This window comes from Eubalaena glacialis, chromosome 9 (assembly GCF_028564815.1).
Source record: "Eubalaena glacialis isolate mEubGla1 chromosome 9, mEubGla1.1.hap2.+ XY, whole genome shotgun sequence".
NCBI classification, from domain to species: Eukaryota; Metazoa; Chordata; class Mammalia; order Artiodactyla; family Balaenidae; genus Eubalaena; species Eubalaena glacialis.
The window spans coordinates 62808933-63385648 of record NC_083724.1 but is presented as its reverse complement, the minus strand read 5'-3'; the positions used below and the strand labels follow the sequence as shown (position 1 = coordinate 63385648).

At 34.8% G+C, this 576716-nt stretch overlaps 1 protein-coding gene across 1 annotated transcript; it reads right to left on the bottom strand.

Annotated features, from left to right (window-relative positions):
* Positions 1-522903: 522903 nt before the first annotated feature.
* Positions 522904-523470, bottom strand: LOC133098104 (double homeobox protein A-like). The gene has a single exon (XM_061200812.1). It carries the CDS (start codon positions 523468-523470, stop codon positions 522904-522906), a length of 567 nt encoding a protein of 188 aa, XP_061056795.1.
* Positions 523471-576716: the final 53246 nt, after the last annotated feature.

The following is a 576716-nucleotide window of genomic DNA, read 5'->3' as shown; positions in this document are numbered from 1 at the left end:
AGGAGGAATTCCTAGACAATCAGACTTTGAAGGCTAGCGGGATTTGATTGCAGGACTTTGACAGGACTGGGGAAAACAGAGACTCCACCCTTGGAGGGCACACACAAAGTAGTGTGTGCATCAGGACGCAGGGGAAGGAGCAGTGACCCCAGGGGAGACTGAACCAGACCTACCTGCTAGTGTTGGAGGGTTTCCTGCAGAGGCAAGGGGTGGCTGTGGCTCACCGCGGGGACAAGGACACTGGCAGCAGAAGTTCTGGGAAGTACTCCTTGGTGTGAGCCCTCCCAGAGTCCACCATTACCCCACCAAAGAGCAGGGTAGGCTCCAGTGCTGGGTTGCCTCAGACCAAACAACTAACAGGGAGGGAACCCAGCACCACCCATCAGCAGACAAGCAGATTAAAGTTTTACTGAGCTCTGCCCACCAGAGCAACACCCAGAGCTACCCACCACTAGTCTCTCCCATCAGGAAGCTTGTAAAAGCTTAGATAGCCTCATCCACCAGAGGGCAGACAGCAGAAGCAAGAAGAACTACAATCCTGCAGGCTGTGGAATAAAAACCACATTCACAGAAAGACAGACAAGATGAAAAGGCAGTGGACTATGTACCAGATGAAGGAACAAGATAAAACCCCAGAAAATAACTAAATGAAGTGGAGATAGGCAATCTTCCAGAAAAAGAATTCAGAATAATGTTAGTGAAGATGATCCAGGACCTCAGAAAAAGAATGGAGGCAAAGATTGAGAAGACGCAAGAAATGTTTAACAAAGACCTAGAAGAATTAAAGAACAAACACTTAGAAGAATTAAAGAACAAACAAACAGAGATGAACAATACAATAACTGAAATGAAAAATAGACTAGAAGGAATCAATAGCAGAATAACTGAGGCAGAAGAACGGATAAGTGACCTGGAAGACAGAATGGTGGAATTCACTACCGCAGAACAGAATAAAGAAAAAAAGAATGAAAAGAAATGAAGACAGCCTAAGAGACCTCTGGGACAACACTAAACACACCAACAATTGCATTATCGGTGTCCCAGAAAGAGAAGAGTGAGAGAAAGGACCCGAGAAAATATTTGAAGAGATTATAGTCTAAAATTTCTCTAACATGGGAAAGGAAATAGCCACCCAAGTCCAGGAAGCACAGAGAGTCCCAGGCAGGATAAACCCAAGGAGAAACAAGCCGAGATACATAGTAATAAAATTGACAAAAATTAAAGCAAAGAAAAATTATTAAAAGTGACAAGGGAAAAATGACAAATAACATACAAGGCAACTCCCATAAAGTTAACAGCTGATTTCTCAACAGAAACTCTACAAAGCAAAAGGGAGTGGCATGATATATTTAAAGTTATGAAAGGGAAGAACCTACAACCAAGATTATTCTACCTGGCAAGGATCTCATTCAGATTCGATGGAGAAATCAAAAGCCTTACAGACAAGCAAAAGCTAAGAGAATTCAGCACCACCAAACCAGCTCTACAACAAATGCTAAAGGAACTTCTCTAACTGGGAAACACAAGAGAAGAAAAGGACCTACAGAAAGAAACCCAAAACAATTAAAAAAATGGTAAAAGGAATATATATATCAATAATTACCGTAAATATGAAAGGATTATATGCTCCAACCAAAAGACACAAACTCACTGAATGGATACAAAAGCAAGACCCATATATATGCTGTCTACAAGAGACCCACTTCAGACCTAGGGACACATACAGACTGAAAGTGAGGGAATGGAAAAAGATATTCCATGCAAATGGAAATCAAAAGAAAGCTGGAGTAGCAATACTCATATCAGATAAAATAGACTTTAAAATGAAGAATGTTACAAGAGACAAGGAAGGACACTACATAATGATCAAGGGATCAATCCAGGAAGAAGAGATAACAATTATAAATATATATGCACCCAACATAGGAGCACCTCAATACATAAGGCAACTGCTAACAGCTCGAAAAGAGGAAATCCACAGTAACACAATAATAGTGGGGGACTTTAACATCTCACTTACACCAGTGCACAGATCATCCAAAATGAAAATAAATAAGGAAACAGAAGCTTTAAATGATACAATAGACCAGATAGATTTAACTGATATTTATAGGACATTCCATCCAAAAACAGCAGATTACACTTTCTTCTCAAGTGTGCACAGAACATTCTACAGGATAGGTCACATCTTGGGTCACAAATCAAGCCTTGGTAAACTTAAGAAAATTGAAATCATATCAAGCCTCTTTTCCGACCACAACACTATGAGATTGGAAATAAATTACATGGAAAAAAACGTAAAAAACACAAACACATGGAAGCTAAACAGTATGTTACTAAATAACCAAGAGATCACTGAAGAAATCAAAGAGAAAATAAAAAATATACCTAGAAACAAATGACAATGAAAACACGACGACCCAAAACCCATGAGATGCAGCAAAAGCAGTTCTAAGAGGGAAGTTTAGAGCTATACAATCCTACCTCAGAAAACAAGAAAAATCTCAAACAACCTAACCTTACTCGTAAAGCAATTAGAGAAAGAAGAACAAACAAAACCCAAAGTTAGCAGAAGGAAAGAAATCATAAAGATCAGAGCAGAAATAAATGAAATAGAAACAAAGAAAACAATAGCAATGCTCAAAAAAGCTAAAAGCTGGTTCTTTGAGATGATAAACAAAACTGATAAACCTTTAGCCAGATGCATCAAGAAAAATAGGGAGAGGAAATGAAAAAGGAGACGTTACAATGGACATCACAGAAATGCAAAGCACCGTAAGGGACTACTACAAGCAACTCTATGCCAATAAAATGGACAACCTGGAAGAAATGGACAAATTCTTAGAAAGGTATAACCCTCCAAGACGGAACCAGGAAGAAATAGAAAATATGAGAAGAACAGTCACAAGTAATGAAATTGAAACTGTGATTAAAAATCTTCCAACAAACAAAAGTCCAAGACCAGATGATTTCACAGGTGAATTCTATCAAATGTTTAGAGAAGAGCTAACACCCATCCTTCTGAAACTCTTCCCAAAAATTGCAGAGTAAGGAGCACTCCCAAACTCATTCTATGAGGCCATCATCACCCTGATACCAAAACCAGACAGAGATACTACAAAAAATGAAAATTGCAGACCAGTATCACTGATAAATATAGATGCAAAAATCCTCAACAAAATACTAGGAAGCAGAATCCAACAACACATTAAAAGGATCATACACCATGATCATGTGGGATTTACCCCAGGGATGCAAGGATTCTTCAATATGTGCAAATCAATCAATGTGATACACCATATTAACAAATTAAAGACTAAAAACCATATGATCATCTCAATAGATTCAGAAAAAGCTTTTGACAAAATTCAACACCCATTTATGATAAAAACTCTCCAGATGGTGGGCATAGAGGGAACCTCCCTCAACATAATAAAGGCCATATACAACAAACCCACAGCAAACATCATTCTCAACGGTGAAAAACTGAAAGCGTTTCCTCTAAGATCAGGAACAAGACAAGGATGTCCACTCTGGTCACTATTATTCAACATAGTATTGGAAGTCCTAGCCACGGCAATCAGAGAAGAAAAAGAAATAAAAGCAATACAAATTGGAAAAGAAGAAGTAAAACAGTCACTGTTTGCAGATGACATGATACTATACATAGATAATCCTAAAGATGCCACCAGAAAACTACTAGAGCTAATCAATGAATTTGGTAAAGTAGCAGGATACAAAATTAATGCACAGAAATCTCTTGCATTCCTATACACTAACAACGAAAAATCAGAAAGAGAAATTAAGGAAACAATCCCATTCACCACTGCAACAAAAAGAATAAAATACCTAGGAATAAACCTACCTAAGGAGGTAAAAGACCTTTACTCAGAAAACTATAAGACACGGATGAAAGAAATCAAAGATGACACAAACAGATGGAGAGATATACCATGTTCTTGGATTGGAAGACTCAATATTGTGAAAATGACTATACTACCCAAAACAATCTACAGATTCAATGCAATCCCTATCAAGTTACCAATGGCATTTTTCATTGAACATCTTAAAATTTGTATGGAGACAAAAAAGACTCCGAATAGCCAAAGCAATCTTGAGAAATTAAAATGGAGCTGGAGAAATCAGGCTCCGTGTCTTCAGACTATACTACAAAGCTACAGTAATCAAGACAGTATGGTACTGGCACAAAAACAGAAATATAGATCAGTGGAACAGGATAGAAAGTCCAGTGATAAACCCACACACCAATGGTCACCTAATCTATGACAAAGGAGGCAAGAAATTACAATGGAGAAAAGACAGTCTCTTCAATAAGTGGTGCTGGGAAAACTGGACAGCTACCTGCAAAAGAATGAAATTAGAACACTCCCTAACACCATACATAAAAATAAACTCAAAATGGATTAAAGACCTAAATGTAAGAGTGGACACTATAAAACTCTTAGAGGAAAACATAGGAAGAACACTCTGTGACATAAATCACAGCAAGATCCTTTTTGACCCACCTCCTAGAGTAATGGAAATAAAAACAAAAATAAACTAATGGGACCTAATGAAACTTAAAAGCTTTTGCACAGCAAAGGAAACCATAAAGAAGACAAAAAGACAGCCCTCAGAATGGGAGAAAATATTTGCAAATGAAGCAACTGACAAAGGATTAATGTTCAAAATATATAAACAGCTCATGCAGCTCAATATTAAAAAAAACAAACAACCCAGTCAAAAAATGGGCAGAAAATCTAAATAGACATTTCTCCAAAGAAGACATACAGATAGCCAAGAGGCACATAAAAAGACGCTCAGCAAAAAAAAAAATAAATAAAAAATTAAAAAAATAAAAAAATAAAAAAAAGATGCTCAGCATCACTAATCATTAGAGAAATGCAGATCAAAACTACAATGAGGTATCATCTCACACCGGTCAGAATGGCCATCAGTCAAAAAATCTACAAACAATAAATGCCGGAGAGGGTGTGGAGAAAAGGGAACCCTCTTGCACTGTTGGTGGGAATGTAAATTGATACAGCCACTATGGAGAACAATATGGAGGTTCCTTAAAAAACTAAAAATAGAATTACCATATGACCCAGCAATCCCACTACTGGGCATATACCCAGAGAAAACCATAATTCAGAAAGACACATGCACCCCAATGTTCATTGCAGCACTATTTACAATAGTCAGGTCATTGAAGCAACCTAAATGCCCATCAACAGATGAATGGATAAAGAAGTCGTGGTACATATACACAATGGAATATTACTCAGCCATAAAAAGGAACGAAATTGGGTCATTTGCAGAGATGTGGATGGTCCTAGAGAATGTCATACAGAGTGAAGTAAGTTAGAAAGAGAAAACAAATATTGTATATTGACGTGTATATGTGGAATCTAGAAAAATGGTACAGATGAACCATTGGTACAGATGAACCAGTTTGCAAGGCAGAAATAGAGACACAGATGTAGAGAACAAACGTATGGACACCTAGGGGGAAAGTTGGGAGGGGGGTGCGTAGTGGTGGGATGAATTGGGAGATTGGGATTGACATATATACACTAATATGTATAAAATAGATAATTTATAAGAACCTGCTGTATAATAAAGTAAAATAAAATAAATACATATTCCTTTTTGTATTCTTTTCTATTACGGTTTATTACAGAATACTGAGTAGAGTTCCCTGTGCTATACAGTATGACCTTGTAGTTTATCTATTTTATACATAGTAGTTTGTATCTGCTAATTGCAGGCTTCTAATTTATCCCTCCTCATCTCTCTTTCCCCTTTGGTAACCATAAGTTCGTTTTCTATGTCTGTGAGTCTGTTTCTGTTTTGTAAATAAGTTCATTTATTTGTATCATATTTTAGATTCCACATATAAGTGATTTTATATGATATTTGTCTTTGTCTGCCTTACTTCACTTAGTATGATAATCTCTGGGTCCATCCGTGGTGCTGCAAATGGCATTATTTCATTCTTTTTTATGACTAATATTCCATTGTGTGTGTGTGTGTGTGTGTGTGTTTGTGTATAAAACATCTTCTTCATATATATATATATACATACACACACACACACAATATATACACCACATATATATACCACATCTTCTTTATCCATTCATCTACTGATGGACATTTAAGTTGCTTCTATGTCTTGGCTTTTGTAAATAGTGCTGCAATGAACATTGGCTTGCATGTATCTTTTTGAATTAAAGTTTTCTCCAGATATATGCCCAGGCGTGGGATTGCAGGATCATACGTTAACTCTATCCGGATCTGATTTCTAAGTAGGAAGTTGACCATATGGTGGGGGGAGAAAAGTTTAAGAAGTGGCAGATTACAAAAAGCAAAGATATGGGTGAGCATCTTGAGTACTGGGTACTATAAGTAATTTTCTAAGAAGGTGATGTTAAGAAAAGGAACTGGAAATGTTATTCTGATTAAGAAGGGTCTGGTATGTTAAGGTGCATAGACTTTTTTGTGGTTAATGAGGCATCGTTGAAGGGTATTAAATGTGAAAGTCACAGTACTAGAATTTCCTTTAACAGAAATCTATCTGGAACAGCGTGGCATGAGAAAGAGGAGAGAGTCAGTAATCATCTAAGAGAGAGTGTGAGTGCTTGGACTAAGACAGTGGTAATGTTTGGAAAAGAAAGAGGAGATTCCAGAAATATTTAATTACAGAATTTAGTAATAGGAATTCAAGAAGAAGTCTTAATTTTGAAAGAAAAAATATTTTTTGAGTAAACTAGGTTAGGTATGCTTGCAGTTTACATGCAAATTGGGGTAAACGATGACTTGCCCAGGGTTTTAAGTTTGCATTCACTCAGCTGCTAAATCAATGAACAAGTAGTGCAAAGGATACTCTTGAGCTCAAAGATACCATTGAGTAGATGCAACTTCCCCTGTTTTTCATGAAGGTTTACCTAAAGCATAGTAATTTAATTCTATGGATTTAAAAATTTCAACAATCTCAAATGAATTTAAGAATCTAACAGTTAGAATACACCAGAATCCCAAGCTTGATGACTTTTTTTTTTTAATTTATTTTTTTATACAGCAGGTTCTTATTAGTTATCCATTTCTTTAATTAATTAATTAATTAATTTATGGCTGTGTTGGGCCTTCGTTTCTTTGCGAGGGCTTTCTCTAGTTGTGGCAAGCGGGGGCCACTCTTCATCGCGGTGCGCGGGCCTCTCACTATCGCGGCCTCTCTTGTTGCGGAGCACTGGCTCTAGACGCGCAGGCTCAGTAATTGTGGCTCACGGGCCCAGTTGCTCCGTGGCATGTGGGATCTTCCCAGACCAGGGCTCGAACCTGTGTCCCCTGCATTGGCAGGCAGATTCTCAACCACTGCACCACCAGGGAAGCCCCAAGCTTGATGACTTTTGTATGAGTGACTGGAAGGAAAGAAGAAGTGAGTACTTAGTGACATAACTCCTTAGCATATAAGGAAATTTTTGCTGAGCTAGGGCTACACACTTCTGTATTTGATTTCTCACTGAGTCATAAGCCTGTGGCAAGCCTAACTTGCCTACTTTGTGGAGGAAAATGCAATACCATATAAGGCATATTTTAATAAGTTTAGCTGGAGGCATTTTTAGGCAGAGAAAAAATAAACATGAAGCTTCTCTGTATAATTTCTCTGTAATCCCACATGTTCCACATTAGAGCACATCTAGTACATAATAATATAGTTGTCATATATTAAACTTCCCTTCCTTTCTATGAAATATTTTGTGGCAGCATTGCAGAACATCTGTGTGCCTCACATCACACACTACTGAACTGGAATATTCAAAGGGCACATAAATTACCCGAAGTTATTGTATAATGAGAAGAGACAGGAAAGTATCATAGGGAAGAATTCAAGTCACATCAGTGGTGGGTGACGGTAACACAGAATTTCAATTACTCCCACATTCATGGTAATAAGAATTGATAAATGACTTAGGAAGACCAACTATCTATGGAGACAATACAGGGCTGATTCTTTACCCAGTTCAATAGAAAATCAACATGATCAGTCCTGCTAGCAGAGTCAGAGCAAACATGTTAACAACAGAGATGGTAGTAAGAAATGTGTGACTGTGAGGAGATAAAATCAGATATGAATTAGTCTTCATTGCAAAAAGAAACAGAATCAACTGATGAGTACTTTTGAGAACTGGCTTGGGAAAAGATTGCATTGAAAAAAAATCAAGTATTACAGTTATTCTCCATGTGGCACCTAAAATTTGAATAGCAATTAAAGAAGAGAATAATAATACAATATAATTCTAATTAAATCCGATTGTCAAAAATGACCACTGCAAGACTTTTGTCAGTCAAGTTATGAGCAGCTTCAAGGACACGAAGTACATTTGTGTGTGTGTCTGTGTGTGTGTGTGGATTTTTTAGAGCAAGATAGAGAAGGTGGAAAGAAATTCTTTCAATTTAAAAGCTATCAAATATCACATAAAAAAGACAGAGGATAAATAAGTTGCAAAAATGAGTTTAGCAGAATGTTGTTCTTAGAATTTTTATATTGGACTTTTTTCTAACAAATGACAAAATAGCCCCAAACAACTTATTTTCTTATTTAAGTAGAAAAGAGCATCATTGGCTTTCAAATTCTTCACACTGTGGAGTTTTTTGAGAATCTGTTTGTATTACAAATTTTAGATAGAATGCAGAACAATTTTGTAGTTTTTATTTCCAGACAGTTGCCCCAAATGACTTTTTTTGGGAATACTTATTGGGGGTATCTACTGTGAAAGATTTCAAGATAGACTACTACTCCTGCTATCAAAAAAAATGTTATAAGTGTGAAAAACTGTCCAAAGAAATAGAAATCCAGTTTTATTAAAGTATAGAAAAAGGGCTCATACCCATCTGGAAGTAGGAGATTCTTTCAATGGTACGTGTTGCTTGAATGGTGAAGGATGGGTAAAATTGTGATAGATTGAACTGAGGTTTAGGAGAGAGTATTTTATTAGAGGAAACTATATGAATAAAAGACAGAAAAGATTATATATTTGTAGAAGCATGTTTAAGAAATTAAGTTTGATTAAAGGATAGGTTACATATAAAAGTAGGTTACATATAAAAGCATGTGAATTAGTGAGAATTGAATTTGGAAAGGTAATGACCACACTAGTTAAGGATTTAGCAATGTTGGCTTTTATTCATGACAGGAAAATAGGAGAAAAGAAAGTAGAAATTAACTATTGAATAGCTATCAAGTGCTTTATGTGTTTTGATTATATCATCCTCACAGCTGTAAAGTGGGTTATTGAAAGTGAGTCGTATGTCAGTGGTCCAATGGAATATACTTTGCAAGGAACATAGAGGGCATCAAAACCCCCCACGACTAATTTCAAATCATAGCTTCCTTAGAGAGTCGGAGCTAAAATATTTAAGATCAGTGGAAATATGATTACATTTGTGTGCAGTTTTCAAAGTCACCCTATGAAAGGGGACAAAAACCACTTGGAGTCTTTAAAAGGGGACAATGGTCTATTTGGATTTTTCCTTCCTTCCTTCCTTTATTTATTTATTTATTTATTTATTTTTGGCTGTGTTGGGTCTTCGTTGCTGCGCGCGGGCTTTCTTTAGCTGCGGCGAGCGGGGGCTACTCTTCGCTGCGGTGCGCAGGCTTCTCACTGTCGTGGCCTCTCCTGTTGTGGAGCACGGGCTCCAGGCATGCAGGCTTCAGCAGTTGTGGCACGTGGGCTCAGCAGCTGTGTTACTGTCAATATTCTTATTTTGTCACCCACCTACAAGCTCTGGATATTTCATTTTATTACTAATTTTCTTCTCAGTCCAGGGCAAATCCCCTTTCCAGTGAAGTGAGCTTCTTTAGATCATACTTTCCCTTTCTCTGAGTGTGAAAAGGAAGATTTAAAGTGATCAAGTCTTACAATCGTGAAGGTGGATTTTTTTCCTAATAAGGAGGAGGTAACTTCTGACTATCCCATTAAATGGGGGTATTTTCCTTTTTCTCAGTGTTCTTTTGAGTAGGAAATATATTTGTTCAGAGGCTTTCTAGCATTTCCCAAGGAACAGCTGCCACTTAGTAATTTATGTAACTTTCCTGATTTAAAGATTATGCTCACTATCCAATATCTGAAGAACAACGATCATAAATTGTATACAGTATAACCATGGTTTTAAAAGATTTACACATCTCCATAAAATGTATTAAAACATTTATCCTAAAGGCAACATTTAATTTATTAAAATTAAATTATTAAAAATAAATTATTAAATTTATTATAAAATTCACTCTATAATTATCCATACATGCTTGGTGATAACACAAAAATGCAAGTACAAGTTCAGAGTTCCTAGCTTAATTTAGAATGGAATGCCATTTTAGTTAACATAGATCCAGCAAATGCTTGCACTGCTCCACTGCTACCTTAAACTAGAATGAATTGGTTGATAGTTATGAACTTCCATCTTTTTTTCCCCAGCTTTATTGAGATACAATTGACATATAACATTGTGTAAGTTTAAGGTGCGCAGTGTGATGATTTGGTAACATACATATTGTGAAACCTCTACCACAATAAGATTAGTTAACACAGGCTTTATCTCACATGATTACCATCTTGTTGTTGTTATGGTGGGAACATTAAAACTCTACTCTCATTTCCACTTTCAGGTGTATAATATAATCTAGTCGCTGTGCTGTACATTAGATCTCTGGAACTTAACCCTCTTAAAACTGAGAGTTTGTACCTTTCAACCAACATCTCCCTGTTTCCCCCACTTCTCAGCTCCTGACAACCACCATTCTACTCTCTGTTTCTGAGTTTGATGTTTTTTAGATTCCATATTTAAGTGAGATCATACAGTATTTGTCTTTCTCTGTCTGACTTTTTCACTTAATATAGTACCCTTAAGGTCCATCCATGTTGTCACAAATGGCAGGATTTCGTTTTATTTTATGGCTGAATAATACTCCTATATATATAACATTTTCTTTACCCATTCATCTGTCAGTGGATACTTAGGTTGGTTCCACATCTTGGCTATTGTGAATATGCTGCAATGAACATGAGAGTGCAGCTATCTCTTCTGAATCCTGATGTCATCTTTTTCAAATATATATCCAGAAGTTGGATTGCTGGATCATATGGTAGCTCTGTATTTAATTTTTTGAGGAAACTCCATACTGTTTTCCATAGTGGCTGCGCCATTTACATTCCCACCAGCAGTGCACAGGGTTTCCTGCTCTCCACATCCTTGCCAGAATTTATCTCTTGTTTTTTTTTTTTTTGTTAATACCCATTCTAACAGGTGTGAGATGATTTCTCACTGTGGTTTTGATTTGCATTTCCCTAATGATTATATTGAGCCCCTTTTCACGTACCTGTTGGCCATTCATATGTCTTCTTTGGAAAACTATCTGTTCAAGTTCTCTGCCCATTTTTAGTCAATTGTTTTGTTTTGTATTGAGTTGTATGAGTTCCTTATGTACTTTGGATATTCACTTATCAGGTAGATGGTTTGCAAATATTTTCTTTTATTCTATAGGTTGTCTTTTCATTCTGTTGATTGTTTTATTTGTTGGGCAGAAGCTTTTAATTTGACGTAGTCTCATTTGTTGTTTTTTGCTTTTGTTGTGTGTGCTTTTGGTTTATATTTAAAAAAATCATTGCCAAGACCAGTGTTAAAGAGTTTTCCCCTATGTTTTCTTCTATAAGTTTTGCGGTTTCAGATCTTACATTAAGTCCTTAATCCACTTCCAGTTAATTTTTGTGTATGGTGTGAGATGGTGCTCTAGTTTCATTCTTTTGCATGGGGGTATCCAGTTTTCCTAACATAATTTATTGAAGACACTACCCTTTTCCATTAAGCATTCTTGGCTCCCTTGTCAGATATTAGTTGATCATACATGTGTGGGTTTATTTCTGGACACTCAATTCTGTTCCATTTGTCCATGTATCTGTTTTATGCCAGTACCATGCTGTTTTGATGACTATAGCTTTACAACATAGTTTGAAATCAGGAAGTGTGATGCCTTTGTTATTTCTCAAGATTGCTTTAGCTATTTGGGTCTTTTGTGGTTTCATACAAATTTTAGAATCATTTTCTCTGTTTCTGTGAAAAATGCCATTGGGATTATGATAGGGATTGCATTGACTCTGTAGATGGCTTTGAGTGTTGTGCACACTTTAACAATATTAAATCCTCCTGTTCAGGAACATGGGCCATCTCTCCATTTATTTGTGTCTCCTTCAGTTTCTTTCATCAATGTCTTATAGTTTTCACTGTATAGGTGTTTTACTTGCTTAGTTAAATTTACTCATAAGTATTTTATTTTTTAAGCTATTATAAATGAGATTGCTTTCTTTATTGCTTATTTCAGGTAGTTTATTATTAGTATATAGAAAGGCAACTGATTTTTGTATATTGATTTTTTATCCTGAAACTTTACTGAATTTATTAGTTCTCATAGTTTTTTTTGTTTTTTGGTTTTTTTTAAAATTTCTTTTCCTTGACTAACTGCTCTGGCCAGGACTTCCAGTACTATGTTGAAAAGGAATAGCGATAGTGGTCACCCTTATCTTGATCCTGACCTTAGAGGGGGAGTTTTCAACCTTTCACTCTTGAGTATGGTATTAGCCATGGGTTTGTCACATATGGCCTTTATTATGTTGAGGGATGAACTTTCATTTCTTAAAGAAAGAAATCTCATTCAATAATACTGAATATTCCTGTTGAGATCCTGATACATCCTTGACCATTTGAACCTTCTTGTTAGATATTTTTATGTTCTTTATGAAGGCCAGGATGTGATGAAACACTGGGTAGTATTAAATCCCAGATAAAAATAAATTGCCTAAATTTATTTAAATCACAATCAAGTATCTAAAATTTTCCTGGAGAAAAAACCATTTCTTATGGTTGGTAATAAAACTTTTACATATTTCTGTTATATATAAAAGAGAGAAAAATTTTTTATATATAGATAAGTAAATAATTAATTGGAAACTCCTAAGGGCATAAGGGTATTTGTCAAAAAAAAGATGGAATTTTTATAGAACACAAAAAGCATGCATTTTAGCCAACATGAGGCAATGAATGTTAGTGATAGAAAAGGAGAGTGCTGAATAGGCAGAGAAGTTTGAATAGCTAACCAAACTCAGGATACTCTATTGATTTTTGGTCTGAAGGTATAGGCATTCTGACTTTGACCCTCTCAGATAGTCATGTGTGAGGGACCCCCATTTAGATATAATGCAATAGATTAAAACCTATAATAATGTGTTAAATGTTAAATACATTAAATGTCTTTTCCTGGGAATATCATTTTAATTAATTTTGAATGTTTCTTTCTAGCTCAAAAGAAATATTATGCACATTTAACATTAAAAAACACAATTATAAAGTAAACACACAGACAGGTGTTCTGTAAAGCACAAATTATTTTTCCTTCATATTTTGATATAGCAAACCTCCCATTTTCCAATTTAAATAGAATCTATTATTTAAAAATATAGTTCAATCTCATCCAGTTTTCCCAGTATGTCGTATATGTTATTTTCATAATCATCTTTATAAAATCTTTATTATGTATCAGATGAAAAATGTTCTTTTCATTCATAACACATTAAGCCATGTGGCAAAGTAATAACAATATTTTAAATTTGAAAAATCATGTATACTTTGAATTACATTCTATAACCAAATTGTAGTTTACATATTAAATCACTTGAAAATTTACAAAGTGCTTTATACTATTGTCTCATTAAAGATTGATAGAAAACTATTACAGTGAGCCACAGTAGAATGTCTTGATATTCACAGAGTCTGTTATTCTTCTATTGATAGCTTCGCTGAAACCCCATTTCTCATATCCAGGTAACTTACCACAGCATATTGTAGCAATGTAGACATGCTGAAATAGTCCATGTACATTGGGAGGATATACACATCTAATAAGTAGTGAAAATAAGTACCAGTAGATGCTAAGTGTGTGTGGCTATTGACATTAAATATACTTAGTGATTTATTTCGTTAACCAGTAGCTCTGTTCATGATGATTTGTGTTTGTTAAATTAAAACATCCTTCAAAATTTTGGAGTTAGATCGACGTCATAACTAAAGCAGTGGAATGACAAGTCAGAGTGGAGATTAGATACCACACAACATCATATGGTTAGGCAAGCAAGTAGAGGTTCCAACAGCAAGGATTAGGGGCACACCCAGAGGTCCCCATGGGTGAGGCAGGCATTAGGAGCAGTTGGCAGAGAGATAGGAGTAGAAATACCAATAGGAAGTATAAGGTAAAGTTGAACTCTATACAGGTAATTCAGACTCTGGAAAATCAGGTAAGACATGAGTCAGCTTTAAATTTACTAGTTTAAGTCACATTATATACTAAAAGGGTTACCCTCAAAATACAGAATGGGACTAACCTAGAATAGATTGCTAAATGCGCCTGGCTCTGAAGTTTAGAGAAATGCAGGTATTAGAAATAATCATATAATTCACTCAAGCAGCTTTTTTCCTGGAGCCTACCCAACAGGGATACTTTCTTCTTCTCAAGAAGATTTTGTGTCATATAAGAAGGTTGAAAAAGATCCTTGGAAAATAAGTGTATAAAACCACATTCATTTCATAATACTTAATACCTTTAATATAATGAGCATTAATATATGTCCATTCATTCATTCATTCATTCATCATTCATTATTTCTCAAAGTGCATTTATACAGTGTGTCAGACACTCTTTTCTGCTCTGGAGAAACTGCAGTGAAAAAAAAGCAAATCTTTCTTTTTCTCTTGTGGAATGTATGTTTCAGTAAGACATCATAAAAATTATAGATACATAAGTAAATAGAGAGTCGTGGAATACATGCTATGAAAAAAAATCAAGAAAACTAAGGGGTAAATAGTGAAGAGAGTGATGTCGGTGGAGTGTTTGTGCTATTTCATAATGTTTTGCATAGGACAGTCAGGGGGTGCATGTCAGAGAAGGCCATATTTGAGTTGAGTTTTGAATTAAGGAAAGGAGCGAGACTTGTATACACAGTGAGAAGAAGGGATAATAAACACAGTGGCCCTGGACTGAGAACATTTGCCAGTATTTGAGGAAATAGCAGAGGTATGTCTGGCTGAATCAGTGCAGTGAGCAGATGACTGATATGACACAAAATCACACAGGTTGTGCGGTCAGATCATGGAGACCTTGTAAATTATGAAGGAAGCTTTGAATTATATTTTATGTGAAGTAGGAAGCCATTGTAAGTTTTAGTGAAAGTACTGCATGACTTGACTTACATTTTATTTGGATCATTCTGGCTGATAGGTGGAAATAAACCATAGGAGAGTGAGAAGGAAGCAAGAAGAGCAGTTCAGAAGCTATCAATGTGTTAAATAAATGCTATTGTACTCAAGCACCAGATAATTCCCACATGTAGCTGTGGTTTCCGGAAAGAAAAAATATATTCACTAACCTATTGTATTCCCAGATGATATCACATGAATCATGTTTAAAAATATGAATGATTTAATTTATGCAGTACCACTAAGAGCTGTACGCATTTCAGGCTCCACTTTACAAGTGGAAAATGGAGTCTGAGAGAAGTTCCTAAAACTCATGATCGAATTAGAATTGCTACAGAGAAAGGTAGTGGTTAAAACATGCATAAGCTTGGAGTCATACAGACATAGGTTCAAGGCCTGCATCTGACACATACCAGCAGGGTCAAGTCACATTAAGTCTCTACGCTTTCTGTTTCCTTTATGTTTTCTGGAAGGTGGACTTAAATAAAATATTTACTCCAGTGGGTGGATGTTAAGGTTAAATGAGATGATTTACATAAAATGCTTATTACCTTGTGTGGAATATAGTAAGTGCTCAAATTTAGCTATTATCATTATTTTTAATCTCAAAAGTCACCTTTAACATTAAATTCAAAATTTTCAACAGTCTGACAGTTGGTTCAAGATAAAGCTACACCATCAAATCATATGTATGGCTCAGAGCCATTGGAGTCTAGCCTTGCCTTGACACAGGGACATCTCCCTTTTTAACTGATCTATATTTTTTCTTCTGGACCCCTGGATCCCTCCTTATATACTGGCATCATCCAGATTCTTTGCAGTAGAAAATTTCTTCCTTCTGGATCCCAAAATCCTCTGCTTTAAAAACTAAGGATTAAATAGGACGCATTACATAAATGTAAAAAATTGTGGTTTACAATCTCTCTGGAAAGATCAACACTACCGCTATAGTCAAATAAAATTTTAAGCGCGTTCTTACATCAGAGCACCATTCTGTAGACAGGATACCCACAGCAAAGCAGTATACATAAAGGACCTATACATTCTCTTATCTTTGGATTTAGCAAGACATGCACTGTAATCTAATTAGAAAGTAAAATGAGCTTAATTACTTAGCTCAGATCAAAGAATATAAGCAGCAAAGAATCTAGTTAAAATTAATAATATAATGGGTAACTTTAATGCCTAATCTAGGGCATTTCATCTTAATTTAAACTCAGCTCTCAAATTCATAAGAAGGTCCCATCATTGTTACTGATTGTTATGAAATCTGATAAGCCTGTGGCAACTCCTTCCTGTGTATTTGTTGCCCAATTCTAAGTAATAGCTTTAACTCTGTTCTACAAAGAGAGGTCAGAAGGTTCACTCTGCTACATGTTTATATTGAATTTCTTTAGCTTCCCATTTCTTATTTTATCCTGATTAATATTCTTCAGATGTTACTGAGTAGTGCAAATGATCTATGAAATGTACACAACCACAGGCCATATTTATACTGAGTGGGAGCAGTGCCTCAGTTAATCAAGAACTCTCATAGATGCCTCTAAATCTCACTTAAGGTACATTTACAAAGTACTATTTATTTTAATGTTTGTACTAAATTGATCCCCCAGTACAGTCCAAGATATATATTAACATTATTTTGTTGACAGTATGTAAAGAAAAAAATCTAGTTAATTTATGGACATACAATCTCCACAGTTAACTTCCATGTGTGAGTGTGTGTGCATGTGTACATGTATACATCATAGGAATTACACATACAGACCAAAGTGGACCAACCTTTTACCTTGATTAGGTGAGGCAAGCCTGAGTCAATCCTTTAACTTTCAGGCAAAATAACATATTTCCATCAACTATTATAATTGCCTTAAACATCTTTCCAGAAAGATAAATCAAAACATTTTACCATTAAACATATATATTGATTATGAGCCTCATCCTTATTTAAACAAAGCTTGTAAAGGTAATTTGATGCCTAAACACCAGCAGTTGGGTCTGCAGTCAAAATACATAAGAGCTCAATAGGATTATGTAGCCCCTTGACATTTTGTCAAGCGCAGCTTTGGGAGAATAAGCATAATCAGATACAGTTAACCAGGTAGGAACAAAGTTACAGTTAACAGATGAAGAGCCACAGTGATGGCTTAGATGAGAGCCAAAGAGGGAAGAAGCTTTGAAAGGAAAATGGGGTTTAAGAAAAGGTTGCAGGTATGGAGCAGCTGGGGATATTCTCCTACAACCCTCTTTTGGAAGTTCTGCAATTATGTTCTGACGGGCTTCCCTTCATGCATTTTATAAAGCCAAATGTATTAAATCTTAGTCTCTCGGTGTACAGAAGTCTGACTACAGAGACCAGATTTCCAACACATGCCAGAAAAGAGAAAATAAATCATTATATTGGTGAATTATTTTGCATAAAAATATTTTCTGTAAAAGTCTGATTAAGCTCCATTAAGAAAACTAAACTTGCTTGAACTGATTGGCTAATACATCAAAGTGATTGAAATGTGTGGTTATACACAGCAGGGTAATTCTATTGTAGAGAAAATTCATGTTGTCAATATCCTTCTGGTAGTGGTGCTTAAAATTAAGCACTCCCTGATTGTTCTACCTGGTGTATACATCTCCCCAAGAGTGTACATTATCAAACACTCCCACTCGTAGAGGGTTGAGCCACAATATTATCTTGCCCTTGGGAATGTTTCTCTTGATGCTAAAGCAATTGGTTTCTGTGTTACCATAGTGGCTCTGTGTCCATACAGCAGGAGACATTTTTGATACCTGTTGAATTCGGCACTTTCTTGCCTACAGCATATTAAATCAAACAAACTAAAGAAAAATATTTATTTAATTGAGTTATAGATGAACATTTTAATTGTGAAAGTTCATTGATTTTGAGATGGAAGGAAGAGAGAGAGAGAATTGAACACATTGGACAGATTGAACAGGATGATCTGATTAAATTCCTCACACACCAAAAAAGAAAAAAAAAAAGAAATATAAGACTGATGACTGCTAAAGAAAATTCTGTACTTCTATAGAATTAAATGTTGTTGGGAGAATTCAAAGGTAGGAAAATGTCACTGTTGTCTTGAAACATTTACCACAGAGATGAATTAGTCTGCAGCGTAGAGTACATAAAATGCAAATGTATTATCAGGGAGATGGACGTTTATTATGTTATTTTTATGGAACATATTGTGACATCTCTATTTTGAAGAAAAAATGCATTTGGCTGCATGTGGTTAATTATGAAGAACGGAGAAAAATAACTGAATAATCCCAAGGCACAAAACACATAATCTTGTTTTGATTGGCTTATCATGGCTGAATGTCAAGAGCACTTTAGATTAATCAAATGAGTTGTAACCTTCAACTTCCTTAATACCTCAACTTGGCCTTTGTGTCATCTTTGATAATATATTTGAGTAATTGGAAGCATTTTTGTCATTCATATTTTACCACATAAAATAATTGTAGAGGTCAGCTATTTTATATATCTTACATAGATACTAGATACCCAGAACATCAAAACATGTTAATTGAAAAGATTATTCATCAGGTTTCTATGAACAGTGGTTCTTCATAATTGCTTTGAATGCTAGCTATGTTGTAGAGTGCCATGGAATCATGAACCTAATTCAAATCAAATCAGTTTTTGAAAACATTATATTCAAGGCTTTATACCAGTAGTTTTTTTTTTTTTTTTTAATTTTACACTTTATTTATTTATTTATTTTTGGCTGTGTTGGGTCTTCGTTTCTGTGCGTGGGCTTTCTCTAGTTGCATCGAGTGGGGGCCACTCTTCATCGCGGTGCGCGGGCCTCTCACTGTCGCGGCCTCTCTTGTTGCGGAGCACAGGCTCCAGACGCGCAGGCTCAGTAGTTGTGGCTCACAGGCCTAGTTGCTCCGCGGCATGTGGCATCTTCCCAGACCAGGGCTCGAACCCGTGTCCCCTGCATTGGCAGGCAGATTCTCAACCACTGCGCCATCAGGGAAGCCCTATACCAGTAATTTCAGGGAAACGAAAAAAGAAGGCACAACAATGTCTACTCTCAGAAAGCTTAGGATATAACCTGTTAAATGAATACGTGAGATTTCCTGAGGAAAGGGAAAGATAGGACTTCTTTCTGTCTCACAAATAGGACTAGCTCAAGTAAGTCTCCATGGAGAGACACCACTTAACTGAGCTGAGGTTGATTGTTAGGAGTTTGACAAACAAAGGAGGAAGAAAAGCATACCAAATGTAGGAGTTTTTAAAAAGACAGTGGGATAGAAAAATGAAGAGTGTTCTTGAGAAATTGTCACTCTTTGAGGTTAGTTGGAGCCTAGCTGGGGAGGGAGGAATAGGTGAGCAGCAAGACCTGGGAGCAGATCCTGGAAGATCTTGATCACCATGCTGAAGAGATTGGACTCCATGCTACAGACCTCAATGGTTCATTAAACGGCACAGTGACTACCAGTAGGGTTCTATAGGCAGACAGTGGTTTTTCAAATCCCCAATCCCAACAAGTACCTACTTAGGTAGGTACCAAGTATCTAGGTAGTCTTAAACAAGATATATAACCTTCCTGGGGCCGTTTATCCATCTCAAAAATTGAGATGATAATGGTACCAATGTGTTGTTTTGAAATTCATTGCAATTAAATCTGCTAAATAGCTTAGAACACTGCCCGACACATAGTGAATGTTATATACAATAATGTTAGCCATCATTAGCCTTGAACCAGAAAGTGATGCACAAGACACATTTGGCAAGGTGAAGTATGGGAAATGTTACAGATATAATTCTTATTGGATTACTCTTCTGGAAGATTCACTGTGCTACTTATAATCACTTCCAGCATGCCAACTCTGCTAGGTCACTCGTGGTCACTAGCATGGATTACTCCTGCTGAGAACACTGATTTAAAGACTTAGGTATGCATTTTAAAAGTTATAATTTCTAATTCTTAATAAGAAATGTTTATTTCTAGACAAATATTCAAGGAGTTTGTGGATAAAACCAGAAGCAAATACCACAATCACTGAGAGTTTAAAAACAAACAAAACTTAAAATGACTTTTTTAACCATTCCAAATAGAGGTAATTATATTTTTGTTTTTATACCTCTCCAAATTTTACTTTGTTTGAAAAAAGATTTTCTCTTTTCCTAAAGAAATACTATTTTACTCTCCCTCTGTTCAGGTTTTCTTTGGTTCTCACTTTGCTAGGAATTCATCTAGCTGTAAGGTGACTCATACTTTTTATTTAAAATGCTCAGCACATCCTGATTCTTTTTTTATTCTACATTAATAAGATATGCTGAAGAAGGAAAGAGTAAATATTAAAGCATATAAGACAATTTTGAAAAATTGTAAAATGCAATAAGTTTTAATTATAGCCTGAAAACCTACTTAAGTCAAAGAAAATAAAATGTCACTTTAAAAAACATGATAGTTGAAGCAATGGGAATAGTTAAGAATGCTGGCAAGAGCACACCAAGTAAGAATATAATAGAATTATGGCTAAAATGCTGGGAAACTCCAAAGTTTCAGAGTTGAAATAAAAATAACACTTTTATTGAACACTTACTATGTGCCAGGTACTGTAATAAATGCTCTACATGAATTATGTTACTTAATCCTAACAATAACCCCATGGGATATTTACTACTGTTTTCCCAATTTTACAGATGAGTAAAATGAAGTATAGTAATTTGTACTCTTACATAGCCAGAAAGTGATAGAGTGATGATTTGAACCAAGGAAGGCTAATTTGGAAAACATAGTTTACTAAACTATTACACTGAAGAAAATTACTTAATAAAGAAAAATGAGAGGAATCAGAATATTTGCTCTTATTACCTGTTGCTGTGTAGCAAACTACTCCAAAACTTAGAAGAATAAAACAATGACAACATTTATTTTGCTCATAAATTGGGAATTTGGACAGGGTTCAGCAAGGACAGCTTGTCTTTGTTTCACTCATCAACTAGAGCAACGTGAAATCTAGAGGCTGGAATCATCTGTAGGCTTGCTGACTCATACCTGGTGGTTGATGATGACTGCTGGCTGGTACCTTAGCTTGGGTTTTTGGCTGGAATGCCTAAATGTGGTTTCTTCATGTGGACTTGGCTTCCTTACAACATAATGGCTGGATGCAAGGGTGATCATCTCAAGAGAGAGAGCCAGATGGAAATTGTATTATTTTTTATGAATTAACCTTGGAAGTGAAGTAGCATCACTTTTGCTACATTCTGCATATTGGGGTAGCCAAACAGCTTACCTCATTTCAAGTAAAGAAGAAATAGACTTACCTGCTTGGTGTGGTAGTGACAAGGTTCTAGAAGAGCATGGACTGGAATTACTGCTGAGGCAACGTTTGGAAATAGCAATCTGCCATAATGTTAGAGATGAATGAAGAGAGTCAGGCACTAAAGTTTCCAACAAAAGAGGAAGTCGTGTTCGAGAACAGGAGGAGCTAGTGTTTGATAATAATGGAAATCAGTGGTGATAACTGATGGACGATAGTGGCAAAGTCAGTTTTCCAAATATGTGGAAGCCAGGTCACAGTGACTTACAAAGTGAATGGGAAAGAAGAATATGACCAATGGAGTCATGCATACTCTGGCTCCCATCAATTTCTCTGGCCTTATCTCATATTCCACAGCTGGCTGTGCTCCAGGCACAATGGCTTTTCACCAAGTTGTTGTGTTGGTTTGCTCCCTCCATACACACAATCTTCGCACATAGTGTTTCAACTGCTTGGGAGGCAATCTCCACCTTTGTATACCTGGTGTAATCCTACTCCTTATACTGATTTCACTCATTCACTTTATCAAAGAATTGTCCCTTCGCCATACCAGGCCAAGTGTTTCATATTACTCTTTCCTTCAAAATAGTTATCTTTGTTTGTAAATATTTATTTTTTTTCTGCCATTATTTGATTAATATTTGTCTCCTTTACAAGATCTATGAGTCAAGGAATATATCTGTTTTTGCTCATCCCAAGAACCAAGTAGAATGCATGAATCTTATTGTGCTCTCTTCAAGTAGTTATTAAATGTGTTTATGAAACATTTTTTGAAAGCTTCCATGTGAAAGGAAAGAAATTGGTAGTATTTAGAGGAAAATATAGTATCAAGGAAATTTACTAGACAAATGATAAAACTATTGTAAACCGTCCTGAGAAAGAATTAATTTAGTCATATCATTAGTATTAGGGTAAGCCAACATTTGTAAAAATACACCCAAAAGGTATATTGGCTCAAACAAAAAGAAGTATATTTCTTGCTCATTTATAATAAAAGGCAAATTCCAGGCAGGCAGGAGGGGGTTCTGTCCCATAGCAGTTATTCAGCAACCTATGATGATGTCTCTCTATTGTCTATGACACATAATTTTCATGATCACTCTGTTTGTTATCTCCATATGATTCAGCCCAAAAAAGGAAAGAGTGTGAGGACTGCATGATTTGAGTTTTTCCTAAACCAGGTTTAAGAATAGCAGCCATCATTTACCCTCACAGTGAGCTAGAATCCTGTCAAATTACTGTAACTGACCACAAGAGCCTGAGAAATGGGGGCTAGTAATGTGCTCAGGACGAAGGGAAAACCAATCATGGAGACGAGCCACTGCATCTGCTACAACGTCATACAGCAATATCTTGAATTATTATGGCTTAGAAGTCTATCAGAATACCTTTCGAGAAAGCTGAAGAAGTTTGCTGATACATAATTACTAAAGCAAATGTTATTAATCATTTTTATAAGTTGTATGATAAAGCAGAATAGAAATATATCTAAAGCTGAAGTTTTGGGTTGGATGGTAGGAAACAATTCTTTAGATGATTACTGAAGTATTTAGAAAAAAGTGTCCTCTTTTGCAATTACCCAAGCAAAGGCCGGAATGTCTTATCTGAAAGCCTAACGTGACTTCTTGCCTGATTATTCAGAAATTCCATGTACTATTCATCAATTATATAAGAAAAAAGAAAAAGGATGTGCAAATGATCATTTAATGATTCAGCTTCAAAGGGGGCTACAGGGAACGGGAAAACTAAAATCATTAGACTCCCAAGATCATAATTATAGACCTGATTTTTGAGCAGGGAATTTCCAGACTTGAAAAAGATTTTTAAAAATCTGAGTATGAAAGAAACTGAATAAGAAAGGAAAAATATCACTCATTTCTTTTTTTCACATCAAATATTCTTTTATAGAATTAAATCTTAAACATTATTAAAGTATATAAAATGTTCTACTAAATATGAGTACTTTATATATATATAGGGTGTGACTATCTTATACAAGAAATTGCATTTTAAAATCCTGACAGAAGCATTGTAAACTATTTCTACCAGTTCCTTCTTCCCTTTATGTTCAGGGACCAATTATTTCTCAAAAGTGGACTGAGCACTTGCAGTAGACATGGCTCAGTTAAACTTGGTGCGAGGAAAATGTATCAGTCAGGGTTCTATGAAAAGCAGGTGACACACACAAAAGGAGTAAGGAGAATTTAATGATGATACTATTTACTAAAGTGTAGGTAGGACTAAAGAAGCCGAGAAAGGGCTAGGAAAGGTGAGGAGGGGAAAGGAGACAGAGTGGTTTTCATGACCTAGTCAGAGCTATTGTTGTAAGAAAGGGAATTCCCAACTAGAGGAATGCAACCTCTGTCTACCCTCTGCCTTGCAAGGATTGGGGCACAGATAACTTAACCTCTCTCTACTATCCCACACTGGTTTCCTGCCAGTATAACCTTCCATTGGCCAAACCAAACTAAAAGCCAGAGAGTCAGGGAGCCTGATGATGAGATCCATAGAATTCATTTTTCTGGGGCAATGCATAATGTGAGGAATAGTGGAAAATATACCTAAGAGGACAAACAGAATATTCAGAACATTTGTGAGAGACAGGTTAATAGTGTATGTAATAAAGCAAATGCATTTTTCTATTCCTGAAATCTACATTTTGTTCAATGAGAAGTATGTGATATTTTTTTTCTTTAAATGGAAATTTGAAAATTTCAAAGAGAAAGGATTGAATCTTTATAAGATCTCCTTATCAAAAATAAATAAGTGTTTTTGGAGTGTGTTGTTTGAGCAATTGCCTGATCACGATGTGGTAGAACAGCATAGGAGAGGCCAAGTCCAAGAGCCAAGAGCCTTGATGAAACATGAGTCTGTCTGTACTTCATGTTCACTGAGGGGAAGAGGGAAGAAGAAGAGTCAGAATGAGGACCTAGAAGAGATAGAATGTTCAAGTCTGGCAGAGAGTATTGGCAGAATAATGGTCAAGGTACCCAGACTGGTGATCAGCATCTAGAATTTCTAACCCTGCAGCATTGTCACTTGAAGCTTAATTAGCATCAGTCTGGTTGGGAATGGCCATAATTCAGGATTATATACATGCACATGTTCAGAGGAGAAAATTGTTGGTGGGTCAAGCAAAGAAGATGAGAGATCTTGGCAGGCAGGCAGAGCTCAAAATAATCTGGCAAAGGGCAGTGATGAAGGAAGCCCATGACATCGTTGATTGACCATTAGAGAGGTCCATCATGGTAGCTTGATTAATATCATGCAGATGGCAGATGGAGGAGTAGAAAGTCAATTCCAGATCTTTTGGTCTCAAATAAAAATTCTTTCCATTGTAGCATTTGACCTACAGCAAAGAAGAAATAAAGATATCATCAATTAAAATGAACCATTCTTTAACAAGTCTGGAAGTTTTTCCTAGCAACCGAATCTTTCTGTTTCAACCAAAGCAACAATATATTTGTAATGTACAGTTGTAGAGCTAATGTTACAGTTATAGTAGATCACAACACATCTCCTTGCAAAGTTAAACACTTTGGTGATAGACTCAGACATTTGGTCTTTGAGATGTCTAATGACTGTACTACCCAAGACAATCTACAGATTCAATGTAATCCATATCAAATTACCAATGGCATTTTTCACAGAGTTAGGACAGAAAATTTTGCAATGTGTATGGAAACACAAAAGACCCTGAGTAGCCAAAGCAATCCTGAGAAAGAAAAATGGAGCTGGAGGAATCAGGCTCCCTGTCTTCAGACTATACTACAAAGCTACAGTAATCAAGACAGTATGGTGCTGGCACAAAAACAGAAATATAGATCAATGGAACAGGATAGAAAGTCCAGAGATAAACCCATACACCTATGGTCACCTAATCTATGACAAAGGAGGCAAGAAATTACAATGGAGAAAAGACAGTCTCTTCAATAAGTGGTGCTGGGAAAACTGGACAGCTATATGTAAAACAATAAAATTAGAATGCTCCCTAGCACCATACACAAAAATAAACTCAAAATGGATTAAAGACCTAAATGTAAGGCCACACACTATAAAACTCTTAGAGGAAAACATAGGCAGAACACTCTCTGACATAAATAGCAGCAAGATCTTTTTTGACCCACCTCCTAGAGTAATGAAAATAAAAACAAACACACAAAAAAACAAATGGGACCTAATTAAACTTAAATGCTTTGTCATAACAAAGAAACCCATAAACGAGATAAAAAGACAACTCTCAGAATGGGAGAAAATATTTGCAAATGAAGCAACTGACAAGGGATTAATCTCCAAAATATATAAATAGCTCATGCAGCTCAATATCAAAAAAAAAAAAAAAAACCAATCAAAAAATGCGTGGAAGACCTAAATAGACATTTCTCCAAAGAAGACATACAGATGGCCAAGAGGCACATAAAAAGATGCTCAACATCACTAATCATTAGAGAAATGCAGATCAAAACTACAATGAGGTATCACCTCACACCGCTCAGAATGGCCATCAGTCAAAAAAATCTACAAACAATAAATGCTGGAGAGGGTGTGGAGAAAAGGGAACCCTCTTGCACTGTTGGTGGGAATGTAAATTGATACAACCACTACGGAGAACAGTATGGAGTTTCCTTAAAAAACTAAAAATAGAACTACCATATGACCCAGCAATCCCACTACTGGCATATACCCTGAGAAAACCATAATTGAAAGACACATGCACCCCAACGTTCACTGCAGCGCTATTTACAATAGCCAAGACATGGAAGCAACCTAAATGTCCATCGACAGATGAATGGATAAAGAAGATGTGGTACATACATACAATGGAATATTACTCAGCCATAAAAAGGAATGAAATTAGGTCATTTGTAGAGATGTGGATGGACCTAGAGTCTGTCATACAGAGTGAAGTAAGTCCGAAAGAGAAAACAAATATCATATATTGACACATATATGTGGAATCTAGAATAATGGTACAGTCGAACCTATTTGCAGGGCAGGAGTAGAGACGCAGAGGTAGAGAACGGATGTGTGGACACAGGGGATGGGAAGCGGGGGTGGGATGAATTGGGAGATTGGGATTGACATATATACACTACAATGTGTAAAACATATATACACTACAATGTGTTTTATACTACAGTGTGTAAAACAGATAGCGTGTAGTGGGAACATGCTGTATAGTGCAGGGAGGTCAGCTCGGTGCTCTGTGGTGACCTAGATGGGTGGGATGGGGGTGGGAGGGAGGTCCAAGAGGGAGGGCATATATGTATACACATAGCTGATTCACTTTGTTGTACAGTCCAAACTAACACAACATAGTAAAGCAACTATACCCCAATTAAACAAATAAAAAGATGTCTATCTCGCATTAAATTTGTAAGCCAGGTATTTTTAGGAACAATTTTATACATTCTAGAGAATCGTTTTATTACTACATCTGAAGCTATTTTTGTTCCTAATAAAATCCTAATAAATTTCCTAATAAATAAATGAATTTACTGGGCCTATTCCTCAAGATATCTTTATATCATCAAGAAGTTTTGAAGGAGCCACTGATTTTTACTTTTATAGTGGGATAAGAACAAATTTAAATTTAAAAACAAAATACTTTGGTTAAAAGTTCTATTGTAAAGTTAAATGATGTATAATTTGCAGTTTATTTGAGCCTTCGTTTCCGCTTCCAAAAAATTATGATACTGTTATCTGTTTCACTTGGTTGTTTCCTAGTCCATAAAGCCTATGAGAGTGTTTTGAGACTTGTAGGATTTATAGCATGGCACGATTCTTTTCTAAGTGTGTCATTTGACAACTATGCCTCCAAGAACATAATGATAGGCCCCTTTTTTGAATATTGTATATTCCAGGATTTTGTCCTATAGGTATGATGATGTTATTGGAAAGCTTGAATGCTTTGATAAAATGTATTATAGTTTATATAAACTAAAGACTAATTCCTTGTGCATGCCTAGAGACTCCATTAACCTCTATCTTTTGCTGACATATGAGATAATATTGCTTTAATTGATCACAGAGGAAGATATGCCAGAGCACAGTGAATCCCAAGACAGTGTTCCTTTATCCCTGTTGATCACTATCACAGGGATGCTGATACACAAGTATAGAGAGTCTGAGCCTATCTCTCTTAAAGTTTTACTACAGCAAGCATGTTTTCTTTTGTCATCTAGTTCACCTACACACCTCCACTTTATGTCGTTTACCAATACTAAAAATAGTACAGAAAAACTATAAAACTTGGATATTTATAATATCTAATATCCAATGTTTCCTAAGTTATATTGCTTCTTGTGAGTTGGTGCTTATTTGCCCAACAGTGATGGGCCAGAGTATCAGAGCATTTAGTAATTTTCACCCTCTGCTCTGGCCACGCCTACTGCTTGGCAACTGAAGCATGCTATGTAGCCAAGCCTATTGAGTAATCAGCATAATACTTATGTGTCTCTTCCAAGTGATTGTAGCTTTAGCAAGTCAGGAAAAAGCCCCTTTCCTTGTCTTGATTAAGTTATAATTTTATGAGAGTTTATTGTATCATTGTTGTAACATTTTCCATTTTTCCTATAAAGATATTTTTTCTTTTCTTCAATGAAAAAATATATTGAAATCAAAATGTAAACATGTGACCAGTTGCTTCTTTGTTATTGCTTACATATATTCTCTTTTGATGGAAATCCTGATGTTTTGCTTTTTGTTTTGTTTTTTTCTTAAGAACCAACCTGGTCTTTATTAAAAATCCAAATCAAGTCCATGGAATATACAATGTATATTTTCTTCCATATTTTTATAGCAATAAAATTTATTTCACTACTAAATTGGATAAGGTCACATCAGTTATTTTTAAACAAATTAAGCACTTTATAATTATAGAATCTTCACTTAATCATTTGGAAAAAGCTTTATATATTAATATATATTAATTAATACATTAATTAATTAGTATATTAATTATAATTACAATATATTAATTAATATATAACTAATTAATATATTATACTAATTAATTATATATTAATTAATTAATTAATTTTACCCACGAGGAATTGTAACCCAAGGAGGTTGAGTGACTTTTTCTAGATCAAACAGTAAGTCAAGAAAAGTGCCAGAACTAAAATTGTGTGTTCTAGCTCTCATCCAAGTGTCATATTCCAGTTCCCCACCCTAATTCAGAGCTGACACTGTGTGTGAATATATAGTAGATTATGATGGTGACACAGTCACTATTTACATGCAGGAACAGGTCCCCACAACATCTGGAGTCTCTTACAGGAGGGACTGTTTGTGGAATTGTAATAAGCGTATGGACTCTGGAGCCAAGACTGCCTACGTTCGAATCCCAGTTGTGCCTTCAGTCACTATAAGACTTGAATAATGTATTCCTCAATCTTACTGTGATGTAGTTCCCTAAAATTTAAAATGAAATAATAATAGCACTGACTCAGGAGTTTTATGTAAAGATTAAATTAGTTAATACAGGTGCCTGGCAAATAATAATAGGAAGCCCTCTATTAAAATGGTGTCTGGCAAATAAGTAGCTACTGTTGTTATGGCCATCCAGTTTCACATACACAGCCACAAAATTTAAGCTTCAATTAAATGTTATAGATATGAGATAGAATTTAAAATAAGCTTTTGTTTTTTGAAATTTTCTGTGAGGCAAAAAATTGAGCTGCATGGTTTAATTCTGAAGGAGAAATAACCTTTGCTGTATTTTATATTAACTGACAATGTGTTGAGTGGATATTTGAACATGTTACACAATCTTTTTAAATTTATTTTATTGATGTATAGTTGATTTACAGTGTTGTGTTAATTTCTTCTGTATAGCCAAGTGATTCAGTTATACATATACACACATTCTTTTTCATATTCTTTTCCATTATGGTTTAATCACAGGATATTGAATAGAGTTCCCTGTGCTATACAGTAGGACCTTGTTTTTTTATCCATTCTGTATATAATAGTTTGCACCTTCTCATCCCAAACTCCCACTCCAGCCCTTCCTCTCCCCCCATCCCCACAACCACAAGTCTGTATTCTACATCTGTGAGTCTGTTCTGTTTCATACATAGATTCATTTGTGTCATATTTTAGATTCCACATATAAGTGATATCATACAGCATTTGTTTTTCTCTTTCTGACTTATCCACTTGGTATGATAATCTCTGGGTCCATCCATGTTGCTGCAAATGGTATTATTTCATTCTTTTCTATGGCTGAGTACTATTCCATTGTATATATGTACTGCATCTTCTTTATCCATTCATCTGTCGATGGACATTTAGGTTGTTTTCAAGTCTTGCCTATTGTGAATAGTGCTGCTATGAACATTGGGGTGCATGTATCTTTTTGAATTAGAGTTTTGTCCAGATATATGCCCAGGAGTGGGATTGCTGGATCATATGGTAGTTCTATTTTTAGTTTTTAAAGGAACCTCCATACTGTTTTCCATAGTGGCTACATTAATTTACATTCCCACCAACAGTGTAAGAGGGTTCCCTTTTCTCCACATCCATTCCAGCATTTGTCATTTGTAGATTTTTTTGACGATGGCCATTCTGACCATTGTGAGATGGTAGCTCATTGTAGTTTTGATTTGCCTTTCTCTAATAATTAGCAATATTGAACATCTTTTTATGTGCCTCTTGGTCATCTGTATGTCTTCTTTGGAGAAATGTCTGTTTAGGTCTTCTGCCCATTTTTCAATTGGGTTTGTTTTTTGTTGTTGTTGAGCTGCATGAGCTGTTAATATATTTTGGAGATTAATCCCTTGTTGGTCACATCATTTGCAAATATTTTCTCCCATTCTGTGGGTTGTCTTTTCATTTTGTTTTGGTTTCCTTTGCTTTGCAAATGCTTTTAAGTTTAATTAGGTTCCATTTGTTTATCTTTGCTTTTATTTCTATTGCCTTGGGAGATTGACCTAAGAAAACATTGGTACAATTTATGTCAGAATGTTTTGCCTATGTACTCTTCTAGAAGTTTTATGGTGTCATGTCTTATATTTAAGTCTTTAAGCCATTTTGAGTTTATTTTTGTGTATGATGTGAAGGTGTGTTCTAACTTTATTGATTTACATGCGACTGTCCAACTTTTCCAACACCATTTGCTGAAGAGACTGTCTTTTTTCCATTATATATTCTTTCCTCCTTTGTCAAAGATTAATTAGCTATAGGTGTGTGGGTTTATTTCTGGGCTCTCTGTTCTATTCCACTGATCCATATGTCTATTTTTGTGCCAATACCATGCTGTTTTGATTATTGTAGCTTTGTAGTATTTTCTGAAGTCTGGAGGGGGTTATGCCTCCAGTTTTGTTCTTTTTCCTCAGGATTGCTTTGGCAATTCTGGGTCTTTATGGTTGCATATAAATTTTTGGATTATTTGTTCTAGTTCTGTGAAAAATGTCATGGGTAATTTGATAGGGATCTCATTAAATATGTAGATTGCTTTGGGTAGTATGGCCATTTTAACAATATTAATTCTTCCAGTCCAAGAGCATGGGATACCATTCCATTTCTTTGAATCATCTTCAGTTTCCTTTATTAATGTTTCATAGTTGTCAGCATATAAGTCTTTCACCTCCTTGGTCAGGTTTTTTTTCCTAAGTATTTTAATTTTTTGATGTGATTTTAAAAGGGATTTTTTTTTTTTTTTTTACATTCCCTTTCTGATATTTCATTGTTAGTGTAAAGCAATGCAGGCAGGAGCTTCCCCGGTGGTGCAGTGGTTAAGAATCTGCCTGCCAATGCAGGGGACATGGGTTCGAGCCCTGGTCCTGGAAGATCCCACATGCCGTGGAGCAACTAAGCCCGTGTGCCACAACTACTGAGCCTGCGCTCTAGAGATCGCAAGCCACACTGCTGAAGCCCATGCACCTAGGGCCCGTGCTCCATGACAAGAGAAGCCATTGCAATGAGAGGTCCGCGCACTGCAACAAAGAGTACCCCCCACTCACTGCAATTAGAGATAAATCCGCACACAGCAAAGAAGACCCAATGCAGCCAAAAATAAAATAAATAAAATTAATTAATTAAAAAAAAAAAGAAATGCAGGCAATTTTTGTATGTTAATCTTGATGATACACAATTTTCTACTGATCCTTATTTTTCTTTTCCCCTTTTATCTTTCTCGTCTGAAACCTGCAGATAAAAGTATCCTTGGTGCTCTTTTAAGATTTAATTGAAATAAGGTTTCAATGTCAGAAATAAAGAAAATTAGAAAACAGAACTTTAAATAGCTTCTTCAGCTTAAAAAACATGAGAACTCATATGAAATTGCACCTTCTGAAATGTTGTCCAGTGGGCAATCTTGCCTTCCCTAAGAACACATGAAGTACATTTCCAAGGAGAAAGTGCATCTGCTTTTGCTGTGGGTACGTTGAGTTTATGAGTCAAATGATGTCACTAAGCAAAAATAAATAGCAGCATAATGATGATTACAAACAGCCTTATATTTGTGTACCTCTGCCTTGCTGCAGCTCAAGGCCTCTCATAGACTGTCTTTCCAATCTCTTTCATACGTCTGCCAAAGACAGCAGCAGATAAGGACTAACCTCAAAGTTTGCATGTGAAAAAATCGCTGACATAAACCAATGATTAAATTATTTTAGGCTACATTTCAAATCAATGCCAAACCTCAAATGAAATCCTGACATTCTGAGTCTCAGTTTTCTGTACTACCTCGAACACGAGGAAAACCCCTTCCTTTTCTAGCTATTTCTGAAGTTCAGCATTGTTGGAGGGGAGGCTAGGAGGTATCACATGGCATGGTGGTGTCATGTTTGATCACATCCGCACCCACTCCCCTTAAAACCACCGTAAAGCAAAGTGAAGGCACTCTTCATTCCTTCAGAAGGCACAGAGCATCAAGAACATTTTCCCAAAATGGCTTATTTGATTGAATATTGTCATGAAATATGTTCATTTTATTTTAAATTCCCTGTAGCCCACAAAAGAATAGGAATTCTGTTCATGGACGGTCACACAGAGAAGATTAGGGCTGAAAGGAACTTTGAAGACCTCCTTATCCAACTCTCAGATTTTATAGATGTGGATCAGCCTGGTGATATTACTTGCTCAGGGTCACACCTTGAATTTTTTTTTTTTTTTTTACAGGGAACTTTCCGTCATATGTGCCTTATGTATAATTTCCACTTTCTTTCATAATTATAAGATTATCGTTCACTTCCCCTTTAATAGTATTCAGTCAGAGGGTTGTTAGGCACCGTGTAGTATCCACATGAATTATACTTTTTTCTTCTAAAATTAAGAGTGTTTTTGTTTGTATTGTTTGTTTTGTATTATAAGTGGGATAATGATAGCTTTTCAGCTCTGTTAAATCTGTACTCTGTTCAGTAGCCTGTGCCTGGGAAGCCATGACATTGTAGATGTGAAGCACATCTACACAGTCACAGTTTTTGATACAGAACTTCCTCATATGTCTATCCTGGGGAGGCGGGCTTCTTTTCAGTTAGGACAATTAATGTCAGGGGAGCGAATTCATTATCCTAATGCTGAGTATGAATTGCACTGACTATATCATCCCAAGGATTCTTTAACAAAATAGTTTTCAAGCTTTCAGAGGTGAACTTGAATTTACTCAGCTTCTCCCAGTGATAACCAATGACTGTGGCTTCCCATTGATTTATTAGCCAGCAAATGTATTGGTGTTGTTAAGGATAAATTTCTGCTTTGAATGATAATCCTTATTATTCACGTATGGCTATTTTCTATCCCTAGGCCTCATTTACGTACTGAGTAGCTTCTTTCCGATACATATACATCTTAGAATACTTATCTTACTCTGTCCCCTCCAGTCAACAAGTAAAATTTTCAGTGTATCAATAGAAGTGATTCTGGTAATTATGCCCTTCTACTACTCCTGTGTCTGACTCCAGAATGAACCCCATGGATGGGTCACACATGAGGATTTAGTGGCTGTTCAATAGAGACAAGTCTCAGAGTATGCTATAGGGTTTGACTCAGACTTCAAAAGCAAAAAAAAGAAAGAAAAGAAAAAAGAAAAAGAAAAAAAATTCTAGTATGTTTCTATATTTCCACTGAGGGCCACAATACATGTAGATTACTGATAATGCTTTCTTCCAGAATTGATACCAAAAAAAGTTGGTTAAGTGTAGTTTTTCCACAAATCTATCAGAATCTATACATCCAATTTACCAGTATCCTTTCCATTGTTTCTGATTTTCCTCAGAATCTCACATATTTATTTTTTAAAACAAAAAATAATAGAAAAATGTATTTCCCATAGTCTATAGGAATTTATAATATTACACATATTGATTTTTTTAAAACTCATGTTCCAATAGGAACTTAATTAAATATCAGGATACATGTATCAAATTAATAGCCTAAAATAGGTTATAAATGATACTGAGCTATTTTACAGAACGTTATTCTAAACAATTGTGAAGGGTGTGAGTAGTTAAATAATAATTTGGTTGATGTCCCTTGTAAGGCAGAAATAGATCTTCCTTATCCTCTGCTTCATACAATTGTTTTTCACTCATGAGATGTACCAAACTCTTATGAAAACAATGCATTTTGCTTGTCCCGCATGTATTATTCCTTGGATAATAGACACATTAATTTATGTAACAAACACACATATCGGTTTTTTCCTTAGCAAAAGGGAGGGCATGTGACTTGGACCCAGCCCTCAGAGTACCCCAGACTTAGCATCTTTCTCTGGTATGTAGAGGAAAATCTACCTTTTGAGGCTGCCTGTGTTAGGTTGGATTTCTTCAGGAGCAGACCCTGAGGCATAGATTTGAAAGAAATCAGTTTACTTGAGAGGTTATCCGAAGAAACACTGGTAGGGAACAGGGAGTGATCAGGAAAGGAAAAAGAATCACTTAAGGGTGAGCTAATGAGCAGATGACTGCTTTGGGAAATGGGAGCTCAGTCCCATTGGGAACTTCTGGGCAACAGTGTGGAACAAACCTTAAAGTTGAGGGTTGCTCCAGGGGTTGTTAACTCCTCCACACTTCCAGCTTGCCCTTGCTCTAGCAGCCACAGAAAGCCCCCAGGCAGAGAGATTGCAGATGCTTGGGATAAGAAGCCACTGACATGTGTAGGAACTACGAGTGCCAAGGGGATATAGGCAAGGCACCAAGAGCATCCAATACATTGCTAAATTGGAAGGAAGAGACTCTTGGGTAGCTGGTGACTGTATGGATCTCTGTGTGTAGTGAACCTAACCGAGGTTAAAGATGAAAAAAAAAAATCAGAACAGAGTAAAGTGGAAAAAAAGATACATAGAGAAACCGAGGTTGAATGTTAGTTGAGTCCTTAGACCCAGGTGTATTTCAAGATCAATCTCTAGACATCCTAGTCACATGAATCACTACATTCCTTTTTTTTTCTATAACTCATAATCAAAATAAGGCTTGATTTATATACCCACCCTAATGAATTTTAGTCCCAGAGCCTTCTAAAATCTTAATTGTATCTTGGTGGAACCAGCTTTTGTAGGAAGAGCCCCCTGCTTGCTGCTAAGAAAACTCTCCTGTCTCTTTATTTTTATTTTATGAATTTTATTTCTGTTTTTAGTTCTCTGCATGTGGTCAACATTTACCCCCTTTTTTTGCTGCTTTGGTGAATGACTTTGAAAGACACTGTGCTAGTCCATAAGACAGGCAGAACGTCTAAGGAAATCACTGTCAGCCTTTAAGAATGTGAAAATGCACAGCAAAAAGCCCTTGAAGATAATGAATGTAAAATAAAATTTTTAGGAAAAAAGACATTTTGAAATTATTAACATTTTTATAACTGCAGTAATATTTATGCTAGAATTGCTTTTACTCTGTATCCTTCTAATTATTAGACCCGTAATCCTTTTCAGAGGGAAACTGAGTCATATAAAAGTTTCTCTCTAAGGAAGTAAACTACTACTGGCAAGATGCCTTCACAATTAAATAAGTCTGCTTCATCTGGGTCTTTAACACTCCGATCCACGGCTCTATAGTACTGGTCGCCTGGGAGTAACATGATATGTGAGGCTTCCACTTTAATGTTAGTTTCCATAGCCCATTCTTGAACCTAACTTCTGGTAAAATAGAATCCTTCATCAGAAGGATCAGAAGGATTTTCATCCTATTTTAGTGGAATGATGATAAACATAAAGCGAAATGCCAAGTGAACACCACTAAGATAGAAAAGTGCCCTAAATAATTAGTTTCCTACTCAATATTGTAGAAGCCCTCTATTTCTCCTGGAGATTTTTATTATTCCTGGGATTTAAGTCAGTGTGTGTGTATGTCTTGAATTAGAGTCATTGATGTTCATGGGAAAATGTCATTTACAGTTAGTTGCTTCCAATAACATTGGACCATCACATTTCCTATCTCTACTTGCTTCATAGGCACACTGCTTAAGAGCCAACAAGTGTGATTCAGGAGATCCTCTGGTCAAAAGCACATGGTTCCCTTTCACATCCTCAGGTATTTAGATCAGGCATGAGTTCACCATTATTTAGCACTGGCTGCTGAATCCAAGCTCCTGTTCTCAATGAGTCAGATTTGATATGAGCAATCTTTCTTTTTCTTGATCTGTACCAGATAATTTCCTATATTTTGAGTTCTGGAAAATAAAAACAGCTACCTCAGCCTACTTTTACATAAGATAAGGAAGGGGTTTATCATGCCAAGAATTATACAGTACAGTATCACATGAGTAACTATCACATGTAGATTGTACTCTAGTCTGATGAGTCTTTATGAAATCCTGCGGAAAGAGAGATTCCCAAGATGAATAGGAGATTTTCAATTTGAACCCCAGACTTCTGTTACCAAACACTCTGCTTTTGCTTATGCCATAGGAATGGGGACTCAGATCATTTTTTTTCTGTGTATAGGAGTTTTCCTGACCAACTGGACTGAGAGAGATCTGATATAAAAGGAACAAGGTTGCCTTCATAATGAGTGTGTTTATGTAGATGAAGTGGTCACAAAAGGACTCCTCATCACCTCATCACCTGTCTAGTTTTCTTTTTTCGCTCTATATATTTATTCATATAGTTTTTCTTGTTGGCTTTCCTTTTATGCCTACTATTGAATATAGGTAAATCACTTCATTTTGTCTTACTATTTTCAATTAATGAAGCTAATAATAGTTAACATGAAGAAACACAGGTTTATTAAGGTTTATTATATATTATTTCTACACCTGTAACATCTACATTTATTTTCATATAAGGAAATTCTGAAAATGATTTAGTGGGTAAGTACTTCCAGAAAGATGGAGTAAGGATTTCCAAAACTCCATTCTTCCATACAAAGTGATCACCTGTATAGTTTTATTTCACAATTTAAAAATTAAAAAAAATAGTTACAAATAATTATAATAATGTTCCATAAGAAAGGGAAAAATGACCTTAGGAACTGGCAGCTAAAAGCTCTCAATTAGGCTGTTGTGTTTCTAACTGAGTATAAAAGATGTTTATGGAGTATAAACGACACTCACAAAACGCCACTCTGTAACCGCGATGGAACAAGACAGAGACAAGTATCTTAAGCAAGTAAAACATGTAACAGTAATAGCCACTAGTCAGCTACCTTCTTCTGGCTAACTTTAGTGGTTGTTATTTCTCTACCGTTGACAACTATACCTCTTCTTTAATTTTCCGGTATCTTAGACAGAAAATTACCAAGATAAGCAAGGACCACACTGCCTTCACTTCCTGATGGCACTTAATCCAAAATTGACACCCGCTTCCCTCCATTTGCCTTAAAATCAGCCAGAACAAGCACAAGCACTATAAGATACCGCTTCAAACTCCCCGGTTCTGAGACTCCCATGGTTCCTCTGATACATGCTTTCACTCACTGCAGAAGACTAAATAAACCTAACTGTGTGACTGCAGGTTTCTAGTAGTCTTTGGTCGGTTGACTTCAACACTGGGAATATGGCAAAAATGGACCATCTAAATTGTCTGTGTAAAGTATGGCTTAAAGTGTAGCCTGAAATTATAGTTTATGATTTGGTTCCTTATTGAAATGAAGTTAGGATGGTAGAAGGGGCTTCAGCGGTGTTGCTGCAAATTTTCTATACAGCAAGAGAAATTAGAAATGTAAAAATCCTCCCAGTTTTCTCTAATTAACACCAAAATTGGTGTCAGTTTTGCCATAATGAAAATATTTTCTCACTTTTGCTACAGATTTGAGCATTGATCTTTTTTTTTTAATTAGGGAAAAAACCATGAAATCACTAGAGCAGCAAGAATAATAAAGGCCACAGAGACTTGATCTTTTTTAACTTTCCCCTTCCCTGAATGCCACACCCTATTAATTTACTTTCATTTTAAAACATTTCAGTCAATTCAATTCAGCAAATGCATATTGAATGACTTCTATGTATCTGGTACTATATGAGGGGCTGAAGCGTATTCCACCATGAGCTAATACCACTTCATGGCTTCAGAGAGTCACAGGTTAATGGGAGGTAAGAGAGGAACTAAAATAAATGTGGATAATTTTGCACATAAATTCAATGAAATTTTAAACCCTGAACTAGTCTGATATTCACAGAGCCCTGGTACTTGGCAAAATAATTATATAATTGTGGCTTTCACATTTTTCTCTTAAATGTCATTTTCATGGAATGAATAGCACAATTACACATAATGAAAGGAGATGATTATTAAACGTTGTCAGGTGTTTTATATTTTACACGCCAAGATTCTGGATTGTTTCTAAAGAGAATAAAAAGAGAAAAATCAGTGTTTTGACCATTATCCACAATTTGGGGGTATAATTATAAAAGATTGTAGGGTATTTTATTCTAAGAGTCACCTGAAGACACTGTTTGCAAAACTCTATTTGAATGTTTTTCCTTGCAGCCTTACAACATGTCTCAAAAAAGAGTTTGTATTTTTGGTTTTCTTTAGAGGAAAATCAAAAAATCTATTAGCTCCCTCAACGTATAAGCTTGTGTACTAGGAAACTGAATTCCAAGTCCTCCACAACAGTCTCTGGCTGGCATCTAAGAATGCAATCTCCTGGGGACGGGATTTATCTGGATCATTCATGGGAAGAAGTAGCACAGTCAAAGATGGGGGAATCGTAAAATGGGTCATCCTCTCATGTTAATTTCTATGAAATGAGTAAACAATATGCAATAAGGGCATATTGTTCATGTTGTAGAAATACATTTTAACTTCTTTCCTTGGCAGGTCCTTTAGAAAATGCAAATTTACAGTTCTAAGCTATTGCATGTGAGATTTTCTTTTAATTACCTTTTAATAGAATTGGCATTATTATCTAATACAAGTAGGCATAAATACTTACAGGTATTTGTCAAATGTTTAGTACAAGACCTGGACCATTACAAACGTATCTCACACACACAAAAGTAATTTTCATTTTCTTCCCAAATGACAGTGCAGTTATTAGACTCCATCTCTAAAATGCCTACAAGCAAATTTAATTAGTCAGTTAAATGAAACTGTCAGAAATCTAAGAAACATTTTTGTAGTAAATTATAGCCCTAGGTATTTCTTAATTTGCTTCGTGTAACTTCAACTGGAAAGTATGTTTATAATATTCTATTTGTTCAGCATGGATGAAGGTCACTTCACATTTACTTTCATCTTCAAATCGCCTGGCCATTTCACAGCTGTTTGAATTTTAATAAGAGGGAACCAGTTTGGAGGATTCAGAGAGAGCAAAAAGGGAGAAATACTAATAACATTTGGCATTTATGAGGTTTATCATAATTCTGCTCTTGGAAACTATGGAACAAGGCTGATGTTTTTGTTTCAAGTCATAAGTTATGGAAATTAATTCTACAGACAAAATTAATAGGTGTAAAATTATGGTAATTATAGTCATGGTAACCAGATATCTTTATGCATTAAAAGCCAGTTCTTGTACTGTGGGTCAGGAATGGTATCACAAAATCGTAGCCCTTGATTAAATAAACCCTTTTATGTAGTATATTTAAGTGTTGTACTAAAATTATTCAGAATGCTCCTCTATTAAAGAATGATAATCTCCCTCCACCCAAAGAAAACCAGAAATAAATGAAAAGCTAGAAGGAGTCCAGTAGGCAACCACACATGCAATTATAAAGACCTATTCATCTACGTGGCTTTTCATCATTTAAATATATATTCTTTTTAATATACAAGAGTTTGGAGCTCGAAAATCTTCCATCATTTTCTTTGAAGTTTTATTTTTTAAAAAAAATTTTTTAAAGCTATTTTAAGCACATCAAGTTTTTATTAATTAATTTATTTTTGGCTGTGTTGGGTCTTCGTTTCTGTGCGAGGGCTTTCTCTAGTTGCGGCGAGCGGGGGCTACTCTTCATCGCGGTGCGCGGGCCTCTCACTATCGCGGCGTCTCTTGTTGTGGAGCACAAGCTCCAAACGCGCAGGCTCAGTAGTTGTGGCTCACGGGCCTAGTTGCTCCGTGGCATGTGGGATCTTCCCAGACCAGGGCTTGAACCCGTGTCCCCTGCATTGGCAGGCAGATTCTCAACCCCTGCACCACCAGGGAAACCCTTCTTTGAAGTTTTAATATAACAAATACAGAATGCACTCGAATATTTTTCAGTCACTTTGCTTCAACATCAAATCTCTTTGTGCCTTTTATCATCCTCTTTTAAGTAAAATCCCTAATTAAAAATTTGAGATTGAAGAAGAAACTGTAAGAAAACAATATATGTATGAAAGTACAGCAATGAAAATTAATTATTCCCAAAGAGAAAACAATATTTGATATGGAAGTAAGCACATAAACATCTGAGTTTCAATAGCAATAACATATGTTATTAGGCAGCAGATACGTAGCATAAACAAGACATTGAGTAAAAAATAAAATGTAATTAATGGTCTTTTTTTCCTACTATTTTTATTTAGGGTAGACTAAAGTTAAAACTGCATGTTTTTAGTACAACAGTGACCTCCTTGATATTTTTTTCTTTCTGAAAACTTTATGGAGTTTATTTGAATTTCGGAGGTACAGGAAAATAACCCAAATAGCCAAATATACAGTTTGATTTTTTTATAAATGACCTTGAAGCCTAGTAAAGAGATATAAATTAAGCATTTCCCCCTCTCATTTCTTTTTTCTTTTTTAAAAGTCTTTATTGAATTTGTTACAATACTGCTTCTGTTTTATGTTTTGGCTTTTTGGTTGTGAGGCATGTGGGATCTTAGCTTCCCGACCAGGGATCGAACTCTCACCCCCTGCAGTGGGAGGTGAAGTCTTAACCACTGGACTGCCAGGAAAGTCCCTCATGTCTTGCTTTATCCACAAAGTAAACCTGACCACTTAAAACTCAGTATTAGAAAGTCTGAAGTTTAGAAAGAAAGAAAGAAAAATATCTCTGGATTTGGACTTTTAAGAACTGGGTTCAAGAATAGAACTCCTTTTTTCATAGTCATGACACCAACCCCATCTCTATGTCTTGGTGTCTTCGATTTTTAGTTTTTTTTTAATTTATGAAATACATATGCTAATACTTCTATCACAGACGGTTGTGATGACCAGATCAAATGAGTAGTGAATGTATAGCTACTTTGTAAAATTCGGAAACTTTTTAAGAAACCTTCTGAGACTGGTTTCATGTTTATAATTTTCAGAGGTTATTTGAATATTCTGATATGATTGTCTAATGGAAGTCATGGAATATGATCTTCCTTAGAAAATAGGAGAGATAGTCACCCTTGAAAGGCTATTATTATTACCAATGTTAATCTTAAAGATTAACAAGTAGGAATTCTGGAATTTGGGGAGATAATGATAAGATAATGACAAGATAACGGTAGGGTAGACCTTATTGTCTTATGCTCCGGACTTTGCGGGATCCAGTTGTGCTTGAGTATAATCCAGAGTTAGTCGGAGAAGATGGTTTCTGTCACATGGTGAAATGCCCAGAACCTAGGCAGAGAAACATTTCTGTAGAAACCATATTGATACTATTAATAATTATTATAATATTGAATATTTATTAAGCATTGACTACCTCCTGGAAGCTATTCTAAGTATATTGCACATATTAAATTTAATCGTCATAATATTATGTGGTGGGCACAGCTGTTATCCCCACTTTACAGATGGAAAAACTGAGTCATAGAGAGGTTAAGAAATTGTTGAAGGTCTCATACCAAATAAATTACAGGGCTGAGATATAAATCCAGGCATTCGCAATTCAGTTTTATTTCTTAATACCTATCCTAAGTGCCTAATTTTGTAAAGCAGATTATCTATGTTCCTTTTTGTAGCCGATGCATTTCTTTTGTCTGCTTGTTTGTTTTGTTTTGTTTTGTTTTTGATTCCCCAAGATTTGTAAAGTCTTACTTGAATGTCGCAGTCTTTTCTCAGTCTTTCTCTGTCAAAGTACAATCCTGCATTTAATTTTGGCAAAGTGCAATAAAGAAGAAAGAGCTTCACCCCAAATCTGGTCTAATGCTAGGCAAATTTAAATTATGAGAGGTCATTAAGGTGAAAAATCATGGAAATATAGCCATGACTAACAAATTGTTAATGATTTAGTACATGTAGTATATGGCAATTATGAATCAGAAGTAAGTTAACTCATGAAAAGAACTGGACCTGCAAGTGTAAACATCCACCCCATATGAATATCCTTTCATTGCCGAATTTGAAGAATCAGTATTTGATTTATTTGAATGGCCGTTGCACTGGGAAAACTGAATATCCACCTGCAAAAGAATAAAATTGGACCCCTATCATACACTATACACAAAAATTAACTCAAAATGGATTAAAGTCTTAAACAGAAGACCTGAAATGGTAAAACTCCTTGAAGAAAACATAAGGAAAAACTTCTTGACCTTGATTTTGGCAATGATTTCTTGGATTTGACACCAAAACACAGGCAACAAAACCAAAAATAAAGTGGGATTGCATCAGATGAAAAAGCTTCTGCACAGCAAAGGAGACACTCAACAGAGTGAAAAGGCAACCTATGGAATGGGAAAAATATTTGCAAAACATCTATCTGATAATGGGTTAATATCCCAAATATTCAAATGAGGAATTCCTACAGCTCAATATCAAAAAAAATATAACCCAATTTAAAAATGAGCAAAGGAATTAAATAGACATTTCTTCAAAGAAGACCTACAAATGGCCAACCTGGATATGAAAAGATGCTCAAAATCACTAATCATCAGGAAAATGCAAATCAAAACCACATTGAAATATCACCTCACCCCTGTTACAATGGATACTATCAAAAGATCAAAAGATAATAAGTGTGGTTAGGATGTGTAGAAATTGGAATCCCTGTATAGTTACAGCCACTATGGAAAACAGCATGGAAGTTCCTCAAAAAATTAAAAAATAGAAATACCATAGAACCCAGCAATTCTACTTCTGGGTATATAAACAAAATAATTGAGATCAGGACCTCAAAATGATATCTGCACCACCATGTACATTGTATCAGGATTCACTGTATCCAAGATACATAAGCAATCCAAATGTCCATTGACAGATGAATGGATAAAGAAAATGTGGTGTATATATACAATGGAATATTATTCAGCCATAAAAATAAATTCTACCATTTGCTACAACATGAATGAACCTAGGGGTGTATTATGCTAAGTGAAATAGGCCAGTCACAGAAGGACACATACTGCATGATTCCACTTATATAAGGCATCTAAAATCATCAAACTCATAGAACTAGAGAATAAAATGGTGATTGTGAAGAGCTGGGGGGAGGAGAAAATGTGGAGTTGTTGCTCAAAGGGTATAAAGTTTCAGCTATGTAAGACGAATATGTTCTACAGATCTGCTGTACAACAGAATGTCTATAGTTAGCAATGCAATATTGTTCACCTTAACATGTTAAGAGAATAGATCTCATGTTAGGTATTCTGAACACACACAAGAACATAGAAAAACTTTTGAAGGTGACGGGTGTGTTTAGTACCTTGATTGTGGTGATAGTATCATGAGAGTATGCCTATGCCCAAGCTTACAATGTATACATTAAATTTGTGCAATTTTTGGTTATCAATTATGCCTCTGTAAAGTTTATAAAAAAGAGAGTGATGGTAGTATACATATTATATTCTCTTAGGAGATTATACTGTTGAATTGAGGTTATTCAATTCATACATTGTAATGAGTTGGAGTCTTTCATTGTCTACCACAACATTCTGGACTTCTAAGATATTCCCTGTAATATTAAGTTAGATGTGGAACATCTTTGAGAAGATATTTATATGAAGTGCTTAAAGAACTTAACAGAGTACCTGACTTATAGGAAGTGCTTAAGAAATGTCAGCTATTGCTGTCATTATCAACAGCAACAACAACTATTAGGTGCCTGGTTCTCTCCAGAAACTGTACTGCGTGGGAATATGACAGTGAACTGCAGAGACGTGACCTCATGTAGTTTGTCTAGAGCTGAGTTGTCCAATATGTAGCCAATAGCCCATAGTGCTACTTAAATTTAGACTAATTAAATAAAATTAAAAATTTAGTTCTCCAGTCAAACTAGTCATATTTCAAGTACTTAATAACCACATATTTCCAGTGGCTACTATATTGCGCAGCACAGATTTAAAAAGATTTTCATCATTACAAAGAATTCTACTGGACAAGGCTGCTCTAGACATTCCATTCCCTTAGTTTCCTTGGATATAACACTCGATCAAGATTCCTCATGGTACCAGGTGTGAGGTACCATTCTCATACTATAAAGCTTTTAAGGGAATATTTGTACTAAGGTGAATCACTCTAGGAGCCCACTGGTAGTGACAGAAATACCCTATTAGGTCCATATAGTGGTTTTCTCATAGGTTTGGTATGATTCAAAGAAATAATTTTTGTCCACTAGTTGATAGTATATTGAATGAGCAAAAATAGCAGTTAAAAGAAAATAAACTATAACCCAGTATATGTTGGAATTGAGAATACTGGAGAACAGGGATGCAGACTGATCATTTGTAAATCTTCTGTGTAGGCCCGGCTAGGTGCCAGATGCTGAGAGGCAGTATTATAAACATGGATATATCACCTCAGTTTCCCTTTGTGGATATACCTGTTGCTACTCTTTTTTTTTTTTTTTTTTTTTTTTTTTTAAACATCTTTATTGAAGTATAATTGCTTTACAATGGTGTGCTAGCTTCTGCTTTACAACAAAGTGAATCAGTTACACATATACATATGTTGCCATATCTCTTCCCTCTTGCATCTCCCTCCCTCCCACCCTCCCTATCCCACCCCTCTAGGTGGTCACAAAGCACCGAGCTGATCTCCCTGTGCTATGCGGCTGCTTCCCACTAGTTATCTATTTTACATTTGGTAGTGTATATATGTCCATGACACTCTCTCACCCTGTCACATCTCACCCCTCCCCCTCCCCATATCCTCAGGTCCATTCTCTAGTAGGTCTGTGTCTTTATTCCCATCTTGCCACTAGGTTCTTCATGACCTCTTTTTTTTTTTTTTTTTTTTTTTCCCTTAGATTCCATATATATGTGTTAGCATACTGTATTTGTTTTTCTCTTTCTGACTTACTTCACTCTGTATGACAGACTCTAACTCCATCCACCTCATTACAAACACCTCCATTTCATTTCTTTTTATGGCTGAGTAATATTCCATTGTATATATGTGCCACATCTTCTTTATCCATTCATCCGATGATGGACACCTAGGTTGCTTCCATGTCCTGGCTATTGTAAACAGAGCTGCAATGAATATTTTGGTACATGACTCTTTCTGAATTATGGTTTTCTCAGGGTATATGCCCAGTAGTGGGATTGCTGGGTCATATGGTAGTTCTATTTTTAGTTTTTTAAGGAACCTCCATACTGTTCTCCATAGTGGCTGTATCAATTTACATTCCCACCAACAGTGCAAGAGTGTTCCCTTTTCTCCACACCCTCTCCAGCATTTATTGTTTCTAGATTTTTTGATGATGGCCATTCTGACCGGTGTGAGATGATACCTCATTGTAGTTTTGATTTGCATTTCTCTAATGATTAATGATGTTGAGCATTCTTTCATGTGTCTGTTGGCAATCTGTATCTCTTCTTTGGAGAAATGTCTATTTAGGTCTTCTGCCCATTTTTGGATTGGGTTGTTTGTTTTTTTGTTATTGAGCTGCATGAGCTGCTTGTAAATCTTGGAGATTAATCCTTTGTCCGTTGCTTCATTTGCAAATATTTTCTCCCATTCTGAGGGTTGTCTTTTGGTCTTGTTTATGGTTTCCTTTGCTGTGCAAAAGCTTTTAAGTTTCATTAGGTCCCATTTGTTTATTTGTGTTTTTATTTCCATTTCTCTAGGACCTGGGTCAAAAAGGATCTTGCTGTGACTTATGTCATACAGTGTTCTGCCTATGTTTTCCTCTAAGAGTTTGATAGTGTCTGGCCTTACACTTAGGTCTTTAATCCATTTTGAGTTTATTTTTGTGTATGGTGTTAGGGAGTGTTCTAATTTCATACTTTTACATGTACCTGTCCAATTTTCCCAGCACCACTTATTGAAGAGGCTGTCTTTTCTCCACTGTATATGCTTGCCTCCTTTATCAAAGATAAGGTGACCATATGTGCGTGGGCTTATCTCTGGGCTTTCTATCCTGTTCCATTGATCTATATTTCTGTTTTTGTGCCAGTACCAAACTGTCTTGATTACTGTAGCTTTGTAATATAGTCTGAAGTCAGGGAGCCTGATTCCTCCAGCTCCATTTTTCGTTCTCAAGATTGCTTTGGCTATTCGGGGTCTTTTGTGTTTCCATACAAATTGTGAAATTTTTTGTTCTAGTTCTGTGAAAAATGCCAGTGGTAGTTTGATAGGGATTGCATTGAATCTGTAGATTGCTTTGGGTAGCAGAGTCATTTTCACAATGTTGATTCTTCCAATCCAAGAACATGGTATATCTCTCCATCTATTTGTATCATCTTTAATTTCTTTCATCAGTGTCCTATAATTTTCTGCATACAGATCTTTTGTCTCCTTAGGTAGGTTTATTCCTAGGTATTTTATTCTTTTTGTTGCAATGGTAAACGGGAGTGTTTTCTTAATTTCACTTTCAGATTTTTCATCATTAGTATACAGGAATGCAAGAGATTTCTGTGCATTAATTTTGTATCCTGCTACTTTACCAAATTCATTGATTAGCTCTAGTAGTTTTCTGGTAGCATCTTTTGGATTCTCTATGTATAGTATCATGTCATCTGCAAACAGTGACAGCTTTACTTCTTCTTTTCCGATTTGGATTCCTTTTATTTCTTTTTCGTCTCTGATTGCTGTGGCTAACACTTCCAAAACTATGTTGAATAATAGTGGTGAGAGTGGGCAACCTTGTCTTGTTCCTGATCTTAGTGGAAATGGTTTCAGTTTTTCACCATTGAGGACAATGTTGGCTGTGGGTTTGTCATATACGGCCTTTATTATGTTGAGGAAAGTTCCCTCTATGCCTACTTTCTGCGGGACTTTTATCATAAATGGGTGTTGAATTTTGTCGAAAGCTTTCTCTGCATCTATTGAGATGATCATATGGTTTTTCTCCTTCAATTTGTTAATATGATGTATCACGTTGATTGATTTGCGTATATTGAAGAATCCTTGCATTCCTGGAATAAACCCCACTTGATCATGGTGTATGATCCTTTTAATGTGCTGTTGGATTCTGTTTGCTAGTATTTTGTTGAGGATTTTTGCATCTATGTTCATCAGTGATATTGGCCTGTAGTTTTCTTTCTTTGTGACATCTTTGTCTGGTTTTGGTATCAGGGTGATGGTGGCCTCGTAGAATGAGTTGGGGAGTGTTCCTCCCTCTGCAATATTTTGGAAGAGTTTGAGAAGGATAGGTGTTAGCTCTTCTCTAAATGTTTGATAGAATTCGCCTGTGAAGCCATCTGGTCCTGGGCTTTTGTGTGTTGGAAGATTTTTAATCACAGTTTCAATTTCAGTGCTTGTGATTGGTCTGTTCATATTTTCTATTTCTTCCTGGTTCAGTCTCGGCAGGTTGTGCATTTCTAAGAATCTGTCCATTTCTTCCAGGTTGTCCATTTTATTAGCATAGAGTTGCTTGTAGTAATCTCTTATGATCGTTTGTATTTCTGCAGTGTCAGTGGTTACTTCTCCTTTTTCATTTCTAATTCTATTAATTTGAGTCTTCTCCTTTTTTCTCTTGATGAGTCCGGCTAATGGTTTATCAATTTTGTTTATCTTCTCAAAGAACCAGCTTTTAGTTTCATTGATTTTTGCTATTGTTTCCTTCATTTCTTTTTCATTTATTTCTGATCTGATCTTTATGATTTCTTTCCTTCTGCTAGCTTTGGGGTTTTTTTGTTCTTCTTTCTCTAATTGCTTTAGGTGCAAGGTTAGGTTGTTTATTCGAGATGTTTCCTGTTTCTTGATGTAGGCTTGTATTGCTATAAACTTCCCTCTTAGAACTGCTTTTGCTGCATCCCATAGGTTTTGGATTGTCGTGTCTCCATTGTCATTTGTTTCTAGGTATTTTTTGATTTCCCCTTTGATTTCTTCAGTGATCACTTCGTTATTAAGTAGTGTATTGTGTAGCCTCCATGTGTTTGTATTTTTTACAGATCTTTTCCTGTAATTGATATCTAGTCTCATAGCGTTGTGGTCGGAAAAGATACTTGATACGATTTCAATTTTTTAAAATTTACCAAGGCTTGATTTGTGACCCAAGATATGATCTATCCTGGAGAATGTTCCATGAGCACTTGAGAAAAATGTGTATTCTGTTGTTTTTGGGTGGAATGTCCTATAAATATCAATTAAGTCCATCTTGTTTAATGTATCATTTAAAGCTTGTGTTTCCTTATTTATTTTCATTTTGGATGATCTGTCCATTGGTGAAAGTGGGGTGTTAAAGTCCCCTACTATGATTGTGTTACTGTCGATTTCCCCTTTTATGGCTGTTAGTATTTGCCTTATGTATTGAGGTGCTCCTATGTTGGGTGCATAAATATTTACAATTGTTATACCTTCCTCTTGGATCGATCCCTTGATCATTATATAGTGTCCGTCTTTGTCTCTTGTAATTGTCTTTATTTTAAAGTCTATTTTGTCTGATATGAGAATTGCTACTCCAGCTTTCTTTTGATTTCCATTTGCATGGAATATCTTTTTCCATCCCCTCACTTTCAGTCTGTATGTGTCTCTAGGTCTGAAGTGGGTCTCTTGTAGACAGCATATATATGGGTCTTGTTTTTGTATCCATTCAGCCAGTCTGTGTCTTTTGGTGGGAGCATTTAATCCATTTACATTTAAGGTAATTATCGATATGTATGTTCCTATTCCCATTTTCTTAAATGTTTTGGGTTTGTTATTGTAGGTGTTTTCCTTCTCTTGTGTTTCTTGCCTAGAGAAGTTCCTTTAGCATTTGTTGTAAAGCTGGTTTGGTGGTGCTGAACTCTCTCAGCTTTTGCTTGTCTGTAAAGGTTTTAATTTCTCCATCAAATCTGAATGAGATCCTTGCTGGGTAGAGTAATCTTGGTTGTAGGTTTTTCTCCTTCATCACTTTAAGTATATCCTGCCACTCCCTTCTGGCTTGCAGCGTTTCTGCTGAAAGATCAGCTGTTAACCTTATGGGGATGCCCTTGTGTGTTATCTGTTGTTTTTCCCTTGCTGCTTTTAATATGTTTTCTTTATATTTAATTTTTGATAGTTTGATTAATATGTGTCTTGGTGTGTTTCTCCTTGGATTTATCCTGTATGGGACTCTCTGTGCTTCCAGGACTTGATTAACTATTTCCTTTCCCATATTAGGGAAGTTTTCAACTATAATCTCTTCAAATATTTTCTCAGTCCCTTTCTTTTTCTCTTCTTCTTCTGGGACCCCTATAATTCGAATGTTGGTGCGTTTAATGTTGTCCCAGAGGTCTCTGAGACTGTCCTCAGTTCTTTTCATTCTTTTTTCTTTATTCTGGTCTGCAGTAGTTATTTCCACCATTTTATCTTCCAGGTCACTTATCCGTTCTTCTGCCTCAGTTATTCTGCTATTGATCCCATCTAGAGTATTTTTAATTTCATTTATTGTGCTTGTCATCGTTTCTTGGTTCCTCTTTAGTTCTTCTACGTCCTTGTTAAATGTTTCTTGCATTTTGTCTATTCTATTTCCAAGACTTTGGATCATCCTTACTATCATTATTCTGAATTCTTTTTCAGGTAGACTACCTATTTCCTCTTCATTTGTTAGGTCTGGTGTGTTTTGACCCTGCTCCTTCATCTGCTGTGTGTTTTTCTGTCTTCTCATTTTGCTTATCTTACTGTGTTTGGGATCTCCTTTTCACAGGCTGCAGGTTCGTAGTTCCCGTTGTTTTTGGTATCTGTCCCCAGTGGCTAAGGTTGGTTCAGTGGGTTGTGTAGGTTTCCTGGTGGAGGGAACTAGTGCCTGTGTTCTGGTGGATGAGGCTGGATGTTGTCTTTCTGGTGGGTTCGTCCACGTCTGGTGGTGTGTTTTGGGGTGTCTGTGGCCTTATTATGATTTTAGGCAGCCTCTCTGTTAATGGATGGGGCTGTGTTCCTGTCTTGCTAGTTGTTTGGCATAGGGTGTCCAGCACTGTAGCTTGCTGGTCGTTGAGTGAAGCTGGGTCTTGATGTTGAGATGGAGATCTGTGAGAGATTTTCGCCGTTTGGTATTACGTGGAGCTGGGAGGTCTCTTGTGGACCAGTGTCCTGAAGTTGGCTCTCCCACCTCAGAGGCACAGCCCTGATGCCTGGCTGGAGCACCAAGAGCCTTTCATCCACACGGCCAAGTACGTGGGGATTTTCTTGCCTTTTGGGAGGTCTGACGTCTTCTGCCAGCGTTCAGTGGGTGTTCTGTAGGAGCAGTTCCACGTGTAGATGTATTTCTAATGTATCTGTGGGAACGAAGGTGATCTCTGCGTCTTACTCTTCCGCCATCTTGCCCCTCCTCCCTGTTGCTACTCTTAACCAAGATATTGGCACATAACCCAGACCTTGCCAAATCATGTAGTTCTTCCCACTGGCTACAGTGATATATTCAGGGATGGGCATGAAGAGAATGAAATTTAATGCCAGGAATTTTGTTGAAACTACTGGGAAATAGAAGGTAGGCGTGAGGATGATGAAGGGTTAGTTTCCAGAGGCCACCACGAAAAGAAGTAGCCTGAGAATAAAGGAAAGAAATGACAGTGAGTCTTATATCTAGCCCCAGTGCCAGGTAGTGCCCCAAACCAGTATTACACTGTACTTTTTACAAGGTACTTTTTTTTCTTAAATAAGTGTTAGTTGCATTTCTGTCACCTGAAACTAAAACATCTTGATCAAAAAAAAAAAAAAAAATTGATGTTTGAAGCTAGATATGACCTTAGAGTTCATCTAAACTTGATTTTTTTCTATTAAGGAACACCCATTGGATGATAGGATAAATACACATGCTTTAGGGTCTTGGAAATGTTAATCAAAGCAAACAAGCATAAGCACGAATTTCTTTGAAGTTTTATGATTTCCTTTAATATAGCATGCACATTTTGCATTTCACTCCAAAATGTGGCTGTTGGGTATATTTGTTCCTTTGATAATTAATATGAATAATTTTATAGAGACTTAATAATCAAATAGAAATTGAAATAACATTATACTGGAAGAAAATATTTAATTTTTCCAATTTTCCCATTAATCTAATTATCGCCTAAAGAATGTATGGTTTCAAAGTTTTTAAATGGCTTTGCACTTTTGTAATGGCTTTTTTGTTGTTGCTGTTAATTCTTTCTTTTCCCTGACCAATTACTTTGGGATACCACTCTTATTTTTTACCCATCCATGTTACTGGTATCAGTCCATTTTGGCATATAATATTCAATTAATGTGGTCTTTAAAGGGTCTTTAAAGGTCAGTAGTTTCGTATTTTCAAAAATAATTCATGGAAACTTAGAGGAGGTACATCTTCAGACAAGGCAGCATTAACAACCTTTCTTCATACATTTTTTGTTATATAGATAGGTACACTACTAGAAAGATAATGCAATATTTTGGGCTTCAAAATCTTTATGAAAACATTTTGGTTGTCCTTTCCTTCTCTTATGTTGTGTGTCAGTAATTATCATTTGATTCCCATATGTGGTGAAAGCATGTATTACACGAAATCTCATTTTTCTATCTAAATAGTTTTCATTTTATTATAAATAAATTAGAAACTCAGTGTCATAACTTCTATAATAGGGAGATATTTGCTAGTAGCCATAGTAATATTTCACATTATTAATCATTATTAAGACTGATGCTCAGGGAATATGAATTATGATTATTCTGCAGTTTTGGGTCATCTCCCTCCCACCCCCAACTCAACAATCGTATGTTCTCTGACACATTTAAAAGTCAACATGTAATGTATTAAATGGTAGTCATGCTTCTTATGGGTCAGAAAACCAGCAGTTGTACCAGTGATCAAAGGAAAGGGGTTAACACATAAAATATAAATGAATCAGAAGAGCTGATGAATGAAAACTAAGAAAAAGAGAGTCAGAGAGGCTAACAGTATAAATGCTCATCCAAATATATATACATATATATATATATTTATATATATAAAACAAGAAGGCTGCATCTATAGATGTGAGGTACTACTACTCCTTTAACGATACCATCTTAATTGTACAAGGTTGGTTTAAGCATTTATCCATAACAGTTGAATATTATGGACTTGATGTCAAGAGATATCCAATTATAAATATGTATTTATGCACATTAGGTATCTTAACCCTGTTGCTAGCAAATATCTATTTATCTGTGTTATTACTCTTATTCTGATTCTCATCAAACCATCTGTTAATTAGGTACTTGGCTTTCCTTGTCACAGTGCATGCAGGAAGAGAATCTGCTAGTTCTATGAATGCAAATATTTTGATTCACATGATAGTTTTGCTGCCCACATAAATCTATGCATTTTCACGATGCTTTTAGTTATCAGTGTTGGAAGCGTCTTAGTTGACCCTCTAAGGAATAATTGAAATGTTTTTACCCAATCAAGTGTGTGAGCATGAAAAGATGAGGCTAGCATTTGGGTTATACCTAACTTATCAAAATAAATCCTTTTGGACTGTATTGGGAAAGTTTTCTGCTGGTGGTTCCATAACCTTTCTGATTGCTGCCCACCAAGTACCTATATTAAAAATGAAAAACAGAAAAAAACAACTAGACTCAGTAGAGTAAGATAATTTGTTGTCATTAGCCGAAAATTGTTTTAATAAATATACAAATTGATGATGTCTATGAGAACAGTACCCCCTTAAATATGGCATCAATGTTCAGAGTACAACTTAAAAAACTGTTTGTAGTGGTCATGTGAATCTCTCATACTCTTCCCCACTTGCTAGACTGAGTTCCCAGATTTAAGAAACTTACACTGATCTGTTGTATGCTTGCAGCAATTAGCAGAGTGCTTGCATATAGAATTACTTAATATATAAATGGTAAATTCATTAAGGCAAATTAAAAGTGAAAAGAACTATGGGTATGTGAATTCAAGAAGAAAACCTAACTTCAAAGGTGAATATTTCTTTTGCATACTTTGATCCACACTAAAGAACATCTAAAACGAATGACCTGTTTTTAACTTACTAGTATCTCTTTTAAGCTACAAGATAGGTTTCTTTCAATGAAGATTACTCTTTATTGCTTTCATGTTATGCCGGCAAGATTTTCTTTTTTCCAGGTCTATACTCCTTTCTCCTTTCCCATGACTTCAAACTTGTAGTGATGGAGAAACTTTACTAATTAATTCCCTTTAGACACAGCAATAAACTGGACAACTTCTGTTGCTTTTGAAAGGTAGACATTTGTTTTACATTTTTCAGTTCTTGTGCTTAAAGTGATCCTGTGTTTGCTAAGGTACAACTGAAGAATACCTTTTGAAAATTGTTTGGGGGTACTTGTATAATATGAATCATAGCCAATTATATCTTTTGTGCTTATTAATAGATTTTTTCAAGTTGTTTTCTTTTGAAATATCTATGAAAATCTTTATTCTTCTTAAAACCTGTGTTTTAAAAGTTTTCTTTATGCATCTTGATAATTATCTGAACCCTCTGAAATACATTAGCATTTTTTTATCTGGTTTGAAAAGAAAGCTTGGATTGTGATGCCTTAATGAGGGCACTTAGTAATGCTTTAGCTTTTACCAAAGGCTATCTTCAATGTCCTTGTGCTGATATTTCTTCACATTTTACAGATGATACAAAATAATGTGTTACTTCTATGCTCTAGTTTTACAAGAGCAAGATTTTACTGCATCATTCAAAGGCAGTGTTCAACCTTATTCAGGGGCTGAAAAGCTGCTCTGGGTACCGGTGATATCTCATCAATGTAGTCACAACCCACTCACATAAATACTGCCATGATTTGTAGTTCCCTTTTATTTTTGGCCTTGTGTGATATCCCTTTCTTTCTTGTAAGGTTTCTCTTGTCAAGAAAAGTTTTAATTTAAGTTTTATCTTTTTAAAATTCATTTTAATTTAAAATTTCTGAATTAATACCTTATTTACATTATATTTGCATTATAATTTCATGTATTTGAAAGTGATTTGATGAGAACATTATGGCATAAGTTAGATGCAAGTCATGCTACTAGAGAAAGAGAGGAATTTGAAACTTTAGAATGTTAAAATTAGATGTAAGTTTAGTCATCTGGAGAAGGGGGAACTAACAGTCTAATAGGAACAAAACCCTGTCCTTGGCTTTAGTTCAACCCATCTTGACATCAGAGTCTTCCTAGTGAAAGATGAAAACGGAATTTGTCGGAAATAATGAAAATGATAAAAATTGGATGGATACCAGTGTCATATTTCTAAATGACTAATCTAGTCTAAATAATTCTTCCCTATAGAAAATTCTCTTGAGGCAAAGGAGAAAAGGAATAAAATAAATGTAAATAATTCTTTAAATATTTTCTTTTTGCATTTCCAGGGAGAATCTTGCCCTCTTTCTAGGGACTTTGCATGAATTTTAAATATTGCTATGTGTGACTATTGAAATGGTAACAACAAGAAATTTGGTTAAGCTCATGAATGACTCTTTAGAGATATCATTTCAGAACTAAACATTTTTTGCCAGACTCTGTCACAAATCTATGACACTAGTCAAAACAAAAATTGAAGTCACAATAAAAATACTTTTGAAGGGCTTATGTCTATCCCAAAGAATAGTTTCTTGCCTTAGCTCCTGTAATAAAGACCTCTTACCACACCACAACAGCAGCTTTGCATTGCACAGCCCATGATTCCCGAGATTTAACGATATAAAATTTATAGATATTTCTTCAAGACTTCATGAACGAACAGACTTTTAAACCTTTATTCATGTTACAAGGTTTGCTTGGATGGAATGCCCTACAAATCTTTCTATCCTCATATGGTAAGATCATAGTCATTCTTCTAGATATATGTTAAAGTGAACTAATTAAGATGTAAAGATTGAACCTATACTTTCCAAGATTGAATACATTACACAATCTTGGATTTAATTTATCCATCTTGTGTGTGTATACATTTTAATATAAATACATGGTGACTTAGGTTAAAAACCATTTAGTCAACTTGGGATACTTTCACAGGCTGGATTCAAAGGCAACCTGATATAAGGAAAGCTCCTGCTAATAGCTCTCTTAAAAACACATAATTTGGATAGGGGGTGAGATCAAGATGGTGGCGTAAGAAGACCCTGAACTCACTTCCTCCTATAAATACATCAAATCTACAACTACTTATAGAGCAACTCTCATTGAGAATGACCTAAAAACTAGCAGAACAGCTCTTCTACAACCAAGACTTTAAAGAAAGAACCACAAGGAACCTGGTGGAAGAAGAAGAGAAGAGATCTAGTTGGGAACCACACCCCTAGCGGGTGACCCAGAAGAGGAGGGGAATATCACCAGCTTGGGCATCCTCCGTAAGAGTGAGGGGTACAAGCCCCATACAAGGCACCCCATCCCTGGGGTCTGACACCAGGAAGAGAAATTCTTTTAGATGGTTTGAAAACCAGGAGGGCTTACCAAAGGGCTGTAAGAAACTGAGACTTCACTCTTGAAGAGCATACACACAGACTTGCTTGCTCCCAGTTCCAGCACAAAGGCACCAGATTGAAAACTGCCTGGTGTTCTGACCACCCTGCCAGGACCACCCCAGCATGCATCCCATTCCACACTGGGCTCCTATTCCAGCCTCTCCCACCTTAGCATTGCTCCCAGCTAAGGTGAAAACCACCATTGCCAATGCACAAAGAAAACGGAAACACTAATTTGAAAACATATATACACCTCAATGTTCACAGAAGCATTATTTACAATAGCCAAGAGAGAAAAATAACCTAAGTGTCCATCAACAGATGAATGGGTAAAAAAGGTGTGGTACATATAAATACACAATGGAATATGATTCAGCCATAGAAAAGAATGAAATCTTGCCATTTTGACAACATGGATGGATCTAGTGGGTATTAAGCTTAGTGAAATAAGTCAGACAGAGAAAGACAAATACTGTATGTTTTCAATTGTATGTGGAATCTAGAAAATAAAATGAATGAATATAACAAAAAAGAAATAGGCTCACAGATACAGAGAACAAACCACCTAGTGGTTACCAGTGGGGAGAGTGGGCAAGAAAGGTGAAGGGGGTTAAGGGGTACAAACAACTAGGTATAAAATAAACAAGGTACAAGGATGTAATGTAGAGCACAGAGAATATAGACAATATTTTATAATAACTTTATATGGAGCATAATCCATAAAAATATAAATACTATGTTGTACATCTGAAACAAATATAATATTGTACATTAACTATACAGCAATAAAAACAAAAGCAAAAAAGTACATAATTTGGAATTGACTAATTTAACTCCACAGCAAAGCCTACTCTGATATCTCCTAACAATGCTTAAAAGCAAGCATCAAAAGATCAAGCTTAACGTCAAGGAAATCAACTAACTGTTGCAGAAAAAAAAAAAATTGTCTGTTAAACATCAGAAAAACTCAGGCAATCAAGAACGTAGCATCATAATGACAAGAATACAATAAAAAAATTGCTAAATATGTGAAGAATCCAGAAAATGTCACCAAGAACTAGGAACAGGACGAGTCAACAGAAACAGATTAAGAAATGACAAAGGCAATGGAGTCAACAGAAAAGAATGTTAACACAGCTATTAGAATCAAGTACATTAATAAACAGAAAACTATGAACCTAGCTGAGAGGCTAGGGCAGTTCTTAGGAATACCAAGGCATATCTCTTAGTACCTAGCTTGATCCTGGTTGTTAGGAACTTGTTCTTTTTCTATGTTTATACTATGCAAGCATGAATTGTGGGAAAGCTGGAATACTTCTATAAATATTGTGCATAGTAGACATTGGGATAAAGAATATTACCGGAGGTAGAGACATTTGATAATGATAATGGAGTCAGTTCATAGTTGGAGATATCAGCACTTATCCTACAATTGATAAAACAATTAGACAATCAGTAGAAGACTTGAAAATACCAAGAGCTAGTGAACCTAATCAATATTAATAAAACACTATAAGTAACAAACATATAACACACATATTTTTGAAGTTCACAAAGAGATACCATATATCAGTCCATAAAACAAGACTTAATACATTTAAAAGAGTTAAATCAAACACAATATATTCTGTGGCCATAACAGAATTAAATTAGTTACCAATTAAAAAATAAATACCTGATGGTAAATGGGATTGTTTCCTTAATTTCTCTTTCTGATTTTTCGTTGTTAGTGTATAGGAATGCAAGAGATTTCTGTGCATTAATTTTGTATCCTGCACCCTTCCCAAATTCATTGATTAGTTCTAGTAGTTTTCTGGTGGCATCTTTAGGATTTTCTATGTATAGTATCATGCCATCTGCAAACAGTGACAGTTTTACTTCTTCTTTTCTGATTTGGATTCCTTTTATTTCTTTTTCTTCTCTGATTGCCATGGCTAGGACTTTCAAAACTATGTTGAATAAGAGTGGTGAGAGTGGACATCCTTGTCTTGTTCCTGATCTTTGTGGAAATGCTTTCAGTTTTTCACCATTGAGAGTGATGTTTGCTGTGGGTTTGTTGTATATGGCCTTTATTATGTTGAGGTAGGTTCCGTCTATGACCATTTTCTAGAGAGTTTTTATCATAAGTGGGTGTTGAATTTTGTCAAAGCTTTTTCTGCATCTATTGAGATGATCATATGGTTTTTATTCCTTGACTTGTTAATATGGTGTATCACGTTGATTGATTTGCGTATATTGAAGAATCCTTGCATCGCTGGGATAAATCCCACTTGATCATAGTGTATGATCCTTTTAATGTGTTGTTGAATTCTGTTTGCTAGTATTTTGTTGAGGATTTTTGCATCTATATTCATCAGTGATATTGGTCTGTAATTTTCTTTTTTTGTGATATCTTTGTCTGGTTTTGGTGTCAGGGTAATGGTGGCCTTGTAGAATGAATTTGAGACTGTTCCTTCCTTTGCAATTTTTTGGAAGAGTTTGAGAAGGATAAGTGTTAGCTCCTCTCTAAATGTTTGATAGAATTCAGCTGTGAAGCCAACTGGTCTTAGACTTTGTTGGAAGATTTTTAATTACAGTTTCAATTTCATTACTTGTGATAGGTCTGTTTATATTTTCTAATTCTTCCTGGTTCACTCTTCAAAAACTGTACCTTTTGAAGAATTTGTCCATATCTTCATGGTTGTCTATCACATTGCAACAAAAAGAATAAAATACCTAAGAATAAACCTGCTTAAGGAGGCAAAAGACTTGTACTCAGAAAACTATAAAACACTGATGAAAGAAATCAAAGATGACATATGCAGATGGAGAGATATACCATGTTCTTGGATTGGAAGAATCAATATTGTGAAAATGACTATACTACCCAAAGCAATCTACAGATTCAGTGCAATCCCTATCAAGCTTTCAATGGCATTCTTCACAGATTTAGATCAAACAATTTTACAATTTGTATGGGAAGACAAAAGACCCCAAATAGCCAAAGCAATCTTGAGAAAGAAAAATGGAGCTGGAGGACTCAGATTTCCTGACTTCAAACTATACTACAGTAATCAAGACACTATGGACTGGCACAAAAACAGACATATAGATCAAGGGTATAGGATAGAAAGCCCAGAGATAAACCCACGCACATGTGGTCACCTAATTTATGAGAAAGTGGGCAAGAATATACAGTGGAGAAAAGACAGTCTCTTCAATAAGTGATGCTGGGAAAACTGGACAGCTACATGTAAAAGAATGAAATTAGAACACTACCTAATACCATACACAAAAATAAACTCAAAATGGATTAAAGACCTAAATGTAAGACCAGACACTATAAAACTCTTAGAGGAAAACATAGGAAAAACACTCTTTGACATAAACCACAGCAAGATCTTTTTGACCCAGCTCCTAGAGTAATGAAAATAAAAACAAAAAGAAACAAATGAGACCTAATGAAACTTAACAGCTTTTGCACAGCAAACCCTCAGAATGGGAGAAAATATTTGCAAACGAAGCAACGGACAAACGATTAATCTCCACAATATATGAACAGCTCATGGAGCTCAATAACAAAGAAAAACAACCCAATTAAAAAATGGTTGGAAGACCTAAATAAACATTTCACCAAAGAAGACATTCAGATGGCCAAGAGGCACATGAAAAGATGCTCAACATCACTAATTATTAGAGAAATTCAAATCAAAACTAAAATGAGATATTACCTCACACCAGTCAGAATGACCATCATCAAAAAATCTACAAACAATAAATGCAGGAGAGGGTGTGGAGAAATGGGAACCCTTTTGCACTGTTGGTGGGAATGTAATTTGATACAGCCACTATGGAGAACAGTATGGAGGTTCCTTAAAAAACTAAAAATAGAACTACCATATGACCCAGAAATCCCACTACTGGGCATATACCCTGAGAAGACCATAATTCAAAAGGACACATGTACTCCAATGTTCATTGCAGTACTATTTACAATAGCCAGGACATGGAAACAACCTAAGTGTCCAATGACAGATGAATGGATAAAGAAGGTGTGGTACATATACACAATGGAATATTACTCAGCCATAAAATGGAACGATATTGGGTCATTTGTAGAGATGTGGATGGACCTAGAGTCTGTCATATATAGTGAAGTAAGCCCGAAAGAGAAAAACAAATATCGTATATTAAGGCATATATGTGGAATCTTGAGAAGTGGTACAGATGAACCTACTTGCAGGGCAGAAAAAGAGACTTAGATGTAGAGAACGGACATGTGGACACAGGGAGGGAAGGGGTGGGGGACGAATAGGGGGATTAGGTTTGACATAAATACACTACCATGTGTAAAATAAGATAGCTACTGGGAACCAGCTGTATAATACAGGGAGCTCAGCTCGGTGCTCTGTGATGATGGGTGGAATGGGGGGAATGGGAGGGAGCTCCAAGAGGGAGGGGATATATGTATACATATAGTGATTCACTTCATTGTACAGCAGAAACTAACACAACATTGTAAAGCAATTATATTCCAATAAAAAAAAGACACCTGAAAAATCCCCAATTATTTGAACATTAAGTAACGTATTTCCAAATAATGCAAAAGAGAAATCATAAAATATTTCAAGATTAACGATAATGAAAACATAACACATCAAAAAATTCTATAAAAATATGAGCAAGTTAAATCTTAAGTAAGTAATAAGTGTAAGGATGGAAATAATAAAGAGCAGAGATCAATGGAATAGAAAACAGAGAAACAGTAGAGATGAAAAATAAAACCAAAGGATGTGTCTTTAAAAATATTAAAGTTGATAACCCTGTCACAATACAGATCAAGAAAAAAAGAAAACATAAAATACCAATATAAGGAAATACAGAGGAACAAGATAGTAAAACCATCAAACAATAAACAGCATTTACAACAGAACTAGATGGGAAGTCCTAATGTGCTCTAATGTATAAGCAGGTGGGGACAAACGAATAAGAACCAAAGGTCTGCATGGTATTGATCCTATGTGGGAAGAAGAAGGAATGAACTGAGAGAGTATCTGCTGATCCAAGAACAGAAGAACCTCAGAATAGTCAGGAAGTATTTCCTGGAGAGCAGATTTCTCCAATCTGAGAACAACAGCTGAAACCTGGAGGGGTTTTGCCCTTTCCAATACTAGTTTTGCCCTTTCCAATACTGACCTCAGGTTAGAAAGATTGAGTAAGACCTCCCCCTGCAAAAAAATTCGTATGTTGAAGTCTTAACCCTCAATGTTTGAGAATGTGGCTGTATCAGGAGAGAAGACCATTAAAGAGGTAAGTAAGTTAGAATGACGTTATATGGGTGGGCCCTAATACAATCTGATTGTTGTCCTCATAAGAAGAGGAGATTAGAACACAGAGGACACAAAGACCAAGGGATGACCATGTACGGACACAGAGACAATCAGCCATCTGCAAGCCAAGGAGAGAGGCCTCAGAAGAAACCAAACCTACTGACACCTTGGTCTTGGACTTCCAGCCTCTAAACTGTGAGAAATAAACTTCTGTTATTTAAGCCACCCAAATTCATGGTATTTTTTTTATGACAACCCTAGCAAACTGATACTTAAACAAAACAAGGAAAGCTCAGAAAGCAAGCAACTAGATTATTTAAGCCCACACATAAGTAACAGATAAGAATGCTCAGTGATGTTAAGAAGTTTCCTGAAACACATGTGATTCCAAAAGTTCAGGAAAATTAATTTTACCTAAGAATCGGCAACAGAAATATGTCAAAATCAAGTCCTATACAAAATCATTATAAAGAAAAAGAGAATAAGTTGCAGAATAACATTCTTACTGATGGTGAAAACAGGCCAGAAACAGGCGCCTTAGAAAACTGACCCATAACAATTAAATTATAAAGAACACAAGAGCAAATAAAGATAACAGGTGATGACTCAAGATAAATAGAAGATTAAAAATGAGGGGGACAAAAACTTAAAAATCAGAAGTAAATAAAGTGTTCAAATATTTGAGAAAACATGACAATTATTAAATCTATGAAAAATGAATGAACATATGAATTATAGCAGTCCTTGAAGAGGAACCAAAGTAAGGAAACAAATATATTAAAAATCTTTATTTATGGAAAAGAATCCAGACTAACTAAACCTTTCCATGTGATTACAGAGGAAATTTTAGGGCAGCAAAAGTCCCACACCATTTCCTTAACACAATTGACTAATTTATTGGTTGGCCTCCTGTATTAATACCTCTTTTTTCATTTATGCCAGAACTGTATTGATCTAATCTTCGATTCTCTTTCAGGGGCTGCTGAACTCATCCTTGATTCTGTCAAACTATCCTCAATCTGTATAATTGGTTCCTGTGTGGTTGTAGGTAGGTAAATTCACTGTAGGATGTTACAAGTATTTTCCACCCTTCTTCTGGGACCTGTAGTCATGTAAGCCTTTCTTACATTTTATCATTTTCATGCTGCATGAAATAACTCATATTTTTTCAGGTTGATTTTGAAAAGAAGCACTTACTTTATATTGAAGCAAATGAAAATATTCACCTGCATTCTTGTTATTAACACTTTACAGAGAAAGGGAGAGAACAAAAGTACATGTTACTAACATTTGAAATATGTTATGAAATACAATAATAAAAACCTCTAAGAAATCTATGTAGAATATAATAGGTAAGTTATGTAGTTCACTGTATATAGTACCAGAAGCTTAATCCATATGATTATGTAACAGTCATGTGGTTACTATTTATTTGACAAGCTATATTAGAATCTGACTCTTGCTCCTGACTCCTGACTAATATTTTGGACAAATTAATTTCTCTCACTGAGAATATCTGAACTCACAGGCTTGATCATCTATTTATACAAAGGACAAGTAAACTTGATTTTCAGAATAAGAAACACACTTTCTCTTAAGAGATTTGACCAATCGCTTTATTCACAAAAATACCAAATTTGCCAAATAGCATTTGTTGCCTAATAAATAATCACCCCCAATAAAGAAGGGTTTTGTTGCTGCAGCTCTTGCTGTGCTGAATCTCACTAAAGTTCTATTTTGTCCCTGAACTCCAGAGCCAAAAATCGTGTATTGTAATAAGGTGCAATAAATTTAAACATAAATAGTTAGAACCCTTAGGAAAAATAATTTGTCAATACAGAAATAGTTCAAAGATTAAACTACTCTGAAGAAGCCGCTTTTTAGGGAAAATTACACCTTGACTTTAATGTACCTCACCTTGTGGCAGTAGAAAACAAAAAAAAGAAAGAAAATCAAACACTCACTTTACTCGCAAGGGTTCACACTTAAAACTCTAATCCTTTGACTTCACTAAATTCTGTCTTGAGGCATAAACTTAGTGGATACACAATGGGCTCCTATAAGCTTAGAATAATTTTAAACCTATTTCCTGAGAAGATTAAAATATTGCATATATTTATTTTCAAATATTTTCTAGAAAGTGGTTTTTGACAAATGTTTCATCTAAAAAATTTATATCTATAAATAAGATGCAAAAGAGTCAATAAGAATAAAAATATAGGGGCAATGGACCAGTGGACAGTGGTTGAGTGTTTTACTGAATCACATGAAGTTTTCCTCATCTACACGCCTGCAGCTGATCCAAAACATGCTCAGATGATACACAGATATCATCCAGAGCTTAACATAATGACTTTCTTTTTTTGTTCCATGCACTGATCAATTGCTAGTATATTTAAAGACATAATCTTAATTTTCATCCTCTTGATTGTGTCTGGCTAGGAGACCACTTAGTGAATTGAGTGAAAAAACAGTTCATTAAAGCAAACCTAATTTCTACTTTACTCAGAAGTGACCCATCCTGAACTTAGTGAAGCTGGAGACTTATGTTTGGAAACAGCCCACAAATTTTATTTTCAGAATTCTTTAATACAAAGCCCAAGAATCTTATTTAGATTTTTTGCTGACTTGAGTGCTCTCAATGAGAGAACTTCAGGGATTAGCTAGGTTTGATCTTGGCGGCAATAGTGCTGATCTGTGTGGGAATGTACATGAGCGTGTGGAGACAGGAGGTGTGTGTGTATATTATTTTGGTTTGGTTCTGCTTGATGGGGGTGTGGTGGCATGGTAGTGAACAGACTATAAACCATTCATTCTGTCTTTTCAGTTCCTTTCTTGTATATATATAAAAAAAAAATTGCTGTTTTTGTTTTTTCACATGTTGTCTTTCTGAAAAGGTACTGTTTTCTAATACAGTGTTTCTTTCTAGCTTTTGAAAGCTGTTAAAAATGATTGTTGTAAGTAAGTCAATTTATATCTCAGTGTTGAGGGCTGCAGTATCCTTATTGACATTCCCATCTATTACCTAAAAATATCTAATTATCAATAACTTATTAAGCCTATTCTTATTATATATACTTTTTTTTTTTAAGAAAGACTTTTTAAAAATTTTTATTTATTTTTGGCTGTGTTGGGTTTTCGTTGCTGCATGTGGGCTTTCTCTAGTTGCGGCGAGCGGGGGCTACTTTTCGTTGCAGTGCCTGGGCTTCTCATGGAGGTGGCTTCTCTTGTTGCGGAGCATAGGCTCTAGGCGCATGGGCTTCAGTAGTTGTGGCTCGCGGGCTCTAGGGCGCAGGCTCAGTAGCTGTGGCGCACAGGCTTAGTTGCTCCACGGCATGTGGGATCTTCCTGGACCAGGGATGGAACCCATGTCCCCCTGCATTGGCAGGCGGATTCCTAACCACTGCACCACCAGGGAAGTCCTATTCTTATTATATTTTATAAAGTAAAATGGTCACTGTATATAAACAAATAAAAATATACTTACTGTAGTAGTTTGTCTCAGATGGTGGGTATACCATAAGGGAAACCAGTGAGCCAAACTTGGATTAAACCTATGTTCTTACAAACATTAGTAACATAACTTTGGGAAAATTATTTATTCTGTCATCCTGAGGGTTTTTATCTGAAAAATTGAGATAATAATAATAGTAATAATATCACATTAATCTTTACAATATTTTAAACATAGCAGGTAATTGGAAATTATTACTTTGAATTTGGATCTGCATATGCATCGCCTAACTTTTCCTCTTGTAATATTTATTTGCATTGATGGTTCTTAAAAAAACCTGATCAGATAAACTATGTACTTGCCATGTGTTGATACAGCCTACTGGAAAAAAAATGGAAAAGTGTTCTTAATACCAACGTCCTTTTAAGAAAAAGGGGTATCAAAATGTAGAAGGGGGTCTTCCAGCAGTATTATCTATAGTACAATTTTTATATTTTCAAATTGCTAACCAAATTAAATCAAATTCTTTCAGAATGCAAGCACTAAGTGAAATTCTTACAGGCATTGTGTTAACTTAGGTTACTTCCATTAGCATTATTATTTGCAAAAAGTGTGTGATGGCATCTTCCATGAATTTTATATATATAAAATTATTAATTACAGTAATTAAATTATTTTACCTCAAAACTTAAAAAAATAATAATTTATATCATCCAATTGCTGTAAAGCAGCGAAAATTTCACTCATTCCTCTCTAGTTTAACCCACTGCAGTTATTAAATCTGAACTCCAAGAATCCTGAAATGCTAAATTTATTCATAATTGAATTTGAAATTGTTTAACAGTTGATACTGGACAACAAGGCCTTAACCTTTTCTTCATCTTGACTGAAAACCAAATAGGATGCTTCTTGCCTGTGGGCTCCTGACTTTCCCCTCACCCTGACCCTTAAGGACTCAAGATGGCCTAACCACAGAGGTCCCTCCCCTCTCTTTTCCTGGAACATTTACTTTAGAAAACTTGTAATTGTAATTTCTTTCTCTGCCCCTTTGAGAATTTAAATATTTCAAAAAGCTTCTTTCATGATCCAGCAATTCCACTTCCAGGATATATCTGAAGGAAAAAAAAAAACACATATTCAAAAAGATATCTGCACCCCAATGTTCATTGTAACATTACTTACAATAGCCAAGACATGGAAACAATCTAAACATCCATCAATAGATGAATGGATTTTAAAAAAGTGATAAAATAAAAAATATATATATTATACAATAAAATTCAGTCATTAAAAAATGATGAAATCTTGCCATTTGAGACAACATGGACGGACCTTGAGAGCATTACACTAAATGGAATATGTCAGACAGAAAAAGATAAATATCACATGATCTCACTTATATTTGGAATCTTAAAAAACAAACAAAAGCAAGCTCATGGATGTAGAGAACAGATTTGCAGTTGTCTGAGGCACAGGGTTGTGGGTAGGCAAAATGAGTGAAGGGGGTCAAAAGCTGCAAATTTTCACTTACATAATGAATAAGTCATAGGGATATAATGTACAGCATGGTGACTATAGTTAATAATACTGTATTTTATATTTGAAAGTAGCTATGAGAATGGATCTTGAAAGTTCTCATCACAAGGGAAAAAAACTGTAACTACATATGGTGACAGGTATTAACTGGACTTATTTTGGTGATCATTTTGCAATATATACAAATGTAAAATTATTACATTGTGCACCTGGAACTAATATAATGTTATGTCCATTATATCTCAAATACATACATACATGCATACATGTATAAATTCCCCTTGCCAGTTTTACCACCAGGGGCTGTTTTTCTCAAGGACCTGGGAGCCATTTCTTTGAAATGTAATCATCAAGGAAAATAGGGCCCCTGTTCCCCAGTCTCTGTGGGAGGGTAGGAGCCTAACTGAGAGGGAGCCTTGCTCCAACTTGTAAAACTACCACCTGTTCTGAAGGAAGGAGAAAGTTTACTTTTCCTTTGGGTACAGCCAATTAGCAAACACTGAAGAACTACAATGCCCCTCACCCAGCTCTTAAAAACTCTTCTCTTTTGTTTCAGTGGAACTGAGTTCAGAATTCATTCTGGTCTCTCTCCCCTATTGCCTAGAATAAATTTGATCTTGCCTGTTTAACATTGCCCAGTGTAATTTTTGCTTTAAGAATGTCCAATAAATCAGCTTGAACTTTTCTTATTATAAAATATGTGAGTAGTAACACATGTCCCCCGTGAAGATCACTTGGATAAACTTTTGCATAAATAATTATACTCTTGTTTCCGTACTTGAAATGAAAAACAGGAGAAAAAGCATGGTGAGTAGAAAATAGAAAGGGTTTTCCAAGAAAGGTTGAAAATAAATCATAAGATAACAAGGAGCTAATAATTAAGAAAATATTCACAAAAATAAATTTTGTATGGGTGTTCATAAGACTTTTTATGTAATTAAAATCTAGAACCCATTTAAATGTCTGATATTGAGCACTCAATATATATTAGATATTATCATATTTATAGAAAGTGATATCAGACTTTAAATGAATGACATTTGATTTTTAAAAGGGATATATTATAAAAGGATTAAATTTTGTTTTCAGACCAACAGTGGGGCCCAACAACAAAAAGGATCTGATGAAGCTATCAGGGAGAATTTGGTCCCTTCTCTCTAATTTGGCTCCCAGAAGCTGACTCTGAGGTTGAAACTTTAGACTACTTAGAGTAAGTAACTATATTGTGTATCTACATTATTCTCCACTTATTTTAGATATGGTACTTAAAAACTAGCCCCCTTTGCTTGTGTTTCCTGGGTATAAGCTGGGATACATTAGAATATAATTTGTACAAAAAATTACACAAATAACAATGCTAGAGATGACACAATCAAAATAGGATAATTGTAATTTAATGCAAAGTTCTGTTCTGTATTTGGTGCATATAGTATTCAACAAAATTTAATTTCCAGGAATTTGAGATTTTCCTATGGTATTGCTTTCCTTTTTAAAAACTTTATCTAATTGTCATTTATTCTGTTTTTTCCCCCAGCTTTATTGAGATATAAATGACATATAACCTTGTGTAAGTTTAAGGTGTACAAAGTGTTGATTTGATACATTCATATATTGCAAAATGATTACCACCATAGCATTAGCTAACACCACCATCCTGTCACATAATTACCATTTCCTTTTTGGGTGAGAACATTTAAGATCTACTCTCTTACCAACTTTCAAGTATACAGTTGACACTTGAAGAAACACAGGTTTGAACTACATGGGTTCACTTGTATGTGGATTTTTTTTTCAATGGTAAATACTACAGTACTATACCGTCGGAGGTTGGTTGAATCTGCGGATATGGATTCTTGAATATGGAGCAACCACATATTTGAAGGAACCGAGTATACAGAGGGCCACCTATAAGTTATATGCAGATTTTTGACTGTGTGGAAGGTCTATGCTCCTAACCTCTGTGTTTTTTCAAGGTCAACTGTATAGTACAGTGTTATTAGCTATTATCACCATGCTGTGCTTTAGATCCATAGAACTTGTTAATCTTAGAACTGGGAGTTTGTACCCTTTGGCCAATATTTTCTCATTTCCCCATTGCCCCAGCTATCTAATACACTATAGGATTTTAGATCAGTTTACATTTCATTGACTTTTGATCCTGCATATTGTCTGTCTAATTGACTGTAGCATGTAAACTTAAAAAGAATGTGTATTCTGCAGTTGTAGGTTGTAGTGTCCTATAAATGTCAATTAGATTCAGCTGGTTGATTCTGAGCTTCTGTGTCTTTACTGATATTTTATCCAGGTGTTATATCAACTACTGAGACACAGGTCTCAATGACTTATACCGTACGTGTGCAATTGTCTATTTCTCCCCTTAATATTCTCAATTTTCTTCATGTACTTTTGAGGCGCTGTTATTAGATGTGTATACATTTATAATTGTTATGTCTTCCTAATGAATTGCCCCTTTAATCTTTATGTAAGGTCAATATTTATCCCTGGTAATAAGCTTTGTCATGAATTCACCTGATACTGAAATTGTTAGCTCAATCCTCTTATCCTTATTGTTTTCATGGTGTTTATTTGTCCATCCATTTACTTTCAGCCTATCTGTGTCTTATTAAAATTTTTCTCCTAAAGGCAACATTTGATTGGTCATGATTTTTATTCATTCTATCAGTATTTCTTTATAGTTGTAGTGGTCAGGCTATTAACATTTAATGTAATGATCAATATGGTTGGATTGGTCTACCAATTTATTATTTGTTTTATGTTTGCTCCCTTTCCTTTTGTTCCTCATCCCCCCTTGCATACCCTCTTTTGGATTATATTTTATTGTCACTGTTATCCCATTTCAATTTATCTTGACTTTTGGTGTATTTCTAGTGTGTTTGTGTGAGAACATGTGCACATCAGTGTGTGTATGTGTGTGTATTTGCTTTAGGAATTATACTATAACACAAAAACTTTCACAATTAACTTAGAACTAATATAGTAACACTGGATATAAAATACCTTGCAAACTTATAGGTATTATACCTTTAATGACTTCTGCAATGACCTTTATGCTAGAGGAGTGATGTACATTACATCCCTATATTCAGAATCATACCAGACAATGTTATGATATTGGATGTAAGCAATCACATATTTTATTTTATTTTATTTTATTATTTATTTATTTATTTATTTATTATTTATGCCTGCATTGGGTCTTCGTTTTTGCACGCAGGCTTTCTCTAGTTGCGACCAGCGGGGGCTACTCTTCATTGCAGTGCGTGGGCTTCTCATTGTGGTGGCTTCGCTTGTTGTGGAGCACAGGCTCTAGGTGCATGGGCTTCAGTAGTTGTGTCACTTGTGCTCAGTAGTTGTGGCTTGCGGGCTCTAGAGCGCAGGCTCAGTGGTTGTGGTGCACAGGCTTAGTTGGTCCGTGGTATGTGGGATCTTCCCGAACCAGGGTTTGAACCCATGTCCCCTGCATTAGCAGGCAGATTCTTAACCACTGTGCCACCAGGGAAGTCCCAGTCTCATATATTTTAAAGAACTTAAGAGGAAAATAGTTTTTTTAAGTATATTTACTCAGGTATTTACCACTTTTATTGTTACTGCATCCTCAAAGATCCACATTTCCATCTGGTGTCTGTCATCTCTCTTCAGTGTGAAGGACTTTCTTTAGCAATTCCTATGGAGCAGTTATGCTGTTGCTGAATTCTTAGTTTTCTTTCATTTGAGAATGCTTTTGTTCTTGAAGGGTATTTCCCTGGGTATTTTTTATGCCCCAGTCTCTTTCTCCTTTCATTCTAGTATTCCAATACACATTTGTTAGTTCTTTTGGTAATACTTTACCCCAGGTCCCTGCAGCTGTGTTCATTTTATTGAATTGTGTTTCTCTTTTTTTTCAGACTGTGTAATTTCTATTGACTTATTTTTAAGATCACTATCTATTTGTTCTGATGCTTATATTTTACTATTGATATTTCATATTATCTTTAAATTTCAGAAATTTTAATTTTCAGTACTGAAATTTCCATTTGGTTCTTTTCTATAGTTTCTATTTCTCTCCTGAGTGTTCCAGTTATTGAAAGTGCTTCATGTAATTCCCTTTGCTTCATGTTGGTGAGTTATAAAAACTGATTTAAATATTTATCTGATAATCTCAACATTTGGATCATCTTGGAGTTGACATCTTAGTTCAAGATGCTATATAACAAAGTACCATAGATTGGATTGTTTAAGCAATAAAAATTTCTTATAGTCCTGGAAGTTGAGAGTTCAAAGATCAAGGCACTAGAATACTTGGTGTCTGGTGAGAGCCCACTTCCTGGTTTGTAGAAGGCCATCTTCTCCTTTGTTCCTACATGGGGAAGAAAGAGAGGGAAACAAACTCACCTGTGACTCTTATAAGGGCACTAATCCCATTCATGAGGGCTCCACCCTCAAAATATCATCTAATCCTAATTACCTCCCCAAGGGCCTACCTTTAAAACCATCACATTGGGGGTGGGGTTTCAACATGTGAATTTTGAAGGGACACATGCAGTCGACAGAAATATGTCCTAATTTTCTTTCTACCTGAGAATTGGCCACATTTTCCTGGATTATTGTATGTTGTGTAATTTGGGGTTACATCCTGGAAATTTTGAATCCTTTGTTGTGTAAACTGTGGTTCCAGTCGAAAATCTTCTGGAGAATCTTGTTTTTGTTTTAGCAGTTTACCAGTGCAGGTACTTTTGGACTGTAAGTTTTGTCTCACCTCTTGTGGGCAGCAGTTCAAATAGCACATCAATTCTTTGTCTTTGCTACATTGGTCTGAATGTAGCAAAACATTCTTTCTGAGCATACGTGGTTCACAGGTTAGTCTGAAGTTTGAGCAGTGCTTCAAGTTGCAGTTTAGTGATCAATGCCTTTGCTGTGCTGACTTGGATTTAGTTCATCTATATGTAGTTCAAGGGTGAATAAAGCAGCTATACACATCCATTTGTAGATTTCTGTGTGGATATGAGTTTTAAACCTCATTTGGGTAAATACTAAGGAACATGATTGTTGGATCATATGGTAAGAGTATTTTTAGTTTTCTAAGAAACTGCCAAACTATCTTCCAAAATAGCTAAAAATGGTACATTCTCATCATTAATGAATGAGAGTTCCTTTTGTGCCACATCTTTGCTAGCATTTGTGTTGTTAATGCTTTGGATTTTGGCCATTCTAATACTTGCATAGTGGTTTCTTGTTGTTTTGACTTACAATTCCTTAATGACATCTGATATTGAACATCCTTTCACATGGTTATTTGCAAGTTGTGTATCTTCTCTGGTGAGGTGTATGTTCAGGACTTTTGTCCATTTTTAAATTGGGTTTGTCATTTTCCTATTGTTGAATTTATCTTTCTTAAAAAATTACTTCTTCCTGAATTCTTTCCCACTCTCCTTAAAAATTGAAAATAATCTTTTATTTTAAAATAATTTCAGAAAACTAACTTATCTATGTACTAAAATTAGGAGCATGAGTACTGAAGACCAGAAGAAAAAGAGGGTCTCCAAATCATTATATATAATGCAACCACTCTATTCACACAATTTTGAAATAAGTACAAAATAACATTTCAATTGATTTAGATGTGTGCCAGCACCAAGTATTCATTGTTTTAAAAGAGAAAGGCAAACATAATGCATTCTTATTAGTAATAGTTAGAAATGTTTTCCTTTTTAATTCTCTGCTTTAACCTAATAGATTTTCTGTTGAGAGACACAGTAAAGCAATAAGAGAGAAAATAATTCATTTATTTTTATTTATACATTTGAGATTAACTAGATGATGTGGTTATGGAGATGAAAAAAAGAAAATCACTACCATTAAAGAACCCAGGGGTGTATAGTAAAGAAAATCTCAGTTACAACACGTCATAAATACCCAGGGAATCCCATGAGAGACTGGGAGAGTCAAGGAAAGATTTAATAAAAATACGATCCTTGAACCAATTATTAAAGACAGGAATAGGCACAAAGGTAGAGAAGAGGAACAAACGAATATTGTTCTGGTAAGAATGAATAAGCAAATAAAATGAAAGTACAAAAATCCAGGGAAGTTTAAAGACCTGTCAAATGGGGGTATACCATGTAAAGTAGGGAGAAGGAAGAAAGTGAGGACTGCGGAAGGCCTGAAGATGAAGTATCTGGGTCTCCTGTTAAAACATAATTTCACACACACACACACACAAAAAACATTAGAATAATGAAAGGCTTTCTGAAAATAGGAAAGGACCTAAGAGCTTAACTGAACAGTTTTTTGTTTGTTTTAGTTCTATCTCTGTTGATTAAAATCTCTAAGTCTTAGTTTGCTCGTTTTTAAAAATGGAGATAATAAGAACCACTTCTCCTCTCAGATTCTTGTGTAGATTAAAATGGAGGAATAGTTTTTTAATTTCTCATCATTTTTATTGAGGTATAATTGACACAAAACATTATATTAGTTTTAGGTATACAACATAATGATTCAATATTTGTATACATGGCAAAATGATCACCTCAATAATTTTACCTAACATCTGTCACCATACATAGTTATAAAATTTTTTTTCTTATTTTTTTTTCTTGAGATGAAGCCCTTTATGATCTACTCTCTTAGTAACTTTCAAATATGCAATATGGCATTATTAACTATAGTCACCATGCTGTACATTATATCCCAATGGGGTAACATTTTTAATGTTCTGCCTGCCACTTGGCAAGCATAAAAAATGGTAATTAGTATCATAACCATTAGAGCAATTATATATGCCATTTGAACAAAAACTTTAAAAACTAGATTCTACCATGGTTTATTAACTTCTAGATGCTTAAACGTATTTTGTTTTCCTTTAGAACATTAACTAAAAAGACACTTCTGTGTATCTCTGAAACCTTTATTTCTAAAATTTTTTCCCTCAGGTGAAAGTGACATTTATTTGACATATCAGAGCATCTCTGAATATATTTGAGGCTTCAACTGCCTTTACATTGTCTTTCCCTTCATTTCTCTGTGGGAGGAGATAAATTGATCATGTTCCCTTGAACAAATTGGACCAGGGACACTTTCATTTGGTTCAGAGATTACATTATATTTTGGAATTGGAGAGGACCCAGAGGTTTTCCTGCTTGTTATTTTTGGCGTTCATTATATTATGTTTGTCAGATCTCTCTGAGCATATGTGCACATTGATTAAAACAGCAAAATGATTAAAGCAATGCATCAAGTGACAATCTCCAAACAACTTGAAAACCCCAAAGAACTTCCTTCCCCAAGCTAGACAAGCACAAACGTTTAGTATTCATTTTTTCGCACTGGCAAGAGTATTTCAAAAATTTAGGAAACATAGTTTCAGATGGCAAAGGTTGATGTACAATGAACTTTTTGAGAAATAGTTAGCTAATTTGTCTCTTTTCCTCAAGGGGAATATTGATGCAAATTGGGTACAAGTCCCCACCATAATTCCTAAATTTTAAATACTAGACTTATTCCATGGTCATATATGGTGATGACAGCAGTATATAGCTAAGGGCCCATAGGGTAAAAAAAATATTCAAAATAGTTAATAACAATATCTATAAATTCCATGCATTATTATATTTAGATAAATAAAAATGCATTAAAGAAAATTAAAAAATATAGTTTTATATTAATATTATTATACAATATGTATTCTAAAAAATATTTAATAACCCAGGATAAAAGGAAAAGAAGTGAAAAGAATGCATCAAGCTACTGATTAATATCAATATATATCAAATTGAGATGAAATTATGTTGAAGAGAGCAACTCCAATTTTGGATACAGAATAAAAGGTGGATTTTGATGGGAAACCTCATTTTATAGTCATTTCTCAAGGAAAAAATAATCCTGAAAACAAACTCTATCTGGCGTTTTGAGTGTAATACTTAAAGAATTTTTGAACCCTTACATGACCTGACTGAATAAGGCAGAGGCTGGAATGTGAGGCTAGATTGGAAAGGCAGAATGAAGAGGGACAATAGGTTTTGATTACTGGGCATCTAGGGATAAGATAGATGGTATTTAATGACTGGGGAAGAATTCCAGTAACTCTTCAGCACAAGTGAATAAAAAATGAAATGATACTTTTTTTTTCAATATGCTGAACACACTCCCTATGCAAACAAAAACTAAGAATGAATGAAGAGGTATCAAACAATCATGCAAAGGAGGCTAAAGGTGATGCTCATTTAGACTAATAGACTGAAGGTAGCAGTTGTCTCTGTCAAAATACCTAGCCTTGTCCTTTTGTGACAATTACCTCCTGACCACAGATTCTTTCTAATCTTCTTGTAATATGCTCCCCAGATCTTTGCCTGGCTGGCTGCATCTTATCTATTTCAACTGCTGGTTATATTTTCATCATGCAGCTCTTACTAGTAGTCTTTTTGACATATTTGCTTATTTTTTTATCTCCCACCCCTAGAATATAAGCTCCCAGAAAGAAGGGTCTGAGCAGATCACTCTTTTGCCAGTGCCTAGAACAGTGCTGAGCACAAAGCAAGTGATTAATACACTTTCTTTTTAATGACTAGCTTATATATTTTTTGGGGTGTGTGCAGCAAATTTTATCAATGGAAATGCCTGGTCCTCTTGGGGGCAGTGTTGATTAGAAAGCTGATAGAACAATTTGTTCACATAAATAGATGATAAAATTTGTATTTATAGCTGGAAAAATCAAGTCCACCTCCCACTAAAAGCCTTCAGTTCATAATATGAAACAGAAAACATTATACACTTTTATGTGTGTGGGGCTTGCTTCTTCATGTTCACTGGCTCAGGTATGTCCTTCAACCTTCTGTACATCTACCCAAATGTTCTGTCTCTTTAGGTCTCAACTCTAAAGGTAACTCCACAGTGAAGGCTTCTGGACCACTTCAATCAGAATTAATGGCATGTTTCTATTCACCTCTCTGTAATATAATAATACTTGGCTTGTATTATAATTAACAAAATCTTTACTCTGCCTTATTCTTTAGTTGTTTACATGGATAACTCCCTCTTACATAGCAAACTAATTAAGGGAAGAAACAACATTATTTATCTTTCCATTATTGACTGTACCTAGCAGAGTAGCCTGTACCTACTGTGTTCTGAATTAATAAAATTAATATAATTAAACTAACATGAACTTAAGAGTTCTTTTCAAAGTGCTGGGAAAATAACTAGAAAATGAGGTTTGTGCAAGTGTTGCTATATAGCATCTTTTTACTAATAAATAAGGAACAATTATAATGTAATTTATATATCCAATAGGTGTTGCCTTGGTCTAAGTTGTCAGATACAGTGGGAAGAGGGTAGAGTAGAAAACAGTCCATTGTGAGAAGGCAAAAATGAAGGAAATCTTTGTTACAGTATAAATGGAATAACATTGGTAATCACTACTGAGGGAAATTTGACAATATGTATCAGTTTCTAAAATAGGCATGCTCTTCAACTAAGCAATCTTCTACAAATTTATCTAAGGTGATAATTGGAAAAGTATGCAAAAAAAATGTAACTCTAAGAAATTCACCATTAAATTGTATATAACAGTGAAAAACTTTGGCAAACCGAATTTTTCTCAAAATAAGTGTTTGGTTATAGACATTATGTTGTATACAAGCATGGGCCATGAGGCCACATTAACTAACCACAATCTGGCTTGATCACTTACTAACTCTGTGACCTTGAGCAAATCACTTAACCTTTCTGTGCCTGTTTCCTTAACTGTCAAACGTGGATAGGAATAATGCCCACTTTATAGGGCTATTCTGAGCATTAAATAAACTAATAAAGTTGGTATAATAAAGTTGGTATAGTAGTTACAACTATCCCTACTTTACAGTATGAGCTAAAACCTTAAACTATGCTAAATATTCTACACATACATGGAAGTAAATTTTACAGAGAATTTATAGTCATTATCACTAAATTGTGGGTGTATAGATGATTTTAGATTCCTACTCTTCGTTCTTTTTTTGTTACATATAAGCATTACTTTTGCAATAATTATAACAAAACTTATTTTTAATAAGCTTCTTAATGTCAGTTTCTCGAACAGTGCCAATGTTTGGGAAGCAAAACATAATTATACATATGAATATTTATAGTGAGACGATTCTTCTTAGTCAGCCTTCTTGCAAATCGCAGTGACTTTGTAGCATGACTTAAAAGTAACTACCCTTTCTAGAGGTTATTAATTCTTGGCATCCTCTATATAATCCTTCAATTTGCTTGACTTTGCTGAGAATAGGTAGCTGAGTATGGGGACCATCGTGGTGTTAATTCATCACCAGGGGTATGAAAGGATCCCTCCAATTCTTCACACATTATTTTTAGTGTGTTTTGACAAAAGGAATGATGATTCTCCCTGGGTTAGACAGCAAGGCACAATAGCACTCAGGAGGGTGGCTATATTTTTTGACATTTGTACAATTTGGGAGGGGAATACTACCTCCTTTTCATTATTTATTTTTCTAAATATATCTGGGGAAAAATATGACCATTGGAACACTGAGCATGTGTATTCTTAATCTGAACCTCTTAGCAAAAAACTGTGGTTTCCTGAGGTACAATAATTTCTGAGAGTGCTTTCACCTCTCCATCTCTGTAACTTCATGGGTAACAGACAGTGTTTGATAAAAATGTTTTCCAACTAGTTTCTACCTGCTTTTAAGGCTGTCATGTGATTCCTCCACTACATATCTTATCCTTCTGATTTTTTTCCCTTACACATATTAAAACATTTCAGAAAGGATAGCTTTTGGAAATAAATTTTAGTTGGTATGTCAAAGTACAATATTACACCAGCCAAAGTTAAATAGGGAAGGAAAACTTTATTCAGGGCTATTGCAATAGGAGAGAGAGGCCAGACCTCGGTCTTAACTCTACTGAAACAAAGCTGGGAGGCTTTTTAAACATTGGAGTGAGATAGAGGTCATGGGCCATCTGTGTTTACTAACTGGCTTTCCCACAGGAATAGTAAGCTTTCTCATATCTTCATGACAGGAGGTAGTTTTACCGTTTGGAGCAAGGCTCCCATCTCAGTTAGGCTCCTACCCTCCCACGGAGACTGGGGGACAGGAGTCCTATATTCCTTGATGGTTACATTTCAAAGAAATGGTTGCTGCGTCCTTGAAAAAGATAGTCCTGGGTGGTAAGACTGGCAAGAGAATTTTTTAAAAGATTTACATCTTAAAGAGAATGAAAAAGTGTTTTCAATTACAAGTTTTTCTTAAGTAAATTTCCTAAGAAAAAGGAGGAGAGGGGAGTAGAGTCAGGAAGAAGCCTGTCTACAATATAAGCTAGCTGAGGGGAACATTAAGGCCATCTTGATAAGCATTTAATAATATGCAATTTAGTATTTTATTCTATATCACATGAATAAGGATGAATACAGAATGTGTACTGTTATTTATTATTTATATTCTTTTCATAAACTATCTTACTGAAGTCTCATCACACATGTTGTGATATAATTATTATTATTTTCAGTCTTAATTTACAGCTAACCATCCTTCAGAACAGAAAGGTTAAGAGAAATTTCCACAAATCCTACACATGACAGAACTGGCAGTTAAGTTCAGATGTCATGTTCCCAGGTGCTGTCATTACTCACTTATACATGAAGAAGTAGTTTTCAACAGCCTGAATGATCTTCGAGGCACCAGATTAACTCTTGGGGATGACAATCATGAACAAAAAAGGTGCCAAGCGCAGTGCCCAGTGCAAGAAAGACCCTGAAAAACCCTCTGTAACAAGATGGAAAATAACCCCTTCTTTTAAAAAACTCAAAGCAACTTTTGCATATACTTTTGGCAATGCCAGTGAAATAACTTTGCAATTTATAAAAATATTAGAAAGTGTAAGATGGTTTATTGGTATAATTATTGTCCTATGATTTTTTTTTACATCCACATTTTTGTTTTATTTTTCCTGAAAAAAATTTAATTGATTTTATACTTTCTTAGATTTTTCTGGAGAAATCAATCTGTGAAACTGCAACCAAATTTCCGCCCCAAAATTCTTGTGTTTACTACTTGGGAGGACCACTGACATCCTTAAATTTTTTACTTTAAAATAAAAGTTAATCATGACCGACTAAAAATGATTTTATTCGCCGCAACTTTGAAGACGTGCCTCCATACCGTTTGAGGGGAATAAATTATGCTCTTACTTAATCAGTCTGATTCCTTAATGATTTTAGCATTGCTAAGAAGAGTATTTGTTACTGTTGCAGGTTGGGTGTCCTAGAGCGCTCTTGGGAAGAAAAAGAAAGGGAATCAGATGGGGCAGAGTGAGAAACTGGGCTGAGATGGAGGAGCTGTGAAGCTGGACTGACTCTTAAAGTCACCCTGCATTGTGTGCAGGGAATGGACATTTATACATGAGGGTGGATCAGTCATTGGATGCAAGCTTTCCTGGGGGCATAGGACATGACACTGGGCTCTCTCAAATCAAGGGCCATTTTTGAAGAAGGATGACAGCTGGAGGCTGTCAGTTTGAAACACTGTCAGCAGTTTGTGGAATATATATTTCAGTCATGAATGGATACTGGAATGATGTATCACAGCATCCAGTACAGTTGAATTTCTTAGACATATAGATACCAATATATACAGATGCCTCCTTAGCTTTTCACTTAGAAAATAGAAACCAAAAAGTGGCCTTAAAGCTTATAATCTCTATCTATCCATATCCTTCCTTTGGTTAGCTATTATACATAATGAGGGGATATAGTCAGCATGGGAAAAGAATAGGATTTGAAATTACAATGGCTAGGGTTAAATCTGGACTGTGCCATGCTACTCCTGAGCTAGTCATCCAAGATTAGAAAGCTACATTTTTTTCTCACAAACCTGGAGGTCTTAGGAGAGCTTTATGTTAAATGCAATGAGTAAATTGAGGTAAATAAATAAGACTTAGTGTGTTCTTAACATGAACAAGATACTCTGAAGTTTCCCTAACATATGTGTCTTCATTTGATTATTAAAATTCTATGTTGTAAATTTTTGTTTTTTAGAGAAGAAAATAACTGAGGCTTAGAAAGTTTAAGTAACATTATCAATATTATATAGCAAATACTTGGTGGAGCCAGCCTTCAATTCTAGGCAGTTTGTTTCTCTACACTGTGCTGTGAACCATTCTCCTATGCTATGTGATCTGATAACAATCATGATAGTAAAAATAATAATAGCAAATTTTACTCTTATTATTACAGTAATCAGTTGAAAATAGTAATTTTAAATTATTTAAATAAAGTGAGAAGTATATTTAGAGAGGGGAGACCAATCTGGCTTGACCAGATAAAGTATTCTAGAAGTATGAAAAATACAGGTACAAAGAAAGTATCCTGGAACATGAGTCACAGATATCTGAGAAAGTGTCAAAAGTTCATAGATGTCTTCTTCCAAAGTAGAGTAGCCAAGAAGAGCGGACTGAGCTGTGAGAGAAGAGGTTATGGTTTTGTGAGTTTCTATGGTACCGGAGAGGTAACAAAGTCACTGATGATAATTTTGCCCCTATAGGTAGGTAGGCATCATTATCTGTATACAACAAGAGTGTCCCTCTGGAATGCACAACTCAGCTTCTCAGGTCCAAGAAAGATATTCTTTACAACTAAACTTAATGAAATAGGGTAGGTTTTCTGTGTATAAATCAAAGATGTGTTTTCAGGGTTCATGTTGTAATTTATTTTAGGATATGAACTGGAAACACATTGCCAAACTCACTGAAAAAGCAAAGCTAGAAAAATAAAGCCTCTTTAGAATTGGAATAACACAAAAACCCCAGTTGGTGTTTATCTTTTCACAATGAATTTATTTAGCTATATTGTGATCAATACCATAAGACAATTCAGAGCTTGCTGAAGAGGACTGATTAAACTGTATGTGGTTTTTAATGGAAATACGCCTATCTAAATGGACAGCACAGTATGGTGGCATTAAACTTGTAAGGATACTTTACAGGTAAAGAATAAAAGCTTAATTCCATATAGTAAATTATTTTAGTATATGTGCTGCCAAAGCCAGCAGTCCATGTAGTAAATTAAAACACAACAATGAATGTTGTTTGTGAGATGACACCCAGGTTTTTCAATTAGAAACCTATGGTACTTATTAACCTACAGTTATTTTTCACTCCTTGGACACAACACTCTGCACTCACAAAATGTATTTAATTTGAGGACTCCAAAATTCTTAGCACTGAGAAATTCAACAATGCAACCTATCGAACAATATGAAGAGCTACGCTTTTATTTGTCCCCACTACAAAAGCACTGAAAGGTCAAGAATCTTGCTAAAAGTCACTTGGAGTATCTTTGTTTTAATTTGGATTAGAAGAAAAACAACTTCACAGAAAAGTCACAAGTGGAAGCTGGAGGTTATGATCAAATACCGGACAATCACTTAAGGGCATGTTGTGAAAGATCTAAATGACAATCTAAGTCAAGTAGACTTTAATAGTCAATGAGAAACCCTTGAAAATTTAAACATGTCACCCTTAAGAGTGACATGTTTAAAATGGTGCTTTAGGAAGGGTATCATAGTAGAAATGCACAGTAGGACAAAGTGTCAAGAAAACCAACCAATGGAATGGTGTAATATTCCTAATGAGAGTTATGGAACCTCGAGTAGGACAATGAATAAAGCAATATAGTGCTAATTACACATGTTTATATGTTTTTTAACAAAATAATATATAATATAGTATATATTTCATAAGCATTATGTATACCATATATAAGGTATAATATATTTTGATGAATATAGTTGTGAATCAATAGTTTCCAGGCATCAATGATAGCTTTAAAGATGTGCATGTGAATGAAAGCAGGCCAATGAGACTGTATTATGGAAATTTGGTGGAGTAATAAGGAGAGAGGCTCTTTTGTTCTGGAATTGCTATGAGGATAAAGCATGAGTATGGAGCTGCTGCTAGACAAATTACCACTACAAGGAAAGATCCCAGTTGAATGAAGCCAAAGTAAAAAGTGAGAGGAAGTTTCCTGTTAGTACTTGAGCCCTGTGTTCAGTAGTACCTAAAGCTATATAATCTAGACATTTACATTATGTGAACAGATTCATGTCACTTTTTAGTCTTCAGTGGAGACTAAAGAGTCTTCAGTGGGGTTTTTAATCACTAACAAGTGAAAAAACATCTTTTTAACAAAGTCATAAAATCCAAGGGAACAGAATTTTGAGAGAGAGGTGGTGGGGTTTTAATTAGCAATTTTACGTGCTACAGAGTTGAAAATACATGAGTTTGTTATTTGTGATGTTTAACAGCACAGTTTCAGTAAAATAGCAGTGGTCATAGTAGGACCTTAGTTTGTTAGAGTCTGTGAAGTAGGTAAGTGATGAAGAATAAGCAGCACTTGCAGGCAACCTTTTAGAAATATTAGATGAAGATCGGGAATAAAAAGTAGTCAGAAAAGTAACTATGGTTGAAGGAAGGTTTACTCAGGAAAAGGGGCACTGGAGTGTGTATGGAATTGAAGGCATTGCTGAAGCCAGAACCAGACAAAATAGAGAAAGGCCTTTGAGCAAAAAAGGAAGGTATAAGCTTATAAGCTTATATCATAAGGGCATTAATTAAGGCATTACTTATAGAAAGCTCTCATTAGAAGCTAGGTAATGTTAAATAATTATCACAAAATAAATTTAAAATACTTAATATATATAATGCTCATATTAAAAGGTCAAGTGAAAAGTCGTGACGCTTGACACTGTATATAGAATGGAACAGTCTTCTAAAAATAAGAATATATTTTCTGAATTTTTTTATAATAATTTATAGTAAAATGCTTTTAAAAGCATAAGGATATATAGAAGGCATAAAAGGGCAATGAAATAAAAATATATTAAAAAATTAGCATTCAAGAGGGAAAAAGTTGGGAACACTAAATAGGATGTCAGGTCAGTCGCTTGTCATTTATCAAACCTATATAGTGGTTAAAATGATCCAAAGACTGTTCCAATTGTTTTAGAAATATTAACTCTTTTAATTCTTATGTTAACTCCATAAGGTAGACAACATATTATCTACTTAAAGAAGAGGAAGCTATTTAAACAGAAAGTAGAATTAACTTAGTTAACATCACTCAGCTATTAGGGTGAAAATCTGAGATCTGAATGAAGACCAATCTGGCTTCAGAGTCCACAAATCTAAAATCTATTCTAGGTGGCTTGCAAAGTTTTGTTTTGTCTGTCTTATGAATGGTGCAAGCTATCAGTATAAAAATATATACTGCTGTCATAATATTTACTTGTCACTTAAACTTTTATAGGAAAAAGTCCTGTAGATTTCTCTAATTCACTATCATTTTTCATATAAAAGCCATTGTTTTCCTACCTAGACTCTTTACTTTTTAAAAAAATTTATTTTATTGAAGTATAGTTGATTTATAGTGTTGTGTTAGTTTCTGGTGTATAGCAAAGTAATTCAGTTATACATATATATAATAGTTTGCATCTTCTAATCCCAAACTCCCAATCCATCCCTCCCCCACATCCCTTCCCCCTTGCAACCACAAGTCTGTTCTCTATGTCTGTGAGTCTGTATCTGTTTTGTAGATAAGTTCATTTGTGTCATATTTTAGATTCCACATGTAAGTGATATCATATGGTGTTTGTCTTTCTCTGTCTGACTTACTTCACTTAGTATGATAATCTCTAGGTCCATCCATGTTGCTGCAAATGGCATCTCATTCTTTTTGTGGCTAAGTAGTATTCCATTGTGTGTGTGTGTGTGTGTGTGTGTGTGTGTATACACACGTATATTTATATACCACATCTTCTTTATCCATTCATCTGTCGATGGACATTTGGATTGTTTCCAGGTCTTGGCTATTGTAAATAGTGCTGCTATGAACATAGCGGTACATGTATATTTTCGAATTATAGTTTTGTCTGGATATATGCCCAGGAGTGGGATCGCTGGATCATGTGGCAACTCTATTTTCAGTTTTTTGAGGAACCTCCATACTGTTTCCATAGTGGCTGCACCAATTTACATTCCCACCAACAATTTAGGAGCATTCTCTTTTCTCCACACCCTCTCCAGCATTTGTTATTTGTAAACTTTTTAATGATGGCTATTCTGACCAATGTGGGTGTGCGGTGGTACCTCATTGTAGTTTTGATTTGCATTTCTCTAATAATTAACATTGTTGAGCATCTTTTCATGTGCCTATTGGCCATTTGTATTAGACTCTTTACTTTTAAATTAGGAAGATGGAATAAAAAATATACAGAGTTTAAATATGGCTCATAGTTTCATGTGACACAATACCAATATTAAAGAATAGATGATATGGTGTGATGGAAATTCCCTAGATTAGTAACATGTTTCTGAATATTATTCTTAATCTACTACTGACTATCTAAGGGACATTAATCAATGAGTCTGAGTCTCTTAATATCTCCAAACCTCCAAAAAAAGGGGTTGAATCTGTGGCTTTATAGTTTTCTTCAGTTGATAAATGATAGGGGTCACTTTTTTTTATTTCCCATATTTTGGGGATAATCTCTCATTGTCTGATGGTCAACATTTTATAAAAACATTGTTTCATATATTTTGGTTAGTAATTTTTTAAAAAGTCATTGGTTTTATTTTATTTTATTTATTTTAAAAAATTTTCTTGGAGTATAGTTGATTTACAATGTTGTGTTAGTTTCTGTGTTCAGCAAAGTGAATCATTTATACATATACATATATCCACTTTTTTTTTTTAGATTCTTTTCCCACATAGGTTATTACAGAGTATTGAATAGAGTTCCCTGTGCTATACAGCAGGTTCTTATTAGTTATCTATTTTATATACAGTAGTGTGTATATGTCAATCCCCGTCTCCCAATTTATCCCCCCCATCCCCTGGTAACCATAAGTTTGTTTTCTACATCCGTGACTCTACTTCTGTTTTGTAAATAAGTTTATTTGTACCCTCTTTTTTAGATTCCACATATAAGTGATATCGTATGATATTTGTCTTTCTGTGTCTGACTGGCTTCATTTGGTTTGACAATCTGTAGGTCTATCCATGTTGCTGCAAATGGCATTATTTTGTTCTTTTTTATGACTGTGTAAAATTCCATTGTATATATGTACCATATCTTCTTTATCCATTTCTCTGCTGATGGAAATTTAGGTTGCTTACATGTCCTGGGTATTGTAAATATTGCTGCAATGAACATTGAGGTGCATGTATATTTTCAAATCATTAATTTTTTCAGGTAGTGTGGTAAATATATATATATTTTTTACTTCATTCTGATTGAAAACAGAAATCTAAAATGAACATTTGGGATAGGAAATTCCCAGTGTCCCTTTTATCTTAACAGGCTATGATTTCAGGAGCAGTAAGAATACCAACAAAAGTTGGGAGATGTTTAGTCACTTAAAAACTTCTGAAATTTCCATATTGAGGTTAAGTAAAAGAATCAGTATTGCTGTCTGCAAGAGATGTAATATTTTGACATTTTTTGGGCAAGACCAGAAAGTGAAACTTTTGGGTTTTAAAGTAATTAATCACAACCATAGTAATAAGAGGGAAATATGAACAGAAAAATAAAAGCAGAAATGGGACATTTTTAGATCTCACCTGAAATAGTGACTAATAATAATTATTTGTCAATTTATGCAACGTCTGTTTTGCATGCACGTTGTATCATCATAGGGTGGTAGAGCAAGAATGGACTTTGAAGCCGTACCCTACCACCTCCCCTGTACCAATCACTATTATGAGGAGGAAATTGAAATTAAGAAACAAGGGCTCCCAAACTTCTTCTGTCTTGCTGATTCAAATAAATATTCCTTAGCCCCACGGTCCAAAACTCCTATTCCATTATATTCTATTTCCCTCATTTACCTGACCATAAATATTACTTTGTCTTCCTTTTAAAAATAGGATTTTTGTATATACCTTTAGTGGAGACCTGGGAATGTATATTTGTAACAAATGTCCAAATGATTTTGAGAATGGTGGTCTGTTGACTACACATTAAGAAACACTGACTTTTTGATTTCTTTCCCATTGACTTTCTGGAGTTGTATATATTAATAGTGGGAGGAAGTTAGCTCATAGAAGTATATTACTCAGTAAGAATAATTGTTAATGGCATAATTTTCAGTCCTCTATATTTTCTGCTTGCTGCTTTATTATTACTTTATTCTGATTAAATGGATTAAAGTGGAAAAAAGGAAGCAAGGAGAATTATGTTTATTGAACGTTTTAACATTTAAACTCATTTTATAAGCAGAATAACATGGACAAATGGCATAAGACATTATTGCAAAAATTTGGGCAAATTCAATTAAAAAAAATCCATCCATGGATTCGGCTATCACATTCTCCTTTCCTTCATAATCAGTGTTCTTAAGATAATGTCTGCTTTTATTCCTTGCTCTTATGTCCCCATCTTCCCCTTATGCCTCGTGAATGTATATTGTGCTTTCACTTTTCAGAGAAGGCGCTCTTGGTGAAGTCACCTGAAAACAAGATGTATTGGTCATTTTTTAGTTGTTAGTGGTATAAAATCTTAGTTGACTTTTCCAGCATTTAACGTTTTTAAAAAGGTCTTAAAATGATCCTTCTCCTTCCTTGGCCTCTCAAACCATATTTTCTTCCTACTTTTAGTTATATTTTATTGGTTCTTTATATAGCAACATTTCCTATATCATTCTCAAATGTTGCATTTTCAGTGTCCCGTTTCTGAGTCTCTGCTCAGTCTGGCCTACTCATTCTTATCAATGAATGTACTAACCCCCTCTCTATTGCAGACAACTTTCTTGAAACGCCTACTGAGTGTCTCTCTCTGGTTGTACCTAAACCATGTAAATATTATCAAAATCACTCATTATCTTTCCATCTCTGCCAGAGACTAGACCTCTGTCACTCCCATTGCCTATTTTGGTGAATAACTGAAATAATGAAAAATCTAGTTATTTAGGAATTTTGACAATTTTTTTTCTATGAGCCGATTCTCATTCAAATCACAATATTCATACATTTGGTTTGAGTTGGACACTGTAGCAACATTTAAAACTTGCTCCAATCAGCTACTTGGACACGTCTTCCTTATTTTTCTTTCTATCCTGTAAATAGCATCAAAGATGCTGAAAATCTTATTTAAATTTATTTGTCATTGTATTTATTCAAAGTTATGATTTAAAAATATAAAACATAATGAGATTACAAAGCTATTGATTTTTGAAACAAATTTCATTATTTTGCAATAGTGTGATCATCACGGATTTTTTTTTCAATAGCACATACCTAGCTTTTCACATCCAGACGTTGAATTAATTTTGATTTCCTCACTGAATTGTTTTCTTTACACCTTGCTCACAGAGTTTGACAGAAGATTTTTTTCAGAAAATATGTATAGGGAGAGACCTTCAAGATGGCAGAGGAGTAAGATGTGACGATCACCTTCCACCCAACAAATACATCAGAAATACATCTACATGCGGAACAGCTCCTACACAACACCTACTGAACACTGGCAGAGGACCTCACACATCCCAAAAGATATATAAATATTTTTTTCCTTTTTCTCTTTTTGTGAGTGTGTATGTGTATGCTTCTTTGTGTGACGTCTGTATAGCTTTGCCTTTACCGTTTGTCCTAGGGTTCTGTCTGTCCTTTTTTTTTTTTTTTTTTAGTATAGTTTTTAGCACTTGCTATCAGTGGTGGATTTGTTTTTTGGTTTGGTTGCTCTCTTCGTTCCTTCTTTATTTTTTTTGTTACTTTTTAAATGTTACTTTTAATAACTTTATTTTTTATTTGAATAAAATTATTTTATTTTATTTTATTTTTTTCTTCCTTTCTTTCATTTTTTTCTCCCTTTTCTTCTGAACTGTGTGGCTGGCAGGGTCTGGGTGCTCCGGCCACGTGTCAGGCCTGTGCCTCTGAGGTGGGAGAGCTGAGTTCAGGATATTGGTCTACAACAGACCTCCCCGCTCCATATAATATCAAACGGTGAAAGCTCTCCCAGAGATCTCCATCTCACCGCTAAGACCCAGCTCCTCTCAATGACGAGCAAGCTACAATGCTGGATACCCTATGCCAAACAACTAGCAAGACAGGAAAACAACCCCACCCATTAGCAGAGAGGCTACCTAAAATAGTAATGAGGTCACAGACACCCCCAAATACAACACTGGATGCATTCCTCCCCAGAAAGACAAGACCAGCCTCATTCTCCAGAACACAGACAACAGTCCCCTCCACCAGGAAGTCTACACAACCCACAGAACCGACATTACCCATGGGGGGCAGACACCAAAAACAATGGGAACTACGAACCTGCAGCCTGCAAAAAGGAGACCCCAAACACAGTAAGTTAAGCAAAATGAGAAGACAGAGAAACACACAGCAGATGAAGGAGCAAGGTAAAAACAACCAGACCAAACAAATGAAGAGGAAGTACGCACTCTACCTGAAAAAGAATTCAGAGTAATGAGAGTAAAGATGATCCAAAATTTTGGAAACAGAATAGAGAAAATACAAGAAACCTTTAACAAGGACCTAGAAGAACTAAAGAGCAAACAAACAATGATGAACAACACAATAAATGAAATTAAAAATTCTCTAGAAGGAATCAAGACCAGAATAAATGAGGCAGAAGAACAGATAAGTGACCTGCAAGATAAAATAGTGGAAATAACTAACGCAGAGCACAATAAAGGAAAAAGAATGAAAAGAATTGAGGACAGTCTCAGAGACCTCTGGGACAACATTAAATGCACCAACATTCGAATTATAGGGGTCCCAGAAGAAGAAGTGAAAAAGAAAGGGACAGAGAAAATATTTCAAGAGATGATAGTTGAAAACTTCCCTGATATGGGAAACGAAATAGTCAACCAAGTCCAGGAAGCACAGAGAGTCCCATACAGGATAAATCCAAGGAGAAACACACCAAGACACATATTAATCAAACAATCAAAGATTAAATACAAAAAAAAATATTAAAAGCATCAAGGGAAAAACAACAAATAACATAGAAGGGAATCCCCATAAGGTTAACAGCTGATCTTTCAGCAGAAACTCTGCAAGCCAGAAGGGAGTGGCAGGACATATTTAAAGTGATGAAAGGGAAAAACCTACAACCAAGATTACTCTACCTGGCAAGGATCTCATTCAGATTTGACGGGGAAATTAAAACCTTTACAGACACACAAAAGCTAAGAGAATTCAGCACCACCAAACCAGCTTTACAACAAATGCTAAAGGAACTTCTCTAGGCAGGTAACACAAGAGAAGGAAAACACCTACAATAACAAACCAAAACAATTAAGAAAATAGCAATAGGAGCGTACATATCGATGATTACCTTACATGTAAATGATTAAATGCTCCAACCAAAAGACGACTGGCTGAATGGATACAAAAACAAGACCCATATATATGCTGTCTACAAGAGACCCACTTCAGACCTAGGGAAACAGACTGAAAGTGAGGGGATGGAAAAAGATATTCCATGCAAATGGAAATCAAACGAAAGCTGGAGTAGCAATTCTCATATAAGACAAAATAGACTTTAAAATAAAGACTACTACAAGAGAAAAAGAAGGGCACTACATAATGATCAAGGGATCAATCCAAGAAGAAGATATAACAATTGTAAGTATTTATGCACCCAACATAGGAGCACCTCAATAAATAAGGCAAATGCTAACAGCCATAAAACGGGAAATCGACAGTAACACAATCATACTAGGAGAATTTAACACCCCACTTTCACCAATGGACAGATCATCCAAAATGAAAATAAATAAGGAAACACAAGTTTTAAATGATCCATTAAACAAGATGGACTTAATTGATATATATAGGACATTCCATACAAAAACAACAGAATACACTTTCTTCTCAAGTGCTCATGGAATATTCTCCAGGATAGATCATATCTTGGGTCACAAATCAAGCCTTGGTAAATTTAAGAAAGTTGAAATCCTATCAAGTATCTTTTCCTACCACAATGCTCTGAGACTAGATATCAATTACAGGAAAAAATCTGTAAAACGTACAAACACATGGAGGCTCAATGATACAGTACTTAATAACCAAAGAAGAAATCAAAGAGGAAATCAAAAAATACCTAGAAGCAAATGACAATGAAAACATGATGACCCAAAACCTATGGGGTGCAGCAAAAGTAGTTCTAAGAGGGAAGTTTTTAGCAATACAATCCTACCTCAAGAAACAAGAAACATCTCAAATAAACAACCTAACCTTACACCTAAAGCAATTAGAGAAAGAAGACCAAGAAAACCCTAAAGTTAGCAGAAGGAAAGAAATAATAAAGATCAGATCAGAAATAAATGAAAAAAAATGAAACGATAGCAAAGATCAGTAAAACTAAAAGCTGGTTCTTTGAGAAGATAAACAAATTGATAAACCATTAGCCAGACTCTTCAATAAAAAATGGGAGAAAACTCAAATCAATAGAATTAGAAATGAAAATGGAGAAGTAACAATTGACACTGCAGAAATACAAAGGATCATGAGAGATTACTATAAGCAACTCTACGCTAATAAAATGGACAACCTGGAGGAAATGGACAAATTCTTAGAAAAGCACAACCTTCCGAGACTGAACCAGGAAGACATAGAAAATATAAACAGACCAATCACAAGCACTGAAATTGAGACTGTGTTTAAAAATCTTCCAACAAACAAAAGCCCATGACAAGATGGCTTCACAGGAGAATTCTGTCAAACATTTAGAGAAGAGCTAACACCTATCCTTCTCAAACTCTTCCAAAATATAGCAGAGAGAGGGACAGTCCCAAAATCATTCTACGAGGCCATCATCACCCTGATACCAAAACCAGACAAAGATGTCACAAAGAAAGAAAACTACAGGCCAATATCACTAATGAACATAGATGCAAAAATCCTTAACAAAATACTAGCAAACAGAATCCAACAGCACATTAAAAGGATCATACACCATGATCAAGTGGGGTTTATACCAGGAATGCAAGGATTCTTCAATATATGCAAGTCAATCAATATGATAAGCCATATTAACAAACAGAAGGAGAAAAACCATATGATCATCTCAATAGATGCAGAAAAAGCTTTCAACAAAATTCAACACCCATTTATGATAAAAAAACCCTCCAGAAAGTAGGCATAGAAGGAACTTACCTCAAAATAATAAAGGCCATATATGACAAACCCACAGCCAACAGCGTTCTCAATGGTGAAAAACTGAAACCATTTCCTCTAAGATCAGGAACAAGACAAGGTTGTCCACTCTAACCACTATTATTCAACATAGGTTTGGAAGTTTTAGCCACAGCAATCAGAGAAGAAAAAGAAATAAAAGGAATCCAAATCGGAAAAGAAGAATTAAATCTGTCACTGTTTGCAGATTACATGATACTATACATAGAGAATCCTAAAGATAGTACCAGAAAACTACTAGAGCTAATCAGTGAATTTGGTAAAGTAGCAGGATGGCAGTTAATGCACAGAAATTTCTTGCATTCCTATATATTGGTTATGAAAAATGTGAATGAGAAATTAAGGAAACACTCCCATTTACCATTGCAACAAAAAGAATAAAATACCTAGGAATAGACCTACCTAAGGAGACAAGAGACCTGTATGCAGAAAACTATAACACATTGATGAAAGAAATTAAATATGATACAAACAGATGGAGAGATATACCATGTTCTTGGATTGGAAGAATCAACATTGTGAAAGTGACTATACTACTCAAAGCAATCTACAGTTTCAATGCAATCCCTATCAAAGTACCAGTGGCATTTTTCCCAGAACTAGAACAGAAAATTTCACAATTTGTATGGAAACACAAAAGACCCCGAATAGCCAAAGCAATCTTGAGAAAGAAAAACAGCTGGAGGAATCAGGCTCCTGGACTTCAGACTATTATACTACAAAGTTACAGTAATCAAAACAGTATGGTACTGGCACAAAAACAGAAATATAGATGAATGGAACAGGATAGAAAGCCCAGAGATAAACCCATGCACCTATGGTCACCTTATTTTTCATAAAGGAGGCAAGAATAAAAAATGGAGAAAAGACAGGCTGTCCAATAAGTGGTGCTGGAAAAACTGGACAGCTACACGTAAAAGAATGAAATTAGAATACTCCCTAACACCATGCACAAAAATAAACTCAAAATGGATTAAAGACCTAAATGTAAGGCCAGACACTATCAAACTCTTAGAGGAAAATATAGGCAGAACACTCTAGGACATAAATCACAGCAAGATCCTTTTTGACCCACCTCCTAGAGAAATGGAAATAAAAACAAAAATAAACAAATGGGCCCTAATGAAACTTAAAAGCTTTTGCACAGCAAAGGAAACCATAAACAAGATGAAAAGACCACCCTCAAAATGGGAGAAAATATTTGCAAACGAAGCAACTGACAAAGGATTAATCTCCAAAATTTACAAGCAGCTCATGCAGCTCAATATCAAAAAGACAAACAACCCAATCGAAAACTGAGCAGAAGACCTAAATATATATTTTTCCAAAGAAGATATACAGATTGCCAACAAACCCATGAAAAGATGCTCAACATCACTTATCATTAGAGAAATGCAAATCAAAACTACAATGAGGTATCACCTCACACCAGTCAGAATGGCCATCATCAAAAAATCTACAAACAATAAATGCTGGAGAGGGTGTGGAGAAAAGGGAACCCTCTTGCACTGTTGGTGGGAATGTAAATTGATACAGTCACTATGGAGAACAGTATGGAGTTTCCTTAAAAAACTAAAAATAGAACTACCATACGACCCAGCAATCCCACTACTGGGCATATACCCTGAGAAAACCATAATTCAAAAAGAGTCATGTACCAAAATGTTCATTGCAGCTCTATTTACAATAGCCAGGACATGGAATCAACCTAAGTGTCCAGTGACAGATGAATGGTTAAAGAAGATGTGGCACATATATACAATGGAATATTACTCAGCCATAAAAAGAAATGAAATTGAGTTGTTTGTAGTGAGTTGGATGGACCTAGAGTCTGTCATACAGAGTGAAGTAAGTCAGAAAGAGAAAAACATATACCATATGGTAGCAAATATATTTGGAATCTAAAAAAAAGATTAAAAAGTTCTGAAGAACCTAGGGACAGGACAGGAATAAAGATGCAGATGTAGAGAATGGACTTGAGGACACGGGGAGGAGGAAGGGTAAGCTGGGGCGAAGTGAGAAAGTGTCATGGACATATATAGACTACCAAATGTAAAATAGATAGCTAGTGGGAAGCAGCTGCTTAGCACAGGGAGATCAGCTTGGTGCTTTATGACCACCTAGAGGGGTGCGATATGGAGTGTGGCAGGGAGATGCAAGAGGGAGGAAATATGGGGATCTATGTATCTGTAAAGCTGATTCACTTTGTTATAAAGCAGAAACTAACACACCATTGTAAAGCAATTATACTCCAATAAAGTTGTTAAAAAATATGTATATACTAGTTTAGTGAGAGTAAAATTCTAACTTCCCTTTATATTAAAGTAAACTCTTAAAACAGAAACTTGACACATAAAATTTTGTCAAGCTTTCTTGGATTGATTTTAGGGTTAGCTTTGATGTCTTATACTGTGCTTTTCTTTCTTAACCATTTTGTGGTGAGTTTCTGTATTTTCTGTCTTGTTATATAACCTATTTTCATGTACACTTGTCAGATGGTTTTTCTGAACACGTATCAGTAAGAAGGACGTAGCAAAGTGAAATAGAATTTCCATAAAGACATAAAGGTACATTATCAAAAAAGTAATTGCAAGTTTCAATGCAGTTTTAGAAATAAAGCTTCATATTTCTTAAATATGCCCTTTACTCCATTGCCTGTTGCATTTATTTTTTCCTTAAATATAAAAAGAAAGCCCATTGTTACAAACGGCAAACCAAAGCCTATGTTTATAGAAAAAGAAAACATAAAGAACTGTGTAGTTTTTATTACTCCTAATTCAAGTAATTTAGTAGCATGAGTCCAAGAAGTGCTTTAACAAAATGTTGAATTCTGCTCATAAATGGAAACATATATAATGAATGAACACTTTACATCTAAAAGGAGGAAGGACACTAAACAACTTCTGATAGAAAAAAATTCCACAACAAATGTAGATTTTTATGATGTTAAATCATCTATTGAAAACATTATAGACTGTTGAAGTTCAGTTTTCCTCCTCTGAGAAAGACTGGAAGAAGGAATCAAATGTCTACCCCAACTCTGTTTATGGAATAAAGCTATTCAAAATTTTCTTAATGTACTTTTCTCTATCATGGCCTTAGCTAAGATAAATTAATAAATTAATATCAAGCGTGGTGTTTTTAAAATAACACAAATATACAAGTTAGAAAAGATTAAATATAATGGCATTTCAAGTGATCTTCTAAAGTTTCAGACGTGCATAAAAATGAAACAGAATAAACAGAAAAATAAAATATTAGTTTAAGGATTGTGGTTCATAACCACTCCCCTGTGTCTGGCCTTTCTTAAGAGGAAATACCACTTGCTGTGTAGAGAACAATAGAAAACATCTGGAGAGAACAACCAGAATGGTTAAAAAAAGACTTAAAGCCATACTTTTCAAAAATGGATTAATGTAGTACTTGTCAAAATTTGCTGGTATATATGTATTCACCCATACTGAGAAGAAAATAATCTCATAGACCCCAGGAATTAAACTTTGATTTCTACTATGTTACCTGAATGAAATGTAAACATGTGATTTATCATTTTCATGTAGCTGAATCCTCAAGATTGACAGAAAAATAATATACTGTATTTATTATTCTGAAACAACCTTTTTTAAAAAAAAAATCTCAAGCAATTGTTTCTGAGAAATAGCTGAGAACTTAATTTAGCCAATTCAAAAATAACTCAATCAAATTATTTATTAACCAATAATTCATGCTTAAACATAACCTGAAATCCTCCCTCTTTTGTTCCCCTACTATGTTCCAAAGAAGATTTCAGGTCAGGATTCTTATGCCTTCTGGTGGGTAGTGTTTCTCTCCCAAGATTCTGTCAGTTGAAGAGTTTCTGCCTTATTGTATTGTTATTCCAAAATACTAAGAACTCTTACTATGGGAAGGTTGAGAGCAGGTTTGGGCTGGAAAAAGAGGCACATTAAAAATATTCCCCACATTTCTTTGATATAGAAATAGTATTTACTCTGCTACACAAAAACTTCAGAAAATACGCTCTCTTAATCTACCTTTCACCATCCTCATCATCTGTCTATCATTGTATCTGTGTATCTATCTATGTATCTGTATCTATGCTTGCTTTATAAGTGGTGTTTGGAAGAAATCCAATGTTTCAAAAGATTTATTTGATATTTTGAATTATATTGGATTCTTTCAATTTTATAGGCATACTTAAACTTTCTATCTTTATCCATTTTTTTCAGACAATTCAATAATTTCTGTTAATAAATCATCATATTACTATTATTTATTTTTATTACTAATAAATTATTTAGTATATATTTCACTAGAAAATTCCATTTTTATTTTATATGCAAAATTAAACGATATCAACACCTATTTAGATTTATCTCAGATGTTTAACTGAAACATTACCAACCACAAGCTGGTTCAGTTGACTCCTGTGTCTCCTTAACATTCCCTTATGGTTTTTATAAACGTTACCTCAGTTTCTGGCACTACGAGATGCTCTAGGGTCATCTTGTATATTAACTGCTCCAGTCCTAGAATCAAACACTTCTCCCAGAAGTTCATTTTATTGGAGCATAGTATTAGAAACCAAGTTATGGGCACTAGGGTGCTCATTATTATAGAAGTGTTGTTTCTTCTAGGCAATGTCAGCTGCTAGAACAAGGAAATATATATGCATATCTTAACCCATGTATATATACCTATCTATAAATATTTCTATATGTGTCCATCTGTAAGTTAATCATGAATTCATACCAATGTCTCTGATTCTAATCCATTATCACATGGATAATTCTATCCTCCTCTTGATAGAACCTCCCACTCCAACAGTAAGAAACCTGGCTCCAACCACCTGCCATTTATTCACTTAATTGTTCGATTCCACTATACATCTATAGTAGTTTCAGAATGAGAAGCGACCTTATCAACTCAGGGTACGGTGCTTCACACTGCTCCTTTTGCATTTAAAATTAGAGACTCATTTCCAAAGTTACTTAAGTAAGCTTCTTTCCCCCTGCCTCCTTCAGTGAGGTTTCACACATTTGTAATACAGTTAAATCTTTTGCCTCATGTTACTTTCCATCCTGTGATCCCCCCGACCTCCAATAAAAGTGAGTCTTCCAATCCATGAATACAGACTATCTCTCTGTTTATCAATTAGAGAGTCTTGGATTTCTTTCATCAATATTGTATAGTTTTCTGCAGGCATATTCTGTGCACATTTTGTTAGAGTTGTACTTATTCCATTATTTTGGTTCTATTATAAATGATATTTTAAAATTTTAAATCTCAATTTTTCATTATTGATTGTTATGAACTGAATGTTTGTGTCCTCGAAAATTCATGTATTAAGGCCTCAATGCCCATGGAGACCTTATTTGGAGATAGAACTTCTATGGAGAAAATTAATGTTAAATGAGGTCATAAGGCCAGAGTCTTGATCCAGCAGAATTAGTGTCCTTATGAGAAGAGACACTAGAGAATTCTCCTTCCCTCCCTCTCTCCCTCTCTCCCTCTCTCCCTCTCTCCCCCTCTCCCCCTCTTCCCCTCTCCCTCTCTCTCTCTCTCTCTCTCTCACACCTGAGGTCAAACTAAGAAGGCAGCCATCTGCAAGGCAGAAATAGAGCTCTCGTCAGAACTTGACTCTGCTGGCATCCTGATCTCAGATTTCCAGTCTCCTTAACTGTGAGAAATAAGTTTCTGTTGTTTAAGCCACCCAGTCAATGGTATTTTGTTATGGCAGCACAAGCTGACTAAAACACTGGTGTATAGGTAAAAAATTAACTTTTGTATATTGATCTTGTATCCTGAGACCTTGCTAAACTCACCTAATAGTTCCAAGATTTTTTTTTTTTTTGTAGATCCTTAGGGATTTTCTATGTATTCAAGCATGCCATTTGCAAATAAATAGTTTCATTTCCAAACTGTAGGCTCGATTTCTTTTTCATATTTATTGCACTAGCTAGGATTTCAGTATATTGTCCACATAAAAATGAGAGCAGACATCTTTATCTTGTTCCTGATCTCAGGGGGAGAACATCCAGTTTCTCACTGTTAAATATGATGTTAGCTATAGGGGTTTTTTTGGTAGATGTCCTTCATCAAGTTGAGAGAGTTCTTTTACATTCCTAGTTGACTGAAAGTTTTTTTTTATCACAAACAGGTGTTGGGTTTTGTCAAGTGGTTACAACCTCAATTGATATGATCAATGAGTTTTCTTCTTTAGCTTGTTAATGTGGTGGTTCTCATTGAGTGATCCTCATGTAAAACCAGCCTTGCATACCTGTGATAAACATATTTGTGATGTGGAATTCTTCCCATGCATTGTGGGTTTGAATTTGCTAATACTCTGTTGAGGATTTTTGCGTCTGTTATTCACAAGAGATATTGGTCTATAGTTTCTTTTCTTGTAATTTCTCTATCTGGTTTTAATATTAGGGTAATGCTACTCTAGAATATCTTCTTGGAGAATTGATGTGTTTATCACTGTTTATCCTTTTGTCCCTGATAATCTTCTTCTTCTGAAGTCTGCTTTGTGTGAACTTAATAAAGCTACTCCAGTTTTCCTTTGAATGAGTTAGAACGTATTCCTTCTGTTTCTAATTTCTAAAAGAAATTACAGAAAATTGCTATTATTTCTTCCTTCAATATTTGGTAGAATTCATCAATGAAACAATCTGGACTTGTGTTTTATTAGGAAAGTTATTCATTGTTAATACAATTTATTTAATAAATTATGGTTATGGCTATCTATTTTTTGTGTGACTTTTTGGTACTTTCTGACTTTCAAGTAATTGGTCCACTTCATATGAGTTATCATATTGGTGGGCATTTAGTTCATCATTTTCCAGATTTCTGTTAATGATATATAACTCAATTCCACTGTGACCTAGAATTGATTTACCGGAATGTTCCATGGATGCTTGGGAAGGATGGATATTTTGCTGTTGTTGCATGCTGTTGTTGGATGTAATATTGTATAAATATCAGTTCATTTTCTTTTTTTTTTTCTTGGCTGCACTGTGCAGCTTGTGGGATCTTGTTCCCTGGCCAGGGATTGAACCCGCACCCTCCATAGTGAAAGTGCCGAGTCCTAACCACTGGACCGCCAGGGAATTCCCAGTTCAATCATTTTTGATAAAGCTGTTCAGGTCATCTATATCTTTGATTTCTTTCTGTTTGATTTATCAATTATTCACAAAGGGGTGTAATCAAGTATAAGAGTGGATTTGTCTCTTTTTTCCCTTGCATTTCTATCAGTTTTGACTCACATATTTTGATGCTCTGTTTTTAGATGAATACACATTTAGGATTGTTATGTCTTCTTAGAAAGTTGACACATTTATCATTAATTAATGCTCCTTTTACCCCTGGTAATCTTCCTGTTTCTGAAGTCAGCTTTATGTGAACTTAATATAGCCACTCCAGCTTTCTTTTGATTAGTGTTAGTGTATCCTTCTCCATCCCTTCACTTGTAACGTATTTGAACATTTATACTTAAAACTGGTTTATTTTAGTTAACATATAGTTGTGATTTAAAAAATCTATTCTAACAATATCTGGTTTTAATTGCTATATTTGTGTTATTCACATTTAAATTGATTATTGATATAGTTAAGTTAATACCCACCATGTCTTTCTGTTTTCTACTTGTTTCATTTGTTTTCCTGGTATCTTTTTTCACCCTCTTTTTCTGCCTTATCTGGTTTTAACTGAGATTTTTATATGATTCCATTCTATCTCAATCTTAATATAACAATTTTACTTATTTTTAATTTGTTTAGAAGTTGCCTTAGAGTTAACAATACACATTTTAAACTATTGGAAATCCAACTTCAAACATAATATTATATGTGTAATGCAGATGCCTTATAACAGAATTTCCAATTCCTACCTCATACCATTTGTGACATTGCTTCATTATTTTTACTTATACATATACTTTAATCATTCAGCTATTATTACTTTTAACAAATAGTTGTTCTTTTAATTCCATAAGAATGATAAAATTAAAAATATATATTTCCCTCATTTATTCCTTTCTGGTACTCTCCTTTTATTATTATTATTTTTTTCCATGTAGATTTAAGTTTCTGACCTGTATCATTTTTTCTTGCCTGAAGAACTTTATTTAACATTACTTACAGCATCTGCTGACAATAAATTCACTGAGTATTTTTTGTCTGACAGTTGTCCTTTACTTTTGAAGGATAATTTCACTGGATACAGAATTCAAGTTTTGTAGTTTTTTCTTTCAGTCCTCTAAATGTTTTGCTTTATTTCCTTTGTGCTTAAATGGTTTTTGAATAGAAGTCTGCTGTAATTATTATATTTGTTCCTCCATAGATAAGGTGTTTTTCTCTCTGTCTTCTTTCAAGAATTTTCCCTTTGTCTTTGGTATTTTACAGTTTGAATATGATATACATAGGTGTGAAATTAAAAAAAAAACTTTTTAGTATTTATCCTGAGTGGTACTCTCTGAGCTCCTAAATGTGCGGTTTGATATCCTTAATTTTAGGCTCTTGGGTATTTCATGATGATTCCTCTTCCTCTTCCCCTGCCAGAACTATGAGGGAATTTTTTCAAATCTTCAGTGAGAAGCTGGTGGGTGTCCTAAAGTTAAACCCCATGAGAGTATGGTGGCCTTTGGATATTATGATCCACAGGAGTTTCTCACTCTCATTCTAATTCATATTCAGCCTCCAACAATTCATTGAACTTACTATTTAAATGTTCCTATCCTTTTCTGGTCCAGTGGTTTCTACTCCAGACTTACATATTTTGGCTGTGATTATCTGAATGCACCCATGTCTCTAGATTTTGTATTGGCAGTTTGGCCTGAAACCTTAGTTCTTTGATATGTCTCAAAACATCATTGCATTTCATTTTGTCCATTTGTCAGGATATGAGTGATATCTTCCAACATCTGAACTGAACTGGAAGTCTTCTGCTTATAATTGTTCATATTTACTTTGCAGAAAGATATTGTTAGACCATTTTGCAATTGTTAGCTAACAGGCTTTATGGCCCAAAAGACTTTTTAAAAATAAATAATTCATAATACATTTAAAAAAATTTGAAGTTGCACAACTATGTATTTAGTATCCATCAATTCAAAAAATCCACTTCAAGGTAGAATGTTCTATTTATCTTTCATTTTGTCTGTAACAATTCTTATGTAAAAACAATAATTTGCAATCATTATTTTTTGTGATGAGCAGATTAATACAAGATTTTTGAAGCTATAGAAGCAAACATACGTGGGTTAAGGCCATATTAAGAAAAATTAACATTTAAGATATATTAATGGTAAATTAGTATCTAGTTTTCAAATATTTTCATATAAAACTTATTTCTTATCAAATTAATTTTCCATAGTTTATAGTACCTTTGTAATCAATAGAATTTCTATTAAAGAAATTTGAAATAGCAGCCAAACATCCTGTAATTCAGCTACTCATTTAAAGAGGAATTATCTTGAACTGATAGAATCTTCAAGTTTTAATGTTTATCAAAAATGTATTAGAGGAGCGGGCAGGAAAGAACTGTTTCAGTTATCTTCCTCTGTTTTTTGAACAGTTTCTTAGTTAAAGATCTCCAGTTTTACTTAGGTTTGAAAGAAAAAGTAGAGCAGTGGAAGTTTAAGTATATTATAGCCCAAGGGAATTTGGATATGGAATAATTTAAATAGTAAACTCATTTCTTTCCCAGCTCCTAAGGAGATGTTTAATTGATTTTCAGTGGAAGCTTCATAACATTGCACAGTGGGGAATCAATTTTCATCCAAATTCAAGGGAGAAAATGACTCTTTGATCCCAAAGAGGTTAAAATGCCCTTCCCTTTACCATTACAGAGAGAAAAAGTATATTGTTAATGCGTGAAAAGGGCTTGTGGAAGAGAAAATAAAGTTGTGAAACCACATAGAAGTACAAGACGACTGCATGAGAGCATGCAGTTGAGAGAGCATATGATTAATTTCTAACATATAAGAATTTATTGTTTATTCTGTAAAATCGAATCACTATTATTAAAGAAGTGGCTATACTTGAGTTGACTGTATCATGACTACTATGTTAAACAAACAAGCCAAGTAAGGTTAAGAACTTGTTAGTAAGTAGTCCTGTAATCTATTATTTGTTTAAGAGGAAAATGGGCCCATTTGAACCTTCAAACACATTTTTTAAAACCCTATCTTCTTAAATAATCAAAAAGTCCATTTTCCACAGTTGAATATGACTACAATCAACAAAGGTAAAATTATCTTGTCTAAGCATAACATACAGATGAATTATCAAACAGGTCATAGATGTAGAAACAGTGGAAATGGGTCAATCAAAGTAGAAAAAAGTGTTCTCTAAAATAAATGCAAACATTAAACCTTTGCTGATATTTGAAGAGAGAAAACAATGTGTCCTCTCATGAGTTATCATGTCCCTGTTTCCTCTGAAGTACACAATCTGAGAAGAACTTAGAGAAAATGGCACAATCCATTTAGCCATATTGATTTTAAATTTAAAATCATTTTGCAAACAAATTTTAAAATATTTCAGTGACAACTGAGATGTATCTATGAGGCTCCATAGAATAATTCAGTACTCCTAAGTAAATTGTGTTCAGATGTCTTATTTTGGTGTGAACTATATCTGATCATTATAAAACTCTGGCACTTTAAATTACTTTCTCAAAATAATAAGCGTTGTATACCCAAATGGCGATAGTCAAATACTGGGTATTTGAAAACAGTTGTTTGCTATACATACTCAACTACCCTATTTAACCTGACATTTTTGAGAAGTTGAGTAAAGTTTTTATGATATTGAGTTAGCTGTATTACCATTATCCAGTCATAAATATAATATCAGTAATTTACTTGATACTGATATTACATACTAAACATACTCAGACTACACTAGCAGCTAACAAGATTATGGCCCTTATGCTATTTAGATTGATATTTAGTTTACATATAGACTTTTGATGAAATCAAAATAGGCAATGAGCAATTTACATTAAGTAAAGTTTTGTCTTTTTTTAATGAAAATCTAGTTAGAAACTAAGTAACTGGCATCAAGAGGAGACCAATAATTTGCATTGTGAATCTTCACAAATAAATGAACTTTTGACTGCATTTATTGGGATTAAACTTTCCTAGGCTAATTTAGCACACACTTTTATTAGACTAGACGACTGAATGAGGATTAAGATGGAAAGTGCAAATTCTAAAGTGTGACCAACGCTGTCAGAGGGTCAGGACCATTAGCTGTTTTCATATAAACTAAAATGCGGTACACACACTTCTTAATAACATTTTTAGCTTAGGCCCCACCTACACCAAGATTTTTTTTTCAAAGTGTCTGCTCCTCTGTGTCCAGAGACGAACACTCAGGAGAGAAAAACCCAGTTTATGTTTCCCTCTGCCAATCACTACTCAGGATTCTTTTTTTTTAATAAATAAAGATTGTAAATGTTTAAGGTGTTCAACATGGTGTTTTGACATAAATATACAGAGCGACATGATTACTGTAGTTAAGCTAATTAGTATATCCATCTCCTGAGATCCACTCTCTAAGCAGATTTCTAGGATACAATACATTAGTACTAACTGTAGTCACCATGCTTCACATTAGATCTCTAGAATTAATTCATCCTACATAACTACAACTTGCACACTTTGCCCACCCTCTTTCCATTTCCCCCAGCTCCTTGCCTCGGGTACCTGACTCTTAAACTAGCAAAAACTCTGTTCAAAGTGTGTTATACTGCTTTTCATTGAAGTAAAGATGATTTTGATTATAAAGGTATATCTTTATCTGCGTTCTACTAAGAAGAAAAAAAAACCTGGCCATGAAACTATGACACAATATTTTCTTCTCAATTTGAATTTTATATTATTCTTTTGGCCAGAGCCCAAGACATACATTTATATTATTTATCATTTTTGTATACACATGAAACAGGAAATATAAATTAAGGAATTAGTTAAGGTCTTTATAAAGCTTCATAACAATCACATCAAACTCTTGCTTTCTACCCAGAGTGATTCAGGTTCATGTTTTTTCACATAGCATTGTCTTCCGCACCATCATGAGAGTTACTGAAGCAACATTTTCACAGTAGTGCTCCCTGTTGTCTCTAGGATTTTATTCTAAGTCATCAGTATTCCTTTGGTAAATTTTAATACTGGCACTTTTCTTTTTTGATTGTATGTCACATAAATTAACTATTTAAAGTGAACAATTCAGTTATATTTGGCACCTTTGCAATGTTGTATAACCATTACCCCTATCTAATTTCAAAATATTTTCATCGCCCCCCCAAACAAAACTTGTATCCATTAAGCAGTTAGTCCTCATTTTCCCCCTGGCCTCCCTAGTCCCTGGTACCCACCACCCTGCTTTCTGTTTCTATGGATTTACCTATTCTGGATATTTCATATAAATGGAATCAGGTAATATATGATCTTTTGTGTCTGTTGTCTTTAACTTCACATAATGTTTTTGAGTTTTATCAAGATTGTAGCATGTATTAAGACTTCATTACTTTTTATGGCTGACTGATATTATATTGTATGCATATTGCCTAATTTACTTATCTATTTATCAGTTAAATATTTAGGTTATTTCTACCTTTGACTGTTGTGAGCGATTCTGCTATTATCGTGCATTTTCAAGGTTTTTTTTTTTTTTAGTGTCTTTATTTCTTTTGGATATATGTCTAGAATTGGAATTACTGGGTCATTTGATAATTCTTTGGTTAACTTCGTAATGAACCACCAAACTAGTTTCCACATGTATAGACACCACATTATTAAAATCATGCCAGAATATATTATGGAATATTTAAAAACAATACCCTGGAATTATAATCCTTCTTCAAATCCTTCTTAAGAGATCTCTTTACTGAATTCAAAGAGTTGTCCGTCATACCATCAGATGTACTTGTCAAGTTTTCACATGTATAAGTAAAGACAACTATATCATTACTGCCAACTCACCATCAATTAAGAAATGTTAAATTGGGCATAAAAGTATGTCTCTTAGAATTAGTGAAATTAGAACTTTTAAACATCATCTTTCATTCAAATGTATTTAAGAGATGTTTTTGCTTACTTAGGAATTGAAAAGAAACAATGCTTAGTAATTACTACTGCAAAAAACATTAAAAAAATATTTACAAAATGTTATCTCAAACAAGGTAAATTTCACTGCACCCTTTACCACTTAATGAAAAAATACTTTAGTTTTTGTATACAATATGTTTATTTCATTTTGTCTCTTTTAAATTTTAGTATGTATTTTAAACATAACGTATACATGTAGGTATGGAATTTTATCTTCACTACTTATTTATTTTTCTAATGGTACATTTCAAGAAGGAATGCCAAGTTGACAGGGACCTAACAAGACAGGGCAGATCCAAGTTCTGGTAGTTCTAGATCTTTAAAACTCTGGATGGTTCTTTTTAAGAATAATAAGAAATTATAATTAAAAATTAGGTACAAATGTTAATGTTTATCTAGAATTAAGAAGAACACACACACAATTCCAAATTTTAGAATCTGTTGATTGCCACAAGCATCAGAAACTCCTAGGAACTTGGGAGGGATCCACATGAGAGAACTTGAAGTTTGAACTTCCTTGGCTTCTCAAAAAATCCACCCATATATTATGCACTGTGGGTAACTCATCATTTTCTTCTATGTATTTGCAGGCAAGAAAAAAAAATGGACTGAACCCCAGAAACATGATAAATGCTTTGAAAATGGCTTTGGACTAAAAGAGTCTCCATGTGTTTCATAATGGAATCATTTTGCTTATGAAAAATACCTGTGAGGATGTCATAGAATGCTGCTGCTGGAAGATTCAAAGGTATCTAATCTAATATTCTTACTTTGTAGTTGAAGAAAATGAGTGACAGAGATGTGAACTGACTTGTACAATATCATAATTCTAGCTAAAAGAAGACCAGAATGCAGCTTTTGCCCAATTTCAGTACACTTATTTTTCTAATGTTGAACAAATAACTCTAGTATTACCCAAACTTTTAGTACTACTAAATTCTGTAAATTGATCCAATTAGGGAGACATAGTTAGGGAAGAAGATGATGGAGGAAAACAAAGGAAACCAGGAGCCAGTGGGCATTTACTATGTGTTAGTAACTGGTAACTGTACTTTGTTCTTTATAATATAGTCTCATATTTAATAATCACAAAATCACTGTCCTCATTTTACAGGTGAGGACACTGAAACTCAAAGATGATATCTAACTTGATTTAGTTTTCTTTCTACTGCAAGTTACCTTGTAAAAACAAGGGGCCCTATGTACTGCTGCATATACTTGCCTTTGTCATTTCTACCTCTACATCCTTTCTTGAGCTTTCATACATCTTTTTCACCTGTCAAATGATTAATTATCCTTTGAACATAAGATTAACTGTCATAGATTCTTCCCAAACATACCATGGGAATGTGTCAGTGTATTCACATACAAAGAGCTCCCATAAAGACACCATGTGACAAGTAGTATATCAGTGTTAGAACAAGGTTGCTTAAGAGATCATCAAAGGGATAAGTCTTTCCAGGATGGTCTGTCCTGAGAAAGCATCAGAGAAGCCATTGCATTGAACTATATTTTGAGGGATAAAAAGACATACTACTCCAAGCAAACCATGTGAAGTTTGAAAAGTATATCCCAACTTGGCTAAAGCAAAAGGCTTTCATTGAAAAATGGTGCAAAAGAATGCTGATGAATTGGTTAGAACCTGTATAACCAGAGGTCTTGCTTATTGATGCAAGCAATTTGTGTTTCAATTAATAGCTAAATGGAAACATGCTGGAGATTTTTATTATGGTACCATTAACAAAGAAATAGCTTTCAGAAGATCGTCCTCAATATATAGAATGAATATGAGGAGAGAAAAACGATGGCAGAAGGCAAGTGAGAAAGTTATTAAAAGCAAGGTGTGAGCAACTAGAAATGGAAGTGACATATATCCTATTTATAAAATCAAACTTACCCTTAGCTTATGTGAAGGCAGAATCATGCTTCTTTCTTTGTGTTACCTACCTTATTTTTGTCTCAGTTCTACAAATACAGAAACTGCTCCATTAGAACTCATGAGTGACAGTTTATTTTCTAAATCTCTTGCTTCTCACTAGTACATCACTCTCCCCTTCTGATCTGACCTCTAATCCCCCAGTCAGTAGAGCATGAGACAGTGACAAGTTCCTTTGACTCTTCAATCAATAACTAGGTGGCTTAGCAAAGATTAATAATGATGATCATCATTCTTTGTAAGTCTGACGTTGTCATTCAGACATCTGAGAAGATGGATAATTAGACCATATTCAAAGTAGTGAAACATGTATGAGTTTCATAAAAATAGTAAGATGGGAAGAACTTTTTGATTGTGCTCAAATACTTGTATTTTATGCTATGTAAAATACAACCTGTGAGCAATGAATCCAATTGTACTTTTATTTATTTTTCCCTCTATCTACTTATCAGCAAAACCAAAATAAGACAAATGTAATATTTTCCAGATATTATGTTAATGTAGAAATAATGTGGAAATAGGTGATTTATGTTTTGGTACATTATGAAGACTTATAGGGATTTCAGCCTGTTTTACAATGTTTAAATAATAAAAGCAATCTATATTTCTAATACTTGGCTTGATATATGCCAAGATTCTCTAAGTTTCCACCATTTAAGAAGAAATCTATTGGAGAGATCACAAAGAGAACAGTTATTCAGCCACATCCTGCAATCTTAGAAGGAAGTTAGGTAGGGTAAATGGAGTAAATTAAAACTGGCAGAAAATTATATATTTGGCATCCTAACATAGACTCTGTCTCTGAGAAAGGATCTCAGGGTTTTGAAGATTTGGGCTGGGACACCTGTTGTGTGGTTTTCTAGGCTTGAACCTTATTTGTTGCAAGAGGTAGTTTGAGAGGGCAATGCAGATGCTTAGAGAAGAAGTTATTTCTCAAAGTTTTGCTAAAGAACACTCACTTTAGAATCTATTCAGGAGCTTCTTAAAAGGGTAGCATCAGAGAAGACATTGCATTGACTGCATTTTGAGAACTCACAATATAAAGAGATACAATTCCAAGTAAACTCTGAGAAGAGACCAATTGAATTAGAATCCCTGGTAGGAGAATGTCAAATCTGCATGATTAACAATAATTTTCACGCACTTGAGTACTTGAACAATGGTCTCCAAACTTTTGCTCATATTACTCTTAAAAGAAATTTGAAAAACCTACATTCCTACACATTTAAGGTTTTCTTCAGAAAATTTAACAATTATTTTTGTGATGTGAACGTTTAAGATCTACCCTCAGAAAACTGCAAGTGTATGGTGCAGTAATTAACTATAGTGGGTCCATAGACGTGCTACTTAACTTAATTGTGGTTATCATTTCACAGTATATACATCTATCAAATCATCATGTTGTACAGCTTCAATAATTATTAGTATATGGGCAAACATGCCTCAAATACACTCCCAATCAGTTTTCCTAATTGTATGAATTTTAAAGCAAACCCAAGACATCATACTATTTCATATACATATACACTAGCGTATTCATCTCTAAAAAGTAAAGACTCTTAAAACATACCACAATTAATTCCAAAACATTAAAAATAACAATAATTCCTTAATATAATTAAATATCAGGTCCTTGTTAAAATTTTTCTGCTTGTCACATAAATGCATGTGTGTGTTTTAAATTTATAGGAATAGGATCCTAATGAAATCCATGCATTATATTTAGTTGATACAGCAATGAATTTTCTTTCAGTCAGTAGCATTGCTGTTGAGTAGAACTTTCTGTGATAATAGAAAACTTTTGTATTCATGGTCTTCATTTGTGGCTATTGTGCCCTTGAAATGTGCTAATGTGAATGAGGACCTGAATTTTTTATTTATTTAATTTTTATGAATTTAAATTTAAATAGCCACATATAGAAAGTGGCTACAGTATTGGACAGTGAAGATCAAATAAATGACCCTCCATCTCTCTTTTGTCTTTTACTTACAATTTATCTGTTAAAAATAATCAGATTTTTTGTTTAATCAATATCCCATAGTCTGGATTCTATTGACTACATCCTTGAAATCATATTGAACATCTTCCTCTGCTCATATATTTTCTGTAAATTAGTACTCGGATCTAGAAGTTTGATCAGTTTAAGATTGATTTTTGGCAAGAATATGCTGTAGTTAGTTGCTATTGTATTTTTCCATCAGGAGGTCTCTATGGCTAATTGCTTCCTTTTTGTGATTGATGCCTAAATCCATGATTTCACCAGTGGTTACAAATGGTGATATTCTAATTCGTCCTTTCTTTTCATTAAGACCAGGATACTCTTCTAAAGAGACATCCCATTCTCATTTAAATAGTTATCCAGAAATATAGTTTGCACAGTAAGGCAAAACAGATTCTTGATTCTTAACCTTTCTTTCCAGTTTTCAAAATAATGACTGGTTTCTCTAGAACCCTATAATGTTAGTCAATTATTGTTATTATTCTCTTTAATACCATTATGAGCTCATGAATTTAAATAAATGTGATGTATCTCAATCCATTGCAATTCTTCTTCTTGATAATCAAGCTTTTCTATCTTTGAGTCAGTGAGGCTGTCTTCAAGTTGGTTCCTGATCACTTACATGATCCTAGGAGTCTGTGAAAACATTTTCTGCTTCACTATATAATAAGATGAACCCAGGGTCATCTAGTGTATTTCTTGGTGTAGAACTAGAATCAGTCATATCTGAGAAGCCGAGGATTTTTTTAGTTAGAAAGAATTTTAGAGACCACAACTTGGTCACTAGGTTGGCCACTTTCTTTCTTATTAAAAGCTAATAAAAAAAGATTTTTAAAATGCCATTATGAGTTCATATCAATACTTCCCAAAAAATTCAGTATTCTAGGATTTTTCCTTAACCTCTTTGAACTTATATCTCTCTACCCCTTGTCCAACACAGAAAATCCTAATTTTTAAATGATATCAATATAAAGTAGTCCTGTTCTTTACCCCACAATACATGCATAATCTTTTCTGGATGGAAAAATGAAGTAATGTGTAAAGTACTGGATTTTCAATTAAAGAAAATTTTTACAGAGTAATATTGACTGTGTTAAAAAACTAAATTCTACTAAGTAAATTAAATGAAAGACTTTTATAGGCAGAAGGGAGTGGGAACAAGGAAGTTATACTAGGCAAAAATGTGAATTGGTCATGGCAAGGTCACTTTCCTTTAGGGAATGGCAGGGGTTTATCTGGTGGATTACCTACCTGTTGCTGATCAGGTGATTCCTTATTGACTGGCTTAAGATTCCATTTATGGGAAAGCCAAAATTGTAATTAAGTCTCCACTTGGTTATATAGGGCTTAGCATAAGTGACTCCATTTTGGGCCTGTTGTCTCGTTTATTACAACTGTAAAAAGCATTCTTTTAATACTACTTTTTACCATGAAATCCATGCTTTTATTTTTAGTCCAGATATATATGTGCACTTAACCCATTAGAATAATCTAGACCCTCAGCCAAGTGTAGGAAAGAAAACATTTTTCCTTCTTCCCTTCTAGGTTCTTTGGCAGCCTAATAATAAAATGGACATAAGACAGATCAATGGGAGAAAGAAAACATTTAATTACCTACTTAGAGGAGACCCACAAAAACATGAGATTCTAAGGTAGTCAGGCAATTGAGGCTTATATACCTGAGTGAAGCAGAAGGTGGTAGGGGTCTGGTGTCTCAAAGGGGAGGGAAATAATTCACAAGAAAATGAGAGTAAATGTTTGGTAAACAAATATTTGCCAGGTCATGCAGATAAATCTTTCCTGTATAAAAAGTTATCTCTGGTAATAGCTCTCTTCCTCATACAGGCCTTCCTGGTACAGGTTTTTTCCTATTTAAATTCTTCTTGGCAGTTAAGGGAGAACTGCCTGATTCAGATTTTCCTGAATCTTATGGTTCTTAATTGTCGTCATCTAAAAATAATCTATGTGCCAAAGAGGTACATATAAGCATGGCACAGTCTGCTGCCCCTCAGTAGTATGTAAACCTTTTGTGATAAAACATGAGTCTTTGAAGTTGGAATTTATATTCATGAAAATTTAACTATAGAGCATAATTTATCTAACAAACACAAAATGCTTGGGGTTTAATTAAGGAAATTTAGAAAGAAGGGTCATATCTTGCTTAGATTTAATATGGATCAATGGCTGTTTTTTGATCTGATGTATTTAAAACATATTTTTCAGGTGAATAGTATGAATATTTATAAAATAGAGTAAAATTTAAGTTTACTTATTTGGAAATAATATATGTACACAATAAATCAGAATTTCAGGTCTTTGTATATTTTTTTTTCACTGATTCAAAATGAGAGGAGTGTTAATCCATTAAAAAGCAATTTTCAATCTCACTTATAATAGAGGTAGAATTAATAAGAGCAGAGGTGAGGTGGCCCTGTTCTGTTACACCTATATTTTAGTCTACAGCACAACACACTATTTCTGAATTAGATTTTAAAATGCAATAATAGATTTTAAAATTGTGTTTCACCTACAAATTGGCACTTGCCGTCCACCTCAACAAGGATCAAATTATGAGCTGCTGCAGCTGCTGAACATCAACACCCCCGAAAGGAGTTCCGGGTGGAGATCTGGAATGAGGCACTCTGTGCTCTGGGAAAAACTGGCAGAACAGGTCTTCAGATAGTTATTTTCAGGAGAAAACTTTACGAGCCCAATTCTTGCATTTCCTCATATGTAGAAAAACACTAAAATCCTTCTTGGTGACGTCTGCTCCTCATGACTAGCAGTAACCTTCACGAGACTAGCAGAAACCTCTGCAAAAAATACGTGCTGGACTGCATGTACTACCTCTTCACCAAAATCACATATATACTGACCTTCCCCCCCCCCCCCCACCTCTTTGGAGCAGTTTGTCAGAGCTATCTGAGAAGCTGTCTCTTGGGTTATAATCCTCATTTTGCCCCAAATAAAACTTAACTCACAACTCTCACATTGTGCATTTTTTTTCAGTTGACATGTGTTTCTGGTTATCAGTGGTTCCCAATCCTCAAAAAGGTACGTTAGCATCACTTATGGAGGTGTAGGGGGCGGAAAAACAATTTTCTTTTCACCCTTCTAAGTTCTTGGCTTAGAACCCCTGTAATAAGGGACAGATTAACAGGAGAAAAACAGACAGAAGTTTAATAACATGTATATATTTCCTATATATATGGAAGATACCCAGAAAAACTAATTCCCATAAATGGCCCAAGCCATTACCGTAAATACCTTCTTAAACTAAAGACGAAAGAAAGCTGTTGAAGTGTGTGGAGCCAGTTGGGGGAAGTTATCAGGCAAAGCACAGTAAATAAAGGAATAGTTGTTATGAAGATTTAAGTCTTGCCTACTCCACCTGCTAAGAGTTTCTAGTGATTTAGTGGTCCTCCTCCTCAGGTTACAGAAAGAAAGACACCCTTACAAGTGGAGGTTTCCCTTACAAATGTAAATGTCTCTTGCAAAAAGATACCATCTACTAGAGGGTCTCCTGTGTCTGCTGTTTCTTAAAAAATTTTTTTAAAAAGTAATGACCTGCCTCAAAGAGGCATTTTTAGGGGCGGCAAATTCTGCTCCCCTTCAGGGGTCCCCTGTGTGACAATTCTGATTACTCTGATTAGAGAGATTTGGAGTTCCACTCAGCCTTTTAAACTATGGGCAATCTGATACCTATCCTAAATTCCAAAAGAATTTACACTGTTTTAGAATATGAGGTTTTCTTGTTATTGTATTTTTAAAAGGAAAAAAATATATGGTTTATATAATAACTTAGATGGAAACAAACAAACCTGTCCTAATGAACTACTTCTAATCTGTATGCTGAAAAAAATTAATGCATGACTATTCTAAATATTCAAATAAAAATACTGAATACATGTATATTGCATTTGAAAGTAGAGGTAAGCTCTTCTTAGGAAATTTGATTTCCTATTACCCGTAGGAAATATACACAGTACTAATGGAAGTGAATAGCAGATCATTTTCACCGGTACTAAAAAATGATTCAGGAACAAATGGAATTCATACAACTACTTTGCTTTCCATGGAGAGACAAAGAGAGAGACGGATAGAGAGAGATGACAGGGAGAGAAATGGCAGAGAGAGAGAAGGGGGTCTGGTTTCTCATTTATTTTGGATTCCTGTTATTAGCTGTGTACACTTTTAGGCTTTTTATGTGTTCATTTTGATCATTTTATCATTATGAAATGTTCTTTACCACTGGTTGTGATATTATGATTTATAATAAGAAATATATATTTGGTCTTCGTCCCATTTCTGGCATAAACATCCCCAAACAGTGATAAGAGCAAGGAGCATCTTTTATTATAATATTCGGTTTCTTTTTTTTTAACTTTAGGTTTATTTATTTATTTATTTATTTATTTATTTATGGCTGTGTTGGGTCTTTGTTTCTGTGCGAGGGCTTTCTCTAGTTGCGGCAAGCGGGGGCCACTCTTCATCGCGGTGCGCGGGCCTCTCACTATCGCGGCCTCTCTTGTTGCGGAGCACAGGCTCCAGATGCGCAGGCTCAGTAACTGTGGCTCACGGGCCTAGCCGCTCCGCGGCATGTGGGATCTTCCCAGACCAGGGCTCGAACCCGTGTCCCCTGCATTGGCAGGCAGATTCTCAACCACTGCGCCACCAGGGAAGCCCCTAATATTCGGTTTCTTATCTTCAGTTCTGGATATTGCTTCAGAGCTATAAAGTGAAATGGGTGTTTTGTTATTCATAAAAAGCCTCTTTCAACCACAACTGAGATTATGTTAATGAGGTGACTTTTAGAAGTCCCCTGAAGTTGGGGGGTTGGTTTCCAGGGGATCGAACCATGTAATTAGAAGGTTGGAACTTTCAGCCCCACCCCTTGTTCCTCCTTGGAGGGGAGAGGGGCTGGAGATTGAGTTCAATCACCAGTGGCCAAGGATTTAATCAATTGTGCCTATGTAATAAAGCTTCCATTAAAAATCCCAAAATGGAGAGGGTTCAGAGAGCTTCCATGTTGACGGAGATTTGTCTGCTCCAAGAGATCATGGAAGCTGCACCCCTTTCCCCACACTTTGCCTTATTCATCTCTTTCATCTGGCTGTTGCTGCTGTTGACTTAAAAAAATGCACAACGTGAGAGTTGCAAGTTAAGTTTTATTTGGGGCAAAATGAGGACTGCAGCCCGGGAGACAGCATCCCAGATAGCTCTGAAAAACTGCTGCAAAGCGGTAAGGGGGAAGGTCAGTATATATGTGATTTTGGTGAAGAGGTAGTACATGCAGTCCAGCACGTATTTTTTGCAGAGGTTTCTGCTAGTCTCCTGAAGGTTACCGCTAGTCAAGAGGAGCAGACGTCACCATGAAGGATTTTAGTGTTTTTCTAGATATGAGGAGATACAAGAACTGGGTTCATAAAATTGGCTCCTGAAAAGAGTTCTGTGAGCACCTCTAACAAATTAATTGAACCCAAGGCAGGGGTCCTGGGAACCTCCAGTCAATAGCTGGTTGGTCAGCAGCACAGGTGATAATCTGGGTTTATGATTGTCATCTGAAGGAGGTAGGGTGCATTTTGTAGGATGGGTGCTTAACCTGTGGGATATGATGCTATCTCTGGGTACATAATGTCAGAACTGAGTTGAATTGTAGGACACCCAGCTGGTGTCTGGAGAATTGCTTGGCTTGGTGGTGTGTGGGAAAAACTTCTCCCCTGCCCCCCTCCCATTGGAAATCAGGTTCCAGATCCCTTTTACGGGGAATATGTTCTTTATCCCCAAATCTATTCTGCCAGATATTTATACTGTTACTCCAGCTTTCTTATGATCGTTTTTTGCATGTCATTTCTTTTTCCATCGTTTAACTTTTAACCTATATATAGACACAGTACTCCTGAGTCATGCTTTTATCCATTTTGATTATCTCTGTCTAGGATTTGGCTTGTAAAAGCAATGTTACTTTACTGTAAATATCAGCATGGATGGATTTAAGTATACCTCCTCACTGCTTATATTCTGTTGTCTTAAATGTTCTTTGTTGATTGTATTCTCACTTTTGCCACAAACTGTGGCAGTAGCACTTTTACCACTGGCTGGTGGTAAAAGAATTCACTGAGTCAGAAGCAAGGGTAGAAAGCAAGATTTATTGAGTACACTGCAAGGGAGCAGCAGGCGAGACCAAGAGGGCGTCTGCGCAGGAGGAGAGAAACTGGGCTTCTTTTCTGGTCCCCTCTGGTCACCGTTGGGTTAATGTTCCACCTATATGGTGGTTAAGGCTGGGTGTGTCGTAGCTCAATCTTCCTGGAATGCCAACTGCTTGTGACTGCTGGTGATTTTCCATTGGGGGAGGGTGTGATGGTCTTATCTTGAAATGACCTCCCCAGTCTAAGATGGCTGTTCTCTTGTTAAGCTCCACAACTTTCCCACCTTCTTTTGAATTGACTATACTTTAGTATGCTATTTCCTCTTAACTGTTTATCCTAATATTCTAATTCATCATCCTTCTTTAGTTTTCCTTTTTGGTACATGGTATATCATGTGTCTATCATGCAAATTGATCTAGATTTTCCATAGGCAAACTGATTTTAAGGGTACAAAGAAAAAAGAGGGCTCCAAATAATTATGAAATAAGTGATCAGGAGATAAAAGCATTATGTCCAAATCTATTTCCATAGACTCTCTATGATATATTTCAAATATTTTTTTACTAAAAGTGACTAACATGTAAATTGACTTTTGCTTGCTGGGTTTTTTTGTTTTTTTGTTTTTAGCTTTTATGTATTTATTTATTTTGGCCTCTCGGCATGTGGGATCTTAGTTCCCTGACCAGGGATCAAACCTGTGCCCCCTGCAGTGGAGGCATGGATTCTTAACCACTGGACCACCAGGGAAGTCCCTTGCTTGCTGTTTTGATATAAAATCTTTTAGTACTTCTTTACAGTAACAATAAATTTTAATTAAGAAATTTACTTGACATAGCTTTTAAATAGGCTAAAATACTGTTTTACTAAAACAAGTAATGGATTACTGGTTTATTCTAATATCATCACATTTTATCTAATGGAATTCATATGTTCTATTGACATAGCTTTATGTCCCCTAACCCAAGAGTAAGAAAAGCTGTGGGTTGTGAAAAGAGTCAGATACAGAAAATACTTAGCAATTGGAGCAATTCTCTACCTAGAGAAAGAGAGCTAAGATAATCAATTTATTCTTTGACACTTATTTAAGAAGTTTTATACTAAACATGAAAGATGTCTGAGCCTGGCAAAGATAAAATGAGAAATTTTAACAAACTAAAAATGAAAACAAAATACCAAATTTATGAAACCAATATGAATTTCACTACAACACCTGAAAGGCAAGAAATATTAATACTTTTAATATTAATACTTTTTAATAATTTTAATACTCAAAATCATGTCAAATCTGGTTCCAAACACAAATCAATAAAATAAACCATGATTTTAAATGTCAGACATTAATGGTGGATCTTCTGATATCCAAAGGATGTTCAAAGTTCCCAGGCTCTTATGGTCCTAGAAAAATGGGGAAGGGACCAGGGTCGTTGCCCTCAGTACTTTTGCTTCTTCTGCAATACAATTATATGGCTGAATGCCATATGTTTCAGCTTGTATTGGATGCAAATTCTCACCATGGTTTGGACACGTCTATCCTCCACTACCACCACATTGGGTCATGGAGACTTCACTGTGGGGGGAAGTTTGTAGGTTTAGATGTCAGTTTTACCAGGTATCAGAAGCCTAGTCCCATTCAGTGTCTCCAGTTCTAATGTCTACCACCCAGAGAAACTTGCAACTCCATTCCCTTTCCCTTTCCCATTCTCAAAGAAACTACCTAGAATTAAAATCCTCTCTTTTTATTTCTCAAAGCCTGAACCTTTATTCCTTTCCTTCTCACAAAGTCCACTTAATTACTCTAAGAGCCTAAGCTTTGGGAAATAAAGCCTGTTTAACTCTCTTCTAGAAGTAAATAAAACCTCTGTCTTCAAAATGATAAACCCTATCTCCCCTCTTCAGGGCGTATCTGACATTCTTTCATGACTAGACTAAAGTTGATAAAACAGTTAATTTCCTAACTGGCAATTCTGCTACATTAACGCTTTAAATATATTGCTCTTCTTTACATACTTATTTCTGTAGCAAATGCTGTGTTTCTGGCTATGTAAGTGAAATTTTAAATTACAATGCAATATTATGTAACTATAGATATCATAAAAATTCATAGTGAAAGGTACAGTATTACTTCAGGTGAAGAATCTCCAAACCACATGTTTGTAAAGTGTTAAACCTAGCAATCTTCAAAATCCACACAAAAAAAGATTAAAACAAGGTAGTTGTGAGGTTAATTCCAGTGAAAAACGTGCAAGTGCACATGCTCATCCTAATGCCTCTCAATCAGTGCACTTCTGCTCTTTAACTCACCATGAGATAAAATGAAGTGCACCCGGTGGCAGAGTCAAGATGGCGGATTAGGAGGACGCGGGTTTCACGTCTCCTCACAACTAGGGCACCTACCAGGCACTAGTGGGGGACCACGGACACCTAAGTGGAGGGGAGGAACCCCCAGTGACCGAGTAGGATGTGGGGTATGGGGGAAGTGAAGGGGGAGGAGAAGTGGAGGCGGGACGGGACTGGCACCACTGAAGGGCTGCTGGGGGAGGGGAAGGGATCCCATGTCCAAAGGGGGAAATTGGGGGACCATTGGGAGGGCAGAGGATCAAAAGGGAATGTGGCCAGGTTTCCCCTGCCCACTTGGGCCCCGGGGAGCCTGCTGAGATCCCGGGTCTGATCCTCTGCCCACCGAGGCCCCCTCCAGCCGCGCAGGTCCTGAGGGAGTGGGAGGGAGGGAAAGGGGAGCAAAAGTAAAGGCTGGAGCTCCAGGAACTGTAACCCTGAGGAGTGGCTGGGGGAGGGGAGGAGTTCCTACACCCAGTGGGACCCACCCACGGTTAGGAGTCCAGCAGGGATGGGGGAGACCCTGGGGGAGATGGTGGGGGGGAGGGGTGCGCAGGAACGGAAGGGAATGCAGCCAGTGCTTTCCCTGTCCACTTAGGCACCAGGGAGGCTATTGGGCTCCCAGGCCTAATCCTCTGCCCTCAGACCCTCCCTCCTGCTGCACAGAGCCCAAGCCCTGCCCCTACACCCCCATCCAGGGCCCTACTGCTAGATTCAGAGACCCCCTCTGAGACCCACTCCAATGCACGGGGCTTAACCCCACCCACACATCCTGACACAGGGCCTTGGTCCCTCTGCTGCCCCCCTTTTTTTTTCTGTTGTGGTTTTAGTTTACCTTGTTGTAGTTGTTTGAATTATATTTTTATTTTTCCTAATATATTTTATATATTTTTTACCTTTCAAATTTTATTTTGTTTTTTATTCTTTGATATTGTACTGCTCCTTTTTTCTTTCTTTCTTTCTTTCTTTTTTTTTTTTTTTGCTGCTCCACGAGCTTGCAGTATCTTGGTTCCCAGGCTGGAGGTCTAGCCTGAACTCCTGTGGTGCAAGCTACGAGTCCAAACCACTGGGCTAACAGAGAACCTCAGACCTCAGGGAATATTAATCAGACAGACACCACCCTGAGGTCCTAATCTCAGCACCAAGTCCCGGCTGTATCCAACTGCCTGCAAACTACAGTGCTGGATGCCTCAGACCAAACAACCAGTAAGACAGGAATACAGGTCTTCCCATTAAAAAAAAAAAATGAAGCCAAAAAAAAAAAATGTTACAGACAAAGGAGCAAGGTAAAAACCTACAAAACCAAATAAATGAAGACAAAATAGGCAACCTACCTGAAAAATAATTCAGAGTAATGATAGTAAAGATGATCCAAAATGTTGGAAAAAGAATGGAGGAAATACAAGAAAATTTAACAAGGATCTAGAAGAACTAAAGAGCAAACAATGATGAACAACACAATGACTGAAATTAAAAATACTCTAGAAGGAATCAATAGCAGAATAACTGAGGCAGAAGAATGGATCAGTGAGCTGGAAGATAAAATGGTAGAATTAACTGCCAGGGAACACAATAAAGAAAAAAGAATGAAAAGAATTGAGGACAGTCTCAGAGACCTCTGGGACAACATTAAATGCACCAACATTCAAGTTATAGGGGTCCCAGAAGAAGAAGAGAAAAAGAAAGGGTCGGAGAAAATATTTGAAGAGATTATAGTTGAAAACTTCCCTAATATGGGAAAGGAAATAAGCAATCAAGTGCAGGAAGCACAGAGATGCCTATACAGAATAAACCCAAAGTGAAACACACTGAGACACATATTAATCAAACTATCAAAAAAGAATACAAAGACAAAATATTAAAAGCAGCAAGGGAAAAGCAGCAAAAAACATACAACGGAATCCCCGTAAGGTTAACTGCTGATCTTTCAGCAGAAACTCTGCAAGTCAGAAAGGAGTTGCAGGACATATTTAAAGTGATGAAAGGCAAAAACCCACAACCAAGATTACTCTACCTGGCAAGGATCTCATTCAGATTCAACGGGGAAATTAAAACCTTTACAGACACGCAAAGGTGAAGAGAATTCAGCATCACCAAACCAGCTTTACAACAAATGCTAAAGGAACTTCTCTAAGCAGGAAACACAGAGAAGGAAAAGACCTACAAAAAACAAACCCAAAACAATTAAGAAAATGGTAATAGGAACATACATATCGATAAGTACCTTAAATGTAAATGGATTAAATGCTCCAACCAAAAGACATAGACTGGCTGAATGGATACCAAAACAAGACCTATATATATGCTGTCTACAAGAAACCCACTTCAGACCTAGGGACACAAACAGACTGAAAGTGAGGGGATGGAAAAAGATATTCCATGCAAATGGAAATCAAAAGAAAGCTGGAGTAGCAATTCTCATATCAGACACAATAGACTTTAAAATAAAGACTATTACAAGAGACAAAGAATGACGCTACATAATGATCAAGGGATCAATCCAAGAAGAAGATATAACAATTGTAAATATTTATGCACCCAACATAGGAGCACCTCAATACCTAAGGCAAATGTTAAGAGCCATAAAAGGGGAAATCGACAGTAACACAATTGTAGTAGGGGATTTTAACACCCCACTTTCACGAATGGACAGATCATCCAAAATGAAAAAAATAAGGAAACACAAGCTTTAAATGATCCATTAAACAAGATGGACTTAATTGATATTTATAGGACATTCCATCCAAAAACAAAAAAATACACTTTCCTCTCAAGTGCTCATGGAATATTCTCCAGGATAGATCATATCTTGGGTCACAAATCAAACCTTGGTAAATTTAAGAAAATTGAAATCATATCAAGTATATTTTGTGACCACAATGCTATGAGACTAGATATCAATTACAGGAAAAAATCTGTAAAAAATAAAAACACATGGAGGCTAAACAATACACTACTAAATAGCCAAGAGATCGCTGATGAAATTGAAAAGGAAATCAAAAAATACCTAGAAACAAATGACAATGAAAACACGATGAGCCAAAACCTATGGGATGCAGCAAAAGTAGTTCTAAGAGGGAAGTTTTTAGCAATACAATCCTACCTCAAGAAACAAGAAACATCTCAAATAAACAACCTAACCTTACACCTAAAGCAATTAGAGAAAGAAGAACTAAACACCCCCAAAGTTAGCAGAAGGAAAGAAATCATCAAGATCATATCACAAATAAATGACAAAGAAATGAAGGAAGCAGTAGCAAAGATTAATAAAACTAAAAGCTGGTTCTTTGAGAAGGAAAACAAATCAATAAACCATTAGCCAGACACAGCCAAAAAAAAGGGAGAACACTCAAATGAATAGAATTAGAAATGAAAAAGGAGAAGTAACAACTGACACTGCAGAAATACAAAGGATCATGAGAGATTACTACAAGCAACTCTATGCCAATAAAATGGACAACCTGGAAGAAATGAACAAATTCTTAGAAAAGCACAACCTTCTGAGACTGAACCAGGAAGAAGTAGAAAATATAAACAGACCAATCACGAGCACTGAAATTGAGACTATGATTGAAAATCTTCCAAAAAAGAAAAGCCCAGGAATAGATGGCTTTACAGGCGAATTCTATCAAACATTTAGAGAAGAGCTAACACCTATCCTTCTCAAACTCTTCCAAAATATAACAGAGGGAGGAACACTCCCAAACTCATTCTACAAGTCCACCATCACCCTGATACCAAAACCAGACAAAGATGTCACAAAAAAAGAAAACTACAGACCACTGATGAACATAGATGCAAAAGTCCTCAACAAAATACTAGCAAACAGAATCCAACAGCACATTAAAAGGATCATACACCATGATCAAGTGGGGTTTATCCCAGGAATGCAAGGATTTTTCAATATATGCAAATCCATCAGTGTGATAAACTATATTAACAAACTGAAGGAGAAAAACCATATGATCATCTCAATAGATGCAGAAAAAGCTTTCAACAATATTCAACACCCATTTATGATAAAAACCCTCCAGAAAGTAGGTATAGAGGGAACTTACCTCAACATAATAAAGGCCATATATGACAAACCCACAGCCAACATCCTTCTCAAAGATGAAAACTGAAACCATTTCCTCTAAGGTCAGGAACAAGACAAGGTTGTCCACTCTAACCACTATTATTCAACATAGTTTTGGAAGTGTTAGCCACAGCAATCAGAGAAGAAAAAGAAATAAAAGAAATCCCAATTGGAAAAGAAGAAGTAAAGCTGTCACTGTTTGCAGATGACATGATACTATACATAGAGAATCCTAAAAATGCTACCAGAAAACTACTAGAGCTAATCAATGAATTTGGCAAAGTAGCAGGATACAAAATTAATGCACAGAAATCTCTTGCATTCCTATACACTAATGATGAAAAATCTGAAAGAGAAATTAAGGAAACACTCCCATTAACCACTACAAGAAAAAGAATAAAATACCTAGTAATAAACCTACCTAAGGGGACAAAAGACCTGTATGCAGAAAACTATAAGACATGATGAAAGAAATTAAAGATGATACAAACAGATGGAGAGATATATCATGTTCTTGGATTGGAAGTATCAACATTGTGAAAATAACTATACTACCCAAAGCAGTCTACAGATTCAGTGCAATCCCTATCAAACTACCAATGGCATTTTTCACAGAACTAGAACAAGAAAATTCACAATTTGTATGGAAACACAAAAGACCCCGAATAGCCAAAGCAATCTTGAGAAAGAAAATGGAGCTGGAGGAATCAGGCTCCCTGGCTTCAGACTATATTACAAAGCTCTATTAATCAAGACAGTATGGTACTGACACAAAAACAGAAACATAGATCAATGGAACATGATAGAAAGCCCAGAGATAAACCCACACACACGGTCACCTTATCTTTTATAAAGGAGGCATGACTATACAATGCAGGAAAGACAGCCTCTTCAATAAATGGTGCTGGGAAAACTGGATAGCTACATGTAAAAGAATGAAATTAGAACACTCCCTAACACCATACACAAAAATAAACTCAAAATGGATTACAGACCTAAATGTAAGGCCAGACACTATCAAACTCTTAGAGTAAAACATAGGCAGAACACTCTATGACATAAATCACAGCAAGATCCTTTTTGACCCACCTCCTAGAGAAATGGAAATAAAAACACAAATAAACAAATGGGACCTAATGAAACTTAAAAGCTTTTGCACAGCCAAGAAACCATAAACAAGATGAATAGACAACCCTCATTGTGGGAGAAAATATTTACAAATGATGCAACTGACAAAGGATTAATCTCCAAAATTTACAAGCAGCTCATGCAGCTCAATATCAAAAATCAAACAGCCCAATCCAAAAATGGGCAGAAGACCTAAATAGACATTTCTCCAAAGAAGATATACAGATTGCCAACAAACACATGAAAGGATGCTCAACATCACTAATCATTAGAGAAATACAAATCAAAACTACAATGAGGGGCTTCCCTGGTGGCGCAGTGGTTGGGAATCTGCCTGCCAGTGCAGGGGACACGGGTTCGAGCCCTGGTCTGGGAGGATCCCACGTGCCACGGAGCAACTAGGCCCATGAGCCACAATTACTGAGCCTGCGCGTCTGGAGCCTGTGCTCCGCAACAAGATAGGCCGCGATAATGATAGGCCCGTGCACTGCGATGAAGAGTGGCCCCCATTTGCTGCAACTGGAGAGAGCCCTCGCACAGAAACGAAGACCCAGCACAGCCAAAGATAAATAAATAAATAATTCCCATTAAAAAAAAAAAATCTACAATGAGGTATCACCTCACACCAGTCAGCATGGCCATCATCAAAAATCTGCAAACAGTAAATGCTGGAGAGGGTGTGGAGAAAAGGGAGACATCTTGCACTGTTGGTTGGAATGTAAATTGATACAGCCACTCTTGGGAACAGTATGGAGGTTCCTTAAAAAACAAAAATAGAACTACCATATGACCCAGCAATCCCACTACTGGGTATATACCCTGAGAAAGCCATAATTCAAAAAGAGTCTTGTACCACAATGTTCATTCCAGCACTGTTTACAATAACCCGGACATGGAAGCAATATAAATATCCATTGACAGATGAATGGATAAAGAAGATGTGGCACATATATATAATGGAATATTACTCAGCCAAAAAAAGAAACGAAATTGAGTTATTTGTAGTCAGGTGGATGGACCTAGAGTCTGTCATACAGAGTGAAGTAAGTCAGAAAGACCAAAACAAATACTGTGTGCTAACACATATATATGGAATCTAAAGAAACAAAAATAGTTCTGAAGAACCTAGGGGCAGGACAGGAATAAAGACGCAGACGTAGAGAATGGACTTGAGGACACGTGGAGGGAGAAGGGTAAGCTGGGACGAAGTGAGAGTGTAGCACTGACATATACACACTACCAAATGTAAATTAAATAGCTAGTGGGAAGCAGCTGCATAGCAGAGGGAGATCAGTTCGGTGCTTTGTGACCACCTAGAGGGGTAGGTTAGAGAGGGTGGGAGGGAGACACAAGAGGGAAGGGATATGGGGATATACGTATGCATATAGCTGATTCCCTTTGTTATACAGCAGAAACTAACACAACATTGTAAAGCAATTATATTCCAATAAAGATGTTTAAAAAGAAATGAAGCACACCCCTAAAATATGAAGCAAAAGAAACTCAAATTTCTCAACTTCTCAAGTCAGACAGCTTCTGATACTTGACGATTAAAGCACAGTCATTCACCAGATACATTAAGCAATTACCTAGTAACCTAAACCTTTAATCAGCAAATAAAAGTTGATTGGGGGAGAGAGTAGTTTTCTGTTACTAAAAATAAATTTGAATTTTAGGCAAGATAGAAAACTAGGGAGATGGTTACAAAAATCTAGATAATAAATAAGATTTTCATTGAATTTTGGATAGAAGTGCAGATGAAATTGAGAGACTTGAGAAAAAGTATGGAATAGAACTTACTCATGGGATGGTTATAAGGAGGTGTTGGTAAAGTTTAGAGAGGTGGGCCGATGGCCATATTATCTCAGATAGTTTTTAATCCTTTTAAGATATCTGATATTTCATATCATTGATTATTTTCAGGTGAGAAAAATCAAAGCCCACACAATATTGCAGGGCCAGTATCTTATCTCAATTCTAATTCCAAAGTACATGTTTCTAATAATATGGCATCTGTTGGCCACATGTGTTGGGAGAGGCAGGGTGAGTGGGAGGAAGCTATTTTGTGTTTTTGGTGTTTTGATCTTAGGAAAGAGGTGTCAGGCTATATTATTAAATGGATATTTTTAAATGATTCCAATATTGTGGGTTTATCTACCTTAATTATTTCAGTAAGTGCAACCCTAATAATTTAAAAGAATAATTTGAGACCTAAAAAAGAAAATGTGAGATAAAATTAGCTATAATGTCAAATGGTAAGTAACTGTTACGTAAGAGTGGAGGATTCCGAACTAACAACATCAACAGGGTAAACCTACTAATAGCCAATTAAGCTGGTTATGGCTACTGGCCCGTCAGTCAAGTGCTTTGGTCTGCTCTTACTAAAACGGTACCCTCATTAGAGTACAAACTAGTTGTCATCTTCAGAAGATGATTTAGTCATTGCTTTAACACAGATTTATGTAAACCATATCTGTTTAATTAGTGAAGGCATAGAAATTCAAAAAAAAAACAAAAAAACCTAACTAAATCTGTTATGAAATTTAAAAATTAAAACTGAAGAAAAAAAATTAATGTCTCTTCATTCTATTCTATTTTATATAACTTCCAAGATTTTGAAACTTTCAAAAGTTGAGAAAACTTTTTAGAAATCCATATCTCCTGTTTGCATATGTGCATGTAAGTACATTATATGTATGTATACTTTTATGAGTATTTGCTTGAATATATGTGCATGCATATATTGAATGTGTATACACATATATATTTAATCAAATACTCATGAGTATGCATATATGTATAATGTATATATCTACATATATACATACACATATACACAGACTACTATATACGGGTGTTAAATAATTATGTGATTTATTCTAGACATTCTTTTCAATAAACTTTAAATTTTAGAGTATTTTTAGATTTGCAAGAACATTGCAAAGATAGTTCAAAGAGTTTCCATATACTCCACACCCAGTTTCCCCTATTTTTAAAATCTTAAATTAGTATGGTACATTTGTTTATAATTCATGAACCTATATTGATATGTCATTATTAACTAAAGTCTATCTTGTATTCAGATTTTCTTAACTTTTTACCTAATGTCCTTCATCTGTTTCAGGATTCCATATGCGAATATCACATGACATTTTGTTTTCATGTCTCCATGAGCTCCTCTTGGCTCTATTTCTAGGCACTTGTTTTATGGCTTAACCTTCACAATAGCCCCACAAATTTGAGGCCCATTTTACAGAAGAGAAAATCATGACTTTCAGGTATATTAGGTAAGAAGACATAGGAGTTTAAATAAGGACTATCTGATTTTGATATCAACTATTTTTATACTGTACCTCAGCCACTTTTATTTATATAATTTTACCCAAACTGGCTAAGAGTTAATACAATGAAGGGATATTGGACCACATGTAACTTTTCAAAAAGACATATTATAAAGGTATATGCAAAAACAGAATAGTGGGTTGACACATTTCTCCACATTTCTCTAACATTTTATTTTGATTATATGTTTAACATAATATACACAGTAGAGTTAGCATCCAAGATTGTGATGTCAGTGGTGATGGTTCCACAAAGTACTAAGATCTCCAGCTTCTCTTGTCAGTGGGGCTAGACATACAGACCTACGGCCATGAACACTGATCCTCTGTCTCTTTTCAGTCTAGAGTTCATGGGGCTGCCCATCTCAAGAGGACCCACAGGGTCTTGGGCAATGAGGATTTTAATGGTGACCCTGACCATGGTGACTGTGGTTCTTCCCTTGCCTTCTCCTGAATTTCTGGATGCTATGATCTAAATGTTTGTGTGCCCCCAAAATTTATATATTGAAATCCTCACCCCCAAATGTGATGATATTAGGAGGTGGGCCTTTGGGAGGTGCTTAAGTCATGAGAGTGGAGCCCTCAGGAACAGGAGTAATACTTTATAAAACACAAAGAGATCCCTTGTGCCCCACCACATGAGGACACATGGAGAAGGTGCTGGCTATGAATCAGGAAGAGGGCCTTCACCGGAACATGACCAAACAGCGGCCTTGATCTTTGACATCCCAGCCTCTAGAAGAGTGAGGAATAAATTTCTGATGTTTATGAGCTAAGTAGCCTGTGGTATTTTATAATAACATTCTAAATAGACTAAGACACTGGGCCTCCAAAGATTCTTACATCATCTTAGAAAGGATTTAAGACCCCTGCTATATGACTGAGAACGTATCTCTTGTCAGCTCTATGAGTCATTTATAAGTCAGATTCAGTTTATTCAAGCAATAGATGTGTGAAGTTTTTTTTTTCCCCATCATTTTGTTGTGTACTAATGTTTTATTTTGATATAATTATGATTGAAAGAGATTTAAGAGGATGTTTATTTCAGTGTTTTTCAAAGTGTGCATTATGAAACATTAGTAACATGCAAAAATCAAATTTGAGGGTCATACACTAGTTTTTAAAATATAAATATTATAGAAAAATAGAATATATCAGGTATCAATGACATATATGCAATACCTATATATTCTAGAAAATATTGAAATATATAGCTATCAATGATAAATATTGTTTCATGAAGCCTACATGTGTTTAGTAAGGATAGTGTCAAAGATATTTTGTAACATGGGGCATAGTCAAAACAAGATTGAAAACCACTGCTTGAACCCCATATGCTTTGCTTAAATACCTCCAGAGATGGAAAATTCACTACCTCCTCCAACAACTAACTCAATGTTGAACTAATTCTAAATAATGTAAGAGGATTCCCCTAATTCTGAGTTGAAATAAACCTTAGTATCATTTCTATCCCTCCTTATACTTCTCTTTTAAGCAATATGCCTAATCCTTCTACTACATTTTAGCCTTTTTACTTATTTGAAAAGTTATGGTGCATATTATCTTATCTTGGCTAAGTGTTTGTATTTCATTTGACCATTTATAACAAAATATTCTCATCTCTCATGTTCCTAACTTGTCTTATTTTTTATAGTCCATAAATACGCAATTGTAGAAAAAGTTACTATTATTCACAAACTAAAGGCTTTGTGATATCTATCAAAATCTTCTATAATTGCAAACACATGCACATAGTATTATAATGTGAGGTATTATCAAATTATTTGTAGCTATTAATCAGTCCTGGTGATTGAAGGAGAAGTACCTATTCCCTGGAAAACAGTGTGAACGCAGCAACTTGTGGAAATCACATTTGTCAACATTTTCATTTGCTGTCTGGGCCAGGCATTTAGTCCTACAGAATTTGCAGCTTCAAGTGCTTTTAATGAATTCACTGTATATAGCTAAAGGCTGAGTAAAAAGACAAGCTGGAGCAAATAGAGAATTACTATACAAAACCTGACTGTCAGTTCCAATTTAGACACTTCTACTCCTGTTACTCCAAGTTAAGCAGGCACACCTCTGAGTTACTGCTACAGGCAAGCAATTCCAGGAGCGGTAAGTAGCTTGGTCACTTGATTTCCCAAATATCTTTCTTTTGCTGCTGAGGGAGCATGGCCCACTCTCCACAGCCAAGTTTATCTCTTTGGTAAGACATCAATACAGTTTAATGTCATGGGCAATTTGTATTGGATCAGTTACATGCTGGCTTAATAGAGCAGAAGTTCTGACATTATTATGAAACATTTACATCATAAAAGTTATGAAAAATCCTGTCTGTTGGCCTAAACTAATTTGACATTTCACTCTGTTCACTGAAAGAAGCCAAATTATGGATTTTCTTTTTAATGTTGAAAGGTTGATTCACTTCTCATTAATTAAATCTCCAAAGTATTTGGAATTAAGATGTCAGGTTTTATAAATGAAGCAAAAGGCATTCTAATTTCTCATTGTGAATATTCAGAATTTAAATTACACCTCTAAGAGAAGAAGAGAGTGCTGTGATTGTGCCTTGATTATTTGTATATCACTGCAGAAAGGAGAGAAGAATGTATTTCTATTACTTTGAGACAAATAATAATGAAGTGGTTATTGGCAGCAAAGCATCTTTCAGCTAAAGTAGCACAGTAAACCTGTATGCAGTACCTACTCAGAAGACTGCAGGGAGGATCTGGGTATATTCATTAGGGGATTTTATGTTGTAAATCTATGAACTCACCTAGAACACAGTATATCTTCATAAATTACTCTTAAAATCAAGACCTCCTTCGTTTCCAAAGCCTCATGGTAAACCACTGCAGATATACTAGAATTTACATCCTTAATGTGAAACAAGTTAGCAAGCATTTAACAATATAAAATATACTGAACATAGAGCCAGAGACAGAAGAAATAGAAATGTGTCACTACCCAGGAGAAGTTTAAAATCTACTATGGGTTCAGGAATGTGATGTATGTCAAGGTCATTTAAAGGCACCATAAACCAAAAGAATTAGAGGATATGATAGAATCTGTATTATGGAAAACATAAAATATTAAATGGGCCTTGAGGAAAATGTAGGATTGAAGGTTTTAGAAAGATGGGAGAAGGATTTTGAAATGGGATTATTAAATATTAGTGGCTTTCCCTAAATGCCTTAATACTAAGAATTACTTGGGCCATGTCTTAGGACATTTCAGCTGCTAGGACAGAATACTGCAGGCTGGGTGGCTTATAAAACAGAACTTTATACCTAGTACCACAATTCAAGAGGCTGGGAAGTTCAAGATTAGGGTGCTGGCAGATTCAGTGTCCAATGAGAGCCAGATTCCTTTTCCATAGAGGACTCTCTGTGCAGAGTCCCCACAAGGAGGAAGGGAGCTCCCTTGGGTCTCTTTTATAAGGGCACTAGTCCCATTCATGAGAGAGAGCTCTACGCTCATGACCTAATCAAGTCCCAAAGGCCCCACTTCCAAATACCATCACACTGGGAATTAGGATTGAACATGAATTTTGAAGGGACACAAACATTCAGTCTACAGCAGAAGGAATGTTAAAAGATAGTATACACACCATACCTGATGAATTGAGAAAGTCATTGGATGGACAGAGTGGAATGGAGGTACATATTTTTAACTAAAACAAAGAAAATAAATCAAAAACCCTTGATCTACTGTCCCATTTTCTGTTTCCTTTTATAGAAAAACTCTGAAAGATGTGTATTCGTCATGAACCTAATCCTGGTACTTCCTCCTATATTCTCTCGAACACGTAAGAAAATCAGCCTTTTCCCCACTATTTTACTTAAGCTCTTACCAAGTTCAAGAAAGGTTTCCATTTGGCCAATTCCCATGTCAATTTTCAGTCTTCATCATTGAGTACCAAATGTCCTGGTCTCTCTGGGACTGTTTCCCTGGATATGTGGTGTCAGTGATAAAATCAGGAGAGTTCTAAGTAAAATGGGACAGTTGATCACCTCCTCCTTTTGTAACTGCTCTCTTTACTTGACCTGAGGGACCACACTTTGATGTTCCTTGTTCTGCATTATAGGCCACTACTTTGATGGCTTCTACCTCTCTGACCTCATTTTCTTTCATCTTCTATCGCCATCACTCAGCTCATAACACACTGGCTTCCATGCTGTCTCTGGACCACTGAGCCAACACCGTCAGGGTATTTGAGCTTTTTCTTTACTTTGTCTCTAATGCTCTCATGTTGTGCCTATAGATATCTGCTTGACCTTCTCTGTCACTTCATTTAGGTCTCTGCAGTAATGTCACCTTCACAAAGGTACCACTCATGACTACTGCATATATCACACATTTTTTCTATTGCTTTTGGCTTTTTTTTCTTCATGAACTTTATCACCACCTGATTTAATTACAATTATATATTATACATAAATATATTTAACATATTAATATGTATTTACTATAATAAATGTAACATGAAAACATATGTTCTCCAACTAATTTTTTTAGTTTGATTTTATACTATGGATTTAATTTTTTAAACAGTAATAAATTGGATCAGATTTTCTTTTTTTAATTTTGTAATTTTGTTAGAAAATTTTGTTATTTTGTCAGAAACTTTTCTACTTTTTTTCAAAAAAAATTTTAACGTTCTTTACTTTTATTTATTTGTATCCTCTTTTAATGTGTAATGTTGGTATTTAATGCCTTCTCTTTTATTCTTTCAAAGATCCAGCTTTCATTCTTCTTCATATTTGTTTTCCATTTTGCAAATCTCTATTACTATAGATAACTTTATTACTTCCATCCACTTTCTTTGGGATTTTTTTTTTATTCTTTTTCCAACTTCTAGATTTAGAAGCCACCTCATTACTTTTCAATTTTTAAATTTTTCAATAGAATACCTACAACTATAAATTTTAGTGTAACTCAAGTTTAGATATATTTTAATAATCCTCCAAATTTAGATGTATTCTAATGATCCCATTTCTCATTCTTAAACATATTTGGTAATTTTTATAATTGCTCTTTTACCTGTGGATTATATAATAGTTTGTGTTACAGAATATATATGAAGTATTTTTGTCTCTGTTCTTGTTATTCATTCCTGAATTTATTCTTTGATAGGCAGAAATTATGCCTTGCACATTATCAAATCTTTAGTGTTTGTTGACAGCAACCTAATGAGGTAGATACTATAATTATCCCCTCTTTGCAGATTGGAAAACTGAACAACATAGGTGGTAAGAAACACACAAATGGTGGAATTGGTAATTAAACTCAGGAAGTTTGTCTCTAGAGTCATCTCTTAGTGTATTTAATATCATTTTGACTCCTTCTTTGATTTTTGGGGGGAGTTTTCACTGCTAGTTTTTCAGATTTTACAGAACATTTTATTATCTCCACTTCTTGTACAGCTACTTCTTTTTGTTGAGTGTGATACCTCCATTATTGATCCTCTCATATGGTTTTCAATTTTATTACTGTGACAATTTTATGCTAATTTTTAGCCAGGTTTTTTGTACAGGGGAAACATCAATTGTTTTTCATACCCAGATCGTCAGGAAGAAGACATGATGTCCTATACTGGCATAGGAGTGGGGTATAGAGATTTTCCAATCTTTTTAAATGGAGGGGCTGCCCTTTCTGTGCCCCAGCTTACTTAATTGTCACTGGAAGAAGAGTGAGGGAGAAATGCTTCTGTGCAGGAAGAAATAGTACTTTATCTAAAGGCCAGTAACATGAAAAGTAAAATACTTATAGCTCTTTTTAGAGAGTATAGACTTGGTTATTTTCTAACAATCTCTATTTTATCTCTATAAAGTTTCGACTTACAAAAGAATTTATGTACTGTTAAATAGAGCTATTTGAAATAAATGGGCCCAATCTGCCTATCAGAATCAAGGTTCTATTTCTCAGAGAGGGCAAACCTTTGGTATTTGATGAAATGATGGTAGACGTAGAGCAACATTTACTAAGATGCATCTATGTGCAAGGTAGCATGCTAAAAAGAGGAAGAAATCTGTCCTATGTGACATGACTCATAACAAATAGTAAAAGCAGAGCTGGTATTTTTTTTCCAAAATCTTTATTTTTAAACATAATATTATACTTTAGCAGCATCCCCTTCTTTTAGAATCCTCCTTAATGCAGGTTTGTATTTGCTAGGAGAAGTTACAAAATACAGTACATATTTTCAAACCCACACTTAGGTTATAGATGGTGAAAAGGAAACCATTTAGAGAAACACTGGGGGGAAAAAAACAGTATAATCGTAGGATGTGTTCAAATTCTTTATTTGGTAAACAGTTTCATTCCAACATTCTAAAATTCCTTCTGTGTCCAAAGTTCTAAAAGACTGGAAATTACTTTTCCTAGCTTGTTTGCCAGAAGGGTTTCAGTTAGAGTTAACTGATGAGAAGAAGAACTTGCTTGAGATGGAAAGTGGAATAAAAAAAAAAGCTGTTATTCTTGGTGAAAGCTTAAAACAGGCATGTAGCATATGTATATGATAGATGTGACATTTTACCTGGGCTGTTCAAGCATGTCCCTAAGAATCATGCCCTCTGGTGCTTTTCAGAAGCTGCCATCACCTGTGGTGCCTCTCTTAAGATTCTTGAACTTTCCAATTTTCTGAAAAACAGATACATCCTCTCTAACCTTTGTTTTCCCAGTCCTTCTAACTGTGGTTTAAGATTCTAACTCTTTTTTAAAATAATTAATTAATTAATTAATTAATTTTATTTTGTTTATTTATTTTTGGCTGTGTTGGGTCTTCGTTGCTGCGTGCGGGCTTTCTCTAGTTGCAGCGAGCGGGGGTTACTCTTCATTGTGGTGCGCAGGCTTCTCATTGTGGTGGCTTCTCTTGTTGTGAAGCACGGGCTCTAGGGTGGACGGGCTTCAGTACTTGTGGTTCACGGGCTTAGTTGCTCCGCGGCATGTGCGATCTTCCCAGACCAGGGCTCGAATCTGTGTCTCCTGCATTGGCAAGCGGATTCTTAACCACTGCACCACCAGGGAAGCCCCGCAGGGGCTACTCTTCGTTGCGGTGTGCGGGCTTCTCATTGAGGTGGCTTCTCTTTTTGCAGTTGTAGAGCACGGGATCCAGTAGTTGTGGCACATGGGCTCAGTAGTTGTGGCTCGTGGGCTCTAGAGCGCAGGCTCAGTAGTTGTGGCGCACGGGCTTAGCTGCTCCGTGGCATGTGGGATCTTCCTGGACCAGGGCTCGAACCCGTGTCCCCTGCATTGGCAAGCTGATTCTTAATCACTGTGTCACCAGGGAAGCCCAAGATTCAAACTCTTACTTGAAATACATAGAGTGGCTGATGTATAAGTGAAAACTTTTAAGTGAGAGAGAGGAAGTTCAAAATAACATAATGTCAAAAATCCAGTATTAAATTAAAAACAAGTTAGCACATAAGGAAACATATTGATGTAAAGAATAATCAAGGGAAAAAAATGACCATAGAGTGACACGTGTGGAAGCTTCAGATAACGGAATTCCCTATCATAGATTAAAAAATTATACTTAAAATAATAGTATGTAAAAAGAGGTAAAAGACAGTATTGAAAATGTTGGCCTGAGAATTTGTATATCTAGCACGTCCCTGGGTATTGCTGATGCTACTGGTCTGGGTATCACATTTTGACAACTACTGCTTTAGAGGATGCTGTCAGTGTGTGGAACCCTTTCCTGTTATAGAGGATGCAGTCACAACTTGGATATCAGTTTAATTCACCTCTGTGTGCCCATCCCCCGGTTTATCTTTACTTCAATCTTAGTAATTTATATTGCAGCCTTTTCAGATAACTTGATTTTGCCCAGACATGAAAAGAACAAGAATTACTTGGTAATTTTTGTCCCCCTAGAGCAGCCTGTATCCAGTGACATATTGGTAAAAAAACCTAATAAATAAAAGCACAGCTCTTTCTCTGAGATAGGACAAACTCTTCAGTGCAATTTACATGCCAGAGTTTCCTATGATATCATGTTGAGATGGGGATTTCACTTGACATTATGTCCCTTGCTTGATTCCATTCCCTTTTCTTTCCTGCTTTCATGCTCTTCCCTGTTTCTCTTTGGTTAATTCCCTTAATAAATCAAGTGTACAAGTACATGAAAACTCCAGAAACTGTATCATCTGTAGGCTCTATTACCTGTTTTTCACCTCTTAGCTATTACTATTCTTGTCTCTTGTTATATCTGATAACTTTTGATTGAATGCTAGACATTGACAAAAACAGACAAACAAAAACAATGCACTGTCCAGTAAAGTATCCATTAATTATAGGCAGCTATCTAAATAAACATTTAAAATAATTAAAATTAAATAGAATTAAAAATTATGTTCCTAAGTCACAGTAGCCACCTTTCAAGTGTTCAGTAGCCACATGTGGCTAGTGGTTATATTTTTGGACATTGCAGCTTCCATAATAACAGAAAGTTTTATTGGAAAGTTCTATTTTAGAGGCTTTGATTGATATTGTTTTCCTACAGTGAGGGTTTCTATAAAGTCTGATCACATTATTCCAATTAGAGGAAGCAATAATTAAATTTGCATTTAGTTTTTTTAAGGTATGTCATTTTGGGTTTGCCTTTGTTCCTAGGATGTATCCCATATGTGTTCTCAAATAATAACCTGGTGATCTCTTAACTCTATTCTTTGTACTCCCAGAACAATGGAATTGTTAAAGGCTCTTTTTAGTTTAGTTGCTCCCTACCTGGTGAATTTTGCTTATATCCTAAAAGCCTCATGCACAGTCTAAGAAAACAGAAACATCCTTTGTGTGAGGTAGGGAAACAGGACAGATTTGGTCTCACTTCTCTGTAGTTCTTTTGTCTACAGGATCTTGTCCCCTTAAGTTTTTACTGCCTTAGCAGCTCTGAAATTCAACTTTCTCTCCCTAGTCCCATGACTCTACCAAAGACTGACTTAAGAATTCTGGTTAGTTGGCCAGCCCATTTAAGAATTGATGAAAATTTAGAGGAAGAAGTCTTCACAGAAGACTGAGCTCACTTCAGAACACTTTTCTTCTCTCTGATATCTTGGCCTTTCAATTCCTGACTGACTTATATGCCCTTCTATGCCTTTATTTAGTAGCTTAACTGTAATAAACCTTTCTTTGTCTTTTCCTTTCCTTCTTATTTGAATTGTTAAATCTTTATCTGGATATCTTTCATTGGTTTTGAAAAATTCTTAGGCATCTTTTCTTCAAATATTGCTTTGGGCTTATTTTATCGCTCTTATCTTTCCAAATCTCCAATTATCCATGTTAGACTACATTACTGTTCCGTTATATTATTCTCTCTTCTGTATTTAATATCCATTTTTATTTTCTGCTTCCATGCTGAATATTTTCTTTAAACCTATGTTCCAACACATTATTCTCTTTTCATCTCAGTCTACTATCTGGTTAAACCCACTTATTTTTATTGAATTTTATACTTTCTAGTCCTCTGCTAAATTTTCTGTCTTGTTTTTTATCTTTTAAACATTTTTTTTAACATCTTTATTAGAGTATAATTGCTTTACAATGGTGTGTTAGTTTCTGCTTTATAACAAAGTGAATCAGTTATACATATACATATGTTCCCATATCTCTTCCCTCTTGCATCTCCCTCCCTCCCACCCTCCCTATCCCACCCCTCTAGGTGGTCACAAAGCACCGAGCTGATCTCCCTGTGCTATGCGGTTGCTTCCCACTAGCTATCTGTTTCACGTTTGGTAGTGTATATATGTCCATGCCACTCTCTCACTTTGTCACAGCTTACCCTTCCCCCTCCCCATATCCTCAAGTCCATTCTCTAGTAGGTCTGTGTCTTTATTCCCGTCTTGCCACTAGGTTCTTCATGACCTTTTTTTCCCTTAGATTCTATATATATGTGTTAGCATACTGTACTTGTTTTTCTCTTTCTGACTTACTTCACTCTGTATGACAGACTTTAACTTCATCCACCTCACTACAAATAACTCAATTTCGTTTCTTTTTATGGCTGAGTAATATTCCATTGTATATATGTGCCACATCTTTATCCATTCATCCGATGATGGACAGCATTATCTGGATAATTACATCATATGGATCTCTTCTGAGTCTGTTTTTACTATTTTTCTTTCTTTTTTGTATGTGTTTTTGCTTTGTATTAATGGTGTATCTTTTTTCCTTTGTCAGTTAATGGGTAATGTAGTACTGAATATCAAATAGAAAAATTGTAGAAATAATTAAAGGACTGTAATTAGAAGAAGATTTTTATTTACTCTTGTCAGGTGTTAAGGGCAATGACAACCCCAGATAACCTTAACCTGTTCATAGGAATTTAGATTATTTGAAGTGGTGCTGCTTTTCTTGAAAGTATCAGTATTTTTCTGATTCACTCTTACCTCTAGAAATTAGCACTTTATGTTCTAAAGACAAAGCATAGGGAGTTCAAAATCTTCCTCAGCTTGCCCGTTCCTGGACTTCATTTATACATATATATTTCCGAGAGGTCAGTTATATATGAAGTTACCCTTTCTCACTGATATTAGTGGGAAATTAACTTCAGTTAACACTACTAAAATTGTGTTAAACTAGAATATATGTCTAAAAAAATTTCTTGGCATTCACAGTTATGAAGGCTTAATTAGAAATAATATAACAAGTACTTATTTCTGGTATTAAATATACTCAGAAGAAGGGAGTGTTAAATACTGTCACAAACATTTGTTGCTTGTACATGGTTATCTGCTAGCATATTAAGATGGATATTTCACTATATTTTATTTATTCCTCTAAAATAGGTCACTAACTGCCAGAAAAAAAAGATGTAGTAGTTAGAAGAATATGATACCCATGTATATAGTACAATAGAGTATGATGGTAAAATGACTGTTAAAAATATATTTTCAATTTAAAAGCATATGTAGTTAAATATGCACTTTTTTGTGGCAATTCTCCATGGTTCTTTATATTTCAAATATATTTCAATGAAATTTTTATACAAGTACATATTGATAGAATTGTTTTTTATTTTTTTATTGCTTACTGTGGAGCCTGGCATTTAGAGAAATACTAGTAAATACCACTGAGCCTTAGAGCTACATCTGAATAAATTACAATTCCTGTTTTCTGGATGCTGTTTCTTATGCTTATACATGCATGAATCTTTTAACAGTTCTTTCTTGGCATGCTTAGTCCAGTAAAATGCTGTTGGATTGTTTTTAAATTCTTATTTCACAGTCTTACTCATTTTCTTGGTTGTACTATAAATATTTTAGACCTCTTCCACCTCCCCATATAATTTTTTCCTTGACAATGTTTAAATAATTGCTTTTGATTGACTAGAAAACAATATTCTTCAATATGAAGCTATTTTTTTCTTACTTAGTAAACTAGAAGCTAGAAAAAAACAACATATTTCCCAATAAAACATGACATGGTTAGAGAATGTAAGACTGTAAAATAATGTGAAATTATTTTTGTTTATTATATTGAATCATTGCTCCTTTGTATTTTAGTCTTCAAGACTGGTGTTTGGAAGTCTGGCATCAACCTGACTCTTGTAACTTAAAGATATGTTTATCTTTTCTCTCATTCTCTTTCCTCTTACTTTATAGGCTTTTATAACTTTTTTATCCTGGGATATTTGAAATTTTATCAGGTTGTGTATCTGCAAGCATTTGTTTTTTAATTCATTGTGGTATTCAAAAAGCTGTTCATTTTCTTTAAATAAGATATATCATATCCTCTGGGAAGTAGGTTCTTGGGTAGTGGAGGAAATAAGGATTTTAATTTCTGATTATAATGTTGGTGGTTATCTCCGTAACTCTAAATAATATAATTATATATTTAGTTCTTGATTTGCTGATTATAAACAAAGTTTATTTATTTGCCACTATGAAACATTAAGAATTTATATCACTGACACTTTCTTCCTCTCTATTCCTTGTCCTTTTTATAGATTATATTATATATTTATCACCATATGTCACAACCTGCTAGTTTTGGACAGTACCCCAACTTTCTGTCCTTTAGTAGGAGGAGGTCAACATACCCACCTCCAAACACTATTTTAAAATGCCCTATTCCCCATATCTACCCACTTTACTATTTCTTCTATACCACAGAATTCATCGAATTTGTAATCTGGTGAATAGAATCATATCTTCCAGAGTATGTTCATAGGTCGATTCCAATTTTCAAAGACAACATTCTGCCTATAAATGTCATTTACTCTAGAAATGAGATAGTGAGTTTGGACTTATAGAGATGGATATGTGATCCTATGTTATTATAATTCAGCATCACAAAGAAAAATGTACCTAATGGAAATTTGGAGAAAGCAAGGGAAAGAAAAACTCATAAAAACCATTGTTAAAATTTAAATTTTATTTAATAGTCAACTTCTTAGTAATATCATCTTGCATTTTTATCATATTATAAGTAAGCAAAATTTGTTTCCTTTTGAAATCATTACATTTGGAATCTTCTCCTATTTATACTAATTTAGACTGACTTCTTTCTAGGCTTAATACATAACTCACATTTGGAATTAAAAAATCTCTATCAAGAATGTTTTTATTTGAAATTTTGGCAGTTATTTTGGATTTTACTTAATCTTGATCAGAGAATATGTAGAATTTTTAATTTCTAGAAAGTGGTATTTCCTTTATTTTAGTATGTATTAAATTATGTAAATCGCTTCAGGAACACTGAATAGAACAGTACTCTATTTATTATCATTTTCTTTTCTGAACTATTTAGCCTAGTTGAAAACTAATTGCAGGGTCTTTTTCCTGGTCATCAGAGAATAATGTGTATCAGACTGACACACTTTTTGTAAATAATTTTTAACTGGAAAACATATATGAATCAACTATTTTCACAATAAAAAGCAAACGGACCCCTGATTCTTGAAAGAAAAGAAACACACAAAGTGAGATCTACATTCATCCCAACATTCTATCTAAATATATTTTATAAAATACACACAGAGAATTGGAATCCAGACAAATAGCAGCTAATATTACTGGGCAGAGAAAACTGATTAGCATTTAGGGTAATTGAGACGGCTAGAATTCACATGCAAGTTACCAGAAATGAGGGATCCATAAAGGAAAGAAACTCCATAAATCTACAAATAGGTCTCCTTAAAATTTTTGCAGAATAATTAGCTAAACATATTCAGGGCAGAGATTCTGTGCATCACATAGAAATCATGCATTGAATTTCCGACTATACAGAGTGAGTAAACCTTACTGAATAACATGGGCATTCAGTTGAGCCCTAGAAAGGCACAACCTCAAAAGTAGAGCTACTCTAGTGTAATAACAGGACTAAACTAAGGACTCTAACAAAGTTTAAAAACAAACATTGACAAGGTGAGTCTACCAGTAAATTATTTGCCAACAAGGACAAACTTCAAACTCTTGAAAGGACAACAACAACAACAACAACAGAATTTTAACAATAGCATCCACAATGTCCACCATACAGTAAAAATTACTAGACATATGCAGAAGAAGGAATATTTGGCTCTACTCATCCTATGTGTTACTGCATGCATTTTACTCTCAGAAATACTATAAATTATTCTATATGTTATTACCATTGCATGTAACAACATGTGCTTAATAAAAATAAACAATAAAACATATTTTATGTTAACTCACATACTGAACATCATTGATGGTCTTCATTTCTTTTTTTTTAAAATAAATTTATTTATTTTATTTTTTGATTTATTTTTGGCTGCATTGGGTCTTTGTTGCTGTACACAGTCTTTCTCTAGTTGCGGCGAGCGGGGGCTACTCTTCGTTGTGGTGTGTGGGCTTCTCATTGCGGTGGCTTCTCTTGTTGCAGAGCACAGGCTCTAGGCACGCGAGCTTCAGTAGTTGTGGCAGGTGGGCTCAGTAGTTGTGGCTCGCGGGCTTAGTTGCTCCGTGACACGTGGGATCTTCCCGGACCAGGGCTTGAACCCATGTCCCCTGCATTGGCAGGCAGATTCTTAACCACTGCACCACCAGGGAAGTCCCGGTCTTCATTTCTTTGAATAGCTCCAAGTTTCTTTCTGGTAATATTTCCCTTCAACTAAGAAATGTTCTTATTGATTTCTGTAGATCATTTCTGTGAGTGAATAATTATTTCAGTTTTTATTTATTTTTAAATGCTTTTATGTTAACTTCATTTTAAAAAGATATTTGTAATAGCTATTAAATTAGAAGTTGACAAGTGTTTTTTTTACATTTTTTTCTTTCAGCACATTAATGATGTTCACCCATTATTTTCTTCCTTTCATTGTTTCTCATGACAGTTTAGTACCCACTCAATATTTTGTCATGAATGCATGAATGTAAATATTATTTTCTGAATTCAATTTAATTTTGTTTTCTATATTTTAATTTGATGAATATGTTGTTTATTGTTGTATGATTTTTACCTCATATGTAAAGTTGTATAATATGAATTTAAAGGATATTACAGGATAAATTCAGACTGAATATTGTAATCTCAGTGGAAGCAATAAAATAAAAAAGTACATACATATATCTAAAAAGATAAGATCAGAGAAAAATTGAAATCCAAAATATACTTGCTTATTCAAAAAGAAGGTTGAAATCAAGAAAGAAGAAATAAGAACAGGTGAAGCAAATAAAAAAGACAGCTAGATAGTGGACTTAAAATCAAGCATATCAACAATTGCATTTAAAATGGATAGTATTATTTAATTAAAAACCAGCTATTTTTAGGCTGAGTAAAGAAGCAAGATGCAAATATATTCTGCCAATAAGAAATGCACTACAAACATAAAGACACAACTAAATTAAAGGAAGAGGAATAGAGAAATACATACAATCAAACATGTAGCATTAGAATGTGAGAATGGCTATATTAATGCTAGAAAAGTAGAGTTCAAGAAAAAGTGTAATATCATAGGTAAAAAGAGTCATTTCTACTGATAGAAGTGCCAATTCATTGACGAATTTGAAATAAACCTAAATGTTTATGCACCTAATGACATTGTCATAATATATAAGGCAAAACCCACCAGATCTAAAGATAGGAGGAAGACAAATCCACAATTATAAATTTTAACAATCTTCTTTTCTTCCTTTATCAGTTGACAAAAGTCATTAAGAATCAGAAGATTTGAATACTATCATGAAATTTAATCTCCTTAGTGTTAATGTCACATAATAACCAATGACTACAGAATGCTGTCTTTAAAAATAGCTTGGGATTTTGACCAAGAGAGACCATAATTCAAGACCATAAAACATGTCTCAATAAATTACAAAGTCGTAAGAGTATTTTCCCTGACCACAGAGGAATTATTATATTAGAAATCAGTAACAAATAGTTAGCTGGAATATCCCCCAGAGATTTAGAAGTGAAACAACATACATAAATAACTAATAGGTTGAATAAATCAAAATGAAAACTTGAAAATATTTCAAAGTAACTGGTAATGAAAATGCAAGGTAAAAATTTACAAAATATAGGTAAAGCAGTGCTTAGAAACTCTAAATGCTTACATTAGAACAGAAGAAAGGTTAAAATTCATTATGTGAGCTTCTACCTTAAAAAGCTATCAAAAAAAACAAAGTAAGGAGAAGAAAGAAAATAATAAAGTTAATTGCAAAAGTCAGGGAAATGAATGTTACTATTTTTAAAGTTAATGAAATTAATAAGAACCTAAATGGAATGATGGGGATGGGGGGATAGAGAGAGGAGACACAAATATAAAAATGATAAATTGAGACTTCCCTGGTGGTGCAGTGGTTGAGAATCTGACTGCCAATGCAGGGGACACGGATTCGAGCCCTGGTTTGGGAAGATCCCACATGCCGTGGAGCAACTAAGCCCGTGAGCCACAACTACTGAGCCTGTGCATCTGGAGCCTGTGCTCCACAACAAGAGAGGCCACAATAGTGAGAGGCCCACGCACCGCGATGAGGAGTGGCCCCCATTTGCCGCAACTAGAGAAAGCCCTCGCACAGAAACGAAGACCCAACACAACCAAAAATAAAAATAAATAAATTAAAAAAATATTTTTAAAAAAAAACAACAAATAAAAGAAAACCAATGTTCATTAAATTACATCAAAGGCCAGCTTTCTTTAAAAAAAAATGATAAATTATAATTATAATATTGGGAATTAAAGGAGGAAGGTCATGTCAAATCCTACAGACACTAAATGGATGTTAAAAGGAATATTACAACAACTTTATGCCAATAAATTATTTAAAAATCTCAGGTAGAATAGATAAGTTCCTTGAAGATACAAATCACCAAAATTAAAATGAGATATGTAAATAACCCTATATCTGTTAAACATTTAGGTAGTTTGTAATTAAAAACTTTCCCACAAAAAGGAAACTCAAGGCTGAGATGACTTTTCAACAAGTTGTGTATATAAAGAAGCTACTTCAACACAATAAAAGCCATATATGACAAGCCCTCAGCTAACATACTCAACAATGAAAAGCTGAAAGCTTTTTCTGTATGCTCAGGAATGATCAATGCTTACTCTCGCCACTTTTATTCAACATAATGCTGAAGGTCCTAGCCAAAGCATTCAGGCAGAATTAAGAAATAAAAGCCTTCCAAATAAGAAAAAAATAAAATTGTCTCTGTTTTCAGATGACATTATCTTATATATATAGAAAATTTTAAAGACACTACAAGAAAATTGATTGATCTAATAAAGGAATTCAGTAAAGTTTCAAGATACAAAAATCAATATTCAAAAATCAGATGTGTTTCTATACACAAACAACAAAATATCTGAAAAATTAGGAAAACAGTCCCTTTTACACTAGCATCAAAACCAGTATAACACTTTGGAAAAATGTTAACCAAGGAGGTGAAAGATCTGTACACTGAAAACTATAGAATGTTGATGAAGGAAATTGAAGAAAACAGAAATTAATGGAAAGATATTCTGTGTTCATGGCTTGGAAAAAATTAATATTGTTCCAATGCCCATACTACCCAGAGCAATCTACAGAATCAATGCAATTTCTATCAAAATGGCAATGGCATTTGTCACAGAAATAGAAAAAGGAATCCTAAAATTTGTATGGAACCATAAGAGACTCCAAACAGCCAAAGCAATCTTGAGAAAGAATAACAAAACTGGAGGCATCACACTTCCTGACTTCAGACTGTACTACAAAGCTACAGTAATCAAAATAGTATGGTACTGGCATAAAAACACTGAGACCAATGGAGCAGAAGAGAGAGCCCAGAAATAAATCAATATACATATGGTCAATTACTCTTAAAGTAGCCAAGAATATACAATGGATAAAGGATAGTCTCTTCAATGAATAACATTGGGAAAACTGAATATCCATATGCAAAAGAATAAAAATGGCCCCAATCTTACACCATACACAAAAATCAACTAAAAATGACTTAAAATTTAAATGTAAAACCTGAAACCATAAAACTCCTGGAGGAAAACATAGGAGGTAAGCTCCTTGACATTGGTCTTGACAATGATTTCTTCAACTAGACACAAAAAACCAAAGGCAACAAAAGCAAAAATAAACGTGTGGGACTCAATCAAACTAAAAAGTTTCTGCAGAGAAAAGGAAATCATCAACAAAGTGAAGATATGACCTATGGAACATGAGAACATATTTGCAAACCACATACTAAACAAGAGGTTAATATCCAAACTATACAAAGAATCATGTGACACAATACAAAAAAAACAAAACAATTAAAAATGGGTAAAGGACCTGCATAAACAGCTTTCCAAGAAAGAAAACATACTAATGGCCAATAGGTAACTGAAAAAGTGCTCAATATCTGTACTCATCAGGGAAATGCAAACCAAAACCACAATAAAATATCACCTCACACCTGTTAAGATGTCTATTGTCAAAAAGACAAGAGATAGCAAATGCTTGTGAGGATGTGGAATAAAGGGCACCCTTGCACACTGTTGGTGAGAATGTAAACTGACACATTGCTGTGGAAAACAATAGGAAGTTTCCTCAGTAAATTAAAAATAGAACCACCATATTAATCCAGTAACCTCACTGGATATGTACCCAAAGTAATTGAAATCAGGATCTTGAAGAGATATTTGTACTCTCATGTTCATTGCAGCATTATTCACAATTGCTAAGGTATGAAAACAATCTAAGTATCTCGTGATGGATGAATGTATATACTCAATAGAATATTATTCAGCCCTTAAAAAGAAGGAAATTCTGCCATTTGCCATAACATGAAAGAATCTGAAGGGCATTATGGTAAAGTGGAATAAGCCAGATAAAGAAAGATAAATTCTTCATAATATAACTTGCATGTGGCATCTTAAAAAAAAATCAACCTCACAGAAACAGAGAGTAAAGTGGCAGTTTCCAGGTGATATAGGGTTGGGGAAATAGTGAGAGACTGGTAAAAGGGTACAAACTTTCAGTTATAAGATGAATAAGGTCTGCGAATCTAATGTATAACATGATGACTATAGTAGATAACAAAGCATTGTATGATTTCATGATTGACATTTGCTGAGAGAGTAGAACTTAAGTGTTATCACAATAAATAAGTAAAAAAGTGGGTTTTCCACAGTGGGAGAGGAAGTCCATTAAATTTAACAGAGAAGATAGTTTGCATATCCATCAGTTACCTGAAATTTACTGAGAGGTACAAAATAGCACAAAGACAATGAAGAGGATCAGAATCTGATAACCTAAAATAATGTGCTATCATTTTTTTATTGAAAAGCAAAATTTCTCTCTACAGTAACTCCTATTTTTGATCAAAGATAATCTCAAAGAAATATTGACCTTGATCATAAAATAAAGTTGATTTCATTAGATTTGCCCTGATTGTTTACGTAGGTGAAGTAAGAATGGTATTAACCATATAGGCTTTTAAAGTTTGCTTTGCTATACATTTTTATAAGAAATCTTAGATTGGACTTTTAAAATCTCTTGAGGCTAGGAAGCCAACCTTAGAACTACCTGTGATATTTTACCTGCAATACTTAGGGATTGGGTAAATTCCTCTCTTCTCAAGACCCCTAAAATATCCTAAATTTCCTGGGCCTTCCTTGCTCACCTGTAAGGTTTGGTAAATTTGTACTGTGGAACCTTGCTAGTTTTCCCAAGAGGGCTTTGCAAGCATTGCTTCCATAATTAATCTTGGCTCCTGTGGAAGGAAAAATTGCACCAAAAAAAAAAAAAAATTGCACCAAAGTTAAACAGGCAAGAATGACTTTATTCAAGGTTATTGCAGTAGAGGAAAGAGGCCAAGAGTACCTGGCACAGTCCATTCTTTTGGGTCTCTATGACATATTTGCAAACACCTTCAGGGAAGCATCAGAGTAAAACAGAAATCTATTTGTAGACAACAAGACTTAAAATGGTATGGTTGTGGTCAGGTTATTACTATAATTTGCACAAGTGAAAGATCTGACACAAGTTCATTACACAAATAATTCAGCTGGTAAGGAAATTTGATCTTTTCTATGGCATGCAAAACAAAATAGTTAATGCAGAAAAGTTTAGACAAAATGTCTATAAACATAATGATGAAGACTATTTTCAAAGAACAGTAAATATTACATCTAACTTAGATATAATAAATGGATGAACATAACCTTTACAGAGAAAACAGTCTTCAGATATAACATCTAATAGTCCTGAGTCTTAATATGCAATGAATATACCAAGCATTTATAGCTAGAATATGTCAAGATTATCAAGTGAAGAGATCCAGTAAGTCTGGAGTAAGTCTTAAACATTTATATATTAATAAAACTTAATAGGTAAGTGATGTGAGTCCCTAGTTGAAAACTACTGCACTCGAACATTCTGGATTTAAATTAAAGAAGTAAAATTACACCCAATTTAATATTTTAAAGAATAACAAACTATGACTGAAAATACCATATTTTTGTATAAATTCAGGCAAAGCTGCACGAGGACTCATAAACAGAAACATCATGAACAGCAAGGAGATTGATGATTCCCTAGGAACTTCCCATATAATAAATAATTTCTGGAATTTTTATATCAATAATATTTTACCCATATAGATTTAACATAAGGAAGACTAAGCATCTCTTTTGACTTGACAATATTCCCTATGCAACTCACATCATATGAAATAAACAAAATTATTTTTAGCATTTCTCTTTTTACAAGGCAAAAGAACAAATTCTTTGTAATTTCCTGGAGGCCCTGGGAGATCTCAAAGACAGTTATAGGTGCAAAATATGCCATTCTGGATTTGATTTGGGGATGGAAAAAAGTCAAAAGTTGTCAGGAAGTTTGAATATAGGATTAAATAGGATCATGAGTTAATGAGTAACAACACTCAGCTACCTATTTAACCAATGTGACAATAAAATATTTTTAAAATATTTAAAAATATTTTAAAAATAAGAAGTAACACAACTGTGAAGAAACCTAGATCTTTCAAAAGTTAGACTTTGTTCTCTTAAATAGTCAAGGACATGCTAAAAGTCAACATAAAGTACAGTTAATTATTCTAAGACACAGTATCTTTGCCTTAAAAGATTACATAGAATGTAAAGAGAAACCCTTTTTAATCTCTCATCAAGAGAAGATCAATTATTCAAGAAAGTTTTGTCATTTTTACAGAGAGAAACTTAAATTCTAATTTTGCATGAGTATAATTTTTAAACTAAAGCTCTATTTAAACAATCTTCATAAATCCACTGAACTTTAGCCATCTTTGACCACGGCAAATTAAAATCCCTTTCCACGAATGTTCTACAACTTTATATATTCAATTAGGTCTTGTCATACATTTTCCTCTTTCTATCTCTAGGGAAAAAAAGTCATCTTACTTTAGAATATAACTATTTTCTTTTTCTTTAACAAAAATACATCCTGTATACCTTGCATATAAAATTGTTCCTCTCTGCCACTATTGCTCCTAGTAGAGTCTCTTTGACATTTATTGAGTATAATTTTTAATCACAGTAACTTCTATTTCCCACAGTAACTATGAGGTGGATAATTATAAACTTCTTTCATACAGCAGGCTTTTGTAGCAGACTAACAGAGCTCATGAATATACATCTCACAATTTTTTATAGCCATACACTTTCTTCAGATACAATGTACACAGCCTTTCTGTATCGTAAAAATAGAAAGAAAAAAAAGTATATATACTTAAAATTACACTTCAGTATTCTCTTACTAGAAATAATCTAGGTATTTAATGACTACTCATTAATTAATTTAGCTTTAAGTCTAAGGTTTTAAGTTACCCAGTGATCTTGGATACTATCTTCAAGGTGAGATAATTACTGTTGAATTAAAGTGTGTCAGAATAATGATTCAATTTGATTAAACACAAATTTACATTTTTATCAGTTTAAAAATCTAGTATGTGTAACCCTAGCTTATTTGATTAGTAAACATGTACAGATGTACCTGTTTTTGTTAGGAGAATATGCCCAAGTAGAAAAAAAAAATGTATGCTTGAATTGTACTTAACACTGATAACTCAGAAGACATTTTTACTATAACAATAATATTAAATAAGTCTTGTTTGCCAAAGACATGTCTAAAATTATGTGAACTTGCACTCTTAAAATGTTTTGGTGCTTTCTATAAGAATACTTTTTTATGTACAGTGAAAATATTAATTTCCTTAATTTCTGGAAATTTTAAGAATATACAGTTTATGTAAGTGCTTATTTCTAAACCAATCAGAATAGATCTCCTTTAAGGGATTTTATAATCTAATTTGATCATATCATTGGCAGTAAGATAATATACATACATCACATATATAAACACATGTACATAAGCATACAGACGCAATAGAGAGTTTATAGCTTAAATTTTAAATTCACTGATTCACATAAAAGAGCTGACTCTTGTTTTTGCCTCACTTTTATATTTTTGCAGGATTATATTTCTTACAGATGAAGCAAATTGAAGTTACTCTCTCAAAATGACAGATAAAACATTTAGCTAAAGCATCTCCACTGATATTTGTGAAGGAGACCTTTAAGAATTTCTGTACCATGATGTATAATATTAAATAGACTATGGACTATATTTTGGATAAGAGACCAAGGAGAGATCCGGGGCTGTGTGGGTATCTCCAAAGATTATTTGAATGAAAAAAAAAAGTCCAGTCTATTTCCAATTATGTTTGTTAGTCTCAGGTGCTAAAAATGTTACATCTTAAGTTCCTTAAATTTTGACTCTAAAGGAGGTTGAGTAAAGGAATGTATGCTGGTGATTGAAGAATAGCTTTCTTGGTAAGTGGTTATCTTAGTACATTTGCCAGCCAAAGATTTTCCTTTAGCTTTGGGGAATACTTGCTAATTCCTTGGGTAAAGCCCCCAGCAGGTTAGTGACTCAGGTTTCTTTTTTGATAGATATCCCTGCAGCTACCATTAACTTCATTTATGTCCATTAAAGGCTTGTGGGGGAGGAGGGAGCATTGCCAGGAACAAGGATTGTCTTAGAGTCAGTGAGAGGCATTAAAAGGCAAAGTTGTATAGGTGTGGAGTTAGAGACATTGAGAAAAGTGAAGAATACAGATGATCTAATTGGAAAAGTACATATTTTCCCAGAACGTTTACTGAAGTAGTAGAGTTAAGCAGAAAGCTATGCAGAGTAGTGAGAGGTCCTAGTGAGATAAAAGGATGTTTAGATAAAGTCAAGTCACAAGGTAGATTGACTCTCAAGTCGCATCACAGATATGGTTTGCTTACTCCAAGAGAGGGTGGTGGGAGAGTAAGAGAAGTGTGTTCCCCTTGTGTCCACTAGGAAGACAGAGGGGTAAACATTTATGGGGATGATTATTTTCCCTTGCCCACTGAGAATTAATTGTGACAAAGTTGGTAGCTTAAAAAAAAATCAATGGGGAAGTGGATTTTTGTACTCTTGTTCCCTTTTGCATTCTAAGGCCAAGACCCGTGATTCTTTCTTTTATAACGTTTGTAAGTGTCCCTACCTATAGAGTTTTTGTAAGGAGCAGATTTCCCTGGCTTGTTTCCTTCACGTTGTTTAAGTTGTAAAGCCATGAGTTTACATTGTGTTGATTTAGTTTTTTCTGCAGTGGAGTCCTCATGGTATTGAGCTAGTGTGTGTGTTTCAGAGATAGCAATATTTCACGAATTTATTTAAAAAAAAATAATGCCTCTAATATTTGTTGTAAGCTCTTAACAAAACTAATGCCAATGGTGGATGTGATTCAATTATGGAGAGCAAATCCATGATAGTTCTTTCAAACATAGGCTAATATATACCTATAACTAGAGTTGAATTTATCTCTTTATTGTCTGCAGTCCTGCATCTTTCTTCAACACATTTTTGTTCTTCTTTATGATTTTAGCCTGTATGTAAGCTTCAGAGGTGTTCTAGTTTCTTTGATGGCCCATCTCCCAGGCTCACCAGCAGCTGCACAAGTAGATGTATATCAGGGAGCCCAAAAAAATATATCCTGAGGACCAGCCTGAATTGATTACTAAATTTTTTCCTATTCTTACATGATTCTGGAAAATCTTTAATAATATCATGCAAATCTGAATGCAACCAAGGCTTAAAGTCTTCAGGTGGGTGCTAAGGTCATTGACCTTTCATCACAGGTGGGGACAAGCCAATAACAGTAGTTAGGATGGAAAATTGGGAAGCATGGGCATTTAATGGAGCCAGGAGAAAGTAATGAGGAGTAATAGGGGCTAAAAGCAAACAGGGCACACTGTAGATTAAGGAGGAATATTTGGCAAGAAAAAGGGCTGGGAATGATCTGTGTGGAGAGTTTTGAGTGAGGAAAGGATCTGAGTTTGCCGGAGGTGAAGGAAGAGCAGGAGGAGTCCACTGGTGGTGAGAGACAATCTTGAGTAAAATTCTACCAAACAAAGGTAATCAACTGAATTGTTTCTATAGTGGTGAAATTTATAATTCACAGGGATTTTGAAGGGTGTTGGAAAGTGAATTGAAATTTCTTTTGTAACAAGTTTAAACAGACACTGGCAACCAAACCAAGCCAAAAGAGCACTGAAAAAGTGAATTGAAATTCAGTCTTTACTGTGTGGCCATCAGATGTCTGAAACACAGGGGTCAGGAGCTGGACTCACTGTGGGCTCCCCAAATTGTGGAACATGGGGGCTCCAGAGACCCCAGTTCTCAGTGGGTTACTCCAGTACTTGAGCGCAGAAGATAGGGGTAAATGGGAGGCTTTTTGTATAAAAAGCCCATTGTATCTGACATAAAGTGCAAGTTATAACATCAAACCGTCAAAGACAAAAAACAAACAGCTTGGGAAATGAACCTTATTCTGGCTCCTGCGGTAGGAATAGAACCCCAGATCTGAATATTCGAGTGTCTCAGAGGGTGGTTTTGCCTTAGACTTTTACAGGAAGGTGTAGGAAAGTTATATGTGGGGTGATTTTACAGGTGGGATTGTTTTGTAATCAGGGGATCTCTGTCAACCAGTAAATGTTTATCTCTGGGTTTGGCTAGTCTGGGGGTGGTGGGGTGGACAAATAGTTCAGCTAATCATTTATGAGACAGAGAACAGGAATTTGAAGGGTCTGTTCCTGGGCTTGTCATAGATAAACAAGGGGTCATACACGAGTGTTACCTAAGTCATGTGGGGAAAAGTGGTTCTTTGCTGTAAAGCATTTTCTGGAACCTAAAGTTGAGGAGAATTTCTTAACTGTTGCTATTTTCCAAGAGTACTGGGCTGAGATAAAATTCAACATTGTCAGTTCATGTATATTTATTGTTTAATATTTAACAATTTGGCAATCTGCTTATTCATTTTACTCTATTTTTTGTGCTTGCTTTTCTTTTGACTTTACAGAAACTATGCTTTGTTTTCTTGTGTTTTCTGAAGGTTGTGGGGAAGTAATCAATGTTATTTTGAAAACTAGCTATCCCAGCTGCCTTTCAGTATACTAAATGCAAACATATCTATCTCTCTAAAGAACAAAGACAGTGTAATGTTATAACTTTCAAAATAATGTACTTATCCTACTTTCTTCTGCTAGTACGTTCCTTATTTCTAAGTGTAAGTTAATGTAATATTCAATCATAGGCCTAGCTTATAAAAATGTTATTGGACTCAAATTTTATTTACTCTATGAAGTCTTTAAAATGAATTTTCAGTTTATAACCCATATACACAATAGCATCTTATGCAAGAGAGCTGTAGAATTATTTTAATATTTCATTTCAGTGCTCTCGTCAGTCTTTTTTTTATTTTTTAAATGCATGAAGGCGTGCTTAAAGGAAGTTTTTTTTTTTTTTTAATTTAATTAATTTATTTATTTATTCTTGGCTGTGCTGGGTCTTCGTTTCTGTGCGAGGGCTTTCCCTAGTTGCGGCAAGCGGGGGCCACTCTTCATCGCGGTGCGCGGGCCTCTCACTATCGCGGTCTCTCTTGTTGCGGAGCACAGGCTCCAGACGCGCAGGCTCAGTAGTTGTGGCTCACAGGCCTAGTTGCTCCGCGGCATGTGGGATCTTCCCAGACCAGAGCTCGAACCCGTGTCCCCTGCATTAGCAGGCAGACTCTCAACCACTGCGCCCCCCAGGGAAGCCCCACGTCAGTCTTTTTGTACCGTTAACTTCCTCTGTTGTGACCTCCTCTCACCCATATCCAATGCCAAGCCAGTCCCAGCTACATTAATAATCGTGTTTGTCTTCATTCTACTAAATGATAGAACAATATAGCTAGAGAATTTTAGGAAATTTCAACGTGCTTATGGTGTTTGTCAATGACATGGAGCCATTTTAGTTCTCAAGCTCAATAGCAAGGAGCACAGTCTCACACACATTTTTACCTTACACTGTATATACATTACTCAATCCTCCTCCATTTCATTCCCCACCAACTACCACCCCTCTCCAAACAACAGCATTCATCTCATGGCAGGTGTGATGAATAAGATCAGGAAGGACTAATGGAGAGCACCTGTAGTTTCCCAAACTTCCAAATCCCAAGTAAAGATAATTGTTTCAGGGAGGATGATTTTCAGAGGTCTCATCCATTGATTTTATGGGCCCCTGATGTATATCAACCAACAACATTGAAAAGCCCCCATGTGAATCAAGGCATCCTGATGATTTTAAACCATTGTTAGTAAATGATACATACGTAGGAAAATTCCAGTCTTCCTTACAAGCATTCAAAGGAAAAGGGGAATTCACATTGTTATTTGAGAGCCTTGTACTCAGGTATGGAAATATAATGCATTATTATTAATCTATCAAACAAATATTTATTGAACTTTTACTTTGAGCCTGTGGCTGAACTACCACAATAGAACAAGAGAAAACTATGAAAATACTAATCTGGGAGAACCAAAGACAGGCCTTATAAACCAGAGCAGGTTAACTGCATGTCATTGACTTTTAAACTCCAGTGGTAACTCTCCTTAATTCATGTTCTCATTCCTTTGTTTTAAACCTCCTCTGTCACTACAGCTTTTCCACTCAGATACTTTATTATAACTGACATTTTGTTGGTTAGATTAGCTCTTTAAATAATTTTCTTACAAAGGCAAGGAGTCCATGGGAAACAGCATTTTCCTCTGAGGTTTTTACAATCCCACCTGAGGTTTTTGAATGACAATTAGATCCTAAACTTTCTCCATCAAAATTCCAGTGTCATCTCCACAGTGCTCCATGTCAGAAAATAGAATTCTGAAAGGAGTTGTTGAATTTTTAAAAAATTTTTAGTTTTAATTTTTAAGCTAAAGTATTTTTCCTTAATAGATGCCTTCAGGATTTTTTTTAAACTTGTTCAAATTCAAATTTTTTTCCTCCCCAGGATATATCTAGAGAGGGAACTACTTTGTAATTTTTTACCCTGTAAAACACCAAACCCTTTCAAATTTTAGAATCAAATTTTTCTTCAGCTCCATGGAAGTTGATATAAAGTACATCACCTCTAGAGGTAGAAATGCTGGCTTTGCAACATCTGCTTCTTATTAGCTAGGAGGCAGGTTATTTAAAATTCTCTACAAGCCTCTCTCATCAGTTGTTAAACAGATGTAAGGCTGTATTGTATAGAGGTTTCTTGCAGATTAAATGAGCTAATGGTAGATGTAAATCATTAATGATGCATACATGTTAGTGGTTATTATTTGTGATTGTTGGCTGTATTCCTGTTATTCATGATTTCTTCAACTGAAAACTTATAATTCTTAGAATTTCAATCATCTTCTTAAATAAAATGTCTATTACTTTCTTAATCATTCATCTGTTATTCTCTTCTCATTTTAAACTTTCCTGTGCATTACAAGTGAAATTACTGAATGTGTTCTCCCAAATAAAAACCTTTATTTACCTCAAACTTTCATTGCTTCCAAATAAGATTTTCATGTTTATTTTATATTTTAAGTTTTCCTTCTCTGTCTTTTTTTCTCCCTTCACTCCCCTTTCCTTCCAATAGTCAGCTCTCATTTCATCTCTGCTTTTATTTCAAGGTGTTCTTTCTTCATAGCTCCTTAATCATACTTATAGAGAATTTTCTCAAAGATATGAACATCCTCAAACTCATCAAGGCATTGTCCCCTTTTCTGTAGTTTCTGTTCATAAGTGTGTTGGTGTTTCTGTTTTCATTTTTGAGTTCAGAATATCAGTCTAGTGCAAAAGTAGTACATGTGCGTAGTCACCACCACCATCCATGTTTGAGCAACTTCCTCCTTCCAAATTTCAATAAGATGGTTAGGTTGATGTACAAAGTTCTTTCTTCTAGGTCAGTATGTAAATTTTGTTCAGAGTCATTTGTGTTCTACTGGCCTGAAGTCTCATTTTCTTTTCTCTTCTTGTATTTTTGATTAAACTAGAGAGTAGGATCTAGTTTGAAATTGTCATTTCAGCACTGCAGTTCATGAGCCCCTCCACTCAGCATTCTAAGCTTAGTCTCAGCAGTTTTCACAGTGCATTTCCTAAGATATGTAAGCATTTCAAGGAATAAAGAAGCACTGCATATGCCTACTTCTTGCAGTGATGTATGTTGGCAGTCTTCCAATGCCAGTGAGAAAAGAGCTGTTCACAAAGGTTGGGGACAGAACTCATAGCTCTGATGGGATAAAATGATAACTTCTTTGCACTTGAGGGAAAGTGTCATAGTCTTATTTTCTTCTTGACAACTATTCTGGTTTAAGGTTACAGTCAAATGTCATATATTAGGGGTATCAGAATCTTTTCCTGTTTTATTTTTGGATGTCTGTTCTGCTTCATAAGACTGTAGTTGGATGTGATATGTGTTTTGAGGATATACTTTTAAATTCATCTCCATCAACAACACCATTTGTTTAAATTCTGAATGAAATTGTACATATGTTCTTTATTTTTCTTTAATAACATTAGCACAAACCTGCTGGTATGTGTGTGTGTGTGTTTAAGAGGAGACTTGGTAAGAAGCATATCAAGCCCATATAATCTGTAAGCCCACTAGTCCAAAAGTTTGCCTCTTTCAACATTCCAGAGTACTATAACTTGATATTCCACAACTAAATATTCCTAAGATAGCAATTATATTTCCTAGGGGAAATTCTCTGATCATATCACAGCAAAGATTATTAAATCTCCCCATATCCATTCTCACCTTTTTCTTTTTAGTAATATGACATTCCTTCCTCATTCCCTGATCAAGATTTAGCTGAGAATGTGCCTGTCCACCAGAGACTTCACTGCTCAGACTCCTTTGCACCTTGCTGAGGAAATGTGAATAAGTTAGAGCTAGTGGGGTGTGAGCAACAGTGATGAAGGTGTCAGGGAGGAAGACATTTTCCCCTACCCTTCTGGTTTTTCTCGCTGATCTAAAACTAAATTGACATGAGACAGATTCACAAGATAAAAATCAAATGAAAGTTTAATAACATGTATATATGGGAGAGACCCAGGAAATCTGAGTAACTTGTCCAAATGACTGAACCCCTCACCGTAAATACCATCTTCAGCTAAAGACAAAAGAGGACGTTGGGGAAGTGGTTTGGGACTTTAAAGGGGAGGAAGGTATTTCACATGAAGATGGAAAAGCAAATGTTTGGTAAACAAATGTTTGCTGGTCCCTGCAGAGTTAGTGGAACACAGAGAGGGATTTTAGTAGACTTTGCTAGGTTCCTCCCTGTCTACACACCTGGATCCTACTATAGTTATCTATGGCGATAGCTCCCTTTCTGGAACAGGTTCTCTATTTACAGTCTTTTAGGCAGTTAAGGGGAAGGTCAAATTTTCTAGGTCTTTTGGGTTTTGATTGTTATCAACTCGAAATAATCTGCATACCAAAGAGACATTTTGGGGTGGCAAGTTTTCCCCCCTAAAAAGGTAACCTTTATGTATATATACATGTTTCCTCTGTTATTCCTTTCCCTACCCTGAGTATTGGGAACCAGTCCTAGAGGCTTTCAGCTTCAACCCTACAGACACATCTAACACCCCGGGCAAAGGCAGAGGAGAAGCAAGAAGGGCTGTGGGTCCTTGCATGATCTCATGTTGCCAAGCCCCTCTGCCACTGTAGCCTACTAAACATGGACCTTTCAGGAGGGAGAAATAAATTTCCATCTCATTTAAAACTCAACATTTTGGGGTATTTTTATTGTAGCAGCTCTTCCTGTAAACTAATACAAAATACATCTACACAATACTGTTAATTGGAGAAATACAGCTGCAGTAAACAGTTCATCAACTTTTACGTACTGCTTTCATAAGATCTGGCTGATGAGTACTAAAATTTCTTCACAGTAAAGCTCTAACATTTCTGGAGTTTGTGTAAGTGGACTAGCAAAAATGAATGTGTTTCCAGTTGTGGCTTTTTTGTCTGTTTGTTTTAAAATGGAAGCCCATTCACTCTTTTTTCTTGAGATTGGGATGGCTGATGGGAAACCATTAAATGAAATCCACACCCAGCCAGAAGATCTCACAACAGCATGACATTATGTTTCAGGAAAAGTATAAAGGGATTAGAAAAGCAAGAAAGAACTAGTAACCTTTCTTCAATGGCATTTTTCATTCTCTCACACAGCTACCATACCCAGAAGGATATTTAAAAACCTGAATTCTCAGCCCTTTGTAATAGCATAAGCAAAACTTTTTAAGACTGACCTGACATTCTGTAATAATTTTTTTTTCCTCCAGTGGAGATGTGAAGTCAATGGCAGCTTCATAGCTTTTTATTGAATGTCTTTTGAGCATGGACTACATCAGTTTCCTATGGAGCTTGACAAAGGAGAAATTTTGGCATTGAGAAGAGCCTCTGGTGTGTTAGAAACAGAAAGCAACATATATGCTTCAGAAATAGCAAATGTCTTGCCTGCCAAACCAACCCTGTGGTGCACATACTTCTGTACTACAGACCTGTCCTCTCAAACTCAAAGAAGAGGGGAAACCAGTGGAGTCCTTTCTGGAGTCCTTTCTGGCTCAGGATGATTACCCTGAATCCCTGTTAAAAGAAAAACCCATGACCTTCCTCCCTCAAGGAAAACTGTATGCCTCACTGAGTCTCATTTTAATGCACAGTTCTGTGTCCTTGCATATAAAAATATTTGAAGGCTTCAAGAAACAAACAAGACATGGCTATGGGGGGTGCTAATTCAGGTCCACCTAATTCCCAAATTCATGTTACCTCCACTATATTTTTCGTTTAGATGTTAATTACTACACAAAGCAATAGAAATCATTTGGCATCTGTGATTTATAAGAAATACATATTTGCCATTCAGATGACCAAAGATATATTTCTCATGTATATTTGGTCTTCATCCACAGTTCCTGGCTCACAGCTCCTGAAACACTTGAGATTTCCTAAGTGAGAGAGTGATAATGTAACTGAACCCAGGTTTGGCTGTTCTCAGCTCATAAGCCAATAATTTGAGAGACAAGTGTAGGTAGAGAGGAAAGGAGTTTTAATCTTTAATCAGAAAACCCAGCAATCTGGGAAGAAGGCGGACTTGTGTCCAGAGACCACCCCTGAAGATTCTGCTCAGCCATGACAGTTTTTAAAAGGAAAAATGGGGCAGGGGGAAGAATCTCAGTGAATCATCAAGGCAGGAGGTTGGGTTCTGCATCATGCTCCATTGAGTGCAGACTGGCTGACTCTTTGTTCAGATATTATCTTGCCTACATGATCTGCCTGCAGGATTACTTAGGGGGGCTGTTGAGGGTAGAGAGCTAGTCATTTTTTAACTGCTTAATTCTTCACTCTTCTTTTTATCTAGGAAAAGAATCAACAGGTTAGACAGGGCATGGTGTACATTCAGGAGCGCATAAGTCAGGAGTTAGTTTCAATTGCTTAGTGATCTCATCTCTATAATTAGGTTCTTTTAAGGAAAGAGGGAAACAGAAATGGCAAACAGGAAAGGGGCAAAAGAGCTGCTTTCAATAAAAGTGTCATTTTTTATGTCAATGAGGTGGCTTTTGGGCCCCACTTAAGGATGGGAACTGGTTGCCAGGAAAACCAACCATGTGACTAGAGGTTGGAACTTTTAGTCCCACCCCAAGACCTCCTTGAGGGAAGGGAGAGGGGCTGGAGGTTGAATTATTGGCCAAGGCCCAATGATTTAATCAGTCATGGCTATGTGATGAAGCTTCCATAGAATATCCAAAAGCAGAGGCTTTGGAGAGCTTCTGCGTTGGTGAACCTGTGGAGATACAGGGAGAGTGGCTTGCCTGGAGAGAACATTGAAACTCATTGTCCTTTCCCCATAATTTTGCCCTAAACATTTATTCCATCTGGCTGCTCCTGAGTTAGAGATGGGGTTCTGGAAGCTTCTAGGTTGGGGAAACAGAATACTTCCAGGTGCCACCTTTCTGGGCCTCAAGTTTTGTAAGGACAGAAGCTCCTTTGTTCAGGACCTCACCCATGTATCTCTCTATCTGGCCGTTGATTCATATCCTCTAATATCCTTTGAAATAAACTGATAATCTAGTTAGTAAACAGATTTCCCAAAATTTGAGAGCTGCAAGGAGGGGAACCCAAGGAGGGGGTCATGGCAATCTGTGATTTATAGCCAGTCAGTCAGAAGTACAGGTAACAACCTGGGCTTGCATTTGAAGTTTGAAGTGGAGGGTAGTCTCTTTGGATGGAGCCCTTCATCTGTGGAATACAATGCTACCTCAGGGCCAATAGTGTTAGAACTGAGTTGAATTTTGGGAAACCCAGCTGGTGTCTGAGCATTGCTTGGTGTGGGGAAACTCATACCTTCACACACATTGTAATTGGTACTAGAATCACTTTTAGCATCTTACGTACTAAGCACTAATTTCACTAAAGAGAACGAGGAACTTTGTATTAAAAGAATGTAATCAAGAACTGTACAATTATAGACATTTTTTCTGACTCTTTAAAACTTATCTAACAGTTTTGAACTGAAGTCCACAAAAATCATGGCATCTTTAAAAGCTTACAGCAGGCAATAAACCTCTTATGAAACATTACAATAAGAACTATCCTTGGTAGTTTTTTTATCCTTGGTAATACAATTTTATACTATATAGTTTGCTTCTCTCCTAAAATCCCCAGAATACTAAAAGTCAAAAAGCACAGTAAGAAAAAAAAATCATGACAAAATAGACCATTATGATATAAAACAGCAAAAACAAATCTAAAATAACACTTTCAAGAACATTTGTTTTGACTTCTCAAGAGAAAGAAGAGTTCCTTCAACATAAGAACACAATACTGACTGAACGAAAAACAGTAACAACAAACAGATGAGGACTTTGTTTTCATAAAGGAATTGTAAAAGACAGAACCTTGGAAGCATCTTGCATCACTTTTTGTTTCTCCTGATTTTCCTAGCAACAGAGTGAATGCAGCTACAATTGTCAAGCCAAAACTTGTGGTTTTTTGGTCAAAGTCCAGCTCTCAGCAAATGGATTTTGGTTTCAACTAATAGCCTGGCATTGGAGGCACTTGAAGGTAAAGAGCCAGAAATTAAGCTAAGAGAAAAAGAAGCCTTGAAAGTCAAAGTAAAACCATGAGAAGCTACATGATTGAATCAAAAATCAAATAAGAAATAAGAGTATTTTGAAGTGCAGAGGTCCTTACTCCATGCCTGATATTCTTTTTATAAGCAGACATATATTTCATTCGTTAAATATATAACCTCAGTGACATGTGACAAACTGATACAACACCTGTAAATAGCAAGGATTGGCATAGTTTAAGACTTAGAAAAGATAAACATTTTTCCTCTCCATATTGCATTCTAGGCCGCCTTCTCTTAACACTCTATTTTCCTCTTTCAATTGACTGTGTCACCCCAGATTCATATGCTGAAACCTAATACCCATTGTGGTGGTGTTTGGAGGTGGGGCCTTTGGGAAGCGATTAGATCACGAGGGCAAAACCCTCGTGAATTGCACTAGTGCCTTTGTAAAAGAGGCTCTGGAGAGGTACCTCATTCTCCTCTCTCATGTGAGGACACATCTAGAAGATGACTGCCCATGAGAGCAGGCCCTCATGGGATGTTAAACTGCTGGTGACTTGATGTTGGATTTCCCAGCCTCCAGAACTGTGAGAAATAAATTTCTGTTACTTATAAGCTACCCAGTCTATGGTATTCTTGCTGTAGTGACCCAAATGGACTAAGATGCCACCCTTAGAAAAATTATCTGTAGCAATGCCTTAAATCTCCATATCTATATACTGTGTATGTATGTAAAAGCCTAGACTTTACTAGGCTTTGAGAAGAGATATCCTCTGAGACACTTATTTCCAATTGTTAACTTACTATTAGATGTCCTACAAGAGCCTTATATTCAACATTTAGGGAAAATGATCCTTTTCCCAAACCTGGGATCCTCCTTTTGTGTTCTCTAAATTAATAATTTCTGCTCTTATACATACAGTAAGGCAATTTTGTGGTTTTTTCCTATGGGATTCATATTCATTTATTCATTTATCAATCCATCATCCATTAGTTAATTAATTCACTGATAAAAAACAAGTATTGATCTGCCAGCTACAATTTTAGGTGCTGGAGCTGCAGTAGTAAAAACTTGGGCGGAAAAAGTGTTCCTGCCTTTATAGCACTTGCATTTTTGTTGAGAAAGATAAATAATTAAAACAAACATGTAAAGGCATAGTATGAGATACAATAATAAATGCTGTAAAGAAGAATAAACCAAATCAAGAAGCAAAATGCGTGCTGGGAGAAGTGGGCCTACTCTTTTTAGGACAGTCAAGGAAGAATTCTTTAATAAGATGATGTCTGAACAGATCAGTAAAGGGAATGAAGATGCCAGCCATACAGACCACTCTATGAAACAAGAGCATTATAATTAGAAAAGAACATCAGGGTCCTGAGGTAAGAGTATGCTAGACAAGTCCAAGGAATGTTAAGGGGTCAGCATGGTTGGAACTGGGTGAGTGAGAACAGTGGTAGAAGTTGAAATCATGGAGGTATGGACCATATCAAGTAAGGTTTTGTAGGTCATAGTAAATATTGTTTTATCCATTGATATGTAATAAATCACCTAAAATAATTATTAATTTCTTTTGTTCTGTGGACTGATTCAGTTGGGGGTAGAATACTTTTGCCAGTTTTGAGGTATAATTGACAGGTCACATTGAGTAAGTTTAAGATATACAATAAGTTGATCTGATATTATACTATTGCAAAATAATTACCATCAAAGCACTACCTAACACTTTCATCCATCACATAATTACCATTTCTTTTTTGTAGGACACTTAAGATTTACTCTCTTAGCAACATTCAAGTGTATAATACAGTATGCTTAGCTATAATCACAATGCTGTACGTTACATCTCAAAACTTAATCTTGTAAGTGTAAGTTTGTACTCTTTGAACAATATCTTCCCATTTCCCCCCACACTTAGTCCTGGGAACTACCACTCTACTCTCTGTTTCTCCGAGTTTAGCTTTTTTAGTTTCCACATATGTGATATCATATGGTATTTGTCTTTCTCTGGCTCATTTCACTTAAAATAATGCCCTCAAGTTTCATTCACGTTGTCATAAATGACAGGATTTCCTTTTCTCATGGCTCAATAGTATCCCATTGTGTATGAATATACCACATTTTCTTTATTCATTCATTCATTGACAGACACATTATTTTCATATCTTGGCTATTGTGAATAATGCTGCAGTGAATATGGGGTTACATTATCTCTATGAGATCCTGATTTCAGTTCCTTTGGATATATACCCAGAAGTGGGATTGCTGGGTGGTTTGATATTTTTATTTTTAACTTTTTCAGGAACATCCATTCTGTATTCCATAGTGGCTGTAACAATTTGCATTCCTACCAATATTACACAAGTCTTCTCTTATCTCCACACTCTAACCGACACTTACTATTTCTTGTCTTTGGGATGATAGCTATTCTAACAGGTGTGAAGTGATAGATCATTGTAGTTTTTTTTTTTTTTTAACATCTTTATTGGAGTATAATTGCTTTACAATGTTGTGTTCGTTTCTTCTGTATAACAAAGTGAATCAGCTATATATATACATATATCCCCATATCCCCTCCCTCTTGAGTCTCCCTCCCACCCTCCCTATCCCACCCCTCTAGGTGGTCACAAAGCACCAAGCTGATCTCCCTGTGCTCTGTGGCTGCTTCCCACTAGCTATCTATTTTACATTTGGTAGTGTATATATGTCCATGCCACTTTCTCACTTCATCTCTGCTTACCCTTCCCCTTTCCCATGTCCTCAAGTCCATTCTCTGTGCCTGTGTCTTTATTCCTGTCCTGCCCCTAGGTTCATCAGAACCTTTTTTTTTTTTTTAGATTCCATATATGTGTGTTAGCATATGGTATTTGTTTTTCTCTTTCTGACTTACTTCACTCTATAGGTCTTTGTAGTTTTGATTTGCATTTCCCTGTTGATTAGTGATGCTGAACACCTTTTCTGGTACCTGTATGTCTTCTTTAGAAAACTATTTGCTTCCTCTGCCCATTTTTTAATCGAGCTATTTGTTTGTTGCTGTTGTTGTTTTTATGACTTCTTCATGTATTTTGGATATTAATTCCTTATCAGATAGAAGGTTTGGAAATATTTTCTCCCATTCCATACGTTGCCTTCTCATTTTCTTGGTTGCTTCTTTTGCAGTGCAGAAGCTTTTTAGTTTTATGTAATCCTGGTTATTTATTTTTGCTTTTGCTGTTTGTGCTTTTGATGTCTTAATAAGGAAATTTCTGCAAAGACTAATGTCAAGTTGTTAGTGTATAGAAATGCAACTCTTTTCTGTATGTTAATTTTGTATTCTGCAACTTTACTGAATATATTAGTTCTAGCAGTCTTTTGGGGAAGTTTTTAGGATTTTCTATCTGCAAACAAAGATCATTTTACTTCTTCCTTTCCTCTTTTGATGCCTTTTATTTCTTTATCTTGTCCGATTGCTCTGGCTAGAATGTCCAACACTATGTTGAATAGGAATGGTGAGAATGGGCATCCGTGTCTTGCTCCTGATTGTAGAGGAAAAGCTTTGAAGCTTTCACTATTAAGCATTATGTTGGCTTTAGGTTTGTCATATATGGCACTTAATGTGTTGAGGTATGTTTCTTCTATATCCAATTTGTTAAGCATTTTTATCATGAAGGGATATTATGTTTTGTCAAATGATTTTTCTACCTCTGTTAAGATGATCACATTATTTTTATCTTTCTTCTGTTAATGTGGTGTATACCATGTATTGATTTGTGGATGTTGAACCAGTCTTGAATCTCAGGGTTACATCCCCCTTTATTATGATAAATGATCCTTTAATGTGCTGTTGAAATCAGTTAGCTAATATTTTGTTGAGAATTTTTACATTTATTTTTGCCAGGCATATTGGTCTGTAATGTTCTTTTCCTGTAGTGTCCTTATCTGTCTTTAATATCAGGGTAATACAGGCCTCATAAAATGAATTTGGAAGTGTCGCTTACTCTTCAGTTTTTTTTTTTTTTTTTTTGAAGTAATTGGAAGGAATTGACATTAAGTCTTCTTTAAATATTTGGTAGAATTCACCAGTGAAACCATCTAGTTTTCTAGTTTTCTTTCCTCTGCTGGGAGGTTTTTTGATTACTGATTCATTCCCTTGCACATAATTTGTCTGTTCATGTTTTCTGTTTCTTCATGATTTCATCTTGGTAGGAATATGTTTCTAGTAATGTATTGATTTCTTCTGGGTTATCACGTTTGTTGGTGTATAATTATTTATAATAGTCTCTCATGATCCTTTGTATTTCTGTGGAATCATTGTTACGTCTTCTCTTTCATTTCTGATTTTATTTTTTCTAAATTAGTCTAGCTAAAATTTTGTCAATTTTACCTTTAAGAAAACCAGTTTTTTAGTTTGTTGATGTTTTCTATCTTTTTTTTGGTCTCTATTTCATGTATTTATGCTCAAGTCTTTCTTATATTCGTTCTTCTGCTAACTTTGGTCTTTATTCGCTTTTCTTCTAGTTCCTTTTGGTGTGGGGTTGTTTATTTGTTATCTTTCTTGTTTCTTAATGTAGGTGTTTATTGCTGTAAAATTCCCTGTTAGAACTGCTTTTGCATTATCCCACAGGTTTTGATATGTTCTGCTTCCATTTTCCTTTGTTTCAAGATATTTTTTGATTACCCTTTTTATTTCTTCTTTGACTCATTGGTTCTTCAGTAGCATGTTGTTTAATCTCCATATATTTGTAAATTTTCCAAACTTCTCCTGTTACTGGCTTCTAGTTTTACATCTTTGTGGTCAGAAAAGACTCTTAGTACGTTTTCAATCTTCTTAAATTTGCTAGGATTTGGTTTATGATCTATGATTAGTCCTGAAGAAGGTTATGTGTGTGATGGAGAAGAATGTGTATTCTGCTACTCTGGGATGAAATGTTCTGTATATGTCTATTAGTTTTATTTGTGCTGAAGTATTGTTCAAGTCCAAGGTTCCTTGTTGATTTTCTGCCTGGATGATTTTTCCATTGCTGAAAGCAGAGTGTTGAAGTCCCCTACTATTATTTTTGGCTGTTTCTCTTTTCAAGTCTATTAGTATTTGCTTAGTATATGTAGCTGCTCTCATGTTCAGTGCATATATATCTATGATTGTTTTATCTTCTTGATAAATTGACCTCCTTATCTTTATATAATGACCACTTTTGTCTCTTGTTACCATTGTTGGCTTAAAGTCCATTTTGTCCAATATAAGTATAGCTAAGCCTTCTCTCTTTTAGTTTTTACTTTAATGGAATATCTATTAACATCCCTTCACTTTGAGTTATGTGTGTCCTTAAAGCAGAAGTGCATCTCTTGTAGCCAGTTCAACATTTGGGTCTTGTTTTTTTGGTTTTTGTTTATTTGTTTGTTTGTTTTTTAAATCTATCCAGCCACTCTATGCCATTTGACTGAAGAATTCAATCCATTAACATTTAGAGTAATTACTGATAAGGGCTTACTAATGTCATCTTATTGTTTTCTAGCTGTTTTGCAGTTCCATGGCTTTTTTTCCTTTTTAAATTGATGATTTTCCTTAGTGGTGTGCTTTGATTATTTTCTGTTTATCTTTGGCATATCTATGGTAGATTTTTGCTTTGTGGTTCCCATGAGGCTTACCTAAAACATATATGTATATGTATTTGTGTATATATATATTCTCATTATATTTCCTGCTGATAACAATTTAACTTCAATTGCATTCAAATCCTCTATCCTTCTGTTCCCCCTTTGATGTTTTTGATATCACCATACCTCTTTTTATATTGTGTAATCCATTAACAAATTGTAGAAGCTATAGCTATTTATTATACTTTTGTCCTTTAATCTTTATACCAAAGTTAATTAGTTATCAAACCACCATATTAGAGTATTGGGGTATTCTGAATTTGACCATATGCTTACCTTTACCAGTGTGTTGTATGTTTTCCTATATTTTAATGTAATTAATTAGCATGCTTTTGATTCAGCTTGAAGAATTCCTCTCTGCATTCCTTGTAAGGCAGGTTTAGTGGTGTTGAATTCCCTCAACATTTTTTTTTTAATTAGGGAAATTCTTCATTTTGCCTTCAATTCTGAAAGACAGTTTCTCTGGTAAGGTATTCTTGGTTGGTAGTTTCTTTGTTTTAGTACTTTGATTATATCATCCCATACTCACCTGGCCTGTGAGGTCTCTGCTGAGTAATCTGCTGGTAGCCTTAAGAGGGTTGCCTTTTATGAGAGAGGTTTTGTTTTGTTTTGTTTTTTTCCTATTTTGCTGTTTTTAAAATTCTTTGTCTTTTGTTTTAGACAGTTTTATTATATATTTTGATGAAAATTGTTATGGATTGAAATTATGAGTTTACCTATTAGCTTCATGAACTTGTATGTCCAGATCTCTTCCCAGATTTAAAAAGTTCTCAGCTGTTATTTCTTTAAATAGGCTTTCTACTGCTTTCTCATCTCTTCTCCTTCTGGGACTCCAATGATGCATACATAATTTCATTTTATAGTATTCCATTAGTATGTAGACTTTCTTCATTGCTTTTTATTATTTTTCTTTTGCTTGCCTGATTGGATAACTTCAGTTGATCTGTCTTCAAGCTCACTAATTCTCTCTTCTGCTTGTTCAAGTCTGCTGTTGAAGCTCTCTTTTAAATTCTTCAGTTCACTCATTGTATCTTCAGCTCCAAAACTTCTGTTTGTTTCTTTTTTGTTTTCTACCTCTTTGCTGAACTTCTCAATTTGTTCTTGTATTGTTTTTCTGATATTGTTAAATTGTTTATATGTGTTCTCTTAAAGCTTTCTGATCATTTGTATGGTAGTTATTTTGAATTCTTTGTCAGGCAATTTCTGATTCTTCTTTTCTTTGGTGCCAATTCCTGGAGGTTTACTCTATTACTTTGGCAGAGACACATTTCCCTGATTCTTTTGGGTCCCTGTAGACTTGCACAGGCTTCTGTGCATTTGAAGAAGCATTCACCTTTTCCAGACTTTATGGACTGACTTTAGTAAAGGAAGCCTTTTACCTATGGGTGGGAGCATGCTAGATGATGATGTGACCCTGGGTCTACTGGTGCAGAATTAAGTGTGCAGTGATGTATGGTAGCAATGAGTTCAGGGAGGCATGATATTTCTTCAGCTCTGGCCACTGTGGTTCATAGTATCAACAGCTATGTGGTTCTTGGCCAGCACTGCAGAGGATCCACAGTAGCTGTAAGAGCTGTTGTGATTCTAAGTGGCACCTCCAGGTCCAGTAACAAGGGACAAAGGCAGGCAGTGATAGTAGCCAAAGCAAGTGGTGTTCACACACTCAGCTGTGGAGGCCAGCTGCAAGTGCCTATGTAGAACCAGGGGCTAGTTTTAGACATACTCACAGTGATGGAGGACCAGTGCCAACTGTGGGCTCACAGTTAGGGTGCTCTTCTGTCGCTACACCCACTCCCCTGTGTGTGCACACTACAGTGGAGACCAATGACAGGTATCAGGCGGGTGGCATGTGGGTGCATAGCTGGAGGGGCTAGCACAGACATGAGGGTGCATCGTGGTGTAGGGGTCAGCCAGAGGGTGGGGCGCTAGGCTGGTATCTTGTACTCGCACAGCTGCAGAAGCCTGACTGGCTACAAAAGTGGCTTTCAGTTTAGAGGGGTAGTGGTGTGGGAAGGAACTCAGCTGGCATCTTATACTTGCACAGCTATAGAAAACTTGGATGGCTGCCAGTGTGGGTCCTGGGCTCTGACAGGGGTGGTGGTGGCAAGGGAGTGTTTACGTACTTGGGTAGCTGATACCAGTAAATGCAGATAACTGTGGGGCAAAAGGGGGTGAGTTTTGCAGTGAGACCATGAGGCAGTGCTGGCCATTGACTCCCTCAGAGGCAAAATCTGCTGAGTTTGTCTGCAGAGAAGGTTTATATGAACTATGATAACTCCCACTGCATGTCTGCTAACAGCCTCTGCTTCTCTTCCTTGTTCCTAGCTGTCGCAATGCGTCTCAGCTTTGCTGGTCTGAGTGGAGTGAAACCGAAGCTGAACCTTCATATAGTGCCATGCATGTGAGGCTGGAGAGGCTGATCGCTCACCCACCTCTTCTTTTTCTGGTGAGAGAAAAATCTTTCAAGTTGGGAAATTCCTTATTGGCACTGAACAATGATGGCTTGGGGGATGGGAGGCTGCAGGTAAAAGGAAGTTGCCTTCTTTCTCTTCTGTGCTAAATCTTCCAAAGTGAACTCTAGAGGTTGCCTGGAATTTTTGTTCCTGGGTAGCTGTCCAATCATTGATCTTTGTGGGGAGACAGGGAAGCTGGATTCTCCCCCATCACCATTTTTTAGGAGGTGGTATTCTTGTTCATTGTTTCTTATGTGTGTTTACTCAGATGTCAGGTGGGCCTGTACTCATTCAGAAGTTCATCTGAGCTGTATGTAGATGTCACTTGGCTGGGCTGGTGTTGGCTATTGGTTAGATGCTTATCTAGGACTTCCAAACAAAGAGTCTTATTATGTGTGGCTTATTCATGTGTCATGAACTAACTGTAAGATGGGGCCTGGGTTTAAAAGGAGTGTTTCAAGAACAAGAGTTTTAAAATCGAGCATTCCAAGCAGCAGGGAGAGGAAGCTGCTGAGTTAGGTAAGGGCTATTTCTAGAATGGGCACAGCATCATTTCTACCATATTCTTTTGGTCAAACCAGTCATTGAGCCATCTGGAGTCAAGGAGGTAGAGATATGGATTTAGTTTCTTAGTGGAGAAGTGGCAAGATCCCGAAGATCATGTGAAATGGTAAATATTGCAGGCCCTTGTGGAAAACAGAATGTGCCAGAGTAGGGATATTAGATTTTATTTGGAACGTATTTCAAATGTACTGGAGGGTTTTTGAGATGGGAAAAGATATAAGATGATTTGTTTTTGTTGTTGAGATACACTTTAGTGGTGAAATGTAGAAAAAATGAGATTAATTAAGAAGCTATCAAACTGTTCTAAGTTAGAGGAATTAGTGACTTGGACCATGGTGTTAAGAGTGGAGATGGCAAAACAAGGTTGGATTGTGTGTTTATCGGGGATAAAATATGCTGATGGATTAGGTGTAAATTTGGGAGATATCATGATCTATGATTTTTAAACCATGAGATGTGAGTGCATCTAGATAGTAAGCATACATAAAGAAGAAAAGAGGCTACTGAGATGTGAGTCATTCAGTGTTCAGAGCTTCGAGAAATGAAGAAAAGGATGTGGTTAGCCAAGATTGTCACTCTACTATAATAATCACCTAAGCATTCTTACTGACAAAATTATAGATGATCCCTTCTCAACCCCAGCCCTCCTTATCCAATCCACTTACTCCTGCATTCACAATGATCTTCATAAAGGTGGCTATAGTTAGTCATGTTACCTTCTCATTTAAAATCATTTGCCAGTTATTAGGTTAAAGCTCAAAGATCCTAGCCTTCTTGACCTCTAAGACCCTATGGATGCCTCAGGCTCATCTGCGAATATTCTTCTCCTTACTACCTATACTGCCTGCACTAGATTATACTCAGCATGTCCGTCAGGCTCAGTCTATTTGGCCTGCTCATCCCTCTGGTGAGAATTTCACCCCACTTCATCCCTTTATCAATTTAACTCCTACTCACATATCATTTCTCCACTTAAACGCCATGTGCCCTGAGACTAGATCAGACCCCTTTGCTTTAGCTCTCATAGCTCCCTATACATTGCTTCAAAGAATCAACTATCTAATTGTATTATGCTGTATTTGTTGGATTAATAAATATCTGTTGTGATCATTAAACTTCAACAAAATAGGCCCTATTTTTCTTTGACTCAATTTTTGTCCGAAGTCTCATACATGTCTGACACTATTTATTTATAAATAAACTTTTCTATAAAATTTCTTGACCTCTAAAATGAATGTGGGAGATAAGGATTAAATAACATAGGAATGTGAAGATGTATAATTTATAATATGACTTGGTTAATATTCCTGAACTCACAATGCTGCTCCCATCTATGGAGCTTTCTGATATGTTAACATAGCATACCAAATAAATCTCAGAGAAATCACCCTTCATATTCCACTTCATTGGCTACTAACTAATCCACTTTCTCATAAAGCTGGGTTGGTTAGACAGACAGTGTTAGTAGGTCAGGGTTGCCAGGCACAGGGGTACCTGGGCTCATTTGCAAGGTCCCAAAAGCTCCCTTTTGTGTGCAGAGTTCATGCTTTTAGTCAAAACACAATCCCTCTTTATTTTCCAACACATTATCCTGAACTCTTTTCTACTGTTTCCATTTTTAAGACATCCTGCCTTTTCCTCATCCCCCATCTGCATGAGTTACAAGCATTTTCCCAGTACCTCCAGCAAGTGAAGACTTCTCCCTGAACCACAGACACACATGGCACTATTTTCTCCTAGGGCAGTTAAGCCTTTTATCCTTTCAGTTTGAGATGGAGGTAACTTAAAGCACAGACTCTGGGTATTGAAAACATGATGGATGTCTTGTTTGTCTCGATTGTGCCTGGCCTCTATTTCAGGCATGCACTGAATAGACTGCCTTGTTGAAAACTGTGAGCTGAGTGGCTAACACTCAGCAGCAAAAGCTCAGCTGCAAACTGGTCACCGGTCATTGCTTGTTCACTTAATTCCTAAATGGCAATTTGTTATATTTGTTTTGAATTTGTTTCTTTCAATTCTTAAATATTTTCTAAAGACTCTTCATAGCAATTTAAATCAGAGTATGTACTCCACCTTACAGTGATTCTGTTTTTCTCATCCTCCTTTATTTTTTTACTAAAATATTTAATCATAATTATTTATTATTTACTTTATAAATATAATCTCATATTTTTCCAGTTGCTGAAATATGAGATTAGAATTATCCTCATTTCACCTTTCAATAAACTATATTTTCAAGCAAATGTTATATGCATTTTTACATATATTTGAAAGATTCTCAAGAATACTAGAATCTGGAAATAGGTATAAAAAGATACATCTAATTTGATAACTCTTTATATATGTATATATATCTGTAAATTATTCAATATTTAGTATGTCAAATCTAAATCAGAATAGGAATTTTAAAAGTATATTTTGATGTTTAAAATCCACAGAAAAGGTGCAGGTTCATAATGTTTTTTAAAAGAGATGTAAACTTCTGTATGTCTAACACGTTTGAGGAATCAGGTCTATGAAATAGTAATTGTGAAATCACAGTTTCTCACAAGTACACATCATTATAAATTTTAGGAGTAACTGGTGAGTTGAAATTTAGTCTTTTAACTTAGTGTTATAACAGTGGGTTACTGGTGTAAGAATAGTTCTAAAGCTGGAATTTGCGACCATGCATAGTTTGAAAAATAAGCAATTCTGAATTGTTCATTAAGTGGTGTCAGTACTTTATTTTGGAAAGTTGGCTCTCTGAAATGACGAGTCAAGGTTTGTTATAATTTTCTAGAGAGTTTCTGGGTAGGTATGTTTAAGTAGCTGTTGCATAATGATGAATACTGATGGTAGAGTAATAAGAGATGTTATTACAGTAGAAAGCAGTATTTGAAAAAGAAAGTAATTCTGTCATAATTTGTGACTGTGGGGTTGCGATTAGGACAAAGCTAGTTTTGTGACAGCAAGTGCCGTATTACTTTGTGGGCATAAGCTTCCATGAAAAAAATACTTATAGAATATTTTATTTCTTTCAATTTAGTTTTTCTACTTTTTATACACAATATAATTAACAAGTGAGAATCTGCCCACATCACACCAGCAGAGAACAGAAAAACAGATCTTTAAATGTATTTCAACACCTGACTTTTCAGTTAATAAAGCCATCCAAATGGTAAAATTCTACACTCTTACTTTGTGTTTCAGCCAATTAATTTACATAAGTTAAATTAACAGATCTTAAAAAAAGGTATCTTTCTCCTAACACACACCGTGCTGGTGGGTGCCCATCTCACAGCTAAGAAGAGCAACAGTTTTGGGTCATGAATTTGAAGTATGATCATTCATTTTAGGAAAGTTTGTCCCTAATAACCAGCCCACAGTAATTTTTAAAAGTGTTTATTTTCACAACTGATGATTTTTCCCTCTGGGTGGTAATTCTTGAAAATTATGGGTGTTGGTACATCATATAGGATTCAATAAAATGTATAGTGCAGCTACATTGATGTATTTATTCTTGATACACATCAGGATTTAAAGTGCTTCTTCAGAAAGTGCTAACAAATGAAATAAATGAGTGTAAGATTATATTTTATTTTGCCCATTTTTGTAAGCTAGTAGTATAGGCAAGTCATTCCCCAGTGACTGGTTACTTTGCACCGTAGTCAGTCATTTTTTATTCATGCTATTTTCCAGCGAGAGGATTTTTTTCTACTGCTGTGGAGAAATTATTCAATATCTTCAAATGCAGAGAGGAATTCACTTGAGCCTCTGTGTTCTATGCTGCCCTTTCTGTTGAGCATCCTTCCTTTTTGTGCCCATTGGTTTGCTCAGAGTCATACTGGTTTACGCCTCAGATCTAAATAAAGTCCCTTGTACGAGGAATAATCATTCCCATCATTTTTACAGTTGCTCTTACTTTAACTTCAGAGATCACCCAGACTTTTTTTTTTTTTTTTTAACCTAGGGGCAGGCTATAACATAAACCTAAAATTCAGGATATTTATGAGTTTCATAATTCCCATCCTTGGAGGCTTCAGAAATTTCAAAACTAGAAGAAACAGACATAAACTTTTGTCCCATGATTGACAATTGACTGTGTTCATTTTCTCTGCCTTTCTCCTTTTGTGTAAACTTAAGGGAATAGCTTGGCTAATCTTGTGATTGACTGAGATAAATAGCACTCCCCTGCTTGGGATCCTATAATTCTTTCTACTCGAGGGAAAGTTATAATTTCTTAGCAATACTTCTAAGGTCATGACTTCCTGTTTAGTTTCATTTTGTACCAGTGTCGTAAATTCTCAATGACCCCCTCACAATATTTTACTTTCCAGTCACCCTAATGTGTGCAGTTTCCCAACTATTTGATACTCTTTCTCTCTCCCCTGAGATACTTACCTGACACTAGGTACTCTTCCTTTTCCATATCGACCTCCATTTCTCCAGGCAAATGCCTACTTAAACTTTTGGGAGCACCATTTTGGTTAACAGGCTGCCTCCTCTGAGAGGCCTAATCTGCCCTTGATGACCAGGCAGGCTCTCCCTAGGCTCTCTGTGCCCCCTCCTTGACCCTACTCTAGCCACAAGAGCATATACTCCTTAATGTTGGCTCTGTGTACTCTAGGCTTCAATGACAACTCTATTTTCTGGCTAGATAGAACTCTTTCAAGGATTGTCTGATTAGTTAAATCTTGAATTGTAAACATTCTAGCATGGTACATTATTTGCTGCCTCCAGTTGCTCATCAAATACTAATTTCTTAACTCCTTTTTATCTGGTTTTCTTCCCTACTTCTCTGAACTTATTGTATCAACACAGACTTTCCAATAGTCAAACAGTTTTCTCCTCTTTGTCCCACCTTCTTTGGCTTCACTGTAGAGGGCAACACAATGGGTCATTTCATTCTTTTTAAAAATACTGCTTCCTCTAAATCTCATAATATATAACTCTCCTTGATGCTTCTTCTCAAAATTCTCATGTATAATGTATAAATATTCCTCAGGTTTCTCTTGGAGAATATTCTCTTTGCTAACTTTCCATCAGAGATCTCATTAGGTCCACGGCCTCAGCTCTCTCTTCTACGTGCTGAACCCTAAAATTATTTCTTCCAGTCTGACTTTTCTGGAGTTTTAGTCTGCATTTCCCAATTTGCAGTGATTCCTCAGATATTTCCACTTAATATTCTGCTTTTTCAAGTTCAACAGGCTTTAAAAATACTTCTCCCTGCACACTCAGAGGAGTTCATCTTCTTAATATTCCAATTCTCAAAGCTGCCTGGAGTTAAAAGCTTTTCTATTTTGATAGCTAATTCTGTCTTCTCTCTTAACTCTTCCATTCTTAAATCCTAATGACTCTATTTCTTCAGGATTTCTCACACACATATTCTCTTTCCTTTCTTCTAATACCACTGTAGTTACAACATTAGTTATGTTTTGCCCACATTAAAAAAAAAGAAAAAAAACCCCTCCAGTTTAACTGACATTTCCATTTTTGTTTTTTCATTATTACTCTGATAAAAAATTTATCCTCAGAAAGTTTAAGTGACTTTCCTTTAGAGAAATGGAAAACATCAAATTAAAACACCTAAACCCAGCATTCCAAAGTCTAAACAATCTTGTCCCAAGCAACCTATTGTGTTACACCTCCCATTATTGCCTTTCCCAAAGTCGTTAAATCAGTCTAACATCATTCTCAGTAAATCCTGTGTTTTTTTTGCCTCCAATTGATAATGGGTTCATCATAGTCTCTGCATATCTATTCTCTAGGTACTGACTTGGTAATTTCCCCTTATAAAACTTTCTTAGCTTATTTTCAGATTATAGCCCACACTCATTCTTGTCACGCTTTGAGACAAGAATTTATAGTTTATTCCTTTTATTTATCCACTTGGAAACCTAGTGCACCTTATGTATGAGTACTTATTAAATACTAGTTGATTTCACTTGGCTACTAATGAAATGTGGTATCTAATTGGATTAATATTTCTAATTGAAAAAGTATGTGTGCTTGGGAATTTGGAATTATTATTAAGGGAGATAAAATAAGAAACTAAATTTTAATCATTACCACATAGGATTTAAGAGAAAAAATACAGACTAAATGCTTTTGTGAATAATATCAGAAGGTGTGTTCAAATTAGCTAACTACTTCTAAAATGTTTTTCTCACTTCAGTTTGTTTATTTGGCATTTAATGGAATGTAGCAAGATCATACTTTTCATGAATACTTAATTGTCTAGGTGACAAGGGTCAGTTTTTGAAAGTGGATGATGTTACATTATCATTTTGTCTTTGGAATGAGCTAATTAGTTGGCAGATCCTGAAGATTCAAGTGAAGTCCCTATAATGGTAATTATTTTCATATAAGCACTCTCTAATTACAACTTTATGCATAATATAGATTAACTGCACTGAAAATATTAAACAGTGAAAGTTTCTTTATTCTCTATTGCTGTGTTCTTTTGTATTCTCTGTAATGGTATTATAATCAGAATTCCTACTGTATGTATACAGTGTCCATGTATTTTTAAACAATGGGATTACCTAAAAAGTACCCTCCCAAAAAGACAAAACATATATTTTATCTATAATTGACAATGCTTTTCCATTAACTGTTTCTGATCCTCTTAGCAGCATTGTGAGCTAGGGTTTACTATTATTCCCCCATGTTAAGGGAAGGCATGGCACTTAGAGAGATTCTGTGATTTGTGTAAGATGACAAAGTGACTAAATGGCAGACACATTATGTACATATATGAATCCTGCGTCAAACTCTCCTTGTCTCTGCCACTTGGATCACTTGTATGCTCATATAGTACACTGTCCTGCCATCTTTTCAAACTCTAAAACTACTTAACAGGTAGCCAGCACCCAGTAAGCACTGAAATGGTAATTGACACTCTACGTCCCATGGTAAAGATGAGCAAACTGAGCTACAAAACTGTTGTCACTCATCTATTGTGACCTCCATAGTTACTCGAAGGTATTGCTGTGATGCAAATTCAATTGTAGATATACAGTAGTAATGGTCAGAGGCTGGTCCTATATCCTTGTAATTTTTTTCTTGTTCCACAGTATCCTTTTGATTTGAATAAAGATAAATCACAGTGGAAAGGTCAGTAGAATCAGAAACAACTTTTTTCTGAACATTTAAGTCAATTCCAATGGCCAAGTGTAATTCTGTATTAACTGCAGGAAGCCTAATGATCAGGTTAACAAGTATTTTCTTCCAATTAACTCTTATATAGATATTTCACATTCATGTTGCACATAGATAAAATTCATAGTCACATTTAAAATCACATTAATAGAGAACAAAATAATAGAACCTTTGGAAATTTGTTTATCAGTTTTTAAACTGCTTTTTAAAAAATAGTTGTATTTTAGAAATGGTTGTAGAGCTCTTCAGTTTCCATTTGGTTAGTTACATACTCATGTGGGTGGGGAGAAGAAGAAGAGAATATTTTAAAAAATAATAACAAAATATCTCTATAAATTTGAAATATTAATTTTAACTGTAATTTTAAATTGAAGTATAGTTGATTTACAATACTGTGTTAATTTCAGGAGTCCAGTATAGTGATTCAGTATTTTTGTAAATTATATCGCATTGTAGGTTATTGCAAGATAATGGGCATAATTTACTGATCTATACAGTATATCCTTTTGCTTATCTATTTTGTATATAGTAGTTTGTATCTGTTAATTCCATACTTCTAATTTTTCCCTCCCCCCTTCCTTATCTCCTTTAGTAACCCCAAGTTTGTTTTCTATGACTGTGAGTCTGTTTCTATCTTGTATGTATTGTATTCATACATACATACATACATTCATAATTCATCTGTATTATTTTTTGGATTCCACATATAAGTGACATTGTTTAGTATTTGTCTTTCTCTGTCTGACTTATTTCACTAAGCATAATATTCTCTAGGTCCATTGACATAGCTGCAAATGGCAGTATTTCATTCTTTTTTGTGGCTGAGTAATATTCCACTATATATATATGCACTATATCTTCTTAATCCAATTGTCTTTTTTTTTTAAAATTAATTAATTAATTTATTTATTTTTGGCTGTGTTGGGTCTTCGTTTCTGTGTTAGGGCTTTCTCTAGTTGCAGCAAGTGGGGGCCACTCTTCATTGCGGTGCGCGGGCCTCTCACTATCGCGGCCTCTCTTGTTGCGGAGCACAGGCTCCAGATGCGCAGGCTCAGTAGTTGTGGCTCATGGGCCTAGTTGCTCTGCAGCATGTGGGATCTTCCCAGGCCAGGACTCGAACCCATGTCTCTTGCATTGGCAGGCAGATTCTCAACCACTGTGCCACCAGGGAAGCCCCAATCCAATTGTCTTTTGATGGGCACATGGGTTGTTTCATGTCCTGGCTATTGTAAATGGTGCTGCTATGAACATTGGGGTGCATGTAACTTTTTGAATTAGTATTTTAATTTTTCTGGGTATACACCCAGGAGTGGAATTGCTTGATCATACCATGTTTCATATCACTGGAACTGAGGAGTAGGTAACACTTTGAAACTGGCTTCCTTCATTTAACATATATGTAACACCTTGAGATTCATTCAAGTTGTGTGTTTCCATATTTTGTTCCTTTTTAATGCTGAGTGGTAGTCCATTGTATAATGTACCAGTTTTTAAAATCTATATGCTCAGTTAAAAACATTTGTGTTTTTTCCCAAATAAATAAAATCCAAATTTCCCAAATGAATAAAGATGCTATAAATAGCTGTATACAAGTATTTGTGTGAACATGACCTTTTATTTCTCTTGTATAAATACCTTGGAATGGGTTTTCTACATCATTTTGCAGATGTTAGTTTAACTTTCTAGGAACTGCCCAACTAATTTACAGGGTGCAGTACCATTTTGTATTCCCAGCTACAATATATTGGAGTTTTAATTGCCTTATATCATTGCTAGTATTTTGTATTGGCAGTATGTTTGTGTGTATATATATTTTGTGTATATTTGTGTGTATAAATACATATAACATATATATATATATATAAATTTTAGCCTTTCTAGTATGTGTATAGTGATAGTAGTTGTTAAAAGTAGGGAATATCTTTTGACAGTAATGTAACCTATTTGAATTTGTTTCTTATTCTGTAAAATGGAAGTTACTAAACCATTTGTGCATAAAAGATTTGGTGAAAATTAAGTTACTTCATAAAAAAAAGATAAGTAGGGGAAATTGTAGCAATTATTCACAATTTAATACACAAACTGAGCTATTTTTGCTGACAAAAGCCTGAGAGAGCAATATATTTGGACCAAATGATTAAATATAATTTGAAATATTTGTTTTCTAGAAGCAGCATTCAATATAGTACTAGCTTCTATAATCAACAAAGCAATTCTTATGGACCAAAAATGCATTCATCAACTTTGCTAAGGAATAACAAAGATGCAATAGAAGTAGGAAAAACACTTTGTCTTAAAACTCTAGAATCTAATTGGAGAACTAAGCACATTATGTATATGTAAAATGTTAGAGAATGATCTAGGGGTATATGGAATATAGTAGGTATTTTGTTATGTGCATTTTTTGGAGATGGATCACTATTCTTTGACTATATTTAAGGAAATTATGCAAAACTTTTACTTATAACTGCTGTTAACAGTGTAAAGGGTTGCATCACATAATCCCAGTGGATTAAAATATTTGGAGAGTATGGTCTTTCAAGTCTTGAAATAATATCAAAGTTCATTTAAAATCGAAGCAACAGTCAAATGCAAAATTTGAGATACAGCAGGATGATTTCCAGAAATTATTCACAAATACCTTCTTTCCCATACCCATCAATATTTTCATGATACCCACATTTTTACCAAAAAAAGCTTTTATGCTGGAATATATTTGATATAGTATATTCCCACCAAAACCCAAGAAATATCTTTAATTATCTGAACCACTTGGTAGTACACCCTCCATGCAATATTTGGAGGTCTTCCATCCCACTTTTGCTACCTTTTAATGGAAAACAGCAACAACAACAAAAGGACACAATGGTCATATGCTTATGCTTTGGTTTTATTGCCATAAACTAGAAACTGTGTCAATAATAAATTGACACTAAAATCTAACTAGAGACAGCAATAGTTGAGACTAATCATTCTAAAATTAATTTTGGCACATACTTTTTTTTATTGTAGTATAGCTGCTTTACAATGTTGTGTCAGTTTCTGCTGTACAGCATAGTGATTCAGTTATACATATAAATATATACACTCTTTCTTAGATTTCCTTCCCATTTGGGTCACCACAGATCATTGAGTAGAGTTCCCTGTGCTATACAGTAGGTTCCCATTACTTATCTATTTTATACATGGTGGTGTATATATGTCAATCCCAATCTCCCAATTCGTCCCACCCACCCCTTCCCCCCTTGGTAACCATAAGTTTGTTCCCTACATCTGTGACCCTATTTCTGCTTTGCAAATAAGTTCATCTGTACCATTTTTCTAGATTCCACATATAAGCGTTATTACATGATATTTGCTTTTCTCTTTCTGACTTACTTCACTCTGTATGACAGAGACGTGGATGGACCTAGAGACAGTTACACATACATTCTTAATGTTTATACTTTCTTTTTATTTTATTTTATTTTTAATTTTTAATTTTTAAATTTAATTTCATTTATTTTTTTATACAGCAGGTTCTTATTAGTCATCAATTTTATACACATCAGTGTATACATGTCAATCCCAATCACCCAATTCAGCACACCATCATCCCCACCCCCCTGTGGCTTTCCCCCCTTGGTGTCCATACGTTTGTTCTCTACATCTGTGTCTCAACTTCTGCCCTGCAAACTGGTTCATCTGTACCATTTTTCTAGGTTCCACATACATGTGTTAATATACAATATTTGTTTTTCTCTTTCTGACTTACTTCACTCTGTATGACAATCTCTAGATCCATCCATGTCTCAACAAATGACCCAATTTCGTTCCTTTTTATGGCTGAGTAATATTCCATTGTATATATGTACAACAACTTCTTTATCCATTCGTCTGTTGATGGGCATTTAGGTTGCTTCCATAACCTGGCTATTGTAAATAGTGCTGCAATGAACATTGGGATGCATGTATCTTTTTGAATTATGGTTTTCTCTGGGTATATGCCCAGTAGTGGGATTGCTGGATCATATGGTAATTCTATTTTTAGTTTTTTAAGGAACCTCCATACTGTTCTCCATAGTGGCTGTATCAATTTACATTCCCACCAACAGTGCAAGAGGGTTCTCTTTTCTCCACACCCTCTCCAGCATTTGTTGTTTGTAGATTTTCTGATGATGCCCATTCTAACTTGTGTGAGGTGATACCTCATTGTCATTTTGATTCACATTTCTCTAATAATTAGTGATGTTGAGCAGCTTTTCATGTGCTTCTTGGCCATCTGTATGTCTTCTTTGGAGGAATGTCTATTTAGGTCTTCTGCCTATTTGGGGATTGGGTTGTTTGTTTTTTTAATATTGAGCTGCATGAGCTGTTTATAAATTTTGGAGATTAATCCTTTGTCCGTTGATTCATTTGCAAATATTTTCTCCCATTCTGAGGGTTGTCTTTTGGTCTTGTTTATGGTTTCCTTTGCTGTGCAAAAGCTTTTAAGTTTCATTAGGTCCCATTTGTTTATTTTTGTTTTTATTTACTTACTTATTTTATTTACTCTAGGAGGTGGATCAAAAAAGATCTTCCTGTGATTTATGTCAAAGAGTGTTCTTCCTATGTTTTCCTCTAAGAGTTTTATGGTGTCCTGTCTTACATTTAGGACTCGAATCCATTTTGAGTTTATTTTTGTGTATGGTGTTAGGGAATGTTCTAATTTCATTCATTTACATGTAGCTGTCCAGTTTTCCCAGCACCACTTATTGAAGATACAGTCTTTTCTCCATTGTATATCCTTGCCACCTTTGTCATAGATTAGTTGACCATAGGTGTGGGGGTTTATCTCTGAGCTTTCTATCTTTTTCCATTGATTTATGTTTCTGTTTTTGTGCCAGCACCATATTGTCTTGATTACTGTAGCTTTGTAGTATAGTCTGAAGTCAGGGAGTCTGATTCCTCCAGCTCTGTTTTTTTCCCTCAAGACTGCTTTGGCTATTCAGGATCTTCTGTGTCTCCACACAAATTTTAAGATTTTTTGTTCTAGTTCCGTAAAAAATGCCATTGGTAATTTGATAGGGATTGCACTGAATCTGTATATTTCTTTGGGTAGTATAGTCATTTTCACACTGTTGATTCTTCCAATCCAAGAACATGGTATATCTCTCCATCTGTTGGTATCATCTTTAATTTCTTTCATCAGTGTCTTATAGTTTTCTGCATACAGGTCTTTTGTGTCCCTAGGTAGGTTAATTCCTAGGAGTTTTATTCTTTTTCTTGCAATGGTAAATGGGAGTGTTTCCTTAATTTCTCTTTCAGATTTCTCATTAATGTATAGGAATGCAAGAGATTTCTGTGCATTAATTTTGTATCCTGCAACTTTACCAAATTCATTGATTAGCTCTGGTAGTTTTCTTTATTATTCTCTATGTATAGTATCATGTCATCTGCAAACAGTGACAGTTTTACTACTTCTTTTCCAATTTGTATTCTTTTATTTCTTTTTCTTCTCTGATTGCTGTGGCTAGGACTTCCAAAACTCTGTTGAATAACAGTGTTGAGAGTGGACATCCTTGTCTTGTTCCTGATCTTAGAGGAAATGCATTCAGTTTTTCACCATTGAGAATGATGTTTGCTGTGGGTTTGTCATATATGGCCTTAATTATGTTGAGGTAGGTTCCCTCTATGCCCACTTTCTGGAGAGTTTTTATCATACATGGGTGTTGAATTTTGTCAAAAGCTTTTCCTGCATCTATTCAGGTGATCATATAGTTTTTATTCTCCAATTTGTTAATATGGTATATCACATTGATTGATTTGCATATATTGAAGAATCCTTGCATCGCTGGGATAAATCCCACTTGATCATGGTGTATGATCCTTTTAATGTGTTGTTGGATTCTGCTTGCTAGTATTTTGTTGAGGATTTTTGCATCTATATTCATCAGTGATATTGGTCTGTAATTTTCTTTTTTTGTAGTATCTTTCTCTGGTTTTGGTATCAGGGTGACGGTGGCCTCATAGAATGAGTTTGGAGTTTTCCTTCCTCTGCAATTTTTTGGCAGAGCTTGAGATGGATGGGTGTTAGCTCTTCTCTAAATGTTTGATAGAATTCACCTGTGAAGCCATCTGGTCCTGGACTTTTGTTTGTTGGAAGATTTTTAATCACAGTTTCAATTTCATTACTTGTGATTGTTCTGTTCATATTTTCTATTTCTTCCTTGTTCAGTCTTGGAAGGTTATACCTTTCTAAGAATTTGTCCATTTCTTCCAGGTTGTCCATTTTATTGGCATAGTGTTGCTTGTAGTAGTCTCTTAGGATGCTTTGTATTTCTGCAGTGTCTGTTGTAACTTCTCCTTTTTCATTTCTAATTTAATTGATTTGAGTCCTCTCCCTCTTTTTCTTGATGAGTCTGGGTAATGGTTTCTCAATTTTGTTTATCTTCTCAAAGAACCAGCTTTTAGTTTTATTGATCTTTGCTATTGTTTTCTTTGTTTCTCTTTCATTTATTTCTGCTCTGATCTTTTTGATTTCTTTCCTTCTGCTAAGTTTGGGTTTTGTTTGTTCTTCTTTCTCTAGTTCCTTTAGGTGTAAGGTTAGATTGTTTATCTGAGATGTTTCTTGTTTCTTGAGGTAGGCTTGGATAGCTATAAACTTCCCTCTTAGAACTGCTTTTGCTGCATCCCATAGATTTTGGATCGTCGTGTTTTCATTGTCATTTGTCTCTAGGTATCTTTTGATTTCCTCTTTGATTTCTTCAGTGATCTCTTGGTTATTTAGTAACGTATTGTTTAGCCTCCATGTGTTTGTGTTTTTACATTTTTTTCCCTGTAATTGATTTCTAATCTCATAATGTTGTGGTCAGAAAAGATGCTTAATATGATTTCAGTTTTCTTAAATTTACTGAGGCTTGATTTGTGACCCAAGATGTGATCTATCCTGGAGAATGTTCCGTGTGCACTTGAGTAGAAAGTGTAATCTGCTGTTTTTGGATGGAATGTCCTATAAATATCAGTTAAATCTATCTGGTCTATTGTGTCATTTAAAGCTTCTGTTTCCTTATTTATTTTCATTTTGCATGATGTGTGCATTGGTGTAAGTGAGATGTTAAAGTCCCCCACTATTATTGTGTTACTGTCGATTTCCTCTTTTATAGCTGTTAGCAGTTGCCTTATGTATTGAGCTGCTTCTATGTTGGGTGCATATTTATTTATAATTGTTACATGTGCTTCCTGGATTGATCCCTTGATCATTATGTAGTGTCCTTCCTTGTCTCTTGTAAGATTCTTTATTTTAAAGTCTATTTTATCTGATATGAGTATTGCTACTCCAGCTTTCTTTTGATTTCCATTTGCATGGAATATCGTTTTCCATCCCCTCAGTTTCAGTCTGTATGTGTCCCTAGGTCTGAAGTGGGTCTCTTGTAGACAGCATATATTTGGGTCTTGTTTTTGTATCCATTCAGCAAGCCTATGTCTTTTCATTGGAGCATTTAATCCATTCCTGTTTAAGGTAATTATTGATATGTATGTTCCTATGACCATTTTCTTAATTGTTTTGGGTTTGTTTTTGTAGGTCCTTTTCTTCTCTTGTGTTTCCCAGTTAGAGAAGTTCCTTTAGCATTTGTTGTAGAGCTGGTTTGGTGGTGCTGAATTCTCTTAGCTTTTGCTTGTCTGTAAAGCTTTTGATTTCTCCATCGAATCTGAATGAGATCCTTGCAGGGTAGAGTAATCCTGGTTGTACGTTCTTCCCTTTCATCACTTTCAGTATGTCATGCCACTCCCTTCTGGCTTGTAGAGTTTCTGCTGAGAAATCAGTTGTTAACCTTATGGGAATTCCCTTGTATATTTTTTGTCATTTTTCCCTTGCTACTTTCAATAATTTTTCTTTGTCTTTAAATTTTGCCAATTTGATTACTATGTGTCTCGGCTTGTTTCTCCTTGGGTTTATCCTGTATGGGACTCTCTGCACTTCCTGGACTTGGGTGGCTATTTCCTTTCCCATGTTAGGGAAGTTTTCGACTATAATCTCTTCAAATATTTTCTCTGGTCCTTTCTCTCTCTCTTCTCCTTCTCGGACCCCTATAATGCAAATGTTGTTGCATTTAATGTTGTCCCAGAGGTCTCTTAGGCTGTCTTCATTTCTTTTCATTCTTTTTTCTTTATTCTGTTCCTCAGCAGTGAATTCCACCATTCTGTCTTCCAGGTCACTTATCCTTTCTTCTGCCTCAGTTAGTCTGCTATTGATTCCTTCTAGTGTAGTTTTTATTTCAGTTATTGTATTGTTCATCTCTGTTTTTCTTTAATTCTTCTAGGTCTCTGTTAAACATTTCTTGCATCTTCTCGATCTTTGCCTTCATTCTTTTTCCGAGTTCCTGGATCATCTTCACTATAATTATTCTGAATTCTTTTTCTGCAAGGTTTCCTATCTCCACTTCATTTAGTTGTTTTTCTGGGGTTTTATCTTGTTCCTTCGTCTGGTACATAGCTCTCTGTCTTTTCATATTGTCTATCTTTCTGTGAATGTGGTTTTTGTTCCACAGGCTGCAGTATTGTAGTTCTTCTTGCTTTTGCTGTCTGCCCTGTGCTGGATGAGGCTATCTAAGAGGTTTGTGCAAGTTTCCTGATGGGAGGGACTGGTACTTTCTTTTTAAGTAGTTTATCCTCATAGTTAAAAATTTTACAGTGTTCATTTGTACCTTTTATTCAGCTTCCCCCAATGATAACACCTTACACTACTAAAGTATATTAGCAAAATCAGGAAACTTACATCAGTACACTGCTATTAACTCAACTAAAAACCTTATTTTGATTTCACCAGTTTCTACATGCACTCATTTTTTTTAAAGAGGAGAGGTTATAGTTAACGAAATTTTATTCCATATATTTATTCATGTAACCATCACCACAGTCAGGATACAGATTTTGTCACAAAATAATTCCTTCATGTTATTGTTCCATAGTCACAATCTCCCTCTAACCTTAACCCCTTGGCAACCATGGATTTGTTTTCCATCACTGTTAGTTTTGTTACCTTAAGGACTTGTTATAAATAAATGGAATAATACAATATGTAGCCTTTTAGATTGTCTTTTTACTCAGCATAATCCCCTTGAGGTCTATCCAAGTTGTTACATATAACCATACTTTGTACCTTTTTATTACTGAGTAGTATTCTTTTGTATCACCGTATCATAGTGTGTTCATCCATTCACCATGAAGGCCATTTGGTTTCTTTCCTAACCAGTTAAATTTCTATGAACATTTATGTATAGGTTTTTATGTGAACATAAGTTTTCATTTATCTAGGATAAATAACCACAAGTGCAATTTCTAGATCTTATGCAAATGCACTTTTAACCTTACAAGAAACTGCCAAACTGTTTTGCAGCATAGCTGTATCTCCCAATTTTTAAGTGGTTTATAGTACATAGCTCTATAAAGGAAAACCCTAATTTACATAGGCACATATTACCTTTACTTTACCTTGGATGGTAAATATGTTAGTTATGTTGGCCAAGATTTGATACCCAGTAGATATTTTGTTTTATTATTTCAGGTCATTTGGTTAAGTATCCTTTAAATATTTTCCAGGCTAACATGATTCTAGGTATATTCTGAGATAAAACTTGACTGTCAATTCAACTGTACATAATGAAAGAAGCAACAGTTGTGCCTGTTTTGGCTTTGAGCCTGTAATCGCTCAACTTACTTCCATTTGAAATGGTCTTAATTCAGGTACTTTTCCTGTTTGGGTCCCATAATTTTTATAGGACAAGGTTCACAGCATCATATTCAGTACTTAGAAGTAACATCGCAACAGACCAAGAGTTTGTCAGGTTGTATGTTACCTACAATTAAACAATTTTCTAGTTTATTTGGATTTGGATGCAGGAAATTTAATCCTCTGGAGGTTATTCCAAGGTGATCCATGGAAAGGCTGAAGGAGGAAGAGAATCTCTGAATCCCTGAAATATTATGCAAATCTTTGAACTGTGAGATTGAATTCTTGTATATGTGTAGATCTTCCTTTAGCACATTTTATTTAAGTTTTTCTTCCAAAGTCATCATAGTTTCCCTTCATCCTGAATGTCTGAATATATATATCTATATATATATTCACTATAGCTGGATACATACAAATTCTCCAAAACATGAAAATCAACACTGTATAGAGGAACTTTTGCTCTTTTTTTTTTTTAGGAGTACTTAGGATATTAACCAGTACATAGAATTATTTTCAAGTTAGGTGTTGGATAGTGATGTACATTGGTTTTCTTAGAGTTTGGGTATCACGAATCTTAATGTTTTGATGCCAAAAGCAAAATAAGTGTTGTTGTTATTTTTATTACTATCAGCTTTTACTCAGTGTCCCCCCAACCACAGCCCTTTTCAACTTAGTGAGGGAACAGACAGAACTTAAGCTAAATCTTCAAGACACATGTTTTTTTAAAAAACATATATCTAGATATGTATCACCTGTTTCTACTGCATGTATTAGCTTAGTCATTTTGGCTCCGTCACAGACATTGTCAGCAGAAAACTGAGCAATCAATACAAAGCTGCTGATGGATGTGCTTCTGTATATAAACAGAATTCAACAGAAAAGCAACACTTGGAAGAATATGTATTGCAAAATTTTACATTTTCTCATATTCCTATTGAAATGTCCTTTAATATGCAGAAAAAAATGATCATACTTATTGTCCTTATCTGTATATTGGATGGCTCAAATTAACACATGATAAATAGTCATTAAGGCCATAAACAAGCTAGCTCAAGAAGAGTTTAGTGTAGAGATAAAAGGTATATATTTGAATCTAAGAGCAAGAACCACTAAACATATAAGGCTTCTGAAGTAGTCAGAGGCTGAAATCCTTTTTTTCCCAGCACTGATGCCAGAGAAGGATTAGATGGCAGTCTGTTTACCACATCCCTATTACCTAGTATCCCCCAATCCCTATTACAAAGTATCTTACTCAACTAAGTAAGAGTGTACTTACTCTGCAAGCTCAGCACCAAGGATTTATGGAATTCAAAGCAGTATGCATATCTTCCAAATGTTTAGAGGTGCCAGTCTAAGATTTTTCTCACAACAATTCTATGAATTAGGTCCTAGTATTATCATCATCTTATAGATGAGAGAATTTATCAGAGAGAGGTTAAATGGCTCTCCCAGGGTCATGTAGCTAAGTAGCAGAGCTGGGATTTGAAAGCAGGTCATCATCGTAGCCAAACCCTTTACCTTCAGGAAGATCTTTAGGCAAGAAACAACTGAATCTTACTATTAAGTATCCTAGTTTTTAGAAATTCTTTTGGCAATTTCTCCCAGCAGGTTCAAACTTCCTATCAGATTTCTTAGCTTTCTGATATTCCCTCTTTCCTTCTCTGACTCTATCCATGATTTCTAACTCCCCTCCTTCAGAAATAAAAGCAAAGACATCTCCTAAAAAAGCTGTGCCCAAATATTATGTAGAGAAACACAGCTTTCTCCAGTTCTTACTATCAAACTTAGCTTTAAAAGTCTCCTTTTGAATATTCAGTGACTAGGTTGAAGCTTAAAATTAATCCTCGTAAGAATACCACCCACCTATTTAAGTTTTTAGCAAAGGCTTTCAAAGGCTAGGTGTGTAAAACATTCCATTTTCTATAATCCATTTGCTCATAGACTGATTCTGCTTCTCTTCCCTTCATAGGTTAGTTTCTGAATTTCTTAGTCATATTTTGTTTGACTCTCATTGTTAACTCATGGAATCCCAGAATTTTGAGGTTTTTGAAAGCCATAGGCTTTCTTTACCTCCTTGTGAAAGATATCTCACAAGATTAAAATAAGAAATAGTTCATTTTCCTCATACAGCTGCAGAAAGATACATACTATTCAACATTATAGAGCTTTTCTTACAGAAATTATTTCTAATGACAGTCTTGAGATACACTCAAAATATAATGTTATATCTTTGTTTTATGGGTAATTTTTAAGCCCTAATAAGTCTATAATTTGTTTGGTTGCCTTAAGAATATGTTGTTATTAAAAATTAAACTAAGATCTCTTTTCTGAAAAGTTTAAGCAGTTATGAGATTTATTTTTTAAATCAGAAGTAGAGCATTGACACATTATTTTCCTCATGGAAAGAGGCAAAAATCAAAACATATGGTTATGTATTTTTTATATTTAAATGGATAACTTAGTCTAATCTCATTAAAGCAAATCAAATATAAATATGTACAATTGCATTTTATATATTTATATATGTTTTTCAGCTACATTGGTTATTCACATTTATAAATAACCATCTAGTTTGACTATCATTGGTAACAATTGTGTTTGGTCATCCACAGATGATAATCTCTGTTTCCCTGAGGAAAAATATAGATACCTATGAGAAGTTAATTGATATCTGTTGCTGTATGTATGGCTAAGCAAGTTTACTGTTAGTGAGATAATATTCTGGGAGTGAAGATTATTTGCTTTGACAGTGTTTTAGGTTACCTGGGACTTTGTACTACTTCTCCCTTTTCAAAACTGACCCTTAAGGAAGTGGCCTGTAGCTTTAGCCCTTTAGAAAATGCTGGGTGCTGGCACTTCTGAGAGAAGGGATGGAATCCATTACTCCACAGTGTTTAAATTAATTAACCAAGTAATTACACCACTATTCCAGAGTCCATTTCCCACTCCTTGAGTTATTCTGGCTATTGTTCAGGTTACAAGCTACTTTATTCTGAGGTCTTTTGTTTGTCTGACATAAGGCTGTTAATTAACCAGCTTTATCGAGTTTTACATTCATTCTGGTTTCATGATTTTTATATATGGAGATATTTTTGTGCCTGTGGTTTGCTCGTAATAATCTAATAACTTTTTTAGTACTACAGTGAATACTTAAATTTCATCTACAATTTCATTTTGAGGAAGAAAGCTCTCTATTTATGCATCATAAGTTGGAAATGTGTATAAAGCTAGAGAAAGGTATAATAATTGTGTTTGTGAAAGTCAAGGAATATCACTATATACCATTCTTAGGGAAAATCACTGATATACCAAAATTAAAATATAATCAGTTTAATCCAAATTATGTAATTGGAATTGCAAATATAAATGGACAGTAGCTACTAAAGATAGTATAAAATAGAGGCTTTATTAAGGTAATATTGGTGGTGGATGATTTTCTCTTAAATGGTTTTTATAAGATTTTATTTTAAGATGATATATTTATGGTTTCTGCACTTTGCAAACTCAATACACAGCTCTTTGGATTATGATTTGATATAACAATTTACTGAATAAATATATTACATATTCCATTTTCTGAGTGCTTTCTCCCTAAGGAATTTAAATCATATTTACAGAAGTAGAACTAATTTTCAAAGTGATCCTTTGATGAAGCAGAATAGGTAGAAAAAAAAAGCTTAGAAAAGCAAAACTCACAGAAATAGGCTAACAGGAAAATAACATTTAAATACATGGTCCCACATTCTACATTTATGCAATGTGGAATAAGGGATTTCATCTTATTTTTACCTGAAATTAATAATATTTATTAATAATTATTGATTTCCTTGTGATTTAGGCCTAGTATATAAGGATAAAAGAAAAATGTGTAAAATACTAGAGAGATCTCTAAGTTTTAATATACTAAAAACACCATTTATAGTAGTTTATGCCCTATGTGAAATATAAGTATTTGGGAATAGACAACTCTCTTAAGTATAAGTAATAAAGTTGCAATCATTTCTACAGTTCAGATCTACTCACTGGAGTTGTATTTTGTGCTCAGCCTTGTGCTTATTGCTAGGATCACAGGCACAGGATCCAGAATGGTTGAAATTCTCTGTAAAGGAAGAAAGTCTTAGGTAAGGAATGACCATAGTAGAACTGCTGAAACCAGCATATTCCTGTATCCTTCTACATCTATCTGCAAATAACCAAGCATCCACAAGGGTCATCTGGCTAGACTAGAGCAGGGCATGTGTTATTTCTGCAAAAGAAAGTCTTTGATTTCTGGTGACAAAAATAATTCCTAGATTACTCCCTTGCATTCAATTTGATAGTAGTAGAAAGTATAACATAATTACCTAAGTGAATTTTTAATATATAAAAAAACCCAGATGGAAATCTTTCTTGTTAAAGTCACATTCTAGAAGGTGTATTTCTTGTTTAATAATAAATGTGAGAAATTACAATGTATGTAGTGCTCCCTGTATGGGTATTTTCAATAAAAATATTTTCCTCAGAACTTTATGAAGACAACAATGTAAGGGTTGTCAAAAACAAGAACAAAACCTGACATATATTGCACGTCAAGGTGTCAGCCCATAGGATAAAGTTGAGAAAATAGTGGGTTTTGATTCCAAGGAATCAAGTCTACTGAGAGAAAGAAAAAAAATCTAAACCAGTTAATCCAATAAATTTTTTAAGTTATTCACAGAGTTATAGAAGTTCTGAGGAAGAAAAAAATAGATAAAACTTGGGTACAGGGAATGGTTTCCAGACGAAATGAAATATGCATTGAGTTTTGAATTCTAAATGAGAATTTTGATAGCTATAAGGAGGTCAGGATGGATATAACATGTAAAGTAATAATAAATAATCACAATTTCTTTCCAGCCTGCTTCTTGGATTGCTGTGGTTCTTTACTATCTCACCTGCTCTCCCATCTCTCTCCCTTTCTTGATTCAATTAAAATCTCTAATTTGAACAAACCGTATTTGGGTGAAAGAGTTACAGCTTTCACCCCCTTTCCATGAGACTTTTTTTAGAATATAAAGAAATTACTAGTCACTGCATCCTTGGTCCCCTTTACTGTAAGACCTCTAAGTGTTCACTACTGCCCATTTGTTACCCTTTGCCTTGTATTCACTAAATTTGGGTCAGGCTTCTCTTTTCCCCACAGGTGTCTGTCTTCTTAGAAATTTTTGGGTTTTTTAAAATTTTCGAAGGAGTTAGCTATACATAAGGTAGAAACTCCCAAAGTAAAAGGAAATTCAGCCTCTGACAAATATGCTAAGCTGGAGCTCATAAATCTATTCCAATCTCATCACAATCAGGCAAGATCTTGAATCTACTCTACTTACCCACTGACCCCCTAAATGAGGAATTTAAAATCTCCCAATTGAAAGCCCCTGAATATGAAAAGATCAATTGGAAACAAGCTGGATGTTCCATCCACCCAGATGTACTTTGGAGACACCCAGATGGCCATTTGGCTCCCTCACCCAAAGTTTACTCTCCGGCCTTTACAATATCACTCAACGTGTAAGGGAGAAACTAAATCCACTCTACCACCAACATCGGTGAAGAAATTTTACCCCTATCTGGAACAAGAGGTGTCTTCTTTGGCCATCTGTCAAAAACAGAACTCTGGTAAAACTGTAAATGTGACACATGGAAGGGAACCACCTCCAACAAGACCTCTTCTTCATTGGCAATTAAATTTTATTCAGCTCTTTTTTTTTCCAGTTTTATTGAGAAATAACTGATATACATCACTGGATAAGTTTAAGATGTACAGTATAATGACATATATATTGTAAGTTTAGTTAATATCCATCATCTCATATATATACCAAAAAAGGGAAAAATGGTTTTTCCTTGTGATGAGAACTCTTAGGATCTACTCTCATAATAGCTCGTAAATTTACCATACAGCAGTGTTAACTATAATTCATCATGTTGTACATTATAACTCCAGTCCTTACCTTATAACTGAAAGTTTGCAGCTTTTGATTACCTTCATTGAACTCTCCCCCCATCCTCTGCCTCTCATAACCACAAATCTGAAATTTGATCTCTTTTTCTATGAGTTTTTTTGTTTGTTTTAGATTCCACATATAAGTGAGATCATATAGTATTTGTCTTTCTCTGTCTGACTTATTTCACTTAGCATAATGCCCTCAAGGTCCATCCATGTTGTTGTGATTGGCAGAATTTCCTTCTTTTTTATGGCTGAATGATATTCTATTGAATATACCACAACTTCTTTATCCATTCATCCACTGATGGATACTTAAGTTATGTTCATGTCTTGGCTATTATAAATAAACTTATAATGCACAGGGGGTGCAGATATCTCTTCAACACATTGTTTTTGTTTTCTTTAAATGTATACCCAAAAGTGGAATTGCGGGTTTATATGGTAGTTCTATGGGGGCAGGAACTCTCTCTAGTTTATGTTGTTGTATAATCAGTGATTATCACAGAGAATATAGGTGGCCAACATACATTTATACATTTATTAAAGGATGTCTCCATAAGTTACATTATTCTCACTCCATGCCTGGCTTAGTCAGTGTATTGGTTTTCAATTGCTACTAAACCAAGGAGCCTAAAACATAGTGGCTATAAACAATAGCTATTTCTTATTTCTTATTATTGTGTGTGTTGGTTGAATTGTTTCTTTGCTGATTTCACCTGGGTTCATTTATACAGGTGTATTAAACTGGACGAGTTGCTGGGAAGGAGAGTCCAATATGGCCTTTTTCATAAGTCAAGGAGGAATATACAATCTCTCACCTGGTGTGTGTCTCTCTTTTCTGCAAGATAATGGTTGCTTGCTTTAAATGCTACTCTGAGCATGGTTTCTTTCTGTCTGCTCAATTATACATCATTATTCTTAAATATGTGCATTTTGTACTCCAAAAGTCAAAGTTATTCTCCTTGTCCTGTATATTTTCTGAATGACTTTGTTTTTCAGGAAGATATTTTTCTCCACTTTGTTAGGATGGGTAGCACCATTTCAGGTTTCTTACATGAAAATAAATTGCTCAGCCAGTTTGGGCAAATCCACTTTGAGTTATTTTTGTTATATTGTAGCCATACTCCTATCATCATCAGGCTCATAATCATCATTCTCATGTGTTCCCAGGTCTGACCAAAATACATTTACCTTTCTTTATTACATACAAATACAGGTAAACACACACACACTCTAAACAGTGGGGGGAAGAAAATGGGGGTCATGTTCTAGAACATTATTTGTATCTGATTTAAGTTACATAAACTCATTAAGATCTAGTTTTCTTATCTTAAATAAGAATGTTGAGCTACATTTAATTTACTGGATTCTCTGAGCCAGGCATTAGCATAAGTTAAGCTTTATAAAGTGTAAAGGGCTACAGAGTATTTAATTTGAATTATATGGACATATTTATATATGAAATATATAATGTAGACCATAAATATGTTTTCAAAATTTTCTTCTTAATTTAGAATAAACAGTGTTTATAACTTAGCCAGTTCTTTTATTTAAGGAGTTAAGCTGAGATTTATCACAATTTATTATCTGTTTTCTCCAGTTAAATTCAACTTTTCTGTAATTGACTAGAAAATGAGTAATTGTAGAAGACATTTGACATACTATAAATCATTGTTAAGACAAGTATAGGTGTTTTTACCTGTTTGTTTTCCTTCATTCTCTTTTTATTGAAGCAAGACAACACTCAAAATTTATCTGTATCGTGTTTGATGATACACATTTAGAGGGCAGTTTAATTTACTTCTCTCATGTCCTTAGTAAAATTTTCTTAGGATAAAAATAGCATTTTTTTAGCTTTGCTATTAATCTCATTGGAGAAAGTGATTTATCTGAATTGTGAAAAATGTAGATCAGTCTTCAGATTGTTGACCACATATTACAACAAGGTGAATGTAGTACATTAAAAAATAGCATTGTTCCTCCTCCTCCTTTTTTTTCTATTCTTTCTCTCTCTGCCTCTCTTTCTCTTTCTCTCTCTGTCTCTATCTCCCATCAACCTCTCACGTTATCTTTCCTCTCCTTTACCCACAGTAAGGAACCCCAGTAAGCTAGCAGATGAAGCTTTTTCTCAGGGACTTTATCGTCTCCAATGATTTCCCACTGTCATTCAACATTCTCCATTCCACAATCTTAAATAATAAAACTCATACAAATACAAGCATACCTCAGAGACATTGTGGGTTTGGTTTCAGACCACTGCAATAAAGTGAATATGACAAGAAAATGAGTCACACAAATGTTTTGGTTTCTCAGTGCATATAAAAGTTTTATTTACACTATATTGTAGCCAAATACATGTGCAAAAGCATCATGTATTAAAAATATGTATATACCTTAATTAAAAAATAATGCTGTTGGGAAAAGGGGATGAATAGACTTGCTTGATGCAAAGTTGTCACAAACCTTCAGTTTGTAAAAAGCACAATATCTGCGAAGCACAGCAAAACAAAGCACAATAAAATTAGGTATGCCTGTATCAAATTTTTTGATTCTCAATTAAAAATATCTGTATGTGTGTGTGTATGCATGCATGCATGCATCCACGGTGGCAGGGTAGAGCTAGTGGGGTGGTTGATAAACCTAAACCCAAACTTTATAGTAGTAAAGTTTGCCAATCAATTAAAAAATTCAACTACAAGGAAAGACAAAAGCTTTCCCCTCACTAATAGTCTTACTGATTTGTAAAATTCATGTGTTGTAAAGCGTTCAGTAATTTTATGGAGAAAACTTGGTCTGTTTTTTTTTTTTCCCTTCTTAACTATTACTGCTTTTATAAAGCACTACTAATTAATTTATGTGCCCTAATTTTCTAGCTCTTCAAATGAATGACTCACACTCTGCTTTTTTGGTGAATATCACTTCTGTTAGTGTTTATTGTATCACATCAGGTGACACCTATCTACTTCACAGAATACTTTTTTGACACTGAGTTTATGCGGAAGAGACAGTGTTAGAGAGTGAGAAATCTCAATTGATTTAGAATTAATTGAACAAGTCCCTTAAGTTTCATTTTTAAAATGTCACTTAAGTTGAACTCTTTTATACTGAAAAGTAATAATAATCACCTAACCTCATTGAACACTCCCAATGTACCGGCAAATGTTCCACAGATGTTCGTTTAAACCTAAGAACAATTAGACATATGCAACAGAATGAGTTCAGTCCAGTGGTCATCAGCAATGATGAGATTAACTAGGGAGAAAGGGTGGATAGGAATGAATTGAGGGCTAAGGATGGAGTCCTGAGGCATTCTAACATTCGGAGTTCAGGCTGAAAAGGAGGAGCCTGTAAAGGGAACTCCTGGTTTTCTGCAGATATATAGTGCAACTTATTTTCAATTTTGTAGTCTCACTGAGCAACCATATATTTTTTCTAAAATATATTTAACAATTGTTATGGGTTGAATTGCACCCCCATCATCATATGTTGAAGTTATAGCCCCTGTTACGCTGAATGTGACCTTATTTGGAATAAGATTGCCACAGATATAATTAATTAAGTTCAGATGAGGCCATACTAAAGTAGGATGGACCCCTAACTCAATATTACTGGTGTCCTCATAAGAAGATGACCATGTGAAAAAAGAGACAAAAAGAGAATGCCAAGACAGAGGCAGAAATTGGAGTTATGCTGCCACACACAGTATTTAATATCTCTGGGTTTGTTGTTGTTTGTTTGTTTTAAGACTTTTTAAAAAAGCAGTTTCAGTTTAATGTTATATTTTGATGAAGTAAAAGTTCTCCTACCACAAGTACAGACAGTCTCTGACCTATTACGGCCTGACTTACAATTTCTCAACTTTACAATGATGCAAAAATAATACACATTCAGTAGAAAGCATACTTCAAAGTTTGAATTTTGACCTTTTCCCAAGCTAGTGACATGTGGTAGGTACTATCTCATGATGCTATCACGTGAACTATCAGTGGCCGCAAGTTTCAGGTCCCAGTCCACCACGCCATCACAAGGGTGAAGAACTGATACACTTACAACCATTCTGTTTTTCACTTTCAGTGTAGTATTCAATACATTACATGAGATATTCAACACTTTTTTATGAAATAGGCTTTGTGTTAGATGATTTTGCCCAACTGTAGGCTAATGTAAATGTTCTGAGCACGTTTAAGGTAGACTAGGCTCAACTATGATGTTTGATATGTTAGATGTATTAAATGCATTTTTAAAAATTCTATAAAATTATTGAAGAACTTATATTCATTTTATATTTATAAATGAATCCATAAACACAAATCCTTGTGCTATGTCTTTTGTCTGGCATGAATAGAGCAAATATTTATACCATATCAGTAAAAGAGAGTAACAAAAAAGAATAAAAATAATAAAGAAGGTGGAGCTACCTAATTTGTAAAGTCAATAATAAATAAATATAAGCAAGGCCTCCAGAAAACTTTAGTCAGGTTAAATTAGTTGTATAAATTTGTAATTGTGAGGTGGATATAATTTGTGTTGCCTCTTCCAGTGGCTAATAATAATGAGATACTTCCTGGTGAAGTAAAATCATATCACCTATAATATATTAAGCACACAGTTACGAACAAATTTTATAAATATTATGCTCACTATTTTTGGTGAATAGATGTGGAATCACTGAGATCTTTGCAGAAAGGTGTACCTTCCAGTGGTTTGATTATGGCTTATAATTTAAAGAGAATGTTTCTCTTTAAATGTGTTAGATCACGGTATTTTAACAGTGTAAATAGTGTCTAATGGTCTCCTGGAGCAGAATCATTTCTTATGGAAATGAGCTATTTAAAAAATGCTCCAAGGAGAATTGGTAAGAGAGTGGAGGAAAGCAGGATGGGGAAGGGGGAAGAAACATCAGGTGATGCTTCTGCTGATGAAGCAGGGATCAGGATAGCAAAAATCACTGCTTTGTTCTCCATTGAGGTGAGGGAGCTGGACTTTCACAATTGCTTTCACAATCCTATGCCAGGCAATTTTGGGGGTGGGAGAGCTGAAATTCCAGGCACAGTTATCTTTGGGGGCATCTGACTCTGTGGGCATCTGGTGTACAGAACCATTAAGGGGATTCTGGATGATCTGGTCAAGAGCACTGACTGTAGCTACTTGAAAGAAATTTCAAGTAATTGAAGTAGACATGATCACGAAAGGAAATTCATTTCAACTGTTTAACACTGGTAGCAATGAGGTCCTTTTAATATCGTATTTAATGATTACAAATTACTGGCATAAAAGATCATAAATTCACTGATAAATTAAATAAGCAATGAGTAATAAGATGATCCCAATATTGAGTAAGCAGAAGCCATGAGGGAAATGCCAGTAATGATTCCACAAATGGAGATTCTTCTCAGGAGGCCTGAACAGTGCTATGTCATTGAGAGAAATCATGGCTTAACATAAACATATACTTATGCATATTAGTTGGCTGAAGAATTAATATGAATGGAGCAAACACTGTATACAAGGCATTTTATAATCTTTATCTTGTTTCCCTTTCAACATGACCTGTTTTGTAGGTGTCATTTTAAAATTTTGGATGGAGAAATTGAGGGTCTAGAAAATTAAATATTTTCTCTAAGTTTACACTGCTATTGACTGAACTTTGAATTCAGGTCTCTCAGTGTAAGATAAGCACTTTTTTTTTTTAACATCTTTATTGGACTAAAATTGCTTTACAATGGTGTGATCATTTCTGCTGTATAACAAAGGAAATCAGCTGTATGTATACATATATCACCATATCCCCTCCCTCTTGCGTCTCCCTCCCACCCTCCATATCCCACCCCTCTAGGTCACAAAGCACCGAGCTGATCTCTCTGTGCAATGTAGCTGCTTCCTACTAACTATCTATTTTACATCTGGTACTGTAAATATGTCAGTGCTACTCTCTCACTTTGTCCCAGCTTACCCGTCCCCCTCCCCGTGTCCTCAAGTCCATTCTCTATGTCTGTGTGTTTATTCCTGTCCTGCACCTAGGTTCATCAGAACCATTTTATTTTTTAGATTCCATATATATGTGTTAGCATAAGGTATTTGTTTTTCTCTTTCTGACATACTTCACTCTGTATGACAGACTCTAGGTCCATCCACCTCACTACAAATAACTCAATTTTGTTTCCTTTCTTGGCTGAGTAATATTCCATTGTATATATGTGCCACATCTTCTTTATCCATTCATCTGTCGATGGACACTTAGGTTGCTTCCATGTCCTGGCTACTGTAAATAGTGCTGCAATGAACATTGTGGTCCATGACTCTTTTTGAATTATGGTTTTCTTAGGATATATGCCCAGTAGTGGGATGGCTGGGTCATACGGTAGTGCTATTTTTAGTTTTTTAAGGAACATCCATACTCTTCTCCATAGTGGCTGTATCAATTTACATTCCCACCAACAGTGCAGGAGGGTTCCCTTTTCTCCACACCCTCTCCAGCATTTATTGTTTGTAGATTTTTTGATGATGGCTATTCTGACCGATGTGAGGTGATACCGCATTGTAGTTTTGATTTGCATTTCTCTAATGATTAGTAATGTTGAGCATCCTTTCATGTGTTTGCTGGCAATCTGTATATCTTCTTTGGAGACATGTCTATTTAGATCTTCTGTCCATTTTTGGATTGGGTTGTTTATCGTTTTGATATTGAACTGCATGAGCTGCTTGTATAGTTTGCAGATTAATCCTTTGTCAGTTGCTTCATTTGCAAATATTTTCTCCCACAATGAGGGTTGTCTTTTCGTCTTATTTATGGTTTCCTTTGCTGTGAAAAAGCTTTTAGGTTTCATTCGGTCCCATTTGTTTATTTGTGTTTTTATTTCCATTTCTCTAGGAGATGGGTCCAAAAGGATCTTGCTGTGATTTATGTCATAGAGCGTTCTGCCTATGTTTTCCTCTAAGAGTTTTATAGTGCCTGTCCTGACATTTAGGTTTTTAATCCATTTTGAGTTTATTTTTTTGTACGGTGTTAAGGAGTGTTCTAATTTCATACTTTTACATGTACCTGTCCAGTTTTTCCAGCACCACTTATTAAGAGGCTGTCTTTTCTCCATTGTATATTCTTGCCTCCTTTATCAAAGATAAGGTGACCATATGTGCGTGGGTTTATCTCTGGGCTTTCTATCCTGTTCCATTGATCTATATTTCTGTTTTTGTGCCAGTACCATACTGTCTTGATTACTGTAGCTTTGTAGTATAGTCTGAAGTCAGGGAGTCTGATTCCTCTAGCTCCATTTTTCTTTCTCAAGATTGCTTTGGCTATTCGGGGTCTTTTGTGTTTCCATACAAATTGTAAAATTTTTTGTTCTAGTTGTGTGAAAAATGCCATTGGTAGTTTGATAGGAATTGCACTGAATCTGTAGATTGCTTTGGGTAGTAGAGTCATTTTCACAATGTTGATTTTTCCAATCCAAGAACATGGTATATCTCTCCATCTGTTTGTATCATCTTTTCTTTCAACAGTGTCTTATAGTTTTCTGTGTACAAGTCTTTTTTCTCCTTAGGTAGGTTTATTCCTAAGTATTTTTTCTTTTTGTTGCAATGGTAAATGGGAGTGTTTCCTTAATTTCTCTTTCAGATTTTTCATCATTAGTGTATAGGAGTGCAAGAGATTTCTGGGCATTAATTTTGTATCCTGCTACTTTACAAAATTCATTGATTAGCTCTAGTAGTTTTCTGGTGGCATCTTTAGGATACACTATGTATAGTATCATGTCATCTGCAAACAGTGACAGCTTTACTTCTTATTTTCTGATTTGGATTCCTTTTATTTCTTTTTCTTCTCTGATTGCTGTGGATAAAACTTCCAAAATTATGTTGAATAATAGTGTGGAGAGTGGGCATCCTTGCCTTGTTCCTGATCTTAGAGGAAATGGTTTCAGTTTTTCACCATTGAGAACGATGTTGGCTATGGGTCTGTCATATTTGTTCTTTATTATGTTGAGGTAAGTTCCTTCTATACCTACTTTATGGAGAGTTTTTATTATAAGTGGGTGTTGAATTTTGTCAAAAGCTTCTCTGCATCTATTGAGATTATCTTATGGTTTTTATCCTTCAATTAATTAATATGGTGTATCACATCGATTGATTTGCATATATTGAAGAATCCTTGCATTCCTGGGATAAACCCCACTTGATCATGGTGTATGATCCTTTTAATGTGCTGTTGGATTCTGTTTGCTAGTATTTTGTTGAGGATTTTTGCATCTATGTTCTTCAGTGATATTGGCCTGTAGTTTTCTTGTTTTGTGACATCTTTGTCTGGTTTTGGTATCAGGGTGATGGTGGCCTCGTAGAATGAGCTTGGGAGTGTTCCTCCCTCTGCCATATTTTGGAAGAATTTGAGAAGGATAAGTGTTAGCTCTTCTCTAAATGTTTGTTAGAATTCACCTGTGAAGCCATCTGGTCCTGAGCTTTTGTTTGTTGGAAGATTTTTAATCACAGTCTCAATTTCAGTGCTTGTGATTGGTCTGTTTATATTTTCTGTTTCTACCTGGTTCAGTCTCAGAAGGTTGTGCTTTTCTAAGAATTTGTCCATTTCTTCCAGGTTTTCCATTTTATTGGCATATAGTTGCTTGTAGTAATCTCTCATGATCCTTTGTATTTCTGCACTGTCGATTGTTACTTCTCCTTTTCATTTCTAATTCTGTTGATTTGAGTCTTCTCCCTTTTTTTCTTGATGAGTCTGGCTAGTGGTTTATCAATGTTATTTATCTTCTCAAAGAACCAGATTTTAATTTTATAGATCTTTGCTGCTGTTGTTTCCTTCATTTGTTTTTCTTTTATTTCTGATCTTATCTTTATGATTTCTTTCCTTCTGCTAACTTTGGGTTTTTTGTTTTTGCTTTTTCTCTGATTTTTTTAGGTGTAAGTTTAGGTTGTTTATTTGAGAGTTTTCTTGTTTCTTGAGGTAGGATTTTATTGCTATAAACTTCCCTCTTAGAACTGCTTTTGCTGCATCCCATAGGTTTTGGGTCATCAAGTTTTCATTGTCATTTGTTTCTAGGTATATTTTGATTTCCATTTTGATTTCTTCAGTGATCTCTTGGTTATTTAGTAGCATATTGTTTAGCCTCCATGTGTTTGTATTTTTTACATTTTTTTCCCTGTAATTCATGTTTGGTCTCATAGCGTTGTGGCCAGAAAAGATACTTGATATGAATTCAATTTTCTTAAATTTACCAAGGCTTGATTTGTGACCCAAGATATGATCTATCCCGGAGAATGTTCCATGAGCACTTGAGAAGAAAGTGTAGTCTGTTGTTTTTGGATGGAATGTCCTATAAATATCAATTAAGTTCATCTTGTCTTATGTGTCATTTAAAGCTTGTGTTTCCTTATTTATTTTCATTTTGGATGATCTGTCCATTGGTGAAAGTGGGGTGTTAAGGTCCCCTACTGTTATTTTGTTTCTGTCTATTTCCCGTTATGGCTGTTAGCATTTGCCTTATGTATTGAGGTGCTCCTATGTTGGGTGCATAAATATTTACCACTGTTATATCATCTTCTTGGATTGATCCCTTGATCATTATGTAGTGTCCTTTGTCTCTTGTAATTGTCTTTATTTTAAAGTCTATTTTGTCTGATATGAGAATTGCTACTCCAGCTTTCTTTTGATTTCCATTTGCATGGAATATCTTTTTTCATCCCCTCACTTTGTCTGTTTGTGTCCCTAGGTCTGAAGTAGGTCTCTTGTAGACAACATATATATGGGTCTTGTTTTTGTATCCATTCAGCCAGTCTATGTGTTTTGTTTGGAGCAGTTAATCCGTTTACATTTAAGGTAATTATCGATATGTATGTTTCTATTACCATTTTCTTAATTGTTTTGGGTTTGTTATTGTAAGTGTTTTCCTCCTCTTGTGTTTCCTTCCTAGAGAAGTTCCTTTAGCATTTGTTGTAAAGCTGGTTTGGTGGTGCTGAATTCTCTTAGCTTTTGCTCATCTGTAAAGGTTTTAATTTCTCCTTTGAATCTTAATGAGATCTTTGATAGGTAGAGTAATCTTGGTTGTAGGTCTTTGCCTTTCATCACTTTAAGTATGCCCTGGCACTCCCTTCTGGCTTGCAGAGTTTCTGCTGCCAGATCAGCTGTTAACCTTATGGGCATTCCCTTGTATGTTATTTGTTGCTTTTCCCTTACTGCTTTTAATATATTTTATTTGTATTTAATTTTTGATAGTCTGATTTATATGTGTCTTGGCATGTTTCTCCTTGGATTTACCCTTTATGGGACTCTCTGTGCTTCCTGGAGTTGATTGACTATTTCCTTTCCCATATTAAGGAAGTTTTCAATTATCATCTCTTCAAATATTTTCTCAGACCCTTTCTTTTTCTCTTCTTCTTCTGGGAACCCTGTAATTCCAATGTTGGTGCATTTAATGTTGTCCCAGATGTCTCTGAGACTGTCCTCAGTTGTTTTCATTCTTTTTTCTTTATTCTGCTCTGCAGTAGTTATTTCCACTCTTTTATCTTCCAGGTCAGTTATCCGTTCTTCTGCCTCTGTTATTCTGCTATTGATTCCTTCTAGAGATTTTTTTTTTTTTTATTTAGGTCTTACACCCATTTTTTTAAACTTTGGGTTTATTTATTTATTTATTTATGGTTGTGTTGGGTCTTTGTTTCTGTGTGAGGGCTTTCTCTAGTTGCGGCAAGTGGGGGCCACTCTTCATCACGGTGCACGGGCCTCTCATTATCGCGGGCTCTCTTGTTGCGGAGCACAGGCTCCAGACGCGCAGGCTCAGCAACTGTGGCTCACGGGCCTAGTTGCTCCACGGCATGTGGGATCCTCCCAGACCAGGGCTCGAACCCATGTCCCCTGCACTAGCAGGCAGATTCTCAACCACTGCGCCACCAGGGAAACCCCCCTTGTAGAGAATTTTTAATTTCATTTATTGTGTTGTTCATCATTGTTTGTTTGCTCTTTAGTTCTTCCAGGTCCTTGTTAAACGTTTCTTGTATTTTCTCCATTCTATTTCCAAGATTTTGGATCATCTTTATTATCATTACTCTGAATTGTTTTTCAGGTAGACTGCCTATTTCTCCTTCATTTGTTTAGTCTGGTGGGTTTTTACCTTGCTCCTTCATCTGATGCATATTTCTCTGTCTTCCCATTTTTCTTAACTTACTGTGTTTGGGGTCTCCTTTTCACAGGCTACAGGTTCGTAGTTCCAATTGTTTTTGGTGTCTTCCCCCAGTGGGCAAGGTTGGCTCAGTGGCTTGTGTATGCTTCCTGGTGGAAGGGACTGGTGCCTGTGTTCTTGTGGGTGGGGTTGGATCTTGTCTTTTTGGTGCATAGGGCTGCATCTGATAGTGTGTTTTGGGGTGTCTGTGAACTTAGTATGATTTAGGAAGCCTCTCTGCTAATGGGTGGGGTTGTGTTCCTGCCTTGCTAGTTGTTTGGCATGGGGCGCCTAGCACTGTTGCTTGCTGGCTGTTGAGTGGAGCTGGGTCTTAGCGATGAGACAGAGATCTCTAGGAGAGCTTTCACCTATTGATATTATGTGGTACTGGGAGGCTTGTTGTGGTCCAATATCCTGAACTCTGCTTTCCCACCTCAGAGGCTCAGGCCTGACACCAGGCTGGAGCACGAAGACCCTGTCAGCCACATGGCTCAGAAGAAAAGGGAGAAAACAATAAATAAAAAATAAAACAAAATAAAATAAATAAGGAAAATTATTAAAATAAAAAAATTAAAAATTAATAATAAAAAAAAGAAGTGAGCAACCAAACCCATAAACAAAGCCACCAGTGATAATATGTGCTAAAAACTATACTAAGATAAACATAAAAATCAGAAACAAGTCAGTCGCAGACAGCAAAACCCAAGTGTACAGTTGCTCCCAAAGTCCACCACCTCAATTTTGGGTTGATTCGTTGTCTTTTCGGGTATTCCACAGATGCAGTGTACCTCAGGTTGATTGTGGGGATTTAATCCACTGCTCCTGAGGCTGCATGGAGAAATTTCCCTTTCTCTTCTTTGTTTGCACAGCTCCTGTGGTTCAGCTTTGGTTTTGGCCCCATCTCTGCATGTAAGTTGCCTTCAGGCTTCTGTTCCCGCCCAGACAGGATGGGGTTAAAGCAGTGGCTGATTAGGGGACTCTGGCTCACTCATGCCAGGGGGCGGGAGGGGTATGGTTGTTATAATTGGAATGTGGGACGAGCTTGCAGTGGCAAAGGCTGGAGTGACATTGCAACAGCCTGAGGTGTGCCGTGTGTTCTCCTGGGAAAGTTGTCCTTGGATCACAGGATGCTGGCAGTGGCAGGCTGCACAGGCTGCCAGGGGGAGGGGGAGGCATGTGGATAGTGACCTGTGCTTGCACACAGGATTCTTGGGGCTGCAGCAGTAGCGTTAGCATTTCATGCCCATCTCTGGGGTCCTCACTTATAGCCGAGGCTCAAGCTCATTTAGGTGGTGCTCTGCCTCTGTGGGTAGATAGGCAAGGAATCCCCTGTCCTTTGGCACCCTGAAACAATGGTCTTTTGACTCTTAGGCAGGTCCAGAATTTTTCCCGGACTCCATCCCAGCTAGCTGTGGTGCACTAGCCCTCTTCAGGCTGTGTTCACGCAGCCAACCCCAGTCCTCTCCCTGGAATCTGACCTCTGAAGGCTGAGCCTCACCTCCCAGCCCCCACCCGCCCCAGTGGGTGAGCAGACAAGCCTCTCAGCCTGGTGAGTGCTGGTTGGCACTGACCCGCTGTGTGGGAATCTCTCCGCTTTGCCCTCTGCACACATGTTGCTGCTCTCTCCTCTGTGGCTCCAAAGCTTCCCCCCACCCCGCCCTCCCCCTGTCTCTGCCAGTGAAGGGGCTTCCTAGTGTGTGGAAACTTTTCCTCCTTCACAGCTCTCTCCCAAAGGTGCAGGTCCTGTCCCTATTCTTTTGTCTCTCTTTTTTCTTTTTTTTTTTCTCTTTTCTTTTGCCCAACCCTGGTATGTGGGGAGTTTCTTCTCTTTTGGGAAGTCTGAGGTCTTCTGCTAGGGTTCAGTAGGTGTTCTTTAGGAGTTGTTCCACATGTAGATGTATTTCTGATATATTTGTGGGGAGGAAGGTGATCTCCATGTCTTACTCCTCCGCCATCTTGAAGGTCCCCCCCCCCCTTAAGTGCATTTTTGACTTAAGATATTTTCAACTTATATTGGGATATAACCTCATTGTAAGTCAAGGAAGATGGGTTTATTGGGATATAACTTCATTGTAAGTCAATGAAGATCTGTATTTGTTTTCTTTTTCTTGTTTCTCTTTCTTTCTGTTTCTAATTCTTTACTACATTTTGTGTAACTGCTGTAGCTTTACTTGCTCCTTATTTTCTATCATTGCAACCTCTATTCAGGCACATTACACAGAATGCCACATGCAGCTTTAAAACACATGAAAACTATGAAAAAAAAAAAAGACCCAACACTGCTATTGGTGAGATGAAAAATAATCTATATTAGGTTTCAAATATTCACATCAGTTTCATAGCCATATTTGTTTCATCACAAAAATCAGCTGAAAACAGCATGTTGATTCATTTAGATAGTCATGCCAACATTTTCTCTTTAAAAAAAATTGTATTGATGTCATAAAAATCATCTCCATTCAACTACTTGTGATAACTAACTGATATAATTTGTTAGAAATATCAGAGCATTTGTTTAATCTTAAAATTGGTTTCTGAAACAAACATGCAACTGTATGAAAGGTTCTATTTTTCTCCTTCAAAGGATGAGACTCTTTTCAGTGAAAGGGATCTTCTCACTTTCAGAGATCACATAGAATTGTTGATTTAACGTACTGTGATGTGCTACATCATTCCATAATAGATTTTATTTTATTAGTCTCAACTTAATGAAAGGATATTTTTCACATTTTAGTAGCATGGGAAATTGTTAAAAGCTTAAAAACTCTTTTGTCACAGTCTCTCATCTCTTGCAGGAACTATTCTGAGTCAGATTCCTCAGAAAAGGCCTAGGATTCCCAGTTGTAAATTCCATTAATCAGCTTCAAAACACATTCTTTATTAGTTTTTCCTACTTGGGGTTTTACTTTCTCCACTCTCTCACTCTTTCTTCCTGGGATCACCTCCTAAATAAATATCCTGTCTCTAAGTCCCTGCCTCAGGCTCTGCATTTGAGGAATCCAGATAAACATGCCTACAATCAGGGGGTGTTAAAACTCATCAAATTGCTTTTTCCACCAGTTAGAACTATCATAGGGTTTTTTAAACTTTATATTATGTTCATGCTGAATGTCAGTGATGAATTTTCTGATGCTAAACCGTGTATTCCTACAATATCAATTTTCCCCATCCATATAATATTTAGTTAACTGTAACTTAAAATTTAAGATTTTTAAATTATGTTTATAGGTAAAACAAGCCTTTAGTATAATGTTAAAATTAACTTTCTATTGAGTTATAGTAGTTTTGAATCTTTTTCTTTGTTAAAGTAAAAGATTCCAAACATGTAAAAAATAATTTAGATATTTATCACAAAATATTAATAGTTTTCAACAGATGTATTTGAGCTTTGGTAGATCAAATAGGGAAGTGTTAGATAGATATAAGTAATATATATAAAAGAGTAGCTGTATCAGCTTTACCAAATATTATATCAGTATAACATTACCAATTTGATAAACTGCAAAGAAAACATTTACTTTAAAAATGTTATGTCTCTAGGCACAATGAAAACTAGAAATTATTAAAATATAAAAATTAGATAAGTATATCCTAGACCCAAGGAAAATGAAATCTGAAATGATATATCATTTAAAATTTTAGCATAATGAAAACACTAGATATTTCAAATGAATTAAATGGTAAAAAGGGAAAAAATGTAAAAGATCACAACCAAACCATGATATACCATTATATGGTTTGTAATGTAGTAAGCCTTTTAAAACAATAAAGAAAAAACGTACGAAAAGAAAAGGAAAGAAAATATCAGTAAACACATAAACATTACTGCATGATAAAAATAATTAAAGTGCAATTGAAATGGTGGATCGTTAAACAAACAACATTTGTAACATTTATAAGCCAAAATGGTGACATTCTGTAAATTAAGTGCTTGTAAATCATAAAGAGAGGAGAATGCTAACAAAAAAGGTGTATCAACAAACTCTTTAGCCAAAGATAATTTCCAATAACAAATAAAATGTTAAAATTTGGAAGTTATAGGCTTTGTTTGAAAATTAAGGTAATTATAAAGTATATTTTCCTACTGATGAGACAAAGATTATCTTTCTGTGTAATTTTTAATAATATATCATAAAATCAGCAACTATAAGAATGCTGTAATTGTAAGTTTGCATAACTTTTTGAGCTTATTTTGCCAATATAAAACAGGTGATAATGATATTCATGTTTTTATCAATAACTTAACTTTAGGAATTCATTCTACAAGCATAACAAGTGAGGAGTAAAATATTTTATACTATTTCTGAAAGTGAAAATTTGGAAATAGACATGTTTAATAGAAAAATTATAAAAATACAGGAAATGATATATATATATATGTGGTCAATTAAGCTATGGTTTATAAGGGTTTAGATGATATAGGAAGTGGTTTTTAAATAAAAACTGAGAGAGATAAAGAGAGATGGTAAAAGAGAAAGAAAAAATATTCCAACTTAATAAGAGCATCTAGAGTAAAAGAGGCTGGAAGGCCCACAAATCTAAATGCATCAATGTCTGATTACTTGGAATATCATGAATATATCTAATTTTATTTTTAAATAATTTGTAAAATGAATATGTATAACATTTTATCCACAAAAAGTTATTTTAAAAATGAGATACAGAGAAAGAGATTTCCCTATTGTATTTCATTTTGTTTGATTTCTGGATTACTTTATAATTATGACTTTTATTTTAGCTCTCTATATATCCACTATAACACAGGAAATATTTTGTGAAAAAAAATTAAAACGCTTTATATCTCAAGCATAAATGCCTACTTAGAATCTTCAAGCTGATTTCTTCTTTCTAGGAAATGCACGTAGGGAAAGAAAATTTAAATAACCATAAATATATATTATGCTTTGCTTTGACAGAGCCTAGCATTGGTTTCATAAGCCTGTTGTGTAAATAAAGCCTTTCTTTTCAAGTTATTTGATTTGTTTTTTCATTTTCTCTCAATCATATAAACAAAAGCTTCCTGTCAAAGAATGTCATTTCTACCAGTTTACACTAATCAAATGAAAACTGATACATATGCTACACCACAGAGAGTTTCCTTCTTGGTTTATTTGTACTTTTTTACAATAGAATTGAGGATTTTGTGAGGTGTTTGAATCAGCTATTTGTTACCTTGTCTCTCACATTAACTATTTTACATAAATTGTATTTACTAGGGAGTTATAAATGGCACCCTGTGATCTTTATAAAAAAATGAACATCTTCAAACTTTTTCTACATTCCCAACAGAGAGCAGAAATCAAAACATGGATGAATAAAGCAGAATCCTTTAAAAACAATATATTAGAAAAGGTCTCTGTTCTGAAATGTCAAATTCTGACGTTTTCCTAGCAAAAATATTGCCTTTTATATTTACCATAATTACAGGAAAAGCAGGTAAATCACAAACACCATATTTAAATTCCATTGATATTCTCCATCTACAAAATGACTTACCGACTTTTTATAATACTATACATTTACCCAAGGCCAAGAAAACATTTTTGTTTCTGCATTTACATATTATGAATTCTCTATTACTTTTGAATTTGAAAATCAAACATAGTGAAATAATTTTGGCTAATATCTAAAAATAGCAGATTTAATATAAAATAGGTACCAAAAAGTGGTGAATATATGCCTCACTTAAAAATCTATTGCAAAATACTCCATTTTAGTGATGAAATGTATAACAAAACCATAACTTATAGTATAGTATTTAATCTCTTTGGTTTTTGTTGTTGTTTGTTCGTTTGAAGACCGTTTTTTACAGCAGTTTCAGGTTCTCAGCAAAATTGAGGGGAAGGTACAGAGTTTGCTCATATACCTCCTGCCCCCACACACACATAGACTCCCCCATTATTAGCATTCCTCACTAGAGTGGTACATTTGCTACGACTGATGAACCTACATTGTCACACCACAATCAAACGAAGTTCAGTAAACATTGGGTTCACTCTTAAAAATTCTATGGGTTTGGACAAATGTAAAATGACATGCATCCATTGTTACGGTATCATACAAGGTATATTCAATGCTCTAAAAATCCTCTATGCTCTGCCAATTCACTCTTCTTTGTTTTACTCTTGGCAACTGTTGATCATTTACTGTCTCCATAGTTTTCCCTTTTCCAGAATGCAATTTAGTTGGACTCACAGTATGAAGACATTTCAGATTGGCTTTTTACACTTAGTAATATGCATTTAAGCTTCCTCCATGTCTTTTCATGCCTTGATAGCTCATTTCTTTTTTGGACTTTCATATTCCATTGTCTAGGTGTACTACAGTTTCTCATTTCACATACTAAAAGACATCTTGGTTGATTTCAACTATAACTATAATTATCCACAGGCAAGTTTTTGTGTGGATATAAGTTTTTTAATCCTTTGGGTATATGACACAAAGTGCCTTTGCTGGATCATATGGTAAAAGTATGTTTAGACACCAAACTGTCTTGTGGAGTGGCTGTACCATTTTGCATTCCCAGCAGTGATAAATGAGAATTACTGTTGCTCTGCATCCTCAACAGCATTTGGTGTTGTCAGTGTTCCTGACTTTGGCCTTTCTAATAGGTATGCAGAGGTATCTAGTTGTTTTATTTGCACTTCCTTGATAACATATGCTGCAGAACATCTTTTCAAATGCTTATTTGCCATCTGTATATCTTCTTTGGAGAGGTGTCTGTTAAAGTTTTTGTACCATTTTTAAATTTGGGTTGTTTGTTTTCTGACTGTTGAATTTTAAGAGTTCTTCCTATATTTTGGATAACAGTCCTTTATCAGATATGTCTTCTGTAAATATTTTTTCTCAGTCTGTGGCTTATATTCTCATTCTCTTGACTTTTCTTTCACAGGGTAGAAGTTTTTTAAATGTTAATGAAGTCAAGCTTGTCAGTTGTTCTTTTCATAGACTGAGCTTTTAGTGTTGTTTCTAAAAGGTCATTATCATACCCAAGGTCATTTAGGTTCCCTTCTATGCTATCTTCTAGGAGTTTTATAGTTTGTATTTTACATTTATGTCTGTGATCCATTTTGAGTTAATTTTTGTGAAGGGTGTAAGGTCTGTGTCTAGATTCATGTTTTTGTTTTTGCATGTGGGTGTCCAGTTGTTCCAGCACCATTTGTTGAAAAGACTATTCCTTGTATTACTTTTGGTCCTTTGTCAAAGATTAGTTGACTATATTTATCTGGGTCTATTTCTCGGCTCTCTATTGCTACATTGATTTATTTTTCTATTCTTTTACCAATATCATACTGTTTTGACTTCTGTAGCTTTATAGTAAGTCTTGAAGTTGGGTAGTGTCAGTCTTTCTATTTCTTTTCCTTCAGTATTGAGTTGGCCATTCTGGGTCTTTAGCCTCTCCATATAAACTTTAGAATAAGTTTGTTCATATCCACGAAATAACTTGCTGGGGTTTTGATTGGAATTGCATTGAATCAATAGACCAAATTGGTCAGCACTGATATATTGACAATATTGAGTTTTCCTAACCATATACATGGAGTGTCTCACTAAATTTATTTAGTTCTTATTTGACTTAATTCATCAGAGTTTTACAGTTTTCCTCATATAGCTCTCATACATATTTTGTTAGATTTATACCTAAGTATTTTATTTTGGGAGATGCTAATATAAATGGTATTATATTTTTAATTTGAAATTTCACTTTATTGCTGGTTAACAGGAAAGCAATTGACCTTTCTATATTAACCTTGTATTCTGCAACCTTACTATATCTGCTTATTAGATCCAGAATTTGTTTATGTTTATTTTTTTCTGATTTTCTAACTAAAGGATCATGTCATCCTAAAATGAAGGTGGTTTTATGTCTTCCTTTCCAATCTGTATAGCTTTTATTTCCTTATCTTGCTTTCATGCATTAGGTAGGATTATTAGTAAGATGATTATTAATCCTAATATTTAGGATCATTAGTAAGATATTGAAAAGGAGTGATGATTTTTCTTTTTAACTTGTCAATGGCTTACATTAGTCAACTTTCAAATGTTTAGCCAGCTTTGCATACCTGGGATAAATCCCACTTGGTTATGGTGTGTAATTCTTTGTATACATTGTTTGAATTTATTTGCTAATATTTTGTTGAGGACTCCTGCCTCTATGTTCATGAGAGATATTTGTTTATAGTTTTTGTCTTGTAATTTCTTTATCTTGTTTTAGTACTAGGGTAATACTGGCCTCATGGACTGAGGTAGGAAGTATTCCCTTTGTTTCTATCCTCTGAAAAAGATTGTAGAGAATTGGTATAATTTCTTTCTTAAACATATAGTGAAATCACCAGTGAATCCATCTGGGCCTGGTGCTTTCTGTTTTTGAAGGTTATTTGTTATTATCCAAGATTTGCTTAATAGGTATAGGCCAATTCAGATTGTCTATTTCTTCTTTTGTTCAGTTTGGCAAATTGTTCCTTTAAGGAATTGGTCTGTTTCATCTAGGTTATCAATTTTGTGAACATAGTATTTTTTATAGCATTCTTTTATTATCCTTTTAATGCCCATAGGATCTGTAATGATGTTCCCTATTTTATTTCTGATAATAGTAATTTGTGTTCTTTATCTTTTCTTCTCAGTTAGCCTGGCTAGAGGCTTATCAATTTGAATAATCTTTTCAAAGAACCAGCTTTTGTTTTTGTTGATTTTTTCTCTTGATTTCTTGTTTTTAATTTCATTGATTTTTGCTCTAATTTTCATTATTTCTGTTCTTGAGCTTATTTTGGATTTATTTTACTCTACTTTTTTAGTTTCCTATGGTAGAGGCTTAGAATATTGATTTTTGATCTTTTCTAATACATGCATTCATTTCTATAATTTTATTCTCTACTGCTTTTGCTCATCTCATAAATTTTGATGAGTGTATTTTCATCTCATTTAAAATATGTTTTAATTTCTGTTGAGATTTTTTTCTTTAACCCATGTGTTGTTTAGAAGTGTGTTGTTTAATTTCCACACATTTTGTTATTTTCCAGTTATCTTTCTGTTATTGATTTCTAGTTTAACTGCAGTGTGGTCTGAGAGCAGATATGGTATGATTCCTATTTTTTAACTTTCTTAAGATGTGTTTTGGTCCCAGAATGTGGACTATCTTGGTGAATGCTCCATGGGATCTTGAGAAGAATGTGTAGTCTGCTGCTGTTGATGTTGTCTATAAGTGTCAATTATATCCAGTAATTGATGTTGCTCTCATTGTATTTTGATAAAATTTCAACCATCTAAATTGAAAGAACCTATTACACTCATTATTATGTATATAAAATGTTTTTGAAACCATTTTGCACATATTAAAAGATATTTTCTTTTTGAAAATTCTGTTTTGTTATCAGGATTAATTATGTTTCATTTTAAGAGATAATCTTCTTTGATTCTGCTGAAAGTAAAGGAAAGTCAAAAATTTTTTAAGTCTATCTTCTTGTTATCTGTATTTTATTTGTCTGAAAGCCTAGTTTTTGAGACACAAATAATAAGGGAGCCCTGAGCCTCAGTTGTATATATATTTCATTTTTAACCTTCATTTTAAATTTTTCTCCTTCTTAATGGCTCATGTATTTCTAATTTAACTTACCTTGGTTTATTTTGTTTCTCTGGAAATTTTCAAAAAGGCTTTTGAGAACAAGATCAGATATAATTAAATACACATACAATATGTTCTTATTTTTCTCTATTAATGGGAAAATAGTGTAAACATTGAGTAATTCAAAATATTCTAAATAGTAAATTTTAGAGTCAGTTTGAGGTAAATGAACATCTGTTTCATTGACAATTTTGCAAATCTTGTTTATTAAAGAATGCAGAGCCAATTTTGAAACAATGTAGAGGTGCTTTTTATTGTTGTTGTTGTTCTTAATAATCTACCAAAAAATTCTGAGCCAGTTGAGTAACTTCAGAAATTTGGTAATCATCAGCAATAGAAATGTATTTTAGGAAAGAAATTGAAGAACACAGCACCTTGGGGTGTTCTAAATAGCCTTGGAGAAGACACAATTAAAATAATATATGAGAATTAACAGAATTTCAGATCAAAACATGAAAATTCAAGTTGAGTGTCTATTCCATTAGCAATATATATCAGAGAACTATATGTACACTAACTACTTAAGATTTCAGTCTGGATGTATATTTGAAAAGCTAGATGTGTGGTAGTAACAGTAGTTACTTTAACTCAGATTGTCTTAGTTTAGAGACTCCGAGAAGCATTTGAGAAGTTTAAGGAATACTAGTTGGTAAGTGGGAAAATTGATAAAGGGAAAGGAGCCTTCTGAACATGCCCCTCGATAATTTTAGCATGTCTATGGTGACACATTGTAAACAATATTGCTATTATTGTATCTATTATTTCATATATAGAAACCATTTCCATTTGCCCATAATTCATATGTTATTCTTGTTATTCCTTGCTAGCTTTTCTTAAAATTATTTGACAAAAGGAAAAATTTTAAATGACATTATTATACACCCACAAGGGGAATTGTATAGTGAAACATAATTAGATTGTATTTCTTAGTGACTCAGTCTTATATAAATTAATTTGTGCAAAAAAATTTCAAAACATAATTCCATTTTTTGGAAATAATTACTTAAGAGCAAAGCTTAAAAATAAATCAGGAAGCTGCCAGACTCTCTTCCAAATTACCTGTAATTTTTGACGTTCTCATCAACAACGTATGAGAGTTTCAGTTGCTTACCTCCTTGCCAGCACTTGTTATTGTCAGTTTTATTTTATCTTATTTTTATCTATTCCAGTGAATGGGTAGTGGTATCTCATTTTGATTTTAATTTGAATTTCCCCAATGATTAATGGCATTGAGCATCTTTTTATACATTTGCCACCCATAAAGTATATCCTTTTTGTGGAAATGTTTCTTCATATTCCTGTAATTTATCTGATTATATCTTCTTTTTGTTGATTTTAAAAGTTATTTATATACACTGGCTTCATATCCTTAGTCACAAATGTGATCTATATACATAAATGTATATATGTGTATATATTTGTGTATATATGTGTATGTATATATATATATATCCTCTTCCAGTCTTCAGTCTGTCTTTTCATTCTCTTAACAGTGTGAGAGACGGTTTTTAATTTTGCTGAGGTTAAAATTATCATTTTTTCATGGGTCATGCTTTTGGTGACATACTTAAAAACACTTTGCTGAATCTAAGGTCACAGATATTTTCTCCTATGTTCCATTCTAGAAGTTTTATTATTTTGTGGGTGAAGGTTCAAGTTTTGCATTTTGAGGTTCAATTGTTTCTACACCTTTTATTGAAAAGAATATTCTTTCTCCATAAAATTGAGCCAAGTTTTCACTTTCATTAAAAATCAAGTGACTATGCTTGTATGGGCATATTTCTGGCCTCTTTTGATCCACTTATCTTAATTTCAGTCCTGTCACCAAGAGATGGACTGCTTTACCTTTGGTAAAATGGTGATAGTTACATTACCTGTGATAAAAGATAAACTGAGGAATAAGAAAAATTTTAAGCATTTATTTGAGCAAAAATCGATTGAAATCTGACAGCACCAAACCAGAAGTAGTTAGGAGAAGCCCACTGTTCAGGAACTCAGGGAAAGACTCTTATAGAGAAGAAGTGGAAAATAAAGCAAGAACGTTATTTGATCACCTATCATTTAATGCCTATTTGACTGTTTGTGGTTGGTTAGTCTTACGTTTACATTTCGTAACCCAGAAGCATCTAAAGGCTTAGATTTTGGTTTGCTTACATAGGCCTCCATGGCATTAGAGCCATCTCAGTCTAATAGCATCCTTGCTGAGTTAATTTAACACCTACCTCACAAATTGTGAAGATTAAAGGAATTAATGCATAGAACCTCTGATCAGGGGCTAGCATATAGTGAGTGCACATGACATGTTAGTTTGTCTTTCGAAATATCTAGCTTAAAAGTAGCCAGATATCTCTCCATCTCTCCTTTACCCTCTTGAATTCCCAGAGGGCTGTTTATCAGACAATTAAAGGACAAGTAAATAAATCATAAATCAATATATGTTGAAAACAAATTATTAGAAGAAATATGTTACTAACATTTAAAAAACAATTGGCAGTTTGTGGCTAGAGGCTCCTTGTAATGTTTCTCAGAAAATGAGAGTTACTCAGCACAGTTTGTGAAATGCTACTCTAGCAGTTATGGTACATAAAAATGATTAGCTTCCAAAACTTTTGCCATACAGCATACAAAGAGAAACAAAGATACAGACCTCATTCCTTTTTTCTGTCTATAGAAAATATTTCTTTTAGGATACACAGAGCTTGTCATTCAGTTGCATCTGGAGAGAACCCAATTCTAAACATATCTTGAACTTTCCTTTGAATATAAAAGGGCCGTTTAATTTACATTTTGTCTTATTTCTGTGTTTCTCAGCACGTCAGGTTTCCATTCATCAAAGTAGGATAATTTTTCATATTTACCATAGTAGAAAACAAGTGTCTCTACTTCTGTTCTTTCCATTACCTGCCTCTAATCTCTCTTCAGCACAACCCTCAAGCATTATCAGCTTTAGAGGAGAGTAAATTGAAAAATCAAAGAATGATTTTTAAATCTGTGTACAGCTGCACTAAAAAGAGAATTCTGAAAAGGGGCCTCCCTGTGCTTTCTTTTCTCTGTCATAAGGTTTGGAAATAAAAGAATGCCTATGAGAAACAAAGAGACTCAAGCTTTCAATGAGTAGAGCTCTCTGTTCAGACCAAACACAGACCTCTGGGAGATTGACAGGGGTTTCCACCTCTTCTCTATTCCCCAGTATCCAGCACACCCAGATGCAAGTCCCTTCGTCCCTGGTAGGTTGTCTGTACAGCAGTCTCTCTCAGCAAGTTCTTTTAGGACATATCAGTGGGTCCACAGTTTGGTCTCTAATGCTAAAAGTCTAGGTAAAAAAACGATACTGCTAATAACTATTTTCCTTCGTTATTCTAGAAAATTACTTTATGAAAAAAAAAGGCATCATCTCATAGTTTCTTCCTATTGTTCTGATTGGGCTTCATTTTCATGGCTTCTTATTAAGAATTTCCACACATACATATGTGAGAAAACATTTAAAAAGAACATATCTGTGAATAATTTATTCTAAAACTCATGGTCCTCTTAGGGCAAATATCAGTGAAAGAAATCCCTAGAATATGGGATTAGTAAATCAGGTAATGTTTGAAAGGGTTACAACTGGTTATGTAAAATCTTACAAGGCAAATTGATATTTATTTATTGTGATATCATAGAAAAACACCTTCAGTTGCACCCGGAATGAATCAATCACATTTCATTTAGAAACTGAGAATGTATGGAAGTATGCTACATGAGATAGGGGGCATTGTTAAGAGCATTAATGAAGAAGACTAAACAATCTAATACAAGTATTTTCAGAAACTCTAGATTATTTTGAATGAAAAGCAGCACACACGAGAATGAATAACCCACAGCAATTTTTAAAAATGACTTTATTTAGGTATGATTAACATACAAAAAGCTGTATGTATTCAATGTGCACAACCCAATGGGTTTGGAGATAAGAACACATCTGTGAAATCATCACCATGATCTATATCCACTACCTCTAAAGATTCCTTCTACCCCCAAAACAATCTTTAACTGCAAGGCAGGTATTTTATATACACTCTTTTCTTGCATGTGAACATGTGTTCACATATTATACAGCCATTACTTGGCTCTGTGAGATAATTTATTTCCTAAAGTATTGAGAACTGCAACTAACAGTAAATCAAGGGACAAAAGTAAAGATGAATGATTTCAAAAGGTGGCTTAATGAGTTAATGAATCAGTATCTTCTTTTATTAATTATACATGGGGAATGTTCAATAAGTTCTTAGTGTGAAGCCAGCACAAAGCAGAAGGCTAAAGTTGCTTTTTGGCAAAAAATAATTTTACCTTATAAATTGTATATATTTACTATGTGTGTGTGTGTGTGTGTGTGTGTGTGTTTGTGTTTGTGTGTATGTGTGTCCCTCAAAATGATATGTTGAAGTCATAATTCCTGAATCCCGTGAAAATGACTTTACTTGGAAAAAGGGCATTTACAGATGTAATCAAGTTAAGATGAGTCATGCTAGATAAGAGTGGATCCTAAATCCAAACACTTGTGTCTTTATAAGAGGAGAAACAGAGACACAGGGAGAAAGTTATGTGAAAACAGGCAGAGGTTAAAGTGATGTGACTTCAAGCCAAGGAATGCCAAATATTGCCAGCAACTACTTGATGCTAGGAGAAAGCCATGGAACAGATTCTGCCTCAGAGCCACCATCTGATTTCACACTTCTGGCCTCCAGAACTGTGAAAGAATACATTTCTGTTGTGTTAAGCTACCTAGTTTGTAGCGCATTGCTATGGAAACCCTCAGAAACTAATCTACTTCCTCAGAAACTACTGTAGAAAAAGAAACAATCCAACATAATTAAGAAGAAAATTTTAATTACCTGAAATTACAAAATACAGAGCTAACTGTAACCATTATCTGTACAGATTATCTTTGTTAAAATTTGTCTTTAGTTTTATATATTTTTTATGTGTTTTTGGTTCTGTGTATGTTTTATGATTACCACATTTGTGGTAGTCAAGTTTATTAATTTCCATCATGGCTTATTGATTTTTGTATCAAAATAAAAGGACTTTCCCATTATAAAAATATAATTCACTGAAGTACTTTTACTATTTCACTTTTATATTTCGATATTATCTCTCTTCCTTGACTTCCCTTCCCTTCTTTTATTCCTTCTTTCCTTTAATGCAAGGAGAGAAGCAGAGCTTTATGTTTCAAACAACCGGCAAAATGTCTCAATATTACCTATAATATTTCAACTTTTCTCAAATGATTTAAACTTCCATCTTCATCATATATTACATTATATATGCTATTTACTTACTTTTGGATTTTCTATTCTGTTTCATTGATCTTCCTTTCTATTACTGAAAGATTGTTATATATTTTTTAATATGATTATGTAACATTTTTATATCTGAAGACTTTACTCATTATTACCTTGTCTTTGTCCCGGTGTTCTGAGTTCTTATAAGTGTAATATTTCAAATAAAATTTAGAATTATTTAATTATTAATTACTTAACTATTTGATTTTAATAACATATTGCTTATATAATTAGAAAAATGAAAATAATAACAGCTAGTATTATATTTCAGCATATATGTTCTAAAATTTGTATGATGTATATAGCTTAGCAAGAAAAATTTAACATGACAGAAAGTTAATTATTCCTACAATCATATGTAAATTAATTCCAATCATACATTTTAGTTAACTGAATTCATAGCATAGATGTTGTTTTTCTCTGTGGCAATGACATCCATTCTGCATCTCCTCCAATCATTTCAGTACAGGCTTGCATCTCTACACAGAGATAAGCCACGGCAATTATCAAATATGTTTTTACCTCAAAATTGTCTCTATAATTATAATCATAAATTTTTAAAAATATTATTTTATATTCTTTTTAAAAAATATCTTGCTTTTCTAACTTGACTATGGAATTCTCTTCATTCTCTTCAGTTTTAACTGCCTTTTAATTGTAACATATGTTCCATATGCAGTTTTTCCAAATCTATTTTTCTATTTTCCTTCACTTTGTTCCTCTTTCTTACTTGAAATGAAAAGTACTTTGTAATTTATAAATTTACAATGTGGAATGACTGAATGATGTCTACTTTTTAAATATATTTCAATATTTGAGATATTACAATGTATGTTTAATTCACCTTTCTTTGATTACTCTTGATTTAGAGCATCTCTTCATTTTTTATCAATCTTTTGAATATTTTCCTCTTTGTAATATCATTTCATCTCTTCAATTTTTATTACATTTTGTTTTTATTACGTTTTTTAATTGAAGTATAGTTGATGTACAATATTATATGTTATAGGTGTACAATATAGTGATTTACAATTTTTAAAGGTTACACTCCATTTATAGCTATTATAAAATATTGGCTATATTCTCCATGTTGTACAATATATCCTTGTAACTTATTTTATACCTGATAGTTTGCACCTCTTAATCTTTTATGCCTATATTTCCCCTCCTCATTCCCTCTCCCCACTGGTAACTACTACTTTGTTCTTTGTATTTGTGAGTCTGTTTCTTTTTTGTTATATTCACTAGTTTGTCATATTTTAAAGATTCCACATGTAAGTGGTATCACACAGTGTTTGTCTTTCTCTGTCTGACTTATTTCACTTACCATAATACCCTCCAAATCCATCCATGTTGCTGCAACTGACAATATTCCATTCTTTTTTTATGGCTGAGTAGTATTCCATTGTGTATATATACCCCTTTTTCTTTATCCATTCATCTCTTGATGGACACTTAGGTTGCTTCCATATCTCAGCAATTGTAAATAATGCTACTATGAACATTATGGTGCATGTATCTTTTCAAATTAGTGTTTTTCTTTTTTTCAGATATATACCCAGGAGTGGAATTGCTGGGTGATATGGTAGTGCTATTTTGAGTTTTTTGAGAAACCTCCATACTCTTCTCCATGGTGGCTGCACCCATTTAAATTCCCACCAACAGTGTACTAGGGTTCCCTTTTATCCAAATCCTTGCCAACCTTTGTTATTTGCTTTCATTTTTGGTGATAGCCATTCTGACAGGTGTGAGGTGATATCTCATTGTGGTTTTGATTTGCATTTCCTTGATGATTAGTGATGTTAAGCATCTTTTCATTTGCCTGTTGGCAATCTGCATTGCCTCTTTGGAAAAATACCTATTCAGTTCTTATGCCCATTTTTTAATTGGGCTCTTTGTATTTTTGATGTTGCATTGTGCGAGCTGTTTGTATAACTTGTATATTAACCCCTTATAGATCATATAATTTGCAAATATTTTCTCCCATTCAGTACATTGTCTTTTTGTTTTGTCAATAGTTTCCTTTGCTGTGCAAAAGCTTTTAAGTTTAATTAAGTCCCATTTGTTTAGTTTTGCTTTTATTTCCTTTGTTTTAGGAGGCAGATCCAAAAAAATATTGCTACAATTTATGTAAAAGAGTGTTCTACCTATGTTTTCCTCCAGGAGTTTTATGGTTTCTGGTCTTACATTTAAAGTTTTAATTTACTTTTTGTATACAGTGTTAGAGAATGTTCTAATTTCATTCTTTTACTTGTAGCTGTCCAGTTTTCCCAGCACCACTTATTGAAGAGACTTGTCTTTTCTCCATTGTATACTCTTGCCTCATTTGTCGTAGATTCATTGACCACATGTGCATGGGTTTATTTCTGGGCTCTCCATTCTGTTCCATTGATCTCTGTGTCTATTTTTGTGCCAGTACCATACTGCTTTGATTACTGGAGCTTGTAGTGTAGTCTGAAGTCAAGGAGCATGACTCTGTCCTCCAGCTCTGTTCTTTCTCAAGATAGTTTTGACTATTCCACATCTTTTGTATTTTCATACAAATTTTAAAATTATTTGTTCCTGTTCTGTTAAAAATGCCTTTGGTATTTTGATAGGGATTGCATTGAATCTGAAGATTGCGTTGAATCTGAAGATTGCCTTGGGTAGTATGGTCGTTTAAACAATATTGATTCTCCCAATCCAAGAACATGGTGTATCTTTCAAGCTGTTTTTGTCATCTTCAATTTCTTTCATCAGGGTCTCATAGCTTTCCTAATACAGGTTTTTTACTTCTTTAGGTAGGCTTTTTCTTAGGTATTTTATTCTTTTTGATGTGATGGTAAATGGGATTGTTTCCTTAAGTTATCTTTCTGATGTTTTATTGTTAATGTATAGAAATATAACAGATTCCTGTGTATTAATTTTGTATCCTGCAACTTTACTGAATTCATTGATGAGCTCTAGTAGTTTTCTGGTGGTGTCTTTAGGATTTTCTATGTATAGTAAGTATCATGTCGTCTATAAACAGTGACAGTTTACTTTTTCCTTTCCAATTTGGATTCCTTTTATTTCTTTTTTCCCCTGATTGCTGTGGCTAAGACTTCCAAAACTATGTTGAATAAAAGTAGTGAAAGGGGGCATTCTTGTCTTGTTCCTGATCTTAGTGGAAATACTTTCAGCTTTTCACCACAGAGTATGATGTTAGCTGTGGGTTTGTCATATATGGCCTTTATTGTGTTGAAGTATGTTCCCTCGATGCCCACTTTGTGGAGAGTTTTTATCATAAGGATGGGTGTTGAATTTTGTGAAAAGCTTTTTCTCCATCTGTTGAGATAATCACATGGTTTTTATTCTTCAGTTTGTTAATGTGGTGTATCACATGGATTGATTTGCAGATATTAAAAAATTCTTGACCCCTGTGATAAATCCCACTTGATCATGGTGTATGATCCTTTTAATGGATTGTTAGATTTGGTTTGCTAATGTTTTGTTGGGGATTATTGCATGTATGTTTATCAGTGATATTTGCCTGTAATTTTCTTTTTTTGCAATATTTTTGTCTGGTTTTCATATCAGGGTGATACTGCCCTCATAGAATGAGTTTGGAAGTGTTCCTTCCTCTGCAATATTTTGGAATTGTTTGAGAAGGATAGATGTTAACTCTTCTCTAAATGTTTGGTAGAATTCACCTGGGAAACCATCTGGTCCTGGACATTTTTTGTTATTTATTTCTCTTATTAATCTCTAATAAATAATTTAGGCATTATAAAAACTAACTCTTGTCTGTCTACTGTGATCCCATTTTTTGGTTTTGTTTATTGTTCATTGACCATATTTATATCTTTTCTCCTCAAAAAAAAATTTTATAGCTCCTTGGTTTCTAGTCTTGTTAGAAAATATTTTCCTATGCTCAAATAATTTGTATAATATTCTAGATTTCCTTGTAATGTTTTCATTGCTTTTTAAAAATATTTAAGTATTTTATTCATCTTGATTTTAGTTTTGAATATGATGAAAACTTGGAATCAATTTTTTTTCTTTCAGTTGAATATCTTATGTCTGGTACTGTTTTATGGTACTATTTACCATTATCTTCCACTGAATTGATTTTGTATATTCACATATATTAATAAGTTATATTTGAGAATTTAATTCTAGTTTCTCCACTGAGTTTCATTGGTCTGTATATTCCTACCTCAGTAATAAAGTAATTTGATTACAGTGTCTACTTAATATATTTTAATATTATCTTAAGAAAATTCTCTACTAAAATTTTAATAGTGTTATCATTTATTTTCATTTGATTTTTGTTCCAGATACTTTTACTACACTTTGTCACTTCCCCTTGGCCCATCTCTCATTTCAGCAGCATCTGAATTGGCTAATTCCCTGAGAACTCAGACTTACCTCTTTCTGTTAGACCCTAGACAAAGTCAAGCTCTCATCTAAAGTCTTTCCATTTCTGACTCCAGATCTTTTGCAAGACTGGCAGCCTGTTTGGCCCAAGTTTTGTGCAGCCCTGAATTAATGCCTTCTGGATCCATCCTTAAAGAACAAGGGAATAAAGATGGTGGAAAACACTACATCCTCCCAGTGGTACGGTGCACAATTCTGAGAAACATTCTTTTCACTTTTCAGGTAACTCCAATGGATTGAGCCCCCAGTACCCTCAAACAGACACTATGATCACACTTCTTATGGATTTTTTTTCCTTTCCTCATTCACCCTCTTCCTTGACTTTTGCTTCCTAAGATGATCTGCCATATAAACCACTTGCACTCAAATCATTATCTTAGGTTTTTGTACAAACGAATACAAACTAAAATGATTTCTATGATAATTTTAACCTCTTTTAGGATTCCATTGGGATAACATAAATGACTGTATTAATTATGGGAGAACTGATATTTTTATGATGATATCCAGGTATTCATTATACACAACTTTACATTTTTTAAAATTTATTTTTATTTATTTTTGGCTGCGCTGGATCTTTGTTGCTGAGTGCAGGCTTTCTCTAGTTGTGGTGAGCGGGGGCTACTCTTTGTTGTGGTGCATAGGCTTCTCATTGTGGTGGCTTCTCTTGTGGCAGAGCATGGGCTCTAGGTGCCCGGGCTTCAGTAGTTGTGGCTCGCAGGCTCTAGAGCAGAGGTTCAGTAGTTGTGGCGCACAGGCTTAGTTGCTCCGTGGCATGTGGGATCTTCCAGACCAGGGCTTGAACCCGTGTCCCCTGCATTGGCAGGCAGATTCTTAACCACTGCGCCACCAGGGAAGCCCCTACATTTGTTTTCTGATGCTGTTTTATCTCTGCTAATGCTTTCATTATTTTATTTCATATAGATGTTGTTTCTTTCCTGAGTATTATTTCTTAAGTATCTTTAAGTATTTCACATATTAACTTCACTGTTTCCAATAGAATGTTTTTATTCATTTCACCCCTAATATTTAGAATTAAAATGAATACAAATTTTCTTCAGTCTAGCAACACTAACTTAGGGATTTTCTAGATTTTCATCTTTTCATTTAGCAAAACAAGGTGATTTTATCCCTTCTGAAGTTTGTGTAAGGTATTTTATTTTCATCTCTTATTGTATTTGCCAATCTTTCAAGGAAATGTTAAACTCTGATGGTGATAGTTGGCATACTTGTCTAGATAAGTATTTAACAGAAAACAATTCATTTTGTCACCATATTACATATTTCCTTTTGAGAATTGGTAGATAATCTTTATTACACTTATTTAATTGCCTTCTAGTCCAGTGATACTTAGGAGTTTTTATTAGTCAGCTCTGTTGAATTTTATCAAATACCCTTTTGGCGTTTATTGATATGATACAATGATTTTTTTCTCTTCTTTATTTATTTTTGATGTAATTGATTTAATGAGAGTCAGCTAGCCTACTATAATATTATTGTGTTTGTTTGTTTGTTTTTTTTTTGGAAGATTCAATAAAATACCAGACAGTAACCTATACCATACAAGTTTGGATACTCTCTTAAAGGTTATACATGTTCTAAACCAACAAATGATATTTGATGCCATTTACACCATGGCCAATATACATGGACCTGAAAACCAAGGGGTGGGAGTAGGAATGGTTGTTTTCAACATGACTTCTAATGACCAATTTCTATACTTTTTCTTCTCATTTTGTATCTTTAAACATTGTTCATCAAGAGGACTTAATATTCTTAGGGAGGTGCTTCCATTAAAAGACAGAACAGTGGTTCTATTAAATTGGTTATTGAGGTCCCTTCTCTGAAAATATGGATTCCTCATGCCATTGAACAAATAGGTCAAAAGCAAGTTACTGTGTTATCTGGAGTAATTCATTCTTATTGTTAAGGAACGTGGGATTGGGGCAGTAGGAATATGTCTGGAAGCTAGGGAATTATTTGGGATGACTCTGGTACTTCCATAACCAGTGATAAAAATTAGTAAACAATTATAGTAACTCATCCAGGCAGGACCCTCAACACTCAGATATTTCATATATAACCATTTAAGTCACCCCATCAGTTACAAATTGCTAGTCAACTAAAGGGGGTATTTTAGAACTGATAGAATATTTAAACAATAAAGGAAGACTGTTATAAATAAGGTTATGACAAAGTGCAAAAATAAAGAATGTAATAGCTATTCATATTTTTGACCTTACCAAATTTATATATGTGTTATATATAAACCAATTATCCTTTTCCTTTTATTTTTTTACCAGTTATTTTATAGGATTGTTATTGGTAGCTACTTATATAATTTATTCCTTAGGTTTTAGAATATGTAGGGTGATTGTAATTAACTGGAAGTGGAATAATTCTCATACAGAAAGAACTACAAAGACTGAAATGACCTTGCTCATCCCTTTGGGAGAGAGGTTGAGCAGTGTTTGTTTCTTGAGCAAGAGATGCATTATGTTGTTACTGCTGTTGTTGAGTTAGAATTTAGGGTAAGTAGATAGGTAAATTTTAAATGTTGAGTAGACAAAGGCTGTACTGTGTTGTACATAATCAATTGACATTCGGTACCCATTTCTACTTCCTTCTAGTAAGTGTTTAGGTATAGCAGAGGCTGGATAGGTGAAACAAAACACAACATCTCATCCTCTTTTGCAACATTTATGGTTGCAAATAAGTTTCCATTAAATAGATTCACTTCCCAAGTTTTGCAACAGACTTTATACAGATTTGTCTATTTCTGTTCTCAAGCAAGGTAGAGACTTGACTGTTGAGAAACCACTTTCAGTGGCAATAGCAGCCAGACTCAAAGATCAAATCATCTAAGTCAGCTGCACAAGGCATCAGCATCATGCATAGCCTCTTGATTCCCACACCTATCCAACACCTTTCCTTACACCTGTTTCCCTGAATTAAATCCCGTTTTCTTACACATATAAGCATTATTTCTGTTTGTTTGTTTGTTTGTTTGTTTTTGCAGTGATACAGACTCACTGGAGGTATAAAAAGGGAATGATGAATTGGGGAAGGGGAAGATAAAAAAGTTTTCACCTATGAGAGGAAGAAATAGGGGAGAAATTGGGAGGTAATGGAAAGAGAATAATGTATTTTATGATGGGAAATAGTATGAATATTGCTTACAAATAAAAGTAAAATCATGTGTCTGATTAAGAGTGCTAAAGAAAGAATAGAACTTATCAATTGAATAAAAAATGCTGGTAAATCTCTTAATTATCCCTCATTTTTCAGTCATTTACATTTTATCTTGAGGCTTAGATGTTTCTAACACTTGATCTTCCAGGCCACTTGTTTGAATCTCAACAGTGAATATTTAAATCTGTAGGTTTACTACTAAAGTATGTTTTAGGAAAATATTTTTTTCAGCTCTTTGAGTCCTTTTAACTGGATTCGTTTAAGTAAATGCACTTGGGTTGTTCATTTTGATCCTTTCATCTCTAAGGTAAGTGAAAGCTAATTGAATAAAAAAGTATAACAAAGTGAAATTTAGGTATTAAGATTCAGCTGTAGAAAGATGTTGGTCCATCTCATATTAATTCATAAAATGCAGTTTGTGTATTAATATGCAATCACTTTCCTTTTCTTAGAGCATTTACTTTAAAATATTTGTAAATTCTTTCTCTGCCCCTTTGAGGTGTAAATCTTTTTTAAAAGACCCCTGCCCATTTTATAACCCAGGATTGTCTTTGTAAAGTACCTGGGAGCCATCCCTTTGAAATGTCATCATCTAGGAAGATAGCACCCCTTTGTCAGGGTCTTTGTGGGAAGGCAGGATCCTAACTTGGGTGGGTGCTTTTCTCCAAGTTACAAAACAACCTCCTGTCATGAAGGTAAGAGAATACTTTTCCTTTCTGTGAGGCCAGTGAAAAACAGGTAGCCTATGATCTTCCCACTCCAGCTATTACAAACTCTCCAGCCCTTTGTTTCAATGGAGTTGAACTCAGATGAGTTCTGGTATCTTGGCCCTATTACAATAATCTTGAATAAAGTCTTCCTTTCTTCCTTTTTTTGCTTTAACAGAGGAAATATATGGTAGCATACACTAAATTACAGAGTTTTATATCTTCCATTCCTAAACACTATAGAAATGAGTAAAAATAAATTTTTATTCTTCTTTCTGTGTTTTGTTTATTCCTGAAAAATTATTGAAATGTTTTGTTTTGTTTGTTTGTTTGCTGGTTTGCATAGTATTTACTCTACTTCTTTCCTATTGCCTTGAATAAGCTGGTCTCAATAAGATACAAGTAAAGCAAATTTATTCAGTTTTATAGTTATCCTTTAAAATTGTTCCCTTGACTTTTTGTTGTTGCTGTTTGTTTGTTTGTTTAGTTGGTTGGTTGTTTGGTTGGTTTAATTCTGGATGAAATCTCAGGTTTTTATAATGAGTCTCAGGTAATAAACAAATACAGTTTATTCTCAAAACTCCTTACTGTCATCGCATACACAGATTGATGCTTCTTTAGGCTGGAAACTGGTAATAAGTGGAGAAGAATAAATGACTGGTCTCCTCTCTTGCCCTCTTTCCTTCCTTCTCTTCCTGCAAGCTGCTATCTGTGGCCCCTCTGGGGTCAGGCCTAATGGGAAAGAACTTATACAACTAGAAGAGATGCAACCTGGCACATCATGGGCACCCAAGCTTCTGCTTTCTCTTAGAGGATGCTTTTTTGGCTTCCTCAGAAACCCTTTTTCTGGATTCTTTGGACTGTAGTTCATTGACAGGGACAGTGCCTCCTTATCTTAGCCTATTATGATCTCTTCCTTACAGTCCCTGTCTTCCAGTGGTCTACTCCTCTCAGTGCAGTTCTTTCAAGGGTGCTTCTTTGTAAAATAACTCACATCGAGATCCCTTCTTCAGTGTCTATATCAGGTTCACAGAAGACATGTAAGTGTCTTTGCTTGACCAAACTTGCAACGTCCAAGCAATTCTCAAGGTAGTCCTCCTTTCCTTCCTGCTAGCCAGTGTATTGTTATTCAGATTTTTGCTTGCAAATTAAATAGCAATCCCTGACATCCCTATGTCAAAAGACTTATGCCAAATCCTCTATGTGCTTCTCAAAGCGTCAACATCACTAGATTAAACTAGGGGAGAAGCAGCCTCAGTCCTCTTCAAGGATCCATCCACCTTAGTATCTGATAACTCTCTACAAAGACATTCTTATTCTGAAGCCTCCCTAGTTTCTTCAGTGTCCCTGGGTCAGATATGTAGTCTAGCCTAATTAAAACTGTCTAGATGAGTATTGAGTTAAGAGTCTCAAAATCTGTTTCATAATAACTTTGTATAGTTTAAGTGGACACTGCAAAGTCTTCATGTGTATTTTAGGGCAGTCATATGATTTTCATATTAAACTGTAGAAGAATGCAACTATTTCTCAGTCTTAGGCTTTCTTCTGATATTCCAAGCTAAAAGAAAAGTCACAATTAATATCCTCTTACAAATTTTTGCCAATGAAAATATGGATTTTGGTGACTAGGTTGCTAGATAGGTAGATAGACGATATTCTATATCTTTAATTTTTATCATTTTTATTAGCTTAGCACCAAGATGCTAATCTCCTCCTTTACTATTTTATGTCTGCCAATTTGTATTGGTATTTTCCCTAATTTTTATATATTATATGTTATATTTTTCAACTAAGAAAAAATATGCAGTTATTATACATTTTCCTTCCATTGTTGTCAACTGTTCTTATTTTTGAAATGGTTGTTGTTTGTAATGTTATTGAATGTTGCCTTCTCTTTATTCAACTTTATGTGATATTACTAAATTTACTAATTTTTTGCCTTTTGCATATTTTCCTGCTATACCTTTATCTGTTGTTTCACTTCCTAACATTATATTTCAATCTATTTCATTATGATTCTGTAGACACAATGAAGTCTGGAATGGGGTTTTGTTCTTAAATGGGTTTGTTAACAAAGCCAAGCACATTTGAGATTTTTCTGCTGCTGTCCTCATGAACAACTTTGTTGAAGCATCTGGATTACAATTTTCTTCTATCTATATCCTTTAGAATCTGGATCCTTTGGTGATTCTGCCTCGAATGTTGGCCAGAAGAAGTCTATTGCAAACTTATTGTTTATTTTTTTCTATTTAAGTAATTTGAATATTTTTCTTGAATGCATATAGGATTTTTTCTTTGTGCTTGAAATTAAAAGATGTTTTGGCAATCATTAATTTGTGTTACCATTTACTTTGGTCAACCTTCTAAAGAGTTCTATCTTGAATTATTTTTAAATTATTTTTTATTGTTTCTTTATGAACATTAAGTATCTAAATGTTTGCTCTCTAAAGTCTATGTCCCGTTGTCATTGACAAGCTCTACATGTACTCATATATCTTTGCTATTCAATTTCATTGATATTTGCAAAGTAACTTTCAATCATTCTCTTTCTCTCTCTCTCTCCACTTTGGTTTTCTCTATGGTATCCATCTAGTTTAGGAAATAAGGTAGAGCTTTTAGAAACTTTTCTTACATTAGACATGAATTATCCCTCATGATAGAGTTCAATCTTATATAATCATATACAACTCCAATTCTAGATTTTTAATGAGGAAAAGAACATTAAATTACATTTTAAATGTTAAGCCTTCATCTCACATGCATTTTCTATCTATATAAAATTAATCCAATAAAATATAATTTTTTGCCATATCAGATTTTTTATATTCACTAGATAAAATTCAAGTATATGGAAGTGAAAAATTAATTAGATACATTATAATAACTACCTTACTTTTTTTGAGTCTCTTTACAGTCCAGAATTAGATATGATAACAATTTACAGGAATTAGTTCATGGAATACTTTTTATTACATTTAATTTAGATTTATCTCTCAGAAAACATTAAAAATTTTACTAAGTGAAAACTCAAGGATAATGCAAACATTGAGGCTATGTAGAAGATAAATGAGAGTGGTCAAGAAACTGCAAAACATAAATTCCATAGTTTGAATTACAGACATTGTAACTGCTCAAAAACATACCATTTAAAATGAATCTTAAGTAAGCCTTAGGTAACAGACTTAAATATGATTACATGGAGAGTCAAAAGATGTTTGCTACTTCATGATTGCCATCATGTTCACAGTCTGTTAAAGTTTCAAAAAAATTTTTAAATGGTTGCGTTCTCCTACAGGTTATAATGAAAATCATATGACTGCTTTAAATACATGTGAAGAATCTACAGTGTTTTGGGACAAGGTGTTTTCTCCAGATGTTATCTAAGTGACAGGGACACTTCATTGTTCACACTGAGCAGTGCATGTGGCAGTGGGGAGTGAGTAGAAGGGGTGAGAAGATCCATAAGGGAATAAGAAAGAAGAAAACCTTTAAATATTATTCAGCTTTATTAGTGTCTTATATGCATAAAGCTAACATTAAACTCCCACTTTGGCCTACAGAAAGAGACTGAAAGTCCTAAAAATGTCAGTTTGCTAGGAACCAAAGCAAGAAAACATTAATTCCAATAACTGGGAAATATATAATAATTTGTGGTTACAGAATATTGTCCTCACATTCATACATTCATTAGAACATCACTCCTCATAGAGAGTTAGGTTTTTTATATTGTGCTTTTTACACATAAGTGAAATGAAACCAAGAAGCTAAATAAATTGGTCAAAATTACAAAATGAATATTGTGGCTCCAGTTGGAAAGTAGTTTATTTTTGGTTTCAAATATGATGACCCTCCCACTAAAATTATACTGCCTTGCCAATATATTCTAGATTTAATAGTTTTTCATCACTTATTTTAAATGAAATTTAATTTATGCTCTAATGAATAATACATCATCAATTTCTGAAAGATATCTAAGTACAGGCATCTATGATTGAGAATTTATTCCACAAGGAATTCTGTACATAGAGACTATGTGTTTAAGTTCAGATAATATGATAATATGAGTTTAAATTACACAAAAATTAGCCAAAAAACTTTAAAATAATTCACTAAAAGAATATCAGGAAACCACAGGGAAAGAAATGATACCTCAGACTATACATTTAAAAGCCAAACACATTAAAGCCAAATTCTAATTCAAAATTTTCATAGAACCTGAACAAATGAAGACTATAAAAAGATACACTATGAAAGTAGATTTCTTTTAATTTGATTTGAGAAATGTTCAAAAAATGAACACCAAATTTTATATAGGTCTATTATGATTTATATTTCATGGAAATAAGTGATGGGGGAGTGTTCAGTTTTATGGAGAGTAGTTTCAGGGCAAACAGACAGTTTTGAGAATCCTCATCTAAATAACAAAGAGGAGTGCATTAAGATGTGCCTTAGGTCTACATTAAATCGTAGGTCTTTGATTTTTTATTATTTCTCTATTTAATTTTAAACTATTTTTTGCTTTGAATTAGCCTTAGAGCCAGAAAAGAGAGTTAAAACACTTCACATTTCATATTTGTTCTCCATCAGTATCTTCCATAAAAACTCGTGTAGTTTGCAAATTTATTTATTTGCAGTTTAGTGTGACAAATTCAATCCAGATGTGTGACTCACACTGTGTTCTTTTCACCCTTTACACCCTCATCTCTAATAAAGTATAGCTAAATATTTTGTTGCTGTTGCATGAGATCAGGCTGTTCACTAGCCAGTATCTGTATGCTCAGAAATGTTGGCTGAGGTTAAAAAATAATGCATCAAAATAAGTAAATCTAAGTCAAGAATGTGGCCTTGTGTGTAGAAACTATATTAAGTTTTTAAAAAGTGGCATATTTGCAGGAATATTTTTGAAAGGATTTCAGATGGTTTTACTTAGCACAGTAGAAATGAGGGAAAGTAAAGTTCCTTCTAGTTAAACTGATTTCTTCAGTCCTCATTCATCAAAAGAGTCTACAGTTAAACTTTTGAAGAAAGTACTTGTAGACATCATGTTAGTTGGATGTTCTAGGCTTTAGAAGAACTGTATAGTGACAGGGATTAGGTTTCCTAATTCTGCCCTATCTTTTTATGTGCCTTAACATAGCTTTAGGGACACACACTAATTTCAGATAGATTTAAATACCATTAAAAAGTAAATATCTATTAATTACATGCAAAGTTTATACTTAGTATTATGCTAGTTTCCTTGAATAACTCAGTGAAAAAACAAAATACTTCAAAAGATTAGGTAGATTTTGGAGTTGTAGTATAGAGTTGAGTTTTCATTGAATTCTTTTCTTTTTTCTTTTTTGCATAGAGTAGGGGCTTAATATGTGTGTGTGTAGTTTATGATATCTGTGTAGTAGTTAAAGACACAGATAAAATGAAAGGAATAAGTTGTAGAACGTGGGAAAAAGAGGGGAAACCAAAGTAACCAGTGAAAGACCTGCTTAAGAAGAAAAATGAGGGAAAAAAATTTTGCAATGTATTTGAAATGGATGGGCTAAAAGAATAGGAGGAGAACTAGGAGAGCATGATGAGACAAATACTAAAAAATAGAAATGATTTTCATGAAAAATAGAATGGAAAACAGTGTTAAATAGAGACAAATAATCAAATAAAATATACCTGACTTTTTTCCCTTGGAGATTCTTGTGGGACTAGTCATTTTTATAACACAGCTTAGGAAATGCTGCATTAGAAGAAATAGAATAAATGTGTACTGATATGGAAAACAGGTAAATGTGGATCAACTAGGCTATCTGTTTTCAATTTTCTCAGTTAACTCAGAAATTTAGAAATAAAGATTTGAATGGAGATAAGCTTTGAAGGAGCTGCTTTGCAAGGTCTACTGAGGAATTAAAGAGATGATACCAGAAACGTGGCTTGTCAATGTCAAAAAGATATGGTAACATCTTTGGAGCTTCTGTCCACACAGGGTGTTTGAAAACATTTGTTGTTATGATTGGAAATGAATGTAGTCCTCATGTAGTTGAAGAACAGGCTCACAGTGTGTAAGAGAGGAGGTGAGGTAATTGAAGTGACCAGAAAGATATTTGTGCTAAGACAATGATTATGTCAAGTTCAAAATTCATAGTGATGTTGAGTTCTCATTTGTAATAATAATAAGTACAAAACACTTGTAATTTATTATACAACTTTGATGTTTATCATATTTGTGCCTCACAACCAAACTTTGAAGGCAAGGGAAGATAAATTTTATTCTTCATTTTAAGGTGAGAGAACTAAGACCTAGAGAGGTTAAATAATATTCCATTTTTAAGGTCATAGTTCTAGCATGTAATAAAATCACACTTTTTTCCAGGTGATGAACTAAGCCAGAGTTTAACACAGTCAGGGAGGTGTAGAAACTCTGCGTTCATGGTGTGGAAACCATGTCATCCTTAAAGTAGAAGGATAAAATTCTTTTCTCACTTATATGAATACTTTAATGTAAAATTGCTTAACACTTAAAATTAGCTAAGCTTCATTTAAATTAAAACTCTACTTAACTGAAGATAGTTAACTACAAGAATTGTACAGTGGTTGATTTCTTCTATGTAATGCCATTCCTAGTGCAACACAGTAGGAGCTGCATCATTAGTTGTCATTTCTTCCTTACTCTTCTGAGTCCTAAAGGGTGGAGAGTACTCAGACAGACACAAAACAAAATTGAACCCAAATAAACTGCACAGTGATTTCTAATAGTTATAAACCCATTTTGACTAATATGACCAACCAAACATCTGGGAAATAACTGCAAGTATTGTTCCAGAGCTGATAAAAGGTTTTATTTTTCAGCTTGGTAGAATTTCTGCACTAGGTGACAAGCCAAAGTTTAAAGATGCATAGTCTACAAAAGTGGCAATATCAGAAAGGAGTAGACAATAATGATAATTATCTGGAGGAAACAGTGAGGAGGATGGCACAGTACTTAGGAAGTAGAGGGCAGAAGATGGTGGATGGAGGTTAAGCCATCCTTTTAAGTTGGTAAATTAGAATTCAAAGGAGTCATCAAAAGATGCATTAATATCAATATAAAGACAAATTTATTAAGTGCATAAAAGATAGAGTTACTATACTATATGTTATCTTGGTAGGTAAATCTATACTGTATTTAGTGCATAATGTGCTGTAACTTCAAAACAATGTTAAATGAATAAGGAGATATGTGAATTACCTATAAGTAATGATTATTGAGTTTCTGCTACATAGAAGTCACCGCGATAGGCATGAGAGAGCATGATACCTCTCAGATGTGGTTCCCGCCCTGGAGTTTCCAATGCAGTAGGCAAGAAAAGCCTATTTCTTTTATATAGACTAAAAAGTAACCATTAACTAACTCACAAAGCAGAATAACTAGAAATAATAAAGTTATCAGATTTGGAGTTTGGAGAGATAAGTTTCCTTAGGAAGATCAGGGAAGACTCCTTGCAGGTGGTGATTATTTGTGTGTGTGGGAAATTATTCTAAGCCATCTATTTTATTTATAAGGATACAGTACAACTAGAAAGTACTTTTTTAAATGTCCTACATTAAAAATAACAGAATGATTATTTTTATAAAACATTTGATGACTTTAGATCACAATCGTATACATGCCACAGATGTCCTACATGCTGTTTGGTATCTGACAACATGGGCAATTCCTGGCTCACAGCAGACTCACAATGATCATGGAATGGGAAATGAAACAGGTTTTCCTTCTACAAAACTTTCCTTTAATTATTTGATTAGGAATAATAAATCAAACTATCTCATTTCATTATCTCTCTTCTCTTAAAATTTTTATTAAGGAAAGATTGGTATACATAAAGAACTATGCAAATTTTGATGAATAATGACATGCAAATTGGGAAACCCACTACCCATCTTAAAAGTGAGATTAAGAAATAGTGCCATTTGTAGAGACGTGGATAGACCTAGAGACTGTCATACAGAGTGAAGTAAGTCAGAAAGAGAAAAACAAATATCGTACAATATCGCTTGTATGTGGAAGTTAGAAAAAATGGTACAGATAAACTTATTTGCAAAGCAGAAATAGAGACATAGATGTATAGAACAAACTTATGGATACCAAGGGTGGGAGTCAGAGGTGGGATGAATTGGGAGATTGGGATTGACGTGTATATATTTCTATGTATAAGATAGATAACTAATGAGAACCTACTGTATAGCACAGGGAACTCTACTCAGTGCTCTGTGGTAACCTAAATGGGAAGGAAATCTGAAAAACGGGATATATGTATACATATAACTGATTCATTTTGCTTTACAGCAGAAACTAACACAACATTGTAAAGCAACTATACTCCAATAAAAATTTTTTTTTAAATATGGAAAAACAAAAAACAAGACAAAAAAAAAAGTGAGGTTAAGATTCAGTACTGCTCAGTCCACCATGTTTCTTTTCTGTGTCCCGCCCTGCTGCTTTCTGCCCTGAGGTAACCAATATCCTGAATATTATGATAATCTTTTCTTTTCTTTTCTTTCAATTCTTGGTTTTTTTGTTTGAGATGTATCACGTAAATTTAAAATATATAATATTCCCAACAAAAGGGGACAGGTTTAAAAGCTTTACATAAGTATTTAAATTATGATATTAAAAAGCTTAACATTCAAATTTAGTTCCCCCATAGTAAATATATTTATACAAATATAATGAATTATAATATTCACAGCTCTCTTATTCTAGTTTATAAAAGAGTGGAGATGGGAGTTCCCTGGTGGTCTAGTGGTTAGGATCCAGAGCTTTCACTACTGTGGCCTGGGTTCAATCCCTGGTTGGGGAACTAAGATCCCAAAAGCTGAAAGGCCAAAATGAAAAAAAAAATTTAAAAAAAAAAGGGAGGAGAAATATTCCAATAAGACAGACACACACACACACACACACACACACACACACACACACACACACACAAAATTTTCTCAGTTACAAATGCCCGAGGAATACTATCATACTAATCCATGTGAACGTCATAGTCTTAGCCACTGCTTTATATTTTTTGGTGGTTTAGTCTAAAGTACTGCCATCGTTTGATGGATTTGCCTATGTCACTGCTTCATTTTTGTCTGCCATCCATACTTACTCTTTCATAGTGCTCTTCCTTCCTTCCATCCAGTAGGTCTGTGCTTCCAGTAGAGATCATTTTCTTCAGCCTTTTTGTTTGTAGATGTATTTATTTTGTCTTAGAAGAAGTTGTTTTCTTATTTCAGCACATTTGTCAGGAGGTGATTTTTTAACTGGCCCTTAAATATATTTATTTTTTCCAAGAACAAAATTGGGGGAAAAGTCTATTTAGTAGTAATGGATGCAGCAAAGTGTTAAGGCAAGAAAGACATCGTATAGCTGTGAAACGGCAAATGACAAGTACTGTATTTTAGCTGGAGAAGGGGATCAAGATAGGAACCTACAGGATCAAAATAGGAACCATACCCAGAGAAAAATTAAATAATTACTCTATACCTTGTATTTTATATATTACATCACATTTGTTCCTAATAAAATCACAATGTACAATGTAATACAAATTTCAAATGTGAGAAAATAGATACTTAAAAAATTTAAGCAGTGTGCAGTATATATTAGAGGTATGAGTTATGTTCGAGAGAATCTTACCCCTAAACCTTGCTCTTTCAACAAAGTACACTATTCCCTGAGTTTTAAATATGAGATTAAAACTAGTTTATAGAAGACTTGACCACTATGTGTAGGGTTACTGAATTTCTTGTATAGTCCCTAGGGAGAAATGAAACTTGATTTTAAGCAAAGAAAACTCATTAACAATAGAAGAGGTTTAAGCAGGTTGAGTGGGTGAAAATATATATGGCAAGATGAAGGAAAGAATGAAGGCACAGTAAGAAGAGAAAATACAAAGTGGATGGAGATGAAAGGATTCTGAATGCATCATCCGTCTTTTTGAATAAAAGGGGGTTGACAGAGAGATAGAGAGCAAATGTTGTGGCATCAAACATCTCTACTACTTTGCCATCTTGTAAAAATGATTTAAAGTCTTGAGCCTCACATTTCATATCTGTAAAATGAAGTTAGTTACGACACCTATCTCAGAATTGTTATCTGATTTAAGTAAATAACTCATGAGAATGCTTTGCACCATTTCTGGCACACGGTAATTACAAATTGAGTTACTAGTATATTTATCATTATTGTCTTTGTATTATCATTCCCCATTATTATTATTTTACTTTTATACCTAGATAAACTTACATTCTACATAATCTTAGAGTCATCAGCATGAATTCTTTACTTTGCTAAATGATTAGATTTGCCTCATTATCCCAAAATGGTGTGCATATTTTATTTTCAGAAGAAATCTGTGGTTAATGTAGGAAAAGAAATAACCCAGTTACTTGTCTGCTATAAAGTTAAGAGTTTTTGTTTCTATGTTGGTTCCCCTAAATATTAGTATGTATTTTATTCAGAACTAGAAGCATAAACCTGGGCATCGCTAATCTGGGACTAGTGCTGGGAGCCTTTCTCTGTGTAGCAAGCTAAGGGTTTAAAGATTGTTGTTGGCAGGATACCAGGAAGAAAACCCTCAGAGAAAATTACTTTTTAAGTGGTGCTGTTTTCTCTCTACTTTGATGTGCATACTTCTTTGCCAGATGATAGTAGTCCCATAGGGAACTACTTCAAGCAATAGGCTTCTACTTACTAAATTTCTCTCTTGGAAACAAATGGATCTTTTCCAGTTGAGTAATTTCATTGAGAAAAAATGATAGGAACAGTCTTGAACTTAAGTGCAGTTAAACTTACATTTTGTGTGTGTGTGTGTATGATGTGTGCACACATACACACGTATATATGAACCCTTAATTTCTAGAAAATTATCTTTTCTGAAGATGAAATTTGAATTTAATTCTATGAATTATTTATTTGTTGATATTAATATGATATTTACTAATGTTTAAGTTCATTCAAAAATACATATCTGATTAAAATATAATGCAACCAGTGAAATCCAAGAATTAGTGATTGATTACTGGAGGAATAGAATGAGGTATACTTAGGTTCTGGGGTACAGGAAAAGGGATGCACAGTTTGGGGATCAAGCAGTAAGAGTCACTGCAAAACCAATTAATTTACCTCAATCATAATAGACCAGTCATTGACAATTTTTCTATCGAGTATGAAGTCTTAAGTGATCAGAGCCAGACCACAGAGTGAAGGACAAGTAATAAATCATTGGCATTTTTTTTCTAGCATTGACTCTACATTCCCTCAAAAAACTTAACTAAAAGTATATTCACTTATTCAGAGGCCAAATTCTTGCAATGTTAGCAAAGCTGGAAATTGGGTGTTTCTATCCAAATGCCTTCAGAAAGGCCTGTATAGTACTCTCCATTAGGAGTGGCTAAGAGTCCCACTCAGTGTTCATCAAATCTAGGTTCACTTCTTGTGTGTGTAATGGGTACAAGAGTAGGGTAATTTCACAGTCTCTTTTATAATTAAGTTGGGGTCATGTAACTGGGTTCTAACAAATATGATGTGGTCAGAAATCAAGCATGCCACATACCGAGTGGCTGAAAAACACTTTCCATGATTTTTCCACCATCCCTTCCCCAACTGCAAAAACAAAGGCAGGATGTTGCCTCAGTATGAAGAGAACCTGAATATCTGAGTCAGACTTAATACAGAGATGTCTATGAGAAAATCCTGACCCAAATGGGACTAAGACACGAGCAGCATGTAAATTTAAACAATGTTAAGCCATTGAGACTTTGGAGTATATAACAGTTTACGTTAATTAACCAATCTAAAATAGTTCCCATCACACTCTGACTTTCTGTCCGTCACTTTCTAAATGTTTACACTACTTTATATTTTCACCTTATTTACAGCCTTCTGACACTATATTCGTTTTTGTTTGTTTTTTCTTTCCCTAAAAGCAGGGTTCCATTCATGAGGGCATTAAGTTTGTCGTGCATATTCTGCAGCCCAGGAGCACATAGAACAATGCTTGTCTATAGCTAGAGTTCAGTCAGTGATGTGTTGGATAATCAATCATTTCTCAAAAAGTGAAATGATTACTGTTTTTAATATCTCTTTTGTATAAAAAAGAAAAACTAAGACTTAAGTGGTTCAGGCAATTTGCCCAAAGTTATGTAACTAGTAAGTAAAAGAAATGATATTAGTGATATTACACTCTTACACTTAATCACTGCACTGTATTTTATTTGATGAAACTAAATGCAATCACGAGGCAGTGAAAAGTAGTAGAAAATATTTATACCATGGGGAAAGAGAGAGAAAAATTTTACTCCATCAAAACAGAGAAAATCAAAGAGTGAAGTTTTTTATTGTGAGGGAGAAAGCAGTACTTCTGAATAGTTCCTGAGAGAATTAATATATTGGAGTAGTACTAATAAATTATATTCATAATTATTATCCTGAGTCAGAGAACTACAGAAAAGTACTTTATATATTATGTAGTTCCACAGTTCCATTCTATAGATGAATTTCGAGGTCCAGTGTAGTTAAGTAACTTACCAGAGGGACATAACAAGTTGCTAACTTAGAACTGAAATTAGGTCCAATATCTAATACACTGCTATTTGAACCACATCATTCTGCCTGGTCAATATACTATGTATATTTTTCTAAAGTTTCCTATCAAAATTAATTGAACAGTTTAAAATTCTCTGAATAACTTACTTAAAAGAATTACCATATTCCCTGATATTGTTGTAGAAATGGGGTATTACAATTCTCTCACATTTAATTTGAATCTTCAAATTAAAAAGAAATGAACTATATGCTATGTATTATTTATATGTATGTATGTTAGCATATATTATATATAATATTATGCAATCTTTCTTGTTGGCAAGAAGACTATCTTTTTTTGTTTTGCCTGAGCTGTGTGGCATGTGGCATGTGGGATCTTAGTTCCCCGACCAGGGATCAAACCCATGTCTCCTGCATTGGGAGCGTGGAGTCTTAACCACTGGACCACCAGAGAAGTCCCAAGACTATCTTTTTAATCTCCTTCAAATATGTAAAAAATGAAATATAATATATACATAATAAGCTTGTATGTAAGCTTACCATGGTCATACATAAAGATGTGTAGATTTTAAACATTATAAGCCAATGTTGTCATACAGGAAAGAACCAAGAAATGGCAACTCTGAGTAAAAAGAAAGAGAAAACTAGGAAGAATAGTAGCTAGCCTTTATTGGATGCTTATGATATATATGGCACTATCTAAGTACTTACTTATTTAACTATATAATTCTCAGAACAATCAAGTCTTAAATATTTTTGTCTCCATTTTAAGAAAAAAAACTGATGAATTAAGATATTAAAAACTTGTGCAAGATGACATAGCTAAACCATGGTAAAGCAAGGCTATAAACCCAGAAAGTCAGTCCCTAGGGCCTATAATAAAAATCAGTAGGTTATACGTCCACTTCAACATCAATACCATTAAAATTGGCTTTGTTTTGGTGTAGGTATTACTTTATCCTACTAAACCTAAATTCCTTCTTCTCTCAAACATGAATAATATTTCCTACACTTTACACGTAATCCTTGCCTGTGATCTGAGGAATTTTCTTTCTATTTTCCAGGTCTTAAATCTTCTGCTCACTATTTATAAAGGGAGTATATGCACAAATATATATGTATGTACGTATTTTCAATTAAGCAGTGAGCAAGAGATTCAGAACTTTGAGGTTAAACAAAACCTCATTTATATTCTACACAAAATACATTGAGTAAAAATGAGCTCTTTCTCACAGTGCTCTCCCAACCCTTAGCTGTTTTCTTTATTTTGTGTCAAAATCCTGGAGAATGATGACTCTTTCAATTTTAGAAGGCATACATATATTGTAGTCCGTACAGAATCAACTTCTGTTGACACAACCTTGTAAATGCTTCCAAAGGAAGAATGGATCAGATCCCTATTTCATAAAAGAAATTTTCAAGCTTTTAAAAATGTAACTCATGGTAAGAACTATATTTTACATTGTGACATATTCATAAACACACGTGTGTTTCTAATAAATCAAAATTCATGAAAAAAAGATCCTTACTATGTGCAACTCATTGTGATCATTTACATTTTATTTTAATTAAATCTCTGACTTGTCTGATCTATTGTACCTTTTAAAAAATTGCTGGTCTTGACTGATTACTTTGATTTAATGATGTACTAAATATTAGAACCTACTATTTGAAAATCACTCATCTATATGATTGACAGTGATAATATCTGATTACATTTTTTTTTTAACTTGGGTAATTGAAAGATGGCATCCTCTAACAGAAGTATCACAAAATAGTCAACCTATATAATTTCTTTGGACTGAGGATACAGAAATATAAAGGTGTTTTTTTTGTTGATTTTTCTGTTTAGAATAATTCATATTTTTCCTTTGTTGTAACTTGATTACATTTTATTTTGGGGTAAAACCTTCAGTCTTGTAATACTGTTTCTCTCTAATCCACAGAAGGATTAGATAGTGTACTGAGCTGTGATTTTTAAGAGTTATTTTTTGTAATAAAGGGACATTTGATAGACATGTGGGCTAGGTTATGAGAATCAGCTAAGGATTTGAGGCTACGTGGTGTTAGCAGTAGCATATCTGAGCCTACATTAAATGTTTGTAAGGGTGGTATTGAAGACTGGCTAAGGTCTGGGATCAGGCAAGTGGAGTTCCCATGCAGAATCTAGTTTCATAAAGGGACACAACCTCTGTCAGAACCCCTTCAGAGAAAGAAAGACGGGAAAAACATACCTCCTAGGTTGGTTCTCTTCCCCCTCTTTGATCTCCTGTCAGTACCTCCAGTGGCCAAACCCAAGGGGAAGTCCAATGACAATGGAATCTGAGTGATATGTCCCACAGACAGTCTCTTGAGGTGTGTTATAGGATCAAGAAGAATTGAACGTGGATCTAAGGGGCAAACGGAGAATAAATTACTACAATCTCAATTTTTAAAGGTGAAATAAGGATTATTGTTATGTTGCAAATGACAAAGATTTCCTAAGGGTCTCCTGGAACTCCCATTGGCAGTGTTTTTGCAATGATTACATGAGATTGTAAATATAATTTTGATAAGCTTAACTCGTTGTACACACACACACACACACACACACAAATGTTCTACCCACCTCCCTTTTTTAATTATGTTTCAGAAAGAAAAGTGATTTAGGATTGTACATGTATTCTAAACTCAAGTGCGGATCCAAGCAGTCAAGGCTAATCAGGCTGAAGGGGAAGTACAAACCTCCCAGCCCACAAACATATTGCTCATCTTTGATAGGAAGTAGCACATTTGCTCTATTACTAGAAACTGTAGGGAGAGAGAAGAAAGGTTAACATGTTGGTAGACTTGTCAAGTGGCTTCTGGAACAAAGAAAGAAGGAAAAACAACAAAACCAGGACTCTGTCTTTTTTTCCAGGTTAACTGTTCCATATTTCATCCTATAATCCTGTAACTTAATGTACATATTGAAAAACTGGGTAATGTTTCATTATTTTGTCATCTACATAAGGAGCATAGGACGTATGGCACATGTAGGTTAAAATCAGATTTAAAAAGAGCTGAGGTTTGAGAATTTTAAAAAGTAATCAAACTACATCTTATTACTTTTAATATTAGATATTGTAGAACACTTGAAGAGTGAAATATAGTTTGCATAATTCTGTTATTGTAAATCTGTAGTCTCTCTCTGAATTTGATTCTGATGAAATTATTTTTATCAGACATAGTGGCTGAGGAGTCCTAGATGAGTAGTAACATTCTCTATGATTTCAATTCTATTTGTCTGTGAATATCTTTAGCTTTAATAGCTATTTTTATGGTGCTCTCCTTCTTCTTCCATATGTGACAATACTCTAATAAAAGTGACTGAACAGAAGAAAAAAATTATATCCTGCATTCCATCATCCAACTAGGGATTAGGTTTAATATTGCATGAAAAAGTTGATAAAAACCAAAGATATTCCCAGAGTTGCAGAGTTGCTTTCACTTTTACAACAATGAAGTCTTAACTGCTGGATAATCATTTATTTTAGCAATGTTACCTTGAATACCTTCTCAAAATGTCTGTAGATACCAAAAATTAAAATCTACATCAGGATAATTTATGGAAATAGTAAATTGAGATTTATTTTTTCTGCTGTTGATATTTTTCTATTTCCTTTTTTAAGGAAGTAATTAAGATTGGTCCTAAGTTTTAGTTCATTGAATGGAAGCAGAAGAAATATGGGTGGTATTTATTGGTCTCTGTATTTTAGGATCAAAATCAGAAATTTCCAAGTACTTAGCATCCTTACTCAATGGGTTTTTGTTGTTGTTTTGTTTTTGTTGCTGCTGTTGTTGAAGAAAATGTCAAGTAAATAGAGCCACATTAAGTGATCTGATATTTCTAGAGACTAAGATGTTTGGTGGTTTTTGATTGCGGGGGGGGGATTCTGCATGTGGCAGAAGATATGAAACATTCTCAGAAGCATCTCCTCAAAAGTTATGTGACTCTGTGTTCTGTACAGTGTCTCTCTGTAAGGGACCTGCTCCATAGTTTCTGAAAGATATCAGTGGATTATCACATAGAGACAACTTAGAGTAATAATGAATACTGGTGATAACAACAATAGTGACAGGGACTGGCAAAGGATTTGGTCCCTTCCAGTTTTCCAGCTCCTTGTAAACTTTGGATCAATGCATGACCCATGTACATACATTGGAGGTCCTACAAGCAACAGAAATTGTATTTATCATCAGTTACCAACTGGGAAGTCTAGAAGAATGTAAAATTGTTTAAGAGAAAGAAATGAAAACATACATATATTTATATTTTACCCTCATGTCTATAAAACATTTACTCATACAATGATTTAGAAGGTCCAGCAAAAATATGATCTCATTGATGTAGCATTTCGTATATTTCTAGCTGGATGCAAACTTTTTCTTCATCTGAATTTGGACAATATTCACATGTACTTCTTTAATCACCATCATTCTTGAAATGATCCTTGGCATTCCTCTTTCCTTAATACTCTTTGTCCAGTCCATAGGCAAACCTGTGGATTCTTCCTTTGAAATATGTCTAAAAATCCATAATTTCCTACCATCTTCTCCTCTACCTACATAGTCAAATTACTGTCATATCACAGCTGTTTTCTTGCAATTATCTCCTCATTATTTTTCCAACTTCCATCCTTGTATCCCTGTAGTCTTTCTCTACTGAACAGTCATAAGGATTCTACCTTCACATATCAATTCATGAACTCCTCAGGTTTTAGAGAACGGCTAGTATGTAATAACAATATTAGCAACAACAGTGACAGCAATGGCTAATGTTAATATAACTAATTATTTGCTAGGTGCTGTTGTAACATATCTATGTGTTTGTGTTGTCTGTGTGTGTATATATACATATTTGTACATATGTACACATATACATACATCTCATTGTGTGATACTAATATATACGTGCATATATTTTTGTGTATATATACACACTCATTTATCATATGTTTATGAGTATATGTGAATATATGTATCTATATTTATATATGTGTGAGTGTATACATAATCACATACATGCACACACTTTGTAGGTGCTCAATGAATAGGTATTGCCTTATTGGTAACTTTATATCTTTTATTATTTTCTTCTGAGTGCACAGCTAATCCCTTTACTCTATGCCTACTTTTGGGAAAGTTAATTTCTGAATTTTTGTTCCTTTTGCTATAATTGTTTTGTTTTGTTCTTGTGTTTTTTAATCTCACCTAGTCCTTTCAATATGTCTTATGCGTAAAAGATTTTACTAAATACTTACTGTGACATGCTTACTCTAAATAGCTTGAGAATGTTTGGAGGTTGTATCACTTAGAAATAATGAAGATACACATGTTAAAATCAAATTATTTTTTTACTGGCAGTGTGATTATATTAAACATCCATTTATCTTGTAGAGTTGATGAATTTAAATTGATTGCTATCTAATATTTAGTAGGCACTCAATAAATAGTAGACAGTACAATTTGAGTAATGGGTGAATGAAAAATGAAGAATAAAATCCAGTGTTGCAAGATGTAGAGAACAATCGTGTGGGCACCAAAGGGGGAAAGTGGCAGGGGGGTGGTGATGGTGGTGTGATGAATTGGGAGACTGGGATTGACATATATACACTAATATGTGTAAAATGGATAACTAATAAGAACCTGCTGTATAAAAATAAATAAATAAAAATTCAAAAATTCAGAAAAAAAAAACTCAGGCCACTGGCAATAACATATATGACATCAGTGGTGGCTTTGTGAAGTTGAGATGCTTCTAACTCACTGTTTATGACTTTGGCTATGGAATCAGGGACCCATTATAACAAAGTCTTGGATTTGTTTGTTTGATCTTGTTCTACATGTATTGTTTGTACAGAACCATAATGACCAAAAGAATATAAAAAAAAAAAAATTCAGTGTTGCAGAAAGTCTTGCAGTCTAAAACAATAACACAGGAAGGAATTTTGCAAAATATAGTAATAAAAAGTTAAATAATTTAATCTCAGATGACACAGCTGGTAAGGAAGACTTAATTCTGTTAGAATATTTCTTATTCCATCATTTTTACCTTTCTATGAAGGGATACTCTATTCTAATTCTCCTTCTCTATTTTAATGCAGGATCCATCTAGTTTTAATCTCCACCTTTGTCACTCTCCACCTCCAGAAATGGGAAAATAATAGGACATATTTAGCACAGTTTAGGGCCATTGGATTAAATAGCAATGATTACTCTGAGTTCTTGGTTTGGTCAGCCTTAGCAAACTTTTCACTGCATCTTCAGGTAAGCAGCCCAACTCCTTCGTTAGTGACCAGATGGGAATATAAGACTGATACACCTGTGTCAGTCTGACTTATTAAAATTTAGGAATATGCCACTCTGTATGCTCAAATTTATTACAAATGAACATAGGTAAAGATATAGGCAGATATGAAGGGATATTGTCATCCAGAGATGCTTCCTGGGAGAGGCAATGTGTGAACAGAGGTTTGAAGGATGACTTGGAAGTAGAAAAATATGGAAAGAGCATGAGAAACACCTTAGTACTGTGAAATAGACCACATGCTATATTTAGGGAATGACAAGTGTAGTGTAATACTGCTGAAGTGCCACGTATACAGGGAAGGTGAGTCTGGAGAGCGAAGGAAGCAGCATCTGGACAACATGTGTTATTAAACAAAATAATCCAGAATCTCTCTGTAATTCAGTCATGGGAAAGTCTGGATGCATGTTAGAATCATCCGGGGAGTTTATCACAATTCAAATTCTCAAGTCTTACTTCTTACCAATTAAAGAAGAATATTTGGGGATGTAGTTTAAACACCAGTATCTGTTTAAATCTTCCACATAATTCTATCGTGTGGCCCGTCCTGATGAATACTGATATATGTGATGGAGAGAAATTACAGACCTTTACATTTTCTAGCAGGGAAAGAGATCAGTGGATATAAAGTACTGTCAGAGGGAGGACCCCATGTGATGATACTCTTGGGCTTGGCTAGTAGTGAGGAACTAGATGATCCCAGATGCTGTCAGGAAACAGGCACTGAGTTTTGAAGTGGGGTATATAACAGAAAAGTGTTGCTCATTTTATTTTGCTGGTGCCAACTTTGGTGTTCTGCACAGCTCTGCACAAAAGAAGTGAAAGGCAGTGTAATCAATCCATTTTAGCTTTGAACTATTTGAGGGAGAAAGAGAATATCCAATGGGATTGCCTAGGAGACAATTAGAGATTTCGAACAGGAAAACAACAAAGATCAGCATTGGGAAAGAACTTCGGGAGTCTTCAGCACAGAGGTGATACTGAAAAACTTAAGTTGGTGAACTCAGTAATATAAGGGACAAAAAATATACAGTGATAAAGTGAAGTTCACAACTTAGGTGAAAAATTGTGGTAATGAGGTGATAAGAAAGCTAGATAACAGAAGCAGGCAGAGAAATATGTAGAAAAGTTTAAATAATATGCTGTAATAATTTGTTGAAAGATTCATTCACCCATCTATTCTCTCATGCATGACTTGTTCAATTAATAAATTATATTCAATTGGATTTAATGCTCATTCTGAATATTTTGATATTTAAATTAATATATCCATGAAGTCAACCAGTTGTCAATTGAATAAAGTCACAAAACATTAGATTAAGTTAAAAACCTGAGACAATTCCAATGCGTGTTGTAAGAAGGAAGTCCGGGATAATTTATTAGAGTAACGTCAGTTAAAAGTTGAGTATATTTTTTTTTAACTTTTTTTTTTTTGACATACAAAAACTGCACTAAAGCAATGTATCCAAAATGAGATTGGAGATATGTATATACCTGTGAAACCATCACCATAATGTATGGCCAAAACCTATCTACTGCCTCCAAAAGGTTCTTCCAGCTCTCTTATTTATTATGATTATTATTATTTTATAATAAGGAGACTTAAGAGTTACACTCTTTGCAAAGTATTAATTATTGTTAACTAGAGGCACTCTGCTGTGGAGTAGATCTCTAGAACTTATTCATTTTGTATAGCTGAACCTTAAATCTTTGACGAATATCTCTCCAATGCCCCCTCCTTCCAGCCCATGGCAATTACCATTCAACTCTCTGATTCTAAGAGTTTGATTAATTTAGATACATAAGTGGTATTTTGTATGTTGTATTTTATATATCATAAGTGACATTTTGAAATAAGCCTACTGTGTCTGGTTTATTTCACTTAGCACGATGTCCTCTAGTTTCATCCATGTTGTTGAAAATAGCAGAATTCTCTTCCTTTTTAAGCCTGAATAATATTCCACTGTATGTGTATACCATACTTTATTCATTCATCCATCAGTGGACATTTAGGTTGTTTCCATATCTTGGCTATTTTGGATAATATTGCAGTGAATATGGTAGAGCAGATCCTGATTGCAATTCCTTTGGCTAAATACCCAGAAGCGGGATTGCTGAGTCATATGGTAGTTCTATTTTTAGTTTTTTGTTAAACCTGCATATTGTTTTCCATAATCGCTACGGCAGTTTACATTCCCACCAACGTATACAAGTGTTCCCATTTCTCCACATCCTCACCAATATTTTTTTTTTCTTTTCATAATACCTGTCCTAACAGGTATGAAGTAATATCTCACTGTGGTTTCGATTTGCATCACCCTGATACTTAGTGATGTTAAGCACCAGTTATATACCTGTTAGCCAATTGTAACTCTTCTTTGGAGAAATATATATCCAGCTCCTTTGTTGTTTTTCAACTGGTAATTTGTTTTTTTGCTATTAAGTTATAGGTGATATCTATATTTATCTCTCTGTATTAACACTTTATCAGAAATATGGTTTGCAAATATTTCTCCCATTCTCTAAGTTGCCTTTTCACTCTGTTGATTATTTCCTTTGCTGTGTAGGAACTTTTTTGTTTGAGTTAGTCCCATTTACCTACTTTTGCCTTTGTTGCCTGTGCTTTGGTGTCCAAAAAATCATTGGCAAGGCCAATATTCAGAAGCTCTTTCCCTCTGTTTCCTTCTGGAAGTTTTATGGTTTGGGGTCTTAATTTAAGTCTCTAATCCATTTGAGTTGATTTTTGTGTATGGTGTGAGATGAGTCCAATTTCATTCTTTTACATGTGTATATCCACTTTTCCTAGTACAATTTATTGAAGAAACATTTATTTATTGAATAAACTTTCCCCATTGTGTATTCTGGCATCCTTGTCAAAGATCAGTTGACTGTATATGTGGGGGTTTATTTCTGGGCTCTCTATATGTGCTGTTCCATTGTCCATATATCTCTTTTATGCTAGTTCCATATTGTAGCTTTCTAATATATTTTGAAATGAGGGAGTGTGATGCCTCCAGGTTTGTTTTCTTGTTCAAAATTGCTTTGGCTATTCAGAGTCTTTGTGTTCTATATGAATTTGAGGATCATTTTTCTGTTTCTGTAAAAAATGTCATTAGGATTTTTATATGGATTTCATTGTAACTGTGGATCACTTTGGGTAGTATGGATATTTTAACAATGTTAATAACTCTAATGCATTAACATATGGTGCCTTTCCATTTATTTGTGTCTGCTATAATTTCTTTCATCAGTCTTTTACCTCTTAGGTAAATTTATTCCTAAGTATTTTATTCTATTTGCTGCAATTGTACATTATATTGTTTCCCTAATTTCCTTTTAATATAATTCAATCCTTCTTAAACTCTTCCAAAAAATGGAAGAAGAGGGACTACTTCCAAAGTTTCTCTGTGATAAAAAAACTGAGAAAGGCACCACAAGAAAATTGTAGGAAATATCCCTGATAAACATAGACACAAAAATCCTAATGAAATATTGAAAACCTGAAATCAACAGCTTATTAAAATGATCATACACCAGGACCAAATTGAATTTGTGCCTGGAATGCAAGAATGGATCAACATACACAAATCAATCAAGGTGATAGACAACATTAACAGAATGTAGGGTAAAAACAGAATGTAGATGTGTAAAAAAGCCTTTGGCAAAACTCAATACCCTTTTATGATTTAAAAAAAAAAAACTCTACAAATTAGTTACAGAAGGAAATTACCTTAACCCAATATAGACCATATATGCAAAGCTCACATATAACATCACTCTAAATAGTGAAAAGGTAAAAAATTTTCTCTAAGATCTGGAACAAGGCAAGGATGCCCACTCTTGCCATTTGTATTCAACATAGTACTGGAAATCTAGCCAAAACAATAAGGCAAGAAAAAGAAATAAAAGACACCCAAATTGGAAAGGAAGATGTAAAATTATTTCTTTTTGCAGATGACATGATCTTATATGTAGAAAACCGTAAAGACTCTAAAAACAAGTTAGAGGTAATAAATGAAATCAGCATACTTGCATGATGCAAAATGAATGTTCAAAAATCAGCTGCATTTCTATATGTTAACATCACCAAGTCTTTTAAGATGCTTATTCTATATGGTGAAAACATTTGTTTTTCAGAAAAATTGGTGTAACTCTCATTCTCATTCTTCCCAAATGTTTTCTTTATTACTCTCATGTATCATCTGTTATTCCAGCAAAATATGTATCACTAGTGCTTCTCAAAACACCATAGAACTAATTGATCACCACTACTTATGATGATTACGTCTATATGTAGATCTTTTCTTTTCCCAGTGAACTTCTTTGTTGGTGGGGGTCTCACAGAGTTGCTTTGTGAATAAAATCTGTTCTAATACAAATTGATATTTATTAAGCATTTGTTATTAACAAAAATACGCTTTTTTACCTATATTAACTCAGGTGAAGCTTAAAGCCAACCCATGAAGTAAGTAGGAAACTGTTCTGAGAGGTTGTGATTATACTAAAGTCACAAAATTAGTAAACGATAGGCTTCCTATCTAAGGTAGTATAAGGCCCATGTTCTAAGGAGCTTTGCAAATTTTAACATTTCAGCAATGTGATATCTTATTTTCAACATCCTATTATGACTGGTGTTGTTACCCTTAATTATGGAATTTTAGTGAATATAGTCATTATCTAACTGAGCACACCTAAAATGAATCTCTTTTTAAAAATGTTATAAGGGGAGAAAATACATTTTGTTTCAAGTCTAGCAATTTCCATAAAATTGTAATAAATATGCTTTTTTGTACAATGTATTCTCTCTTCTATGATAAGGAAACTTCACAGAATAACTGCATTTTGTATTTTGAATATAATTGCATTAAAAGGAAGCTAGTTCCTATTTTCAAATAGGAACATATAGAACACCCACTCATTGATCCTACAAATGTAGCATCTGCACCTCAATTAAAAATGTACATCCTCCCAGAGATCAAGTATAATTAAGCCATCAGAACGTGGAACTCTACAAAACACAGGGTGTTTTCAACTGCCTAGTCACACAGACATTTTCAAGCTAATTCCAGAGTAATGGAAACCATTGCCCATAGAGATCACAAAACAGATAAGATGACAGAGAGAAAGAGAAAGACACTTGCCATAGAAGAGTTTGGCATCCATAAGATGTGGTCATCAAAGTTACTGTGTTGATTCTAAGTAGAAGAAAGCCAGAGAAGCTATTCAACAAAGGGTTGTCATTTGTGTTTCAATCTATAAAGACAAATGTACAAACGTTGTAAATTTATTATACTTATTTAAGTGAGAGGTATTTATTTAATTTAAGCCAAACATATTGGATAGAGGGTCTGCTTATCAGTTTAATGTAATTACTGTAAATTGAATAGTGACACGATTCTTAAATAGGAAAGCAACGTTGAGAATTTTTCAGGACCTTAGCTGGATGGAGGCTAATGGAGGAAATTCAGAATCAAATAGGGCCGAGGCCAAGAAAAAGCCCAGCTTTATGGTTAGCCCCAAGAAAAATAGTCATTAGACAAAAAGCCAGGATGATTTTTGGCATTCTGAGGACAGGCATCAAGTTTGAAGAAGATAATATCTTCTGGCTGATTATTGACAGTATTGTTTTTCATATAGATGCTTGTTCTGGGTTGTAGTATGAACTCCAGATGATGACTGTGCTTTTAGAGTCAGTTCTACTCTTAGAGGAGGGGGTTCGCATGGGCAAAGCAAATGGTCAGGACCTTGCTAGGCAAGGGAGTTGAGAGGGCATTAATGAGGATTTCTTGTGACACTTTGTACAGTGTGTGATTAACAGGCAATATCACTAATTTCTGAAACACCCACTGGAAGGGACAAGGGCCTAGAGTAAACTGTCTGTATTGACCAAGATTGGCTCAAGAAATTTGGTGGGATAAGCCTTATATATTAAAGGCATCAAGGAATGTACATAAACAGGGCTTGGAATGCAAAGGAGCCTGCATAATTATTTGCTAAACCCTCTTGCCTGTTGTGGTAGTGTATCGTTGACCACACACAGAATTTGGAGGCAGTCAAATATAGACTTGAATACAAATTGCTCTGCTTATCTATTAATTGGAAATATACAACTTGGTGCATAGTAAACACACAAGGAATAGTGAATCATTTCATGTTTTATTTTCTCTATAATGTCTTTAGGGCAAGGTCTATATCATATTTTTCTTCTACCCTCAGCACTCAACACAGTGCTTAGCACTTACTGGCACTTAGTGAATGTTTGTTCAATGAAAGTTTCATGGCACACATTATCAATTTTATGATAGAGAACTACCTGGGGCAATAAGACTAGATCATCAGCATATTGAAAAGTCAACTGCAAAGTCTTTCACCCAAATATGTTATCCTAGAGTATAATGAAGGGAAGTGTTCTGAAAATGAATGTCTTCTCACATGAAGGAAGGGAATCATATGTTGTTTGTGCTAGTCTCAAACTCATTCATTTCATAGATAAAGGTCATTGGGATCAGAAATGTGACATAACCTGGGTTGAGTCACACAACTGGTCCTTGTGACAGTTAGGGCTACATAGCAAGTCTCTTAAAAGCCATGTCTATTTGCACTAGAAAAATAATACATGTGATTTTTGTCAGAAGTCAAAACTATGTTGCTGAGTCACAATTGGTGGGGTTTTCCCTCCCTCTGACCGGTTGCTAGGAACAGTGAATCAGCATCCCAAAGGAATATGGTGCTATTGTGGTTAAGTCTGTGAAGTTAAATTTTATTTGGATCTTTGGATACAGAAATGCCTCTTTATAAGCCACCAGTTGACTTCCCAACCATATTACTCAAACAACTCAGCAATCTAGGTCCACAACCTCAGAAAAGATCAAGTGAGATTCAGCTTGATCTCTGCCTAGAACGCACCATGAGTGATACAGTTCCAAGGTTTCTAGAACTTTTTTGAAAAGATTTCCCAGTGAAACTCAGATACCTCTAGGCTGAAGCACAGCATTTTTCTTTCACAGTATTCAAAAACACAGAGGAAAAAAAATGTCTAAATCCAAATGTAAATGTTGGAAGGAATGCACTTAGGACATAATTACCAAGATTAGGCAAACTACTTCTTTGGTAGTTGCTATATGTCCCTAGACTGTGCTTATTGTAATTTCACTCACTATTTTGTCAGAGGGAAGAAGCATGTTGTGATGGCACTGGGTAATTGGCAGTGCCATTTCTGTGTCTTCAGTGCTTGCAAATTTACTCCATTCGTTCTCATTATAGATGAAATGAATTATCCTGAAACAACTCTGTGGGGCACTATTCACACCAAGTAATGCTTAGTGAAAATCATGTTTTGGCTCTTGATGTGCTTATTTATATTTCTCAGGTTTTGGAGTCAGCAACCTATGTTTGCTCAAAATATTTCTTGCCGTATTTATATCTCTTAATTTATAAATATTTAAAACATAGGAAGCGGTCAAGTGTTTCAAGTACTGTATAAAATTATATTAATTTGACCAAATTATTTTAAAATAAAATTATTTTAAAATGTATTTAAAATATATGTTTAAACATTTCTAAATTAAAATATTTCTTACAAAGAAGGCATCTTCCAGAGATGGATGAAATAGGAGTTTTTAGTAATTCTCTTGAAAATATTAAATAGTGTAACACTGAGAGAGAACAGTGCACTTTAAGGCAGCATATCTGAATTTCACCTCTGGTAAAAATTTCACAGTTGAAACAATGGAACAATGGTACCTCTTATTATTTGTGCAAAAAATGTGTTATTTTAATGCTCTGCACATGATCTTCCAATAATAAGTTGCTCATAAACATATACAAATATTAAGAACTCTTTTAACTTACCTTTGGTTATATTTAACAGTTTATCTTTATGGATTTTGGAAACATTTGGAAATTCTTTTAGGTATTTCACATCCTTCAAACTAACAAAAAACCACAGAAAATAATATTTATTGTTTATTCATTGATGGCAGTTAGAATGTTCTGAGTTAAATCCTTTGTTACACCTCTTTCACTGTGAGGCAACTGGTGTTTAAAATGCTTAAAGAACGTTTTTAATGTTTCAGAACTAGGATTGAGTAAAGGTAAAACAATCACAAGACTTGATTCCAAAACCAATGCATATAAATATCATACATGTGAGATTAAATATCTTCAGAAAATAATTTCCACAAAAATTATTACTCCACAGAACTTTGTAGACCAGACTAGAGTTTGACCTTTTTCCTACTTGGTCCTGAGAAATCATAAGATATAAGATATTCTCATAACTGTACTTTAGAAAGATAACTCTGACAGCACATAGATAGTTAACAGAGGTGAGAGAGGAGAGGAAGAGCAATTAGACTGAGATGATAATTCAGGTGAGAGATAATGAGATCTGTAATAGAACTGTGACAGTAGGATGGAAAGGAGTCTATAGATGTGAGATGTGTGAGAGTTAAGAAGAAATTTGGCAGCATTTAGTAACCAAGGGTAGGTAAGAAGGGAGATGGATGAGTAAAGGACAACTCAAGTGTACAATCTAGGGAATAGGCAGAAAGAAAATAAAAGGAGGAATAACTCTGGAGAGGAAGAAGATGAGTTCAGTTTTGAACATGATTAGTTTCTGGTGGTGATGGACATATGTGTGTTATAGTCCCCATCTGTTTGACAATTTGATCCTGATACTCAGGACATAGGACAAGAATGAAGATACAAAATTGGGAACTACTTACATAATAATGGTACTGGAAAACATGATATAGGTGGACTTTCTCAGAGATTCTGATAACAGAGCAAAGTGTAATAACTTGAATAATCTTTACAAAGTGAAGATACAGTAATGTAAGAGGGGTTCAGCAAGGAAACTGGGTAGAAGTGATCATAGAGGTAAATGGAGAATCCAGACTTTTTTCTTTTATAACAGAAGCCAGCAAACAACAGCTATGCAGTAATTGCAAATGTTCCAGAGGAACTGGGGAGAAAGAATTGGAGAGGTCAGCAGAGGGTTTTAGAAATAGTTTCATTGTGAGATATATGTGGATGATTTATTACAATGGGACGGAAAACAAGTGTCAGCTATATTTTCTTTTTAATCATTTTATTTATGAATGTTTACAAACACAAAGGTAGAGAGAGTAAACAACTCCAACACTTTGCTACACTCTAATCTCTTCTTTAACTAAGAAGAAATGAAGGACTGGATATGAAGGATTAAAAAATATAAAATTAAGTCCCAATTTAAAGAACTTTGAAAACCTTCAAAACAAAAACATTTATATAAATTATATTAATAACAGTTTTTCTTTCCCACTTATTACCTCTTCATTTGCACTGTGAAAACGGTTAGAGATATTGGTTTCCCCTCTTTATTGTGTTTTTTAGCACTATCCACGTCAACAAATCAGCAAAGATTCATCTTTTAATTCTTTGCTGAAACTCTTATTATTCTGAACACTACTGCCAAAGGATTAGGAAGCATCTCTTTTGAGATAATATACAGTACAAATTCACACTTATCTTTTTGTAGCAGTGTTGAACCAGATAACAGAAAAAAATATATTCAGGCTATCGATTTACACATATAATAGATCTCCATTCAAACCCTTTAAGCTTTGGCAAGAAATTACATGTGTTAAAATCAGATTAGAAAAACTATCAAGAAGCTACATGTTTTACTTGTATAAAATACTATGCTGACCTTCATGGTTCAGCTATTCTGTTTAATACTTTTTACTCTGTATACTCTTAAAGGCATAAAATATCACATACTGGGTTTTTTTCACACCTATGCAGCTTTATCAAGCATAGCTAACTCCTCTGCCCCAATTCAAAAGATAATGAGAATCACCTAAAGCCAGTGAGACAGTCACCCAGCAATGTGCATTATGCTGATGTCTGCATTCTTTAACTTCACTCATATATATGATCAGAATCTGTATCTTTGCATGGCAACCATGAATATCAGATGGATATGAAACATTTTTGAAAAATGAAGACTTCGATCTCACCAACCAAGCTTTAAAAAATGACAGATTTTCATAGAAAACAAAAGGCTTAAAGCTGACACTTCTTGGTACTATATGTAAAATTCATTGTTGAATGATGTATCAGCACAAAAAGGAATGGAGGGTAAATGAAAGTGTGTTGTGCTGTGTGACATCCAGCTCTGGACCAAAGAACATGCACAATAAAAAGTAGGGTTGTTTCTAAGGATAGATTCAGGAAGAGATTACCCAGAGTTTATAAGAGGGTGGGAACAGGTACTCTCAAAAAGCACCATGTGTCTCCCAATGTCAAGTGACAGTAATGAGTTCTCATACTTTAAGCATTTAAATGTTGAAAATTCCTTGAAATTCTACTTTATAAAAGAAAAATCAGCACATAATCAGCAGTGCTTTTCCTGGGATGACATTTGATATGTTGAGATATGCTAGAATCTTGATTTTGCAATCCATATATAATCATCAGCTTGGCTTTTCACTTGAGGTCTATATCACATCTTATCACAGTTTCTAAATCATTTCTCCCAAATGTGTAGGAAGCCACCATTTACAGGTATCCCTTCCTTATATACTCTTTAATAGATTAAAGTAATGCCTCCAAAACCAGTATAATCTGTTTCAAGCTATTCCCATGTTGCTTACCTTCTATAACATTAGTTGCTTTTCTTCTTTTGGCCAGTAGAGGGTTTCCATTGGATCTTCCAAAGGCCGAATTCAATAAGGCCTTGTAGGACATTATAAAAGCCATTAATTATATTTTATGGCCCAGCAACACAAAATTGCATGTAGTTCCAAAATATACCCTCAGATAGATTTCATTAATAAGATCTGTTATCTCTGTATCTTATATAAACCTTAATACCCCACTCTTTTTTTTTTTTTTTTTTTGCCATTTTAAATCATTTATTTGAAGTAACACCCTGATTATACATTGGTTATGTGAGTCATTTATTTACAACAGGTATCAAATCTTAGTCACTAAGGAATTCGTGTTAACTTCATAATGAAATATCATTTAAATAAATACTCTGGGGTAGTTCATAATATGAGTATATATCCAGCACAAAAATGTCTATGAGTAGGTGAGAACAGAAGAACAAGAGCAGAAAATTTAAATTATCTATTTCTAAATGACAAGATTGTGTAACTCTAATATGAAATTTTCTCATAACTTTTTCTGAGAGCAGTGCCACTAAAGCAGTGCAAGAAACCTTGAATTTTACCTTCTTTATCCTTTTAATTTTTTTGATTTAATTTTTTTGATTTTTTTATACATACAGCAGGTTCTTATCATCCATTTTATACACATCAGTGTACACATGTCAATCCCAATCTCCCAATTCATCACACCATCACCCCCACCCCCCAGCGCTTTCTCCCCTTAGTGTCCATACGTTTTTTCTCTACTTCTGTGTCTCAATTTCTGCCCTGCAAACCGGTTCATCTGTACCACTGTCTAGGTTCGACATATATGCGTTAATATACGATATTTGTTTTTCTCTTTCTGACTTACTTCACTCTGTATGACAGTCTCTAGATGCATCCACGTCTCTACAAATGACCAAATTTTGTTCCTTTTTATGGCTGAGTAATATTCCATTGTATATATATACCAGATCTTCTTTATCCATTCATCTGTCGATGGGCATTTAGGTTGCTTCCATGACTTGGCTATTGTAAATAGTGCTGCAATGAACATTGGGGTGCATGTGTCTTTTTTTTTTTTTTTTTTAAACATCTTTATTGAAGTATAATTGCTTTACAATGGTGTGTTAGTTTCTGCTTTATAACAAAGTGAATCAGTTATACATATACATATGTTCCCATATCTCTTCCCTCTTGCATCTCCTTCCCTCCCACCCTCCCCATCCCACCCCTCTAGGTGGTCACAAAGCACCAAGCTGATCTCCCTGTGCTATGCGGCTGCTTCCCACTAGCTATCTATTGTACATCTGGTAGTGTATATATGTCCATGACACTCTCTCACCCTGTCACATCTCACCCTTCCCCCTCCCCATATCCTCAAGTCCATTCTCTAGTAGGTCTGTGTCTTTATTCCCGTCTTGCCACTAGGTTCTTCATGGCCTTTTTTTTTTTTTTTTTTTCCTTAGATTCCATATATATGTGTTAGCATACTGTATTTGTTTTTCTCTTTCTGACTTACTTCACTCTGTATGACAGATTCTAACTCCATCCACCTCATTACAAACACCTCCATTTCATTTCTTTTTATGGCTGAGTAATATTCCATTGTATATATGGGCCACATCTTCTTTATCCATTCATCCGATGATGGACACTTAGGTTGCTTCCAGGTCCTGGCTATTGTAAATAGAGCTGCAATGAACATTTTGGTACATGACTCTTTTTGAACTATGGTTTTCTCAGGGTATATGCCCAGTAGTGGGATTGCTGGGTCGTATGGTAGTTCTATTTTTAGTTTTTTAAGGAACCTCCATACTGTTCTCCATAGTGGCTGTATCAATTTACATTCCCACCAACAGTGCAAGAGGGTTCCCTTTTCTCCACACCCTCTCCAGCATTTGTTGTTTGTAGATTTTCTGTTGATGCCCATTCTAACTGGTGTGAGGTGACACCTCATTGTAGTTTTGATTTGCATTTCTCTAATAATTAGTGATGTTGAGTAGCTTTTCATGTGCTTCTTGGCCATCTGTATGTCTTCTTTTGAGAAATGTCTATTTAGTTCTTCTGCCCAATTTTGGATTGGGTTGCTTGTTTTTTTAATATTGAGCTGCATGAGCTGTTTATATATTTTGGATATTAATCCTTTGTCAGTTGCTTCATTTGCAAATATTTTCTCCCATTTTGAGGGTGGTCTTTTCATCTTGTTTATGGTTTCCTTTGCTGTGCAAAAGCTTTGAAGTTTCATTAGGTCCCATTTGTTTATTTTTGTTTTTATTTCCATTACTCTAGGAGGTGGATCAAAAAAGATCTTGCTGTCATTTATGTCACGGAGTGTTCTTCTTATGTTTTCCTCTAAGAGTTTTATAGTGTCTGGTCTTACATTTAGGTCTCTAATCCATTTTGAGTTTATTTTTGTGTATGGTGTTAGGGAGTGTTCTAATTTCATTCTTTTACATGTAGCTGTCCAGTTTTCCCAGCACCACTTATTGAAGAGACTGTCCTTTCTCCATTGTATATCCTTGCCTCCTTTGTCATAGATTAGTTTACCATAGGTGTGTGGGTTCATCTCTGGGCTTTCTATCCTGTCCCATTGATCTATATTTCTGTTTTTGTGTCAGTACCGTATTGTCTTGATTACTGTAGCTAAGCACTATAGTCTGAAGTCAGGGAGTCTGATTCCTCCAGCTCTGTTTTTGTCCCTCAAGACTGCTTTGGCTATTCGGGGTCTTTTGTGTCTCCATACAAATTTTAAGATATTTTGTTCCAGTTCTGTAAAAAATGCCATTGGCAATTTGATAGGGATTGCATTGAATCTGTAGATTGCTTTGGGTAGTATAGTCATTTTCACACTGTTGATTCTTCCAATCCAAGAACATGGTATATCTCTCCATCTGCTGGTATCATATTTAATTTCTTTCATCAGTGTCTTATACTTTTCAGCACACAGGTCTTTTGTCTCCCTAGGTAGGTTTATTCCTAGGTGTTTTATTTTTTTGGTTGTAGTAGTAAATGGGAGTGTTTCCTTAATTTCTCTTTCAGATATTTCATCATTAGTGTATAGGGTCCAAGAGATTTCTGTGCATTAATTTTGTATCCTGCAACTTTACCAAATTCATTGATTAGCTCTGTTAGTTTTCTGGTGGCATCTTTAGGATTCTTTATGTATAATATCATGTCATCTGCAAACAGTGACAGTTTTACTTCTTCTTTTCCAATTTGTATTCCTTTTATTTCTTTTTCTTCTCTGATTGCCGTGGCTAGGACTTCCAAAACTATGTTGAATAATAGTGATGAGAGTGGACATCCTTATCTTCTTCCTGATCTTAGAGGAAATGCTTTCAATTTTTCACCATTGAGAATGATGTTTGCTGTGGGTTTGTTGTATATGGCCTTTATTATGTTGAAGTAGGTTCCCTCTACGTCCACTTTCTGGAGAGTTTTTTATCATAATTGGGTGTTGAATTTTGTCAAAAGCTTTTTCTGCATCTACTGAGATGATCATATGGTTATTATTCTTCAATATTTTAATATGGTGTATCACATTGATTGACTTGTGTATATTGAAGAATCCTTGCATCCCTGGGCTAAATCCCACTTGATCATGGTGTATGATCCTTTTAATGTGTTGTTGAATTCTGTTTGCTAGTATTTTGTTGAGGATTTTTGCATCTATATTCATCAGTGATATTGGTCTGTAATTTTGTTTTTTTGTAGTATCTTTGTCTGGTTTTGGTTTCAGGGTGATCGTGGCCTCATAGAATGAGTTTGGGAGTTTTCCTTCCTCTGCAATTTTTTTGAAGAGCTTGAGAAGGATGGGTGTTAACTCTTCTCTAAATGTTTGATAGAATTCACCTGTGAATCCATCTGGTCCTGGACTTTTGTTTGTTGGAAGATTTTAATCACAGTTTCAGTTTCATTACTTGTGATTGGTCTGTTCATATTTTCTATTTCTTCCTGGTTCAATCTTGGAAGGTTATACCTTTCTAAGAATTTGTTCATTTCTTCCAGGTTGTTCATTTTATTGGCATAGTGTTCCTTGTAGTAGTCTCTTAGGATGCTTTGTATTTCTGCAGTGTCTGTTGTAACTTCTCCTTTTTCATTCCTAATTTTATTGATTTGAGTCCTCTCCCTCTTTTTTGATGAGTCTGGCTAATGGTTTATCAATTTTGTTCATCTTCTCAAAGAACCAGCTTTTAGTTTTATTGATCTTTGCTATTGTTTTCTTTGTTTCTATTTCATTTATTTCTGCTCTGATCTTTATGATTTCTTTCCTTCTGCTAACTTTGGGTTTTGTTTGGTCTTCTTTCTCTAGTTCCTTTAGGTGTAAGGTTAGATTGTGTATTTGAGATGTTTCTTGTTTCTTGAGGTAGGCTTGGATAGCTATAAAATTCCCTCTGAGAACTGCTTTTGCTACATCCCATAGGTTTTGGATTGTCGTGTTTTCATTGTCATTTTTCTCTAGGTATATTTTGATTTCCTGTTTGATTTCTTCAGTGATCTCTTGGTTATTTAGTAATGTATTGTTTCACCTCCATGTGTTTGTGTTTTTTACCTTTTTTTCCCTGTAATTGATTTCTAATCTCATAGTGTTGTGGTCAGAAAAGATACTTGATATGATTCAATTTTCTTAAATTTACTGAGGCTTGATTTGTGACCCAAGATGTGATCAATCCTGGAGAATGTTCTGTGCGCACTTGAGAAGAAAGTGTAATCTGCTGTTTTTGGATGGAATGTCCTATAAATATCAATTAAATCTATCTGGTCTGTTGTGTCATTTAAAGCTTGTGTTTCCTTATTAATTTTCTGTTTGGATGATATGTGCATTGGTGTAAGTGAGATGTTAAAGTCCCCCACTATTATTGTGTTACTGTCGATTTCCTCTTTTATAGCTGTTAGCAGTTGCCTTATGTATTGAGGTGGTCCTATGTTGGGTGCATATATATTTATAATTGTTATCTCTTCTTCCTGGATTGATCCCTTGATCATTATGTAGTGTCCTTCCTTGCCTCTTGTAACATTTTTTATTATAAATTCTATTTTATTTGATATGAGTATTGCTACTCCAGGTTTCTTTTGATTTCCATTTGCATGGAATATCTTTTTCCATCCCCTCACTAATACCCCACTCTTTAGTCTCCTTTAAAACACTTTGAAATTGTCTGTGGTTTACTTGCCAAATCTCTCTCCCTAGCACTTAGGAAAGTATCTGGTATAGAGTAGCTATTTAATACATGTTTGTTGAATTGCATATTGCATTGTTTTGTTACACATTCAGGACTGGACCATGTTTTTTTATGTCACATCCTGTTAGTGTTGTTTTGTAATTGTACAGAAACTCAGAAATAGTGAAGTGTGTTTTTAAATAGCATGCCAGAAATGTAGCTTGTTGATAAACTAGTGCTATGATGATCAAACTGACAGAAATCTTGTTTGTGATTCAATGTATTTGAATAAGAAAGGTTTAGAGTAGTTACAGATGAACATATTTATATTTTTGTGTTGTAGATCTCATAAATGTACCCTTTCAATCACGCTTGTACTTGTGGAGAATATGTATTTCCACTTGATGAGATTATTAATATGAGTGTATTAAAAACTCAAAAAAAGTTTAACTTCACCTTATAAATATCTGGAATGCAAAATAAAGACTTGAGGACATTTCTATATATCATATGGAATGTTTTAAATATATAGATTTTTCCTCAGGGTTATATATTTTTTTCCTCATTATATAAAATAATATATATTATGGTGCCTATAATAATTATATATGATATCATTAAAGAATATCAATAAAATCTAGTATGTAAATATGGCCATATATAATTTAATGTTAAATTATAAATATATTTGATATAATATTTATATAATTAAAATATAATAATACTTACAGGACAATAATTACACGCCCAGAAATTCTTCTAGGTACCTCTTATCCTTTAGTGTATATGATTCCAATGAAAATCATATGGGGTGTATTTTATTTCTATGTATTTAATATACAAGAAAATAAGGTCTAGAGATAAGTACAAATGCAGAGCAACAAGAAGTCTACTCAAGTTTTGGTTTTGTTCTTGAACCTATACTTAACCACTTAAATTCTCATTATACTGACCTATCTGTTGAAGTATATATTTTAGGGAGACATGGAAAATTTATTTTTTTTAGACGGTCATAGCTAGACAGTCAAGGAGGTTGCATAATGATTATTAAAACTGAACTTAGGTAGTAAACAATCCATAGGTGTGTAATCAACGTTAAAATCTTTTAATATAACTCTTTGATACCATGCTGAATATACTAAAGATAATATGAACAATTTTGAAGATAATACTCCTGATGAGACCAAGTTTCACAGAAGCTTTATGAGTCAGAATGGGTTAACAAAGGGATTCTTACAGAGAAATTGAAATTGAACTTGATATAAAATTTTACTAGAATACTATTATTTATTTTAGTGATGATTAAAGGATGATCATGTAATAGCTTTCTTTGATTTGGGGAAAATGTAAATATATTTTCAATTATGTGATACCATGATAGGGATAGCTAGGCTTATTTGAGCAATAAAGAGTTTGATTATACATAAGAAGAGCTATATTTCGTATGACTATGTCTTATATACAGAAAACAGATGTACATTAACACATTTAATATTTGGATTTCTGATATAGTATTCTTTAAAAATAAGTAATAGAATTCATAGTATTTGATGATTTAGAATTACTAAATTTTAGAGCTTTGGTGTTGGTTCAGTGCTTTATTTTGCAAATGAGGGTACTGACCCAGAATAGATGACTAGATGAGCCATGAATAGAATGGGCTTCTTGTGATTTCTAATGAAGTACACTTGACAACACTATATTAAGGAACAGACCAGTTTCATGCAAAGACAGAGCCAGGTTGTCTCTTGTGGACTGAAAACTGAGAATACTACAGAGTTAATAAAACCTTAGCCATAATGGATCCTGAATCAGTGACTTATAAAACTTTTATTGAATAGTATAGCTGAAGAGAAGATATAACAGAAAGCAAATTTTGAATTGAAATGAATAATACTTTTTTGGAAAAATAATTTGTACTTTTAACATTTTACTTTCATTAAAACATATTTTAAAACGCCACAACTTTCCAAATATATAAAGATAATAGATTTGGAGTCCAATTTTTAATTGTTGAGTAAATTATGCATTTTCATTTTCATTCCTTTTTGTGTAGTCATTTTAACTGTGAAGATCCTTGACAGTTGTCTTTAGCAAGAGAGGCTTTACATAGCTTTTGTACATTGGGTGTGTTTGTTCTCTATTAATTTTGTTGTCACTGACTTATAATAACTTGTTATTATGTATGTTTTCAGTAACTTGTTATTATGCACATGTGGAACAATCTTCCAGTTAGTTGCTCTGGACTTACCATAGCTTTTTCATCTCTGTTTTGATTGTGATAACTCATGATACAATTCCCTGTAATGATATGTCTTGGAGTATGTTATAATCCCACTTCAAATACTTTTCCTCACTTGCAAATGTAAAACTTACTGTGCTTGGAACAAGTGAGGTTTATTAAGTAAACAAGCTAGCAATCGATTATAAAGAAGCAAGTTATGTAATAAAATGAAGGCTCTATATTTGTCCAGTAATCTGTGTGAATATGTGCATGTAGGCAAAACTTTTTTTTCTATTCTTATGAGTAAAAGCTGTATTTCTACTCACAGTGGTAGACTTTACTATTCTGGAAATATCTTTACACTCTTGGATTTTACTTGTGGAGCCAATTTTTTTAAAAGTTGTATCCTACATTAGCATTTTTTAAAGTTTAAAAAGCTGCTAAATGTTATATATAAAAATCTGGTTTTTGTTACATATATTTGTGTGCTTCTATAAATGGTAAAGGCTATTTATCTCCTATACTATGTTACGGATCAAATATAGCTTATGCCTGAGTACTATTACACATTGACTTGGCTAGTGTTAGTGACATTGTGTACTATTATTGCAATGAAAGCATTTTTTAGTGATGAATTTTTCCTTTTGCTGTCCTTTTATAATGAAGCTGTCCTACTTGCAGAGAAGATTATATGGTTTTATCTGAATTGATTTTCTAGATTTTTTAAAAAATAAATAACAAAGCCTCATGAAAACAGTATTAGGTGATATTATACTTCTTAAAAATAACTATTCCAAGGCAATATTTGCTCTAGGAGGAGAATACATTCAGTTCTGTAAAATATCATAATCAGGATTATCCCCACTACATTTCTTAAATATATCATTTTTATCACAGATTATTCTTTCTAGTAGTTTCATTCTTAGTTAATAACTAAAATATGCATATGGTATGGGACAATTATACAAGACAGCAACAAGAATGCCCATCATCTGTCAAAAATGAAGTGCAAGGCAATCAATGTGTTTTGTGTTGGCTAGAGTAGCTGATGAAATAAATAGAAGATGTGACATGATGTCTCTTTCATCTATAAAAGTAACAGCTCACAGGTTATGCTTCATTAGCTTCAAATGTAGCATGCATAATAAAGGAGGAAGGCAGAGCAGCTCTTTGATTCATTGTGAAAAAGCCTATCAGACCCCCTTTCAAGTGACAGGTTATTAAATAAGTTGAATAATGGAAAATATTCCAACTAGAACAGAATCATAACCCTGTGTTTGGCACTTGATTGAAAATACAGATGACAGTGCTGTGCCTCCATTTGGTGTGATTACAAATTAAATGGAAAAAGATAGTATTCCTTGAATTTAGTGACTTTTAATTTTTCTCTTTTACTTCCTTCATCTTTTGTTTTGTATTAGTTAATTGAATCTCAAAAAGAATTGGAAAATGACTTGATTACAAAATGCAAGATGATTTTCATTTCTTCACCATGGAGATGGTCAAGTTAAATGTGTGAAACATATGTGGAGAAACAGTGGGTCTGCCTACATTCATGTTTGATATACTTGGGGCTCCTCTGCAAAGACGTTATCTTCAGGTCCTCTCTCTCTCCCTTGGTCAGTGATTCATTTATTAATTCATTACTTCATTCATTTATTCATTGCTTCTTCTATAAACCCAATCCACCAAATATTTTATCATGCTATAATTTATGATGGAATTTCTAAGCCTTATAATGTAAAATATAAACATGGCCCTTGCTCCTAAGGAGATTATAGTCTGTATAAATGTTTAACATTTTTTCAGAGTTGGGAATTACCTAGTATAAAAAAAAAAGCCAAACTCCCTTCTTCACCCACATACCTTCACTTACAAAATAGGTAAAATATTTATTACTTCCTTTGACTAGGTTAGTTGCTCCTGAACTGTACTCCAACATCACATAGTATCAATATATCTCCAGTTGCAGTGTTTATCGGAGTTTGTAATAATTTCTTGTTATTTAACTATTTGTTTCTGCTAGACCCTAAGGTCAGATCCTGGGATAATATTCATCCTCTTTGTACCACCAAAACCTAGTAGCAAGGTTTGGCAGTCTAGTAAAGTAGTTAAGATAATCATTTTCCCTAGTATTCTTTATTTCAGAAATAAAAGTTTTTCACATTTGCTGCTGGGAAACAGGGAGTCCCCTTCAGGAATGACTGTGCTTCAACTGGTGCAGATATTCACTGCACTGCATCAAGTCTACAATGTGCTTACTCAGAAATATGTCTGAAATAACTGTCACTGGTCTGAGCAGACTTTGGGAAGTGCTGTGATTAAACTGCTAAGGAGAGTCTTCCAGATGTTTGCCGTAGTTTAATGTGCTATACTGCCACTTAATCGCTGATAAACACATTTAGATACTCATTACAGAAAAACATAGTGCTAATGCTTCATAAATGTCATTCTCATTTACAGTTGAGCTAGAGAAGTGATTTGAAATTCAGTTCTTCCATTTTGTGATGTTACTGTTTTTCAAGTACAACTTTCTGTTGATTTATGTCACTCAAACTCAAAAGCTTCTGTCAACCTATTGTAAGGTCAAGTATGAATGCAGGGGATCTATATTGGCTTTTGATGGGCCAAAGGATCTGTGCCCTGTGACCTATTTGGTGAGTTATGTTTCCTAAAATCAACTGGGCTACAGAGATGAGGTATCATGAAGAAAGTATCCTTTAATTTTTTAGCTTTTTCTGACTAAAGGAAATTTCACGGCAAATGTGAAAGTTCCATTCTGGACATAATCAAACTGCCTGAACTCACAAAATAAACTAGACTAAAACCTCCTGTAGTAGAGTGTTCTCTTTGAATGGATAGAGGGCTTTGGGGGGCATCAAGAGATGTGTGTCCCTTTGTACATTCTGATATCCATTTAATCATCTGGACACAGTGACATTCCTTTCTACTCATTAGAAAATGTCAATTATGCAAGTTGTCCAATAGCTTTCATCTTTAGTGAAGCCTTCATGTTACAGAGCTGGATAGTTTAAATTTTTAATCTGTGATTTCTGTGAAGTTACATTGAAATTATCCTTTCTATTTACAATAATAAAGTAATATACTTTAATATATGAGGAAATAATATCATCACATTTCACTGAAGTGAGTTCTATGATTAATAGGTAATATACCCCAATTATAAAAACGTATGATAATTATAATGCCTACATGGAAACTTACCATTCCAAGAGAACATATTTAAAAATTGACCCCATTACAAGTGTTAATACTTACTGATATAGTGGGTTAGAAACACAACAATTCTTTTACTTCAGCTGGATAAAAATGTCTTGGTTTTATATTTCCAATATGTAATTTATACCAATCAATAAGAAAGGAATATTTGGCCTTCGTTAAAATATCCTGTGAGACTACATTCATATACCACCAACCTCACACAAAAAATGACTACTTATTCTTTGAATTAATTTTATTTTTCAATCTTGGTACCAATTAACACACTTGGTATTATTTCATGGGTTGGCTATTTTAGGAGACTTACATTTGACTGCTTTAACACTTCCACTGACACTAAGAAAGTGGAAAAAGTGCACTTTTTTTTTAATCAAAAACCTTTAGAAATATTACTTTTGTGAAAAGACAATTATCAGAATATGGCTTTTTGTTAATTCTATAGAACTGTGTGATAAAAAATTAGGGAATAGTGTTATCAAAGATCAAAGAGTAATTAGAAATCACAACAATAATTTGAGTAACCTTTTTTTTTTTTTAAACTGACCCTGAAGGCTGACTTTTCCATAACTGATTTTTGGTTGCTTATTTGCATATTGCTGGTTGATTTATTTAACACATACACCTACAATCATTTTTTTTTTTAATTTTATTTTATTTATTTTTTTTTACAGCACGTTCTTATTAGTCATCAGTTTTATACACATCAGTGTATACATGTCAATCCCAATCACACAATTCATCACACCCCACCCCACCCCGCCGCTTTCCCCCCTTGGTGTCCATATGTTTGTTCTCCACGTCTGTGTCTCAATTTCTGCCCTGCAAACCGGTTCATCTGTACCATTTTTCTAGGTTCCACATATATGCGTTAATTTACGTATTTGTTTTTCTCTCTCTGACTTACTTCACTCTGTATGACAGTCTCTAGATCCATCCACGTCTCAACAAATGACCCAATCTTGTTCCTTTTTATGACTGAGTAATATTCCATTGTATATATGTACCACATCTTCTTTATCCATTTGTCTGTCCATTGGCATTTAGGTTGCTTCCATGACCTGGCTACTGTAAACAGTGCTGCAATGAACATTGGGGTGCATGTGTCTTTTTGAATTAAGCTTTTCTCTGGGTGTGTGCCCAGTAGTGGGATTGCTGGGTCATATGGTAATTCTATTTTTAGTTTTTTAAGGAACCTCCATACTGTTCTCCATAGTGGCTGTATCAATTTACATTCCCACCAACAGTGCAAGAGGGTTCCCTTTTCTCCGCACCCTCTCTAGCATTTGTTGTTTGTAGATTTTCTGATGATGCCCATTCTAACTGGTGTGAGGTGATACCTCGTCATTTTGATTCGCATTTCTCTAATAATTAATGATGTTGAGCAGCTTTTCATGTGCTGCTTGGCCATCTGTATGTCTTCTTTGGAGAAATGTCTATTTAGGTCTTCTGCCCATTTTTGGATTGGGTTGTTTGTTTTTTTAATATTGAGCTGCATGAGCTGCTTGTAAATTTTGAAGATTAATCCTTTGTCAGTTGCTTCATTTGCAAATATTTTCTCCCATTCTGAGGATTGTCTTTTCTTCTTGTTTATGGTTTCCTTTGCTGTGCAAAAGCTTTGAAGTTTCATTAGGTCCCATTTGTTTATTTTTGTTTTTATTTCCATTACTCTAGGAGATGGATCAAAAAAGATCTTGCTGTGATTTATGTCAAAGAGTGATCTTCCTATGTTTTCCTCTAAGAGTTTTATAGTGTCCGGTGTTACATTTAGGTCTCTAATCCATTTTGAGTTTATTTTTGTGTATGGTGTTAGGGAGTGTTCTAATTCCATTTTTTACATGTAGCTGTCCAGTTTTCCCAGCACCACTTATTGAAGAGACTGTCTTTTCTCCAATGTATATCCTTGCCTCCTTTGTCATAGATTAGTTGACCATAAGTGCATGGGTTTATCTCTGGGCTTTCTATCTTGTTCCATTGATCTATGTTTCTGTTTTTGTGCCAGTACCATATTGTCTTGATTACTGTAGCTTTGTAGTATAGTCTGAAGTCAAGGAATCTGATCCCTCAAGCTCCGTTTTTTTCCCTCAAGACTGCTTTGGTTATTCGGGGTTTTGTATCTCCATACAAATTTTAAGATATTTTGTTCCAGTTCTGCAAAAAATGCCATTGGTAATTTGATAGGGATTGCATTGAATCTGTAGATTGCTTTGGGTAGTATAGTCATTTTCACAATGTTGATTCTTCCAATCCAAGAACATGGTATATCTCTCCATCTGTTGGTATCACCTTTAATTTCTTTCATCAGTGTCTTATAGTTTTCTGCATACAGGTCTTTTTTCTCCCTAGGTAGGTTAATTCCTAGATATTTTATTCTTTTTGTTGCAATGGTAAATGGGAGTGTTTCTTTAATTTCTCTTTCAGATTTTTCATCATTAGTGTATAGGAATGCAAGAGATTTCTGTGCATTAGTTTTGTATCCTGCAACATTACCAGATTCATTGATTAGTTCTAGTAGTTTTCTGGTGGCATCTTTAGGATACTCTATGTATATTATCATGTCATCTGCAAACAGTGATGGTTTTACTTCTTCTTTTCCAATTTGTATTCCTTTTATTTCTTTTTCTTCTCTGATTACCATGGCTAGGACTTCCAAAACTATGTTGAATAATAGTGGTGAGAGTGGGCATCCTTGTCTTCTTCTTGATCTTATATGAAATGCTTTCAGTTTTCCATCATTGAGAATGATGTTGGCTGTGGGTTTGTCATATATGGCCTTTATTATGTTGAGGTAGGTTCCCTCTATGCCCACTTTCTGGAGAGTTTTTTTTATCATAAATGGGTGTTGAATTTTGTCAAAAGCTTTTTATGCATCTACTGAGATGATCATATGGTTTTTATTCTTAAATTTGTTAATATGGTGTATCACATTGATTGATTTGCTTATATTGAAGAATCCTTGCATCGCTGGGATAAATCCCACTTGATCATGGTGTATGATCCTTTTAATGTGTTGTTGGATTCTGTTTGCTAGTATTTTGTTGAGGATTTTTGCATCTATATTCATCAGTGATATTGGTCTGTAATTTTGGTTTTTTGTAGTATCTTTCTCTGGTTTTGGTATCAGGGTGATGGTGGCCTCATAGAATGAGTTTGGAGTTTTCCTTCCTCTGCAATTTTTTTGAAGAGCTTGAGAAGGATGGGTGTTAACTCTTCTCTAAATGTTCGATGGAATTCACCTGTGAATCCATCTGTTCTTGGACTTTTGTTTGTTGGAAGGTTTTTAATCACAGTTTCAATTTCATTACTTGTGATTGTTTTGTTCATATTTTCTATTCCTTGTTCAGTCTTGGAAGGTTATACCTTTCTAAGAATTTGTCCATTTCTTCCAGGTTATCCATTTTATTGGCATAGAGTTGCTTGTAGTAGTCTCTTAGGATGCTTTGTATTTCTGCAGTGTCTGTTGTAACTTCTCCTATTTCATTTCTAATTTTATTGATTTGAGTCCTCTCCCTCTTTTTCTTGATGAGTCTGGCTAATGGTTTATCAATTTTGTTTATCTTCTCAAAGAACCAGCTTTTAGTTTTATTGATCTTTGCTATTGTTTTGTTTCTATTTCATTTATTTCTGCTCTGACGTTTATGATTTCCTTCCTTCTGCTAGATTTGGGTTTTGTTTGTTCTTCTTTCTCTAGTTCCTTTAGGTGTAAGGTTAGATTGTGTATTTGAGATGTTTCTTGTTTCTTGAGGTAGGCTTGGATAGCTATAAACTTCTCTCTTAGAACTGCTTTTGCTGCATCCCATAGGTTTTGGATTGTCGTGTTTTCATTGTCATTTGTCTCTAGGTATTTTTTGATTTCCTCTTAGATTTCTTCAGTGATCTCTTGGTTATTTAGTAATGTATTGTTTCACCTCCATGTGTTTGTGTTTTTTACCTTTTTTTCCCTGTAATTGATTTCTAATCTCATAGCGTTGTGGTCAGAAAAGATGCTTGATATGATTTCAATTTTCTTAAATTTACTGAGGCTTGATTTGTGACCCAAGATGTGATCTATCCTGGAGAATTTTCCGTACGCACTTGAGAAGAAAGTGTAATCTGCTGTTTTTGGATGGAATGTCCTATAAATATCAATTAAATCTATCTGGTCTATTGTGTCATTTAAAGCTTCTGTTTCCTTATTTGTTTTCATTTTGTGTGATCTGTCCATTGGTGTAAGTGAGATGTTAAAGTCCCCCACTATTATTGTGTTACTGTCGATTTCCTCTTTTAGAGCTGTTAGCGGTTGCCTTATGTATTGAGCTGCTCCTATGTTGGGTGCATATTTATTTATAATTGTTACATGTGCTTCCTGGGTTGATCCCTTGATCATTATGTAGTGTCCTTCCTTGTCTCTTGTAAGATTCTTTATTTTAAAGTCTATTTTGTCTGATATGAGTATTGCTACTCCAGCTTTCTTTTGATTTCCATTTGCATGGAATATCGTTTTCCATCCCCTCAGTTTCAGTCTGTATGTGTCCCTAGGTCTGAAGTGGGTCTCTTGTAGACAGCATATATTTGGGTCTTGTTTTTGTATCCATTCAGCAAGCCTATGTCTTTTCATTGGAGCATTTAATCCATTCCCGTTTAAGGTAATTATTGATATGTATGTTCCTATGACCATTTTCTTAATTGTTTTGAGTTTGTTTTTGTAGGTCCTTTTCTTCTCTTGTGTTTCCCAGTTAGAGAAGTTCCTTTGGCATTTGTTGTAGAGCTGGTTTGGTGGTGCTGAATTCTCTTAGCTTTTGCTTGTCTGTAAAGCTTTTGATTTCTCCATCGAATCTGAATGAGATCCTTGCAGGGTAGAGTAATCCTGGTTGTACGTTCTTCCCTTTCATCACTTTCAGTATATCATGCCACTCCCTTCTGGCTTGTAGTGTTTCTGCTGAGAAATCAGCTGTTAACCTTATGGGAATTCCCTTGTGTGTTTTTTGTCGTTTTTCCCTTGCTGCTTTCAATAATTTCTCTTTGTCTTTAATTTTTGCCAATTTGATTACTATGTGTCTTGGCATGTTTCTCCTTGGGTTTATCCTGTATGGGACTCTCTGTGCTTCCTGGACTTGAGTGGGTATTTCCTTTCCCCTCTTAGGGAAGTTTTAGACTCTAATCTCTTCAAATATTTTCTCTGGTCCTTTCTCTCTCTCTTCTCCTTCTGGGACCCCTATAATGCGAATGTTGTTGTGTTTAATGTTGTCCCAGATGTCTGTTAGGCTGTCTTCATTTCTTTTCATCCTTTTTTCTTTATTCGGTTCCGCAGCAGTGAATTCCACCATTCTGTCTTCCAGGTCACTTATCCGTTGTTCTGCCTCAGTTTTTCTGCTATTGATTCCTACTTGTGTAGTTTTCATTTCAGTTATTGTATTGGTCATCTCTGTTTGTTTGTTCTTTAATTCTTCTAGGTCATTGTTAAACATTTCTTGCATCTTCTCGATCTTTGCCTCCATTCTTTTTCCGAGGTCCTGGATCATCTTCACTATCATTATTCTGAATTCTTTTTCTGGAAGATTGCCTATCTCCACTTCATTTAGTTGTTTTTCTGGGGTTTTATCTTGTTCCTTCATCTAGTACATAGCCCTCTGTCTTTTCATCTTGTCTATCTTTCTGTGAATGTGGTTTTTGTTCCACAGGCTGCAGGATTGTAGTTCTTCTTGCTTCTGCTGTCTGCCCTCTGGTGGATGAGGCTATCTAAGAGGCTTGTGGAAGTTTCCTGATGGGAGGGACTGGTGGTGAGTAGAGCTGACTCTTCCTGTGGTGGGCAGAGCTCAGTAAAACTTTAATCTGCTTTTCTGCTGATGGGTGGGGCTGGGTTCTCTCCCTGTTTGTTGTTTGGCCTGAGGCAACCCAACACTGGAGACTACCCAGCCCTTTGTTGGGGTTAATGGCGGACTCTGGGAAGGCTCACACCAAGGAGTACTTCCCAGAACTTCTGCTGCCAGTGTCCTTGTCCCCACCGCAAGACACAGCCACCCCTGCCTCTGCAGGAGACCCTCCAACACTAGCAGGTAGGTCTGGTTCAGTCTCCCCTGGGGTCACTGCTCCTTCTCCTGGGTCCCTATGTGCACACTACTGTGTGTGTGCCCTCCAAGAGTGGAGTCTCTGTTTCCCTCAGTCCTGTTGAAGTCCTGCAATCAAATCCCACTAGCCTTCAAAGTCTGATTCTCTAGGAATTCCTCCTCCCTTTGCCGGACCCCGAGGTTGGGAAGCCTGACATGGGGCTCAGAACCTTCACTCCAGTTTGTGGACTTCTATAGTATGTGTTCTCCAGTCTGTGAGTCACCCACCCAGCAGTTATGGGATTTGATTTTACTGTGATTGCACCCCTCCTACCATCTCATTGTGGCTTCTCCTTTGTCTTTGGATGTGGGGTATCTTTTTTGGTGAATTCCAGTGTCTTCCTGTCATTGATTGTCCAGCAGTTAGTTGTGATTCTGGTGGTCTCACAAGAGGGAGTGAGAACACGTCCTTCTACTCTGCCATGTTGGTTCAGGGAACAAATCTGTACACCTACAATCTTAATCTATAAAATGAGACTAATGACCTCTTTTGCTTCAATGTTTTAAAATTTAGTGTGAATATGCATAAAAATACCTTATAAATGATAATCCTTGAGAAATATAATGTATCAAAGTACTTAGTAATTATTACTAGCTTTTTAAAAATGTATGCAACAGTATGTTCCTAATTTATCTTAAGTCTGTTGATCCCTATTTGTAAAAGGAAGAAATAACTAAACTCATAAATTGTTGGGTCTGGAAGGCGATTTAGTGAATAGGACAATCTGCTCATTTTAAGAATTAAAAACAAATTTTAATGGCATCTTTAGGAAGGTTGGACATGAGTTTCTGTTTATCATGGCTTGATTCATGGGAGACAATTTCAATTTGACATGTCCCTTTGCTTTCTAGGAATATATTCTTCACAAATGAAGGTTAAATTGGCCATATGATAAATTATTGTGTGTTCTTTCTTTTCCCAACTGCTGCCCTCTCAATATCTCATTACTCCATATGTATTTACAAATTATTTGGCAAGGCAGTGAAAAGTTAAAATGATCAGTATTACTGTTATTTGGTAATCTCTGATATTAGTTTTGATAACTAGTCATGAGACACTTCTTTGATCTTGCCATTCCCAAAAGTTACTGATATGTAAGATAATCCTTTACATATCTTCCCTTCTCTTAGCTCAGAAAGCCTCACATCTTTTCTTTATCAACTGGTTCTTGACATTTCCAGAACAGCCATTATTGCTGATGTAATTACAGTTGTTGCTGATATAGTTTTTTTCCTTTTTTTAAATTGAAGTCGAGTTGATTTACAATATTATATTGTTTGTGGTGTACAACATAGTGATTCAGTATTTTTAAAGGTTATACTCCATTTAAGATTATTACAACTTCTAATTTGCCATACATCGGTAACTACATAGCATTTACATTCTATTAGGTATTATAGGTAATGTAGAGATGATTTCAAGTATGCGGGAGGATGTGTGTGGATTATATTATGTGAATATTCACCTTATTCTATAAGGCACTTGACTATTCACAGATTTTGGTATCCTCAGGGCTGTCTTGGAACCGATTCCTATTGGATATGAAGGGATGACTGTATAGGATTTAGAATTCTACCAAACTTTCAAATAAGAAATGATACCTTTTATTTTAAATATTCAGAGCAGATAAATACTTTATTACATGGTATTACCATACCTCTGACATACAATCTAGTAAAATATTAAATATGACAGAATGCTATAAACCAAACTGATGTATGAACATAGAAAAATATTCTAAATGAAATATAAGTAACTTAATACAGCATCATATTAAAAGAATTGTGTGGTATGATTTAGAAATTTTTAATCTAGGATTGCAAGGATCATCAATGATGGGAAAAACCACTTATGTGCTTCACTACATTAATAGATTAATGTAATTACCATAGATATAAAAAGAAATTTGATAATTTCAACACTCAGTCTTGATTAAGTTTAAAACTCTTATGCATCTAAAATTAGAAAATTCTTATCTTGAGAAAAAGATATATTTTTAGAAATCAACAAACATGATACCTAATATGGAAACTCTTAAAAACATTTCTATTGAAATTAGGAACAAGATGTGGAAACCTACAATCATTGGTATAATTTTAATATGTCCTGATAATAACCAATATGATAAGGCAAAAATAGAGCAAGATGAATATTTAAAAAGAGATAAAATGCATTATTTTCAGATGATGTGATTGCTTAACCCTCATATTCAACGGTATATGTATTGTTGCAGACTTTCAGAAGGCAATTTGTTCATGTCTACTCATATAATAATTATACAGTTAGCTTCTATGGGTCTATTTGATAGATACTCATGGAATTAATTAAAGAGTATATTGACAAATATATTTATTTAAGCAAAAAAAAAAATCAAAGAAATACTGGATAAATAAATTAATGTATCTATTTTATAGAACATTTTATAGTTTATTAAAACAATGAGTTGTTGCATCTCTGTATTGATGTGACAAATCATTCATTATAAAGTGTTGAAATATTAAAAAGTAGATATATATAACCTAAAATCTATATAAAGGGGATATATATTATATATATATGATCGGAGATTATATACATTTGAAGATTACATTATAACATACTATATATATAAAGGGGATATATATTATACATATGATTGAAGATTACATATATTTTATAAATGGTTGAAGATTATATTATGTATATAAATACATATTCTAGAATAATACAATTTTATGTTTGATTCAACTCAACTTACGGACATGTTTACTGAAATATTCATTAGACTAAGATGTATTAGGATTTACACAATTTTTTTAAAATGTTTCCTTTTCTCAAAAATCAGTTCTTAAAAATAGAAAGCTTATCAATGTTAGATAAATTTTCAGATGTTGTGGTGAGGGTAGTCCTGGTAAAATTAAGAATATGTAAATGTTATAGTTTGGATGTGCTTTAATGAAGTGTTGAAGTAATAATAGGGAACAATTCTTGAAATTTTAATCAAAATATTTGTAAAGTGATTTTTATGGAAACTAGTGCATTGAACTGTTCACAAGTGACATTTAGATGATGTACTGTTAATTAAGGGTCATATAACTAATAATTCTTTCAACCAAGGGACGAACAGTTTTAGATTATTCGATTCTCCCACAGAAAATGGTTTATCCTGGTTTTCTCTAATTTGCATACAATATTCAGAAAATATAGTTGCCAACATAACAGAATTTGCATAATACAAAGGCTTGTTTTAATCAACTTTCTTTTATGAAACAACATATATTTTGACACATTTTTTCAAAAGGGGATTATAGCAAAGAAGCTTCTTAATCACTGTTAATACATCAAATTATAAAATATAATTTTTATTTTAAATAGTCACTAGATATTATAGCATCTATAAATGAATGCTTACAGTTTTGGGGGGGCAATATATGTTTTATTTATTTATTTATTTTTGGCTGCGTTTGGTCTTCGTTGTTGCATGCAGCTTCCTTAGTTGCGGTGAGCGGGGGCTACTCTCCGTTGCGGTGCATGGGCTTCTCATTGCGGTGGCTTCTCTTGTTGCAAAGCACGGGCTCTAGGTGCACGGGCTTCAGTAGTTGTAGCACATGGGCTCAGTCGTTGTGGCTCGAGGGCTCTAGAGCACAGGCTCATTAGTTGTGGTACATGGGCTTAGTTGCTCTGCAGTATGTGGGATCTTCCCAGGCCAGGGATGGAACCCGTGTCCCTTGCATTGGCAGGAGGATTCTTAATGACTGCGCCACCAGGGAAGTCCCAGCTTACATTATTTTTGTTTGTTTCCCATTCTAGCAAATTTTCCAGAGGAATCATTGAAAATACCTTTTGTATCTAAGATATCAAAATGTAAAAGACTAAATGAAAACCTCCCAATATAATTCAGGAAATAGGAAGCTCAAAGGTGTACAGTCTTTAAAAAAAAAGAATGGGCTGGTGGGGATGGAGGGAGGGAGAGAGAAAAAAAGAAAGAGACTGACTACTTCTAACATCATCTTCAGTTAGGTTTTTGGTTGTCAGTCTGAGAGAGTCAAATGATAAAGTGAAGCATACTTTTCGATGCTGTTTTCTAACTTCATGGATTCATCTGCATTGTACAAATACATCAAGTCCAAAGAACTATAAACTGGACGATATTCTCATTGTTGAAAATAGAATTAAGGGAGAGGGGAAAGGCATTTTTATTATTTATCCAACTAAATAGGAGGTTCATGTTGATATTTTTAAGAATCTCTTTTCCTCTGACTTCAGTAAAGCAAACCATTTATTTGATTCATTGCTGACAAGAGCACTTTTCTGGAGATAATTCTCTTCCTCTGGATATAGAGCAATGTGTTTTCAATCCTTTGTGCAGTTTCCCTAACAACCCAGAATTTATTTTTTACCTGTCACTCCTAGGATGCAAGTGGCTATTTTCTATAACTATATAAGGTTTCAGGGCGCCTAGAGGGCCAGTGGTTAATGTCAATCAAACTATTTCATGGTGCCCATATGTCTAAGGTATTATATGGATACTGGGAAAAGAATTTTAGAAGAAGAAAGGAAATGGTATCAATTGTAGTAAGTTCAGCAAGCCCTGAATACAGTATAGGTTTTTAGGCTGAGGATGAGTTCAGGCTGTGTTCAGTTTATGAAACAAAAACTGATAGAATTCACTTCAGATGTGATAGTGTCTGTGTCAGTTCAGGCTGCTATAACAGATCACCACAGCCTGGGTAGGTTAAACAACAAAATTTATGTCTCACAGTTCTGGAGGCTTGGATGTTCAAGATTAAGGTGCCAGAAGATCTGGTGTCTGGGGAAGGGCTCTTAATTTACAGAGGGCCCTTTTCTCATTATCTCCTTATACGGCAGAGAGCAGAGAGAGGAAGCAAACTCTTTTGTCTCTTCTTGTAAGAGCACTAATCCCATCGTGGGGGACTCCACCATTATGACCTCTTCTAATCCTCAGTACCTCCCAAAGACTCCACCTCCTAATACTACCACATTGGAGGGTAGGGTTTCAACATATGATTTTGGGGAAACACAATCATTCTGTTCATAACATTACGCTAACACAATTTCTTTGGAATTACCTTTTGGTCCCTGTTCCCCTCTTGTTGGCTTACTCATGCCATTGTACCCAGAAGCTTGCAGAGAGATATGAATATTGAGTTTAACTGTCAAACATATTCCTATTCCATTTGCATCTTTAAGGTTACTATTGAGCTTAAACACGGTAGCCATATCAAGTTTACTGTGTGTGTGTGTAACATAATCAAGTATGCAGAACCACAGAACACTTCATTTGTGATCTCTTGCTGGAAAAGGCTGCATGCTCTTTAGAGAAGGACCATTAAATAACTGGACAGTAGGAGTTTTTGACAATTTGTGTTATACCTCTAGCTCCATACTATTTTGTAACAATATGACTATTTTATGTAAAGATCTGTATCAAGTAAGAACATGACCCAGTACAAATTCTCCTTGAATTAAATATTTCAAGTGCCTTTTCTACACTGTCAAGAAAAAACAGGCCACATAGCAGGTCTTATCTACCTGGAAGGTACATAACACGTAGAGATTCATAATATCCCATGTTCTGATTGTATGATTATGAAGCACCATTGCAATAAACTATTTTTATGCAGTAAACAAAGAAAAATAAATATAGGCTAATTTGACATATGTATGATCCATATTATTTATTTCTCAAAACAGATTAATAAATTGTCATTCATCACACATGTTGGCGATGTGTAGTGGGAAGTATAAGAACTATGGTATATAATAGAAGTAAATGTATTCAATGAAAAAACATTGTTGAATGAATAGAAGCCCTAATGAAATAGAATAAGCTCAGAAACTAGGAGGCTTACATTTGAGTATAGGTTCTTAGACTTGTTTCCTGTCTCAATATGTAACAATCATTTAATCTTTCAAGACTTTATTTTCCTCTTTTTGCAGTGGAGTTTGGTCAGATTATTTCTAGAACACTTTTTATAGTACTACTCATGATTATAACTGCACAAATGAAAAATCCAAGCCTAGAATACTATACCTTAGACAAATGTGAAGAGACTATTTTGACATGTTTTGTTGAATATCATGCTTACAGCTCAAATTTTCAAAAACTATAAAAGTCTATTTAACCAGAAGCCAGATCAAGATATAGAATATTTCCAAAACCGTCGGAGTTCTCCTATTGTTCCATACAGTCACTACACCCCAAAGCTAAATAATATGATGACTTTTATCATCATAGATTTGCTTTTAAAAATGCAGTACATCTGACTTTGCCACTTAACCTGATAATTGACATTCATCTATTTTTTTTGCATATAGTTTTTCATTCTTATTGCTGTATGGTACTGATTATATATCTATCTACAATATATCTATATCTATATCACAGAATTGTTACCGACCAGGGTTCTTGGCCTTCTTAATCAATAGAAATTGATTAGAGGTCAGACAAGAAATTCAGGCAAGGCTTTATTGGGGCCCCTGCTGCAACAGGGGGGAAACGAAAACAAGCAACAAGTTCCCTTGCTTGCTCGCTCCCCAAAGGGGGGTGAGCTGATTCCTTATATGGGGTGAGGGTAGGGGTGTGCCCAGGGGTTGGGCTGGAGGGGTAGCTTAGGTGGTTTGCCCACCCTTTAGTGGTGGTGTGTGCAGGGGGCATGTGCAGTACCCTGCTTTTGCTTCTGACTCCCTGCTTTTGCTCCTGGCTCTTCAGAAGTGGCAGTTGGTCTTTTTGGTCTTTTTGTATCTTGTTGTCCATAATTTGCCCCAACTGTGCGTGCATGCAGTTATTTTTAGTTTCTTATAGTTTCTTTGTATTTTGTTGCTTGAGGAGACATTTGTCCAGGTGCAAGCATTGCAGCACTGCAGCAAAGGGTTTCAGGTCCCAGCCTGTCTTAGAATGAGATATAATGACAAGTATATATATGTTTAGGTATATATATATATATATATATATATATATATATATATTCATATTCATATTCATATATCATATACCTGTGTATATACATATGTCTGTATATGTACTATATATATGTATGTATTGATCCATTTTAGTGTTGATGGAGATGTAGGTTGTGTCCACTTTGGGTCATTGTCAAGACTGTTGCTGAGACTATTCTCATATCTGTTCTGCTAGGAATGCTTTTTGGATCATAGAATAATTAAAGCTTTAGTAGATAATGCTAAATAGTTTCCCAATAATGTTTTGTCAATGCATATTCCCATCAGAATTATATGATATAGTTGCTTCACATGATTGTCAAGAAATAATAATATTGACTTTAAAAATTGTTGTCATTCTGTTATGTGTGCCAATATTTCACTGTGGTTTTGATTTGCATTTCCCTACTGCGTAACAGGGATGAAGGAATTTTTATATGTTTATTGGACGTTTTGTTTTCCTCTTTTGCGAAATGTATATTTAATTCTTTAAGTATTTTTTAAATTATTGATATTTAGAAATTCCTTATGAATACTAGTCAGTTGTTAGATATGTGTATTATACATAAATATATGGTCCCATATATTTTTATTCTCTTAATGGGTATTTGAATGAACAAAATTCATTACATCAAAAAAATAAAATAACATTTTTTTTCAAAATCTGGGCCAGTGGTTATGGTAGTCAAGCTGTATATTTCCATTTTATATCCACTAAAGAGAAAGTAGCAAATATATTTTACTATTCTAACAGTTTTTTTAACTAAGATTATTTCATTGTTTTGTTAAATAATGTACTTATATATTATCACTATGTACTTTAAATCACTAGAAGAAACACATTTATTTCATAATAAAAGCAAAATTTCATTTGATGTGAGGAGTAATAAATGAATTATTAATTGCAAAATTACTTTCTCTCAAGTCGTACCCTGAAACTTGAGGAGCAGGGTATTATCAATAAAATACTTTAAGTAATTTTAACAAGACAATTAGAGTTTTTCAAACTCTTAGTTGATATTGCAAAGTACAAAAAAACAATTTGTTTCAAGAACTTTAGATAATTATAGGTCTCAGGCTAAGTTAGATGCAGAAATAATTTTCCTGTACATTACATAAGTAGCATAAACCTGTCAGAAAGATTTGATATCATATTAGTAACCTCTTTAAAATATTTTTGTTTTTATAATAAATGTTAATCTAGAAAAAATGTAAAACCCTTTATATAATACTGAATTCAACCCATGGTGCTTTGGGCTAAAGAGAAAAGTCCTTCAGCCACCTATCTTTTAGGTGGGTGGTAATTCTTAAAAACTAAACCTACCAGAGAGTCGTATTAAAATTGATTCTGAATAATGATCTACATACTTTCATCCCTAGTGTTTGACATGTCTGGTATGTTTGACATCTCTGAACTTTGCATTGACCAGGAGACAGCCTAACTTCTCATCCTCCAAACTGCACCCTTTCTGTCCTCTATTAAGAATTAGTTCAACACCTTCTTTAACAAGCCGACAAACCACATTCTCAAAAAAGGGTCATTAATATCAAATTATATTTAATAATTGTTAATTCAACCAGAAACTCAAAACTCTACAAAGCAACTTAATGAGACATAATATTTTAGGAGTGTCAGACTGAGAACACAAAAATGACATTTTGTGTAGTATGTGTGTTAGTTGATTACATAGATTTAGATAATAAACTTGAGAGTTTGGTGATGACATAAGTTAATGTAAATAACATATCTGTGTATATATCACATTGAGAATATTTTTCATCATCTACTTGTTATTTAAACTATAGTAGTGATCACTTCTCTCCTTTTTTCTCAACTTTCCATTCTCTTTTATTCATTTATCTTCTCTTCTCTGCCTGAACAATTTCAACATAAATCCATTCGATGGGGCAGATAGAGGCAAGCATCTGTGTCAGAAGTTGGGGATGAGGCACCTGGCTTCAAACAGCAAATTAGAATCCAAGCAAGACAAAGGTGGAGTCCATGCAGGGGACTGCTTAGCATAGGGAGTCAGAGCACATATGGGGATGATCCAGAACAGATGTCACAGTCCAAGCAGATTTGGCAGGAAACCCATAGTGAGGTGGTTGTAGTTTAAGCAGGGTGATGGAGGCACTTTATGGGGATAGAGTTGGTGATGAAGAAGGGAGATTCACCGGGAGATTGATCAAAGGAGTAAATATATTAAGAATAAGGGATCTAAGTATATCTCTTTCAGAGAAAGATGTTACAAATATGAAAAGGGAGAAAACTAGATTAATGCCTGTAATATTGGACTGTAATTGGAGGTATAGGTCTAAACTCACGGTTTTAAAATATGTAGATACATACAGAAATAAACATAGGTGTAAATTGCTGTGTGTATGCATATTTCTGTCCAATGATAGGATGTAGGAGCAGCAACACCATCATAGTGATGAGTAGAGCTAGCACCTAAATCTTGGCCTCTAAAGAACATAAAAAGGGGCAAAGATTCCTCTGAAAATGACTGATTGAGTGGCTGGGAAGGGTAAGTATAAGATGAACCTAGGGTATCTTTTTGTATCAGAAAGCAATAAAGTACTCAAAAAAACAGTGGGGACATGTCAAGAAGATACAGAAACAGGCTTGAATGTCCTCCCATTGGCCAAATCTTGGACAATCTGAGCATCAAAGAAAAATTTCAATAATGGTTTTAATAATAAATTAATGAATAATTGATATTTGAATGAGAACCAGGATATAACAGATGACACTGATAATGGGAAATAACATGTTAGAGATTTTAAAAGGAGAAAGAAGGTATATGTATTTTGAAGAAGGAAAGAGTGACTACAAATTCTAAAATTAATACTAAAAATTTTACAGAAGTTTATCCTAATGCTATATTAATACTACTATTTATGGAATATTTTGTCAGGAACTGTGCTTAAAGTATTTTAACTTACATATAATTTTATCCTGTCAAACAACATAGGAGGTTAGAGTTATCACCATCTTCCTCATCTGTAAAGATGAAGAAAGTGAGGACTAGAAATTGAAGTATTTACATAATATGGCAGAGTTATTCCATTACGGTTTGCTGCCCTGTATTGTTCTCTATCTCAAAAACATCATTTGTAGCTTGTAGCTACTATTTTTTGCTCTGTTTGTAAGGACACACCAGCTGAGAGGTTCCCTATTTGTAAATTGCCCTTTTTTAGACCTTTCTTAGAATATTGAGAAATACAAATAAGTCTGGATAAAGAAAACCATCTCTGTCTAATGTTGTCATTATTATAGTAAAACCTATGTTTGAGACTTTACTTTTTAGAGTTCTTTGTTTGACTTACTATATAACTGGATTGGGGAACTGAAAAATGATTTATAACATGTTTTATTGTATTTGAGTCTCCATGAATAACTCAGCACAAGTGTTACTTTTGCTGATAAGAACGTTTTCTATTTTTCTATTGCCTAGTCTTTGGGAAAAGGGATTGTTGAACATATTGAAGAAAAAAATACTTTAAAATCTCAAAATACGTTTCCCCATGCAAAGCATGGCAAAAGTTAAATCTTTATGTACTGTGGTTAAAAGTAAATGATCACCTAAGGTAGATGTGTGTATGTTAATATTCTAATATTCTGGTATGTCTTGTAACCTCTTCTAACATTTTCTTCCTGTTAAATGAAACTTTATCAGAAATGTAATTTGAACATTACTGTGTATTGGCATGTGAACTGGGTTTATGTTGTGTTTATTTGTGGTTTGCATGGAAGAACTAAATGCCTGGTAAAGTAGTATTTATACAAAACAGAAAAAAAATGTAATTAAAGGTGGAGGAAAAATTCATCTAAATAATAAAGGTGGAAAGAGTTTCCTCATGATAGAGGTGATAAGGTTTTAGTCACATTGAGACTGAATGTCTTTCATGCTGTTTATTTCTAACAAGCTACAAGTGTGAACTTCTTGGATAGGTGAAACAGGATTGAGCTGGAGGTGATGACAGTTCTGTGTTTATAAGGTATTCATAACCAAGAAACTGAGATGAATGTATTCTTGGTTAATGCTAAGATATTTCACTATATCATAGGTATGCTTTAATATTCCTTTCATACAAAAAATACTCATTCGATCTTTTCAAGTAAATGTGCCAGTAAACCATTTGAATATGCAGTTATAAATCAAGCTTAATCTGAGAATAAATGGACACTTGTGTTTAGACAAATTAATAGGCGCCTAAGGACCTTCCAAATTTCAAAAAGCAAGAAGCTATGATACTCATATTTTCCTCTAGGTAATAAGATTTGATATATTTTCTTCTAGACATTTTGGCATATGTCATTTGCCATCAGTATGAGATAGGTAAGTAAGTAGATGGATACATAGATTAGATAGATAGGTAGATAAGATTAGATACATTAGATTAGATAGATAGATCTATCTAATCTAATCTATCTACAATGACTTTTGTTTTTTGCACACCTTAGTTGGTATTGATATCATCTGCCTTTTCTTTTCATGTTAGCCATTTTAGTAAATGAATAGCAATACCATATTGTGGTATTAATTTGCATTTCACTGCTGGCAAAGTTAAGCTCTATTTATTGACTTCTTTCATATCATCATGTGTGAAATTTCTACCTGAGCCTTTTATGTATCTTCCTGTTGGATTGTCTACTTTAAAAAATAGATTTGTAGTAGCTTTTATATTGTGGGCCTGAATACTTAGTTAGATATATGTATTGGAATTTCAATTAAATTCCAATTAATTAAATTCCAATTTAATTCCAGTTAATTTCATTGTATCCAATTTATCAAAACTTCCTGTATGATTAGCTAACTCCCATAGTTTAAAATATTAATAAGCATATAGTTTTCCTCATTAAATTAAATATACATAATGACTGAAACAGTCACTAAAAATGTTTCAAATTGCTTTTCCTTCATTTTTATCTGTGTGAAGTATGAAATGGACTAGATTATAGCATAGAGCAGAGCCACAGCTAAATTGGCTATTTTCTCTTATAATTAAGCCAGATAATGTGTTGTAGATTGTAAAGCAGGGTGATTGAATGTGAAATCAAGATTTCAGAGTTCCTGGAGTGTTAAGTAATCACATTTAGTCTCTCTCTTTCTCTATTTCTTTCTCTTTCTCCCTCTCTCTCTCACACACACACACACACACACACACGCACACAAATACACAAATATATACATCACATATGTGTTATATATCTTTTCAAATGTACACACATATATTTAGGAGAGACTTTATATATAAATTATATCTGTAAAATTATATTAATGTATTAATTATAATGCAATAATATAATTATTATATTATATATGAATATATATAATGTCTCCCCTGAACTCAAACTTCATGTATCCAATTGCCTGCTAGACGGGTCCTCCATCCAGCCGGATACCCAGCAGGCAACTTAATCTCTCCATGTCTAAAACAGAAATGTTGATTTTTTTTTTTTTCCTACTCCTCCCCTAGTCTGTCAAATCCTTCACTGATTTCCATCTTAGCAATTGACACTTACACCCTTTCAGTTGCTTAAGACAAAATCCTGTCACTTATTCTGATTCTTCCTTTTGATTCTATTTCTAAAATTAAGTTGTAAATTTCCTCAATTTTCACCTTTTACACAACCATTGTTCTAGACTAACCAATATGTATCCCCACCAAGATTACAATAAGAGCTTTTTAACTGGTTTCTCTGATATGCTTCTACTGCTCAATGTTTGCCGAGCAGGCAGAGGGGTCTTTCACAAAAGTAAATCATATCATATCACTTATTTGCTTAAACTTTCCCATAGTATCCCATTCCACTAAGAATATGATCCAAATGCCTTTCCCAAACTGATCTGATGCACTGCTGGACTTGGACCTCATCTCACTTAATTTGGGCTGAGTGGGATTGGTTTACCTGCTCTCCGGAATGCTTGGCATCATATAATTTGCCACCAAAGGAGCTTGACTGACTCCTTTTTTCCCAGTAGCTCCTCGCTTTCTATCTCCTCTATCAGGAAACCTGAACTGCTTAATCTTTTTTATCTTATTACCAGATTTTGAGACCCTTATCTTTCCCTTCTTGCCTTCTAGGGATCAGAAACAAGGTAATTTACATTTTCTCTCTATTCCACTTTCCATTATTGTTATGGCATTTATTCTTTGTTTGGTTCCCATTTTAGTCTTCTTTGCTGATTCTCAAGAACTTATTATGGAATTCAAAATAGAAAATTGTTGTCACTTCTGTAAAGTTTTTTTCTTGTCTCTAACCTGTTTATCCTACGGCAGATGGAGGCCTATCTCAATCTTGAGCCTTTCCTTGGTTATTAGCCAAATTTCACTGTTAGTTAACAGTCTAAAACAATGAAACCTGGTGGATAATGCAAGTCTAAGCACAGGATGATCTGTTGCTTACCACTCCAGGGTTTATGTGGATCAGTGAGACTCTTGCCAATGGGTTCCTAAAAGAATAACTGCTCTGCATCTCCCATTGGCTAAATTGGCATCCTCCTTTAAATGTGAGGATTGATCCTAATCAATGAATAAATTTCCCAGCCTACTATGACTAATAATTGTTGGAATTGAAATCCTGGTCAATCAAGAGCCACCATATGTAAAATTCATGTTAAGTTACATTTAAAAAATATATTAGGTTGTATCATGTTTCTTAATTTCAATGTAGAATGAGTATGGATTTCTTTTCAAGTATAAACATACCAAAGTTTATTTTATATTTGAGCCAGTCAGACATTTAGCAATATACATCAGAGAAGAAGTGAAGGCTTCCTATGTTTATTATTTCAATATGATGTCTGTTCTAATAAAGTAGAAGAATGCATATGATAGATCGTATAGTGGAAATTCTCTAGTTCCACAGTTTGGCCTTAAATATATACATATATTTATAAATTAATCCAAAACACATTGCCATTGTTGCAGTTCTTGAGTATGGATTTTGAGTGCTTTAAAAATAATTTACCAGTCTGATAAGGGGTTAATATCCAAAATACATAAAGAATTCATACAACTCAATATCAAAAAAACAAACAACCAGATATTAAAAAATGGGTAGAGGACCTCAATAGTCATTTTTCCAAAAAAGATATACAGATAGCCATCAGGCACATGAAAAGATGCTCAACATCTGTCATCATCAGGGAAACACAAATCAAAACCACAGTGAGATATCACCTCACACCTGTCAGACTGGCTGTTGTGAAAAAGGAAATAAGTTTTAGGGGTGATGTGGAGAAAAGGGAACCCTAGTACACTGTCAGAGGAAATGTGAATTGGTACAGCCACTAAGGAAAACAGTATGAAGGTTCCTCAAAAAGTTAAAAATAGAATTAGCATATGCTCCAGCAATTCCACTCCTGGGTATTTATCCAAAGAAAATGAAAACACTAATTTGCACCCCAATATACATAGCAGCATTATGTACAATAGTCATGATATGGAAACAACCATACATCAATAGGTGAATGGATAAAGAAGTTGTGGTATGTATATGTATGTATATGTGTGTATATATATATATGTGTTTATACAGACACACACACACACACACACACACACACACACACAAAATGGAATACTACTCAACCAGAAAAAAGAATGAAATTTTGCCATTTTCAACAAGATGTATGGACCTGGAGGGTATTATGCTTGGTGAAATAAATCAGACAGAGAAAGACAAATACAGTATGCTTTCACTTATATGTGGAATCTAAAAAATAAGTCAAATGACTATAACAAAACAGAGATGGACTCACAGATACAGATAACAAACTAATGGTTACCAGAGAGAGAGAGAGGGGTTGGGAATGGGCCATGGTAGGTGAAGGGGATTAAGAAGTACAAACTACTAGGTATAAAATAAGTAAGTTATAAGGATGTAATGTATAGCACAGGGATTGTAGGCAATATTTTATAATAACTTTATATGGAGTATAATCTATAAAAATATTGAACCACTGTGTCATACCCCTAAAACGAATATATTATAAATCAGCTACACTTCAATAAAAAATAATTTACCATATTTTATTCTAATGGCAATGTATATTTAGGAAATTTCCTATGACTCTATTTCTGTGAAACAATCTAACTATTTGCTGTTTATGTTTGGTTGGTGACAATTTCTCACACCTTGAATATGTGGATCATTCAGATTTAGTCTTATTTAAAATGCCAATGTCTAAAAATATTCCTATTTCTATTTTAAGAAGAATTTATAGACAACTAAGTCTTATTATATCATTGAATGATAATCTCATCAATACTTTGGACTTTTGACAAAACTACAATTAAATTACCTCAGAAAGGTAACTGTCTATGTTCTTCTTAAAATAGCGAAGAATTAACTTTCTCACCTAAAGAGTGATATTTCCTTTTATGTCAATTCAGAAAATTCCTCTTGATTCCTAAGTTGAACTTCCTCAATATTACTTGATTTCTATTTTTCTTGTCTCAAAAAAACTTTTGAAGAAGTGTTTCTAGTCATTGATAATAGAAAATACATTTATTTTTGTTGTTTTTTAATAAATATACAAATTTATATTATACTTTTATAATCACATATATTAATATCAATACAGTCATATTCATATTATTTTTTTAAATTGAAGTATAGTTCATTTACAATGTAGTGGTAGTTTCAGGTATACAGAAAAGTGATTCAGTTTTTTGTTTTTCTTTTTGTTTTTTAATTTTTTAATTTAATTTTATTTACTTTTTTATACAGTACGTTCTTATTAGTCATCAATTTTATACACATCAGTGTATACATGTCAATCCCAATCTCCCAATTCATCACACCACCATCCCCACACCCCCGCGGTTTTCCCCCCTTGGTGTCCATACGTTTGTTCTCTACATCTGTGTCTCAACTTCTGCCCGGCAAACCGGTTCATCTGTACCATTTTTCTAGGTTCCACATATATGCGTTAATATATGATATTTGTTTTTCTCTTTCTGACTTACTTCACTCTGTATGACAGTCTGTAGATCCAACCACATCTCAACAAATGACCCAATTTCGTTTCTTTTTATGGCTGAGTAATATTCCATTGTATATATGTACCACATCTTCTTTATCCATTCGTCTGTCAATGGGCATTTAGGTTGCTTCCATGACCTGGCTATTGTAAATAGTGCTGCAATGAACATTGCGGTGCATGTGTTATTTTTGGTTTTAATTAGAATTTGGTCTTGAGTTTTTTAAGCAAAACAGAATACCTCTCTTCTTTCTTAGGATGAACCATTTTTCCTTGAAGAGATGTTTCAAGCAGTTTAATTGCAGCAATCTAGTTTAAATCAGTGCACCTTCATAACTGATGTTGAATGTGATTTTTAATTTTGTTTATGTTGCTGACCACAAACATCCAACTAAAACAATACTGTGTGAAATTCAGACCTAATGCAGCAAAAGACCAATAAAGCTAAGTAAAACTCAGTTTTTAAAGGATATAATAGTTATAAGGAAAAAGAGAAAATCAGATTTGCAGTCAATTGAATTGGGCAAATATTTTCTCTACATCATAATCTAATTATCACTTATTGTTTCATGATTAAGTTTTATACCTATGAAATGAACAGATAAAAATCTCCCGGTGTTGTTAGGATCTAAGGGATACTGTATGTGGTAGTATTTTATGGTGCTTAAGAAGCAAGACCTTGGAATTGGAAAGGCAGAAAATCCCAAATCTGGTCCTTACTATAGGTGTGACTTTATTAAGTCATCAAAGCCTCATTTTCCTGTTGCAAAAATGGGAATAAGTGCAACTATGACATTAGAGATTACGGTTTTATAAAACATCATTATATATGACAGGCATTCGATAAATCATAGCTATTAAAAACTACGTTATAAACTTGTAAACAACTATAAAATACAAGATTGATAATCACTATCATTATTTTATTCAGGAACTAAGATGGAAGTTACTCTAAGAGTGTTGTTGATAAATGTGCAAAAAGTGACATTTTATGGTTCAGCCTAATTTTTCTTCCTTTCATCTCATTCTTCTGCATTGGAAAAGATGTGCATTTGTTTTATAACACATATCACATTTTCTTCATAACAGAGACATTAAAATTGCTAATGATACTTATGACACAGAGAAGTCCCTATTCCATAAAGAATGCTGTATAATTCAAATAAATCTTGTCATAAGCAGAGGTGACAAACTTTAAGGCAGTATGTACAAGTATTTTAAATGTATTATTATGGTTCATGAGCAGAGTTCATATCTTAATTTAGTTGTCTGATTCTGCTTCTTATCAAAACAGGATTACGGTTATTGTCAATGATAACTTTGCCTCAATAAATCTTAAATTGGGTTGTATTAGAAATTTAAATCTGATTATTGCAAGAATAATTTTGAGATAAAAATACCAGGATATTTTAAATGTCATATTTCAATACAAAATGAAGTATATCTTAAAAGTATAGTTTTTACTTTTCAAGAAAATTATGTGCCTTTTAAATAGCTCATTGTATATTTTATAATTATAATAGTTACATTTCACTGCTTAAAAAATTGATTCTAACCTCTGGTAATCCATTTAAAAAAATTTTGGAAGACAATATTTTAAAGACCTTGGCAGCTAACACCAGATTCTGTATTAAATCTAAGCCTAGATCTTTTGTCTGTTTTAATGTCTTGGTTTTGATTACAGTATTTTGGTGTTTCAAGTTTTTTATCTTTTTAAAGACATAAAGACACAAAGTGATATCATTCTTCCCCATAGAGTGTGCCTTTCTCTGGTAGACAATAAAGCTGACAGCCAGAATGAAGTGCCCTTGAGCGAGCCTCACTGACCTCTAGAGAACCCAAGGTTACCTTTCTCCCATGTGCTTGTACATGTAGAAGAATTGTGAACAAGACAAATGTTGTCTTTGTTTTAAGCCATTATACTGAGGCGTAGTTTGTGTTACATAAAAATTGATAATAGAAGCAATCAGCAACAAATAAATAGAATATATAAATTTTTTGTAAAGCTTTTTTTTATATACCATACACATGTTAAAGTCTAGGAATAAAGTAAAGTATTGAGATAACTTCAAATTATTAAAGTTGACTCCAAATTAGTCTATAGATCTATGGCAATTTCTATCAATGTACCCAGTTGTTTTGTAGAAATTATCAAACTGATTCTAGCATTTAAAGATATATTTATTGCATAAAGGCCATCTTTAAGGCAATGAACGAAGCCTGAAAATTTATACCACTACTTTATCAATATTTGTACATAAAGCTATGGGGATTAAGACTGTTTGGTATTTGTTACTGGTGCGATGATGGAAAAAAATAGATGAATAGAACATAAAAGGGCATCTGGCAATAACACATTCATTGTCACCTATTTATATCTAAGTTGACATCATAGTGCATTGGAATAAGGATGGTCTTTTAAACTGAAGAATAGTTGATTTACAATATAATATTAGTTTCAGATGTACAACATAGTGATTCAATATTTTTATAGATTATACACCAGTTAAAGTTATTACAAAATAATGGCTATATTTCTCTGTGCTGTACAATATATCCTTGTAGCTTATTTATTTTAAGTATAGTAGTTGATATCTCTTAATCCCTTACCCCTATCTTGCCCCTCCCCACCTCTCTCTCCCCACTGGTAACCACTAGTTTGTTCTCTATATCTGTGAATCTGTACTGTATTGTTGTATTCATTCGTTTGTTTTATTTTTTAGATTTCACATGTAAGTGATAATACAGAGTATTTGTCTTTCTTTGTCTGACTTGTTTGGCTGAGTATAATACATTCCAGGTCCATCCATGTTGTTGCCAATGGCAAAATTTCATTCTTTTTTATGGCTGAGTGATATTTTGTTGTAGATTTACATACCACATCTTCTTTATCCATTTATCTGTTGATGGGCACTTAGATTTCTTTCATGTCATAGCTATTGTAAATAATGCTTCTGTGAACATTGTGGTGCATGTATCTTTTCAAATTAGTGTTTTTGTTTTCTTTGGATATATACCAAAGAGTGGAATTGCTGGGTCATATGGTAGTTCTATTTTTAATTTTTGAAGAACCTCCATACTGTTCTCCATAGTGGCTGCAACAATTTAAATTTCCACCAACAGTGTAATAGGGTTTTCTTTTCACCACATCCTACCCAATACTTGTTATTTGTGTTCTTTTTGATGATAGTCATTCTGACAGGTGTGAGGTGATATATCATTGTGGGTTTGATTTACATTTCTTGGATAATTAGATTAACAATGTTGAGCATCTTCTCCTGTCCCTGTTGGGCATTTATATATTCTTTGGAAAAAAATGTCTATTCAGATCTTCTGCCCATTTTTTAATCGGATTGTTTGCTTTTGATATTGAGTTGTATGAGCTCTTTATATAATTTGGATATTAACCCCTTATCAGACATATCATTTAAAAATATTTTCTCCCATTCAGTAGGTTGTCTTTTCATTTTGTTGATGGTTTCCTTTGCTGTGCAAAACCTTTTAATTAAGTCCCATTTGTTTATTTTTGCTCTTAGGAAACAGATCCAAAAAAATGTTGCCAAAATAAATGTCAAAGTGTGTTCTGTTTATGTTTTCTCTTAGGCATTTTATAGTTTCATGTTTTACATTTAGATCTTTAATCCATCTTGAGTTTATTTTTGTGTATGGTGTTAGAGAATGTTCTAATTTGATTCTTTAACATGTAGCTGTCCTGTTTTCCCTGCACCACTTATTTATGAGACTGTCTTTTCACTATTGTATATTCTTGCATTCTTTGTTGTAGATTATTGACTATAAGTGCATGAGTTTATCTGGGCTATCTATTCTGTTCCATTGATCTATGTGTCTGTTTTTGTGCCAGTACCATGCTGTTTTGATTACTGTAGCTTTGTAGTATAGTCTCTATACCTATTTATCTCTATTTATTAAACAAAACCACAGAAAGACTAAAAAGACTCATATCTAAATCCTTTATATCCATTATAAATATGCATGTATTGATATACATTGATACACACATATCAAAAGACTCAAGTCCATAATATATTTTAAAACTCTTCACACAAATAACTTAAGCAGACAAACTAATAAAATGATGGATAAGGAATTTCAACAGGCATTTCATACAACAGAAAAAAAACATGATATGTAAGGCTTTGAAATGGGACTGAATTTTATTAGTTATTAGGGAAATGTAAATTAAAGCCACAATGCAAATTATTATACACCCAAAAGAATAACTAAATTTTTAAAAGGCAGACAATATCAAATATTGATAAGATGTAGGAAAAATTGAATTATCATAGCTGCCACAGCAAAGTAAGTTTATACTAATAACTTGAATAAAACATTTGGTATTATCTATAAAGCTAAACCCATATTTACCCCATAACTCAGCAATTCAATTCCTAGTTAAACACCCAATGAAATCAGGTATATATGTTCTCCAAAATGAAAATAACTGAAGTATCCATCAGTCTTATAGTGCGTAATTGTGGTATATTCATACCATAGAAAACTACATATATCTCACAGGTAAAATATTGGTGGAAAGTGGCCAAAAAAAAAAATAAGTACCTACCATAGGATTCCACAAATCTCAGTTCCACATTTTCTATATGTATGTTATAATTCAATAAAAATTCTAAAGGTACAGAGAATATTTCTGCTTCTGATTCTGAGATTGCATATTCACCATGTTATTTCCGAGGGTACAGACCTTAATGATTATATATAAAGATATTTTTTATTAACTCATATTTGACACAAACTGAATCATAGTTTAAGTAAACTTGAGGCAAGCAGTACTGGTGAAAATGGTAAATGAAAAAATAAAGCATTTCTCTCAGTTCAGTTTATCTTCTGTCTATATCCATTTCTGAATGACTGTAATTGATTGTTTATGTCACATACAGTGTTTCATGTTTTTCAAGCACTACTCAATCACAGTAGGTGAGTATTATATCCATTTTATAGTTGAGCAATTTTACTCTTACGGACATTAATGAACTCAATTTTACACCAGTAGAAAGTTAAAGAATTTTGGATCAAGCCCAGTTTGATTGTGTAGGAAGACACAGTTATCAAACCTGGTTCTCAGTATCACCTTTCCTGATGGACCTTTTATTACTTATTTGACTGCTTGAAGTAACAGCTTGATCTCTACATCCCAAAGATGTGTTTGGAAAAGGCTCCAAAGGATCTCTTTCACTCATGGGGCAGGACTATAAGACGATCAGTTTCATAAGTAGATCAGATGGTGGTTAAGTGGTAAATAGAAAGTGGTAAATCAAGATGGACCCATGATTTTGATACCTAGCCTGAAATAAATTTCCATTTTATGTAAATAAGTTTCAACTTCTAAGTCTAATGACATGTACATTCTTTATGACAGTTTAATTCACTGGTTTAGATCTCAGCCTAAATCATGGTTTTCAATCTGAACTGTAGACACATAATGAAATAAACAACAATGTTTTTATGTAACTAATGGGAAAAATCTTAGCTTAGATAATTGTGTCTTCAGGGAAAATATGTTAACTAAGAAATCAGAGAGGATATGAGTCTTGAAGTTCATAAAAAGAACTGCAGTATTAGTAGACTTGGTAAAATGATGTTCCATAGGAAGTTAGGAAAATTTAGAATTTGCTTCAACTAACTGTGTTCCTGCCCACAAAACCAACATGTAATGCTGAAATGCCAGTTGACATTTTCAATCTGCAACTGGTCAACCTGAGGACCAAGATTTTTCTTGGGAAGAATGGGAAATTGTTCATCAGGTGTATCTGAAGGATGGTAGGAATAAATCATCTGATTTTCATAGGACAAGAGAAAGCATAACCATTTCAAGGTCTGTAAGCTTCTAAGTGGCAGAGCCAGAATTAAAACTGAGATTGATCAAACACTACCTTTGTTACAATTACTACACCAATGGCTTTCATACTATTTTTACAGTTGATTTTTTATTGAATTAGACAGGGCCAAGTTAAATTATAATAAAAATTGAGCTACACTGCTCAATTGGGTTGAGGAGTAGTCCATTTATTTTTTCACAACAACCTCACCTAGCCCTGTCCCCCACAGTGATCTCCAAAGCACTTCTACTGAACGAACCCTAGCCTTCTCTGGAAGTGTTTTAAATATCACTGCATTTAAGATGCTAGATGCCACATTAATATATCAATTTTCCCTATGGACATATTATTAATAATGGACATTCCCATGATTACATTAGAATGAATTAACTTATTAGATGGCTAACTGAAAACAGAAGAAAATTAAATATTTATTATTCTTTAGTAACAATCAGACTATTCTGAAATATATGTGAAAGTTTTGGCTCGGTTGTAAGGATTAAATGACACAGTAACTGCCCTTAAGAAACTACATAGACCTAAGAGCCCATTGTAAGGGTAAGCAAAGTAAAGGTACATGCTGAAACACTATTAGCAATAAGGAGTTATAAAGCAGTTGTTCTGAACTCTTTCACTTATGTTTTTCTTTTAGGTCAAAATATTACAACATATGGTCAAGTGTGATAAGTGCTATAAATAAGAAAGTGCAAAATATTAAAAACTTAGAAGTAGGTGATAGTACTTTTCCAGGTAAGCTCATTAGGAAGACATTCATGGATGTAGTGATGTATAATTTAGGCTAAGTAGAACAGAGAAGGAATTGGAGGAAGTGGGGAAACAGAGTAGATATACCAAGGCATCACTGATTATTCTTATTCTTACTTCTCATAATTCTCAAAATTTATTGTAATATAGTGCTATTCACTTAAGATAATCGTATTTCTTAATATTTGTATTACTTCTGACACCACAAAGAGAAGCTAACATTCTTATCATTTCCTCTGATGTTTTCTTCCCTCAATAATTCCTTGAAGTTGATCAATTCAAATATTCTTGGCACTCTTTTTTCTTAAAGCAAAAAAATTTTATGGGGGTACAGTGGTGAAACCAATCATACGATAAAACCTCTCAAAATCTACCCCTACCCCTTGCCCTTGAGATTAGGAAACCGCTCTTTTCAGAAGTGCCAAGGATTGTGGACCCCCAGGAAACAGCATGGAACAGAAACTGTTGATAAATTGGATAAATTGGAATGAACCTCCTCAGTCACTTGTCTCTAGAGAGTCACCACTGCAGCTAACAAACCCTTCTAACTAGGCAACCTAACATTATGTCTTCAATATTTAGCCCCTGAAAGTCATAGATGAGATATTCTCTTGTGACTTAGACACTGCCCAGTCATCTGTAAAGAGAGGGGATCAGTCCTTCATGGGTCATTTTGCCTATAATCCATTATTGGAAAAATTCCTGGCCCTTCTCATGTATCTCCAATCTGACCCTTGTGATTTCCTTGTCATTTTCTCACACATATCTGCTCAACCCAGGAGATTCTAAGACATGAATGATTACACAATAGTTTCACCAACACTGTCCCATACATGACATTTCTATGATTAATTCCAAGACACTAGCACAAAAAATGAATAATACAAGTAGCCATGTCCACCTGGGGCATGAGGGCTTCTGAAAATCATTTATCCCAATATACTCTACTACTCTGTGATCTTTATTTTATTCTTCTCTCTATTGGCTACATTACCTAGCTTAGTTTCTAGCAAGCAGTGAATAAATTTTTTTTAGTGAATGAAGTTTTTTTTGAATAAATACTGAAAGAAACAGCTCATTTACTATTTCATGTGTTACCAGTGTATTAAGGTTTATGTTAAAGTTGTGTTATGGATTAATGAATATATTTAGTCTTATTTAAAGATAAGGATATAGTTCAATGAGTATAAATTATTTGAGAAACGTACTTTATTCAAGTTTTCAAATTGCCCAGATTACAGTGCAATATATGCCACAATTTTGGCTACATTTCCTGGTGAAAACATTATAAAGTAAACCTTTAACTATATTTTTAAAAATCATTTAGAATAGTCATACAGCACTCTTAAAAAGAGAGGATGAAATTTTAAGCAAAAATTGTGCCTCTGTTGAGATCACTACCTTAGGGAGATATTTCAGTTTATATATAGATTGCTATCAATAAATATTTACTAGATGATGGATGGTTGATTGAAAACACATACATAAAATCTTTGATAGGGAGAGTGTAGTAGGCTGAAAACTGTTCAGCAATTTCTGTTAAAAGAATGCATGTAATCCAGAAACAAGGAGAATAAAACAGATTTGGGGGTGAGTGAATTCAAGGTTATTAGATTTTTTAGCATCTCATGTAACATGTGGTAGACGTGAAAGACAAGGACAGAACAAGACATAGCTCTTCTCCTCCTCTTCCTCCTCATCCTTCTCCTTCATCTCCACTCTTTACTTTCTCTTCTTTCTTTATCTCTTAAGCCCATCTGCAACTATCACCAATTGTTCAAAATAAGCAAGAAATCACATAAATAAATTGGAAAACTGTTTGAGAATAATGAACGAAACTATTTTGAGCAAGGGGTTGGGGGTTATCAAAAAGTAAAATTAGTTACAAAAGCTATGAATAAGCAAATTTGAAGGACAATTTAAAGGATAGGTATTCTACAAATATAGCTGTAATGCACATATCTTTATTCACATTTTATTTCTTTTCCTTCTTTCCTTTCTTCCTTCCTGAAGAAATTATCATGTTAGAAAAAAGTAAGCATGGACCTCCAGGGGTCTAGAGGACACATCTAGAAACCATTACTCCAACCCTTAATTTTCTTTGAGGTTTAATAATTTCCTTATAAGTTCATGTGAAATTTACATTTTACTCCATAACACATTGATTTGTTTTAACGTAAAAATAATGTTTTTACATTAAAATTTTTGAGTTTTCTTAGCATTTGAATAACAAGGATCATTTTTATTTTGTTTTGTTTTCCTGCAGCTTTCATAGATCCCCTATATACTGTCATATGAGGAGTATTTAGTAGGCTAATTTGAGAGGAATAATGACTGTATAGGATATTCATAAAGCACTTTAGAGAGTAGAAATTGAATGATACATTGAATATTATGCAGTGCTGAAACTAAAAATATGAAAAGCAGCTCTTATATGAAAGCACTTGATACAATCTCTGGGTACCAGCATGAAGAGTGAGGACATGGGATAGACGCAATAATTATTTGAGAAAAATAAATGTGAAACAATAAAGGCCATCCTTCCTATGGTAAATTTGTCATCATAAAGTAATTCCATAAAATGCAGACCATAACATTAACACTCCACTGAGGAATTTTTGTTTTCGATGAAGTGATACTTTTAAGGCATAAATGATTGGTAAAGAGTCTGTAATAATGTATTTAACAACATTTTGTGCTTCAAGGGATCCCTCAAGCATGTAATAATCAGATAAGTCCACATGATTTGAAATAAGTTGCATTGGATTTTGTTGAAATGACTTCCTTCAGGATAAGTAAAATGAGCTATAGGGACACATCCCCCCATGAAATACTTTTCAAAGGAAATTTGCCAATTAGTTATTTGGGTAATTATATAGGAAAAGACAACAATTAGCCACATATCTTTCATCATACAAGTAAACACATACACACACGCACACACAGTCTTTGTCTTTTCCGATATGTGTGTCTGTCTATATACATAGACGTAGATATAAACATAAATGCTTTCTCAGGGGCCATTACTCAGTTTTGGCAAAAATCATGGCTGTAAATAAAAAAAGAAAAAACATTCATGTCCCATGGGCACGTTTGTTCTCTACCTAGACAAGTTTTGACAATATGTTCCATCTCTAGTTAAAAAAACTTGTCCATATACTAAAAATTTGATCAAGTCTTGTTTTGTATTTTATGCTTCCCTTTTTAGTTATTATCCAGCTGATTATTTTATTTTAAAATTCTGAAAATCAATAATCTATTTTCAATGCTTCCAGCTTCTCATCAAACATTTCTAATCCTAACTGTAGACTTTTCTAATCTAGGGACATTAGTTTTCGAATGTTAATAATGTTTACCTCGTGTCAAATGTAGTTCTACTTTATATTTTGAAACTCCCAAACATTAATCTTCTCCTGATGCAAATATCTTTTACTTTCCAAGTAGCGAATATTCACTGGTTTCCTGGCTGCCTATCAAGCCAAATGGTTTCTATTTCCTTTCCATCTCAACTTCTGTTATAGTCTACCCTAAAAATGGAAACTTACTTCAGATATTTTTAGTGGCCTTCTATTGTTTTTGCTCTCATTTCTCTGTCTTTGGTCAAACACATTCACTCCCATTGCTTCAACTCTCATAAAAAGCATGACAAACTATAAATATTATCTCCATGACTTTTTTTTGAACTCCATACCGCAGTTTCCTGATATTATACATGTCATGTATATAACCCTTTATTATACATATATAATATAATAATAATATATAACCTTGTGATTTATGAATAAAATCAGGTACTTATCCTGCTGTTCATATATGGAGAGTATTTGAGGGTAACCAAATGGATGCTGATGAAAAATCAACCTTCTAGAGAAATCACAGCTAATAAATGCTAATTAGTCATCAATAGCTGCTAACCATTGTGGGATGTTGATGTGGAATATTATAGAAGGATCAGGCTAATGCACTTGAATTTCTCATCAATGCTAAAATTATTAAACAATAGGCAAACAAATATCATGTATTTCCTGATATGATATAATATGAATTAGACAGTACTACCCATGGCATATTCTTTCCAAACATTGAACATGGATCACACTTTTAACTCTATCAGTTTAGAAGAAAGACTGGGAGAGAAAAACATGCTAAATGACACTGTAAAGATACAGTCAGCTGAGCCCAGAATACAGAAAATTCTTTCTGACAAGTGATATGTTTTCTTAAAGTAATGCCACAGGGGAAAAATGAAACAGACTAAAGAGATATAAGCCAAACACAATACATAGATTTCATTTGGATCTAAATTCTAAAAAATAAATAAAATAAGCTAAAAATAATATTTATAAAACTATCAGTAAACGTCAATATTATGACATAGTATGAGTGTGTTTCATGTTTGGTAATTGCAATCATTGTTGCTTTTGTTGTGGTCATCCATGTACAATGCTTGGTGTCAGTCTATTTATCTCTTGTAAAAATAAAATACAGTGTGTGTGTGTGAAAAAAAATTAATGGAGATTATTTTTAGCTAATAATAAGGAATTACATTTAATTTTGTTGTTTGTATTAATCATTTTGATATTATATTTTTAAAAATTCCTTATATGTTAGTATATATGCTGTTTATAATTTAATTTAATTTTGGTATGTGCTTTAAAATACTTCACAAATAAAAGAGGGGTGCAATGAAGTTAGAAAGGCATAATGCTGTTTTATTGAAACTGGATAATGAGGTCATGATGATTCATTTTACTATTCTCCTTGTTTCTGTTTATTTGAAAATTTCTATAAAAACATGAAAAGAGTTGAACAAATTCTAATTTATTTTTCTTCTCTATGTATTCTAAAAGTGTTTTGTTTGCTCATTTGCATAACAGTGGTTGACATTTTGCATGTATCACATCTCTGAAAATTAATATACTGTGCAGAAGTGTTATAACTGACTGATTTTTCTTATTCTTTTAGATATTGAAATTAGGCAAAATATCATTCAGTTTTTATTCATGACATAAAATTAGAAATTATTGGTATAATGTTGAAAAAAATTACTTGTTTTGTCCAAACATTTGTTAGAATATCACATTAAGTATAATGGTGATAGCCTCACAAATTTAAATGATCTCCTTGTGAAAGGTAGAATTTGTACATTATTAGCTAAAGAGTTATCTTGGGCTTTAGAATTTTGGGAAGTATTCTTCAAATAATAAAAAATTAAAATCAGAATAATACATTGAGAGGTAGTAAATGTAGTAGTGGCGTGTTTTTTAACCTTTTAGCCTTATTGAGGTATAATTGATATGTTAAATAACTGAACATATTTAACATGTACAAGTTGGTGAGTTTACTATATGCAAATATTTTAGTAGGTGTTAGGTATGTCTAGTATGTCTATTGTGGTGACCATATCACAGAGTCATATTTCAAGGAAAAAAAATTAGTTAAGACTAACAGCATTTAAAAGTTTCAGTTTGAGCAGATACAGATTCCTTGCACAGATTTTTTTCTCCAATATTCCTGTTCTGATTTAATAAATTTCAAGAGGTCAAAATGTCTATTTTTGAGCTTGTAGCTAGTACTGTATTAAGCTGTTCACGACAGATGAAACTCACCCACTAAAAAAGACTAAAGAATGAAAGAGTTGAAAGCTTTCTTTAGATATGTTTTAATATTTAATATTAGATGATGTGGTATCATGACTTAGAAATTAGAAGATACAGGTTCTTAGAATAGGTCTTGTAATACAAGTCATGTGACCTTGGGAAAATTTGAGTCTCAATTTTCTCCGTAGTTAAATTAGTGTAATATGAATATTAATTGATATAATATATGTGAAAGCTACCTATCTGTCATCTATCTATCTATCTATCTATCTATCTATCTATCTATCCCAAAGCCCATTAAAATATTGGAAATTTTCTGTGGCAGGTAGTAATCTCATTCAATACACTAAAATTATTTTCTTTTGACTCCTATTTTACTTGAGTGGTAGTAATTTTATCTCTGCCATTTGGGTTTTTTCCCCTTTTTAGGAGGTTGTTTCTAACTTCTAGGAGTTTGTGTAAGGATAATACCTTAGTTGGTGGGAAGGATGCTCGGATGTTCTTCAGTGGCCACATAATATAATCTAATAACCACTGAGGTATTAATGTTTTCTCTGGTGTTCTCTTGTTGGTTCATGTAGGTCACTGCAGAGTCATCCCTCAAACCTATTCATAATCTTCTTCAAGTCCAAGGCTTTGACTGCTCCTTCTGTGTTTCAATAGGCCTAGGATACGCCACCATTTCCTAAAGCTCCCTCTCGCAACCACATTTTGGGATAATTCTAATGTTCTCATACTTTGGTAGCATGTAGAATCCTGGGGCCTGACAGATTTGGAAAGGATGTACCTATAAATCTGTCATAATCACTGAAATCAATGAGATTTCATTCCTCTCTACAAGCAAGGTGATCCTTTTCTAGTCCCATTGTCAGGAATTTTTATATTGATAGTTTCTTACCTATATTCTCCCATTTCTATTGCCTATAACCTGGATTTATTGCCTTAGGAATTATTTAAAGCATGAACTCTGAAGTCTGAAGTCAGACTAGGGTTGAATCCTGAACATCCCCTTGTCCACTTACTAGCTTCTCAGCTTTGTTATTTCACTCTGCACCTTGCTTTCTTCATTCATTCCAAGTAGGAATAATTATAGTATTTCCCTCACAAAATGTGATATGTGTAAATAACCAGAAATTTGTCTGGCACATAATAAGACCTTTACGATTGTACAGGTCTTACATTATTATTATTATTCCCCTAATCTTACCAGAGTGGCTTTGTAAGTTAGAAATCTGAAGAAATTTGCTTTTCCCTGATTTGTGTTTGCACATCTTTTCTTTTAGATGTGAGAATAGAATGACTTATACGCTATCAGAAAAGTTGTGGGGAGAGGGCCAAGTGGGGAACAGGAAGGAGTAGAAGAAAAAAACATAATTAATATTTTATTAGTGAGGTGCCAATTAAGTTGCTGAAATGGTAGTTTACACATATTGTCTATTTCTCTTACACATAGCAGTTGGTTGTTGAGCATTACAGGCTATTAAGATAGTGTTCCTCAACGAAGTATCTCAAGGACCCGGGCTATGGTAACCTTTTTACACCTTCTTATTGCACTATCATTCCTTTGAGTATTATCCTTATATACATATTTGAAGCTGACTTATTTGTCATCCATTTCAGGATAAGTGTCGCCAGAAGTCACACACATCTCTTCTAGCACATCCCACAGGATGGGCCTAAATCAATGACACACTTACCAGCAAGAGAAGCTAGCAAATAGTTTCTAACTAGGTAGACAAATGCCTAGATAAGACTTGGAGTGTTTCTTATGAAAAAGTGAAAAGAAAAAAATTATGCTGAGGGTAGCAGTGTTTACTACAGTATTTTAAAATTTACCCAATGGAAATTACTTTAATAATTATTTATTCTAATATTTTGCAAATGTATTTTCTTGTTTGGTATACAGTAAAGATGACAAAGAAGTTATTATAAAATATTTTCTCATCTATACCATATTGTTTTTGTAATATGTGAAATTTGTAAAATCAATATCTCATTACAGTGTTGACTCTAAATTGTATTATATTGTATTTATAAATGTAAATTGTATAATTTGACGACAGTGCATTTCAGGATCATATTCATTCAAATTGTTTCTTTAAATTCTTCCTATGCTCAGAATTGTTAATAAGGCACCCTGTCCTGTTCTGTGTATGTCTAGGTTGATTTAAAAATAACTGCTCAAAAACAGATATGCCAGCATATGTGAACTTTTGGTAAGCTAAATCTTCTCTGAGAACATTTTTAACCTTTTAAATGGGGTTTATTATCCCTAGGTAGTTGTGAGAATAAACTATACTCAAAAATATATAGAGTCTAACACAGAAGGTGATAATAAATGCTACTTCTGGTCTTCTTCACCCCTTCTCCTACTTCTGGGTCAGGAAGAATTATATCCATTTTACATGCAGGGAACTTGTTAACTGAAAGATTATATGAAACTGTTGAACTGATAAAGTTTTACTATGTCACCATGCTAACAGATCGTAGAGTTCATCATTGTTCATTTCCAAATCCTTCATGAAGACCTTTCCAAATCTCTTAAATTCTATCTACTTAATTTTCTTTCCGCAAGTCTGAAAGCACCAAGAAGTCTCATTTTGTATGTGGAAAAGAAAGCACAAAAAAGAGATACATTCTAAATTTTCTTTCTGTCTGAAATATTCCATTTTAGCTAACTAATTTCACCACTAGGTAAATAATTTTTCATTTGATTAATCATTATGTCCACTTTCACTATTTATGTTTTCAGTCTCTACTTCTGGCTGTATTACTTGCTTTAATCATTTCATTCAGTCTAATATACTTTGAAGAACATGTAGAAACAATACAGATATGTTTTTAAATTTCACACCACACAATCATTATAGCTCTGTATTTTTCTTTCTCTCATGTTTTATCTTTAGTTTACCTGTGGTCTTGGAGCCTTTGAATGCAAGCTTTATCAGATACAATAGAGAAAATCTGAAGTTACTGCCAACCTTGTCATTCTCTCATTGCTGTGCCTGTGCTTTCCCTGTCCTTATGGTGATAGACTTGCCTCTGGATAAAGCTGAACATATAAACTGGGATAGGCCAGCTGTTACTCTCAAAATAACTCTGATTCAGGCTGAGCTCATTTGTTATCTGGACCAATCTGAATAATTTCTTGGCATGTTTTTCTTACTAGAGATGGCAAGGAAGTCTTTCCTTTTGCTTTGATAGAAAATATATAATCCAGAATTGCTTTTAGCACTGTAGTAATGGGTGTGCTTCTTGAAGATTATGTATTGAACAAAATTAAGACCACATCCAGAAAGATGAAGTGATGAGTAGTTGGGGGTGGGGGCAGGAGAGAGAGAGAGAGAGAGAGGGAGGGAGGGAAGGAGGGAGAAGTAGTGTACAAGCCTTCATGTCCTTAGTTTTGTTTATCCTTGATAGAAGCTCAAATCTTTTGTTTGGACTGAAGAAAAGATTTTTGATCTTTACTCGTCTATTTAAATTGGAGTTTTGTCACTTACAAATAGATACCCAACTATTGCACAAGAATCTCAGTGTATTTGTATATTAGATATTAGGGGGGGAAAAAACATTTGGGAAAGAAATAATATCCACACAGAATTATGGTACATTTATTTATTATTTATTCATCCAGCATATATTAAGCATATTTTTGTGCCAAGGACTAAGCCTTTCTGGAAATATAATCAATCCAGGTGTACAAAGATCTCTGCCTGCATAATGCTCTCAGTATATGATAGGAGACTGGCAATTTTACAGATCATTACAATAGAAGGTGGTGTATTCTTTAGGAACTATATTCAAAGTGCTAAAGGAACACATAAAATAATCAATACAACACTGTAAGTTCCAAGTTGCCTGTTGAAAAATTATTTAATCTTCAAATATTTAAGTAATTAACAAATGATATTTAGTAAGGTATACCAAATTCAGTAGTATACGCTAAATATACACTGTAGAACATGAAGAAGTGCCTAAGTTCCATGTTGGAATCAATACAGTACTGGATAAGAACAACATGATTAAGCCAAAACACTGGGGTGATTCAGCCATGCTTACAGATTAACATTACTTTTAGAGCTTTAAATAAATATCTATACCTGGGACCCATTCTAATTGATTGTGTAAACTAATCTGGGGTGTGACTTGGGCATGGCTATTAGTTAAACTGCTGCAAAATAATTCTGTTCGGCAGCCAGGCTGGATCATCACTGACCTAAATTCCTAGGAGGCCCGGATAGTTTAAGTATTTCTTGGGAATTTAGCAGAAATATGTGAAAGGGATTTGTCTTCTCTATGTCTGTACTATTGGGAATTTCAAGGCAAGTGCATGGAAATTTCCAAGTACAGGAACTCAGACATCTGATATTTATGTGTTGTCCATACTGATCACCATAATGAATGGTGAAAAAGGAGTGGAGAGTTGAATTTCCAAAATATTTCAATAATAACAATAAAAACTGTACGTAACTAATAAAAATGTGTAGAGCAAAATTGGTATTGACATGGTAACTATATATATTATTTTATGTTGCAAGTGTATCATTTTTCCATTTTATTAAATAAGTTTTCTGCTCATCTGAAAGGCTTATTAATATAAAAATAATCACCATTTACATCTTAGAGTTTCAATATTCAGTTGGTGATGTACATTGGTATGTGATTTACATAAACACTAAATTCTTTTACATTGACTTCGCTCTAGACTTTTTTTTTTTTAACATCTTTATTGGAATATAATTGCTTTACAATGGTGTGTTAGTTTCTGCTTTATAACAAAGTAAATCAGTTATACATATACATATGTTCCCATATCCCTTCCCTCTTGCGTCTCCCTCCCTCCCACCCTCCCTATCCCACCCCTCTAGGTGGCCACAAAGCACCGAGCTGATCTCCCTGTGCTATGCGGCTGCTTCCCACTAGCTATCTATTTTACATTTGGTAGTGTATATATGTCCATGCCACTCTCTCACCCTGTCACATCTTACCCCTCCCCCTCCCCATATCCTCAAGTCCATTCTCTAGTAGGTCTGTGTCTTTATTCCCATCTTGCCACTAGGTTCTTCATGACCTTTTTTTTTTTCCCTTAGATTCCATATATATGTGTTAGCATACTGTATTTGTTTTTCTCTTTCTGACTTACTTCACTCTGTATGACAGACTCTAACTCCATCCACCTCACTACAAATACCTCCATTTCATTTCTTTTTATGGCTGAGTAGTATTCCATTGTATATATGTGCCACATCTTCTTTATCCACTCATCCGATGATGGACACTTAGGTTGCTTCCATGTCCTGGCTATTGTAAATAGAGCTGCAATGAACATTTTGGTACATGACTCTTTTTGAATTATGGTTTTCTCAGGGTATATGCCCAGTAGTGGGATTGCTGGGTCGTATGGTAGTTCTCTTTTTAGTTTTTTAAAGAACCTCCATACTGTTCTCCATAGTGGCTGTATCAATTTACATTCCCACCAACAGTGCAAGAGTGTTCCCTTTTCTCCACACCCTCTCCAGCATTTATTGTTTCTAGATTTTTTGATGATGGCCATTCTGACCAGTGTGAGATGATATCTCATTGTAGTTTTGATTTGCATTTCTCTAGTGATTAATGATGTTGAGCATTCTTTCATGTGTCTGTTGGCAATCTGTGTATCTTCTTTGGAGAAATGTCTATTTAGGTCTTCTGCCCATTTTTGGATTGGGTTGTTTGTTTTTTTGTTATTGAGCTGCATGAGCTGCTTGTAAATCTTGGAGATTAATCCTTTGTCAGTTGCTTCATTTGCAAATATTTTCTCCCATTCTGAGGGTTGTCTTTTGGTCTTGTTTATGGTTTCCTTTGCTGTGCAAAAGCTTTTAAGTTTCATTAGGTCCCATTTGTTTATTTGTGTTTTTATTTCCATTTCTCTAGGAGTTGGGTCAAAAAGGATCTTGCTGTGATTTATGTCATAGAGTGTTTTGCCTATGTTTTCCTCTAAGAGTTTGATAGTGTCTGGCCTTACATTTAGGTCTTTAATCCATTTTGAGTTTATTTTTGTGTATGGTGTTAGGGAGTGTTCTAATTTCATACTTTTACATGTACCTGTCCAGTTTTCCCAGCACCACTTATTGAAGAGGCTGTCTTTTCTCCACTGTATATGCTTGCTTCCTTTATCAAAGATAAGGTGACCATATGTGCGTGGGTTTATCTCTGGGCTTTCTATCCTGTTCCATTGATCTATGTTTCTGTTTTTGTGCCAGTACCAAACTGTCTTGATTACTGTAGCTTTGTAATATAGTCTGAAGTCATGGAGTCTGATTCCTCCAGCTCTATTTTTCGTTCTCAAGATTGCTTTGGCTATTCGGGGTCTTTTGTGTTTCCATACAAATTGTGAAATTTTTTGTTCTAGTTCTGTGAAAAATGCCAGTGGTAGTTTGACAGGGATTGCATTGAATCTGTAGATTGCTTTGGGTAGTAGAGTCATTTTCACAATGTTGATTCTTCCAATCCAAGAACATGGTATATCTCTCCATCTGTTTGTATCATCTTTAATTTCTTTCATCAGTGTCTTATAATTTTCTGCATACAGGTCTTTTGTCTCCTTAGGTAGGTTTATTCCTAGATATTTTATTCTTTTTGTTGCAATGGTAAACCGGAGTGTTTTCTTAATTTCACTTTCAGATTTTTCGTCATTAGTGTATAGGAATGCAAGAGATTTCCGTGCATTAATTTTGTATCCTGCTACTTTACCAAATTCATTGATTAGCTCTAGTAGTTTTCTGGTAGCATCTTTAGGATTCTCTATGTATAGTATCATGTCATCTGAAAACAGTGACAGCTTTACTTCTTCTTTTCCGATTTGGATTCCTTTTATTTCTTTTTCTTCTCCGATTGCTGTGGCTAACACTTCCAAAACTATGTTGAATAATAGTGGTGAGAGTGGGCAACCTTGTCTTGTTCCTGATCTTAGTGGAAATGGTTTCAGTTTTTCACCATTGAGGACAATGTTGGCTGTGGGTTTGTCATATACGGCCTTTATTATGTTGAGGAAAGTTCCCTCTATGCCTACTTTCTGGAGGGCTTTTATCATAAATGGGTGTTGAATTTTGTCGAAAGCTTTCTCTGCATCTATTGAGATGATCATATGGTTTTTCTCCTTCAATTTGTTAATATGATGTATCACGTTGATTGATTTGCATATATTGAAGAATCCTTGCATTCCTGGAATAAATCCCACTTGATCATGGTGTATGATCCTTTTAATGTGCTGTTGGATTCTGTTTGCTAGTATTTTGTTGAGGATTTTTGCATCTATGTTCATCAGTGATATTGGCCTGTAGTTTTCTTTCTTCGTGACATCTTTGTCTGGTTTTGGTATCAGGGTGATGGTGGCCTCGTAGAATGAGTTGGGGAGTGTTCCTCCCTCTGCAATATTTTGGAAGAGTTTGAGAAGGATAGGTGTTAGCTCTTCTCTAAATGTTTGATAGAATTCGCCTGTGAAGCCATCTGGTCCTGGGCTTTTGTGTGTTGGAAGATTTTTAATCACAGTTTCAATTTCAGTGCTTGTGATTGGTCTGTTCATATTTTCTATTTCTTCCTGGTTCAGTCTCGGCACGTTGTGCATTTCTAAGAATTTGTCCATTTCTTCCAGGTTGTCCATTTTATTGGCATAGAGTTGCTTGTAGTAATCTCTCATGATCGTTTGTATTTCTGCAGTGTCAGTGGTTATTTCTCCTTTTTCATTTCTAATTCTATTGATTTGAGTCTTCTCCCTTTTTCTCTTGATGAGTCTGGCTAATGGTTTATCAATTTTGTTTATCTTCTCAAAGAACCAGCTTTTAGTTTTATTGATCTTTGCTATTGTCTCCTTCATTTCTTTTTCATTTATTTCTGATCTGATCTTTATGATTTCTTTCCTTCTGCTAGCTTTGGGCTTTTTTTGTTCTTCTTTCTCTAATTGCTTTAGGTGCAAGGTTAGGTTGTTTATTCGAGATGTTTCCTGTTTCTTGATGTAGGCTTGTATTGCTATAAACTTCCCTCTTAGAACTGCTTTTGCTGCATCCCATAGGTTTTGGGCCGTCGTGTCTCCATTGTCATTTGTTTCTAGGTATTTTTTGATTTCCCCTTTGATTTCTTCAGTGATCACTTCGTTATTAAGTAGTGTATTGTGTAGCCTCCATGTGTTTGTATTTTTTACAGATCTTTTCCTGTAATTGATATCTAGTCTCATAGCGTTGTGGTCAGAAAAGATACTTGAAATGATTTCAGTTTTCTTAAATTTACCAAGGCTTGATTTGTGACCCAAGATATGATCTATCCTGGAGAATGTTCCATGAGCACTTGAGAAAAATGTGTATTCTGTTGTTTTTGGGTGGAATGTCCTATAAATATCAATTAAGTCCATCTTGTTTAATGTATCATTTAAAGCTTGTGTTTCCTTATTTATTTTCATTTTGGATGATCTGTCCATTGGTGAAAGTGGGGTGTTAAAGTCCCCTACTATGATTGTGTTACTGTCGATTTCCCCTTTTATGGCTGTTAGTATTTGCCTTATGTATTGAGGTGCTCCTATGTTGGGTGCATAAATATTTACAATTGTTATACCTTCCTCTTGGATCGATCCCTTGATCATTATATAGTGTCCTTCTTTGTCTCTTGTAATAGTCTTTATTTTAAAGTCTATTTTGTCTGATATGAGAATTGCTACTCCAGCTTTCTTTTGGTTTTCATTTGCATGGAATATCTTTTTCCATCCCCTCACTTTCAGTCTGTATGTGTCCCTAGGTCTGAAGTGGGTCTCTTGTAGACAGCATATATATGGGTCTTGTTTTTGTATCCATTCAGCCAGTCTGTGTCTTTTGGTGGGAGCATTTAATCCATTTACATTTAAGGTAATTATCGATATGTATGTTCCTATTCCCATTTTCTTAATTGTTTTGGGTTTGTTATTGTAGGTGTTTTCCTTCTCTTGTGTTTCTTGCCTAGAGAAGTTCCTTTAGCATTTGTTGTAAAGCTGGTTTGGTGGTGTTGAATTCTCTTAGCTTTTGCTTGTCTGTAAAGGTTTTAATTTCTCCATCAAATCTGAATGATATCATTGCTGGGTAGAGTAATCTTGGTTGTAGGTTTTTCTCCTTCATCACTTTAAGTATATCCTGCCACTCCCTTCTGGCTTGCAGAGTTTCTGCTGAAAGATCAGCTGTTAACCTTATGGGGATTCCCTTGTGTGTTATTTGTTGTTTTTCCCTTGCTGCTTTTAATATGTTTTCTTTATATTTAATTTTTGATAGCTTGATTAATATGTGTCTTGGCGTGTTTCTCCTTGGATTTATCCTGTATGGTACTCTCTGTGCTTCCTGGACTTGATTCACTATTTTCTTTCCCATATTAGGGAAGTTTTCAACTATAATCTCTTCAAATATTTTCTCAGTCCCTTTCTTTTTCTCTTCTTCTTCTGGGACCCCTATAATTCGAATGTTGGTGCGTTTAATGTTGTCCCAGAGGTCTCTGAGACTGTCCTCAATTCTTTTCATTCTTTTTTCTTTATTCTGCTCTGCAGTAGTTATTTCCAGTATTTTATCTTCCAGGTCACTTACCCCTTATTCTGCCTCAGTTATTCTGCTATTGATCTCTTCTAGAGTATTTTTAATTTCACTTATTGTGTTTTTCATCATTGCTTGGTTCCTCTTTAGTTCTTCTACGTCCTTGTTAAATGTTTCTTGCATTTTGTCTATTCTATTTCCAAGATTTTGGATCATCTTTACTACCATTTTTTCTGAATTCTTTTTCAAGTAGACTGCGTATTTCCTCTTCATTTTTTAGGTCTGGTGTGTTTTGACCCTGCTCCTTCATCTGCTATGTGTTTTTCTGTCTTCTCATTTTGCTTATCTTACTGTGTGTGGGGTCTCCTTTTCACAGGCTGCAGGTTCGTAGTTTCCGTTGTTTTTGGTGTCTGTCCCCAGTGGCTAAGGTTGGTTCAGTGGGTTGTGTAGGCTTCCTGGTGGAGGGGATTAGTGCCTGTGTTCTGGTGGATGAAGCTGTATCTTGTCTTTCTGGTGGGCACGTCCACGTCTGGTGGTGTGTTTTGGGGTGTCTGTGGCCTTATTATGATTTTAGGCAGCCTCTCTGTTAATGGATGGTGCTGTGTTCCTGTCTTGCTAGTTGTTTGGCATAGGGTGTCCAGCACTGTAGCTTGCTGGTCGTTGAGTGAAGCTGGGTCTTGATGTTGAGATGGAGATCTCTGAGAGATTTTCACCATTTGGTATTACGTGGAGCTGGGAGGTCTCTTGTGGACCAGTGTCCTGAAGTTGGCTCTCCCACCTCAGAGGCACAACCCTGATGCCTGGCTGGAGCACCAAGAGCCTTTCATCCACATGGCTCAGAACAAAAGGGAGAAAAAATAGAAAGAAAGAAAGCAAGAGGATAAAATAAAATAAAGCTATTATAATAAAATATAAGAAAAAAAATTAAGAAAAAAATTTTTAATTTTTTAAAATAAATTTATTAATTTTTTATAATAAAAAATAAGAAAAAAATTAAGAAAAAAATTTATTAAGAAAAAAATTTAATTTTTTAAAATAAAAAATAAAAAAATTATTAAGAAAAAAATTTTTTTAATTTTTTAAAATAAAAAATAAGGAAAAAATTATTAAGAAAAAAAAATTTTTTTTAAGTAAAAAAAAAAAAAAAAAAAAAAGCAGATGGACCGAACCCTAGGACAAATGGTGAAAGCAAAGCTATACAGACAAAATCTCACCCAGAAGCATACACATATACACTCATAAAAAAAGGAAAAGGGGAAAAATTAATTTATCCTGCTCCCAAAGTCCACCTCCTGAATTTGGGATGATTCGTTGTCTATTCAGGTATTCAACAGATGCAGGTACATCAAGTTGTTTGTGGAGCTTTAATCCGCTGCTTCTGAGGCTGCTGGGAGAAATTTCCCTTTCTCTTCTTTGTTCGTACAGCTCCCGGGGTTCAGCGTTGGATTTGGACCCGCCTCTGCGTGTAGGTCGCCTGAGAGCGTCTGTTCTTCGCTCAGACAGGACGGGGTTAAAGGCGCAGCTGCTTCGGGGGCTCTGGCTCACTCAGGCCGGGGGGAGGGAGGGATACGGATGCGGGGCGAGCCTGCAGCGGCAGAGTCCGGTGTGACGTTGCAGCAGCCTGAGGTGCGCCATGCGTTCTCCCGAGGAAGTTGTCCCTGGATCACGGGAGCCTGGCGGTGGCGGGCTGCACAGGCTCCCGGGAGGGGCGGTGTGGAGAGTGACCTGTGCTTGCACACAGGCTTCTTGGTGGCGGCAGCAGCAGCCTCAGCGTCTCATGCCCGCCTGTGGGGTCTGCGCTGATAGCCGCGGCTCGCGCCCGTCTCTGGAGCTCTTTTAGGCGGCGCTCTGAATCCCCTCTCCTTGCGCACCGCGAAACAAAGAGGCAAGAAAAAGTCTCTTGCCTCTTCGGCAGCTGCAGACTTTTTCTCGGGCTCCCTCCCGGCTAGCTGTGGTGCGCTAACCCCTTCAGGCTGTGTTCACGCCGCCAACCCCAGTCCTCTCCCTGCGATCTGACCGAAGCCCAAGCCTCAGCTCCCAGCCCCCGCCCGCCCCGGCGGGTGAGCAGAGAAGCCTCTCGGGCTGGTGAGTGCTGCTCGGCGCCGAGCCTCTGTGCGGGAATCTCTCTGCTTTGCCCTTCGCACCCCTGTGGTTGTGCTCTCCTCCGTGGCTCCGAAGCTTCCCCCCTCTGTCCCCCGCAGTCTCCGCCCACGAAGGGGCTTCCTAGTGTGTGGAAACCTTTCCTCCTTCCCAGCTCCCTCCCATTGGTGCAGGTCCCCTCCCTATTCTTTGTCTCTGTTTTTTCTTTTTTCTTTTGCCCTACCCAAGTACGTGGGGATTTTCTTGCCTTTTGGGAGGTCTGACGTCTTCTGCCAGCATTCAGTGGGTGTTCTGTAGGAGCAGTTCCACGTGTAGATGTATTTCTAATGTATCTGTGGGAAGGAAGGTGATCGCCGCGTCTTACTCTTCCGCCATCTTGCCCAGCGCCCCTGGCTCTAGACTTGAAAAACAATACTGAACAATTTTTTTTTAATAAAAATGAGCCTGTGAATGTTTCATTGAACTGACATTCCATGTGTCTAGTAATGTTGCATACCAGGGAAAAGTGAATCACATTTTTCTAAACTTTATCTTGCTGAAACAAGCCTAGAGGATGAGCAATAATACCTGTGCAATATAATGAAATGAAATGAAAATAGTGAAATGTTCTTCAAAAATACTGTAGAATGTAGAGTCACATATTTCTTGAAACTCGGGTTCAAAATTAAGGTGAAAAGTACTTGGATAAAAAAATGATAATGTACATCCTTCAAATATCCTGTAATATAAACTATAGATGGAATTGTGTACAGTAAATTTTATGGAAAAAAATGATTTAAAACAACTGACCTAGAGAATAGGTATGAATAAAAAAATTGCTAGGTATAGATATCTGTCTTTCAAACCATTTTGATTTTATGGTCACTATTAAATAATAATTACTATATGAAAGTATATTGAATATGAGGCATAATTCTAAGTACTTTAAATGTATTACTTTATTTCATCCTTAATAAGTACAATGAAATGCTCTTATGATTAAATGATGTTCTTAACATTATTATCAAATGCTTAATTATGAATCAACATTTCTAATATATATCTGCTTATCTGCAAGGTTTACTGTAGTTTGGTTTTATGTTGTTTTTAAAATCTAAGCTTGTGTTTGTGTGGGTGTGTATACATTAAAAGATTGAATTTGTGCTCGTGAGGCTTAAGTGACTTACTGATATGAGTTTTTTAAACTTATTGGAAAGTTTAGGAACTCAAGTGAACTAAACTTGTATAAAATGTTCTTTCCCTTTTTCTCTCTAAATATCTATCTAATTATACATCGTTATGGATTCACATGCTTTTATTATTTAATGATCACTGGAAATATTCATTTTGATGCTCAGTTTGCACCAAATGTGACCAATAGGACCTCTTTCAAGGAGAGTTCACTCTTTTTACATGATTCCATTAGTCTTTGAGTGCTTCTTGCCTAACAACATTTATTAGTTTTATTTGCATTTTTTTCCTGCCATAGAACTATATTCAGCTATATCTTCAAAGAGTCCTAGTTTTCTTTTAATTTATTTTTTTCTTTTTTATAAATTTATTTATTTTTGGCTGCGTTGGGTCTTCGTTGCTGTGCGCAGGCTTTCTCTAGCTGCGGTGAGCGGGGGCTACTCTTTGTTGCGGTGCACGGGCTTCTCATTTCAGTGGCTTCTCTTGTTGCCGAGCATGGGCTCTAGGTGCACAGGCTTCAGTAGTTGTGGCTTGCAGGTTCTAGAGCACAGGCTCAGTAGTTGTGGTGCATGGGCTTAGTTGCTCCACGGCATGTGGGATCTTCCCAGACCAGGGCTCGAACCCGTGTCCCCTGAATTAGCGGGAGGATTCTTAACCACTGTACCACCAGGGAAGCCCAGAGTCCTAGTTTTTTAAAGTGTCAAATGGTAGTTGCAAATCAAGACCTGGGTGCTAGGTGTACTAATTGCTCTTGGAATATCATAGCTTTTAGAACTTTTCAGTGGACAGATGTAGGATATATTTTTTAAATAAGTTTTATATTTTAGAACACTTTTAGATTTACAGAAATATTGCAAAGATAGTACAGTTTTTATAAACTCTGCACTCAGTTTCCCTTATAATTAACATCTAACTTTAGTATGATATATTTGTTATAATTAATTACTCCATATTGAAACACTGTTATTAACTAAAGTCCACATCCTGTTCAGATTTTATTAACTTTCATTTAGTGTACCTGTTCTGTTCCAGGATCTCATCCAAGATACCATATTGCATTTAGTCTCATGTCTCCTTAGGCTTCTCTTGGCTGTAAGTTTCCCAGGCATTTCGTGTTTTCAATGACCTTAAAAGCTGTGAAGAGTGCTGTTCAGGTATTTTATAGAAAGTTTCTCAGTTAGAATTGTCTCAATTAGAGTTAGAAAGTCTGATGTTTTTCTTATGATTAGACTGAGGTCATGGGCTTTTGGAAGGAAGACCAGAGGTGAACTGCCATTTTTAGCACATCAGATCATGCGTATGTAGGATCCTGATGTTGTTGCTGTTAACCTGATCCTCTGGTTGAGGTGGTGGTTTGTCAGGTTTCTCCACTGTCCAGTTACTCTTTTTCCTCATTTCTATACTGTACACTTTGGAGAGAAGTCACAATATGAAAACAACACTTGAAGATTGTGGAATGAATTTCCACCTCCAAAAAGGCAAATTAACTACATAAATTGGATTTCATTCTGCATTGGAAATCTGTGTCTTATCCCTCATTTGTTTCTTTCTTTATTCAACAACTTATTTATAGTAGTAAATACTCAAGAATATTTATATTCTACTTTGGGTTAGAAGGCAATGCTTATTTATTTTGTTGTTCAAATTGTTTGGGAGATCTTTCAGTTGGTTCTGGTTCCTTAAATTCCACATCATGTGGAATTTTGTTTTGTTTTGAGAACTCTTACTTTCTGGCACCACAAGATTTTTTCCAGGCTCATTTGGTATATTTCCTGCCTTAGTCCTAGAATCAGCCATTTATCCAAATTTCTAGTTCCTTATTTTGGAGGTTTGGAGTTTGGACTTAGAAACCAAAATCTGGGCAATAGGTGAAAAGATGATTAATTTCATGTATCAACTTGATTGGCTTAAGGGATAACCAGATAGCTGGTAGAACATATTTCTGAGTGTGTCTGTGAGAGTGTCTCCAGATGAGGTTAACATTGAATGGGTAGACTGAGTAAAGAAAGACCTTTTCCAATACAGATGGATGTCATCCAATTCATTGAGGGCCTGAATAGAACAGTAATGCAGAGGAAGGGTAAATTTGCTCTCTGCTTGAGCTGGGACATAAATCTTCTTCTGTTCTTGGACATTGGTTCTCCTGATTCTTGGATATTTGGACTTGGTCTTACTTACACCATTGACTCCCCTCGTCCTAGGGCCTTTGAGTTTAAACTAGAACTACACCACCAGCTTTCCTGGGCCTCTAGCTTGCAGATAGCAGATGGTGAGACTTCTCAGTCTCCATAATTGTGTGAGCCAATCCCTCATTATAAATCCCTTTCTATATGTTTATGTATATCTTATTAGTTCTAATTCTCTGGAGAACCCTAATATAGGTTTAGTTAGTAAACATAGTTAGTAATATAGGTTTAGCTTAGTAAACCCTAATATAAGTTTACTCTTTGCTACTGGGGTATCTTTAGGCCCCCTTATCAGTGTCAGTGCAGGAAAAATATGTGTGTATATACTAACCCATGGATATATACATATCTATATTTATAGATACCTTATGTCACCATATATATCGATATTTATCTAAATATGAGTCCATACTGGTGTATCCCATTCTAATTTATTACCACTTCATTCATTTTGGTTCCTTCCTGTTGCTTATCTCTAAGCTACCACTACAAAAGTGAGGAAACTGGTTTTTCATCATCCACCTTCCATTTACTTTAATTCTAGTAAATATATGTATTCAGAATTGTTAACTCATACCTGATAGGATATACCTTTTTCAACTCAAGTTCAGTGATTTTGTATAGTTTTTTTTCCCCCTTTAGTTTTATAGTCTCCACTCATTTCCAAGGTTATTTACCTCAGAACATTTCCCCCACCCCATTCAGTGAGGTTGCTTCATATATTTGTAATAAAGTTCAATTGTTTTGTCACATTATGCATTCCATTCTGGGAGTCACTGACCTACTAAATTATTATTTTTAAAATTTTTGAGTATTAAGGTTCACACTTTGTGCTATGTTGATAAATGGATTTTGAAAAATGAATATTGTCACTTATCCAAAAATATAGTATTATACTTAATAGATCCACATTCCTAAAAACTCCCCGGTGCTTCATATATTAAACCCTACCTCCCCTTTCCCCAAATCCCTGGCAACACTGGATTTATTGTCTATGTAGTTTTGGCTTTTCCAGAGTGTCATCTAATTGGAATCAAAGTGTATAGCTTTTTTAGCCTTTTACTTATAAATATGCATTTAAGATTCATACTTTTTTTTGTGGCTTGATTGCTCATGTTTTTATCACTGAATACATATTCTGTATTTTGGATGTATCACAGTGGATTCTCCACTTATCTACTGAAGGGCATCTTGGTATCTTTTATTTTTGGCGGCCGTGAAAAAAGCTGCTGTAACATTTGCATGCACGTTTTGTGCAGACATAATTTTTCAAGTCAGTTGGGTAAACACTGAGGAATGCAATTAATGAATCACATGTTAAATGTATATTTACCTTTGTAAGAAACTTCCAAACACTCCCAAAGTGGTTGTACTATTTTGCATTCCCAAAAGTAATGCATGTAACTGTTCCTTCACTTCTGCACCAGAAATGATATTATAAGATATTTGGTTTTTGGTTAATCTAATGGGTGTTTAATGATATCTTGTTTTAATCTGTAACTCCCTAATGGCATTTTATGTATAGAATCTTTTCATGTGCTTATTTGCCATCCGTATGTCTTCTTGGGTGAGGTATCTCTTCAGATTCGTTACTACTTTTTATTTGGGTTGTTCCTTTTTCTTATTCAGAGTTCTTTTGTAGTTCTTTATTAGATATGTGTGTTTTGACAGTCTTTTCTCCCAGTATGTGGTTTTTCTCTTCATTCCCTTAACTGTTTTTCAGAGAGAAAAGTTTTCAGTTTAAGAAATCCATCTATCAATTTTTTTTCATGAATTGTGTTTTGGATACTTTATCTAGAAACTCATACCCAACTCCAAGGTCACTTAAATTTTCGACTGTGCTCTCTCCTAGAAGTTTTGTGGTTTTGTAGTTTCTTTTAGGTCTTGATCTGTCTCTATTTATTTTTTTGTGAAAATTGTAAATCCTGAGATGAGATTTATTTATTATATTGTTATTCTTTTATTATCATTATTACATATGAATATTTAATATTCCAGCACCATTTGTGGAAAAAACTTTTCTCCATTGGATCATCTTTCTATGGGTCTGTCTCTAGGCTTCCTATTCTGTTTTATTGAATTATGTGTCTATTCTTTTGCTAGTACTATGTTGCCTTGATTACTGTTAGAGGAGGTCATTGGGAGGACATGACCACTGGTTGACCAAGAGCTGAACCCAGGCAATCAGAGACTCCTTACCCTTTCTCCTATAGTTGGAATGTACATTCTGCCCACCATTCCCATAGCTGGACCTGTATCAAAAACACAGACTTGAGAAAGTGCTGCCGAGACCGTGTGGACTGAATATGTTACTGAACACAGTTAAAGTCTCTATATAAACTTTTAAGATTCTGGTGGGTGGGTGCAGAGATATACTCATCTTGCAGCCACCCAAGATAAGCCTTGTATGCAAGTTCCCTTGTTTACTAAACCTGCCACCTACCAATCTGGAGTGGGCTTCCTCTTTCTTAGGTCTCTCCTTCCCCTTCGTGTACAGGGACCAGTTTCAGATTTCACCTGGGGAACGCACACATTTTTGAAACAACAAATACTGCAGTTTTATATTAAGTATTGGAACTGAGTAGTATGAAATCTCCAAGTATATTTTTCTTCTTTTCCAGTATTGTGTTGATTATCTTAGGTCCTTTGCATTTCCATATTAACTTAGAATAAATTTCTCAATATCAACAAAATATCTTCCTGAGATATTGATTGGGATTGTATTGAATCTATAAGTCAAGTTGGGAAACATTGACATTTTTAACAATACTGAGTCTTCCAGTTCATGAAATAGCTCTCCATTTATTTAGATCTTGCTTTCTCTCATTAGACCTCTATAGTTTTTTACATAAAGAATCTTTACATAATTTGTTAGATTTATACCTAATTATTTCTCTTTTTTGGTTCTATTATAAATGATATTGTATTTTTAATTTCAAAATTTGTTCATTGTTAGTATATTGTATATAGAAAGTAACTGACTTTTGTATAATAACTTTGTGTCCTGTGACCTTGCTGTACTTGATTATTAGTTCCAAGAATTTCTTTATTGATTCTTTGAGAATTTCTACAAAGATTATCCTGTCTGAGAACAAAGACAGTTTTATTGCTTCCTTCCCAATCTGTATACATGTTATTTCCTTTTCTTAGCTTATTGAACTAGGTAGAACTTCCAGTACAAGGTTGAATAGAAGTGTTGGGAGAAGACACCCTTGGCTTGTTCTCATCCTTGGGGGGAAAGCATTAATGTTTCACCATTAAATGTGGTGTTTGCTGTATGTTTTTATGGATGTTCTTTAACAAGTTGAGAAAGTTCTTTTCTATTCCTAGTATGCTGAGTTTTTATCATTAATGGATATTGAATTTTATCAAAAGTATCTTTCTGCTTCAATTGTCAACGTGGTAGATATTATACATTGATTTTTGAATGTTGAAACAGCCCTGAATACCTAGAAAAATCTGACTTTGGTGTAGTTTATAATTGTTTTAAAATATTACTGAATTTCATCTGCTAACATTTGGTTGAGAATTTATTTGCATTTACTTTCATGAGAGGTGTTAGTCCATAGTTTTCTTTTCATGTCATAAGTCTCTCATTTGGCATTAGGTTACTGATTGATGAATTCATAGAATGAGCTAGGAAGTATTCCTTATGATTCTATATTCTGTAATATATTGTGGATAATTGGTATCATTTTTTCCTTAAATATTTGGAAGAAATCACCAGTGAAACCACTTAGATGGGGTGCTTTGCTCTTTAGAATGTTACTGGCTATTAATTCAATTCCTTTAATAGATATTGGCCTATTTGGATTATTTATTTTTCACTGTGGGTTTTGGTAGTTTGAGTCTATCAAAGATATGTTTCATTTCATCTGAGTTGTCAAATTTGTGGGCATAGAAGGCTGTTGAAAATTTTAATTATAATAGTGGATTTGTCTATTTTTCCTTGAATATATACGTTTTTCCTCATGTCTTTTGTCTCTCTGTTGTTAGGTGCATAGACATTAAGGATTTTAATCTCTTCTCTTTTTTTTTAACATATTTATTGGAGTATAATTGCTTTACAATAGTGTGTTAGTTTCTGCTTTATAACAAAGTGAATCAGCTATATGTATACATATATCCCCATATCCCCTCCCTCTTGCATCTCCCTCCCACCCTCCCTATCCGACCCCTCTAGGTGGTCACAAAGCACCGAGCTGTTAATCTCTTCTTGAATTGACCTGTTTATCATTCTTTAATGTCTACCTTTATCCCTAATAACTTTCCTTGCTCCAAAGTCTAATTTATCTTAAATTACTATGGCTACTCCAGATTTCTTTTGATTAGCATTGACATGCTATACCTTTCTCTAACACTTTTCTTTTAACCTATATGAAACTTCATATTTAAATTGGATTTTCTATAGGCAAAATATAATTGTGTCTTTTTAAAATTCATTCTAACAACCTCTGTTTTATAATTGTATTAATAGTATTTAGACCATTCAGATTTAAAGTGATTAATGATTTAGTTAGACTAATACTACTATGTTTGTAATTGTTTTCTGTGCCTTGTGTTAGTTCTTTGTTTCTTTTCCTTTTGTTTTCTGCCTAATCTGATTTGATTTAATATTTTATATGATTTAATTTAATCTCCTCTCTTAGACTATTGGTTGTATTACTTTCACTATCCCTTTTTTTGCGTGTGTGTGGTTCCCCTGTAGTCTACAATATACATTTTAACTAATCTAATCCACATTCAAAAAACACATACTGCTTCTCTTGTAATGGGTGTACCTGATAACAAAATATTCCCAATCCCTTCCTGCCTCATTCCTTATGGCATTTTAGTCATTCCTTTCACTTATCCATACCCTATAATCACACAATACATTGTTACTTGTTTTACTTCAAAGAAGCAGTTATCTTTTAGATTATCTTAATTAAGAATAAGAAAAACAAAATATTTTATTTATATTTAATTCTTCCATGACACTCTCTCTTTCTCTGTGTGGATCTGAGTTTCTGACATACATCCTTTTCTTTCTCCATGAAGAACTTTTAAACTTATTTGCAGGACTGCTCACAATGAATTCCCTAAGTTTTGTTTAAAAGAAAGTCTTTGGACTTCCCTGGTGGTGCAGTGGTTAAGAATCCACCTGCCAATGCAAGGGACACGGGTTTGAGCCCTGGTCCAGGAAGATCCTACATGCTGCGGAGCAACTAAGCCCGTGAGCCACAACTACTGAGCCTGTGCTCTAGAGCCTGTGAGACACAACTACTGAGCCTGTGTGCCACAACTACTGAAGCCCGTGCTCCTAGAGCCTGTGCACGGTAACAAAGAGCAGCCCCTGCTCACCACAACTAGAGAAAGCCCAAGTGCAGCAACCAAGAGCCAACGCAGCCAAAAAATTTTTTTTAATTAAAAAAATATGTCTGGGAATATTTTTTTTTTAAAAAATGAAAGTCTTTATATCTCCTTCTCTTATGAAGGATTAGCTTGCTGAGATATATATATATATATTACTCTACTCTTTTCTTCCTTGTATGGTTTCTGATGAAGAGTCAACTGAATAAAAAAATCTCCCTGTTCCTCTATAATTAAGATAATGCTTTTTCAAGATCACTGGTTCTTTCCTAGGCCATGTTTAGTATACTGAACGGTTCATTGATAGCATTCTTCAGTACTGTTACAGTGTTTTTGATTTCTGGCTTATTCTTTTGATTCTTTCTTAGAATTGCCATCTCAATCCTTACATTTCTCATCTGTTCTTGCATGTTATTTATTTTTTCCATTAGAGTCTTTATTATATTAATTATAGTTACTTTAAATTCCCTGTCTGGTATTTCTAACATCTGTGTCATATCTGTTTCTGATGCTTTCTTTGTGTCTTCAGACTTTGTTTCTTCTCAACTTTTTAGCATGTCTTTTAATTTTTATATTTTTCTTGAATGCCAGGTGTGATGAAAATCGATTGAGGTAAATAGCCTTAGTGTGAGCATTTATGTCATTCTGACTAGGAGTTGAGGTGTTTATAATGTTTGCTATACCTGTAGGCACATTTGAATTCTTAGACTATTCCTGCTTTGGTCTTCCCTGTTGTCTTTGAGCTTCCCTAAGAACTACTTCTTAGATGGAGTCTTGCAGATCTTTACTGTAATCCCTGTTACTGTACAGGCTCTCTGCTGGTGTGGGGATCAGGTATGGGGAAAGAAAAGCATTCTATAATATTATGATTACATCTCAGCGTTATAGTAGAACTGTGCCCTGAACTGTGGTTTTTAATAAGCATTTCTTAGCTCCCTCCCCCCACCCTCCATGAGACAGGAAGGACAGAGATTTGGGGAAATATTCTCTCCCTAAGTCCAATAAGGCTCTGACAAGGTCTTTTTTCCTTGGAGAGTAGGCCTTTGTTATGGAGAAAGTTCTAACCTAGTTCACAATGGTTACTTTCCCCCTTCCTCTGACAAACTGATAATGGGAATGACAGCTCTTCACCACAAGAATCTGATTGGTTCCTTGGAGATAAATCTACAGAAGTTTGTGCCCTCTCAATACTCTAAACCCCAAGAGTTTCTCACTTTCACCCTCATGCTGGTCTATATTCAGACTCCAGCAATTCTTCAAAATGTCCTTTTAACTCTCCCTACCAGTTGTAATGGCTCCAGCTGTTTCTTCCCCTGGTAAAGAGCTGTGACTCCTTAGATTTGTCTGTCTTTCTGACTTTCAAAGTGGCAGTTAGCCTTTGCGCCCTCAGTCCTCTGGTGAGTCCAAGATAGGTCATTGATTCTCAATTTGCTCAGCTGTTTCTGGCTGTAAGAAAGAGAGTAAAACTTCCAAGTTCTTTACATATTGAAGCTTAAACCAGAAATCCCTTGATGTATATGTTTTAAAACCTGAGCTTTTATTAATATTTCCAATTTAAATACAGTATGCAACATTTTTCATACCTTTATTGATTTTACATTTATCTTTCTTTTCTCTAATATGGAACATTTCTTTGATTAGTAACATTATTTCATAAGTATGTATGGATGTATGTTTTCCTATGATATGCTTAAAAGAATTTTAAAGTTATAATACTAACATTGTAGTTTAAGATTCCTTAGTAATTCCTTTTGTCCTTAGAGTATGCCCCACAAAGAGTATTTAGTCAGTGTACTGTATTCAAATTTATTACAAAACACTTATTGTCTTTTCATAGTTATGTTAACTACCTGATATATAGTCCTGTTAATTTTCTCTGTTTTTTTCTCCTTTGGTTAAATTTTTTTAGGCTTAATTTTTCCTTAAAAATTTGAAATTTATAGTTTTAATATGTAAAACTGACATGGTTCAAATATAAAAACTTTCAAAAAATGGTATATTCAGGGAAATATTACTCCATTTGTATCTCTTTAGCTCTGTCCTCCCCATTAACAAATCATTTTCAGTATTTTGTACTTTGTCCTCTTTTGCAAGAATATATAGTTTTCATACTGTCCCTTATATTTTTTTTTTCTGAAGTTACTGCCTTTAGATGAAACATGCATCCTTCAATTCTTTTTTTTTTAATTTACTTATTTATGGCTGTGTTGGGTCTTCATTTCTGTGCGAGGGCTTTCTCTAGTTGTGGCAAGCGGGGGCCACTCTTCATCGCGGTGCGCGGGCCTCTCACTATCGCGGCCTCTCTTGTTGCGGAGCACAGGCTCCAGACGCGCAGGCTCAGTAACCATGGCTCACGGGCCCAGTTGCTCCGCGGCATGTGGGATCCTCCCAGACCAGGGCTCGAACCTGTGTCCTTTGCATTGGCAGGCGGATTCTCAACCACTGCGCCACCAGGGAAGCCCTGTCCCTTATATTTTAAACAATTTTAGCAAACTATACAATGTATCTGTAACCTGCATTTTTAAATTAACCATATATGCTAGAAATAAATCCACAATGAACATCTTGTTTCTTTTTATAACTAATTAGTTCTTTTAATGATGATTAGTATGCGTGTATTGTAGTGTACCCAGCTAGTTACCTATTATGGTATTGAAATTGCAGATTTTCTCCAATCTTTGCTCTAATATGTAATGATATAACAATATACTTACATATTATATTGTTTTATATTTATAGAATTGAATCAAACTCTATTTAATAGAGGTTCTAACATTTTGAAATACTCCCACAGCATATAAAATTCCTCCCTTCTACAACCTGCCAACAGAGGATGCTTTTGGTCTTTCTGATTTTGCCAATCTGATAAAAGAGAAATGGTGTCACTGTGTAGTTTTATGTATTGGTGTTATTATTATGTTAAATATAATTTCATGTTCCTAAGGACCATTTTCTTTCCCCAATTAACTTCCTTTTGCCCTTTTATTCTGTCAACTTGTTCTTTTTTTCTCTATTTTTCAGAACATTTTACATAATGGGACTTTGACTATGATATCAATGGAAAATAGTTTTTAGTTCTTCCTTCTACTACTGATTTTTCTGCAGTTCCATTTTTATTGTTTTTATTTTTAGGTTGGTGGTACACCAGAAACTAACACAACATTGTATTACACAGCATTGTAAATCAACTATACTTTGATAAATAAATAAATGAATAAATACTGGAATGTTCCATGAGCACATAAAAAGTAGCTGTATTTTCTACTATCTGAGTTCAAAATTAGATGTATCAGTAAGAGCCTCTTTATTGATTGCTATTCAGATGTTTTTCATCTTTACTCAATATTGTATCAATTTTATCTGAAACAAAATAGTGTGCTGGAAGTATAGTAAAAAGTGCTCTTGGGATCAATATTTACTGATAGAAATGGAAAGAGCCAGAATAGGCCAAGGAAGTAGTTGGGCTGTCATGCAGTCTCTACAGAGACTTCAGCCAGCAAACCTAAGGGGTGCACTGAAGATGGGATGGGCCTTCAGAATTCTCCCATGTTACATCCATGGGTCAGGCATTTATGTCCTTACATTGATGGCTCTCTGGATGTAGTCTGTCACCAGAAACAGGACTTTTCTTAGGAGAGCCAACTCTCTCCAGCCAAGATAATTTCCAGAAAGCGCTAACAACTGGGAGTTGCCAACTGGCAGCGTTCCAAGCAGCTGAGAGAAAGGTCTTTCAGTCCTGAAGAGAGTTTCTGGGCAGTTTCTGTATCTTCTTCCTTGTATATCTTCTAGTCTCTTCTTTTTGAAGGTGGCTGCAGATTTTTTAGTGCACAGCTACCAACAACTGTTATATCTTCATTGTGAGTTGTAGTTATTATACTATAAATATATTAGTATTAAATATGTATTTTTTTACATTAGCACCATGCACTTTCTTCTTAACTTATATATGATTATTTTTATGCATTTCAATGTCCTCCATGTTGTACACTACACAAGTATTTTTTTTTTTTTTTTTTCATAAATTTATTTATTTATTTATTCTTGGATGTGTTGGGTCCTAGTTTCTGTGCGAGGGCTTTCTCCAGTTGCGGCGAGCGGGGGCCACTCTTCATCGCGATGCGCGGGCCTCTCACTGTCGCGGCCTCTCCCGTTGCGGAGCACAGGCTCCAGACGCGCAGGCTCAGTACTTGTGGCTCACGGGCCTAGCCGCTCCGCGGCATGTGGGATCTTCCCGGACCGGGGCACGAACCCGTGTCCCCTGCATTGGCAGGCGGATTTCCAACCACTGCGCCACCAGGGAAGCCCCACAAGTATTTTTATTACTGTTTTATACAGTCAGTATTTTTATTAAATTTACAACTATGTGAAAACTTTCTATTAATCATATATATTCTTTATCTTCAATCTTCGTTCCAGGTTACATTTCTTTCTGAGTGAAGGATAGTATTTTCCATTATCTTTAGAGCAGGTCTGTTGCTGGTGAATTTTCTTTATTTAGTTTGCCTGAAAATGTCTTTATCTAGGCTTCATTTTATCTTTAAAGTTAAACTCTTGAAGCAAAGGTAATATAATTCTATAGTGTGCTGGTGTCCATTCTTTCTTTTGAGAAGCCAACTATCACTTTATTGATATTCTTTTAAGTTCCTCCCTGAACCTACGTATCACTGCACCCCTTCCTTTCAGATTATTGTCTTTGGCTTTTATTTTTAGCAATTGTCATATTGTCAAACTTCCTCTGTGACAGGAAGTGTATTTTATTAATATTTTTGAAAACCTTTCAGCCATTATCCCATTTGAACATTGCTTCTGCCTAATTCTCGCTCTCATCTCCATCTGGAATGCAAAGAACATGTCAGTTAGAGCTTTTCATACCATTAAATAGGTCTTCTATGTTCTTTCCTGTATTTTCCTTCTTTTGTTTATGCAGGTGTATTGTGGATATTTTCTTTAAAACCATAATCAGTTTTACAATTTTTTAAATTTAGTGGTATCTAATCTGGCATTAATCTACCCACTAGGTTTGCAATTTCAGTACTTTTTAATCTCTATAATATCCTCAACTTATTTTTAAAATAGTTAAAAAAATTTTTTCTGCCAAAACTCTTGGTACTCTGTTTTTTATTCGTGAAAATAATAAGCATAGTTATTTTGGCCTGTGTCTGCTTTCTTCATATTCATTCATGTGACTTATTAGGTGTTTTTATTTTTTGCTTTTTATATATATATATATTTACAGCAATTTTAGGTTTACAACAAAACTAAGAGGGAGGTACAGAGATTTGTTATATATCCCCTGCCCCCATGCATGCATAGCTTCCCCATTGTTAATATCCCCTACCAGAGTGGTACATTTGATAAAATTGATGAACCTACATTGATACACTATAATCACCCAAAGTCCACAGTTTACCTTAGGGTTCACTCCAGGTGTATACATTATATAAGTTGGGACAAAAGTTTAACGTCATATATCCATCATTATAGTATCACGCAGAGTATTTTCACTGTTCTAAAAATCATCTGTGTTCCACATACTCATCCCTCCCTCCTCACTAACCCCTCTTGGATTTTCTACATAGACAATTATGTCATCTGCACATAAAGACAGTTTTATGTCTTCCCTCTAAATCTTTATACCTTTTGTTTCTTTTTCTTGCCTTATTATATTAGCAAGCTCTTCCAGTACAACGTTGAAAAGGAGTGGTGAGAGGAGACATCTATGCTGTACCTGATCTTAGTGGGAAAACTTTGAATTTCTTACCGTTAAGTATGATCTTAGCTGTAGGGTTTTTGTGGATAAATTATCAAGCTGAGAAAGTTCCCCTCTGTTTTTAGTTAATTGAGAATTTGTATTATGAATGGGTACTGGGTTTTGTCAAATGCTTTTTCTGCATTTATTGATATGGTCATATACTTTTTCTCCTTTAGCTTTTTGATGTTATGAATTATATTAATTGATTTTCAAATACTGAACCAGCCTTGCATATCTGGAATAAATCCCACTTAGTCATAATGTATAATTCTTTTTATGCATGGTTGGATTTTATTTGCTAAGATTTTTTGAGGGTTTTTGCATCTATGTTCATGAGTAGTATTAGTCTTTACTTAGTTTTCTTGTAATGTCTTGTCTGCTTTTAGTATTAGAGTAATGCTGGCTTCATTAAATGGGATAAGAAGTATTCTCTCTGCTTCTATCTTGTGAAAGAGATTGTAGAGACGATATAATTTCTTCCTTATATATATTTTTAATTAACCAGTGAAGCCATCTGGACCTGGTACTTTCTGTTTTAGAAGGCTATTATTGATTCAATATCTTTAATAGATATATACCTATTAACGTTGTCTATTTCTTCATGTGTAAGTTTTGGCAAATTATGTCTTTCAAGGAATTGGTGCATTCTAAGTTATCAAAATTTTCAGCAGAGTTGTTCATAGTTTTCCTTCGATGTATTTTTAACTTCCATAGCATCTGTAGTGTTGTCCTCTTCTTTATTTATGATATTAGTAATTTGTATCTTCTCTTTTTTTCTTCATTAGTCTGTCTAAATGCTTATATACTGTACTGACCTTTCCAGTGAACCAGCTTTTGATTTTGTTGATTTTTGTCTAATGCTGCTGGATAAAGTTTTCAGTAAAAACCACAAAAGGTAGAAAAAGATTGGAAGACATTCATTTCTAATTTTTATTATTTTTTTCTTGTGCTTACTTTGGATTTAATTTGCACTTCTCTTTTAGTTCTAAGGTGGAAGATATTTCTTCTTATCTAATAATATGCACTCAGTGTTATAAATTTCCCTCTATGAACTGCTTTCACTGCATTTCACAAATTTTGATAAGTTGTGTTTTTATTTTTATTTAGCTAAAATCTATTTAATCTCTTGATATTTCTTCTTTGACCTATGTGTTATTTAAGAGTGTGTTGTTTAGTCTTGAAGTACTTTGAGATTTTCTGTGTATGTCCAGAATGGCGTCTATCTTAGTAAATGTTCTATATGAACTTGAGAATAACATGTATTCTGCTATTGTTGGATGAAGTAGTCTATAAATGTTTATTATATCCAGTTGATTAATGGTGTTGTAGAGTTCAACTATGTCCTTACTGATATTTTGCCCACTGAATCTGTCCATTTCCAAGAGGGGAGTTAAAGTATCTACTGTAATAGTGGATTCATCTGTTCCTTCCTGCAGTTCTATGTGTCCAGTTTTGGCTTCACATATTTTGACACTTACTTTTTTAGGCACATAAACTTCAAAGGTTGTAACATGTTTTTGGTTATTTGATCTCTTTCTCATTATAAAATGCCCCTCTTTTTCCCTGTTGACTTTCCTTTCTTTGAAGTTTGTTCTATTTGAAACTGATATAGCTACTCCCACTTTCTTTCAATTAGTGTTAACAAGGTACATCTTTATCCATCCATTTACTTTTAATCTATACATGGATTTATTGTTAATAGTGGTTTTCTTGTAAATGACATACATTTAGGTTTCTTTTTTGGTCCACTGTTAACAATCTCTATCTTTGTGCATTTAGATCACTGGTGTTCAAAGAAATTATTAAGGTAGTTGGATGCATATCTACAATATTTGTTAGTTTGCTATTTGTTGCCCTTGTTCTTCTTTTCTATATTTGTCTCCCAATTTTTTTCTGCCTTTTGTGGTTTTAACTGAGCATTTAATATGATTCCATATTCACTCCTTTCTTAGCATATATGTTATACTTTTTTTTCTCCTTTTTTTAAGTGGTTGCCCTAGCATATACAATATACATTTGCATCTAATCCAAGTCCACCTTCAAATAACACTATACTACTTCACCAGTAGTACAAGCACATTTTTATAACAAAATAATCCTAATTCCTTCTTCCCATATCATTGATGTCATTCATTTCAATTATATATACTTGTGTAATAATATATAAATATATATTCATGCATAATTTAATACATTGCCACTATTATTTTGAACAAATTGTTTTCTGTTAGAAAAAGTAAGAATAAAAAAAGTTTGTATTTTACATTTACTTATTCTCCAGTGCTATTCCTTTATTTATATATATCTATGTCTCACCTATGTCATTTTCCTTTGTTGTAAAAAAATTTTTTTTTAACATTTCTTGCAAGGCAGGTGTATTTGCCACAAATTCTCTCAATTTTTGTTTGTCTGACAAGTGTTTATTTCTTCTTTATTTTTGAAGGATAATTTCTCAGGGTACATAATTTTGTGGGTATTTTTGTTGCTGTTTTTGGTTTTTTCCTCTTAACTATTTAAATATTTCACTCCATTCTCTACTTGCTTGCATTGTTTTTTCTAGAACTGTGGGATGTAATTCTTTGTTTCTCTATAGATAAGGTTTTGTTTTGTTGTCACTTCCATCTTCTTTCAGGATTTTTTCTTTATTTGTTTTTCAGTAGTTTGAAACTGATATGCCTAGGTAGAGTATTTTTGACATTTATCCTGTTTGGCATTCTCTAAGCTTCCTGGATCTTTGGTTTTGCATCTGACATATACCTTTTGTAGTTGTCTTACTTGTAGTGGATATTCTGTTATTTTTTTAACCTTTTTTTTTTTTTTTTCTGTTTTGTTTTCAGTTTTGGAGGTTTCTATGAAGAAATGCTCAAGGCCAGGGATTCTTTCCTTAGTTGCGTCCACTCTACTAAGCCCAGGCCAAAGCATTCTTCATTTCTGTTACATCTTTACAGTATTTTTGATCTCTACATTTCTTTTTATTTTTTCTTAGGATTTACATCTCTCTGCTTACATACTGTCTACTCTATCCATTAGAGCCTTTAGCCTATTAATCATGGTTGTTTTAAATTCCTGGTCTTATAATCCTAACATCTTTGCTATGTCTAGTTCTGTTGCTTGCCCTGCCTCCTCAAATTGTATTGTTTTTGTGGGTTTTTTTGTTTGTTTGTTTTTTGGTATTCCTTGTAATTGTTTGTTAATAGCTGGACATGATGTACCAGGGGAAAGGAACTGCTCTAGGTAGACCTTTAGTAATATGGTGATGAGATATTGGGGGAGTGGAAGTGTTCTCTAATCCTATGATTGGGTCTCAGTCTTTTAGTGAGTCTCTGCCTCTGTACTGTAAGCTACACATGTGCTGGTCAGTTTTTTTCCCTCCTTAGTGGGACAGGATGGCTAGAGTGGGCTGAAATTGGGTAGCCTCCTAGAGCTGGATATTTCTCTTACCCCAGGTCAATTAGGCTCTGATAATACCCCCCTGATTAAGATCTGGTTAATTAGTTTCTCCTGAAGGCCGACCTTATTAAGAGGAACGGAATGCCCTGGTGTATTTAAAAATAGTTCCCTTTCCTCTCCCTGTGCTGGAAACACAAGGGGATTTTTCTCAGATATTCACTGAGAGAACCTAGTTAAAGCTTCAAAAGTGTGGAGAGCTCCCGATCACTGGGGTCCCTCTGAATTTTTTAACACTCAATGTAGTCCACGCTGAGCCTCCAGGAATTTGTCAATTACAGTTCTCATTTCCCTACCAGTCATTGGCTATCAGCGTGTTTCTTCTGTGTTGTGATTTTCTGTAATTGCCTGTGTTTCCAAATTTTAGGCAGTGGTTTGCTCTGTGTCCTCACTTCTCTTAAGAATGTAAGAGTGGTTGATTTTCAGTTTGCTTAGCCTCTTGTTAGGACAGCTTGTCAACTTCTAAGCCTCAAACAGGCTGGGTTTGGGTTTATAAACGTTAAATTATTAAAATTCATAAAAATATGTATGTAAGTAGCCATGAAGGCCAAAGAGGACAAAACTCAGAACTTTTTTTCCTTATTCAGCATTTGTATTACATTTGACAGCTACATATAATTTGAGAGGTGGGAAATTATTTTAAAGAAATGGAAGATAGTGGTAAAAACATTTTATTTCCTTTTATGTTTCAGATGTAACACATTAGTATTAAAAGTTCACAGTTTGGAATTTGGGGGAAATACTCATATGCTAGAATAAGAGTCTCTTACACATGCGCACACACACACACACACACACACACACACACACAAGAAAATCAAATTTGGTAGAAATGCAAGCATGGTCAAAATCTTAAAGAGTAGAAAAGCATTTTTTTCAGAAATCTAAGTTTCACATCTCTCTGGCCAGTTGGCCCAGCTGACCCCTGGTCCCCACCCTGAAACCCTCTCCAGGCTGAAGCCAAGAGCAAGGCACCAGGGGGACAGGGCAGGCAAACACTCTCAGCTCTGAGCGTCTCTTGCTCCCCGCCCCACACAGCCAGCTTCAACTTCTCCCATGCATGGCTGACCCCAGCCCCTGCCTATAAACTTATGCTGGGAAAAGACCCCTCTCCGCATCTCACCCTCCTTTTTCGCATACAGTGAGCTCTCCACTCCCCTCCCTGCGGCCTTCTCTGAGTCTTGTCTCCCAATCTGGTCGGGAATCTGCAAGGGAAGCAATATTTTTTCTTTTTTTTTTTATTGGAGTAAAATTGCTTTATAATCTTGTGTTAGTTTCTGCTGTACAATTCTTTGTTCTGTATATAAGACTGCTCTCATAAATCTTTGATGTTTTGTTACTGTAGAGAGATTCTTTTAAATTTATTTGTAAGATTTAGGTCAAATGCTAGCTCTCAGTCTCTTATTCTCCCTGTGGCCCCTGTGCTGTTGTTCCAATGCCTTATTTTTCTCACCCATTACTAAAATATGTAATCTGACTTCCTGCCAGAAAATAATGTATTAAAAGTAACTGGTGTTTTTAAAGTCCAATGGAGATTGCAGAAGTAGGAGTAGAGGAGAATTGAAGCATTGAGACAGAAACTTTGATTAAATACTTTGCTCTCCTAATATCAACTAATATTTTTATACAAATAGTCTAATATGACAGAAATACTAGAAAAGTGTGTTCAGGGTTGGAAGAACTATTGATTTCTGCCCATATTCTAACCTTATATAACATGCAAGGAAATTTCTGTTGAGTCTTTATCTTGTTAACTCATCCTCCCCAAGGGAACTGTGTGTAACCTGATTGATGGGAATGTGATCTTTAGTAAAATGTGGTCAACTTTTACTAATTTGTTTCAAAGAAGGATCCGAAACACCCTTTTTTTTATCACCTCCTTCACTCAAATATAACATTCTCTCTATTTTGTTCTCTCCTCCTGGACTGGACACAATCTCCCTCTATCTATACTAATCACAGCATTCCTGAGGCTCTGGGTGGTAAATTTGATCTACTATTTTATAAGGGCTCTTGATAATTCAAAGGCAAGATTTATGGTGAGGATTTAGGCAAAGTAAAAGGTATAATTTGCCTCATCCAACTGAGATTTTAGCAGAGCCTCTTTCATATGAGGTTACCTGGTTTTTACATGGATTAATAGAGTTGATAATTGTTTCCCATTTGATTATATGCACTACATTACAAAAATCTTGAGGAGTCCAGAGGTGATTTCTCAGAATACCTGATATTTATAGTTGGAATGGCTCTTTGAAAGACAGTAAGAAAACGTTATATCGAATTTGTTTTTATCTTAAAAGGAAATATTTAAATGCATATTCACGGCAGATGTTGTAATTAGACTTAATCTATATATAATATTGGTGATATGGACTGCAGAATTTCCTGTTTGTTTTTCAGTGTAAAGGTGCTATTAGCTATGGCATAAATAGAACAATTTTAATGATTTAATTAAAATTACACTTGAATTGTTGAGTTTTCTTTCTTCCTCCTCAATGCTCACAGGTTTCTTGGTATTTCTAGTGGAGCTTTAGTTATACACACCTGTTTGTCAGTATTATTTACCTTAGCACACACTATGTCTCAACATCAACGTGATTGCCTTTAAGTGGGATGCACTTTTTAAAAGTCCAATATGTCTTAAGATAAATTTCCAAATATTTTGGTTTCTTTTACATTCCTGAAGTGAGATTTCCTTTGTCACATTTCAAATTATCTCAACGAGCACAGTTTGAGGACAGAAATGCTTTCAGTCTTAAAGTACAGTTCTACAAAACATCATGTAAATTATTTCTCATTCCAGATATTCGTGATAGTATACCATTGACATAGAAATGACTATTCTCAAGTTTCTTTATTCCTGATGAATTTTGTGATTTAAAAAATGATGAAGCAAATAGACTTTATCAACCTAAAATAACTTCAGATGAGGACATTTAAAAAAATTCTCCATGATTTTTCTTGTGATACCCAAGATGTTTTCAAAGTGTTTATGTTACAGGAAAGAACAAAAATGTGAGGAGGTAGAAAATGAATATGTCTATTAGATTTAATTTAATTAAACAAGAGCAGGGACCACATCAAAACTGTGATGTATCTGTACTTTTTTTTTTTTTTTGGATACTGTTCAATATAAAACTATAATTGAACCACAAGACAAAGGGAGAGATTTGGGGTCCAGTACAGCCAAATCAGCTCCTGATAAACTTTCTCAGTTGGATGGACTTGAACCAAGAATTTAGACATCTCAGGTACTTTTTTAAATTATTCAATTTATTTAAACTAAAAAAAAATTTTAAAAAGTAGTTCACTCATTTCTCCCACCCAACTCCCCATGCCCCATCTCTGGCAACCACCAATCTCTTCTCTGTATCGCTGAGCTTAGTTTTTTGCTTTGTTTTATTTTTAAGATTCTACATATAAGAGAGATTGTACAGTGTTGTTTGACTTGTGTCACTTAGCATAATGCCCTCAAGTTCTATTTGTATTGTCACAAATGGCAAGATTTCATTCTGTTTTTAATCTGAATGAAAAAATGTGTACTTCCAAAATTAATGAACTTAGTTTTCTCTGAGACTGAGAGGACTGAACTGACAGTTTGTTTGAGATCACTTAAAATGTCACTCAGAAATATTCCCATGAAAGAAAGAAAATGCACAGAGAAAAGCCACTGAAATAAAGCCTGGCATGAGAAGTTATTTATTTTAAATATTATATTTTTATATTGAAATATGATGTGAAATTTGTGTTAAAATGGTGAAAGGAGAATCAACATTGATAGCCAACTGAGAAAAAGAAATGATTGTAACATATTGATGGTCCCATAAAGCTTAGTGAGTAACTTCCCAGTTTAAAAAATGTTTGAAATCTTTGCTGAGTGTCAGTTGAATCTCTAAGAAAGATACAAAGCCATCTCATAGAAAAAGGGAGACTTTCAAATTAGCCCAAGTTGAATATAGTCTGAATAAATATACTAAACAAATCTGGGAAAAAAATGTACACAGAAGGAATGTCCCTCGGCTGCTGAAGCAAAAGAAAGGCAGAACTAATTTGTCAGAAGCAAAACAAGGCCGGTAAAGAATATCATACCCTTTTTCTGCAGTGTCTGCAGGTTCATTGCACAGATCTTGCTTATTTGGGAAGAGTAGATTTCATTTGTGGGGCAGATTATGTGTATTGTGTAATGGCTTGGTCTGCTATATTGACTGGCTTCTATTAAAATTCAATTCATCAAATTTGTCACATTTCTTTTTTAGATAACAAGAGCAAGTCTCCACAATCTGATCAGCATATAGTTAACAAACTGCTGACGTTAAAAAAAAAAAAAAAAGGCAACATAGGGAAAAATCAAAACTTGCAAAAGAAATCAAACAACTTATGGTATCTGTGGAAGGAAACTAAAGTAATAGAAGAGCTGTTTCCCCATGTTAGCTATTATGAAGTTTTTGCTAGCACAAAGTAAAGAAGATACATTTCAAAATTGATGTAGATTTATGTACCCTTATGTTTCTTCAATTTAACTTATATTTTTACCAAAATTACACAAATTCTTACGTAAATCTTTCCATTGCTCTTGCTTTCCTCCCTTACAAGACTATTTCCCAGAGGTAGACTTTTAGCCACTTCTTTTGACATTTATCTCTCTATCTCTAGACAACATGTTTATAATTTTAGTGCTTTGTATTTTAGATTTAGGTATTACGTAGGCACTTACCACTGCTTAAGTTAAAAATATAACTCTCTTTGTCCATTACACCTCAATAATATATATGCACATAGGATATGTATAACACTATCATGTTAAAATTATGAATGAAACCATGATATGCATAGCTGAGCCGTGTGGCATACTACTTGGCACATATGGCATATGTGTGTCTATGTTTATTTAGTAGAAATAATAATTACATTTCTTGAGATACAATGCTAAACTCATTCTTGAAACAAAAATGATTGTGAGTTTTAAAAATTTTTTAATTTTTTGGGGGGAAAGTTATATATGTAAGTGTATTTGTGAAGTATTTCTGGCTATGGTAAATTAAATTTACCAAGTAAGAAGCACATTGCATAGGGTCTACCTTTTTAATGTTGTACTACATTAATAATTTTATCATTTCAAATACTCATCTTTATCCAGTCAACACAAATATCAAATTTATACATTTTATACAATATATATTTGACTGAAGATTCATAAATTTATTGATGAATCTTTTCTATCAAATGTTAAAATTTTAAACACTATTAACTTTTACATATGTTACAATTTGTGACCTTTGAAATGATCTGAAAATTATTTTAACTGATTTTTAAAACAGGAAAAAACAGAAGTTCTTACTCTTCATAACCAAATATTTATAAATATATTTGTAGGAGAAATTTTCTCCTTCTCAAGACAATTATCTGGTCTTAGTCTCCCATACAGTAGTTCTATTTAGCATTTTATTTTTTAGAGTTTTTCGAAAGAAACTTTTCTAAAACATATATTTTTTTTCCCTTGTTCCCTTAATGAATGTAATATTTTCCCCCACTTAAAAACTATTTGGTATTACTCTTTCAACATTTTGCCTCTTTAGCATTAAATCAACATTTAGTATTTCAAGCAAGCATTATCTTATTAATAGTATTATGAAGAGTATTATATAATTATTTTTCAGTCTTCAGCAGGCCTAGAATTAAAGGTACAATTTGTAATTTAATAAATTTAGCCAAATAATTTGGCTGTTCACTTATTATTATGTAATGTGTTTGGCTGTTTTATTAAGATAATTTCTTTGGTTTCACAAAGAAATTATAGAAGTTAATAGTTCTCTCTAATTGTCCATCATTATACCTGTATAAAGTCAAGAAAGTATCTTATATGGGGAGTAACCTATTCTATTATCTATTAGACCCATTGTTCATTGATATGAATAGAAAAAATTGTACAATTATTTAACAGGTGATGTATTTTTTAAAGAATACATGATACAGTAATGAGCTTTTTTATGGCCAATATGCTCTCTGATGTGAGGGGAAAAAAGTATTTTTCCTTCAGAGATAGAAAGGTGATTATAATAGCTTCTCAACATAAAGAATGTAAAGCTGGATTAAATTTCTAGGTGAGCAAAGCCTAAATGTGATTAATAATCAAGTTGGGAAATTTGTAATCTGATGGAGTGGAACACACCCTAAAGTAGATGAAGTTGTAGAGAAAATTAATGGTCACACAGAGGAATAAGTTTTTCAGTCCAATAAAGATTTACACTTGACATCTAAAATAATTTAGCTCTGATTGATTAGATATAGATTTCTAATCCAGGCTGCTGATTTTGACAAATTCCTTTGGATTTAATGGAAAAGTCACTTAAAACTGTAATGACAAAATTTAACACACTTTAGGAAGAAAGTGTAATTAGTTCAGTAATATATAATCTATAAATACTTGGTAAGTCAGTGGCCACCATGTTGTAATATAAATCTTACTTTTTCTGATGAATTCAATCCACTGTTGGTTGACTCTGTGGGTGCAGAACACGTGGATATATAGTGCCGACTGCACTATGCCATTTTATGTAAGGGACTTGAGCATCTACGGATCTTGGTGTCCCCGAGTGTCTTGGAACCAATGCCCTCCTGGTAACAAGAGGCAACTGAATTTTTATTTGCACATGATGTTCTCCACTTCTTGCTTGCAGAGTTCTTTGCAGCCATTTTTTCAATTTGAAAAAGCTAATTTTCTTGGTCAAATTTCTAATACATTGATTTGTTTTTTCTTTTTTTTGGCCAGCTGAATCTCTGTTCTGATATGGACATGTTAACATCTCCCACTATAGCCCTGAATTTCTCATTTCTCCTTGTAATTTTGCCACTTCTTGATTTTTATATTTGAGGACTCTATCATTGCCAATATTCAAGGACTAGTTTTTTTTTATATAGTTTGCCTTATTACTGTTGTTTTCATGGTTAACTTCAAGTTTATGTGTACTTATAACTTTTAAATTATATTCTGATATTAAAATTCTATTTGGTCTCAAACTTAAACATTCTTTTATATTTTACAAGCACTGCTGTATTTATTTAATAGCAGCCTTCTATGTACCTTGTTTAAAAATGAGATAAAGTGCATGTATGTTTGTCACCAAAAGCTGAAATAAGTTTTATGAACATTTTATTGAAGTAAATACATAACAGAAAATGAACATTTTCATAGCTGTATACCTTGATGAATTTTCACTAATCAAACACACCTGAGCAGTCAGGACCCAGTTTAAGACACCTGATGTTACCAGCTGCAGAAACATAGCTCATGCTCCCTTCCAGTTAATAACAGCCTCTTCCTCAAGGGCAACCACTATCTTAACTGCTAACAGCATAGATTTCTCTTTCTATATTTTTCATTTTATATTAATAGAAGCATATAACGAATGTTATTTGTGTTTGGTTTCTGTTACTTAGTAGTATGTTTGTGAGATGTGTCCATGTTATAGACTGAATGTGTCCTCCCCAAAATTCATATGTTGAAGTCTTAACCCATAAAATGACTACATTTGAAAATAGGGCCTTAGGAGGTAATTAAGATTAAATGAGGTCAAAAGGGTAGGGCTCTTTTTCAATCGAATTAGTGTTCCTCTAAAACGAGAAACCAGAGAGCTTTTGCTCTCTCCGCCATGAGAGGACACAACAGAGCAAGAAGAGCACTCTCACCAGAAACTAAATCCTGAGAAAACCTTGATCCTGGACTTTTCAATTTCCAGACATATGAGAAAATCAGTTTTTGTTGTTTAAGCCACAAACAGTCTGTGGTCAGCCCAAACTAAGACAATGCATATTGTCATGTAAATTTAGATTGTTATTGCTGTAGATTATTCCATTATGTGAAATGCCACAATTTATTCCCTTGATGATGCATTTCAGTAGTTTCCAGATTTTAGTAATTATGACTGATGCTTCTATGAGCATTCTTGTGCATGTGTACTGGTAAACAAATGTACACATTTTTGTTTATATATGCATGAATGAAAGCTGAGTCATGAGCTATGCATTAGTTCAGCAGAGGACTCTTGTTTGTCCATATTCTCACCAAACTTGGTATTATCTGTTTCACTTTATCCTCACTGGTTGACATTAACAGTGTCATCATGAATATTTGCACTTTCTTGATGAAAAATGAAGTTGAGTTTATTTTCATATATTCAGTGACTATTTAGATATCCTCTTTTGCAAAATGTCTGTTCAATTACTTGCCAATTTTGAGTTTCTTACTTATATTCTCAATAATGACATTTGCTGCATTTGCAAATATCTTCAATCACCCTATGGGTTGACTTTTCTCAATGCTGTTTCTCTTGATAAATAGACATTTTTAGTGTTAATATAGTTACAGAGGTAATTTTAAGTTAATGATAATATCTTTTGTGTGATAGTAAGGAAATACTTGCCAAATCCAAGGTATCAATATGTATTGCTGTGTTTTCCTCTGACCTGCTCTGCTGTTTTAACTTTCATATTTGCATTTTCCCTTCCTCTTGAATTTATTTTCACTTAAAATGGGAGTACGGATCAAGACAGTTTTCTTTTTTTTCCATTTGAATATCCATTTGACACAGGCAATTTATTGAAACATAACTATTTCTCTTCTCTACTTTAGTGTTGTCATAATTCGGTGAACATTTATGTATGGGTAGATTTTGGAAATCTCTATGATATTCTATTGATGAGTTTGTATATCCCAGTGCAATGCAAACACTACACTTTCTGATTAATGTGTTTTATAATGGGTCTTGGTATCTGGTGGTGTAAGTTGTATAACGTTGTGCTACTTCAAATCCCTGTGGCACTTTTACCCTTAGAGTTTCCAAATGAATTTAAGAATCAGTTTTTATCACCTCCCCAATCCTTCACAAATCTATGAACACACACACACACACAGAGCTATGACTTTGATTGGGGTTGTATTGTATATATGGTTTGCTCTGGCTAAATTTGCAATTTTATTCAGTTTCCCCTGTCCTTCAATTTTTTAGTTCATTAATTTTACTCAGTAATAATTTGTAGTTTAAGAATATATATGTTTCCACGTGATTTTGGTTTTGGTGTATCATTCACAAACACCATATAACTTTGTTAACTTTTAAATTTTTGATCCATGTTTACTTTTTAAAATTTTGTATGTTTCTTTACCTTCATCTTTTTTCTTTTTTTTACATTGGAGTATAGTTGCTTTACACTGCTGTGTCAGTTTCTGCTGTACAGCAAAGTGAATCAGCCATATGTACACATATATCCCCTCTATTTGGATTTCCTTCCCATTTAGGTCACCACATAGCACCGAGTAGAGTTCCCTCTGAACCTACTGTATACAGTAGGTTCTCATTAGTTATCTACTTTATACATAGTAATGTATATATGTCAATCCCAATCTCCCAATTCATCTCAACCCCCTCTTCCCCTTTGGTATCCATACATTTGTTCTCTACATCTGTGTCTCTATTTCTGCTTTGCAAATAAGATCACCTATACCATTCTTCTAGTTTCCACATATATGTGTTAATATACAATATTTGTTTTTCTCTTTCTGACTTACTTCACTCTGTATGTCAGTCTCTAGGTCCATCCACATCTCTGCAAATGACACAATTTTGTTCCTTTTTATGGCTGAGTAACATTCCATTGTATATACGTACCACATCTTCTTTATCTGTTCCTCTGTTGATGGACATTTAGGTTGCTTCCATGTCCTGGATATTGTAAATAGTGCTGCAATGAACATTGAGGTGCATGCATCTTTTTGAATTATGGTTTTCTCTAGGTATATGCCCAGTAGTAGGATTGCTGGGTCATATGGTAATTCTATTTTTAGTTTTTTAAGGAACCTCCATACTGTTCTCCAAAGTGGCTGTATCAATTTACATTCCCACCAACAGTGCAAGAGGGTTCCCTTTTCCCCACACCCTCTCCAGCATTTGTTGTTTGTAGATTTTCTGATGCTGCCCATTCTAACTGGTGTGAGGTGATACCTCATTGTAGTTTTGATTTGCATTTCTCTAATAATTAGTGATGTTGAGCATCTTTTCATGTGTTTGTTGGCCATCTGTATGTCTTCTTTGGAGAAATGTCTATTTAGGTCTTCCGCCCATTTTTTGATTGGGTTTTTTGTTTTTTTGATATTGAACTGCATGACCTGTTTGTAGATTTTTGAGATTAATCCCTTGTCAGTTGCTTCGTTTGCAAATATTTTCTCCCATTCTGAGGGCTGTCTTTTCATTATGTTTATGGTTTCTTTTGCTGTGTACCTTCCCTCAACTTTGATTCTTGATGTATTTCCTCTCTGCCTTTAATTAGATATAATTTTAACTTCTCTTGTTTCCCTTTCTTGATTCATAAACTATAGATTATATGTTTATTATTTCATTGTTTTAGTGCTTCTCTTTAACTTTTTGAAGTTAGAGTATATTTTCTAACAAAATCTAGAGTTATTCAGCATTAATACCCTTCTTTTGCCTGGATTTTTTTTTAATGTTCTTGAACTCCCCATTGAACATTGCTCCAAATTGCTATTCTTTTAGATGGTATTATATATCTCTCTAACACAAAATATGTGAACATTATTATCATATAGTAAATAGTTACTAAATGTGTTTATCAGAGGTTAAGTGGCAGTATAGCACATTAAATAGATTTTATAAGTTTCTATGGCTTTTGTTTTATTTATTCCCAAGCCTTTCTTCTTTCTTCAGTTGGCATCATGATGAACTATATTGCATAATATGTGTTTAAATAGAGATTAGTGAGTGGTAATGTATTTCAGCTTTTATATATAAAATTTTATTCATCTCTCTTCACTCATATGGTAATTTGACTATGTACAATCCTAGTTTACAGTTATTATTCCTGAGCATTCATACATATCTTTTCAATATCATAGAGAAATTATATTTCCAGTGAGAAAACTCTTCCCTGTTTAATTGTTCATTTGAAGGTAGTCTGTACTATGTCTGAACCCTTGATAGCTTTTAAGGGTACCACTTTAGCTTTCCTGATACTCAATTATACTATAATATGTCTTGGTTTGAATGTATGTATTAAACTCATTTGGTATTTGAAGTACAGTTTTTATCTGCAAACCTATGTGTTTCCACAATTCAAAAAAGTTTTCAAAAATAATCTTTTCCAAAATGGTTTTCTTTTATACTCTATATTCTCTTTTTTTTCTGACTACTTCTTAGAATATTCAACCTTTCAATATTACATCCAGATATTTTACTACTTTTATAATTTTGTCTTTCTGTACAATGTTACAAGTGCCTTCCTTTGTTCTATATGTAATTTACTGATGTTCTCTCCTCAACTGAATCCAATCTAAAGTCCTAGATAATTATTTGTTGTGTATTTTATTCCCACATTAAAAAAATTTTTCCAGCTATTAACAATTTACCTTATTTTACCTATTTGCATACTCCAAGTATACACACGTACATATACACACACATATGTATTTAATTTTGTGTATTAACCTCACGTGCTGCAATCTTGCTATAATAACTTACTAATTACAGGAATTTCTTTGCTGATTCTTTTGGATATTCTACATAAACAATCGTGTGATCTGTGAACATAGTTTTATTTTTTCCTTGTTAATCTCTATACCTTTTATTTCCCCTTCTGTCATATTGCATTAGCTAAGGCTTCCAGGATGATGATGAAAAACAATAGAGACAGAAAGACTTTCCTTGCCTGTTCCTGATCTGATTAGGAAAGATTTGAGCTTATCATCATTAACTATGATATTAGAACTGTAGGATTTTTGTAAATATTCTTTATCATTAGAGAATGTTTCCCTGAGCTCCTGGTTTACTGAGAATGTTTATTAGGAATGTGTGTTGGATTTTTGTCAAATGCTATTCTGTAACTTTTGGTGTGATCATGTGTTTTTTTTCTTCTTTAGCCTATTAATATGATTGGTTACATTAATTTTTGAATGTTGAGCTAGCCTTGCATACCTGGGAGAAATCCCAGCTAATCATGGTGTATAATTCTTTTGATACATCGTTGAATTTGATTTGCTAATATTTTGTTGGGGATTTTTTGCAACTGTTTTCATGAGATATTGTTTGTATTGAGTTCTGTTTTTATAATATCTTTATTCATCCATATTGTCGCATATTGCAGAATGTCGTTCCTTTTAAGTTTGAAAAATATTTCATTATGTGTACATATAACACATTTTCTTTTTACATTCATCTACTGGTAGACATTCAGGTTTTTGGCTATTATGAATAGTGCTGCAGTGAACATAGGAGCGCTAATATCTCTTTCAGATCCTGATTTCATATATTATATTTTGGATAAATACCCAAATGTGGGATTGCTGGATCATGTGGTGGGTCCTTTTTTTTTTTTTTATTTTTGAGGAACTTTCTTACTGCTTTCTATAGCAGATGCACCATTTTACATTCCCACCAACAGTGTATAAATGTTCCAATTTCTTCACATCCTGCCAACATTATTTTTTTCATAATTGCCATCCTGAAAGGTGTGAGGTGGTATGTCATTGTGGTTTAGATGTACATTTCCGTGATGATTAGTGACGTTGAGCATGTTTTCATATTCCTGTTGGCCATTTGTATGTCTTCTTTGGAGAAATGTCTACTCAAGTCCACAGCCCACTTTTTAAATGTTGTTTGTTTTGCTATGGAGTTGTAGCACTTCCCTATATATTTTGGAAATAAATCTCTTATCAAATATATGGTTTTCAAGTATTTTCTCTCATTCTGCAGGTTGTCTTTCACTCTTGATTATTTCTTTTGCTGTGCAGAATTTTTTATTGTTTGACATAGTCCTACTTGTCTATTTTTGCTTTTGTTGCCAGTGCTTATGGTGTCATATCTATCAAAGTATTGTCAAGATCAATATCAAGGAGATTTTTCCCTTCGTTCTCAGGAGTCTTACAGTTTCAGGTCTTACATTTAAGTCTTTAATCCATTTTGAGTTGTTTCTTTGTGTATAGTAAAAAATCGGTCCAATTTCATAATTTTGCATGTTCCTATCCAGTTCCCAGCACCATTTATTGAAAAGACTGCCCTTTGCCCACTGTGTATTTTTGGTACCCTTGATGAACAGTTGACTGTATATGTAAGTAATTATTTCTGGGCTCTCTGTTCTGTTCCTTTGGTCTATATGTCTGTCTTTATGCCGGTACCACACTATTTTAAGTACTATGGCTTTGCAATATATTTTGAAATTAAGACGTGTGATGCCTCCAGCTTCCGTCTTCTCTCTCAGATTGATTTGACTACTTAGGGGTCTTTTGTGATTCCATCTGAATTTTAAAATTGCTTTTTTTCTGTTTCTGCAAAAAAGACATTGAGATTTTGATAGGAATTTCATTGAACATGTAGATTGCTTTGGATAGTATGAACATTTTAATAATATTATGTATTCCAATCCATGAATACATGATGTATTTTCATTGTTTGTGTCTTCCTTAATTTCTTTCATTAATATTTTGTACTTTTCAATATAGAAGTCTTTCACCTCCTTAGTTAAGTTTATTCCTGAGTATTTTATTCTTTTTTGATGCAATTTTAAATGGGATTGTTTTCCTAATTTCGTTTTTGGATAGTTTCATGTTAGTGTATAAAAACATAGCTGATTTTTGTTTGTTCGTTTTGTATCCCACCATTGTAATGAATAAGTTTATTCTGATATTTTAATTTTTTGTGAAGTCTTCAAGGTTTTCTATATATAAGATCAGGTCATCTGCAAACAGGGACAATTAAGATTATTGTGTAATAAAAATTGGTCCATTTGGCTAACTTTGAGAGAGAATAGCAATTGAACCCTTGGGAGAAGCATGGAGATGACTCTTGTGAGGAAGGAGAGTGATACAATGGTAGCTGGAGAGAGAGATGAAGTCACACTTTAAAATAAATCATGGGTTAAAGAAATCTCAAGAGAAATTAAAAGTATTTTGATCTAAATAAAAATTAAACTGATCAAAATTTGTGAAACATAGTGAAAACTGTACATGGGGGAAACTTAGAGCATTGAATGTATGTGTAAGAAAAGAAGAAAAATTCAATAAGAGCACTTTAAACACAAAGCAAGCAGAAGGAAAATAAATAAAAACAGAGCAGAAATCAATAAAATTGAAAATGAAAAAAACAGAGAAAAGTGAAAAAGCCAGTTTTTTTAAAAGATCAATAAAATTAATAAATTTCTACTTTGGCTAACTAAGAAATAATAGAAAACACAAATTACCAATATCAGAAATAAAGGTTAGGTCATCATTACTGACTTGTGGATATTAAAGGATAACAAAGAAATATTATGAGCACATCTATGCCCATAAATTTGATAATTTATATAAAGTGGATCAATTTCTTGAAAGATACAAACTACCAAAATTTATGCAAGGAGAATAGATAACTTGGATGTGCTTATATCTATTTAAAACTTGAATCGTTAATTACTAACATTTCACAAAAGAAAGCACAAAGTCTAAATAATTTTATTGGAAGGAAAGAAAATATTTTCTTATGTTTCAAAGATTTTATTAATTCATTAATTAATGAGGTAACTAGTAGATGTTACAACCAGTTCATAGGAGAATTTTAAAAACATACATATTAACGTCTTTCAGGAAGGCTGAAATTATTTACAAAACAGTGATCAGTATCCTTAGGGTAATTTTTTATGTGTCTCCACCAGACACAATTTATATTTTTATGGACAAGAAACACTTTATTCCTATTAGTGTTCTACAGATTTCAGAGATTTAAAATGGCTCAAAGTCAATGAAAGGCAGAGATAACTTGGAAGGGTATACTCAATGGGACAGTAATCATTTTTGCCCAATTCAGTGTCTTCACAAGTTTTCTGACACCTGCTACCAATGAATGGGGTAGGAGCTCTTTAAAAAAGCTAAAATTAGTCATAAAATATAAAGTTATATTTTCTTCATATATTTTAGAAGTAATATATACATTTTGCAATCTTAATGAAGTCACCTTCCAAGGCTACTACTAACGTCTAACATTAACATCCATCTGAACAGTCCTGCATTAATGCACTGCAGAACTGAATGTGATTCACTTCACCCAGATCTCCCAGAACCTGAAACATTAACATGCAGAGGCCCTCCTGCCAGTACTGCCAGGATCCTAACTCTGATGAAGTGAGTAGAATAGTCCTACCCAACTTAAGTTCCAATCTCATTTATATGAGGAGACACAAAACCATAGCTCCTCAGGTTTACAACATCTTGGAGAATGGCCCTTTTGTTTAAATTGCATTGCCTTCTCCCTAGGATTCAAATTTAAGACCTGTGGGATCCGGTTCAATGGTCATATGAGTGACAGGGAATGGAAAAGAGATACAGATTTTTTGACACTCTTGAAAGCCTCCTGTTTGTGATATTATTCTATCCATTCATCTACCCATTCATTCAGCCTTCTAATCACTAATACTAGGGTAATTTTAGTATTAAAGCTGTCATAGGGAGAAGCTTATCACAAATTAGCAGAAGATTCCCAAATCCTATCATCTGATACCTTTCCAGGGAGGTCTGTCTACTGATCCAGGGAATCAGCATGGTATCTTATAGAGGTAGCAGGCTTCTGGGGTGAAGGAAACTCAACTTGTTAGTTCTCGTTCTCTTCAGGCACATTATCCTTTGTAAAATAAGGGGATTGATTACACAACTTTATGAGACTATTGTGATAATTAGGGATGTACTTGACAAATAATATTCAATCGCTGAATGCAAATTCCTTTACTGCCCCGTATCATCAGGGTAGGTCTCCTATTCAGTTCAAGTGCTGGTAATACATAACTCTCTCCCTCACACTTACATTCTCATTTTATTTCCAATAAGTTATTCATGAACATTTTATGCCCCAGTTCATTTTGATAGATGTACTAGAATAATATCCTTTATCTTAGTATAATTATTATGATTAATTTGTTATAGTAAGTATAATTATAATAATGTTATAATCACTGTTAACCTTTTTATAACTCAACTCTTTGGGCTATAGTTAATTTTTCTCTACTTTTTGTGTACACTCATCATTAATAATTTCCTCTATTCCTATAGTATTATTTTTTGAGATATCTGTACCAATCATTTAAGAAATAAATTATTTCTACACAATCTCTGCCAGATATTAGATGCAAAGGAAATACTTGCTAATGCAACCTTTGAAGCCATCATTGTCCTAAACAAAATCAGATGTACACTACAAGAAAGGAAAACTGCATACCAATATGTCTCATGAACATAGATTCAAATGTTCTCAACAAAATATTAACAAGTTGAATCCCAAAGTGTACATCTTAAAATACATATTAATTTACCCACACTCCAAATTATTGCTTGTCTCAAAATCATTCTTATTTTTCCCTCAAAGGTAAACATGTTTGCCTAAAATAATGTTATGAGGGTAAGGAAAACAACAAAGATGACAAAATAAAAATTAAATATTTCCTCACTTGTGGGTAAGTTTAAAATACCTAATTTTTCTAAGGCCTTTTAAAGCAATTCAGTAAACTTATTTGCCACTAGAATAAAGGTCAAATAATTACTGCTGTTCTATTTGGTTCCATGATAATTCATTTAAAAAAAACCCATGAACATAAATTATTAATAAACATGACTTAGGGATCAAAACATCTAAAAATCCTGTTAAACTTTTGAATTAAATGATGTGTTTAGAAATTGATAAAAACACTTTTGCATATACTGAATAAAGGAAATTTTAGTTACCATTATCTTCACAGGAGGTTATCAGGGGCATTTTGCTCTAAGGAAACTGATGTTTATTAAGCATCTATATAGGGCTCAGGAGATACATTTATAATCATTGTAACTTACTCTCCCCACCAAGCCAATTAGATAATATCTCAAATGCAACAGAAGAGGAAATAGCCCAGTGTGGATTGAGTATATGTCATAAAGTCACACAACTAAGCATAGGGTAGTAATGATAACTTAGAAATAATAGCAACAAATGAGAGTTTGGTTCCATCTAATAATGGAGATTTGGAGATAGCATTCAATGTCAAGGAATTATGACATACAGTTTCTTCTGAATTAAAACTTTTTTTGATTTGGAATGTTTTCAAATACAAGCAACAGAATATTTGGCTCATGGTTGCTTAAGCAAATAGCATCTTCCCTCTCCTCCCTCCCTCCCTCTCTCTCTCTCTCTCTCTCATTGGCACATGCATGCATGCATGCATGCACGCACACACACGCACACACACACACAGAAACAGAAGAAGGGCAGTCCAGGGCAACTGAAGATATTTAACAATATTCTGTGGAAATAGGCTCCTATTTTTCCATTCTACCATCCTTATGTGGAATCATTTCGCTCTTGGCCCCTCAGTCCTACAATATATTAGACATTATATTTATGTTCAAGGAAGGGAGTGGGTGCAAGGGCAATGAAGCCAAGGTTGGGCCTGCTTAGTCTATTTTTGTTTTGTTTTATTTTGTTTTGTTTTAGTAAGGAAAGCAAAATCTGAGAAGCTTTACTGAGCACTACCACCTGCTACTTCTTTTTTCTTTTTCTTCTTTTTTTCCACTTTTATTGAGATATAATTGGCATACAGCACTGTATGAGTTTGTGATCAGCATAATGACTTGACTTACATATACCATGAAATGATTATGATAATGATATTTGTGGTCTTTTTGATGATAGTCATCTGACAGGTGTGAGGTGGTATCTCATTGTTGTTTTAATTTGCATTTTTCTGATGATTAACAATGTTGAGCATCTTTTCATATGTTTGTTGGCAATCTGTATGTCTTCTCTGGAAAAATGTCTACTCACATACTCTGCCCATTTTTAGTCAGGTTGTTTGTTTTATTTATGTTGAGTTGTGTAAGTTCTTTGTACATTTTGCATTTGAACCCCTTATCAGATTTACAAATATATTCTTTCATTCAGTAGGTGGCATTTTTATTTTGTTGATGATTTCCTTCAGTGTGCAAGCAATTTTTTTCGTTTGATATGGTCCCATTTGTTTATTTTTGCTTTTGTTTCCTTTGCCTGAGAAGACATATCCAAAAAAATATTACTAAGACTCATGTCAAATAACTTACTGCCTAAGTTTTCTTCTAGAAGTTTTATGGTTTCAGATCTTATATTTAAGTCTTCAATGTACTTTGAATTTATTTTCATGCATGGTGTGAGAGAGTAGTCTAGTTTGATTCTTTTACATGGAGCTGTCCAGTTTTCCCAACACCATTTATTGAAGAGGTTATCTTAGCCTCATTGTATATTTTGGTTCCTTTGTCATAGATTAATTGCCCATATGAGTGTGAGTTTATTACTGGGCTGTTTGGTTCCATTGATATATGTGTCTGTTTTTGTTCCAGTATCATACTGTTTTGATTACTGTAGCTTTGTAGTGTAGTTTGAAATCAGAAAGTGAGATAACAACTTTGTTCTTCTTTCTCAAGATGGTTTTGGCTATTGGGTTTTTTGTGTTTCCATATTTTAGAATTATTTGTTCTATTTCTGTAAAAAATGCCATTGGTATTTTGATAGGAATTGCATTGAATCTGTAGATTGCTTTGGGTTGTATGGTCATTTGAACAATACAAATTCTTCTAATACATAAACACGGTAAACTTTCCATCTGTTTGTGTCATCTTCACTGTCTTTCATCAGTGTCTTATAGTTTTCTTAGTACAGGTATTTTATATCCTTAGTTAGATTTATTCCTGGGTACTTTACTCTTTTAGATGAGATTGTAAATAGAATCGTTTTCTTAATTTTTCTTTCTGACAGTTACTTGTTAGTGTTTAGAAATACAACAAATTTCTGTATATTAATTTTGTATTCTGCAACTTTAGCAAATTCAGTGATGAGCTCTAGAAGTTTTCTGGTTGCATCTTTAGAATTTTCTATGTTTAGTATCATGTCAACTACAAGCAGTGGCAGTTTTCTTTCTAATTTGGATTTCTTTTATTTCTTTTTCTTCCAGTTGCTGTGGCTAGGACTTCCAATACCATGTTGAAGAAAAGTGATGAGAGGGATCATCCTTGTCATGTTCCTTATCTTAGAGGAAATAATTCATCTTTTCGCCAATGGCTAAGATTTTTGTCTGTGGAGTTGCCGTATATGGCCTTTATTTTCTTAAGGTGTATTTCCCCTATAACCACTTTTTTGAGAGTTTTTATCATGAATAGATGTTAAATTTTGCTGAAAGATTTTTCTGAATCTATTGAGATGATTTTTATTCCTCAGTTGTTAATGTGGTATATAGAACTTATAAATTTGCATATGTTTAACCATCCTTGCATCCCTGGGAGAAATCCCACTTGATCATGGCATATGATCCTTTTAAGGTATTGTTGAATTTCATTTGCTAATAGTTTGTTGAGGATTTTTGCATCTATGTTTATCAGTAATATTGGTCTGTAATTTTCTTTTTTGTAATATTTTTGTCTGATTTTTGTATCAGAGTGATGCTGGTCTTGCAGAGTAAGTTCAGAAGAATTCCATCCTCTGCAATTTGGGGGATTAGTTTGAGAAAGATCGGTGTTCACTCTTCTCTAAATGCTTGGTAGAATTCACTTCTAAAGCCATCTGGTCCTGAACTTTTGTTTGTTGCGATTTTTAAAAATTAGTGATGAAATTTCATTATTGGTAGTTGATCTGGTCATATTTTCTGTTTTTTCCTAGTTCAGCCTTGGGAGATTTTACATTTCTAGAAATTTGTCCATTTCTTCTAGGTTGTTCATTTTATTGGAGTATAATTGTTCAGAGTAATCTCTTAAGATCCTTCATGTTTCTGTGGTGTTGATTGTAACTTCTCCTTTTTCATTTCTGAATTTATTGATTTGGACAATCTCTCGTTTTTTCTGGGTAAAGATTTATCAATTCTGTTTATCCTTTCAAAGAATCGACTCTGACTTTCATTGATCTTTTCTATTGTTCTTTTAGTCTCTATTTTATTTATTTCTGCCCTGATCTTTATAATTTCTTTTTTTCTACTAAATTTAGGTTTTAGTTGTTCTTTTTCTAGTTCCCTTGAACTAGAAAACTAGTTCCAGGTTTTGAACTAGAATTTGAACTAGTTCCCAGGTGTAAGGTCTGGTTGTTTATTTGAGATTTTTCTTGTTTCTTGAGGTAAGCTTGTATCACTATAAACTTCCATCTTAAAACTGCTTTTGCTGCATCCCACAGATTTTTGAATTGATGTTTTTGTTTTCATTTGTCTCCATGTATTTTTTTATTTCTTCTTTGATTTCTTCAGTGATTTTTTGTTTGTTTAGTAGTATATTGTTTAGCCTCTACATGTTTGTGTTTTTTTGCTTTTTTTCCTTGTAGTTGATTTCCAGTCTCAATATTGTGGTTGGAAAAGATGCTTGATATTATTTCAGTTTCCTTATATTTACTGAGACTTGTTTTGTGGCTTAGCATGTGAGATATCCTAGAGAATGTCCCATGTGAGCTTGAAAAGAATATGTATTCTGCTGCTTTTGGTTGAATGTTCTATTTACATCTATTAAGTCCAATTGATCTAATGTGTCATCTGAGGTCAGTGTTTTATTACTGATGATTTGTCCACTGATATATGTGGGATGTTAAAGTTCCCTACTATTATTGTGTTACTGTCAATTTCTCACTTTATGTCTATTAATATTTGTTTTATGTACTTAGGTGCTCCTATGTTGGGTGCATTATGTTTACAATTGTTATATCTTCTTCTTGGATTGATCCCTTGATCATTACGTAATGTCCTTCTTTGTCTCCTCTTACAGTCTTTGTTTTGAAGTCTATTATGTTTGATATAAGTATTGCTACCCCTGCTTTCCTTTCATTTCCATTTGCATGGAATACCTTTTACCATTCCCTCACTTTCAGTCTCTGTGTGTCTTTAGATCTGAAGTGAGTCTATTGTAGTCAGCATATACATGGGTCTTGTTTTTGTATCCATTCAGCCACTCTGTGTCTTTTGATTGGAACATTTAGTCAATTTACTTTTAAAGCAATTAATGCTAGGTATGTACTTATTGCCATTTTGTTAATTGCTTTTGGATTGTTTATGTAGTTCTTTTTTATTCCTTTCTTCTTTTGTTCTTCTTCCCTTGTGATTTGATAATTATCTTTAGTATTTTGTTTGGATTCCTTTCTCTTTTGTGTGTGTGTATGTATTATGGATTTTTCCTTTGTGGTTACCCTGCAAATTTATATAGAGCAGTGTGTGTGTGTGTGTGTGTGTGTGTGTGTGTGTGTGTGTGTGTGTGTGTATGATTATTTTAAGTGGCTCATGTCTTAAGTTCAAATGCATTGTAACAATTCTGAAGCTACTCCCCTCCCATGTTTACTGTTTTTGACGTCATATTTTACAGCTTTTTGTTTTGTGTATACCTTAACTACTTATTGCAGATATAGATGACTTTACTACATTTTTCTTTTAACCTCCCTACTAGCTCTTTACATGCTTGATTTACTACTTTTGCTGTATATGTGTCTTTAACAATGAGCTTTTTTCTTTCATAATTTTTATTTTTCTAGTTGTGGCATTTCTTTGATTAGAGAAGTCCCTTTAACATTTCTGTAAAGCTTATTTCCTGGTGTTAAACTCTTTTAGCTTTTGCTTGTCTGTAAAGCTTTTGATCTCTCAATCAAATCTGAATGAAAACCATGCTCTGTAGTGTGTTCTTAGTTGTAGGGTTTTCCTTTTCATCACTTTAAATATATTGTACCATTGCCTTCTGGCCTGCAGAGTTTCTGCTGAAAGTCAGTAGACAGCCTTATTGGAATTCCCTTGTACATAACTTTTTGCTTTTCTATTGCTGCTTTTAGTAGTTTATCTTATTTTTTTGTCATTTATTTACAATGTGTCTTGGTGTGGTCCTCTCAGGATTGATCATGTTTGGTACTCTCTATAATTCTGGGACCTGGATGTCTGTTTCCTTTCCCAGGTAAGAGAAGTTTTCATTTATTATGTCTTCAAATATGTTCTCTGCTCCTTTTTCTCTTCTTTGCCTTCTGGGACCCCTATAACATAAATATTAATAGCTTGATGTTGTCTCAGAGGTCTCTTAAACTGTCCTTATTTCTTTTTATTTATTTATTTATTTTTTCCTGTTTAGCATCAGGGATTTCCACTACTTTGTCTCCCAGCTTGCTGATCTGTTCCTCTATATCATCTAATCTGATGTTGATTCCTTCTAGAGTATTTTTTTCTTTCAGTTATTGTATTCTTCATTTCACTTTGGTTCTTTTTTATATCTTCTAATTCTTTGTTAAAAACACATAACTTCTCATTCTGTTCATCCAGTCTTCTCCTAGGTTTCTTTAAGTATCTTTATAATCATTACCTTGAAATCTTATTAGGTAGATAGCTTATCTTCTCTTATCTTAGTTCTTCTTCTGGGGTTTTATCTTGCTTCTTCATTTGGAACATATTCCTCTGTCACTTCATTTTGCCTGATTTGTTGTTTTGATTTCTATGTATTTGGAGGTTTGTTTGTGATTCCTGATCTTGAAGAAGTGGCTTTTTGTAGAAGATATCATATGCATCCCAGCAGTGAACTCCCCTTTTGTCACCAGAGCTATGTGCTCTAGCTGTGCACCCTCTGTGGGCTGCGTGGGTCCTTCTCTTTGGGAGTCTGAGTACTGTGGGTGGTCTGGTATGTGTGGCAGGCCCCCAGTCTGTTTGGTTGCCAAGTCCTGCCTTGTGCTGAGGCTGCTGGTACACAAGGCCAATTCATGAGGTAACTCACTGCAGAGTCCCGAGGGTCACAGGTCTATTGCTGGTCCACTGGTGGGCAGAGCTGAGACCTGGGATGAGTAGTTGCAAGGCTGGATTATCTGGATCTAGTGTCAGCCTGCTGGTGTGTGAGGCCAGTTCCTGAAATGGCTGTCTATGCAGTCTGTGGGGCTCAAATCTGGTGTTGGTCACTGTTGAGTGGGGCTGGATCCTGGGGCAGCTGACTGAGGGATCCAAGGTGTCTTGAAGCTGGTGTTGGCTTCCTGGTGGGTGGAATTGGGACCTGGGGGGGGGGGTTCCAGAGCTGGTGTTGGCCTGCTGATGGGTAGGGCCAGAGCTCAGGGGGTGTCTGGGCTAGTGCTGGCCTGCAGGTAGGTGGACTGGGTGCTAACATGGCAGGCTGCAGTGCTGTGGTGGTCCTGGAAATGGTGTCTACCTGCTGGTGGATGGGGCTGTGAATCAGGTGATCCTGTGGCTGGTACCTGCCCACTGGTGATGAAACTGGGTCTTATCACTTGTGCTGGCCCACTGGTGGGTGTAGCCAAGTCCTGTGGTCTCTGGCTGCAGGGCCCAGGGTGACCCAGAGCTGGTGTTGGCTCTTTGGTGGGTGGACCAAGGCCCATGGAGCCCTGGGCCTTATGCTTGCCAACTGGTGGGCAGAACTGGGTCCCAGGGTCTCTGGTGCAGGGCCCTGGGGGTTCTGGAGCTAGTGCCCATGCACTGGTATATAGGACCATGTCCTAGGCCCTGTGATGGATGGGGCTAGTTCTTGTGGCCACTGTGGGCTCAGGCAGTCTTAAGACAACTGGCCTGCTGATGGGTGGGACTGTTTCCCCATCCACTAGTTGCTTGGTCTGAGGTATCCCAGTAATGGTTCTGACAGGTTGGTGGGTAGGGCTGCATTCCAGCACTAATAAGCTCAGGGGAGAATTCCAAAATGGTGTTTGCCAGCAATAGTATCCTCTTAGGAGAACAAGCTCCAAAAAATGGCTGCCACCAATGTCTATGTCCCCAGGGTGAGCTCTAGTTGCCTCTCGCCTCTCTGGGTGTCTCCCCAGAATCAGCACGTGGGTCTGACCCAGGTTCCTTTCAAATCATTACTTCTGTCCTTGGTCCTGGAGCATATGAGATTTTGTATGTGTCCTTTAAGAGTAGAGTTTCTTTTCCCCACAACCCTCTGTATTTCCCCAAAATAATCCCTGCTAGCCTTCATAGCCACATGTTCTGGGGGGATTGTCTTCCTAGTACAGAACCCCCGGGCTGGGGAGCCCGATGTGGGCCTGTTGCTCCTCGTGCCTTGGAGAGAACTTCTGCAATTTTAATTATCTTCCTGTTTGCAGGTTGCCCACCCAGGTATGTGAGACTTGACTCTACTGCATCTCTGCCCCCCTACCTGCTTCATTATGGTTCCTTCTTTATATATTTAGATGCAGATTTTTCTAGTCCTCTGGTCTTTCTCATCAATATTTTCTCTGTAAATGGCTGTAATTTTGGTGTGCCCATGGGAGGAGGTGAACTCAGGGTCTTCCTACTCCACTATCTTGGCCACTCTCACCTGCTACTTGTTAATACATGAATATTTGGAGACAATTTTCCATGAGTCTCTTATGATTTTCATGTTTGCAAAGGCACCAACAGTGTTTTGTTATATAAAATCGTTCAAAGGTATTTATGTGGGAAATAGCCTTTGGAAGTAGAATCTCCCAGCAGAGCAGAGGGCAAGTTTGTGTGTTGTCCAATAAAATCAATATAATATTATATCTACTTCTGGGATAAAGGGCAGTCATATTTGATTGCAGCTTTTATAAAAGGTTGAGGTTTCCTAGGCTCAGAGTGCCTCTTCTGTAATGCAACCCACAGTGTGTTCTGGGTTCTCTTGACTATTACTGTATTGCCTGTAGGAGCTGACGTTTGCGGAATCTGTGAGAATGAGTCTACCATGGCACCCTAGCAACCTTGCACATTTCTATGTAGACCACATAGGCAAGACTTGACTTCAACTTGACTAAGTCTTTGCAGAATGCCCTGTGATCCTCCTGGAACGTGAGATCATGATGTTTGTGAAGAGCTGTTAAAAGGCCATTTTCTACTTGCTTCCCATTTCCCCTGGGATACTGTCATGAGACATTTTTTCTTAGCCTTCCAGTTTCTGATGAGCTATGAGGCTGTCTGCCTTGCCTCCTTTGGGTACTGCTGCAGACTCTGAGACTGTTTAGCTACAGCATGACATCAGCTCCTCTGCAAAAGGGGTTCCCAACACTCATGCTGTATAGTCATGTCATCTGTTTCCTTTTGTTTCAGTGCTATCCTAAGGGACAGATGACATAGACACAGGCACCTTTACTTCTCTTTCTTTTTGCTACCTATATATGTGATGAACAGTCATAATTTTAAAATGGCTTTCCCTTTCGTTATTGGTCAAGTTTTACAGACTTGCATTGGTAAAGAATCAGTACAAGAACATGATACTCCGGCTACTGCTATTTTGTGAATAATAATTGTCCTTTTTCTTTGATCCAGAAGATTTGTGTCTTCTACCAGCATCCAATAAACTGTGACAGGCACATTTGTTAGTTTGCAAATAGTGTAAAATATCAGATCTTTCAGAGTTCTTGACAATGATATTGGCTAGAATTGTGTCATATATATAACCCCAGCTGGATGATGGCTGGGAAGAAATGATTGTATACATAGCTTGAGTTCCCACCCAACAACATCTACCATATAAAGCTAAACTCCTAAAAATATAACAGAAGATATCAATATAAAGGCCTAATTTTAACTAGTTGCATACTTAAGACGTAGAGTAAAATTCATAACTCATCATAGTCTCCTTAGCCAACCTACTCCTATAGTTTACTTATCTCTTTGCTTGAAGGCTTTCTTGTAAATAAAGAAACCCTTCTTAAACTACATAAATAATTGCCTGTTTTCAATGAACAGAATCTAGAGGGGATCAGGAAATATGTCTCAGAGCATTTAAAAACACTTTGGGTTCTTTCCTCTATACTTAGGAAGTCATTATCAGTTGAAGTCAGGAGCACTTAAACTGTTTTGAGGTTTTAAAATACAGATGTTAAAAAAAAATTATTAGTTTACAAAACGATCCTTTTAGGAGTTGAATGTTCTTCAGTGCTAATTATAACTTTTAATGATTGTAAAGTGCCCTGGGAGACTTTAATGAAGATTACAAGACTACATTTCTACTATAAATTTTCTTTTCCCATACACAGAGTAAGGATAAAGAAAATGTGTTTGAACACCCAAAGGACAGAGCTAATTGCATAAAGTTCACTAAATGTTAACAGTTTCCTAGTGACCCAGGAGTCATGTAAGGGAATCACAAACACATGTTCTGAGAAATCTTTGGCAGAATTAGTTCTCTGGAGTTTAAAAAAAATGGGCTGAGAAAAATTGAAACAATGATATCGCTTGCTTAGCCTATAATAGATGTTACTTAAGTCAAAAGTACTGGGGAAAGACACTATAATCTGTGATTCTATTAGGGTAACTTCCTGCTTGTTTCTAATTGACTTGCTGAAAACTGTGTGGTTTGCCAACAATATACTTCTACATTAAAATTGTTCACAAAATCTCAAAAGCCAGGGTCATTGGCATTGTAAGTTATAAGTTATATAATTAGTAGTCAAAGTACTCTTCCCTGAAAACATTATTTCTGGACTTAAAATACTTTATCTGAATTGCTTCATACAATGCTTCATTTGCACTCAATCATTTAACATTTCTTTCTCCAATTCTTTGCTCTCTTGTGTTTGCTGCAGTTCAAGAAGCTAAGTGGTGCCATTTCTCTTAATTCTTGTCGGATGTGAGCATCATGTTACAGATAGAAGAATAAAGTGTTCTTCCCTTTGGAACTAGAGCAAGGCCCTTTACAAGGTAAGTTGTCTCTTCTACAGAATTAAATGGCTTATCAAATTAGGTAATTTATCTCTAAAACTGATCATTTCAAGTAAGTAATGTTTATCTCCTGCTTTATTTCACCATTGATACTTAAGATTACAGATGGGGTTTTGATTTTTTAAAATATCCTTAGGATATCCCGAAGAAGTTTCTGTGGGATAGAAACTTTAATTTTAAATCTATAAAATTATATTGGTGTTTTTGGAGGAAAGGAGAACACGATTTATGGATGTGTCAAATGGGTGTAAAGAAAAATGTCTTCCATATTCAAATATTAATCCATCTGTGAATCCTCACAGAGATTAAAGTCCAGACTGAACATGACCACTAATTCCCCAAAAAACAAAAAAAGTGGTTTTATCACTACAAGTGCTCTTGGCCTTGTTCTTGTAAGAGGTTTCAGGCGTTTTGTCAATTTTCCAAATCAAACCAACAATTACAATACAATAATGGTCACAATTTAATGAAGACCTAATTGCCAGGAACTTTTCTAAAGCCCATCCCATACTCCTGGGCATATATCCAGAGAAAACTATAATTCAAAAAGATACATGCACCGCAGTGTTCATAGCAGCACTATTTACAGTAGCCAAGACATGGAAGCAACCTAAATGTCCATTGACAGATGAATGGATAAAGAACATGTGGTATATATACACAATGGAATACTACTCAGCCATAAAAAAGAATGAAATAATGCCATTTGCAGCAACATTGATAGACCTAGAGATTATAACACTAAGTGAAGTAAGTCAGACAGAGAAAGACAAATACCATATGATATCACTTATATGTGGAATCTAAAATATGACACAAACATACTTAATTACAAAACAGAAATAGACTCACAGACATAGAAAACAAACTTATGGTTACCAAAGGGGAAAGGGGGTAGGGTAAATTAGGAGTTTGGGATTAGCAGATACAACTCCTATATATAAAATAAATAAACAACAAGGACCCACTATATAGCACAGGGGACTGTATTCCGTATCCTGTAAAAAAAAAAAAAAATAATAATGGAAAAGAATATGAAAAAGAATATATGTATACATGTATAAATGAATCACTTTGTTATACACCAGAAACTAACACAGCATTGTAAATCAGCTATACTTCAACGTAAAAAAAAAAAAGACTCTAATAGTGGACTAGATTTCTGAATTGATCGTTATATATAGATTGCACATTTCATTTTCTATAATTTCTACATTCATAGTAAAGTATGAAAATCGAGATTTTCTATACTTCAAGCAATTCATTTGCTGCAATTAATTTCAAAAAAATCTAAAATAATGTCTGGAGAGCTCTTCATGGACCACATAGGATAACTTTATCACTGAGTATGTGGTCTATGATAGGCAGGTTTTCCATAAAAAATTCATCATTCCAATGTCATAAAAACCAGGAAGCAGGCATAATGATAGTTGTATGCTATTTAACTGCTCTATTTCTTTTTCATTTTTTTCTTTTTCTTTTGGTTTTCTGAGAATAAGGGTGGAGAAACTGTGACTATTGATTAGGGGTAAATGTCACCATCCTATTATTAGGCTGATGTGTAGACAGACGATTGTATATAGAAAAGTAGGCTTCCTTGAGAAATTGTGAACAAAGTCAAAAAATTATTATTCCAACTAAATGTAATTGATTCAAATTATTCTGTAATGACATATTTATAAACAATATTTACACAGATTAAGAAAACTATTTTATTCTTTCACTCCTCTTGAAATTCTGACATGATGATTTTATACCTTGCTTTAGTTAAAACTAAATTTTGTTTTCAAAATTTTTTCAAGCTTAACATACTGGCAAACCTATCAGTTTTTAGAAAATTCTATGGATAGTCATAGAATGCAAGACTAAGAAATAAATCTATGAAATATAATTTTTATGATGGAAACTTTTGTTTTCTGAAAGCTTCTATTCACTACCTATTGTATCATATTTGATGATGATGAACACCTACGATTTCTAGAAAATGACATAAAAGTTACTCTTCCTTTTTCATTATACAAAGGGCATTCCTATAATTTTCCTTCTTTCTTATAGTTTTATTCCTTTACCTTCTTACCAACTCCAAAGGTGTTTTTTCATTTGCTTGTTTACTTGTTGGGTTTGTTGCTCTATGTGTTTGTGTTATTGTTTTTATCATTCCTCTCATTAACTTTATTCCACCTAAGTGTGCTACAAAGTCAAAACTAATTTTCTAGATTCCATCCTAGAAAGCTGACAACATCCTTTTAGTCATTTGTGGGTATTTTAGGTTTTTCACATTCATCAGAAAAGAGCATTTACATATACACCCTATTATATATAAATCAGATAACTAACAAGGACCTATTGGATAGCACGGGGAACTGTACTCAATATCTTGTAACCTATAAATGGAAGATAATGTAAAAAAAAGAATATACATATATATGTATAATTGAATCACTTTGCTGTATATCTAAAACTAACACAACATTGTAAATCAACTATATTTCAATAAAAATTTAAAAAAAGAAAAAATAATTTACAAATACCTTTTTCTATGTAATATACACCATGTATCAGAGCATAAGTTGATGCATTTCTAATTTTAAAGACTCCCTGGACTCCCCTGGCAGTGCAGTTGTTAAGACTCTGTGATTCCAACGCAGGGGACATGGGTTCAATCTCTGGTGGGGGAACAAAGATCCCACATGCAACACTGTGCAGCCAAATTAAACAAAACAATACAAAAAGAGTCCCTTTTCCTCAGGAGTTGAATGAAATAAACAAAAGGAGGAATATAGAAACACAGCCCTATCACACTCAAATGATTAGAAGGAGACCTTGTTCTCTTCGTACTCAGAATCTAAAGGTAAAGAAAAAAGCTTAATATTAACAGTGCTCTTCTGCATAGCTTTTTAAATTTTTTTTCTGGAATGGGCTGGACTTGATAGGCTAAAAATTAAGTATGGCAATATTTCATTATTTTCAAATGTGTTCTCTCTGATTTTACTGTCCCTAGTCGTAAACATATATCAGAAGGTATTTCTGTAATTAGAAAAAAATTGGGTTTACTTATTAAAACATCCGGTAGAGTCTAATAGATATTTTCTAAAAACTCAGTCTCGAATACCAGGCCAATAATTTGTCTTTCCTCAACTCAGTTCTTTCCTTTGGTTCAGGAATCATCAGTGGCAAAGGAAGAGTGGTCCCCTCTGCAATATTCCCTTTCTACCCCCTTTACCCTTCTTATTATTCTAGGGTCTTGGCTGTGAGAGGACAGAAGGAAAGGTGCTAAGGTTATTTTATTTGCCTGTTGCTGTATTAATTATCTCTTTGGATGATATTTTATGGCCATGTGCCTGCTGTTGTTGCAGACACTCATGTGGTTGCTTCACTGCATTTATGTTTACTTTTCAACCCTCTACAGTGACATACTGCCCTATTCTCTGACTTGGAACATGACCTCCCCCATTGTGATCTGTGACAGCACCCTCCCTCTCGCTGTAAGTTCTGTGGTCTGCCACACAGAATTTCTTACTTCTGAAGTTCCTTCACCCTGGTAACCCCTCCTAGGTTGGGTCCCTTCATAATGACTCAAGCCTTCCATTTCCATGGACTTCACTTAGTCCATAGAATGCTACACATCCTAGTTCTGCTAAATGGTGAAAGTACAATTTTCCAAATGACAATCAGTCTCTTTATCCCATGTTTGCAAACTGTTGCAGCTTGCATTTAGTCTTTATATTTTTCACTTGATAAGCAGAACTGCAGCTGTCTTCACACAATTCCCAATTTCCAGGGTACAAATATCCCTCTATACTCAAAAGTCACTCTATGTGATGGGCCGAATAATGACCCCCCCCAAAGATATCTACGCCCTAATTCTCAGACCTTGGAAATGTGTTAAATTATGTGGCAGAAAGGACTTTGCATATGTGATTATATTAAGTATCTTGAAATGGATAGATTATCCTGGATTTTCCAGGTAGGCCCAGTATAATCTCCAAGGTCCATGTAACAGGGAAGCAGAAGGGTAGAGAAGGAAATGAGATGCAGGAAACAGTGGTTGGAGTGATGTGGACAAGGAATGCCAGCAGCCTGTAAAAATAAAAAAAGGCAAAGATATTTCCCCCTATACCTGCAGAAGGAATGAAGCTCTAGAGATACCTTGATTTTAACCCTATAAGACCCATTTCGGATTTCTGACTTCCAGAACAAAACAATAGTAAATTTGTGTAGCTTTAAACCACTAGTTTTTAATTTGTTGCAGCAACAATTGAAAACAAATACACCAAACTATATTCAAGAAGCTATATGAAGATGGTTCTCTAGTTTCTGCAGCCCAGCAATTCTGTAACTCAAGACTGAAGTCCTGGCTTTCCTTCTTGAAAACAATATATATATAACACCATAATTTGGGGAGTAGAGGAGAAAAGTCAAAACACTCTCATAAAATTTATCAATGAATCTCCTGAATTTCTGGTCTTCTCAAGTTTGATGGAGCGATAAAGATTAAGTTTCCAATTTCATCTGTTCTCTCCCTTGGTGATTCTGGCATAGATGTGTATTACACTTCTCAGTAATCTTAGGATGTGTGTAAATCAGATTCCCAGCAGCAAATAAATGGCACATTCAATATTTTTCATAAAGAGTTTAATAACAGGACAACTGACAAATGTGTAGAAAGAGCAAAGAAAATCATAAAAGATGGTGCAGAACCCTAAGGCTCTGACAACCTTAACAAATGAAGAGGAAGAATTTATCAGAAACTAGAGAAGAAAGTTAATGAGAGGCTGCCTTGAGAGGAGACGTGACCTTCCCTTGAAGTTGCAGTCATACCAAAGTGACCCACACACCTTCCTCTCTTATACTTTCCATATCTGCCAGAGTCCCCCATTGGCTAAAACCAAACAGGAGCCAGAGGGCAAAAGAATCCAGTGTTTTTCATGTGGTGTAGAGAGAGGAATGGAGAAAGATGGAGAAAATTGGAGAGCAGATCTTGATGAGCAAATGAGAGACATCTCACACAGAAACCTTGTAAACATGTTTTCCAAGCTTTAGGCCTTCATCCAAAATTCTGGAGAACAGGAAAAACATGGTTCGACAACATGTAACAAATAATTACATGGAATAGGAAATGTAATAGTAGAAGTATAAATGAGTCACTAAGGACATACAGAGGGGAAATTAAACTCCATTTGGAGATGCAAGATAGGTCTTTTTAGGTTAAAAAACATTTGTTATTTGCAGTGATTATTAAGGATACGCAGCTGTACTTCAAATGGGTCATAAGAAGGGGATCATTTTATAGAAGAAACTTTCTATTAGACCTCATGACTAAAACAGAAAACTAAAGTATAAGATGCCTTGACTTTTTTGTTTCATTCCTGACATTTCTGGCTCCAAATAAAATTGTATTTTTTTAATCCTTTTAAAGAGGAGAGTCTGACTCCACTTTTGACACTTGAATGCTGACCACTTTTAGACCCCACTCTTCTCTCTTCCCCTCTTGCCCCACACGTGGACAAGCAAATAATGCCTGCTTGTGGCCTCCCTTACCCCTGATGAGAAAGTTCAAACCTTGGGAACTGCAGCCCACAAAACCTTCAGCCTGCTCCCCCTGCACAACCACAAGGAAAACCAAAGCCCTTCCGACCATTAAGCCATTTCCGACCAGCTTAAATGACTATGTTCCTCTCTTCAAAAAAATTTCCATATATAAGTAAAAAATATTTTCTTATCCCGTTAGTGTATGTGTGGTGTCATCGTGTGGACACATTAATTATGGATGGAATAGAGGTTACTCTTGTGCTCTGGGGACAGCCTGCAAAACACAATAGTATAGAGAAGAATTGGCTTAAAACCTTATCTTTAAAAAGATAAGTGATAAATTTTAATTAAATATATGCTTTAATTAAAGAAAATCACTAAATAATAATTGGTCCTTTATTCATCTATGAGATATGCAAGAGACTTAAACACATTCTTCAACCATTGTACTGAGAATCAAAATTGTAATTCCATTTATTCATTCCATGGTTCCAATTACCAAATGCTTAATCAGCCTTGTATATCCGAGATCTTGCCCTCACACCTGGCTATCCCATCCACTTACTCCCCAGCCCTTCCTTGTTCTGATATGGTGTCAGAAATACCATCTTTTTATCTTCTTTTCAATGGAGTGGTTAATAATTCAACTTTCTTTGCTATGGATACCTAAACTCCCTCTGCTAATTGCTCACTTGTTTTATGGTAAGGTCAGGTTCATTATAAAAGCAAATTTGATTCCTAAATGACATGCTGAAATGTGGGTAAAGAGTCAAGGAAGGGGTTAGATTTTTTTATGTATGTAGACCTCTGGTTAAAAGTGACATGACCCCAGCTATTTTGACAGCTACGAACTCAGTCACAATACTTTTCTGAGTGGGAGCAATCCTGGGCCATCTGCTTCCAACACTGACTTCTTTCCCAACCTCTAACCCTTACCATATCAGGTCCTCCTTCCATTTCCTTTTATGTTAGCTTATGCTAACTTCTATTGCTACAATGTTTACACTCTAGCAGTCTGAAAGTTTGAGGGAAAATGATGCTTTGGACCTCTTGCACTAGTGCCATTGTAAAATGGTCACCTTGATTACTAAATTGCTTTTCAGACCTATGAAAGTCATCTATTCCTTTTCTCTTTTTCTTTGTTTTTTCTCTGGGTTCTCATTTTTAACATAGGAACAGTAGCCTTACTTTATCTACGTCAGCAGACTCTGGCTTAGTTTCACTAGTCAATATTGTTACAGTGTTTTGAACCCTTTAAAGATTCTATAACGTTGGTGCTGATTTTTTATTTTATGTCCCACAAATGTACACAGTTCATGTTATTTTCACGGAAGATATCTCATGGTATTATAATTTAAATTACTGCAAGTTTTCCCATTTTTTTCCTATATTAGAGTGTGATACTCAGTTCTCATCAATGACAAGTAATGAGACCAAAAATGTGAATTTATGTTAAATGATCATCCTGTTTAAGAGTACCAGAGAACATCTCACATAAATCCCATTGCTTTATATATAGATCAAAGGTGTAAATAAGAAGATCAGGAAAATGTATTCCATGAAAGACAAAAGAAGACAATTATATAGTGAGAAAATTTAGCTCTACATCAGAAGCACACAGGATATGAAGAAGAATGTTTATGTAATAGGTGTTCAAATACACAAATATTTGTGAATAATGGAAAAAGCCTTTCTAGAATTTTTGTTCAGTAGTATAAAATGTGGAATAAAAACTGAAACAATCTATTTGTTTATATTGAATTTAGTATAGGGAAATTTTTTTTTTAAAAAACCCCAATAAATCCTTATTTAAATAGTTCAAACAGCCATTCCCAGGACTTTAGGAACTTGCATCTCCTCTCTGTTTTATTACAATGCCTAATCCTTTTTAAAAGCTATATCAGCTTTTCCTATTTTATAAATTGAAGTGAATAAAAAGTTCACTTTACAAATAGATAGCTAGTGGGAAGCAGCCGCATAGCACAGGGAGATCAGCTTGGTGCTTTGTGACCACCTAGAGGGGTGGGATAGAGAGGGTGGGAGGGAGACGCAAGAAGGAGGAGGTATGGGGATATATGTATATATATAGCTGATTCACTTTGTTATGAAGCAGACACTAACACACCATTGTAAAGCAACTATGCTCCAACAAAGATATTTTTTAAAAAAAAGTTCACTTTACAAAGTTCCCTTCAGGTAACTAGATATATCTTAGTGGGTCCCAAAATATGATTTAAGAACATACTATATGAAACACTGAAAGTCTAATGATGAAGTTATTTGTTTCTATTTTCTCTCAATTCTTTTTTTTAAGCCAATTGTTTTGTTTTATTTTCTTTTTCAAAATCACTTATTTGCAGTGAAGCAACAATTCTGAAGGTGGCCTTTCAGCAGTGGCTTGAAAATGTATAATATCAGGAAGCTTAATAATTCAGCAGAGCAGAATACAATCCATTAATTCTCACAGAAAAGGAAAACAACAACAAACTTTAGTGAGGGAAGTTTTTCTTATAGGAAGCTATTAGAAATCCTTCCTTGTTGATGAAACTTTTCTAATTCATTGGCAGCTTTCTTAAATTAATCTGATATCATGTGATGGCAAAGAAGAACACCTTCAGAATTATAGTTTCTAGAATATTACATACATGTATATATAAATATATGGAATTTTATCTTATTAATACAGACTATAAACTCAGTTAATATAGTACCATTGCTTTTGTTTTATAGTCTTTGTCATGAAACTGCCTTGTACTAGGATGAATGCCTCATATATTTGGGTAGTTAAATAGATGGGCTGCTTCATCTTGACCTTTGGAGAGTCTGTACTAAATTGGGGGCTCATTTCATTGCTTTTACCATTTACAGCCCTGTCTTCCAATGGCAAGGGTGTTCAAATGTTTTCTAATCATGCACGTACCTTTACCAAAAGGTCAGAATACTAAAATGCTATGTATCAGGGATGGAAATTATGTTTCATTTCTCCCATACAAGAAATTCTAATTAGAAGTGCACTACATTCATTCTCTTGGGTCAAAGTTGGCCATGAATATCATAGCACTGCATTGAGGACTATAGCGCGCACACACACACACACACACACACACAGAGCAAGCAACATATTCTCTAGACCTTTATTGACAATATCACTTCTTTCAATATTTTGTACATTTTTTCATGGACTTTGAAATACCCTTTCAGACTGTTCTTCAGAAGGTGTTCTTTACTGCACAGCTAAGAAAACAAACCAAAAAAGCATTATGTTATTTTGTGGGTCAACTCTGGAGCTCATTTCCCCAAAGGAATATGCCATTCTACCATTCTACTCAATTCCACAAAACAGTAAAAACAACAAAATCTGAGCAATATATATATATGCATGCTAGAAGCAAAGAAGAGCAAGTCCCCAGCCCTGACAGGAGGTTGATCAAAACACAAACTTGGAGAAAGCTAGGTAGAAGAAACATTTAGAAGGCAAAATGACACATGCACTAAACAGAACAAGAAAGTTGCTGTGTAAGCATAAGGGAATAATAGATTTATTTATTTACTTATAGCTACTTACATTATATAAACCTCATTTCTCTCACTTAAGACTAAATTTTTGAAGATTATTTTATAGATTGCTTATCTGTCACATTCTTCTTATCATTTGTAAAATATTTTCTTGTGTAGCTCTACCACAATTTGTTAAGCCTCTCCTTACTGATGAATATGTATGTTGTTTCAGCCTTTTACTATTCTAAAAACAGAGTAAATGCTGTATGTGTGTATGTGTGTATGTACACACACATTTGCATCCATGTGCCTATATTTGTGTAAGAAAAATTTCCAAAATTAGATTTGCTATGTCAACAGCTAGATGACTTTAAAATGTGTGAAATATTGCCAGATTTCCTTCTGATGATATTGAAACAATTTAGGTTTCAACCGATGATTAATAAGTGCATTTCTTGCACTTTGGCTGCTAATGTCTCCTCTTATCCATTTGATCTTTGTCAGTATCTTAGGAGAAAGTTATTAGCATACCATTCATAATATGTACACACACACACACACACACACACACCCACTATTGTGCACTTTAGAAAAAACAAATTTGTCTTCCAATACAAAACTATTCATTGTCTAAAGTTTACCCTCCCAGGTTATGAGGTTCCACTTCTATGCATTAACTTTGAGCTATTGTGTAACTTCCAACTCTGTAAGTTGTAGGTAACTGGGAGATATGTAGATTCTGTCCTGTCTATTAATGATTTAATTGACTTGCCACTACCAAAAATTACCTTTGTCTTAATATTCCTTTATTCCATATTAATTTAAGCTCTTTTTATTTTTCCTTTGAATCAGTTAAAATATCTGCCTAGTTCTGTCATATCATTGAGTAAAACAAATGTTTTAACCTGGTTCATATTTATATTTCTATGTGAGTCATGATTTTATCTTCTTATAAAAATTACATTTTTAGAGTATACAGGTATACAGATACGCCATGTAGTGTATGTGTGTGTATATACATGTATCATACCTATCTATCCGTATCTATCTACCTATTTATATAATTATGTATATTTTAATCATTTATGTCAAAGAAACATTGCACTGGATGGAGTTAAACAGGCAGGGAAGACTTTAAGATTATAGAAGTAGGGAGAAAAACTATTGCAATAGGGGAGAGGGATTTAACTCAACTCCATTGAAAGAAGAGGTTAGAGTGTTTTTAAGTGCTAGAGTCAGATAGTAAAAGAGTACTGCAGGGTGGACATTAGGAGGAAGTTTGGTCTATGTGATTAGGCCCACCTTTGTTTGCAAATTTGTGCTTATTGAAGTTAAGCCCCTACCCTCCCATAGAGACTAGGAGATAGAGGCCCTAACTTTCTTGATGATTTCAATGGGGTGGTTCCCAGCTCCTTGAGAACATTCCTCAGGTGTGAAACTGATGAGAGACTGGAAGAAATTTTACATCTGGAAGCAGCAGGGAAAGAAAATACACTATGATGTTTTCTAGAGTAAATGCTCTAGGACAAGGGAATTCAGGGACCTAGGGTCAGGAAGGAGCCTGTCTAAAGTTTAGTCAAGCTGAGGAAAACATTAAGGCAAGCTTGGTCATTTGTCAAGTTTCACACAACAAGCTAATAATAAAATTTAATTTTGATATCGCTCTCTGAATTTCTTTTCAGTACTCACCCTTGTTGCTAACATTTGTCATTCTCTTCCACTGCCCAGCATTTGACCTCCATTTCTGTGTTGACAATTCTGCATCCCCCATCATCAAAGCTGATAATACTAGTTCTTTACTTTCCCAGCTTGTCATGTTTGTAAGACTTAGCATATTCAGAAGGCTGTACAAGTCAGATATGTCCATCCCATGATCTAAATCACAATGGAGGTGAACAAGCAGGGGATTATCATAACCCATCTTAGGAAGCATGGCAGCAGGAGCCACATCTAACTGGAAGTGAGTATAGTAGCAGAAGTACTGAGGCAATTAATGCTCAGGAGGTGGTACAAGCTTTCAGGAATAAATTCAAGGGTTATTTGGCATTATTTTTAGCATTTCTCTTAGATATGTGACCCCCAAAGTTCGTTCTTTTGTTCTTCGAAAACTTGAGTCACTTACCTCTTTTAATAATTCCCTTACCTGCTTTAGTTAGCTAGAGTATGTTTCCAGTACTTGCACCTAAAGCGCCAAGGCTATTCTGCTTAGCAATTGCTTCCACAGCAGTAAGATGGTAAAAAATTTATTCTTTAAGAAGGAAAGAAAAAGAATCTATATACCCTCCTTTATATATCATTACCTTAAGGGAGGTAAATCCAAACACATGGATTCTAAAATTTTTTGTTTTATTTAACACATTTAGTTTTTGTGATTTTTACTTTTTCAGAATGAATTTTTTTATATTGCTTTTATAGGTAAATCCTCTAGTTATATTTACTAAGGAAATAACAAAATGCCAGTCTGCGTTTACTAGTCTATGAGTTTCTCCAATTTGTTGGTATATTTTTAAAATACAAAGAACATGAGATTTTTAGTGGAAAGCAAAATTGTTCACACTGTTGGCCCTTGTCAGATGAATACTTCAAGTGAAAACATTTAGGCAAGCTTCAAAGTTGTAAATATGAGTAATCCCCCTGATGACTCAGCCATTTAGCACTTACTTGGTTTTCTAAAAAGCCAATAGAGAGACTATTTGAAAGGAATGCACCTCTTCCTTAATTTTATTTTAATTACCTAAGTACCTAAGAGGCTTCAAAACATTGACCCATCTATATTACCTAGCTTGAACTGTCTGCACCACTATAAAATGCTTCTCTTTGCAGCATTTGTTTTTTTGTTGATTTTTAAATTTTTAAATTTCAGTAAATTGTACATAACATAAAATTTACCATTTTAATCATTTATAAGTGTACAGTTCACTGGCATGAAGTACATTCACATTGGTGTGTAACTATCACTACCATCCATCTCTAGAACTTTTTTCATCTTGCAAAACTGAAACCCTGCACTTTTTACACAATAAATCTGCATTCTCTGTTCCACTCAGCCCCTGATAACCACCATTCTACCTTTTTCTCTATGAATTTGACTATTTTAAGTACCTCATATATGTGCATACAGTATTTGTCCTTTTTGACTGGCTTATTTAACTTAGCATAATGTCTTTAAGGTTCATGCATGTGGTAGCATGTCTCAGAATTCATTTCCTTTTAAAGTTGAATAATCTTCCATTCTATATGTATACCATACTTTGTTTATTCATTCAATTGTCAATGTACACCTGGGTTGCTTCCACCTTTTGTCAATTGTGAATAATGTTGCTATAAACATGGGTATAAAGATATCTGTTTATGTCCCTGGGTTTAATTATTTTGGATGTATACCCAGCAGTGAAATTGCTGGATCATATGGTAATTCTACTTTCAGTTTTTAGAGGAACTAACTTACTGTTTTCCATAGTGGTTGCAACATTTTTGAATATTCTCACTACCGGTGCACAAGGGTTCCAACTTCTCCACATCCTTACTAATACTTGCTATTATTATTTCAAAAAATAATAAGTATTCTAATGAGTATGAAGTGGTATCTCACTGTAGTTTGGATTTGCATTTGCCTAATAATTAGTGATGTTGAGCACCTTTTTATGTTCTTTTGACTATTTCTGTGTCTTCTTTGGAGAAATGTTTATTCATCTTTGATTATTTTTAATTGGACTGTATTTTGTTGTTACTGTTAAGGTTTAGGAGTTCTCTATATATTTGGATACCAATCCATATCTGATATACAATTTACAAATATTTCCTTCCATTCTGTGGGTTGCCTCTTTACTCTGATGATAGTATTCTTTGCACAGAAGTTTTGAATTTTGATGAAGTCCAATGTGTCTATTTCTTCTTTTGCTGCCTGTGTTTTTGGTGTCATATACAAGAAATCATTGTCAAGACCAATGTCATGAAGCTTTCCTCTTATGTTTTCTTCTAAGAGTTTCATAATTTTAGCTCTTGAGTTTAGGTCTTTGATCCATTTGAATTCATTTTTGTATATGGTGTTAGGTAAGGATCCAACTTGATCCTTTGCATATGGATATCCACTTTTCTCCAGCACCATTTGTTGAAAAGACTGTTCTCTTTCTCAAGATTGTTTTGTCTACTTGGGGTCCCTTGAGATACCCTATAAATTTTAGAATGGATTTTTCTATTTCTGCAAAAACATTCTTGGGATTTTAATAGGGATTGCATTGAGTCTGTAGAGTGCCTAGAGTAGTATTGGCATCTTAACAATACTGATTCAACATGGAGTGCCTTTCCATTTATTTATGTCTTTAATTTCTTTCAGCATTGTTTTGTAGTTTTCATTTTACAAGTCTTTCACCACTCTGGTTGATTCCTAAGTATGTTATTCTTTTTGATGTTATTGTAAATGGAATTAAGAAGGCTATTTTATTCACTTTGAGGATAGACTTGTAACCTTATAGAAGTTTTGTATTTCTAAGGTGTCATGAAGTAAATGGAAAAATTGGAAATATAATTCAGATACTCTGCTTTCAACTCCAGTTCATTTTCTGTTACCTTCTAACACTAAATCCTGAAATATTATTAATTTTATGTACGAGAAAGTGGTAGTTGAAATATTAGTCATTTAGCATTAGGAGGACACTAATGATGTAAAGTACTCCAAAATTCTGTCAATTTGCTACAAAGAAACTTTATGAGAGAATTCTAGTAATTTTTCTACATGGTCAAAGTGTTGAAGCAGAGTTCAAAACAAATAAATGACCTAGCCAAGTTCATATTGTAATTTTGAAGCCCAAATAAACTAAAAAGGTTAACAAATTAACCCTGTGAATGAACTCTGTGGCAGCATCTGAAAATCGAAGACAGAATTTGAAAGCTAAAATCCAAGCTTTCTAAAGTTGAATACATTATGTCCCTGTTGATATTTGGGTTTTATCTGTTGATAAAACCCAAATGTTTTCTGAACGATACAATCAGGTATTATTGACAGAATATTAAGTATCATATCAGGTATTAAGACAGAATTTGAAAGCTAAAATCCAAGCTTTCTAAAATTGGATACAGTATGTCCCTGTTGATACTTGGGTTTTATCTGTTGATAAAACCCAAATGTTTTCTGAACGATATAATCAGGTATTATCGCCTTCCTGGCTTGAGAGTTTATTAGTTATTGCTGGAATGTGAACAATTAATGCTACTGCAAATATGCAACATCACAATATAATTGATTTTATTTATCTCAATACTCAAAGTAATAATATGCAGCTCAATAATAAAAGCATATTAGGAGTAAAATCTTTAGGACTTCCCAGAACCTATTAGTGACTAATGAAATGTGTTTTAACAGTTATTCTGTTTTTTATAAATAGGATATTAATTGTCATCTATGAAATTATCAAATATTTCTGTAACTGATCAAATGCCATGTTTGCAATTGTTTGGTGAGAGTTTTTCTTAGTAAAGCTGGCTGGAAATTAAATTGGTCTAAATTTTGTGAATATTAATATGGTAATATGAGACAAGAGCCTCCTTATAATCCAAAGACTCTATCTGACTAATAATTTTGTAAAAGAAAAATATAGGAATACTATATTGATTTCATGAATTGTCCATTGAAGGAACCATATTGAGTTCTTCTTTATAATAGCATAAATTGGAAACTCAAATTTTGAAATAGATTACTATGCTATTATTTAAAACAATGCTGCTGGAAAAATTGACAGGGTTAAATGGTAAAAATATAACTTCAAGTTAAAAAAATCAGGATGAAATAATATATAAGCAGATTATCCCATTTTGTAAAATAAGCTAAAACAAACACACCACATACTATGAACACACACATGAACACACACTGGAGGGAACAGACCTGAAGGAAACATTTAAAAATATGAATGCTGATTATCTTTATATATAAGGATTACAGTTTATAATAATTTTTAAAGTAATTTTCTACAGTTTAAAAATTTGTTTTTAAAAAATCACATCTTATGTGACGATCTAAAATTTTATATTTATATATTTTATAAGTGAATCCTTTATGTTTAAAAGTAAATCTTACTGGGGGAAAGGGTGGAGGGAAGGGATAGTTAGGGAGTTTGGGATTGACATGTACACACAGCTATATTTAAAAAGGATAACCAACAAGGACCTACTGTATAGCACAGGGAACTCCGCTCAATGTTATGTGGCAGCCTGGATGGGAGGGGAGTCTGGGGGAGAAAGGATACACGTATATGTATGGCTGAGTCACTTTGCTGTGCTCCTGAAACTATCACAACATTGTTAATTGGCTATACTCCAATATAAAATAAAAAGTTAAAAAAAATAAAGCTATCACAAAATAAAATAGAAAAAGTAAATTTTTCAAATTTTGCCACAGAAAATCAGCAAATCTTTTCATATATTATGTATAGTCACTTTATAGCAGTTTTCCTAGTAAATGAATAAAATGTATATTTTAAAAATAAGGGCACATTTTCTGACAACATAAAACACAAAAAAGCATATGTTTAATCCTCTTTCCCCATCTAATTATTTCTATTCTACCTTAGTGTTTTTCTTTAAGGTTAGTTTGCTACATTGGCAATGCCTGTTTTCATACTCTTTCTTTAAATATATAATTTTTAAGAGATGAGCAGGCATTGTGCTATTTATTTTCCACATTGAATACTTTTGTTGATAGTTAATAATTCACCAATTGTGGTTTCTCTCTGTGAAGGGGGTTTTGGGATTTCCCTGAAGGACTTTAACAGCGGTCCCAGATTCAGTGTTTTTAAATTGAGGTTTCTGTACCATCCATGCAGAATGGAACTTCTGAATATTTAAAAAGGAGAACTGATTAGCTGCAAACTGAAGTAAGCTTTCTTCTTTTCCCTAAATAGCTTTTAAAAGGTTTTTTTTATGTATAATTAATTATCTTTCCTCATGTCATATTTAAAGTTAGGACCAATCTGAGAAAAAAGTAAAGTATTTGAGGCACTTCTGTGTATGGGGAGAGGGGAAATGGAACAGAGATTAATTAGAAACAATTAAGTGAATCTTTAAAGAAAATTATAGTCCTTGGATATTGTTGACTGAGGCAGGCCTCATTCAGATGCAGTCTGTTACTCCAAAGGCAAATAGAAAACTGGATGCTAAGGAAATGATCACAAGCTGGAATTCTGAATTAACTGCCATCCTTAAAGTTCCAGAGTAAATGTCTGAAATTTTGTAATTTTGTGCACACCAAGACACTTCACAAAATCAGCATGTGAGAGCTAGACAGGAACTCAGGCATCCTGTGTTTTTCTTGTAGATATGGAAACTGGGGTTCAAGAAAATAACCTGCGTTCTTCAGCATTAGTGTTCTAAAGAAAAACAAAGTTTTATTTACAACTTATCTTTGAAATTTAACTATAAATCTTTATGAACATAATCATTGTTGTCCCCGAGAAAATTATATCTTACTTGAGTCAACTGAGATACAGGCAGTTACAGCAATAGTTATTCATTACCATTTCAGTTCTATCTCAGCATCCAAATTGAAAGGCAAAGCATAAATGACTGCTTGTGTTTGAGGAAAGAAGCACTCGTCTGAGTAACTATTCAGAGACCAAATATACAAACTGACAATGGTCAAACCATATGTACAACACAGAACTCTGACCCACAGTCTGCAGCAACCAATTTTAGCAGCTGTAGACTAAAAATAGTCAGGACTTGGTCCTTAACTACTAGCTTTCCTAATCATTTGCCCTTATTCCAATTTAGAACCGATCAGAGAAAGCCAAATATGCTCCCTTACCCAATCACATAGGATGTCTCCTCTCCAGCTCACCCATGCGAACAACTTCCAATCAGAGCATAAGTGAAGCCTTCCCTTTTTTCCACTATAAAGCTTTTATACTACCCTGCCTGCATTTGAGTATCTCCCAAGTGCAGACAATGATGGCAGACACCCTTGCTATAGCAAATTCTTAATAAATAGCTTCTGCCTGTTCTCATTTGGGTGGTCTTTGCTTATTGCCACAATATATTTAAATGACCAAATAGTTTATTGTCTAATTCTAACCGCTGGTGAGAGTGAAATAAAATGTTATTAATAGAAACCTCAGTATTCTAGATATAATCTAGGAGTTTCTGGATAAATTTGGATGGTTAATCTGATCCAAGAAAAACAACCAGAGACAGGGAGCAAACCCATATTGTGCTTGATTAGATGGGATTAGACATCTCTCTTCTCCTTTTTCCTTTTCACCAATTCTGTTGTTTCTCCGTTCTTTCCTTTCTACAAGTCCCTAGCCCTCCTTTTCTTAGAGTCATTATGTATACTTTAAAAACAATCAGCTGTTTTTATGGAATAAAATTAGATAATCCATTATGACATTAAAATCTAGTTGTATCAACCATTTTATTAACAAGATCAATTCATTCGTTAACAACAAAAGTGTTTGCAGTTAACTTTTTTTGTAAATATGGAGTTGGTAGAGTCCAATCAAATAACAAGAGTGAGAAAAAGGTGAAGAGAGAGAAATGAAGAGAGAATGATTTACAATTGTTGTATGAGTGTGTGTGTTAAAGTTGGTCACTCCCCTTTTGCACCTTGAACTCACGGTAATGGTATATTTCTATTATTTTACTTTATTTTGTTTTCTATAATTCCTTTAGACTATATGGAAAAAAGGGATAGACAAATATTTGCGCTCTTACCACTTAACCATGTGAATCTTCTCCCACTGTTGGTGGTAATAAAAAGTTAGCCATACATTATTGCTGGCTATAGCACATGTTTGAGTTAATGAGGAGATGATTACAGTCTAAATAGCTCATTCCTGTTAACTTCTCTATAGTTCTCTTCAATGCAAAGGTCATCAGCACATTCTGACATTCTAATTAGTTACAGGGCTGAGGTTTCCAAAAGCATCAGGATCAGCAGGAGGAACTGCCAGGGTTTGACTTTTCCAGAAATAAACTCCCCTTAATTAATCATTGTATATCATAGCAATTAAAAGTTGGGAACAGGGGCGTCTGAATGATTAAGCAGAGTACAGCCATATGGTGGTTAAGTTGAACCATGATCTGGTTTCATTCTAACTTAATCAGGATTTTTGGTTTATTTTATCACTTGTACAGACACGAAGTGCTTACCTCTTCAAGATATTGCAGGATACTCAGAATAATTTATCAAGCAATACATATAAAATGGCCATCACCAAAGAGCAATTCCATATTTTGTACCTTTTTGATGTATCAAAATGTCAATTATTCTGCAGGAAATAAAAGTCAATTTTCAAATACTTCCTTTCTGTACTAACAGTTATTTGTTGAAGAGAACATGTCTTCTCTATGAATTTTCTTGTTAGCCTACATAACATAAATTTGAAGCTATAATTGGATTATGAATGGAGTAACTAAAGGAAAGTTGTTTTTTACTGTTACCAAGCAATACTGGAAAAAAAGAGGAAATTAACACCTCACAGACATTTTATTTCTCAAAGCTTTTATACCATTGTTAAGAGCCTAGTTATGCCAGGCTCCAGCATACAGGCAGGATAATTCCTGCTTAATAAGAGAATGGCTGATTTATCCTAAACATGAATAGTAAAATACAAAAGGACAATCCCTGTCAGGCACTTGTCTTGACACACAGGTATTCTTCATAGTTGTCATTGTACTGCAAAGATCTGAAACCTGATGTATTTCTACTGCAGATATTCTCAAGCAGCACAAAAAATACCTTATTCTTTACTTATTATATTATTAGAATATACAGAAATCTGCAAGATTCTTCCCCAAGTCCTTATTTACTGCAAAGATGCTGTTTCCATATTTAGCACCAAGCATATCATAAAAGAAATCTCACTGTTAAGTCAGCCTTTTTGATAGTTTATTTTTTCCTATTGGCTTCTAAATAGTTTCAAAACTTAAAAGAAAAATTCAAATTTAGAAATTACAGGTTAGAGAATATTGCAGATGACAGATTTTATTCTCTTCTACAATCTGGCACAGCTCCCACAATGTGGGAGCCTTTGCAGTCAATACTTAACGCATTTTGGACCAACTTCCCTTCTAAATTATACCATGAGCAAATCACATTAATTTTTCAAAACTATTCAGTTAATTCAAGGTCAGGAACCCCTGGTATTTATTGCCTGATATAGCATGGTCGGGTACACTGGCAGGCACACAGTCAGTATACTGTCTGAGAATTGAAAGGGGATTTAGTAAGTAATGATTTATCTCCCACTCCATGCCCCACCCTCCAGGAAGATTTAAAATTCCGTAATACGATTTTGGAGGATCCTTGCAGGTCTCTAAATGGACTCAGACTACATATATTTTATGAAGTAAGTAATATTGATTTTTAATGAGAGATATGACCTTTCTTCTCTAATGTATCTGAGATCTTTCAAGATTTTCATCCTCAAAAGAGACAGATATACTTCAAGGAGATATTAGGTTCAGCTTGTTTCAAAAATGAAAACTTGCCCTCAAATGGGTATCCTATGACCTTGAATCCATGTATACACTTTTCGAGTATGTAATTTGATAAAGCTTTGTTTTTGCTATTTATTGAATAGTATTGGTAGCTAAAAGAGCTTCCTAAAATACGTGGTGTTTCATAGAGCTTAGGAGCTGCATATTTTATTCCTTAGAGTAAGAAATGAACAAAAAAATGTGTGGCTTAAAAGGAAGTTTTTAAAAACTAAAATTACTCTTTTACAGATTATATTTTATAATCCAGAGTTTTTAAAAAAGGTATGCATGCATAGATCATTCTATCAAAAATATATAAATACAATTTTATTTCTTAGATATTTTATCCTTACATGAAGTTAATAAAAACAATATTTTTCATTCCTTAGAACAAGAAATGAAAAAAATGGCTTAAAGGCAGTGTTTAAAAAAATTGAAATCACCCTTTTCACCCATTTTATTTTATAACCCAGAGTCAGGAAAAGATATACATGTATAGGTTATTCTATGAAATAAATTATATATAGTATATAATTTATTAAAATGTCCATTACATTTTATCCTAATACACAGTTAATTTAAAAAATCTATTTATTTCACCTGTGCTTTGCAGGAACATTTTCAGTTTAGGCAGAAAAGACTTTGGGGAAATGAGCTCCCTTGGCCTCCCCTTTGAAGGGAGGGGTTTGGAGACATTAAGGAAGCCTGATTCTTAGAAAAAAAATTAGAGCAGAAGCTTAATAAACTGTTAATTTGCCTTCTCCAAAGGATCCTGAGACTAGAAAAGAGAGATCATTTCCACAGCATTTCTTAAGCTTTTTAACTTATTCATGTTTGCTACTTTTGTTCATTCTTTTTTTTTTTTAACATCTTTATTGCAGTATAATTGCTCTACAATGGTGTGTTAGTTTCTGCTTTATAACAAAGTGAATCAGCCAAACATATACATATATCCGCATATCTCCTCCTTCTTGCAGCTCCCCACGCACCCTCCCTATCCCACACCTCTAGGTGGACATAAAGCACTGAGCTGATCTCCCTGTGCTATGTGGCTGCTTCCAACTAGCTATCAATTTTACATTTGGTAGTGTATATATGTCCATGCTAGTCTCTCACTTCATCCCAGCTTACCCATCCCCCTCCCTGTGTCCTCAGGTCCATTCTCTACGTCTGCATCTTTCTTCCTCTCCTGCCCCTAGGTTTTTCAGAACCTTTTTTTTTTTTTTTTTAGATTCCCCATATATGTGTTAGCATACGGTATTTGTTTTTCTCTTTCTGACTTACTTCACTCTGTATGACAGTCTCTAGGTCCATCGACCTCACTACAAATATTCAATTTTGTTTCTTTTTATGGCTGAGTAATATTCCATTGTATATATGTGCCACATCTTCTTTATCCATTCATCTGTCGATGGACACAGGTTGCTTCCATGTCCTGGCTACTGTAAATAGAGCTGCAATGGACACTGTGGTCCATGACTCTTTTTGAATTATGGTTTCCTCAGGGTATATGCCCAGTAGTGGGATTGCTGGGTCATATGGTAGTTCTATTTTTAGTTTTTTAAGGAACCTCCATACTGTTCTCCATAGTGGCTGTATCAATTTACATTCCCACCAACAGTGCAAGAGGGTTCCCTTTTCTCCACACCCTTCCAGCATTTATTGTTTGTAGATTTTTTGATGATGGCCATTCTGACTGGTGTGAGGTGATACATCATTGTAGTTTTGATTTGCATTACTCTAATGATTAGTGATATTGAGCATCCTTTCATGTGTTTGTTGGCGATCTGTTTAACTTCTTTGGAGATATGTCTATTTAGGTCGTCTGCCCATTTTTGGATTGGGTTCTTTGTTTTTTGATATTGAGCTGCATGAGCTGCTTGTCATTTTGGAGATTAATCCTTTGTCAGTTGCTTCATTTGCAAATATTTTCTCCCACTCTGAGGGTTGTCTTTTGGTCTTGTTTATGGTTACCTTTGCTGTGCAAAAGCTTTTAAGTTTCATTAGGTCCCATTTGTTTATTTTTGTTTTTATTTGCATTTCTCTAGGAGGTGGTCAAAAAGGATCTTGCTGTGATTTATGTCATAGAGTGTTCTGCCTATGTTTTCCTCTAAGAGTTTTATAGTGTCTGGCCTTACATTTAGGTCTTTAATCCATCTTTAATCTCTAATTGCTTTGTCTGTGGTGTTAGGGAGTGTTCTAATTTCATTCTTTTACATGTAGCTGTCCAGTTCTCCCAGCACCACTTATTGAAGAGGCTGTCTTTTCTCCATTGAATATTTTGGCCTCCTTTATCAAAGGTAAGGTGACCATATGTGCGTGGGTTTATCTCTGGGCTTTCTATCCTGTTCCATTGATCTATATTTCTGTTTTTGTGCCAGTACAATACTATCTTGATTATTGTAGCTTTGTAGTATAGTCTGAAGTCTGGGAGCCTGATTCCTTCAGCTCCGTTTTTCTTTCTCAAGATTGCTTTGGCTATTCAGGGTCTTTTGTGTTTCCATACAGATTGTGAAATTTTTTGTTCTAGTACTGTGAAAAAATGCCATTGGTAGTTTAATAGGGATTGCATTGAATCTGTAGATTGTTTTGGGTAGTAGAGTCATTTTCACAATGTTGATTCTTCCAATCCAAGAACATGGTATATCTCTCCATCTGTTTGTATCATCTTTAATTTCTTTCATCAGTGTCTTATAATTTTCTGCATACAGGTCTTTTGTCTCCTTAGGTAGGTTTATTCCTAGGTATTTTATTCTTTTTGTTGCAGTGGTAAATGGGAGTGTTTCCTTAATTTCTCTTTCAGATTTTTTCATCATTAGTGTATAGGAATGCAAGAGATTTCTGGGCATTAATTTTGTATCCTGCTACTTTACCAAATTCATTGGTTAACTCTAGTACTTTACTGGTAGCATCTTTAGGATTCTCTATGTATAGTATCATGTCATCTGCAAACAGTGACAGCTTTACTTCTTCTTTTTGATTTGGATTCCTTTATTTGCTTTTCTTCTCTAATTGCTGTGGCTAAAACTTCCAAAACTATGTCGAATAATAGTGTGGAGAGTGAGCAACCTTGTCTTCTTCCTGATCTTAGAGGAAATGGTTTCAGTTTTTCACTATTGAGAACGATGTTGGTTGTGGGTTTGTCATATTTGGCCTTTATTATGTTGAGGTAAGTTCCCTCTATGCCTACTTTCTAGAAGGTTTTTATCATAAATCGGTGTTGAATTCTGTCGAAAGCTGTTTCTGCATCTATTGAGATGATCATATGGTTTTTCTCCTTCAATTTGTTAATATGGTGTTTCACATTGATTGATTGGCATATATTGAAGAATCCTTGCATTCCTGGGATAAACCCCACTTGATCATGGAGTATAATCCTTTTAATGTGCTGTTGGATTCTGTTTGCTAGTATTTTGTTGAGGATTTTTGCATCTATGTTCATCAGTGATATTGGCCTGTAGTTTTCTTTCTTTGTGACATCGTTGTCTGGTTTTGGTTTCAGGGTGATGGTGGCCTCATAGAATGAGCTTGGTATTTTGGAGGAGTTTGAGAATGATAGGTGTTAGCTCTTCTCTAAATGTTTAAAAGAATTCGCCTGTGAAGCCATCTGGTCCTGGGCTTTTGTTTGTTGGAAGATTTTTAATTACAGTCTCAATTTCAGTGCTTGTGATTGGTCTGTTTATATTTTCTATTTCTTCCTGGTTCAGTCTCAGAAGGTTGTGCTTTCTAAGAATTTGTCCATTTCTTCCAGGTTATCCATTTTATTGGCATAGAGTTGCTTGTAGTAATCTCTCATGATCCTTTGTATTTCTGCAGTGTCAGTTGTTACTTCTCCATTTTCATTTCTAATTCTATTGATTTGAGTGTTCTCCCTTTTTTTCTTGGTGAGACTAGCTAATGGTTTATCAATTTTGTTTATCTTCTCAAAGAACCAGCTTTTAGTGTTGTTGATCTTTGCTACTGTTTCCTTCATTTCTTTTTCATTTATTTCTGATCTGATCTTTAGGATTTCTTTCCTTCTGCTAACTCTGGGGGTTTTTTTTTGTTTGTTTTTCTTTCTCTAATTGCTTTAGGTGTAAGTTTAGGTTGTTTATTTAAGATGTTTCTCGTTTCTTGAGGTAGGATTGTATTGCTATAAACTTCCCTGTTATAACTGCTTTTGCTGCATCCCTTAGGTTTCGGCTCATCATGTTTTCATTGATATTTGTTTCTAGGTATTTTTTGATTTCCCCTTTAATTTCTTCAGTGATTTCCTGGTTATTTAGTAGTGTATTGTTTAGCCTCCATGTGTTTGTATTTTTTTAACAGATTTTTTCCTGTAATTGATATCTAGTCTCATAGCATTGTGGTCAGAAAAGATACTTGATACAATTTCAATTTTCTTAAATTTACCAGGGCTTGGTTTGTGACCCAAGATATGATCTATCCTGGAGAATGTTCCATGAGCACTTGAGAAGAAAGTGTATTCTGTTGTTTTTGGGTGGAATGTCCTATAAATATCAATTAAGTCCATCCTTTTAATGTGTCATTTAAAGCTTGTGTTTCCTTATTTATTTTCATTTTGGATGATCTGTCCATTGGTGAAAGTGGGGTGTTAAAGTCTCCTACTAAGATTGTGTTACTGTTGATTTCCCCTTTTATGGCTGTTAGCATTTGCCTTATGTATTGAGGTGCTCCTATGTTGGGGGCATAAGTATTTACAATTTTTATATCTTCTTCTTGGATCGATCCCTTGATCATTATATAGTGTCCTTCTTTGTCTCTTTTAATAGTCTTTATTTTATAGTCTATTTTGTCTGATATGAGAAATGCTACTGCAGGTTTCTTTTGATTTCCATTTGCATGGAATATCTTTTTCCATGCCCTCACTTTCAGTCTGTATGTATCCCTAGGTCTGAAGTGTGTCTCTAGAAGACAGCATATATATGGGTCTTGTTTTGTATCCATTCAGCCAGTCTGTGTCTTTTGGTTGGAGCATTAATTTCATTTTCATTTAAGGTAGTTATTGATATGTATGTTTCTATTACCATTTTCTTAATTGTTTTGGATTTGTTATTGTAGGTCTTTTCCTTCTCTTGTGTTTCCTGCCTAGAGAAGTTCCTTTAGCATTTGTTGTAAAACTGGTTTGGTGGTGCTGAATTCTCTTAGCTTTTGCTTGTCTGTAAATGTTTTAATTTCTCCATTGAATCTGAATGAGATCCTTGCTGGGTAGAGTAATCTTGTTTGTAGGTCTTTCCCTTCTATCACTTTAAATATGTCCTGCCACTCCCTTCAGGCTTTCAGAGTTTCTGCTGAAAGATCAGCTGTTAACCTTATGGGGATTCACTTGTATGTTATTTGTTGCTTTTCCTTTGCTGCTTTTAATTTTTTTTCTTTGTATTTAATTTTTGATAGTTTGATTAATATGTGTCTTAGCGTATTTCTGCTTGGATTTATCTTGTATGTGACTCTCTGTGCTTCCTGTTCTTGATTGACTATTTCCTTCCCCATATTAAGGAATTTTTCTTCTATAATCTCTTCAAATATTTTCTCAGTCCTTTTCTTTTTCTCTTCTTCTTCTGGGACCCCTATAATTTGAATGTTGGTGCATTTAATTTGTCCCAGAGGTCTCTGAGACTGTCCTCAATTGTTTTCATTCTTTTTTCTATATTCTGCTCTGTGGTAGTTATTTCCACTATTTTATCTTCCAGGTCACTTATCCGTTCTTCTACCTCAGTTATTCTGCTATTGATTCCTTCTAGAGAATTTTTAATTTCATTTATTGTGTTGCTCATCACTGGTTTTTTGCTCTTTAGTTCTTCTAGTTCCTTGTTAAATATTTCTTATATTTTCTCCATTCTATTTCCAAGATTTTGGATCATCTTTACTATCATTACTCTGAATTCTTTTCAGGTAGACCTCCTGTTTCCTCTTCATTTGTTTGGTCTGGTGGGTTTTTACCTTGCTCTTTCATCTGCTGTGTGTTTCTCTGTCTTCTCATTTTCCTTAACTTACTGTGTTTGTGGGTCTCCTTTTCACAGGCTGCAGGTTCATAGTTCCCATTGTTTTTGGTGTCTTACCCCAGTTGCAAAGTTTGGTTCCGTGGGTTGTGTAGGCTTCCTGGTGGAGGGGACTGGTGACTGTGTTTTGGTGGATGATGCTGGATATCTTGTCTTTCTGGTGAGCAGGACCACGTCCAATGTTGTTTTGGGGTGTCTGTGACCTTATTATGATCTTAGGCAGCCTCTCTGCCAATGGGTGGGATTGAGTTTTTGTTTTGCTAGTTGATTGGCATAGGGTGTCCAGCACTGTAGCTTGCTGGTCATTGAGTGAAGCTGGGTCTTGGCGTTGAGATGGAGACCTCTGGGAGAGTTTTTGCTGTTTGATATTACATGTAGCTGGAAGGTCTCTGGTGGACCAATGTCCTGTACTCAGCTCTCCCACCTCAGAGGCACAGGTCTGACACCCAGCTGGAGCACCAAGACCCTGTCAGCCACACGACTCAGAAGAAAAGGGAGAAAAAAGAAAGAAAGAAAGAAAAAAGAAAATAAAATAAAGTTATTAAAATAAAAAGTGTTTTAATTAATAAAAATTAAAGAAGTAAAAAGTAAAAAACAAAAAAGCAAGCAAGAAAGAAGAGAGCAACCAAACCAAAAAACAAATCCACCAATGATGGCAAGCGCTAAAAACTACACTAAAAAAAAACCCAATACAAACGAACAGACAGAACCCTAGGAGAAATGGTAAAAGCAAAGCTATATAGACAAACTCACACAAAGAAGCATACACATACACACTCACAAAAAGAGAAAAGAAAAAACTTTATATATATATATCTGTATATTAAAAAAAAAAAGAAGAGAGCAACCAAATCAATAGACAAATCTACCAATGATAATAGACTCTAAATACTAAACTAAGATAAACACAAAACCAGAAACAAATTAGATGCAGAAAGCAAAAGTTGCTCCCAAAAATCCACTGCCTCGATTTTGGGATGATTCATTGTCTATTCAGGTATTCCAGAGATGCAGGGTACAACAAGTTGATTGTGGAGATTTAATCCACTGCTCCTGAGGCTGCCTGGAGAAATTTCCCTTTCTCTTCTTTTTTCGCACAGCTCCTGGGGTTCAGCTTTGGATTTGGCCCTGTCTCTGCATGTAGGTCACCTGAGGGCATCTGTTCTTCCCTCAGACAGGACGGGGTTAAAGTAGCAGCTGATTAGGGGGCTCTGGCTCACTCAGGCCTCGGAGACGGAGGGTTATGGATGCGGGGCAAGCCAGCAGCAGCAGACGCCTGCGTGATGTTGCAACAGCCTGAGGCGCACCGTGTGTTCTCCCAGGGAAGTTGTCCCTGGATCACCAGACCCTGGCAGTGGGGGGCTGCACAGGCTCCCAGGAGGGGAGGTGTGGATAGTGACCTGTGCTTGCACACAGGCTTCTTGGTGGCGGCAGCAGCAGCCTTAGCGTTCCATGCCCATCTCTGGTGTCCATGCTGATAGCCGCGGCTCACGCCTGTCTCTGGAGCTCGTATAGGTGGTGATCTGAATCCCCTCTCCTTGTGCACCCTGAAACAATGGTCTCTTGCCTGTTAGGCAGTTCCAGACTTTTTCTCGGACTCCCTCATGACTTGCTGTGGCACACTAGCCCCCTTCAAGTTGTGTTCATGCAGCCAACCCCAGTCCTCTTCCATGGATCTGACCTCTGAAGCCAGAGCCTCAGCTCCCAGCCCCCGCCCACCCCAGTGGGTGAGCAGACAAGCCTCTCAGGCTGGTGAGTGCTGGTCGGCACCGATCCTCTGTGGGGGAATCTCTCTGCTTTGCCCTCCGCACCCCTGTTGCTGCGCTCTCCTCCAAGGCTCTGAAGCTTCCCCCCCTCCGCCACCCACCCCCCATCTCTGCCAGTGAAGGGGCATCCTAGTGTGTGGAAACTTTTCCTCATTCACAGCTCCCTCCCAGAGGTGCAGGTCCTGTCCCTATTCTTTTGTCTCTGTTTTTTCTTTTTTCTTTTGTCCTATCCAGGTACGTGGGGAGTTTCTTGCCTTTTGGGAAGTCTGAGGTCTTCTGCCAGCATTCAGTAGGTGTTCTGTAGGAATTGTTCCACATATAGATGTGTTTCTGATGTATTTATGAGGAGGAAGATGATCTCGATGTCTTACTCCTCCACCATACTGAAGGTCTCCTGTTCATTCTTGAGTGTTTAGTAGAAAAAAATGTTAGTAAAAAAATTTCAAAATGACTTTATATTGGGAATGACAGAAATCTTTCATTCAGCAGTCACACATGGACCATGAGGAAGAAAGCACTACCAGCAATATTTCTCAAACATCTATTCAGATATAATCTATGGAATTTTGTTTGTGCTTTTGTTATAATTCTTAATATATTGTCATGTGATTACAGTAACTCCAATATGCGTTTGTGCTTTTGGTATGTAGTAAAGCCTAACTGTGGTAATGTAATACATTCAGATTACTAAAGAAAGTATGGGAGTAAAAATGATAGGTGAATGATACATTTATATTAAGGAAGACAATTTTTTTGACATAACATTCAATTATTTTTTCACAAAATTGAATAAAGAAAAATGTGAGAGAATTAGACAATCACATACTACTTTAATTGTGGGAAAGTGGAACTCAAACTGTTCCATTTCCTAGCAACCAGCTCTGTTTTTCTCATTGTTTTTGGTGAATTGCTCCCATTAGGAATGGTCAGTCACCAAGGACTGTTTATTTTACTTCTGAAATACTTCTCATCTGTTCCTTTCCATCTTTCATACCAGTGTCCACATCATTCTGTTAGTGTGGCTCTCTCCTTCTGCTGGTCTATTTCAGTAACCCCCTGCATTGTCTACATTCATTCACTCTTTTACCTGCAGACTGGGCTTCACACCCCAGCTAGAGTGATTTTTACAAAACAAAAAAATCTTTACATGATCCCATGGAAAATTACCTTCAATAGCTTCGCACTGCTCTAAAGATAAATATCAGGAGACTGAAGGCAGTCTTTTATGCTCTCATGAGCTAGGTCTTGAACTTCTCCAGCCTGATTCCCATCAAGTCACAAATCTCTCTCTTTCCCAAGAACAGCAGCCTTCTTTCTGGTCCTCAAACATGACATACATTTCCCTGTCATGATAATCTTCCTAAATTGTGTATGTATGATTTACTTGATTCATCTTTTAGCTTTTGCAGCAAACCTATTACCTCATTACAGACTCAAGTTCTTCAAAGTCCCTATTTTGAGGTGTTATGATACAAGGTATATTCCCTTCATAACATTTATCAAAGTTTATAATTAGACAATTATTGTGATTATTGATTACTGACTGTTCCATCCAGTAAAATGTAAGCTCTAAGAAATCATAGGTCATGGCTGCCTTTGCTCACTATTGTATCCTGAGAGAGAGCACAGTCTGAAACAAACCTTGTCAAAGGAATGAAAGAATTGACTGTTACCAAGTTAATTTTGTAAACTTAAATTTTCTTTATCTATAGTTTGCATTTAATTATGGATGTTTTAATTTTACCACTCTTGATGATTTATAATTATAAAGTTGTTTTAGTTTAAGTCTTACATATGTGTCAATATGACTGTACCAGTATAATAAATTTGAATTTTTAATATTTGAAATGAGTATACTACTGAAGTTCTCTAAAAAATTTATTGAATAGATAAAAAGTGCTATGTACTGATATAACATAGATAAGCAACAAGAATACATTGCATGGCACAGAGAAATATAGCCATTGTTTTGTAACTTTAAAAGGAGTATAATCTATAAAAAAAAATTGAATCATTATGCTGCCCATCTGAAACTAATATAGTATTCTCAATCAACTATACCTCGATAAAAAAGAGATTCTTAAAACTTAAAAAAGATTTGTTGAATAGAAAGAAAACACTATAAAAGATAAAGTGAATGGTATTAAGTACTAAAAAATGGAAAACCAGCTGGGTTCTCAGGACCTTTATAAAAAAGTAAGAGCATAGGGAATTGATTTAATCCTCAGAGGGACCTGTAGCAGAGTATATTCACATTATTTCTGAAAAATAATTTAAGTCATCCATAACCTCTTATTGCCTTAGCATTTTTTTAACTGAAAATGAAGGGAATTCCTCCTTGGAAGTATTAAAATTTGGAAGACAAAATTCTCATCATTTCACTGTCAGAAATTCCTAATGATGCTCTAAAACAGAAGGTCAATGATAGGTAAAATTTCAGGAGAAACTGAAATAAAGGCAAACTTCAGGAAGTGATTTGAGGTTCATGTTCAGTTTCATTGCCTTCTATTTTGTCTTGTTTCAATCTGCAATTACTTTTGAAACCAACTACTTGGAGTTAGGCCACACTTTGTTGGTTAAAGGTACAATCCTCCACAAGACAGACTTCACTTTAGACACCAGCTGAAAGTTTGAGGGGTCCTCAAGCCACTTACATCTGATATCAGGGTCTCCCACTACCTATACCAGTTTGATAATTCACTAGAAAAACTCACAGAACACAAGAAAGTGTTACACTTACTATTACACTTTTAAAATAGCCTTTCTTTTTTAAAGCAGTTTCAAGTTGACAGCAAAATTGAATGGAAGGCATAGAGATGTCCCATATATTCCCTACTCCACATATGTAAAGCCTTTCCGCTATCAACATCCCCCACCAGAGTGGTACATTTGTTAGAATTAATGAACCTGCATGACACAATCACTCAAAGCTCATACTTTACATTAGGGGTTCACTCTTGGTATTGTACATTCTATGGCTTCTGAAAAGTATATAATGACATTATAATATCATACAGAGTAATTTCACTGCCCTAAAAATTCTCTATTTTTTGCCTTTTCATCTCTCCCTCTCTGCTCACCTCTGGGAGCCATTGATCCTTTTTTAAAATACTTTATTTTTTAGAGCAGTTAGAGATATATTATAAAAATGACAGGATGGTACAGAGACTTCCCATTTGGCCCCTACCCCCACACATGCAGGGCCTCCCCTATTATCAACATCACTCACCAGAATGGTACACTTTTTACCAAGATGAACCTAATTTGATACATCATCATCGCCCAACATCCATAGTTTACCTTAGGGTTCACTCCAGGTGTTGTACATTCAAAAAGTTTAGACAAATATTTAATGGTATGTATTCATCATTATAATATCATGCAGAGTATTTTCACTGTTCTAAAACTTTTCTGTGCTCCGTATATTCATCCCTACCTCCCCACTAACCTCTGGCAAACACTGATCTTTACTGTATCCGTAGTTTTGCCTTTTCCAGAAGGTCATAGAGTTGGAATCATACAGTCTATAGCTTTTGCAGATTGGCTTCTTTCCCTTAGTAATCAGCCTTTGAGAGTCCTCCATGTCTTTTCATGGCTTGATTTCTTTTTAGCACAGAATAATATTCCATTATCTTGCTCCATTGTATTACCTTTGTTCCTTGGTCAAAGATTAGCAAGCTATATTTATTTGGGTCTATTTCTTGGCTCTTTATTCTGTTTCATCGATCTATTTGTCTTTTTTTTTTTTCACCAAAACCACAGATCTTGATTGCTGTAGTAGCTTAGAATAAGTCTTGAAGTTGGGCAGCTTTAGTCCTCCAACTTTGTTCTTTATTATCCTTTTAAAGTCCAGTGGGATCTGCAGTGATGTCCCTTCTTTCATTGCTGGTATTGGTAATTTGTGCCTTTTCTCTTTTCTCTTAGCTTGGCTAGAAGCTTATCAATATTATTGGTCTTAACAAGGAAAGAGCTTTTGCTTTTGTGGGTTTTCTTTATTGATTTCTGTTTTCAAATTTATTGATTGCTACCCTAATTTTTATTATTATTTTTGTTGCTCTTACTTGGGATTTTAATCTGCTCTTCTTTTTCTAGTTTCCTAAGGTGGAAGCTTAGGTTATTAATTTTAGATTTCTCTTTTCTAATACATGTGTTCAATGCTATAAATTTCCCTCTAATCACCTCTTTTGCTGTATCCCATAAATTTTGATAAGTTGTATTTCCATTTTCATTTAGTTAAAAATATTTTTCATTTCTTCGATATTTCTTCTTTGACCCATGTGTTACTTAGAAGTGTGATATTTAATCTCCACATATTTTGGGATTTTCCAGTTACCCTTCTCTTATTGATGTCTAGTTTAACTTCATTGTGGTCTGCATTGTATGATTTATAGCCTTTAAAAATGGTTAAGGTGTATTTTATGGCCCAAAATATAGTCTATCTTGGTGAATGTTCCATGTGCTTTTTTTCAATTTATTGAGTGCTATGCTATTGAGTTCAACTATGTCCTTAATCCAGCCTACCTCCACTCTCTGGATGTCAGACTGTTATCATGTGGCTCAAACTCCCAACCCTTTAATCACACTTTTGGCCTTCCTGGCATGGCATTTCCCTGTCTTAAGTCTTCTAGTTCGCATAAACTATCTGAGCACACCATGAATAACACAGACATTTCTATTCACTTGGAAAATTCCAAAGGTTTAGAGGCTACTTCCCAGGGACCAAGATGAAGGCCAAACCAATTTTTTATTACACATAGCATAACACAGTAACACTGCACAAAGTTACCTCTATAATACTTACTGCAAAATAAAAATAATGAAGAACTAATAGAGGCAATGGTAGTATTTCACCAAAGAAAATAGCTCAAAATGAAGGTCTAGTACTTAGTGGGGGATATTTTTAAAGAAGCAGAATTGCTAATCTAGCAAGATATTTATAAATCTAAGGGTTGGTTCTAAAAGAGAGAAAAAAAAATTAAAACCAAATGAATAAATATGGAAAAAGGTAGAATAAATATGGAAAAAGGTAGAGTAAATAGGCATAATCACAAAAAAAAGCATGGAACAATGCAGATATTCCATACTGGTTTATTGTGTTTGAGGATTTGATTAGAATTTTATTGAAAGATCATCACATATGATAGGACAGAATACATCCGATTAACATTTCTTTCCTGTTTCACTCACTCTATATGACGTATCTTTCTTCCTTTGTTTCTTCTTTCTTTCCTTCTTTCTTTATAGAAGTGGTAAATAAAATTAAAGGCAACATTCCTCTTAATAGTTTAAGGTGTATATAAATACTTATAAATTGTAATTACTGTTTTGACAATTAACATACGTGTGTATGTGTGTGTGTCTCTGTGTCTGTGTGTCAGAGGTAAGTGCACTCTTTCTATAAAATGTCAAACGGTCAAATTTAGGATTTATGGGCCACTCATAGTCTCTGCTGAATTTTCATTCTCCTCCTCCCCGCTTCCCTTTTCTTTTTCCATCATTAAAATTTATGCTCTTGTAAAACGTAAAATTCATTTTTAGCTTGAGGCCTGTGGTGTGTAGTTTGTCAATGCCTGAACTATTGCATAAAGTCAGAGGTAAAAAAAACTTAGAGTATTGCAAATTATTATTATTTTTTTAAACATCTTTATTGAAGTATAATTGCTTTACAATGGTGTGTTAGTTTCTGCTTTATAACAAAGTGAATCAGTTATACATATACATATGTTCCCATATCTCTTCCCTCTTGCATCTCCCTCCCTCCCACCCTCCCCATCCCACCCCTCTAGGTGGTCACAAAGCACCGAGCTGATCTCCCTGTGCTATGCGGCTGCTTCCCATTAGCTATCTATTTTACATTTGGTAGTGTATATATGTCCATGACACTCTCTCACCCTGTCACATCTCACCCCTCCCCCTCCCCATATCCTCAAGTCCATTCTCTAGTAGGTCTGTGTCTTTATTCCCGTCTTGCCACTAGGTTCTTCATGGTCTTTTTTTTTTTTCCCTTAGATTCCATATATATGTGTTAGCATACTGTATTTCTTTTTCTCTTTCTGACTTACTTCACTCTGTATGACAGACTCTAACTCCATCCACCTCATTACAAATACCTCCATTTCATTTCTTTTTATGGCTGAGTAATATTCCATTGTATATATGTGCCACATCTTCTTTATCCACTCATCCGATGATGGACACTTAGGTTGCTTCCATGTCCTGGCTATTGTAAATAGAGCTGCAATGAACATTTTGGTACATGACTCTTTTTGAACTATGGTTTTCTCAGGGTATATGCCCAGTAGTGGGATTGCTGGGTCGTATGGTAGTTCTATTTTTAGTTTTTTAAGGAACCTCCATACTGTTCTCCATAGTGGCTGTATCAATTTACATTCCCACCAACAGTGCAAGAGTGTTCCCTTTTCTCCACACCCTCTCCAGCATTTATTGTTTCTAGATTTTTTGATGATGGCCATTCTGACCAGTGTGAGATGATATCTCATTGTAGTTTTGATTTGCATTTCTCTAATGATTAATGATGTTGAGCATTCTTTCATGTGTCTGTTGGCAATCTGTATATCTTCTTTGGAAAAATGTCTATTTAGGTCGTCTGCCCATTTGGGGATTGGGTTGTTCGTTTTTTTTGATATTGAGCTGAATGAGCTGCTTGTAAATTTTGGAGATTAATCCTTTGTCAGTTGCTTCATTTGCAAATATTTTCTCCCATTCTGAGGGTTGTCTTTTGGTCTTGTTTATGGTTTCCTTTGCTGTGCAAAAGCTTTTAAGTTTCATTAGGTCCCATTTGTTTATTTGTGTTTTTATTTCCATTTCTCTAGGAGCTGGGTCAAAAAGATTCTTGCTGTGATTTATGTCATAGAGTGTTCTGCCTATGTTTTCCTCTAAGAGTTTGATAGTGTCTGGCCTTACACTTAGGTCTTTAATACATTTTGAGTTTATTTTTGTGTATGGTGTCAGGGAGTGTTCTAATTTCATACTTTTACATGTACCTGTCCAATTTTCCCAGCACCACTTATTGAAGAGGCTGTCTTTTCTCCACTGTATATGCTTGCCTCCTTTATCAAAGATAAGGTGACCATATGTGCGTGCGTTTATCTCTGGGCTTTCTATCCTGTTCCATTGATCTATGTTTCTGTTTTTGTGCCAGTACCAAACTGTCTTGATTACTGTAGCTTTGTAATAAAGTCTGAAGTCAGGGAGCCTGATTCCTCCAGCTCCATATTTCGTTCTCAAGATTGCTTTGGCTATTCGGGGTCTTTTGTGTTTCCATACAAATTGTGAAATTTTTTGTTCTAGTTCTGTGAAAAATGCCAGTGGTAGTTTGATAGGGATTGCATTGAATCTGTAGATTGCTTTGGGTAGTAGAGTCATTTTCACAATGTTGATTTTTCCAATCCAAGAACATGGTATATCTCTCCATCTATTTGTATCATGTTTAATTTCTTTCATCAGTGTCTTATAATTTTCTGCATACAGGTCTTTTGTCTCCTTAGGTAGGTTTATTCCTAGATATTTTATTCTTTTTGTTGCAATGGTAAACAGGAGTGTTTTCTTAATTTCACTTTCAGATATTTTGTCATTAGTGTATAGAAATGCAAGAGATTTCCGTGCATTAATTTTGTATCCTGCTACTTTACCAAATTCATTGATTAGCTCTAGTAGTTTTCTGGTAGCATCTTTAGGATTCTCTATGTATAGTATCATGTCATCTGCAAACAGTGACAGCTTTACTTCTTCTTTTCTGATTTGGATTCCTTTTATTTCTTTTTCTTCTCTGATTGCTGTGGCTAACACTTCCAAAACTATGTTGAATAATAGTGGTGAGAGTGGGCAACCTTGTCTTGTTCCTGATCTTAGTGGAAATGGTTTCACTTTTTCACCATTGAGGACAATGTTGGCTGTGGGTTTGTCATATATGGCCTTTATTATGTTGAGGAAAGTTCCCTCTATGCCTACTTTCTGCAGGGCTTTTATCATAAATGGGTGTTGAATTTTGTCGAAAGCTTTCTCTGCATCTATTGAGATGATCATATGGTTTTTCTCCTTCAATTTGTTAATATGGTGTATCACGTTGATTGATTTGCGTATATTGAAGAATCCTTGCATTCCTGGGATAAACCCCACTTGATCATGGTGTATGATCCTTTTAATGTGCTGTTGGATTCTGTTTGCTAGTATTTTGTTGAGGATTTTTGCATCTATGTTCATCAGTGATATTGGCCTGTAGTTTTCTTTCTTTGTGACATCTTTGTCTGGTTTTGGTATCAGGGTGATGGTGGCCTCGTAGAATGAGTTGGGGAGTGTTCCTCTCTCTGCAATATTTTGGAAGAGTTTGAGAAGGATAGGTGTTAGCTCTTCTCTAAATGTTTGATAGAATTCGCCTGTGAAGCCATCTGGTCCTGGGCTTTTGTGTGTTGGAAGATTTTTAATCACAGTTTCAATTTCAGTGCTTGTGATTGGTCTGTTCATATTTTCTATTTCTTCCTGGTTCAGTCTCGGCAGGTTGTGCATTTCTAAGAATATGTCCATTTCTTCCAGGTTGTCCATTTAATGGCATAGAGTTGCTTGTAGTAATCTCTCATGATCGTTTGTATTTCTGCAGTGTCAGTGGTTATTTCTCCTTTTTCATTTCTAATTCTATTGATTTGAGTCTTCTCCCTTTTTCTCTTGATGAGTCTGGCTAATGGTTTATCAATTTTGTTTATCTTCTCAAAGAACCAGCTTTTAGTTTCATTGATTTTTGCTATTGTTTCCTTCATTTCTTTTTCATTTATTTCTGATCTGATCTTTATGATTTCTTTCCTTCTGCTAGCTTTGGGCTTTTTTTGTTCTTCTTTCTCTAATTGCTTTAGGTGCAAGGTTAGGTTGTTTATTTGAGATGTTTCCTGTTTCTTGAGGTAGGCTTGTATTGCTATAAACTTCCCTCTTAGCACTGCTTTTGCTGCATCCCATAGGTTTTGGGTCGTCGTGTCTCCATTGTCATTTGTTTCTAGGTATTTTTTGATTTCCCCTTTGATTTCTTCAGTGATCACTTCGTTATTAAGTAGTGTATTGTGTAGCCTCCATGTGTTTGTATTTTTTACAGATCTTTTCCTGTAATTGATATCTAGTCTCATAGCGTTGTGGTCGGAAAAGATACTTGATATGATTTCAATTTTCTTAAATTTATCAAGGCTTGATTTGTGACCCAAGATATGATCTATCCTGGAGAATGTTCCATAAGCACTTGAGAAAAATGTGTATTCAGTTGTTTTTGTGTGGAATGTCCTATAAATATCAATTAAGTCCATCTTGTTTAATGTATCATTTAAAGCTTGTGTTTCCTTATTTATTTTCATTTTGGATGATCTGTCCATTGGTGAAAGTGGGGTGTTAAAGTCCCCTACTATGATTGTGTTGCTGTCGATTTCCCCTTTTATGGCTGTTAGTATTTGCCTTATGTATTGAGGTGCTCCTATGTTGGGTGCATAAATATTTACAATTGTTATACCTTCCTCTTGGATCGATCCCTTGATCATTATATAGTGTCCTTCTTTGTCTCTTGTAATAGTCTTTATTTTAAAGTCTATTTTGTCTGATATGAGAATTGCTACTCCAGCTTTCTTTTGATTTCCATTTGCATGGAATATCTTTTTCCATCCCCTCACTTTCAGTCTGTATGTGTCTCTAGGTCTGAAGTGGGTCTCTTGTAGACAGCATATATATGGGTCTTGTTTTTGTATCCATTCAGCCAGTCTGTGTCTTTTGGTGGGAGCATTTAATCCATTTATATTTAAGGTAATTATCGATATGTATTTTCCTACTCCCATTTTCTTAATTGTTTTGGGTTTGTTATTGTAGGTGTTTTCCTTCTCTTGTGTTTCTTGCCTAGAGAAGTTCCTTTAGCATTTGTTGTAAAGCTGGTTTGGTGGTGCTGAACTCTCTCAGCTTTTGCTTGTCTGTAAAGCTTTTAATTTCTCCATCAAATCTGAATGAGATCCTTGCTGGGTAGATTAATCTTGGTTGTAGGTTTTTCTCCTTCATCACTTTAAGTATATCCTGCCACTCCCTTCTGGCTTGCAGAGTTTCTGCTGAAAGATCAGCTGTTAACCTTATGGGGATGCCCTTGTGTGTTATTTGTTATTTTTCCCTTGCTGCTTTTAATATGTTTTCTTTATATTTAATTTTTGATAGCTTGATTAATATGTGTCTTGGCGTGTTTCTCCTTGGATTTATCCTGTATGGGACTCTCTGTGCTTCCTGGACTTGATTAACTATTTCCTTTCCCATATTAGGGAAGTATTCAACTATAATCTCTTCAAATATTTTCTCAGTCCCTTTCTTTTTCTCTTCTTCTTCTGGGACCCCTATAATTCGAATGTTGGTGCATTTAATATTGTCCCAGAGGTCTCTGAGACTGTCCTCAGTTCTTTTCATTCTTTTTTCCTTATCCTGCTCTGCAGTAGTTATTTCCACCATTTTATCTTCCAGGTCACTTATCCGTTCTTCTGCCTCAGTTATTCTGCTATTGATCCCATCTAGAGTATTTTTAATTTCATTTATTGTGTTTTTCATCGTTGCTTGGTTCCTCTTTAGTTCTTCTACGTCCTTGTTAAATGTTTCTTGCATTTTGTCTATTCTATTTCCAAGATTTTGGATCATCCTTACTATCATTATTCTGAATTCTTTTTCAGGTAGACTACCTATTTCCTCTTCATTTGTTAGGTCTGGTGTGATTTGACCCTGCTCCTTCATCTGCTGTGTGTTTTTCTGTCTTCTCATTTTGCTTATCTTACTGTGTTTGGGGTCTCCTTTTCACAGGCTGCAGGTTCGTAGTTCCCGTTGTTTTTGGTATCTGTCCCCAGTGGCTAAGGTTGGTTCAGTGGGTTGTGTAGGTTTCCTGGTGGAGGGAACTAGTGCCTGTGTTCTGGTGGATGAGGCGGGATCTTGTCTTTCTGGTGGGCACGTCCACGTCTGGTGGTGTATTTTCGGGTGTCTGTGGCCTTATTATGATTTTAGGCAGCCTCTCTGCTAATGGATGGGGCTGTGTTCCTGTCTTGCTAGTTGTTTGGCATAGGGTGTCCAGCACTGTAGCTTGCTGGTCGTTGAGTGAAGCTGGGTCTTGATGTTGAGATGGAGATCTCTGAGAGATTTTCACCGTGTGGTATTACGTGGAGCTGGGAGGTCTCTTGTGGACCAGTGTCCTGAAGTTGGCTCTCCCACCTCAGAGGCACAGCCCTGATGCCTGGCTGGAGCACCAAGAGCCTTTCATCCACACGGCTCAGAGTAAAAGGGAGAAAAAATAGAAAGAAAGAAAGAAAGAGGATAAAATATAGTGAAGTAAAATAAAGCTATTATTAAGCAAAGCTATACAGACAAAATCTCACCCAGAAGCATATACATATACACTCACAAAAAAAGGAAAAGGGGAAAAATTAATATATCCTGCTCCCAAAGTCCACCTCCTGAATTTGGGATGATTCGTTGTCTATTCAGGTATTCAACAGATGGAGGCACATCAAGTTGTTTGTGGAGCTTTAATCCGCTGCTTCTGAGGCTGCTGGGAGAGATTTCCCTTTCTCTTCTTTGTTCGCACAGCTCCTGGGGTTCAGCTTTGGATTTGGAGCCGCCTCTGCGTGTAGGTCGCCTGAGGGCGTCTGTTCCCCGCCCAGACAGAACGGGGTTAAAGGAGCAGCTGCTTCGGGGGCTCTGGCTCAGTCAGGCCGGGGGGAGGGAGCGGTACGGAGGAGGCGGGGCGAGCCTGCGGCGGCAGAAGCCGGCGTGACGTTGCAGCAGCCTGAGGCGCGCCGTGCGCTCTCCCGGGGAAGTTGTCCCTGGATTACGGGAGCCTGGCCGTGGCGGGCTGCACAGGCTCCCGGGAGGGGTGGTGTGGAGAGTGACCTGTGCTCGCACACAGGGTTTTTGGTGGCGGCAGCAGCAGCCTTAGCGTCTCATGCCCGTCTCTGGGGTCCGCGCTGATCGCCGCAGCTCGCGCCCGTCTCTGGAGTTCGTTTAGGCGGCGCTCTGAATCCCCTCTCCTTGCGCGCCACAAAACAAAGAGGCCAGAAAAAGTCTCTTGCCTCTTTGGCAGCTGCAGACTTTTTCCCGGACTCCCTCCCGGCCAGCTGTGGTGCGCTAACCCCTTCAGGCTGTGTTCACACTGCCAACCCCAGTCCTCTCCCTGCGATACAATCCGACTGAAGCTCGAGCCTCAGCTCCCAGCCCCCGCTCACCCAGGCGGGTGAGCAGACAAGCCTCTCAGGCTGGTGAGTGCTGGTCGGCACTGATCCTCTGTGCTGGAATCTCTCCGCTTTTCCCTCTGCGCCCCTGTTGCTGTGGGGTCTGCGCTGATAGCGGCGGCTCACGCCCATCTCTGGAGCTCATTTAGGCGGTGCTCTGAATCCCCTCTCCTCGCGCACCGTGAAACAAAGAGGCAAGAAAAAGTCTCTTGCCTCTTCGGCAGCTGCAGTCTTTTTCCCAGACTCCCTCCCGGCTAGCACCGAAGCCGGAGCCTCAGCTCCCAGCCCCCGCCCGCCCCGGCGGGTGAGCAGACAAGCCTCTCGGGCTGGTGAGTGCTGGTCGGCACCGCTCCTCTGTGCGGGAATCTCTCCGCTTTGCCCTCCGCACCCCTGTGGCTGTGCTCTCCTCTGTGGCTCCGAAGCTTCCCCCCTCTGCCACCCGCAGTCTCTGCCCGCGAAGGGGCTTCCTAGTGCGTGGAAACCTTTCCTCCTTCACGGCTCTCTCCCACTGGTGCAGGTCCCGTTCCTATTCTTTTGTCTCTGTTTTTTCTTTTTTCTTTTGCCCTACTCAAGTACGTGGGGAGTTTCTTGCCTTTTGGGAGGTCTGACGTTTTCTGCCAGCGTTCAGTGGGTGTTCTGTAGGAGCAGTTCCACGTGTAGATGTATTTCTAATGTATCTGTGGGAAGGAAGGTGATCTCCGTGTCTTACTCTTCCGCCATCTTCTTCTCTCTCCCTCGCAAATTATTTTATATGAAGTAATACAAAATTAATTCTAAGTTGTCTATGAAAAGTTAAAGGTGAATATTTTAATTTGAGAAGATTCTAAAAACGTAAAGCAAAGTGGGGATAGCTAAATGTCAATACATAAAGCATATCTAATGAATTTAAAATAAAGTTTTATTGTGTATATTCTCTGAATCCAAAGAAATGAAACTAGAGATCAAAACAATAAGATATTTAGAAAAAATATTTTAAAATTAGGCCACATATATGTAAATAATCAGTGGGTCAAGTTTATTTGAAAAATAATATAAAGTAATCTGATAATGTAATATATCATTTGGGGGATTCAGCTAAAACAGTGCTTGAAGGGAACTTGAGAGCTTTAAATATTTGTATAGATGAAAGAAATCTCCAGAATGAATCTAATGTTTTTCTTAAGGAAGCTGGGAAAAGAAGAGCAAAGTAAACACAAAATATGGAGAAGGAAGGAAATAATAAGTGTAAGAGAAGAAATAAATGAATTTATACACAAATAATGAAAAAAATTAAGTCAAATATTGGTTCCTTGAAAAGATCAACAAATTTCCCAGTGCTGAGTTAGACTGTAAGAAAAAAGAAAGTGTCATTGCCAAACTCAATATAAAAATATATTTCATAGTTTATCAAATATTCAAGAAAATCTAATTTTTGCTAGCCTCCTTGTTAACAACTTTATGAAGCACTAAGGAAGCGTCATTTTATTTACTGATGCTAATATTTTCAAAATTACGTTAATATTCGGTGAGACCAGAATATGAAAAAATCAGTAAAATATTGCATCTGGGCTATACAAGTAGCAGGCCTGCCTATATATTTGCTGACATGTTTTCTATAACTGTAACACAAACATAAATTCATTGAATTGCGCTGTTAGCTGATGCCCAAAATATGAGAATTTCTTTTCATTTGTCCTGCTGCTCTTGCTTACAGCAATAAATTAAAGTATCATAAGCCACAGGTTAAGGACAAGCTGCACTTAGTTCTGGAGAAGTAGTAAGAAAAGCTCAGGTCCAAAACAGTCGAAAGGGTGGGCTCAGTAAGTGTAATTAAGAGCCGTTACCACAAGCCTCAAAGGAATACTAAGCTAAATGGATGAACAAATTAAAAGCCAGACATAATTACAACTTGAAAAGACCAATGTGTTCATAAAACTTGGAGAAACAAGTGTGTAACGAAAGTGGGCTATTTCAGGTAAATCTTAGTTGGCAGAATCTCACTATTTGAGGAATCTTGCTGTATCTGTCTTTTTCTGTTTGAATCTTCCTACAACTTAAAGGAACCACATGGCAATGACCTGTATGTTGTCCATACTGCTAGTGAGAATACAATGTGGAGAAGGTTTTCTGATAAAATATTAGCTATATTTTCTATGTTGATTATATTAGACATATTTGGAAGTTCTAATAAAGAGTTGTTTAAAATTCTTTAAGTCTAATAAAGTATATTTTAGTGATTACTAACACAACTCTACATTAAGCTCAACTTCTAGGGTAACCCATTTTCCCCCTTTTTTTTTTATTTCTATGGATATGATTTATTTGGAATTACGTCACATTTTATGATCCACAGAAGAACACTGAAACTCTGTCATTATGAGCTGAATAGTTCAAAATTGGAAGGGTGTTTTGTCAGATTTTTCTTAGTAAAGGTAAAATTGGTTTTGTTTTATTATTAAAATCAAATCCTTTAAAATTTGTATTTGAGGCATCATCAATTAAAAAAAACTATGAGTGCAAAATAAGCTGATGGTTTATGAGGAGGTAGTTCTCTACTATTCTATAGTCATAGAAAGAAATATAGAAAAAAATAAATTCAGCTTGCTATTCTTCCAGAGGCTTAATAAATATGTATTTGATAATTAGAGAAAGAGTCCATTTAAATATGACTTTGAAATTAAATGTCAGATATGTGTTACAGAATTAAAGTTCTTATTAAGCCTAAGACAAAAACAGCAACGAAAAAACATATAGGTCATGTCTATGGAGAGAGAACTAATTTTTAACAGAGAAATATTTACTATTTGTAACTCGATTTGTTTTGAAAATAAGACTAGATCTTTAATTTACTTCCTGTCTAATCAATTCCTTTTTTAAGCAAGTTGGAGGTAACATGAATCATCTTATGTGCCTTGGGCAAGATGAGAAGAGGGCTTACTGCCTTCACATATTTACCGTTTTTAATGTATACATACATATATATGCATATATATATTATAAATAAAAGGAACATTGTTTCTCAGGGAACAGAAAAATCAACTGAGCATAGTCATTATTTTACAGTGCAATCTTAAAAATTAACTTTCCTAAGAAAGGCTACAGATGTCATTCTCCTCTATCTCATAAGGTCTAGGCGTTTTCAGGTTTTCATCTACTCATACTGTTTAGGCCAACCGATCCAAGCCCTAGAGAAGTCAGATTGGAGGCCTAGAAATATCCTGAATGTAAAAGGAGAAACAAAAAAGAACAAACCCTAGATTTATCAAAAAATTTTGAGGCACTTTTTTCCTAAAATTCTCCTTAAGGATACAACATGACTTAGTAACCTAGTAAGTTATTTTGGGGTGTTCTGTTTCGCTGGATCTGCTGTGGGGTACTAGGGCCCTGATTAAGAACTATAGGTGATAGTATAGGGTACCACACATTCTGATTTCAGACTCTTAAAACTAAGTTCTGTTGCTATTTTTTTCTCATATCTATAGGAAATCTTTATGCTTCTGATGAATGGCTGGAGATTTCTGCCAAGTTCTTAACCATTTTGGTATTTTCAAGCTGGGTTCTGTTAACAATCTCCTTGTGTTTAATCTAGCTAAATCCACTTTTGACAAACCAGCCTCCATATGAAGCCAAAAAGAAATTGATTAGCCGGATTCCAACAAATTCCATCCAATTCTGTCCCTTCAGTATTAATGTCATTTCAGATCATCAGAATTAAAGTCTGTCCACAGCCTCTGGACTTAACAGTCATCTTGCTTCTCTTCTGGAGAAAGATTTATTTTGTATTTTTAAAAAGTGTTCTTTGTCTTCATATACATCACTTTCTTCAAATTCTTCTAAATAAGTCTCATCATTCATGGTTGATGATATCACTGAACCTATTGCAATAATAAGTGATCTGTACCAGGCATTCTTAAATATTTTGCTGTAAGGAGTCCCTTGCTCCCTTAAAAATTGAGTCCTCCAAGGAGTTTTATGTTGATTATATCAGTATTTAACACACTATAAAATCAAAGCCACTAACTGTTAAAATATTTATTAATTGATTTTATAATGACAAAATAATCCTATTACATGTTAAGATAAATAATATCTTTTACAAATAAGAACCATTTTCCATAACAAAAATATACTGAGAAGAGTTGCATTATATTACATTTTTTTCCAAATCTATTTGGTGTCTGGCTTTTCTGCTTCCACATGCAATCTCTTACAATATGCTATTTTGGTGAAAGTATTGGAGAAAATCTGGCCTCACACAGATATGTAGTTGGAAAAGGGAGCAATCTTTTATTGGCTGTTTTAGAAGATTATGGATATCATTCTCTGATACCATGCCTAAACTCATAAAGTGGTAATATTTTAATATAAACTTTAAAAATTGATGTATAATTGACATGCAACTTTATATTAGATTCAGGTATAAAATGTAATGATTTGATCTTTGTGTATATTGCAAAACGATCACCACAGTAAGTTTAGTTAACATCTGACACCATACATGGTTATAAAATTTTTTTCTTATGATGAGAACTTTTAAAATCTACTCTCAGCAACTTTCAAATATACAGTACAGTATTATTAACTATAGTCACCATTCTGTATGTTATATTCCCATGACTTATTTATTTTATAAGTGGAAAGTTTATACCTTTTGACCCTCTTTACCTCCCGCCTCTGGCAGCCACCAATATGTTCTCTGTATCTATGAACTCGTTTTTGTTTTGTTTTGCCTTGTTTATAAGATTCCAAATATAAGTAAGATCATATGGTATTTGTCTTTCTCTGACTTCCTTCACTTGGCATAATGTCCTCAAGGTCCATCCACATTGTTGCAAATGGCAAGATTTTATTCTTTTTTATAGCTGAATAATATTCTATAGTTTATACATAACCATATTTTTTAAATTTTTTTTATTTTATTGAAGTATATTTGATTTACACTCTATTAGTTTCAGGTGTATAGCATAGTGATTCATAGTTTTATAGATTATACTCCATTAACATTTACTATAAGATAATGGCTATAATTCCCTGTGCAATACAATATGCCTGTGTTGCTCATCTATTTTATACACAATAGTTTGTATCTCTTAATCCCATAACCCTAACTTGCCCTTCCCCTTCCCTCTCCCTTCTGGTAACCACTAGTTTGTTTTCTATACCTGTGAGTCTGTTTTAGTTTTACTATATACAGTCATTTGTAGTATTTTTTAGGTTTAACATATAAATGATATCATAAAGTATTTGTCTTTCTCTGTCAGACTAATTTCATTAAGCATAATATTCTCTAGCTCCATCCACATTGCTGCAAATGGCAGAATTCCATTCTTTATTATGGCTGAGTAATATTCCATTGTATATATATGTATATGTGGTATGTATATATACATATATACATACCACATCTTCTTTGTCCATTTGTCTGTTGATGGACATTTGGGTTGCTGCCATATCTTGGCTATTGTAAATAGTGCTGCTATGAACATTGGGGTGCCTGAATCTTTTCAAATTATTGTTTTCATTTTTTTCTGGTATACACCCAAGAGTGGAATTGCTGGATCATAGGGGAGTTCTATTTTTAGTTTTTCAAGGCACTTTCATACTGTTTTCTATAGTGACTGCACCAATTTACATTGCCACAGTACAATGGCAATGTACAGTAGTGTACAAGAGTTCCCTTTTTTCCACATCCTCACCAACACTTGTTATTTGTAGACTTTTTGATTATGGCCATTCTGACAGGTGTGAGGTGATACCTCATTGTAGTTTTGATTTGCATTTCTCTAATGATTAGTGATGTTGAGCATTCTTTCATGTGTTTGTTGGCAATCTGTATATCTTCTTTGGAGAAATGTCTATTTAGGTCAGACCTCTTCTTACTAAAAATCTCTAACACTTCCTCTATGGAGAAGCATTTCTAAATGCAAATGCCATACATTTCCTTATTGTTCTTTGATTCTTATCAGAATTATTATACTTATGCATTCATTTTATTTCTGTGCTCAATCATTTTCTTCTTTAATTTTCAAAAAGAAATGTAAGAAGATAGGAATAGACAGTACATTAATCCTTAAGGAATTAACATATCAGAGACTGCATGTGACAATTTGTAATGTGTTTCCACAGTGTCAACAAGGACCCATCAGAGTATTCACAAATTAAATAAAAATTCAAGCCACCCTAACATTAACATAGAAAGAAAATAGGTCTACATCTATATTTTGTGTGCTGACTCACAGAAAACTCATCCTCAGTATATCCTGAGGCTACCTGCTAGGATGAGTTTCTAAAAGGTGAGAGTCTAATGCCACATTTTTATATTCTTGAACCTATTTGAGAGCAGTAGCATGGTATTGGTAGAGTTGAGACTGAACCCAAGATCCTAAAGTTGTAAGTCAGTGCTTTACCACCATACCAGGCTTCCTGTAACATTATGATTTCCATTGATAAGCTTGAGATCTTAAGCACTGACTGAAAGTTAAAGCACTGAAATGATCTGTGAAAAAACTACTTGTACCAACTGGGTATGTAGTACATTCTCAAGACTTTCACACACTCCATGCAGGAACATTTTTAAAATCTTCTCAGGAAATAATTTGATGTGCCTTCATCACTTCAGAGATGAAAGAATCACAATATGCATTTCGAAGTCATAAACAGAGAAGGTGATAGACTTACATTCAAGCATTTCTAATCTCCCTGTACCTTTTTATAACCTGGAAAAAAGGCAAACATTCTAAATCTCTACATATATGTACAACCCAAAAATAATTGTGAAGCTTGATATTTTATTGAAAAAATTCTGAATTTTTCCCACAGAAAAGAAGACTAGTTCAAGAGACTATAAAAATAACACAGTAATGGTCTTGAGTGTCCAAAATTCCTCTGAGTGAACTGGATTCTGAGCTCACATGTTTTATGCTTAATTTAATTCCACCTCTCCCCACCCTCACCCCAAGTGTCCACATTTCTAACATTCATAGTCATGAATCTTTGCAAACTGATGCCTGACTATATTTTTAGTGCTTTTTAACTCCTTATAGCCATAGTTTGATTTTGAATTGTTTTTGGAGGAGATATGCTGCTCAATTGTTGGGGAGGAGGGGGTGTTACTATGCCACCTTAAACAACAAAAAAACACACACACACATACACACACACACACACCTCTCACTGCTTGTTAAATGCTTTCAATGTCCCAAAAAACATATTATTATTTAAATTTTGTATAGAGTTTAGTTAATTCAATGACAGCAAAAGGTAAGCATTTTTCTTCATTTTATAGATAGGAAAATTGAGTTCTTATATATATCTCAATATGTTTGGTTAGAGTCAAGATATGAATCTAATGTGTGTTTATAAAAGGTCAGTGCAACTCTGCCATATTGACTGTCCATTCTTTAAAATTACATAATTTTATATGTTGCTGCCTTAATTTTTTTTAATACATATTTTTAAAAATTTTAAGACTGATAAAATGAAAATAGCTATTAGTATGATTGTCAATCTAAATAAATTTTAATTTTGGATAAGAATCCTTGGATGCCGCCAATGTTCACAAACTCTAGCTAACCAATGCACACAGACATGATAGGAAGATTGGTTCCCCAATCTCATAAAATACACAGGAAGCAAAAGAGGTTAGGCAGTGAGAGCACAGGCCACAGGAGTATTCTGGATAGATAAGAGAGTACCTCTGGTTCTGCGACTACTACATAAATGCCACCATGGACAGCACCCTCGACAAGATGCTTATCGTTATAAACATCCTTTTCTCATTCCTGATTTTTTTTTTTTAATTTATTTTATTTATTTATTTATGGCTGTGTTGGGTCTTTGTTTCTGTGCGAGGGCTTTCTCTAGTTGCGGCGAGCGGGGGCCACTCTTCATCGCGGTGCGCGGGCCTCTCACTGTCGCGGCCTCTCTTGTTGGGGAGCACAAGCTCCAGACGCGCAGGCTCAGTAGTTGTGGCTCACGGGCCTAGTTGCTCCGTGGCATGTGGGATCTTCCCAGACCAGGGCTCGAACCCGTGTCCCCTGCATCGGCAGGCAGATTCTCAACCACTGCGCCACCAGGGAAGCCCTCATTCCTGATTTTAAGTGGAAAACATTCAGCCCTTCACCATCAAGTCTGAAGTTAGCTGTTGGTGTTTCATAGATTTCCTTTACTATTGAGGAAATTACCTTCTATTCATGTATACTTTACAGAGACTTTTTTTCAGAAATTGATGTTGGATATTCTCAGATGCTTTTTCTTACATTTTTGTAATAACCGTATGGATTTTAATTTTCAGTTTGCTATTATGGTGAATGACATTGATTGACTTTTCAAATATAAAATCCAAACCTGTGTTCCTGGTATTAAACCCCACTTGATTATGATGTATTATCCTTTGTATATATTGCTGGATTTAGTTTGCTAAAATTTTGTTTAGAAACTTTGCTTCTGTGAATATTAGTCTATAGTTTTCTCTCATTGGAGTGTTTTTGTCTAAAATTGGTATCAGGGTAAATCTTGGCTCAAAGAATGTGTTGGAAAATATTTCCTCAGCTTCAATTTTTTCTGGAAGAATTCGTGTAGAATTGGTAGAATTCCTTACATAAATATTCTGTAGGATTCATTTGCAAAGCATTCAGAGTCTGATGCACAGTGTATTTCAATCTCAGATGGGAATTGCTGTCAAAGTCTTAAGCTCCACTGGCCAGCCATGCCATATTTACATTCCTATCTCAGACACCTTCATTCCTAGGTCTGCTTATCTGAGACACTGGGATGAAGTCTCCCTCAGTTACCTCCCGAGGTTTCTTTATGTGGAGAGGATGGGGATGGGAAAACCTTAAAGATAATCTTCCCCCCTGGACTGGATATGTCTGTATTCCTATAAAAATTCTTCAGCCCTTTTCTAAAATGCAGTTGCATTACTTAAAACAGATTGATCCTTTTTGATCCTGATTTTATGATTTATTAGGCCAATCCAAATTACCGCTCAGTCTAGGGTTAAGTGTTTCTCAGTAATAAGGCAAGACCTTCTTGAGTATTCTACCCAATTCCTTGAGAAATTCTCAAGTTTTTTGGGGGGGTGGGGGGAAAGGCTCTATTCCTGGCCCTGAGTGCCTGACACTGTTCTCTAATATTTTCAGAAGTTTTTACCTTGCTTTTGGTAGTTGCCTCACATATATTCACTGATTAGTCCTCTCCTGATCTATGCATATCTCCAGAGCTCTCTTTCTGTTCAGCGCTCTCTTCCTCAGCCCTCTTCCTGTGAACTCTAACCGTCTTGATCTCTGTGGATCTCCTCTTCCTTTCCTCATTTCAGAGTATCCACCAGGCTACATCTGAGTTTCTTCAACCAGTATTGCAGCCTGTAAACTCTCTCAAGGCAGTAGGCTGGGACAGTCATAAGGTTCCCAGGCTTCTTCTGTATTTCTCATGGGTCACTATTCATTATTGTCTGAGGTTCAGCATCTCTAAAACTATAGTTTTTTATATTTTGTCTAATTTTTTTACTTATTTCAGGCATAGGGTAAGTCATGTCCTTGTTATTACATCGTTGGAAAAAGGAGGATTCTCATTTAAATGGTTTTAGTATTTAAAATGTAAAAGGATATAGCACAAAAACACTCATTGTCACTTTTGTTTTTTTTTTTTAATTGAAATATAGCTGAGTTACAATATTATATTAGTTTTAGGTGTACAACATAGTGATTTAGTATTTTTATAGATTATACTCCATTTAAAGCTATTACAAAATAATGGCTATATTTCCCTATGCTACACAATATATCCTTGTTATTTATTTATTTTATACATAGTAGTTTGTACCTCTTAATTCCCTATTCCTATTTGTCCCTCCCCCTTCCCTCTCTCCTCTGGTAATTACTAGTTTGTTCTCTATATCTGTGAGTTTGTTTTAGTTTCGTTATATTCCTTTGTTTGATTTATTTTTTAGATTTCAAATACATGTGATATCATACAGTATTTGCCTTTCTCTGTATGACTTATTTCACTAAGCATAATACCTTCTAGGTCTATCCACATTGTTATAAGTGGCAGAATCATTGTTGTAAGTGGCAGAATTTCATTCTTTTTATGGCTGAGTAATATTCCATTTTATATATATATATATATATATATATATATATATATATATATATATATACACACACACACACACACACACATATATATATATATATATATCTCACTAATTCTTATTCTTAGACCAATCATCTTTTGATGGTGTTTGGGTTGCTTCCATATCTTGGCTATTTTAAATAATGCAGCTATGAACACTGGGATGCACGTATCTTTTCAAATTACTGTTTTTGTTTTCTTTGGAGATATACCCATGAGTGAAATTGCTGGATCATATGGTAGTTCTATTTTTAGTTTTTTGAGGAACCTCCATACTGTTTTCCATAGAGGCTGCACCAATTTACATTCACACCAACAGTGTACAAAGGTTCCCTTTTCTCCACATCCTTGCCAACATTTTTTATTTGTAGACTTTTTGATAATAGCCACCCTATGTCTTTTGATTGGAGCATTTAGTTCATTTACAAATAAAGTGATTTAATTTTAAAGTTAATTAAGATTTAAATTTAAAGCCATTAAAATTTACACAGTAAAGTACATATCTCTGAATTTACCTGTGTATCTCTTCTTCCACCATTTAAGAATTTATACAAAGATTTAGATATAGGAGAGAAAAATCAAAGCTCGTATTAGGCAAGGAGTTTGTATCGTCAGGTCAGAGGTCAGATTTTTTTAAGCTAATATAAAGAAAGTATGATGTAGAGAGTGTGTTGATAGTCCTGATCCAGAATGAATTGATTGAAAGGTGCTGTGCAGTTGGTAAAATATTTTGATACGGGACAAATATTGCTCAAACTATGCTCTCCAACTTGGTAGGTAATTTTGAGACTAGTAAAGGAAAGAAACCAAAGCAGTTCAGATGTTAAATAACTCTATCATTTATTAAAATAAATGCCACTCATCATTATAAGATATACAATATTTCAGAGGGTGCTTGATAGAACACTGAATATTCTAATATCCACTGTTTGGGCTTGTTTTGATTGTTTGTCCCTGCATAACCAGTTTAAAAGATGACAATTATTAAAAGTTAAATTATTACAAGAACACTGGTTAGCTCATTTAGTTGGGTTAGGCCAATTTAGTTAATATTTAGGCCCTTGGATAGATATTGCTAACTCATCAATATCTGAGCCTCCTGTGCTTTGAGACACATACAGGAACACATTGACTTGAACGCTTGTAGTTTTACATGGGCCTCTGACTAGTTCTCGACAATATGGCAAGTGAAATGATGTGTGTTACTTCTTCTCCAAAATATTTAAAGTTCAGTATGAGACTCTCTACATCTCTCATGTGTTATCAGGAAATCGTAAAGAAATCCTTGGTTTAACATGGTAGGGTCAAACCTTGCAGTAATACCTAGTCAGTTCTAACTAATATAAACTCATATGCTCTAAAACTGTGATATGGTCACATATAAGATGATATTAGTATGTAAATGTTTTAAATATGGTTCTAGTCAGTGTAAATCAAAAGTCATAATTTTAATTAATACTTTGAGTAGTATATAAAATTGGAAATCTATTTGTTTTCATTTCTGCATAATGGAGAAAACAATCAAGAAATGTATGCTGTAACATCTTTAGTTTATACTCTTCCTGATATTTAATGTTAATATACACAATCCTATAACGTTATTTCTATTTTTAGTGAAAATATCAATGCTGCCATTCATCTCTCAGAGTGTTCTGTGTTGAGCACACAATTCATGTTTTTCATTGGGAAGGTGAAGATGTTATCACTACAGAGAGGTTTTTCCCTAGAAAAGTAATATTAAAATTAGTCATTTTATCAATTTGGCTTGGATTTAGCTCTGTGTAGCAGAAAACCTTACTTAAAGTGGTTTAAAATAGAAATTATTCATTTTTGTGAAAAATCAATTCCAGTCGACTTAATGATGAATTGATTGGTATCTCTAATTCTGTTATCCCTTTATTTTTATCAGTAGAATTCTGCCACAACTCTGAACAATAAGGCATCATTCAACATCGGCAGAATGGAGGTAAGTGTGTGTTGGAGGGCTGGGGGAAGAGTGGCATCAACCATTTCTGATCCCTCTCCTCAGAGATTTTTTAGAACACTTTCCCTTTCTCTACCCCCAAACTTTTCTATCCATTATTGCCCTAAAAATTATGCCTATCCCCAGCCATAGTAAGACTGGAAAAAAGGGCATTTACAGTTCCTGGACTCTTTTTTTTTTTTTTTACTTGATATATAATTGACCATAACATAGTGTTGTATAACATGTTGGTGATACATTTATATATTCCAATATAATTACTACAGTAACATTAGCTAACACCTTTATCATGGCATACTTTTATCATTTCTTTTTTGGGTTGAGAAGAGTTAGTCTCTTAGCAACTTTAAAGTTTATGATATAGTATTGTTGACTATAATCAGTATGTTGTGCATTAGCTCCCCTAAACTTATTTACCTACTAGGTGTAAGTTAGTACTCTTAAACAGCATCTCCCTAATTCCCCCAGCCCCTCGTCACCTCGTCACCATTTCTCTGTTTTCACAAGTTCAGTTTTCTTTGAGATTCCACCTATAAATGTTACCACACAATATTTCCTTTCTCTGTCTGACTTATCTCACTTAGGATGCCTTCAAGTTCCATCCATGTTGTGGCAAACGGCAGAATTTCCTTCTTTCTCAGGGTTGGATAATAATTCATTGTATATATACCATATCTTCTTTATTCATCTGTAATTGGACCCTTAGGTTGTTTCTATAGCTTGGCTAATATAAATAATGCTGCACTGAACATGGGTGTGCAGATATCCTTCGAGGGATATTGATTGAAATTGAAATTGATTTCAGTTTCTTTCGTTATATATCAAGGAGTGGGATTGCAGGATCATATGGTAATTAAATTTTTGATCTTTTGTGGAACCTCCATGGTGTTCCAATAGTGGCTGCACAATTTACATTCCCACCAACAGTGTTCAAGGGTTCTCTTCTCTCCACATCCTTACCAACATTTGTTTTTTTAGGTTTTTTCCCTCCAGGTTTATTGAGATATAATTTTTATATATCACTGTATAAGTTTAAGGTATATGTCATAATGGTTTGACTTACGTATAGTGTTAAATTATTTACTGGTGTAAGTTTATGGTTAGCATCCATCATCTCATATAGATACAATATGGAGAAGACAAAACAAGAAAAAATAATTCCTTGTGGTGAAAACTCTTAGGATTTACTCTCTTAACAATCGTCAGATATACGATACAGCAGTGTTAAGTAGAGTCATCATGTTGTGCATTACATCCCTAGTACTTATTTATGTTGAAACTGGAGGTTTGTAACTTTTGACCACCTTTCTCCTATTTCCCCTCTCCCTACCCCCTGCCTCTTCTGGTGACCACAAATCTGATCTCACCTTCCTTTTTTTTAAGATTCCACATATAAGTGAGATCATACAGTGTTTGTCTCTCTCTGTCTGACTTATTTCACTTAGTCATTCTTGGCTCTGTCATCATAAATTAATTGACCTTATATGTGTGGGTTTATTTCTGGGCTTTCTACTCTGTTCCACTGATCTATGTGTCTGTTTTTGTGCCTATACCATACTGTTGTGGCTACTTAAAGCTTAGTAATCTAGCTTGAAATAAGGTATTATGATGCTTCCAATTTGTTCCTTCTCAGGATTGCTTTGGTTATGGGAGCCCTTTATAGTTCCAAACAAATTTCTGGATAGTTTGTCTATTTCTGTAAAAAACATTGGAATTTTGATTGGGAATTCATTAAATCTATAGATCACTTTTGAGTAGTATAGACATTTTCAAAATATTAATTCTTTCAATACAGGAACATGGATCTTTCCATTTTGGGGGGGTCTTCTTCAAACTCTTTTTATCAATGTTTTATCATTTTTAGTGTGCAAGTCTTTCACCTCCTTGGTTAAATGTACTTCTAAGTATTTTTATGCTATTATAAATGGGATTGCTTTCTTAATTTCTTTCAGGTAATGTGTTGTTAGTGTACAGAAATGCAATCAGTTTCTGTATGTTCATTTTGTACACTGCAATTTTACTGAATTTATTAGTTCTAACGGTTTTTAGTAGAGTTTGTCATCTGCAAACAGAGAAAATTTTACTTCTTCCAAGCAAATATGCATGCCTTTCATTTTCTTGACTAATTATTCTGGCTAGGACTTCTAGTACTACGTTGAACAGAAACTTTCTAGTTCATGGCAATGTCAAGTGAGTTTGAGATTTTTCTTGTTTCTGAATGTGTTTATCAATATAAACTTCCCTCTCAGAAATCCTTTTGCAACATCCCATAGGTTTAGCTATGTTATGCTCCCATTTTTGTTGGTTTCAAGATATTTCTTGATTTGCCTTTTAATTTCTTATTTGACCCATTGGTTGTTCAGGTTTATATTTTTTAATTTCCACATATTTGTGAATTTTCCAGGTTTCCTCCTCTGATTGATTTCTAGTTTCATATCATGTGGTCAGAAAACACACTTAGAATGATCTCAATTTGTTAAGACATATTGTGTAAAGATCACCTCTCATGTGATCTTTCCTGGAGAATGCTCTGTGTGCGTTTGAGAAGAATGTATTTTCTACAGTTGTTGGGTAGAATGTTCTTTATGTGTCTGTTAGGGCATTTCATCTAAAGTATCATTCAAATCCATTATTTCCTTATTTAATTTGTCTGGATGATCTCTCCATTGTTTAAAGCCAGGTATTGAAATACTCTACTATCACCGCATTGCTGTCTCTTTCTCCCTTCATTTCTGTTAATGATTGTTTAATATACTTAGGTGTTCTGTTATTAGAGAGTATATATTTACAATTGTTATCTCCTTCTGATAAATTGACCCCTTTATCATTATATAATGACCTTCATTGTCTCTTATGATAGTTTAACTTAAAGTCTTTTTTCTCTGAAAAGTATAGCTACCCTGTTCTCTTTGGGTTTCTATTTGCTTGAAATATCTTTTTTTCATCACTTTACTTTCAGCTTGTGAGTATATTTAAAACTGAAGTGTGTCTCTTGTAGGCAGCATATAAATGGGTCTTGTTTGTAATACATTCAGTCTCTCTATGTCTTTTAATTGGAGAATTTAAACCAGTAATATTTAAAGTTATTATTGATAGATAAAGACTTCCTATCATTATTTTGTTCACTGCTCTCTGATCGTTTTGTAATTCCTTAGTTTCTTTCTTCCTTTCTTGCTGATTTTTTTTCTGTTAGTTGGTGATATTTTGAAGTGGTTTGCTTTGACTCTTTTCTCTTTACCACTTATATGTCTATTTTAGGTTTTTGCTTGGTGGTTACCATGAGTCTTTAATAAATCAGCTTATAGGTTTATAACCATCTATTTTAAGCTGATAACAACTTCACTGCACAAGAAAGTTTTACCCATTTACTTGCCACCCCCACAGATTTTTAAATTTTTATTTTATTTTGGAGCATAGTTGATTAACAATGGTGTGCTAGTTTCAGGTGTACAGCAAAGTGATTCAGCTATACACATATATGTATCTATTCTTTTTCTAATTCTTTTCCTCTTTAGGTTATTACAGAATATTGAGCAGAGTTCCCTGGGCTCTATGGTAGGTCCTTGTTGGTTATGTATTTTAAATATAGCAGTGTATACATGTCAATCCCCAACTCCCAATCTATCCCCACCCAATTTATGTTGAGTTCCCAATTTTCATCTTTTTATATTGTTTCCATTAATATAATATTGGAGATATACCTATTTTCAAAACTTTCTTCTGTTGACCTATATGGTAGATTTCAAAGTGACTTATACACTACCATGGCAGTATGAGAGTATTTTGAATTTGACTACATATTTACCTTACCAGTAAATTTTATATTTTTGTATGTTCTTGTGTTACTAATTAGCATATATTTGTATTACCTTGAAGATCTTTCTTTAGCATTTCTTGTATGGCACCTGTACCTGGATGGACTATCTGTCGCCCTAGATTTAAGAAGTTTTTAGCCATTATTTAACTGAAGTTTCTTTCCCTTTCTCCCTCTCTTCTCCTTCTGGGACTCCCATAATGTTTCTGTTGATCTGGTCCCAAGCTCACATAGGCTTTCTTCACGCTTTTTCCTGCTAGTTTCTTTATTTTCCTCTGATTAAATGACATAAGGAAACGTCTTCAAGCTCACAGATTCTTTCTATTGCCTGATTGAGACTACATTTGAAGCTGTGTATTGCATTTTTCATTTTATTTATTGTATTCTTCATCTCCAGAATTTATTTTTGGCTCTCTTTTTTATGAATTCTATTTTTTATTGAATGTCTTATTTCAGTCATGTATTATTTCCTGAGTTCATTGATTTGTCTATCTGTGTTGTCCTGAATCTTCCTGAGCTTCCTTAAAATTGTTTTCAATTCTTTCTCAGATAATGTGCAGATTGTATGCTTGGGTCAGTTGTTGGAGTATTACTGATATCTCTGCATTTGAGAGCACATTCATCTCTTTCAGTCTTTCTGGATTGACTTTAGTAAGGAAAGACATTCACCTGGAGGTGGCTGTAAGGGTGCTAGCTGGGTGGGATGCAGCATCTTTTGTTCCTGGGAAGTCACAGTGGCATAGTCCCTATGCCACTCTGCTGGTTGAGATTGACGTTGGCCAGATGGTGGTGGGGTCTTCTTGGCCAAGGCTGCAGAGGACCTGCAGGTGGGAATGTCAGGTAGGGCTATTCAGATCTTCAGATGCTGAGGTCTCCCTCTTCTTTCTTTTTTTGTTTTTTATGTTCGCCCATGGGAGGAAGTTATATCCAAGGGGATCCTTTTGGAGAATGGGTTGGCATGCTGAAGCTCAGAATCCACAAAGCAGTATTGGAGCCAGGATCCTAGCATCAGGCATATGTGGAACTACCACAGTGCCTGGGTCCTGATGCACAGGTGCATTTGCTATGACTGTGGCACTGGTGTCTAGGATAAGGGTGTGTGCAGATGTCCTGTAGAACCAATACCTGGGTTTCAGGGGATTACCGCTGTGAATCTAGCTGGTGAGGGTGGGGGGATTGCAGCAGTGCCACATGCCCTGGGATGAGAAGTTGCAGTGGTGACTTGGACCCAGAAGGCAGGGTGCAGTAATAGCACAGCTGGGGGACAGTAGTATGTCAAAGTCCCGACTCTGGTCCCAGGGGTCAGTCACAGGATAGCAGCAACACAATTCACATGGTAGTCTGTTAAAGCTACATGTCAGGACCTGGGGTGCTGGGCATAGAGCAGTGGCAGCATTGCTCTGGTAGTAACAGTTCAGAGCCACAACTTAGGACCTGGGGGTAGGGTCCAGATCGGTGGCAGCTCATTCTCAGTAATAATGTGTCAGCACCTCAACCCGCCATGGGGGTAGGGCTCTGGGTAGTGGCAGCTCCCCTGGCAAGAATGGGTCACAGATGTAACCTGGAACCCCAGAGGGTGGGGCTTAGGGCAGCAAGAGCCCTTCTCAGCAATGACAGCTTAGCATCTTAATCTTGGATGAGGGGTGGTGTTCAGGGCAGTAGCAGCACCCTTGGCAATGGCTACTCAGAGCTGCAACCTGGAAAGTGGTGGGTGGGCGGGCGGTAGGGAGGCAGCAGCATGGTCCTGATTGATAATGGCAGTTGAAACATGACTTGGGACTCAAGGAGTGAAGCCCAGGGAGGCAACAGCAGCTCCTCCAATAAAGATTTAGCACTGCAACCTGGAACCCAGTGGATGGGGCTGAATTGATTGTGATTCTGTCTTATCTCTGTGATTCTGTTAGTCTTTCTATTTTTATCAGCAGAACGCTGACACAACTCTGAAAATGAAGGCATTATTCAACATAGGAATTAAGAATGGAGATGTGTTGGGGGCCAGGGGAGGAGTGATATCAATCCTTTCTGATCCCTCTCATTGGAGATTTTCCAGAACCCCGTGCTTTTGCCCCCCACCCCAAACTTTTCTATATATTACTGTCCAGAACAGTATCAAAAACCTACTCACAGCTGTAATAATGCTGGAAATAAGAGCATTTACATTTCCTGGCTCTCTTCTAAAAGCCAGTAAGGGAAAAGTTGGTTGGGACATGTTTTCTGATCAGTCAAATTAGAATATCTGCTGTAACTATTAGTCAAACATTCATATGTCAGTCTCTGTAATAGACACCATTTAATCTGCTGGAAGCCATTCAGTGTGAGAAGTTTTACCTGGCTTCACAAATGGGCAGAGGCTTAAAGAACTTCTCGCCCAAAGTTACTTGCCCAAAGTCACAGAAAGTGTAACGTATATGGATGAAGAGCCAGTGACCTCCAATACTAAAATACTATTTCAAACTTTAGCTCTCAAGTCTCAAACTTTAGCCATATTGGAATACAGAGAGTTTCTACTTAAAGGAGATTTTATATATACATGCCACCTAAAACAGTGTATTGAAGTATTATTTTTCTTAATGTACTATGCTAGCTCAAGTAGGCTTATCATGATCAAAACAAAATTTTAAAAATCACATTATTAACACAAAAAACATCAGACCCTCTTGCTATGGTACTCATGAGAACTTCATTCTCTGACCTTTAAACATAGTAATAATATATATTTCTTCAGGGTTTTTCAGTTTCCATCATGAGCAGATCATAGCCACATTTCAGTCATAGCTATTCTGTCTCTTATTGCAGGTCCTTCATAAACCTATTTGTCTACTGTATTAGTTTTTCTGCAAACTCAGTTATGCTTATACACTCAAAATTGCACTTCTAACACTACTAAGTATTTCATCTCTCTTCATATAACAGCTGCTTGGGTGCTAGTGTCATTTAGGGTTTCTCTCAAGTCCAACCGAGAAAAGATGCATTCTGAAGATTGATCTTTGGATTCAATAGTGTTTGAACAAAAGACACTTCCTGTGAGCACGCTAAACTCAAGGAGTAAGTCAACTTAGTTGGCCAATTACCCATTGTGTAAGAGTGAGGATAGGAAAAATATGAATCCTGTACAACATGATCTCGGAAGAGTAAGAAAAATGCCTTAACCAAGCAGATATCTCTTACTTGTGAAGTTTTTTTATAGACTGATCAGTACTTACAGAGAGATGTTAGTTTCTTTTGTTCTAAACTGTATGATAATGTTCATAAGTCAACGAGAAAATCATAGTGCAAATCTTTACACTGTTTTAATATCCCACATTTCCCACATATTGATTGGTATCTTTACAACAGATTTTTGGAATTGGATAATAACAACATGAGCATTTTGACAGTATCATGCAGCTGAAAGTTTCCAGCACATGTACACAACCTAAATCTCAATTCCCTTTCCCTTCCAGCCTCATTCATTACTCAATCAATGTATTTTGACACTATCCACTTCCCCTCTTTTGACCTTTACACGTGTCCATCGGAATTCTTCTCTCTCCCTCATTCATTACCAATATTGTTTATTGAACGTATAATATGTGCCAGTTATTGGGCTAAGATTTAAGTATAGAAAAATAATTTAAACAGGAAAACTCACACATGGAGGAGGGGGGTTTTAGGTTCAGTTAAGTGTTATAAGTGAAATCATAAAGGTTTGTATGAGGTACCTATGGGGTAAAAGAAAAGAGTACTCACATAGTTTTAGAAGAGAACAGATGAGATATCATATGGGGATAACAAATGAGCTGTGATTTACTCCTCTTTAAATTTTCCTAGGTTTACTGAGATATAATTGACATACAACATTCTGTAAGTTTAAGATATACAGTGAATTAATGTAATACATATGTATTATAAAATAATTAACACAGGGTTAGTTAACACCTCCATCACCTCACATAATTACACTTCTGTTTTGTGGCAAGATCACGTAGAGTTACCTTTTTGCAACTTGCAAAATATAACAGACTTATTAATTAAAATTACCTGCAGTATATTAGATATCCAAAATGTGTTTGTCTTATAACAAGACATAAGTATAAGGTATATAAGACAAGGTATAAGTTTGTACCCTTTGACCAATATCTCCCATTATCCCCAGACAACAACTACTCTAACCTCTGTTTCTATGAGTTCTTTGTTTTTGTTTTGTTTTGTTTTTAGATTCTATATATAAGTGCTGGTATATTTTTCTTTCTCTGTCAGACTTATTTCACTTATCATAATGCCTTCAAGGTCCATCTATGATGTTACAAAGAGCAGTATTTCATTTCTTCTCATGGCTGAATAGTATTCTATTCTTTTTTATCCATTTTTTCATTGATGGATACTTAGGTTGTTTCTATATCTTGGCCATTGTGAATAATACTGCAATAATCATGGGAGTTCAGATAACTCTTCGAGATCAACTTTTTATTTCCTTTGGATAGATATGCAGAAGTGGGATTGCTAGATCATATGGTAGTCCTATTTTTAATTTTTTGAGGAATCTCCATACTATTTCCATAGGGGCTGTACCAATATACATTCCCACCAACAGTGCATAAGGGTCCTCTTTTCTTCACATCCTTGCCAACACTTATATCTTGTCTTTTTGATGATAGCCATTCTAACAGGTGTGAGATTATATCTTATTGCGGTTTTGATTTGCTTATCTCTTCTGATTAGAGATGTTGAGCATATTTTCATGTACCTGTTGGCTATTTGTATATCTTCTTTGGAAAGATATATATTCACTTCCTTGGCCCCTTTTTAAATTGTATTGTTTTTCTGCTATTGAGTTATATGAATTATTTACATATTTTGAATATTAAACTCGTCAGATATATGATTTATAAATATTTCCAACTATTCAATAAATTGACTTTTCATTTTGTTGATTGTTTCATTTGCTGTGCAGAAGCTTTTTGGTTTGATGTAGTCCCACTTATTAATTTATGCTTTTGTTGCTTGTGCTTTTGTTACCATATACAAAAATCATTGCCAAGAGCAATGTCTCAGCTCAGTTTTGCTCATTTTCTTCTAGGAGTTTTATGATTTTAGGTTTTATGTTTGAGTCTTTAATCCATTAAGAGTAAGGTTTTGTGAATGGTGTAAGATAGAGGTCCAATTTTACGTTTCTGCATATGTTTATCTAGTTTTCCTAAAACTATTTGTTGAAAAGACCATACTTTCTACATTTAGTATTCTTGGCTCCTTTGTGAAATGTTAGTCAATTGAATATGCGTGGGTTTATTTTGGGGCTCTTGATTCTGTTCCACTGGTCTATGTCTATCTTTATCCCAGTATTTTACTTTTTTATTACTATAGCTTTTTAGTATAGTTTGAAATGAGGAAGTGTGATGCCTCCTGCTTTTTTCTTTCTCAGGATTGCTTTGGCTATTAGAAGTTTTTGTGGTTACATAACAAATTTTAGGATTTTTTTTTTTTTTTAAGGAAAACTACCATTGGAATTTGGATGGTACGGCATTGAGTCTATAGATGGCTTTGGGTAGTGTGGACTTTTTTTTTTTTTTTTTTAAACATCTTTATTGAAGTATAATTGCTTTACAATGGTGTGCTAGTTTCTGCTTTACAACAAAGTGAATCAGTTACACATATACATATGTTGCCATATCTCTTCCCTCTTGCATCTCCCTCCCTCCCACCCTCCCTATCCCACCCCTCTAGGTGGTCACAAAGCACCGAGCTGATCTCCCTGTGCTATGTGGCTGCTTCCCACTAGTTATCTATTTTACATTTGGTAGTGTATATATGTCCATGACACTCTCTCACCCTGTCACATCTCACCCCTCCCCCTCCCCATATCCTCAAGTCCATTCTCTAGTAGGTCTGTGTCTTTATTCCCATCTTGCCACTAGGTTCTTCATGACCTCTTTTTTTTTTTTTCCCTTAGATTCCATATATATGTGTTAGCATACTGTATTTGTTTTTCTCTTTCTGACTTACTTCACTCTGTATGACAGACTCTAACTCCATCCACCTCATTACAAACACCTCCATTTCATTTCTTTTTATGGCTGAGTAATATTCCATTGCATATATGTGCCACATCTTCTTTATCCATTCATCCGATGATGGACACCTAGGTTGCTTCCATGTCCTGGCTATTGTAAACAGAGCTGCAATGAATATTTTGGTACATGACTCTTTCTGAATTATGGTTTTCTCAGGGTATATGCCCAGTAGTGGGATTGCTGGGTCATATGGTAGTTCTATTTTTAGTTTTTTAAGGAACCTCCATACTGTTCTCCATAGTGGCTGTATCAATTTACATTCCCACCAACAGTGCAAGAGGGTTCCCTTTTCTCCACACCCTCTCCAGCATTTATTGTTTCTAGATTTTTTGATGATGGCCATTCTGACCGGTGTGAGATGATACCTCATTGTAGTTTTGATTTGCATTTCTCTAATGATTAATGATGTTGAGCATTCTTTCATGTGTCTGTTGGCAATCTGTATCTCTTCTTTGGAGAAATGTCTATTTAGGTCTTCTGCCCATTTTTGGATTGGGTTGTTTGTTTTTTTGTTATTGAGCTGCATGAGCTGCTTGTAAATCTTGGAGATTAATCCTTTGTCCGTTGCTTCATTTGCAAATATTTTCTCCCATTCTGAGGGTTGTCTTTTGGTCTTGTTTATGGTTTCCTTTGCTGTGCAAAAGCTTTTAAGTTTCATTAGGTCCCATTTGTTTATTTGTGTTTTTATTTCCATTTCTCTAGGACCTGGGTCAAAAAGGATCTTGCTGTGACTTATGTCATACAGTGTTCTGCCTATGTTTTCCTCTAAGAGTTTGATAGTGTCTGGCCTTACACTTAGGTCTTTAATCCATTTTGAGTTTATTTTTGTGTATGGTGTTAGGGAGTGTTCTAATTTCATACTTTTACATGTACCTGTCCAATTTTCCCAGCACCACTTATTGAAGAGGCTGTCTTTTCTCCACTGTATATGCTTGCCTCCTTTATCAAAGATTAGGTGACCATATGTGCGTGGGCTTATCTCTGGGCTTTCTATCCTGTTCCATTGATCTATATTTCTGTTTTTGTGCCAGTACCAAACTGTCTTGATTACTGTAGCTTTGTAATATAGTCTGAAGTCAGGGAGCCTGATTCCTCCAGCTCCATTTTTCGTTCTCAAGATTGCTTTGGCTATTCGGGGTCTTTTGTGTTTCCATACAAATTGTGAAATTTTTTGTTCTAGTTCTGTGAAAAATGCCAGTGGTAGTTTGATAGGGATTGCATTGAATCTGTAGATTGCTTTGGGTAGCAGAGTCATTTTCACAATGTTGATTCTTCCAATCCAAGAACATGGTATATCTCTCCATCTATTTGTATCATCTTTAATTTCTTTCATCAGTGTCCTATAATTTTCTGCATACAGGTCTTTTGTCTCCTTAGGTAGGTTTATTCCTAGGTATTTTATTCTTTTTGTTGCAATGGTAAACGGGAGTGTTTTCTTAATTTCACTTTCAGATTTTTCATCATTAGTATACAGGAATGCAAGAGATTTCTGTGCATTAATTTTGTATCCTGCTACTTTACCAAATTCATTGATTAGCTCTAGTAGTTTTCTGGTAGCATCTTTTGGATTCTCTATGTATAGTATCATGTCATCTGCAAACAGTGACAGCTTTACTTCTTCTTTTCTGATTTGGATTCCTTTTATTTCTTTTTTGTCTCTGATTGCTGTGGCTAACACTTCCAAAACTATGTTGAATAATAGTGGTGAGAGTGGGCAGCCTTGTCTTGTTCCTGATCTTAGTGGAAATGGTTTCAGTTTTTCACCATTGAGGACAATGTTGGCTGTGGGTTTGTCATATACGGCCTTTATTATGTTGAGGTAAGTTCCCTCTATGCCTACTTTCTGCAGGACTTTTATCATAAATGGGTGTTGAATTTTGTCGAAAGCTTTCTCTGCATCTATTGAGATGATCATATGGTTTTTCTCCTTCAATTTGTTAATATGATGTATCACGTTGATTGATTTGCGTATATTGAAGAATCCTTGCATTCCTGGAATAAACCCCACTTGATCATGGTGTATGATCCTTTTAATGTGCTGTTGGATTCTGTTTGCTAGTATTTTGTTGAGGATTTTTGCATCTATGTTCATCAGTGATATTGGCCTGTAGTTTTCTTTCTTTGTGACATCTTTGCCTGGTTTTGGTATCAGGGTGATGGTGGCCTCGTAGAATGAGTTGGGGAGTGTTCCTCCCTCTGCAATATTTTGGAAGAGTTTGAGAAGGATAGGTGTTAGCTCTTCTCTAAATGTTTGATAGAATTCGCCTGTGAAGCCATCTGGTCCTGGGCTTTTGTGTGTTGGAAGATTTTTAATCACAGTTTCAATTTCAGTGCTTGTGATTGGTCTGTTCATATTTTCTATTTCTTCCTGGTTCAGTCTCGGCAGGTTGTGCATTTCTAAGAATCTGTCCATTTTATTAGCATAGAGTTGCTTGTAGTAATCTCTTATGATCGTTTGTATTTCTGCAGTGTCAGTGGTTACTTCTCCTTTTTCATTTCTAATTCTATTAATTTGAGTCTTCTCCTTTTTTCTCTTGATGAGTCTGGCTAATGGTTTATCAATTTTGTTTATCTTCTCAAAGAACCAGCTTTTAGTTTCATTGATTTTTGCTATTGTTTCCTTCATTTCTTTTTCATTTATTTCTGATCTGATCTTTATGATTTCTTTCCTTCTGCTAGCTTTGGGCTTTTTTTGTTCTTCTTTCTCTAATTGCTTTAGGTGCAAGGTTAGGTTGTTTATTCGAGATGTTTCCTGTTTCTTGAGGTAGGCTTGTATTGCTATAAACTTCCCTCTTAGAACTGCTTTTGCTGCATCCCATAGGTTTTGGATCGTCGTGTCTCCATTGTCATTTGTTTCTAGGTATTTTTTGATTTCCCCTTTGATTTCTTCAGTGATCACTTCGTTATTAAGTAGTGTATTGTGTAGCCTCCATGTGTTTGTATTTTTTACAGATCTTTTCCTGTAATTGATATCTAGTCTCATAGCGTTGTGGTCGGAAAAGATACTTGATACGATTTCAATTTTCTTAAATTTACCAAGGCTTGATTTGTGACCCAAGATATGATCTATCCTGGAGAATGTTCCATGAGCACTTGAGAAAAATGTGTATTCTGTTGTTTTTGGGTGGAATGTCCTATAAATATCAATTAAGTCCATCTTGTTTAATGTATCATTTAAAGCTTGTGTTTCCTTATTTATTTTCATTTTGGATGATCTGTCCATTGGTGAAAGTGGGGTGTTAAAGTCCCCTACTATGATTGTGTTACTGTCGATTTCCCCTTTTATGGCTGTTAGTATTTGCCTTATGTATTGAGGTGCTCCTATGTTGGGTGCATAAATATTTACAATTGTTATACCTTCCTCTTGGATCGATCCCTTGATCATTATATAGTGTCCGTCTTTGTCTCTTGTAATTGTCTTTATTTTAAAGTCTATTTTGTCTGATATGAGAATTGCTACTCCAGCTTTCTTTTGATTTCCATTTGCATGGAATATCTTTTTCCATCCCCTCACTTTCAGTCTGTATGTGTCTCTAGGTCTGAAGTGGGTCTCTTGTAGACAGCATATATATGGGTCTTGTTTTTGTATCCATTCAGCCAGTCTGTGTCTTTTGGTGGGAGCATTTAATCCATTTACATTTAAGGTAATTATCGATATGTATGTTCCTATTCCCATTTTCTTAAATGTTTTGGGTTTGTTATTGTAGGTGTTTTCCTTCTCTTGTGTTTCTTGCCTAGAGAAGTTCCTTTAGCATTTGTTGTAAAGCTGGTTTGGTGGTGCTGAACTCTCTCAGCTTTTGCTTGTCTGTAAAGGTTTTAATTTCTCCATCAAATCTGAATGAGATCCTTGCTGGGTAGAGTAATCTTGGTTGTAGGTTTTTCTCCTTCATCACTTTAAGTATATCCTGCCACTCCCTTCTGGCTTGCAGTGTTTCTGCTGAAAGATCAGCTGTTAACCTTATGGGGATGCCCTTGTGTGTTATCTGTTGTTTTTCCCTTGCTGCTTTTAATATGTTTTCTTTATATTTAATTTTTGATAGTTTGATTAATATGTGTCTTGGTGTGTTTCTCCTTGGATTTTTCCTGTATGGGACTCTCTGTGCTTCCAGGACTTGATTAACTATTTCCTTTCCCATATTAGGGAAGTTTTCAACTATAATCTCTTCAAATATTTTCTCAGTCCCTTTCTTTTTCTCTTCTTCTTCTGGGACCCCTATAATTCGAATGTTGGTGCGTTTAATGTTGTCCCAGAGGTCTCTGAGACTGTCCTCAGTTCTTTTCATTCTTTTTTCTTTATTCTGGTCTGCAGTAGTTATTTCCACCATTTTATCTTCCAGGTCACTTATCCGTTCTTCTGCCTCAGTTATTCTGCTATTGATCCCATCTAGAGTATTTTTAATTTCATTTATTGTGCTTGTCATCGTTTCTTGGTTCCTCTTTAGTTCTTCTACGTCCTTGTTAAATGTTTCTTGCATTTTGTCTATTCTATTTCCAAGACTTTGGATCATCCTTACTATCATTATTCTGAATTCTTTTTCAGGTAGACTACCTATTTCCTCTTCATTTGTTAGGTCTGGTGTGTTTTGACCCTGCTCCTTCATCTGCTGTGTGTTTTTCTGTCTTCTCATTTTGCTTATCTTACTGTGTTTGGGGTCTCCTTTTCACAGGCTGCAGGTTCGTAGTTCCCGTTGTTTTTGGTATCTGTCCCCAGTGGCTAAGGTTGGTTCAGTGGGTTGTGTAGGTTTCCTGGTGGAGGGAACTAGTGCCTGTGTTCTGGTGGATGAGGCTGGATGTTGTCTTTCTGGTGGGTTCGTCCACGTCTGGTGGTGTGTTTTGGGGTGTCTGTGGCCTTATTATGATTTTAGGCAGCCTCTCTGTTAATGGATGGGGCTGTGTTCCTCTCTTGCTAGTTGTTTGGCATAGGGTGTCCAGCACTGTAGCTTGCTGGTCGTTGAGTGAAGCTGGGTCTTGATGTTGAGATGGAGATCTGTGAGAGATTTTCGCCGTTTGGTATTACGTGGAGCTGGGAGGTCTCTTGTGGACCAGTGTCCTGAAGTTGGCTCTCCCACCTCAGAGGCACAGCCCTGATGCCTGGCTGGAGCACCAAGAGCCTTTCATCCACACGGCTCAGAATAAAAGGGAGAAAAAATGGAAAGAAAGAAAAAAAGAGGATAAAATAAAATAAAATAAAGCAATTATAATAAAAAATAAGAAAAAAAATTATTAAGAGTAAATTTATTAAGAAAAAAAAATTTTTTTTAATTTTTAAAAATAGATTTATTAATTTTTTATACTAAAAATAAGAAAAAAATTGTTTAGAAAAAATTTATTAAGAAAAAAAATTTTTTAATTTTTTAAAATAAAAAATATGAAAAAACTTATTAAAAATTTTTTTAAAAATAGAAAATAAGGAAAAAATTATTAAGAAAACATTTATTAGGGAAAAAAAAATTTTTAAGCCAAAAAAAAAAAAAAAAAAAAAAAAAACAGACGGACCTAACCCTAGGACTAACGGTGAGAGCAAAGCTATACAGACAAAATCTCACCCAGAAGCATACACATCTACACTCACAAAAAAAAGGAAAAGGGGAAAAGTTAATATATCCTGCTCCCAAAGTCCATCTCCTAAATTTGGGATGATTCGTTGTCTATTCAGGTATTCAACAGATGCAGGCACATCAAGTTGTTTGTGGAGCTTTAATCCGCTGCTTCTGAGGCTGCTGGGAGAGATTTCCCTTTCTCTTCTTTGTTCGTACAGCTCCCGGGGTTCAGCTTTGGATTTGGACCCGCCTCTGCATGTAGGTCCCCTGAGGGCGTCTGTTCCCCGCCCAGACAGAACGGGGTTAAAGGAGCAGCTGCTTCGGGGGCTCTGGCTCAGTCAGGCCGGGGGGAGGGAGCGGTACGGAGGAGGCGGGGCGAGCCTGCGGCGGCAGAAGCCGGCGTGACGTTGCAGCAGCCTGAGGCGCGCCGTGCGCTCTCCCGGGGAAGTTGTCCCCGGATTACGGGAGCCTGGCCGTGGCGGGCTGCACAGGCTCCCGGGAGGGGCGGTGTGGAGAATGACCTGTGCTTGCCCACAGGCTGTTTGGTGGCGGCAGCAGCAGCCTTAGCATCTCATGCCCGTCTCTGGGGTCCGCGCTGATAGCCGCGGCTCGCGCCTGTCTCTGGAGTTCGTTTAAGTGGCGCTCTGAATCCCCTCTCCTTGCACGCCGCGAAACAAAGAGGCAAGAAAAAGTCTCCTGCCTCTTCGGCAGCTGCAGACTTTTTCTCGTGCACCCTCCCGGCTAGTTGTGGTGCGCTAGACCCTTCAGGCTGTGTTCACGCAGCCAACCCCAGTCCTCTCCCTGCGATCCGACCGAAGCCCGCGCCTCAGCTCCCAGCCCCCGTCCGCCCCGGCGGGTGAGCAGACAAGCCTCTCGGGCTGGTGGGTGCTGCTCGGCGCCGAGCCTCTGTGCGGGAATCTCTCCGTTTTTCCCTCTGCGTCCCTGTTGCTGTGGGATCCGCGCTGATAGCCGCGGCTCGCGCCCGTCTCTGGAGCTCGTTTAGGCGGCGCTCTGAATCCCCTCTCCTTGCGCGCCGCGAAACAAAGAGGCAAGAAAAATTCTCTTGCCTCTTTGGCAGCTGCAGTCTTTTTCCCGGACTCCCTCCCGGCTAGCACCGAAGCCCGAGCCCCAGCTCCCAGGCCCCGCCCGCCCCGGCGGCTGAGCAGACAAGCCTCTCGGGCTGGTGAGTGCTGGTCGGCACCGCTCCTCTGTGCGGGAATCTCCGCTTTGCCCTCCGCACCAATGTGGCTGCGCTCTCCTCCGTGGCTCCGAAGCTTCCCCCCTCTGCTACCCGCAGTCTCCGCCCGCGAAGGGGCTTCCTAGTGTGTGGAAACCTTTCCTCCTTCACGGCTCCCTCCCACTGGTGCAGGTCCCGTCCCTATTCTTTTGTCTCTGTTATTTCTTTTTTCTTTTGCCCTACCCAAGTACGTGGGGATTTTCTTGCCTTTTGGGAGGTCTGACGTCTTCTGCCAGCGTTCAGTGGGTGTTCTGTAGGAGCAGTTCCACGTGTAGATGTATTTCTCATGTATCTGTGGGGAGGAAGGTGATCTCCGCGTCTTACTCTTCCGCCATCTTGCCCCTCCCCCCATCTTGCCCCTCCCCTGGACTTTTAAACAATATTAATTTTTCTGATTCCTGAACATAGGCTATCTTTCCACTCTTGTGTCTTCAACAATTTTCATCAAAGGCTTGTAGTTTTCAGTGTACAGACCTTTCACCTCCTTGTCTAAATTTATTCCTAAGGATTTTTATTGTTTTTAATGTTATTAAAATTGAATTGAATGAGATTACTTTCTTTCTTTCTTTCTTGATGGTTCCTTGTTGTTATATAGAAATGCAACTAGTTTTTGTATACTGATTTTGTATCCTGTGACTTTGTTGAATTTGTTGATTAGTTCTTACAGTGTTTTGGTGAAGTCTTTAGAATTTTCCATACATAAGATCTTATCATACACAAATATAATTTTCTTTCTTTCTTTCTGATTTGGATGTCCTTCATATATTTTTCTTGCCTGATGGCTCGGGGTTGGACTTCTAGCACTATATTTAATAGGTATGGTAAGAGTGGCACACTTGTCTTATCACTGATCTTAAAGGAAAAGCTTTTAATCTTTCATTGTATGATGGAGTATGGAGTATGATGTTAGCTGTGGGATACCCTTATATTACTCAGGTATGTTGATTCTATACCTTTTTAAAATCTATTTATCGTAAAAGATGTATTTGTCAAATGCTTTTTCTGTATCTATTGAGATGATCATACGATTTTTATTTTTCTATTAATGAACACATTTATTGATGTGCATATGTTGAAACAACCTTGTATCCCAGGGATAAATCCACTTGATCATAGTATATGAGTCTTTTAATATGCTATTGAATTTGGTTTGCTAATATTTCATTGAGGATTTTTACATATATAGTAATCAGGTATATTGGTTTGTAGTATACTTTTCTTCTAGTGTCCTTATTTGGCTATGGAATCAGGGCAATGCTGTTCCAGTGAAAGGATTTTAAGAGTGTTCCCACTTCTTCAAGTTTTTTGGAAGAGTTTCAGAAGAACTGGCATTAGTTCTTCTTTAAATGTTTGGTAGACTCACCAGGGAAACCATGTGGTCCTTGGCTTTTGTCTTGGGAGGTTTTTGAATACTCATTCAACCTCCTTACTCATTATAGGTCTATTCATATTTTCTATTTCTTCATGATTTAACCTTGTGAGGTTGTATGTCTATAGGAATTCATCCATTTCTTTTAGGGTAATCAAATGGTTGGTGTATAATTATTCATGATAATATCTTATTAACCTTTGTATTTCTATGCAGTCAGTTTTAATGTACCCCTTTCATTTCTCATTTCTATAAATTTGAGGGTTTTTTTCTTAGTCTAGCTAAAGGTAATTTTATTTATTGTCTCAAAAAACTGGTCTTAAGTTTTATCTTTTCTTTGTTTTTGGTCTCTTTTTCTGCTCTGATCTTTATTTCCTTCCTCCTGACAGGGTCTAGGTTAGTTTGTTCTTGTTTTTCTAGTTCTTTGAGGTATAAAGTTAGGTTGTTTAGTAGACATCCTTCTTTCCTCTCAGTATTGCTTTACATTTCCCTCTTAGAACTCCTTTTGCAGCATCCCATGTTTGGATATGTTGTGTTTTTATTTTTGTTGGTGTCAAGATACTTTTGATTTCCCCTTTGATTTCTTCTTTGACTCATTGGTTATTCAGTATTGTATTGTTTAATTTCCACATATTTGTGAATTTTCCTGCTTTCCTCATTATTGATTTGTAATTTCATACCATCGTGGTAGGAAAAGATACTTCGTATAATTTTAATCTTCTTGTGTTTGCTAAGACTTGTTTTGTGACCTATCAGATGACATATTATGGAGAATGTTCCATGTGCACTTGAGAGGAGAGCAGTATTCTGCTGCTATTGGATGAAATGTTTTCTTGTCTGTTAGATCCACTTGGTAAAGTCTATTTCAAGTCCACCATTTACTTGTTGATTTTCTATCTGAATGATCTATCTATATCGAAAGGTAGATTGACGTTCCCTACTATTATGGTGGTGGTGTCTATTTCTCCCTTCAGAGCTGTTTATTTGCTCAGTATATTTAGGTGCTGCAGTGTTGGGTTCATATATATTTATGATATATTCTCTTGGTTGAATTGACCCCTTTACATATACAGTGACCTTATTTGTCTCTTGTTACCATTTTTGGTTTAAAGTCAATTTTGTCTCTTACAAGTGTAGCTATTCCTACTCTTGGTTTCCACTTGCATGCAGTACCTTTGTTATCTCTTCACTTGGAGCCTGTAAGAGTCAGCCTTAAAGCTGAAGTGAGTCTCTTTAGGTAGCATATAGTAGGGTCTATTTTGTTTTTAATCTCTCCAGCCACTCCATGCATTTTGATTGAAGAATTCAATCCCTTTACATTTAGAATAATTATTGATAGGTAAGCCCTTACAAATGTCACCTTATTAACTGTTTCAGGCTACAGGTAGATCCCTTGCTGCTGCTTCTTGCTGCGTTTCTTTGTGATTGGTGATTTTCTATTGTGGTATGCTTCAACTGCCTTCTGTTTATCTTTTACGAATCTACTGTAGGGTTTGTTTTATGGTTTCCATGAGCCTTACAAGCAATGTTTTATAACAACAGTCTGTTTTATCCTGATAACAATTTAACTTCAGTTGCAATCAAAACTTGACTTTTTAACACCCCCTTTTATGTTTTTGATGTCACAATTTACATCTTTTTATACTGCATATCCATTAACAAATTGTTGAATATATTTGACACATAACATTGTGTAAATTTAAGGTGTAAAATATATATTACTTTGATATATTTATATCATGTAATATCATGGCCATTCTTGGCCATTTAGCACCTTTATCACATTACATAATTATCCCTTTTTTAGTAGTCATAATAATTAAGTTCTAGTCTCTTTGCAGGTTTGATAAATATATATGATATTGCTGTCTATATTCATTATACTGTGCATGAGATCTCTACAGCGTAGCTGTTACTCATTGCAAATTTGTACCCTGAAACATCATCTGTCTTACCCACCCCCACCAGTAATCACTATTTTACTCTCTGTTTTTACAGGTTTGACTTTTTTCGATTACACATATTATTGATATCATACAGTACTTGTCTTTTCTCTCTCGGACTTATCTCAGCATAATGTGCTCAAGGCCCATCCAAATGGACCAAAAGGTGTATACCTGTAGCAAATGGCAGGTATACACACACACACCACATAACATCTTCTTCATCCTTTATCTGGTAGTGGGCATTTAGGTCGATTTCATATCTTGGCTATTGGGACTAATGATGCAGTAAACATGAGAGTGCATATATCTCTTGGAAATCCTGTTTTCATTTCCTTTGCATATACCCAGAAGTGGTATTGCTGTATCATATGGTGGATCTATTTTTAATTTTTGAGGAAACTTTATATTGTTTTCCATAGTTGTTGGATCAATTTATATTCTCACCAAAGTGAACAAAAGATCCCTTTTTACCAAATTTTTTCCAGCACCTGTTGTGTCTCATCTTCTTGACGGTAGCCACTGTAACAGGTGTGAGGTGATATCTCATTGTAAGTTGGATTTGCATCTCCCTGGTGATCAGTGATGTTCTGCACCTTTTCATGTGCCTGTTGTCCATTTGGATATCCTCTTTGGGAAAGTGTTTACTTAGTTATTCTGCCCATTTTTAATCAGGTTGTATATTGTTTTTTGGTTGTTGTTATTGAGTACAGTTGACCCTGAAACAATGTGGGGGATAAGGGCACTGCCCCTCTGCATAGTGGAAAGTCTGTGCTCTGCATAGTGGAAAGTCTGTGTATAACTTATAGTCGGCCCTCCATATATGTGAGTCCGCCATATCCACAGTTCCTATGCACTAATGGGTTCAACTAATCATGGATTGTGTAGTACTGTAGTAGTTACTACTGAAAAAAATCCATGAATAAGTCGACCTGCACAGTTCAAGTTTCAACTGTATATGAGTTATTTATATATTTTAGAAATTAACCCCATTATCCAATAGAAATTAACCCCATTATCCAATATATAGTTTGCAAAACTTTTCCCTCATTCTGTACACTGCCATTTTATTTTGGTAATTGTTTCTTTCTCTTGCTTTGCAGAAGCTTTTAAATGGGATGTAGTCCCATTTGCTGATTTTTGCTGCTGTTATTTGTGCTTTTAGTCATATCCAGAAAATCTCTGCCAAAAACAATGTCAAGGAGCTTCTTCCACACATTTCCTTCTAGGAGTTTTAGAGTACCAGGTCTTACGTTTAAGTCTTTGATCCATTTCAAGTTAGTTTTCATAAGTGGCATGAGATAGATAGTCATCAAATTTCATTGTTCATCATGTACTTATCCAGTTTTTCTGCACCATTTGTCAAAGAGATTATTCTTTCCCCAGTGGGTGTTTTTAACTCCCTTGTCAAAATTAGTTGACTCTGAGGACTCTATTTTATTGCATTGGTCTATGTGACTATTTCTGTGCCAATACCATACTCTTTTTAGTACTATAGCTTAGTAGTGTACTTTGAAACAGAAAGAGTGATATCTCCAGCTTTGTTTTTATTCTCCAGATTGCTTTGGCTATCTGAGGTCTTTTGTGGTTCCATAGAAATTTTAGAATTGTTTCTTCTATTTCTCTGAAGAATACCTTCGGTATTTTGATGGAGCTTACATTGATGTATAGATATTATGGATAATTTCACAATATTAATTCTTCTGAGCCATGAAGATGGGATGTCTTTCCATTTGTTTGTGTCTTCTTCAGTTTCTTTCATCAACGTCTTCCAGTTTTCAGTGCACAGGTCTTTAACCTTTTTGGATAAATTTATATCTAAGTATATTTTTAATGCTATTGTGAATAGGGTAGTGTTTTTCAAATGTATTTTTCAGTGTCTAGAAATGCACCTGATTTCTGTACGTTCATTTTGTACCCTGCAACTTTACTACAATCACTGCTTAGTTCCCCCAGTCTTTTGGTTGAGTCTTTGGGGTTTCTATACATAAAATCGCATCATCTGCAAACAGTGACACTTTAACTTCTTTTTCTATTGGATGTCTTTTATTTCTTTGTCTTGCCTAATTGTTCTAGCTAGGACTTCCAGTAGTACATTGAACTGGAGTGGTGGGAGTAGACAGCTTTGTCTTCTTCCTGATCTCCGAGAAAATGCTTTCAGTTTTTTCTCCATTGAGTATAATGTTAGCTGTGGTTTTGTTATATATGGCCTTTATTATGTTGAGGGATTTTCCTTCTTATACCTAGTCCATCAAGTGTTTTTATAATGAAAGAATGTTGTATTTTGTCAAACGGTTTTTCTACATTTATTGAGAGGATCATGTGATTATCTTTCATTGTATTGGTGTGATTTATTTGTGTATTTTGAACCGTTCTTATATCTGAGGGATGAATCCCACTTCTTCATTGTTTATAATCCTTTTAATGTGTTCATGAATTGGTTTGCTAATATTTGTTGGGAATTTTTGCACCTCTATTCACTAGGGGTATTGGTCTATAGTTTTCCTTTGTTGTGATGTCCTTATCTGGCTTTGGGATTAGGGGAATACTGGCCTCATAGAATGAATTTGGATTTTTTGGATGAGTTCTGAATGGGTGGTGTTAAGTCTTCTTTAAACGTTTGGTAGAATTTGATAGTGAAACCAGCTGGTCCTGGTTTTTTCTATTTCTTCCTGATTCAGTTTTTATAGGTTGTGTGTGTGAAGCCCATTGCATCTAAAGTATGGTTCGGTTCAGATGTTTTCTTGATTTTCTGTCTTGGTGATCTATCCTTGCTGACAGTGGGGTATTGGAGTCCCCTGATAGTACTGTATTGTTTATGTCCCCTTTTAGATCTGTTAGTATTTGGGTGTTGGGAGCTTATATATTTATAATTATTGTATCTTTTGTTGTATTGTCTCCTTCCTCATTGTATAATGACCTCCTTTGTCTCTTGTTACCATTTTTGGCTTGAAGTCTATTTTGTTTGATATAGATATCACTATGCCCCCTTTCTTTTGGTTTCCATTTGCTTGGAATATTATCATCTTCTCTTTGGGCCTTTGTGTGTCTTTAGAGTTTAAATTAGTCTCCTATACCCAGCACATAGTTGCATCTTATTTTTTTTTAAATCCACTCAGGCACTCTATGCCTTTTGATTGGTGAGTTTGATCCATTTACATTAAGGTTGATTATTGATGTGTAAGGACTTACTACTGCCACTTTATCTTTTGCCTTCTTCTCATTTTTGTGTCTCCATCCTTCTGTTTCAAACTACCTTTATAAATTTTTGGTTTTCCATGGTGATTTGCTCACTCACCCCTATTTTTATGTCTTATGTCTCTATATTTTTGCTTTGTGGTTACCAGGAGGCTTACATAAAACATCTCATAGGTAAAACAGTCCTTTTTCTGCTGATAGTATCTTATCTTCATTTGCCTACAAAGGTTCCACTCTTTTACTCCTCCCCTTTTCTGTATGTGATTTCACAAATTACCACTTTTATGTTATGAGTTCAGTCATATTGTAGTAGTGTATTTTAATATTTTTTTCCTTTAACTTTTATGGTATAATTATTTAACAAACACACTTCTGACTGTCTATTACCCTTTTCAGTGTTTTATGTTCTTTCATTTTGTGTGTGTCTCTAATTAGTGCCTTTTTGTTTCTGTTTGAAGAACTCCCTTCAGCATTTCTCTCAATGGTGGTCTTGTGGTGGTGAACTCACTCAGCTTGTCTGGGAAAGCTGTTATTCCTACTTCACATCTGAAGGGTAATTTTGCCAGATAAGAGTATACCTGGCTGGCAATTTTTTATCATCTTTTAATATTTTGGCTATGTCATTCCACTCTCTCCTAGCCTGTTGCTGAGAAATCTGTTGGTAGCCTAAATGGGGGATCATTTTGTAAGTTACTTTTTTTCCCCCCTTTGGCCACTTTTAAAACTCTTTATCATTGATTTTTTTACAGTTTCCTTATGATGTATCTTGAAGAAGGTCTTTTTTTGTCCACAAGGCCAATAGAATGCCTTATTATGTCCAGTTCCTTCTTTCTTTGGTAAGTAAGTTCTTAGCTATTATTTCTTTAAATAAACCCTCTGCCCCCTTCTCTCTCTCTTTTTACCTCTGGTATACCCATTATTATTATATTGGTTTTCCTAATTGAGTGTAATAGCTCTGATAGAGTTTCTTCACTTTATTCAAATCTTAGTTCTCTCTCCTCTTCCGTCTAAATCATTTCTAAATTCCGGTCATCTAGTTCACTTTTTCTTTCTTCTGATCTTCTCTAGTACTGATGCGTTCTTTAGCTCACTCACTGAGTTCTTCTGCTTCAGAATTTGTTTGTTTGGTTCTTTTTTATAATTTCAATTTCTGTGGTAAAGTACGCCTTCTAGTCATTAATTATATTTGAGTTTTTTGAGTTGTCTTTCTGAGTTTTCTTGTAGCTTGTTGAGTTTCTTCAAAACAGCTATGTATTTATCTGTTGGATGTAGTATTCAATATCTTTGAGTTCAGTTGCTGGAGAATAGTCATTTTCTTTTGGTGGTACCATATTGCCATGATTTTTCATAGTGTGTCATTAACTGTGCCTTTGCTGTAACATGTAAAGTAGCAAATACCTTTCTTAGTTACAAAAATCTTCGTTTACTTAACATGCTGACAAAAAAAAAAAAAAAAAAAACCTTCCTTTTGTTTACCAGAAGGTGGTGATATAGCACAAGCTTTTGACTTCTCACTGGCCCTGACTGTCCCTGCTACTACACTTGGGAGAGTACATACAAAAACGAAAGTTTTGGAGAGTTGCGGGACGTGTGGGCTTAGCACCTGGGGCTTTGAGGGTCCCCAACACACCTGTTAGGGGAGTCTCTGATTGGAAGACTCTCAGAGGTCTATTGATGGATCTCCTGCTGAAATCCTGAGCAGATAGCAGGTAATGCTTTCCTTGAACGTTTTTTTGTCTGCCTTCTTTCCTTTCCTATCCCTCTCCCAGTCACAGAGGCCCCTTCTCAGAAATCTGCCTGAGAAACCTCAGGGTACCTCCAGCTATAACGTTTGCAGGTGGTTGCACTTTTCACTTCCTCTGCCAGAGAAGTAGCTGCTGTCACTACTGCAATCCCCAAGTGAGCTCTGGGGAGAGGGGTCTACTCAGGCCATTCCTCCCTTTGTCTGCCTCCAAACTTGTTTCTATCCTGCTCAGCTGGCTTGCCGAGTTCTTCTGTCAGACTGGCGAGAGCACCACAAATTCTCTGTCTATCTCCCATGAGTGTCTTCCCAGTTTTGTACTCTCCAGATGACGTTTTTCCTGTGGTGGTACTTACTTGAGGGTGAGGCAGGCTCATGACCTGGAGCTGCAGCATCCTTCGAGGTAACAGATCCACTTTTAGATGTCCACTGGGTGATCTCTCAGGTGTCCTGGTGTACTGTGCAGAGGCCCTTTTGTTTGGTTATAGATGTCCAGTTAGTTATAAATCGAAAGGAAGAGAAAAAAACATTTCATGCCATGACAGTGACATCCAACTACAGCTACTTTAATACTTTTGTTCTTTAACCTTTATATTAAAGTAGTTAACGCATCCCTAAATTGAAATATTAGAGTATTCTGAATATGACTATATGCTTACCTTTACCAGTGTATTGTATATTTTCATGGTACCTTCAGCTTGATGAACTCCTGTCAGCATTTTTTGTAAGGTAGGCTTAGTGTTAATAAATTCCCTCAGCTTTTTGTTTGTTTGTTAGGCAGTCTTTATCTCACTTTCATTTATGAAGGATATGTTTGCATGGTAAAATAGTCTTGGTTGGCTGTTTCTCTCTTAGTACTTGGAATGTATCATCCCTTTCTCTCCTGGCCTACAAGGGCTCTACTGAGAAAGCTGCTTGATAGCCTTATAGAAGTACTCTTGAATACCGTACAAAATTATCTTACCTTTAAAATCCTTTCTTTGACTGATCATAATGTGTCTTGGAGAAGATCATTTTGGGGGTCACCTATTAGCTTCACATACTTAGATGTCCAAATCCCTTCCCAGGTTTGTGAATTTCTCAGCCCTTATTTCCTTAGGGATAGAAACTTTCTTATTTTTCCTTCTGGGACTCTGCTGTTATCTTGATGTTGTCCTGTAAGTCCCATAGACTTTTTCTTTTTTCTTCTCTGATTGATTGGACAATTTCAATTGATCTATCTTCTGATTCTTTGTCAAGTCTGCTGTTGAAAACTCTGTTGAATTCTTTAATCCACTCGTATTCTACAGCTCCAAAGTTTCTGTTCAGTTCTTTTCTTTTGGTTGAACTTTTCATTTTGTTCATGTACTTTTTTTTCTGATTTTTTTTTATTAAATTGCTTATTCTGTGTTCTCTCTGACCATCTTCATAACAATTACTTGAATTCTTTATGTCCCTTGTAGCCCTGCATAGGTGTCAGCACATTTGAAGCAGCAGTTACCTCTTCCAGACGTCACAGACTGACTTTGGTAAGAGACGACTTTTTTACCTGTGGACAGGGGCATGCTTAAGCATAGTATGAGTCTGACTCGAGTGGTGCAGGGTTACACGTGTGGGGTGTGTCTTCAGTGGCAACTCTTAGTTCAGCAGCTAAGGACTGGGGCCAACTACAGGCTCACTGGCAGCTGCAGGGGCCCTGGCTATAGGCATGCTCTCTTGTGGGTGGCTACTTTCTCCTCCTGGACTTGCACAGTGGTGGGTGTACAGGTGGAGAGGCTTGTCCAGAGTGCATGCCAGGTGGTCTGCAGTAGGGGGTTCTAGGCTGGTGTCTTACAGCCACAGAGACCTGGGCTGACATCAGCAAATAGCTGTGGTGTAAAAGCAGGTACAAGAAGATAGTTACCTTTGGTGTGACCATGCTGGCCCCTTTAGTATCGTCAATGGTGGAATTTGCTGGGTTTTTCCTATAGAGCAGGTCACTGTGATCCACCATCACTCCTGCTGCATGGCTGCTATTGGTAACCACTGTTTTCTTTCTTGTTGCTAGTCATCTCTATATGTCTTGGCTTTGCTAGCTTGCATGGGGTGAAACCATAGAAAGACCTTCACTGGGTGTCCCAAAAGCCTGGGGAAGCTAATTACTCACCGTGCTCTTCCTTTTGCTGGAAACTCTTTCTAGATGGGAAGTTCCCTCTTGGTGCCAAGCAGTACCAGCTTGGTGGAGGGATGATGCAGGCAAGATGAAGCTGTCTCTCTTCTTCTGGTTTTTTGTTCTGCTGTGTTGCTAAATTTTCTTACGCCAACTCCAGAGCTCTGCCGGTCTTTGTGGACAGCTGTTTCTTTGTTGATCTTTGTCAGGGGATAGAGGCCTGGTTCTTCTACATGTCCATTTTGGTCTTTATCCTATAATTTATTCTTGAAGAAGATGAAAAGAAAAAGTGTTTACCAATCAAAAGGAGTAACATGAGAATAGGATACAAAGTATGAAACTGTCTAACATGTTTGAAATTATAAATATATCCTGATGATGGACATTCTATCCAGAGAGCTTTGTATATTTACTGATAAGATAACCAATTTGCAGTATAGATATATATATTTTTTACTATATATATATTTTACTAAAGAAGCACCTTTTTGCAAAGAGTTACACACTTTAAATATTTTTATGCTTATATTTGACCTAATATTTTCTTTCTGCTTAAGAAATCTTTTGTATTTAATGCCGACACCTGCAACTGGCTTTATATTAAGGACACAGAAAACATTTTCATCCCTTTTTCAGATATCATTGCATTTATCTGTACCAACCACTATGCTCAGAGCACTATCTTTCAACTCCATTGGCCTTCCTCCTTTTAATTCTAACACATTAAGTCCAATCCTATTTTGGGGCTATTGCCTGTGCTGTTTCTATGCCTTGAATGTTTATCTCCAGAATTTTTGCATGTCTGTCTAGCTCTTTCACATTCAGGTCTCACCTTAGTATCTATTTCAGATCACTTCCCTCACAATCCAAGTATATGCAACTCTGAAATCTCCCAGATATCTTATATCCTTTATTTATCTTCATAGCACATCACTATCTGAGATTAACTTTTTTTCACACATGAGTTACATTTTCCTTCCCCATCTTAAGCACGGGAGTTGTATGTAAGAGTAGGAACGATGGCTTCCCCATTTGCTATTGTGAGACTCCAGCAACCAAAATAGGATAGGACCTATGATGCACCTCTCTACCCAAACCCTCACAACTCCAATTTAACTAACTTTCTAAGAAGACCTGCTACTTGGTACCAGTGCAACCTCAGCTCTACAAGACACCCAACAGGGAGATCTTCTTCTGTCAGGTTTTTGCTACTATGTTTGGAGTCAGCACCACAACACTGAGAGAGAGCCTCAAGGCATAAGAAATGGAGTAAGTTACTACAACACTGATGTGGGAACCTGCAAAGTCTACATGCATTCTGTGTAATGTGCCCGATGGCTCTGGACCACTATAGATAAAGGAACTGGCATTATAGCCTGAGTCCTACTGTCCCCAGGCTGAGAGACTATTAGAATACTCGACTCAAGTGTCAGGCAGCCTCTTCCAGGCTCTTCAGCAAGGGTTCCTGTTTCTACCCAATAAGCTGGGGAAAAAACTGCCTTCTACCAAACACCATGTCCTTCAATAACTAACTAACTAGCTCAGACTTTAAGCTGGCTTTGTGGGCTAACAAAAGCATAGTAGAGTCATTAAAGTTTCTTCAGCAACCAGAGAAAACTCAATCCAAAAAAGTGTGCACAGTACTAAAGAAAGAACTAGAGCTGATTGATAGAAGACAAAATTAGATAAAGAAGATAATAATTAGGAAATGTAAGTAGCTCAAACAAAGCTTTCTAAGAATAAAAAAAAATGATACCACAGAAAATATCTTAAAGCAATGGAGGAAAAAATCTAAACGTGGAAGTTGCAAGAAGTAGGAAAAAACAAAATTGGAGGATAGCTCCAGACGATCTAACAAACACTCAGAAGTTAAAGGAGGAACTCAATAAATGAGAGAGATGCAAAGAGTACATAAGTAACAGAATTGTCTATTATTAAGACATAGAAACTCCCAAATCTATATATTCAAAAGCTATTAAAGGGAAACTAGAAAGGAAGGGAGGAAGAATAGAGTTAGCTTAATATATACTACTTCCAATATTAATGTATTTTAAAGTCATTATCTCAAAGAAAGGGGACCAGTTCAGTAGACCAAAAAGTATTGACAAGGAGGACCTGAATACTGATATTAATGAACTCTGGGTATATTGTTTATATGTATGTATGTTTGTGTAGGAAGATCAAAGGATCAAAATTAGAGACAAGCCATTTTCTCAAATCATAATAAAAATTAGAACTACATAATAAAAATTTACCCTCTAAAAATATGACCTGGAAAAAAATCTAAACTGCTTGAAAATTAAGAAGAAATGAGCCAAAACTTTAGAAATTCAAATAGAAATTACAAAATAACATGAAAAAAACCCAGGATTTTTGATGATAGGAGATACGCCCTTATCAAGCAAGTGACCCCTTTCCCAAATAGGCATTTCATTTATCCACATCAGTCATAAAATTTGTTATGTAAAGTTTTGTGTTGTGCCTGAGAAAAATTACAAATTTCTACATGTCATGAGCCTTTGCAATTGCTAACAGAGTCAACAACAGGACTGGTAAATCCTCAATGCCAAAGATCTAGTGGTTATCAAAATATTCACACCAGAGTATGTGAGCGAAGAGAGGGCCTGACCATGATGTGTGATACTCCTAATAATTCCATCACCACCCCTCATCATTGCTTTCTAAATTGTGCCCCATGTGGACCTTTGCTGGGAGACAAATTCCGTAGGCCAGCAACATTCATTCCCCAGGGTGCTGCTCATGTGTTGTTGGTTACTACATGCTTCTATATAAGTGGATCAGTATAACAACAACATCAAGTCAAAATATTTTCATTTTGATAAGGAGCTTACTCAAATTATGGAAATAAATACAAGAATTTCGGACAACACTGGCCAAAGAGATCTATTTCTTACAAGAAGACTTTTAGAAAACTACAAATGTGTTTGTTAGTGGGCAGAGGCTCAGTCAGCCTATTCACATCTATTCTCTAAAACATATTTCACCAGTGTTTGTTAGAAGAGCCTAAATGGTAAAATGTTGAAGGAGCTGAAAGATCATCTGAGGAATGCTGTTATCAATATGCATTCTTTCTGTGATGTAGATATGGAGATAGAAATTAGATATTGAGGAAAATATATATTAAAATTAATGTTGAGTCGAGTCCTGGTTCTGATTTTTTTAAGTGTTTTCATGAGGTTCCCAAATGCTTTCTTAATAGCCTCTTACGATTTGGTTACTCTATATTTTATTTGCTCTGAGGCAGAGAATGTAAAATAGTGACAGACAAAAGAGAAAATGAATCAATCACTAAGGAAGCTGACACCTCATTCGCTTTATAAAAAATTTAGTCTGCTTTTCCATGAATACCATTAAAGCCCAGAGAAGACTAAAAGGTCTTATCAAATTCCGGGCAGTGAAAGCAAATGAAATGACCCAACTAGTTCAAAAATGGAGGCTTTACCAGAGCTGAATCAAGACTAATTTAACAACCTAGTAAGGATCTATAGTCTACCTGATATATTTTTTTTTAAAGAGGAATTGTTTTTTTCATATATTTGAGCAGTTTAACCTCCTGTAATTCATAGCAAATTTCCAAGCAGAACTATCTATCTAAACATAAAACGGATCAAATAAGCCTCTATTAGTTACCTACTATGTGCAGAGCAATGTAGGAACTAAACTAGGAAAGACACACATATATACAAACGAGAAATTTTCCCTGTTCACAAGGTACTTAATTTTGATTGAGGAAATAAATTGTATGAACATAAAATAGCCAGAGAATGTAAGTAAATATGAGAGTGGAAAATATTATATGCAAATATAATTCAAAACCAGAAAATAAAAACAAGGAAAGCCATTCGTATAGAGGCAAAAGAACTGGTCTCAGACTAAACAAGACAGTATTCAGTTATCTTCTACTTACTTGATGGATGACCTTGGTCAAGTCAAGAATCTTTCAATCCGTCATTCACACACTAAGAGCAAGTAATAAAATCTGCCTCATAGGTTTGATGGAGGGATTTAATGAGGCAACAAATATGAATGTGGCTTAAAAATTGTAAGTTTCCAATAAAGTGAAAAGTTTTGCCAGGAAGAGTCATTTTACTCTAGGGTGGATATTGCTGTTCTGTTTACATATATAGTTCCAGGAGATAACTGGGCAGGGTCTTTTTACATCATCTCTTTCTACAGCTTCATTTTAGAGATAATTAAACTGTGGCCCACAAAAATTAAATCTTATGCCTAAAAGTCTTTTTAAAAGCTCCTGGAACATAGTAATAAGCGAAAACATGTAACTGTTATTATTTCTCAAATTTACTTAGCAGGTTTTGGCAGAATTAACACTTCATTCATTTTTCTGACATTATAGGTACAGAGAAAATTCATACCCCTACCCCTTGAGAAGCTCAAATTCTAGAGGGAAGCAAACTATTCATTGTCCTCTGACCAAAAGTATATAATAAGTATATTTTAATGGTGTGGTGGTAGAAATATGAGATGAAAGGTCACCCAATTTAGAAATATATGCCATCACATGTCTAAACAGACTCTGAATTTAGATTTCATTGCAATCCTTTTCAGTTAGATAAAAACTATCCCTTTACATGTAAGCTGGAAATTCCTCTTGCCACCGAAATCATAGCCTTCTATTTTGTTTTTCATTTCTTAGTCATGGGCAGAAATTACTTAAAGCAAATTGCATTATGAAAAAATAATGTTCATAATGTTTGCTTAAAAGACCACACCTGTCTGCTATTATTAATAACTATGCTCTAATAGTCAGTCATAGATTAGACTTTAATTATATAACTTGGAAATCTTGGGGGTAGCTATCAAGATGGCAGAGCAGTAGGACATGACCTGTATATATATATATATATATATATATATATATATATATATATATATATATATATATATATATATATATATATACGCTGTCTACAAGAGACCCACGTCAGACCTAGGGACACATACGGACAATGAGGGGATGGGAAAAAGATATTCCATGCAACTGGAAATCAAAAGAAACCTGGAGTAGCAATTCTCATATCAGACAAAATAGACTTTAAAATAAAGAATGTTACAAGAGACAAAGAAGGACACTACATAATGATCAAGGAATCAATCTGAGAAAAAGATATAACAATTGTAAACATTTATGCACCCAACACAGGAGCACCTCAATACATAAGGCAAATGCTAACAGCCATAAAAGGAGAAATTGACAGTAACACAATCATAGTGCAGGACTTTAACACCTCACCTACACCAATGGACAGATCATCCAGACAGAAAATCAATAAGGAAACACAAGATTAAATGACACATTAGACCAGATAGACTTGATAGGACAATTGATACTTGTAGGACATTCTATGAAGAAGGAACAATACACTTTCTTCTCAAGAGCACAGGGAACGTTCTCCAGGATAGATCACATCTTGGGTCACATCAAGCCCTGGTAAATTTAAGAAAACAAATCATATCAAGCAACTTCTCTAACCACAATGCTATGAGTTTAGAAATCAATTACAGGAAATAAATGTAAAAAACACAAACACATGGAGGCTAAATGTTATTAAGTAACCAATGGCTCACTGAAGAAATCAAAGAGGAAATCAAGAAATACCTAGAGATAAATGATGATCCAAAACCTATGGGATGAAGCAAAAGCAGTTCTAAATGGGAAGTTTATAGCAATACAATCTTACCTCAGGAAATAAGACAACTCTCAAATAAACAACCTAACCTTACACCTAAAGCAAGTAAAGAAGAACAAATTAAACCAAAGGTTAATAGAAGGAAAGAAATCATAAAGATGAGAGAAGAAATAAATGAAATGGAGACAAAGAAAACAATAGCAAAGATCAATGAAACTAAAAGCTGGTTCTTTGATAAGATAAACATTTAGCCAGACTTATCAAGAAAAAAAAGGGACAGGACTCAAATCAATAAAATTAGAAATGAAAAAGGAGAAGTTACAACGGACACTGCAGAAATACAAAGCATCCTAAGAGACTACTACAAGCAACTTTATGCCAATAAAATGGACAACCTGGAAGACATGGACAAATTCTTAGAAAGGTACAACCTTCGGAGACCAAACCCGGAAGAAATAGAAAATGTGAACAGACCAATCACAAGTACAAAAATTGAAACTGTGATTAAATAGCTTTTGACAAACAAAAGTCAAGGACCAGATGACTTCACGGGCGAATTCTATCAAACATTTAGAGAAGAGCTAACATCCATCCTTCTGAAACTCTTCCTATAAATTACAGGGGAAGGAACAGTCCCAAGCTCATTCTGTGAGGCCACCCATCACCCTGATACCAAAATCAGACAAAAACATCACACAGAAAAGAAAATTACAGGCCAACATCACTGATGAATATAGATGCAAAAATCCTCAACGAAATACTAGCAAACAGAATCCAACAACACATTAAAAGGATCATACACCACGATCAAGTGGGATGTATCCCAGGGATGCAAGGATTCTTCAATAGCCACAAATCAATCAGTGTAATACACCACATCAACAAATTGAAGAATAAAAACCATATGATCATCTCAATAGATACGAAAAATGCTTTTGTCAAAATTCAACACCCATTTATGATAAAAACTCTCCAGGAAATGGGCACAGAGGGAACCTACCTCAACATAATAAAGGCCATATATGACAAACCCACAGCCAACATCATTCTCAATGGTGATAAACTGAAAGCATTTCCTCTAAGATCAGGAACAAGACAAGGATGTCCACTCTCACCACTATTATTCAACTTAGTTTTGGAAGTCCTAGCCACGGCAATCAGAAAAGAAAAAGAAATAAAAGGAATACAAATTGGAAAAGAAGAAGTAAAACTGTCACTGTTTGCAGATGACATGATACTATACATAGAGAATCCTAAAGATGCTACCAGAAAACTACTAGAGCTAATCAATGAGTTTGGTAAAGTAGCAGGATACACAATTAATGCACAGAAATCTCTTGCATTCCTATACATTAATGATGAAAAATCTGAAAGAGAAATTAAGGAAACACTCCCATTTTCCCATTTACCATTGCAACAAAAAGAATAAAATACCTAGGAATAAACCTACCTAGGAGACAAAAGACCTGAACTCAGAAAACTATACCATACTGATGAAAGAAATCAAAGATGACACAAACAGATGGAGAGGTATACCATGCTCCTGGATTGGGAGAATCAACACTGTGAAAATGACTCTACTACCCAAAGCAATCTACAGATTCAATGCAATCCCTATCAAATTACCTGTCAAATTACCAATGGCATTTTTCACAGAATTAGAACAAAAAATTTTACAATTTGTATGGAAACAAAAAGACCCTGAATAGACAAAGCAATCTTGAAAAAGAAAAACAGAGCTGGAGGAATCAGGCTCCCTGACTTCAGTCTATACTACAAAGCTACAGTAATCAAGACAGTATGGTACTGGCACAAAAACAGAAATATAGATCAATGGAACAGGAGAGAAAGCCCAGAGGTAAACCCACTCACATATGGTCACCTTATCTTTCTTTGATAAGGGAGGCAAGAATATACAATGGAGAAAAGACAGTCTCTTCAATAAGTGGTGCTGGGAAAACTGGACAGCTACATGTAAAACAATGAAATTAAAACACTCCCTAACACCATACACAAAAATAAACTCAAAATGGATTAAAGACCTAAATTTAAGACCAGACTCTATAAAACTCTTAGAGGAAAACATAGGCAGAACACTCTATGACATAAATCACAGCAAAATCCGTTTTGGCCCACCTCCTAGAGAAATGGAAATTAAAACAAAAAGAAACAAATGGGAACTAATGAAACTTAAAACTTTTGGACAGCACAGGAAACCATAAACAAGATGAAAAGACAACCCTCAGAATGGGAGAAAATATTTTCAAATGAAGCAATGGACAAAGGATTAATCTCCAAAATAGACAAACAGCTCATGGAGCTCAATATCAAAAAAACAAACAACCCAATTTCAAGACGACATACAGATGGCCAAGAGGTACATGAAAAGATACTCAACAGAACTAATTATTAGAGAAATGCAAATTAAAACTATAATGAGGTATCACCTCACACTGGTCAGAATGTTCATCATCAAAAAATCTACAAACAAATGCTGGAGAGGGTGTGGAGAAAAGGCAACCCTCCTACACTGCTGGTGGGAATGTAAACGGTACAGCCACTTTGGAGGACAGTATGGAGGTTCCTTAGAAAAACTGAAAATAAAGCTACCATTGATCCAGCAATCCCACTCCTGGGCATATATCCAGAGGAGACCATAATTCAAAAAGATACATGCACCGCAATATTCATTGCAGTACTATTTACAATAGCCAGGACGTGGAAGCAGCCTAAATGTCCATCAGTAGAGGAAAGGATAAAGACAATGTGGTACATATATACAATGGAATATTACTCAGCCAAAACAAATAACGAAATAATGCCATTTGCAGCAACCTGGATGGACCTAGTGATTGTCATACTGAGTGAAGTAAGTCCTAAAGAGAAAGACAAATATCATATAATATCGCTTATATGTGGAATCTAAAAAACAGTGTACAAATGAACTTATCTACAAAACAGAAATAGTGTTAGAGATGTAGAAAACACACTTATGGTTACCGGGGGTAAGGGAGGCAGGGATAAATTGGAAGATTGGGATTGATATGTACACACTACTATATATAATATATATAACTAATAAGACCTACTGTATAGTAAAGGGAACTCTACTCAATAGTCTGTAATGACCTATATAGGAAAAAATTCCAAAAAAAGAGTGGATATATGTATATGTATAACTGATTCACTTCACTGTACACCTGAAACTAACACATTGTAAATCAACTACAATAAAAATTAAAAAATAACATATCTACATGTGAAACGATTCTCACAGAATATCTACTGAATGCTGGCAGAAGACCACAGACCGCTGAAAGGGCAAGAAACTCTCCACATAACCAGGTAGGAAAAAAGAAAAAAGAAAGAAACAAAAAAGAAAGTGAGAAAGGAATTGGGATGGGACTTGTGCCCCTGGGAGAGAGCTGTGAAATAGGGAAAGTTCCTGCCCCCTGGGTAGCCCCGTAGCTGGCTAGGAGATTGGCCTGGACAGAAAGGGAGCTTCAGAGCCTTGGGGGAGAGCACAGCAGTCAGTTAGTGGCAGCCAGAGCACAGGAAGAACTGCACAGATGGTCAGTGTCACCACGCTGCAGTCCCCAGCCTGACTCACTCTTCTGGAGGGGGCCGCATGCTGGAATTTGGGCTTTGGAGATCAGAAATGGGGAGAGGACTGGGGTTGGTTGTCTGTCTAGAGACAGACTGGGGAGGCTGGAATCCAGTGTGACCACAGCTGGGCTTTACATGGAAGAAGCCTGGGCTGCCTTAGAGGTCAGTTGCCATTGTTCGAGGGGTGCACGAGGGGAGGGGCAGGACCAGATTGTAGCCTTTTTCCCTGGGTGCACTCGCTCCCAGAGGGCAGGAGGACACTGCCTGCACAGGCTCCAGGGGCTGTCATGAGCCACTAACTGTGCCCACCTGGACCCCTGGGACTGGTCACAGGCCCCCCTCCACCTCCCTCCCGGACCCCGGGAGTGGTCCCAGGCAGCCGCCACCCTTGTGGAATCCTGGAGTGGTCAGGAGCTGCCACCCACCCAAACTCCAGGAGTGGTCGTGAGCCACCTCCACTCCCATCCCATGCTCTGGTGGTGCGCCTGAGCTGCCACCTCAGCTGAGAACCCCAGAACCGGACACCAGCCACCACATCTACATACCCCTTAGCAAGGGATAACGACCAGCACATGCTGAGGAAAGAGGCGCCAGATATACATAGTGAAAATAGCCCTCGCACCAAATATACTAAACTCACAAGCTACACAGGGATGCCCGCACATATAAATAGCCCTCCAAGACCACAGTAGATAATTGTTTCTCCTAAACTCACAGAATAAGAGAAATATAAGTAAAATGAAGAAGCAGAGGGACCACTTCCAGTTAAAACACCAAGAGCATTCCCCTAAAAGCACAAACAATGAAGCAGACCTCTTCAGTCTGACACTGAATTCAAAAAGGGGATAATGAAAATACTGACGGAATTAAGAAAGACTATCGACAGAAAGGCAGAGTTACTGTAAAAAGAAACTAGAAACTACAAAGAGGAACCAAGAAAAATTAGAAAACTCATTTGCAGAGATGAAAACCAAGCTAAAGGCTATGAAGAGCAGAATGAGTAATGCAGAAGAACGAAAAGTGACCTGGAAGATAGAATAATGGAAATCACTCAATTGGGACAGAACACAGAAAGCCAAATGAAAAAAAAAAAAAAAAAATGAAAGCAATATAATAGACCTATGGGATAATATGAAGTGTGCCAACCTACACATAATAGGGATTCCAGAAGAGGAAGAAAGAGAAAAGGGGATCGAAAATGTATTTGAAGAAATTATGGCTAAAAACTTCCCAAACCTAAAGAAGGAAACAGACATCCAGGTACAGGAAGCATAGAGGATTCCAAACAAGATAAAGCCAAACAGACCTACACCAAGACATATTATAATAAAAATGGCAAAAGTTAAAAATAAAGAGAGGATTCTAAAGGCAGGAAGAGAAAAACAAAGAGTTAAATATAAGGGAACCCCCATAAGGCTATCAGCTGATTGGTCTACAGAAACTTTGTAGGCCAGAAGGGAGTGGCAAGATATATTCAAAGCCCTACAAGGGAAAAATCTGCAACCTAGGATACTCTACCCAGCAAGATTACCATTTAGAAGAGAAGGAGAGATAAAGAATTTCTCAGACAAGCAAAAACTAAAAGAATACAGCAATACTAAACCTATCCTAAAGGAAATATTGAAAGGTTCTCTGGGATTTCCCTTTAAGTGATTAAGACTCCACACTTCCACTGCAGGGGGCATGGGTTCGATCCCTGGTTGGGGAACTAAGATCCCTCAGGCCATGTGGCACGGCCAGAAAATAAAAGATAAAAAACAAAGGAAGGTCTTCTCTAAATAGAAAAGAAGTAAGAATCTATAGGAGAGAGAAAATTACAATTGGAACATAAATCACTTAAATAAGCCAGAACAAAGATTTTTTTAAAAAATCAAAAAACTTTTCTGTGAAAGTGATGATAACCACAGTGAACAGCAAAAGATGAACAGGAAGATGTAAAAGAGGACATCAAAATCAAAAAATGTGGGGGAGGAGAGTAAGAAAATCAGACTTTTTTTCCTAGAATGTGTTTGAGCCTATATGACTACCAGTCTAAGGCAAGTAGATATAGGAAGGGGTTAACACACTTGAAAAACAGGGTAACCACAAATCAAAAACATACAATAGATTTACAAAAACCAAAACAGAAGAGAACATAAATATAATACAAAAGAAAATCATCAAGCCACCAAAGGAAAAACAAAGAGAAAAAGGAAGGGACAAAGAAGAAATATAAAATCAATGGGAAAACAAGGTTTAAAATGGCAATAAATGCATATCTATCAATAATTACCTTAAATGCCAATGGACTAAATGCTCCAATCAAAAGACACAGAGTAGCAGATTGGACAAAAAAAACAAGAGCCTACAGTATGCTGCCTACAAGAGACCCACTTTAGGGCAAAGGACACACATAGATTGAAAGTGAGCAGGTGGAAAAAGATATTTCATGCAAATGGAAATGACAAGAAAGCAGGGGTCACAATACTCATATCAGACAAAATAGACTTTAAAACAAAGGCCATAGAGAAAGATAAAGGACACTGTATAATGATAAAAGGATCAATACATGAAGAAGATTTTACACTCATCAATATATATGCACCTAATATAGGAGCACCCAAATACATAAAACAAATACTAACAGACATACAGGGAAAAATTGACAGGAATACAATAATAGTAGGAGATTAACACCTCACTCACATCAACGGACATATATTTCAGACAGAGAATCAATAAGGCAACAGAGATCCTAAATGATAAAATAGAACAGTTAGACTTGGGTGATATTTTCAGTACATTACATCCCCAAAAAAGAGAATACACATTCATTTCAAGTGCACATGGTACATTCTCTAGGACTGACCACATAGTAGGGCACAAAACAAGCCTCAACAAATTTAAGAGTGTAGAAATTATCTCAAGCATCTTTTCTGACCACAACAGCATGAAACTAGAAATTAACCACAGGAAAAATAAGTGAGAAAACAAATTATATGATTATATGGAGACTAAACAACATGCTACTAGAAAACCAATGGGTCAATGATGAAATCAAAGAGGAAATTAACAAATCCTTGAGACAAATGACAATGAAAATACAACCATACAAAATCCATGGGATGCAGCAAAAGCAGTTCTTAGAGGGAAGTTCATAGCGAAATAGGCCTTCCTCAAAAAACAAGAAAAATCTCAAACAAACAACCTAACTTACCAGTTAAAAGTATTAGAAAAAGAAAAACAAACAAAACCTAAAGTCAGCAGAAGGAAGGAAAGAATAAACATCAGAGAGGAAATAAATAAAATAGAGATTAAAAACATAGAAAAAATTAATAACACTAAGAGTTGGTTCTTTGAAAGGATAAACAAGATTGAGAAACCACTGGCCAGGCTCACCAAGAATAAAAGAGAGAGCCCAAATAAATAAAATAATAAATGAAAGAGGAGACATAACAACTGTTACTGCAGAAATACAAAACAACTATAAGGGAATACTATGAACAATTATACGCCCCAAAATTTGACAACCTAGAAGAAATGGACAAGTTTCTAGAAACATACAGCCCACCAAAACTGATTCAAGGAGAGATAGATAATTTGAACAGACCAATCACTAAAAGTGAAATAGAATCTGTAATTACAAAACAACAACAACAACAACAACAAAACCCCATTCCCTACAAACAAAAGTCCAGGACCAGATGGCTTCACAGGCAAATTCTACCAAACATACAAAGAATAACATACTGATCCTTCTCAAACTCTTCCAAAAGATTGAAGAGGAGGGGACACTCCCAAGGGCATTCTATGAAGCCACCATCACCCTGATAACAAAATTGGACAAAGACACCACCAAAGAAATTTACAGACCAATATATTTGATGAATATAGATGCAAAAATTCTCAACAAAATATTAGCAAACCAAATCCAACAACACGTAAAAAAAAAATCATACACCACGACCGAGTGGGATTCATCCCAAGTTCACAAGAATGGTTCAACATATGCAAATCAATCAATGTGACACACCACATCAACAAAAGAAAAGACAAAACCACATGATCATCCCAATAGGTGCAGAAAAAGCATCTGTTAGAATTCAACATCCATTCATGATAAAAACCCTTATGAAAGTGGTTATAGAGGGAAAGTATCTCAACATAATAGAAGCTATTTATGACAAACCCACAGCCAAAATAATACTCAAAGGTGAAAAGCTGAAAGCCTTCCCACTAAAATCTGCAACAAGACAACAATGCTCACTCTCACCACTTCTATACAACATAGTATTGGACGTCCTAGCCACAGTGATCAGAAGAGAAAAAGAAAAAAAAAGGTATCTAAATTATAAGGGAAGAGGGGAAGAGGTAACATTGTCATTATATGCAAATGATATGATACTACATACAGAAAACCCTAAAGACTCCATACAAAAACTGCTAGAATTGGTAAACAAATTCAGCAAGGCAGCAGGATACGAGATTAACATACAGAGATCAGTTGCATTTGTTTACACCAACAATGAAATATCAGAAAGGGAATGCATAAAAACAATATCTTTTTAAATTGCAACCCCCCAAAATAAAATATTAAGGAATAAACCTCACCAAGGAATGAAAGACTTATACACTGAGAACTATAAAACACTAATCAAGGAAATTGAAGATGATTCAAAGAAATGGAAAGATATCCCATGCTCTGGGATTAGAAGAATTAATATTGTTAAAATGTCCATACTACCCAAAGCAATCTACAGATTTAATGTGATCCCTATAAAATTACCCATGACATTTTTTACAGAACTAGAACAAATAATCCTAAAATTCATATGGAACCATAAAAGACCCAGAATTGCCAAAGCAATCCTGGGGGAGAAAAAAAAAAACAAACAGGAGGCATAACCCTCCTAGATTCCAGACAATATTACAAAGCTACAGTAATCAAAACAGCATAGTATTTGCACAAAAACAGACATAGGGATCAATGGAACAGAATAGAAAGCCAAGAAATAAACCCACACACCTATGGTCAATAAATCTTAGACAAAGGAGGCAAGAATATACAATGGGAAAAAAGACACTCTCTTCAGCAAGTTGTATTGGGAGAGTTGGACAGCCATATGTCAATCAATCAATGAAAATAGAGCACACCCTCTCACTGCAAACAAAAACTCAAAATGGCTTAAAGACTTAAAAATAACACATGACACTATAAAACTCCTAGAATAGAATGTTTTGCCTATATTCTCTGACATGAATCCTCCCAATATTTTCTTAGGTCAGTCTCCCAAGGCAATAGAAATAGAAACAAAAATAAACAAATGGGACCTAATCAAACTTACAAGCTTTTGCACAGCGAAAGAAACCATCAACAAAATGAAAAGACAACCTAAAGAATGGGAGGAAATATTTGCAAAATGATGTGACTGACAGGGACTTAATTTTCAAAATATACAAACAGCTCACACAATTCAACAACAAAAAAACCCCCAAACAACCCAATAGAAAACTGGGCAGAAAAGACATACAGAGACATTTCTCTAAAGAAGAAATACAGATGGCCAATAGGCACATGAAAAGATGCTAAACATTGCTAATTATTAAAGAAATCAAAACTACAATGAGGTACCACTTCACACTGGTCAGAATGGCCATCATTAAAAAGTCTACAAATAACAAATGCTGGAGAGGGTGTAGAGAAAAGGGGACCCTCCTACACTGTTGGTGGGAAATTAAGTCAGTGTAAACACTGTGGAAAGCAGTATGGCGGTTCCTCAGAAAACTAAAAATAGAATTACCATATGATCTAGCAATCCATTCCTGGGCATATATCCGGACAAAACTATAATCAAAAAGATACATGCAGCAGTAGTATGTTCATACCGTAGTTATGTTCATAGCAGCAGTAGTCACAATAGCCAAGACATGGAAACAACCTAAGTGTCCATCGACAGATGAATGGATAAAGAAGATGTGGTACGTAAATACAATGGAAAACTACTCAGAGATAAAAAAGAATGAAATAATATCATTTGCAGCAACATGGATGCAACTAGAGATTATCATACTAAGTGAAGTAAATCAGAAAGAAAAGACAAATACCACGATATCATTTATATGTGGAATCTAAAATATGGCACAAATGAACCTATCTATGAAACAGAAACAGAATCACATACATAGAGAACAGACTGGTAGTTGCCAAGCAGGTGGGAGATGGATGGATTGGGAGTGTGGGATTAGCAGATGCAAACTGGTATATATAGAATGGATACACAACAAGGTCCTACTATATAGCCCAGAAAACTATATTTAATATCCTGTGATAAACCATAATAGAAAAGAATATGAAAAATAACATATATACATGTATAACTGAGTCACTTTGCTGTATAGCAGTAATTAACACAACATTGTAATTCAACCATACTTCAATAACAAAAACTTCATATGAAAAAAAAATTTGGAAATCTTGCAAAATCTATTTGAAGATTTTCATATCTAGTTATTCAATTAAGTTTTGCCTTAGCCAAAGTTTACAAATCCTATTAATTCTATCCAAAATGGCAGGAATCTCTTGTGATTCTTTGTATTTTTATGTTATCAACTGTAATGTCTCTTTTTTATATTTATAATTTTATTTATTAGAGCACTTTCACTTTTTTCTTGGTAATTCTAGCTAAAAGTTTTTCTATTTTCATTATCTTTACAAAAAACAGCTCTTAGTTTCATTGATCTTTTCCATTGTCCTCTCAGTCTCTATTTCTGCTCTGATTTTTATTATTTCCTTCATTCCACTAACTCTGGGGTTTATTCTTGTTTTGGGCAGGTTCCTTGAGGTGTAGAATTAGGTTTTTTTACTTGAGGTTTTTCTTGTTTATTGATGTAGGCATTTATCATGATAAACTTCCCTCTTAGAACTGTGCTTGCTGCATCCCATAAGATTTGGCATGTTGTTTCAATTTTCATTTGTCTTAAGACATTTTTTGAAATTTCCCTTTGATTTCTTCTTTGACCCATTGGATTTTCAAGATCATGTTTAATCTCCATGTATTTATGAATCTTCCATTTTCTTCATGAAACTAATTTCTAATGTCATAACATTGTGGTCAGAAGAGATACGTGGTATGACTTCAATCTTCTTAAGTTCAAGACTTGTTTTGTGGCCTAACCTGATCTATCCTGGAGAATGTGTTTTTGAGAATATTGTGCTTTCTGCTACTGCTTTCTGCTACTGTTTGATGGAATGTTCTATATATGTCTGTTAGATTCATCTAGTCTAATGTGTAAATCAATTAAATGTTTCTTTATTGATTTCTGTCTGGATGATCTATCCATTATTTAAATTGGAGTATTGAAATCTGCTACTATTGTTGTATTGCTGTCTCTTTCTCCCTTCAGATTTCTTAATATTCACTTTGTATATTTAGATGCTCCTATTTTGGGGTGCATATTCACAAGTGTTTTATCTTCCTAATGAATTAACCCCTTTATCACTCTATAATAAAGTGCCTCTTGTTACATTCTTTGGCTAAAGTCTACTTTGTCTAATATAAGTATAGGTACTCCTGCTTTCTTTGGGCTTCCATTTGCATCGACTATCTTTTTCTATCCCTTCACTTTCAGTCCACATGTGTCCTTAAAACTGAAGTGAGTCCCTTGGAGGCAACATATAGTTGGGAATTGTTTTTGCAATCCATTCAGCCAGTCTGTTTTTTGATTGGAGAATTTAGTCTATTTACATTTAAAGTAGTTATTGGTAGGTAAGTACTTACTACTGCCATTTTGTTAATTGTTTTCTGGTTGTTTTTATTGCTGCATTGTTCCTTGCTTTCTTTTTCACTTCCTTTGTGATTTCATTATTTTCTGTAGTGGTACGCTTTGATTCCTTTATCTTTTGTGAGTCTACTATAGGTTTTTGTTTGGTAGTTACCATGACGCTTTCTTAAAAAGTCTTATAGGTATAACAGTCTATTTTATACCATTAACAACTTTATTTTGAACACACACTAAAGCTCTACAAACTTTACTCATCTTATGTTTTGACGTCACAATTTTCCTCTTTTTATATTTTGTATCCATTAATAAATTATTGAAATTATGTTTTCAATATAATATTTTTCAATATATACTTTTGTCTTTTAAATTTTATACTATATTTATAAGAAATTCACCCACCATCATTACCATATTAGAGTATTATGAATTTAACTACATATTTACCTTTACCAGTGAGTTTTATACTTTCATGCTTCATGTTATTAATTAACATCCTTTCATTTCCACTTGAAGAAGGCTCTTTAAGATTTCTTATAAGGCCAGTATCATGGCCTTCACTTCACCAATTTCCTTTACTTTTGTTTGGTAGAAAACTCTTTATCTCTCCTTCAACGCTGAAGAATAATATTGCTGGGTAGATTTCTTGGTTGGCAGTTTTTTCCAGCACTATAAATATATCATCCCACTTCATTCTGGCCTACAAGGTTTCTGCTGAAAATTCCTATGATAGTCTATGAGGGCTTCCTTGTAAGTAACAAATTGCTTTTTTCTTGCTGCTTTTAAGATTCTATGTCTTTAACTTCCAAGAATTTAATTATAATGTGTCTGGTTTGTGTCTCTTTAGAGTCATCTTTTTTGTTTTTTTGGTATTCTGTGGGCCTCCTGGATATAGATGTCAATTTCTTCCCCCAAGTTAGAGAAGTTTTCAGCCATTATTTCTTTGAAGAAGCTTTATGCCTCTTGCTTACTCTATTCTCCCTCTGGGACCCCTTTAATACATATAGTGGACCATTTGATGGTATCCCATAAGTCCCTATAGGTATCTTCACTCTTTTTCATCCTTTCTTCTCTGACAGACTGAATTCCACTGCCCTGTTTTCAAATTTACCAATCCTTTCTTTCTTTTAATCTAGTCTGCTACTGAACACTACTATTGTACTATTCAGTTGTTATATTCTTCAGCTCTGTGATTTCTGTTTGGTACTTTTAAATATTTTCTATTTCTCTTTTGATATTCTCAATTTGTTTACGAATGGCCTTCCTGATCGTGGTGAGCATCTATTTTTTTTAAATTTATTTAATTTATTTTTGGCTGCGTTGGGTCTTCGTTGCTGCTCCGGGGCTTTCTCTAGTTGAGGTGAGCGGGGGCTACTCTTCGTTGTGGTGCACAGGCTTCTCATTGCGGTGGCTTCTCTTGTTGCACAGCACAGGCTCTAGGGCACGTGGGCTTCAGTAGTTGTGGCACACAGGCTCAGTAGTTGTGGCACATGGGCTTAGTTGCTCTGCGGCATGTGGGATCTTCCCTGACCAGGGCTCGAACCCGTGTCTCCTGCATTGGCAGGCGGATTCTTAACCACTGTGCCACCTGGTGAGCATCTTTATGACCACTAATTTGAACTCTCAGGTAAATTACATATCTCCATTTCATTAAGATCTGTTTCTAGAGTGCTGTCATGTTATTTATTTGGAACATACTCCTCCATTTCTTTATTTTCCTCAACTATCTGTTTTGGTTTCTGTGCATTAGATGAAACATCCACTTCTCCCAGTGTTGACAGAATGGTCTGGTATTGGAGATGAACTTTGATAATATACCTGGCCTGTGCTGCTAATTGTCTCTAAACTTTTGTGATTGTTCAAGTCACTCCCTTTGTTCTTAGAGGTACCTAGTAGTTAAGGATTTGCTAAAGCACCAGTGTCCCAAAGGGGAGAATTACATTCAGCACCTTGCACAGGCTGATTAGAAGCTGGACCCTCAGACAGCTGCTGAGAAAGTAGTAGCTAAGCCCCTTCCTGGAAGAAACTGGGGGGTGGGCACTTTTGCCTGCTCCCTCTGTGCTGGACTCATGTATAAAGCCACAGAAGTGGTGCTCCTGCGCCCTTTAGAACTGCTTCTTGGTTTTCTATAGTCCTGTGGGACTACTAAATGCAAAACTCATTGGCTATCAGTGCTAGTGATCCAGAGGGCTGACTCTCAGGTGGCAGCCACAAAAGATTTGGCACCAGAAGTATGTACAAGCTCTTTACCAGAAGATATTGGCAACTTGGTTTTATTGTTGGAACTGGTTGGAGGGAGAAAGTGGGGGATGTGTTCTCCAGCTGCCCTGGTCCCTATGGAGGATTGCAGCCAGCCCCTAGACGTATGCTAAGTTAGAAAGCTGGCCCTCAGTCAACAGCTTTTAAAGAATGCAGATAAACCCCTTTCAGGGAAAGACTGGGAGATGGACATTTTTGTCTGCTCCCTTTGTGTTGATCCCTGGGCAGACAGCCAATTAAAAACTGCCTCTTTGTTTGCTACTATTATCTATCAATATATACCATCTACAAATGATTTATACATATGTATAAGATATAAATGTATATCATTTATACATATATATATGTTTGCAAATAAATGACATTACACATTAAAAACCGTAAAGATTCCACCAAGAAACTGTTAGAACAAATAAATTCAGTAAAGTTTCAGGATACAAAATTAATATACAAAAGTAAGTTGTGTTTCTATACACTAATAATGAACTATCACAAAGAGAAAGCAAGAGAACAATCCCATTTAAAATTACATCAAAAAGAATAAAATACCTCAGAGAATTTAACCAAGGTTAAAGGCCTGTACATTGAAACCTATAAGACATTGATGAAAAAGATACAAATAAATGGAAACATATTCCATGCTCATGTTTTGGTGAATTAATATTGTTAAGATGTCCATACTACCCAAAACAATTTACAGATTCAATGCAATCCCTATCAAAATTCCAATGGCATTTTTCACAGGTATAGAACAAACTATCCTAAAATTTGTATGGACCCACAGAAGACGCCCAAATAGCCAAAGCCATCCTGAGAGAGAACAAAGCTGGAGGCATCACATTTACTGATGAAAAACTATATTACAAGACTATGGTAATCAAAACAGTAATGTATCAGCATAAAAACAGACACACAGATCAACGGAACAGAATAGAAAGTAAAGAAATTGACCCACACATAAATGGTCAATTAATTTATGTCAAAGGAGCCAAGAACATACAATGGGCAAAAGACAGCCTCTTCAATTAATGGGGTTGAGAAACCAGACAGCCACATGCAAAAGAATGAAATGGGACCACTATCTACATCATACACATAGAACAACTCAAAATGGATTAATGAGTTGAATAACTCAAAATGGATTAATGAGATATCAGCTCAAACCTGTTAGTATGGCTAATACCAAGAGACAAGAGATAACAGGAGGGCTATTATCAAGAGACAAAGGATAACAAGTGTTGCATAGGATGTGGAGAAAAAAGAACCCATGTGCACTGTTTATGGGAATGTAAATATTTGCAGCCACTATGGAAAACAGTATGGATGCTCCTCAAAATTTAAAAATAGAACTACTATATGATCCAGCAATCCTACTTCTGGGTGTTTATCGAAAGGAAACAAAATCACCATCTCAGAAATCTATCAGCACCCCCAATCTGCCAGCACCCCCATATTCACTGCAGCATTATTTACAATAGCCAAGAAATGGAAACAACTTAAGCGTCCATGGATGAATGTATAAAGAAGATGTGGTATATATACACATATTACTTAGCTATAAAAAAAAGAAGGAAATCTTGACATCTAGGACACCATGATTAGACCCTGTAGACATTATGCTAAGTAAACTAAATCAGACAGAGAAAGATAAATATTGTAAGGTATCATTTATATGTGGAATCTTAAACAAACAAATAAACTCATTGATACAGAAAACAGGTTGGTAGTTGCCAGAGATTGGGAGTAGAGGGTAGGCAAAACGGGTGAAAGTGGTCAAATGGTACAAACTTCTAGTTATAAGATAGATAAATCCTGTAATGTACAGCATGATAAGTATCATTAACCATACTGTATGTATATCTGAAAGTTGCTTAGAGTGTACACCCGAAAAGTTCTCATCACAGAAAAAAAAAATTAACGATGTGTGGTGATGCTAGTTAACTTGAGTTAATAATTTTGCAATATATACATCTATCAAACACATATAACTAATACCATGTTATAGATCAATGATATCCCGATTAAAAAAGGATAAAAGGCATTAGGAGGTATACACACACACACACATACATACACACACGTATATTAAACAATTTAAAATTTATTTTCAAGGAAAAAAAAAACTGCCCTGAGAAGATAATGTTCTAATTTGATATCCAGAGAAGGATCTTGCCCCAAACCATGGAGCTAATTTAATTGATAGAGTTAGGACTCAAACCCACGTTTTCTGACCTCACTTCTAGTGTTTTTTACACTACAATGCTAGAACAGCATTTCCCAACCTGTGATCCAAGCAGCAGTGATTTCTGGAGCTGATAAGAGGAATTCCATGAATGAAAAAAAAAGGAATGGAATATTCATAGGCAATAAATTTGAGGGGTTGTTTTAACTGATTTCTATAAAGAACAGCTTCCCAGAGTCTTTTAAAGGGCTAATGTGCGTGATGAAAATACTTGTAGACATAACTCTGTAAACTTGTTTGACCAGAGACCTTGCCATTTTATTAACATTGCAAAAAACAGTTTCTACTAAACTCAGCTTTAGAAATGCTGTTTTAGTGGAAAAATTGTCTCCTAAGTTTGAAATATCTGTATTTATGCAGAATTCTCAAAGAAAACATCCAACAGCCTAATTTAGTTTCCTGATGTATATTATATTTCCCTTTTTTTCCTTTAAAAATAATCTAGTTTCACGATTTACAATAGCCAGGACATGGAAGCAACCTAAGTGTCCACTGACAGATGAGTGGATAAAGAAGATGTGGCACACATACACAATGGAATATTACTCAGCCATAAAAAGAAATGAAATTGAGTTATTTGTAGTGCAGTGGATGGACCTAGAGTCTGTCATACAGAGTAAAGTAAGTCAGAGAAAAACAAATACCATATGCTAACACATATATATGGAATCTAAAAAAAAAAAAAAAAAGGTTCTGAAGAACCTGGGGCAGGGCAGGACAGGAATAATGACACAGATGTAGAGAATGGACTTGAGGATATGGGGAGGGGGAAGGGTAAGCTGGGACAAAGTGAGAGAGTGGCATGGACATATACACACTACCAAATGTAAAATAGATAGCTAGTGAGAAGCAGCTGCATAGCACAGGGAGATCAGCTTGGGGCTTTGTGACCACCTAGAGGGGCAGGATAGGGAGGGTGGGAGGGAGACGCAAGAGGGAGGGTATATGGGGATATATGTATACGTATACCTGATTCACTTTGTTATACAGAGGAAAATAACACAACATTGTAAAGCAATTATACTCCAATAAAGATGTTAAAAATATAAGAAAAAAATACCAAAAATAGATAAATAAATAGATTAAAAAAATAGATAAATAAATAGTTTGCTATCTCAAACTAGCAATCTCAAAGAGCACAAACAATTGAATGTTATGGATATCAAAATAGGGCTCCACAAGAGGGATAACAATTTTTATGAGCTGGAGACCTATCCCCTAACTATAGCCCACGTCCTGTAAGCTGATGATTACTGAAGAATCTCCTGATATTTATGTTAGTCATAGCTGTTGTACAGAGTAGCTGGGTCAGCTTTCTATAAACAACTTGAACTTGCGTCTGTGCTCAATGTTCAGTTCATGATATCTAGCTGAATGAATAAGAATATAGGGAAAAGGAGCTATGATGAAACAATTCCATTTGCTACTCCAACTAATGGGATGACACAATTCATTCAACAAGCATTAATTTCATTCTTTGTTTTGGTTACTGTACTAGAGAATATCTTAAGGAGTATCGCTGTTGCTTTTCCTAGAGGTGAGCGAAGGAATTGGACTACCTCTCACATACGTAAGCAGCCACTACATACCATTTATATTATTTATAAAAACAAAATGACAATTGATGGGCTCTTTATTTTACTAAGAATAATCACGAATTCTAATATAGAAAAGAAAAACTACTATTTTGAAGCCACTAGACCCAGGGTCAAGTTCTGAATACAGTTTGCAGTAGCCACATGTTACCCTCTTTATGCCTCAGTGGTGAAATCGTAAAAATAATGTCTGTCCTGAAACACCAATGAGATGTTTTGGAAATTAAATAAATGTGTACCAGGTAAAGTATAAAGCCCTCAAACATTTTAAATACCATTAAATATGCTTTTAACTTAAAATTTCTCTTATGATATTGCGATTGAAAAGTTTGAAGTTACCACAAGTGAGTAAAATATATCTACATAAATTCTGTTCTCTTCATATCAGCTGTAGTGGCATCAAAGTTCATAATTTGGAAAATGAATCTTGATTAGAATAAATCTTGAAATACTATTAAACTATTTTTTAGATGTAGTTTAGCAAAACACGGGGTGCTTTGCTCTGGTGTTTCATTTTATTTAATTCCATTCTAATGATATTTTTCTTATTTGGACAATCTAATGGCAAAGTCCTTCTTGCCTGAATAGCTATTCATCTGAAAAAAATATTTTTGAAATCACTGTCTAATCCTGAATCACACAACAGTAGGTTCCAAATCATAAACATCTCATGTGGAATAAGTTATTTTCTAGGTATCAGAATTTTCTTTCAAAGTACAATTTTCATGACAAATTCAAAATCCAATCTACTGGAAAAACAGCCACTGCCAACAAGCAAAACAAGACATTTCTGTAAAATTATGCATTATTTTTACACTAAACTCAAAGTTATATAACCTTCAGGCAACACTGGCTAGGTACAATATGTATGTAAAAATATATCAGGCTTTCTCATTAGGTAGTTGTGTGTGTGTGTGTATGTAACCAGAAAAGTTGTACTACAGAATCATGACAGTATTAACTAGTTTTAATGTCTAATAGAAACATTATTCCAGCTAAATATAATTGGTAATATCCGTACAGAACAACTGAAAAATGACATAATGACAAAAAGAGACAATTTCAAATAAATTTATAGAAAGCAACACCCTTAACTCTTAATTTCTTAATCCAATGCTATGGTTGGTGACAATCGGTGACATTTTGAAAGAGTCAAAGATAATACAGCATTTTACACTTACTAGCTGTTTCTAAGGTTTTTTTTTTTTTTTTTAAGATCTCCTGCTTAAGTTTTTAAAAATAATGTTTCTTTAATTTATGATACCGGGAAATTATTAGAAATGCAAGTAAGAAAACTAATTTTTAAATTCCTACAAACCTGAAATCATCAATACCAAATTTACACACTTTTAAACACATTTAAACAAATTTGACATCATTCTGAATAAATCATTTTATCTTGCATTTAATTCTGTTTTCCCACAATTAAAAGTTTTTATATAAAGTTTACAATGACTGCCTGTAGTCATTTGAATATATTCACTCTTAACTATTTATTTATTATAAGACATTTAGTATATGCTAGTTTTTCCTTTTCCTAATTAGTATGTGTGTTAAGTTGAAATATCTTCTTATCCTTTGTGAAATGGATGTACATTTGCATTATGGAGTTTATCTTTTCAGGTAAATTTTTTTTCAGTAATGCAAATACAGATAGGAAGTATTTCATTTTATACAAAACCCTATAACAGCAATCACAACAAAAGTGAAGAAAACAACCCTGAAATGTATGAATTTCATACATTTGAAGGCATGGGAATGCCTTCAAAGCTATGAGAGTGTTAATTTTTCTCTAATGCTTCACTTTGAACTATAAGCTTCCTGGTCCAGTTGAACAGAAGTCAATGTGACTACTGGCAAAGCAGCAACTGTAAAGGATTTAGGCCAAAATGTAGCTTTTACAACGTATTTTTCAAATAAATCACTTCCCTTAGAAGACTTATATAGAGGAGAATAAAAACTGAGGACCAAAAGGTAGGAATGACTTATGAAGTCATGACATTTGGGGAGTTAGGAGAGAGAGTGAACCCCCATTTAACCTCCTCTCAGGCTCTCATGTGTCCTAAAAAAAAAATTGCCAAGGCAGTTTCATTTAACCAGCTGATTTTAAATTGTTCCTTGAGGCTGATTTTGTAAAACTTTGATATTTTATGGTTGTACAGTTTCATGAGCACCATAAATGCCACAAACCTCAGAAATGGCATATCATTTCAACAGGAACACCTTTTCTTGGAATCAGGATGAAGCTAAGTTACTGACTCCTGAAATCTTTTAACAGAATTACTCTGGCTTACATTTCACCAGACTACCTAACATGACCATTAGTACAGTATAGTATTACCCTGAGTACATTCATTATAGATCTTCATTACTTAAATGTTTCCTTTATTTCAGAGCCAATAGTCTGTGACCTATTTATAGTACAGCACTTTCAGGTGTCTGTCTACTAATTTAAAAGCTTAGCAATACATCTGTGAGCACAATGAAGTTACTCTTCAGAAGGCTCTGATCACATAGGCACTGGGGACTGACACTCCAGAGATAGAACAATTATTATTTTTGTACGAGGATACTAAGTCCTTTTTTTTTAATCTAAAATCTTCATGTTGTGAAAGGCCAGTGATTGCACAATGACCATCAGATAACACTGGAAAAGCAGAATGGACCAAAGTGTCTGGGTCTGATGTATTCTAGCACACTTAATATGATGCATACCTAAAAACACTCAGAAGGTGGCATTAAAAAGGCATAATTTTCATTTTGATTCTTGAAAAAATAACAGGGATGCTGTTGTTGTTTTTCAGGTTTTAAAATGTTTCTTTTAGAATCAAATCCCTTTTTCCACATTGTGCATTTTTTAAAGGAATTGTAGCAAAGCATGTGACAACCATAATGGATGCAGTTTCCTTTATTATAAGTAAAATCACTCCCGCTGAGATCTTAAGGACACTTCAGCACTTTCACTTTCCATGAGAGAGCAATAATTCCTTATCCTAAACCTTAGTACTGCCACTCAGGACAAAAAGACAGTCTCTAGATACACCTGCAATGCTTTCGCCAAGTTAACTTTTCAAAAGGTGATATGGATTTCACAAATACTTCCTTGTGGTTTGTGTTGAGAAGCAAAGAGCTCACACAAAAGGCTGAAATGGGAATCATTTTAACCTCAAGCAGAAAGCTATTATTATCTCTATCCAGGATTCCAATTAAAGAATATCCAAGAGAAAACAGCACTAGTGGAGATAGTAATGAACATTTCAGATTAGCTTTCAAGAGCTGCATGTTGAAAGAGTAAAAATAATGAACCTGAGCCACATTCTATAAATTCTACAAAGGTTATGTCACCATTAGTCAATATAAGTAAAATGAAGTATGAGAGTTGAGTGTCCTTAAGCTGATAACTCCAAATTATTTTGTCCTTAAATATATGAGAACAACGTATAGCTTTGAATTTTACATTAGTGAAATACGGGAGTGAAGAGTAAAGCACAAGATAATGGACAATGCCTAGCCCTTGCCTACTTGCCTAGGAACATATGACTGAACTGGCATTCCTAGCCAATTGTCAAATAGTAGGTATGTAAACTAAGGCACAGTAAAAAGTGTTTACTGGGTGGGTAATAAGAAAATCAGCAATCATAATTACCAACAACGACTGTAACAACAATTCCTCTTTATTAGGAGTCAGATCTTTGTTTAGAATTAGCCATCTCATTTAATCCTCTCAATAACCCAGCAAGAAAATAAAATTAACCACATTTTACAGATAAGATCAGTAGGTTCAGTATGTGCTCACATTAACATAACTAGTAAGTGACTGGAGCCAAGATTAGACCCCAAGCCAGTCTTACTATACTTTTAATCCAAGTACACCAAGCTGATTTTTTTTTAAAAAAGAATAGCATTTGTATCAAAGCACACAATGTATTCCTAATTAAGTTGATGATTACATAACCCTTTGAGGTTACACAATAACTATTATGCCTATTTAGAAATGATTCAAGACATTTAAAGAGGTTGAACTGGTTTTCAAAGCCACAGAAGTGGTGACAGCTGAGACAGGATTTATACTCAAGCTTTCCAATTCCAGATGTAATGTTGTTTCAAATATTCCACCTTGGGGAATGCTTCTGAACAGTGGTTCTCAAATTTTCTTTAATACACCTATTATTCTTTCAAAGATCTGGGGCCTATCATGGCAAAAATAAAAGATACAATTTTCCAAAAAATAGAATGTATATACTTGCTGACATTTTAATAATATATTTAATGTTTATGATAGGATTATATGATATAAAAATCACAATAATGTTGGTAATTCAAATTGATTGTTATGACTTTAAAGTATAAGTAAATGTGTAGTTTAGTACTTCCTTAACTATGTAATCATATTGTTGAGTATGCATTTTACTACTATGTTAAATACATATAACAAAAGAAGTATACTGGAAATCATACTTATATTTATTATAGTAATATAGATAGTTTCCAAATAATTGCATGTTACTATAGCTTAGTCACTGCAGTACACACTTCCTGTACTTATTATTGTTTGATCCTATGAATAACTTAGTATGCTAGATATTGATGTCCCCATTATCTCAAAAGGAAACTGCTAACAAAAGAAACTATGTTACTGAGGGTCATAGGGCAAGCAAGTGGCAGAACCAACTGATGCTCTTAACTATCACACTATACTCTCAAGGCCAAGATAGAAATCATCTATATATAGACAATGATATCTCAATACTTGGAAAGGGTAATAACTGAAACAATGTAAATTTCAAAGGAAAAATGAGTTACTATTTTTTAAGAGTAGCAATTTTTGCCTTGCTGAATAGCGACAAGAAGAAGAAGCCATAAAGAATTACGTAGAATGACAGTCCATTTATGAAATCTACTGAAAAATATGTAAAGCAAAACCTTCCAGAGTTGAAGGCAGAAACAATTCTACACTAGTATCTGGAGACTTCAATACCACACTATCAATAATAGATAGGACATACAGTAGAATGATGTCAGCAAGATGGTAGGTTGGGAGGTCAGACTTCATCCTCCCACAAAAATAGTGATTAAACAACTGCTCACTGATGAAAACATCTCTGGAATCAGTCCAGATTAAAATTAAGAAGCTGAAGCAACCCAGTGGGACACCCAAACCAAGGATGGCTGCACAGAAAAACACAGGAAGCATTTTACATCTGTCACTCCATTCACTGTCCCAGAACAGCTCAGCACTAAGAAGGATACCCTCAATATCCTCAGCTGGGACCTCCATCATGGGGAAAAGAAGGAGAGAAGGACCCCCCACCATCTTCACCCACATTGACCCCAGTGGACAGAGCTGTCCAGAGTTCATACTGCCGCAACCCTCCAAAACAGGAGTCACTACTGCACAACTCCCCCCCACCACCAAGAGCTTACTACCAAGAGGGATCCCTCAGCCATGATGTTACCACATCTAAGAAAATGAGAATAGGAGAATCCCAGCATACCTCACTTCACTATCAAAGAACTCAGAAGCCCTGAAACTACTGCAGAGACACTCAGCCTTTTAGTGACCAAGGACCCCTGCAATCTTCACAGTCACTGACTTCAGCTGGTGGAGCTGGCCAGAGTCCATGACACAGTATCGCCCTGGAGATGGAGCCACTTTTGCAATCCCTGGGGCCAGAGCTTTTGCACACCAAACAGCCAATGCCCTTGCACTAACCCAAAATCAGTCTGTAAAGTCTGGAAGAGGTGACTACTCATTCAAATGAGCAGACATCAATTAAAGAATACTAGTAACATGAAAAACAAGGAAACATGACACCACCAAAGGAACACAATAAATTTACAGTAACTGATGCCAAAAACATAGAGATCTATAAATTGTGTGAAAACAAATTCAAAATAATGGTTTGAGGAAGTTTAGCAAGTTGCAAGAGAACACAGACAGAGAGTGAAATTAGAAAATCAATATATGGAAAAAAGAGAAATTCAACAAAGAGAAAAAAAGAAATTCTGGAGCAGAAGAATACAATAAATGAAATGAAAAGTATAATATAGAGCTTCAGCAGCAGACATGATCAATCAGAAGAATGAATCTGTGAACTCAAAGAGAGATCATGTGAAATTATCCAGTAAGAAGCAAAAACAGAAAAAAAGAATGAAAGAGTGAAGAAAGCCTACATGAATAATGGGACACTATCCTGTGAAACAATATTTGCATCACAGGAGTCCTAAAATGAAAATAAAAGGGGTGGGGCAGAAAACTTACTTAATGAAATGGTGGCTGAAAATGCACCAAGTCTTAGGAGGAAAATGGTCTCCAGATTCATGAAGTCCATGAAACTCCAAATAGGATCAACTGGAAGATGACTACACCAAGACACATTATAATAGAATTGTCAGAAGATAAGGACAAAGAAAAAATTTGAAAGCATCAAGAGAAAAATAACACATTACATGCAAGGAACTCCTGAATAAGGCTATGATTGGATTTCTAAGCAGAAACCGTGCAGGCCAGGAAAGAGTGGGATTATATATTCAAAGTATTAAATTAAATAAATTGAAAATCAAGAATACTATATCCTGCAAAATTCTTTTTGAAAAAGAAAATGAGATAGTCTTCCCAAGACAATAAAAACTGAAGGATTTGATCATCATTATACCTGCCTTACAACAAATGTTTAACCAAATTCTTAAATTGAAAAAAAAACATGGCAAATAGCAATGCAAAATCATCTGAAAGCATAAATCCCTCTAGTAATGGTAAATATATAGACAAACACAGAATAATGAAACACAGTAATGGTAGTGCATAAATTACTTTTGATCCTAATATAAAAGTTAAAAGATAAAAATTTGCTAATGGATAAACAGTATAAAAAGAAGCAAACATTACAAAAACACAGAGTGTGAAGAGAGAGTAGAAATTTAGAGTTTTTGTATATTATTAAAATTAAGATGTTATTGCTTTATTGGTGGGTAACGTCAGCATTCAGGGTAGTGTGAGTCCTTCCTCTTTTTTCTCCTTTTTGATTAACAACTAACTGAACATTCTTAACTGAATGAAACTGCTTCTGCAAATCATACCACATACCCAGGAGGTTTCTATCCACCTGTACATCTGAAAGGGGACAGATTGAATCTCAGTGGTAACTGTGGATCCAAGGAAGCTAGTGAATCTGCCCTAACCCCACTTGCCACAATCAGGAAAAAGGGAAACTAGAGAGTACAAAACTATATAGATACCCATGGGTGAGAGAGCATTTGTGCAGGACCAGCCTGCCTGAGGGAAGAATCTGACATACAATTCGAGTGGGACAGAGACATGCTTGGATGCACAGGAGAGGGAGGAACTTGCTAAGGAGGCCCACCTCCCCAGGGTGACACTGCAAGGGGCTTGGCTTTTGGCAGTGGTGACATCCCCCACAGAGGAGGTAGAAAGCAAAAGTGGTGAATGACTGCCTGGCTGCCCCAGTTGTTCAGATTGTGGCTGGAGAGACCTGATTTTTCTCTAGCAGGACCCAGATTTCTGAGGAGGGACCTCAATGACTGGGAGGAGGGAAAGGAAAGAGAAGGATCCAGATAAGAATATAAAAGGGCATTAAAGGAATGCATTTCCTGCTGTCTCCTTTGGGACATTAGTTGGCGGTCCACTCATGAATGCCTAGGAGTAATCCACTCATGTTTTTCCCTCACTGGGACCATGGGTCCCCACAAAGCCCCAGGTGCTAAGCCCACAACTCCCCCCACCCTGCTGCTGGCACCGTGTGCATGCTCACAAGTACATCTTAGATAGCCAGACCAGGTAGGAGAAACCACAAACTTGAGCTATAGTGCCACCTGGAATTTGTATATTGGAATACAAAAGAAAAGTTTCTAGTAACCAAACTCTTGAATTGAAAGAACCAAAGCAGACATAAACTTTATGTAAGGAGGGTGTCTGCTACTTCAAATGTGAAAGCAAAAGCGCACACCTCAAACACTATGAAAAATAAAGGAAATATTGTATCACAAAAAGAAAATGATAATTTTCCAGCAACTAAACATAAATGCACAGAATATTGTGATCCAAATGATAATAAAAGTTTCAAAATAGCTGTTATAATGAAATTTTAAAACTACATGAAAAATCAGAAAGGAAACTCAATCAACTCAGGAATAACATTAATTAACAAAAAAAGTTCTTTACTAAAGAGAATGAAATTATAAAAAAAAATCATACAGAAATTCCAGAGCTGAAGAATTCAATGAATGAAGTGAAGATTGCAATAGAGATTATTGGTAACAGGGCAGATGAGATGGAGGAAAAAATAAGGGTTTTGGAAAATAGGAATACAGAAATAATTCAGGTAGAAGAGGAGAGAGAACTAAGATTGTTTTTTAAATGAAGAAACTGAAGAAACCCTATGAGAGCTATGGGATTTAGTCAAAAAGGCACATCTAAGAATAATTGGTATATAAAAAGGGGAAGAGAGGGTGAAGGAGGCAGAGATTTTATTTAAAGAAATAATAGCTGAGAAATTCCCAAACCTGGGGAATAATTGGACATACAATTCCACAAAGCTAATAGAACACTCTATTATCTCAATGCAAAAAGACCTTCTCCAAGGCACATTATAATGAAACTATCAAAACTCAATGATAAAAAAGAACTCTAAAGGCAGCTAGGGAAAAAAAAATAATGTAACTTACAAATAACTACCAATAGGCTATCAGCAGATTCCTCAACAGAAACTCCACAGGCCAGAAGAGAGTGGAATAAAAAATTTAAAGTATTGAAAGACAGAAATTGCCAGCCAAGAATACTTTATCTCACAAAGTTATCCTTCAGATATGAAGAAGAAAGAGAGCTTTCCCAAACAAAAGCAGAGGGAGCTCATCGCCACTAGACTTGACTCGCAGAAACACAGAAAGGAGTTAGTTCTTCAAGCTGAAATGAAAGGATGCTAATCTGCAACATGAAAACATATGAAAGTACACAACATTCTGATAAAGGTGAAAATAGTATTAGAAAACTAACTATATTAGGATGGTGTGTTAGCCACTTAACTATAGATGTTAAAGAAAAAGAACATTAAAAATAAATATAGCAACTATTATTAATGAAAACACAGAATAAAAAGGTAAATTATGATATCAAAATATAAAAGGGGATGAGGGACTTCCCTGGGGGTCCAGTGGTTAAGACTCCATGCTTCCACTGTAGGGGGCATGGGTTCGACCCCTGGTAGGGGAACTAAGATCCTGCATGCCACGTGGTGCTGTTAAATAAATACATAAGTAAATAAATAAACATATATATAAATAAAGGGGATGAGTAAAAGCATGGAACCTCTATATGCAAAACAAAGTAAGTGCTGTCAACATAAAATGGACTGTTTTATCTAAGTCTCACGGTAACCACAAAGCAAAGATCTCGAGTAAATTCATGACACATAAAAAAAAGGAATGACAGAGCATACCACTATGGAAACTCACCAATTTACATAGGTAGGCAGAGACCTAAGGAAAAAGAAACAACAGCGACACAAAACAACCAGAAGGCAAAGAATAAGATGGCAGTAGTAAGTCCTTACCTATCAATAATCACTCTAAATGTAAACATATTGAAATTACCAACCAAAAGTCACACAGTTGCTGAATGACCCAACTATATGCTGCCTACAGTAGACTCATTTCAGCTTTAAAGACACACTTAAGCTTAAGTAAAAGGATGGCAGAAGATATTCCATGCAAGGGAAACCAAAAGATAGTAAGGATAGCCAGACTTACTATATCAGAAAAAATGGTCTGTAAGCCAGAAATGGTAACAAGAGAAAAAGGTCTTCAAGATGGCATAAAATGAAAAATATATGCATCCAACCTTGGTAGATATATATGTACTGAACACCTAAACATAGTAAGCAAATGCTAACAGATCTGAAGGAAGAAGTTGACAATACAACAATAGAAGGGACTTTACTACTCCACTGTCAGCAATGGATAGATCATCCAAATGGAAAAATCAAGAAAATGTTGAAAATGAATCACACTTTAGACCAAATTGTTTTAAAAGAAACATATAGAACTGTCTCTTCAACATCAGCAGAATACACATTCTTCTCAAGTGCATATGGAACACTCCCCAGGATAGATCATGTGAAAGGATACCAAACGTCGTAGCAAATTTAAGAAGACTGAAATCCTACCAACAATCTTTTCTTACCCCAATAGTAAGAAACTAGAAATCAACGAAAAGAGTACAGCTGCAAAATCTATAAATACGTGGCAACTAAACAGCACCATTCGGAACAACCAATGGATAAAAGGAAAAATCAAAAGGGAAATTTTAAAAAATTATCTTGAAACAAATGAAAATATAAACATAAAATATCAAATGTCAAAATAGCAAATCCTATGGGATGCTGCCAAAGCAGTTCTGAGAAGAAAGCATAAACTTTAAAAAGTGTAAACTTTATCACTATGAAGTGATAAATGCATATATTAAGAAATTAGAAAGTTCTTAAATAACCTAACTTTATATCTCAAGGTATTAGAAAAAGAAGAAAAAATTAAGTCCAAAGTTAGCAGAAGGAAGGAAATAATAAAGATGAGTGGAAATAAGTGAAACAGAAACCAGAAGAATCAATAGAAAGGATCTAAGAGCTGATTCTGCCAAAAAGTAAATAAAATTGACAAACTTTTAGCTAGACTCTATTAAAGAGAGATGGGAGGGGAGGAAGGAGTATGGAATGGAGAGAAAGGGAGAAGACTCAAATAAATAAGAAATGAAAGAGAAGACATTACAACTGATACTACAGAAATGTATAGGATCACAATTGACTACTATTAACAATTATATGCCAACAAATTAGATAATCTAGAAGAAATGGATAAATTCTTAGACACATACAATTTACCAACACTGAATCAGCAAGAAATAGAAAATCTGGACAGAATAAAACCAAAGAGATTGAATCAGTAATCAAAAAACTCCCAATACAGAAACCCCAAACAGAAAACTGCAGGACCAGACAGCTTCACTAGAGAATTACACCAAATATTTTAAGAATTAATGCTAATTTTTCTCAACCACTTCCAAAGAATTGAACTCCAAATTCATTCTACAAGGCTGTATTACCCTGACAATAAAGCCAGATAAGGACACTACAAGCAAACTATAGACCAATATTCCTGATGAATATAGATTCAAAATTTTTCAACCAAAATATTAAACTAAATTCAAGAATGCATTAAAAGTATTATACACAATGACAAAATGGGATTTATCTCTGAGATGCAAAGTGGTTCAACCTACACAAATGGATAAATGTAATAAATCATATTAATGAAATAAAAGATAAAAATTACATGATCATCTCAACTGGTGCAGAAAAAGCATTTTACAAAATATATTATCCTTTTATGATAAAAACCTTCAGTAGGTTGGGTACAGAAAGATCTTACCTCAACATAATAAACACCATATATGACAAAACCACAGCTAACATTATAATTAATGGTGAAATATTGAAATCCTTTTCCCTAAATTCAGGAAAAAGATAAGAATTCACACTCTCATCTCTCTTATTCAATATAGTACTGGAAATGCCAACTAGAGCAATCTGGCAAGACAAAGAAATAAAAGAAACCCAAATTGCAAAGGAAGAAGTGAAATTGTCATTATTTGGAGGTGATATGTTTTTATATAATTAAAATCTCAAATACTCAACCGAAAAATTGTTGGAACCAATCAATGAATTCATTAAAGTTACAGGGTATTAAATCAACATATGGAAATCAGTTGCATTTCCATATAATAACAATAAATAACTGAAAAAGAAATAAAACTACCCCATTCACAATGGCATCAAAATAATAAAATACCTAGGAATAAATTTAACCAAGGAAGTGAAAGATCAGTACAATAAAAAGTACAAGACTTTGAGGAAAAACACTGAAGAACACACAAACAAATGGAAAGACATCCTGTGTTCATGGATCAAAAGGATTAATATTGTTAAAATACTACCAAAGCCATCTTAGATTCAATGCCATCCCTATCAAAATTCTGATGACATTCTTCACAGAAATAGAAAAAACAATCTTAAAATTTGTGTGGAACGACAAGAGACATCAAATATTCATCACAATCCTGAAAAAGAAGAACAAAGACAGAGGTATCACACTTTCTGACTTCAACCTATACTACAAAACTATGGCATAAAAATAGACATCAACCAATGGAACAGAATGAAGAGCTCAGAATTAATCCCCCAGAAATATGGTCAACAGATATTCAACAAAGGAGCCAAGAACACACAACGAGGAAAAGATAGTCTCTTCAACAAATGGTGCTGGGAAAACTGGATACACATAAACAGAACAATGAAATTGGACCTTATCTTGTACCACATACTAAAATTGGATCAAGGACTTAAATATAAGACCTGATACCATAAAACTCCCAGGAGAAAACTTAGGGAGGAAGCTTCACAGCATGGGTCTTGGCAATAATTTTAGGTATAACATGAAAAGCACAAATAGCAATAGTAAAAATCAAATGAGACTACATCAAACTTAAAATCTTCTGCAAAAATTTAACAAACCAGAAGGCTACCTACAGATGAGAAAAAATCTTTTGCAAACCATATATTGGGTAAGTGGTTAATATCTAAAATGTATAAAGCACTTATACAACTCATTAACAACAACAATAACATCAATTTGCTTGATAAATGGTCAGAGGAACTAAATAGACATTTTTCCAAAGAGGACATCCAAAGGGCCAATAGGTACATAAAAAGGGGCTCAATATCACTAATTATCAGGGAAATGCAAATGAAAACCACAAGGAGATACCACCTCAAAATTGCTAGAATGGCTATCATCAAGACAAGAAATATCAATGGTTGGTGAGGGTGTAGAGAAAAGGGGACCCTTGAGTACCACTGATAGGAATGTAGGTAAATTGGTGCAGCCACAATGGAAAACAATGGAGGTTTTTCAAAAAATTAAAAATAGATGTACCATTTGATCCAGCAATTCACTTCTGGGTATATACCCAAAGGATATGAAAACAGGATATCAAAGAGATATATGCATTCTCATGTTTATTGTAGTATTATTCATAATAGTCAAGATATGGAACAACCTAAGTGCCCATCAAGTGATGAATGGATATAAAAGATGTGGAGTATATAGACAGTGGAATATTAATCAGGCATGAGAAAAAGGATATTCTGCCATTTGCAACACCATGAATGGACCTTAAGCACATTATGCTAAGTGAGAAAAGTCAGACAAAGACAAGTACTGTATGATACCACTTATATGTGGAGTTTGGAAAAGCCAAACTTGTGACACCAGAGGGTAAAATGGTGGTTACCAGGGGAATAGGATAGACGTTGCTTAAGGGTACAGACTTACAGTGAGTAGTAAATAAGTCTTAGAGATCTAGTGCACAATAGTGAATACAGACAACAATATTGTACCTCAGTTATCAAACTTGTTATGACTAGAACGTAAGCATTCAAGCACTAAAAAGAAATTATAATTATGTAACATAATGGACATGCTAATTACAGCTACAGTGGCAATCATATTACAATATATAAATGTATCAAATTAAAATATTATACACCTTAAACTTGCACAATGCTGTATTTCAAATATATTTCAATTAAGAAAACAAGTTAAATGCTATCAACTTAAAATAGATTATAACTTGAAGATATTTTATGGAAGCCTTGAGCTAGTCACAAAGGACAAAATACTGTAATAGATGCACAAAAGATAAAGAAAAATTAATAAACAAATCACTACAAAAAACCATCAAATAGCAAAGGAAGACAGGAATAGATGAAAAGAGGACAAAACAACTACAAAAGAGACAAACAACAATAAACCAAATAGCAATAGTAAGTCCTTCATATAATTAATTTAAATGTAAGTGGATTCAACTCCCTCATCAGAAATCATAGAGTTGCTTAATAGATCAAAGAACACAATTCAAGGATATACTATCTATAAGATATTCACTTTATCTTAAAACACACACAGGCTGAAAGTAAAGAGATGGGAAAAGATATTCTATGCAAATGGTAAACAAAGGAAGCAGCAGTGACTACATTTCTATCCAATAAGATAGATTTTATGTCCAAAACTGTCTCTATAATCACAGAAGGTTATTTATAATGACAAATTTGGACAATTAAGCTGGAAATTTAACAAGTATTAACATACACACACCCATCAAAGTGCATTAATATATAAAGTAGATATTCAAGATGTGAAGGGAGAAATAGAAAGCAGTACAATAATAGTCAGTGAATAAATACACCACTTAAAATAAGTCATAGAACATGGAGGCAAAAAAATCAATAAAGAGACAGCTGATTTGAACAACATTATAGAGCAAATTGACCTAGAAGACACATACAGAAATTTCAGTCCAAAAGTAGCAGAATACACATTGTTTTCAAGCACACAAAACATTCTCAGGATAGACCATATTTTTTTAGGTTACAAAACACGTCTCAACACATTTAAGAAGACAGAAAGCATACCAAGTATCTTTTTGACTCACAATGGACAAGACAGAATCTCCCAGAAAGGTACTTGTAACCTTATCTGGTACCCCAATTTTTGCAGCAATCACCTGGGACACCTCTACATGGCCTGGCTCTGGTGGCTAGCAGGGCGTATGTTCACAGGTCTCACAGGACTGTAAACAATGAAAAAAGAGTCCTTAAACAGCTACAAACCCTAGGGTGCAGCAAGAGGCAACAGATCCAGGACCTTAGACTCTCTGTGAAGGAGGTCTATTAGCTAATCATAGATGCAGCCTGAGGGACAGGCTTTAATTAAATATGTAACTAAGGACTGACTATAATCCCTTCTAGAGACCTCAGAAGGCAGGTGCTATCATGGAGCTCTCCCTCTGCTGCACTGTAGAACAGCAGCATCTCCCAGAGGGGAGCTCTTACATGCATCTGCTGTCCTGGTATTTACATCAGGTGTCATAGTTTTCATGGCTGCCATTCAGGGGATGCCCTTTGACCACCTGGTTCTGGTGGCCACAGTGGCTTTTGTTTGTGTGTCCCGTAAAACTGTAACAATTGGAGACAGTTTTTAGCCAGGTACTACCCCCAAAGCACTACACAGACAACAGACTGAAACATACCCCCATTATTTCTGGGAAAGAGGCTTATTTCTTAGTTCTGGAGCTTTGGCCCAAGGGGCAAGCTTCAGGTTTGGCACACACTTAGGGGACTATGAAGCTGCTCTCAGGGAATGGCAAAGCAGATGCCATCTTTGGGATCTCCCTCTGATATCTCCTAGAAAAGAGTTTATCCAATTGAGTAGACATTCTATTCATTTGTGACTGCCACCTAGGGGAAACCTCTAGATTGCCTGGCTCCTGTGACTGCTTATGCTTGCAGCCCCATAGAATTGTATGTATTTGCATACTTTAAAAGCTACTGACTAAAGGTCTGGCTTCCAATCAGCCTAAATCTAGGTGCCAACTAAGATCCTCCCTTTTTGGAATACTGACAGGTCTTGGCACACTCTCAACAACTGAGAGCTATTAAAACATAATAGGGTGCTGGAACAGTCTCAAAGGTTTGAGAGACAACCAAGAACTAGGGCAGGGCTGAATGACAAGGTTCATCTTCTACACAAGGCCACTTCCTCAAGACTGGGAAAGTTGTTTTATCTAATACATAGTAACAAACACAGAGAGTCAAGCAAAATGAAGACACAAAGGGATATGATCCAAAAAAAAAAAAAAAAAAAAGAAACATAAACCTCAGGGGAAAAAAACCCTTAATGGAACAGAGATAAGTAATTTACCTGATGAAAAGTTCAAAGCAATGATCATAAAGATACTCACTGAACTTAGGAGAATGAACACTCTGAGAACTTCAACAAAGAGAGAAAATATATAAAAAGAAAAAAAGAAAGTACTAAACAGAAGTCACAGAGCTGACAAATACAATAACTAAACTGAAAAACATAGTAGAGGGGTTCAGTGTCAGTCTAGATGAAGCAGATGAAAGGATCAATGAACTTCAAGACAAGGCAGTGGTACTCATCTAACAGAGCAGAAAATAGAAAAAAAAGAAAAGAAAAAAAAGTGAAGAAAGCTTAAAGGAATTATAAGACAACACCAAGTGGAATAACATTTGCATTATAGGGGTCCCAGAAGGAGAAGAGAAAGGAGCAGAAAAATTATTTGAAGAAATAATGGCTGAAAACTTTCCTAACCTGGGGAAGAAAATAGACATCCAGAACCAGGAAGCCCAGAGAGTTTCTGACAAGATGAACCCAAAGAGATCCACTCCAAGACACATTATAATTAAAAAGCCAAAAAGTAAAGACAAGGAGAGACTCTTAAAAGAAGCAAGAGAAAAACAATTTGTTACATATAAGGGAACCCCCATAAAATTATAAGCAGATTTTTCAGCAGAAACTTTGCAGGCCAGAATAGATTGGCACAATACAGTTAAAGTGCTGGGGAGAAAAAATCAAATCATTATTGAGAATTGAAGGAGGGGTAAAGAGTTTTTCAGATAAGCAAAAGCTAAACAGCTGATTATCACTAACCCAGCCTTACAAGGAATATTAAAGAACTTATTTAAGCTGAAAAGAAAGGGTGCTAATTAGTAAGAAGAAAACATATAAAAGAATAAATCTCACTAGAAAGGTAAATATATAGTAAAGATAGTGGATTTATCACTAATAAAGCTGGTGTAAAGGTTAAACACAAAAAATAGTAAAAATAGGTATAACTATAAAAATTAATTAAGGGAAACACAATATATATAGATGTAAAATGTGACATCAAAAATATAAAACATGAAGGAGGGAGAGTAAAAATATTGAACATTAGAATGGGATCAAACTTAAGATGTTATCGAGTTAAAATAGACTGCTATAGATAAAAGTTGTTATATGAAGCCTCATTGTATCTACAAAACAAAGTGCTAGAGTAGATACACAAAAGATAAAGAGAAAGGAATATAAGTGAGTCACTAAAACAGTCATCAAATGACTAAAAAAGAGAGCTAGAAAAGAAGACTCAAACATAGAAGAGCTCCAAGCAGCCTAAAAACAATTAACAAAATGGCAACAACTATATACCTATCAATAATTGCTTTAAATGTAAATGGACTAAATTCTCTAACCAAAGACACAAAGTGCCTAAATGGATACGTAAACAAGACCCATCTATATGTTGCCTACAAGAGACTAACTTCAGCTATAAGGACATGCAAAGACTGAAAATGAAGGGATAGAAAAACATATTACATGCAAATGGAAACTGGGGTATAGCTGGGGTAGCAATACTTATATAAGACAAAATATACTTAAAACAAAAATGTAATAGACAAAGAAGGACAGTACATAATAATAAAAAGGTAAATCTAATGAGAGGATATAACATTTGTAAATATTTATGTACACAACAAAGGAGCACCTAAACATATAAAGCAAATATTAAGAGACCTAAAGGGAGAAATGGACAGGAAAACAATAATAGGGGACTTTAATACTCCACTTACATCAATGAATAGATCATTTGGACAGAAACTTAATAAGGCAACATTGCCCTTAAATGACACATTACACAAGATAGGTTAACAGATATACACAAAACATTTTACCTAAAATCAGCAGAATATACATTCTTCTCAAGTGAACATGGAACATTCTACAGGTTATAATATGTTAGGCCACAAAACAAGTCTTAATACGCTTAAGAGGACTAAATCATATCAAGCATGTCTCTGGCCACAATGGTATGAAACTAGAAATCAATTTATAAGGAAAAAAACTGGAAAATTTACAAATATGTAGTTACAAATATGTGGATATTAAATGACATGCTTTTGAAAAACCAAAATGGTTCAAAGAAGAAATCAGAAGAGAAATTAAAAAATACTTTGAGAGAAGTGAAAATGGAAATATGACATATCAAAATTTATAGGATGCAGCAAAAACAGTTCTAAGAGGGAAGATCATAGCAATAAATACCTACCTCAAGAAACAAGAAACAACCTAAATTTACACCTCAAAAAACTAGAAAAAGAAAACAGTGAAGCTCAAAGTTACTAGAAGATAGGAAATAATAAAGATCAGAACAGAAATAAAGGAAATATAGACTAAAAAGACAACAGGAACGATGAAACTATGAATCTGTTCTTTGAAAAGTTAAGCAAATTGACAAACCTTTATCAAGACTTATCAAGATTACCAAGAAAAGAGAATCCTCAAATAAAATAAGAACTGGACAGCTATATGTAAAAGAATGAAATTAGAACTTTCTCTAACATCATATACAAAATAAACTAAAAATATATTAAAGACCTAAATGTAAGACCAGATACTATAAAACTCCTAGAGGAAATCATAAGCAGAACCCTCTGTGACATAAATTGCAGCAATATTTTTTTGGATATGTCTCCTAAAACAAAGGAAATATATGCAAAATATAAACAAGTGGGACCTAATTAAACTTAAAAACTTTTGCACAGCAAAGGAAACCATCGACAAAATGAAAAGACAACCTAGGGAATGGGAGAAAATATTTGCAAATGATATGACCCATAAAGAATTAATATCCAACATATATCTACAGCTCATACAATTTAGCATCAAAAAACAAAAAACAAAAAACACCCAGCCTAATTACAAATGGGCAGAATAACTTAACAGACATTTTTCCAAAGAGGATAAGCAGATGGCCAACAGGCACATGAAAAATGCTGAGCATCACTAATCATCAGGGAAATGCAAATCAAAACCACAATTAGATATCACCTAAAACCTGTCAGAATGGTGATCAACAAAAAACACAAATAACAAATGTTGGCAAGGATGTGGAGAAAAAGCAACCTGGTACACTGCTGGTGGGAACTTAAATTGGTGTAGCCACTGTGGAAAACAGTATGGAGTTTTCTTTAAAAAACTAAAAATAGAACTACTGTATGACCCAGCAATTCCAATCCTTGGTGTGTATATATATATATATGTATATATATATATATATTTATATATATATATAAAAGAACACTAATTTGAAAAGATGCATGCACCCACATGTTCATAGCAGCATTATTTATAATTGCCAAGATATAGAGGACAAACTAGTGGTTACCAGTGGTGGGGGTGGGCAATACAAGGTAGGACAGTGGGAGGTACAAATTACTAGGTGAAAAACAGGCTGCAAGAATGCATTGTACAACATGGGGGATATAGCCAACATTTTGTAATAACTTTAAACTGAGTGTAACCTTTAAAAACTGTATAAAAATAAAAATTTTTTTAAAATGTAAGAAGAGAGGTTATAACTGATACCACAGAAATACAAAAGGTCATGACACTACTATGAACAATTTTACAGCTAAATATTGGACAACTTAGAAGAATTGAATAAATTTCTAGAAACATACAAACTTCCAAGATTGAATCATAAAGAAATAGAAAATCTGAACAGACAGATTACTAGTAAAGAGATTGAATCAATAATCAAAAACATCCCAACAAATAGAAGCCCAGGACCAGATGGCTTCACTGGTGAATTCCACCAAACATTTAAAAAGGAATTAATACAATCTTTCTTAAACTCTTCCAAAAAATAGAATAGAATGTTACCCTGATACTAACGCCAGACAACGATGCCACAAGAAAAGAAAAATACAGGTCAATATCCCAGATGAATATAGAGGCAAAAATTCTCAATAAAATATTAACAAACTGAATTCAACAATACATTTAAAGGATCATACACCATGATTAAGTGGGATTTATTCCAGAGATTGGAAGACAGTTTTAACCCACAAATTGATCAACATGATATACCACATTTACAAAATGAAGGATAAGAATTATATGATCATCTCAATAAATGCAGAAAAGGCACTTGACAAAATATGGCATCCATTTATGATAACAATAAAAAAAAAAACCTCTCAACAAAATCGGTATGGAGGGAAAGTACCTCATCATAATAGAGGCTAAATATGACAAGCCCACAGCTAATATCGTACTCAAAGGTGAAAAGATGAAAGCTTTTCCTAAAAGATCAGAAACAAGACAAGGATGCCCACTCTTGCCACTTTTATTCAACACACTATTGGAAGTTCTAGCCAGAGCAAGTAGGCAAGAAAAATAAATAAAAGGCATCCAAATTGGAAAGGAAGAAGTAAAACTGTCACCATTTGCAGATGACACGTTATCATACATGGAAAACCCTAAAGACCCCACAAAAAAACGGTTAGATCAACTAATTCAGTAAAGTTGCAGGATATAAAAGCAACATACAGAAATCAGTTGCATTTTCATATGCTAAGAATGAAATATCTGAAAAAGAAATAAAGAAAACTCTCCAGTTTACAATAGTGTTAAAAAGCAAAATACCCAGGAATAAATTTAACCAAGGAAATAAAAGATTTGTCCAACAAAATGTACAAGATTTTGCTGAAAGAAATTGAAGAAGACACTAACAAGTGGAAAGACATCCCTCATTCACAGATCAGAAGATTTAATATTGTTAAAATGTCCATATTACCCAAAGCTGCCTATGGATTCAGTGTAAGATCTATCCGAATTCCTATGGCATTCTTCACAGAAATAGAAAAAACAATTCTAAAATATTTATGTAACCATAAGAGACATAGAATTGCTGAACAATCTTGAGAAAGAAGAGCAAAGCCTGAGGAATTGAAGTCTTTACATTAAAGACTTGAATGTAAGGCCTGAAGTCATGAAACTCCTAGAAGAAAAGACAGATGGTAAACTCCTTGACAAAGATATATTTTTTTAATCTGACACCAAAACCTAAAGCAAAAATAAACAAGTGGGACTGCATAAAACTAAAAATCTTCTGCCCAGCCAAGGAATCCATAAACAAAATGAACAGGAAAAAATATCTGCAAATCACATATCTCGTATGGGTTAATATCAAACTATCTAAAGAACTCATAAGACTCAAGAGCAAATAAAGAGTCTGATTAAAAAATGGGCAGAGAATTTGAATAGACATTTTTTTAAAGAAGACATACATATTGCCAACAAGTACATGAAAAGATACTCAGCATCATTAATCATTAGGGAAATGCAGATCAAAACCACAAAGAGCTATCACCACACCCCTGCTGGAATGGCTATTATCAAAAAAACAAGAGATAACAAGTATTGGCAAAGATGTGGAGAAAAGGGAAGGCTTGTGCACTGCTGGTGGGAATGTAAATTGGTACAGCCAATATAGAAAGCAGTATCGAGGTTCCTCAAAATATTAACAATATGATCCAGCAATTCCACCTCTGGGTATTTATCTGAAGAAAATGAAAACACAAATTCTTAAAGATATACAAACCCCTATGTTCATTGCAGCATTATTTACAACATACAAGATATGGAAACAATCTAAGTGTCCATTAATAGATGAATGGATTTTAAAAATCTTGTAATACTATTCAGCAATAAAAAGGAATGAAATCTTGCCATTTGTGACAACATGGATGGACCTTAAGGGCATTACCCTAAGTAAAATAAGTCAGACAGAAGGACAAATACTGTAGGATCTCACTTATATGTGGAATCTACAACACAAACACAGAAAATAACCAACCTCATAGATACAGAGAACAGATTTTTTGCCAGAGGCTGGTTGTGGGGTGAGAGAAATAGGGGAAGAAGGTCAAAAGATACAAACTTCCAGTTTTAAAATAAGTAAGTCATGGTGATATAAACTATAGAATGGTGACTATAGTTAATAACACCGTACTGCTTTTTAACAATTGCTAAGATAGTAAATCTGAAGGGTTCTCAACACAAGAAAAAATATTGTTAAAACCATGTAAGGTGACATGCTGACTAGATTTATTGTGATGATTTTATAGTGTATACACACATCAAATCATTGTGTTTTATATCTGAAACTAATATAATGTTTTATGTTAATTATACCTAAACTTTTTAAAAAGAGAAAGAGTTGACAGAAGGGGGAAGAACTAAAGAGACGTTTCTCAAATGGAGCAATACAAATGGCCAACAGGCATAAAAATGTGCTCAACGTTACTATTTATCAGAGTGATGCAAATATTGTTGGGGAAACTATATATACACATGCAAAAGAATGAAGTATCTCACATCACATACAAAAATCAATTAAAAATGTATCCAAGACCTGAATGTAAGAGAGCTGAAAGTGTAAACTTCTTAGAAAACATAGTGATAATTCTTTAGGATGTTGCATTTGGCAACGGTTTCTTAGGTATGTCAGAAAAAGAGGTAAACTGGATTTCATCAAAATTAAATTTTTTTGGTCTTCAAAGTACATCATGAAGAGAATGAAAAAACAACCTATAAAATGGTAGAAAATACTGCAAATCTTGTACCTGACAATGGTCTAGTACCTAGACTTTATAAAGAACTCTTCCATTCGGCAACAAAATGACAACCCAAATAAACAAAGGAGAAAAGGCTTGAATAGGCATCTTTCCAAAGAAGATATACAAATGTCCAACAAGCACGTGAAAAGATCCTAAACACAGCTCTTCATTTGAAAAATGCAAATCCAGACAACAATGAGATATATCACTTCATACTCAGTAGGATGGTTATAATCAAAAACCCGGATGGGGAAAAAAAAAAAGTCTTGGTAAGGAGAAATTAGAACACTTGTAGATTGCTGGTGGGAATATAAAATGGCAAACCTTCTGTAGAAATCAGTTTTGTGATTTTTTTAAAAATAATTTAAACAAAACTTACCACAATATCCAAAAATTCTTCCTCAGGTATCTAATATAATTTTTAAAAGATAGTCAAACATAAACTTGTATACAGATGTTTATATTAGCACTATTCACAATAGCACAATATGGAAAACACTCAAATGTCCATCAAATGATGAAAGGAAAAATGTTACATACCTTTATTATAGGAACTTATTCAGCCAGTAATAAATGAAATACTGATACATGCTATAATGTGAATGAAACTTGAAAACTTTATGCCAAGTGGAAAAAGGCAAACAAAAAAAAATCACATATTGCATGATACCATTTATATGAAATATCCAGAATGTGTAAATCCATATAGACTTAAAGCAGATTAGTAGTTTACAGGGATTGGGAGAAAAATGAATAAAGAATGGACCACTTGATGGGTAAGGAGTTTTCATTTGGGGTGATGAAAATGTTTCGGACCTAGATAGAGGTGATCATTTTACAATGTAGTGAATACATTAAATGCCAGAGAATTGTACATTTTAAAATGGTTAATTTAATGTTATGTGAATTTTACCCCAATTAAAAAAGAGTGAATCCAGAATAGTCTTACTAATGTGGTCAGATAGTGAGAAGACTTACAAATTTTGTTTCATTTATATGCATGTGTGGTATGTATATTTCAAATTGTATTTTATCTGATTAAAGAGTTAAATATATTTAAGGAAATTTCATTCATTTCATTCACAGACCAGAGTCCTTCTACTATGTATTCCTAATGTTACTCTGAGCTTAGACTTCCTGAGTATCTACTGGATGCTTTACTTACATTATGTTTCATAATCTTTAAAATAAGAAAGAAAGGTACATATTATATTTCCTATATCTTAAATGAGCAAACTGAGGCAACAGGAGTAAAATAAATTTTCCTATGTTTATAGCTACTAATTGTCTGCATCTTAATTCAAACTCAAGTGGACCCATTGCCTATAACTGTCTCCATACTGTCACTCTGCTTTTTGTCACCTAGTCATAAGCAAACTATATAGCCTCTTCTACACTGTATCCAGATGTAAAATAGCAGTGTTGGATTAGATGACTATATTCAACAGAATTCTGTAATTAATTATTCTTACTGGCTTTCAAACCCTCCTGGTGGTTGTGTGAGGCTGGGAATAAACAGTACCAACTTATATTTCATAGGTTTGAAAAAATGAATAGTTTATATGGTGGTGCCAAGATGTGAGCTGCTCTATAGCAAGTGTTAAGCAAAGAATGCCAAGTTACCCCAAAGTTCAGAGAATGAGCAGGCTAGTAATAAGTATAACTCTACTGAAGACAAATAGTTGATATAGTTCATATAGTTTTCTATGAAATGTTCTGATGTGATTAACAGTAGGCAATTTAAAAGTTGGGTATTAGAATATTTTACCTTCTGACGTTAGCTCAGATGTTGGGATTGAGTTCATCCAAACTACTAAGGTTCTGAATTTGTATGAGTTTTATAGTATGTAAAATTATAAACTGTTAGTAATGTTTTTATATGATATATATTTATTTACTAAGGAGATATATACTATATTAGTAGTCTCTGAAGTGCTCTTTGAGTAACTCTCAAATCTTAACAAATAATACAGATTGTTCTCATTTAAAGTTTAAGAAGGAATATAAGGAACATAGAAGATTGCATTATGTATATCTACTTCCTTCAATTTTTAGTGAAAATGACTATATATTAAGACAATGAAATTGAACAAACTACTAAATTTCACATAACTGAATTTTAATATGTGAAGACTAGATCATATATTGATGATAATTAAACCAATGGTTGTCCCACTTAAAAATATGGACAAATTATATATATATATATATGCGTTTATTAATGTAAACACTTATACAAATAAGAAACAATAAATTTGATAATTATTTGACAGAAATTTACTAGAAGATATAACAAATGAATTTTGAAGTGAAAGCATATATTGTTCCTGATATTATTTTTTTTTAATCCGTTCTTTTCTAAATGAATGTATAGGCTTAACGTAATTTTTCTTATACTTTCAGGCAAAACTCTGGGGAGCTGTTGGGAGGATAGAGGAGACATTTGAAAATTTTCATGCTTTTCTGAAAAAATAGGCAAGAATATCCAGAAGCATTTTGACCAGGAAAAGGAGGGTTGTGACCTATTAGTCAAGAAATATAGTATAAACCTGTTGTAATTATTACAATGTATTACTTATGCAAAAAAATGTCAAATTGATAAAAGTAGAAGATTGGGCACCTAGAAAAAAATTCTTCCCCAACAGCAAAAGTAGCATTTAAAATTAGTAGAGAAAAGAGGTAAGTTATTCGGTAGAAGCTACTAAGAAACCTGGCTATAATTTGGGAGAAAATAGTATTTTTCACACCTCATACTTTATATTGACACTATTTTCAGCTAGATTAAATGTATCAATATAAAAAACATGGCTTGAAGCAAACAGTTATGAACATTTAGTTATTCATACGGTACTGAGGTTTGCAAGTAGTAAAAGTATATGAAAACACTTCTGGTTTCCAGTCTGGCATGTAAGGAGTTTGGAAGTCTCCATTCCATCCTAACAAAATATAAAAAGCTGAATATATATATATATATGGTTATGTAAAATGAAATAAATGACAGCAATAAAATATGGTACAGGAGGGAGAGAGGAGTTAGGATTATTTTGTTATTATAAGGTACTTTTACTACCTATGAAGTGGTGCAATAATATCTATGTGCATGTAAATATATAAGCATATTTTTCTGATGAAAATATATAAATATTTATATAATAAAGTGTTATTTGATATATAGAAATACATATTAAATATAGAAATTTATATTTTCTCATAAAACTGATAAAAAGTATATATATATGTAACATTGCATCACTTCATTGGTAGTGCAAATACCGTGTGTGTGTGTGTGTGTGTGTGTGTGTGTGTATAGATAGAGAGAGAGACGCAGGCCCTGTTTTCCCGGCTCCTGCTCTCAAGTCAAGCTTTGATGAGGCATCTCCCCTTTGCTGGACCTCAATTTCCTGGTCTGCACAGCATGAACATTGGCCTGGATAACCTCTTGAGGTCCTTTCCTACTCTTAAAGGAGGGGACTATCAGTGAACAGGTAGAATTGAAATTAAAAACACAATGCCATTTACATTAGCACCCTAAAAAATGAAATTCTTAGTATTAATCTAAGAAAATGTGTATAAGAAAATGAGTATGAGAAAAACTATAATACTCTGATGAAAGAACTTAAATGAGAAGTATATGGAGAAATATTCCATGTCTATGCACAGGATAACAATATTGTCAGGATGTCAGTTCTTCTCAACTTGATTTATAGATTCAATGCACTCTCAATCAAAATCCCAGCAAGTTAAATTTGTGTATATCAACAAATTAATGCTAAAGTATAAACAGAGAGGCAAAAGACCAGAACAGGCAACACAATATTGAAGCAGAAGAATAAAGTCAAAGAACTACCTGGCTTCAAGACTAACTAGAAAGCTATAATAGTCAATACGATGTGGTGTTGGCCAAAAAATAGATAAATAGATCAATAGAAGAGAGTGGAAAGCTCAGAAATAGACCCTCAGAAATACAGTTAACTGATCTTTGACAAAGGATAAAGACAATACAATGGAAAAAGATAGTCTTTTGAACAAATAGTGCTGGAACAACTGGATACCCACATGCAAAAAAAAAAAAAAAAAAAAAAGAATCTATACCAGAACTTACAACCATCAGAACAATTCAAAGTGAATCTCAGACCTCAATGAAAAACATAAAACTATAATATTCCTAGAAGATAACATACGAGAAAATCTACATAACTTGGGGTTTGGTAATGACCTTTTAGATACAATACCAAAGGCATGATACATTAAAGAAATAGTTGCTAAGCTGGACTTTATTAAATTAGAAATTTCTGATTTGCAATAGACAATTGCAAGAGAATGAGAAGAAAAGCCACAAACTGGGAAAATATATTTTAAAAATAACAGTCCCTCTGATGAAAGACTGTTACCTAAAATATACAAAGAACATTTCAGAGTCAACAATAAGAAAACAGCCCAGTTAAAGAAAGGGCCAAATACCTTTATAGACACTTCACCAAAGAAGATATACAGATGACAAATAAGTACATGAAAAGATTTTCCACATCATTTGTTACTAGGTAAATGCAAATTAAAACAGTGAGATACCACTACACACCTATTAGAAAGGCCAAAATCCAGAACACTGACACTACCAAATCTGTCATGAATGTGGAGCAACAGAACTCTGATTCATTGCTGGTGGGAATGCAAAATGGGATGGCCACTTTGGAGGAGGACAGTTTGGAAGTTTCTTACAAAGGTAATCATGTTCTTACCACGTGATCCAGCAATGAGGCTCCTTAGTATTTACCCAAGGAGTTGAAAACTTATGTCCACACAAAAACCTACTCATATGTGTTTATTGCAGCTTTATTCATAATTGCCAAAACTTGGAAGCAAACAAAATGATCTTTAATAGGACTGATATATAAATTGTGGTACATCCATACAATGGAATATTATTCAGTGCTAAAAAGAAATGAGCTATCAAGCTATTAAAAGACGTGGAGGAACCTTAAATGATTATGACTAAGTGAAAGAAGCAATCTGAAAAGGCTACATACTGTATGATTTCAACTAGATGACATTTCAGCAAAGCAAAACTATGGAGAAAATAAAAAGACTAGTGGCTTCCAGTGGATAATGTGAAGGGAGAAGTTAATAGAAAGAACACAAAGGCTTTTTATCACAGCAAAACTACTCTGTCTAAAACTATAATGGTAGATACATGTCAATACATTTGTCCAAATCCACAGAAGGTACACCACCAAGAGTGAAACCTAATATGAACTATGGACTTTGGGGGATAATGATATGTCAGTGTAGGTCCATCAACTGTAACAAATGTACCATGAGGGATACTGATAATTGTGGGGGCTATGCAGTTTAGGGGCAGGGGGTATATGTGAAATCTGTGAGCGTTCTATTCACTTTTGCTAGAAACTAAAGCTGCTCTCAAAATAAAGTTACTTTAAAAATTGTAAATATTCAATCAAAAATTGATGAAATAACTACTAAAATTACAACATTCCATATGGTAAACATTCAAAATAAAATTAAATGCTAATCCAAGTCAGAAAAAAAATATAATGACCCTCCAGGAATCATCCATATGTGAATCCACTCAGTATTCCTCATTAAAAAAATTTAACGTGTACCATAGGCAATATAATATCCATAAGTGTTGATAAATCACATTTTATTTACATAGCACTAATTTTGAACTCTATGTTTAACAGTATTATTAACAATGCAAATTCAACAGCTATTACATATGAATTATCTAATGGTGTGCTATTTTTAATTATATACTAAGGGAAGAATTATCCTAAATACATTAAAATAATTATGTATTCATACAACAAATTTTAGAAGGAATCTCCATTCTTTCTCTGTCTCACTCAACGTGTGAAGGTATCAAATCTCTCTCTCTCTATCTATCTATATATATAAAATAACCTCAAATATATATGTTTAATATACATACTTTAAAAAAATCACCCAAAAATTTAATCTCTGTTCATTTCCTCACAAATCTGTAGTTTTAATATTTGGGCAATTCTCAACTAGATGTCTCTTCCCTGCTTCCCCTGGGGTCAGTAGGGCCCACGCCTGCTGCTGGCAGGTTCACTGTGATGGCTGATCACATGCCATCTCCTTCACAAGTATGGATGTTGTGCGGAACTTTTGGCTGGGACACCTAGTTATGCCTCTCCACATGCTAGCTCACATGGCAACTGGGTTCCAAGAGGGTCAAAGCAGAATTCGCAAAGCCTCTAAGGCCTTAACTCGGAAGTGACACAATATCACTTACAACCATGTTGTAATGGTCAAAGAAATTCACATGAGCAATCTAGATACAAGGAGCAGAAAAGGTACTCCAAATATTGAAGAGAGAAACAAAGAAGTCACATTGAAAAACAAAGTGTCTATAAGAGGTATTAGTCATTGCAGGCCAATGCCATAACAAGTGAGTCTAGTAGACTGAACATTTTGGCAGTTCTCAGTGAGGGTACAGGTTGAAAAGATTTGTAAAGCTCTGCTTTGGACATGAAAAAGGTGAGAGGTTAATAAATGGTAGAAAGGAAATGAAACCTTTGACCAAGATGCTTATCTATGGATGCCATGCCATACCTGTAAATAGGAAATTTAATTTTATCATCTTGACCAGATTTGCACATATTAGAAAACAGATTCCTTAGTTCTGATCTCACTATCTTTCAGTCAGCCTATTCCACTCATTGATACTGAGAGTGTTTCCACATATGGATTATTGCTTGGGATCATCAGTGATGTCATTCATTTGAAAAAGAGTAGGATGGTTTCAGGTCTTATTCTATATGGTACTATCTACTCATGATGCTAAAAATGAAAGAAATAGATCAATTGATGGAGAGAGGAAGAAGAGAAAAGAAGAAATTAAAAAAGAATATGCTTATGAAGAAAATGACATATACAAAAAACTTGCTAAAATAAAACCCTGCTAATTAATACATATTAATTTGGGGTTCAGTTTATTCCCCAAAACTAAGTATTCCCCAGAGACAACAATAGTGTTTCTAACAAATGTTTTCACCTTGGGTCATCAACAATGTCAAAATAATGTGCTAAATTTTCATGAGGTGCTTGGGGCAGGAAGTGAAGATTTTCCAAAAAAAAAAAAAAAAGTTACAGATCAAATGAAGCTGACAGCTAAATCAAACTAGTAGGATGACCCAAATAGAAGTAGTTTACAGACAAATAATTCATGTATATGTTACATATATATCAACTACATATGTATACACACATACATATTTTTATGTCTTTTAAAATATATGTATAGACTTTTACATATATACATAAAACTTATGTTAAACAATGTTATTACTAACACAAGAAAATGTCACCATCATCCAAAAACCAAAACAAAACAGAATTACACACACACACACACACTTTCTAGGGTGCATCAGCCAAAAACTCCTTCTGATAGTTATATATATGTATTTATATGACTAGACACAAAGTAAAACCCTTCATCTTAGGCACGGATGGATTTATCAGTTATTGAGTTCAACCTTAACATTTCATGTACTCTTCATTTTCTATTTTTCCCTACTGAAGTTATTTCTCTCCTCCCGGGGGTTCAGGATATTTTGTATCTTTGATACTTTCTTCCAACTTAAAAAAAAAAGTCCCATTATCATAGGAATAAACTGGAGGCAATATGCTCAATGATCAAGGTATCAGATACTATAACTACCTTGGCACTGAATAGCACCTTCTGGCAGTGGTTCATACCCACAGGAGACTGAATCTGTTTCCTCACTATCGTATTTATGTCAAGCATCATGAGATTAATGGGAAACACTTTGTTAACCTCTATGTTCTCTTGATAATTCCAATCTTTCCCTTTTACTGATTCAAACTCTCTAGTGTTAATTCAGGTAACTGTTAACTAGGTATATTTTATGTTATTCAAAACTCATAATATGAGTATGCATATGCACTCAGATATTTCAGGTTGCTTATACTTTGACCTCTGAGGAAAATGTTTTGAAATGTAAGGATTGTATGTGATGTTAATATGATAATAGGACATAAAATAAAAATATTAACAGAAATCAAATACTCAGATAGAACCAGGATATATTTCTATTAAAAGTATAAATGGCTTGATGTGAAAGAGGTTGAATACAGTTATTACTTAAAGTGAAAACTCTGCATGGAACAGAACTGTGTAAAGACATTTCCATGGATAACTTTCCAGTATCTATCCTTTAGGGTATGCCACCATTGGTACTTGACTTCAGACTGACCCAAAGAAGTTTTAGTCCACAGAGAAGTAAATGTAAATCATTTTGGGGCCTAAAATAAGCTGGACTATGAGAGAGATTGTGGTGTTTTCTATCCAATTTATCTCTGCCTTTCTGGTACTCAGACAAACTGGACACTTCCAGTTCTTTGAGAAACTTTTTAGCTTTCTCATTAGTTTAACGAAAAACACAATCAATGTGTTTGCATTAATCTCAGCTTTCATAAAGCACACCATTTGCTCCATTTCTTGTTTAAAAAATCCCAAACTTATTCCCTCCTCATTTCACTCCTAGAAGGAATGACATAGTTACTTTCTTGGCTACCCTGGCATATATAATCCAGGTAATGTGAGAAAGTCAAACACTTTTTATCAAGGCTTTTATGAGGATCATGGGCCATTTGAAAATTTGATTAGAACTACAGTCACTAGACATAGAAGAATTGAAATACACAATTTTCTGTATACCATATACCATATCAAGGAGCTAATCGATCCCATAAATCATATTCATAGACCTTCTAGGGTCCATGGGTTAAAAAAATTACCCATTCTGATAACCGAATATATATATGTATTTTATATCTACATCTATATATCTATACCTTACATTTGATATAAAATTGTTATTGGATAGTTCTACAGATCAGTAATAAACTTCGGAGAGACCCAAAAAACCCTCTTTTTACCATTTGTTTTAAGAAACAAATGATCAACTTATTGCCATCTTACATTAAATCTACCCACAACTAGAGGAAGTACAATATATTTAAAAACACACACACACACGCAGAGTGGGCATCCTTCTCTAATTCCTGATCTTAGAGGAACTATTTTCACCTTTTCACAATTGAGTATTATGTTAGCTGTGGGTTTGTCATATATGGCCTTTATTATGTTGAGGTATGTTCCCTCTATGCCCACTTTCTGGAGGGTTTTTATTATAAATGGATGTTGAATTTTATCAAAAGCTTTTTCTGCATCAAGTGAGATCATAAAAAGCCATATAGTTTTAATGAGATCATAGTGATCATACGGTTTTTATTCTTCAATTTGTTAATGTGGTGTATTACGCTGATTAATGTGCAGATATTGAAAAATCCTTGCATCCCTGGGATAAATCCCACTTGATCATAGTGTATGATCCTTTTAATGTATTGTTGGATTTGGCTTGCTAGTATTTTGCTGAGAATTTTGTATCTATGTTCTTCCGTGATACTGGCCTATAATTTTCTTTTTTTGTGGTACCTTTGTCTGGTTTTGGTGTCACGGTGATGGTGGCCTCACAGAATGAGTTCTGAAGTGTTCCTTCCTCTGTAATATTTTCTTCCTCTAAAATCAGGAACAAGACAAGGATGCCCACTCTCTCCACTTTTATTCAAAATAGTTTTGGAAGTCCTAGCCACAGCAATCAGAAAAGAAAAAGAAATAAAACAAATCCAAATTCTAAAAAAAAATAAAACTGTCACTGTTTGCAGGTGACATGATACTATACATAGAAAATCCTAAAGATGTTACCAGAAAACTACTAGAGCTCATCAATGAATTCAGTCATGTTGCAGGATAGAAAAATAATACACAGAAATATGTTGCATTTCTATACACTAACAATAAAAGTCCAGAAAGAGAAACTAAGGAAAACTTCCCATTAACCATCACATGAAAAAGACTAAAATACCTAGGAATAAACCTACCTAAGGAGGCAAAGATCCATACTAAGAAAACTGTAAGAAACTGATGAAAGAAATTGAAGATAACTCAAACAGATAGAAAAATATACTGTGTTCTTGGATTGGAAGAAACAATATTGTTAAAATGACTATACTACCAAAGGGAATCTACAGATTCAATGCAATCCCTATCAAATTACCAATGGCATTTTTCACAGAATAAAAACAAAACAAATTTTTAATTTGAATGGAAAAACAAAAGACCCTGAATAGCCAAAGCAATCTTGAGAAAGAAGAACAGAGCTGGAGGAATCAGGTTCCCTGACTTCAGAATATACTACAAAGCTACAGTCATCAAAGCAGTGTAGAACTGGCACAAAAACAGAAATATAGATCAATGGAACAGGATAGAAAGCCTAATAAGCTCATGCACTTATGGTCAATTAATCTACAACAAAGAAGGCAAGGATATACAATGGAGAAAAGACAGTCTCTTCAATAAGCGGTGCTGGGAAAACTGGACACCTATATGTAAAAGAATGACATAGAACATTCTCTAACACCATATACAAAAATAAACTCAAAATGGATTGAAGACCTAAATGTAAGGAAAGACACTATAAAACTCCTAGAGTAAAACATAGGCAGAACACTCTTTGACATAAATCACAGCACTGTCTTTCTGGCTCCGTCTCCTAGAGTAATGGAAATAAAAACAGCAATTAAAAATTGGGATCCAATCAAACTTAAAAGCTTTTGCACAGCAAAGGAGACCATAAACAACCCCAAAAGACAACCTACAGAATGGGAGAAAATATTTGCAAACAATGCAACCGACAAGGGCTTAATTTCCAAAATATACAAAGAGCTCATACAGCTCAATATCAAACAAACAATCCAATCAAAAACTGGGCAGAAGATCTAAATACACATTTCTCCATAGGAGACATACAGATGGCCAAAAAGCACATGAAAAAGATGCTGAACATCATTAATTACCAGAGAAATGCAAATCAAAACTACAATGACCTCACACCTGTCAGAATGTCCATCATCAAAAAGTCTACAAACAATAAATGCTGGAGAGGGTGTGGAGAAAAGGGAATCCTCCTACACTGTTGGTGGGAATGTAAATTGGTACAACCACTATGGAGAACAGTATGGAGGTTCCTAAAAAACTAAAAAGAGAACTACCATATGATCCAGCAATCCTGGGCATATATCCAGAGAAAATCATAATACAAAAGGATACATGAACCCCAATGTTCATTGCAGCACTATTTACAATAGCCAAGACATGGAAGCAACCTAAATGTCCATTGACAGATGAATGGATAAAGAACATGTGGTATATACACACAATGGAATACTACTCAACCATAAAAAAGAATGAAATAATGCCATTTGCAGCAACATTGATGGGCCTAGAGATTATCATACTAAATGAAGTAAGTCAGAGAAAGGCAAAAATCATATGATATCACTCATATGTGGACTCTAATTTAAAAAATGATACAAATGAACTCATTTACAAAACAGAAACAAAGTTACAGATATCAAAAACAAACTTAGGGTTACCAAAGGAGAAATGTGGTAGGGAGGGATAAATCAGGAGCTTGGGATGAACATACACACACTACTATATATAGGATAACCAACAAGGACCTACTGTATAGGACAGGAAACTCTACCCAATATTCTGTGATAAACTATATGAGACAAAAGTCTAAAAAAGAATTAATATATGTATATGTATATAACTGAATCACTTTGCTGTGCACCTGAAATTAACACAACATTGTAAATCAACTACACTCCAATAAAATTAAAAAACATACATTCACCCAGTGTTCATAGGAGCACTAGTTACAATAGCCAAGAGATGGAAGCAAACAAAATGTTCACTGACAAATGAATGGATAAAGAAGATGTGGTGTACGTGTGTGTGTGTGTGTGTGTATATATATATATATACATATATATATATTTATATACACACATACATATACACACAATGAACTATTACTGAACCATAAAAAAAGAATGAAATAATGCCATTTGCAACAACATAGATGGACCTAGAGATTATCATAGTAAGTGAAGCAAGCCAGACAGAGAAATATCATATTATATCGCTTATATGTGGAATCTAAAAAAAAAGATATAAATGAACTTATTTACAGAACAGAAATAGACCCACAGCCATAGAAAACAAACTGACCAAATGGGAAAGGGGGGGAGGGATAAATTAGGAGGTTGGGATTAACATATACACACTACTATATATAAAATAAAAATTTAAAAACTACATGCAATAAACAAAGTCACACATACTTGCAGCCAAGCATATTTTGAGATATTAAATTTCATATTTTCCTCTCAATTCTTTTCTTTTTATCTTACTGTAAGTAACACTTTTGATTGTCTGCCTTAAGGATTGTAGTGGCATTGGGATAAGTCCTAAGAAGGGACCATGGGAAGCAAACATAATCTGAAAGAATAGACTTTTCCCAAAAGCTTGAACAGAGTGGAGGAGATGTGTTAGATATTCTAAAAAGGCATTGCCTTTGAGAATCAGGCAAGCAACTTGGGGAGATTTCCAAGGACTGGAATGGGCCAGCACTCTGTAAGTCTTGGAAATGATTGGAATCCACACCCTGCTTCAAGGAATAATCCTGAGGAGGTTTGGAAGACCTCTTAGAGAACCATCGACCACTGCATTTAGGAAGGCAGAATCTAGGCTTTTGGATAGAATTGGAAGAAGTTTACCCTATACAAGCCTGGCACGAAATTGGCAGGGCTTCCAAGGATCACAGTAGGGATGGAGAAAGATGAGGTAGAGAGTGTGTTAAAACTGATGCCATCTTCTGATGGTGCTATTCACTGTGATAGTGAACAGAAGCAAATAACTTGTTTGTAACATGGGAACAATATGGTGACTCTAAGTACAATTAAAATGCCTGTCATTCAGCCAGGAAGAGATTTCTCACAAGCAGGTAGATTTATGCAGCAAAAGATCAAAGATGACTCTGGAGATGTCATTTAGGCAACCATCCTCCATCATGTCCAAATACCCAGCACAGTTTGACTCAGAAAAATGCTTATAGTGTCTGGCCTTAGGCAGAACACTCTATGACATAAATCACAGCAAGATCCTTTTTGACCCACCTCCTAGAGAAATGGAAATAAAAACAAAAATAAACAAATGGGACCTAATGAAACTTAAAAGCTTTTGCACAGCGAAGGAAAGCATAAACAAGACAAAAAGACAACCCTCAGAATGGGAGAAAATATTTGCAAATGAAGCAACTGACAAAGAATTAATCTCCAAAATTTACAAGCAGCTCATGCAGCTCAATATCAAAAAAACAAACAACCCAATCCCAAAATGGGCAGAAGACCTAAATAGATATTTCTCCAAAGAAGATATACAGATTACCAACAAACACATGAAAGAATGCTCAACATCACTAATCATTAGAGAAATGCAAATCAAAACTACAATGAGGTATCACCTCACACCAGTCAGAATGGCCATCATCAAAAAATCTACAAAAAATAAGCGCTGGAGAGGGTGTGGAGCAAAGGGAATGCTCTTGCACTGTTGGTGGGAATGTAAATTGATACAGCCACTATGGAGAACAGTATGGAGGTTCCTTAAAAGACTAAAAATAGAACTACCATATGACCCAGTAATCCCACTACTGGGCATATACCCTGAGAAAACCCTAATTCAAAAACAGTCATGTACCACAATGTTCACTGCAGCTCTATTTACAGTAGCCAGGACATGGAAGCAACCTAAGTTTCCATCGACAGATGAATGGATAAAGAAGATGTGGCACATATATACAATGGAATATTACTCAGCCATAAAAAGAAACAAAATTGAGTTATTTGTATGGAGGTAGATGGACCTAGAGTCTGTCATACAGAGTGAAGTAAGTCAGAAAGAGAAAACCAAATATCGTATATTAATGCATATATGTGGAATCTAGAAAAATGGTACAGATGAACTTATTTGCAGGGCAGGAATAGAAAGGCAGACGTAGAGAATGCATATATATGGAATCTAAAAAAAAAAAAATGGTTATGAAGAACCTAGGGACAGGACAGGAATAAAGACGCAGACGTTGAGAATGGACTTGAGGACACGGGGAGGGGGAAGGGTAAGCTGGGACGAAGTGAGAGAGTGGCATGGACTTATATATACTACCAAATGTAAAATAGATAGCTAGTGGGAAGCAGCCGCATAGCACAGGGAGATAAGCTCAGTGCTTTGTGACCACCTAGAGGGGTGGGATAGGGAGGAGGGTGGGACTGAGACGCAAGAGGGAAGAGATATGGGGATATAGGGATATGTATAGCTGATTCAATTTGTCATAAAGCAGAAACTAACACACCATTGTAAAGCAACTATACTCCAATAAAGATGTTAAAATAATTATAAAAAAAATGTTTATTACAACACTATCATAAAATATTAATTTAAAAATAGCATAATACAGGGTTCTGAGCATGCAAATTTCCATTCTCCATGTCACATTTTCTAAGAAACAAAGATTATAAGCCCTCAATACCTATATTGTTAGTAGACTTTTTTAAGAACTTAATTTTTGTTTTATTCACTAAATATCCCAGTAAGATAATAATCTAATTTCAATAAAATAATGCAAAATTTTCATTCATAACCATTTCTCCACAGAGGAAAACATATGCACATATCTACATAGACATACACACACACATACAAGGAAAAGAACAGAATGAAACTTATCAAAGGCATTGCCTCAATCATCTTTTGCTTTTTTGGGGCATCACCACAGCCATTATTAAAGCCAAGATTAAAATATACTTGCAGTTACCAGATAGAGTTCAACAAGTTCAAGGGAAGTTGCTGCTACACCATAAACAAGTCCTGTAAGTTTTCCAAGTATAGATTTCCTTAGGGAAAAAACATGTATGTGATATTCCTGATGTATAAATGGGTAGGGTTGCATGTTTACTTAATCCTGATGTAGAGATTTTGACCTGGCCTCTTCAACCAAGATATGAAAAGTTCAGGAGCACACTCTAAGTACTGCTGTATATAGAGAGTAATGTACATATTAAAATTGCCCAGAAGTGACAGAGCAATGACAGCACAATGTCTTTTCTATCTGTAAACCGTCAGTTTTTTATAAAAACAACATTCAGGTGCCAATACTTTAGCATTTATCTTCCTTAATGTAAAATCAATATTTCAATGGAAGCTAATTAAACTGGACATTAACTAACAAAAACATCTTGTCTTTTCAAGTGACTTGGAAATAAAAGGGTATTCAAGAACAAGTCAGCTATGAGTAAATGCTAATTGGCCTGCTGGCAGTTTATTAAACTGTTACATGGAAAAGGTGATTTATTTGATGATACAATTTATTAATATTAATTCTGCTGCTAAATTGGCAGAAACTTCCTTACATTCAGCTAGTATAAGTAGTGAATGAAGGATCTAGCTTTGAATATTTGGAGAAATGAGGATCCACGTACTTAAGAAAGGAGAGGATAGTTTGTCTACTAGAAATGATGGAACCCCCTTGACTGAAGTGAAACAGGCCAGAGAAAAGAAAAACACTGTTTTTGCCTCGATTCTTCTTTTATGAAGACCTCACTCGTCCACTGCTCCCATACACATATGTTGGCATGTTGACAGATGTGGGAAGATTATAAAATATGAAAAATTACTAAATAGCAGAATATCCACTCAAATATGAATACAGACTCAAATTTAGACATAATTAAAGTGAATATTCAAACAGCACTACATAATTTTTTTATTCCTAAAAATATTGATAATATCTATTTTTATCTAGGATGTAGGAAATTACCTCTATTAGTTTCCTATTGCTGCTATAATAAATTACTATAAATTGTGGCTTAAAAATAAAAATTTGTTGTGTTATAGTTCTGAAAGTCTGAAGACCACAACAGGTTGCATCAGGCTATAATGTCAGCAAGGCTGCATTCATTTCTGGAGACTCTAGGAGAGACTGTTTGCCTTTTCTAGCTTCTAGAGGCTGTCTGCACATCTTGGCTCCTGGCCCCCTTCCTCTGTCTTCAAAGCCATTAGTATTGTATCTCTGACTTTTTTCCCCCCATATTTACATCTCCCTTTGACCACACCAGAAATGTTCACAGCTTTTAAGGACCAGTGGGATTAGATTGAGCCTACCTGGATATTCCAGGATTGTTTCTCATCTTAATTTCCTTAATCTTAATCACAACTGCAGAGTCCCTTTTGTCATGTAAAATAACATACAGGTTCTGGGAATTAGGGTATGAACGTGTGTGTGTGTGTGTGTGTGTGTGTGTGTGTGTGTGTGTGTAGAGGTAGTCATTATTCTGACTATCACAATTACATTTCTTCAAAAGAGTTTTTGATGCTTCTATATCAGGAACATTCAAGAAACTTCTGCATACTTTGCTTACTGTGTCTCACTCTAAAGTGGATGACAAAGGGACAAAGGACTCTGTAAAGTGTGACCCTGAGAAACCCACATATCTGCTGTCACTGCTGATCAAAGAGTGAAAAAGATTCCAATTCCCCTTCCAAATCTCAAACTAATGCTTCTCAAGGACAGACCATAAATCACTTAGAGAACTCTGATGAACACAACTCTTGGAAATGGAGTTTCTAAGCTTCCAAACTTTGTGGAAAAAAACAAAAAATTAGAAGGATATAGAGATAAATACGGTTAACACAAAGGAAATATATCCTTTGACAGTTGAATTAAATTTAAATCACTAATGTAGGTATAAGTCATGGCTCAGAGTACTAAAGGTTTCTTTTTTTTTTTTTATTGGAGTATAATTGATTTACAATGTTGTGTGAGTTTCTGCTGTACAATGAAGTGAATCAGCTATATGTATACATATATCCCCTTCCTCTTGGACCTCCCTCGCCCCCTCATCCAACCTTTCTATGTCATCCCAGAGCACCAAGCTGAGCTTCCTGTGCTATACAGCATGTTCCCACTAGCTATCTATTTTACACATGGTAGTGTATTTATGTCACACCTAATCTCCCAATTCATCCCACCCTCCCCTCCCCCCACTGTGTCCACATGTCCGTTCTCGACGTCTGCCTTTCTATTCCTGCCCTGCAAATAAGTTCGTCTGTACCATTTTTCTGGATTCCACATATATGCATTAATATACGATATTTGTTTTGCTCTTTCTGACTTACTTCACTCTGTATGACAGACTCAAGGTCCATCCACATCTCTACAAATGACCCAATTTCATTTCTTTTTATGGCTGAGTAATATTCCATTGTATATATGTACCACATCTTCTTTATCCATTCATCTGTCGATGGACATTTAGGATGTTTCCATGCCTTGGATATTGTAAATAGTGCTACAATGAATATTGGGGTACCTGTGTCTTTTGTAATCGGGGAGCCTGATTCCTCCAGCTCCGTTTTTCTTTCTCAAGATTGCTTTGGCAATTCGGGGTCTTTTGTGTTTCCATACAAATTGTGAAATTTTTTGTTCTAATACTATGAAAAATGCCATTGGTAATTTGGTAGGGATTGCATTGAATCTGTAGATTGCTTTGGGTAGTATAGTCATTTTCACAGTATTTATTCTTCCAATACAGGAGCATGGTATACCTCTCCATCTGTTTGTGTAATCTTTGATTTCTTTCATCAGTGTTTTAGTTTTCTGAGTACAGGTTTTTTGCCTCCTTAGGTAGGTTTTTTTCCTAGGCATTTTATTCTTTTTGATGTGATGGTATATGGGATTATTTCCTTGGTTTCTCTTTCTGATCTTTTGTTGTCAGTGTATAGGAATGCAAGAGATTTCTGTGCGTTAATTTTGTATCCTGCAACTTTACCAAATTCATTGATGAGCTCTATTAGTTTTCTGGTGGCATCTGTAGGATTTTCTATGTATAGTATCATGTCATCTGCAAACAGTGACAGTTTTACTTCTTCTTTTTCAATTTGTATTCTTTTATTTCTTTTTCTTCTCTGATTGCCATGCCTAGGACTTCCGATACTATGTTGAATAATAGTGTTGAGAGTGGACATCCTTGTCTTGTTCCTGATCTTAGAGGAAATGCTTTCAGTTTTTCACAATTGAGAATGATGTTTGCTGTGGGTCTGTCATATATTGCCTTTATTATGTTGAGTTAGGTTCCTTCAATGCCCACTTTCTGGAGAGTTTTTATCATAAATGGATGTTGAATTTTGTCAAAAGCTTTTTCTTCATCTAGTGAGATATCATATGGTTTTTATTCTTAAATTAGTTAATATGGTGTATCACATTGTTTTGCATATTGAAGAATCCTTGCATCCCTGGGATAAATCCCACTTGATCATGGTATATGATCTTTTTAATGTGCTGTTGGATTCTGTTTGCTAGTATTTTGTTGAGGATTTTTGTGTCTATGTTCATCAGTGATATTGGTCTGTAATTTTCTTTTTTTGTGACATCCTTGTCTGGTTTTGGTATCAGTGTGATGGTGGCCTCATAGAATGAGTTTGGAAGTGCTCCTCCGTCTGCAATTTTTTGGAAGAGTTTGAGAAGGATAGGTGTTAACTACTCTCTAAATGTTTGATAGAATTCGCCTGTGAAGCCATCTGGTACTGGACTTTTGTTTGCTGGAAAATTTTTAATTACAGTGTCAATTTCATTACTTGTGATTGGTCTGTTTCTATATTCTAATTCTTCCTGGTTCAGTCTTAGAAAGTTGTACCTTTCCGAGAATTTGCCCATTTCATCCAGGTTGTCCATTTTATTGGCATATAGTTGCTTGTAGTAGTCTCTTATGATCCTTTGTATTTCTGTGGTGTCAGTTGTAATTTCTCCTTTTTCATTTCTTGATATGAGTCCTCTCCATTTTTTTCTTGATGAGTCTGGCTAAAGGTTTATCAATTTTGTTTATCTTCTCAAAGAACCAACTTTTAGTTTTATTGATCTTTGCTATTGTTTTCTTCATTTCCTTTTCATTTATTTCTGCTCTGATGTTTATGATTTCTTTCCTTCTACTACCTTTGGGTTTTTTTTTTTTTCTTCTTCTCTAGTTGCTTTAGCTGTAAGGTTAGATTGTTTATTTGAGATTTTTATTTTTTCTCAAGGTTAGCTTGAATTGCTGTAACTTCCGTCTAAGAACAACTTTTGCTGTGTCCCATAGGTTTTGGATCATCGTGTTTTCATTGCCATTTGTTTCTAGGTATTTTTTTATTTCTTCTTTGATTTCTTCAGTGATCTCTTGGTTATTTAGCAGTGAACTGTTTAGCCTCCATGCGTTTGTGTTTTTTACAGTGTTTTTCCTGTAATTGATTTCTAATATCATAGCATTAAAGAAGAGTTTTTTTTAGTTATGTTTGCAATTAAAAAATATTTCAGGAATTAAGGGTTAATGTGCCTCAAATTATTAAAATACCAACCTGTATATCTATGTGTGTATGTGGTTGTCTGTGTGGTTCTGTGTATGTGTCTACCAGTTCATTTTAGATAATGTCTGTTTGTGAAACTTTAGTTTTGAGAATTATACTTCTAAGAGGAATTATAACATAATGCTATGAGTTTACTAAATAACTTCATTTTCCTAGGTATAGAGCAAAGCTGCCTTTTATTTATTTATTTATTTTTGGTTGCATTGGGTCTTCATTGTTGTGCATGGGCTTTCTGTAGTGGCAGTGAGTGCTGGCTACTCTTCATTGTGGTGCACAGGCTTCTCATTACAGTGGCCTCTCTTGTTGCAGAGCATGGGCTCTAGGTGCACGGGCTTCCATAGTTGTAGCACGTGGGCTCAGCAGTTGTGGCTTGCGGGCTGTAGTGTGCAGGCTCAGTAGTTGTGGTGCGCGGGCTTAGTTGCTCCCCGGCATGTGGGATCTTCCTGGACCAGGGCTTGAACCCATGTCCCCTGCATTGGCAGGTTGATTCTTAACCACTGCACCACCATGGAAGCCCCAAAGCTGCCTTTTTGAACCACCTTGTATCTCAGTAGGCTCATGTCTTTGATTCTCAAGATTAGAAGCTAGACAAGATGTATTACATCCTGTCTCAATTACATTTAGTAAATAAAAGTGACTTTATTTATTTTTTTTCACCGTTCATAACAGGTTACAGACCTACGTGTTCAAAATCGGTCAGTTTCAAAAGAGGATGGCAGGTTTGGATGCACTTGACTTTAAATGAAGGAACAATAAAAGCTTGTATTGTTAATCCATAAAGATTTGGGGATTTAGCTATATTGGGGATATAGCTAACTCTATCCTGACTACTATAGAAATATTCTGATTTTTTTAAGGTATTGCTGAGCACAGGAAAATTAATAGTAGTAAATATGTCTAACAATTGTCATTTTACATGCTTCCTACTTTTTTTCTTTATTATCTACTCTCTGCACAGCACTGTGCTAAGCACAGATGGGCCACGTTAGAAACTGTCCTCTCTGTGAAATTACACATTTTATAAATACCTAAAAATGTTTTGCTCTGATACTGTGAAATAATGTATCACATATATATATATATATATATATATATATATATATAGTTTCATAGTCATATATTATTTTATATATATTCCATATAACTTATTAGATGTTTACTGTGGGAACCTCAAATAATTTCATAAGAAATAGCTTATTAATTCCTTTGGTACAAACGTGAGACAGGCACAATCATAATACCCATTTTATAGATAGTTATGCAGAAGCACATAAAGACTAAAACACTAGCCCGAGTCTATGTCCCTTGTTCTGACCCTCACATGCTTTCTATTTTTCAACTTGTATAAGCTTATTCTCTCGTATCTATGTGACATTTGTGAAATGAGAGAAAATCATCTCTCCTGGGAACAAAATGACATTGATAAACTTGGCAGAGACTTGACTGCCATTTCCCCAATTTGAATGACTTTTCTTTTCTGACACAGAAAATGCAGTAGTTATAAATGAAAAACATTAAAAAAGCTTAAAAGAAAATTTCCTCAAAGGAAGAAAATAGTTTTATATTAAAAAAACAAGGAGAATCACAAGAAATATAAGGTCATCAAAATTACTGAGAAAAAAATAGAGGATTTTCTTTTTCTTTTTTTTAATAAACAAATATATATGATATACATAAAGGCTGTAGTGATTTATTGGTCTTTCTTTCCCTACTGCCTGTGATATAAAAACATGGAAAGGAAAACCAATAGTTTTTCCTTCTTGCTTAGGAAAAACCTACACTGGGGACTTGAGTGTAATTATGAAATGCGGTTAGCTATACCCAAGTGCATAAAACACATTGCTAATTATATTTAAACACAGAGAAACTATGACGGGTGAAAGAAAATTTTGGTACTTTCTGGCCCTATAGATATTTTAATCTAAATTTTACTTCATATTTATATACCAATTAATTTTTAATGTTGTAAAAATTAAATATAACTCTCCTCCTCACTAAACACTCATAGACAAGTTAAACACAGAAATATCAGCATTCCTCCTCTTTAAAAAATCCTTTTCAAATTTTGCAAGTAATAAAATTCTAGAAAAGTCAAAGTAATTCAGACATAAGCAAATTCTACCATGCTTGATTCATGAGACTCATTTGTCCCATTTAAAGGACACTCAGAAGAACAATTCATTACACCTGCCTCCCCTAAGTAACCCGTTAGTTGCAACATTCTGTTGGGGAAGCATGCATAATGTTATCCTCTGTTTTAGAAAACTAAATCCTGTACCCTGAACACACTTGAAATATTTTTTTTATTGAAGTACAGTTGATTTACAATATTGTAATTGTTTCAGGTGTACAGCAAAGTATCTAGCAAAGTGAGTTCTTTTCAGTTATAGGTGATTACAAGATAGTGAATATAGTTCCCTGTGCTATACAGTAAATCTTTGTTGTTTATCTATTTTATTTTTGGTAGTGTGTATTTAATACCATACTCCTAATTTATCCCTTCCCCTTTGGTAACCATGAGTTTGTTTCCTATGTCTGTTAGTCTGTTTCTATTTTGTATATAAGTTCATTTGTACTATTTTTTAAATTCCACATATGAGTGATATCATGTAATATTTGTCTTTCTCTGTCTGATTTCACTTAGTATGATAATCTCTAGGTTCACCCATGTTGCTGCAAATGGCATTATTTCATTCTTTTTTATGGCTCAGTAATATTCCATTGTATCTATCTATCTATCTATCTATCTATATCTATCTATATCTATCTATCTATCTATCTATCTATATATATATATATATTTATTTATTTACTACATCTTCTTTATACAATCATCTGTCGATGGACATTTAGGTTGCTTCCATGTCTTTGCTATCATAAATAGTGCTGCTATGAACATTGGGGTGCATGTATCTTCTCGAATTAGAGTTTTTGTCTTTTCTGGATATATGCCCAGGAGTGGGATTGCTGGATCACACAGAAACTCTCTTTTTAGTTTTTAAAGAAACCTCCATATTGTTCTCCATAGAGGCTGTACCGATTTACATTCCCACCAACAGTGTAGGAGGGTTCCTTTTTCTCTACACCCTCTCTAGCATTTATTATTTGTAGACCTTTGGATGATGGCCATTCTGACCAGTGTGATGTGATACCTCATTGTAGTTTTGACTTGCATTTTCTAATACTTAGCAACGTGGAGCATTTTTCATGTGCCTGTCGGCCATATATATATGTCTTCTTTGGAGAAATGACTATTTAGGTTTTCTGCCCACTTTTTGATTGGGTTGTTTACTTTTTCTGTGTTACTGAGTTGTATGAGCTGTTTGTATATTTTGCACATTAAGCCCTTGTTGGTTGCAACATTTGCAACTATTTTCTCCCAGTCTGTAGGTTGTCTTTTCATTTTGTTCACGGTTTCCTTTGCTGTGAAAAACTTATAAGTTTGATTAGGCCCCATTTGTTTATTTTTGCTTTAATATCTTTTGCCTTGGGAGACTAACCTAAGAAAACATTGCTACGATTTATATCAAAGAGTCTTTTGCCTATGTTCTCTTCTAGGAGTTTTATGGTGTCATGTCTTATATTTAAGTCATTAAACCATTTTGAATTTATTTTTGTTTATGGTGTAAGGGAGTGTTCTAACTTCATTGATTTACATACAGCTGTCCCACACTTGAAATATTTTATCTCTGAACTTCGGGTTGTAAGTTTTTAGTATTCTGCACTATGTCTGTTATCCTATTCTTGTCACTCTTCCTCCAAGAAACTTGCCAATCCACTTCTACTCAGCAGCCTCTCTCTTCCTTTTCTCATGTCATATCAGTTTTTGCAGACCCAGCTCATGTACCTAACTACAGTCTCCTTCCTACTTCAAATCTCTGCAAATGGGTTTCTGCTCCCACCACCCAACCAATGATCTAGATGATTTTCTTGCTAAGGCCAATGGAAAATATGGCTCATTACTACCTAAAACTGGCCAGAGGTGAGACTATTATACTCTGTCTCTCATTCATTACTCTTTTTCTTTATGTGGCTTCCAAAAAATTACATTTTGGCTTCTCCATTTCTTTTCTTTCAGTGATCTTATTCCCCAGCCAATTTCTCCAGAGAAGCTACAAATAATCTCTTTTCCACATGTCCTTACTCCCTTTGAAATATTTGCATAAAAACTATAGCCTGACACAATATTGTAAAGCAACTAAACTCCAATTAAAAATAAAAAATAAAAAATAATTTTCTAATTAAAAAAATAAAATTTAAAAACCTATAGCCTGAAGACTGTAAAATTTATATATTCAAACAAATAAACATACACATACTTTTATTAGCACTTAATCATTATTGTATCATGTGCATATCAAACTCAACGCACTTAAAATTGAGTTAATATTCAAAAAGCACGTATAATAGATATTGGCCCATAGTAAGCAAATACTTCTTAAAAAATAAAATTTGCCAACAACTATAAGGTAATAAAGTGGACAACCTAGAAGAAATGGACAAATTCTTAGAAACATACAATCTGCTAAGAGTGAACCAGGAAAAAAGAGAAAATATTAACAGACATATTACCAGTAATGAAATTGAATCAGCAATTTAAAAACTTCCAGAAAACTAAAATCCAGGACAGGACCAGATGGCTTCACAGGTGAATTCTACCAAACCAAACATTTAGAGAAGTGTTAACATCTTACCTTCTCAAACTATTCCAAAAAATTGCAGAGGAAGGAATGCTTCCAAACTCATTCTATGAGGCCAGCATCACCCTGATACCAAACAGACAGATTATCTCACACACACACACACACACACACACACACACACACAAATTTACAGGCTAGTATCACAGATGAACATAAATGCAAACATCCTGAACAAAATGTTAGTAAACCAATCCAATGTTACATTTAAAAGATCATACACCATGATCAAGTGGGTTTTACCCCAGAGATGCAAGGATTTTTCAGTATCTACAAAAATCAATGTGATACACTTCATTATCAAATAGAAGAATAAAAATCATATGATCATCTCAGTAGATGCAGAAAAACCTTTTGACAAAATTCAACATCCAATTATGATAAAACCTATCCACAAAATGGGCATATAGAGAACATACCTCAACATAATAAAGAACATACATCGCAAAACCACAGCTAAAATCATACTCAACAGTGAAAAGTTGAAAGCATTTCCTCTAAGATCAGAAATAAGACAAGGATGCCTACTCTCACCACTTTTATTAAACACAGTATTGGAAGTGCTAGCCACAGTAATCAGAGGACAAAAAGAAATAAAATAAATCCAAATTGGAAAGGAAGAAGTAAAACAGTCACTGTCTGCAGATGACATGATACTGTACATAGAAAATCCTAAAGACACCAACAGAGAACTACTAGAGTTCATTAATGAATTTGGTAAAGTTGCAGGATATGAAATTAATATACAGAAATCTGTTGCATTTCTATACACTAACAATGAAATATCAGAAAGAGAAATTAAGGAAACACTCCCATTTACCATTGAATCAAGAAGAATAAAATACCTACGAATAAACCTAAGTAAAGACATAAAAGACCTGTACTCAGAAAACTATAAGACATTAATGAACGAAATTAAAGATGAAATAAACAGATGGAAAGATATATTGTGTTCATGAACTGGAAGAATTTATATTGTTAAAATGACCAGACTATCTAGGACAATCTACATATTCAATGCAATCCCTAACAAATTACCTATGGCATTTTTCACACAACTAGAACAAAAAAATGTTTAATTTGTATGGAAACACAAAAGATCCTGAATAGCCAAAACAACCTTGAGAAAGAAGAACAGGGCTGAAGAAATCATTCTCTCTGTTTTCAGACTATAGTACAAAACTAAGTAATCAAAGCAGTATGGTACTGGCACAAAAACAGACACAGAGATCAATGGAACAGAATAGAGAGCCCAGAATAAACCAACATACTTATATGGTCAATTAATCTATCACAAAGGAGGCAAAAATACACAATGGAGAAAAAACAGTCTCCTCAATATGTGGTGCTGGTGAAACTAAAAAGCTACATGTGAAAGAATGGAAGTAGAACATCTTAGACCATATTCAAAAATAAACACCAAACGGATTAAATACCTAAATGTAAGATGAGAAAACATAAAACTCCTAGAAGAAAACATAGGCAAAACACTCTTTGACATGAATTGTAGCAAAAAGGGGTTAACATCCAAAATATGTAAAGGCTTATACAACTCAACATCAAAAAAACAAACAACCTGACTATAAAAGGGCAGAAGATCTGAATAGACATTTTTCCAATGAAGACATACAGATGGCCAACAGGCACATGGAAAAATGTTCAACTATGTTAATCATCAGAAAAATGCAAATTAAAACAACACTGAGATATCACCTCACCCCTGTCAGAATGGCTATCATCAAAAAGACCACAAATATCTAATGTTGGCAAGGTTGTGAAGAAAAGGGAACCCTCATACACTATTGTTGGGAATGCAAATTGGTACAGCCACTGTGGAAAGCAGAATGGTGGTTTCTCAAAAATCTAAAAGTAGAACTACCATGTGATCCAGCAACTCCACTCCCGAGTATATATCCGAATAAAACAAAAACACTAATTCTAAAAGATACATGCACACCAATGTTTATAGCATTACTTACAATTGTCAAGAACCTAAGTGTCCAGTAACAGATGAATGGATAAAGATGTGGTATATTCCATTGAGTGTGTGTGTGTGTGTGTGTGTGTGTGTGTGTGTGTGTGTGTGTGTGTATGGAATACTACTCAGCCATAAAGAAGAATGGAATTTTACCATTTATAACAACATGGATGGACTTCGAGGGTATTATGCTAAGTGAAGTAAGTCAGATAGAGAAAGAAAAGTATCGTATGAAATCACTTACATGTGGAATCTAAAAAATAAAAAAACTAGTGAACATAACAAAAAGAAAACAGACTACAGATAAAGAGAACAACCTTGTGGTTTCCAGTGGGAGAGTGAAAGGAGGAGGGGCAAGATAGGGGTAGGGGGTTAAGAGGTACAAACTGTTATGAATACAGTCAATAAGCTACAAGGACATATTGTACAACACAGGGAATATAGTCAACATATCTTGCTTGTATTGTTGAAATATCCTTCTAATAAGACCCTCACCTTTCAAGTTCAGTTTTCAAAAATTCCAAGAAAATATTCTAAAAGAACAAAATTATTCATAGCAGTTTATTGAAATTCATTCAAGGTTTTGCATATCTTTACTGAATACTTCTAAACCCCTGTGTAAAGCATTCAAGATTTTCTTCTACTTCTCCAGAGCTACCTCTCATCAGTACTACTCTTACATTCTATGCTACAACCATACCCAACTACTTTTAGTACCCCGATGGATCATGTTCACTGTTATATTTGGGCCCTTTGACGTGAAATACTTTCTATCCTGCCTCAAGTTTACCTTGGTTTGCATAGCACATTATTTTCTTTCAAAATTCAGACTAGGAAACCCCTCAGTCTTTTTCTGATGCTTCAATCTGATTTGCTTAACCCCTTTTCTATGGTTCCATAGTATTCTGAGTATTTCTCTATCATAGCAAATAGTAGTCTATATTTTAATCTTCAGTTCACTTGTCAAAAGTACAAGGAATATGATTCGTTGCATTCTTCCTGCCCAGTCCAGTGTCTGGTTTACCATCTGGCAGTAAGACTTATGACAGAAAATGAGTAATGTGATAGAGAATTCAAGTATCATCAATTTTAAAATAAGGTAAAAAATTACCTATTAGATTTCCATGTATTCTTTTTGGCATATAAGTCAACAATAATTTATTAATATTTGCAACTTTGCTATTTTTGAATCATTTATTTTTTATTTGTTTTTTTCCCATGGCAATGAGGTCTAGCAGGTTGCAACAATGATATACATCTGTGGTGGCATCACAGGCTTAGGAAGTGGATTCAGGGAGAAAGGTCAGTTCATTTCTCTGAAGAATGCTATAATAATGCCTTACAATATTTGTCTTACTATCACTGATTCTCCCACCCACAAACAGTACCACACTGGGCAGAACAAAAGAAAGTTGCTAAAAGGAATAATTCCTGCTTGGGAACTAAGGAAATTGACCAATAAGAATATTCACACATATAAATACCACATAAATTTCAGTAAGTTCTTTAAAATGCTTATTCTGATATCCTATCTAATTGATACAAATCAGGTTTTAATTCTGACACCAACAAGACTTAAAGGTATTACAGAAAATATCCAAGATATTCTAAAAAGTTTCAATAAATTTTGTAAGTGTGTTTACCCAACTTGTCAGGAATTACGTGTCAGAAATCTCCTAGACCTTTTCTTTACATGCCAGGAAAATACAGTTGAAAGAGAACAAACAAGGAAGGAAGCAGATAGGACAGTTTTTAGCAGTAGCATCACACAGGATCTGTCAGAAAGAGCAAGAAACAGCACAAAAAAACTAATTTAAAATTGTCAAGTGGCCTTTGTTCTTTAAAGGAAGCAATTTCCTTGTAATTGTCCAAAGGTCTCAGGTATGGAATTAATATGGCTCAAATATGACCCCTTTTTCCTGCTCTCATTAAATAACCTAAAATTATTTTGAAGGACACTTTAAGATAATATGTCCCTATATGAATTTAAACTTCCAAAATATTTACTATCTAAAGGGGCCACAAAAGTTATTCTGTCTACCATAAATATTCAAGACATTCTCTAGATTAAGTACCAGCAAACTATGACCCACAGGCCAAATGTGGTCCATCAGTTGTTTTTTATAAATAAAGTCTACTGGACTACAGCCATTCCCATTCCTTTGTATTATTTGTGGCTGTTTTCTCACTATAACAGAGGAGTTGAGTAGTCACAGAGATGATACAACCCTCAAAGCCTAAAATATTTACTACATGAAACTTAGAAAAATAGTTTGCCGACTCCTGCTGAAACTCTTATAATTTATATCTGATCAAATGATAAGAAAGTCTTCCCAAAGCACAACACACAGCTAATACAGATGTCCCAATATTTTGAAATGGATACATGTACACACACGTATGTGCACACACACATAGACATACATGTATTTACTGTATTTTTAAATAATCTGCCCACAAACAACAGTTTTTACCATGACAAAGCAAATCTTCAGCATCCTTTTATAACACTGAAGAAGATTACCACGTGAGATATCATAGACTGATCCATCGCTGGATGGGTGACACAGAAGGGCTGGCTTAGCTTTTAAAATTATGAGGGTCATATTTGGTCAATGCAAGAAAGAATTAGGTAATTTATCCTACCTAATAAGGATAGGATAAAATTTTTATGTTTTCAAAATAGACAGGGGTCAGGTTAATCTAGGATGGTAGGAAAAGGAAAAATGAAATAAGGGGGAATATCAGACCAAGATGGAGTACCAGAGCCTAAAACCTGAACAGAAACAATGCCTTTCAGCATGAAAAACTTTTTTTAAAAAATGGACAAGGTATATGCATTAATGGTCTCAAGCTTTATATCAGACAAGAAAGGACTATAATCCTTGAGAGGTTAAAAAAAAACGCACACAAAAGAGATTAATGCAATAATTTTCACATCTTGCCTATAGAATGTTTTCTGATTATCGTACAGAAGGACAAACACAGGCAAGCTCAGCAGTCCGCATGAGTTGTGAAATGGAGCCGGGCTTTTATGAAGGCTAAAGCAGCTAGAAGTGGCGTATTGGCAGGGAGAGAACTGCAGAGAGAGAGAGCTCTGGATAGCTTTGAAGGTTCCCTTTTTAGTATTTAGCTGAATACTTGATCAGCTCATATATATATGTCAGGCAACGACTCAAGGCTAGGAGGAAAACAAACAAACAAACAGATAATTAGAGGGAAAACTAAAGCTCCTTGAGTTGACCAAAGGAAGTTATTGCGTGCTCTTCCCATTAGCCAGAGTAGAAACCCTCCTCACAGTTTGTTAACATTGGGTAAAGTATTCAGAAGAGTTTAGTTAAATAGTGGAGAAAAATTAGCCCTAGACCAAACACTACTCTGGTCTAACCTAAAACTGCTTAAAAGCAAGACTCTAAAGGATCAGGGCATTTTCCATTTACTCAAACATGTCCCAGAACAAAGCTCCAAAATATTTAAAGAAATGCAATAAAAACCACAATCAAACAAAGTAAAATTCACAACACCTGACCAAAAAGAAACCTAGAAAAACAAACAAAAATTACCAGACACCATAAAAGCAGGACAACAAACTCATAAAACAAAGTGAAAAAAATCCATCATTTTAAAATGACTCAGATGTGAACATATGAGAATTAGTAGACACTGACACTAAAGTAGTTGTTAAAACTGTTTCCATGTTGAAAACTTAGAGGAAAGATTGCACATGTTAAACAGAGACATGGTAATTATGGATTAAGACTCAAGCTTTTAGAGATTAAAATTGTAATGTCTGAGATTTAAAAATGCTCTAATTGGGGTTAATGCTGATTAAATATTTCATAAGAAAATATCAGTGACTTGAAGGCAGTGGAATAGAAACTACCCAAAATGAAGCACAGAGGAAAAAAAAACTGAAAAAAAAAGAGAACTGAAAGTTGGGCAGATGCAGAAAAGTGTTTAAATAAATGATGAATGACTAATTTTTCCCCCAAAGTTTATGAAAAGTAAAAAGCTACAGACTGAAAAACTAAATGAATCACAAGCACACACACATACCAAAAAAACCCTAAAAGGCACATCATAATTCAATTAGTTAAAATCAGTGATGAAGAGAAAATCTGATAGTTTTCAATATTCAGTACTTTAACATCCCTGGTTAAATGTATTTTTAGGACTGTTTTCTTAATTTCTCTTCCTGAGAGTTCATTAGTAGCATATGAATTTTACACACTGATTTTGTATCCTACACCTTTACTGAATTTATTAGTTATAATAGCATTTTGTGGAGTCTAGGGTTTTCTTTTTTTTTTAATTAATTAATTAATTAATTAATTAATTTATGGCTGTGTTGGGTCTTCGTTTCTGTGCGAGGGCTTTCTCTAGTTGTGGCAAGTGTGGGCCACTCTTCATCGCGGTGCGCGGGCCTCTCATTATCGCGGCCTCTCTTGTTGCGGAGCACAGGCTCCAGACGTGCAGGCTCAGTAATTGTGGCTCACGGGCCTAGTTGCTCCGCAGCATGTGGGATCTTCCCAGACCAGGGCTCGAACCCGTGTCCCCTGCATTGGCAGGCAGATTCTCAACCACTGCACCACCAGAGAAGCCCAAGTCTAGGGTTTTCTATACATAATATGTCATCTGCAAATATTGACAGTTATACGTTTTCCTTGGCAATTTGGATGCCTTTTATTTCTTTTTCTGGCCTAATTGCTCTAACTAGACCTTCCAATATTATGTTGAATAAAAGTGTCAGGAGTGGGCATCCTTGTTTTGTTCCTGATCTTTGATGAAAAGCCTCAGTTTTTCACCTTGAGAATGATGTTAGCTGTGAGCTTGCCATATTTAGCCTTTATTATGTTGAGGTTATGTTCCCTCTATACCCACTTTGTATCGAGTTTTTATCATAAATGAATGTTGAATTTTGTCAAATGATTTTTCTGCAGCTATTCAGGTGATCATATGGTTTTTAAAAATGTTGTTATCCCGGTGTATCACACCGATATGTGGATATGTTGAACTATCTTTGCATACCTGAAATAAATCCCACTTGATCATGGTATATGATCCTTCTAACGTTTTGTTGAATTTGGTTTACTAATATTTTGCTGATGATATTTGCATATATGTTCATCAGGTGTGTACTTTTCTTGTGGCATCCTTGTCTGGTGTTGGTATCAAGGTAATGCTGGCCTCATAAAGTGAGTTTGGAAGTGTTCCCTCCAGTTCTATTTTTGGAAAAGTTTAAGAAGGATTGATATTAATTCTATGAATGTTTGGTAGAATTAATCAGTGAAGTGGTCTGGTTCTGGACTTTTGTTTGTTGGGAGAGTTTGATTACTGACTCAGTTTCCTATAGTAGTAATCAGTCTGTTTAGATTTTCTTTTTTTTTTTTTTTAACTTTCATATTTTTTAGTGAAGTATAGTTGATTTACGATGTTGAGTTAGTTCTGGGTACACAGCAAAGTGATTCAGTTATACATATATATACACACACATATACACACACACACACATATATATTTCTTTTTCATATTCTTTTCCATTATAGACTATTATAAGATATTGAACATAATTCTCTGTGCTATACAGTAGGATCTTGTTGTTTATCTATTTTATATATAGTAGTTTATATCTGCTAATCCCAACTCCTAACTTATCCCTCCACCTCCCCTTTCTCCTTTGGTAACCATAAGTTTGTTTTCTATGTCTGTGAGTCTATTTCTGTTTTGTATATAAGTTAATTTGTATCATATTTTAGATTCCACATACAAGTGATATCATATGATGTTTGTCTTTCTGTGTCTGACTTATTTCACCTGGTATGACAATCTCTAGGTCCATCCAAGTTGCTGCAAATGGCATTATTTCATTCTTTTTTATGGCTCAGTAATATTCCATTGTATGTATGTGTGTGTGTGTGTGTGTGTGTGTGTGTGTGTATGTATGTATGTGTATATATATATATGTGTATATATATATATATATATTTAGACACACCAGGTCTTCTTTATCCATTCCTCTGTTGATGGACATTTAGGTTGCTTCCATGTCTTGGCTATTGTAAATAGTGTTGCTATGAATATTGAGGTGCATATATCCTTTCAAATTACGAGTTTTCTCTGGATATATGACCAGGAGTGGGATTGTTGGATCATATGGAAACTCTATTTTTAGTTTTTTAAGGAACCTGTATACTGTTTTCCATAGTGGCTGAACCAGTTTACATTGCCACCAACAGTTTATGAGGGTTTCCTTTTCTCCACACCTTCTCCAGCATTTATTTGTAGACTTTTTAATGATGGCCATTCTGACCAGTGTGATGTGATACTTCTTTGTAGTTTTGATCAGCATTTCTCTAATAATCAGTGATGTTGAGCATATTTTCATGTGCCTCTTGTCCATCTGTATGTCTTCTTTGGAGAAATATCTACTTAGGTCTTCTGCCATTTTTTGATTGGGTTATTTGTTTTTTGATTATTGAGTTGGATGAGCTGTTTGTATATATTGGAAATTAAGTCCTTATTGGTCGCATCATTTGCAAGTATTTTCTCCCAGCCCATAGGTTGTTTTTTCGTTTTGTTTAGGGTTTCATTTGCTGTGCAAAAGCTTATAAGTTTGATTAGGTCCCATTTGTTTATTTTTTCATTTATTTATATTGCCTTGGGAGACTGAGCTAAGAAAACATTGCTACAATTTATGTCAGAGAATAAATCATATTGCCTATGTTCTCTTCTAGGAGTTTTGTGGTGTCATGTCTTATATTTAAGTCATTAAGCCATTTTGAGTTTATTTTTGTGTATGGTGTGAGGGAGTGTTCTAAGTTCATTGATTTACATGTGGCTGTCTAGCTTTCTCATCACCACTTGTAGAAGAGACTGTCTTTTCTCCACTGTATATTCTCTCCTCCTTTGTCCAAGATTAATTGACCATAGGTGTGTGATTTATTTCTGGGCTCTCTATTCTGTTCCATTAATCCATATGTCTGTTTTTGTGCCAATACTATTATGTTTTTATTATTGTAGCTTTGTAGTATTGTCTGAAGTCTAGGAAGGTTATGCTTCCAGCTTTATTCTTTTTCCTCAGGATTGCTTTGGAAATTCTGGTTCTTTTATGGTTGCATATAAATTTTAGGATTATTTTTTCTAGTTCTGTGAAAAATCTCATGGGTAATTTGATAGGGATCTCATTAAATCTGTAGGTTACTTTGGGAAGTATGGCCATTTTAATAATATTAATTCTTCCAATCCAAGAGCATGGGCTATCTTTCCATTTCTTTAAATCATCTTCAGTTTCACATATCAATGTTTTATAGTTCTCAGCATAGAAGTCTTTCAATTCCTTGTTCAGGTTTATTCCTAATTATTTGATTATTTTATTCTTTTTGATGTGATTTTAAAAGGGATTTTTTTTTTACTCTCCCTTTCTGATATTTCCTTGTTAGTATACAGGTATGCAACAGATTTCTGTATGTTACATGTATCCTGCTATCTTGCTGAATTCATTTATAAGTTCTAGTAGTTTTTGTGTGGAGTCTTTAGCATTTTCTATATAGAGTATCATGTCACCTGCATATGATGACTATTTTACCTGTTCCCTTCTTATTTGGACACCTTTTATTTCTTTTTCTTGTTTGACTGCTGTGGCTAGGACATCCAATACTATGTTGAATAGAATTGGTTAGAGTGGGCAATCCTTGTCTTATGCCAGATTTTAGCAGGAAGGCTTTCAGCTTTTCACCATTGGGTATCATGTTGGCTGTGGGCTTGTCATAAATGGCTTTTACTATGTTGAGATATGTTCCCTCTATACCCACTTTGGTAAGAGCTTTTATCATGAATAGATGTTGAATTCTATCAAATGCTTTTTCTGCATCTATTGAGATAATTATGAGGGTTTTTTTACTCATTTTTTTGTTGATGTGGTATATCACATTGATTTGCATATGTTGAACCATCTTTGTGACCCTGGGATAAATTTAACTTGATTATGGTGTATGACATTTTTTTATGTGTTGTTGGATTCAGTTTGATAATATTTTGTTAAGAATTTTTGATTGGATTGTTTGTTTTTTTGATATTGAGCTGCATGAGCTGTTCATATATTTTGGAGATTAATCATTTGTCAGTTGCTTCATTTGCAAATATTTTCTCCCATTCTGAGCATTGTCTTTTTGTCTTGTTTATGGTTTCCTTTGCTCTGCAAAAGTTTGTAAGCTTAATTAGGTCCCATTTGCAGGGCAGGAACAGAGGCAGATGCAGAGAATGGACATGTGGACACAGGGTGGGAAGGGGAGGGTGGGACAAACTGGGAGATTAGGATTGACATATATATACTACCATGTGTAAAATAGATAGCTAGTGGGAACATGCTGTATAGCATAGGGAGCTCAGCTTTGTGCTCTGTGTTGACCTAAATGGGTGGGATGGAGGGGGAGAGTGGAAGAGAGGTTCAAGAGGGAGGGGGTATATGTATACATACTTGATTTACTTTGTTGTACAGCAGAAACTAACACAACATTGTAAAGCAACTATACTCCAATAAAAAGAAAATAATTACAGAGAAAAAAAATTTTTGCATCTATATTTTTGGTATTGTTTTGTCTGGTTTTGATATTTGGATTATGATGGCTTCATAGAATGACTCTGGGAGTGTTCCCTCCTCCTCTTCAATCTTTTGAAAGAGTTTGAGAAGGATCGGTATAATATCTTCTGTGTATGTTTGATAGAATTCCCCAGTGAAGTCTTTTGCTCCTGAAATTTGTTTACAGTCTTTTTTTTTTTAATACATTCTATTTCACTGCTTGTGTTCAGTCTGTTCAAATTATCTATTTCTTCTTGATTCAGTTTTGGTGAGTTAGTTATATGTTTCTAGAGACTTGTCCATTTCTTTTAGGTTGTCCAATTTGTTGGCATCTAATTTTATTCTTGTTTTGTTTTTTTGTATTTCTTCAGTATTGGTTATTTCTCCTTCTTTTATTTTTTATTTTATTTATGTTATCTCTCTTTTCTTCTTGGTGAGCCAGGCCAGAGGTTTGTCAATTTTATTTACCCTTTCAAAAAATCAGCTCTTGGTTTTATTGATTTTTTTCTATTGCTTTTTATCTACATTTTATTTATTTCCTCTCTGATATTATTTCCTTCCTTCTGCAGGCTTTAAGTGATGTTTGTTCTTCTTTTTCTAATTCTTTTAGGTGGTAGGTTAGGTTGTTTGAAATTTTTCTTGCTTTTTTGAGGAAGGCCTGTATCTCTATGAATTTCCCTCCTAAAACTTCTTTTGCTGTGTCTCAGATTTTCTATGGCTGTGTTTTCATTGTCATTTATCTCAAGGTATTTTTAAATTTCCTCTTTGATTTCATCATTGACCCATTGGATTTTTAGTAGCATGTTGTTTAGTCTCCATGTAACCTTTTTAAATCTCATTTCCCTTTCTTTCATTTCTTTTGGTTGGTCTTTAGTTTCATTCCATTTCATCCAGAAAAGATGGTTGAAATAATTTCTATCCTCTTAAATTTGTTGAGGCTTGTTTTGTGTCCTCATACTTGGTCTATCCTAGAAAATGTTCTGTGTGCACTTAAAAAGAATGTATATTCTGGGTTCTTTTGGATGTAATATCCTGAAACTATCAATTAACTTTGTTCTATTGTGTCATTTAGGATCTCTGTTGCCATATTGATTTTCTATCTGGAATATCTGTCCAATGATGTGAGTGGGGTGTCTAAGTCTCCTATTATTACTGTATTCCCACCAATTTCTCCATTTATGTCCATTAGTATTTTATTGTATTTAGGTGCTTCTATATTGGGTGCATATATGTTAATGAATATAATATCCTCTTCTTGTATTGGTCCTTTTATCATTATATAATGTCCTTTATCTTTCTTTATGTCTTTGTTCTAAAGTCTATTTTGTCTGATCTGAGTATTGCTACCCCCACTTTCTTGTCATTTCTGTTTGCATGTAACATTTTTTTCCAACCCCTCCCTTTTAATCTTTGTGTGTCCTTTAAGCTAAAGTGTGTCTCTTGTAGGCAGCATATTCTAGGCTCTTATTTTAACCGTCCAATATGCTATTATATGTCTTTAGATCACAGAATATAGTCCATTGACATTTAAGACAATTATTGCTAGACATGAATTTATTGCCATTTGAAATCTTATTTTCCAGATGATTTTGTATTCCTTCTTTGTTCCTTTCTTCTTTCCTTTTGTGGTTTGATGATTTTCTTTTGTACTATGCTTGAGTTCTCTTCTTTTTGGTTTTTGTGAATCTATTGTATGTTTTTGATTTGTGGTTACACTGTTTTTCAAGGATGTTAACTCATTACTACACCTGCTTGCTCTAGACTGGTAGTCATATAGACTCAAACACATTTTTTTTTTTAAATCTATATTTTTACACCCTCCCATTTTATAATTTTGATGTCCTCTTTTACATCTTCATGTTTATCCTTTTACTGTTTGTTGTAGTTATTATTGCTTTCACAATTTTTTTTTTAATCTATGTACTGCTTATTTAAGTGATTTTCTTTTCAATTGTGATTTTCTCTTTCCTATACATTATTGTTTTTTTCTATTTAGAGAAGACCTTTCAATATTTCTTTTACAATAAGTTTAGTATTGCTATATTCTTTTAGTTTTTGCTTGTCTGAGGGATTCAGTATCTCTCCTTCTAATCTAAATGATAATCTTGCTGGGTAGAGTATCCTAGGTTGCATATTTTTTCTTTTTAGGACTTTGAATGCATATTGCCACTCCCTTCTGGCCTGCAACATTTCCGTAGAGATATCAGCTGATAGCCTATGGGGATTCCCTTGTAACTAACTCTTTGCTTTTCTCTTGCTTCTATTAGAACCTTCCTTTAACTTTTGCCATTTTAATCATAAAAATGTCTTGCTGTAGTTCTGTTTGGGTTCATCTTGTTTGGGACCCTCTGTGCTTCCTGTACCTGGATTTGGGCAATTTAAAGTCATAATTTCTTCAGATGCATTTTTGTTCCCCTTTTCTCTTTCTTCTCCTTCTGGGATCCCTGTTACGCATAGATTGGCTCAATCCATATTATCCCATAGGTCTCTTATATTGCTTTCTTCTTTTTTTTTTTAATTTGTCTTTCTGTCTGCTGTTCTGATTGGGTGATTTCTTTATTCTATCTTCCAGATCACTTATTTGTTCTGCATTATTTGTTTATTGCCTTTAGCTCAGCTTTCATCTCGGCAAATGAGTTTTCTAATTTTAACTGGCTCTTCTTTATAGTTTCTACTTCCTTGTTACACTGATCTGCCTTTGTATTGATAGTCTTTCTTTATTCCTTCAGTATTTTTATTACCTTCTTTTTGAACTCAGGATTGGGTAGACTGGAGAGGACTGTTTCATTGTTTGTTCTCTCAGTAGATTTCTCTTGTTCTTTTAATTAGGGGTGGTTTCTCTCCTTCATTTTATTTATATTTCTCTGATTCTATGAATTTAGGAGAAACAGTCATCTACTGTGGTCTTGAAGGAGTGTTTTTATGTGGGAGCATCCTTGTGTAGCCTATGTTGAGTCCAATATTTTTGACTCAAGGGTTGTTTTTAGTATAGATACCTGCCATGTCTTAGCTTAGTGTGTGCTGATTACTATCCCCTTGATAGGGTTTGTGATTATTGTGGTGACCAGAGCCTGCACTGGATGTTGAGTGTGACCTCCTCTTTGCTCTGTGGTTGTCACATCCCTGTTGAGGTCAGGGTCTGCTCCCCAGTTGTTGGAGTAGAAACCCCCAGATCAGTTCCTGAGCTGCAATGTGAGTTAGGTGGGATTGAAGCACTTCTGTTGGGAGAAGAGCCACTGAGTATTCCTCCACAGGAGCTTTCCACTGGGAAGTGCACTCTGTGTTGTTGCCCATCACCCATTGTGTGTGCTCACAAAGTACACTATTATTGGCACTGTCCTCAGCTCTGCCTCAGCTGTGGGAATGCATGCAATCATCCTGGATGTCCGTCAGTCACTGTGCTCCCAAAGCCACCACACAGATCTGCTGATGAAGTCAGGCATTGGGTCCACTCTAGTCGCACACCTGGACCCACCATGGGAGCTATGGAGTCAGCCCAGACCCCAGCCCCGCCTCCACATGCAAGGTCCACAGCTACTAATGCTGGACCTGTCCCAGTCCCAGCCAAAGGAGCCCCAGTAATCTGCTCAGACATCACACAGACATTGGGCTTACAAGGTGCCTGTGGCATAAATCCTTCAAAGCCACCAGGACATGGCTTGGATTTCAGCCCTGTTTCCAAAATCCCATGGTCCCTGGAGATTTACTCAGATTTCGGCCCCTTCTATGCATGTGGGCAACCTGAGCTCCTAGAGGCAGAGTTGGGCCTACTGTGAGCACTTTGAGAATGAGGCTACTATTGCAGGACCCTACCCCTCCCTTCATGCTTGTGTTCACAATGGGGCTTCCACGGTGGACCTGGGTTCTTCCCTGTTTGCAGCTCAGACCACACTCCAGCCCCTTCAGGCTATGTTCATGCAGCCAGCCCCAGTCCTCCCCCCAGATCTGTCTGTTGAAGCACACACATGTCTCGAGCTGGGGACTGCAGTGAGGTGGCCAGTAGCATCTGTGCTGGTCTCTTTCTGTTCTGCCTGCCACAAGCCAGATGCTACATTCTCCTCTGAGCCTCTGGAGCTCCCTATCTGTCCCAGCTGATCTTTCAGCCATTGAAGGAGGTTCCCAGGGTTAGGGAACATTTCCTCTCTCACAGCTCCCTCCTAGGAGCACAGGTCCCATCAGATTCCTTTTTATTTTTCTTTCATCCTACCTGATTATGTGGTGGTCTTTCTTGCAGCTTTGGTTGTATGAGATCTTCTGCCAGTGTTCAGTAGGTATAGTGTGAGAATTGTTCCACATGTAGATGTATTTTTGATGTATTTGTAGGAGGAGGTGAGTTCCATGTCCTTGTATTCTGCCATCTTGATTCACAGAAGAGGAATCTTGGAAGGTTGTATGTTTCTAAGTATTTATCCATTTCTTCTAGGTTGTCCAACTAGTTGGTGTATAATTGTTCACAGTAGACCCTTATGATTCTTTGTATTTCTGTGGTATAAGTTGTAATGTCTCCTCTTTCATTTCTGATTTTATTTATTTGAGTCCTCTCTCTGTTTTTCTTGGTGAGTCTAGCTAAAGGTTTGTCGATTCTGTTTATCTTTTCAAAAAACCAGCTCTTGGTTTCATTGATCTTTTCTATTGTCTTTTTGGTTTCAGTTTATTTCTGCTCTGATCTTTGTTATTTCCTTCCTTTTACTAACTTGGGCCTCATTTGTTTTTCTTTTTCTAGTTCCTTGAGGTGTAAAGTCAGGATGTTTATTTGAGATTTTTCTTGCTTCCTGAGGTAGGCATTTACCTCTATGAACATTCCTCTTAGAACTGCTTTCGCTGCATCCCATAAGTTTCAGCATGTTGTATTTAAGACTATAAGATATTGTTGAAAGAAACTGAAGAAGACAAAAATAAATGGAAAGATATTCTTTGCTCATGGATTAGAAAATTAATATTGTTAAAATGTCCATACTACCCAAAACAATTTACAGAGTCAATGAAATCCCTATCAAAATTCCAATGGCATTTTTACAGAAATAAAACAAACAATTCAAGAATTTACATAGGACCACAAAAGACCCAGAATAGCCAGAGCAAATTTTGAAGAAACAAAGCTAGAGACATCATCCTCCCTGACTTAAAACTGTATCACAAGATACAGTAATTAAAACAGTATGGTATTGGCATAAAAACAGACAAATAGACCAATGGAACAGAATAGAGTTCAGAAACAAACCCACACTTACATGGTCAATTAATTTACAACAAAGGAGCCAAGAATATGCAATGGGCTAAGTACGGTCTCTTCAATAAATGGTTCTGGGAAAAGTGGACAGCCACATTTAAAAAAAAAAAACTGGACTGCTATCTTATACAAAATTAACAAAAAATGTACAAAATTAACAATGCACACAAATTAATTCAAAATGGATTAAAGAGTTGAACACAAGACCTGAAACTATAAAACCTCTAGAAGAAAAACAGGCAATAAGCAAATTGACATCACTCTCGGCAATGATTTTTTGGAACTCACATCAAAAGCAAAGGCAACAAACGTAAAAATAAACAAGTGGAACTACAACCTACTAAAAATCCTCACAGCAAAGGAAACCATCAACAAAAATGAAAAGACATCATACTGAATGGGAGAAAATATTTGTAAATCATATATCTGATAAAGGGTTAATATGCAAAATATGAAAAAACTCATACAACTCAATAGCAAAAACAAACAAAAAAATAAAGAAAAAATCTATCCAATTAAAAATGGGCAAAATATCTGAATAGTTATTTTTCCAAAGAAGACATACAGATGACCAAAAGGTACATGAATAGGTGCTCAATATCACTAATCATCAGGAAAATGCAAATCAAAACCACAATGAGATATCACCTCACACATGTCAGAATGGCTATTATCAAAAAGACAGGAGATAACTGTTGGTGGGGATGTGGAGAAAAGGGAACCCTAGTGCACTGTTGGTGGCAATGTATATTGGTGCAGCTACAATGGGAAACAGTAAAGAGGTTCCCCAAAAGTTAAAAATAGAACTACCATATGATCTAGCAATTCCATTTTGGGGTAGTTATCTGAAGAAAATAAAAACACAAACTTGAAAACATATATGCACTCCCATGTTCATTGCAGCATTATTTACAATATACAAGATATGGAAAAAACCTAAGTTTCCATTGATAGATAAAGGAATAAAAAAATGTGCTGTACAATGGATTATCTAGCCATAAAAAAGAATGAAATCTTGCCATTTTTGACAACATGGATGGACCTTGAGGACATTATGCTGAGTGAAAGAAGTCAGGGAGAACAATAAATAACATATGATCTCATGTATATGTAATATCTAAAACAAACAAAATAAAATGAGCTCATAGCAAGAGAAAACAGATTGGTGGTTTCCAGAAATAGGAGGGTGAGGAGTGGGCCAAATGGGTGAAGAAGTCAAAAGGTACAAACTTCCACTTATAATCTAAATAAGTCATGGGAATGTAATGTACAACATGGTGACTATAGTAAATAAAAGTTAACAGTAATACTGTATTGTATATTTTTAAAAAGAGAGAAAATCTTAAAATAAGCCCATAAACAAAAAGACAATTTAAATCTTCTCTATGTTAATGTAAGAAATACAGTGGGTTTTTCATTAGAAGATAGCGAAGCAATGCATTCAAACCCTAAAAATATGTCAACCTAGAGATATTTATTAAGCAAGAAATATCTTTCAAAAATAATGGAAGGAGAAATAATTTTTTTAGACACACAAAATCTGACAATGTCCATCCTCAGCCATACTGCACTAAAAGAAATGATAAAGCAAGTCATTAAGCCAAAGGAAAATGATACCAAATAGAAATGTGGGACAAGGAAAAGGAATGAAGAACATCACAAATACTGAGAAAATGTGGAGTTTTTTCCCATATTATTGAAATTTCTTTAAAAGATAATCAAAGATTTAATGGGAAAAAAGATAATGAACTGTATGATTTATTATATATGTAGAAATGTAATGAATGACTATAATAGCAAAAAGCCAGCAAGAAGTTTATTGTCCTATGGATGAAGTATATCATATGAAGGCAGACTGTGGTAAGTTGAAGATATATGGCAAACCCTGAAGCAACCACCAAAGTATCACAATAAAGTATTAGAGATAAATGCTAGTAAGTCAAAAAGGAAAGGAAATGGAAATATAAAAATTAAGCAATTTATAGAAAAGAAGTCAGAAGGAGAGGGAAAAGGAAAGAAAGAAGAGATTTGACAAGTGAAAACCAGATAGCAAGAACATAGATTTAAATCCAACTATTTCAATGATAACATTAAATATAAAGGTTTAAAACACCCCATTTAAAGGCAAAGACTTTGATAATAAATATAAAAGCAAGATCATCTCTATATTCATTAAGAGAAACTCACATTAAAGTCATTGATAGATTTTTTTTTTAATGGAAGAGGGTTTGTCATGCTAACACTAAATTAAAATCTAAGGTGGCTATATTAACATCAGACAAAATAGGTTTTAGAGCAAATACTATTACCAAGGATAAAAGTTACTCATTGACTAAGGCAACAATTTATATGTGGGGATATATAAGTCTAAAATTATTATGTACATAATAACTGAGCTTCAAAATAAATGAAACAGAACTGATATATCTGCAAAGGAAAATAGGTAATTCTACAAGTATACTCAGGGATTAAAAAAAAAATCTCAATAGTTGATAGATTAGAAAAAATATCAGTAAGGGATATATAGAAGTCTTGAACAACACTTGAAACCAACTTGGTGCAACTGACATTTATTGCACACTCCACCTCAAACCCAACACCAGCAGAAAATACGTCTTTATATATATATAAAATGATTAAAATTATGCACACCCTATTTTCCACAATAAAATTAAACTTTAAGTAATCAATATCAGAAAACTATTTGGGATATTTCTAAATATTTGAAAACATAATACAATTCTAAGTGACATATGGATCATAGAAGAAGTTTAAAACAATAAAATATTACTCAGCCATAAAAAGGAATGAAATTGAGTTACTTGTAGTGAGGTGGATGGACCTAAAATCTGTCATACAGAGTGCAGTAAGTCAGAAAGAGAAAAACAAATACTATATGCTAAAGCATATATATGGAATCTAGAAAAATGGTACTGAAGAACCTAGTGGTAGGGCAGTAATAAAGATGCAGACGTTGAGAACGGACTTGAGGACACAGTGGGGGAAGGGGAGCCTGGGACGTAGTGAGAGAGTAGCATTGACATATCTACACTACCAAAGGTAAAATAGATAGCTAGTGGGAAGTTGCTGCAAAGCACAGGAGGATCAGCTCTGTGCTTTGTGACGACCTAGAGGGGTGGGATAAGGAGGGTGGGAGGGAGGCTCAAGAGGAAGGGGATATGGGGATACATGTATGCATATAGCTGATTCACTTTGTGGTACAGCAAAAACTAACACAACATTGTAAAGCAATTATACTCCAATAAAGATGTATAAAAAAAAAAAAGAAACTGGAAATTATTTTTAAGTAGAATAAAAACAATATGTTGAAATGTGTGAAATGTTACTAAGGTAGTTATTAGAAGATAATTTGTAACAATAAGCCCTGTTTCAGAAAGGAACAGTGATCTTAAATCAGTGACCTCAGCCTCTACCTTGAGAATTAAAAAAATAAGCAAAACAATATAAGCAGAAAAAATGAAAGATCAGAGCATAAATTGAAGAAAAAGAAAACAAAACATAGATAAATTAAATTATATAAATGGTTTTTTTCAGGAGATTAAATCCATAATTCAAAAAAGAATATAAAGACACCAATTAGAATGTCATGAATGAGACAAGTGACATCACTACAAACTCTCTATATATTAAAAGTATATTAAGAGGGTATAATGCAAACTATTCAAATAAGTTTGACAATCTAGATAGATTTCTTAAAAGACACAAAGCATCAAAGCTCATTCAAGAAGAAATAGGAATTGCTCAGTACTATTGAATACATCATATTTCTTATAAACAGAACAAAATAAAGCTTCCAACAAAATAGTTTGAGGCCTTGATGGCTTCACTGGAGAATGTTTTCTAAACAGGTAAGGGAGAAACACTAATAAATCTACAGAGAATCTCCCTGAATATTAGAGGTAAGGAAATACTTTCTAGTTCGTTCTATGAAGTTCACCTCACTTTTGTACTGATATCAGAGAAAGACATTAAAATAAAACTACAGACCAATGTCCCAAATTAACATGAACATATAAGTAAAAATTCTAAACAAAGTTTTACCAAACTGAAATCAACAATACATCATGTCTAAATTTTGTTTCTCCCAGAAATATAAGGTTGAATTGACTTTCCAAATTGTCTAATGCATTTCACCATATTAACAAATTAGAAAAGAAATACATACTAATTGATGAAAAGGCATTTGGTGAAATTCCACATCCATTCCTGATAAAAATCAGAGAAAACACAAAGTAGAAGGGAACCCCATCAATGTGATTAAAGTACATTTACAAATAACCCTACAGCTGGCGTCATATCTGATGGAGAAATACTAAAGGAATTCCCCTGATGTCAGGTACAAGACAAGAATGTCCATGTTCATCACTTCTCTTCAACAATGTCTTGTAGGTTCCATTCAATGAAATGGGGAAAATTAAAGAAATAAAAATGTCCAGATTTGAAAGGAAGACATAAATGTTATTCATAGAACACAAGATCATCTATGTAGAAAACATAACAGATCCTACGAGACTGCTACTATAAACAATAAATTTAGCAAGGTTGCACAATAAAAGATCAATATATACACATCAATTATTTTCTATATAAAATAATTACAAAGGGAAAACTTAAAATGTCATCAAAATCTGAAATACTTAAGTATAAACTAAGGATGTATAAAGACTTGTATACTGAAAGCTACAAAAAAATTGCTAAGAGAAATTTTCCTCAATCAGAAAATTCACTATCATTTACATGCCAATTCTTCCTAAATTTGTCTACAGATTTATGTACACATTCAATGCAATTCCAGTCAAAATCCCAGCAGGCTTGTTTTTTTAACCAAATGACTAGTTGATTCTAAAATATATATGTGAGTGTGTGTGTGTACGTGTGTGTGTCTGTGTGAGAACCTTGAACACTTTTTTTTTTCACATAACAAAAAACACATTTATTGCTCTTATCACAGAAAATCCCAAGGGCTTTAGGAGTTCTGTACCAGAAAAGATGAAGACCAATATTTATTTCTTATCAAACATCACAATACCACACATGTATTGATGATTTTTGCCTGAATCAGTCATTACTATGATGACTGAAAACTGATATTAATACATTTATTTTCATTGTCCTCAAGATCTGCTGAACTCTGGAGCCAGGCTCAGTCAGTAGGGTTGTGTGGTGTTTTTAATCTGCCTCTGCCTCTGCCTCCTGAAGTCCTTTTTACCATCTCCAGAAGGCTCTGCCTCTGGAGAAGCTGAAGGTATGTTTAGCAGGGTATGTTCCCAGGAAGGCTGAAAAATTTGGATCCCAGGCTGATGACATAAAATACACTGAATCTGTCTCCCTTTTCACCCTGTTCTGACTCCAGAGAAATAAGATAGTTGTCTCTAATGAGATTGGTGCCATTCTACGTACTTTCTATACCTTCAAGGCTCTCATCGCAGAGATCTTGTCCCTGGTTTTGTCTTTGTTCTAAGCCCTCATTAGCTTCCTTTTTTCTTTGGATACAGCAACTAGATCTGTGATTTTGAAACCAAACTTTAACTCTTGACTCTGAGACCCCAATTTCTTTTGCAAGTTTCTCTATGGAATCTCTCCCAGGATAATTGTTGCCTATAAATGCCTTGTTGAGGGTGTGTAATTGGGAGCAAGTGTACTTGATGCGAGGCTGTCTGTCATTTCTACTTTGAATCTTCTCTTCAGCGTGATCTCGGTCTTGGCTTGATTCTAAGTGCTCCTCAGGTTCTGATTTTTTCTGGAATCCATGCCTAGTTCTTCGATTCTGAAAGCAATACTGGATTGTAAACTCTTTGGTGTTAGTTTCTAAAGCAAGTCTTTGTCTGGAAGCATAACCTATGTCAGGGGTTTTGTTGAATGTGTCAGTGAGGATTTTCAGATGATCTTCTGTGAAGCTGGTGCGTCTGCCTCTACGCTTTGTTGCTATGGTCTTGTTTGAAGAGTTATCTTGGGCCATGTTAGAAGAGAGTCATGGAGTCTAAGGATTTGTATAGGAGCCCAAATCAACTTTTAAAAGAAGAACAAAATTATATGACTATACTAGCTCACTTCACATCATATTATAAAGCCATAAATCAAGATAGTTTGGTGGTGGCATCAAGATAGGCAAATATATCAGTAGAAAGGAATATGAAGTTCAGAAGTGGATCGACACATCCATTTTTGTCAATTAATATTTGACATGGCGTAAAGGCTATTCAATGGAGAAAGCAAGAAGGTTTTTTCTTTTTAATACCAAATGGAGATAGAAAAATTGTAAATCTATTCTGAAAAAGGAATCTAAGTTTCAATCTATACAGAAAATAGGAACGTAAGTTTCAATCCACAACTTGAGCCAAATACAAAATGTAAATCAAAATAGATTTCAGGAATACATGTGAAAACTTAACTATAAATGTTCTAGAAGAAAAAATAAGGAGAAATCTTTATGACTTTGGGTAGCTTACATAATCTATTATCTAATAAAGATCTATTATTTACCAGATAATTTAATTATCTACAGATTATCTAGTATTAGATTTCTTACATAAAACATTACAGTATAATCCATCAATAAAATAAAATTGGATAAATTTAACTGTTAATTTTTTGTTTTGCTTGAGAAAGACACTGTTAAGAGAATAGAAAAGACTAGCACAGACTAGACTGCATTATTTATTTTTCTTCTACACAAGTAGTTTTAGATTTCCCTGAGTTGTTACTACAAACACATTTTCACATTTTCATCATTTATGGTTAAGTGTGAACATTCCTGACATTTCTACTCTTTTAAAGTCATATTGATTAAAACTCTGAGGCACATAACCATAGGATTTTATGACATCTCTAGAGTTTAAGCCTTATCATTCTTTATTTACACTTACTCACTATAGTTCAGCAGATTCCCTTGCTGGAAGTCTGGGTATAAGATGTCTTTGGCAGTAATTGATTCCAGAATCAAATGCCAGATTTATATTGATTATTACCATGAAACCACTTATGATATTTCCTATAATATGTTAATTTTGTATGGCATATCATGCTAACCAAGAATAATGAGAAGTGACAGCCTGTCTGGCTCAAAGTGATTGTTTCATCTCCAATATAGTGAAAAATAACAGCTGTCACTGCTGTAGTGAATTAGGTAATATGGCAGGACCAAGGAGTTTGGATTAAACCAAGGCTATAGGTCAAGGTTAGAAATGGCTGTGAGAATGGTGTATCATATGTTATGACTTATTAAATTGTAGTTAAAAAATTAGCAAATAACTGTTTATTATTAATTTCAAATAAATCAAATGCTTATTGATACTGTTTTCAATATTGTTTCATGACCGTATCAGATGTTTTGCAGGTAGTTGGAATGGTGATTATCAAACTAAGTATTTGCATTTATGTTCAACAAGAATAATGTACTAATCTTTAAGTGTAGGATGATTGTTCTTAATAAAGATTAATAACATTAGGCATGAAATAAACCAATAACCATTATCCAAATAAGTATATCTTGTATTCTAGACAGTGATTGTAGTATAAATTAAAAAATTTAAAGTTTTGGAATTCAAATTTAAATTTGGAATTCAGGCATCATCTCTTCAGTCTAGGGCTCCCTTATGTCCTCAAACAGAAATAGGGCTCCTTAGTCCATGCCACTCTTTTAACATATGTTAAATTGTTTTGAAACTGTCTATCTCCTATACTTATTTGAGACCCCCTTGAGAAAAAGGATTTTGTGCTATTTTGTTAAATGTTCATAGCATTTAACACAATTCCTGGGACATTTTCTCTAAAATAAATAAACATACATCCAGAACCTGCCAAAGGGGGGATAAAGTAAAGAATTCTAAAGGTACTTGAAAATGTAATACTAAAATAATTATTCTATGAGTAATTGAGGACTTCTAGAAGAGATATACTGAGGGTATTTTCTAATTAGTACAAACTGATTGTATAAGTTAATACAATACATTGATTTTGGATATGATTATGTGCAGAAACAAGGAAAATAAAAACAAACAGAAGTCAAAATACAGGAAAGTGTATTATTTAAATATAAATTCAGGAACACCTGTTCTCTCAGGGATAAAAAGCTGCAAGACAATGCTTCCATTCTAGTAATAAAATAAGCTAGTCTATTAAATCGTTGGTTTTGAGCCCAACAGATATCTGAGGTCACAAGGTAAGCATGCTAACTGAATTCCAAAGGTTGATAAACATCTATGTGGAGATTAGGCATACAAACAGATTCACCTTTGTCAGAACATGAATAGGAGTCCATCATGGAAGACAGTAAGAAGAAACAGATGAATTTTTTTTTTTAATCTTAGAGAGAACTAGTATGACATTTTAAAGTCACTGGAAACCTTGACTACAAAGTTAATCTGCACCTTATTATTATTTTTCCCCAAGGTCTCATGAGAAACAATAATGTAGGGCTGGAGACTTGATAGACTACTGCCCCCCATGGTGCAAGTCTGCAGGGCTTTCCAAGATTTGAAGGGGAAAAGGAAAATCTGAAGACCCCTAGAAGCACTAGAAGACTCTATGTTAGTATAAGGTAACTGGTGAGTACCAGGGAGGAAAGTCATCAGCATACTGACCTTTCTCTGCTACAAAGCAAAGATTATCATGGTAACAATTCAAGAAAGATTCCCTTATGGCTCTGATACAGGAAGGGGACTAATAGTACTTGTGAAATATACTCCAAGCACCTTCTTCATAACAAAGGTGTAATCTTCAGAGCCTTATTCCACCTGGGGACAGGGCATTTCTCCCATTCTAGCTCAGTGTAGCCTTGAGAGTGGAAAACTAAGAAACACTTGTTAAGGTTACAGCCAAGGACACATAGACTCATTAAAATAATGAAATTTAATCAAAATATTTTAGAACGCTTCCCTGCCCCCACACCTTACCACCAAACCAGCAAGACTCCAGTGTAATAACAGTGGACTACAGACCAAAGAGCTGTGAAACACAGATCCACTTGGAGGATAAGTATTTAGGGAAGTCCAAAGTTAACAGGGGAGACAAAAACCAAAAAAACTAGATGAATTTGAAGTCTCTGGCTCTCATAGCTAACATTACAAAATAGCCCAACTCCTAACTAGATTTACATAAAGACCTAATTATACCTCAGTCTCTGTTACTCAGTAACCATGTCCAGCTTTGAACAAAAACAATTATAAGCCATCCTAAGAGGCAAGATGAGGCAAAGCAAACATGAGAACCAGACTGAAATATGACATAAAACTATTATCACAAATTTAATTTAAATATCATTTATGTTAAAAAATATACACTGTACAATAATATATAGGTAATCTAAAAAGACAGAAACTCAAAAAAATCTAAAACACTTTAATTTTTTTAAAAACATTGTAAAAAGTTTGAAAAATGCCTTTGATGGATTTATAAATAAAGTAGACATGTCCAAGGAAAGAATCAGTGAGCTTGAAGATAGGTTAACAGAAACTTCCCAAACTGAAATACAAAAAGAAAAACTGAAAGAAAGACAACAGACAGAACATCCAGAAACTAAGGGACCATTTCAAAAGCTTAACATAAACATGACTCTCCAGAAGAGAGAGAATAGAGCAGAACAAATACTAGAACTAATAATTGTAAAGAGTTATCTAAGGTTAGCAGACATTTGGTCCTTTCCAAAATGTCCATAAGATATTTGTCCACGTGAAAATGTCCTTGAAGTTTGATCCTATCTAAAATGTCTATGAGCATTTTTGGTTCATTCCAAATGGTTTTGGACAGAACCAAATATCAAGGACTTTTCACATAGACCAAATGTCTTATGCACATTTTGAACAGGTCTAAATATGATTAAATGGTAAGTACCTTTTGGCATGGTCCAAATGTCTTATGGATGTTTTAGACAGGACTAAATGTCCTGCAAGTATTTTCCAAAGTTAACAACAAACATCAAACTACAGTTCTACAAAGAACATCAGGCAGAATAAGTACCAAAAAATTCTGCATTAGGCGTATCATAATCAAAATGCAGAAAACCGAAGACAAAGGGAAAGTCTTGAAAGAAGTTGAACAGGTAACAAAAACCACCCTACCTATACAGAAAAAAAGGAAAAGAATCGCAACCAACTTTATGTCAAAACCACGCAATCAAGAAGAAAATAGAGTAAAATATTTAAAGTGTTGAAAGAAAAACATCCACCAATTTAGAACTCTATGTCCAGAAAAATTATTTTTCAAAAATGAAAGATAAATAAATCCTTTCTCAGGAAAAAACAAACAAAAAAGGATATTCAAGGCTAGCAGACCTGTCCAGAAAGAAATGGCTTCTTTTTAAAATTCCCATGGAGAAGGAAAATGATATAGATCAGAAATTTGTATCTACATAAAGAAAAAAATAGCACTGGAAAATTAATAAATGAAGATACATATTTTATTTCTCTATTCTTAAATTTATCTAAAATAACTATCTGTTTAGGTAGTAATAAAAATATATTGCGTATTCATAACATGTGACTAAATGAAATGAATGATGCAATGTTACAAGGGACATGTGAAGTAGTATTGTGTTATTTTAAGACAGACTTAAAAATAGTTAAAATATATATTGCAAAATCTAAATCAACAGCTAAAAGTACTATATAATTGATATGCTCAAAAAAGAAATAAATGAAATCATAAAATATTCAATTAAAAACCATAGAAAAAGTAGAAATAAAAGAAACTAGGAGTAAGTTAACAAAGATAAAGCAGTTACAAGCATGGCAGACATTAATCCAACTACAGCAATTATCACTTTAAGTGTGAATGATCTAGATAAACTGATTAAATACAGAGATTGTCAGAGAATATGAAAATCAAGACCCAACTATATCTGTTGTCTAAAGAAACCCACTTCAATTTTAAGGACTCTATAAAGACTCACATATTAAAAGAATTGAGAAAGATGTACAATGCTAATACTAATCAAAGAAAAGCTGAAGTAGCTGTACTACATTCAGACAAATCTGACTTCAGAACAAGGACAATTACGGGGATTAACATGAAAATTACATAATGATAAAGGGGTTAATTCTCCAAGAAGCCACAACAATCCTAAATGCATATGCACCTAACAAAAGAACTTCAAAGTTCATGAGGCAAAACTGCTAGAACTACAGCAAGAAATAGACACATCCACTATTATAGTTGGAAATTTTAATACTCCAATTTCAATAATTGATAAATCAAGCAGTTATAAACTTACTTAGGATGCATTTGGCTTGAACAGCATTTTAAAAATGATTCAACAGATATTTACAGAATACTCCAAAAGGCTTGCAGAACACACATTCTTCTAAAGCCCATGTAACATTCATCAAGATAGACCATATTTGGGCCACACAACACACTGCAACAAATTTAAAAGAATAGAAATTTCTTTTAAAGAAACATTAAAGAATAGAAAAGATTATCAAATCTTTTCTCAGGTCACAGTTGAATTCAACTAGAATCAAGAACAGATAGTTGGAAAATCCTCAAATATGTGGAAATTAGGCAATATACTTGTTATGATGTATGGTTTAAAGAAGAAATTTTAAGAAAAATAAAAATATTTTGAAGTATAATGAATATACAACTTATAAAAATTTGTGCAATGTAGTAAAAGCAATGCTTAGAGGGAAATTTATAGCATTGAATGAATATGTTTTAAAAATATCTATAATCAATAATTAAGATTCTACTTTAGGAAACTAGGGAAATAATAGCAATTTAAATCTAAACAAGTAGAAGGAAATAAAAATTGGAGCAGAAACCAACGAAATTAAAAGCAAAAAAAAAATTGGCATAATGAACAAACTCAAAGCTGTTTCTTTAAAAAGATCAATAAAATTGATAAACTCAGCCAGGTTAATTAAGAAAGAAATACAGGAAATACAAATAACCATTATCAGAAATAAAAGAAGGTTATCAATAGTGATCCCATGGGTGCTAAAAGTATAATAAAAACTTACTATTAACAACTCCATGCCCACATATTTGGTAACTTAAATCAAATTAACTTAATTTGGATCTATTCATTGAAAGACACAAACTACCAGCACTCAAATTAGGAGAAATGCATAATAAGACTAGACCTTTATCAATTACATAAAGTCAATTATTAATAACCTTCTGAAATAAAGCCATAATTATCTTCCAGAACACAGAAGCAGAGGTAATAGTTTCCACTTCCAAGCTCATTTTGTGAGTTTAACATTACTCCAAATACCAAAACTTGATAAAGACATTGCAAAAAAGCATACTACAGACCAGTATCTCTCATAAACCTATACTCAAAAATCCTCACAAAGTATTAGCAAATCCAATCCAAAAATATATTAAAAAATTATACATCTCAATCAAGTGAGATTTCTTCCAGGTATGTAAGGGTGGTTCAATATTTAAAAATCAGTATAATTCACCACATTATTGGATAAGGAAGAAAAAATCATATGATCCTATCAATTCAGGCATAAAAAGCATTTAACAAATTCCAACACCCATTCTTCATTAAAACTCTCAGCAAACTAGAAATAAAGAACTTCCTCAACTTGATAAAGTATGTCAACAAAAACCTACAGCTAACAGTATACTTAATGGTAAGAAACCGGACATTTTTCTCTTAAGGTCAGAAAGTAGGCAATTATCTCTATTGAATAATCCTATTCAATAACACACTGGATTTTCTATTTGTGCAATAAAACAAGAACAGAAAATATAGCACATATGGATATGAAAAGAGATAAGTCTGTCTTCATTTGCACATGACATGATTATCTATGTAGGAAATCACGAAAACATTATGGTACTGGTGAAAGAATAGACCCATAGGTCAATGGAACAGAATAGAGATGTCAGAAAAAGACACACAAACATAGTGAACAGATCTTTGACAAAGGAACAAAGACAATACAAAGTAGAAATGATAGACTTTTCAATAAATGGTGCTGGAACAAGGATGTGCATATGCAATGAAATAAAACAAACAAACAAAAAAAACAGACACAAACCCAAAGGTACTAAAAGGAAAAATAAAATGACATAGACACTGACCTTACACTTTTTATAAAAGTTAACTCAAAATGGTTCATAGACTCTAATATACAACAAAAACAAAAAATTCTGGAAGAAAACATAGGAGACAATCTGTGTGATTTTGTATCTAAGATTTCATTATTTAACTCAACACCAAACTACGAAACATGAAAGAAAAAATGACAATTTGAGCTTAATTAAAATAAAAAACTTCTGCTCTGTGAAAACAGTATCAAGAAACTTGAAAGAGAAGCCACTTATCTAGAGATAACATTTGCAAAATACATACAACTATACAGAGAATTCAAAACTCAATAATAAAAACAATCCAATTAAAATATGGACAAAGAATCTAAAAAAATAAGAGTGGTTATATGTACATATATAACTGATTCACTTTGCTATACACCTAAAATTAACACAGCATTGTAAATCAACTGTACTCCAATAAAAAATTTTAAATAATTGCACAATAAAAAATATGGACCAATTATCAGAACAGGTATCTCACCATAATGTATACAACATTTACAGCATATGCCAGAAGGCATATAAAATGATACTCAACAACATATGGCATAAGGAAATTTTAAATTAAAGCAACAGTGAAATATCACTACACATCTATTAGAATGGCCAAAGTCCAAAATACTAATAATACCAACAGCTGGTATGGATGAGAAGCAACAAAAATTCTCATTCATTTCTGCTGAGAATGTAAAATGGTACAGGCACTTTGGAAAACAGTTTGGCAGTTTCTTAATAGGTAAATATAGTCTCCCATATGATAAAACAGTATCACTCCTAGGTATTTACCCAACTTATATGAAAACTTATGTCCATACAAAAACCTGCAAACAAATGTTTACAGCAACTTTGGAATCACCAAAAAACTAGAAGCAACGGAAGCAACTAAGAGGACCTCCAATAGGTGAAATGGATAAACTAACAATGTTTTAATCTATCCAATGGAATACTATTCAGCAATAAAAAGGAATGCCATGGAAATATCAAGCCATGCAAAGCCACTGATGAGTTAAAAATGCATACTGATGAGCAAAATAAGCCAGTCTAAAAAATCTACCTACTGTATGATCCCAATTATATAGCATTCTGGAAACGGCACAGCTACAGCAACAACAAATGATCAATAGTTTCCAGGTGTTTTGGGAGTGGAATGAATAGGATTGAATATGTAAAACATAGGAAAATTTTTAGGGTGGTAAAACTATTCTGTATGATACTGTAATGGTTGATACATTACACTATGAATTCGTCAAAATCCATAGAATTTACAATACAAAGACTGAACTTTATGTATGAAACAAACAAGAATCATTTAGGGTGTTGGGAGGTCCCATGAAGGAATGTGAACTATTACAAAAACAATTTAACTATATTATAAATGTATGAGACACTCTCACTGAGGTGGGTGGGGGAGAAAATTGCATGTTCCATTCACTTTCAAAGTTACTTAGGTTAGCAAGAATAAAGGCAAAAGAAACTATTCATAAGAATTGAATTCTAGTTGATTACTTTTCTTGCCTATGGGGACATAGGTTAAAATTTTTGATACCACTGTATCACTTTTGGAATGGGAGTTCACACACAAGCAAGGGGGAGAGGCTAGAATGATCCATACAGTAGGGAATTAGAATTGGAGATACCAGTATGAATCATCTCTAGCTTAGTATAGATAGAGAAATATTTATAGATATATGTATATTTATGGGTTAGTACACACATATATATTTATTTGCTCTATCAGCCAAATGCCCTAGAAACAATGATACTACAGAAATGACAAGCACATCTAGCACCCAGATCTTGGTTTCAAATATCATCCTCCAATAAAATGAAACTGAGCTCCTGGAGAAGTGGCTGATTCTAGGACTGAATAGGAAGTCTACCAGATGTTCCTGAATCATCCTGCAGCACCAGAAAGTAAGAGAGTGCTAAAAAAACAAAAAAACTCCTCCTAAAACACACACAATAATGGGAGGGGGTAAGTAAATAGGATTACAGAAGCCAACTGAAAGAGTTTCCAATGGCAAAAAACTGGAATATTTTGAACCATAAAATCAATAAAATAGTACTGGATACTAACCAAAGTATAAAATAAGTATCCATGAATCCATACTGATACAATTAGATGATTAAATTAATAAATGGGGCAGGGGTAAGAGACTTATCTCCCATGAATAAAGATTCCAAATAATTTATGTAGATAATCCAGTACCACAGAGGTAAAGCCTAACTTCCCACTGTTTAGGTATGGACTGTAGATAGTGAACTCCTTTCAGATAGTACAGTACTGAAAAATGGTGATAAAGAACAACTTTAAAGTAGAGAAAGCTGACAAACACTAACTCAGGCAGGTGATTAAGATCAACATCAGCAGTCATTACTTACCTTGGTATTGTGTTCTCTTGATATGATGTGTTGAAAATGACACTTTTACCTCAGTGGTCTTTCTTGTATAACACCAGTCTAAAAATGAGAAAAATATTCAGTTATAATTGAGAGACTTTCTACAAAATATTTGACCAGTATTCTGAGACTTTCAAGTTCACTGAAAATAAGAAATATCTGGGCAACTGTTACAGCCTGGAGTTGCCTAAGGATACATGATAATTAAATTCAGTATGCTATTTTGGATGAGATCCTGGAACCGAGAAAGGACATTAAGTGCATGTTAAGAAAATCTGAATAATACATAGACTTTATTTAATAATCAATACTGGTTTTTAATTCTAACAAGTGTATCATACAAATGTTACGATTTTAAATATAAGGGAAACTGGGTGCAGAGTTTATGGAATCTGCTTCTACTCTCTCCACATTATTTCTGCAAATTTAATTTTGTAGTAAAAGTTCTCAACAGTAAAGTTGATGTATAGGTTTTTCACATGTAAGCAGAGATAATTTGTCTCTAGTACACATAAACCTTGGAGATATTGCAGGTTTGGTTCCAGACAACACCAAGTTAAAGTGAATATCTCAAAAAAAGAGTCACACAAAGTTTTTGGTTTCCCAGTGCATATAAAAGTTATGTTTACACTACACTGTAGTCTATTATGTAGACTATTATATGTGCAATAGCATTATGTCTAAAAAATTAATTTACAAACCTTCATTTAAAAATACTTTATTGCTAAAAAATGTTAATGATCATCTGAGCCTTCAAGTCTCAATAGTTAACGTTAAACATCAATGATCCTAGATCACTATAACAAATATGGTAATAATGAAAAAAGTTTGAAATATTATGGGAACTTTCAAAATATGACAAAGAAACATGAAGTCAGCAAATGCTGCTGGAAAAACAGCACCGATAGACTTGCTATATGCAAGCTGTAAAAAGCACAATTTGTGAAGTGCAATTAAACAAGATATGCCAGACCTGCACTACATGAAATTTTAAGGGAATCTGTGAGGCTTTATAACAAGTATGTTTGTAAAATATTTGATATCAAGAAAAGAACTTTTTATTTTAAATGATGGTTGTAAGATTTGTACATTATAAATAAAGTGGTAAGTATCAATTCAAGCTAAAGACTGATAAATTAAGACGGCCTATTTTGTTCCCTAAAGAAATCCCTAAAAATAACAAAAAGCAAGATAGTTGAAATGTCAACAGAGGAGAGAGAATGGCATAACAACAAAATTTCTTTGATTTTAAAGAAGACAGAAAAGAAAGAAGAGAGAAAAAACGGAAAGTATGTAACATAATGGCAAACATAAAACCAAACGTACCAAGAATTATGTTAAATATAAGTGAAGTAAAACCTCCAATTACAAGCAAAGATAGCCTAGCAGGATTAAAAGAGCAAGGTGAAGCTGTAAGCTCTTTAAAAGAAATGAATTTTAAGTATAAAGACACTAGCACATTGAAAGTAAAACATTGAAAGAAAAAGCATAGAAAGTTGGTTTGGCTTTATTAATTACAAATTAGAAGTCAAATTGAGAAGTATTAACAGACAGAAAGAAGGTAATTTTATAATAAAAAAAAGGGTCAGTAAAGAAAATTAAACATCCTCAAATGTAAGTATATCGAATTAAAAGCAATTCAAAAATACATCTACTTAATACCCTCATCCAGCATTGTGATTCAGTTTTCTTTCTTTTTTTTTTTTAATAGATTGAACTGCATTACAAGTTACTACAAAATAATGGCCATAATTTACTATTTTGTAAAATATATCCTTATTGCTTATATATTTACATATAGTAGTTTATATCCCAGCATAATCTCTTTTGTTTTCAACCATCTTTACTGGAGTATAATTGCTTTACAATGGTGTGTTAGTTTTTCCTGTATAACAAAGTGAATCAGACATACATATACATATATCCCATATCTCCTCCCTCTTGCTTCTCCCTCCCACCCTCCCTATCCCACCCCTCTGGGTGGACACAAAGCACAAAACAAAGTGGGGTTTATCCCAGGAATGCATGGATTCTTCAATATATGCAAATGAATCGATGTGATAAACCATATTAAGAAATTGAAGGAGATATGATCATCTCAATAGATGCAGGAAAAGCTTTCGACAAAATTCAACACCATTCATGATAAAAACTCTCCAGAAGGTAGGCATAGAGGGAACTTAACTCAACATAATGAAGGCCATATATGAAAAACCGACAGCCAACATCATTCTCAATGGTGAAAAGATGAAACCATTTCCACTAAGATCAGGAACAAGACAAGGTTGCCCACTCTCAGCACCATTATTCAACATAGTTTTGGAAGTTTTAGCCACAGCAATCAGAGAAGAAAAAGAAATAAAAGGAATCCAAATCAGAAAAGAAGAAGTAAAGCTGTCACTGTTTGCAGATGACATGATACGATACATAGAGAATCCTAAAGTTGCTACCAGAAAACTACTAGAGCTAATCAATGAATTTGGTAAAGTAGCAGGATACAAAATTAATGCACAGAAATCTCTTGTATTCCTATACATTAATTAAGAAAAATCTGAAAGAGAAAGTAAGGAAACACTCCCATTTACCATTGCAACAAAAAAAATAAAATACCTAGGAATAAACCTTCCTAAGGAGACAAAAGACCTGTATGCAGAAAACTATAAGACACTGATGAAAGAAATTCAAGATGATACAAACATGATGGAGAGATATATCATGTTCTTGGATTAGAAGAATCAACATTGTGAACGTGACTATAGTACCCAAAACAATCTACAGATTCAATGCAATTCCTATCAAACTACAAAAGGCATTTATCAGAACTAGAACAAAAAAATTCACAATTTGTATGGAAACACAAAAGACCCCGAATAGCCAAAGCAATCTTGAGAAAGAAAAACAGAGCTGGAGGAATCAGCTTCCCGGACTTCAGACTATACTACAAAGGTACATTAATCAAGACAGTATGGTACTGTCACAAAAACAGAAATATAGGTCAATGGAACAGGATAGAAAGCCCAGAGTTAAACCCACACACATATGGTCACCTTATTTTTGATAAAGGAAGCAACAATATACAATGGAGAAACGAAAGCCTGTTCAATAAGTGGTGCTGGGAAAACTTGACACCTACAGGTAAAAGAATGAAATTAGGACACTCCCTAACACTATACACAAAAATAAACTCAAAATGGTTTAAAGACCTAAGTGTACGGCCAGACACTATAAAACTCTTAGAGGAAAACATAGGCAGAACACTCTAGGACATAAATCACAGCAAGATCCTTTTTGACCCACCTCCTAGAGAAATGGAAATATAAACAAAATTAAACAAACGGGACCTACTGAAACTTAAAAGCTTTTGCAAGACAAAGGAAACCATAAACAAGATGAAAAGACAACCCTCAGAATGGGAGAAAATATTTGTAAATGAATCAGCTGACAAAGGATTAATCTCCAAAATTTACAAGCAGCTCAGGCAGCTCAATATCAAAAAAACAAACAATGCAATTCAAAAATGGGCAGAAGACCTAAATAGACATTTCTCTAAAGAAGATATACAGATTGCTAACAAACACATGAAAGAATGCTCAACATCACTAATCATTAGAGAAATGGAAATGAAAACTACAAATAGGTATCACCTCACAGAAGTCAGAATGGCCATGATCAAAAAATCTACAAACAATAAATGCTGGAAAGGGTGTGGAGAAAAGGGAATCCTCTTGCACTGCTGGTGGGAATGTAAATTGATACAGCCACTATGGAGAACAGTATGGAGGTTCCTTAAGAAACTAAAAATAGAACTACCATATGACCCAGCAATCCCACTACTGGGCATATACCCTGAGAAAACCATAATTCAAAAAGAGTCATGTACCACAGTGTTCATTGCAGCTCTTTACAATAGCTAGGACATGGAAGCAACCTAAGTGTCCATCAACAGATGAATGGATAAAGAAGGTGTGGCACATATACACAATGGAATATTAGTCATCCATAGAAAGAAATTGAGTTATTTATTTGTAGTGAGGTGGATGGACCTAGAGACTGTCATACAGAATGAAGTAAGTCAGAAAGAGAAAAATAAAAATCGTATACTAACACATACATATGGATCTTAAAAATAAAATGGTTCTGAAGAACGTAGGTTCAGGACAGGAATAAAGACACAGATGTTGAGAATGGACGTGGGGACGTGGGGACATGGGGACATGGGGAGGGGGAATGGTAAGCTGGGGTGAAGTGAGAGAGTGGCATGGACTTATATATACTACCAAATGTAAAATAGATAGCTAGTGGGAAGCAGCCACGTAGCACAGGGAGATCAGCCCAGTGCTTTGTGACCACCTAGATTGGTGGGATAGGGAGGGTGGGAGGGAGACGCAAGAGGGTGGAGTTGTGGGGATATATGTATATGTAAACCTGATTTACTTTTTTATAAAACAGAAACTAACACACCATTGTAAAGCAATTATACTCCAATAAAGATATTTTTAAAAAATGAAGAGAGTAACTAAATCAATAAACAAATCTACCAGTGATAATAAGCTCTAAATACTAAACTAACATAAACCTAAAACCAGAAATAAATTAGATGCAGAAAGAAAACCCCAAGTCTACAGTTGCTCCCAACGTCCACCGACTCGATTTTGGGATGATTTGTTGTCTGTTCAGGTATTCCACAGATGCAGGGTACATCAAATTGATTGTGGAGATTTAATCCACTGCTCCTGAGGCTACTGGGAGAAATTTCCCTTTCTCTTCTTTGTTCACACAAGTCCTGGGGTTCAGCTTTGGATTTGGCCCTGCCTCTGCAAGTAGGTCACCTGAGGGTGTCTGTTCCTGCCCAGACAGGACAGGGTTAAAGTAGCAGCTGATTAGGGGGCTCTGGCTCACTCAGTCTGTGGGGAGAGAGGGGTACGGAATGCAGGGTGAGCCTGCGGTGGCATGAGATTGCAACAGCCTGAGGCACTCCGTGTGTTCTCCCGGGGCAAGTTGTCCCTGGATCATGGGGCCCTGGCAGTGGCGGGCTGCACAGGCTCCTGGGAGGGGAGGCGTGTATAGTGACCTGTGCTTGCACACAGGCTTCTTGGTGGCTGCAGCAGCAGCCATACCATTTCATGCCCGTTTCTGGTGTCTGTGCTGATAGCCGTGGCTCACACCCATCACTGGAGCTCGTTTAGGTGGTGCTCTGAAACCTGTCTCCTCACGCACCCTGACGCATTGGTCTCTTGCCTCTTAGGCAGTTTCAGACTTTTTCCCAGACTCCCTCCCAGCTAGCTGTGGTGCACTAGCGTCTGTCAGGCTGTGTTCACGCAGCCAACCCCAGTCCTCTCCCTGGGATCCGACCTCCGAAGCCTGAGCCTCAGCTCCCAGCCCCCGCCCACCCCTGCCGGTGAGCAGACAATCCTCTCGGGCTGGTGAGTGCTGGTCGGCAGTGATCCTCTGTGTGGGACTCTCTCCACTTTGTGCTCTGCACCCCTGTTGCTGTGCTCTCCTCCATGGCTCCGAAGCTTGCCCCCCGCCACCCCCCTGTCTCCACCAGTGAAGGGGCTTCCTAGTGTGTGGAAACCTTTCCTCCTTCACAGCTCCCGCCCACTGGTGCAGGTTCTGTCCCTATTCTTTTGTCTCTGTTTTTTCTTTTTTCTTTTGCCCTACCCAGGTACGTGGGGAGTTTCTTGCCTTTTGGGAAGTCTGAGGTCCTCTGCCAGCATTCAGTAGGTGTTCTGTAGGAGTTGTTCCACATGTAGATGTATTTTTGATGTATTTGTTGGGAGAAAGGTGATCTCCACTTCTTACTCCTCCATCATCTTGAAGCTATCCCCCAGCATTATCTCTTGAAAATTATTAAGAAGTCTCAGATATTTGATATCTTTTTAAGATGAATGATATTGTATTACATATATTTGGTTAGAAACTTGATTATATCATCTATTTTATATGCATACATACATACATTTATATGCACGGATAGATACATATCTACTTTGCTTCTTAGCATTGAATATATGTAGTTTCATAAAGGATGACACTGAAACTCTTATTTATGTCTTTTTTATGCTCCCATAGCCTGGAAACTTATATTCCCCTGTCTCTGTCTGCAACAAAACTCGTTTCAGTTAGTTTTAATTTCTATATACCAAGGGAACACAATGTGCTTAATTATAAAATGATAAAAAATTTTTTATTTGTCTTTTTACTTTCTAAATTATTCTATTTTCTATAATCTTTTCAGGGAATATTTTATTATTCTTTATATTTCCCAAACCTGGAACTGTTGGCAAAATAAACACTTGTTAAATGAATGTTAACTAACATGTAAGAATAAGTTCTCTTTGCTATGAAAAGAGACTGAACCTCATAGTTGAGAGGTCCTAAAAAAATGAGATTTACCATTCTTTGATTTCTAAAAGTAAGTACCACAGAGATACTCTTTGTCTCAAATAAATTAAGGAAGAATTTCAAATAAATTAATTCATATCTCTATTCCACAAATACATTTATGGAGTACCTCCAAGGTTTTAAAACATGAAAAAATTATAGGAGACAAAGGGTCTAATTTAGGTGGTTGGGAAGTATTAACATATCATGGAATAATATATTATACAGAAGTTAAATTTAAATTGAGAAAAAGATAATTATGGGTGTCAGGAAAGACCTGAGGTGTGAAAGAGCCACTAGAGGAAGAAAGTTGAGTGGAGTTTAAAAAGGAAGAAAGAAGTGACAAGGATATTTCAAAAGCTGCACAGTGGAAAGGGAGAAAGTTTATTTGTAAAGATAACAATACTGGGTAATTGATGCATCACTAAGGACCATAGTCTATACAAAAATAATTTTGGATATCATGAGAAACATAGTATGTGGAGAGATTAAAAGTTGATTCTTGGAAGTAACACTGAGGAATTTTGATATGATACCAGAGAAATCTTCTTATGTTTTGAAGGGTAAGTGATTTCACCAGAGTTAAACATAAAAAAATAAACACTGAGCATTGGAGAAACTATTAACTCTTAGCCAGCTTCAAACACTGCAATATTTACTCATATTAAAATTACTCTTTGTTTCTGAGAAAGGTCCATTGCAAATAGAGATTTGTAAGATTTAATCCTGTGTACTGAAGCTTTGGTAAGAGAAAAACTCTATTTAATAGATTGAACAGGATCATTATTAGTCAATGTAGTTGCAACTGGGTGGAAAAGATGACCCATTTGTAGTGAGAGAAGAATTAAATTTGTAAACAATCTAGAGTTAAGCACCAAATGGACAGGAAAAAACAATAAATCATTTTAACATATTTCTTCAGCTGCAGAAATTTAGAATGAGTTTACAGTAAATGCTCTAGTTATATTGACAAAAGCAAAGTATGAGACAAGAAGATCAATTTGACATAAAATTTGCTGAAAGCACAGATTTGCTTCCACCTTGTAGTTCTGCAGTTCATTAAATTTACACACTGAGCAAATCTCAGATTTTAATATAAACATTACTTCTGCACATGGTCTTTTAACGTTATATCATACATTTAAAATGCTTTCAATTTGGCTGTAATTGGCTTACTTAAACATAGCTGAGCATATGAAGCTCTAAGTTTTTTCTCAATTAGTTGATGAAGCTTCTGCTCCCAGTTCTCTGTATTATATAGCTGTTTTTCAATTTGACTTAAAACTTACATGTACAGGACATAATTAAAACATGAATAAGAGAAAATCTGTAATAATATGAATATAACCAGTTGCTTAGGTTTTCTTAAAATTTAGTATCAGGAATATTTAGAATTAGGGATGTTCACCCTGATGGCAAAATACCATCAGCCTGTAAAATATATTGTACAACAAACACAACTCTTTGGACTCCAAGTCAAGTAACTTTTAAATGAGAATTTCTTATACAAGAAGATACTGAATACATTCTCAATGATTTGATGAGATTTTAAAAAACAGGTAATTTGAACTCTCTTCCAAATTTCCCATTTTCCTAAAAATATGTATTAGTTCACTTTAAACTAAATCTTAAATAAGAAGTTGTTTGTAAAAATGAGAGCAGCTGCTGCCTTTCCAATGCTTACTACTAGCTGATCCAGTTATATATTAATAAGAACTTTGTTGTTCCTAAAATACATATTCCATAAGATGAAACAATTATATTAAATGGTTAGTAAAATTTGAGAAACAAAAGTAAAACAAAATTTGAGAAACAAAAGAAACAAAAGTAATATATATCAAAATACAACAATAACGAATACTTGAAAATATTTGTTTTATATGAAGATAAATGAAAACCACATTTTTTCCTAATTATCAACTCTAAACTTTAACATTATTTATACTATATATTCATTGATTTTTTCCACTTTTTAAAATTGTTTTGTTCATTAATATTCAGGTGAAAGCATAGACAATTTTATTTGCAAAAGAGTTTTGCAAAAAAGCACCTTTTGCCAGTTAAGAAAATGAAAAGACATTATTTACATTACAGATACTTGGAAAATAAAAGGCTCCCAGAATGTTCTGTGCTTATGCTCTGATTTCTGAGTTTACTTCTTTCATATGTTAAAGTCAATACCAATTATACTGATACAAATTTTAGTACTCCCTTCCCAGTTCATCTACTTCAACACTCAGAATGACTGCATTACCATTTTCCCCATCACAGGGAACTATGCATTACTGAATCAAACCATTTCCTGATGAGGCTTTAATTTTTTTTTTTTTTTCTATTTGGCAATTTTACCCTCAGTTGCAGAAAAAAAGAACGATCTTAAAATGTTGCTTGAGAATAAGCTGAGGCATTTATTAATTCATTTTATTAAAATTATAATTCTGGAAATGAGTGTGCTGATATCCCATCTCTATCATCTGGATCACTGATATCTCAAATTCTTTGTTAAATGAGTAACTCTCCCACTTACACTAATTACCATAATTTTGCTCTTCAGCATATCAATTTATTAACTTTCTCCAATTCTAATATGCTTTGCATGCACAAATGTGAATGTGGGACACATGTTCACCAGCCTGTGACAAATGTCCAGCATTGTATAATAGCTTGCATTTTGATGGTCAGGTTTGTATCCAAGGTGAACCACTGTTGATCTCTTTGACCTTGGCCCCTCTTAGTGACAGGAGACCAAGAACTTAGATGTGAAAGTGGAGAATCTGTCAAAAGTGGTGCCCATTTTGTTTTTCATTCATATTGTGTTAGTAAAACATGGAGTGAGAAATGTTCACACACTTGTGCTCATAATCCATCGGATTTCTAAATTATAAATCTCAGGGTAGAAAAGGCTAAAAAAATATTGTTTCATACTTGTACAATAGAGGTTATATGATTTGCTAACTGTTTCTCTAAATTATAATCCAATTAATCCAATTATGTTTATTCTATTATGAAATAATCTCAAAATAATAAGCATAAGAAAATTACAGTATCATTCTTACTGTGGAAGGTTTCCTTTTGTTGAAAATATGTCATCAAAATGTTAAATATAAACTTGTAATGGAGATGACTTGATTTTATAGTATACTGGTTTAAAAGGTTATGATGCATTCATACAACATAATAAAGTGGTTTTTTTAAAGCATGAGGTAAATATAATTATTTTGATATAGAAAATAATATCAGTAAGTGACAATATTGACATAAGCATTAAAATATTGACATAAGCACTAAAATATTTTTAAAGAATGAATACAGGAAACTTAACAGGCTTATATATGAGGAGAGGATGTTGGAGGGAAGAAGATTTTTTTCTTTTCATTCTAAGCATGTCTCTTCTGCTTTGAATTTTAAAAGATGTGTATATATTACTTTGTATATTAAGAAAATCAAAAGATTACATCTGAGCATTGGGATACCAGAAATTTTTAGTTTTACCTTTCAAATTTTCTGAATTTAAATATCAATACATGCCCTATAATATATAGTAAATTATAAATTCAAAAATGTGATCTCACACCTCTTTTTATTTTATCATGGAAAAACTAAAATTTTTAACTTAACACTGCCACTAGCAATGTTATTTCAGTTTACTAAAGTCTTTGTTTGTTTTAATGAGGAAGCCTGCTTCTGGAAAAAAAAATATAATAATGAATCATTTACTGTAAAATCTTTTGTAGCTATAGCAAACAAAACAATAATATCTTAGTGGATTGTAGGTTTTTTGCCCTCTTCATAGTTTCCTCTACATACAGGAAATGGAAGGAGATCTTTTATATAAAAAATGGTATTAGAAAATGACTAAAGCTATTATCATATAAAAATTTTAATGTAAAGGTTATTTAAATTAGGGTATTGATTTTACTAGTGACATTTATTTTAAAATATAATGTTGAAAGCAAAACTTTTCAAAATCTAAAATAAAATCTTTAATGGTAGAATTTCAGGTACTATGACATAATATGGTCAAAATCCTACATTCAAATTGATGCTTTACTATTATTTTTTATAAAAGCTTATGTTAAATGCTCAAATTGGTGGAGCATATTGGTGTGTGAGGTAATATGTTTATAAACTGACTTTCCCTCACATTAATTTTTTACTAATTCAGGATAAATTGAGAGAATAAAAATAAAATACAATTTTCTTTAATTCAATAATTTAATAACAACAATAATAATAATGTCATCTAACACTAAGTACTTCAATATGCCAACATCTATTCTAAGCATTGTGAGTCGATTAATCCATTAAACTTTCAAAAACTCAAGGTGAGTCTAGGAGTTAGATAGCATTTTTTTTATCATCGACCCTCTTGAGATTAGTTTTCTTATATATTTTTACTTTTTATATCAGATAAAGAAATTAAGTTCTGGGCTTCCCTGGTGGCACAGTTGTTGAGAATCTGCCTGCTAATGCAGGGGACACGGGTTCGGGCCCTGGTCTGGGAAGATTCCACATGCCGCGGAGCAACTAGGCCCGTGAGCCACAACTACTGAGCCTGCGCGTCTGGAGCCTGTGCTCCGCAACAAGAGAGGCCACGATAGTGAGAGGCCCGCGCACCGCGATGAAGAGTGGCTCCCGCTTGCCGCAACTAGAGAAAGCCCTAGCACAGAAACGAAGACCCAACATAGCAATCAATCAATCAATTAAAAAAAAAAAAAATTAAGTTCTAAGTAGTTAAAGTGATTTCTATGGTAACATAAGTTACAATCATAACAGATACAGGTAGTATGGTTCCAAAATCCATGTCCTTTAACCAAACTTTGCTCTGAAATGCAAAAAAATATAAATCATGGTGCTTTTTCAAAATAGAATCTATAAAGAAGTATAACTTAAATGTGGTATATTTTCCTACCCTCCCATTTCTGTTCTATTGACATTTTATATATTCTTTATAGTAGCACTCCCTAAAATTATTTTTAATATAAAACACCTTATCACCTGTATTATACGAAGAGCACAAATAATTGTTGTTTCTTTTTAAAATATCACTATTATTCTAATATCCACTTTATTAGATTGGCATTTTAAAAGTTCACTTTAACTCCTGTTTCAGGAATTTTTGCATTGGTCAAAACAGGGGAAGAAAGACCACTATTAAGGCTGGTATGGTAATTAGAAAGAGTTAATAGTGACAGGAACTAAGTTAGTGCCAGTGACAGCACAAGTGATGTAACTATAAAGGATGGCACAGATGACTGGATTTTGGTGTCATTCATGGGGTCAGAGCACAATAGTGTAGACACAGGTGACAGAGCTATAGGTAGATGATAAATATTATTTTGTGTATTTGTGTGAAACATCCATGAACAGGTGACCACGCTGGAGATGATACAAGCTTGAAGGCTTAGGAGTGAGATTATGGAAAGACTTAGGACTCATAAAGAAATGGGTGGCAAGTAATGCTATTCAGGTGGATTCTATTTGGCAAGAAAATGGACTCAAGAAGAAAAAGATGGCTTAGGAAAGACATGAGTAACAACAATATTTAAAGATCATAATGTAGAATTCTGTACACTGTGAAATTATCCTTCGAAAGTGAAGGAGAAATAAATACTTTCTCAAACAAAAATTGAGGGACTGTGTTGCTAGTTGACCTGCCTTGCAAGGGATGTTAAAAAAATATTCTTTAAAGAGAAGGACTATATTAGAGGTTAAAAATTTGGATCTACATAAAAAAGGAAGAATATTGAAGAAGGAATATGTAAAAAATTTTAAAAACTTTAATTTTTCTTATTCTTAATTGATCTCACAGATAATAGCTTGTTCAATAATAGAAATAATGCATATGATTATGTATGCTTATGTATATATTATATATATATTTATGTATACTTATGAATAAGATAAATGAATAAGAGCAATGACACAAGGGAAAAAAGGAAGGAATTAGGAAAGTTCATTATTATAAGTTGCTCACACCACCTTTGAGGGTACAGTGCTATTTTGAAGTGGCCTTGGTTTAGTTATAAATGTATATTGCAAACTTAGGGCAACCACTAAGAAAAGTATATAAAGAAGTATAATTGGTATGCTAAGAAAGGAGAGAAAATGGAATCATATATAATACTAATTTTAAAAAAACAAAATATGGAAAAATAGTGGAAGACAAAAATAGAAACAAGTAACAAGTGTTAACAAAAAAAAAACCCCAAATAACATATAGGGTAAATATTGCTCCAACTATATCAATATTCTTTGAATGTCAATTGTCTAAGTGCACCAATTTAAAGACTAAGATTGTCAGAGTACATCAAAAAATGACCCAACTATAGGTTGTCTAAAAGAAACTCACTTTAAATATAACAACAGTAAAAGATTAAAGTAAAAGGATGGAGAAAATATACCCTACTAATTAAAGAAAAAAAGCAGTAGTAGATATATAATTTTCAGAGGCAAAGAGGGGCATTACATAATGAAAAAGGAGTCAATTCTCCAAGAAATGGCAACTCTTAATGTGTATGTGCATAAGAACAGCAAAAAACTATGTGAGGCAAAAACTGATAGAATTACAAGGAGAAATAGGTAAATCAACTCTAGTAGTTGGAGAATTTAAAAGCCCTCTCTCATAAATGATCAGATCCAGCAGGCAGAAAATCAGTAAGGATATTGTTGAACAGCACCACCATCAATCAACTAGATATAATGAATATCTATAGACTGCTTCCTCCAACTACAGTAGAATACACATTCCTCAAGTCACATGCAGCATTAATCAACATAGACACACCTTAACACATTTGGATGAATAGAAATAATACATTGGTTGCACCATAAAACACACCTTAACACATTTGAAAGAATAGAAATAATACACTGCCTGCTCTCAGACAACCATGGAATTAAAGTAGAAAGCAATAACAGAAAGATAACTGGAAAATCCCCAAATACATGGAGAGTAAACAACACAGTTCTAAATAACATGTGTCAAAGAAGAAATCTCAAGAGAAATTTTAAAATATATTGAACTGAAAGAAAATAAATATACAATTTATCAAAATTTATAGAATTCAGCAAAAACAATGCTTACAGGGAAATTTATAGCACTGAGTGAATATATCAGAAAAAAAGAAAGATACAACATTAGTAATCAAAATTTTCACCTTAGAACTAGAAAGAGAAAAATAAATTAAATCCAAAGTAAGCACAAGAAAATTCATAATAGAAGTAGAACAGAAAGCAATAAAATGGAAAATGGAGAATCAAAAGAGAAATATCAATGAAGCAAATGCTTGTTCTTTAAAGAGATAAGTAAAATGAATAACCCTATAGAGAGAATAACTAAAAAATAAAAAATAAAAGACTCAAATTATTGTACTAAAATGAGAAATGAAAAAGGGGAAATGATTATAGGTACCATAATGAATAAAATGATAATCTATGAACAACTCTATGCTCACCAATTTGATAACCTAAATGAAATGGACCAAGTCCTTGAAAAACACAATCTGCTAAAACTCACAGAATAGGCAATCTGAACTGCAGTCTACTATCTACTGAAGAAATTGAATCAAAAACAACTTTCCAAAACAGAAAGCACCAGGCCCAGATGGGTTCACTGGTGAATTCCAACAAAATTTTAAGGAAGAAATTATACAAATTCTCTACAATCTCTTTCAGAAGATAGAAGCAGGTAGAATACTTCCTATTTCATTCAATGAGGCCAGGATTATTCTAATACAAAAAAAAAAAACACACACACAAAAATATTACAGAAAAGGTAACTATAGACCATTATCTCTCATGAACATAGATGGCAACAAAATATTAGCAGATCAAATCTAAAAAAAGATAAAAAGTATTATACACCAAAACCAACTGGGATTTATCCCAGGTATGCAAGGCTGGTTCAACATTTGAAAATAAATTAATGTAATCCATCACACAAAAGAATAGAAAAATCACATGATTAAATTAGTAAATGTAGAAAAAGCATTTGACAAAAATCAAATAATAAAATTCATAATAAAAACTATCAGAGAAATAAAAATAGCATGGAACATTCACAACTTGATAAAGACTGTCCTCAAAAAACCTACAGCTAACATTACTTAACAGTGAGAAACCCAAAGCTTATCCACTAAGATCAGTTACAAGACAAGGATCCCTTCTCTCATCACTCCTTTTCAACATCATACTGGAAGTCCTTTACAATACAATATGGCAAGAAAAGAAGAACAAAAAGGTACATAGATTGAGAAGGAAGACATAAAACTGTCTTGTTCGTAGGTGACTTGATTGTCTATATAAAAAGCATGAAAGAATTGACAAAGAAACTCTCAGAATTAATGAATGACTATAACAAGGTTGCAGAGTAGAAGCTTAATATACAAAAGTCAATTGCTTTCCTATAAACCAACAGTGAACAAGTAGAATTTGAAACTGCAAACAAACAAATCTTTTTACATCAACAACCAAAAATAACATACTTAGGGATAAAACTAACAAAATATGTACAAGTTCTATATGAAGGAAAGTGTAAAACTGTGATGAATGAAATCAAAGAACAAATTGATGGAGAGATATTCTATGTTCATAAATACGAAGACCCAATATTGTCAAGATGTCAATTCTTTCCAAACTGATGTATAGATCATTGCAATCCCAATCAAAATTACTGCGTGTTACTACATGGATATCAACAAACTGTTTCTAAAGTTTATATGGAGAGGCAAAAGACCCAGAATAGCTAACACAATATTGAAGGAATAGAACAAAATTGGAAGAATGACACTACCCAATGTTAAGACTTAGTAAAAAGACTGTACAGTATTGACAAATGAATAGACAAATAGATCAATAAATGGAATAGATAGCCCCCAAATAGACTCACATAAATATAGTCAGGTGATCTTTGACAAGTGAGTAAAGGCAATCCATAGCAGAAAAGACAGTCTCTTCAACAAATGGAACAACTGAATATCCACATGTGAAAAGAAATGAAGAAGAATTTAGACATAGACCTTCCACCTTTCAAAAATTAACTCATAATAGAACATAAATTTAAAACGTGAAACTATAGACTTCTAGATGATAACATAAGAGAAAATTATATGACTGAGTATGAGGACAGCGTTTTAGATATACCACCAAAGACATAATCCATGGAGGAAATACTGATAAGCTCAACTTCATTATAATTAAAGGCTTCTTCTCTGCAAAAGACAAAAGAATGAGAAGACAAGATACAGAATGGGAGAAAATATTTGCAAAGACATATCTGATAAAGGACTATTATCCAAAATATACAAAGAACTCTTAAAGCTCTCAATAATAAGAAAGCAACCTGACTAAAAAATGGGCCAAAGACCTAACAAACTACTCACCCAAGAATATATGCACTTGTCAAATAAAATAGGAAAAGATGCTGCACCTATGACATCTGGAAATATAAATTAAGACAACCATGAGACACAATATAACAATTAGAATGGCCAAAATCTGGAACAATGGCAACACCAAAGGCTGGTGAGGATGTGAAATAATTGGAACATTCATTCATTGCTGATGGGAATGCAAAATGGTACAGCCACTTTGCAAGACAGTTTGGTGGTTTCCCACAAAACCACAAAAAAAGTGTAAGTAAACATACACTTACCATATGATATAGCAGTGGTTCCCTTTGGTATTTACACAAAGGAGTTATGTCCATGCCTGCACAAGGATGTTTATAAACAGCTTTTTTGATAATTGCCAAAACTGTGAAGCAGCCAAGATGTGCTTCTCTAGGTGTATGGATAAACTGTGGTACATCTATACAATGGAATCTTATTCAGTGCTAAAAAGTAAGGGGCTATCGAGCCGTGAAAAGACATGGAGGAACCGTAAATGCTTATTAATAAGTGAAAGAAACAAATCTTAAAAGGTTACATATTATATGATTTCAACTACGTAACATTCTGGAAAAGGCAAAACTATAAAATGACCAGTGGTTACCAAGGATGGGGGAAGAGGAATAAATGATTTGGCAAAGCAGAGAAGATTAGAGTAGTAAAAATCCTCTATATGATATATAATGATGGATATATGCCATTGCACTTTTGTCCAGACTCATTGAATGCACCGCAACAGTACACTTTTAGGTAAACTATGGACTTAGGGTGATTGTGATGTGTTAATATCAGTTCATCCTTGGTGAAAAATGTGTCATTCTGGTGAGTGATTTTGATAACTGGAGTGTCTCTGTCAATGTGGAGGTAGAGAGTATATGGGAAATATCTGTATGTTCCCTTTGTTTTATGGTAAACCTAAAACTGTTCTATAAAATAAAGTTTTAAAAAAGCTGGTTAATATATTAGATAATTTTGCTTGATGTGAGTGTTAAAAAAAGAAATAACAGATCCAAATTGGCCACCAGAGCAGCAAACACAAACTTAATTGCAGTTTTCAGCCCCTCTCAGGAATGTGATCTTTGTGTTTTTTTTAAGTAACTTTTATTGTAGTTGATTTACAATGTTGTGTTAGTTTCTGCTGTACAGCACAATGAATCAGTTATACATATACATATATCCACTCTTTTTTAGATTCTATTCCCATATAGGTCACTACAGAGTATTGAGTAGAGTTCCCTGTGCTGTACAGTAAGTTCTTATTAGTTACCTATTATATATATAGTAGTGTATATATGTCAGTCCCAATCTCCCAATTTTTCCAACCCCCCACTTTCCCCCTTGTTAACCATAAGTTTGTTTTGTACATCTGTGACTCTATTTCTGTTTTGTGAATAGGTTCATTTGTACCAGTTTTTTAGATTCCACATATAAGCGATATATTATTTGTCTCTCTCTGATTCACTTCACTTGTCAGGAATGTGATCTTTAAACAATCTGAAATTTCCTGAGTTGGACTAGTAAGGTAATCTGCCTGATAAAACCCATGCCAGTTCCTTTCTCCCTCAGAAGAAGTTGTCCTGACACAAAATAACCCTTTATTTTCTTTTGCTAATAACTTCTTGCCCCACCTCCTTGCTATAAAAATCTTTTATTTAGTAAAGCCCCTCAGAGCACCCTTCTAGTTGCTAGATGGGATACTGCTGGATTCATGAATTGCCTAATAAAGCAAATTAGCTCTTCAAATTTACTCACTTAAATTTTGCTTTTTGAACATGAGCTACATCTAAAACATAAGAGATAAAACTGTAAGAGATATAAGCTCTAAATTTAACTATAAAAATTATATATATAAGAAATACACCTAAACATAAAAAACCTAAAACAATTAAAAGATAAATGGTGTATAAAGACATACCATCCCAAAAAGCAACTAATACAAATTAGATACAATTATATTACTATCAGTCAAATATGCTTTAAGGCAAAAACAAAAACAAAAACAAAACTTTGAAAAAGATGATTACCATGTAATAAAAAAGTTTCTGTGAAATAAAAAGATTTGACCATTTCGGAGACCTTCAAGATGGCGGAAGAGTAAGACGTGGAGATCACCTTCCTCCCCACAAATACATCAGAAATACATCTACTGGTGGAACAACTCCTAAAGAACACCTATTAAACACTGGCAGAAGACCTCAGACTTCCCGAAAGGCAAGAAACTCCCCACGTACCTGGGTAGGGCAAAAGAAAAAAGGAAAAACAGAGATAAAAGAATAGGGATGGGACCTGCACCACTGGGAGGGAGCTGTGAAGGAGGAAAAGTTTCCACACACTAGGAAGCCCCTTCACTGGCAGAGACGGGGAAGCTTCGGAGCCACAGAGGAGAATGCAGCAACAGGGGTGCAAAGGGCAAAGCACTCACACACCGAGCCAGGTGGGGGCTGGGAGCTGAGACTTGGGCTTCGGAGGTCAGATCCCAGGGAGAGGACTGGGGTTGGCTACGTGAACACAGCCTGAAGGGGGCTAGCGAGCCACAGCTAGCCAGGAGGGAGTTCTGGAAAAAGTCTGGACCTGTCTAAGAGGAAAGAAACCATTGTTTCGGGGTGCACGAGGAGAGGGGATTCAGAGAACCACCTAAACAAGCTCCAGAGACGGGCGTGAGCTGCAGCTATCAGTGCAGACACCAGAGACGGGCATGAAATGCTAAGGCTGCTGCTGCAGCCACCAAGAAGCCTGTGTGCAAGCATAGGTCACCATCCACACCTCCCCTCCCAGGAACCTGTGCAGCCTGCCACTGCCAGGGTCCCGTGATCCAGGGATAACTTCCCTGGGAGAACACACGGCACACCTCAGACTGTTGCAACGTCACACCAGCCTCTGCCACCACAGGCTCACCCGACATTCCGTACCCCTCCCTCCCCCCTGCCTGAGTGAGCCAGAGCCCCCTAATCAGCTGCTCCTTTAACCCGTCCTGTCTGAGCAAAGAACAAGCCGCCCTCAGGTGACCTACAGGCAGAGGTGGGGCCAAAACCAAAGCTGAACCTCAGCAGCTGTGCGAACAAAGAAGAGAAAGGGAAAACTCTCCCAGCAGCCGCAGGAGCAGCAGATTAAATCTCCACAATCAACTTGATGTACAATCGAGAAAGAAAAACGGAGCTAGAGGAATCAGGCTCCCTGACTTCAGACTATACAACAAAGCTACAGTAATCAAGACAGTATGGTATTGTCACAAAAATAGAAATATAGATCAACGGAACAGGATAGAAAGCCCAGAGATAAACCCATGCACATATGGTCACCTTACCTTTGATAAAGGAGGTCAAAATATTCAATGGAGAAAAGACAGCCTTTTCAATAAGTGGTGCTGGGAAAAGTGGACAGCTATATGTAAAAGAATGAAATTAGAACACTCCCTAACACCATACACAAAAATAAACTCAAAATGGATTAAAGACATAAATGTAAGGCCAGACACTATAAAACTCTTAGAGGAAAACATAGGCAGAACATTCTATGACATAAATCACAGCAAGATCCTTTTTGACCCACCTCCTAGAGAAATGGAAATAAAAACAAACAAAAACAAATGGGACATAATGAAACTTAAAAGCTTTTGCAGAGCAAAGGAAACCATAAATAAGATGAAAAGAAAACCCTCAGAATGGGAGAAAATATTTGCAAATGAAGCAACTGACAAAGGATTTATCTTCAATATTTACAAGCAGCTCATGCAGTTCAATAGCAAAAAAGGAAACAACCCAATCCAAAATTTCTCCAAAGAAAATATACAGATTGCCAACAAACACATGAAAGGATGCTCAACATCACTAATCATTAGAGAAATGCAAATCAAAACTACAGTGAGGTATCACCTCACACCAGTCAGACTGGCCATCATCAAAAAATCTACAAACAATAAATGCTGGAGAGGGTGTGGAGAAAAGGGAACACTCTTGCACTGTTGGTGGGAATGTAAATTGATACAGCCACTATGGAGAACAGTATGGAGGTTCCTTCAAAAACTAAAAATAGAACTACCATTCGACCCAGCGATCCCACTACTGGGTATATACCCTGAGAAAACCATAATTCAAAAAGAGTCATGTACCACAATGTTCATTGCAGCACTGTTTACAATAGCCAGGACATGGAAGCAACCTAAGTGTCCAGTGACAGATGAATGGATAAAGAAGGTGTGGCACATATATACAATGGAATATTACTCAGCCATAAAAAGAAAAGAAACTGAGTTATTTGTAGTGAGGTGGATGGACCTAGAGTCTGTCATACAGAATGAAGTAAGTCAGAAAGAGAAGGACAAATACCATATGCTAACACATATATATGGAATCTAAAAAAAAAAAAAATTGGTTATGAAGAACCTAGGGGCAGGACAGGAATAAAGATGCAGATGTAGAGAATGGACTTGTGGACACGGGGAGTGGGAAGAGTAAGCTGGGACAAAGTGAGAGAGTGGCATTGACCTATATATAGTACCAAATGTAAAATAGATAGCTAGTGGGAAGCAGCCACATAGCACAGGGAGATCAGCTCGGTGCTCTGTGACCACCTAGATTGGTGGGATAGGGAGTGTGGGAGGGTATCGCAAGAGGGAGGAGATATGGGGGTATATGTGTATGTATGGCTGATTCAATTTTTTATAAAGCAGAAACTAACACACCATTGTAAAGCCATTATACTCCAATAAAGATGTTAAAAAAAAGATTTGACCATTTCAAAATACTATGTCATTAGAACCTGAAATACAATGAAAAATTTATAGAAATATAAGGAGAAATGACAAATTATCAGCATTAATATATTAAGCCAGAGAATAAGAAAATGAAGAAAATGTACAGAAAGTTAGCAATAAATATTATATAAACTTTTCATGGAGAAGTCATAAAAGAATGAAAATATTCTAAAGACTATAAAAATAAATGGAATATAAAAATAATGTTCCTGGATTAAAAAGTTAACACTATAAAATATTATCTATTAGTAAAATATCTATAGATTCAATTAAATTTCAATATAAGTTTCAACTTTTTCTTAGTCTTATAGAATATGCGGAGAGTAAATCTACCTGTCCAGATGTAATGACATATTCAAAGCTATGGCAATTAATATGCTATGATATATATTTAATATACATAAATCAAAATAAGCAAAACAGAAGCATGTGCATTTATGTATTTCAAGTAGATAAAAAGTTGAAAGATGAAATTAGTCCTTTAATTGTTGGAAGAGAATATAAGGAATTATATTTGTGACTTTGAAGAAAAGATAATAGATTTATGTATGTTCATTTAAAATTTTAAAAAGAGGGAAAAAACATAAGCTACATATTGGGATGATTTTCCTACACATTTAACTAGCAAAAAATTAGTGTCCAGAAAATACAGAGGACTCCAACAAAACATTAAGATGACAAATATTACATTAGAAAAAAAAAGGCTAAATTCATGAAAGGCTTTGGAAACAGGAGTATTCAAAAAACAAAAATTTACCAAAGTTATTAGCAAGTCAGGAAAATGCAAACTAAAAACACAAGGTTAAATATTTAATTTCTTATAGGTATGTAAATTTCAATATATATTAACATTTGGCAAGATTGGAGGGCAATCAAAGTTCATCCAGTGATAATTTTAGGGCCAACTGCTCTGGAAAACTGCTTGGGATAGGATAATAGTTTATCCTATTCATATCCTAAGCCTCCCTTATTTCTAATGGGATTTTTTGTAATAACAAGAAACAGAAAAAAACCTAATCGTTATTAAGGGTAGAAAGGAGGCATAATTGTTAGATACATTCTAAGCTATCAAAATCAAAATAAAATGAAATGCGTATCAGTATGAATGCATCTAAAAATATAAGAAAAAGGAACTCAAAGTATACGATAGTATCCTTTGTATGTAAACTTCATAATATTGTAAATATTAAATAACAGCCTTTTTAGGAATGCAAACATGATGGTAAAAACTACAAACTCCTTAATTTTATTTAAAACAATACAAATAAAAATCCTGACCATATCTAAAAATAAATCTTGAAGTAACCTATCTCAGTGAAATATGAAACTGACACAACAGGATTAGAATTTTCAGTGTGGCAATTATGGATTGCACTTTATTTCCTTCAAAAGTTTCTTGGGAGCTTATAGATGCTTTCTATGCATCAGTGTCAGTAATTGCATAATTGGAGCCACAATCAAATTTATTTTACACTGGGAAAGTAAATGCTATGAGACAATGGAGTAGTATTTCACTAATACATATGTACAAGAATGTTCATGGAATCATGCTTCATAATTACCAAAATCTGGAAACTATGGATATGCTCTTCAACAAGCGAATGGATAAGTTGTGGCATGTTCACAGTGGAATAATCTACAGGAATAGCAATCTTTAAATCTACATAACAACGTGGATTGTTTTCATCTGCTCAGGCTGCCATTAAAAAACAAACAAACAAAACACCTCAGACAGTGTCATTTCTTAAACAACAAAAATTACTTATAATTCTGGTGCCTGGCAAGTCCAAGACCAAAGTTCTTGGCAGGGTTCAGTTTCTAGTCAGAGTGTGCTACTTCACTTACAGAGGGCTGCCTTCTTGCTGTGTCCTTAGGTCTCAGAGACAGAGCAAGCACAATGGTTTCTCTTTTTATAAGAACAGTAATCCTATCAGGTAAGAGCCCCACCTTTACGATCTGATTAACCTTAATTATCTCCTAAAGGACCTAATTCCAAATACAGTCACATTGTGATTTAAGGTTTCAACATATGACTTTCGGGATATACATACAGTCCATAACATGGATGCATCTCACAAAGTTCATATTTATTAACAGAAGCCAAGATAAGAGTATACACTGTACAATTCTATTGATTAAAAATACTAAATATGGCAAGAGAAATTATGCTATTACAAGTTAAGGTAGTGGTTGCCCTTGAGGAAGGGCTGGTCTTGACTAGAAGGAACATGAGTTACGTTTCTGTAGCTGATAATATCTGATGTCTTAACCTGGGTGCTGGTTGCACGAGTGTATTTGGTTAGTGACAATTCATCAAGTTTACAGTTATGATATATGCAGTTTCTTTATGTATTTACTTCAATAAATGATTATAAACTTATTTCAGCTGTTTGGTGGAATAAATATATATGCACATCTTAACTCTGTTTTTAAACATGGCACATTGAAGACTGCTATTAAATAAACAATAGCTTTAAAATCTGAAAAATATAGAAATTGAAAATAGATGAAAATCAGTTAAGTAGCTAAATACAAAATAAGGCTAATGTAGCAAATTTAATGTCAGACAAAATAGAATAAAATGTAAGTGTAAGTAACCATAAAAATAACCATAAAAACAATAGGAATAAAGCAATATATAGAGAACTCTACTTTCTACAGCTATAATGATTGGACAGCTAGGAAGAACTATTAATTTTTATAATCTCATTATAGAACCAACAAAATTATCTCAAGACAGTCAAACCCACTGTAAATGAACAAGAATGTAACCAAGTTATTTAACTAAATTAAATTACACATTGTACCTATAACTCTTGTCTTGTTGAAGACTGAAAAATAATTATGCAAGTAACCTTCCTATCACCATTAATAAGATTATGCTTGCATTAATTACTATATGTTGAGTTTATGCTGCAGAAGCAAAATGTTGAAAAAGTAATACCGAAAACATTTTTTAAAATGGGGAAAACTATTACGCTCAATAACAAAACAAGGGGAAAAAAATATATATATATATGTATATTTTAGAAGAGTCTTTGGAAAAACTCTGAAAAAGGAAATGAGAAAGAGAACTACTGTATCAGAGACTAAGAACAGATAATTGTCTTGAGAAGGAGACAAATTCTCCTACAAATACATAAGTTTTTACTTATGAAGAATAAGAACTTTTGGGTTTTGCTGTTTCAAAATCAGTTAAAATTTTTTTCGGATAATTTCATAGGTCACAAAGAGTGACAGATGTAAAATTTAGTAGTGTTTAAATTTATAACATTTGATGGAAAAGTCTCATCATTTATCAAGTTTTGGTCAAAAACATATTGTATCAAAAATACATAAATATTATATTTGTGCTGACTAGATAAAATTATTGCTCTAGTATGATTTGAATTAATAAAATTATTACTCTTGTATGATTTAACAAAGTTAAAGAGACATGTACCACAATGTTCTTTGCAGCACTATTTACAATAGCTGGGACATGGAAGCAACCTAAATGTCCATCAACAGATGAATGGATAAGAAGATGTGGCACATATATACAATGGAATATTACTCAGCCATAAAAAGACATGAAATTGAGTTATTTGTAGTGAAGTGGATGGACCTAGGGTCTGTCATACAGAGTGAAGTAAGTCAGAAAGAGAAAAACAAATATCATATGCTAACGCATATATATGGAATACAAAAAAATGGTACTGATGAACCTAGTGGCAGGGCAGGAATAAAGACACAGTCATAGAGAATGGACTTGAAGACACAGGGGAAGCTGGGGTGAAGTGAGAGTAGCATTGACAATATATACACTACCAAACGTAAAATAGATTGCTAGTGGGAAGCAGCAGCATGGCACAGGAAGATCAGCCCGGTGCTTTGCGTCAACCTAGAGAGTGGGATAGGGAGGGTGGGAGGGAGATGCAAAAGGGTAGAGATTTGGGGATATATGTATATGTATAGGTGATTCACAGATATTCCTTTATCTGTGCAAAGAAGTATACCATATGGCTCAGTTGTGCATATTATGGTTTCATTCATAATTATTTTAACAGGATGGCAGTTGTATATATATGTTGAGTTTTAGTTAATGAAGAGAGTTTTATTTTCATCTTTAGCAGTGGCAAGTGCCTAGATAATGCCTAAATCTAAAATATAGAGTAGTAAAGTTATAAACATGTTATCTAGTGATAAAGAGATATATACCAAAAGAAGTGGTTAAAAGTCAACCTTTGGGATATAGGTGTATATAGGAGGGAAGCAAGAGCAATGGTAAAACTTAACATGTCTCTATAATTTTGGCACAATAAAAGTTAAATTTAAGTAATGTGAGGAAACATAAATCTACATCAATTATGAGATGTACATCTTTGTTGCTTTGTGATAGTCAAACATTATCAATATTTCCTCATTACAATTATAAACAAGACACCATAACTTGTGAAGATCTCATCTTCTGTTACCTCAGCTTACCTCCATGGATATCCTAAGTTGTTTGATTTTTTCACAAGTTTGTATGCTTCCCCTTTTTTTTATGGTCAAGATAGTTAACAATGCTGTATTATATATTTGAAAGTTGCTAAGAAAGTAGATCTTAAATATTTGCTATCAAACAAATGATAATTATGTGAAGTGATGGAAGTGTTAACTAACCTTAATGTGGTAATAATTTTGCAACATGCATGTCTGTCAAATCATCAAGTTGTATATGTTAAACTTACATAATGTCGTATGTCAATTATATCTCAGTAAAGCTTGGGAAAGAAAAAAGTCATTAGACTGGAAAAAAAATGTCAGCAGTTGTTCTTGTATGTGCACTGATGCTGATCAGATCATGGGAGACTTGCTTTTGTTAGCTAAAAAAGAAATTTGGTGAATTACACAGTTGACCCTTGAACAACACAAGTTTAAACTGCACGGGTCCACGTATAAGCAGATTTTTTTTTTTTTCACTATTGAATACTACATTATTACACAATCTGTGGTTGGTTGAGTTTAGGATGCAGAACCTCAAATGCGGAGAAACTATGTAGTCAAAGGGCCAACTATAAATTATACACAGATTTTCAACTTTGTGGAGGGTCAGTGCCCTTAACCCCCACACTGTTCAAGGGTTAACTGTATTTTTAATAGAAGTCAGTCAAGACAGCAGACAAAGCCATTACATAATACAGATAATCTGCCCCATATATGAGGTCTACTCTTCTCAAGTAGGGGAAATCTGTGCAATGGAGCTATAGATCCTGCAGAACTAGGGTCTGATGTTCTGTTTCTCCCAAGTTCTTTCTCTGATAAATTTTCTTTCTCTTTGTTCCAGTGATTATGATCAATTCGGGACTATTTAAAAGTTTCCCCTTCTTATAAGGTGGCTTTGCATCTCTTTTGCAAGTTAACACTCAGAAAGCAAAAACTTCAAACACTTTTTAAAATATGGGAGTTTCCTTCCTGCCTTATAGAATCATCAGTAAGTTATCGCCACTTATTTTTCTCAGTTGGCTATCAGCATTGATTCAGCTTTCATCATTTAAACACAAATCTCAAGTTTTTTTCAATTTAAGATACAATATTAAAAAAAAAGCTCATGCCTGGCTTTATTTCAGTGGTTTTATTCTCTGTGAATTTAATTGTGCCTATGCATTTTCTCTATTTTTGTGTGAATATTTCTTAATGGCATTTTAAGTAATTTACAACAAAACTCAAGACAATATTGTTAGCTCAGGCCTCTCTGGCTCAGTGAAAAATACTCATTAATTTTGGGGGGAAGAAAACATAGGAACAGTTATACCACACTTTTGATGTAGCACTTGTTCTTAATTAACTCTAATAGACATGATATATTCATTTTCTACCTCCTTCTCTCATATTTCATCTTTTCTGTAACTTGAAAACTTAAAAAAATTTCTTGGGTATCATATGACTATGTGTGGACTATTTTTTGAATTTCCTCATCTTAAGTTATTTTAGTTTGATAAAGTCTATTGTGTTCCTCATTTTTAACAATGAAATTCATCAGGTATAAAGAAACTTGTGAATAATAATTTTCATGTCAGTGACATACTATCATGAATATTTAGAATGAGAAATAGTTTACATGATTTTTTGTGGGACTGTAATGGTGACTTTAAGGCTAAAAGCATCTCTGTTCTTCAACTGTGCTCTGAGACCATTTGAATTGTGACATAAAAGGGAAATATCACTTCAGGAATTTAAAAGAACACGAAATATCTGGAGATATATCTGAAGGCATATTTGACATTTCTTATATGCATCCTATTTAAAGGCAATCAGAATAAAGTGGAGACATAGTGTGTATTAAGACAAATACTGATTAACAGGTGTGTAAAATTAAAATTCCACTAGAAATACCAAGAAACTTGTAAGCATGAAGGAGGAAGAAATATAAAACTCAAACTTAAGTGTAATTTTTTAATTAAATTGCTAAAATTGTTCTATTTAAGCCATAAATATCAACTTTGCATTGAAAAACACATGGAATGATATGCCATATCCTCCATATTATATTTAGATAAAAATCTAATTACAACTAACAACTGCAATAAATATATATTTGACTATTTTCTTAAAAGATTAAAGCAAATTTGATGTATCATTTTCTTAGAGTCTTCCCAACTATAAATATCAGGTGTTCTGAAAAGTCACCTCTGGACCACTCAAAATTTTTGCTAATGAAACATGTATAATTAGTCTGGATACAATTAACAACTTTATTAATTAATTTAAAAACCATGCAACCTCAAATGAAGAGGCACTGCTGAAAGCTCAGCTGGATGAGGCAGATTAAGCCTTCTACTTTGCCTAAATCCTCAACATAAATCTTGCCTTTGAAATATCAAATTTGCCACCCCTTGCCTCTGAAATATTGATTAATAAAGACAGAGGAAAGTTATTTCTAGTCCAGGAGCAGAGAGCAAGATAGAGAGAATATTATAGTTGAGTTAAGGAGGTGGAAAAAAGATGTCCTGGATCCTTCTTTGAAACTAATTAGTAAAAGATGATCACATTTTACTAAAGATCAATCAGGTTGAGGTTACACACCCTTCTCCTTTGGATGTGTTAAGAAGATGGAGTCTTAATAGAAAATTTCCTCTCTTGTTGTTTAAGCTTGAATATGGGGAAATATCAGTAGTCCTTCCAACTCTGAACACATTCTTCTAGTATCTTTTTCCTATTAGCCTATTTGCATAAAAATCTTAGTTGGTTTTAGAAGAGGAAAGCATTTATTCAAAGTTCCCATTTCAGTGGTTCAATTCTCCTCTGTTGCTACTCTGGTAATCTCCATTGGTCTTTAAGAGTATCAGTTACTTTTAATAAGGTAAAATGGGAACTTAAACTCCCCAAAAGGCTTTCTACTTTTTTTACTAAGATTTTACTAAGATTTTGACAGTGTTTACATTTCTACAAAATTTGCCTTTTCTTATGTGTATGTGTGTAAGAGGCTCATTTTAATATATAAGTATTTCCCAGAATTCTTAAACTCTCTATTTTGGATACTAGTATGTTACAGCTGAAACATGAAGGGAAATAAAACGTATGACTATGGTCCTGTACTACTTTGAAATTATTTCCTACCTCTCAAATTATATGCATTTCTCAAACATATTCAAAATGCTGAACAAGGAGATAAATCAGAATCCTGAGCTTTGGTCCTCTTTGGCCCCCATTGTTATTTATATGCATATTTTAGTAAAATTTAATAATTTAAAAAGTTTATGAACCAGGCCTGTAAGAGGCTTAGAAGTTGCCAAGCTACCCTAACAACAAATAAGAAGCTGGACAAACAGAAAATCAACAATTGTTCTTAGATTCTTAAGAGATGTGAGGTCACAGGGCAAACAACTACCCACAAAATTGGAGAGACAGGTAAATACAGACAATCACAACTTACCAGAGAAGAAACATGCCATAACCAGTGTGGGGTAGGGAAACCAGAACTGCAATTGACAAATTGCTGGAGGCTCAGAGTGGACTGCTCTAAGAGTTAAAAAATTCAGCAGGACCAAGTCACTGGGCACTCTCCATACTTTGGTGAGTTTTACTTTAGATAGCTCTAACCAGGTTCCCACAGTCAATATATGAGAAAAATCATCTCATGCTTCCAGTGTACAGAGGGGAAAGGGAACAGTTTGAAATACTCCAGAGCATTCTGTTCTTAATAAACTCAGCCTTCAGGAGAAACTAATTAACTGGTGCCTAACCCACTGAGGTATTATCAGAACCTAACTAATCCAGGGGAAGGGAGATATCCAACTACAGATGGGTAACCTTCCACATAGAAAAAATGAAATACTCAACTTCAGCCCCCTCTAACCATCCTGTCCTACTGAAGGAAAGAAAGACCTCATAAGCACATGTGAAGCTTACAGTCCATAGCACAGATTCACTAAAAGACTGAGACCTAATCACAGGATAATACAGTATTTCCCACTCTGACAGCTCATCACCACATTACAACAGTTACTTTTATGTGATACATCATGTCTAGCTATCAAGAAATAATTACAAGCCATACCAAAAGGCAAAACCACAATTTGAGGAGACTGAGCAAGCATTAGGTCCCAGACATTGTGGGGATATAATTAATAGCAAAGGCCTCTAATGAGAGAGATGGTAATCCTAAGAAAGAACCAAAATGAAATGCTAGAGATTAAAAACACTGTAACCCTGTAACAAAAATGACAAATGCCTTTGCTGGGCTTATTATTAGACTGGACACAGCTGATGTAAGTATCTCTGACCTTGAGCATAACTCAATAGAAACCTTAAAAACTGAAAAAAACAAAAGCTATTGAAAAAGGAGAACAGCATATCCAAGAAAAATGGGACAGTACAAATGGTGTAACATACAAATAAAAGGAATCCTAGGAGAAGAGAGAAAGAACAAAGAAAGAAATACTTAAGGGACTTCCTGGCTGTCTGGTGGTCAGGACTCAGTGCTTTCACTGCCGGTTCGATCCCTGGTTGGGGAACTAAGATACTGCAAGCTGCATGGTGCAGCCAAACAAACAAACAAACAAAAAACAAAACAAATAGAAATATTTGAAACAATAATCACTTAAACTTCCCAAAATTAATGTCAGACACCAAATGCAGACACAGGAAGTTCAGAGAACGTCAAGCAAGAGACATGCAAAACAAACAGACAAATAAAAAAAACACTAAACCCTACATCTAGTCATATAATTTTCAAAGTATAGAAAATCTAATATAAAGAAAAAACCCTGAAGAGATGCCAGGGGTGGAGGGAAACCTTATAAAGTTAGGAAGGTAAGAATTATATCTGACTTCTCCTCAGAAACCATGCAAGCAATAAGAGAATTGAGCAAAATATTTAAAGGACTGAGAGAAAAAAACAAACCAGTGTAGAATTCTGTACCCTACAAAATTATCCTTCAGAAATGAAGGAGAGGGACTTTGCTGGTGGTGCACTCTTTAAGAATCCACCTGCCATTGCAGGGGACACGGGTTCAAGCTCTGGTCCGGGAAGATCCCACATGCCGCGGAGCAACTAAGCCCGTGTGCCACAACTACTGAGCACCTGTGCTCTAGAGCCTGTGAGCCACAACTACTGAGGCTGCATGCTACAACTACTGAAGCCCACAAGCCTAGAGGCCATGCTCTGCAACAAGAGAAGCCACAACAATGAGAAGCCCGTGCACCACAACAAAGAGTAGCCTCTGCTCACTGCAACTAGAGAAAGCCTGTGTGCAGCAATGAAGACCCAGTGCAGCCAAAAATAAAAATTAAAAAAAAAAAATAGTAAAGGAGAAATAAAGCCTTGTAAGAAATGTTAAAAGTTGTTCAGAAAGAAGGAGAACAATATAGGTCAGACAGAATATACATAAAGAAAGGAAGAGCATTAAAAAAATGAATAACTGAAGGTAAAATAAAAACTTTTATTTTTTATTCTTAACTGATCTAACAGACAATAGTTTACTCAAAATAATAGTGATAATATATTCAATTATGTATGATTATTCATAATGTGTTTGTGTGTACTTATGAATAAGTATGAATAAGTGAAATTAGTTATACCAATGACACAAGGGATGAGATGAAGAATTTGGATTATTCTGATACTATAAGGTACTTGTACTACTAGCGAAATGGTATAGAGCTATATGAAATTGGAGTCAAAAAAGTTGTAAATGTATGCTGCTAACTCCAGGGCAACCACTAAAAAAGTAAATATATATATATGTATATATATGTATACATATATATATAAACATATATGCTAAGAAATGAATAAAATGAAATGAGAGATAATGGAATCATACTAAATGCTCAATTATAACAACAAAAGCAGAAGAAAATTGGAAAACAAATATAGGAACAAAGATCAAAGGCAAGAAATACAGAAACTAACAAATATTGTAGATATTAATCCAATTAAATCAATATTTACTTTGAACATCAATGATCTATATGCACGAGTTAAAAGATTGTTAGAGTGGATCTAAATACAAGACACAAATACATGTTGTCCACACACACACAAAAAAAAAAACATTATAAAGACAAAGATTAAAATAAGTGGAAAGAGAAAGATAGACTGTTTTAACACTAATCAAAAGAAAGTGGGAGTAGCTATATTAATCTCAGATAGAGCCAAGTTCTAAGACAGGAAATTTATCAGGGAAAAAATGGGGCACCCATTTTTTTTATATGCTCCGAACAACAGTGTGTCAAAATATGTGAGGCAAAAACTTGACATATAGAACTTAGGGGATAAATAGATGAACCTACTATTACAGTGGACACTTAACACCAGTCTATTAGAAATGGACACATCCAGCAGGCAGAATATCAGTAAGGACATAGTTGAAATAAATAACACCATCAATCAACTGGATATAATGGACATCAACAGACTACTTTATCCAACAGTAGAATACACATTCTTCTCAAGTTCACATGGAACATTAGCCAAGACAGAGAAATTATGAGCCATGAAACACACCTTAACACATCTAAAAGAAATCATACAATGTCTGCTCTTAGACAACCATGAAAGTAAACTAGATCAGTAACAAAAAGATACATTGAAAATCTGAAAATACTTGAAGATTACACAACACACTTCTAAATAACACATGGGTTGAAGAAGAAATATCAAGAGAAATTAAAATTTTTTGAACTAAATAAAAATGAAAACACAACTTATCACAATTTGTAGAATACAGTGAAAGCAGTGCTTAGAGGGATATTTACAACATTGAATGTGTATATGAGATAAGAGGAACGATCTAAAAATCGATCATCTAAGCTTCATCTTAGAACTAGAAAAAGAAGAGCAAATTAAATCCAAAGTAAGAACAAGAAATAAATTATAACATTAGAGCAGAAATCAATGAAGTTGAAAATAAAAAATCAATCGAGAAAAATCAATGAAGCAATAGGCTAAAGAAGGAAAAGCACATGATGATATCTATAGATACAGAAAAAGCATTTGACAAAATCCAACACTCGTGCATAATACAAATTCTCAATAAACTAGGAACAGAGGAGAACCTTCTAAACTTGGATATTTAGAATATTTACAAAAATCCTTCAGCTAACATCATAGTTAATGGTGATAAGCTCAAAATTTCCTACTAACTTTGGGAACAAGGCAAGGAAACTGCTTTTCATCATCACACTGGAGTCTTAGATAATGCAATAATAAGAAATGAAAGATACAGATATTGTGAAGGAAGAAATAAAACGCTTTCTGTTGACAGATAACATGTTCACTTATGTAGAATATCTGTAAGAATCAACAAAGAAACTACTGGGACTTATACATGATTATAGCACGTTTGAAGGATACAAACTTAATACACATAATTCATTCACTTTTCTTCATACTATTAATGATCAACTGGAATTTGAAATTAAAAATGCAATATCGGGGCTTCCTTGGTGGCTCAGTGGTTGAGAATCTGCCTGCTAATGCAGGGGACACGGGTTCGAGCCCTGGTCTGGGAAGATCCCACATGCCGCGGAGCAACTAGGCCTGTGAGCCACAACTACTGAGCCTGCGCGTCTGGAGCCTGTGCTCCGCAACAAGAGAGGCCGCGATAGTGAGAGGCCCGTGCACCGCGATGAAGAGTGGCCCCCGCTTGCCACAACTAGAGAAAGCCCTCGCACAGAAACGAAGACCCAACACAGCCAAAAATAAATAAATAAACAAATGTGGGGTTAAGGGAAAAAAAAAAAACACTTAAAAAAAAATGCAATATCATTTAAATTGGCACCCCCTACAAAAAAAGTACTTAGGCATAAATCAATATGTACAAGATCTATATGAGAAGAACTACAAAATCTGTTGAAATAAATAAGAGCTAAATAAATAGAGACATATTCTATGTTCGTGGATAGGAAGACTCGTTATTATCAAGATGTCAGTTCCTCCCAGCTTTATCAATGGATTCAATCCAACCAAATTCCCAGCAAGTTACTTCATGGAAAGCAACAAACTGAGTCTAACATTTATATGGAGAGGTTAAAAAGTCTTAATAATCAACACAATACTGAAACAGGAGAATAAAATTGGAGGACTGAGACTGCTCAATTTCAAAACTTACTATAAAACTGCAGTGATCAAGACAGTTTGCTATTGTTGAAAGAACAAAGAAATGAATGAAGCAGAATAAAGAGCAGAAATAGATCCACCTAAGTACTGTCTACTCATTTTTTAAGGTTTTTTTTTCTTCCAGTTTTATTGCAATATAATTGACATATAACACTGTGTAAGTTTAAGGCGTACAACATAATGGTAGTCAACTAATCTGTGACAAAGAAACAAAAGCAATAAAATGGAGCAAATACAGTCTTTTCAACAAATGGTGCTAGAAAAACTGGACAACCACAAAGTAAAGAATGATTCTAGACACAGAGTTTATACCTTTTCCAAGTGTTAACAAAAATGAATTGAGTCCATTCCATGAAAGAACTGAAAGTTGGGATTCATTAAAATAAAAATTTCTGCTCTGCATAAAACACTGTCCAAAGAATCAAAAGACAAGCCACAGACTTGGGGAAAATATTAGCAAGATACACATCTGATAAACATCTGTTATTCAAAGTATACCAAAATAACGTTTAAAGCTCAGTGATTAGAAAACAAACACCCCAATTAAAGGATGAGCCAAACACCTGAACAGACACCTCACCAAAGACATACAGATGGCAAACAAGCATATGAAAAGATGTTCCACAGCATATGTCATCAGGGAAAGGCAAATTAAAACAACAATGAGATACCACTATACACAACTATGACAATGGCCAAAATCCAGAATACTAACACCATCAAATGCTGACAAGGATATGGAGCAATGAAAACTCTTAACTCACTGCTCGTGGGCATGCAGAATGCTACAGTCACTTTGGAAGAGAGTTTGGCAGCTTTTTAAAAAAACAAAACATTCTCTTGAGATCCCACAATTGCACTCCTTTGTATTTACACCAAGGGGTTGAACGTATATGTCCATACAAAAACCTGCACATGAATGTCTATTGCAGCTTTATACAAAATTGCCAAAACTTGGAAGTCACCAAGATGTCTTTCGGTAGGTAATAAATAGCTTATCTTTTTAACCACTGAATAATATTCTATCAAGCCATGAAAAGACATGGAAGAACCTTAAATGCATATTAGGTAGTGAAAGAAACCAGTCTGAAATGGCTATATACCATATGATTCCAACTATATGCCATTCTGGAAAAGGCAAAACTATGAAGATAATAAAAAGATCAGTGGTTCCTAGGGTTTGGGAGTAGGGAAGGATGAATAAGTTAATACAGATAATTTTTAGGTCAGTTAAACTCTCTGTAAGATATTGTAATGTTGGATATATGTCATTATACATTTCTCCAAACCCATGGAATATATAACACCAAGAATGAATCCTAATGTCAACCAAGGCTCTGGGTGATAATGATGTGCAATGTAGTTTCAATATCGACAAATATACCACTGATAAGGGATGTTGATAATGGTGGAGGTTATGCATGTGTGGAGGCAGAGGGTATATGGGAAATCTACCTGCCAGTCAATTTTGCTGTGAACCTAAAAAAGCTCTAGAAAATAGTCCTTTTTATAAAAAAAAGTTTATGGTGATTGTTTGCATATATGAATAGGCAATTTTGTGCAATTGAAGGTACTAGAGTAGCAATAACATGCAGAATTCTGTCTCAAGAACTATAAAACATTTTTTTTGCTTGAATCTTCTCTCATGATTGTCAATCTATGCAGAAGACAAACACCAGGATTTATTGCCCATCTATTACATTTAGAAATGCATGTCTCATTTAACAGTGTTTGAAAATGTCTTATTTTTCTCAGAATTTCTTTTAAAACAAAGTATTTCATTAACTAGTTTGCAAGTATTTCATTAACTATAAATTAGTTGAAGCACCACTGTGATAGAGATGAATTATGAAAATGTCCTAGAATTATTTCTGATATATACTCAATCTATCATCCTAATTTTATTGTAACTATCATGATTTTTTTTCAGAGCATTGTGTCTGGCTTCTCTCTCTATTGCCCTACTCAATCCCTGACCTCAAGAATGGGAGGTACCTATGGGTAAGATTAGTTTAAAAATGACATGGAGCAAGGAATATTATGGGGATTGCTTAATTCATATTTGTTTATTTAGTGTATATGTAGATGTTAGTTGACTGCTATTAGCCTTACCAATAAGAAGGCATTGTAACTGTGAGAAACCATAAATGAGAACTTTTTTTTTTTTAAAGATAAAGATGGTCTACATTCAAAGAATTATGTACATAGAGGAATGATCACTTTTCCCATGCTTAAAGCAGTATAATACTGTAAGGTAATATTGTTACATGCTTTCCTTTCAAGTCTACTTAATAAATAAAAATGAGGCAAGTAAAAACGGAGAAATTGTAAAAGAAATTTATCAGACTATGATTAATAACAGTTGCAGAAATAAGAATTAGAATTTTTCTTAGATTCTCAATTCCCAGTTTTTGTTTTGTATGGTTTTTTTGATTTTTAACATTTGCATAGAGAGAAACAGACATTTTTAAAAACTATGAAAACAGAATTTTTTTTTGTCTTGTTAGAATGTATGTATTCTTTGCCAAGAAATTCATTGATTTAGAACTGAAAACAAATGAGATTTTATTGCAGTTCAACCTCCAATATCTCATTACCTTAGATATGTCATTCAATCACTTTGCAATTTTCTTTATTTCTTTTTTCTTTTTAATTTTTTTCTTTATTTCTAATATTAAAATATAACCCCAGTTACCTCCAAGAGTTGCTGAGTAGATAGAATGAGAATGATTGTGAAAGCACTTTTTAAAGTAAATAACATATACAGATGCATGATCCCATGCATATTGTTAATAAGTTATTTTTATGGTAGCTTTACGTCCATAATTGGTCTTATTCAAGTTCATAGTGTTAGTGAGGTAGCAAAAAATCCTCTAGAAAACACCAGCAAAAAAGAGAAATAGCTCATGCTGTAATGAGTTTTAGCCTTGAACCAAGCCATTTCTAATTGATATTACTATTTAGGAGAAATCCCTTTCTCAGTGGTCCCTTTAAGCATCTTATAAATATGAGAAAATTCACCTCATGTAAGCTTTTCAAGTGTGAGCATTATGCAGTCCTAATGAGCATATTTCTTCTACATTTCCGTTCTGATTTTACTGGAGACTTAACACTCCTTTAAGGTTAATGAAATGTCTGACAACGTGTAACCCGCAGCTTTGTTTAGCATCATTTAATTGGTAGCTTTCCTATATTATCGATCTTTGCATGAGGACATTCAAGATAATATAGCCATTTCAATTCAGAAAAAAATTTTGTAAAAGCGTCTCATATCAAACAACAAATATGATTTACTTATGTTCTATTTTTCCCTTATTGGATTAGGATTTAGATGTTTTACAAAACACACATGCACACAGAGGTAAAAAAAAATTAGTTATAATCCACATGCTTAGAATATAAGGAGGTGAATAATAAAATGCACAGACTCATATCCTAAAACCATTGAATAAGGAGTAAAAGGCAAAATCTAAATTTAAAAAATTGGGGTTTGGGGAGGGTAGGAAGCAGAATACTATGTCTACTCACAAATTTAGACTTTGAGTGCAGTGTCTACATGTTCATTTTTGTGTTAATTTTAGCTTTTCTTAATGCGTGGATCTTGATGTATGATCTATATTTGTTGGAGAAATGATGATAAGGGAACTTTAAGTAAGTATGAAATTTAGATCTGGTTTTCCTGATAGGCAGGGAAAAATGGAAGCATGATGGATATATGTGCTACATTTACACTACAGAAGGGAAAAATATAACCTGCTTTTACTTCATATAATTAGAGTGGACTGATTGTTAGAGAAGTCCGTGTTGTGGGCCAGTCTTACTGAAGTCATTTTGTATCTTGTTTTGGCTTCCAGGGCAACTGACTAAATTTCCCTTGAGGCTAAAGTAACTGGGTCAAGAAAATAATGGTTTTGAGTATTTTACTTGAACACATAGAGGGTCAACATGTGTCTGAATACACTCAACAGGTGTTGAGAAAAAGATCATCAGATTAAGTGACTGGGTGGTAGAGGAAAATTAGAATTTGCACCATCCATCATTTGACTTATATTTCCCAAAAGAAAAATAAAAGCCTCTTCAAGAATGAAGTTTGTCCTAAGGCAATTCTGCTACCTAATTTGAACTTGTTATTTCCTAACATCATAGTAAATGGTCACTGCAACCTCTGATGACTAGTGCATAATCTGGAAAGATACATTTCCACTTCATTAAATTCCTATCTTGTGGTAAACTAATTTAACTGAATGTAATTCACACACTTGCTGGATCTAATTACTTTACCAATGCAATCTGTAGACGTAAACACCTGCAGTGCTATAATTAGAAAAAATATCAACTAATTCAATACAAGTAATTTCCCCCTTCATTACACAGTAACTGTCTCTGTTAACTAATCATAGTATGACTTAAAGCACTTTTAAAAATATTAATACACTACATTTTTCCTGCTCCTGTGATTTGAACATGGACCTTCAGGGCCCTGAATCTTATGTTATTTAGGAGTGTAAGTTGTCTATGTTAGCTCAGGAATACGTGGAAGCAGCAGGTAGCTAACACTGCACCCATTAACTTTTAAATGGTTGCACCAATCGTAAAAGGAGCACATATGAATGGGCAGAAAGTGAGGTGATTAGGGAAGCATAATTTTATCTTCCTAATAAAAACATGATTTGATAATATTTTGTTTATTTATTCTGACTTCAACAATTACATCAGCTGCCTTTGTTATGACATGACTTAGTTAAGCTTAGCCAACATTTCAGAAAAGCTATTATCAGAAACCTTAGATAAAGTAGTCTTTTTAGCATTGTTGAATGAAGGCATTTTCCTATTGGATTTTCTCTTCTTAGTGTTTGGTTTTGATCCAGATGCCCACTCTTTAGATGAGACTGTAAATTGGAGTCTGGTTTGACTTATCTGTAAGAGCGACTCACCTACTGTGCCAGAGGCTGCTTGGTATGTTCTATGAGGGGCAAAGAATAGGAGCGAGAAGCTGGATCTTTTGTATTTACTGGCATGATATCTTAATATAAAACTTTCATTCTTTAGACCGCCTTTTGGGAAACTGTGAAATGCTTCATTCTGGATTATAAAAAACAAAAAACCTTTTGCTTTATTTTGAACAGAAATACTATTTTACCTGATTAAGAAAATTTGTTGCAACTTCATTGTAATGAAGTTCTGGGAATGTCACGTACAATTCTAAATGCCTTTATTTTCCCATCTGGAAAATGAGAATTGTTCTTGCAAATAGTTTACTTACAAACAGCCTGCAAGGAAAAACTATGATAACGGGAGTGAAAATATTAATAAAACATTCTTTCTATGTATGTATGTATCTACCCACCTACCTATCATCTATCTATTTACCTACCTCAATCGATGGCTTCCACTCAAACCATTAACTTGCTATTTCTTCACATATCAGCAATGATTTATAAGATAAGCCCTCATAATAAAATTTTAGAAACATTCTGTCATCATGCCAGCAAGGATATAAGAAAATGTTTACTCTTATTGCATGTCAATTCTTTCTAGCTGAAATCCTTCTCATTTAAAACACTGGTATAACAAACTCCCTGGACACCAACTGCCACTAACTCCTTTTGCCTGCTGGCTAGAGAATAACTTTGCTATATATATATAGAATAAATAGCTGTGCTGGCCTTCTACCCTGAAAAATTGCAAAGTCAGGAAATGGGTTAAAGAACATAATGAGAGGAAAACAAAACTAAATGTTATAAATATTTTCCAGCATCAGAAACTTTGATATAAAAGTATCTTATTTTATACATAATGCAATTTGCATATAATATTTCATTTGATCTTCAAAGCAATACTCTAAAGATATGATTTAGTGGTGTATTAAGTATTATAACTTGCTAGTAATTTATTAGTGGTAAATTATGGAATTATGACTTTTCAATTTAAATTTAAGTAATCTAATTCCAAAAAATCTATGTTTTGCCCCATGCATCTCCTATCATACATTTGCAAATTTTTATAAAACCTAATGGCATGTGTATGTATATTTATCTCCTCACAGGCACTATATGTGTTGACACATATAGGTAGAAAAGTAAGTACATATACAGACACACCCAAACTCCTGTTCACACAAATATAGTAAATTCCAAACAGCCTGAGATTCAAAGTTATATTTAAATTAATCAGTCTGTAATGATATATGTGGTACATAAGAAAGTAAGACAGGTGTTTTTGCTAGTGATAAATAATTTACATATTCATAGAGCTGGACAATATTTTAAGTATAAAATGATACTTTCCCATTATATTAAATATTATATCATATTTGCACACATCAAAACTACTTTTGAAATAAGGGCTATATACTTTTTTAGCAAGTTGTACAATCTGCAATTACATGGAATTTTTAAAATAATGCAATTCAATGTAATAATGTTCTGCCTTTACCCATAAAATTGTCAATGCTTGGTTTAAATAGAGGAAAAGAAGAAAAGGAAAACTAAAAATATACAGAGCACTGGGGTAATGCTTCCAACCAATTGTGGATATCAATGAAAACAGTCCTTGTGACTTAGGACTTTTTTTATTTCAGTTGACAGAGATGGCTAATGCTGTTCATTGTACTTCCCCCCCCCCCACATATGAAGAGATACACACTGCTATCTAAAGACAGCATAATATACTGAACACACTGAGATAATATTTTCTCCAATATTTTCTGCAATTGTCATTTTTTCTTTAGTCTCAGGTTATTAAATAGCCTAAGAAGAAACCAAGTATTAGATTCAGATAGACTTACATCTAAATCAAAATCCTACCACATCAAACACAAGAAAAAATTTTTTGAGATAGTTAAACACTCTTATCTTTACTTCCCTACTTTTACTGAGTGGATAGTAGTAGTCTGCATGACAAGACACATTTTCTCAGTTTGGGAACACAGGAGAAGTGAGAGCAGTTTAGTAATACTGAAACAATTTTAACTTTAAAACAAAGTAAAACCTTACAACACTCTCATTTATGGGTTACAGTGTGGGTTCTTCTTTTGATGTTGGTGTGGGTTGGCATGGATTTGATAACACATTCAGTTATCTTATTAGAATTAATTAACCATTTACTATGGACCAGAAGACAAATTAGCCTTTTTTTTTTCTTTTGTAATTGCATGAAGATCTTATAGCAGGAAGTCTAGTGCTGAAGTACAAGAAGGAAAGATTTTGGGTCAAGACAAACCTCATGCACAACTGCACGTATCATTTAAGTCTTTCCCAATTGCAGGGATATTGTTGGTTATATTTAACAAGATGAGACACTATTGCTTGTAGAAGTTCTGTGAAATTAGATGAAAACTAATTCACTCTGTCATTTATCAAAACTTTTGCATACACATTTTGTAAGATCATAAAAAAACTAATTTTTAATATTTGATATTTTAAGAATGACACTTCATCTTTCCTAATCACCTAATTTACTTGCCCCAAAATAAAAGCATCCTTCATTTCCCCTTCCTTTTACATAACAATATAAGAAAAGGAAATGTGAGAATTCTGAGATTAGTTATAAACTAATTTATTCTTAGAAGACCTACTATTTACTTCTGATAATTCTTTTACTAGGTTTGGCTTAGAAGTCTGTCTACCCTATTCTTTCTATTATCTCTAATCCAAAGTGATGTTCAAGATTTCCAGGTACTAAAAACACAAGTATAGTTTATTATATTCCTTTTAGTTGCAAAATCAGCAAATGTTTGAATTTCTACTTAAAGAACACCGTATAAAACCTGCTAACACTTGATGGTTTTCTATGATATTATCAACTAGTGGTTAAAATGCTTATAGTTGGATAACTACAAATGTGGACAAATCAACTTCCAAGGTCAGATTCCTTTCAATGAACTCCCCCAACATATCCTTTGTTATTGAATAAAAAAAGGATGGACATAATCTGAGGAATTTCAATGTTCTTCCTCCCTGGAATGATGCTTGTTTAATTGCATTATTTTTAAAGTTTAATTCAAAATTTTATTTTTGCCTTGTCATGAAATGATGTTTCTGGTCATACAAACATGTCCCGTTCCTCACAAATTTTACAACTGTCTTCTAAAATTCTTTACATTCCATCATATTTAGGGAGTATCAATTGTTTTTGCCTATTTGGGTGGGACACTAATACAATAAACTGTGAGGTTTGCTGGGGAATTCCAGTTCTGGTCATGGGGTAGCTTATATTTTGAATTAAGCTTTCTACCAAAAGAAAAAATAAAAGCTAAAAATTAAAAAAACAGAAAAGTATATGAAGGCACTAGGGAGCAAAAAAAATCGGCAGCAACTGAAGGATATAAGATTTTTGAAAGAATAGACACCCTTTTTTTGGAGGCATGATTGAGTCAGTTCATAGGAACATCGGAGAACAAAGCTCAAACAGAAAACACAGACCCACTGGAATGAGGAATAAGAGGAGAAAGTTGATGTAAAATGTGGAGGGTGAGGCTTTGAATGAGGAGCCGCCTTGTGGGAGCCTCAAAGTATGCATAAGTCATTTAATACATCTGAAAATGTCCAAACTCCTACAGGTGTTCAGAGGGCAATGCCAAGGAGCCTCCTGTAGAAAAGGAGGTGGGCAGCTAAAATGCCATGCATATATTTAAAGAGCTGTCTGGTCCTAGAGAGATAATATTCTAATTCAGGTTCCAGATACTTAGTGTAATTAAAAAGTAAGGTTTTCCTACACCCTAAAAATAAAGGGGAAAATCCATAATTAATAACAGATTAAAAAAAAAAAACACCCCTCAAAAAGGAGAAAGAAACCTAGTTTTACTTTATTAGCCAGCCATGAAAAAGAAAATCTCTTAGGAGAAAATTAAGATCTACCAGAGCACCTAAATTTATGCATTCACAATGTCAGAAATCCAGTTAAAATGACTTAGGCATGCTAAATATCAGAATCAAACAAACTAAGGGAAACAACAATTAAGAGAAGTAGAATGGTAACTGTTTCATGTTTGAGAAATAGGAAGAAAATTTTAAAATAACTATAAAATATAGGAAAAATAAATTGTTAAAAATGAAGAATTTTAGTAAAGAATTAGAATAAAAACTAAAGTTGGTATTCTTGAATTGCAAAACAGTATCTAAAATTACCATTTTATTGAGTGGTTTTAATTAAATCTTAGATATTGCAAAAATAGGATTAAAACAGATTAATACATAATAATTGAAATTTAAGCACAAAGAGTTAAGACTAAAAAACTCAGCAAAGATTGAAAGGCATGTGGCATATTGTCAAAGTTTGTAACGTGCATAATTTGTGTGCTGGAAAGAAAAAATATACAGAATGAGGAAAAACATTTGTTTGAAAAAGAGTACCTGAGAATTTTATAAAATTTATAGAAGACAGAAACCCACAGAGTGCACTCTGAGCAAATTAATCACACACACACCCAACAATTAAAGTGTGGAAAATGGCAAAAGCATTAGAGAAATTAATTAATATACAATGTTAGCATAATATAATGTGAAGTATTATATATCTGAAGTAATTATTTATAGAAGGTAATATATTTTATGCATATAGAGAAATACACATTAATGCTTGGCATAATTAAATAGCATGTGCTCCAGTGTTTATAGTACTAACATGATGGCACTGTATTATAATTATACACTAAAAGTGTCCTAAAAAATCTTTTAAGTTATCAGGGAATATGGCGGGGGGGAGACATATGCTTTTCATATAAGCAATAATAAAACTGATGGTTGAGTTTTCAACAAAAATATAGAAACCAAAAAGACCAGAAAAGTTCAAGATGCAATTCTGCGGGTCCTAAAATTTTGCTTGGGGAGTAATAAAGTGATTAAATTGACAAAATTTTTTAAAAATAGAAATTAGAAAAAAGCGCAATCACATTTTAAGTTCTAAAATTTTAAAACACGCAAACACTTTTATATGAAACATTTTTTTTTCAGAAATGAAAACATTCACAAATAAAGTCATATGGGGAAAGATTTTTTTTTTTTCTATTGAATACATTTAATACTGTCACCACTGGCCAAAGACTTTATAAACTAGTAGTACATAAACATAGTTAAGAGTTTTAACTATATTAAAGATGGGGAAAGATTTTTTAAAATAAATTTTTTGGTAGATATCAGTAAATGAAATTGCTAAAAAACCCAACAAAACTAATAAAGAAAAATAAAAGGTGATATTTAAGATATTTCAGACATTAAAAGACATTAAAGCTTTATGGCCATGAATTTGGCCACTTAGATTTTAAAAATACTTGAAAAATAAAACACATCAGAAATAAAGAAGAAATAAAATATTTAAGTAGTCCTGGATCAGCTAAAATAGTATTTGAAATTTTAAATTTCCTCCAAAAAATCTCCAGTTATTATACCTACTTCGTAAAAGCATATCAAGAGATTTTTCACACCTTATTTTTGTATTAATAGGCACAATTTCACCATTAAGAGAAAGGATTTTTTAAATCCATCTATCAGCATGATTTAGTACAGCTTACTAAATATAAAGAAAAGTAACTTTAAAATGCACAACATAGGGGATTTAGTCAATGAAGATTACCTTTCATGCAACCCTATTTGTGAGCACCATATAATTTAAAAGGATCTGGCCTACTCATCAGGAAACCC

Excerpts from the sequence above, each read along its gene's own strand:
- LOC133098104 (XM_061200812.1), bottom strand. The coding sequence starts at position 523,470 with ATGGCCCAAGATAACTCTTCAAACAAGACCATAGCAACAAAGCGTAGA.